The sequence below is a fragment of the Bos indicus genome, chromosome 1 (assembly GCF_029378745.1).
Source record: "Bos indicus isolate NIAB-ARS_2022 breed Sahiwal x Tharparkar chromosome 1, NIAB-ARS_B.indTharparkar_mat_pri_1.0, whole genome shotgun sequence".
Lineage (NCBI taxonomy): Eukaryota > Metazoa > Chordata > Mammalia > Artiodactyla > Bovidae > Bos > Bos indicus.
In genome coordinates, this window is record NC_091760.1 from 44,790,725 (window position 1) to 45,283,272 (window position 492,548).

Below are 492,548 nucleotides of genomic sequence, written 5' to 3' on the forward strand. Positions count from 1 at the left end.
GGAGCTCCTCAGACAGAAGGTTTTCATTTAATATTTAACTTTGGCATGGAGACATTTTTAAGTTTCTCCAGCCCAAAACTTGGAAAAAAGCTAAGTAAAAGTAGCCAGGAGAACTCTACAACAATATTTTTTAAACCTTCATATGTCCAGATTTAAAAATAAATACATTTATCTTTTCTTCAGAAACAGCAATAACTCTGAGCTGACATGATTTTTAATAATGTTCTTGCTAACAGCTGGTGTACCCAACATGTTTTGGGGGAGGAAAAAAAAAGGGAAAACAAAAAAAAAAGGAAAAGGGAAGAAAAAGAAGAGAAGAAAACTCACATACCTCCCATTTACCCGTGATGACCTGGCTCAGTACTTGAGAGGATTAGGAGCACTTCTTTCATAAAGTTACATTTCATTAGGATGAACGTTTTGCTCAAACCCAAATACATTGCAGACCATCATCACTGTTAAGTTGATTATCAAAAAGCAGATCAACGTATAATGCATCCTGCTACTGGGTCTGGGAATCACAGTGTGCAAAGCATAGAAATGCAATTACTACAAAAGACAAAGCAGAAGTCTCAAAACAAAGGAGCTACAAGTAGGATAATATTAATGATGATAATAAGACACGTATCTCAGAATCAGCGTGAGGAACCGACATTAGAATAATTTCAAATTCCAGGATCTATGAAAGGAAAGATGCCCCCATTCTCCTTTTAATTGTGATATAAGGAGATTGTCATCATTTGTCAAATACAATGCAAGCTCATCTACACATAACTAATACTTGATTGAAATTGGCACATAACCAGTCTCATCTTAAATAAGATGAACTATTACGTATTTCAGGTAGTTGAAATTTTTCCTTTTCTCAAACGGAAAAAGTTGGTGGTGGCATTAGGTTAATTAATAGCAGAGTTGCAAGAGCAAAATAGAAATTCGTTTTAGTCAGAAAGGTCCTACACCCTGGGTATGAGAAGCCCCACAAACCCAAACTCTAGACAACTGATCAGCTCCAAAAGAGGCTCTTTCTTTTTACCCCAGTTGTCCCCACCATCAAGCACCAAACCATCTGGTCTGATTCTACACGCAGTAAAATGACCACATGAGACTCACAGCTTGTCACCAGCTGATGGCTGATTGAGACCTTCAAGTGGCTTGGACAGTTGCACACCAAGGGCTGACATTTATGAATCACTAATTCCAGGCACTGTGTATGGGAAAACTTCATTTAGTCTTTACAACACCCAAGGGTAATATGCAACACCAGTTAGCACTCTTTTTATAAGTAAAGAGTGTGAGGTACAGGAAAGTAAGTAACTTCCCCAGGGTTTCCCAGACTGTGAATAGCAGAAGAGTAATTAACCCTAAGCATCTGGTTTAGATCCCTTACATGTAACCACCCTGTCGTGCTTGTCTCACACTTACCACCCTCCATTAAGACTGCCAGTCAGACTTCCTAGTAAATTCCCTTCCAAATACTCGTTACAAAATGTCAGGGGGACGCAGCTTGGCACAGTCCTCAGACCACTGCCCAGAGTCTCTCAGCCCACCCAGTTCTGCTCCCTGAGCTGTCTCCCTCCCAGAAATTCCCCAGCCCACCTTCACACCTGTACCTTCTCATGCGATAATGACTTCCATTAGAGAATAGGTAATAGTCCACCTTCTCAAAATTATTAGGACAAATATGGGAATGATTTGCTAGGATAACTCTATCTGAGACCACCTGTGTTTCAGAAGAAAGAAAGAAAAGAAAGAGAAGTCACTCAGTCGTGTCTGACTCTTAAACCAAATGGATCATATAGGAGGGGACTTCTTTGCTGTTTGGTTGTTGGCGTTTTTTTTTTTTTCCTTTTGGTGCCTATGGTACAAAGAGCACACTCTTTGGAGTCAGAAAGAAGATGCAATCCTGGTTCTGCCCCTATCACCTATGTAAAGTTGGGTGAGTAACTTAATATTCTGAATCTGTGGCTTCTCACCTATTTTAAAAATTAAAAGCAATAACTCTTCACAGTAGTATTGTCACAACTAAGTAACATAAGGTATGTGTAGCACCTAACATACTGCCTTGAACTTGGTAGGCATTCAATAAATGTCAGTCCTTCTCCTGTCCTCCCAGCACAATGCAGGACCATAGGGCTAGTCCCTGACCTAGGCTGCCATCACTTCACCAGGGAAGCTGGAACAACCAGGCTCCTCTGTTAAGGCAGCCATCCTGCTATCTGCCTCTCTGGCAGCCTGCACTCCACTCATACACTCACTGGAGAAGGAGAAGGAGTCAGCAAAGACTTTGGAAAGCTGGTGAGACTGCAGCTTCTCTAGAGACCAGCATTCATCATGTTGGATTATATGTCAATATGGCATAGCCTGGTTTTTAAAGCAGTTCATCAAAATTGCCTACAAACTTATCCATTCACTCAACAACATGAATGAGCTATCTGCTATGTGCCAAGTGCTGTACTAAGCCCTGGAGAAAGCAGAAACGAAAGCAGCCAAGGTACTGCCATGTGCTATCTGGTAGCACAGGTGACAACAAAAGAAAGAACAGCGAAATGCGTCCCCCTAAAAGTGCACACACACTCACTCACACACACACACACACACACACACACACACACAAGACAGAAACAAACCCGGAAAACAAAAATTACCACCCATGGTATCACCCATGCAATTAGTCATTCTCCAGATTTTTACTGAGCATGAACTACATGCCAACAGCAGAGTGAGTGACACAGACCAGGTTTTTTCTTTCACAAAGTTTATAGACATAGCAAGAAGAATAGACCATATAATAAATGAGCAAGATAATTTCAGCTACTGAGAAATGTTATGAATGAAGCAGTGATAGAGAATGACCATATCTGAACCTTCCTTCGCCAGAGGAGTCAGGGAAAGCTCTTCTGGGGAATGGCATTTAGCTGAGACTTGCATGACATGAAAAGGAGACATGTGCGGAGCTGCTCAGGCAAAAACAACAGACGGTACAAAGTCCCTGGCAGGGGCAAATGGGTAAGCTAAATGAACAGAGGAACTCTGCGTGTCTGGCTGTTAATCAACAGGTAGAGGTAGAATGAGCGACAGGCAGGAACCAGATGAGATCAAGATCTGAAAACAGTGAAGCGAGTTTGGATTTTATGCAAAGAATAGTAGAAAGACATTGGAGGGATTTCAGCCGAAGCGTACTGTGCTCTGACTTACATTTGTTTCAGTGATAATATTTACAGAATCACACTCTAATAAGGTTGTTGTTATTGTTGTTTAGTTGCCAAGTTATGTCCCACTCTTTTGCAACTCCATGGACTATAGCCCACCAGGCTCCTCTGTCCATGAGATTTTCACAGGCAAGCATATTGGAGTGGGTTGCCATTTCCTTCTCCAGGGGATCTTCCTGACCCAGGGATCAAACCTTTGTCTTCTGCATTGGCAGGCAGATTCTTTACCACTAAGCTACCTGGGAAGCCTAATAAGGTTAAAGGGACTGAAAAAAAAAACAATTGTTTTATCACATTATACATACAATGATCATCAGTTTTTAAATAATTATATTGTACGCTATTATAACTAGAAATATAGTTTCAGCATCACTAGATTAAATGCGATGATTCAGTAATCTGGGAACATTCAGTAGCTCAGGGGTCAGTGATAACCATCGTGACCCAAATGGTAAAACAAAAAAAAAGTATCCTTTAATAAGTTCTAAACAAACAGATGCCAGGCAAAGTAAACACTATTTGAAATAAATACTCCTCCAGGTTTGTGTGCATTCTACAAAACAGCAGGTGTGAGCTATAACCTTTCTAGCTCATCAAGCTGATTTGTGATTAATATTAATCCTGCCCAGCTGAAAGTAAGCCAGGGCCTTTTCTGTGGTTTCCATTCATGAATCCCAACATACTAACTGTGAGGGTACTCATGGACCCAAAGTGTGGCGTCAGGCTGGTGCTCAAAGAATCTTAGCTTGCTCGCTCTCTGGGGATGGAGTGCCCCCTCTGCTGTGATCCCAGCGGCATCGAGAGGCCACCTTCCCCCCCAAGATCCTCCTGGTGATCCTTGCACTCCTGGACTTCCTCATCACTAACTCCTCCTTGAGGTGATGGGAACTCTATCAAAAGACAAACATCCTATCCTAGAGAAGTAACCCATGACACCATTGTCAGTCGTAAATACCCTCCAACATTGTTTTCTTAAATTACCTGGCTAGCAGAGTCTATATGCAGTTTTTTAAGTCAGGAGAGAAGTTTGGGAAGTCAAAAATATGGTTTTAAAAGGAGTAAATTGAACTCTGTGATCACCTCTGGGAGAAAAGAATCTGAAAAAGAATAGCTATATGTATGTATGCTTAGTTGCTCAGTCATGTCTGACTCCTTGTGACCCCATGGGCTCTATGTAGCCCACCAGGCTCCTCTGTCCATGAGGATTCTCCAGGCAAGAATACTGGAGTCGGTTGCCTTGCCCTGCTCCAGGGGATCTTCCCAACCCAGGGATGGAACCCAGGGCCTTGTTCATTGCAGGCAGATTCTTTAGCATCTGAACTACCAGGGAAGCCCAGATATATGTATATGTATAACTAAATCACTTGGCTGTACACCTGCAACCAACACAGCATTTAAATCAATTATACTCCAATATAAAATAAAAAATTCTATAGAAGCAGATTGGTAAATAAACCATGGTACAAGCAGACAATGGAATATTATTCAGCAGTAAAAAGAAATGTGCTATCATCCTTATTTACAAAAGCCAAGATACAAAAGATGTTGTATCCAGAGTTGGTGGGATTGTATTAAATGAGATAATTTATGGAAAGTACTTAGCACAGTGTTTGGCACTTGGTAAACATTTATTCAAGGCTTTTTACTCTGAATATTATTAATAATAGAGTTAGCAGTGCCTAAAACATTCTCAGCCATTATAAAATGTGTTCAATGAATTAATAACGAGACTTCAATTAACTGCTGGTATTGCCAGTGTCGGGGCAAAGGATAATGTCTGGTTTCCATTTCACAGTGACGATTCCAGATGTTAAGGTCAGTGGTAGCCAGGAGTGAGTCAAACCCTCTTAACAGGATTCTGCTGAACTTTAATATAATGTTTCTGCCCTAATTATTGTCTATACCTATGTTTCATGAATCTCAACAGGATACAAAGTAAATTAAAATTCAGTCTATTACAATTTCTAGTTGCAAAAGATTTTTACTGTGAGGATCTTTATTTTAAAATATCTTTATAGTAAGAGCTCTTTCAAGGAAAATCTCTTATAAATTATAACACATAATTACATTTTTTGTGTTCAGTCCAGAAGTTCCTTTAACAGGTGCTGGAAATGCCCACTTCTCTATCCAATCAGAACTTAGAACCAAGCAAACAGCCAACTTTTGTGTCTCTATAGACTGTGCACTCATTAATAACTACAAGTGGATGGAGAGAAAAGGGATAGATTGGAAGTTGAACACATGGGTGGGTAGATGATAAACATATATCAAAAGGAATTTTCTTCACGTATTTGTGAAAATGCTTTGTCATTTGATTTTGGTAATAGCTAGAACAAGTAGCATTCAGCAGAGAGAATCTGATTCTCCTAAAAAAAAAAGAAAAAAGAAACTCAGAATATTATTATATGCTAAATAATATGTAGTTTTAGAAATTCTTTGCCTGCTCAGACTTCTCATGGATAACTCATTATTTTTTTAATATGCTTCTGTATAAGGCCAGACGTTCATAGAGATAATTCAAAAGTTATGTTAGCTATGCAGTGTCTTCCATTTGCATTCTTCGCAAGTCTTGTTGAGACTGATATTAAAATAAGCTTGTTTTTAGTGGATACACATCAAGGACTAGAGTGTAGAAGAAGCCCAATCACACACTGGAAGGTGGAGAGAAGCCAGCATGGGATTGTAAAACTGCTGGCAGTTATCCTCCGAGTTGGTCAGCCCAGCACACATGAACAGGAGTTGAATGTTTCCTTGTGACTAATTTCACAGAGATGGAAACTGAGCCAGGGAAGGAGTCTGAGCCGTCGCCTGCTCAGCTAGCCAACCGCTCTAGACTGTGAGTCATTCCAGGACAGGGACCTCATTCTCCACGTACTGTTGTGTCTACAGCACCTGGCACTTGCTAAGCACCGAACAATGTTGAATGGATGAATCAATGAATTAGGTAATTAACGGGTGAAAGCATCGCTCTGCATTCTTTATATCATAGAATTCCGTCCCCAGCTGAGCCCTGGGGGAGGATGTGGAAGTTGTTGTGCAAAGAAAGACAAATGACCAAGGAGAGTTTTAGGGAAAATTTACAAAGAGAGGAGCAGTAACAGGTGTGAGGGTCTCCCCTTGTCCTTGGCACGTTCCAGGCAAGGGTCATACATAAAATTCCAGCAGGCCTGAAAGTCAGATTTCCAGAGAAGAAACTGCTCTTGGCCTGTGAGGCATTTAAACTGTGTGACTAGGGACGCACCAGCCCTTCCCCTGGTGTGATCAGAGACTGAGATCAAATAGCTCAATGATGTGGCAGAACTTTGGCTCCAGCCCCCTCCTGGATACGCAGCAATCATGGCTGAGGGGAGCACTGACACATCTCTTCTCGGGCAGACAGGTCCTAGCCTTGCACCTCCAGCTAAACAGTACAGTGAGATGCTGGCAGTATTTGCCCCATCTGTGTGCATGTCTGAGAAACAAGTCCCTCTCCTGCAATCCACCCGCAATACAGGAGACCTGGGTTCGATACCTGGGTTGGGAAGATCCCCTGGAGGAGGGCATGGCAACCCACTCCAGGGGTTTGGGGGAAAGGAGGGCTGGGGTCTGAGTCTTGCAAATGACCAAGGTTGTTCATCTCAAGCATGCCATGCCTGGGCTATAGTCAGTTTCCTTGGAACTTTACTGGAGAGAATCTTTCTTGAACACATGAGCTCTGCCTCTCAGTGGTGATGTGGTAGACACGATTTCGTGGGCCATCAGGACCAGCCCTTCTCTCCAGGAGCTGCTAGAGATTCTTCATGGGAAGACTAAGCTTCACGCTTCTATCTCATGCCTCTGACTTCCTCAAAATACCTATTACCTTGTACCTCCATCTTACTATCTACCCATTCCCAGCTAGGGCAACCCCCAGAGCTCCTAAACTGTCCAGGCCCCATTCTTCTAAACTGCCTGAGTCCCAGTGCCTTGGGCCCTGTTTGTTCTGTGTTATAGATCAATCATCTGTCATAAAAAAATCTCTGGAATGTATCAGTTTTCCCAGGTTCTGGAACTTTAACAGAAATTTCAGGTACTCTGCAGACTTATGGAGGAGGCATTTTCGTCCCAAGTGGGGATGGGTGCCTTTTAAAGCCACCCTAGTCATTCCATATGGCATTTCTTCCTTACTTATAAGAACTCTGCCCTTGAATCTAGTGAAGAGAGAAGATGATTTGGTTCCTGTGCCCCACTGTGGCCTTTGAACATATTAGCTTTTATTCAGTCTTAGGTTCAAAAGACTGGACTTCCTTGATGGCTCAGCTAGTAAAGAATTCACCTGCAATGCAGGAGATGTGGGTTTGATCCATGGATTGGGAAGATCCCCTGGAGGAGAGCATGGCAACCCACTCCAGCATTCTTGCCTGGAGAATCCTCATGGACAAAGGAGCCTGACGGGATCCAGTCCGTGAACTCGCAAAGAGTCAAACACAACTGAGGGACTAAGCACACAGAAGCAGGTTCAAACTGGGCTGATTAAATTGTAACCACCAAGTGGGAATCAAAAACCTGGAAAAGAAAAAAACAATTAGGGATAGAGTTGGGAAAGGACAAGGAAAAGGGGAGAGAAAAGTATAAGAGAAAAGGGGTAAATAGGAAGTAGGATCAAGACAGGAAGCAAGATCAGTTTCTTTGCATTTTTTTCAGACTTTGTCTTTGTCTTGGGTTGCCATTGAGGTGTGGCAAAGAACCTGCCTGCCAATGCAAGAGATATAAGAGACTCAAATTCGATCCCTGGGTCAGGGAAGATCCCCTGGAGAAGGAAATGGCAACCCATTCCAATATTCTTGCCCAGAGAATCTCATGGACAGAGAAGCCTGGCTGGGCTACAGTCCAGGGGGTCACACAAAGTTGCACTCGACTGAAGCGACTTAGCATGCATGTCATTGAGGTGCAAGTGATATCTTAGTTGTGCTTGAATCTTTCGTGGTCCCTAGCATGGGGGTTCAAAAAATGTTTGTGGAATGGGATAAATAAGAAAATTAAAGTGGTGTGTGGTAATGACCTCAGTGAAATGGGTCAAGGGTCATGGTGACACCGCCCCAATCCTCATTGCATGTCATCTGGTCAACATCACTTATTAAACAAACCAAAGAAGGAAAAAATGAAAATAGTTTATTTTGGTGGTAATTTCTATGGCAGTAACTGAAGCCCTGTCTCTCCTGAGCTTTTTTTCCCCCTCAATATCCAGATTCTATTAATCTTACAGCAGAGAAGCTAGAAGCCTACCAAAGCTGAGTGGCTTACCCAAGGCCACACAGAGACAAGTGTCGAGCTCAGGACAAACACCACTATTTTCCAGCTCCCAGGGCTGGAACTGTGAGAAGGGGAAACTGAAGCCATAGGATGTTCTGTTCCAGAGCAGACACAGATTAAGTATAAGATTCAGATGAATTAATACAATTTAAAACAAAACATGGAGAAAGTAAAAATAAATTATAGACTACACAAAACTGAAATGGGATCGTGACACCTGATCCTTAATCTGTTTGCTATTAGGGTGGAGAACAAGATAGTGCTTTGCTTACTGGAATTTAGTCACACTTTCTATTTATTATTTATAAATTTGAATATTTAAAAGGGATACAAGGGAAGTTCACACAGGCCAGGCTGGGCCTCTTTATAATGCAAATACTTTTCCAATGGGGGGAAAAATTATTGAAAGATGGTGAGTTTGTTGTTTGACAGTATCTTCCAGACATTTTTTATTGTTAGCAAAACTCCGTTGGAGTGTAACTTAAGAGTTTCAGCAATGGTAATGTTAAAGCAAAGGGAAGGAAAATTTCAATAAGAACCAAGCTGCCCCAACTCCCACTTTATTTTCGAGCAGAACCATCAAAGAGCAGCTAACAGAAATATTCTTAAGTGGCATTCATTCACCCCTGAAAGGACTCTCCAAGAGTTTTATTGCTACATAAGAGAGCGCCATAAACCAGCAGGAGGAGAAAGCAAAGAAAATAAGTCTGGCGAGTCATCCTGTGTAAGAAAGTGAGAGGGTGCTTAGTAATGTGTCTTGGCCGGTTTCCACGGTCAGGAGACAAAAATTCAGGGCAAGGATGTGGCCCGTGATACGGGCCATCCCAGAGAAAAGAACCGTGGGACTTTGTGAAGTGTTATTGAAGCGTTCACATGAGTATGGCGTCATCACATGTCCATCCCTCCTCCTCCTCCTCACCTTCCATCCAATTTCATGTTAATACTTGACTCCACAGCCTGTTGCCTGACACTTTCCAGCATCTGGCATAATTAGGACGGAACAGAAAAGGACTGAACTGGGTAGAGCCAAGGACAGTGAGTCTTTAGACTTGAAAGGAACATTAAGGATCATTTAATGTGACACTCTTGGTTTTCCAAACAAGGAAGTGGAGGCTCAAAGGTTACTTTTATAGAGAGCGAGAACTTCAGAGATTTTTCACTTGAGCTCCAGAGTCCTAAGTTGAATGTTAAGACAGAGGATTCACAAAACTGCTTCCATGATTCTGTCATTCAACTCAGGCCAAGTCTAAGACCTTCTATAGAGCAGCCATAGAGACTCTAACAAGCATCCTACGATGAATGACAATAATCACCAACCTTGAGACTAGGTTACCTTCAACCAACCCTTCCCCATCTTTACAGAGTTTGTTATTGTTAAATCAAAAAGAGCACTCAATTAACTTTTAAGGCAGAAAGGCTATTATGTAGGATTTTTCCTTCTTGTGATTTGGCAGCAGACACTAGAACACAAAATCAGGAGTGAGAATAAAAACAGAAGACAGGATTATGTTGATCCAGTATTCAGAAACCGTAGTTCTCTCAGCCTTCACATCACCTAAGACCTTATTTGAACATTTAGAAAAGGCAGGAGAGGAAGGAATGAAAATATGGTACCATTCATATACTTGTTCAACAAGCTTCATAAAGCCTACTTTGTCCACAGTTATGAACTAGGTGCAGAGAATTCCCAAAGGCAAACGTCTGATGCCAGGGTTTCAGACACTTAAGAGTGCTCTTATATGGAAATTCCTGCCCCCATAACCAGCTCCTAGAATTTACCACCATGTTCAAAATAAAATACATTGCAAATTTCATTTGGAGGGAAATTAATATTTTCTATTGAAATAAGTGTTCATGGCTAAAAAATGCTTAGAGATTTATTTGGTATTTTGAATTTGAGGTTACTACTTTGCACTAACTATAAAAGAAGCATAAATTGAATTGAGTCTGTCTTTTTTCAGATATAAAAGTGAAAGTGTTAGTTGCTCAGTTGTGTTCAACTCTTTGCAACCCCATGCACTATAGCCCTCAGGCTCCTCTGTCCATGGGATTCTCCAGGCAAGAATACTTACCTGGTTGCCTGGAGTGGGTTGCCATTCCCTTCCCCAGGGGATCTTCCCTACCCAGGAAATGATGCCAAGTCTCCTGCTTTATAGACAGATTCTTTACCATCTGAGCTACCAGAGAAGCCAAAACCCAACATAATCTTGAATTCAGCAAGGATCTATGGTGGGAATGATATGCATCTTTCAGACACAAGTCTTAAAATATTTGTTGTTGTTGATTAGTTGCTAAATTGTGTCCAACTCTTTGTGACCCTATGGATTACAGCACTCCAGGCTTCCCTGTCCTTCACTATCTCCCAGATTTCGCGCTAACTCATGTCCATTGAGTTTGTTACGCTATTGAACCATCTCATCCTCTGCCATCCCCTTCTCCTCTTGCCCTCAATCTTTCCCAGCATCAGGGTCTTTTCCACTGAGTTGGCTCTTTCTAATAGGTGGCCAAAGTATTGGAGCTTCAGCATCAGCCCTTCTAATGAATATTCAGGATGGATTTCCTTTAGGATGGACTAGTTTGATCTCCTTGCTGTCCAAGGAACTCTCAAGAGTCTTCTCCAATACCACAGTTCAAAAGCATCAGTTCTTCAGCACTAAGCATTCTTCCCTGGTGGCTCAATTGGTAAAGAATCTGCCTGCAATGCAGGAGAATCAGGTTCGATCCCTGGGTCAGGAAGATCCCCTGGAGAAGGGAATGGCAACCCATTCTTGCCTGGAGAATTCCAAGGGCAGAGGAGCCTGGCAGGCTAAGTCCCTGGGGTTGCAAAGAGTTGGATACCACAACTGATCAACTAGCATACTCACACACAGCCTTCTTTATGGTCCAGCTCTCACATCTGTACATGACTACTGGAAAAACCATAGCTTTGACTATACAGACGTTTGCTGGCAAAGTGATGTATCTGCTCTTTTAATACACTGTCCAGGTTTCTCATAGCTTTCCTTCCGAGGAGCTGCTGCTAACTCGCTTCAGTCGTGTCCGACTCTGTGCGACCCCAGAGACGGCAGCCCACCAGGCTCCCCCATCCCTGGGATTCTCCAGGCAAGAACACTGGAGTGGGTTGCCATTTCCTTCTCCAATGCGTGAAAGTGAGTGAAAGTGAAGTCGTTCAGTCGTGTCCGACTCTTAGCGACACCATGGGCTGAAGCCTACCAGGCTCCTCAGTCCATGGGATTTTCCAGGCAAGAGTACTGGAGTGGGTTGCCATTGCCTTCTCCTCTGAGGAGCAAGCATCATTTAATTTCATGGCTACAGTCACTGTCTGCAGTGATCTTGGAGCCCAAGAATATAAAGTCTGTCACTGCTTCTACCTTTTCCCCTTCTATTTGACATGAAGTGATGGGACCAAATGCCATGATCTTTGTATTTTGAATGTTGAGTTTTAAGCCAGCTTTTCACTCTCTTCTTTCACCCTCATCAAAGGTTTTTTAGTTCCTCTTCACTTCCGTGGTTGTTCAGCTGGTAAAGAATCTGCTTGCAATGTGGGAGACCTGGGTTCAATCCCTGGGTTGGGAAGATCCCCTGAAGAAGGGAAAGGCTACCCACTCCAGTATTCTGGCCTGGAGAATTCCATGGACTGCATAATCCATGGGGTGGCAAAGAGCCAGACAGGACTGAGCAACTTTCACTTTCACTTTCTGCCACTAGAATGGTATCATCTACATATCTGAGGCTGTTGATATTTCTTCTGGCAATCTTGATTTCAGTTTGTGATTCATCCAGCCCGGCATTTCGCATGATGTACTCTGCACATAAGCTAAATAAGCAGAGCAACAATATATAGCCTTGACGTACTCCTTTCCCAATTTGGAACCAGGCCGTTGTTCCACATTGGTTCTAACTGTTGCTTCTTGACCTATATACGTGTTTCTCAGGAGCCAGGTAAAGTGGTCTGGTATTCCCGTCTCTTTAAGAATTTAGTTCTGGTTCCTGGTTCAAAATTGGGAAAGGAGTATGTCAAGGCTATATATTGTTGCTCTGCTTATTTAGCTTATGTGTAGAGTACATCATGTGAAATGCCGGGCTGGATGAATCACAAACTGAAATCAAGATTGCCAGAAGAAATATCAACAGCCTCAGATACATAGATGATACCATTCTAGTGGCAGAAAGTGAAAGTGAAAGTTGCTCAGTCCTGTCTGGCTGATAAAAGGGTAAACACTAAATAAATGTGAATTCAAATATTATTATTATTCCTAAACTCCCTGAAAATAGTATGAAAAGATTAAGCTTCTAAAGAAAGTGATTGTAAGGTGATTATTTTTCTGACCTGAAAATAATTCTATTATTACTTGTGAATCTTACTTCCTTCAATAGTAAGATATATCCTAAATCCTATAGCTGCTCCCACAAGGCCAACTTTCTACTACCACTGCCTAGAGAAATGTCTTTGCTTCTCTGAATTTCATAGCCAAAGCCCTTCTTAGTCAATAGGCTGCAGAGTGGCCAGTACTGTGTGGGATACGAAGCAGGAAGAGACCCAGAATTTGAACTAGTGCTCACGTGACCAGCAGGTGGGGGCCCAGGCTGCACTGAGCGGCAGCAATTCTGACACTACTTGTTATCCACACAGTAGGCTCTTTTGTTACCTGACCTGTCTTGGTATCTCAGGCAATGGGACAGTTGGGCAGCCTAGTTTTTATAATAGGTCAGGAGCAAAGTAAAGACAAAAGTCTTTTCAAACTGTTCAGAAACAGGACTGCAATAAAGTTAAGTGTGTGGAACTATATGCTCAGAATCCTCTCCCCTGCTTCTCCTCCTTCCCCCTTCCACTCCTCCTCTAAATAGTAGCTAACACCTACCTATATAATGCTAGCCACATCTGAGCACAGTTCTCAGCATTTTACTTGTATTAACTCTCTTCCCATCCTCAATAGCCTCGTGAGACAATGCTATTATCATCCCCAATTTATCATGAGGAAATGGAGGCACTGAGAGGTTAAGTGACTTGCCTGAAATCACAGAGCTAGATCGAATTAGAAGGCACGTGATTAGGATTTAACTCAAGCAGGTCAGCTCAGGGCTGCTGCTCTCAACCATTCTCCGCTACAGCTGCCCTTTAACTGTTGTAGCTGCCAACATCTGTTTCTGGATTATAGCCTCTACTTCCCTCTTTACTCTGCTAAACAATGCCCATTTATTCCTCAAACCTTAGTTCTAACACTGTCCCTCAAAGACCTTGTGTCTGACCAACCCTGCCACCCATACATCACAATCAGGTTGAAGTCTTTTTTTTTTTTGTCTCTATTGAAGCACTTACACCAGATTAAGATCTAACTTTCAACAGTTGACTAGAAACTTCTTGAGAGTAGGTCCTTGTATTTCAGTTATTTTTATACATTGCCAGCCACTAACGTGTGGGTTCAATCTCTTCAGTCATGTCCAACTCTGTATGACCCTGTGGACTACAGCCTGCAAGACTCCTCTGTCCATGGGATTCTCTAGGCAAGAATACTGGAGTGGATTGCCTTGCCCATCTCCAGGAGATCTTCCTGACCCAGGGATTGAACCCATGTCTCTTTTATCTACCTGCATTGGCAGGCAGGTTCTTTACCACTAGTGCCACCTGGAAAGTCCCGGCCACTAGCATGGTAGTGCCTAAAAGTTCAATGTACAAAGTGTTGGGTTTAATATTAATAATTAAACTAATCAACAGTCACAGTAGAGAGAAACAATGCCAGGAGTTAGAAACTGTAGCAAATAAAGGCAAGGGAATCCCCTATACAATATTTTAGAACGAGAGATATGTTAGAAACCATCTGACACCAAAGGCATGCAGCAGCCTAAAGTTTGGATTCTGTCTGCAGAGAGCTATTTCTTTTTTCTACCAGACATTATTTTTTTTTAAATCAACCCAAAATTTCAAGATGAAGGGGTTTTACAAAATGTCCCAATTTGTGGCTTTGTCTTGAAAAACTGGAAAACCTGCCCAAACCAGGCACACAAGTGAGTAGTTCAACTTCTGCCCTGTTAGACAGGGCAATGCTCCCCAGTTCACCGCAAACTTTGGCTAGCCAACTCCACTCGCTCCCCCGTCTCCCTGCTTCCTCCAGGTATTTGGACTCCCTCCCCTTCTAATTCATTCCCCTCATCTTACAGTTTAGGAAGAGTCGGGCCTGAAAAGTACAGGAATATATCCATGACAGAGAAGTGGCTACATATACCCCACGTCTCTCATCTCCAGTTTCCGATTCCCACCAAGTCCTAAAAAATGGCATTTGTGAAGCATGGTTATCAGAGCAATCCCTCATTTTTTCGTGAATTCTTTGTGCCCTGTAGCGGAGGTTTGCTCAAAAAAATAAACAAAAAAAAACAGAAAACCGAAAGTCTCTTCCACACTCCCAACCTCCTCCACTTTGGCATTTCCAAGAACCGGCATTTGTTACATAATTCCTTGTCCTTTCCTTTCTCCACTTCCATTTTCTCTGAAAAATGTTTGGTGGATTAACTGTGAAAACCTTATGATTTTCCTCCCAGACAGCACATCCATCTCTTTCTCCCTCAAAATAAATTCCACCCCGAAAGAAGTAGAACTTCCAATACCAAGATAGCTGTGGTTTTGTTGCCTCAGCACTTTGCCTGTGTTCAAAGGACAGGATGCTACCACACAGGCTAATTATCTAGATGAAGCCACGGTTGAAAAGTGGTGGATTTAGAGACTGCCCTCTCTGTGGCTGACAATTTATCACAGCTTGGCGTTTTAGGCTTAGCCCCAGGTTGAAAGCGAAATTTTTTTCATATTTAAATTCATTTTTGGGAACAGTCCTATGGAATGATCTCTGCTACTCTTAAACCATGCAACAGAGAAAGAACAAATTCACATTTTTACTGCCCGATAAATTGTCGAGGTTTTCTTTGTTTTTTTTTTGTTTTTTTTTTAGTTCTTATATAATTCAGAAATTTCCAGGGGTACACGTTGCAACTTTAATAGGATTGCTGTTCTGACTGGAGATTAGCCAAGTGAATATGTGTGGGCATGAGGGAGGAGCAATTTTTAAAGAAATTTATTAATTATTTTTATTTCCAAGTGCTGTTGATTTGATTTAATGTTTCACCCATGTGTGATAGAAACTCTAGAGCTTAACTTTTAACATCAAGTCATTCAAGGTTATGTGACTCAAAGTAATTTTAGCTAAATAAGACTTCAACAACTGAATCCCCTAAATCACTAGTTCAAAAGTGGGGGAAAAAATGTTAATTGGCTGCCTCACGTCCTCTATCTCTTGCTTTTCTATCCACGAAGACACCTGTGTACCCATATAGTAATTCCATTAGTAAATATTTTAGTATTATGAAAGATAGGAGAGGCTAGGATTTGTTGCTCAGTTGAGGGAATTTTTGTTTATTTCACAATTTCCTATAAAAATACCAAAATGAACAGTCTACTTCCATAATGGCTGGTTAATAAAAAGAAAACGCTAGCATGGGAAATTGCTTGCTTCAGCTTCTGGATATGCTGATAGAGTAAATGCTAAGTGCCAGCCAGAATGGGGCAGAGACAGGAGACCTTTCTGTACTTGTCAGTCCTTCCTTGCCAACATCCTAGGAAAGCACTGGGAGCAACATCCGAGTGGCAAAGCACTCCCGGCCCCCTGCTTCCAGGGAGTGCCCATGCTGGCTGGGAGCTGACCCTGCTGTGCTTTATATTTCAACTTTCTCAGTTTTCAAAACTTCGACCAGAACTACCTCATTTGACTGTCACCTAATCTCTCAACTTTTCTTGAGTAAGATGCTGAGCAATGGTGAAGCATCTAGAAGAATATGCAGAACTACAGAAAAGTAGACAAGGCAGGAGCTTCTAATATGGCAGCCTTCCTCAGGAAAAGGTGGAGTCTAAAGACAAGCCAGCTCTTCCTCCCAATCACTCCCTCCCACATCTAGAGGTGACTCCAGGACTCACACCTAGAGGCTACCCTAGGACCTACATCTAGAGGCTACCCTAGGACCTACATCTAGAGGCTACCCTAGGACCCCAACTTCTACAAGTTCAAGACACAGAAAAAGGTCATTCAGGAAACAAGATATATGCCTTTGTCTTTTTACCAAACTTGGTTTAAACTTTCTAATCTCTGTAGCCTTAGATATTTTGGGAATGAGTATAATTTTTTTCATTTTACTTTATTCAACTCATTCATGTTATTTATAAAGAACAACTTCTACCACAACTACCAAATTTTAACTATGCATGTGACAAGGACATTGCTGAATTTTGTTTGGTTAAAATTCATTTGTAATCCCATTGGTGTATACAAGAGTTCAGGATGAAATGAAGGTGTCTGCAGTGAACAAATGTTCCATGAAATTTACATTGTTTTCCTTATAATTTTACTGAGATATAACTGACACACAGTACTGTATAAGTTTAAGGTATAGAGCACAATGATTTGATTTACATACATCATGAAATGATTCCTGCAGAGGCTGAGTGAACATTCATCATCTCATAAAGATATAAAAGAAAAAAAAAATTTTCCTTGTGATCAGAGCTCTTAGGATTTACTTCTCTAATGACTTTCACACATAACATACAGCAGTGTTAATTGCATTTATCATGTGAACTTATTTAGCTCATAACTGGAACTTTGTACTTCCATGTACATGATATTTATATTTTACAAAATACATTATTATAGTTATTTGCTCATGATAAATATTTTCACAATGTCCAGTTCAATGGATTACGTCAGAAAAGACTTCCTCACACTTGTCTCTCCATTGCAACGGCCTGAAATCACATTATTTTACATCGTGTCATTTACACAAACCATAGTAGTGCAGAGAAGGCAGAAAGATGCTTGTGTGAATGGTAGAGGTCTTTCCAGCCCTTCTTGGGTCACACCAGGAAGGAATTTGCCTTGCTACACATTCCCAGCTCATGGGATGGGGAAAGCTTTATTCCTGGGAAGCTCTCCTCTTTGTCTACTAAAGACCTGCCTCTAAATTTTGGATCTTCCATTTTTCTACGTCATACTTATTCACTGCCTACTTCTCCTTCCTGGGATACATACTTTGTATTCATTTGTCATTCCTATGACAGGAGGCATACATCAATCCTTGCTGAGGGACTCTAGGGGGCATTTTGAGCCTATTATATTATAAAAAGGTTTTTTCCATTTATAGCCACTTTTTTAAAGATTTTTCATTAAGCTTCCATTTTTAGTAAATCTTTGAATATGGTATTAAAAAGTTATAAACCACTGTCTTCTCTGTAAATGTTATTTCTTATTTAGGTTCTTTCTTTGGTTTCTTGTCAGGTATAGCTTATTTCATCAGAGGGATACTTGCAGGGGGCTCTTCAAACTCTTCCTGCTCCATCTTCACCTGTAAGAAGATGAGGAGAGTAAAATACTGAAAAGTAACCAGATGTGTGAGATGACATGCAAAAGGCTTAAGCATGCACCTTCATGAGAGCATTTGTCCATGAAGTGTGGACTTGTTATTCAGGTTCACAGCTACCCTAGCATTTTAGGGCTAGAGGGAAACTTGAGACCATCTAGCTAGTGTCCCGATTCTGCAAATGAGGAAATGGCTGCCCACTTAGGGTAGTGACTTGCTCAGGTCAGAACCAGCATTTAGGTACTATCAATGATGATGTCTTCTCATTATGGGAAGAAAAGCTAAACAAAACAAGACAGGATTCTGCTTTAGCACTTCCCTTTTAGGGGTTCTCTCAAGTGTTTTAGAAACTCTTTGGCAGCTGACGTGATCCCAGTTAGAGAAACAAAAGGAGTTAATTGCAGACTTCAAGTATGTGAGCTATTATTTTAAGAAAAATTTTCTCCAGATGTTTCCCACCTCCTTTGAGAATACAAAAGAGGAAATGAGTTTAAAGTTCAGCAAGTAAGATTCAGATTAGATGTTAGGAAATGCAGGTCTGTGAAGCCTGCAGTTGGTTATTTGCGAAGGTTGTGAAATCTCTTCTGGAGGACTTGTGGAATGTGGTGGTTGGCCATCGTTTCAGAGGGGTTATGTGGGTGGCCCATTTCTAGGGCAAAGGACACAACCTAATTGACATCTCAAGTTCTAAGTCCAGAGAGGTCACGCTCTGCCTATGGCCAGTAGGTGGGGTTGTTGGCTCCGCTTAATTATAGTAGATTCAGGATTCATCAGTGAGGCACATATTCAAGTTCAGTTTTATATATGCATCAGTCCGTATAATTGGGCAGATTGACTAAAACTAATGAATGCTTATTGGATTTTCTGCCCACTGCCTCTACTGGATTGATCGACTAATATGTGATGGTTTAGTTTCTCTGGGTTCCATCTCAGCATATTCACCTTGCTGTTATTAATACCTCCCAAGCTTGTGTCCCTAGTCCAGAAAGCAAAAAGGGATCTAGTCCAGGATCTTAAACTATATAATAGGGAAACTCTTTATTTCAATGAAAAAGGCAGCCTTGGAATTTGGAGGACAAGATGGAGAGAAGTGGAAATATAGTTAGATCTGTACCTGGTTATTTAATATATTGATGAATCTCCTAACAATAATCAAATAAGAAATACTTTTTAAAAATTTTATTGAAATATAGTTGATTTACAATGTTGTGTTAGTTTTAGGTGTGTAGCAAAATGATTCAGTTTATTTATATTTATATGTATATAATTTATATATTTATATATAATTTACATGTATATATATAATATATATATTATATTATTTTTGAGGTTCCTTTCCTTTATAGGTTATTAAAGATACTTAGTATAGCTCCCTGTACTATACAGGAGTTCCTTGTTGGTTATCTACTTTATATATAGTTGTGTATATATTTTAATTCCAAACTCCTAATTTATCCCCTCCCCTTGTTCCCCTTTGGTAAACATAAATTTGTTTTCTGTCTGAGTCTATTTCTGTTTTGTAAAAAAGCTTATTTGTATCACTTTTTAGTTTTCACACATAAGTGATATCATATGATATTTGTCTCTTTTCAAGTAAGAATTTAAACTTTCTAACTTGGAATGTAACAGTCTTGAATTTCAGTAAAATAATCAACTATTAATATATGAATACAGGATGGGGAGATACCATATGAAAGAGGTTAGCATTAAAAAAAGCCTAGTAAATGGATGAAAGATTAGTGAAATGTATCTGAAGTATGTTCATGGGACTGGCATAAAGTAAGTGCTTAAAAACGTAGCTAATATTATTATAACGTGGATGTTTATTTTCTTTCTTCCCCCAACCATTCTTCAGTTCTGGTTTTCTCAAATATAGTCACTGATTTTGCCCAGTGCTAATATGGAGCAGTTCTGAACTGTTTGCCTCAGTTCAGTTCAGTTCAGTCACTCAGTCGTGTCTGACTCTTTGCAACCTCATGAATCGCAGCACGCCAGGCCTCCCCATCCATCACCAACTCCTGGAGTTCACACAAACTCATGTGCATCGAGTCGGTGATGCCATCCAGCCATCTCATCCTCTGTCGTCCCCTTCTCCTCCTGCCCCCAATCCCTCCCAGCATCAGAGTCTTTTCCAATGAGTCAGCTCTTCTGTTAATACATAATACAATGTAATACATAATACAATGTAATACATAATAAGTTGTTAATACAGCTATCATTTCAGTTCAGTTCAGTTACGCAGTCCGACTCTTTGCAACCCTGTGGACTGCAGCATGCCAGGCTTCCCTGTCCATCACCAACTCCCAAAGTTTACTCAAACTCATGTCCATCAAGTCAGTGATGCCATCCAACCATCTCATCCTCTGTCGTCCCCTTCTCCCGCCCTCAATCTTTCCCAGCATCAAGGTCTTTTCTGATGAGTCAGTTCTTCGCATCAGGTGGCCAAAGTACTGAAGTTTCAGCTTCAGCATCAGTCCTTCCAATGAGTAGTCAGGACTGATTTCTTTAGGATTGACTGGTTTGAGAACCCCATGAACAGTATGAAAAGGTAAAATACAGCTATACCCCAATACAAAATTAAAGTTTTTTTTTAAAAAGACAGAAGAGTCTCTTCATCTCTGAGGACATGAAGGAGGGATTTTATAATAGGTATCCTATTATAAACAAGAAGAGCTCAGTTGAAATGATGTTTTCCTGTCTTGACTCTTCCTCCCCTGGAGATCCTCTTTCCTCTCTTTGTCATGCAGCAATCACAACCGCCTCCAGACTTCCAAACCAAGCAACTCTCTGTACCTCTGTTAGTATTGTTTCTATCTTTCTTTAAAACCCAGGTGCCAGCCCATCCAAGTGCAGAAGGCTCAATTTCTACAGTAACATCTCAACATCTGTACCACCCTCTCTTTTGTTTTCCTCCATATCACCCAACACACCATACATTTGTGTTTTTGTGTAATTTGTATCCCCATCAAAGCATAATCCTCAAAATGTTAAAAACACAATTTTCATTTGTACATGAATATGTCAAAATTTTAAATAAGGACAGTCAATTTGAAATAAAATATTAAAACTCTACATTTTTCATTGTAATGAGCAGATAAAAAATATGCTGAGATAATGTTAAATTTGACAAAATTAGCATTAGAATACTGGTTAATATTAGAATGTTAACCAAAACTGGTTAATATTCTGCTGCTGCTAAGTCGATTCAGTCACGTCCGACTCTGTGCAACCCCATAGACGGCAGCCCACCAGGCTCCACCGTCCCTGGGATCTCCAGGCAAGAACACTGGAGTGGGTTGCCATTTCCTTCTCCAATGCATGAAAGTGAAAAGTGAAAGTGAAGTAGCTCAGTTGTGTCCAACTCTTAGCGACCCCGTGAACTGCCGCCCACCAGGCTCCTCCATCCATGGGATTTTCCAGGCAAGAGTACTGGAGTGGGGTGCCATTGCCTTCTCCAATATGCCCTTTAATATTCTAAAGGGCAACAAAACCATAACCTGAGTTGGTTTATTCAACATAGAATTGTTAATGTCCTGTAATACTAATAAATTGTGCAATAAGTTACATATCCCTACTTTGATGACCCTAAGGTGGGTTTATTGGCATGGCAATAAAAGATCATGTGACCATCTATCTTTTGCTTTAGCCAATTTGGGGATACATTTTTTTTCAGCCTTCTCTACCCCTCACTAAAAGTAAGCTACCTGTGCAAGCCAGTTATGAATCAAAAAAGGTAGGTCTCCCCTATAAGCTGTTCAGATAATAAAAATTGCAAAAAAAAAAAAAAAAAAAAAAGCTGCACAAGAAGGTGGTCAGTTGCCTCAGGAATATTTCCATCACAATTAACATTCAAGTAGGAAACATGCAAGCCTTCTGTCAACAACTGTTGTAGGAAGGATTCCAAACTGGGAGTGAGGCTGAATTTGATATTTTCTAAAGCCTCTTTCTGGAGAAGGCAATGGCACCCCACTCCAGTACTTTTGCCTAAAAAATCCCATGGCCGGAGGAGCCTGGTAGGCTGCAGTCCATGGGGTCGCTAGAGTCGGACACGACTGAGCGACTTCACTTTCACTTTTCACTTTCATGCATTGGAGAAGGAAATGGCAACCCACTCCAGTGTTCTTGCCTGGAGAATCCCAGGGGCGGGGGAGCCTGGTGGGCTGCCATCTATGGGGTCGCACAGAGTTGGACACGACTGAAGCGACTTAGCAGCAGCAGCAGCAAAGCCCCTATCAACACTGCAAGTTTTGATTGTAAGGATTCATCGATAAATATTGAGGAAGTCAAAGAATATCACACATTTTCCCTGTTCTCAGGAAACACAATCATATTGAGGTCTAGTGGAAAAAAATAGAGAAAAGCATAACGTTGGTTAGGACTGCATTTAACTTTGTTAAACTTTCAATAGTGCTAGCAGAATAATGATGTCTGAGGAGGTAGGTAGGGAAGACTTTACAGAAGAGGCAGGCATTGAGCCGACAGAGGAATTATACGTGTTATGGGCTGAGCTGTGTCCCCCTGAAAAGAGGGGAATATACTAAAGTCTTAATTTTCCATACTTCAGAACATGACTGCATTTGGAGATAGGGTCTTTAAGAGGAAATTAAGTTAAAATGAGGCCAAACGGGTGGGCCCTAATCTCATGACTGGTGTTCTTATACGAAGAGGAGATTAAGACACAGACACATTAGAGGAAAGAGCAGGTGAAGACACAGGGAGTAGACAGTCATCTACAAGCCAAGGAGAGATGCCTCAGAAGAAACTCACCCTGCCAATACCTTTATCTTGGACTTCTAGCCTCCAGAATTGTGAGGAAATACATTTCTGTTGTCTCAGTCACTCAGTCTGGGGTCCTTTGTTATCGTAGCCCCAGCAAACCAATACAGTTGGGCTGAAATCTGGAGAGGGATTTAAAAAGAATAAGGATTGGGGACTTCCCTGGTGGTCCAGTGGCTAGGACTTCATGCTCCCAGTGCAGGGAGCTCGGGTTCGATCCCTGCTCAGGGAACTAGATCCCACATGCCGCAACTAAAACAGTTTGTGAGCTGCAACTAAAGACTCCACATGCCACAATGAAGAACAGAGATCCCAAGTGCTAAGCAAAAAACTAAGCCCTGGCACAGCAAAAAAAAAAAAAAAAGAATAAGAATCCTCTAGAGAGAACAGGATACCCTAAATAAAGAGGTCAAAATGATGACTGACATAGATGAGGAATAGTTTTGAAACAGGGGTTTACATTAATGAATGTTGTATAAGACTACCTTGTAACTAATATAGCTATCTCTGGTAACTAATAGGACTCTTTTTTCCCCAGTATTGTGTTTAAAGAGAGATAAATAAAACTTTGAATCCTCACACCTCTATCCAAAACTTACTTCCTCAGACATGTCTTACCCTATCACCCTTCCAAAACAGCATCCGCCTCCCCAAGGCAATCTCACACCCTTTCCCGTTCTTTGTTTTCTTCACAGCATTTAAATCTGAGGTTGTTGTGTTGCTGTTTAGTTGCTTAGTCATGTCTGACTCTTTGCGACCCCACGGCCTATAGCCCTGTCTGTGGTATTTTCAGGGCAAGAATACTGGAGTAGGTTGCCATTTCCTCTTCCAAGGGATCTTCCTGACCCAGGGATCGAACCCACATCTCCTGAAATGTAGGCTAATTCTTTACCACTGAGCCACCAGGGAAGCCCCAAAATCTTGAGATTACAAAACTTATTTTTAACTTGTTAATTACATGTCTCCCCAGGCTAGACTGTGCGTTCATGAGATCAGGGACTTACCTCTATAATTCACTTCTGTTTCTTCAATCTCCAAGCAGTTTGTAATGATTAGTAGCTGTCTCATAAATATCCATATGTAGTGAATGAATTGCCCCGAGAAGTGTAATCAACCATGAGAGAATTTTCTAAACAATCCTGCTGAATATTGGAGGCGTAGGGTGCTGCTTGACTTTCCCCTTTTTAGGTGTGAATCTGAAGGCTTGAGGAACTACAAACCCTGTGTGACAGGGTGAGTAGAGGGCATAGAGGAACACCAACTGGGAGCAGAATGAGAGAAGGCTAGTCCGCACCACAGAGGACATGGACACGCATACATACACATACAGACGTGCTGGGAAAGGGAAAGTTGTCCATGGGAAAGGGAGAGTTGGATTTAGCACAAGGATTGATGAGATGGTTGGATGGCATCACCAACTCTATGGACATGAGTTTGAGCAAGCTCCAGGAGTTGGTGATGGACAGGGAAGCCTGGCATGCTGCAGCCTGTTGGATCGCAAAGAGTCAGGCACGACTGAGCGACTGAACTGAACTTGAAGGCTTAAATACTTAAACATTCTTTCGGACAGCAAGCCATAATCTCATGAGGATCAACGTCCTAAGAAAATGCTGAAGAGTGTCTAAAATAATACAGATCACGCTATTCTGTTATTTACATTGCAAGTTTCACATGAGGAAACTGAAACTCTCTGCAGCAGCCCAGCCCAAATATAGGGAAGCATTTAGGGCTGTTCAGAATGTTAGGACTGGCAACTCCCACCCCAGAATGAATAACTGTCTTGGTTCAGCTGTTCTGTTTTCCCATTTTTAACAAGTACATTTTAATGGCCATTATTGTTTTCTTCATGTTAGGTTTATCATTATTGCAGTTAACCTCACATTTACTTTGGCTAGCATCTTTCTTTGAAAGTCTTTGACGTTTCAGTTGGTTTTGATTTGTCTCTTTGGTCACACTCCATTAATAATAACTTAAATGTGAATAGTGCTTTTCGCCCTACAAAGAATTCATATTATCATGTATGCCCTTCAACATTGCTGTGGGAGAGGCGGAGATCATAATTTCTGTTTTATAGACAGAGAAAGTGAGACGCAGTGAAGATAAGGGACTTGCAGAAAGTCATGAACATGGAGAATGGCAAAGCTACACCTCAACTCATGGTCTTTGGGCTTCTTCTACAATGTATAACATGACACCCATCACTAAGTCTGCCTGGCTGGCAAAAATCCAGTGTCCACACACAGCATGTATGTTCATGCTCACGTGCACACACACCACATATCAGTTTCCAAATAGAAATCCAAGAAAACATCAAATAGAACTCACAGGATTCTTGTGTTCTACATCCTTGTGGGGGCGGGGAAGAGGCAAGAAAACCCACTACCACCGTTTCTTCCCAGCAGGAATTCTGAGGCTCCCTCTTCCTACCAGGTGCTTGTACAGCGTTACACAAGTCTGATGTTCTTTTGAGTGATCTGGGGAGAACCTCCACAACACTCTGACCACCAAAAATACCCTCAGGGACAAGAGGGAAATGAGGAAGGATAAGTCGAGTGCTAAATTCTAACCAGGGCCCCTATGTAAATATTCGCACTAAAACTGAACGAAGTTTATTTAAATAAAGATCCAGAGAAATGGCAGATGGCAGACCAAAAGGGGTGGTTTTCAGCAGAAACAGGCCAAGTCTGTGAGAGGAAATAATCACAGTCGAGCAGAATTCCAGTGGGCCTTTGATATTCATCTGGCTTTCTTCTAGGAATTCGCCCCTTTCCAATTCTCCAGTGTTTCATTAGGCTGTCCTGGTTTGAAGACTATTAAGTAAATCCAACACATTCACTGAATTGAAGGAAAGGTAAAGGACCAGGCATGCTAACTTATTACAAAGAACAAGTTTAGGGTTTAATAATGAAACTCATTAACGACCAAAGGTAGAATTAAGTCCCAAGTTACACATCACCAGATATTACCATGTTATTTCTAGTATGGATTACCATTGTCAACTCTTTAATGACTACCCGAGACATTGAATGTTAGAATCAGATGGGGCTTAGAAAACAATTGAGTCTCATTTTTAACAAAAGAAGAAGCTGAACGTATCTGTTCAGATACACAAAACTATGATGAATTTATGGTCTTCTGCATGAAAAATGTAAGGAATAGTGGTGTGTAGAATAAGTGTAGTTTGTCTTAAATGGGTGCATATTAAATGTGCATCTTCACAGATTATCTCTGGGAAAATACAAAGGAAAATGTTACTTCAAAAGGAAGGGATTTTAGACACTAAAGAACAAAAGTGAGAGGAAAATTTACTTTTTCCTGATATCCTTTGCTACTCATTAATAGGTTACACATCTGTCACTCCTACTAAAACAGTATAAGTTTCTTGATGGCAGGACTTATTGACCATATTATAGTTATCTTTGTCATCCATGGACAGGTATCTCACTGTGTCTGCTAAGTACTCAATAAGCCATTGTTGAGTACTTAGAACAGATGTTCTTTTTTCATCTAAAATAAATTTGACTATTACCAAGTATAAATCAATATTAATTTTGTGACTCTTTCTAAATGGTTTATAACAATTAATCATTCTTATAAGGACATAAAATAACAGCTTTCTGTCTTCTCCCATTTATAGTACACTTGAAACAAATAGTTCTTAAAGACTATTCTGATTTATGAAATGGAGAAAGTTTTATAAATCTTTTTGCTGACAGATATTTCTTCATTTTTTTCCCCCCTGAAGGGGGAGAAATGATTAGTATATTTTAAAAAATTGTAATGCAATGAATTTAATGGTAAAGGTTCTTATTAAATATTTTGTTAGGTGCTTTTTATTAATCAGTTCTATAGTCTGTTCACACTCTCAGCATTACACTTGAATAAGATGTTGCATTGTCAACGCACATTTTCTGAGAAGTGGAAAACTAAGATCCAGGATTAAGTAAGGCAGAAGCAAAGAAAACAAACTCTCAGGAGAATGGAAATTAAAATTTGTAGACACAAGTTTACTCAAAGTTTTCCAGAAGACATTTACATTAAACATTGTGAGAAACTTGCCACTTCTCCTCCAGCCCCCCACCCCTCCTCTCCGTGCCTGTCTGTCTGTCTCTCTCTGCAGCATTACCACAACACTCTGTTTTAAGTCCTTTAATGAGATATGAGAACAAAGCTTTGTGTGTGGTTTTAGGTCTGGGAGTAATTGAGCTGACTTTGATGTGCATCACACTTGCCCTCTAGTGGGAATTCGTGAAAACTGCAGTTCCCTGGGCTGTTTCATCTTCAGCCCCGGGTGTCTCCAAACAGATGTTTTCTCAAGCTCTTTTTAATAAACAGATAAGCCGCATTTATATTTATTCTATTAATTACTAATTTTCAAAGGGTGCTATTAAAAGGCTTAAAAATAGTTTATCCTTGTGAGTAGTTAAACATCTTTCATTTATGCAACAAATTTGCTTTGAAAACTCCTTTCTTTCATAATAGTACAAAGCTAAACTTCAGTGATCTCCAGGTCAAATTAACTGAATTCTAAACAAATGACTTCACAGTACACAATTAGAAGAAAGAAATGGTATCCTTGTGTGTATGTAATTATAATGGTGGTTTTTTTTTTTTTTAATGACATTTGGGGGCTGTCACATGAAGTACTTTCTTTCCAATTCAGAAGATGTCTTTGGTTTTTATCGTCCTTGTTTGCTCTTTAACCTTTACACATGCTTATAACCCCACCAAGTTCAACCAAGGCTGAGATTTCTTCAAGCTTTTTGCTCTGCTATCCTTAATACACAGTTTTCACTCTATAGCCCAAGACATGTCCACTCCCCTTTACAGCCTTTTTGGAAGCTGGTGCCCATTACAACTACACCCAACAGGCCAGAATTTTGTCACGTGGCCACATCTAAATGAAACATCTATGGTCTAGGCTTGCTTCGCTCCAGCTTAGAGTCAGAGGTGCCAGTACTATGGAAAAAGGCTGAGGTCATGTTCGGAGACAACTAGCAGGCTCCCCATAGCCTGTTTTTGTTTAGTCACTAAGTTGTGTCTGACTCTTTTGCAACCCTCTGGACTGTAGCCCACCAGGCTCCTCTGTCCATGGAATTTTCCAGGCAAGAATACTAGAATGGGTTGTCATTCCCTTCTCCAGGGCATCTTCCCGGACCAGGGATCAAACTCACGTGTCCTACATTGGGAAGCGGATTCTTTACCACTGAGCCACCAGGGAAATCCACCCCCATAGACTACAATCTCACCAATTGCCTTCATTTGGTAGATCCTACTCTTTCCTGGATTTTGTTCGTTTTCTATCAAAAGGTGACATTTTCCTTTTCATTTGTCCTCCACTCATGAGTTTCTGCTGATAAAGACTACGTACGCTTCCTTTTCTTTCTCAAGTTAACTCTGGTCACCTGGCCGGCTGGTTTTCACCATCTTGGTGCGTGTCTTCCTCCACAGGTGATGGCTGGACCACCTTCCCCTCTGCAGCTGCTGGGAGTCCTGCTCACCCTTTCCGTGGGCTCCATCCGGCTCATCCACGCTGGTGCCTACTATGGGATCAAGCCGCTGCCACCTCAAATTCCCGCTCAGATCCCACCGCAAATTCCGCAATACCAGCCCCTGGGCCAGCAAGTACCTCATATGCCTTTGGGCAAAGATGGCCTGAACGTGGGCAAGGAGCTGCCCCACATGCAGTATGGCAAAGAGTATCCACACCTACCCCAATATAGGAAGGAAGTTCAGCCAGCACCGAGGATGGGCAAGGAAGCAGCACCCAAGAAAGGCAAAGGTAACACACCTCGGTACTGCTATAAAATAGCCGCCTCCCCAAATCCCAAGTAATGAGGTGGGGGTGGCGAGAACTAAATTTGGGGTGTTTTTATTTTAGCCTCTATGTCTGACTTTCATTAAATGCCTACTGTGTTCTAAACTCTATCCTTGAAAAAGTTCAACTCTTAAAGACAGACAAAGTTACCATTTTATGTTGTGCTTTATTTCAACAGCATCAAATGGCACAAGATGGATTTAATAACAAATAGTTCATTCTCTTATTCATTATTTCTTTATTCAAACATACAACTAATGAGCATCTCTTCCCGTGTCAGGCTCTCAGCTAAATGCTGAGGGATAAAGCACTGAAAAAAAAAAAAAAAATATATGTATATATATGACGTCAGTCTTCAGAACTAGCAGAGAAATGTGGTAAGAACCTGCGGTGTTAAAAAAGAAAATCATATGTAACCAGATGCCAGATAAATGTGCTTTTAAGACAGCTCTAACAAAGGTGCTACACATGTCAATCAATAAATCAACAGAAGGAGCCTGAAGAGCACAGACAGAGTCTAGAGATGATACCTGAAAATCTCTCCATTACTTTCTAGGCATATTCATTAGTTATTCAACACCTGCTAAATACCTATCACTGTGAGAGACGTTTTCTTTTTCTTTTTTGGCTGCACCACACAACTTATGGGATCTTAGTCCCCCGACTAGGGATTGAACCCCGGGCCCTTAAGTGCTGAGTTTTAACCACTGGACCACAAGAGAATTCCCAAGAGACATTTTCTTATACACTCAGTTGATTTATAAGAAACCTAGGAAACCTCGAACTTGCAGGAAAGGAATTGCAATCTGAGTAGCAATTCCCTTTGAGGAACAGACACCATTCCCAATGGTCCCTGCAAAACAGGAGCTCTACTTCCGGGGAACTGTGGGGTTTGGACCCCGTAGGTCTGGGTGCCCAGAGGCCAGAAATGAGAGAAACCTAGTCATTCAACCTCTCTGAAACCACTTTTCTTCATTTGTAAAGTAGGATTATTGAGAGAGTTGATGACATAAGGTAAGTACTAAATAAATGCTAAAGCCGCTTAAGAACTCTGAGGTGCTACAGCTGGTCATTCGACAAAGCTTAAGTAAGGACAGAGCGTACTCCAGGCACGGGCTGGACACTGGGGATTCCTGATGAATATGACATGACCCTGCCCAAGATGCTCCTTGATACAGGAGCTACACAACCCCTGCTTAGAAATGGCATACCTTAGTCACATATAGTAATGTCTATTGGGGGGCTTCCCTGGTGGCTCAGAGGATAAAGCATCTGCATTGCACAAAAGAAGTACTTCCTTCTTTTAGGAGCTGTATTTCTTCTCTTTAGAAGCTGATATTCCACTTGGGGGATTATTCAGTCATTTGTTTTCCTTTCTTTCTTGAATGGCCTGCCTGGATTTTGAAACTTCCTGTACTTATTCAGATGGGTACCAGATTGCAACTGAGGAATTTAGAAAAAATATGAGTTCTGTGGTTCTATTCTGTTCCCTGACAGTAGGTCAGTGAAAAATACAACATCAGGATTAAGATGCAACTAATGGTTAAAAATAAGACTTTGGGACAATGAAGTTTCCTTTCTTGATGTTATTCCTTACTCCCAGTAGCATGGGAGATCCAGAGTTTTGTTTCTCTGCAAGGCATAACTTAGTCAGTATAACAGCATATGCTTTGTATTTTGATAAAAATTTGAGAAAGCATAATGCCTTTCACATCTATTATCCAATCTTGAAGTGCAGATGTATTACACTTGCCATACAGATAACCAAGCAGAGATGCTGATGGCTTAAGTAACCCAGTGAAGATCTCATTTCAAGGCCAGAAAGAGCTTCTTGCTCCTAATCCCAGTTACGTCCTTATCTGTACTGCTTATCATCCTAAAATACCTAATTCATTTCTCTTGTTTTGAAACCAAATTTGCAAGTGAGAAATAGCTTATTAAATTAAAGAAATATCTGAGGCTTAGGAAATCCTATAGCATATTAAAGAAATTAAATAAATCAATTTGACTCCACAGGACAGATGTTTAAGACGTCATTAAACCACATAAAAAATAAAATGCTTCTATTCTTCCCTGTGTCCACATCACAACGACCATCATCCTACATCATACTATACTTCAGCACAAGAGAAACATTATTTTACTATATATTATTATATTTAAAACTCAAGGACATAGAAAAATACAAGTAGGGATAAAACAGAAAAAATAAAAATGGCTCCAACATTTTTTAAAGTACACATACACACAACATTTATATGTATATATAGAACACATGAGATGGAAATACACATAAATGTCAAGCAATTATCTCTGAGTAGTGGAGCTTATACACAACTCGATTTTTCTTTATCCTTCTTTGAACTCTTTATAGTGATCACACCATAATATTTCCAAGTTTGTACTGGGAAAATTATTTCTTCATTACTTGTTAGCTTTTTTACTTAACTTAACTAACGCTGATAAAAGCAGCCGCAGACATCAGTTCTCAAAACAGTATCTCAAACATGACAAAGAAATTAACAGCTTAATTGTCCATTAAATACAGATCATACAGTCCTGGAATACACACACATTACTCCTCATCTTTTCTCTTGATAATTAATGAGCCAAAGTGTCAGAACTAAATAATGATTGAAATGAAGTGAAAGATGATCAATGTTAATCTCTCTCTCTCTCCCCCCTCCCTTCTTTGTGCCCTCCTCCCTCTTTCTTTCTCCCTTCTCCCGGTAGAAATACCATTAGCCAGTCTGCGAGGGGAGCAAGGTCCCCGTGGAGAGCCTGGCCCAAGAGGACCACCTGGGCCCCCTGGTTTACCAGGTCAGGGGATTCCTGGAGTCAAAGGAAAACCAGGACCACAGGGGTATCCAGGAATTGGAAAGCCAGGTATGCCCGGAATGCCAGGAAAGCCAGGAGCCATGGGAATGCCTGGGGCCAAAGGTGAAATCGGACCCAAAGGGGAGATAGGACCCATGGGGATCCCCGGGCCGCAAGGGCCTCCAGGGCCTCACGGACTTCCTGGCATTGGGAAGCCAGGTGGGCCAGGGTTACCAGGGCAACCAGGTGCCAAAGGTGAGAGAGGACCCAAAGGACCACCAGGCCCTCCAGGCCTTCAGGGTCCTAAAGGAGAGAAGGGCTTCGGGATGCCAGGTCTGCCAGGCCTGAAGGGTCCTCCAGGGATGCATGGGCCTCCTGGCCCTGTAGGACTTCCAGGAGTAGGTAAGCCAGGAGTGACAGGCTTCCCTGGGCCCCAGGGCCCCCTGGGAAAGCCAGGCCCTCCAGGAGAACCTGGGCCCCAAGGCCCTATCGGGGTCCCAGGGGTTCAAGGACCTCCTGGGATACCTGGAATTGGCAAACCGGGCCAGGATGGGATCCCTGGGCAGCCAGGATTTCCAGGTGGTAAAGGGGAGCAAGGCCTGCCAGGGCTACCAGGACCCCCAGGCCTTCCAGGGGTCGGGAAACCAGGTTTCCCTGGACCCAAAGGTGACAGGGGTGTTGGGGGTCTTCCTGGGCCTCTGGGACCAAGAGGGGAGAAAGGACCAGTAGGCGCTCCTGGACTGGGGGGTCCCCCAGGAGAGCCAGGCCTGCCTGGAATCCCAGGTCCTATGGGCCCTCCAGGTGCTATCGGTTTTCCTGGACCCAAAGGAGAAGGTGGGGTTGTGGGGCCACAGGGGCCACCAGGACCAAAGGGTGAGCCAGGGCTCCAAGGCTTCCCAGGAAAGCCAGGCTTCCTTGGTGAAGTGGGGCCCCCCGGCATGAGGGGCTTGCCAGGTCCCATAGGGCCCAAGGGGGAGGCTGGGCTCAAAGGCTTGCCAGGACTACCGGGTGCCCCAGGGCTGCTTGGACCAAAGGGAGAGCCAGGAATCCCAGGGGAGCAGGGTTTACAGGGCCCCCCAGGCATCCCAGGGATTTCAGGCCCGAGTGGCCCCATTGGACCACCTGGAATTCCTGGCCCCAAAGGAGAACCCGGTCTCCCAGGGCCCCCGGGGTTCCCTGGAGTAGGGAAGCCTGGAGTAGCAGGACTTCATGGCCCCCCGGGGAAGCCTGGTGCCCTCGGTCCCCAAGGCCAGCCTGGCCTTCCGGGACCCCCAGGCCCTCCGGGGCCCCCAGGACCCCCAGCTGTGATGCCCCCGACACCACCACCCCATGGAGAGTACCTGCCAGATATGGGGCTGGGAATCGAGGGAGCGAAACCCCCGCACGCCTACGGTGCTAAGAAAGGCAAGAATGGAGGAGGGCCGGCCTACGAGATGCCCGCGTTCACCGCTGAGCTGACGGCGCCTTTCCCGCCCGTGGGGGCCCCGGTGAAGTTCGACAAACTGCTCTATAACGGCAGACAGAACTACAACCCGCAGACGGGCATCTTCACCTGCGAGGTCCCTGGGGTCTACTACTTTGTATACCACGTTCACTGCAAGGGGGGCAACGTGTGGGTTGCTCTGTTTAAGAACAACGAGCCCGTAATGTACACGTACGACGAGTACAAGAAGGGCTTCCTGGACCAGGCGTCCGGCAGCGCGGTGCTGCTGCTCCGGCCCGGAGACCGGGTGTTCCTGCAGATGCCCTCTGAACAGGCCGCGGGACTGTACGCCGGGCAGTACGTCCACTCCTCTTTTTCAGGATATTTATTGTATCCCATGTAAAAAAAGAAAACAAGAGAGAGATTTAATAGAAGAAAAGAAAATGATGCACCCCAAAAAATCCAAATGAGAAACATAATTGCTTCAAAACATTTATATAGTTGGAAAGTTATATTTAAGTGAAAATTTGAACTGTCATGTACAAATAAAAACTAAGATGCATGCTTAGTGCTCTGCACGGCAGCCTGTGATTGAAAATGATGGGATAGATTTATGTATCAAGTACTGACACTCCTGTTGTACCCACTGGAATTGTATTAGCTGCTTATGTTATGTGCTTCCATGATAACCTGCTTATTCAGATCGAAGTATTTCAGTATGAAAGAGCATCATAGATAATGAAAGTCACTCACTCATATTGTTTACTTTAAAATATTTATAAATATGGCTTAAAGAAATGTCAGTGATAACAATTACATACCGTATTTACTTGCATAATTTCCTCCGTATTTGTGCAGATATTTTGCCCTGGGATGTGGGGGTGTCCTGCAGTGCTCTTCCCCAGTGAGACGGGGACAAAGAACCAGGGTAGGGTTTAGTCCACAGGATATTTCACCCCTATTGGAGGCTGTGTCTTTTACAAGAGTTCTACTTAGAATTGCACATCTAGTGTCCCTAGAAGAACAACTGTAGTGTACTTACTTGTGCCTTCTCTGTGCCGAGCACTGGATGAGACACTTTTGCGGGGCTTTAAGACAGTGTCCCACAGGAAGCCAACAAACCAGCTGGGAGACATGAGCGGAAAGTAACTCATTTGTTCCTCAAGGATTGTTTTTGCTTGTATTTTTCTTTCCTGTAATTTTCTTTCTTTCTTCTTGTCTCCATGTAATTTACACTATGAATCAACTAATATAAACACCTAGAAGTCATAAGAAAAAAAAATAACCCTCTCCCCGCCGAACTTTCCAGTCTTGTGGAATGTTCATTATCAACAGCAGTTCTTAACTGTGTTTACATGCATATAATAATCTCCTTCCTCTGCCTACACACACAAATAACTACAATGAGGTTTCATCCATGAAGGGGATATCAGTACTTTTTAGTACCTATTGAATTTCAATGAAATTTCCCTGTGTAGTATACATACAAATCAGTGTGTCATCTGAGGTTCCAGAGTGAATTTCCTAAATCTAAGCTATCCTTTACTTGGGGAAAGAAAGGGGGCTTTCAGAATTATATAGGAAGATAAAGTTTTCTGGAAAAATAATTTCTGAAGTCTTAACAAATGGATGTTACTTCCTGCTGTAAGTACTAAAAATGCAGGAAGCAACTTGTGGAAGAGCCATCTGGAATGTTAAAGGACAATGACAGCCCATGCTTTTTATGTCACCCCACAAGTACAAGAATCAATACAATTTTAAAGATAAAAATATTTTCCAGGTTCTCACTTAGTTACATACTAATTGCTTTGCACATTAAAATCTGGTCTCCAAACACAGACAAAGCATTTCAAGTTGGCTGGGAGTATGCTGCCGACACTATAAGCCACTGGGGGGAATAATGTGGGGCTATGGTGGTAAAGTCTTGTATCTTCTCCTCAAAATTAAGAGTGAGGAAACAAGGTGATAGGTACAGATGGGAAAATACACAAATAAATACGGTATAAACACACATGGAATTGTGTCTACGTGAAATCAGAATCATTTGAACCATCAAGAATGTTCTCCTCAGCCTAGTAGCTGTCTTTTCCCTCTTTTCCTTATATGGTATACAAGCACCATTTGTTCTCAATTCGTTAGAATGAGAAGTGAGTTCATTATCACGTGGCTTCTTACTCATGGCTAAATGTATGACAAACTTTTCGCATCAAAAACATATCCCACTCAACCTTCATTTTCAAAGCAGATAGATAGCACGGATGTGGCCAAACATCTTCTGGGTTGGTTTTGAGGATGCTGGTTGTGGACCAATGGCTATGAGGGCCATTTGGGTTCACTGGGTTCCATCTGCTGAATAGCTGCATGGAAATGGCTCAGAAGCAAGTCAGCTCAGCTCATTTATAAAACTATATTTATCTGTGCATGTATGGGCTTTTGATTTCCACAAAGAGAGAAAGTACCTCTTTAGTCAAAACCAAATTTCACTTTTCAAATATCTTCCAACTTATTTATTGGTTGTTACTCAATTGCCTGTGTGTGTGTGTGTGTGTGTGTGTGTGTGTGTGTGTATTATCAGGCATATGCTTCTAACTTTTAGATAGGAGAGGAGCAAAATCTATGCCAGATACTGTGTATTCTATTATACAATGGTGCTAATCTCAGAGCTAAATGAATTACTCCATTTAATTTAAAAAAGAGTTTTAAGTAATTATCTATGTATCTGTGTTTCCCTCTGGAGTGTTACACATTATGTTAACACACTGAGTGTAAAAGCAGATGAAACAAGTACATGTGCTAAAGTATAGGGACAGGGCTACAATTCCTAGTAATTCAAAATTAACTAGAACTTTTCCATGTGAAATGGACCAAACTGACAATATTGTTATTTCAATACAGAGTTTTAATGCAGGGTGACATCCCACAGGGGAGAAGAATGTCTGCAGTGGGTGACTGTTCTCAAATATTTTACAGATAACCATGAATGGTGAACAGACTGGTAACTTTTTTTGAGTTTCCATGATAGATTTGAGACATGTCAATAACAAATCATTTTTGTATTTAAAATTTTGTACTGATTGGAAAAAAAAGAGTCTTATTAAATACCTTTAAAAGTATGTTTCTTATCTTGTTCATATCACTCAGCTGACACTGTCTGAACTTCATAACTGTTTATCCCCTAACATGTCAATTAGCTACTGAAACAGAGACCTAACATAATCCTAGCTTGAAAGTGAAAGTGTTAGTCGCTCAGTCGTCTCTGACTTTTTGTGACCCCATAGATGATAGCCTGCCAGGCTCCTCTGTCCATGGAATTCTCCAGGTAAGAATACTGGAGAGGATTGCCATTCCCTCCTCCAGGGGGTCTTTCTGACCCAGGGATTGAACCTGGGTTTCCTGCATTGCAGGCAGATTATTTACTGTCTGAGCCACTAGGAAGCCCCAATCCTGGTTTAATGGGGACAATTCTTTCTCTCTGACAGAGCAGCTGCAAGTATAAGCAGGCTGGGGTTGCTGTGGCAGCCCCAGTCAGGGCCCCAAGGCCCCTTCTGTTGCATTGCTCTTCCACCCGAGGGTGTGGCCCTCATCTCCAGGGGCCAGGAGAGCAAACCACTGCAGCCCTGCTCCAGTCTGTGGGAAGGAGGACAAGTCAGGAAGGGGAGAGCATGCTTCCTTCCTAAAGAACTCAACTGAGGGGTTGCTGAAATCACCCACCCACATCCCATGCTCTGAATTTAGTCACATTGCCACAACAAGCTGCAAGGGAGTGTGGGAAATGGAGTATTTATTTAGGGCAACCACATGCCCAACTAAAAATCACAGGTTCTATTAATACAGAAGAAAATATAACATATATTGGGGGACAATTAGCTGCTGCATCTGTCACATCCATCCTAAAAGGAAAAACTGCCACAAATTTCTTGTCTCCCCACGCACCCACCCCCCCCACACACAAAAGTAATCTGTAAGTACTAAATTCTGTCACCGTTTGCCACACCAGAGCCACAAATTTTGAAGGGAGATAGTGGTGGGTGGAGCTTCAGATGGGAAGCAGACCTGTTTCAAGAACCTAAGGGTTTTAATAAGCATCACTGATAAGGAATGAATTCTTTCGTGATGACTTATCAAGCTCTGAATGATCATAACTTATTACATAACTTATTATAAAGGAATCATTCAATAAGCAACTATGGAGCACCAGTCTGTGGCTGGTTAACTTACTTGTTTAAACCCTTCAATCTGAAAGCTCAGGACAACAGTTTCCATTTCCACTTGGCCCAACTAGCTCTATCTCATCCCATGACTAAAGGCTCTTCCATAACATGGACCAGTTATCTCCTGTGCACACAGTGCTAGTCACAAAAGTCAATGGAAGGATAGATACAGGAGACAGAGGCAGGAAGGAATAAATGGCTGGAATTCAGAATGCTGGACAAGCAGGGCAAATCCATTATTACTATGTGTCTACTGTATCCCTTTACGTTAAAACACAACACAGAGTAGCCCCTACTTTGCACCTGGTATTACCAGGCAATGTGAGGGGCACATGAGGAACAGAAAACATGACCATTCTTTTAAAAAGTACCATCTGTTCAGAGGGTATCATGGTTTGTTAAACAAGTGGATTTCCAGGTGATCTGCAAATAAGGCTGGTATACAGCTCACTGGATGTATACGTGCCAGTGAAGTTCAGAAAAAGGAAGGCCATTCCTTGCTTCTCTGTTCCTGGGAATGCTTCTCTGGCCTGTCTGCTTCTCTGATTTACCCCTAGTGAGGGATAAATCCTCTTCAGCTCTCGGGACACACACAAGCACCACCTCTCCTTCCGACTTGCCTATACAATCTTCTGTCGTTTCACTTTGCCTGCTCGGTCACTGAACTGTCTGACTCCCCTACTGAGAGAGTGTCAGCTTCTTGACAGCAGGCACCTCATGGTTTCATCTTTGCATCCACAGCTCATCATAGAGTACTGGTCCAGCACCAGCCTGGAGGAATAAAAAATCTCTCAGGGCTGCTGTGGGAGGTAGTGCTAAACTTGATGTGAGGTGTGACTGAATCCAGCTCCAAGACTATACAGAGATTATATGTTCCAAGATTATTTAGAAGCCTAATGTGAGAAGAAATCTAATCTCAGGTAGGTTTTTTTTTTTTTTTTTTTTTTGAGAAGATGACTTGTAAAGAAATCATCTTTAATTTGATAGAATTTGGATGAATGGAGCATAGGGCATCCCAAGAATAGCCTCTCTTCCTCTAATAGAAGAGGAAACTGGTAGTGTGTTTGTGTGTGTGTGTGTGAGAGAGAGAGAGAGAGAGAGAGAGAGAGAGTCAGAAAGGGCAGGGGTGGGGTAGGGGAAAGAGCAGAGATAAGGGAAATGGCCTGACTAGACAAGAAGAATTACTCAAAAACTAATAAAGGAAATGTTTAATAACCAAAGTAAAACCACATGATGCAGGGCTTTACATATAGGGAAGATACATTTATATTTTATCTAATATGCAATAAGACATTGTAGGTCCTCAAGCAGAAAAAATGGTATGAACATAAGCATTTTAGAAAAGTTACTTTGATAATTCTATGGAGAAGCTATGATACAGATAACAAAACCACTGAATAGATCAGAACAGCTTTAATCCAGGAATGGGATGATGGGTTGATGGTTGAGGGAGCCTAACACTCCAGTCCTCTTGCCTGGAAAATCCCATGGACAGAGGAGCCTGGTAGGCTGCAGTCCATGGGGTCGCTAAGAGTCAGACACGACTGAACGACTTCACTTTCACTTTTCCCTTTCATGCACTGGAGAAGGAAATGGCAACCCACTCCAGTGTTCTTGCCTGGAGAATCCCAGGGACGGGGGAGCCTGGTGGGCTGCTACCTATGGGGTCGCACAGAGCCAGACATGACTGAAACAACTTAGCAGCAGCAGCAGCAACCAAATCTCAAGAATGAGGGTGAATGTCAGGTCAGTGTCAGGGTTTAAGGACTGCATAACCATGGAGATATCTCAAGGGCTAGGAAATAGAATGAAGAAGAATTGGAAACTGAAGAGACAGTTGATAGACTGAACTGAACCTGGGGACAATCCCCGAATGGCCTTATGAGGGAGATGGAAGTTTGACTTCAAGATGGCTTCTTCTCACTGATACACTTGGAAAACAGAGATGGTGCCCCTGATAGAAACAGGCAGTCTCGCAGGGGAGCCTGCTCCAGGCAGGGAAAGAATAGATGCTCGGTTTATACACGGACTTGTGGGATGTGTCTGTGCTCCAAACATATATTTGCTGAGAAGATAAAGGGTGGAGCCATGAGCCTGGAGAGAGACCTGGTGGCCTAGGGTAATAAAAGGGAGAGAAAAGACTCACTTAAAATCAGTGGCACCATTTGCAGACAAAAATGATTAAACTGCTTTAAAATCTCCCTTACTCATTGCAGGAATGTATTTGACAAATCCTTTCATCATATATACAGCAAAGGGAAATGTCATCCCAACCCACATGGAATTACAATGAATTCCAAATACATACGGCCACCAAAGAGTGCAAATCAATCATGTTTTACTATATTTCAGAAAAGTTTTTCTTTTTAATGGTCCTTGTGACTCTAAAAGTAAATATCATGCTCATTCCATATTACGAAAAAGAAAAATATCTATGGAATACCCTTAGAGTTATCCTTCTTCTGGCAAAGAGTTACACAGGATTTCTGATGCTTTCATTTTCAAAACCAATAATTGTATCAGGATCAATTTTATTCTCAAGTAAGCTATTCTTTATGATGTCAAATACCTGTTAATGACTTTTATCATTAGAAGATTATTTTTTGCTAATTCCTAGAGATAAGTGCACTGGAATTTGAATTTTAAAAGTGGGGCACATTATCCCATTTTAACAAATTACTCAGAAGTTTCTTGTGTATATTACTGAAACACAGAACCATCTAATTGAATTTTCCTTCAAGGCATCCAGAACCTTTTCAGAGGTTTTTTTCCTTTGCTATCTTAATGCAAGTAAAAATGGACTATTAGATTCAAAGGCACTTCTAAATTAAAGTTTATGATCTTGTGGAGACCTACAATTCACATGCTTTGTTAAAAACCACCAAGATCTAAAAATTAATTCTTTAATGAGCATGGCCAAGTCGGTTCTCATCTGACAAGTGAGTGGCTGGCAGCAACGTTCTCATCTGCTCTTCATTTGTGGGTGACAAACACATTGGGGAAAGTTGATGGAATGCTTACCAGGCTCCAACTGCCTGCTAGTAAGAGCTGTCTTTCCTCACCAAGGACAATGCTGTCTTTGTCATTTGTTCTGCCAAAATCAGAGTCACCAATACAGAATGTGTTAGAAGTTTCCGGGGCCAGGGTCAGAGAACCAATCTCAGCTCCACCAGCTGTGATATCTTGAGTCAATTACTTTAAGGTCTCTAAACTTCAGCTTTTACACTTACAAAACAGTAGGTGGTAACAGTAACTATCTTCATCACTTGGGAGGCTAAATGAAGTTGTGGCGGGTAATACAGTGTGTTACGGAGGGGTAACGACTGCCACTCTTTACTGAGCGATAACCAGGAATCAAAATGCTTTAAGTGTCTTTATGTATTAACTTAGTTACTCCTTATAATGACTCTATTATTAGCTCCATATTATAGGGGAAGAAACCGAGGCAAGATAACTTGTCCAAGATCTAATTAAAAGGCAATGCCAAAATTTTAACCCATGCATCTGGCTCCACAGTCCACGCTGTGAGCTGTTGCACCAAATTGCCTAAAGGCAGGACAGAAATGTTCTTAGCTGCCTAAGAAGCAAACCCTGCCAGTGAGGGCTTAGTATATTCGATTGCCCCCAGAGAAAGACTGATGACCTCAGTTATTTCTTAGTTATTGTCCTTACCAGAGACAACAGAGACAGCCAGCTACCCAAAGACTATATATTGACAGATGTCATGGTGACATCCTTCTCCCCTAAGAGATATGAGGGCAGCTGGCTTTAAAAACTAAAGGGTAAAGGGATTTTCTCACACCTATTAGGATGGCTACTATGAAAGAACACAAAACAATACCAAAAATAACAAGTGTTGGTGAGAATATGGAGAAATTGCAAGTCCTGTGCACTGCTGATGGGAAAGTGACGTTAGGCAGCAGCTGTGGAAAACAGTATGAAGGACCCTCGAAAAATGAAAAACCGAATTACTGTGTGACCCAGCATTTTCAGTTCTGAGTAGATACCCCACAGATCTGAAAGCAGGGATGCAAAGAGTTATTTGGCGCACTCCAATTCATAGCAACATTATTCGCCATATCTAAAAGGAAAAAGCAACCTAAACGTTCTTTGAGGGATCAATGGACAAACGGAAAGTGGTATATGCATACAATGGAATATTATTCAGGCTTTACAAAAGAAGGAAATTCTGAGACTTGTTACCTCATGGATGATCCTGGGGGGCATTATGCTAACAGAAATGAGCGAATAACAAAAGGACAAAAACAGTATGATTCCATTTATATGAGACACATAGAGAAGTCAAATCCAGAGACAGAGCAGAAGGGTGATTTTGTGCTGGGGAGAGAAAGGGATGAAGGAGTATTGCTTAGTGGGTGTAGAGTTTGGTTTGCAAGATGAAAGGAGTTCTGGACATGGATGGTGGTGATGGTTACACTACAATGTGTATATATCAAATGCCACTGAACTGTATACACAAAAGTAGTTAACATGGTAAATTTTATGTGATGTGCATTTCACAATTAATAATAATAATCTTAAAAAAAAAAAAACCTAGAGGGAAAACATCTGTTAATAGGACTAACCCATGATGTAGGAGGTCACTGAAAATGACCTCCAGCAGCCTCCTTTACCAATAAGTTCACCACAGCATTCACTAAAGGGTAAGGAGTCTTAGCAGTAGCACAGTGGTGGTCCAGAAACCACAAGCAGAAGCCCCAGCCTCTCCCAGGGAAGTTCTGCAGACCACCACGGGGCTGGCACCTACTCTATTTGCTCCACTTCCGTGGATGTGACCTTCTAGGGAGCTTAAGACCTGGCAGCTAGAGGCGGACAGTCCACTTTCACCCAATGACTCCAAAGGGCAAACTAGAATTGAGTTTCTTCTTTAAGCCTAAACATGTGGTCTCCATGTCAATTTTCTGGTTCCAAAGGTGAAGTTAAAGATCATATGTTTCTTCTAAATGAGGGGATCTCTAGGGCTCATACATATTCAAGATATGCACTCTTTTTAACCATAAGTTTTACTTTAAGCCACTTGACTTTACCAGGTCCTGTGGGGAAAAAGATGGAAAATTCATTGCAATTCTAAGTAGGGTACCCTGCAGGCCATAAGAGATCGGAAGTAAGCATGGTTTCTGCAACTTACAGGTTTCCTAAGGAACAAGGTGTCCCTCTTGTGGCCAGAGGAGAAACAACAGTTTCACAGGCAGGTTTTTTTTCTTACATGAGAAAAGTAGGTCTGTAATTCACTTCTGAGGACAAGAGTGGGGATGGTTTGTTTCTGCTCCATGCTGTCTGGGGCTACAGCTGGAGGGAAATCAACAACTGGGGCCTGTAATCATCTGAAAGCATCTTCATAAACAGGTCTGCCTGTTGATGCTGGCAGTCAGCAGGGACCTCTGCTGAGCTGTGGGCCACAATAACATATGTCCTTTTCATGTGGTTTCTCTGTGTGGTTTTCTCACTGTACTACACCTGGATTCCAAGCACATATTCCAAGGGAGCCACGTGGAAATGAGTGGGATTTTTAAGATTCAGCCTCAGAAGTCACAGAATATCTTTCCTACCATATTCTATCAGTTGTTTTGCTGTTGTTTAGTCACTAAATCATATCTGACTCTTTTGTGACCCCATGGACTGTAGTCCACCAGGGTCCTCTGTCCATGGAATTCTCCAAGCAAGAATACTGGAGTGGGTTGCCATTCCCTTTTCCAGGAGATCTTCCCAACCCAGGGATCGAACCCATATCTCCTGCATTGGCAGGTGGATTCTTTACCACTGAGCCACCTGAGAAGCCCAGTGCAGGTGACAGATGCTTGTCCAGTTTCAGAGAGGGAACCAGACTCCACTACTCAATGGAAAGCGCGTCAAAGTCACATCGTAAGAAGAGTATGTGGGATGGGAAGCACTGGTGGCCATCTTTGTTAAATATAACCAGCAGTATGTCTTCCTAGATATTTAGTGTCTCATCCATAGTGGATACTCACAAGTGGACCTGGACATGGGACACAAAGATGCACACACTTTTGCCCACTGGTTCCCTGCACATGTCTCTTCCCAGATCTCCTTGCTATTGAACTTCAAAACATTATATCTTCTAGGCCCCTGGTCCACTGAACCACACAATTCACTGTTCCTCAGGGCTCTATTTACCCTGAGCTCATGTTATCTCTCTCCCCATTCAAAGGAGATAACTCAATGTACACCTTGAAGTTCTGCCTACTAGAAGGACTCTCCTCACTACTGTCCTTCAGGGGCCCTCCCTAGTGGGACTGCAGTGCAATAGCAGTCCATTTTCAGCTCTAATAACATATCAGGCCTAAATGAGTTGTGAATATTTCCACCATTATCATCAACTGGTCACACCTCATGAAGCAATAGGCGTGAGTAAGAAATACAAGACACAGAGATCTTTGTTACCTGTTCATGTAAATTACAACCTCTGGACTGCTTAGATATGATCCCATGTATAGCATTTTTGTTTTTCACTGGGTGTTAGCTGTGTGCACCCAACCTTACAAAACCTAGGTCCAGAAGAGCAGCTCTGGTAATATATTCATTTGATGCCCCACAATCAAATGCTTAGTTTTGGCTAGAACTCTGTATCATGTCAGTAGCTGCTTTCTGAATAGTTGGCTGACAAGGCATCACTTCAGATCAGTTCAGTGGCTCAGTCCTGTCCAGCTCTTTATGACCCCCTGGACCGCAGCACGCCAGGTTTCCCTTTCCATCACCAACTCCCAGAGCTTACTCAAACTCATGTTCATTAAGTCAGTGATGCCATCCAACCATCTCATCCTCTGTTGTCCCCTTCTCCTCCTGCCTTCAATCTTTCCCAGCATCAGGGTCTTTTCCAATGAGTCAGTTCTTCGAATCAGGTGACTAAAGTATTGGAGTTTCAGCTTCAGCATCAGTCTTTCCAATGAATATTCAGGACTGATTTCCTTTAGGATTGATTGGTTTGATCCCTTTGCAGTCCAAGGGACTCTCAGGAATTTTCAACACTACAGTTCAAAAGCATCAATTCTTCGGCACTCAGCTTTCTTTATAGTCCAACTCTCACATCCAAACATGACTACTGGAAAAACTGAAGGCATGGCCGTACTCTAAAACCCTAGGAGTTGTGCTGTGGTTCTCCTTTCAGGTCCTGCCAGTCTCTACACGGCATCATTAACTATCATCCAGCACCATGGAATCTGCTACACCATTATGAGCTAAGGAGAAGAGCAGCATGTTCACAGCCTGGACGCACTGCTGAGTTTTCTCTTCTTTTGCCCCTACTCAAAACTGGCAGCCTTTTGACTTCACTGATAAGTGAGTTAGAGCAGTATTTTCCAGTATGGCGTAGGTTAGGTGTAAAATCTAAACAAATGCACCAAATGCTGTTTTCTATTTCTTGCATAGGTAGAAGGTGGTCAATAAAAGATGCAGTAAGTTTTCCTAAATCAAATCCCGTACACAATGGAAGTGACAAATAGATTCAAGGGATTAGATCTGATAGAGTGCCTGATGAATGATGGATGGAAGTTTGTGACATTGTACAGGAGGCAGTGATCAAGATCATTTCCAAGAAAAAAAAAATGCAAAAAGGCAAAATGGTTGTCCAAGGAGGCCTTACAAATAGCTGAGGGGAAAAAAAAGACATGAAAGGCAAAGGAGGAAAGGAAAGATATAACTATTTGAATGCAGAGTTCCAAAGAATAGCAGGGAGAGATAAGAAAGCCTTCCTTAGTGGTCAGTGCAAAGAAATAGAGGAAAACAATAGATTGGGAAAGACCAGAGAGCTCTTCAAGAAAATTAGAGATACCAAGGGAACATTTCATGCAAAGATGGGCACAATAAAGGACAGAAATGGTATGGACCTAACAAAAGCAGAAAATACTAAGAAGAGGTGGCAAGAATACATAGGAGAACTATACAAAAAAGGTCTTCATGACCCAGATAACCACAGTGGTGTGATCACTCACCTAGAGCCAGACATCTTGGAATCTGTAGTCAAGTGGTCCTTAGGAAGCATCACTATGAATAAAGCTAGTGGAGGTGATGGAATTCCAGTTGAGTTATTTCAAGTCCTAAAAGATGATGCTGTGAAAGTGCTGCACTCAATATGTCAGCAAGTTTGGAAAACTCAGAAGTGGCTACAGGACTGGAAAAGATCAGTTTTCATTCCAATCCCAAAGAAAGGCAATGCCAAAGAATGTTCAAACTACTGCACAGTTGCACTCATCTCACATGCTAGCAAAGTAATGCTCAAAATTCTCCAAGCCAGGCTTCAGCAATACGTGAACTGTGAACTTCCAGATATTCAAGCTGGTTTTTAGAAAAGGCAGAGGAACCAGAGATCAAATCGCCAACACCCATTGGATCATGGAAAAAGCAAAAGAGTTCCAGAAAAACATCTACTTCTGCTTTATTGACTACGCCAAAGCCTTTGACTGTGTAGATCACAACAAACTGTGGAAAATTCTTCAAGAGATGGGAATACTAGACCACCTGACCTGCCTCCTGAGAAATTTGTATGCAGGTCAAGAAAGACAGTTAGAACGTAACATGGAAAAATAGACTGGTTCCAAATAGGGAAAGGAGTACATCAAGGTTGTATATTATCAACCTGCTTATTTAACTTATATGCAGAGTACATCGTGAGAAATGCCAGGCTGGAGGAAGCACAAGCTGGAATGAAGATTGCCCGGAGAAATATCAATAACCCAGATGTGAAGAATACCCACAACCCAGATGTGACAACCCTTATGGCAGAAAGTGAAGAACTAAAAAGCCTCTTGATGGAAGTGAAAGAGGAGAGTGAAAAAGTTGGCTTAAAACTCAACATTCAGAAAACTAAGATCATGGCATCCAGTCCCATCACTTCATGACAAATAGATGGGTTAACGATGGAAACAAGGAGAGACTTTATTTTCTTGGGTCCAAAATCACTACAGATGGTGACTGCAGCCATGAAATTAAAAGACGCTTGCTCCTTGGAAGAAAAGCTATGTCCAACCTAGACAGCATATTAAAACGCAGATACTTTACTTTGCCAACAAAGTTCTGTCTAGTCATAGCTATGGTTTTTCCAGTAGTCATGTATGGATGTGAGAGTTGAACCATAAAGAAAGCTGAGAGCCAAAGAATTGATGCTTTTGAACTGTGGTATTGGAGAAGACTCTTGAGAGTCCCTTGGACAGCAAGGAGATCCAACCAGTCCATCCTAAAGGAAATCAGTCCTGAATATTTGTTGGACAGACTGATGCTGAAGCTGAAACTCCAATACTTTGGCCACCTGATTCGAAGAACTGACTCTTTGGAAAAGACCCTGATGCTGCATGGGAAAGACTGAAGGCAGGAGGAGAAGGGGATGTCAGAGGATGAAAGAGTTGGATGGCATCACCAACTCTAAGGACATGAGTTTGAGTAAGCTCTGGGAGTCGGGGATGGACAGGGAAGCCCGCCCTGCTGCAGTCCATGAGGTTGCAAAGAGTCGGACATGACTGAGTGACTGGACTGATTCGGATTCATCCTCATCAGATTGAGAGTCCCAGTCCTTTCTGAGAATGCATTTCCATCATTAGCTTAGACCTTTACTCTTACATGCAGTACTTTCCCTCTCAAGTTGGTGAAATCTGGAAGGCGGGATCATATCCTATTCATCTTTAAACCAGCATTCAAAACATAGTGCCAGGCACACCGCGTGTATGTAATGCATGTTGTATGACTTTCACCTCAGTGTCTGTCCTGAAAAGTATTGTCCACACTTACTTTCCAGCTGGCCCCAGCACAAGGTGCCAAGCGGCCATCTCTGCCACTTCAGGACATGAGACCAGCATTGTAGGTCTCTTACCTAAACTTGGGCAGCAATTGGCTCCTTTTTTCTTCCCTTGGTTCACAAAACCGAGAGGGGTCCGCGCAACCCAAGGGGATGTGGGGAAGTCGACTCTGAAACCCTGATTTCTCGGGTCTGTCCGTGGGCAATCCCTTCTGGGCCAGTGAACATTTTCTTCCCTCATATCGTATATATTTAAAAAAAAAAAAAAAAAGCAAGCAGTACCTTCATCTACCACAAAGGTCCAAAATTCATGGTCATGACGTGCACGTTTTTTTTTTTTTTTTTTTAACTTTAAATTATTGTATTGGTTTTGCCAAATATCAACATGAATCCGCCACAGGTATACACGTGTTCCCCATCCTGAACCCTCCTCCCTCCTCCCTCCCCGTATCATCCCTCTGGGTCGTCCCAGTGCACCAGCCCCAAGCATCCAGTATCCTGCATCGAACCTGGACTGGCGACTCGTTTCATATATGATATTATACATGTTTCAATGCCATTCTCCCAAATCATCCCACCCTCTCCCTCTCCCACAGAGTCCAAAAGACTGTTCTATACATCAGTGTCTCTTTTGCTGTCTCGTATACAGGGTTATTGTTACAATCTTTCTAAACTCCATATATATGCGTTAGTATACTGTATTCGGAGAAGGCAATGGCACCCCACTCCAGTACTCTTGCCTGGAAAATCCCATGGACAGAGGAGCCTGGTAGGCTGCAGTCCATGGGGTCGCTAAGAGTCCGACACGACTGAGCGACTTCACTTTCACTTTTCACTTTCATGCATTGGAGAAGGAAATGGCAACCCACTCCAGTATTCTTGCCTGGAAAATCCCAGGGATGGGGGAGTCTGGTGGGCTGCCGTCTATGGGGTTGCACAGAGTCGGACACGACTGAAGCGACTTAGCAGCAGCAGTAGCAGCAGCATACTGTATTGGTGTGCACGTTTTTTAAAAAAGCAAACAGTGCAAAACACTGACGCCCAAAATGTAACATACAGACGAAAACACATCCACGTGCTACCGTCTTCTCCCGCGATCCAAAGCCTTTGAAAATGAATGGAGAAAAACTGTCTTAGCATTCTATCTCCCACTTTCGACAATATCTATTCGGCAAAAACAAAGCCTAAACAAAAAGTTTTAAAATAAGCATTTAAAAAGTCAATACACTTTTACTTTTGTTACGTGTCTTCTCTTCTTTTGGCTTTTGTAGGGGTTTATTTTAAGTCTTCAAACTGATCCTGCTCGTCCACACGGGTGTAGAAACTGCGACGAATTGGACACGACTGCCGGAGAGGCGGGGCCGATGTTATGATGTCATCGCCACGGGGCGGAGGCGACAGTGTCTGAGACGAGGCTCCGCGTGCTGCAACGCCCGCTACCCGGCTCTGAGGCAGCGCGAATCCCGGCTAGCGCCTGCTCTTCCCTGTTGGTCCGCCCCAGCCGAGTCCTGCGTGGAGATGGCAGACGACCTTGGAGACGAGTGGTGGGAGAACCAGCCGGCAGGAGCAGCCAGCAGCCCAGGTACCCACTCTGCCCGCGCTCCTACGGGGCCTCCCGCACCCCCAGCCCTTCCGTGAGCCTCAGCCCGGGCCCGCGCAGCCGCTGGCGGTGGTCGCGGTCTGTCCCGCGGTGGTGCGCGCCTCTGTGGGAGCGCGCGAGCGCTGCGGAGCAAGTGGGGCAAGAGATATACTAACACGTGAAACAGACAAGTGTGACAGTAACTCAGATCTGCCCTCTAGCCAGGGGGAATCCCTTCCCAAGCTGTTTTCTGTTTTTCCTTATTTCTTAACGGATAAGACAGTTTATGCGGAGACTGGGAGTTTGAGCGTAACGGTTAAGGGTTAACTCCTGGATTAGGTTCAGACTGCTTCTGTTCAGGTCGCTCCTACAGCCCTTTAATACTGTTTCGCCTCCTTTTCCTCATCCCTAAAATAAGGGTAATAATGCCAGTTTCGTAAGATTGTCGTGAAGATTAAATGAAGATAACACAAATAATGCCTTTAGCGCCTGGTACATAACATATGCGCAGTAAATAAAAGCTTTAGTTTTTCTTGCTAGCATCATCATCATGTAATTTGGACTTTTAGAACCTGAGACTTGGAGAGTCGCTTGGACTCACGCATTTGACAGCTGAGGAACATGAGACCTAAAGCTATCAAATAACATGACAAGTTCACAAAGCTGGTTGGTGTCAGAAACAAGACTAGAATTCAGTTAACACACTTCAGACGTGTTTATTATGTTGTATGTACCCACTGCCAGTGCAGTGAACATTTTATCCTTGAGTAGATAGCATTAAATAAAGCATTAAATAACTCCTAACCACAGGCTGGCCTTGAATTTTTCAAGTCCCTGGCTTAATATACAATTTTTTTTTTAATCATTCTTCAAGGTCTGCCTCTCTTCTTTACTAGATTCTAAGATTTTTTGAAGAAAAAGCCAAAGCCTAATTCATGTCTGTAGAGTCCACAGGGCCTTGCACATGATTGACAGTTGATACATATTTGCTACAAACACTAATGTTGAAATATCAGTTGAGAAATAGCCATTAAAAACAACAATTCTATTTACTACAACATTGTTTCCAGAAGGACAGGCTTTAGGTATAACCTGAGTAGATGGCATTTTTACAAAGGTTGACAATATAATACTTCCTTAATTAAACTTCTTGACTCTCTTTGTGGCTTTGTTTTTAGCAGATGTATGTGCTTGAAGGCACAAATACCTTTTTTTGCGGGTTGTGGCATTTCACGTTTAATAACCCCTGCCACTCATAACTGAGGTGTTAAAAACTATATTTCATGGCATGATTGAAGAATAAAGGCTAATTAAGAAGTAAAAATTTTTTGAGTGCAAAGGGGGTCTTAATTCTTGGTTCTAGTCCTTTCTCTTGCCCATTGCCAGCTATATGTCTCTGAAGTTAGTCACCCTTTGAAAAGAAGGAAATTAACATGTATTGAGTATCTACTGTATGCCAGATGTTTTCATAAATATGAATTCATTTAATCTTCATAACATGCTTAAAAAGTAAGCATTTTAATTTAATATTCATAACATGCCTAAAAGGTAAGTGTTACCTTCACGTTTAAATGACAGACAAGGGAGAGATCTGGCAAGAGGTTAGTCAAGAGCACCTGACTTTCAAGATCACACTTTTCCCACATTACTGTGTGGCTTCTCTGGTCCTCAGTGTCACAATCTGTAAAGTGAGGGATCCTTAAAGATCGCCTTTTAAAGGGTTTTACCAACAAAGAGTTTTAAACTTTGAACCTAGATAGAACTGTGAAGTGCTACAGCCTCTCTCATCTAAGTTGCCAGGATTCCCATCAAGGTATGTTGGAGTCTCCAGGATCACCTTACTTTTTAGGTTCTTTCTAAGTGTAAGTATGAGCTTTGAAAATTGCCAACATTAAATTTATCAGAGCCCTTTGCTTTGTTACCTGCTTTGAAGATAGATAAGTGTATGTGCTTCCTTGAGATCTGCTTGGTTGATTAGTTACTGGTGATTTTTCTAACTAATCTGAATAATGTTTATGATTCAGAAGAAATCACAGTTGCACCAATTCAGGTTTCCTAGTCCTACCAGTGTTAATAGAGAAACATCAGTCTAAAATGTGTGAATTATATTTTGTTTTGAAAGTCAAAAGAGAACTAGCGCCTTAAGTCACTGAAAGAAAAGGTTGTAAAATGCCTTTATTCCTGTATGTGTTACACTGTGTGTATGCTCAGTCGTGTCCAGCTCTTTGGGACTTCATGGACTGTAGCCCACCAGGTTCCTCTTTCCATGGAATTTTCCAGCCAAGAATACTGGAGCAGGTTGTCCTTTCCTACTCCGGGGAATCTCCCCAACCCAGAAATCAAACGCGCGTCTCCTGCATTGGCAGGCGGGTTCTTTTTAAAACTGATGTGTTATGCTACTTGGAGAAGGCAATGGCACCCCACTCCAGTGCTCTTGCCTGGAAAATCCCATGGCCGGAGGAGCCTGGTGGGTTGCAGTCCATGGGGTCGAGAACAGTCGGACATGACTGAGAGACTTCCCTTTCACTTTTCACTTTCATGCACTGGAAAAGGAAATGGCAACCCACTCCAGTGTTCTTGCCTGGAGAATCCCAGGGACGGAGGAGCCTGGTGGGCTGCCGTCTATGGGGTCACACAGAGTCAGACACATCTGAAGCGAATTAGCAGCAGCAGCAGTTTGGCTTTTCATAAGCTGTTGTTTTTCTAGAGTCATTCCTTTTTTTTTTTGCACTTAACTTTATCGTGCTTCACAGATACTACATTTTTTTAAACAATTGAAGGTTTGCGTTGACCCTGTGTTGGTTAGCCTTTTTTGGCAATAAATTATTTTTTACTTAAGGTATGTACTCTTTTTATATGTAATGCTATTGCACACTTAATAGAGTACAGAATAGTGAAATGTAACTTTTATACACACTGGGAAACCAAAAAATTCATGTGACTTTCTGTATTGTGATACTCACTTTATTGTGGTGGTCTGGAACTCAACTGAAATATCTCCAAGGTATGGCTGTGCTAGAATCCTGAATCGTACTGGAGCCCAACATGGGACCTGGCACTTAGTAGATGTTTAGTAGATATTAGCTGAATGAGTGAATGCATGCTACAGGACTTTTGGTGATAATGTACACAAGTAGACATACAATTTCTCATCCAGTCTGGACACTTTTGAGAGTGGAAAGCCATGCTCTTAGAGTTTTGCTGGGACTGTCTACTTGAGATGTCTGGTTACCCTGTTGGCATCATCATTGGTGGGGATTGGAGTCATGGCCCAGGACAAGGCAACTGAGAGTTGCCTCTGCTGAGGTGTGTGCTGCCCAGTCTGCCTCAGGCAACAGAACCTAGGAATCCTCTAGTGATTTCTAATATTTCATTTCACTTCATTTCACTTATTTCCTTATTCTCTGTTTTATTCCTTGCCTACCTTAAGAAATTATTGACTTGCATGCTATAGTCCCTGGGGTTGCAAAGAGTGGGACACGACTTAGTGCCTAAACAACTATATGTAATACTGCATAACACATAATTACTGCAATACATACAGTAAACAGTACATGCCGCAGAATCATGATTCCAAAGCATTAGTGCTAAAGTGACCAGGTGCAGTTCACCAAACTGGGCACTTTCTCAGTGTGAAGCTGAATGTTACCCACATTACGGTTTTTGTGACTTATGGAGCAGAGAATTCTTGCTGTTGGAAGCAGTCAGTCATTCACTAACTGAAGAGAACACTGATTGTTTTCCCTTTTTATTCTAATAATATGCTCACTAAATTATAAAGTCAAGAGTCCAGTAGACAGCTGGGTTTATGAGTCTGCAGCTCCAGGGTTGCATCTGGAGACATGAATTTAGGAATGACTGGCACATATATAACTTACTTTTAAAGAGAATATTTTTAGCAAACTGCAGGACTCTTCGCTTCCACTTCTTTTGAGGAGGGTTTTTCATATTCTTCCCTGGCTTATTCTAAACCTTTGATGCCATCTCTTACTCATCATCTAACTGGAAAACTGAAGTGTGAAGACATTTCTGTGTACACTGCAGGGAGACAGCAGGTAACAATACTGATTTGCACTTGCTGAGTGGTGACTCTTTGCCAGATACTGTTTTGATTGCATTCCATGTACTGGCTCATTTAATCTTCACAGATTATTCTATAACCATGATATAGTTACTATTATCTTCTTTTTTTTTAAGGAGGAAATTGAGGCACTAAGTGGTTCAGTGATTTGCCCAATGTCATTCAGTTGGTAAGTGGAGAGGCACAGATTCATAGACAGGCAGTCAGGAAGCCAGTCTGTGCACTTAAATTTCTCAGTTATTTAATTATCAATGATAACAATTTCACCTCTAAAATAATATTTTATAAACCTTTTGTTTATATATGTCATTGTTGTCAAATTGTCTGTTAACTCTTAGTCTCCCAAAGTGTACTGTTCTGAAGAACACTGACTACTCAGATGCAAATAAGCCGGTTGCACCATTGGACTTTTCAGAACAGTCTCTTCCCAGACACTCATACTTGGCTCTAGAACACAAGGCTTATATACCTGGCTGTCTTCTTGAAGTCTTTACTTATTTGATGAAATGTTAAATGGAAATGAGGTCCAGCTACTGAATTTTTCCCCAAATCTGCTTTTTCTCCAGACTTCCCTATCTCAGTAAATTCAATCACCAATTAACCAGTTTTGCAGAGGCCTAGGAATATTCTGATTTATTCATTTACTTTTTCTACCTGTTACATCTGGTCTATCCAGTCTTGTCTCTCTCTCCAAAACACATCCTGAATTTATTTTTCCTTTTATTATTATTTTTTGCGTGTTTGTTTACATCATCTGAGTATGTGCTGTCATTCTCGCTTGCCTAAACCTCTGCAGTAAGCTAACAGGGCTCCCAGCTTCCGTCTTGTCCCTCTGTTCTTCACTCAGCAGCTGTAGTGATCAATCACATCACATGCCTGCTTAAACCTGTCAGTGGCTCCCCCGCTGGATTGCTTACCATGGTTGCTATCTGCTGGAACCTACTTACTCTCCTCTAGGTTATGCTGTACCAGCCACACCAGCCTTTATACTGTGCCGCAGCTGACCAAGCTCATTCTGTCTTATCCATTTGCAGTAGCTTCCTTTCTGGGCTGTCCTGAATTTTGAATGGTTGGCCTTTTCTTGACATTAAGACCTAGGTTCAGACATACTAAATAGGAAGCCCTTCCTGTTCAGTCAGTCTAGAGTAGCTATCCACTTACATTATCATGTTATAGTAATCCTCATCAGAGCTATGGTCACCAACTATTATTTTCCTTATTAAACTATTGCAGTCTCCCCACACTAGTACATAAGTACATGTGAGCAGAGATTAGTTTATCTTGTTCTTTGCTGTATCCTCAGGGCTACTTAGAAGACACTCATTAAGAATTTGTTCATTAAGAAATTAACTGTTAGTATTTCCCAGCCACATCTTGGAGACTTTAACACAGGATTTCGACATCTAAAGAAACTTGGTCCACTGGAAGGGTTGTCAACATCCTGCTCAGGCTTTTGTTAAACTTGGCAGGTGTTGCTTTTCTCTTTCTGAAAATGTGTTAGAAGTCCATGTTTTACAACTGTGTCTACTACCGTTTCATTCTAACCACATTTGGGTTTAGTTTTTAACTTATGTTTTGAAATTCTGTATTTGAAAGGACAGAAGACTTTTGCTTTGTAAATGAGCTGGTAATTCCCACTAGTGATGGCTTTTGTCACCTAAAATCTTTGTGATTGTTCATTTTGTTTGAAATTGCTGAAGTAAGCATTATAAATATTTTTGTTGTAATATTACTTTATCCTTTAAAAAATCACATTGCTTTATGCTAAGTTCCTTCTGGAAATGGTGAAGCTGGGGCACACCTTGGATTTTTTAAGCCTAAATAGCTTACATTTTTGTGTTTTTTTGCTTTTCTAACACCAAAGTTAGGCCTTATAGCATTAATTTTACCTATAGGCATACATGCATGGTAGATGTTGTAAAGCATTGTCTCTGCATGTAAAATTCAGACTGGGAATATTTGCAGTTGATGTTGATAACATACATCAGAGGATCAATTTCAGAGCTTTGTTGTTTTCAAAATCATTTATTGAGCTGTCATGCTTGGCCCTCTTTTCAAAATTGCAATGGAGTTAGAGGAAAAAACATAATCTGTTTACCTTATGAAATTTACACATTGATATGGTTCAAACAAAATGCAAGTAATATTATTTTAAGACAGATGTTTAAGGGCAGAAAACAGGGGTAGGATAAATTTTAAAAAGAAAGAGGAGAGAGCATACAACATTTTTGTTCTGTACTTGAAGATTGTAACAAATGGACCAAGTTTTACTTTACTGTACACAATTTCTATGATTCTTGTAAATGATTGAACAAGCGGTATGTGTATGTATGTATGCATGCTCAGTCATGTCTGACTCTTTGAGACCTCATGGACTGTAGCTCGCCAGGCTTTTCTGTCCATGGAATTTTCCAGGCAAGGATACCAGAGTAGGTTGCCATTCCCTTCTCCAGGGGATCTTCCCGACCCAAGATCGAACCCACGCCTCTTGCGTCTCCTGAATTGGCAGGCAAATTCTTTACCACTGCTCCACCTGGGAATCCCTAAAGAAGTGGTTCTTGACAACAATTATGAATGTTTAAAGGTGCAGATTTACACATCTTTCTCTAAATTACATGTATAGTAGTTCCGCTGTCTTAGAAAATACCAGGAATTTAGAAGGCCTAGAAATAGTTTGTTTCCCCACTCAGATTTAGCAGTAGCACATTTCATTATTTTGTGACATGAATCCTTTGACCTATTCTTATCTGATGTTCTTTAGTTGAACACTTTAGTGCATATGTGGAAGTATACATTTTACAAAAGACATCACAAGCAAACTTGAAATATAGTTTTTTCATTTTCATCAGCTTTTATGGAATTTTTAATCACATTCTTAAATTGCTAGCATTGCTTTTACCAATTAGTTGATTAAGCTCTTCTTAAGTTGTTGAGTTCCTTGTTAGTCTAGATCACACTAGAACAGTGGTAAGGAAACTTTTTTTGTAAAAGGCCAGATAGTAAATAGTTTAAGCTGTGTTGGCCAGTCAGTGTCACAGCTACTCAACTCTGCTATTGTAGCATAAAAATGATCATATAATAAATATGTAAACAAATGAACATGGCTGTGTTCCAATAGAATGTTATCTATAGACAGTGAAATCTGAATTTCATGTAATTTTCACATCTCACAAAATATTCTTGATGTTTTTTCCTATTTAAAAATATCAAAACTATTTTTAACTTGCAGAACATACAGAAAGACAGTGGGCTGAATTTGGCCTGTGGGCTGCAGATCCCTGCCTCAGACTCAGTGTTAGACCCCCAGTGTTAGGACACATATCATTTGAAACACGTCCCAAAGAGAATTCCACATCACATCAGATACTCCATTACTTAGCCCATAATTACCAGTCATGTATTAGATCAGTCATTTTCCTCTTAAAATCAGAAAATTGATTCTAAAAAGTTACAAGGAGATCAGTTCAGAAATCACTGAAGTTAAATAAATGAAGAGCCGAGAAAAAAGACTCCAGCATACAAATATCAGGTTGTTAAACTTTTCTTTTTTCACAATTTGAATGTATCTTTGTTTACTTGTATATTTATCTGTTTTAAAATTTAACCTAATAAAAGCACTCTAAAATTATTAGGATAGCTTCTTTTATTTTTATTTTTACAAGGAGCATATTTCTGCAGAAACAGGATTATGCTCAGGAGACAGAATTCTTTATATTTTGGTTGTGTTACAGGTCAAACACCATTTTGTTGAACTTACCCTGGTTGTAAGTTGTTCATGCATTTTTATTATATTACATATTGCTTTAAAATAAGAAGTATAGTTTTTGGCTGGTAATCCTTTTGTTAGAATAGATTTTGTTATTTTAAAGACCTGTCTAAATAGTATTCAGTTCAGTTCAGTCACTCAGTCGTGTCCAACTCTTTTCAACCCCATGGACTACAGCACGTCAGGCTTCCCTGTCCATCACCAACTTCCGGAGCTTGCTCAAACTCATGTCCATTGAGTCAGTAATGCCATCCAATCATCTCGTCCTCTGTTGGCCCCTTCTCCTTCTGTCTTCAGTCTTCTGCAGTATCAGGATCTTTTTCAGCGAATCAGTTCTTTGCATCAGGTGGTCAAAGTATTGGAGCTTTAGTTTCGGCATCAGTCCTTCCAGTGAATATTCAGGACTGATTCCCTTTAGGATTGACTGGTTGATCTACTTGAAGTCCAAGGGACTCTCAAGAGTCTTTTCCAACACCACAGCTCGAAAGCATCAATTCTTTGGCGCTCAGCCTTTGTTATGGTCAAACTCACATCAATACGTGACTACTGGAAAAGCCATAACTGACTATACAGACCTCTGTTGGCAAAGTACTGTCTCTGCTTTTTAATTTGCTGCCTAGGTTTGTTATAGCTTTTCTTCTAGGGAGCAAGTATCTTTTAATTACATGGCTGCAGTAACTGTCCGCAGTGATTTTGGAGCCCAAGAAAATAAAATCCATTTAAAGATGGATTTCTGCTGCTCACTTGCTCATCTTCAAGGTAAAATATTCCCAGGGTGTTGTGTTTTTCTGTGAGTACTGTTGGTGCTTGTTTTGCCTGTTTTGTTTCATGCTTCTTTCCAGTCTGTTCGGGTTCCACCCTACGAGGTTCAGTGTTTCCTCTTTATATTAGCATAATTATCAGTGTTGAATGTTATGCAGCATAACTGCTTTTCCTGACCCTGTCATGTACCATTGCCATCTCTTAGTACATTTCCTCACTTAATTCTTGACTGAATGGCTTTTCTGTCCCTCATTCACTCATTCTCTGTTTGCCGAATATTACCTGCTAATATCAGGCATGGTCATAAGCACCCTCCACTTTTTCCCACTTCACCATCTACCTATTACTGCCCTGTACTTCCTGCTGAACTGTCTCGTATTATTGTTATGTCAGAGGGTTATTTTCTTTTGTAGTCCTTCCTTCCATTGTTCTCTTACTGCTTTCCTTTAGCTTAGACTTTTCCACTTGGTGTTTTTAATCCAATTAACCCCCCTACCTTCCCCTTTTGCCACTTGCCTGCTGACTGCTGCACGTCATCCCTCTTTTTGACTTGCATAGCTCAGTGCTGCCCAGGCTTTCAGCCCCTTCTCCTCTTCCCTGAAATTGAAGTGGGCCCCAGGGGCATTTGTATAGTGACATCAGTGCACTGGAGCGGGCTTGGCTGGATGAATGTGGAAATGGCAGTTCCTTTGCTCCTGCTCTGCTGACTGCATCCCAGGACAGTGAGCTAAAGCACTGTCCTTAACCAGGAGTATTTCTTCCAGGATTATGCCTCCAGTTCTTGGTGCCAAAGTACAGAAAACCTTGCGTCATGCTCTTCTAGAATTTATTTTCTGGCCGAAGCTTTGTGAGATGTAACTGTGTCCCGTGTCAAAAATACATTTGTCTTAAAACATCATTGTGTTACTCTGCCCACACTAAATTACAGACACACCTTTCTGTAGATTTAGTGAGTTTTTAGTGTGAAGAAAATAACTAGTTTACTGCCAGGAACCTGAGCAGTGCCTTGTAGATGATTGGTTGAATTCAGTATTTTGTAGTTGGACGTAGTCATGGATGATCAGAACTTAAGGAACCAGGGGAATTATTTAGCTTTTCTGTTTTTGCATTCTGGAAACTCAGGGCCTAGGCTAATGAATGCCAAGCTCTGTGCCAAATGAGTGAAAAATTTGAATTGGAACTTGAGTCTCCTGATCACAACCTTTTGTTGAATCAAGTGCTTTTTCTATAGTGTTGGTTCAGATATAATTTAAAAAATGTCATATGAGATGATAAAAATTTTTTTTAAACATCCAAGACAGTGATTCATGTCTCCCTAAAAGATCTCAGTATTAGTGACCTTTGACTCTCAGGTGTCCTGATTACTATAGAAAGTAAAGATATCTAAAATGGCTTGCTTTTCAAGCTTAGCAGTGAGATTCCATGACCTGGTATATACAGGAGGGGCAACTTACTAGGAAAAGAAGGACAGAAGACTATGTGCCTGCAGGCAAGTGTACACACTACCCCAGCAATTACCAGGTAGGCCACAAAAAGGACGTGTTTGGCTGTTACTCATTTTTGTTGTTCCTTTCCTTCTTGTAACTAAGAAGAACCATTTTTTTTTTCTCCCCCCTCCTGGTCAAAAGAAGTCATAATTTCAGACCTTAAAGTATGATTTTAATCAACCTGCCATTTTTAATCTGACTTTCTTGAAGCAGAGTAGGAATTCTTGCTACCACATATTCTTAGCAAAGTTCTGTGGAATGAAGAATTACTTCCAGGTTCGCCAGAAAATTTTCAAAGTATTCCAACAAATCCAGTCCTGTTTTGGGCTAGTGTCCAGCTTTGGGTTGCATTACAAGTAGGATGGCAAGTTGGGAGGATTTGGGGTGTGTGTCTGGGCCTATGATTTTATGTGTATGTGTATGCATATACATACATAGGTGAAAGAATATAGTTGTGCTGCTCCTTCAGGATGGTATTCACCAGGCCCAGCAGCCTGTGAATGAACCATCTGTCTGTCTGCTGCGTCACCTTTTCCTGGAGAGGTTGCCCTTCATCTTTGTCCTTCCATGCTAATAACTCCAGGTTCCCAGATATTTCTGTCCGTGAATGTATCCAGGCATTGGCACGACTTACCTTTTTCCTCCCAAGTGGAGGAAAGTATTAGAGGTGACAGTCCTTATGATGTGTAGCTTCCCACAGCCAGTCTTATCCATAGGCCCTGGGGGAGCTTTAGGGGAAGGCTTAGTGATGCCTGTAGATTTTGGTTTAGGGATCCGTGTTGGAATTCTCTGCTTGCGTACCTCCTTGATCTTGAATTAAAAAGAAAAACAGAAGGTAGTTAATAGTACAGTTGGTAGAGAAGCAGACATTGTTGAGGACATAGAGTCAGATTGGAGATTTTGGCTTTTTTGAAAACACTAGGTTCTAGGGACATATCAGATTAAGGATTGTCATGTTGAAGAAAAAAATTCAGTTAAACAATTCACCAACATGAGTTAAGTGTGTGCTTTGTTCAAGATTCTCAAGTGTAGGTAATGTTAGATACAGAGATAAATAGCTTATGTTTCTTGCTTTTTAGCAATCATGGTATAGTGGGAGATAAACAAGAGATGTGTCCCAAATTCATCTCAAAGTTTAATGAGATTGCCAGAGAAAGGTGAATTTCAAATGAGGGGTCTAAGAGAGCTTCATCAAGAAAGTAACATTTATCTTGGGCCTCCAAAGACTAGGGGCTTCCCTGGTGGCTCAGAGGGTAAAATGTCTGCCTCCAATGCTGGAGACCTGGGTTTGATCCCTGGGTCGGGCAGATTCCCTGGAGAAGGAAATGGCAACCCACTCCAGTACTCTTGCCTGGAAAATTACATGGACAGAGGAGCCTGGTAGGCTACAGTCCATGGGGTCGCAAAAAGTCGGACATGACTGAGCAACTTCACTCACTCCAAAGACTAGTAGGATTGTTAACAGCAGAATGGGAGAGCATTCCAAAGTAAAGGAATACTTTGACAATGTTCCTAAGGTAGGAAATTGGATACAGTTGAGAAATGGAATGACTTTAAATTAGGTTGTGTTTGGGAAACAGAATGGGAATGTAGACTAGGGCTAGATAGGGGAAATTGTACCTGATTCTATAGCCTGTGTGTGTGGGGGGGGGGGGGGTGGGTGGTGGTAGGGGAATAATAAGGACTTAGGCTGAGGGAAGACATATTGTGGAGGTACAATTGAACTAATATTTGTCCACAGCATATGAAGGGTGAGAGAGGAGTCACAGGTTGAATGATCTTGACTGGGAAAGTAGGATGTGGAGTGTGAAAGAGTAAAGGCTTGATATAGTTATATTTGCTTGGAAATATACTCTTATTTATTTAGGAAAAATATTCTTGATTAAGAATACGTGTTGGTAAAGAGACGGGAAAAAGGTCTCAGGTAACTGCAGTTCTCCCATTATAACCCACAGGGATGACGATGATGAAGACAACTTCCCCCGTTTTGTTGCATTGTTCTTTCCTTGCTGTGACCTCAAAAATAGAAATCTTTTAAAAATGCATTGTCGTTTTCATCATATATTCCAAATAGTGTTTTTACAGAAACCCTTTTTGTGTTGTTTTTTATTCTGTAGAAATCTGTTTACACATTTTTATTATACTGATAAAAGTACAGTAAAGTCCCATGGTCTCTTTATGTAAACATTCACTTATTTTAAGTGCCCCCTAACTATTAATAGCAACCACATTTGGGTTTTCAAATAAATACTACACAGACTTGGCTAGAAAATATGAATCCTTCAATAAAGTATAAACTATATGAGGAATATGCTTTCTTTTGGTACAGCCTTCTCTATGCCTAGGCACTAGGAGAGTTGTTAGGCTTTAGTGTTCTTACTGACATTTTTTTTAATACTTAGTCCTAAGCATGGCAACCCACTCCAGTATTCTTGCCTGCAGAATCCCCATGGACAGAGGAGCCTGGTGGGCGAGACTAAGCACAGCACAGCAAGCATAGCAAATGAAGTATTGATACTCCGATATCATTCTCCTGCCAGGAAATAATCACAGATGCAGGCAAGGCTCTTTGTTTTAGCATTATTTATAACAGTGAAAAGTGGACATAGTTTAAAGCTGTAATAATCAGTATAGAGTAAATGAATTACACTGTAATCACATGAAAATATTATGCTGTCTTTAAATAATGATGCTTTTGATGATATAGAAAACTGTTTACTGGAAATGTTAAAAGCAGGATTTAAAACCGTATACACGCTTTAACTGTGTGTATTTGAAGAGAAAATACTAGGAGAAAATACACCAGTGGGGAGATCAAACCAGCCAATCCTAAAGGAAATCAACCCTACATATTCATTGGGAGGACTGATGGCTGAAGCTGAAGCTCCAGTACTTTGGCCACCTGATGAGAAGAGCCAGCTCATTGGAAAAGACACTGATGCTGGGAAAGATTGAGGGCAATAGGAGAAGGGGACGACACAGGATGAGATGGTTGGATGGCATCACAGACTCAATGGACATTAGTCTGAGCAAACTCCAGGAGATAGGGAAGGACAGGAAAGCCTGGCATGCTTCAGTCCCTAGGGTCGCAAAGAGTGAGGCACAACTTAGTGACTGAACAACAACAAATCAGTGGTTAACTCTGGTTAGTGGAGTTATAGTGTTTTTTGTTTTTCTTATATCTTCTCTACACACTACATTTTCTGTAATTAAGTATATAATTCAAAAAAAACACACTAAGTTATATTACAGGATAAAAAAGGAAAGAAATATTTAAGAGATCAGGACATTTCTGTGAACATCAACATATTGTGCAAACCATGAGTAAGTCAGCTGACCTTAAAACCACAGCATTAATAATAGCCTTTACAAAATAGGTTTCAGTGATGTCCTTTAACTTTGTCAAGATTTAGATCAGTTGTCCTGTTCAGTGTACAAAAATCTGTGTTGGGATTCTACTTAAATTGTGGATTCTTCGGCCTTACCTCTGGAAACTGTAATTCATTTAAATGTCTATGAACGCACCCAGGAATCCGCATTTTAAATAAACTCTCAAGGTGATTTATCTGATGCAGGGTGGTCAGCCTGACATACTTTGATAAACACTGCCATAGTTGAATCTCATTTAGATATAAGCTTTAAGGTTTCTTTCATCCTAGAACTCTTGTCTGCTTGGGTGTGGGAGGTTTAGTACTGCAGAAGGCCAGTGTTTCATGGCCCAGTGGTCCTAGATGCTCATCAGAACCACCTGAGGGCTTTTAAAGCACTGCAGATGCCCAGATCCCATCTCAAAATCTCCCGACTCAGATTGTCTAGGAATGTGGAATGAGCACCACAGGTTAGTCAGAACTGAAATCTGTCCAATAAACTAATTGATATTGAAGACAGTATTGATGGGTCCTGTTTCTGGTGAGCTGTACTGATACATGTTTGTAAAGACAGCATGGCTTGGAATGGTCATTGGTAGGGTCAGCTGCCTGAAAGTTACTGGGTTCCCATTGTTTCTACACCATTGATGCTGCAAGTTAATTTTGGTTTTCTTGATAACTCTTGATCTCACTTCATAGTTTTTACCTTTAGATGGCAGCAGAGGCTAGTTATATTATTAGCACAACTCTAAATTTCATTTCCAAATCTTAAAAAAAAAACAAAAAACTATTTTTTTTTGTTTGTATGAATTTTATACTTGGACATGTTTCAGTAAATGAGGTAGAGAGCGTTAAAATGTGTCATCTCTTGGATCATTTTTATAGAACACTATGTCAAATAGCTCCAAGAAAGCTTTATCCAAATTTGGAGAGCATATTGTAGGAGGAATCGATGCATATGGCTCTTTTAAGACCACACAGTGAATAAGAATTGGAGGTTCCTGGGTTTCATCAGAAAGCAGATGTCTTGGAGGAGATTAAGCAAGTTGGAAAGCTCATTCATAGAAGAAAAGTCTGTGGTTTTTTTTTTTTTTTTTAATGTTTAACTCAGTTTAACATGGAAATTGGGGTTTGGAATGGATTACAAGTTTAAAAGATGCTGAGTTCAGAGAGGCAGAGGCCTCACTTATATTTAGGTAACAGTAGAAAGAAAAGGAGAATTTATTAAGTTCTTAAAATGTTAGCTTGTTTAGCCTGTGAGTTCTTAAAAGAAACGGATCTATCTATATGATTGTGATTACAGCAAGTCATGAGATGGCAGTGAGCCTTAATGACCAAAAGAAGTACTGAAAGGTGAAAATGTTTTATTCAAAATCTCAATTCTTCAATCCAATTTCTACTTGATCCTTGTGCTCCTTCACACTATCTTGGAGGGCAAACACTAGAACAAAATTAGTTTCCTTGTATGAGGAAACTATCAGATCCTAGTTATACAGCTGGAGTCAGAATGTTTCCTTTCTTCTAAATGAAATTAACTGTGTAAGTACTTTGAACTTTTTGGAGATGTATTGGCAACATATTGTATAAGAAAGCTGTGTTCCATCAGGAGTGTTCTTGACTCCAGGGACTGCAGGGCCCTCATTACACCTTTAACTCTAGAGGTTGAAAGGCTCAGGACTTCCAGAGACCATGAGTGGTTTTCATCTGTGGTCACTGGGGTAGACAAGGGAGGGGCAGGTTCAGGGCTGCCTGACTTGCTTAGGGACCCAGCTATGGAATGCTTGGTCAAGGCCCTGGTCTTATCAGAATGACAGTGTTTTGTATTTTTGTTTTTATCTCTGTTTATGGGAAAGTACATAAGTAATGATGATGGATATGGTGATGAAAAGAAGGAAATACTAAATTGAGAAAAAATGTCTTTGGAATATTATTGCCTTCTTTTGTCTTTTGTATTGTTTGGTAAATCACTGATAATTTTTTTTTTTAAAGGAAACAACAGATAATGAATCTGGCAGATAGCCCAGAATTTCATATGCTGCTTTGGCTTCTTTCTCTTGATTTTTCTCAGAACTTCCTCATTATACAATAAAACTTTGTCACTAAAATTTTAGTTTTATATGGCAAACGGTCCTTCTAAAGGAAACTCTGTAGTTTCATTAGCTCATTCCCACTAATGTCTTGTGAGAGAACGTTTGGTTTTAAATAGAACTGCTGTGCTGTGATTTATATTTAAGAGTTGTCCAGTTTCTGAGGTGAAGGCTAGAGGAAATTGATGCCTTCGTTTTATAATGTAACATGGTTTGTGGTTGTACCTAGTCACCTCCCAGTCTTTCTGTGGTAATTACACCATGGGCAGTCTAAGAATAAGCATCGAAATACAGTTTTCAAAAATCCTTCCTAACCTAGTTACTTCCATTTTTGTGTCCAGACACATAGCATCCCATTTAGAAATAGGATGTTCAAATATACTAACCTTGAACTGTTTTGTTTATCCCCTTTCTTTTTATTCATCTGTCAGGTTTTTCACCTCAGCTTTTTTTCTTTTTCTTCTATTTTGGTACCCACTCCCCTCTTTCTCATTCCCTTACATACACCCACATAACTTTTAAAAATCATCCTCCGGCTTATATTTTACAACAGCCTTGGGTTAGTGACTAGAGCACTGGGTGTGGCGCCAGGTAGACCTGGGTGGGTCTCGATTCTGGTTCTGGCACCACTGTCTGTGTGTGCTTGATCAAGCCAGTCAGCCTGTGGCCGACCGTAGTTTCCTCATCTTGTAACCCTTAGGATTAGACTGCCGACTTACAAGTTCCTTAGCGGGTAGAGATACTGTGTAGGAAAGTCCCTAGCGTATCCAAAGTGCTAGTTGTTACTAATGTCAACATTATTATCTTTGCTTTTTTCTTTTCTTTTTTACTTGTCTTTTTCTTTGTATCTGTTCTTAAGGTACTCATTTCTTGATCATAACGATAATTTATCTTCTTTGGTTATTTTATGTTTCTTGTTTTTCTGCTTTATCTCTTGCTCTCCCATCTCTCCAATTCATTCTTGGAAACATATTGCTAAGCATAGTTCCAGCTGTTGACCAGGCAGTGCCAGTTACTGGGCTGTGTTTCTAACCACCTCTGGCCCAGAAAACCTTCAGATATCCTTTTCTGTCCTCATCCTGCTTAGTCTATTCATTGTCTTTCTTTTTTAGAGTTTATTTGAAAACATATTCTGTCTTGTCTTTTTCTGTCTTTTAATTGTTCAAAAATTGAAGCAGTTATACCTTCTATAATGCCCTTTGACCCTGACATTCAGTGATTCTATGAAAACAACAAATGCAATTCAACTGTGGCCCCCAGGTGTGTTGTTAGACCTGTGCACTTTTGCTGAGCTCCTATTACCAGCAGTATTTAAGTCCTGGATACTGTAATACAGTGGTTCTTAACTTTTATAAACCCAAGAATGAGCCAGGCAACTTGTTAAGACGCAGATTCCTTGCATTGGACTTCACAGGTTTGGGTATGTGGAAATCTGTGGAGGCCTTGGTAATTCTGATAAATGCGATCAGTGACTGCATTTTGAGAAACATTAATATGAGAGTTTCAAGCCATAAATGACAGCTTATTCTTATTCAAGAGATTATAGGATTATAGTGTAAGAGGGGTGACAAAAGACTATAATGAGGCAAAATTAAGTGCTATAATAAAAGTATAAACAGAAATGTTTTGGAAACTCAGAGGAAAATTGAGAAAAATAATTTTCTGGAGGAATTGACACTTAAGGTAGGAGTAAGATTTCAGTAAAGGAACGAAGAGAGAAGAGCGTTATTGTCCGAGGAACTGCATGAGCAAAGGCATAGCGCTAGAAGTCCTGTGGTGTGTGAGGAGATGGTCAGTACAGCGTCCTGGTGAGGGCACACATTATGTCCAGAGTTTCAAAGGGAGAGGAGGTGACAGGTGGAGGCCTGATGGAAAGTTTGGATTTGGGCCACTCAGTAATGTAAGTGCTAAATAAGTGCGGTTTTGAGGCGAGGGACTGGAGAATTGCCATGGTCAGGACAGTGCTGTAGAAAGATCACCAGCAACACAAGTGAAGGTTGTATTAGAGGTATGGGGTTAAATCCAATAGTTTAACTATTTTACAGTAGCATCTGTTCTGAAGTCTGGTTGTGGGGAGTACTAGCACACATAAAAGAGAGAGGGCAGAGGGAGAAATACCAGGGCAGAGTGGTCGGCTGGATCTAGAGGATGAGCAGAGATATGGAGAATAGGACTCAGATGTTGACCCTGGGTGACAGGGAAGGTGGTGGACCACCACCAGAAGTGAGACAAAGCAATCCAGAGAGCAGTCCGAGAGTGACAGAGCCCAGGGGTCTAGGCACATGCCCAGTTTGAAGTGCAGTCCCATCTTCCATGTGCAGCTGTTTGGTAGGCATTGAAAACTTGGAGATGCTGCTTTGAGAATCATCATAGAAAAACTGCTGATACCATTCAAGTGGCTGAGGCAGCCCAGGGAGAAAATGTGATTCCCCCTCACCTGCCACTTTTTCCTTCTCCCAGCGTGGGTACTTCTGTATACTTTTCCCAAAGCCTGAGAGGTGAGTTTTATGCCCACATTCCCACTACAAGGCTGCCTGTCTTATTAACTGATAAGAGTGTGACTAGTTCTGAGAGTAGCCCTCTAAGGAGACATTTCTTTCCGGTACTTGAACAATGCACAGTGATTGAGCCGTTTTCCAGGCATTGATTGGCTCTCAGAGGGGAGGGAAACCCTGCCCCTCTCCTGTGGTCACCAGGCTGGCCCCTGGGCCATTATGTTTGGGCTGAGGAGACAGATTACTTAAGCTTGCAGTCTCTGAGGGGGTCTGCCACTCCTTAGCACAGGGGTGTTCAGTAACTACAGGATGGTCCCCCTTAGCACATTTCCTTCCTTATTGGCAGTCTGAGAACGCCTGGAATAGAGCCATAGTTGATAGGTCGGCCTAAGAAAATAGTATTAATTGTCCATTGTTCTCCCTAGTCCTCTCATTACGCTTCTTAGAAGCTAAAATCAGCAACTCCAGCAGCATTTACATTTTCTAAAATTTTTGCAATATATATGCATTATTATAATCAGAATAAACTTTTATATAAAAAATTGTGCTGCTTGTGTCTGTCACTGTGAGAGAGATTGTCCTTCTCAGAGTGATCCCAGCTACCCTGAAGGGACCCGTCAGGTGTTTAAATGTTTCTCATGTAATGGACTCTTTAGGGATCTATTGCAGTTTTAACTCCTCTTTCTATAAAATGATATTTCTCTGAGGCCTCAAAACTGACTGGTATCAGTGAATTTAAGCAAGAACTCCATTAAAAGGTAGAGAACAGAAAAGGAATAGCTCTTTTTTTAAAAAAAGAGAAGGGGAAAAAACAGCCAACTGACTAAATGGTAAAGGCTGGTAAATTGTTCTTGAGGAATTGCTTTGAGTGGCTGCATTGAAGCAGGTCTTTATATGTACTTAATTGTAATGAGGGGCTTCCCTGGTAGCTCAGGCTTCCCCGGTGGCTCAGATGGTAAAGCATCTGCCTGCAAAGCAGGAGATCCGGGTTCGATCCCTGAGTCAGGAAGGTCCCCTGGATAAGGAAATGGCAACCTGCTCCAGTACTCTTGCCTGAAAAAGCCCAGGGACAGAGGAGCCTGGCAGGATACAGTCCATGGGGTTGCAAAAAGAGTCAGACACAACTTAGCAACTAAACAGCAATTGTTGTGAGAGATAATTGGAGATCAATATGAAGATTTTTCTCTAAAATGACAATTTTATTTGTGATAACTCCCTAAGTTTACAGTTATTTAATTCTGAATTGGAAGCAGAATTTAGAGACTGACAAGGTTGAACCCTGGGCTTCCCATGTGGCTCAATGGGTAAAGAATCTGCCTACAATGCTGGAGATGCGGGTTTGATTCCTGAGTCAGGAAGATCCTCTGGAGGAGGGCATGGCTGCCCACTCCAGTATTCTTGCCTGGAGAATCCCATGGACAGAGAAGCCTGGCAGGCTACAGTCCATGAGGCCTCAAAGAGTCAGACATGACTGAAGCGACTGAGCATGCATGCATGCAAGGTTGAACCCTAACATTTCTCCCCGAGCTCAAAAAATACACAGTTCTTTTTTTGTAAAGTGATTTTGGGACCTTAAATCTTTTCTTATAAGTCATGATGCTGCTTGAGAAATGGAAACCCTAAATTAGGGTATGCCATCCCAGGAAGATTTTCTAGGGTTCTGCAAAGGCAGAAGTCTCACCACCTCTGGGCTAAGCTGGTGGTGCTTGTCTTTTTGATGACTAGACCTTGATCCCTAGATTGCCTTCTCTGGAGATTTTGGGTCAGGACTGTCAGGACTGTCAACGTGGCCACCTGCTTACAAACTTTGATGTGTGTGGTTGTGATGTTGCTTCTGTGGATCATTGTCACTCATTTCTGATGCTTTTCACTCCAGCCACCTCTGAGGAGATCAGGTACCTCTGGTCTTCACAGACTGATAGCCTGTCCAAACTCATTCTTCACTCCTGGAGTTTGTGCTTTTGCCTGCAGACTCCTGTTTTAGGATAGAGTGGGGTTGGACTGCAGCTTTAGTGCTCCCTGACAACTTGTACCTCTCCTTGGTCTTGCTTTCTCGCATCTTTTATCTGCAGCATCATCCCCAGTCAGTCTTTCCCAAGCCTGCCCATTGGTGTGGGGCTTGGCCTTTCACCTTCATTAGCTCTTAACAGTGGTCTGTAGATGGGAGGAGTTGAAAGAAGAGGCAGATTGCTGCTCTTGTCTATGGTGATCTTGGAAGCTTTCAGAAGAGGTCAAGCTCGAGCCAGACCTTTCACTGTAGATCACTAGATTAGAGCAGAGAATTCTCTCCAGGTAGAGCAGTGGGGTGGAGAAGGCAATGGCACCCCACTCCAGTACTCCTGCCTGGAAAATCCCATGGACAGAGGAGCCTGGTAGGCTGCAGTCCATGGGGTCGCTGTGGGTCGGACACAACTGAGCGACTTCACTTTGACTTTTCACTTTTATGCATTGGAGAAGGAAATGGCAACCCACTCCAGTGATCTTGCCTAGAGAATCCCAGGGACGGGGGAGCCTGGTAGGCTGCCATCTATGGGGTCGCACAGAGTCGGACACGACTGAAGCAACTTAGCAGCAGCAGCAGAGCAGTGGGGAAGAAGCAGGGAAAAGCCCCGTGTGTGTATGTAGGGGTGTTCCGAGTGTTCTGGCTGAAGCGGCAGACTGTGAGGCAGAGAATAGGCAGCTAATGTTAGGTGCCCGGTCTGTGTTCTGAGCTGGATTAGATACGATTTATTATGCTTCCCCTTTGCGCTGAGATAGCTTCATCTCTAAAATTGTGATGATATCCACTTTACAGGGTTATTACGAAATAAAATAACAGTGTATAAAGCATTAGTTTTCTCTATCTCACTACCCAGAGAACGTCTTTGAGGACAGAGTGTCCTAGCATGGTAGTCAAGGACCTTCAGGTTCTGACAATACTGTGCCTTTTGCATCTTGTTATTCAGTCGCTCCATCGTGTCTGACTCTTTGTGACCACTCCCCAGCCGTGTCAATGTCAGCCACACTGCATCACTCACTGTTCCTCGAATGCTGGTTTTCTGCTCTCCTGCCTGCCCCCGCACCTCTGCTCTGAGAACCTTCTGGAATCTCTGTCCCAGTTTTCCTTCTCTCTCAGACAGCTACCTCTCCTCCAGTCAGATCCTATCTGTGTCTGAAACCTGACCCCTGAACCCTGTCCAGGGTAATCTATTCCTCCTCCAAAGGCCTATAGAACTTGCTATCTATAGAATTCCTTTTCTGTATTGTGCTCTTAATTACCTTTTAAGGTAGTTCTCAACTCTTGCCTTAGATTCTAAATCTTATCACCTGCATAGCTGTCTTGCACAGCAATGAGTAAATATTGGGTGTTTCATAAATGTTTGTGGGTTCATTCTTGTAAGTGATTTGTTGAGGAATGAATGGTGCTTGTATCCTCATAGAAGACATAGAATCACTTGTAATGATTCTGTATTATAAGCTAATACAAATGGGATTGAAACGCCTCACAGAAGACTTTAGAAAGTTCTAAACAGTAAAGGGTTATTTCTTAAGTTCTTAGGAATCCTGCTGAAACCCACCTTTCCCCCATTTTGCCCACCAAAGCAAAGTTGGTTGGTTGTCTAGACTTCTATTTCTTCCAAAGGCATGTGAAGAATGGAAGGCTCATCTGAAAATACTGGTTTGTAGTATGGTATCTTTGAAAGAGACAAAGGTAAAAGGTATTAATACAAACAAAAACGTTCAAATATGCATGTGCTCTAGGCCTGTCTATCAAATTAGTAGAAACAAGCCTTATGCAATGAAACTCCTCAGCGCAGATTTTTAAAGTTGCTTTGAGGCTTATTTTAGTCTGGTTCCAGATTCTCATCTCTGTATATCAGATATAGGAAGCTCTTGAAGCTCAGTGAATCTTTCTCCTTAGCACCCACCCCGTTCAGTTTGTCACTATCGGTGGATTGATCCGTTGTGTCCACTGTGGTTCTTTGAAGAGGAGACACTAATGCTGAGATGCTGTGATGTCACTGAGACAGGGGTGCTATGTCAGTAATCTTACTCCACCCTTCCAGAGGCCTAAAGAATGGCAGAGAGTGAGACAGCCTTTGTAGATCTGTAGGGCCTATTGTTGATTATTCAGAGATGACTAGCCTTTGAAAAAGAAACAAAACTGATAGGCAAAAAAAAGGGTGTGTTTTAGGTAACCTCACAAAAATATCATACAGAACCACTTGGCTATGTGGGAAAAGGAACTCACTAAAATACAACTTTTAGGCTTTCAAAAAATTATCTCACGTAACTCGACAAATTTTATTTCTCTTGACCAGTAATTTTGTGACAAAAATAAATTTGAAAATGAGGCCACAAGAGGATTATCTGTCAGATTTCTGACTGCAGTGCTAAAGGTTAGCCCAGATTATATTTTTATGGCACTGTTCTAAGTGTTGTAAAACCTGGTGTCCTGATAGAATATTGACAGAGTTGTATGTGTTGCCATATGAACAGCGTTAATGTATTATCAGATTATAGGGTACTTAGAAGTGTGTTGGCTGGTTAACTTGCTCGACTCCCTAAGGATTCTTTACCCTACAGCCTTGCCTTTGGGGGTTACCTGCTCTGACTGCACAGTAGAAGGATCCACCAGTTACAAAGCAAAGGACTTGGAGCTTAATCTAAATGAAAATGAGTTTTAAGGTTTGGGGATTTTATTGAACCACTTATCTTCCTTATTCTTTCTTGGCTTTGCTTCACTGTGGCCTAAGGTGAATGGAGTCCTTTGTTTTGGCTCATCCAAACTGCTCTCTTTAATGTATGTTCTGGACCATTCCCAAGACATGCTGTAGGGTTATGTTGAGGCCCAGGGACCTGAAGGTGAAACAGAGCTTGTAGTTGCCAGACAGCCTGCTACTGCTCAAAGATTCAGACATGTATGCTTTGCTACTGTTGTAAAACTGGGAACCTTCCCACCTTATAAAATGGCAGTTTTTATTGAGCTTTTCTTTTGAATAAAAAGAAAACCTGGAGAATAAGCCATGTTTGTCATGCCAGCCACTAGAGGGTGGAATAGTCACACTTCCTGAAACAGGTGTAATTCATTCTGATAGAGCAAGACTAGAGTCAGAACGTATTTGCTAGTGTTTATCAATATATCAGTAGATATATCTGAGTGGCTTTAGTCATGTCCAACTCTTTGCAGCGCTATGGACTGTAGCCCACCAGGCTCCTCTATCCATGGGATTCTCTAGGCAAGAATACTAGAGTGGGTTGCTTTGCTCTCCTCCAGGGGATCTTCCTGACCCAAGGATTGGACCTGTGTCTCTTATGTCTCCTGCACTGGCAGGTGGGTCCTTTACCATCAGTGCTGCATGGGAAGCCCAAGTCTTTCTTTAGGTACATAGTAATCAGCAGAGGAACTTGTTAAAAAAATGCAGCTTCCTGGGCCCTATCCTCAGAGACTGGGATTTGATAACTCTGGGTGGGACCATCAGGGGATTTTCATAATGTGTTTTGAATTTTACTTTGAGAAATGTAGATCCTATTGTTTTGGGCATGCATTATTGCCTAATTATTTTTTCTCTTAGGATTGCAAAGCAAAATGATTATCTGGAGGAAAAGACAATATCAGAAGCCAAAATGTAGGGAAACTAGAGTGTTATTAAAGCTCTCTCTCTGCCTTTGTCTAACAAGTTTCAAAGGAGACTCACTTGGTAAAGATTAAGTATCAAACAGCTGTGAAAAATGTTTTTGTGTGGAGTTATATTTTAGTCAATAAAGATCACAGAATCTTTATACTACAAGTCTAAAAATTTTAAATTAAATACCCCTTTTATGGTCATCTCACAGTGCAACCTAGTTTATCCTTTGCCTAATGTCTTGGCATTCTGAAATGTAGTTGTAGAAATTCTCTAAGTACTAACAGAATTTATATAATCCTGTCATCATCTTGAACACATAGAGAGACTTTGCTTTGTATGTAAAGATCCAGTTGTTGTAATGTATAATGTCCTTCTTGTAAGGATAACTCAGAGCAGTGGCCTCCTTGGGAAAGCTTTGGAAATGGTCTTAAAAGGCAAGAAGAATGTCATTAAAATAAATTGACAAAATAAAATAAAATGTCATAAAATAGAATCATTCAAAACCGTGATAGAATGCTGCAGCTCAAAAAGTTAAAAGGATCAGGGACTGAGTAAAATGAATCTTGGTTCTGAAGCTAGGACCTCAGATGAAATGAAAGGAAGATATTTTTTCAGATGTTTATAGAAACAATCATGTCTCCTATGAGCCTCTCAAGGGCCTTCTTTTCTTCAAGAACACAACCCTCCACTTCCATATATCTCATATGAAGATTTTCCAGTGACATTTCCTCTCTCCTTCCTAGTTTTCAGGATTCGTCTGTGATTTTATGTGAAATAAAAAGAAAGTCCTGGAACCCCACATACACATATGCACACATAAGCACACAGAGTTATGAAGAATTATTTTTGAAATTAAAGGCCAAAAATGTAGTCTGTGTCATTCTTTGTATGATTTTATGGAAAAGAAACTTTTTTTTAAGAGATGATGCTCTCTTTACCATAAACTTTGATTAGTAGCACTTTTAGTAATCTATATATGTTATTAATACGACAGTGTTCGTAAATTTTGATGTGGATATGAATTGTTACACCAAAGTAGTCCTAGTAGAGGAACCTCTAAAAGAAGTTCAGTTCCTTGAAAGTCCAGTAGATTTCCAATAATGTTAATTACTTGGGAAGCCTATTTGTAGTTAATATCTGGAGCAGGATGATGAAATGAGAATTTGTGTATTATAATCATAGAGCACAGGACTTGGGGTATTAACTTTATTATATAAAATTGCTTGGCTCACATAAGATAAGAAATTGAATCCTTACAAAACAGTTCAACTAACAAACTCTTAGTTACAAGTGTGCCCAAAATGGATCTTTTCCTCAGTACTTGGGGCAGCCGGGAGGAACCTGGGCGTGATAGGAGTCCCTCAGCTCATCACCTCTGCCTCTTTATCCATCCAGTGTGTTTTCTGTTTATGTCATTATGTGACAAAGTTGGGAAATGCTGGGAAGACTTTGTATTTTAATTCTTTCTAGTTTCTGTTTATTATTAGTTGATTATAAACTATTTCTGTTTTTTATTAGTTGATCACTATTTACCAAAACTTTATATGTACTCTCTTGATTATTATCTTAAAAGATATCCCATGTAGCAACATTATCAGTGTCTACTTTAAAAGATATAAAATAACAGTTGTAGTTTCTTCTAAAGTTCTAATCCAAGGTAACTTAAAAACAGTTTTGGAAAACATTTAGACCATCATGTATTCTGTAATACAGTTGGGTCACTGCCGATTCCCATGATAAATGTGTTTAAACAGAAGCTTTCTCATTCATCACTAACCTCAGCTTTCATCCAAATTTATTTAATGATGATGCAAGCCCACAGCGTTGGTGTTGCAGTTCATCACCATGGAAGTGTTTCTGTCAACAAATCCTTGCTTTGCTATCATGAAATTGATTTTGCAGGAAAAGGAGGATAATTGTGAAAGATGGCTTTTACTTCTAAAGATCCTCACAGTTTTCCTGGGTGTCTAAATGAATTGTGTTTAAAATCAATAACTGGCAATAAAATTGACCACACTAAATTAACAGTTATGAGGTTGGAAAAGGGAAAATGGCAGTGAGCTACTTTGTCTGAAATCATGTTTTTGGAATGTGGCTTGGGGACCAGATTTGTAATATGAAATGTTCCTCTGAAAGCTGTTGTTCTCTGCTACAGAGGTACAGATTATGCTGACAGTCCCAGTATCAGAATTCCTAGGATGCTTTTTCTTTCTTTAAGGATTACTGAGTTTTTCTCACCTACCTTGAAAATCATATAACAATAATCACAGAAGAAAATTCCTCAACTAACATACAGTATTTTAAAAAATATGCCTTTTCTATAACTTATGTTTGTTTTTTATTTGCTTGTTGGGAGGTTAAAAAAAAAACAACAACCTACAGTCAAGTTTAAGCTTCTGACTGCAGACCACTAACAAGTAAGGTTGGAAGCAGCTACCTTAAGTAGTTCAAACTATTCTGGGAGCCAAATAGGAGAAAAGAACAATAATGACATTTTTGGTTTGAAGCAGAGTGTTCAAGAGCATATGTTTTAGTGGCTAATTCTAGGCTGATTTCTAGCATATGTTTTAGTGGCTGTTTAGATGTAGACAAACATGTTAAGGGGATTTTTAATGTATGGTAGAAACACAGTCAACTCTTGATTGTCAAGGTAACTTGTATTTCCAAAGGTGCTTTTTCTGGCTTCCTAACACACTTCTTTCTTTCACCTGACATGCCTCAGCTCATACATGCTCACAAAAGCAAATTAATATTATTTTATTCAGCGATTATGAGTAAACATTTTATTAAGTTTCTAAATTCCTAATATGTGCTAAATACTGTGCTGGGCACCAGGGATATTAGGAAACATCTCAAGCGTGAAGTCAAGTTTGCTCCTGTGAGATCTTGTAGTTCACCTTGAAATCAAAGAGCCATAAAATTTTATTTATTTCAGCTACTTCCTTCTCCTCTAATACCTGATCAGAAGTTGACTATAAATGGGAAATAGATCCTGTTTGTTTTTAATGAAGAATTAATAGACATTATGAACAGGAAATAAAATTCTATTATACATGCAAAAAAAAAAAAAAAAACACAGAATGACCAAAAGAAAATTCAGCAAGCAATGGTAAAAATAACAAATTATTTACTGCTTTATAATGTTAAAGTATTTCACCAAGACAAGTTGCAGTCAAATTAATGTGAGTTATGGAAAATGAAATACATAAAGATGTATTTAAACAAGTGCAGACTAAATATTTTCCATACAGGGTATGTAAATGAAAAGATATACAGTAAGTGCACACTTGATACGACTATGCAGGCAATAGTTAGTTTCAGATACTCTTGGATAGTTCATGCATAAACCTTCCCAAAGTACAAGTTCAGTCAGTCTTTGGGGGGATGTGGAGGGATAATTAAAAAGGACTGAGTTCCTTGCAATATCAGTATAAACCGGATAAGGAAGGGTCGTCAGTTATATATATTACTTACTGTAATTTGTGACTGTCGAGGAAGAGGTGTGGCTGTTGGTGTGATAGTAATACTGCTGGTGACTTTATTGGTTGTTTTGTTTAGTGCCCCATTAGTTAAGCCTTGAGTTCTGTTATCCTGCAGTGGTGTTGAAGGGCTGGCAGGTCTCACGGGGCTGGCTACAGCTTGCATGTAAGGACTTCCTAAGTGAATGTGGATTTTATTATCCTCAGTAGTTATCACACTTGAACTGTTACTATTTGAACGCTGAAACTGCCATGATGACTGCCGGTCAGGGGAGACTCTGAAAATTGCGTGCTTGGCACTGATTTCTATCGGCTCGGGAGAGCGTCCCTGCTCAGGGGAGCTAGCTGAACCAGTAACAGCCAAAACCTGAATAGGTGACATTGTCCTTTCTGGAGTTATGGAACCACAGGACTCTGGGGTCTGTGCCCTGGCAAAGGTTGCCATGGTAATTGGGGACATGCCTTGCTCTAAATTCATCAGGCCTTCAGCAGAGGTTTTTGATTTCACTGGTGTTATGGACGCATTTTGGAGGATGGTGATCCTTTGCTTTGGGGTGCCACAGTTTGGTATCACTGCAGTGCTTGTGTAAGAGTGAGGACTCTCTGTGGTCGGACTTGTGATTTCAAGAGTGGCTGTGTTTTGGACATGGTCTGGAGTAACCTTTATATGAAGTGGTTGCCCAGGTGTGTGGCTTAGGACTAAATCTCCGGGTTGCATGAAGTTGCCATTGGGTTTAGTCTGTATTTTGCCATTCTGAGGATGGCTCTCCTTGGATTTCATCCAAGGAATCCAGAGCTTCCTGTTAACAGGACAGGGAGTGGATGAGTTGCATTTGAAGGAAAGCACAGACTCCTCATCATTAGGGTCCTCATCCTGGTCCTCACTCTCCTCATATAACTGACCATTGATAACAGCTCGTTCCAGAGGAATGAGACTCTTATAATCAGGTGGCTCATTGTCTACTGCTTCTGTTTGAACTTCTTTAGAAAATACTTGAGGGTCAGAGATTCTTCTTCCATTGAGATTGGGCCGGAGGCTCTTACTGAAGTGACGATACCGCTCTAACTCTTTAGTGAGGTTTTCAATCTCTCTTCCTAAATCTCTGTTCCTGTTCTCTTGTTGATTGAGTTTCTTTTGCAGAACTGAATGATCTCCCTGGAGGTGACATATCAGGTCCTCAGTTGCCATGTATTCATGAATTTTCTCTTTCAGTGCATCCACTTCTCTTGAGAGGTGACCTGACTTAGCTTCTTCTTCTTGAAGCCTTTTGAAAAGCCATTGTTCATGGCTGGACTCTGTCTTTTCTGCTAACTTGTACTTGGCAAGTTCCATTTTAACATGCTCCAGCTCTTCAGATAAAAACTGAGCTTTGTCGCGTTCATTAGCATACCTTCGTTCCAGAGTCTCGTACTCATCTTCAGTTTTCATGAGGTCATCCTCAATGGCTTTCATATCCTTTAACTTCAGTTTCAGTCTCTCCACTTCTTGCGAAAGCTCTTTAATCTTATTGTTCTCTTGGTGTAATGCTGTTGTGGATTTACCAGAATCCTGATTTAATTTGTTTTTTAGGAAATCTTTCTCAATTGCTTCCAGGGATTGAAGCCTATTTTTCAACACATTAACCTTGGACAGGAGATCATTTCCTTTCTCTTCCTCCGCTTTCAGTTTGTTTTTTAGATCATCTCTCTCTTTGGTTACACTGTACATTTTTTCTTCCACATCAGTTTTGGACTTCAGTGCCCTTTTAGTTTCCTCAATTAACTTCTCAGTAACTGTTGTCACTTTATTTTGCTCCACTTGGAGCTGAGAAGCAGCAGCTTGTAACTTATCTTCAGTTTGCTTTAATTTTTCACTCATTGTTTTCCGTTCATCTACCAGCATCACAGTCAATGTTTTCAATTTAGTTAAATCCTCTTTTAAGGTGAATTCTGTCTTTTCCAGACGACTTTCAATGGCTTCTAGCTCTTTGATCCTTATCTTTAAACTCTCTAGTTCCTGAGACAGTTGCTTTGTGGTCATCCTTTCTTTTTCTAAATTGCATTTCAGCGAGTAGCATTCTTGTTTGCTTTTGCTGAAAGCATCTTCTAATTTTTCCAGAGCCATAATCTTTTTATTGAGTTTTTCAACCTCAAGTTTAAAGTCTTTACTCTGTGATGTTTCCTTTTCTAGCCTCTTATTGAGATCTCTGCACTGCTCCTCCATTTTTATGAGCTCTTCATCCTTCCCTTCCATTTCTAGCACACGTTTCCTGAGCTCCTCCACCTCAGTCATGATACTAGAGTTTCCATATTCTCCCTTGTTAATTTTTTCTTTTATATCTTGCAGCTCTTCTTCTGCTTTCCGTAAAGACCTGTTTGTCTCTTCTAACTCATCAATTTGCCGGCTGAGTGCTGCCAGCTTTTGTCGAAGCTGGCGATTTTGGCTGTCCTCATTGGTGAGCTTCGCCATAATTGTTTCTTGGTTCTGGTGGAATTTTGTGGTCTGCGTTTGCAGTTCGTTCTCTAGTCTGGTTGCCTTCTGTTCTTCCTCCTGAGCTCTGGCTTCAGCAAGGGCTAGTTTAGCATGTGTTTCCTTTGCACTTGTGGTTAGGTCCTGAATTTTCTGTCTTTGAAGGGCAAGTTGTGCCGTCAGCCTTTGTTGTTCGTCCACCACCATCAAAGCAAAAGACTTCAGTTTGGTCAGCTCCTCTTTCAGGGCGGTGACCCTCTTCTCTTTTTCCTGCTCCTTCTTCTCCCGGGACTCAGTTTCTTGGTCAATCAGCCTTTTTAATCTGAAAAATACAAGAGTGCGTTCTATTTTGTAACTGGTGCTTTCGTAACTTACAGGCTGTGAGTAAACATGTATGTAATTTAGACAGTATCAACTCATACAGTAATGGAAAGGAGTTCCTGAATTTGATGGAGGTGGGGAATCTTGCTCTTTTTTTCCACTTCCTGCTTTCTTCCCACTCCTCATTGATTGTTAACAGTTTTCGTTCACCAGGAGCCTTAGTGAAAGAGTAAGGACAAGAATGTTTGGTTTAAATTGCTTGTGTAACATATAATCAATAGACATTGTAGCCTGAAGATTGTAAAAACAAGCACAAGCTTAAGACTCACTTGGACCAAGCTTCAAGACTGGCCCTACTCTTACCAACTAATTAACCTGGGCAGTTATTTAACATCCCCTGGGCTTCAGTTTCCTCTGTGAAAACTGGAGGTGATAACTTACTTTATTATCCAGGGGCCATTTGTGAAAACTAAATGAGATTATTCATCTAAGATTCTCACAGTGCTGACCCATAAGCATTTGAGAAGTTTTGTTGCTGTTGATCTGTTTTATTAATGTGGTTATTATTGTATTTATCAAATGGTTTGCTTGAAACATTACAATATGTGATTACTAATGTTTGATTAGCTTCCTTATTCTTAGTTAAGATTAAATTTATTCACATTGCTTATAAGTTAGGCACTTTACTAATGGACCTATTTGCCAGCTTAAACTTGGTTTACACTAGCCTGACATTGTGTCAGGAATCCATGCACATCTATCTTTATTCCTACAGTGGATGGTAGTTGAATGAGAGGAACTGACAAGTACCTGAAGGGGTTTAGAGTTTTCATAACATATGGGAAGAGCATGGGATTTGATACAAAAGAGCTTGATGAGTGTCAGATATTAGAAATGATGGAGGAAAAACTCTTATCAGGAACCATTTTGAATCATGAGTCCTTTGAATGATGACTTTGATAACATGTTATTTTTTTCTTTATGTTTTAAATTTGTCAATAAAACATGGAAGACATATTGTATGCAGTATAAACTCTCTCTTCCACACACTTTTTCCCTCAGTATTGAGGTCACAGTTTTAAATTTGTGGCACTCCTAATTACACTGGGAATGGGCTGATTATAGAGGATGTAATTACAGCTTTGCAGTATTGTTATACAGAAGCTAAAATAGGATGGAATCCCTGAAGAATTTAACTGAAGGACTTGTCATAGGTGAAAAGTTGTAAATATTTGTTTTCTTGATCAAGCATAGAGAGTTTTAGTGTATCTTATCTACTAGGAATGAGTTAATTATCCAATGCAAGTCTTTAATCCTTCCCACAGAACTTTCTTTTTAAAACATTGTACAGGGAAATTAACTTGGGGTATTCTTGGAAATAGAGTCCTTTTTGAGATTCGAATCTGCTCTTCTGTAATTACACTATGCAAGAGGCAATGTGTTTAAAATAATTGTATGATGTAAGAACTTTCAAACTTTTTTATGGGGAGGATCCACTTTTAGTTTTTCCTGTTTTGAGAACCTGACAGGCTGGCCCAAGGGCTGTGGCCTGTGCACTTCTGCGGAAGCTGGGGTGGGTTGGTTGATGATCTAATCCACACTTGGCAGGAGGCTTGCCCAGGGTTTCTGGCCCTGCCCCATTCCCATTTGATACACATGGGAACCTGAGAAGAGAAACATGGTGGCTCCCTCCTGAAAGGCAGTGGGGCTTCACAACTCAGTGGCAGAGTCCATGGTAAACTGTGCTGGTGGTGAAGTTGTTACAGAAACTGGCAAAGTGCTTCTTCCTCCCACATGAGCATTAGGATGGTATTTAACAATACTGCAGTGAAATATTTTCCCCTCTCTACATCACAGTTCTTAGAATTTTATTAGAGAATAGTTTCACAAAAGCTTTTCAGGATTTCTTTTCAGCTTATTAAACAATGCCATGTGCTATTTCATTTTCATGAGAAGAAGGTATGTTTTCTTAGGATACGAGGAAGGGAAGATTGTTTGGAGTATGATGAAAAGAGCATTAAAATTGAATGGTCATCAGTGGATCCTGGCATTGCCAAAACTGGCAAAAAAAGAGTTTAAAGACATTTCAGTTGTTTCCACTGTGTTCAGTGTTTTCTTGAAGCAAGCATGATGCATCTTTTCAGCATGGTGCAAGTTCATTTATCTTTTTCTGTAGTTTCTGAAAATCGGCTGGTATCCCCATCTGTTTCCAAGCTCCTTTTTACATGGGTAGACACATAAAAGTGACAATTTGAATACATATGCCTCAGCGTTTCCTTACTACTTGTTTCTTAAGAACCTGCTATTTCCCTGGACTAGTCCCATGAGCACACCTTAGGTAGTCTGGTAAAGCCTTTCAGGGAAGAAGATAGGAATTTATATGCAGAAAGAGTTACAGCCCCAACCATCAACCAGTAGAATCCATGATAGGAGGGAGGCCCTGATGGATCAATCCCAGGGCCGGTTGGGTGCTTGTTACACATGGTGCTATTACACACTGCAGGGATGTGTATATATGTGAGAGAGACAGACAGACAGAAAGAGACGGAGACACCAGTTATGCTACTGAATTGGAATCAGCTTTTCTGGTATGGTGTCGGAGAAGGCAATGGCACCCCACTCCAGTACTCTTGCCTGGAAAATCCCATGGATGGAGGAGCCTGGTGGGCTGCAGTCCATGGGGTCGATAGAGTTGGACATGACTGAGTGACTTCACTTTCACTTCTCACTTTCATGCATTGGAGAAGGAAATGGCAACCCACTCCAGTGTTCTTGCCTGGAGAATCCCAGGGATGGGGGAGCCTGGTGGCTACCGTCTATGGGGTCGCACAGAGTCGGACACGACTGAAGTGACTTAGCAGTAGCAGTTTCTGGTATGGTGAATGGGTTTATCCTAAATCATTCACTGTTTCTTGCCAGAAACATTTTGAAGGATAAAGTTTGAGGTTTATAGTATTGAAGAAAGTTGTTTCTTTGGAAAGTTAGCTAGTCTTACAAGATTTCAAGCTGCAAGCCCGACCTGTTGTGTGTACACTACTACAGACTGTGTAGTGTGAACACTACTACAGTGTAGTGTGACTAATTGTCACACTGCTAATTACTACTTCAGGGATGTATATATGTATATGTGTGTGTGTGTGTGTATGTGTATATACACACATATTTGACTATGTGTATTTTTTTTCAAATATATATTTGAATGCTTTCAGCAAATATTTGCTGAGTATTGACTGCATGTTAGTCATTTCAGGTTCACAATCACTTATCTAAAACTTTTGAAGCCAAATGTTTCCAAAGTTCTAGAGTTTTCCAATTTTAGAAAGGCAGTAAGGAGCATCTACCACATATTATATAACAGCTCCAGTAAGGTCTGTGGCACCATCTCCTAAGCAAACCTTGGAAAACTTCCATAGTGAGCTACGTGAATAGGTGCACTAAGTGCAGTGATTAAGATAATAAATAGCCTCACATCTGTTCAGATTTCACGGACAAATTAGTTCATGTAAGGAGAAGTTTTGCTGTCACAATTTAGCAATTGTGGGTCCCCTGAGGCAGCTTCCTTCCTTGGGATTTAAACCAAACAGTAATAGTTTTGTATCCTTTATCTTTCTTTGCATGTTAACGGGTTTTAGGTATTGAAGCTGACTAATTTTATATGTAACAAGGTTATCATTGACTCTGGTTTTACTAGTAACAGCAGGTAAGGAAATCTGAGAGCTTTTAATCAGGATACTCATAATCTTGAAAACAGCACAGATCTTGAGATATCTAGATATGAAATTCTTCCGTCAGAACTGTGAGGTCAAATTATTGCTCCTTCTCCCATGAATAGTTCCAATTACTATGTCTTAGTGCCTTTTCCAATCGATAGGTTTGTATAATCTATGCTAGGGGTTCTTCATTTTCGGCACTACTGACATTTTGGGCCAACTGATTCTTTATGGTAAGGGGCCCTGTAATATGTTTTAGCAGCGTCCTTGGTCTCGCCTCAGTAGACGCCTGCCCGGAGCATCTCACCAGCTTTGACAACCAAGAATATCTCCAGACACTGCCCAATGTCTTCTGGGGAGCAGAACCACCCCCCATTGAAAACCACTGTGATCTACACCTGTGTATGAGTTGTGTGTTTATAGACATGTGTATCTATCAGTCTGTCGTTACAAGTTAGGCTCTTTATGGTCCTTACTCAGCTTTCCCACTCGAATTACATATACGCCTGGTGGTGTTATCTTCCCTGCTCATAGCCTGTTCTTTACCAGTGCTTCTCACAGTTTAACGTTCAATTGAATCACCTGGGAATCTTGTTAAATGGTGAATTCCAATTGTGAAGGCAAAGAGCGGACCTCAACATTTGCATTGTAACAAGTTCCCAGGTGATGTCAGGACTAAGACTTTACTATTTATGTGTCAGATGTTGTCTAGTAATGGTATTCTGGCTGAATATTAACTTACCCAATTGTTCATTATTAATAATATCCCCAACTGTGGGTGGGTATAGCCTGTATTCCTGACCTACAGGGCCATCCATTTTTCTCACAGAGAACATCCAGCAGGACTAATGACTAATCTAAAATCTGTTGTTATTATTGGAAAAAATGACTTAAAATCTTAAAATGCATATCAGAAGTGTTTGAGTTAGTAACTAAATTTTCTCCTTTAAGAAGGCAGTAAATAACTTTAGCTTCAACCCAAAGACTAAAATATATGAGACTGTATAATGGCTACCTTTTAGGGCCAGTGACGTGCTGCCAAGCACTGAGCTATTAACTATAGCTGTTAGTTCTGATTCTCATGGTAAGCTTATAGGGTTTGAGATTACTCTCCACTTTACAGAGAAAATGAAAATGGAGAGTCAGAAAGATCAGGAAGGGGCAGAACCTGTTCTCTTTCCCCAACCACACTGCCTCTCTAACAGGAACACCAACTATTTCATGGACCTGGTCCACAAATGGTGTCTTTCTCAAGGCACATTCTGTGTATCAGAGAAACTTAGCAGCCTAAATAAAAATTCTCATTTATCATCGTGCTTACATTCTTTTTAATTCATATCTCATAGAGCACTGGTTTTCAACTATTTGTTCTTATAGCTCCTAAAATAATTTTCTATTATGTACAGTTAATTTGTTCATGTAAAGAATAATTATCTTGTTTAGTCGCTAAGTTCTGTATGACTCTTTTGCAACCCCATGGACTGTAGTCTGCCAGGCTCCTCTATCCATGGGATTTCCCAAGCTAAAATACTGGAGTGAGTTGCCATTTCCTTCTCCAGGGGACCTTCCCAACCCAAGGATCAAACCTGTGTCTCCCTGCATTGGCAGGTGGGTTCTTTACCACTGAGAGCCGCCAGGGAAGCCGAATTATAGCACTTTCTTTTAGCAAATGCTATCTTTTTTACTTACTGAAGTATAATTGAAAGATAATATTTAAAGCATGCAATGTAGTGATATACATATGAATTATGGAAGGATTCCCGCCAGTAGTTCCATCACCTCATATATTCACCTTCTGTGTGTGTGTGTGTAAAAACACTTAGGTTCTACTCTCTTAGCAAATTTCAGCTATAAAATATGGTATTATTAACTGTAGTCACATGTTATACATTGTAACCTCAGGCCTTATTCATCTTATAACTGTAGTTTTACCAACTCCTTCCTATTTCCCCCCATTCCCTTAGTCCCTGGCAGCCACCATTCTACTCTCTGAGTTCAACTTGTTTTTAGATTCCACATTTAAGCAATTCCATGTGCCATCTGTCTTTCTCTGCCTGGCTTATTTCACTTAGCATAATGCCCTTTAGGTTCATCCATGTTGTCACAAATGTCAGGATTTCCTTCTTTTTTAAAGGCTGAATAATATTCCACCATATATATGTCTGTGTACACATATATAAATGTATATCTGTACTGTAGATATATGTTATATAGTGTATCATATATGTAACATGTGTCCACTAATATGTTATACATTTATACATTTATATACATTTTATAAAATGTACTTTACACATATACATTTATATATGTAAAGTATTTGCATATTTACATATGTAAAATACATTTGTATTTAAACACAAATACATGCCACATTTTCCTTGTCCACTCATTCGTTGTCAGACACTTAGGCTGTTTCCATACCTTGGCTAGAATGAATAATGCTGCAGTTATAGATATCTCTTCAAGATAGAGATTTCTTTTTGTTCAGGTATATACCAAAGGATCACATGGCAATTTTGTTTTTAATTTCTTGAGACATCTTCATACTGTTTTCTAAAGTGACTGTGCCAGTTTACATTCTCACCTACAGTGTACAGGAAATGTTCCCTTTTCTCCACATCCTCACAGATGTGAGATGGATATCAGACATCCTCACAGATGTGAGATGATATCTCATCATGGTGTTTCTGCATGTCCTTAATGATTAGTGACGTTGAGTACCTTTTCATACACCTGCTTATTTGTGTATCTTTTTTAGAAAAATGTCTATTTGGGTTCATTGCCCATTTTTTAATTGGGTTATTTGGATTTTCTGCTATTGTATGAGTTTGTATATTTCGGATATTAACCCTTTATCAGATATATGTAGTTTGCAAATATCTTCTCTTATTCCATAAGTTACCTTTTCATTATGTTCAGTTTCCTCTGCAGTGCAGAAGCTTTTCAGTCTGATGTAAATCCCATCTGCTTATTTTTGCTGTTATTACCTTTGCTTTTGGTATCAAGTTTAAAAACTCATTGCCAAGACCATTGTCAGAGAGCTTATCCCCTGTATTTTTTTCTAGGAATGTTAGTTTCGGGTTTTAGGTTCAAATCTTTAATCCATTTTGAGTTTATTTTTGTGTGTAATGTAAGATAGGAGTCCAATTTCATCCTTTTGCGTGCGCATGTCCTGTTTTTCCAGCCCCAGTTATTGAAGAGACTATCCTTTTCCCCTTGTATATTCTTGGCTCCTTTGTTGAAGATTAATTGACCATATATGGATGGGTTTATGTCTGGGCTCTCTTTTGTGCTTCACTGGTCTCTTATGTCTTTTTTTATGCTAATACCAACTGTTGTCATTATTATAGCCTTCTGGTATACTTTGAAATCAGGTATTCTTTCTCAAGACTGCTTTGGCTATTCAACATCTTTTTGGTTCCATATACATTTTAGGATTGATTTTTCTATTTCTGTGAAAAAATACATTGTAATTTTGATAGGAATTACATTGAATCTTCACAATTTGGGTAGTATGGACATTTTAACAATATTCTTCCAATCTATGAACATAGAACATCAGTCCATTTTTCTGTGTCTTCTTCATTTTATTTCATCAATGTCTTACAGTTTTTAATATACAGATCTTTTACCTTCCTGGTTATTAAACTTACTCCTGAGTAGTTTATTCATTTTGGTGCTATTTTAAATGGGGTTTTCTTAACTTCTCTTTTGATAATTTGTTCTAAAATAATTTTTTTAAACTAAGTACCACTTCACTGGAATCTGGAATTTTGTATTCAGGGTTTAAATAACTGCAGAAGATACATATTAACATCTGCCATATAATCTAAAAGTCATCATTGGCAAACCAGTCAGCCAAAACAGACGTTCAGGGAAAGTCTGTCTTTTTTTTTTCAACTTAAGCCAGTGCATAAATACACATCCCTCTGGCAGCCACTTCACTTCTAAAAGAGATGAGGCCCAGATGAAATAACAGGTACCATTTGCATATTTCCATCCAGTGGTTTAGTTCTGAAGCTGCTGATGCTCTGCTTTCATGGGACTATATAAGAAGTAAGTGTTCCTAGAGTTGTCCCTACATCTGTACCACTGAGGGGTTTCCAACCCAGGAATATGCATTTGGTGAGATTCTGTTAAGTATGACTTTTTAGAAAAAGAAGCTTTTAGAGCACAAGCATTTTTTTTTTTTTTTCCTCCCTAGCAGATCAGTCTTGGAAAGCATGTGTGAGAACTGCAGGTTTAGACACTGATTCCCTTCATGTTCTCCATGCTTGTGCTCTGAAAAATTCTTGCATGCACGCTCAAGAGTATATGTACTCCAGTTTGAAGAATCTTGTCTTGGAGTACTCATATTCATGTTGAAGGACTGACACAAGAAGATTATAGGAACAGTCACTGAATCTTGTCCAATAAAAACAGGTTGTAGAAGCTGGTTTTACGGACACAAATTCGAGGTAGCTAAATCCAAACTGGTTTACAGCAGTGGCTTATGGCACCTCTTCTTTAGAGTTTCTATTATGGCTCAGAACTGTTATAATTTACTGCGGTTTATCACTATTATGTGCAACGCTAGCTCCTTGTTTTTTCAAAAATAATCACATCTGTCATCTTGAATGTTCTTTGGTACTAACCATAATGCTGGCTCCTTATTATAAATTATACATTCAGAGCATCTTTGCAGTTTTTATTTACATACACACATGTCAGCACACATGTATGACTGTATTTTATCTCCTCTATGTAAGACTGTTAGTAATTGCATCATATAAGACATAGGAAACAGATGGTGTGTCTAAATGCTATAATGCCAGTCATAGCCATAATGATTTATATATAATTCTCACCACCTTTTATTTTTATTTATGTATATTACAATCAACACTACTAAAATATAAGCTTCTTAAGCACAGGACATATGTCTGATTGACTCATTTGTGTCTTCTATGGTGTCTACTACAAAGTCCTTACATGTAGAAGGTACCAAATGAATGTTTTTTTAAATGAATGAATGAACATTTTCCTGTGGAAAACACTGTACTATTATCCTGACTAATTTTATTCATTTTTAAAAGAAGGTGCTCTGATGCTTACCATGAGCATGGTTTTAGGTATTTAAGAAAATTAGGTATTACTGGTTAAGTACAGTGGCCTCTGGAAAGAATTAAGACTGTTGAAATATCTTCTCTTCCTTCTTCAGAACCATGTACTAGAACTGTATGTGCTTGCTTGTTTGAGAAGGGAGATGGTTGCTAGCGTCCACATCCTAGCCCCTCACTCTCCTCTGATAATTTCATCTCTGCAAACAAAGGAGTGGTCCTTTTTATTTTTTCCTCAGAGCTAGAGCTCTCCTGGACAAATATGTTTGTTTACTACACAAACAACATTACATCAACAAACAGATGAAACTGAAAAGGAAATATTCATCTCTGATCTGACCACCCTAACACACCAATTCTGGTTCTGCTTTTCCAGATTCTTTCCTAATTTTTCAGACAACTGGCCCATATAAATAAGATTAGCATGATTATTGACCAATAAAACCAGTTTCACAAGCCGTTCGTGGCATTGTGTTGTTTCTGGTAGCTGCAGAAATCAACCTATAAGTAGTGAACAACTTCAGAGTCAGCTTAGCTTCTCATTTGTCATCTTTTAGGAGACAAATATACTGTGTAGATCTTAAATTTAGTTTTTGATGTTATGAATGTAACAACACTTTTGTTCATTAATTTGCAAACAACAAAGGAATATAATACTGGGCTATACTGAGATGAAGAGGGGAGGATCCGGTTCTCCAGAGTTTGTAGGCTCTTGGGAAGGATGAGCAGATAATTTCAGTGCAACTCAGTAAAGTCTCCATAGCAGCAGTTCTTAAAACTTCTTGGTCTCATGACTCCTTTACACTCTTAAAAATAATTGAGGACTCTGAAGAGCTTTTGATTGTGTGGGTTATGCCTACCAATATTTACAGTATTAGAAATTCAGACCAAGATATTTTAAAATATTTATATATTTATTCATTAAAATAGTAAACATAAATAACATATTTTTTTATGAAAAATCACTTTTTGTAATGCCAAAACCTGGTGGAAAGGGCTGTGTTGTCTGTATTTCTACAAACTCTTAATACCTGGCTTAATTGAAGGCAGCTGGATTCTCAGAGCTGTTTCATACATCCCATCAGCTGTCAGAGCAATGACATCACCACACGTCACATCTCTGAAAAACTTGTGAGGCTTTGAGTGAAAAAGCTAGTGTTACTGTAAAAACAGCTCTAACCTCATAGACCTCTTGAAAGGGGCCAGCCTTTGAGAATCACTCTTCACCTTGAGGATAGGTGGTTGAAGCATAAATGGCAAGTGTGTCTTTCTCTGGAAAAGCCTTTGGTTTAGGCTGTCACTTCTGCAGGCTATTACTGAGTGAGCCCTTCACTTCATAACACACTAACGAAGTCCCCAGATTCACTGGCCTAGTCACTGCTTCAGTGTTTATGTCATTAATTGAACTAATTGCTCCCTGTAACAGCTAGGTGGAAAATTCCCTTCCTTCAGAAAATACCTCTTTTCTAGTTCTTAGAAAAATCCTAAACGACAAAGCTGTCTCCATAAGACATCATGTTTTGTTTGAAACGACAATTTGAAATAAGGGCATGGAAACCACTGAATGACCTGGTTCTTAAATGGGTTCATCCTCAGTGCTGTGCAGGTCTGCTGACAGTTAATTCATTTCAGACTTCTATTATACCACTATAGTGAGCGACTACTATGTGCAAACTACTGTGCCTGTTATTTGTCAGTTTACCTTCTTCCTGTTAAAACCTGCCTGTATATTTGCAGACATCACTCTAGTCAGAATTTAAAATAGTTGCCCATCAACAACCAAATAGTGTGATGATACCAAATCTTGTTTGGTCTTTTCTGAAGATATACGAAATAGTACATCTCTCATCCTAGACCTAACTGTGTAACCTCACCTTGATGGCTCTCAATTTCTATATTTGCTTTCATTCTTTCTATGCTAGTTTAATACATTACGTTTTCTTCTTGATTTAACATGTTAACTAATAATCAAGAAACTACATACTCTGCTTTATTCACTTTTATGTCTGCTCTCATGGCTAGACTTTGATAGTCTGATTATGATGATAACCCCCTATATCTCTTAGCAATTTTTATCTAATATGTAATTTTAATTGTTGCATTGTATTGATAGCAGCTGGGTTTATGGTTAAATAACCACAGAATTCTAAGCAGTTTAGAGTAATTACATGGAATTTGTTAGAAAGCTTCCTTAGGTTGAGATAGGTTCTTGGTAATCAACCAGTAATTTATGTTTCCTTGCTCTACTCTCTGCTTTTTCAATGGGACTTTTCACTGTTTAGTCTAATTTTTAGGAGCACTCATAAAAATAGCTATGACTAGTCTTTTTTATTCTATGTATGCTGCTTCCTTTTATTTCTCTCAGAAGTCAAAGGTTTTAAAAAAAATTACAGCTCCAGCATACCATAGTCATAATGTAATGCTTGATTCATTTGACTTGGTCAGCAAGATATAGAAGAACAGTAACACGTTTTTTGGCGTCTGCTAGCCATGTATGAGTATAAATCTGTGTCTGCTTTATGTCCTTATTACTGAAGATACTGTCATCATCATTGAGATCACTTAGAGACACCATAAATGGGTCCAGATCCAGGAAACTGGGTTGCTATTTTCCTTCACTGTGAAACAAGAATTGGGGCAAGAAGTGATACAGAAGGCTTTAGTTGGTGTCAGAGAAATATAAAGTAAAAATGGGGCATGGTGAGTCAGGACTCTTCAGCATCTGTACAGTCTTGTTTGGCTCCCCAAGGGTCATAGGAAGTGAATTAATAAGACACAAATAGTCGAATGACCTACTAATTATCAGGAGGTTAAGGAGCTTTTAGCAGAGAAAGAAGGTCTTAAGAGGAGCTTATAAAATCCTCAGATTGAGCAAAAGGACCAGCATTGGGAGAAAATCTTTAAAGAAATGGAAACAAAGAATCTCCTAGAAAGAAAAACTACTGAAAGGCAAAGTTTCAGAAGCAGAAAAAGATCAGTCTGAGAGCTCACCAGCACAAAACTTGAGGAGAATATTTTCATTTTGAGACCCTGGAATCTAGTCTAGGAGACACTGCACCCTCCAATCAAAGGGCCGGGTGGAGACTTAAAAAGGTTCTCAGTCTAGGGCCAGGGGAGGAAATGGAAACTAACAAGGGAGTTACAATAAGGATAGCGTGTGCAAATGTGTACCAGGATAATTACTTAGAGCCTGAATTATATGTTGTTACTTCAGTGCTGTATTGTCAGTTAAGTTACTTTCCAGAAAGAACTATGGGATAATGGATGTTCATTGAATACCAGTAAGCTTATGCTTCCTTGACACCCATTTTAATTTTTCATTGAACAGTATCTTCTCAGATGAATTTTTCTTTTTGCCATTTGCTGAATAGGATTTTTTTTCCTTTGCTTTGAATATATTATAGCCATCAAGAAGAAACTTTAAAAAACAATTACTTTGAGTATGCAGTAAAGAGCCTATTCATGTTCTCCCGCCCCACCACTCTGAATGTGGTTCTTAATTATTTGAAAGCAGTTCCTCAGATCAACATTTTAACATTTTTTTCTTCTCCAGACTTTCCATTTTGATTGCTACACTAAAACACAAACTTAGGGAGGAAAAAGCAAACTAGCCTGTCTTTTAACAGATTGAAACTTCAGGTCCTAGGCCAACTGAAAGTTTCATCTCCCTGATCCATCAAGGCCTGCCTGGGGCTCCCACAGCCATGGTGCCTTCCCTGGCTGCCTTTTTCTTTTCTAGGGGAAGCATGTAAAAAAGTCACCCAGCATGTGATGCCTTGGACTGTCACAGATACAACTATGCATCTATATTCCCAAGAACACCTTGCCTGGTAGATAGCATGCAGAGCCATCTTTAAGTTTAAGTTGATGATAATGATGATATTGGCTTGTCCCCACATTCCTAACACTTTGACTGTTTATCATTCTTTCATTTCTTCCTCCCCTCTCTGTGGGTGACTGGGTACCCTCTGTGATCTCTGTTCTTCTGTATCTTATTTACTGGCTCCACGGTGGTAGTAGCTTGCTTTCGGATAGGAATGATGTCCTCTCTGCTGCCTATTCCCTACTGCCCCAGCAGCAGATGGCAGCAAGCAGTGCAGGTGGCTAAGGGCAAGGGGCAGGCAGGATGACTGACAGAGAGCCAGTACACCCCCCAGGACTGATGCACCAACGAGAGAGAGGCAGTGGAATCCTGTGGGAGGCACGGTAGTGCTGGGGGAGAAATTGAGATTTTGGAGTTCAATTTTCAAAGCTGAGTCTCGGTTTCTCCACTTCTACCCAGTGTCGTGGAGCAAGCATTTTAACCTCTACAGGTCTCATTTTCTTCATCTGTGGGATAGAGATAATATTGGAACCTCGCTCATAACAGTGCTGTTCTAAGGATTAACTAAAACAATCTATACGAAAGCACCTAGCATACTGCCTGGCACAATATATATCAGTTATTGCTAGAGTAGGAAGCTGAACTGATGATGATGACAGCAGAGAAGAACATCTGGGAGCAGGGGGAAGTTGCCTCTGGTAACTACCATTTTAGGGCACAGTTGATTTTTTTGGAAAACTTAGGAATGTCAGAGACAACAAAGAGATCTAACATTCATAACTCTTCACTGTTTGCTGCTGAAATATATTTAGGATCAGTATTTTCCGTTTCTCTTTTGTTCACAGGTCTACACCACAAGCTCTTCTCCCTTCCTGAACAGTATGATATTTTGAATGTGCGTTATCCAGTGACATGCCAGCATACCACAATGGATACTAATAGCTGATTCTCCCAAAGCCTCTTTGATATTCTGTTCATGTTTCTCCTGTTCATCGTTTCTTGAGTGTAAATGTGCAGTGCACTTTCTCCGCTGAGATAATATGCTCCAAGACTTGTCTACTTGGGGACTCGTATGTGCTACTGTTGGGTTTAGTTTTCATAGTGGAAAAGTGAAGAAGACTATTGATGATATTTTAAATTCTTTTTGAGCATTTCATAAAAAAAAAAAAAAAAGTACAAACAGGTTGAAGGATACCCAGATTATCTGAGAAAGAGGTCATTTGAGGTTTTCATACTGTTGTATACTTCGCTTTGTAATTAAAAAGTTTTCTTTGCTCAGTCTTAACTCTTCACAAGTCTGAATTTCAGTCTTGGATTTTAGATTAGCATTCCTAAATATATAAAATACATTTCAAAATATGTATATTAAAAGGTATAGGATCCCACCTCATCCTTCATCTGCCAGTTTTTCTTCCCCAACTTATAACCATTGATACTAGCTTCTTACATGTACTTCTATAGTGTCTTTATGAGTAAACAAGAAAATACAAGTAAAGATTCTTATCTACCCTTTTTTATACAAAAAATAGCTTATTCTTTATCCTTCACCTTGATTTTTGCAGTTAAACATTTTTTGGAGATCTATTAGATCAGTGTTCTTCAGCAGGGGCAGGATATGGAAATAAAAATCAACATGGCTACTAAATCTTTACAACTTCATGCTTAAAAAATTAAAATTTGTAGGATTTTTGAGATGAAGTAAGATAGAGGAAGAGGAGTCATATACTTTTGCAGTTTTGAATTTTTAACATTAAGATAAATTATAATAGTAATATTCTTTGATTATCATTTTATAACAACAGCTTAACTGATTTATATCTGTTTTTATAATGTCTGTGTGTAGCATCTACATTTTCTTAGTTAGGAAACTGAAGCCCAGAAAGATTAAATAACATGCAAGGCCATTGTTACAGTAGCCCTGGTGGTACTGGAACACAGACTCCAATTCCCAGTCGCTATCCAGGGTGTGATTTAGTTTATAGCAAAAAAGAAACAAGCATATTGAGGGTCTAGTCTGTGCCTCTTGATCTTACTTGATCCTTAAAACAACTTTACGAGGTATTATTCCTGTTTTACAGATGAGGGTAAGGACCAAACAACTAAAATATAGAGAGGTTAAATAATTGCCAAATAGCACAAATAACCAAGCCAGAATAAAGAGTCACTGTCTGCAAAGTATGTGCTCTTTCAACTAAACAGTCTACATGCTAGAAAGCCCAGACAGAGTACTGACCTCACATGAGTTTCCTTTCTCTCTCATCTCATGCTTTTCGTGTTCATTTGTCCATTCCTGCACTGTGTCCCTATCCCACTGACTCCCTGACCCCTCCTACCTTTGCTCAGTCTACTCCAGTCATACCAGTTTCCATGTTGTTCCCTGAACACAGCAGGCCTGTGGCTTTTGTACTGTCTGCATTCCCAGGGAAGGCCTCTTCCCCAGTTCTTGTAGTGCCACCTGCATACTTATTGTATTTTACTTATTTGATCACTGGCTGTCTCTCCTACTAGAATGTAAGCTTCATGTGAGCAGGGAGGTAAGGGGGGTGTGTGTGTGTGTGTGTTCAATGACAGCTCAAGTACTGGTCTGTTTTCATCAGTGCTGTATTTTCTAGCTCAAGAACAGTACCTAGTATGTAATTGGTACTCACTAAGTATTTGTTACATTTGAACAAATACCTGTTCTACTTTTGAACTACAGTGTTTTGTGACTGTAAGCAATAGACACGTAGTGCTGTCACCCTCTGTATCTGCGGATGTAGAAGCCACAGGTAAGGAGGGCTGACCATACTACACCATTTTATATGAGAGACTTGAGCATCTGCTGGTTTTGGTATCTGTGGGAGTCCTGAAACCACTCCCACTGGATACTGAGGGATGACGGTGTATAGTTCCTTTCCTCTACGATCATTGATTAAGCAGTTAATCATTTATTGAGCAATTACTACATGCCATGTACCATGCTAGTTCTGGAAATAGTCATAAGAAGGAACTATTCTTATTCTCATGTTACAGAAAAGCAGTTTGTCGCCACCATGACATACATGCACACCTATCTCATGTGTCCCATCCTCTTCAGTGAATATGTGTGTTGTGATATTCTGCCCAGGAAAGGCACAGAGAATCACTGCCACTTGCAATCTACCGTTTTGTCACTGTTACTCTCTATAAGCTCTCTATTAGGCTACTCTGAGCTTGATCATGAGACATTAGCAAATATTCCCTTAATCACTGTAATAATAAAACATGTTTAGTCATCTGGCATAAATTCATGATTATTTTTGGATGGTTTAAAAAATTGTGACTTTGCCAGTAATAACATCTCATGTTCCCTAGAGGAGGTGGGTTTGTCATAAATACCATTTCCGTAGAACATTTCAAGGAACTTAAAGTTCTCGGAAAATATTTTTAACAGGCAGTCTTTTCTCAAACAGACTTCAAGGGCATAATGCTGTATACCCTTAAATGTGTGTTGTATGTATTTTAACTTATTAGTAATATTTATATATATTTATCCTATTGCAAAATCCATTTATATTCAGATGTCCCTTTAGTGGATTGAGGAAAACGGAAATAAATTCTTTAGAAAAGCATTCTGATGTAGCTGCAGTTAATCTCTTTCATCCCTTTTTTCTCTTCCCAGATCACAGGTTATTTTCATTCATATATTGCAAATTGGTATTTTGGAGGATTAGTATAATTCCTTTCTCTTAAAGCTTATTCCTTGGTAGGTTGTTTTTCTTTCTTTTATTCTCTTTTTTAAAAAGTCACAAAGAATAATCCTTTTCTGAATCTTACTCTGAGCCAAAAACAAAAATTTTTAAGCCCCTAGTTCCTGTAAATTTTTTTAAAGGTTTTCCTCTTTTATTTGGCTTTCATACTTAATTCGCTGGCATTCATATTTAACATAAAAGCCCAAAGCATGGAGCAGTCATGTGCCAGAGTGGATGAGTTCATTGGTTTTCACCTCCCTGCAGTCTGGCTGCCTGTACAGAGGCAGCGGCTAACATGGTATGCTTGGGAAACCAAACGTTTCCTAACTTGTTAGTGGGAAATTTAGACTTCAGAAATTTAGAAACCACAACAACAGACGCTTATGTTTTATTGTGACTACTGAAGTCACAAGCTTGCCATGAGAAACAAGCTAGATAGGAACCCCAAGAATGTAAAATGTGAGACATTTTGATCCCGAGAGAACTTCCTTCTTTCCCCCTTTCCCTTTTAGCTCTACTAGTAAATCAGTAAATAAGGAGGGCAAAGGAAGTAGGAACATTTAATACCATTAAATAGTATGTGCAGGTCAAAGCAGTTGGAAGATGAAGCCTGATGCTTGGCCTGACTGCCTGCTGAACAACTGAATCATGAACCACAGTGAATATCCTCCATCTACTCTTACTCACTTTTCCTATTAGAAGGTGATTGGTTTCTGACTCCTACATGATGTTTTGATGAATCTGGGTCACCTGTAAATTTTAATTACAGATAGGTGGGAAAGTTTTATTCTAAAATCTGTTGTAATATAAATGACCATTTTTCCTGTGGACTGTGCATGTCCTCTTGCATACATTTTAAAAATTAAAATTATTTTGGTCATCTAACCTTGTTTAATTTTCCATAACAATTCAGAGCATTGGGTTGTATTTCCCTTTTCTGCCACTTCTGAGCATTGAGAAAGCATGAACTCAGGGTTTGATCCTATTTTCTCTCTTAGAAGTTGGGTTTCTCTTCTTAGAAGTTGGGTTCTTTTAAGATGAATGTATTCTGGAGAATATTTAGCTTTTGCAGTAAGGGGCAATTCCATCAAGATGTTACAGTGGTTTGCAAATAGGACTGCTAGAGGTGAGAGCAGTGACTTACTACTTTACTTCCCTTGGCCCTAGGCCTGTTTGCAGTGGATTTTGTCCTTGAGCAAAAGTGTCCCCATTTAGCTATATTAATCTGCATGAGAAATTGTAGCAGAATTGAAGAAAAGGCTATATAGTATACCTGTGCATATGCATATGAAGACCAATCTGTTTTGCCCTGATCATATCTTACTTTTGAATTTTATTTCATTTTAAGATTTGAATTTTGAGAAAGGGCAAACTATCTCATGCTTGCCGTAGTTGAAAACAGTGTCATTGTTTTTTTCAATTCATTGAAAAAAAGCACTAACTTCACTCTCCCTCACTTTTAAAGTTCACAGCTAAAAACAAAGAAAAAAAGCGAAACCCCAATTCTTAAACAACAGACAAGCCACTTTTGGAGGAGCCCTGTATTCAATGGACAGGGATATTTGACCAAAATCTGCCATCCACTGAACTCTGTGACCTTTGTCCATCTGCATGCTACCTCAGCTGCAACATGGGGAAAGCAATACACCTTCGTCTCGATGGTTTACAAAGCCTCTAACGATCCTCAGATCCCAGTTGCACAGGATAAAAACCACTACCAACCTTAAAGGGCTTTCCTAATAGCTCAGTTGGTAAAGAATTCACCTGGCCTGGATAATTCGATGGAGTTGCAAAGAATCCAACTAGACTGAGCGACTTTGACTTTCACTTTTACCAACCTTTAAAGTCCTTTCCCTCCCTTCTTTCCTATATACCACTGTACACAAATTCACATGTCAAAAATGTATATTCCATTCTATCAGAAGAGATTTTGTGACTCATCTGATCTGTGGTTCATAACTATAAGGGAACCTTTATTGGAATTTCATGGGATTCACATTTATTTTGGGTTCTTTATATGTCAGGCATTTATTGTAGTTCAAGGTTATAAGCGTGCTGTAACAGTACAGAAATAAATCATTTTGGTGTCTGACACCTAAAATGTTAAGCTAAATTGAAAGTATAATTAAACTGAAAATTGAACACCTAAGAAGTATTTAGTAGTTTCTGAAAGGGAATCTTTATAGGACATAATATATGCTACTTAAGCTCATGCTGTCTAACATCTGTCTCACCTATTTGTTTTATATATGTGCCTCTCCAGCCTGGTAGGACTTTCAAGGTAAAACAGGAAGATTCCAGATTAGCTTTTAAGCCTTTTGCTCTCTCTCCTTGATCCTTTATTCAGTGACTTGGTTTTTATTTCAGGTGACTACAACTTCTTTAGGAAAGCTTAAGTGGGTTTCTCATACTAGGGATTCCTTTCCAGCAGAGAACTTAGGGATAAAAGATAACCTCACTTTTCAGAGTCGCTGAAGTTAATTAAGCACTAGAGACATGGATTTTCTCCAATAAGCTTGATCCTTTACTTCATCCATGGCTGGATTATGAAAACATGAGTTCTTTGGGACTGCATCCTACAAAGCACCTCCTCTTTGGCCCTACGGCAACCCCTTGTGCCTCAGCCTGGTGGACCTCAATAGCATCAGATGCTGATGGAACATCATTCTTATGAGCAGACTGGCATAATATCTAGAATAGTAAAAGATACCATTTACTGAGTGTCTCCTATGGGTCTGGCATTGGGCCAACTGCTTTATCATCACTTTTAATCTTCATTTTAAGGATTGAAACCACTATGGGAGTCCAGGTTGTTCTAAAGGCCAAACAATGGAATTAAAAATCAGACTTCACGTGTTCTGATGCTGGGTCAAGCCTTCTTTCTCTTTTTACCTCAGATTCCCTTTTCAGAGTAGACTGCCAAGGAATAAATCTGTCATCATTTTTTAGAATGCTACATTTACATTTCATTTTATATCTTTTCCATGAATGTTCCCTAACTTGTCTGACCCTGGCTGAGTTCCCACAGCTCTTAACAGTTTTGTGACACAAATACTCTGTATCATTTTATACCACTTTCTAGTTTGTTATGTTGTATTAGTTTTGCTCTTGAACTAACTATAAGCTCCTTAAAGATTTGATACCTCTGTGTTCTCCACATGGGTCTGAACTTGGTACATACTGGATGACCAAAGGATTTGAGAGGTAAGAAGACCCATTTCTAAGGGGAGCATGACTCCCTCTTAGACTGAATGCCACCTAAAGTTTTCAGAATTTACTCTAATTATTAGAGCAAAAGAAGGAGAAGTAGAATTTTGTTCCTCTTTTTCCTGTCACTTTTGAGGAGGGAGAATCATTCAGTGACATGAAGTCACTTCAACACAAAGTTTAATCAAGTTCAGATGTGGGAAAACTAGCCAGAGAATGTTAACTTTGCCTGTGTTTCTTTGCATCTTTGCTCAGCCCAGTGAATTTTATGGGACTGTTAGAAGATTCCTGTATAGCATAATTTTAGGGGGCACGAGTAGAACCATAATCACTTAACAAAGTTGTTCTCATCTTTATCTAAAAGATCTTGGTCTGCCCCATGTAGGCAGTTGTATGAAAGCCGGAAGGCTAATATGGAACCTCAAACATAATGTATTTCTTTTAACAAAATGAGTGTTTAACTACCTTGATGATAAATAAATTGATATTATTGTTAAAGAATAATTAATCTCATTAGCAGCAAAGGATTACTTTTCATAAAACTCCACAGAATGATTCGCGTCCTCTGCCATTCCCAATTAACTGACCAGTCCCTACCAAGCCTGAGGGACTTACACAGCATCTCACTGCAGGCCCTTTGTCTTCAGCAAGAAGGAGCTTTCTTATGCTCTCCCCAAGTGCTTAGACCAAGCAGCTTCTTCCTTTTTCTTCAAATGTAACAGCAGTGGTCATTTAAGTCTTGTCAGCCCAAATGTGATGAATATTTTACATTCCTCTTATGATTTCTGCTCAGAGATTTGTTTTTGTTTTGATTCACTTAAAAAAGAATTTTAAAAAGAGAGAGAAAAACTTGGTTCACCTTTAAACTTTTGTTCTGAGACTGGTGGGCCATGAGATATGCTAAATCTGGAAGGTTCACTCTTGTCAGAATCGCTCATCTCGAAGGTCTGACCTCATCCTTGAGGCTGCTCTTGGTAGGATGATTTGGAGCTCTCACAGGCTCAGGGCTATAGTTCTGTGAATCTTGCTTCTGGCTTCAGATTGGACTTTTCCCCTCACATTCTTCCCATTTTCTTTAGCTGATGTGTCTCTGTAATGAACGATCAGTAGGCTGTATTTTTATATCTTTGGCTCTACTTGATCAGAATTCCCTCAGGGGTGACTACACACTATTCTGTCCTTACCTAGTATTGAGAGATGCTTATAGTGGATGACATCATGTCTTTTTTAAGTTAATGGAAGCCAAGGCTACAGGAGGCTTACACAGAGCATGGATGGCAGAGCCAAGAAGAGCAGAATTTACGAACCGTCATTCCTACTCTGTAGTCTTAGTGTTGTGATAACACTGTTTGTCTATCAATTTAGTGTCACTAGTAAATAAGCTTGGAGATTGGCTACATTTGTGTTGTATTCTTTTAAAAAATAGTCCCAAATGGTTTATCTTTACGTAATTTTTATGTACAGCTGACCTACATTATCTATATTGCTTTATCAATTCATTAAAAAAGAGCCTAAACAGGACAGTGACCAATGATTGAAACCATTGTGTAAGAGCTACTGATGATCTTAGCCCTTGTCATCAATGGTAGGTGTAGCTGTGTTAGCGACATGGTGTGGTGTGTGGAGAATTTAGTTGCTAGGCTTGTCCTCCCTTGTACTGAGCACAGTGCCTACTAGACACTCAGTAAATGTTTGGTACTGATGAGGAGTCACAAGCCCTAGGCTGGCTTCACAGGTTGACACTGGCATTACGTAACTTTGAAACTACAGAAAAATCATTCCTTTTCTGTAAAACCTGGCAGATGCACTGGATTACCCACAGAAACTTTGGAATCAAAGTATATTGAAAACGGGAATCTGCTCATTTCTAGTCACAGCAAGGACAAACTGTTTGGTCCCCGTGAATGCAGTAGGGGGCAGGCATTCAGCTGAGGCAGAGAGATTAGTGGGAAACAGAGGAATACCCTTATTAGAGACAAAAGCACTACACGCTGCTCTTTCATGTTTTGCTTCCCGTCCACTCCTTGCCCAGAGGCAATTCACCTGGTACTCTTTCACCATTTTCATTCTCATTATTTTGGGGAGGATGTTAAAGTGAAGTAGGTGGAGGTGGGTTGACAGAGAAGCATCTGACTTGAAGTCTGCCTACACAACATATAATGTACGGTAAAAGCAGATTGCTTTGACTTCACTGCCTTGATTTAATCTGAGCCTAATTTGTTTTCTGGGTTTTGTGTTTGTAAGTCAGTTCTATGTAGTTTAATGAAACAGTGGCAGAGATCTGTTTAGGGTCCTGCACAAAGTCTGAAGGGGCCCTTCCTAGCCCACTGTTTCCAGAAATATTCTTTTCTTCCCAAATAAGAAGCTTCTAGGTTGTAATCTGTTCATATGTTCATTCAATACCCTTCTTGGTCTTGTGACATACCTACTAACTTAACTAGGTCTTTCTTTTTTCCAGGTGCTAGGGATAAAGTGGTAGCAAAACTCACCCTCAAGGAGTTTATAGTCCAGGAGATAGATGATAAACAAATTAGCAGTTAATGTGCAATTTAATGTCATAAGAAATGCATATGAAGTAAAGTAAAAGAAGTATCACTGGAGCTTAAAGCCCACAGTGACTTCCTCTGAAAGTTCTGGGAGGGTTGTTTCAAAGGCATCGAGTCACTTTGGGTTTTTAAAGGGAACCTGCTAGCTGGGGAGGTACAGGGAATGCAGACTGCTTAGTTGGAAGGTGCTGAGAAGAGGTCACTTGTCATGTTAGTGGTTCAGGCCTAAGGGACTTTAACTGTAAAGCATACACACTCTTTGCAGGGCACCTCTCAGCATTTGGGCAGAGAGCGAGCTTTGCCACCCAAAGGACCTTTAAGTACATTTATTATTTGTTTTCTTTGTTCTCCTTTATCACCTCCCTTCCATTGTTGTAGCCTGGTTAAACTGTAATGATTTTCACCTCCTTCCTTTCTCTTTGTCTTCTTACTACTTGTACTTATTAACAAGGACTTTGAACCTTTCTACTTTTTTTTTTTTTAATGGATTTTATATCCAAATTAACACATACCAAGGCTTCTTCTGGGGCTTCTGTTCTCATCTTTTCCTGCCATTCATTTAAGGGGAAACCAAAGGCTGCAGTCTAAAAATGCAGGCGGCCCTGGCTCTGCCTCTGAGCAGCTCTGTGTCTCTGAGGCAAGTCACACAGTGGACATGAATTTCTTCTGCAAGGTGAGGCATTTGGATCACATGGCTTCCAAGGTCTCTTCCAGCTATCAGGTTCTATGGACATTCCCTGCTAGGGTGTGTGTGGGTGGGTGTATATGTGCACGTGCACACGTGTGTGTGGGAGTATATGTGCGTGTGCGTGTGTGTGTGTGTGTGTGTGTGTATGCACTCTCTGGGGCCTGGGACATCCCACAGTCCATAAGAATTTATCAAGGCACTTCTCAAACTCACATCTGTGGGATTCAGTGTTTGCTATTCTGACATAATATACACTCTCTTTTACTGATAGTAACTGTCCTTTAGCCTAGAATCAGTAGTTGCCATAAACAGAAACAAGGAATTTGCACTTCTACCTGTCCCAGTGGTAGATACAGTTACCTACCTACTCCTCTGCATACCTTCTTACCCCTTCCCCCACACAGAGACATATCATTTCCTAAGCTAGTCATTAAAAAAAAATAATAATTGTATCTTTAAGAGTTAACCTTATTTTGAAACCAGTAGGGCAGAGGAATGTGAGGATGGTTAGACTGGAGAAAGAATGCTGCTAATGTGTTATTCTCTGTTCTTGGGCTCAGAATGAAAACTGCTGTTATCCTATCTAACCTGCTAAATTAGAATCTCCTGGAGCAAGCATGAAAAGGAAGTCCTCCCATATCTGAAAAAGAACCAAGTGACTTTCCTTGGAGAGCCTTCCCACTTTTACTTGCCTTGCAGCTTTCCCAGATGGAGGTAATGTTAGTGCAGAAGAAGGTCGGGGGAGAGAATCTCAACTCTGTTTTTAAAAAAAGGAAATATAGGAGAACTTACAACAGTGTTGGTGATGATCTGCTAAGGAATTAGTGCACCTAAGCCTCCAAGCAGAAGCTAACTGACCAAAGGATTTTCTACAAGTCTTTGCAGCACACATGACAGAAACATTAAGTGATTGAGTTGGTGGCCCGTATAGACTGTAGTGATGGCAGAGGCAGCCATAAAAATATTTCTCCGAAAGTCTTACGCTGCATATACAGTGTCTCTTCATCTTTAAATCCTTATTTAAACATAATTTACAAAAACTAAATCAGTTTTTATTGAAGCTAAATTCACAGTCAAATGTAAATTAAACTCTAAAAATCATTTAAAATTAATGATAAGCCCAAGAGGATAAGGTGTGTTTGATTTTTCCAAGATAATGATTGGCTTTGTGGATAACAGATTTTAATTCCTGAAGGAGGATGAGACCAATATTGCTTTACATACCCTGATATTACTTCATAATATCCAGTCTTTTATAAACAGTTCTCTTCCTGCTCCCCCTTCCTTCTTCCTTTTAATAGGAGGCTGTATTTTTTTTTTTCTCCATTCACCTTGTAAAAGCATTCACCTTGCCCTGAAGCAATAGATATAGACAGAACACGACCTAAGAAGAATTAATGGAATTTTATTCTTCCTCTCTCCCATTTTCATTGTTACTTCAAAATCCATTTATTACCAAAGGCAATTTTTGGAGGGGGAGAGGTAGCAAAGAATCCTAAAGCAAAATTCAGAGCATTTTGAGAAAGCAGATTAATGGGAATTGCAAGTGGACTTGAGAAGTTCTAAGCTTGATTTGTATTTTCATATTGACTGTTACTACAGACTTCATCACAGCATTAGGAAAATATCACAAAAATACCAGGGCCTAACAGGTAAGGTTAATCACCATAGAAAGGTAAATGAGTTTATTAATTATAAAATTAATATGTTTTTTGAAGACGTAAAAATTCACATTGATTCAATCCAAAATATTTTTTCCATCATATAAATTGTCTCAAGAACTAAGAAATGCTCACTCAGAGAGCCCACTGTGAGATAATGTATCCATGAAAAATCTTTTTAACTTTCAATTTTAAAAGGGATTTTAACAGGTGATTGTTCTTTCAACTGTGCTTTGAAGTTAATAAATGGAAAATAGTGTGGACTATTGAAGTGTGTTATTTAAAATTTTTTTACAAACTGATGCTTGCCTGTTTTAAAAAAATAAAATGCAGACTGGAAACACAGCTGTTAGAACTTTGATAGAGGTTATGATTTTCAACAGTTGAGCTAATAGTTTATGATACAGATGGTACTTTGGGTAAAGCTAAAACAATAATTGATGGTTTCTGTTTCTCTTCTCCTCTATTAGATTCAAAAGAGTGGAATACCTTTTTTCCAAGACAGGAATCTTTTTCAGTTTCCAGTTACAGCATATATCAAATAAACAACTTTTCTGTTGCATATTCTGTACTTCTCCACAGTAACCTGGGTGTTGCCCCCACTCTCTTCTCATTATGGTAGGCTTCCCTAGATTTGAAATAATAGTTTTGAGGAAATCCTACTTCTCAATACTAACCTGCAGTTTGTAAAGCCTATCTTCAGGCCAAGGAACATATAATTTTTCTTTTAGAATACTAAAACCAAAGGCCTGCATTGCTCCAAACAAAATTAGCTAACAAAACAAAAATTCTCTGAAGCAAAAATGGCAGGCACCAATGTCATAGACTTTTAAAAACTCAACCACAGAATTACTAGAAATACAGATATATTCCACATTTTGACCAGGTAAAACAAATCTATGTTTCAAATGATAGATAAAACATAGAGACTATTTTACAAGGAAAATAATTCTTTCACACACTTTTTGTTAAGTTTTGTTTTATAACATATGTTCAGACCAAGTAAAATTTAAGTGATTAATCATTTTTCATCTCATATTCCAGTGTTTTTGACATAGCATATTTTATTTTTAATTCCTCTGATGATTTTTATTCTGAAAAGTAACGTAAAATAAGTCGATTTTCGGCATCTGCCACTTGTTCGGTTATCATACAGTAAGGATTCATTTATAGCAGTAGTCTATTCAAGGTTTAGAGGTAATAAATAATGGCTCAAAATGCCACATATTAACAAAATTCTTCTGTAGGCTTTACTTTTTAAATTTATTATGTAATTCTACATTATGAACTACTGTCCAACATATTACTGTCAGAAACTAGCTTTATCTTTAATTGCAGTGCAGTTTGTCATTTACCCATTGACTGGAGTTGAAGTAAAAAGTTAGAACACAAAACTGTGATAGTTACTTTCTTGTACTAATTAAAACTTGTTTTTAAGACAGATTAGCATTTGTAGGATTTTTTTGAATCTTAAAAAGTGCTTTACTTTTAAAGTTAGATTCATCCTAATTACAAGATGTATTCCTAACAAGGGTTTTCTAGTCTTTCATATGAAGATTTATAAGAGAGAGAGGACACTGGGTGGGAAAAGAAATCCACTACCTTGTGGTAGTTTTTCGCTTTGTGCTCTTGTAAGACTTAAAGGAGTTTGAGTCCTAGGAGAGAGAAGATCAGGAGAGTTGTTGTATTACAGCATATTCCCCCCACCCTCTCCCCCAAAGATTTCTCAATAGAGGCAGGATACAATGCATAACTTATTTGGAAGGCGTCTGTAATATATAGTCATCCCTCACCTCCACATTTAAAAATAAATCCCAAATCTGTATTCTCCGTCAGAGAAAACTTTTTTAAGTTTTGTGTGAGTTGGGAAAGTCTTTGATCCTAGAGTTCATTGGACGCGCTTTTCGAAACCTGTTTGCAGTTCGTGATGCTGATAACTTTAAAAGCGACCTACAGACTGCCTGGCTCTCCGCTCCCCTTGCTGGAGCGGAGCGGCTCTCCCGGGCTTACCTGAGTCGCCTGCGCCGGGGCCGGGCGGGGACCGGGCGGGGGCCGCAGTCGCGCGGCGTCGCGAGCGGGCTGTGCGCGCTCCGGGAGTCGCCCGAACAATGCGAGCGGGGCGCCGAGCGCGCCCGGCCTATGGGCGTTACGTCACTGAGCTGCCTTATAAGGCGCTCCGCGTGTGCGGCGCGGACGGCGGGGGCGCCGGTGACAGCCAGACCCGCAGCGGCGGCGCTGCAGCGCGCCCCGGCCCCGCAGACGCTCGGACCGTGTGAACGGCCCGTGGGTCCCGGCTCCCCGCGGAGGGGAATGGGAGGCCGGCCGGGGACGCTGGCGCCCTCCAGCCGGGCTAACCTAGTCTTTGGGGCTCATGGTCGATCAGCTTGTAACTTTTATTCTTCTGGGGCGCTAAAGCTTCTGTTATTGCTTGGGATTCTTAAATATACATCATGTTATTCTTATGTATGCTTTGTAAATATATTTTTCTTAAGTTTGTTTTCTGCTCGCTGGGGGCGGAGGGAGGGTGTGGAGGCGGGAAGTCTCTTTTTCTTTTTTTGGTGGTGGGGCACATCTCCGGGAGTGATTTAGACTTCAAACCTTCTCTTTCCTCTTTGTAAAGAGTAGGGGTCCTCAGAGGATAGTATTTTATTTCCTGATGATGTAACTACCAAACAATTCTTCAAGTGATGATGGGAAGGCCAGATGAAATCTTATTTTTTTCAGTGTTTTTCCTGAAAGAACCTCCTCATTCCTCATTTCTGCATGCCTGTGTTTTAATGAAAGTAGTTAAAACTAATCGGTTTATTTGGCAGGGACAGTATTTATTAAAGAAATTTAATGTTTTGTGCTGTACTTTCAAGATAGTATAAAAATAGAACTTCAAAACTAGTTTTAATTCATCTGTTCTCTTCTACAAAATGAAAAAAAAACAGAGAGGAAAAAAGAAACCAACAAAATATGACTGAGTTAAGCTTGCTACCTTTTACTCTGGGACAAGTTTACTTCTTTAAAAACTTTTTCTAGTAAATGAGAATTAACTTCCTAATTGCTTTGCACATCGATAAGAGAAGTAATCTCAAAAAGTCCTAGCCAACTATATGAATCTGCTAAGTAAATTAGAGACATGGCTGCCTCATTTGTGAGTTTCAAATAAACTGAGTAGTTTAAATAACTTGAGTCTGTTTAATTTTTTAAATTACATTAAAATAGGATTGCTCCCTATTATAATGTACATGTCTATGGAATTATTGTTTCCATATGTTTCGTCAAACAGAAATAATAAAAATAGTCTGCCTGTTTCTTTTCTTTAGTGTGGAGTGGAGAAAGGCTGGTTGCAGAGGATTTATAGTTAGTGAAAATGGTGTGGAGAAAAGATGCAGGGCCCCAAAAGAAGTGTGTATCATCTTTAATAGTGGGCTCACATTGACAGTTCTAGATCACTCTACCTGTCTACTGAGAAGCATATTAAACTAAGCCCTGCTTTTTGTATATACTCTTTTAAGAGAAGTGAATGACCATTCACTTCAGCTGAACTTAAACTTTAATATTTGATTTGCAGTTTTGTATTAACATTTTAGATGTTAGTTTGTTGGTTTTAATGGTTACTTTGCCTTATGTTGTGTGTGTGTATGTGTTAGTCACTCAGTCCTGTCTGACTCTTTGTGACCCCATGGACATAGCCCATTAGGCTGCTCTGTCCATGGGATTCTCCCAGCAAGAATATTGGAGTGGGTAGCCATTCCCTTCTCCAGGAGTCTTCTGGATCCAGGAGTTGAACCTGCGTCTCCCGCATTCTTTACTATCTGAGCCACTAGGGAAGCCCATGAAGTGTATTTAAATCTTTTGTGTGTGTGTGTGTATGTGTCCTGTGCTTACCTTGTACTTATTCAACATACTTTGAGATTTTTACACTGTTGCAAATGAGACAAAATGACTGTTACGAAAGTTGCATGAAGCACAAATTCCTGAATCTCAGTTCCAAACTGGTAAGGTAAAGTACCTCTACCCAAAGCTAGCATTTTTGTAACTTGTTCTGCCTCGTTTCCACTCTGATGGATACAGAGACTTCCTCACATTTGACACTGCCTTTTATTTCTTTCTTATATTTTTGTACTTCTGCTTTGCATTTATGTCTATGCTTTTGACTTCCCAGTTTCCCTGTAAAATTGTCAGGATTATTTCCTCATTTTCTTTGTTGAAGAACTGAAGACTAGAGAAGTTAAATGGCTGCAAGACTTGTCTAGGATTCTTGAAGCAAATAAGACTCTGATGCTTGGAGGGATTGGGGGCAGAAGGAGAAGGGGACGACAGAGGATGAGATGGCTGGATGGCATCACTGACTCTATGGACGAGAGTCTGAGTGAACTCCGGGAGTTGGTGATGGACAGGGAGGCCTGGCGTGCTGCGATTCGTGGGGTGGCAAAGAGTCGGACACGACTGAGCGACTGAACTGAACTGAACTGAACTGAACTCCCAAGTTCCTTTGCTGTTACTCCCTGAAGCACTGGTCCCTGACACAGCTATGACTCAGCCTTGCAACGAAGGTCATGGTATGTGACCACTCTCTTCAGGAACCAGTTAGTGACTCTCATTGGTTGAGCTTGTAGCACACACCAGTCACGGTGCTTAGTGCTCTGCGTGCACTCCATCATTCAATCTGCCTAACATTCTGAGGTGGTTTATCCATACTTTTCAGATGACAAAACACATTTGAAAGGGTAAAATTGCTTGACCAGTCACACTGCTGGTAAAGTAATGAAAAGAAAAATTTGAAGCAGTGTTTATATATATACAGGCTTAGTCTTACCCTACCTTAGGGATTTACTCAGAATCTCTCAGAGGTGTTGTTAGTAAAGAAATAATCAGATTTAACTGAGAAGTTTGTGTCTTTATTTTCCAGACTGAATGTTGAACTAAGAAAGCTAAAACTCACGCTCTTCAGGGGCTACACACCAAAGCCGCCCTGATTGTGTGCTGAATAACCCCAGGGAGTGTTGTTTACATTGGAAACACTGTGGATTTGTATATTTACTAAGATAGTTTTCTTGAGACTGTTGGCGACACGTTCTAATAAACTTAGAATATTGTAACAGTTCTCCAGCAGTTGAAAGTGGAACATTTTGAAGGAGGGCACCCAGGGTGCCCTCCCCAGAAGGGCACCCTGGGTCTTATAGTGCACACTTCAGCCAGCCATTGGCGTTGTGCTCCACTGCCACGTGTCAATGAGTAGGCTTTTATCTCCTTTCCTCCTATCAGCATTCTCTTGGCAATGTAATTTTTGTTCTTTTAGCTTCTAACGTATTTATTACGAAAAGAATAGCGATGTGACCATTGTGCCACAGTCTTGGCCAAGGAAGTTGTTACTTCCCTTTTTACAGAAAATTTCACTGCCCAATTCCTATGTGACTCTTCATTTTATAATCAAGAATTTTGTACAAATAAGTATACCTACAAATAAAAGTCCTTTCTACAGTGAGTAAGCTGATTTATAATCGAAATCAGCAATAGTTTAAGTTATCATTTGGAGATGGTACAAAGGAATTTTTCTAAGTTAATTGCTTTCTAATGTGGAAGTAAAGTTTGTAGGCAACAAGGCTGGAGACTAGGATATATTGACTTGATTGAACTGTGTGAGGTCACTTTTGTTAAATAGTCAAAAACAGTTGAATATCAGCAGTTTCCCATGGTTCAAGCTATTGCCAGGAGGTTATTACAGTGACCACAGCAACCAATGTCATTAGTAATGTCCACAATGTCATCATTATTTAACTGTTTTAAAATGCCATTAATGTGTTACTAAACATAACAGAGCCCGTTTCTCTTTGTGAAGTGACTGCTCTTTCTTTCTTGTCCTGTCTCCATGTCTTTGTTTCTTCTTGTGATTGGTGAAGTCTTTTAGTCATCTGAATAAGTGCCAGAGAAGCAGTATTCATAATTAGCTGAACCTTTTCTAGAACCGCCCATAGTTTTTGCTGTTGGCTCTTTAATCAGGTAAGGGGAGATGTATACTGTTCTATGAAGCTGTGCTGTAAGCTCTGGGATGGTAATGCTAACTCTGAATGGGACACATTTGCCCCTTTGCCTCTCATAGGGTTTACGTGGAAACACTGTAACAGGCAAAGAAAAGCAACAATTTTTATTATGGGCATGGTCCTGTTATGAGAAGCGAAGGGAATGGGGGCAGGTCCAGGATGGCATGGGGCGAGGCAGAATGCTGTGGTCCTCCATTGCATCAGGCTGCAGTTAGATTGGCCAGAGCATGAGTCTTTGGTGCTAAGACACTCCTCCTGACAGAACATTCTAACATCTCATGGACAGACTTCTTGCCACATGGCTTTGCTGCTGAGCATTGGACAAGCCTGACATGGGCTTCTCTGCTGCTCCACAATTAAGGAGGAAGGCTAAAGGGACTGAGCACCACGATGGACAGCTGTGGAACATGGAGCCAAAAGGAAAGTCTGAGGGTGAAAACAGCTTCTCTCCATGCCAGGGAGAATCAGTTTTCTGACCTACCTCTTTCTTTTTACCCTTCTTTCAGTTCCCTGGTGTTATCTGCCTCACTCTGTACACATAAACGCCCATATGAAATATACCACGTCCCCAGGCAGCACAGCATTTAACATGTGCACAGAGAGCTTTCACCTGCAGTTAATGGGCTGCAGTGAACTTTAGTTTACGTGTAGGTCGTCTTTTTTACCTGCAGCTCAAGTCTCCTGTCCCAGGCCTCCATATGTGTGCACGCTTAGTCACTCAGTCCTGTCTGACTCTGCAACCCTGTGGACTGCAGCCCACCAGGCTCCTATGTCCAGGGGGATTCTCCAGGCAAGAATTTTGGAGTGGGTTGCATTTCCTTCTCCAGGGGATCTTTCCCACCCAGGAATTGAACCCACATGTGCTTGGCAGGCAGATTCTCTACCACGGAGCCACCTGGGAATGCCATTCATACTTTAGCTGACTTTGATTTTAAAAAGGGACCAATCCTTTGAGAGTTAACTTGGGCTGATAACAACAGTATCAGTGGTAATGTTAGGAAATGGGAAGCCCTTTATTCACGTTAAAATGAATGCTATTCTGTGGCTTTAAAAATTAATTTAAAAATAGTTCAGTGCCCATGTCATAATTTGGAAAATGAAAAAAGTCAAAAAGACGTTTTACAACTAGTCCTACCACATGATTACTGCCAGCTATTAACAATTCCATGTACTGTGTTTCCTTTTAGTCTTTTTCTAAGCATTTGTAAAGCATGATTGTTTTCATACTGTGGGATATAATTGTATATTGTTTCTTACTTTTTTACCTTTTCATATATATATTTTAATTATGTTCCTGTCTTTTCTATAGACATTGGGTCATTTAAAAGCATATAATTTGCATATTTTCCCTAGAAATGGTGGGTCACGAAGCCAACCACTGACATCACCATTGTTTTTTCTTCAATAAGTGAAACAAGGAAGTGCATAGTTAATGGAGACTCCTCTGCTTCAGAGACCTCCTGTTCTTGGTTTACGTGGGATGCTATGAGTTGACTATAGGACACTAGTGAGCCTGCCAGTTGGTGAGCAGGATAACTTGGAGAGAATGAAGTATTGATAATACGATGCCACCGTAAGATTATTAAATGGGAAGCAGGAAAAGCCTGCTATTTAGGTCCAGTCCTTTTGCTTATTTATTCCTGTAAACATTTTATGTTTCCTTGGTAACTAATAATAGTTTTGAGAAATTGTTGCACTCACAAGTATTACTGCAAGAGTAAAAAAAAAAAAAATCCTCGAATCACAGAAATTAGACAGAAAAGACCTATTAGGTCATCTTCTTTGTCCCTTGCCAGTACAGATTGTTCTCAATACTTTGTTCAGTCCATTTTTTTAAAGGGACCTTGTAAACTAGTTTATGCTTCATGTCTTTTTAAAGTAATGCATTTTAAAAGCAACTTCTCTCGACAGATTTTTCTGTATCATTGTGAAGCCTAATTTCAGGCTAAGTATTTTTGGAGGAGGACCTATGGATTCAAAGTACAGTTGAACAGGTTTTTTAGTTGAAACTCATTGGAGCAGTTCAGGATGTTACTAGAATAGTTGACTAAGGATAAAACAGATGGGTGAGTTGAATTTATGTTTTCTTTTATCCCTGGAAAGTCAAATATAACAATGCATGAGGATAAACTTTTAATCATGTAAGTTCATTGAAATGGGTCTAGAAGGCCTAAGGAATAAAGCACTTAGGAAATAAAAAGGAAATAAGAGTAAAATGGCTCATTCTAAGGTTATTTTTATGAAAGAGACATTTTATGATCTTCCCTCCTGTCCCTGATTCTGCTTTGTCCATTATTTACAGTTGATCATTGCTTGTTGTGAAGGTGGCTTCTGGTTGTTAAATTCTTTCCCTCAGTCAGGCAACTACTTCCAAACCCCAGAGGGATAGAATAAAACTATCTCATGGAGCATTCACTGGTAGTGGTATAGCCTAAATGCTTCACTTCCCTACATTATGGCTAAAGATAAGATGTCTTCACTGGGATAAAATGACAGACAAATTAAGAAATGAGAAACGTGCTTTGAGTTTTATTAGGAAGGATGATTATTTCATAAAATCATGTTTTATAGTGTAAAATACCTCAGAAAACATCTACTCTGCTTATTACCACTCTTTGTTCTCCCTTTTTAAGTTGATAATTGGAGCTCAGAGAGGTTAAAGGACTTGCCCCAAGGTCAAACAATAAACTGGTGGTCCAGCCACTGTGTTTTATGGGTCTGCATGCCTCTGTTGGGAAACATGAAAAATCAAAAATGACTAACTAATGTGATTAAAGTGAAGTAAAGTGAAGTCGCTCAGTCGTGTCCAACTCTTTGCGACTCCATGGACTGTAGCCTACCAGGCTCCTTCCTCCATGGGATTCTCCAGGCAAGAGTACTGGAGTGGGTTGCCATTTCTTCTCCAGGGGATCTTCCCGATCCAGGGATCGAACCTGGGTCCCCCGAATTCCAGGCAGACGCTTTAACCTCTGAGCCACCAGGGAAAGAAATGTCAAAAAGAATGTATCTGAAATCTTAGTTATTGTAATATTAGTATAATCTACCATGGTTTATACTAACTACAGAACTAATATGGAACATTAATGAGCAAGTTATTTACTTTATGGATTAAAAATGCAATAGATTGTTGCATTTCTTTTAAATTAAAGATCTGTATAATACTGGTAATCAACCCAAGCCATCAAGATTGGTAATGAGTTGACAACTCTGATCAAAAATATCTGAACTTTTAATATTAATACTGCGTTATCGTATAACAACATTGTCTTACATGCTTGCCAATTGTTTGTTTTGTACATGAGAAATCCTTTTATAATTTATGTCACTAGGCATCCAGTCTGCATCATAAAATACAGGTTTTGGAGGGAGATAAAAAGTTCTGTTTTCACCCTCAAATTGGAATCTCTCTCAGGTGAGAATTTCAACCTTCTTCCCAGGAATTGGTGCATACACAGTTCAGTTGTCACTAGAGCTGAGTAGCCCCAGCGATTTGTTACTTCCTCAACAAGTCCACTCCATTCCAATCTAAAAACTGGCTTTTTCCAACTTCCACTGACATTCCTGATCTTTCCATGGAGCTGTGTTGAATAAATGCATTGCTTTGACATGACAGTTTTTTAAGTATTTGAAAACAGTTTGTCCTCAATTGTCAGCTGTGCCTGTTTGATATGAGTCCTTTCCCACCCTGTCTGTATGGTTTGGAGCTCAAAATGAGCAATTTACTTCTGTGTATTAGGATCATCTTCCCCTTCATAGACTTACAGACTTTGTGTGTGTACCTAAATTATCTAAGCATTTTACGGTAATTATCTAAGACAGCCTACACCAAACTACTGTGTCATTGAGCTTTCTGATCACCAGCCTCCTAATGAACAACCTCACACTTAAGTATTTTCATCATACACTGCTCCTGTGATAATCTGGGTTAATCAGTTCTATTCCTGTGTTGGTTTTGTTTATATCTTTGTTTAGTAACAATTATATATAACACATTTATTACTTAATGGATGCCATGAACTGTATGCTTTACATATAATAGCAACTTTGTCCACGTAATGACTCTGTGAGTTAAATAACCGAGGAACAAACAGAGAAGTGAGGTAACTTGTATAAGATCACAAAGCTAATAAAGAGTGGCACCAGGATTTGAATTGCAGACTGACTTCAGCAACCTCTGATATCACACTCAGTGTCTTGTAGTAGAATTTGGTCTTGGGGGCAATTGGTACTAAGCCTGGAGTCATGAAACTTTGTATCTCTCTTATCTGCCATCTAGTTCATTAGGCTTGCACTGTAGGATAGCAGGGGCTTCCCTGATGGCTCAGAAGGTAAAGAATTCACCTGTAATGCAGGAGACCCAGGTTCAATACCTAGGTCAGGAAGATCAGGAGAAGGGAATGGCTACCCACTCCAGTATTCTTGCTTGGAGAATTCCATGGACAGAGCCTGGTAGGCTACAGATCATGGTTGCAAAGAGTTGGACAAGACTGAGCAACTGACACTTTCACTTTTGCTTCATGGGATAGAGTGAGAATGAATCTGGAGATCATCTGGTCAGCTTCCCTCATCTTGTAGTTTGTATAACTCAAACTCAACTGTGCAGTAGCCTGTTCAGGGACATGCAGAGAGACCATAGTTCAGGCCTGTGTGTGCACCACACTTTTCTGCTGCAGAACTCTGAAGTACTTCTGCTTGTACAGTTTCTTCTCTCTTCTCCTTCCTCCCATTCCTCTTCTCTTTCTTCCTTCCTGTCTTCTTCTCTCCCTCTCCAGTTATTTTTGGCATTGAAGCATTAAAACAACAGTAACAGTAATATAAATCACATTGAAAGGATCACTTAAAAATCCAACCATACTGTGTTTTAAACTGTTTTCGTTTATTGCCAGCTTCTGAATCTGTAAGTTTTTTATCTTTTCAGATTATGACATAGGTTTAAGAATCTTATCAAATATATTCTTAAAATCTCTCTGACTTAAGTTTCATAGTTCAAAGAAGATTTAAGGAGTGGGAAGGGAATGGCAAGGAACTGCTGTCATTTATTGAGAGCCTCATATGTGGTGGTTACTCTGCCCAGCCCTCTACCTTGGGGTCTCAAACCTGCTTTCCACTCTCTGAGATTCTGTATGAGGACTGGCACAATACCCTGCACAGGGTGAGTATTCCACAAGCCTCCTGAGTGAGGAAATGACTGTAAAGAAGTGCTTTGGATCCGGCAGGAGAAAGAGAAAGAGGTGATGACCATGTACACACTATTCCCACTCATTGACTCAGCTTTTGCATCATTTTATGTGCCATTTATTTCACATCTGTGAAGGCACATGTGCGTGCAGGATGCTATGGGATCCTATTTGTGGTAATAGATTTTGGCCTTGTACTTTTAACTCAACATAAGTCTTGATCCAGAAACTATTCTTTATTACATTTACTCAAGTTTCTTTAGTTTCCTTGATCACAAATATTATTCGATAGGGAAGATTCCCCCATGGGATTGTATTTAATCATGCAAGTAGGGAAAAGTCTGTCATGATAGTGCTGACAGCCTGAGAACTTGAGGAGTGAAAACTGCAGGGACAGAGTTTGCTCCTAGCACTGTCTCTTGGCAAAACATAACTTGAAATAGAGCTGATTTCTTTTTAAATATAATAAATTCTAATGAAAACTGATCCAGTTGAGTTTTGAAACACATAGAATCAATTTTCAGTTACCATGAATGGCTCTTGCCCTAGTGATGCCAGAATGTCCATGTTCCAATTCACTTACTCACATTGGGAATCTGGAGAGTCACTGGTGTTGACTTTGAGTGACCTCAAATTTATCTCCAAATGCTGATCTACTCTGATAAGATTGACAAAAGTGATACGTTTATCATAAGAATACTTATTTGTCTCATTACTAGTCTATGCCACTTAAGAGTGTGCTATAAATTAATTTTCAAATAAATCCTGTGAATAGCTCAATTATATTTCATTACCTGACCTTTCATTACAAAAATTAAAAGTTCATTCCTAAATGCAAGTATTTTAAATTAGCATGCATTCATAAACTTATATTGGCATTTCTTCACTTCCTCTTTTTAATATATCAGTAGGTTCAAAACATGAAAATGTCTTGTTTCATCTCTGATATGTGCTGACCAACTTTTGGTTAAAAGCAGATTCTATCCAACCATCCATTCTCTATCTATGGCTGCTGTTTGCTGAAACCTTGTGGAACAGATGTCTTCTTCCCTCCTCATTGCTTACAACCTCTTACCCCTGGCCCTAAAACACACACACACTGTGTAAGTACACATTCTGGCTTTTATGTATGCTCACTCACAACTACAAGAGAAAATGAAGAATAATAAAATTCAACTTTTTAGGTCAGGAATGAAAATCTACTTCCCAAAGGCTATCTATGTTACTTTTTTTGTCCAGTGCCAGTGACCATCAATGTATTCCTAGGAAATGGAAGTTCTTCACATTATATACTTACTCTTTATAAATGCTTTCCACCTAAATAAAATCCCTTTATATTAATATAGCTGTATAACCTTTCTTTTGATTAGTGGTTGCCTGATAATGTCTCTTTTTCCATATAGTTGGGAATTATTATTGTTAAAATTGTTTTACTCCAGCCTGACAGTCTTTGTCTTTTAATGTATTTAGTCTGTTACAGTGATTATTGATGTATTTGGATTTACTTTTGTCATCTTATTTGATGGTTCTGTTTTTTACCACCTTTTTTGCTGTTGTTTTGTCTCATTTCTTGGCTTCTTTTGGATTTTATTTTTATTCATTTTCGCCCTCTCTACTTGGAGTTATACACTGTTTCTATTCTATTAGGAACTAATTTGCCTATACATTCTGCCTCACAAGTTAAATGATCAGAGTCTAAAGCTAATCGCTATTTTAATCCCACCAGAGACTTTAAGGACTTCAGAACACTTTTAAGCATACCTTCCCAATTTTTATATTATTGCTGAAATATCTTTTAAACAGTTCTTTTTTAAATTCTATAAGATATCATCATCATCTATTTTTGTTCTTTTAGTCAATGTTGGTTTAGATTTACCAACATATGTACCACTTTCTTTGCTTATCGTCCCTTCTTTTATTCCATACTTCATCTGGGATCACTTTCCTTCAACCTAAATACATACTTTTGAAGTTTCTTTAGTGGAAGTGTGCTTTTTTCAGACTCCGTCTTTTTATTTATTTGAACATGTCTGTATTTTGCCCTTGTTCTTAGGAAGATTTTTACAGCAAATAGACTTCTAGGTTGTCTGTCGGGATGTTGGAAGTATTATTCCACTGACTCCCATGTTGCTGTTGAAAAGTCAGTCATCAGTCTAATTGTTACTCCTTTTGTCTCTGACTGCTTTTGTGATTTTTCCTTTGTCTTTTGTTATTCTATCATATGACATATTAAGTATAGATTTCTTAATTTTATACTTTCTGGGCTTCATTAAGATTCCTGTATGCATAAATCGGTGTCTTTCCTGACTTCTAGGAAATTCTCAGTGTTAACTCGCCAAATATGACTTTTGAATAACTTGTCTCCTTACATTTTAAAACTTAGACACATGTTAGACTATCTTACTCTAATCTTCATATCCCTTAACTATTCTTTCACCTGTTCCATCTCTTTAGCTCTTCAGGCTGCATTTTATTATCTCCTCAGATTTTTCTTTCAGTTCACTATTGTGGCTCATGTGGTAAAAAATCTGCCCACAGTGCAGGAGACCGGGATTCAATCCCTGCATCAGGAGGATCCCTTGGAGAAGGGAATGGCTACCCGTTCCAGTACTCTTGCCTGGAGAATTCCATGGACAGAGGAGCCTGGCAGGCTACAGTCCATGGGGTCGCCCAGAGTTGGTCATGACTGAGTGACTGACACTTGACTTGACAATTCCCTTTGCTGATCTGCAGTTATAGTTTTCATATCCAAAATTTTCTTTTTTTCCACTAATTTATCTGATTTTTTTGTAGTCTGTTACTTTTAACCAGAAATTTCAGTCTCCCTTTTTAATATATTGAGAGATATACATGCTATTTGATAATTTAAATATATGAGATCTGTAAATATCAGCAGCTCTGATTCTGATTTCTCTGGCTTTCAATCATTATGCATCATTTTCTAGTGTGTTTTTGGATTCTTTAAAAAATATGAACTTAAACACCTTAGATTTTTATATGTGGCAGTTCTTTGAACCTTGGGTTGAAGATGGCTTCCTCTAGAGAGGATTTACGTTTATTTTTGCCAGGTGCAGGCGGGTATTGTCAGCCCAGAATCTGTAGGCTTTTTATTTTTTTGTTTTTGGACCACCCAGGTAGTGTGAATTTGGACTGCAAATTCTCGGGTTGGGTGACGTTATTATAAATACTCAGTGGAGTTTATCTCTTCGCTTCCTCCCAATGCCATAGTTTAAGAAAAGTAGTTTTCCTTACCATTCCTAGAGGTTGGTTTTGTTTCTTAGTCACCTTTACACCGATGGCTTAGCTCTTTGCAATCTCAACTTTATGTGGGGCTGGTAGGACCCTGGGCTTTGTCCTCTGTGCCCTACAGTGCCATAAAAAAAAATTTGCAGCATTCAAACAGTGTTCTCCAAGCAAAAGCCAGGTTGAGTTCTCTATCGCAGCATTCAAACAGTGCTCTCCAAGCAAAAGCCAGCTTGGGTTCTCTGTCACAGCATTCAAACAGTGTTCTCCAAGCAAAAGCCAGGTTGAGTTCTCTGTCACAGCATTCAAACAGTGCTCTCCAAGCAAAAGCCAGCTTGGGTTCTTTGTTGCAGCATTGAAACAATGCTCTCCAAGCAAAAGCCAGCTTTTGTTCTTTGTGTGCCCCACTATACTTCTGATTTAGAAAAAGTTCATATAATAAGCTTCCTTATTTCCTATCTCCCCAGATTTTCCCTTGCTCTTAATTCACTATCATTCTTTTACCCTTAAAAATGAAAACTAGTATTGGAATAGAAACAGAAGTAACGAAATTGAAGAGTTTCAATGGATAGAAGTGTTATTGAGGGTTCTGCTGACAGTGTTTCCTGATTTTGATAAAGCCTGAACTGTCTAGTTGGAAAAAAAAATAAAAAATCATTTGCCAAAGACTATTTGTTGGGATGTTACCATATTTTATTGCTAGATCATTGTTCTTTTGGATATGGTATGGTGACTAAATTTGTTTTAAATATCACAGGAACTATTATTTCTGCTTGTGTATCTTTAGTTAGATGTGAGTGCCTGCATGTGTGTGCAAGTGTTTGTTAGAGTAGCTGCTTGTGTGTGCATATGTTTCCTTATCACTGTGTTGCAGGTGCTTGTCCTCAGCTTAAGAATTGAGGGAATGAGATTCTGAAGATGATTTTCAAGAAGGAATGATTTGAAGTCTTTAACAGTTGGGTGAACAGGTTTGCAGTCCTCGTCCCAAGTCACGTCTTCGTGTTTTGTGGCCTTTGTCAGTCTTCTCCTGGCCATTCCCAGGGAAGTCCGCGTGGATGAGGTGTGCAGTGGTGACTGTGGACTAGGGGTGGCAAGGTCTCGTTTCGATGAATGCAGCAGGCTCTGTGTCTGTCCCTTCAAGGTGTTCTGTAAGGGAATCTGGGACTCCCAGGGCACATCCTTCTGCTTTCAAGTATCTCCATCTCCAGTAACAATATTTTTAGAGTCTAGGTATTTTTGAATGGTAAGCACAGAAATATTGTCCATTTTTGTAGAATCTCCACACCTATTTATGTGCTATAGATAATTACTTTATACTTATCACTATAAAATAGAAGTAGAGTTCCATGCTAATTGAGAACAGTTTTTGTTTACCAACACCCATCTTAGAATATGTAGATATTTTATAGTTAGATTTTACCACCAAAACCAAAGACATTTTGAAGGTAAAAAATCTGATTACCTCTTTCCTGAATTCACAAATGTTTCTATCAGTTTCTTTACGGTTTTCTTTTTATTGAAGCTGGGTGAGTAGACATTCAGCTTTCATTTATTAAGTACCTACCTAGGTTAAACGACAGAAATCTGAGGGGAAGAAAGCCATTTAACATGCAACCAGGATGTAATAGGCTCCTTTCCTCTGTGCTTTTATAGCCAAAGTTTTGTGCTATATGGTGGAAAATAAGACAGATTCCTTGCTTCAGGGAATTTACCTCTGGGAGTTGGCTGCTGCTGCTGCTGCTAAGTCGCTTCAGTCATGTCCGACTCTGTGCTAACCCATAGACCACAGCCCACCAGGCTGCCCCGTCCCTGGGATTCTCCAGGCAAGAACACTGTAGTGGGTTGCCATTTCCTTCTCCAATGCATGAAAGGGAAAAGTAAAGTGAAGTGGCTCAGTCATGTCTGACTCTTCATGACCCCATGAACTGCAGCCCACCAGGCTCCTCCATCCATGGGATTTTCCAGGCAAGAGTACTAGAGTGGGGTGCCATCGCCTTCTCCAGGGAGTTGGTTAGGGAGGTATTAATATGGAAGAAGAGATAGACTGGCTAAAAGCTAAGTAAATTACACAAGGTGCATACAAGAAGTGCCTTCACGTGCAGATGAAGAAGTTAGGCATCTGGGAAGGTGTGAGACAAGGTGGCACTGAGGAGTTGAGGTAAAGCTCCACCCACTTTGCTCCTCTGTTGGGGACACGTGAAATGTGCAGCCTCTGAGGAGGAGCTGGTCTGGTGCCAGGTCTGGCCCAAGGGGGCTGGAGGGCAGAGTTACTATCCACATTACTCTTGTGTGCTCATGTGCTGCTCTCTTCTCTCCACAAATAACCATTTCTTGCTTTTTTTTTGTTTTTTATGCTTTTAAAGTCTATGTTGCTTATGGTTTCTTTTGCTCATGGAAGAAACCTGGGACGATGAAGAATTTACATAGATTTTAGGGCAACTTGGATTCTTATAGCAAGAAGAAAAGTAAGTATGTTCATCTTCAATATGTAAGAATTGCCCCGTTTTGCAAAAAGATTATTTGAAAGGTTCATTTCAAATATCTTTCCCACAGAAACAATGTTATTAAGTTACAAAGTAGAGAATTGGTTCCCAGATTAGCACAGGGAGATTTACTAAACCCATAATAAAGCTGAAAATCTGTATTTCGGAAACTGTGATAGTATGGTAATATTGTAGCACAGTCATATCATAGCTCACAAGATTTACATATAATGTGATTATTGTAGCACGTAATAGAGAACAATATTCTTGCAAATGTATAGAAATTTCAGCTATATTTGGGGTCAGCTAGCTTTTTGTGAACTAGCTCGGAGCCTATGTTTTACATAGAACATGACGCTTATTAGTAAATGCATTCCAGGTTCCCACTTTGTATTCTAGGTGAACACCTCCCTGCCATGTCCATGGCAGCCCCTGGCCAACTAGCCTGAGGAATATGAAGTAGCTCTGGAAATACTCTTGCTCTCCAGGTATCATCCTTTTGAGCCGAATGTAGGTTGCCTTTTTATGTAGAAGGAATGTTAATGAGTCAGGTGTTCATAACCCAGAGAATGCTGGTATGTATTTTATGTGGCCTGGAGAGTTAAGCTTAGTATATTTTATTCTTAGCTCTTGCAGGTTCAAGGATGACAACATGTTCTTTTAAGCAACTTGCAGTCACCCATGTTCATGACTGGAAAAGCTGAAAACATCCCCCTTTAAAGAATGAATCATAATTCAACTAGCTTTGCAGTTGGCTTCATAGATTTAGTGGGCTGTCCCTCAGCAGGACTGTTTTTTATGTTTTGCCATATCCCATCACATATGAATCAGTTCAGTTCAGTTGCTCAGTCGTATCTGACTCTTTGCAACCCCATGAACCACAGCACACCAGGCCTCCTTGTCCATCACCAACTCCCAGAGTTCACTCAAATTCTTGCCATTGAGTCGGTGATGCTGTCCAACCATCCCATCCTCTGTCGTCCCCTTCTCCTGCCCTCAATCTTTCCCAGCATCAGGGTCTTTTCAAATGAGTCAGCTCTTCGCATCAGATGGCCAAAGTATTGGAGTTTCAGCTTCAACATCAGTCCTTCCAATAAACACCCAGGACTGATCTCCTTTAGGATGGACTGATTTGATCTCCTTGCAGTCCAAGGGACTCTCAGGAGTCTTCTCCAACAGCACAGTTCAAAAGCATCAATTCTTCTCTGCTCAGCTTTCTTCACAGTCCAACTCTCACATCCATACATGACCACTGGAAAAACCATAGCCTTGACTAGATGGACCTTTGTTGGCAAAGAAATGTCTCTGCTTTTTAATATGCTATCTAGGTTGGTCATAACTTTCCTTCCAAGGAGTAAGCGTCTTTTAATTTCATGGCTGCAGTCACCATCTGCAGTGATTTTGGAGCCCCAAAAAATAAAGTCTGACACCGTTTCCACTGTTTCCCCATCTATTGCCATAAAGTGATGGGACCAGATGCCATGATCTTAGTTTTCTGAATGTTGAGCTTTAAGCCAACTTTTTTACTCTCCTCTTTCACTTTCGTCAAGAAGCTCTTTAGTTCTTCTTTACTTTCTGCCATAAGGGTGGTGTCATCTGCATATCTGAGGTTATTGATATTTCTCCCAGCAATCTTGATTCCAGCTTGTGCTTCTTCCAGCCCAGCATTTCTCATGATTTACTCTGCATATAAGTTAAATAAGGAGGGTGACAATATACAGCCTTGACGCATTCCTTTTCCTATTTGGAACCAGTCTATTGTTCCATGTCCAGTTCTAACTGTTGCTTCCTGACCTGTATACAAGTTTCTCAAGAAGCAGGTCAGGTGGTCTGCTATGTCTATCTCTTTCAGAATTTTCCACAGTTTATTGTGATCCATACAGTCAAAGGCTTTGGCATAGTCAATAAAGCAGAAATAGATGTTTTTCTGGAAGTTTCTTGCTTTTCCAATGATCCAGTGGATGTTGGCAATTTGATCTCCGGTTCCTCTGCCTTTTCTAAAACCAGCTTGAACATCTGGAAGTTCACAGTTCACATATTGCTGAAGCCTGGCTTGGAGAATTTTGAGCATTACTTTACTAGCGTATGAGATGAGTGCAATTGTGTGGTAGTTTGAGCATTCTTTGGCATTGCCTTTCTTTGGGATTAGAATGAAAACTGACCTTTTCCAGTCCTGTGGCCACTGCTGAGTTTTCCAAATTTGCTGACATATTGAGTGCAGCACTTGCACAGCATCATCTTTTAGGATTTGAAATAGCTCAACTGGAATTCCATTATCTCCACTAGCTTTGTAGCAATGCTTCCTAAGGCCCACTTGACTTCACATTCCAGGATGTCTGGCTCTAGGTGAGTGATCACACCATCGTGATTATCTGGATTGTGAAGATCTTTCAGTATTCACATATGAATAGTGGTAGTATTTTGTGGCTTCTTCAAGGTACTGTATTTCCTTTCTGCTTATGGACAAGAGCTTATTTTTTCACCACTTTTTCACAAAAGGCCAAGTTCCTGGTAGGGTTTGCTGGATATATAGTTCAAGGAACTTAGTTCAACAGTAACATAACTATTAATCCATGGCAGTGTTTCTTGGCCTATAGATTGGTTTCAGTAAGCCGGAAGAGGATAATCAATACAGACTGAAATAGCATTCATTTCTTTTTACTGTACTTCTAACACCAGACTTCCCCACTTTATCTCCATAAATTCTCTTCATCTTTACTGGAAAACCCCTTTTTCTTAACTAATCTCCATGGTATTTTCTCCTCTTGACTCAGGGCAATTGATCACCTAGCAACCTGAACCCATGAAGCAGGTGCCTTATTAAAAGACTGAGGTTAAATGTTGGGTAAACTCTAGCAGTGATTACTGGAAAAGAAAAGAATGTTGATAGTCGGTGAGGTTTGACAAAGAAGGCTCTCGCCAGTGTTTGTCAGGCTCTAAGCTGTAAAGATAGGCTTTCTGTAGCAGAGGCATGCAGCTCTGTGCAAGAGTGAACCGTTTGCTTCCACAGGGAATTGCTGTGCTTCCATATTCTTAAGTATGAGTCACGGATGTCTTTATGATTACACATCCCTCTTAACATATGAGGAATAAACTTTAGAGAAAAGGAAGCTAAGAGAAAACAGAAGTGTGAATGACTACTAATGGTGCCGTCTCTGGCTCCGCTCCGTCTGCCATTTCATCATACATAAAGCGGGTAGTTCAGAGATTCCTCTCCTGGCAAATAAGTGGCAACATATGTTTAAAACAGTGAGTGGAAACTGTAGGGAGAAAATGACAGGCATATGGCAATAGGAAGGTAAGGGAAAATTTGTTGCACTAACGTTCAGTTCAGTTCAGTCGCTCAGTCATGTCTGACTCTTTGCCACCCCATGGACTGCAGCACTAACGTTAGCTGCACAATTGGTGTGCTCTTCCGTTGAGGGACTGTTTTGATTTAAAAAGTCTGCATGCCTCATTAGAACATCATTTCTGTGTATGGAGTGTATAGGTTTTCTAGGATTTTCTGTGGTGGTGTCTTTTTTCTCATGAATGGCAGTCATCTTAAACCTTCTCATTTCATACAGAGGTCTTGCGAGAAAGGTTCCCAGAGGGGAAAGACAGAATTTAATCAGGAAATAGGACATTTTATTAACATACCAAAAATGAAGTGTGGGAAAGCACTTTGAAACAGTCACTTTGAAGGCCAAAGAATAGAAGAATGGGCCCCAAATTACTGTCTTCAGGCACCCTCTTCTTTTAAATGATAATTCTGCAGTGACAGTGTTTAGGATTTATTTGTTGCCATAGCAACTAAATCTTTGCTCAGTAGTTTGAGATTTCACAAGTTACCTTAAAGGGAAAGTGTTTGTTGTTTTGATTTCACAAACTATGAATTAATCAATATTTACCTTCTAACAAACTGAAAACACAATAACTTACTTTGAAAAAAATAATTTTCTCAACATTAAAAAGAAATCTATGTATACTAAGTGCACACCCATTTCCAATTGTATATCATACATGACTAATAAATAAGAACTGTGTTTTAAGTCTCCAAAATTTAATTATGGCTTTTTGTTATATTAGAGATAAATACTAGAGAGAGAATCCTGTAGGAGGAAATGGCCACCCACTCCAGTATTCTTGCCTGGAGAATCCAGTGGACAGAGGAGCCTGGTGGGCTACAGTCCATGGGGTTGCAAAGAGTCGGACACGACTGAGCACACACACACTAGAGAGAAGCATAATTTGTTTCTCAGCACAATTTTTTGTTTTGCTTTGTTTGCATAGAAATGATTATGGCAAAAAATATTATGAACTTTTATGTGTCTAAAATTTAATTAATTTCTTAATAAGACTTAACTTCAGTTGTTCAGATTCTGGGGAAAAAGCTGTTGGTGTTATTACTGATTTGGACCTTGACAATGAATAATACCAAGATGAACAAGGAACTTACTAATATGTATATATCTGTAAATGTGTCAGTGCTGCAGAACCCAGTTGTTCTGTACCTTCTCTCCAAGTATCCTGCTTTATTATGATTGGTATCAATGGTATATATTTTTTTATGTCTGGTCTCATACTTTAAAAATGGATGGCTAAGAAGCTAATGTAAACAAAGTGTTTTGTTTGTAGTCAAAAATTTCTTTATACATTTACATGTATAAGAAAGCTGGGCATGGCAGAGAGAAGACATGACTAAGCTTTATAGCCTGCCCACTATCAGTTTTGGTATCGAGTTAAGAATGGTTTGTATATTTTTAAATAATTGGAAAATAAGAATAATATTCCAAAATAAGAATAATATTTGGTAATATGCCAACGCAAACATTATATGGAATTCAGATTTTAATATCCGTAAAGCTTGATTGGAAGATAACCACACCCATTTGTTTACATATTACTGGCTGCTTTCCTGGTATAACATCAGAATTGAATAGTGGAAACAAGACCATCTGGCCTACAAAGCTTAAAACACTTATTACCTGTTCCTTTACAAAAGACAGGTTGCTGACCACTGTTCTATAGCTTTGGCAATAAGTACAGTTCAAAATGAAACAAATATGTGGGGGCACCTGAAAGTTTGGCTTTCTATATCTCAACTAATTTGTGTTCATTTGCCCGACACCAAATTTTGAATTTTCTGTACTAGGACCCTTTTTGATCTTTGATTGTTTATATTCTGTGAAGATTTATTAATCCATTATTGTCAAGATAATGGATGCCTTATGGTGGAGTACTGAGGTGATATACATTTGAGGAGAAATCTATTGTAGAACAGTGAAAGTAGAAAACCAAAGTTTTGTTTCTGAGACTAATGGGAAGCTGTGAGGTTTTGAACTGGTTCTATTTGGTTTCATACATTCCAGTCAGATCACTTTCTCTTATTTTACCTTTTCTAGAAGGGGATGTCTAGAATGAGTGATGGAGATTATAGGGGTATTCTGTAAGAGACACCCCTGTATTGTGTCAAAGCTTTCTGCTAAAGTGTACATGGCAAAGCAAGCCACCAGAGAAGTATGTAATGCTCCTGACTAAATGAAGTTTTCCTTGTTGTCTAATCACCATAAGTAAGAGTATTAATAAAAGATATCCTGATTCCAATTAGGAGTCCTCATACTAATGTTGTATTTATTGTTCTAACAGGATTTTTTATACCTTGAATAGTCATTAATATGTATTTCTAAATAGACTTAATCTAATTTATCAGACTCTCAAAACAGAAGGAAACATTCAAAAGAAGTCTTGGTTGCTTATTTGAGAGTTTAGATGTGATACATTATTATTTTTGTTTCGTATTTTCATATTTCATATTTTGTTTCATATTTTTCGTATTTCATTTCATTTTAAAAAGGTTCTTAGACAAAGACTGTATTTCTGTATTGTAGATAGCATTATTTTTATAGGTATGTCATGTCATAGGCATATGGAATGGAAGATGTTTCAAGTAAATTGTTTTATATGGAATTACACAATGCCCAGGGACTATGTTTGCTCTGATTCTTTATGTCCAATCTCATCCTTTTCAAACTCACTTCCTTTAAAAATAGAAACCTAGAAATTTCAGCTAAACAAAATTTTTCTTTGCTAGTGACAGATTTCTTACAGATCAACTTTTAATATGCACACCCACACATAAACACATGTATGCATTTTTCACATTGTCCTAGTAGTTTTGTTTTAGTATGACTTGGAATATCACACAAGAATGTCAGAATAAGGTACAGTTAAATGAGGTGTATTCCATGAACACGGAGTCTATACTATAGAAGTTTAAGTTTTCATTTCAAGCTATTCTGTTTTTTGAAATACCAAGAGAAATCCAGTGTGTATTCTTTATTAGAGGATTATTAATATTAATACACATTGGATTTCTTTTGGTATTTCACATCACCTGAAGAAGGCTGAATATATGTAAAGAAAAAGTGTGAACACTCCTTTTTGTTTAGGGCCTTAGAGACAGCTACAATAGATGTGCTTTGGTTATATTAATTGAAAAATTTATGTGTGCATTTATTTAGAGGCCTCAACTAAAAACTCATTTCTTTTCATCCAAAAAAACCCTTTTAGAGAAAGTAGTTTCTGGTGTTCATTGATGTTTATTTTATATCATATAAGAAGTCTGTTCAATTTTATTTTGAACCGAACATTGGTTATGGTTTTTCAAAGCAGATTGCTGGCTTCTGATACCAAGTTATTACATTTTGCAGGTGTTTTGGTAGTTTCTTACTGTGATATATCCTTTTAACTTTAATGGGCATTAAAAACATGTATTTTAAGACCATATTAAGAAATATGCCAAATAATTGTGTCTACAAAGAAGTTCTCAGTAAATTATATCAACTATATAACTAAAATAATTAAAAGTTATTGAATATAAAGGTTTTAGGTTTTTGTGAAATCTATGTTGTAGCTGTTATGATTACTGTTGTTACTTTTTTTTCCAGCAGCTTCCTAGCCCCTCTTGCATTCTTTAACAAAATATTTCTAAGATAAAGTGTGAAGAATAACATAGAAGGTGCACCGTTTTTAAAATTATTATGATGGGCATTTTGGACTTCCACTTCCATCTAGACTATGACTCCACCATAGTTCACCTTCAGGGCATTTTTCCTCAATGCACGTTAACATCTCAAGGATGATAAGCAAGGCTCTGAAATCAGACTCCCTGCATTTGATCTTAAGTTCTTCATTTATTGATTTTGTAACCTCTTTGTGCATCTGTTTCTTCTTCTATAAAATGAAGACAGAAAGAGTACCTTCCTCATAGGGTTGTTGAGTATTAAATGAATTACGGCTTGTAAGTGGTTAGAATAGCACCTAAGCAGTAAGTATTCAACTAGTTGCGCTTCCCTGGTGGCTCAGACAGTAAAGTATCTGCTGGCATTGCAGGAGACCCAGGTTCAATCCGTAGGTGGGGAAGATCCCCTGGAAAAGGGAATGGCTACCCATACCAGTTTTCTTGCCTGGAGAATTCCATGAACAGAGAAACCTGGTGGGCTGCAGTCCATAGGGGACACAAAGAATCAGATACCACTGAGTGACTAACACTTTCACTTCCCTTTTTTCCCCATTCATCTATTTAGCTCTTATTATACATTCCTAAGATGCCATCTGTGGTGTTCTGGTTGTTTTGGATCTTTGAAACCCTTTTAGTTCTAAGGTCAGAATCAACATGACAGTAATTTGTTGTTTAGTCTCTAAGTTGTATTCAGCTCTTTTGCAACCCCATGGACTGTAGCCTGCCAGGCTCCTCTGTCCATGGGATTTTTCAGGCAAGAATAGTGGAGTGGATTGCCATTTCCTCCTCCAGGGGATCTTCTCCATGCGGGAATCAAATCTGCATCTCCTGCTTGGCAGACAGTCTGACTCTTTACTGCAGAGCCATTGGGGAAGCCCTTGACAGTATTTTAGGATGAAATAAATATTAATAAAATGTTTATTAAAATTAAAGGGTTAATTACAATTGAAAATATTATACATAGTGTTATGTTAAATTGAACATATCATAAACATTAGTGATGTCATTCTTAAAATTTTAAAATTCATAATGAATAAATTCTGGAAATGAAATCCATTCAACTCTTTTAGGTTTAGGAGAGATTATTCAACTCTCATCTGTGTAACATAGATTATAATAAGAATATTAATAACAACTAAAATATATCTGGTGCTTACTCTGTGTAAAATACTGTTCTAAACATGTTACATTTATGTAGATTAATTCATTGAATCTTTATAGTAACCGATAAGGTGAGTACTATTATTATCCCCGTTGAATAGGTAAAGAAACTGAGTCTGAGAGATTAAAATAACCAAGATTCAGCCCAGAAAGTTTGGCTGTGGAATCTGTGCACTTAACTCTGTTGTAAATAAGTGATAGTTTCATTACAATTATTTAGTGCAACCTTTTTTTCCCTGATTTAATGTTCATCCTAACAATTAAGTACCAAAGGTATTGATCATTGCCTAACTCTGCCTCTTTCTGCTCTCCCATGCAAGTCTTAAAGCATTGATACTCAAATAGGGCTGCACACTGGAATTACTTGGAGAGCTTTCAGCACTATTGATACTTAAGATTTAGAGATTCTAACTTTAACTGGTGTGCCATGAACACTGGGATATTTTAAAGCTCCTCTAGTGATTCTGATATCTAACAAAGTTTTAGGTCCATTGATCTAAAGGTAAATGAAATTTGTTTGGACCCGAGAGCATGTCTGAGGGGGTAGGGCATGGAGTTAAGCAGGGACCTTGGGGCATGCAGAAGTTGAACCTCAAGCCTGTTTGCATGGTGTCTTTTAAGGATTCCTTCCTCTGCATGCATACAGTGAAAATACTAGGTAACAATGAATTTGAAAGTTACCCAGGGATTACATTGTATATGTTATTCTTTTAACTTGTTATTTTAAAAAAATCAATTAAGCCTTCCTATTGCTCTAGTCATGCAGCCATACATGGCCATTGAAAATGTTCAGGAAACATTTGAAAAAAACAAAATTGCTATAAGTGGGAAAAGGATTGTGCTTTCCTTTAAGGTTATAGTTATTGTTCCAGTCAGAAGAGTAGACTGACTTTACTAAACTGTTTAGGAAAACTGATATTTATTTCAAATGTTTATGGTTTATTGCCTCAGAAGGTTAATGCCAAATCCTCAGAAATGTAGTGACGATCAATGACTCATTTTAGCTCATGTCAAAACAATTCGCTTTTGTAATTTTCCTGTCCCTGGAGAAGCTATTAAACACTAAACAAAAATGCCTCAGAATGAAACTGATTGAATGTTTTAAATTATGTACTTTTGCTTGGCTATTAGCCAGATGTTCTTTGGGAAAGCTTACCACACGTAAAGACCTGTGATTTGCGCTGACGATCCTACACAGTTTATGCTGCTTAAATATCAGCGGTGTGTGTATTCTAAAGCTAAATAGTCAAGCAAAGCTCAGTCTTTTTGCTTAAATAATTTGTGTAACTCCACTCTCAGACAAGTGATTTTTATCTTTGTTAAACTCTGGGCAGAATATGCCTAACGGGTAAAGTATTTTTCTCTACGTTATGTTGGTAAGTAGCACAGATCCCAAGAAGCCTAAAAATAGTTTTCTGTATCTGTTGTGTGTATACAGATATACACGTATACATATATATACTTTTAAAAAAGATTTATATATTTGTTTCTGTGTAAGTAGTACCAAATATCTTGTCCCCAGAGGAGCTCAGTGTAATGTTTTGTATGTAGTTTATATATGTGTATGTGTGTATTGCTGATAATATATGATACCGATGAACAAAACAGAACATTTTCATTAACTTCCTATGGTCTGTCTGCCAATACTATATGAGCTCTCTTAAGAATCAGTGTTAAGCTAACTACATCATATTTTTTAGAAACAAGAAATTTCATGATAGGCTTGCTTTCACTGACTTCTAAATAAAGAGGATATTTACAATGTTAGATGAGACGTTTTTAGGAAACATTTTCATCAGTGTGATTGACTGAGTATTAGTAACTGAGACATTCTTAGTACCATGTGGCATTTTTTGAATAGGCATTTGGGAACATGATCTTCTGGCAACTGAAAGTATGGGCCTACTCATGAAAGTCTGTGGCACACCCAGTACCTAGGAAAGAGGAGGTGCTCAGTAGGTGTTTGTTTAGCAGACTTTCTACTCATGCTTATCCCTTACATGAGTCGAACCAATTTTTCAGGTGTAGTTCCATGAGAGGACATGGAAAAGGCAGTGAAAATTAAGTGCCTTCAGAGTGATTCTGTAACGGGGTGACGGACTATCATTCCCAAGGAAATTATCCTCATTCACAAGGATATCTAGCCATTAGCCCATTCTAAGATGGAAAATGGTGTGAAGAGTGGTTAATTCAAGCTGCATCTGAAAACTGTAGTTTTGATCTAAGGGAAAGCTGGACAGCCAGAAAGGACTAACAACAGAATGTGAAGGGATTCACACTAAATTAATAGCATGATCTTATTTTTTATTTAAAATGTAGCATATTCAAATGTTGTGTTTTCTGTCATACTAGTTTCCTGTCCTGAAAATAAAGGTTTAACCAGAGTTGGAGGTTTTATGTAAATACAAAGTGGTAAGCTACCATTTGATCTAGCAATTCCACTCCTGGTTATTTATCTAAAGAAAAAGAAGGCATGAATTCAAAAAGGTATATGCACTCACATATGTTCATTGCAGCATCATTTACAATAGCCAAGATATGGAAGCAATCTAAGTGTCCATCAATAGATGAATGGATGAAGAAGATGTGGTATATATATATACACAGTGGAGTATTACTCAGCCATAAAATGAAAAAGAATGAAGTCTTGCCATTTGTGACAACATGAATGGACCTAGAGACTATTACAATAAGTAAAATAAGTCAGACAAAGAAGGATAAGTACTGTATGATTTCACTTACACTTACATGTGGAATCTAAAAAAAAAAACAAATGAACTAAACAGAAGCAGAGATATGGATACAGAGGACAGAGGGGAGGGAAGTGGGGGAGGAGAAAAATAGGTGAAATAAGTAAAGGAGATTAAGAGGTATAAACTTTCAGTTACAAAATGAAAGAATCACAGGTATAAAATGTACAATGTGGAGAATATCATCAATAATTACATAATGTCTTTGGTGACAGATGACAACTAGACTTATGGTGATCATTTAAAAATACACAGAAATACCAAATCGCTATGTTGTACACCAGGAATTAACATAGTGTTGTAGGTCAGTTATACCTCAGAAACAAAGAAAAACACTTATAGAAAAAGAGACTAGACTGTGGTTACCAGACACTGTGGTGGTGGTAGGGGCGAGGGCGTTAGGAGGAGGGGGAATTGGATGAAGGTAGTCAAAACTTGAGAGAGTTGAACCGTAAAGAAGGTTGAGCACTGAAGAATTGATGCTTTTGAATTGTGGTGCTAGAGAAGACTCTTGAGAGTCCCTTGGACTGCAAAGAGATCAAACCAGTCAATCCTAAAGGAATTCATATTCATTGGAAGGACTGATGCTGAAGCTCCAATATTTTGGCCACCTGATGCAAAGAGCTGCCTCATTGGAAAAGACCCTCATGCTGGGAAAGATTGAGAGCCGGAGGAGAAGGGGTCAACAGAGGATGAGATGGTTGGATAGCATCACTGACTCAATGGACATGAAGTTTGAGCAAATTCCAGGAGATAGTGAAGGACAGGGAAGCCTAGCGTGCTGCAGTCCCTGGGGTTGCAAAGAGTCGGACACAACTTAGCAACTGACAAAAAGAGTCAAAACATATAAACTTCCAGTTATTTATCTTATAAGTACAAAGGATATAATGTACAGCATTACAAATTTAATTAACACTGCTGTATGTTATATATGAAAGAGAATAAATCCTGGGTTCTCATCACAAGGAAAAATTTTTCCTATTTATTTAATGTCATATTTATATGAAATGATGGATGTTCACCAAAGTGTTAATTACTCGGTTGTGTCTGACTGTTTGTGATCCCATGGACTATAGCCTGCCAGGCTCCTCTATCAGTGGAATTCTCCAAGCAAGAATATTGCAGTGGGTACTGGAGTGGGTAGCCATTTCCTTCTCCAGGGCATCTTCCTGACCCAGGTATCGAACCTAGGTCTCCTGCCTTGCAGGCAGATTCTTTACCATGTGAGCCACCAGGGAAGCCCAGGATGTTCACTGAACTTACTGTGAATATCATTTCGTGATGTAAGTAATTCAAATCATTATCCTGTACACCTTAAACTTACACAGTACTATATGTTAATTATACTTCAATAAAACTGGGAAGAAAAAAGCATATGACTAAAATGTACAAAATCGTAAAGAGTGTGGCAGGGCAAACACACTTGTTTACCCAGCCTAGAATTGTTAGAATTGGAGTCTTGAAGGAAATGCATTTACTCAAAGAGCAGTGCACTAGAGTGTGTGGCCGCCTCGTGGTTAAGAATATAGACAAATGGTCAAACTGCTGGGTTCAGTTCAGCTCCCTGTCCATTTCTAACTCTGTGTCCTTAATCACCTTATCTTCTCAGTCTTTAGTTTCTTCATCTAGAAAATGCTGCTAATAATAGTACCTATCTCGTACAGCTGTTACAAGGATTAAAGAGTAAGTGAAAAGCACTTAAAACAGCTGGCATAGAGTAAGCTCTATGTGTGTGTGTGTGTGTGTGTGTGTGTGTGTGTGTATGTGTGTGTACATGTGCTTGTTTTAAAGCATTTGCCATATAGATCAGGTGGGTTAAAAAAATAAGTAGCTTTAGAAGAATTACTTACATTTGAAATCCAAAATTGGCTATTTAGAGTAATTTATTTTTTAAGGTTGCATCCTCACAGGCCCCTAAAAGGCTTCCATAAGAGACAGGAATCTTGGACTGGTTGGCTGGTTTGATCAGTGACCTGACCCAAAAAGTATTTGTTTCTGTTCTTACTAAAATGCTTCACACAGAAAACCACGCAGCTATTTCCCAGGCTGAAATAATGAGATAAAGATAAAGCTCTCCTTCCTGCTGCTTCATTTGCTTGTACTAATTTGTCCTAAATGAAAAACTCTTCATTTGGTAATAAAAAAGTATGACTTCCAGTAATAGAAACAAGCCCAAGCTAATTGAGTTAAGCAAGATCTTTGGCCAGGAAACGTAACTATTTAGATATGCATCTTGTTTTTCCAAGCAAATGCTCCTACTTTGGAATCTGAGTGGGCTTTAATCTGTTTACCTGGCTTGAGTTGCCCAGTTTTCAGACAAGCACTTTGCATTTCTGGCAGCATTAAGTGTGATGAATGCTTTTGTTATTGTTGCTCTTAATGGTAAGTGTGTGGTTTTTATTCTCACTAGAAAGAAGGGTCTGTAAGGACCATAGGCCAGATTGTTAAACCATTAGAATGTGCTTATTTTGTTATTTCCATCATTTGCTAGTATTTTTGTTCTAATCTTGGAATAGATCTTTCAGTAGAAAGAGAAAAACATTGTTTTCCAATCAAATATTTATAACCTCTTTAAGTAGTAGAACCTGCCTGGTAAAAATGTATTTCATTTCTGTTAAGGCACTTTTTTTTTTGGCACTGGCATTTTTTCAATGACCAAATTAAAATAGGATCTTTTACACATATATTGAACATGCATCTTTAAAATAGGCTAGTCCATTAAAATGAGGTCAAAGAACTTTTCGAACAGTAATTTTTGTTAGTTTGACATCTTCCTATTCTAACCCTAGGAAGCTTAGAGGTTTCCGTACTTTTCCTTTGCCATTGTTTTCGTGACTGCTCCTTACTTCTCAGTCAACCTGAGATTCATGCTTATTTTAAGTCCCCATCAGTGTCTGTAGTAACTATCTCTTTCTTGCCTCCCATGCTCACTTGTCTTCCTTGGGACTTGACTCTCTTGTAACATCATCTTTCAGTCTTAACTGGCCCCTTTCCTTCAACTTTGCTATTTCTACAAGTGAACAGCCATTTCCCTTCCCATCCCTGATGAATTTCTTGAAAAAATATCTCTATACTCAGTGTGTCTACATCCTAACTATACTCTGGTTCCTTCAAATCTGGTTTCGGCACCTACCATTCTGATGAAATTATTCTCAGAGGTCATTGGCGATTTCATCATCAGGTCCAGCAAACTTCACCCTCTGCTACTTCTCTCGGCCAGTTAACACAGTTCGCTACCTATCCACTCCTTGAAATTCTTCCTTTGGCTTCTAAGACACTGGGCTCTTTAAATTCTCTTTCAATATCATAGACTGCTTCTTCTCTATTTTCCGTGATAGCTTATTCCCCTTCTCTTATCCTCTGAATGTAGGCATTTGCTAGGACAGTCTAGCCCTTTGCATTCTATACTATTAGATACTCTAACGGAGAAGGCAATGGCACCCCACTCCAGTACTCTTGCCTGGAAAATCCCATGGACGGAGGAGCCTGCAGTCCATGGGGTCGCTCAGAGTCGGATAGGACTGAGGGACTTCACTTTCACTTTTCACCTTCATGCATTGGAGAAGGAAATGGCAACCCACTCCAGTGTTCTTGCCTGGAGAATCCCAGGGACAGAGGAGCCTGGTGGACTGCTGTCTATGGGGTTGCACAGAGTCGGACACGACTGAAGCGACTTAGCAGTGGCAGCAGTAGCAGATACTCTAATCTGCTCCTACTGTTTCAATCTACCTTTCCATCCTAGAACTCCCACATCTCTGATTTTAGCCACTGCTTGCCTGAATTCTCTCTGGTCCCATGTGTGCAATTACTCCTAGATGTCTTCTCAGTTTCTCAAGCACAACATCCCAAAATCAAACTCATCCGCCTCTCTGAATCTTCCAGTTACTGTTATGAGAACCAGTGTTCTTGTTACCAGGCTGATAAGAGTTGCTGAGTTCAGTCATTTCTACTTCTTGCACCCACAGAATGTGTAGCATCTCTCATTTCACAACTTATAAGTACTGTTTTTCCATTTTTCCCCTTATTGAGGTATACTTTATATTTATTAGTGTGCACACACATTAAACATGCAGGTTAGTGAGACTTTATAGATGCATATACTTGTATAAACACTATGCAGATCAAAATGTAGAATATGTCCGAGTCTGCCGCAGACCTCCTTTGTGCCACCTTCCAGTTGATATCCACTTTCTTCCCAGGAAGTAACCACCATTTTGATGTCTATTACCACGGTTTAATTTGCTTTCCTGAACTTCATGCAAATTCATGCTCATATTAATGGAAATTCAGCTTCATATAAATGGAATTTATATTGCTACCAGATATATAAAAGTTCCAGTTGCTCTCTTCAGCAATACTTGATATTGTCAGTTTAATTTTAGCCTTTCTGGTAGGACTGTAGTGGTATCATTATAGTTTAGTTTGCATTTCTCTGATGATTAATAATGTTGAACTTCCTTTTCACATGATTCTTTGGTTATCCAAATAAGTGTCCTTTAGTCTTTTCCTTTTTTATATTGGCTTGCCAGTCTTTTCTTTTTAATTTATTTTTACAAGTTCTTTATATATTCTGGATATTAGTCTTCTGTTGGTTATATGTATGCAGGTATCTTCTCCCAAACTGTGCTTTGCTTTTTGTAGAGGAATAGTAATTAGCCAAGATGGTGATGGTCAGGCTCTCTTGCCCCACTTCCTATAAACAATGACTTTGCATGGTTATGCAACAGCTGAGATCATCCACAGCACTGCACACACACATCGTGATGTAATAGCTTGGCAAATTGCCACCTTTGTTCATGTATACCTATATTAAACCCACCTGAAACAGCCCTTTCTGGTGCATCAGCCATTGGTGAATAAAGCATGTCTGCAGTTCCTAGGGCTTCTCTCATTTTCTTCTAGCTTCCCAGCTCACACCTTTCCTACCATGGGTTCAGCGCTTGTTCAGATGACAAGACACCTTTTCATCTGATTATTGTTATATTTAGATTAATTTATTAATTTATAATGATTGATTAATTTTAATAAAGTCTAATAAGTAATCTTTTATGATTAGTGCTCTTGCGTCCTTTTCAAGAAAATGTTATCCTCTTCAAGATCATGAAGATAAACTGAGGCACAGAGAGGTTAAGTGGTTTGTGCTAAGGTTGTGGCAGACTTGTTAGTTATCTTTGAAACATCAATTGGTTTTTTCCTTCCTGGGCTTATATGGCTGCCCAGCCAGACATTTCTACCTCTCCCTGTATTGAGAAGAGGCTAAGTGAGTTTGGATTCGATTAGTGGAATGTGAATAATAGATATGGTCAAATCCAACTTGAAAGCAAGATACTTCTCATGTAGTTTACCCTTCTTTCCCATCCTCTCTATCCTCCATACTCTATAAGAGAGACATAGTGGGGTTTTAGCTTTGATCATGCAGATGAAGACAACATTCTGAATGATCTCATGGAGCTGAGAATACTTAAGTTTATTTAAATAATATTTTTAATTATATAATAAAGGTAGCTCAAATGCCACTTATTCCATGAAACCTAATCTTGTCCCCTAATTAGTATTCACCTCTTTTTTCTGCCACCTGAATGCTTTTCTGCCCCTGAGGGCAAGGATCATTTTTGTGTTTTAGTGCCTTGCACACGTTAGACACTCAGTAATTGTTTTGAAATTAATAGATAAATTAGACAATAAGTGAATTTTTTAGGATTGGGAAAGGTGTATATTGTCACCCTGCTTATTTAATTTATAGGCAGAGTATATCATGTGAAATGCTTGGCTGAATGAAGCTCAAGCTGGAATCAAGATTGTCAGGAGAAATAGCAATAACCTCAGATATGCAGATGATACCACCCTAAAAGCAGAAAGCGAAGAGGAACTAAAGAGCCTCTTGATGAAGGTAAAAGAGGAGAGTGAAAAAGCTGGCTTAAAACTCAGCATTCAGAAAACAAAGATCACGGCATCCAGTCCCATCACTTCATGGCAAACAGAAGGGGAAAAAATGGAACCGGTGACAGACTTTATTTTCTTGGGCTCCAAAATCACTGCAGATGGTATCTGCAGCTATGGAATTAAAAGATGCTTGCTCCTTGGAAGAAAAGCTATGAACAACCTAGACAGCATATTAAAAAATGGAGACATCACTTTGCTGACAAAGGACCATCTAGTCAAAACTGTGGTTTTTCCCCTAGTCATGTACAGAGGTGAGAGTTGGACCACAAAGAAGGCTGAGCGCCAAAGAATTGATGCTTTCTAACTGTATTGCTGGAGAAGACTCTTTAAGAGTCCCGTCAGTCCTAAAGAAATCAACCCTTAATATTCATTGGAAGGACTAATGCTGAAGCTGAAGCTCCAATCCTTTGGCCAACTGATGTGAAGAACTAACTCACTGGAAAAGACCCTGATGTTGGGAAAGATTGTAGACAGGAAGAGAAGGGGGCAACAGGGGATGAGATGCTTGGATGACATCATTGACTCAATGAACATGAGTTTGAGCAAGCTCCGAGAGATGGTGAAGGACAGGGAAGCCTGGTATGCTGTAGTCCATGGGGTCACAAAGACTCAGACATGACTGAGCGACTAAACAACAACAAAAACTATATATATAATATTAAGAAATGTTGATCTGGTCATATAATGAGTGTAGCCTCACTGGAAATTTAAGCTGTCTCCACACTGGTTCTGTGCCTTCTCTTTGCTGTGCTTCTGACTCAGCAGTTCTGAATCAGCAGTTTTGCTGTGCTGTATCACTTTCACCTTCCATAACACCGCCTGTACATCTGGCTGTCCTGATACTAATTGCTGACATAGTGTGACCATGACTTCATTTGACCTTTCAGCAAGCAAGACCTTTCTGATTGCTATATAGTGAAAAAAGGTTCACATGGTAAAAGAGATGCTATTTTCTTTTCAAAGCTGATGATTTGACTTAGACAACTATGTGACAACTGGCTTCACTCAGGTTCTCTTGGCATCTTAAAAGAACATTTAAACCATGTTTGAGATGCCATTGTGTTCCTATTTCTAAATGCTCCCATTGGAGATTCTGATTCAGGATATTTGGGGTTGGGCCCAGAAATCTGTACTTTTAAATAGTTCCCCTGGCAACTATGATGATCACTTACTTAATTTTGGGAACCACTTACAGAGAAAGGTTAAGAACTCAGATTCAGGGGTCAGATAGACTTGAGTTCTAATTCTTCTCTACAGTTACTAGCAGTAGTGTAACTTTGGGAAAGTTATGTAATGTCCTTAAGCTTCAGTTTGATTATCTGAATATTATGTGGACAATACCAGTATCTACTTTAAAAGATTGTTATGAGGATTATATGAGATAATGCACTTCATATGCTAAGGACAATGTTTAACAGTAAACATTAAATAAAATATAACTATTGTTACTATTAGTATTATCACTAATTATTGAGTTCTTTATAAAGAATTTGTATTGTTTTTATATAAAATGTACAAAGTAGAATCTACTGTCTCTACAAAAAGAATTCATGTTATATGTGAGTATGTGTGGTCTTTAATAGAGTTCTTAGTTTCAGGCATTTATTTAAAAGAGTATGTGGGATTACTCTGATCGCAGTTACTCATCATGAATAATCTACTAGTTAGCCACCCCATGCGGTTTTGTTTTAAGTACTGAGGGACTATTACTCTGGGGTTGTGAGTATGTATGTGTGCCTGTATAGGGGAGTATTACAAATAAATGCTTTCCTTGAATGTTTAAGAACTGAATGTTAATGCTATCAAAACTTAGGAGCTCAAAGTTGAGGCTTTGGCTAACAAGTGCAGAGAGTCACCTATTTCAAATTCTTGTCTCTGTTTATAAAATTCTCTATCTAGTCCAACATTAGAGAATGGAGCAGAGATAATCTGACCTAGGGTTTGGTGGTGCTAAAGAATCCACCTGCGATGCAGGAAACCTGGGTTCAATCCTTGGGTTGAGAAGATCCCCTGGAGAAGGGCATGGCAACCCACTTCAGTATTCTTGCCTGGAGGATCCCCATGGACAGAGGAGCCTGGTGGGCTACAGTCCATGGGGTCACAAAGAGTCAGACATGACTGAGCGACTAAGCACAGCACAGCAACTTCAAGGTAACCTGAGTTCTGGGATGTGTGTTTCATATATCAGTGGAGGAATGATGGGTATGGAATCCTTGGAGCAGGAGGGAGGGACTAGGATTAGTGAGAGTTACAGCATCAAAAGGTTTTCAAGCCACTCCCTTGTACCTTAGTTATTGTTTAAATTTACGCCCCAGGGTATCAGTGAATAATAAGAAGTTAAAGTTTGGAGCAGAAACAAGATTTTTTTTAGATAAAGCAGAAACTTTCTAGAACAAAAGAATGGGTGGATTTATCTTAATAGTGTTCTTTGCATTAAAAAGTAATGCTATGGCTAAAAGTAGGGTGTTACAAGGGAAATAAACTGTTGACCCTCGAATAACACAGGTTTGGGGGCACCAACCCTCCAATACAATTAAAAAAAAAAAATCCCTCTATAGGTTTATAGTCAGCTATTTCTACACGTGGCTCATGCATTATATGCCTTTGATCTATGTGGATTAGTTAGCTCTTACAATAACACTATTGCTATCATTTTTAGTTAGATAATTGAGATTGACTTCTATTTTGCCATGTTCTGATTCTGTTTGCATGCAACTGCATATTGAATTCTCAAATTGCCTGGAGAATAGGTGATGAGAGTCATGGTCTACGACTCTCACTTTAGTAAACCCTTCACGGAGTTCATTTATCACTGTCAACAAAGAGCTGTTGTCATCTGAGCAGAACAGATGAGAAAAATTTTAGTTCTTGGGGTAAGACCTGCATTTAGAGCTGAAATTTTAATTAAAAACAAGGTCGATTAGTTAACAGTTAAAGGCTTCATTTGGGGTTCAGATTACCCTCATTGCTGTCTCAAGCATTAGACTTTCTTAGTTATTCAGAACCTGTGGGATTCTTAATAGAGTTGGTTTATATATAATTTCTACTCTTTGACTCATATGAACTTAAATCTTGTCTAAAAACCTATCTGGATTTCAAAGGCTTAGAGAGGATTAAAAAGGCTATAAAATTTTAAATAACTTCATCCAGTGAGCATGTTTACCTAAATGTGTCATCAGACTTCTCAATTTTCTGGTTAGAAAACCGGTTTGGGACAGACTGACTCACACTGTCAACTGATAGAATACAAACACATTCAGAATTCTCCTGGCAAGACTAATGCAATAAAAACAGAGTTCTTTGAGCTTTTAGAGGTGAAGTGTTTCATTTCTCTAATAAATCTTCCTATCACTAAGAGCTTTCAAAATAAACAAATTCATGTCTTTACAGTTGTTACGTTCTAGAGAGGCGGCATAGGCATACTGCCGTATCCATTACCTCTTTGTGGCTCTTAAAGGACGTAATTTTTTTTTAATTTAATTTCTATTTTATGTTCGGAAATAGTTGATTTCGGCTGTTAACCAAAAGGTTAGGGATTCCCTTGTGGCTCAGATGATAAAGAATCTGCCCTCAGTGGGGGAGACCCAGGTTCGATCCCTGGGTGGGGAAGCTCCCCTGGAGAAGGGCATGGATACCCACTCCAGTATTCTTGCCTGGAGAATTTCATGGACAAAGGAGCCTGGCAGACTGCAGTCCTTGGGATTGCAAAGAGTTGGACACGACTGGGCGACTAACACTATTGTTGATTTACAGTGCTGTGTTAGTTTTAGGTGTACTGCAAAGTGGTTCAGCTATACATATACATACGTGCATTCTTTTTCAGATTCCTTTTCCATATAGATTATTGCAGAATATTTACTAGAGTTTCCTATGCTATACAGTAGGTCCCTGTTGATTATGCATTATATATATATATTAGTGTATATATGTTAACCCCTCACCTTTGCCCTTTGGTAACCACAAGTTTGTTTCTGAATTCTGTGAGTCTGTTTGTAAATAAGTTCATTTGTATCATCTTTTTAGATTCCACGTATAAGTGATATCATATGATACTTTTTCTCTGTCTGATTTACTTAGTATGATAATCTTTAGGTCCATCCACATTGCTGCAAATGGCATTATTCCATCCTTTTTATGGCTGAGTGATATTCCATTGTGTATATGTACCACATCTTCATCCATGCATCTGTCAGTGGACATTTCGGTTGCTTTCATGTCTTGGCTGTCGTAAACAGTGCTATAGTGAACACTGAGGTGCCTGTATATTTTCAAATTAGGTTTTCTCCATTTATATGGCCAGGAGCAGGATTGCTAGATCATATGGTAGCTCAGTTTTAGTTTTTTAAGGAACATCCATACTCTCTTCCATAGTGACTATACCAGTTTACATCCTCACCAACAGTGTAAGAGGGTTCCCTTTTCTCCAGGCCCTCTCTCTGCAGCATTTACTGTTTATAGACTTTCTGATGATGACCATTCTGAACAGTGTGAAGTAATAATACTTCATTGTAGTTTTGACTTGCCTTTTTCTAATAATTAGTGATGTTGATCATCTTTTCATGTGCTTTTTGGCCATCTGTATGTCTTTGGGAAAATGTGTGTTTAGATCTTCCACTCATTTCTTGATTGGGTTATTTGGTTTGTTTGATTGTTTTTTTTCTTTTTTGATGTTGAGCTGCATGAGCTGTTTGTATATTTGGAGAGTTAATCCCTGTCCATTGCTTAATTTGCAAATATTTTCTCCCATTCTCTGGGCTGTCTTTTCATTTTGTTTATGGTTTCTAAAGAAAGTAACTTTAAATAATTTTAAAAATTTTATTTATTTTATTTTTGGCTGTGCTGGGTCTTCACTGCTGCAGGAACTTTTCTCTATTTGCGGAGAGAGGGGGCTATTCTCTAGTTGCGGTGTGCGGGCTTCTCATTGCCGTGGCTTCTCATTGTGGAGCATGGGCTCTAGGGTGCAGGCTTCCGTAGTTGTTGTAGCGTGTGAGCCCTAGAGCACAGGCTCAGTAGTTGTGGCACACAGGCTTAGTTGCTCTGTGGCATGTGGGATATTCCCAGATCAAGGATTGAACCTGTGTCTCCTGCATTGGCAGGCAGATTCTTTACCACTTAGCCACCAGGGAAGCCCCTAAAAGGAAGTAATTTTTAAAGGTTATCTGGGAAATATTAGTAGTTAGCCCTTGGACTGATAAAAGTAATGTTCTATAATTCAGAATATTCCCATATGTAAATAAATATTTCATTTGATTCATATTTCACTTCTGATCCACAGATCTCAAATTCTTTGCCCAAGTAGTTGCCTTTATTTTTCTTAATTAGCCCTTGTACAAGAAAAGTGGTCTGGAGAAGGAAACAGCAACCCAGTCCAATATTCTTGCCTGGGAAATCCCATGGACAGAGGAGTCTGGCAGGCTGCAGTCCACGGAGTCTCAAAGGGTCTGACATGACTTAGCAACTAATCAACAACAACAAGAGAAGTGGTAGGTAGGAAGACTGTTTCTGCTCATTTTGTAGATGGATACATCAGCCCAGAACTCGTTTGTTTTTGTTTTGTTTTTTTATCAAGTTTGCTTAGGAAAATTGGGACCAAACTCAAAAGATGGCCAGAGACAGGGATATTCTGTAAGAAAGATTAGCTAAATAACTTTTTTCAGGGATGAAATTGGTATGTTTTCTTGGCAGAGGTCAGGCAACATTCAAAATAAGTAGACGCTCCTGTTCCTTTCTGTTTTCCAGTTAGTTATATCTCTGTGCCATTTATTCACATGTTGCTGTAATTAGCCAAGTTCAGGCCATGCAAAAGGGATTAGCTAGCATATTACACACCCACATCTCTCTTGCTGGGATTTAGGGTGGAATGAGATTTATTTTTCCATTTACTTTAACTAAATGAGCATGTACTTCTCCAATCCTATTTTACTGTTAAGTCTTTATCAGGAAGTTGTATAGCAATTGGTAACGTGGAATCCATTTCTGAAAAGCCTTGCTGTCTTTGGTGTTTTACTTATAGTAGTAGTTTTCCGGATGGTGTTGTTAATATTTTTATTACAATATGTTCTTTCCAAATTTGACTCTGAACACACCTAACATAGTGTTTTGTGTATGCTGTAGGTTCTCTGACAGATCACCCATGTGAAGTTGAGATTTTTCTTGGGCTCAGGATAAAGGGGAATCCCAGGGTAATGGCACGTAGGGTTTGTGTACCTGGCCCTAAACTACTCATCTTCAACAGAGACTTGGATCCACAGACTCCTCTTCTTCAGTCCTTTTGTGCCTATGGGTATAGTTTTCTGCCTGGAATACCGTTTCTGCTCTTCTCTGCCAGATAAGAGTCCACTAGGCCTTCAAGCTAGGAAATGGCAACCCACAGTGTTCTTGCCTGGAGAATCCCAGGGACCGGGGAGCCTGGAGTCAAACACAACTGAAGTGATTTAGCAGCAGCAGGCCTTCAAGCTAATTGCTCCCTGCTGGGATGCTTTCTCATTGTCTCCATGAAGAACTAATCCATCCCTCAAATGGGATTCTGGAGCACTCTGTGCCTGCTTTCATTGTAGCCCACAGTTAATTACCACATCCTACTTATGTTTTCTACTGAGACCTCAAAGACAGCCTCCATATATTAGTCATTGCTTTTTCCGAAGTTCCTAGTTCCATATATAGTGTTCAGTTAAATAAATGTCAAATGATGAATGAGTGGATGAGAGATATCCTCATTGTCCCTTTTTCTTCCCCTTTCCATATAGAATGAAAATGTTTCCCCAGCCCCCACACCCTGTCTCCAGCAAATATTAATTTGCCTTTGGGCACTTCCCTTTGGTATATCCACATTACCTTATTTTCAGGTCTTTGCCCTTTGGTTCAAGAGTGTGATCTGGCATTAAAAGGCCTTCCTTATAAAATTTTAAGAAAACAACTAACCTATATCTCATGAGAAATATCTATTGTCATTAATAGTTTTATATCTATCATATTGATCACTTAGATCACTCAAGTTTTATCCATAAAGACCAGAAAGGGTTTTGTTCAACCATAAAAAGGAATGAAGTGCTTTTTAGGTGCTACAACATGGATGAAGCTTGAAAACATTATGCTAAGTGAAAGAAGTCAGATACCAAAGGCTACATATTGTATTCCATTTATATGGAATGTCAGGAACAGGTAAAACCATAGAGACAGAAAGCATATTAATGGTTTCCAGGGGCAGGGAGGGGAAATGTAGAGTGACTGCTAACGGACACAGGCTTTCGTTTTATTGCCAAATAGTAGTCCATTGCATATACCATAGGTTTGTTGATCATTTATGTTGATGGACATTTGAATTATTTCTCTTTGTGGCTATTTTGAATAATGCTGCTATAAATATTCATGTTTAAGTTTTGTGTGGGCATTTGTTTTCCTTTCTCTTGGAGTGGAATTTCTCTAGGAGTGGAATTGCTGAGTCAGATACTTCACTTCACTTTGCTTCACTTCATACTAATGTTATAATTGACTGTTTGAAGAATTGACAGACTATTTTCCAGAGCAGCTTCATCATTTTACATTCCTACCGCAGTATGTAAAGTTTCCAATTTCCCTACATCCTCACTAACACTTATTATGATCTATCTTTTTTCTTATTATTATCCTAGTGGCTGTAAAGTATGATTGTACTAAAAAGACAGATCATAACAAGTGCTAGTAAGGATGTAGGGAAATTGGTTGATCCCTGGGTCAGGAAGATCCCCTGGAGTAGCAAATGACAACTCACTCCAGTATTCTTGTCTGGGAAATCCCATGGACAGAGGAGCTGGGTGGGCTACACTCCACAGGGTCACAAAGAGTTAGATACAACTGAGCAACTAAGCATGCACATTGATTGCAAAAAGTAATATCTCATGGTTTTGATTTACATTTTCCTGATGATTAATGATATTGAACACCTTTTTCTGTGCTTATCGCCCATTTGTACCTGTTCTATGGAGAACTGGCATTTTTGCAAATTTTTTTAAAATTTTATTTTATTTTTAAACTTTACATAATTGTATTAGTTTTGCCAAATATCAAAATGAATCCGCCACAGGTATACATGTGTTCCCCATCCTGAACTCTCCTCCCTCCTCCCTCCCCATACCATCCCTCTGGGTCGTTCCAGTGCACTAGCCCCAAGCATCCAGTATCGTGCTTCAAACCTGGACTGGCAATTTTTTAATCTTTTTTATTGTGGGATTTGTTAGAGACTTATTTATTCTGGATACAAACCCATTATCAGATGTAGGATCTATAGATATTTTCAATCTTGGGCTGACTTTTCATTTTCTTTATGGAGTCCTTTTAAGACCAAACGTTTTTAATTTTGATGATATTTCTCAAATTTATCTGTTTGTTTTTGGTGTCATATCTAAGAAACCATTGCCTAATCAATGTCACAAAGATTTATGCCTTTGTTTTCTTCTAGGAGTTTTACCATTTTAGGTGTCATATTTAGTTGGGTCTCTGATCTATTTTGAGGTGCATTTTGAATGTAATGTGAGGTATAGGATCCAGCTTTACTCTTTTGCTTGTGACTAGCACTACTCTTTTGTAAAACAGTCTTTTTAAGACTGTTTTTCCCCCACTGAATTGTCTTAGCACACTTGCTAAAAATCAGTTGACCAGCAGCATAACAGTTTATTTCTGTACTTTTCATTCTATCCCATTGATCTATTTTCATATCCTTTGACCAGTACTATACTGCTTGATTATTGTAGCTTTGTAGTAAGTTTTGAAACTGGGAAGTATCAAATATTCAACTTTGCTCTACTTTTTCAATACTGTTTTGGCTATCTGGGCCCCATGAATTTCCATATGAATTGAGATCAGCATCTCAATTTCTGTAATATAATCATCTGGGATTTTAAGAAGAATTATGTTGAATCTCTAGATCAATTTGGCAAGTATTACGGGCTAAACAGTATTAAGTCTTGATGCATAAACATGGGATGGATGTCTTCTTGCCATTTACTTAGGGCTTCTTTCAGTTCAGTCGCTTAGTCGTGTCCAACTCTTTGGGACCTCATGAATCACAGCACACCAGGCCTCCCTGTCCGTCATCAACTCCCGGAGTTCACTCAGACTCATGTCCATCAAGTCAGTGATGCCATCCAGCCATCTCATCCTCTGTCGTCCCCTTCTCCTCCTGCCCCCAATCCCTCCCAGCATCAGGATCTTTTCCAATGAGTCAACTCTTCGCCTGAGGTGGCCAAAGTACTGGAGTTTCAGCTTTAGGATCAGTCCTTCCGATGAACACCCAGGACTGATCTCCTTTAGAATGGACTGGTTCAATCTCCTTGCAGTCCAAGGGACTCTCAAGAGTCTTTTCCAACACCACAGTTCAAGAGCATCAATTCTTTGGCACTCAGCTTCCTTCACAGTCCAACTCTCACATCCATACATGACCACTGGAAACACCATAGCCTTGACTAGACGGACCTTTCTGCTTTTCAATATGCTATCTAGGTTGGTCATAACTTTTCTTCCAAGTAGTAAATGTCTTTGAATTTCATGGTGGCAGTCACCATTTGCAGTGATTTTGGAGCCCCCCAAAATAAAGTCAGCCACTGTTTCCACTGTTTCCCCATCTATTTCCCATGAAGTAATGGGACCAGATGCCATGATCTTAGTTTTCTGAATGTTGAGCTTAAGCCAACTTTTGCACTCTCCTCTTTTACTTTCAACAAGAGGCTTTTTACTTCCTCTTCACTCTGCCATAAGAGTGGTGTCATCTGCATATCTGAGGTTATTGATATTTCTCCCGTCAGTCTTGATTCCAGCTTGTGCTTCTTCCAGCCCAGTGTTTCTCATGATGTACTCTGCATATAAGTTAAATAAGCATGGTGACAATATACAGCCTTGACGTACTCCTTTTCCTATTTGGAACCAGTCTGTTGTTCCATGTCCAGTTCTAACTATTGCTTCCTGACCTGCATAAAGGTTTCTCAAAAGGCAGGTTAGGTGGTCTGCTATTTCCATCTCTTTCAGAATTTTCCACAGTTTATTGTGATCCACACAGTCAAAGGCCTTGGCATAGTCAATAAAGCAGAAATAGATGTTTTTCTAGAACTCTCTTGCTTTTTCGATGATCCAGTGGATGTTGGCAATTTGATCTCTGGTTCCTCTGCCTTTTCTAAAACCAGCTTGAACATCTGGAAGTTCACAGTTCACATATTGCGGAAGCCTGGTTTGGAGAATTTTGAGCATTACTTTAGTAGCGTGTGAGGTGAGTGCAATTGTGCGGTAGTTTGAACATTCTTTGGCATTGCCTTTCTTTGGGATTAGAATGAAAACTGACCTTTTCCAGTCCTGTGGCCACTGCTGAGTTTTCCTAATTTGCTGGCATATTGAGTGCAGCACTTTCACAGCATCATCTTTCAGGATTTGAAATAGCTCCACTGGAATCCCCTCCACTAGCTTTGTTCGTAGTGATGCTTTCTAAGGGCCACTTGACTTCACATTCCAGGATGTCTGGCTCTAGGTGAGTGATCACACCATCGTGATTATCTTGGTCGTGTAGATCTTTTTTGTACAGTTCTTCTGTGTATTCTTGCCACCTCTTCTTAATATCTTCTGCTTCTTTTAGGTCCGTACCATTTCTGTCCTTTATTGAGCCCATCTTTGCACGAAATGTTCCCTTAGTATCTCTGATTTTCTTGAAGAGATCTCTAGTCTTTCCCGTTCTGTTGTTTTCCTCTATTTCTTTGCATTGATCGCTGAGGAAGGCTTTCTTATCTCTCCTTGCTATTCTTTGGAACTCTGTATTAATATTCTTATATCTTTCCTTTTCTCCTTTGCTTTTCACTTCTCTTCTTTCCACAGCTATTTGTAAGGCCTCCTCAGACAGCCATTTTGCTTTTTTGCATTTCTTTTTCTTGGGGATGGTCTTGATTCCTGTCTCCTATACAATGTCACAAACCTCCGTCCATAGTTCATCAGGCACTCTGCCTATCAGATCTAGTCCCTTAAATCTATTTCTCACTTCCACTGTATAATCATAAGGGATTTGATTTAGGTCATACATGAATGGTCTAGTGGTTTTCCCTACTTTCTTCAATTTAAGTCTGAATTTGGCAATAAGGAGTTCATGATCTGAGCCACAGTCAGCTCCCAGTCTTGTTTTTGCTGATTGTATAGAGCTTCTCCATCTTTGGCTGCAAAGAATATAATCAGTCTGATTTCGGTGTTGACCATCTGGGATGTCCATGTGTAGAGTCTTCTCTAGGGCTTCTTTAGTATCTGTCAATGTTCTTTTGTAGTTTTCAGAGTGTGCCTTGTACTTCTTTTGTTTAATTTATTTCCAAATGCTTTATTTCTTTTTGGTGCTATTGTAAATAAAATTGTTTTCTGAATTTCATTTTTAGTTTGCTCACAGCTACTGTGTGGAAATACCGTTGATTTTTGTGTATTGATCTAGCTTGTATTTTATAAGCTTGCTGAGCTTATTTATTAGTTCTATAGTTTTCTCAGTGGTTTTTTTAGGATCTAATTGTTACCACTATTATTATCATTGTTATCAGTTTAACAAATATGTTCCAAGATTATTCATCTTTCATAAAAGACATTGATATTATTTGATCTGTGCCTAGATCTAAGTTTTTATATGACCTTGTGAGCTACTTTTGGCTTCCCAGGTGACATTAGTAGTAAAGAACCCGCCTGCCAATGCAGGAGTTGTAAGAGACTTGAGTTCAATCCCTGGGTCGGGAAGATACCCTGGAGGAGGGCATGGCAACCCACCTCAGTGTTCTTGCCTGGAGAATCCCATGGACAGGGGAGCTTGGTGAGCCACAGTCCATAGGGTCACAAAGAGTCAGACACAACTCAAGCAACTTAGCTGTTGCTCCTAAGTCGCTTCAGTCATGTCTGATCTGTGCGACCCCATAGATGGCAGCCCACGAGGCTCCCCCGTCCCTGGCATTCTCCAGGCAAGAACACTGGAGTGGGTTGCCATTGCCTTCTCCCAAGCAACTTAGCAGGGATGCTTTATATGTATATATCATCTGTCTTAGTTTTGTAGTTTGAAGAGAAACTTTATTCCACCCATAAGCTGTATGAGCATACATTAACACTATTATCTGTTGAGATTTATAATATTTTTGTAAAGCTTAGTTTAGAAAAGAAAAAAAAAAGTACTTGTATCATTTTCTCTGAAAGAAGAAAGTGGCCATAGATTACAATGGCTCACAGGTTCATAATAGTTTTATCTCTTATTTTGCTTTATTTCTGATTTTCCAGAAAATTTCTAGGGACAGTTTGGAGTTCGTGAATCATGTCTTGTTCCTCTCACAGGCAGTGCCAAATCCAAATAAGTAGCATTCCTTGTTTTGGGGACAGCATAAAGAAAGTATATGCGGGCTTTACTTCTAGAATTCTGTTACCTTTGATTCTTCTGTGGTCACTTTGTTCACTTCATCAGGCAGATACTACTGCAAATAAGTACAAATTTCATTTGAACTGCCTGAGCTTCTGCTCTTGCATCAAATCCCTGCTCTGTAGCTTTTACAAAATGGCAACCCACTCCAGTATTCTTGCCTGGAGAATCCCATGGACAAAGGAGCCTGGCAGGCTACAGTCTATGGGGTCACAAAGAGGACACGACTTAGCAACTAAATCACCACCGTCACCTGCTAGCTCTTAAGACCTCTTGGGGAAAGTGCTGACAAGTAAATGAGTGTGGTCTGTGGACCTGACTCTGGAAGTGTCATCTCCCTGCTGTCCCTGTCCTCACCCCACTACTATCTTCTGTGTTGTCTTGAGCATCCCATGCAAAGGCTTCTTTTCTTGTGGGTTTTAGTTCTTCATTATGCAAAAAAAAAAAAAAAAAGGGCAAAGTTACTACTAAGTAACTTGTTTCTGAAAGAAAGTTGGAATTAACCTACATCTGAATTTATTGAGAGTCAATTGACCGTGCAATGTTTGGTAGCAAATAAAAGAAAAAAGAATGCTATCTAAAGCCTGGTCAAATGAATTGCATCTCTAGAATGAAATAATATGCGGCCACTTTTTTTTTAAAGTAGAAAGATCTCCTTTGTGAATTACTTACGATATATGCTTACAGTAAATTTTTAGAAATATACACAGAAAACTATTAGCTCCAGTTTACTTTTGGGGAGTCAGAAGTGAGGAAAAGTCAGAGAAAGGTTAATTTTCATTTTACTTTTATAAATCTTCACTTTATATTTAATTTTTATTTTATACTTTTCTGTTCATTTAAAATTTCTAACTATAGTCTTGTGTTATTATTTGTTCACTTATGTGTTATTTCTAACAGATAAAGAAGTGGAGATGATAATATGATGAACCCCTTTGGGTCCCTCTTACAGCTTCAGTACTTACTAACTCTTGGCCAGTCTTGTTTCTTCTGTATCACCCTACTGAAGGGTAGCAGAATATGCCACCAAAAGTATATCTCTTTAGCATAAGAAATATTTTGAGCTGACTGTTTAAATAAACAGCAGGTATAGGAAAAGTTCTGAAAATAAGAGTAGAGTTACTCTTCTGTAAGGGAAATTTACGTTTATGAAGGAAATCTCTGTGTAAGGGTATCTCCAGAGAAGGATGACTAAATCATAAGAGAAGCTTATCAGCAAAGAAGGCACCAACTTAAATCTGAATAGCAACCATACACAAGCTTTTTCTGGTAACTTCCCATAACGGGCTACCCTTTTCCTCATTCCTCACTACTCTTCTTTCATTTGTCTTTAGCTGAAGGTGGTATTTAGGATTGTAGTTTAGGTCATCTTATAGTTTCTCATTTTCCCTGGGTATCTCCTATGTATACATGAGGTATATATATTAATAAACTTCTGTTTGGTTTTCTCTTCTTAATCTGTCTTTTATTTCAGTGGGTCTCAACCAAGATCTCTAAAGGGTAGAGAGGGAATTATTTTTCCTGCACTAGGCTATGCTTCTCAATCTGGATTATTTTGAAATAAATCCCAGACATCCTATTCCTGTCATTTTCCTTACCGTGCTGTCCCCTGAAGGCATTCAAGGCTGTAACGCTGCCCCCACCCCACACCTTTTTATGTTTGAGCAGGAAAGAATCTGCCTGGAATGCGGGGTACCCAGGTTGATCCCTGGGTCAGGAAGATCCCCTGGAGAAGGAAATGGCAACCCACTCCAGTATTCTTGCCCGGGAAATTTCATGGACAGAGGAGCCTGGCGGGCTGCAGTCTATGGGGTCACAGATTCAGACATGACTTAGTGACTAAAGAACAACAATCATTACATATTTTAAATTAAAATAATTGTTAATAAGACACCATCTGTAGGAAAGTATGAATTAGCTATCACTATTTAATAAAAAGAATTTGAATATCTGAAATCTAAAAAAACTTTCTTTGGTTTTTTTTTGCATGATTTGGTGAGTTGTGAGCATTCAGTCATGGTACAGGAACAATTCATTCTGAAGCTACACACCTCTTTGGATTCCTGAGGCTTCTTTTTGGAACTGGAAGTGGGAACTAACTGACTGCCCCACATGTTCTCTAACAAAATAAAATCAATTTGAAAGAATACAGACTTATACAGAAAAGACAAGGAGACATGTTTCAAGATTAAACTCTTCCAGGGAGAAGGCAATGGCACCCCACTCCAGTACTCTTGCCTGGAAACTCCCATGGACGGAGGAACCTGGTAGGCTGCAGTCCATGGGGTCGCTGAGTGTCGGACACGACTGAGTGACTTCATTTTCACTTTTCACTTTCATGCATTGGAGAAGGAAATGGCAACCCACTCCAGTGTTCTTGCCTGGAGAATCCCAGGGACGGGGGAACGTGGTGGGCTGCCATCTCTGGGGTTGCACAGAGTCGGACACGACTGAAGCGACTTAGCAGCAGCAGCAGCAGCATTCTAGAAGAGAATTCATTTGCTGCCATCCAGATGTTTTTTCAGGATGAAGTTTTCTCTCATTTCTCTGCTTTGTCATCATTGAGGCATCCTCACTTAGATTTCAACACAGGTGAAAATTAAGGAGTGATTTCTCCCTCTTCTAACATTTTTGTTGTTTTGTGCTTCTTTGTTTATTGATAAAAGCTTATGCTTCAGAGGAACGGTGAGAGTGAGCCACTGAATTCTTCTATATGAAGAAGCCACAGGAGTTCTCTATCTTTGTATCCGCAAATAAACACATGAAAAGGCCATTCATTTAATCTATGTGCTGTCCTAATGGCTCAATGCTATCATGCTTGGAAGTTTGTCTGTAAAACAGCTGGAGTGTTCTTGAGAAGATTATTAAGTGGAGCTTTGATTAATTGACAAATATGTTTAGAGTAAGAAGTAATTTGACATAAAGCAAATGACAGATGAGCGTCACAGGGAAATGGTCTTCTTATTTTTATGGCCATTTGTATTTGGTCCTCACTAATGCCATTACTGATAAATATTGCATTTTGAGATCAGCTGCATATGATTCTCTTTTCCTGAAATTGTTTCTTTACATATATATGCACACATATATGTATACATATGTGTGTATACATATATATACATATTGCAGTGTTTGTTATGACATGAGATGCTTTGAATGTCATATGTACTTAGAACAAAAAAGTGAAAGTCACTCAGTTGTGTCCAGCTCTTTGCGTCCCCATGGACTATATAATCCATGGAATTCTCCAGGCCAGAATACTGGAGTGGGTAGCCTTTCCCTTCTCCAGGGGATCTTCCCAACCCAGGAATTGAACCAGGGTCTCCTCATTGCAGGCGGATTCTTTACCAACTGAGCTATCAGGGAAGTTAGAACAACAACAACAACAACAAAAAGCATGCTATAAAGTGACAAACTATATGGTAGAAATTACTTATTTTGGAGAAACATGTACTCAGCCTCATAAATCCTGCAAATATGTTTCTTCTGAAACATTTTCTGAAGATATAAATTATCTGTTCACCAGGCATCTCAAATATTTCATGCTGTCATTAGGCAAGTCATGGAAATAAATGAGACAATGCTATGGGCATAATGTATTATGCATGATAAATAGGGAAGTTACGTGAGGAAGTGAGAATTGGTGGGTAGAAATTGAGTTAAATAGGAGAAATTGATTGAAAATTCTCACATACTCCTAATCAACCAAATTATCAAAAAGGAAATTTGACAAAGTGTACTTTGGATTCCGCAGTGTTAAACAAGTCAAACTTGTCTGTGGAAGGCCAGTACTATAAGCAGTATGAACTATTGCCAGATTTGTCATGTGGTAGGAAAGGTAAGCCAGGATCCTGCCTTGGGACTTTACAGCTTTTGTGGGATTCTACAGAGGGTTTCAGACCTTTCAGAGAAAGAGCAACAGAAGCAGTGTTTTGGAGGATTGGTGCTGGTAGGCCATTAGAATTTGAATTTGATGAGGAAAAGGAAATGTACTGAAATTATATTGACATTGGCAAAATATTCCTTCAAGAAAATGTTATGTTTGAGTATGTTTTTGATGATATGTTAGAATTTTGGTCAGAAGTAATACATCTCTAAAATCAAATTCCAAGTCAGTGGGAAAGTCTGATCGGGTTATGAACATTCTATGACTTTACATGGTTTTTAATATATTTTAAACGAGATCAGATTCAGGATTAGTCTCAGGCAAAGTTATAAAGTAAGAAATGGGTACTCTCCTTCACTGAGAGTGATAGTATAAATGGTCTATTTATATCAATAGAATGCAAACTTGGAGAAGGCAATGGCACCCCACTCCAGTACTCTTGCCTGGAAAATCCCATGGACGGAGGAGCCTGGTAGGCTGCAGTCCATGGGGTCTCTAGGAGTCGGACACGACTGAGTGACTTCACTTTGACTTTTCACTTTCATGCATTGGAGAAGGAAATGGCAACCCACTCCAGTGTTCTTGCCTGGAGAATCCCAGGGATGGGGGAGCCTGGTGGGCTGCCGTGTATGGGGTCGCACAGAGTTGGACATGACTGAAGCGACTTAACAGCAGCAGCAGCAGCAACTGAGCTACAGTTTTTAAAATCCTGAAAAGTTTTATAACTTTTGACCTAGCAATTCCACATCAAAAACTTTATTCTATGGCAACAGTCAGGAAGGCATAAAAATTAACCAGGATGTGAGGCTTTTCTTCATAGTGTTCTTTATAAAAGTAAAAAAGTAGAATGAATCTAAATGCCCACAATAGGGAATTTGAATAAATTACATCTGTATGACAATAGTATTCATGTACTTAAAAATTATGATGTTCAGGAATAGTTGGTGATTTAGGAAAATGTTCATGTTTTTGTCAGTGATAAAAACAAGATACAAAAACTATGCAAAGTATGAGTTGAGAGAGTTATTTTTAGTTTTTTTAAATAGTTAATATTTCTGATGTTCTTAAACCAAAATCCTATCTTTGTATGGTTCTCTCTTCCAGTGCCTTGATAAAGGGGACCCATTCTGTTTTATATCTGCTTTCAGTAGAATAATCCCAAAGCTCTCAGGCATATTTTGCTTTCTCTACCAAAATTGACTTGTTTCATATCTTATTCTCTAAAGCCTCTTGATGAAAGTGAAAAAGGAGAGTGAAAAAGTTGGCTTAAAGCTCAACATTCAGAAAACAAGGATTATGGCATCTGGTCCCATCGCTTAATGGCAAATAGATGGGGAAACAGTGTCAGACTTTATTTTGGGGGGCTCTAAAATCACTGCAGATGGTGATTGCAGCCATGACATTAAAAGACACTTACTCCTTGGAAGAAAAGTTATGACCAACCTAGATAGCATAATCAAAAGCAGAGACATTACATTACCTACAAAGGTCTGTCTAGTCAAGGCTGTGGTTTTTCCAGTGGTCATGTATGGATGTGAGAGTTGGACTGTGAAGAAGGCTAAGCACTGAAAAATTGATGCTTTTGAACTGTGGTGTTGGAGAAGACTCCAGAGGGTCCCTTGGACTGCAAGGAGATCCAACAAGTCCATTCTAAAGGAGATCAGCCCTGGGTGTTCTTTGAAAGGAATGATGCTAAAGCTGAAACTCCAGTACTTGGCCACCTCATGCGAAGAGTTGACTCACTGGAAAAGATCCTGATGCTGGGAGGGATTGGGGGCAGGAGGAGAAGGGGAAAACAGAGGATGAGATGGCTGCATGGCATCACTGACTCAATGGACATGAGTTCAAGTGAACTCCGGGAGATGGTATTGAACAGGGAGGCCTGGCGTGCTGCAATTCATGGGGTCACAGAGAGTAGGACACAACTGAGCAACTGAACTGAACTGAACTGAACTGAAAGCTGGACTAAGTGAAAAGAACTAATCCAGAAGATAATTTTTGAGAAGATATTAATGGAAAGTACTAAATTAAAATGTAACAACTTTTTCTACATTCTAGTCACTTATTCAGTAAATATTTATTAAACTTCTCCATGTACTTGGCCCTATAGAAGGAATTGTGAACAAAGTAAATCAGAAGCCCACTTACCTTATTATGGGAATATTTGATTTTTTATAATTCCTTTAGTCAAGATGATGTAGTTAGTGTGGGGATCTTGTGACACTGCCTTGGCCAAGGACCAGTGGAGTCTGTTGGTGCACTTAAAAACCATCATTTGAGGTTAGTCTTTATTTTGAGTATGTGATAGATTGTGCTTTTCATAATATCATTGCATTAACCTTTCTGTTTATGATTTCCATAAGGGGGACATAGGTCTCCATGGTTTAGGAGATGAGGGGGAAATTATTGAGTACTATGGTGTCCAGCTCAGTGTTACAATGTTAGATCCTTAGGACATCCAGCAATACCCCTATCTAAAGGAAATAAGATACAACCAGGCCTAGAAAAGGACCGCTTATTTGGGCCTGCTCTGTATTTTCAGCTGTCATTCTACCTGAAACACAACATGACACTTGTTTTTGTGTCTTTGTTCCCCATACCAAAGGGTATGTCCCTTGGAAACTTTTATTCATCAGCACATCCTTAGCACTAGCATAGGTTCCAATTAGGTTTCTTCCTCGCAATCCATAATATGCCCAGTGGTGCAGTAAAGTGTATGCAAATGAACTAACTTGAACAAAGGCAAATTTGCAGAAAGATGCCAATGCATACTGACTGTCAGCCATCATACTTAGCTCTTCCTATGCATTGTATAATTTAGTAATTTCAGCAACCTGTGAGATCCATATCATTTTATTAACAGATGATAAAATTGAGACTTACAGAGAGTAAGTACTTTGTTCAAGGTTAAACAGCTAGTAGGACCAGATGAGAGGATGGGAGCATGGTTCAAACTCCTGTTGGTTCTGACTCCAGAGCCTATGCTTTTAACCCAATACTATATGTACACCCTTCTAAGGAAAGGCCTTTCTGTGCATTGATATTTACTCAACATTTATGCCAGGCATTTCCTATTCTCATGGCTGGCAAAAGCTGTTTGCCTTCATCTTCTCATGAGAAATAATATATTTGCCAGCAAAGTTTACCTACCAGTTGGAAATTCAGGATACAGCTTAATTCTAATGTTCCACCTTGGTTTCCATTTATGAGACAGAATTTTCCATTTTGATATGGCTTAATGACTCTTCCTCCTCGTGGTATTTTATAGCCAGATGGAACAGAAGTTTGGGGTTGCCTTTCCACATTCAGTCTTTGACTACCTGTTTTATAGAGCTGTTAAGCTAGTAGCTATGAGCCAGTTAGATATATTTATCCAAGACTTACTGTATGTCTTCCACTCTCCTAGGGCTATGTGGGTCGTTGGATAATTACACTTCTTAATATCCTTTTTGACTAACCTTTCATCAGATTGCAACACCAGTGTCAGTACCACAGAATGAACACCTGCATCTTCTGAGATATTTTATGAAGGTCTTATCTTTTCAATTATGGTATAATTACATCTTAACTTTCCTTGGAATAGCAGGCACAAGGGTTGAGCACTTAGTAATGATTCTGGGGAGAATATTACTTACTATGTTATCAGAGCTAGCCTCTGGTCTGGCCCTACTTCTATTTAGCAGCAAGATTTGGGGATTTCTAACTGAGTCTTGATGGGCTTCACTTTTCACAGTTCAGAAATTAGAGGATTGGTCTTTATTGCTAGATCTTTACTCATTTAAATTTAGGATTGAGAGATTTCTGTAATTTTTTATGGCTATCTCATAGATTGATTCTCTGTGGTGGAATAAACGGAATAGAAAGGCTGTAAATTGACCTCAATTTGCGAAGGTGATACTAAGTTCAGTTTCTAATATGTAACATTCAAGAAGCGATAGGACGTACTTAAATCTAGATATCCTCTAAAAATGGAAACACTGCTGACGTAGATTTGAATCTGGTGGTTGAGGTGCTATCATTCTTACTGACCTCTTTTGCTAGTGTGGCTTAGAATGATGGGGTTGAAGTAAAAGATACTTATTCATAATAGTATCACGTAATCACAGTGTTTTAAATCTGAAAGAGACACACAAATATAGCCTGTCCCATTTGTTTACATACAAGGTTGGAGAAATGGAATTTGCCCAAATCTGGTCTAGCTGCAGATCCAGTTTGCAGACCAGCATCCCCTTTCTCCAAGTTCCCTCATCCCTCACTGTGCTTGTTATATTTCCTTTTAGACTGCTTTTTAACATTTGTAGTATTCTTTTGTAAGCAGTAAATTCATGAATCATTGTACATCTAAATACACACCCAGAATTATTTGTAAAATTTAGTTCAGCTTTCTGGGAAGGAAAAGCAATCAAATAGCGTCATCACTGTAGCCGAATTTTGACCTCTATAATTAAATAGTGTTGTATAGAAACCACTGAATTATGCAGTTACAAGGGTATGGTTTTGTGACATCTGCTGAAAGTTAAGTCATGATGTACAGTCCTAAACGAATGGGTTTTTTGGTTATCCTCGTGAGGTAATCTCTCTGAATCCCTACCCAGACCCCGTGTTAGATCTGAGGTATATGAACACTGGGCTGATCACATTGTGAGTTGCTGTAGAGTTACAATATAAATATGTTTGTGGTGGTCTCCATTTTGTTCTGACAAAGAACTGAATACCAATGACAAAGATCAAATGGAGATCTGCCATCCATTCCACTACTTACAAGACATAGCCTCGAGAATATGTAATACATATAACTCCTTGCCAGAAAACTGAAAGGAAATGATTGCATTTGAGTACAATGCATTCTACAACAATAGTTTAGTGTGCATGAAATTTAAAACTGCTGGCTTTCCAAATAGGATTTGTAAAAAGTAGACTTTACTTATTTATTTTTAAAAAACATTATGCTCTCTGTGTTATGCTTTGTGGGATATTTTTAAAAGCTGGGATTTAAGACCAAAAAATTTGAAAATCCTAATGGTAATAGTTGCAAGATACTGGATCCTCTTGAAGTACTGTAGTTTAATGTTTTTATTGAATTCTCCTGTTTTATTTTCATGAGTATTTAATGTATTATGTTTTTGTACCATACTGGTGCTTTTTTCCCTTACCCATCATGATTTCATAGTGCCCTGGAAGCCTTAGTATCAAATCATAAAGGCTATAGTGGTGTCTCTGTCCTACACATGCACAAATGAGTTGGGGTTATATGCCAGTGAGGAACTCATCTACTTCCTTCTCCTAGTATCTAGTGTAGGACCTGGCATATAACAGGCATTTAATTAATTGGGGTGTTTTTGGTTTGGGTTTTGGGTGGGTTGTTTTGTTTTGTTTTGGTTTGGTTTTAGTGAATGAGTAAGTGGCCAGCAGCATTAAATAGCTAAGTAACTAGTTAGTTTAACTAAAAAATAGATTAATACACTCGTTCATTTATATATATTTCAAGGGAGTATTCAAAACCTCTAGAAAGAAGATTTGATGTCTTTTGAGAGAAGCCTTTGAAAGTAATCCAATATATTCAGTTAACAGGAGAGTCAAATATGGCTCAGTGTTTCACTCACCTTTCCTGGTGCCCATCTAGAAAACAGGCCTGTCATAGTAGAAAAGAGTTAATGATAGAAATCTTTATAAAGTTGCTTCAGCCAAAGGGAAAGGTGAAAATGTTTTATTCTTTACTAAGGACTTAACCCAAGATATGGTCAAGGCAACAGCCTTGAAGCTGGGCTCCTGCTGACTTTGCTGCAAAGACCCTTCTGCCCCCTGAGCCATTGTTCTGTCTAGTCGCACTTGGGCAGGACAGCAGCAATAAATTAATTCTGCCTGTGACTCGTTCCTTACTATGTGGCTTTTGAGAAGCTACCATTTGAAGTCCTGCTTTATAAGATCACAACTATCAGTGCTAACCTACTTGGCGAAGATATTATAAAAAGTAATTTAAGGTTTTCAAAAAATCCATAGTTGAAGTCACAGTTTTAGACAGAGTTGCCATAACAATGTTTGTTTCCTACTTCAGTGGTGGTTTCAAGGCCAGAAGTGCAATAATATATATGGTTAGTATACATGGTTTGCTTTAATGTTCTAAGAAAGAAAGCATGATTTAAAAAAAAAAAAAAAATAGGGAACTTTTTTTTCTTCCCAGCCTTTTCCCCCATTGAAACTGAAAAAGGAAAAAAAAAAAATTATGCAAGCTATTTTGAAAGTACAGACAAAATTGGCATTTCACTTATGGGAAAATTTTGCAAAACTGCACTGACTAAAAGTGATTTTTGTTTTGGCTTTCCTGTGAAGTCCTCCAAAAAGGCCAAAAATTACTGGCATTGCTTTTGTATAAAACCTTTCACATAGACTCCACTTGTAATTCAGCCAAGTACATAATTCAGGTCATCAGTGATACACATATCCACACATTGGAGCTGGTTGGTGAACAGAAAGTTGTCATGAAATGTGGACATATTATTTTATGGACAGACCAAACTGCACAGATAACAGTGAAGGAAACTTTACATTAACACACTTGGGAACAGGGTTTCCTGAGCTGTTCCCTGCCCCCACCCTTCTGCAGTGGGAAAGCCAATTGTTTACTGATTACGACAACGACATCATTTGGCAGACATTTTGGCCTCAACTCAGTGTGTGACATCAGCCTCCTTTAGGGTTTTCCACATAAAATGAATTCTCCAAAGAAAACACAGAAATGGAGCCTGAATTTGAAATCCATTATTACACCCTCTAAGGTCTCATTAACTATCTCAATCGTGTATTTCTTAATTTTTATTTAATTTCCAAGTAGATGTTATCTAACACTAAAAATAGGAGCTCTGAACTTTCAGTGTTTTCTCAGAGTTCCAGTCAGAAACTATATTATAGTTATAGAGCTATATTTATGGCTGTATTCACTCAAACCACTTTTATGGCGGTTATGATATCTTTGTTTCTTTGTACTGAGGGTCACTGATTCGGGAGTGGCTTATATCACTCTGTTAGAGGAAGGAAACATTATTCTTTGACTTCTTAGAAAAAATTAGTCTTGTTTTTGTGAGGGGTGGCTGCATGTTTGAGAGGAAGTACTCTCACTAAAGTTAGGTTTGTTCTGTCATTTGTTGTCATAGAATGAGATGTGTGAATGGTACTGTACTCTCTTGTGTAAACACCTCCTCAGTATATATTTACCTGAAATTACTAGTTCCCCCATTTCCTCTTCATGAGGTGGTATTCATTTAGTATTTTTATGCACATGGCCTTAAAGCAAGTAGAAGTCAGTTATGCCTTATGAGGCCCACAATCTCCCTGCTACAAGCATGGTGGCAGGAAGGGTCAGTGCACCAACACAGCCAAGCTCCAGGGACTGTGATGTACAGGTAGAGCAGAAGTATTGTCTGTGTTATCTTGTGAGTCGAGAATAGGCTTAACACTTTCATACCCAAAGAGTTCCATCTGGAAGCTGTGCCTGGACAAATAGAAATAGGTGAATATTCCCATGTCTTCTGGAATGGCTAAACATGGAATGAGAATCACTGCAGTCATTTTTTCCAATTTGGAGGGTTAATGGCTTGTTTACTTTCATTATTCTTCAAGACAGAAAAACTTTGTGTCCTATATGGCTAAAAAATATGATCTTTTAAAATTCTCCCCCTTAAACTACTTTGATACATGTGGCAATACCATTCTTAATATATTGAGTCTATGGTGTACAATTTACATTCATCTCACTATTTTCCTTTTGCTCTAGCCATGGCCTTTATTCCTACTGCTCTTGTGTTCTCATTTCTCAGTGCTGTTCTTCTTTACTCTCTATTGATTTAAATAATCTTCACCATCTGCCTCCCAACTTTATAGGGTTACTTCTGGATAGCCCTTCTCAACCTTCCTTCAGAAGACAGTAGAGATACAACCGTGAGCACTGGGACTATACCACCAAGAGCCTTCCACATTTCCACCCTAAATCTGTATCCTCTTATCTTCTCTGTTAATGTTTAGTAAGCCCCTGGGGCAGGGATTTACCTGCCTACTTCTTTATTCTGTGGTGGGCAGCACTCTGACCCTGGTGAATAAATATTCATAATAATGAGAGATGAAAGGAAGTGTCTGTGTTCAACAAGTTAGTGCCAAGTAAGTGTGGAGGCTAAATGAGGCCACGGGCGACAAACTGCAGGGTTCGAAATAGTATTTAATATGACATTGTCTTATCGAATACCAAATTGTATACGGTAATGTCTTAATCAGATCTTCCCTCAGTGCCAGACTTTTTTTGCTCATTTAACTTGCCCCTGAAGATACTTCAGGTTCATGAGGGGCAAAGTAACAAGACCCCTCTCTATGTGGTGAGTAGAAAACAAACCCCTGATGAATGTAGAAAAAGAAACTGGATGGGAGCGCCATTGGTTATGTAATTTGGATACCTTGCTAAAATATGAATTGCAAGTAGTCAAATAAAATAGTTGAGACTACTAGTATTTTAGAAAAGGGAACTCACAAGTAATTATTTTTTCTGTATTTTCCTGTGATTGTTAGAATCTAGCATCATTAGCCCTGTAACTTGTAAGAGAAGTATCCATGGAATAACAAAAGTGAAACAAAGATCCAGTAAAAATTTGAGATTGGTTATTTTCTATCTTTGCAATACTAATAGAGAAGAGTCATTGTCCTTTCAATTTAATAGGGATGTGCAAACTTTCTAAGGAGATTCAGAATAGAGAATCAAAGTTGAGCAAAATAATCTGCCTTCCATATGGTTATAAAATATTTACTAACCATTTTCTCCCTTCTCTAAATACTAGTTCACATTCTAAGCTTCTGTGTTCTCATTTCTTATTTATTCTTCAGAGTATTGTGATTTGGCTTCTGCTTTCACTGTTTTATTGAAATGACTCATTAAGTTCTTCAGTGTCTTCCTTATTGCCCATCTTTTTCTGTATTATCTTGTGCTATTTGACTGCTCACTCATTCTTGAGAGTCCTTCCTTGTTTGGCTCTTTGCTTTCTCTTCTGATTCTTCTAGTCCTCCGCCCTTCTTTATTCTTGCTCAGCTTCCCTTCTTGACCCTTTTTTTTTTTTTTTTGGACGAAAACCCTAACTTGATGGATTGTTGTGGTGTTTTCTAGAGTTCCCATCTCAAAATTCTCTCCCCTCACCAAACCAACACCCATAGCTTCAGCTCTCACCAGCTGCAAAAACACATCACCAGCCCAGCCTTTCCCAGACCTACATTTCTAACCATGGATTGTCTATTTAGACATATTGTTCTCCCCACTGGACAGTGGAACACTCCAGGTCCCTCATGCTCAACTTGTCTGAAGCAAGACCCCCTTCCCCCTTTTGAACCAGAAACCCTGCAACAGCAAAAAGCTGTGCGCCACTCCCACCTTCTGCACCTTGGTGAATAACCAGGAGTATAACTTTCTATTTTCTTTTTTTTAAAAATATAAATTTATTTATTTTAATTGGAGGGCCAGGGTGGGATGATTTGGGAGAATGGCATTTCTGTTTTCCTTGCTCTGCTCTCTAGTCACATTAGTCACAAATTCATATTGACTATACCTCATAAACAATTCTCATTACACCCTGTTATCCCTAACCCTCTAGCCATTGGAACACATATCTGCCTCCAGGTTAAAGCTCCTCCGGTCTTTCTTCTATCTTTCCTTAATGGTTCATTAAGAAAGCATCCCTAATCAATTCATTCTCCTTCTCATAACTTGTCATTTGTTCTTCCTTGCCAACAGTATAAAATCCAGCGCCCGTGGCCAGCCTTTCCTTTGCTCACACCCTGTGCTATGCCATATGGAAAGCTTGTGGAAAGCTTGCATTCCCTCAGTACCCATACTCTTGTCTTATCTCTATGCTGTGGCACTTATTTCTGCCCTTGCCTTGTGTGTGGTTTCCATTCTTATTTGCACAAGGACTAGACCCATTACCTCCTCTCTGCAGCTTTCACAGGGCACCCCCTTGAAGAAGTAGGTGAGGTGCCCAGCACTTACATTTCCACAGTCCTATCACACCTGATTATTCTTGTGTTACATTGATACTGTTTTTAAACATATCCTTTTCTTCACTCTGTACCATGAGGTTTTTGAGACCAGAGGCTGTCATATTCATTGTATATCCCTGTATCCCTTGGTATAATACCCAACCCATAGTGAGAGGTTAGGAAGAGTTTGAGAATACTTCATTGTCTTGTCCCGAGTAGCCTTACCTTTCACATTCCTGTTCTAGCAAGCTTATGAATTCATCACTCTTCTCCATGTATTCTTTGTGTTTTCTCTTTTCTTCCTCCAATTCTAGTATGGTTTGCCTGTGAGATTTTTCTGCCATTAAAAGCTGTTCCAGGATTCGTCTATGCGATTCTTTATGTTGTTCCACGACTTTGTCCAACTACAAAAGAAAATACATTAATAATCTAAGTACAAAGCATTCATAAAACTGCCATCTCTCCTGCTTTTAGAAATGGTCCAAGTTTTAACAAATTCAACAATGGGTTTCTGATTTCCTTGTTTAGCTTTTATCATTACTCTTCTTAATTTTGATACATTTTGATATGTTTCAACCCAAATGTAACCTTCCGTCTTTTTTTTTTTTGGCCATACCACATGGCTTGTGGAATCTTAATTCCCACATCATCATGTTTTTCTTAACCAAAAATAAAAATCAGTGCCTCTGTAGATATCTGAATATCTTTCTGCTGCTTCTTTTGCCTCCAAAGAAACCGTATTAGAGGAATGATGGAAAGTAAAGGACAGTGTCTGATTCTGCCGCTCCCTTAGCTGATGGATCCTGCCCCAGCCCTCCCTAAAGTTCTCTGCCCATGTATGTTTCTTGGGTCCACAGCCAGTTTTTCACAGCATTATGTATGAAACTGTTGGTGTACTCTTTTCAAATACTTGAGAACCAATTCTGTCTTGGTATAGAGTGTGAATGTGACCCAATGTAAACACCAAGTCCTTTCTGTCTTACTTACACTTGTCTACTCTACTGGACTGTGAACTCCCTGAAAGCAGGGCCTACGTTCTATTTTTCTTAAATTCTTACCATCTAATAGAGTGATTTGCCTACAGTAGGTGTCTAGTATATGGTTACAGATTGAAAACAAAATAAGCAAGCAAGGAATCAAGAAAGAAAAGAGGGCTTTATCATAAATGGGTGTTGAATTTTGTTGAAAGATTTCTCTGCATCTATTGAGATAATCATGTGGTTTTCATCTTTCAGTTTGTTGATATGGTGTATCACATTGATTGATTTGTGTATATTGAACCTTCCAGGAAGTAGGTGTAGGAGGAACCTACCTCAACATAATAAAGGCCATATTCAACAAACTCACAGCAAACATTATTCCCAGTGCTGAAAAACTGAAAGCATTTCTCTAAGATCAGGAATTAAGACAAAGGTACCCTCTCTTGCCACTATTATTCAGCATAGTTTTGGAAGTCCTAGCCACAACAATCAGAGAAGAAAAAGAAATAAAAAGAATCTAGACTGGAAAAAAAGAAGTAAAACTCTCACTATTTGCAGATGACTTGATACTATACATAGAAAACTCTAAAAATTCCACTGGAAAATTACTAGAGCTAATCAATGAATATAGTAAAGTTTCAGGATATAAAATTAATAAACAGAAATCCCTTGCATTTCTATACACTAACAATGAAAAATTAGAAAGAGAAGTTAAGGAAACTATCCCATTCACCATTGCAACAACAACAACAAAATACTTAGGAATAAACCTACCTAAAGACACAAAAGACCTAAACTACAAGACACTGATGAAAGAAATCAAAGATGACACAAACAGATGGAGAGATAAAGAGTCAATATTGTGAAAATGATTATACTATGCAAAGCAATGTATAGATTCAATGCTGCTGCTGCTGCTAAGTCACTTCATTCATGTTTGACTCTGTGTAACCCCATAGACGGCAGCCCACCAGGCTCCCCCGCCCCTGGGATTCGCCAAGCAAGAACACTGGAGTGGGTTGCCATTTCCTTCTCCAATGCAGGAAAGTGAAAGTGAAGTCGCTCAGTCGTGTCCAACTCTTAGCGACCCCATGGACTGCAGCCTACCAGGCTCCTCCGTCCATGGGATTTTCCAGGCAAGAGTACTGGAGTGGGGTGCCATTGCCTTCTCCATAGATTCAATGCAATTCCTATCAAACTACCAGTGGCATTTTTCACAGAACTAGAACAAAAATTTTAACAATTTGTGTGGAAACACAGAAGACCCTGAATAGCCAAAGCAGTCTTGAGAACAAAGAACAGAGCTGGAGGAATAACCTTCCTGGCTTCAGACTATGCTACAATGGCAACAGTCATTAAGATAGTATGGTACTGGCACAAAAACAGAAATATAGATCAATAAAACAAGATAGAAAGCCCAGAGATAAACCACACACCTATGAGTATCTTATCTTTAACAAAGGAGGCAAGAATATACAGTGGAGAAAAGACAGCCTGATGCTGAGCTGTATGAGCTGCTTATATATTCTGGAGATTAATCCTCTGTCAGTTGTTTCATTTGCAATTATTTTGTCTCATTCTTAGGCTTGTCTTTTAATCTTGCTTATTGTTTCTTTTGCTATGCAAAAGCTTTTAAGTTTACTTCGGTCCCATTTGTTTATTTTTATTTTTATTTCCATTAGTCTTTGTCTTCTACATTGGAAGGCAGGCTCTTTATCACTAGCACCACCTGGGAAACCCTGCACGCACTCTAGGAGGTGGGTCAAAGAGGGGCTTACTGTGATGTATGTCAAAGAGTGCACTACCTATGTTTCTCTCCAAGAGTTATATAGTTTCTGACCTTACATTTAAGTCTTTAATACATTTGAGTTTGTATGATGTCAAGAAGTGCTCTAGTTTTTTTCTTTTACATGTAGCTGTCCAGTTTTCCCAGCACCACTTAATTATTGGAGAAATGCAAAACAAAACACCAGTGAGGTATCACCTTACACTGGTCAGAATGGCCGTCATCAAAAAATTTACAAGCAATAAATGTTGGAAGGGGTGTGGAGAAAAGGGAACCCACTTGCACTGTTTGTGGGAGTGTACATTGATGCAACCACTAAGGAGAACAGTATGGTGAGTCCTTAAAATACTCGTAATAGAACTACCGTATGACCCAACAATCCCACTGCTGGGCGTATATCCTGAGGAAACCATAATTGAAAGAGATGCATGTACCCCAGTGTTCACTGCAGCACCATTTGCAACGGCTAGGACATGGAAGCAATCTAGATGTTCATTGACTGATGATTGGATAACGAAGATGTGGTACATACATGCAGTGAAATATTACTCAGCCATTAAAAAGAATACATTTAAATCAGTCCTAATGAGGTGCATGAGCCTAGAACCTGTTATACAGAGTGGAGAGAAAAACAAGTATTGCATATTAATGCATATATATGGACTCTAGAAAGATGGTACTGATGAGCCTGTTTGTAGGGCAGCAGTGGAAACACAGACATTGAGAACAGACTTGTGGACACAGTTGGGGAAGGAAATGGTGGGACGAATTGGAAGAATAGCATGGAAATGTATAAATTACCATCTGTAAAATATATAGCTGGTGGAAATTTGCTGTATGATGCAGAGAGCTGCATCATAGAGGGGTGGGATAGGGTGGAAAGTGAGAGGGAGGTTCACGAGGGAGGGCATTCATGTACCTATGGCTGATTCATGTTGATGTATGGCAGAAACCAACACAGTATTGTAAAGCTCCAATTAAACATTTAAAAAAAAAAAAGAAAAGAGGGAAGTCGGCTGATTAAAACAAAAGTAGCTCAGGAGCTTTGGCCAGTGATAAATTCAAATCCGTATAAGACCATGGTTTTGAAAGCATGTGGCTTTCTAGATGAGCTAAACACAAAACTATAAGCCATAATATTGGTTAATTTTGCCCTTTGCTTTTATTATAAAAGATTTAAAATTTGTGACTCTTGAATTTGAAGCCAGTTTAAATTGTACATCCTTAAAAATCACGTATTTGACCAGGAATCCAAAGCACAAAAATGGCCAAATCATTTCAGAAAAAGAAGGGAATATAGGTATCCCAGCAGACAGAATCCAGCTGACCTCTAAACATTTAAGCTGGCTGTCTGGTTTTCTAATATGAGTTTATAATGATACTTTAACACACACAAAAGTACTTCATGTCATACAGGTGTTCATGACTTTTAATAAATGTGACCAGGTCTTTTGTGGAGCTGAAATTGCTTGGTTATATTGCCTGCTGGCAGAGTCACTTTTAACTAATGACCACCTTCTGAGAGGGAGGTTGTAGTGTTAACTGTCCTGGGTCTCAAGAAACAATAGTTCTCTGAAAACTCCTTCCAGTTGCCCAAACATTAGACTGCATTATAAGGGAGATTCAAATCAACTGCTTTTAGAATTTTAAAGTGAAATAGTGATAGAATCAGCCTTAATTTGGAGATCTTGACATTTGACTTAGAGAAACATTCAATTTATCACAAGATTGGCCCTAGAATTAATAAATGAATAATTATTGTTAAGGTATCTGTGCTTAGTCGCTTATTGTGTGTGACTCTTTGCAACCTCACGGACTGTAGCCCACCAGGCTCCTCTGTCCATGGGGATTCTCCAGGCAAGAATACTGGAGTGGGTTGCCGTGCCCTCCTCCAGGGCATCTTCCCAATCCAGGGATCGAACCCAGGTCTCTCTCGTTGCAGGCAGATTCTTTACCATCTGTGCCACCAGAGAAGCTCACAGTAGGTATTTAGTAAAGCATAAATGAATGACAGGGCAGCTTCATAAGAGAAGCTTCCTCAGATAGCTTCTTGTAGTTATATGGACATGAATATGAAACTTTGTTCAGCCCAAAAAAGAAAAAAAGAGAAGCTTTAGTTCATCTTTTATTACCTTCCATTGTGTTTTTCCCTACTTAGTTTGTTTGTAGTTTGTTTGTAAGGAAGGAAGATTGGAAAGAATCATTGTCCGTTATTTATTATACAACTTTGTAAGGGCTGTCCCTTCCTTCAACCCACTGCCCCCACCCCAGCCCTTCCTCATCAATGATAGCGTGATCTTCCACTAATGGGATTACTCCACTCTCCTATTCAGAGCTGAAACATCTCTCACCATCTGGCCTCCTGACCTCTCTACCCCATTCTCATTCTGTACTTTCCCATCTTTCTCACTTAGTCTTTAGCCACACCAGGCTTCAAGTGGTTCTTAAAACACACGGTGGTGCTTCAGTACTGCTTTTTTTCAGTGTTGAAACATGGAAACCTTTTCCGCCTTCCACCCCAAATTTTTCCTGTCCTTCATTTATAAGTTTCTCTGCTTACTCCTGTGTAGAATTGTGTGTTCCTTCATATCAGTGAAATGTCGAATTCTCTGGGATTTCCTTCTCTCACCTTCCATGACTCTTGAAGCAAGACTTAAATTTACTGCATGCTGTTTGGTGCAACAGGTAAGGACCTCATGTTTGTCAACAGCAGAAATTGGAAAGGTGTTGAATAGTGACGTTGCAGAGGGAAAGTTCCCGAAGGAAGTGTAAGTGATTCTAGAGACATTTTAGCTTACACTTGAAGTTTTATTCTGTTCCTTCATTTCTCCATACCCCAAATGGTCCTTAGAAATACGCCACTGGTTCTCAGTTCAGTCTCTTCTTCATTCCTGCCACATCAAATGATGGACTTGAGCTCTTCTGAACTCATTTCATTTCCCAGCAGTTGTGTGTGTGTGCTTGGTGAAGCCACTTAAGTGTTCTGTACTTCTGGGGTTTTTTTATTATAAATATAGTGATTGGGCTTGATTTCTAAGAGCAATTGTATTGCCACAGTTTTCTCAAGGTAAAAACTATTTATTAAGCGTCTATTATGCTGTATGTACTTAGTACTGTGATGGTTGCCATGGGAGAATTTTAAAGTCTCAGTGCTTATCCTCTTACTAGACAGATAAGATATACACATTAAACAGGAACAGTGTGAGGTGGTGTATCATTAAGCACTATGGGACTATCAGAGAACCACTGCCCCTTTTTGATCTAGCCCCACTTACAGACTGAATGAAGCCTGGGGAAGAAAACAGGAAGACTTAGTCACTTTAGGGGAGTGTCAGGTGCAGAAAGATTAACAGTGGCTCCTTAATGTTTACCATGCAGTGACAATCTTCCTGCTTATCATTTTAGCCTCCTTGATGTCATATCCTACCTGCAAACCCTAACACAATCCAACTCCTTGCCCAGGATGAAGGAGATCCAGTGTGTTCCAATAGGTTGGATTGTCCTGGTGGTTAAGCAGAATGAAGAACAGAGACTTTGTCAATCTTTTTGCTTTTGGTCACTTAATTATGCTTAGAAAATAATGACCTTTGTTTTAATAACTCCTGAGTCACAGATCACCCTACTTTGGGATTTGATCTTCTTTCTGGCTTTGGTTCTCTTCTTTTTTGTTGGCCCTTTGAAGATTGTCTTTTTCTTTGATTATCTTGAATGTAGTGGTAGAGATAAAGCTAGTTCAGACAGCTGAGAAATTATTTAGCTGTTTTAGTAGATCAAAGGTAACCAAATATGCTATTCATAAAATGTTCCATCTTCTTTTCTGTCTTTACTGAAACTTGATTTTCTTGGATAATAGTAGAATCCTAAAATAGAGACTGCTAATTCTCACATTGCCTCAGTATCTCAGGTGCTGGAAATAGGGGCATGATTCTCATGGCTCTGCACTACCACTGCCAGACTCCTCTGAAAGCCCTTCCTTGTTTTATTGTCCCCTGAATGGTGATAGTCCACTGTTATTCGTATGTAGTCAGCTATTGAGCTTCAGCTCACTCACAATCTGCCTTTCTCCTGTCAGTCTTGGGAGCACTCTGCATGTGCCAGCTCACCCAGCCACCATCAGAAATGAAAGACCAGTGTCCTGCAAAATGAACACTGTGTGTCTTTTGGCTTCTAGCACTGGAAGTGTGTGGATTGCTAAAGAGAAAGGTTCAAAATATGTGGAACCAGAAGCTAGTCTCTGGAAATTTCCCATTTTAGTTCCTGGCTTCAGGATTTCTCTAGCTCCATGTAAAGCTCATCCATGCATTTGAGGGTATGCTAGATATTTTATCTAGTGTTTTTATGTATTTTTTAGTGATACGATTTCATCATATGTCATCCACAGTGTTGCTGGAAGTGGAATTTCTTTATGATGTACTTGACTAACCCCTGCTTATTCTCTGGTGCTTGGCTTTCCTGATTCTCCTATCTAAACTTGATCCCCTGTTATACTTTCTCATAGTGCTTTGTGGTTTTCACTACAAAATTAACATAGTATATGTGTGTGTGTGTGTGTGTGTGTGTATAAAATATACTTTTTGTGTGATCTTTTGTTGTCTGTCACTCTTTTAGACATTAAGCATTCTGAAGACAGAAACACAACTATGTTTATACAGTGAAAATTATAAAATAAAATTTAAAAGCAAAATTATATAGTTGCTTAAAATAAGTACTTTAAGAATTACCTTAAGGTAATGCTAATAAGGTAAGCAGGTTGGAAAGAAATAGGAGGTTGAAACAGTCTTGGATTCTGCGTTCTTCCCTCCCTATTTCCCCATCCATACCCTTGGCGGGCCTATCTTGCAGGCCTCCACCTTAAGTCAGTGTTCCTAACATGTGATGTAGCTGAGAACAGTTTGTTTTTCTAAGGTATTTTGCATTATGAATAGATAAATCCCCTCTAGTTTACCCTAGACATAGTTGAGATTTTTTACATTTTTTTAAAAGAACATTATGAGGTGGGGGAGGAGAAGGATGGAAGAAAACAAAATAATAAATTTTTTGTATGCACATCTTTATCCTGATGTAATTACGGTGCTCCCTGGTATGGTTGCAGTGGGAACACTCCTCCTCCTTTCTTTTCTTCAACCCTATCTAGGGACTCATTGTCATATTTTTCCTTTATTGTTTATTGTCTACATATCTCCCCTCATCCATCACTTCCTAGATAGAGGAAGAGGGCAAGCAACTGGGTGTATATGGTCTTCAAGGAACTGAGAGAGTCTTGAAGCTGAGGAGAGAAATCTATAGGAGGGATGTAGTAGGCAAGAGAAGAAAACAGACAAATCATAGACGTGGGAATATAAGATATGTGTGTGTGTGGTGTATGTCAGGGGGAGGGTATTTCTTGGAAGAGTAATCAAGAAAGGTTGGATTTATAAAGCAGGGCCAAACTATGATTAACTTTCAGGGACATTTTGCAAAGTTAGGATTGCAAGCATTTGCAGAGAGGGTATTTCCAATTTTGCAGTGTGCAGTAGATTTTGTAACTAAAACTTTTTCCTGCTGATTTCAAGATAAGTTTGAAATTATTCTGTTTCATTTTACACTGCAGTGTTGAGGGGCTATGCCGTTTGTGGAGTTCTGTGAGGATATGTTCAGTGATCATTAATTTGCATTTGTTAAATTTGTGCTAAATGCTGTTTCGCAGTCACTGTGTTGGGAGCTTGGATACAGTTTTAACACTATTGACTTGAATGAGGGTTCGGCTCCTCTTGTTTAAATTTTGGATTAAAGCTCAATCAACAGACTTTGGGTGGTCTCATCTTCACCCCTCAGAGAAGCAGATCCATATGACCAAACTCCTTAACAATTTGGCAAGATGGTAGGCTTCTCTCATGAGACACCCAAGACAAGAATAGCAGGGACATTAGAGGTCATTTCTGAGGTAGGTTGCCAGACCATGGGGGAAATTTGTCCAAAACTTGCTTTCACTCTCTTCAGCCTTAGCTTATGCTCCTAGTTGTTTCTTTTTTATAAAAATGAAAAATTATGAAATTTTCCGTCAAGGTCTCAGAGGAAAATGGAAGAATAAACTAAGGATGCAAAGGAGTTTCAGAAATGTCAGCAAGTAAAAGAGCAAGCAGTGCTGTATCTTTGTGCAGTGGTGGCCGTGTTGAAACTGTCTTCGCCATTGTCCTTGCTGGGCACACTTGGTTGGGGGGGCAAGGTCTTCACTGTCATTAAACTATTGAAAGAAAAAGAGGATATGTACTCATCTAAAATGTATACTTCCTAAAACTCTGTTTCTTGGACAGTTCTTCAGATCATTTCCATTCATGCTCAGAATTTCTATGACATAATACTCCAGTGTTTTCAAATAAATTAACCTCCATGGTTGAACTTTATCTGTTTTTTATTATTGCCTTCAGATCTCTAAAAGAAGTACAGACCCGTGTGTGTATGTGTGTGTGTGTCTGTCTGTCTGTCTGGGTCCAAGTGTCTGTGTTTCTTTGTGTGTGTGTGTGTGTGTGTGTGTGTCCGTGTTTGTACAAGAAGGAGAGAGGGGGAGAGAGAAAGTAGGAGGAATTCTCTTGCATTTATTAGGTTTTAGTCTGATGTCAAGAAACAAACCCAGTGGGAACATCCTGCTTCCTGTCCATGATTTATTCTCCTTTTCTTTCCTGTAGAGCATGTAGTGTTTATCTTCCTTGGGTAGGTTTTAAACATACAACTATAAATAACCGAAAAAGGAGTTACATGTCCTGCTCACCTGCCAGGCCCAGTGCTTTACTAGCTGGTGAGCTTACTTCATCTCCCTAGGTGCACACTCCTCATTACAATACATACCTCATTCATTGGTTTCTCATAGATGTCCTCCTGCCAAGGGGCAGATTTTGCTTGAAAAGCATCTCGCTGGAGAGCTTCTAGCACCTTTTTTGGAGTGACAAACCCATACTGAGCTTCCAGCAAAGCCAAGTCCATTTTTTCAGCCTTTAAAACGCCTATGACTTCATCTCGAGCCTGTAGGAACAAAAGGCATTTCAGAAAGCCCATTTTATCTACGAGCAGTCTCTGCAAGTGATTTCTTGTGTTGAGTGTTTTTTCTTGTTTCTTCTCTTTCAAATATAAACATCATATTCTGTTATAGCACCTTTCACAAAAGGTAGCAAAACTATGTCCCTTTATCATTCTTACAATCTAGTTACACATGAATAATGCTTTTTATTGTGATAACTAGACAGCATGGAGAGAATTCTACATTTTTCATTGTGTTTGACAAGTAGATAACATGATATTCCTCAATGGACTGATATTTTCATATTCAGGGATATGAAATAAGATTGTCCTGTATGTATAGCAGCTGTTTATTTTGTGTAGGTTAATAATGCTGGGGCAAATCTTGGAGCCAGTTCACGTGAGGTATAAAAGCACCTACTGTCATTTAAAACTGACCCAGAAGTCATCAGCTGTTATTGTTACCCTTCCGAGCCTGTGCGCTGGAGCAGCCTGAGTGGAGGATGTGACCTTTCACATGTACATGCCAATCTCATGTCATCATGACAGCCCTTTTAGATGTGATTAATTACTCTTCGTGTTGCCAGACGAGGATTCTGTGTATGTGTCCTTACACGTTGCTTTCATGTGCATACAAGTATGAAGCCCAGATAGCTATGTCTGTGGCAGCCTACACAGCAAATTCATAAGCAGCCTTCCCCGGGAAGCGTGAGGGCGATGCTTTTAAGCCAGCTGACCTGCAGTTCCCCCTCCAGAATGCTGAGAAGAAATAAGAGGTCATCTCTGGAGAGGTCTTCTCCTTGGTGGCCGTTACCACTGTGTGACTTAGGATATGGAAGGATTGCATCTGACTCCCTGGTGGGGTCTTTGTCTTGCTGTCTCTGCTTCTTGTCTTCAGGCCCTTGGAAACTGTGGTCTTTTCCAGGTCTTGGAAATTGCTCTGGGGCTGAGCCCTCCTTGTCACTGCTTTTGGAACGCATTCTTTAAGGGCTGGAAAGAAGAAAGACAATTTGTAATGCTTAGTGGAAGTGGAATTTTAGTAAGAGAACCTATTACTGCTTTGACAAGTCTGCACTCATGTTATACAGCATATATATTTACCACAGCCAAAGACTCAGTCTTTGTGAAGTCTACAGCAGAGAAGGGTATTAGCAGATTCATAAATCACAGTCTTATTTACACTTCTGTTTTTAAAATCAACATTTTAAAAAATGTGTTCTGCTTTGATTAAGGCCACTTATGTCCATGGGTAAACAGACTGTGTTTGAATTTCATCCGCCGAGCATTCCACCTGAGGGACCTGGGTCATACCTCCAACCTCGGCTTAAGTGCTTACTTAAGACGTACTTAACATAATTATAAAATGGTAAATTTGCTAATTGTTCTAACTTTCTGCAGATTCACATTGTGGTTCCACAAGGAAACCCTGTGGAACTTAAAAAAATGTTTTTAAATTTCTTAACCTTTGGTGCTTTAAGATAGAATTATCAGAATTACTGCTATAAAATACTTTGGGTTATTTTGTTATGATGATAAAGTCTAATATTAAAGGAATGAAGGCTTGGTTCCTGGCTGCATCCCTGACATTCTGCTAAAATTCCAGAACTGTCCTTGGATAAGTCAAGGGTTTATATTTAGAGCCCTTATCTCCAAAATAAGAGCCCCAATGCCTATGGTAGTTGAATTTTATGAAAACTATAAAATAAAGTAATATTTGAAGGTACATAGCTGTACATCTTATTATATAGGTTTGAAATTAATTTACAATAGCACAATAATCTGTTCCACCTTTGAGGTTTCTAATGAAAAAAGAAAATATCAACTGAACTTACAGTCTACTTCAGTGATGTTCAAAAAGATTGTTAATTTTACTCATTCCTACAAGTCAAGAAACTATCATCATCATTGGTGCCTTGCTTTTCATTTGTGATAATATTTCTTTAAAAATCAGAAGGGGTGGAACTTTCTTGGTGGTCCAGTGGCTAAGAATCTGCCTGCCAATGCAGGGGACATGGGTTCCATCCCTGGTCTAGGAACTAAGATTCCACATGTTGCAGGGCAGCTTAACCCGTGCCACAACTACTGAACCCGTGCACTGCAACTACTAAATCCCGCTCACCTAGAGCTCGGGCTCTCACAATAAGATAAGCTACTGCAACAGGAAGCCCACAGTACCGCAACAAGAGAGTAGCCCCCGCTCACCACAGCTAGAGAAATCCCACGGACAGCAATGAAGAGCCTGCATCAGAGACCCACTACAGCCAAAATTACATTAAAAAAAAAATTCTGGAGGGAATTCCCTGGTGGTCCAGTGACTGGGGCTCTGGCTTCCACTGCAAGGGGAACAGCTCTATCCCTGGCTGGCAAACTAGGCACGGCCAAAAAAAGAAAAAAAATCTGGAAAAGTTCAAGCATACAGAGATGTATGAAAATATAATGAGTCACTACATGCTACCACGCAGATTTGTAAAATCTCCATTTATTATATATTTGGGTAATATCTTACAGATTAACCCAAATAATCCAATACATTAGAAAATAGTTTTTTAAGTAAAATATTATAGATAGAGCAGAAGCCCCTATGTACGTCTTCCTTAACCCACTTTCTACACATCCTACCCCATAAGTAACCATACTGAATTTGGTGTTTATTCTTCCCATGCATGTTTTATACTTTATATTTTTAATATTGCTGAGCCATTTATAGTTTTACTTTGCAGATTTTCAAACCTAATGTAAACATAGCATATTGCATGTAGCATTCTGAAAGGTTTTTTGTACTGTTTTTGAGATTCTTATTCCATTTTACTTATTTTACATATTTGACTGCTATATGATATTACACTGTATGAATAATCCACCATTTACTTATCCATTTTACTGTTGATGGATATTTAAATAATTTACATGTTTTTAGTGTTAGAAAAAAATGCAGCTGTGAACATACTTTGACATTTTCTTCCTGTGTATATGCATTTCTTCGGGTATTCTTTATGGCGTAAGAGTGGGATTTTTGGACTCTGCTATATTGTGTTCTCAACATTACTAGGGATTACTGCTGTCCTGAGTGGAGTACCAATTGATAGCAGAGTAGAAGTGTTCTCCTTGCTCTATATCTTCATCAACACGTGCTATTATAGAATTTATACCAATATGATAAATGAAATGATATCTGATTTGCATCCTGAATTCATAAGAGCAGCATCCTTTTATGTGTTTAGATGCCATTTGAGTTTCTTCATAAATTGCTTATTCATAGTCTTTGCCCATTTTCCTTTTGTAAATATTAGTTGCCTTTTTCTTAGGAATTCATTATATATTCTATAAGTTACTGTTTGGTTGATTATATGTTTTGCTATTATTTCTTCTGATAGTAGCTTAAACATTTTCACTTTATGTCTTTTGTGGTAAAGAAGTTTTCAATTTAACTTAGTCAAGTTAATCAGTTTTTAAATCAGTTCTTTATTTTTTAATTGGAAGATTTACAATATTGTGTTGGTTTCTGCCATACATCAACATGAATCAGCCATAGGTGTACATATGTCCCCTCTCTCTTGAACTTTCCTCCCACCCCATCCCACCCCTGTAGGTTGTCACAGAGAACTGGATTCAAACTCCCTGCATCACACAGCAAATTCCCACTGGCTAGCCATTTCACACATGGTAAAGTATATGCTTCAGTGCTGCGCTTTCAATTCCTCCCACTCTCTGCTTCCCCTCTGTGTCCACAAGTCTTTTCTCTATTTTTGCATCTCCATTGCTGCCCTGCAAACAGGCTCATCAGTACCCTTCCAGATTCCATGTATATGCATTAATACATGATACTTGTTTTTCTCTTTCTGACATAACTTCACTCTGTATAATAGGCTCTAGGTTCATCTACCTCATTAGAACTGACTCAAATGCGTTCCTTTTTTAGCTGAGTGATACTCTATTGTATATATGTACCACAACCTCTTCATCCATTCATCTGTCAATGGACATCTAGGTTGCTTCCATGTCCTATCTGTTGTAAACAATGCTGCAATGAACACTGGGGTACATGTGTCTTTTTCATTTATGGTTTCCTCAGGGTATATGCCCAGTAGTGGGATTATTGGGTCATATGGAAGTTTTATTCCTAGTTTCTTAAGGAATGTCCATACTGTTCCTCTTAGTGGCTATATCATTTACATTCCCACCAACAGTGCAAGAGGGTTCCCTTTCTCCACAGCCTCGTCAGTATTTATTGTTTATAGATTTTTTTTTATGATGGCCATTTTGACCGGTGTGAGATGATACCTCACTGTAGTTCTGATCTGCATTTCTCTAATAATAAATCAGTTCTTTTCTTTATAATTTGCATTGGAAACCAAAATTTGAGCAGTGGCAGTATAATAGAATGGTTAAGACCGTGAACCCTGGAACCACTCTGCCTGAGTTCATATCTCTCCTCCATTACTTATTGGCTATAAAACTTTGGCAAGTTACTCGATACCTCTCTGCCTTTCTCATCTGTAAAATGAGGATGATAATAGTAGTATATTCATAACCTAAAGTTGCTGTGAGAATTAAATTAGTCAATACATGTCATATGTTTATAGCATGCCTAATACAATATTAACACCAATAAACATTAGCTTTTATTATTAACATTATTTATTTTTATTCCCTCCAATTTTATAGTGATTCTGTACTACCTTTATAGTTAGAAAAAAAATTTAAGAACTAAAGCAAATTTATTTGATTATCTATTTCATCTAATGAATTGTGAACCATGAATTCAGGGAGAAAGAAAAGAAGACTGAAAGAAAGGTTTTGTGTCTTTCCTGGGTACTCTGTTGAAGAAGTGACTCTTTCCAGTTCCACCTTGCTGGCACCACTTGAGAAATCAGAGTGCAGAACAGTTTAGGAACCTTGAGGACTTCATAACCAACCAGCTAAGCGTCCATTCATCTCTCCACCCGTCCTTCAACAAGCATTTATTGAAGGCCCACTGTGTGTCCTGCACTAAATTGGTTATTTATGGTGTGACTGTCTTACTTTTCTTAATACAGGTGGTACACTTTCAAGTATAAAGTTTATGGAAATAGTTTGTAAATCTGGGGTCATGAAGTGCACTGAACTAGACAGAAGTCAGGTGAAAAGAATTCTGTCACAAATCAGCTGTGGGACTTAGTTAAGACGTGACCCTCCCTGAGTGCAGTGTCCTGATTTGTGAGGTAAGGTGGGTGAGGAGATGATCTGTATGACCCCCTTTCTCCTAGGATATATAATGGTTCTTGCCACCGTGCCTTTCTTTTAGCATAGATTATCAATAGCGTATTTAAAAGACATGAATTCGTGGGTCTGTGCCCTATAGGAAATCCACAGAAATCTAAACGCTGCATATGGATATACAGTGAACCTGTGACTAATGGTTTTCACCAGAGTAGAGATCACAGTTAAAAGACAGTGCTTAAGGAAAGAATCCCAGAGTTAATTTTCAACTGAGAATCGTTCAGTAGCCTCAGCATAACAATCAGGCTGTAACAGCAGAACTGGAAGGTGTTAGTGGCTTACCTGTTTATCATGTATTTCGTCAGTAACAAACCAACTATCAAGTGGATACACGATACTGGATGCTTGGGGCTAGTGCACTGGGACGACCCAGAGAGATGGTATGGGGAGGGAGGAGGGATAAGGGTTCAGGATGGGGAACACATGTATACCTGTGGCGGATTCATTTTGATATTTGGCAAAACTAATACAATTATGTAAAGTTTAAAAATAAAGTAAAATTTAAAAAAAAAAAGTGATACTAGTGGGGCACCCTGCCTTAAAGTTACAGTGTCCATCTGGAGAAATTTAAAGCATTCACTTTCAAAGTTTTAACAAGTCATGTAGTATCTTTCCTCTATAATTCATGTTCACTCTGACTTTCCTCCATCACAATTTATTTCCTTTATTAGCTGCTAGAGATCAACAGTGATGGTGGTGATGGTGGTGGCAATGTTGATGGTAGCTAATACTTAATGAGAAGTTACTACATGCCAGGCATTCTTCTAAGCCTTTTACATGTATTAACTCATTCAATTCTCCACAACAACCCTATGAAGTGTAGGGATATTATTATCTCTATTTACAGCAAAGAAATGGAAGCACCAATGAAGGCTGCACAGCCAATAAGTGGAAGAACTGGGATTTGAATCCAGACAACCTGGCTCTACTACCTGTGCTCTTAAAGAATCATGTCTTATGCTATTATACTGTACTGCCAAAGACAGGTGGTTATAAACACCCTGTCTAAGATGGATACAGACACCGTGTGTGAAAAATGCTTGTAGCCTTGCTGAAGAGATTACTTATCAATAATTACAGTAGAGATGAATAGTGATCTGTGGCAGTAAAATTGTCACTGATTGTCCACTACTTGGCCTTCTCTGGTGGCTCAGCTGGTAAAGAATCAGCCTGCAGTGCAGGAGACCTGGGTTCGATCCCTGGACTGGGAAGATCCTCTGGAAAAGGGAATGGCTACCCACTCCAGTATTCTGGCCTGAAGAATTCCATGGAGTGTATAGTCCATGGGGTTGCAAAGAGTTGGACATGACTGAGTGACTTTCACTTTCACTGCACTACATATCCAGGAAAGGACTTATTTATTTGAGAAATGCAAAGGTATAAAGGGAGTATATTTTTATATAGGGATGGAAGGTTAGGATATATAGTATTTTTGACTGTAGAAAGCCCCATTATATGTATATTTATGTACTAATAAATAATGTTCATATACTAGCATATTAATGTATGCTATGTACCTTATGGGAGAAGGCAATGGCAACCCACTCCAGTACTCTTGCCTGGAAAATCCCATGGATGGAGGAGCCTGGTAGGCATGCAGTCCATGGGGTTGCTAAGAGTCGGACACAACTGAGCTACTTCACTTATGAAAACATATTCAAAAATAAAACTGAAAAATATTAATAAAAAATAAGAAATCCAGTTTTTTTCTCCTACCCCTTTGGATTACCTTGATCACTTCAGGGAGATCATTACTCTGGCCTATAGGAATAATGGAGGGTTGTTAATATAGAGTAGATACGTTTAAAACACTTAAATATTATGTACCACTTTGTTTATATAAATGTTCTCACATGAAGGACAAGGCCTTCAGTTTCTTCTATCTAATATTAATATCTAATACATTCAGATATTCTATCTAATACATTCATGTGTCCCATGGGATTTCTGACCTGGTGTTTCATACCTAATGGCTATTTAAGAAAATGACTGATTTGTTCCTTCTACTTTGTCGCCTATCCACAATTTAGGTTACATTACTAAATAACAGTGGCTCAAAACTCTGTAGGTCACTCTGCATTTTCAGTCATCTTGCAGCTCAACTGGGTGTGAATGGGCTAAGATGGGCTCACTCCATATCTGACTCTCAGCTAGACAAACTTGATCTCAGCTGGATCATCTCATCTCTGCTCCACGTGGGCTTTCAGCCTCTGGTGGTCTGGACCAGGCTTCCCCATAGAGCAGACTCAGGGCAGCATCCCAAGAATGTGATGAACAGTGATCTGTGACGATAGTTGTCATTGACTTTCCCCTGCATCGCTTATTCTCCCCTACTCCAAGTCTTCAGTTTTTTTGGTAAAAGAGCATTACAAGGCCACCCCAAATTCAGGAAGTGGGGAAATAGATCCCACTTCTTGATGGAAGGAGCTGCAGAGTCACATTGCAGATGACTGGGAAGAATTAACTGCAGCCATCTTTGAAAAACTCATCTGCCACACTTACAGATTCATATTTCTGTGAAAATCAAATAGAAGCCTAGTTTAAAAGAGAGGTAAAATGTGTTTGGTTCTTTACTTCTTTTAGTTTCCTGGAAGCGTAGGGTTATTTTTGTGACTTCTATGATGCATTCCTGTGCTTTCATCTTACCTAGGTAGTCAAATGTGGAACAATAGGCTACTGATAAGAATCAACTTGTATTCTGTTACTATTCAATAAGGATTCCTCTGTCACCATTAATCTTATCCAAGGTATGCCTTCCAGAATTCCAAGATAATGTAAGTTTCTGTACTTACATTACAGAAGTAGCTACAGGGTAGCTTGCTAAGCTTTGCTCATAAGTAGTGCTCTTTGAGTTTAAGGCAACTCGAACTACTACAGGGCTTCCCAGGTGGCACTAGTGGTAAAAAAAAAAACCTATCTGCCAACGCAGGTTAGACGTAACAGACGCAGGTTCCATCCCTGGGCCAGGAAGATCCCCTGCAGGAGGGCATGGCAACCCACTCCAGTATTCTTGCCTGGAGAATCCCCATGGATAAAGAAGCCTGGTGGGCTACAGCCCATAGAGTCACGCAGTCGGATGCGACTGAAGCAACTTAGCATGGAGCACAAACTGCTACAGAAAACTGAGTGGATCTCCATATATGCACTGTCTTCCCTCACCTTTCATTCTTTTTTTTTTAAATTGAATTATAGTTAATGTACAGTATTATATGTTACAGGTGTAAAATATAGTGGTTCATCATTTTTAAAGGTTGTATTCGATTTATAGTTATTATAAAATATTGGCTATATTCCTCCTCACTTCATTGTTAAAGTGAGTTGAGTGAAATCCTCCAGGAGTGCACATATCATTTGCCAATGATGATATTTATAAGTGATTTTTTTAAAAAAGGAATGAGCTGTAACATTTTTATGTTATGTTTATCCTTTTTAAATTGTTTAGAGTTTTTCTGAAACCATCTATCTTCTTTGGGGACTAGGGAAAATAGCTTCAGCATTCTTGCTGGTGTTCAATTGGGTTTGTGAACAGATCCTTCGTGTGCAGACTTCGGGTTGACTGAGGAGTGTGTGTCTCCGCATGTTTACAGTGGTGGAGTTTCCTTACCCTTCTGCCAACAACCACAAACTGATCAGTAATGAGAAGTAATTAAGTATCGAGAGGAAGAAAACAAAGACATGAATTTCATGATACTCTCATGCTTTGTATTATCAGTGACTTCATTGTTTCTCTTGGCAAATTTTTTATGCATCTGTGCTTGGCCCAGGGGTGCATACTGAGGAAAAGAAAAGTTTTGTAATAGCAGTGGTGGTTTGGGATTTTTAGGTTACAAAGGGAAAAAAATGGAATGGAAAATTGCTTTTGTTTATAACAAATCATGATGCCTTACTCTTTTCATAACTGTCACTAGTGACATAATGCCTGATGGTTTTGCAAAGACATTTGCCTGCCTAGTTGTCAAGTTTAACAGCCTAGTGTGTTGATTATCTGTGACTCTCAGAGCCATTGAATGGCAGCCTTCAGAAATGTGAGAGAGTGATAGACTGGGAATCAGGAAACAGGACTTCTGATCTCAGTTCTGCTTTTAATTAGCTAGGCTCTGGGTCGCAGCTCGTAAAATAAGGCTATTAGGCTGGGTTGACCCCATGAGGTCATTCAGGATGAAATAAGGTTTCTTTCCCTTGACCTCTACCCTGGTCCTCACTCCCTAATGGGTCCCCCTTACTACAGAATTTGTGCCTGAGACTAGATGATCTCTGAGGTCCTGGGACTTCCCGCTTTAGAATTTTGTGCTTGTCTGTTGTCTTGTATCTATGGATACAAATACAGTGCAGTTGGCCCCGAGAAGCAGATTCTGCTTTGTTTTCCTATGCAGTGACCTCGGTCAGTTTTTCTTTGGCGTAAGCTGGTTGAAATCGTGATATATTTTGGTAAGGATGTGTTCATGCAGAAGGACAAATAGAATTTTTTGCAATTATTTACTTAATTTAGTTACAGGAAATAGCCAAATGTCAATTGAGGCCCATTCTAACTACCACCTCCCCCCAGCGTACAAGCCCCTAGCCAACTCCTTACTATAAATGTTGAATTTTATTAATCATTCTTTCTTTGTATAACAAAAACTGCTTATTCTACATAATTGGATGCTACTTAGATGTAATTTAGTCTCTGCATACCTGTTTATTTCCATATTTGAATGGTGGAAACAGGTTGTTTGGCTGTATAAAAGAACTTCAGAATGCCTCCGTGAAAGAAATTGGTTGTGGTCTTGACAATTTACTATGGTATCAGGGTAACCAATCAAAACTACTCCAGTTTAAAGAAGAAAATAACAATGATAGCTTACATTAATTCAGTACTTAGCAAATAAATACTAAATGCTTTCTTTTGGTTAATGCTTTAGTCTTCTCAAAAACTTTTTCTCTGTTTTGCAATAGAGGAAACTGAAGCATAGCTTCTAAGTAACTTGCTGAAGGTCATACTGCTAGAAAGTAGCAGAGCCATGTCCCAGCATGGGCGTCTGGCTTTAGAATTCAGCAAATCACTATGCTGTATCTACTTAGGGTCTCATAAGAAGGTATACTTAGTAAAGGAAAATATCCTGCTTCAATATTGTTATTCAATAAACATTTATGAAGTACCCACTTATCAGTTATCATATTTGCTAATTTGTGCAAGCTTGTTTTTGTGTCTGGACTAATGTCTGTTTTGTTGATATGGGTACAGTTAATTCTGGCTACCCAGAATTACACAAAAATATGAATATTAATGAATTCACAACTTCTGGCCCTTTCAGCACTTGGTCTATTCAGTAAAAATGTTTTGTTTTCATGCATCATTTATGTGCAGAAACTAAGCCACAAAGTGGCTTTTCTCAGACACTTTGCTGGCATCTTGGGTGTGGGCAGAAGGAGCATGGCAAGAAAGACTCTGAGATTATGGGATCAAATGGATCTGGATTTGAATCACTACTCCAGCATGTTAGCTCTGTGGCCTTGAACAACTTACTATACCTCTGTGAGCCTTCAGATGTAAAATGGAGATAATGCTACCTGGTAATGAGTTTATCGTTCATACTCTGTGAGCTTAGGGTCCCTGTTGTTCATGTCTGTCTCTGTAGTGTTCAACAGAGTTGGACCTCAGCAGGAATTCATTTGAATGACTGAATCGTGTAGTCCTCAATAGAGCTGATTGGCTCTTAAGTATCAATAGGGACTGCCTCATAGTAAAGATGAGTCATCTGTGAACCACGGGCTAGAAATTCAGAAAAATGGTACTGAGAATCTGACAGAAGCAGCTAATGTGTGTAGACCTCTTAACACATGCCGGGTGCTATCTTAAATGCTTTGTGTATGTCATCATTTAATCTTAAAGAGTTTTACCCTTAGTAAAGACTGTAGGAAAGGGCATGGTAAAGCTAAACTAAGAGTGGAGACTCTCAAAGACAAAAATTAATATCAGTATGAGGGTAATCCCCTTCATGAATCACCGCCTTGTAGTGGCAAAAGGACATAGTGCTGTGCATGGCCACCTAAGACAGATGGGTTATAGTGAAGAGTTCTGACAAAATGTGGTCTGCTGGAGGAGGAAATGGCAGCCCACTGCAGTATTCTTTCCTGGAGAATCCCCATGAACAGTATGAAAAGGCAAAAAGATATGACCCTTGAAAAATGAGCCCCCCAGATCAGAAAGTGTCCAGTGTCCTACTGGGGAAGAGCGGAGGGCAATTAGTAATAGTTCCTGAAAGAATGAAGCAGTTGGGCCAAAGTGGAAACAACACTCAGTTGTGGTGAAAGTAAAGTCCGATGCTGTAAAGAACAATATTGCATAGGAACCTGTAATGTTAGGTCCATGAATCAAGGTAAACTGGACGTGATCAGACAGGAGATAGCAAGAGTGAACATGGACATCTTAAGGAATCAGTGAACTGAAATGGACAGGAATGGGCAAATTTAATTCAGATGACCATTGTATCTACTACTGTGGGCAAGAATCCCTTAAAAGAAATGGAGTAGTGCTCATAGTGAACAAAGAGTTAGAAATGCAGTACTTGGGTGCGATCTCAAAAATGACAGAATGATGTTGATTCATTTCCAAGGAAAGCCAATTCAACATCACAGTAATCCATGTCTGTGCCCCAACCACTGATGCCAAAGAATCTGAAGTTGACCAGTTCTATGAACACCTACAAGACCTTCTAGAACCAACACTAAAAAAAGATGTCCTTTTCATCAAAGGGGATTAAAATGCAAAAGTAGGAAGTCAAGAGACACCTGGAATAACAGGCATGTTTGGCCTTGTAATACAAAATGAAATAAGGTAAAGGCTAGCAGAGTTTTGCCAACAGAACACACTGCTTCTTGGAAAGAAAGCTATGACAAACCTAGGCAGCATATTAAAAAGCAGAGACATCATTTTGCCAACAAAGTTCTGTGTACTTAAAGCTCTGGTTTTTCCAGTACCCATGTACAATATGAGAGTTGGACCATAAAGAAGAATTCCGCTGAGCACCAAAGAACTCTTGCTTTCAAATTGGGGTGCTGGAGAAGACTCTTGAGAGTCCCTTGGACTGCAAGGAAATCAAACCAGTCAATCCTAAAGGAAATTAACCCTGAATATTCATTGCAAGGACTGATGCTGAAGCTGAAGCTCCAGTACTTGGGCCACCTGATGGGAAGAGTCACCTCATTGGAAAAGACCCTGATGCTGGGAAAGGTTGAAGGCAAAAGGAGAAGGGGGCAGCAGAGGATGAGATGCTTAGATAGCATCACCTCACCAACTCAATGGACATGAATTTAATCTAACTCCGGGAGATAATGAAGGATAGGGAAGCCTGGTATGCTACAGTCCATGGCATTGCAAAGAGTCAAACACAACTTAGTAACTGAACAACAACAATCAGGGTAGTGCTGGTACCTACACAAAGTTTAGTGTGTGTGTTTGCACACATGTGGGTGGAGAAGGGACACTCAGTCCCCAAGACTTATTAGAAAATTGCAGTTAAAAGTCGTCGAATTTTTGGAACCTTTATCATGTATACCCCGACCCTTTGTTCTGTCTCAGCCTCACCTCCCTGATTACAGGTTCACATGCATAAAATGAGTTCAACGTCTGCCACACTCCTTTTTATTTGACGGCACCTTGAACAGTCCTTAGTCCTGTTTTTATGTCTGTGACATAATGCAGTGCCATTTAAACTCATTTGTAGGAAGTTTGGGGGTGAACTCTTTTGATAGCAAGATGGCTGCATAACGCACAGGGAGTCTGTGCCGACTGGAGGACGCTCTTCGCCAAGGGACAACCTTGAAAGTGATTCAGTGCCTTAAGTTTGAATGTGTTTAACATTTAGGGAGCAGACTGTCGGCTAGCTTTACATTTCCACTTGGATTTCCCCCTCTCTCTGTGTGGATCCATAAAGCTATAACTTAGTTCCCTGAAAGGAGAATGGAAAGAGAAGTAGTAAGATTATGGGGTTCTCAGCAGAGTTGGTTGAGCCCTTAATATTAACTGTCTCATGGTAAATGTGATTCATCTATGAAAATACTGGCTATAAATAGATGTTAATAGTGCTCAGTTGCAGATCAGCCAGGTTGTGCTTGCATGGCCACATTTGGGAAAAAAATCCTGTTGAGTATTTTATTTGGTTTCTCTTAAAATGAAAAAATAAAAGTTTGTTTCCTTTTATTTCCCTAGTCACCCACATTTGAAGACACTAATTCAGCCAGCTACAGCAGAGCTATCTGATGGCTAAAAAAAGATACATTGAAAACCAGATAACCTAATTTAGCAATGGCCCCCCTTTATCTTTTTCTTCCATTTTGAGTAAAAGTCATTGAAACATTCCCTTAACGGTGTTTTTACTTGTAGGGAAAGGTGAATAGGGCTTTGGAGAGGGGAATAGAACTTGAGGATCTGTGATTCAGGTCCATATTCTTAAGAATTCTGATTCCTAAAAGAAATTCAGGGTTACTTTCACATCAAATGTGAGGTTCAGAAGGCAGTGTAGTCATCTCATTCATTTCTCATAGTATCAGTCAGTTCAGTCACTCAGTCGTGTCTAACTCTCTGCGACCCCATGAATCGCACCACACCAGGCCTTCCTGTCCATTATCAACTCCCGGAGTTCACTCAAACTCATGTCCATCGAGTCGGTGATGCCATCCAGCCATCTCATCCTCTGTCGTCCCCTTCTCCTCCTGCCCCCAATCCCTCCCAGCATCATGGTCTTTCTAAGTGAGTCAGCTCTTCTCATCAGGTGGCCAAAGTATTGCAGTCTCAGCTTCAACATCAGTCCTTCCAATGAACACCCAGGACCAGTCTCCTTTAGGATGGACTGGTTGGGTCTCCTTGCAGTCCAAGGAACTCTCAAGAGTCTTCTCCAACACCACAGTTCAAAAGCATCAGTTCTTTGGTACTCAGCTTTCTTTATAGTCCAACACCCACATCCATACATGACCACTGGAAAAACCATAGCCTTGACTAGATGGACCTTGGTTGACAAAGTCAACACAGTATCTAGGTATTTTCTGTGCCCATCTCCTCCATTGTTACATATTGTCCTATGCCCATCTACGCCATTGTTACACAGCTGTAAGTGTCTGAGGGCTTTGCTGGTGGCTCAGATGGTAAAGAATCTGCCTGCAATGCGGGAGACCCAGGTTTGATCCCTGGGTCGGGAAGATCCCCTGGAGAAGGAAATGGCAACTCACTCCAGTATTCTTGCTGGAGAGTCCCATGGACAGAGGAGCCTGGTGGGCTGCAGTCCGTGGGGTCGTGAAGAGTTGGACACGACTAAGCAACTAACATACACAAGTGTCTGAAAGTGCTTCCTTGTGAGCTGAAATACAGCTCCCAGGATCTTTATTCATTTATCCTTCTCCTGCCTCCAGAGCTAAGTCAAGGGAGGCTACTTCTCTTGCCACATTGTGGCCCTTCAGTGGGAAGTACTCTGTTCTTTTTTCCAGATGTAACACTCACCACACCTCATGTTGTGTGGTTTAGTCTCCCTCATCCAACACACCATCTCACCACACATTTTGATTACACCCTTTAGAATTACGCTTCATTAGGTTAGGTGTTTCTTAAAGAAATGCATAGAGTTGGGCATGATTTCCCAGATAATAAACGCAACTAAAGTAATGAAATGGTAAGAGTATATACTTAGGGAAGACCTCAGTCTTCTGATTTTGGATCTCAGATAGATCTCTGATATTGGATCTCAGTATAGATCAAATAATTTGATAGTAGGCATTTAATGAAGACTTATTCCAGTTTTGCTTATCAGATGAGTGCTTGTAATACCTTTCATGTGTACATTGCTCTTTATATCAGTAAATAGATAATTATTCACCCTGTTTTTCAAGATGAGGAGTTCGAGGTTCAGAAAGCTTAAATAACTTTGGTTAATAAACCTTGAGCCCAAACTGAAAACTCAGGCATTCTGACACCCCTTTCTCTCCAGTCTCATGCTGGATATATCAACAGTGTACTTTTTTAAAAGCTCGAATATGTTCTTTGGTTGCTTTTCCACAAAGTGCTACAGTCAGAGAAGCTGCTATGCTGTAGATACAGAATAAACAGCCTGCCAATGGGGTCTAATAGAGCAGACTTACATCATGGCTTTTCTTAGCTGTGTGTTCTGAAGAAAGGACAAAAAGAAATATAAAAATCTCCAAGTATAAATAGTCAATTTATCCAAGTTTTCCATTACAAATCAGTGGCTCTTTAAATATTCTTTTCTCATTTAAGGTTGACACAGGGCTGGGAATGTTTTCCAGATCTTTGTGGAATAGAACAGAAGAAGAAAATTATTTTCATATAGTCCAAGTTAACTTTAAGTGCATTTTAAAATGCCACACTCCCAGCACTAGATCAGAGCTCTTGAAAATCATATGATTCTTTTTAACAGTTTTCAAACTACATCACTTTTCATATTTCTTCCAAGTCTGCTCTCTGTTTTTTCTTAGAAGCATGGTGATTTTGAGCCAGTCACTTAACCTTTCTATTCTCTTTGAATTTTTGTCTCTTTGGCTCTTGGAACCAGTTTCTACCAATCTCCCTCTTCTGAAACCCATTGGAAGTTAATGTGCCCTTGGTCATGACCAGATCCAGCCCCAGAAGCCAGAACTCTTGCCTACAGCTCTGTTGCTGTTTCCATAGCAATGCTACATGTTCAACAGGCCAGCCCCTACTTCTTCCAGCCCTAGAAAGATATGAATCTTAAAAGATAAAAAATGCATCTTTATAGAACCCAAAGTGTCCCGCAAATTTTTGTTGACTTTCTCGACCTCTTCCTCACCCATTAGTTGACAGTAAGTCACCCTGACTGCCTTTCGGCCTCTTCTTGGCTAGACCAACCTAGCATAATAAAGAGCTCAGAGATGAACGGGAAATTTGAGATCAAGAGTTTCCATCTATAGATTCCAAATGACATCTTTCCTTTTTCTTCTTGTATCTACTGACCTGTGACTGGAATAGAGTGATAATGTGTTACTAAAACAAATCTTGCTGCTGGTAAAGTCCTAGAGCAGTACTCGACCTTGCAGCCATTTTATTTCTCCTTTCCCACATCTACCGTTACTTAGTCTATCTTCCTGTACTGGGGAACAGGTCCCTGCTTGCCTCTCAGGCATTTGCGTCTAGTCTGGCTCATGTACACTTGATCTTACTAGGGGAAAAGAAAGAAACTCAACTTGTAAAACTCCGATTATTTGCCAGATTATATGACTCATGCTTTCTATTCTTTACATATCTTTTTTTTAAAAAATTCAAACACATGGACTTGGTATTATTCTCCTTATTTTAAAGATGAAAAAACTTGAGACATTGAGAAATTCACAGTTGAATAGAAATATAGGTTCAAGACTAAATACAGAATACCAACAAATGCTGTAAATAATGTCCAATGTACAAAGTGTGTTGGGCCTTAGAGGATAAGAGTAGCTGGCTCACATGTACAGGTTGAAAGTGTATGAAGAACAGCGTGTGGCAAATATCAAGTCATTCCTTATGGCTGAAGTAAAGGAGAAGACCAGCAAGGAAATTTGAATGTGTATTCTATGTATTAGATGTTAATAAAAAGTTATTGTTAATTTTGTTAGCTGTATTAATGACATCGTATTTATGTGAGAGAATGTCCTTTTTATTTTTCTAGATACATAGCGAAGTATCCTACTTTGAAATGATATGGTGTCCTTCTCATATGTCCACATATGAGAAGACTGCAGGCCTAGGGTTGCAGACTCTAACACCTATGGAGGACAGACAGGCCTCAGATAGGAGTGACGTGTGCACTTTACTTTTAAATATTTCAGAAAAAATAAAGGCAGAGAGTAGAGGAAAAATAAGTTTGGCAAAATTTTAATGGTTGTTTAAGGGTGGGTGAGTACATGGTCTTTGTTATATTCTTTTTACTTTTTATAAATTTAGAAATGTTCATGACTAAAGATTTAAATAGACACACACCAGAGACATAGTGTTTAATACATAAACTTTTAAAGAAGTTTCAAGAGGAGGGGAGCAAAAGGTGCAAGGTAAAGAGAAAGAAGACACTAATTTGGGGGTGTCTGACAGAGACAGAGAAGCAGAAAATGGAGCTGTGTCCCAGGAACCAAGAAAGAAAATGATTTCAAGGAGCAGAGAGCTGCTGTGCCTTTTTTTTTTTTTTTTTAACAATATTGCCACTGCTCAGAACAGTTTTGGAACTCTACTTTTGTTGGAGTTTTCTGTTTTTTTGGACTATCTCTCAGCCATGGCAAAATCTGGTTCATTGAAGGTGAATGTGACTTCTTACCACAGGGAAAATGTCCTTGGAGCCAAATCTAGTGAATGAAGTCAGGATTTGGGTCAGCGAATACTGTTTTTGGTCAAAGAACGAATTGTGACCTTAAAATAATGAGACTGGGTTTTGTATGTGGTCTTTGAACCAGTTTTGAAGATGTTTCCAAAACCTGTCAGCCATGACACATTATCAGAATAAGCTTCATATAGGAAAACTTTTGACTGAATGACACAAATGGATTTATAACTTGGAGCTTTTGTTTTGTTTTTAATATTCCATCAACTTTGGTTATATGTCAGATCTTTGGTGTCCCAAAGCTTCTGGTGGCTTTCTAGAGTCAGAAGCTTCTGGACAAGCCAAAATGTAGGAGACTACGCGGTGAATGGCAGGGGCAGGAGTGCAGGCTCTGGAGCTGGCTAGCCAAGTGACAGTCCTGTCTCCATCCCTTCATGCTGTCCAGTTTGGGGCAAATTCCTTCACTTCTTCGGGACTGTCTTTGCAGGGTTGTTGGGAGAGTTTGAGATCATACGTATAAAATGCTGTGCCCAGTGCCGTACGTATGACAGGAACATGTGACTTATCTTGGTAGAGACATAGTGTTACAATTTTATCTCTTGATTCATCAGACATACCTTTCCTCTTGGGACATCAAGTGAGATAAGAACATAACAAATGGATTTTTGCCTTTTAGCATCATGAGGAGAATATATTACTTAGCCTTCCATCGCTGAAGGGAAGGGGAGTTCTTTTAGTCACTGCTAAACCTGTATTTTCAGAAAGTGTGTTATTCGGTTCCTTGCCAAGATGGAGATTGGCAAGCTGAAGAAATTGGAAATTGGCCAAGAACCAGTGCCTGTTATTTAGCGGAGAGGTAATAGGGAACTATGATCCTGCCAATCTGGAGGGACTTAACATAAAGTGACTAGCTTCTCGGTCCAAACTGGCATAACTGTTCCAAACAAGATGACGAAGGCTGCTGATTCAAAGGGGTAGGCTCACCCAAGCTCTTATTGGTGTGCCTCTTCCACCGACCAAGACTTTTAAATCTTCTCTAATACCACAGCAACATATAACTTACTGTCTTCCTGGCTGGGCACTCTGCTAAAGCACTTTAAATATACTATTCCCTTTGATACTGGAAACAGCCTATCAGCAAATACTACTATTAACCTGTGCTTTATTGGAAATTTAAATTGAAAGAGGTAAAGTCAGTCTGCCCCTAAGTCACAGAACACTAGAGCAGGGCAGGAATTCCTGCTGGCTTTAGAACCCACCTAGTCTTTGCAAAGCTTATGTTGCCTGAGTTCTTTCTCACTCAGAATAATGATCTGTGTAAAGGGGGAGGAGAAATCTCTTCAGTAATCATGGCATAAATTTGACTACACTGGCAAAATAAAAAAGGGCCAGAGTCCTTTCACCAAAGACCTGCGTGATGAAGCAGTAAGAGAAGAGAACATATCTCCAGGGAGTAAGAAAAATTACCTAGGCTAGGTCAGATCTCAGATTTGAGCCCAGTGTGAATCAAGTTCTTGCTCCTTCACAGTTCTCCATTATTCAACTCAGAGCATCTGCCTACAATGCAGAAGACCTGGGTTCAATCCCGGAGTTGGGAAGATCTCCTGGAGAAGGAAATGGCAACCCTCTCCAGTATTCTTGCCTGGAAAATCCCATAGATGGAGGAGCCTGGTAGGCTACGGTCCATGGGGTCACAAAGAGTCGGACACGACTGAGCAACCTCACTTTCACTTTTCTGAATATTAGCTTGGGAGTTATGGAGCAGGAAGTCTGCTTTAGTCAGGAAGCATCAGGGAGCATCCAAAAGCATCCAGACAACCACATGCAGCAGGGTGGACGCTGGGCCTAGATAGTGTGACCTGGCCTACATGCTATGAGCTTGGGTCGGACTGATTATCAGTGTTCTTTTAACTGGTGTCAGGACTCTCCTTGTGTCCTCTAAGAAGGGTTTACCAAGCCTTCCCAAGCCCCTAGTCACATTAATCTTATGAAAGTGTGCATTTCCAGCACTTTTTAATTAGGGGAGACCCCTTCCCAGTCCTGTTGAATAGATTTGGACCTCAGACATGGGGACATGGGACTGGGGTAGACTGAGCTCAGAGGTTCTACCCACTGTGTGTGGTTCCACATAACCCTTTGTTTGAAAGTGCCTAAGGCAGCCAAGAGTGTGTGTTGACCAAAGAGGACAGCTTCTGCTAGGAGCTACAAGTACATAAATGGATGTCAGAACTTAAAATTAAGAGGGGAGGGATGGGGGAAGAGACAAAGAATCACTACCCTCCCTTGAGCATGTTGCTTTGGGTATTTTGGTAATGATTGTAAAGCATTAACACACAGACTAAACTAAGCTCTTTGTGTTCTTTGCAAGATGGAGAGCTTGCCAAGTCAGTTTCAGCGTACAAAGCCCAGACAATTATTCTTTTGGCATGTAGGGGCCACCCTTGTTTTTGCTGGGGGGTTGGAGGCGGATAGCCTATTGACACAGGAAGGCTTTATAAGGAAAAAGAAGGCAACTAAAACCCTGCATTTTTTAGAAAAGAAATTCCCTGTCACGGTTCTCAGCCCCTACCCTCTATGCTAAACCTCTGCCACAGAGCCAACAGAAGAACCCCTTGGGCTCAGAAGTGCCACACACACTTCGAAGCCCATAGCATGTTACTCATTCATGGCTGTTTGCATTTCCTCCACTTAGCACCTCACCATGAAATCGTGTATTTCTTTTGTGAGTGTGTGCATGAAGATGGTTGATAGCTGTATTTCCAGTGACAGCCATCAGAAAGATAAAGTTCTTGAGATTCCTTATGTGGCATATGCTTTGCAGTAGTGATTCTCAGCCTATGAACCCAGAACCCCTAGGAACTTTCAAAGTTGTCTAAGGAGGCTTCCAGTCATCTTCCAAAAGCATTGTGAGAAACCAAGTGTGATGTATCTCCAGAATGGAGGCTGTTGTGATTGAGAGTATACAAGCCATTTAAAGATTTTCTGAGTTTGTTGTAGGCTTTTGTGGTTATGTCTTTCTTCATTCTATGGATAGGAAAAGCTACAACTACTGTTCATGCGGAATTAGGAAACTTTTTTTATTATGGAAAAGGAGTTACCCTGGAAAGGATGAGTAAAAAGCATCTGAACTTCTTTTTTGTAGCAGCTAAGCTAGAGGCTCCTGTTTTCTTGTTACTGAACCTTCTACTACTGTGTTTCCTGATCCTACATGGTTTCACGTCTGGATCAGAACCCCCTATTGGTTGCATTTGCAGCTGAGAAGTGGACTGAAGACATTTGATCTTTCAAGTTGTTGATTTTAAAAACTATAAATGAAGTTTGTTTTAGTATAGTAAGAGAATTCATGCATCTACTCTCTTCAGTACAAGTTACCATATACAAAGTAATTACTTTCAGGTGAGAAATTATTGCAGTTTAACTTGGTGGTGGCTACATGCTGAGGACTGGATCCAGAGTATTCTTATTTTTAGACTTTAGTAGGGACTGCTTCTTTCAGCATGTTGGCTATAGTTTTTAAAATAGAAGTTTGCTGGCTCTATAATATAAAGGCCCAAATTGCCAAGCATAGACACTTTCTTCATCAGGGAGTTATGGCATTCATTGCATAGGCGCTGACAAATGCCTGCCCTCTGCTCTGATTGATTTATTATCGTTGTATTTTTTTTCTTCTTCCTTTTCTGTAAACATTTCCCTTTTCTAAATAAGGGGGAGAATGTCCTAATTAAAAAGCAATATATATTAAGCACTGAAAATAGGGACGCAAACATAAAGAATAAAAAAATTCATCATTAATCCAGCCGTGCTCTTCATCTTTTAGTGTAATTTCTTCCACACTTTCTTCTTTTCTGTATCTATTATAATGCGCATGTTGTTTAGAGAATAGTATTCATTGTCATTTTTCCAAACCACAGTTTTTAATGGTTGTATTTCATTATATGATGGTGTCATTATTAATAACCATTCTCCTCCTGCTGGATATTTAGTTTACCATCCTCTTTTGAGTCCTTCCTTCCTCCTCCCCAACCTTCACTATAGAAGCCTATATCCTATGGATCCAGAAAGGATCCAGAACTAACAAGGATCCTTGACCACTGTCTGGACTTAATGAAACTGGCTAGAATCTGTAAAAACTGGCTTTGGCTCAGAAAAATCTCTGTGTTTTAAAGTCATGATTTTGGCCTCTGCAGGATTTAATCACAGCTCATAATTGTTATTCTATCTCCTCTCTAAATTCTTTCCCCTTTACCAAATTCAACATATGAAAAATGTTTGGATACTTTTAAGAAGGTAAAAAAATGTAGAAATCATTAGATACTGTTAGAGTAGACCACTCTACCACCTTTTCAGGCCCTGAAAATTGAGAGTTGGAAAATGAAATAAGAATTGAAATAATGTATTCAAGTAATTCATCTTTAACAATTGAAGGATATTTACTTTCACAAATGTTTTCTCTTAATGGAAGAGGCTACTATTTTATTCACAATTTACTTTGTTATGTAGACTTGAATTCAAAAGATGAGAATCAGGCTTGGGGGGTATATTTCATAAAGAGTAGAAGCAAAGCTGATTAGAGACTAGTGGTGGTAAGATTAGAAATATTTTTTTTCTTTTAAAACAACAGCATTCTATTTCCAATCTTTGGAGTGTGTCCTCATTTTAATATTCCTTTGTTACCGAAAGACAGTACTTTGTGCATAAACCTGGTTACCAAGCAGTGTACCAATTATTCAGTTATTTCATGGCTTAGGATGTTCAGAGAAGGACCAAACTGGTCTAGAAAAGAGTCTCAGAATCTTAACACATAAATCATAAAACAGCATTGCAGTGTGAAGAGCTGGGAGATGGGCTTGCCCAGCTCTTCCCCAGCAGGCAGTAAGTGGGGAAGGGACACCGCTCTGACAAGCACTCATCCACTCTGTGAGCCTTCATTTTTCATAACTCTGGTTTTCGAAAATGTAGCCAATTCTTTCAAGATGTGTCCAAAATATTTCTGCCATTTTTATTTCCTATCGCACTGTTATTAACTGAATGCCACCTGATAATATAAATGACGCTGAGTAAATTTCAAGGAAGGAAGATTTCCTAAATGTGAAAGATGAGCAAGGTTTCCCACAAACTGAGCAAGTAGCCAGAGTGCTTTTCATTAAGGATATAATTAAAAGAAAATTTTGCCAGCGTAAGCTCCTGGTTCTAAAAATGCTAACGCTCAGCCTACCAAGAAACCTTAGGCTGTTTCCCCAAATTCTGTTTTGGCATATTGGTACTATTCAGTCTATTCATTTTTAATAAAATAACTTTAAATAAAACCTTGCATAATTAACAGCTGGCTTCTTGCTGAAATACTGAAATATGCTTTCAATTTGTGTCCTTGAGCTTTGTCTGGATGCTAAGCTGTACAGCGCAGTTCGAGTCTTCATTTGGGGAAGCCAGAAGTCCATGACTGTTCATGTTTCCGTCTATAATACCACCTTAAATAAGCTGCTCCATTCTCTGTGCCCTTCATCAGTTGAAAGAATGAAAAACAATCCAATAGCAACCTTGGGCTCCTTTTCAGAGCGCTGACTTGGCTACATTTCAAAGCACTTAATGTTTTCCTAAAAGGTACAAAAAACTGCACGGTGCTTACGTTAGCATTTCCTAATCAAAAGGTATAACACACTTAAAAGATGGTTCGAGTTGCACAACAAGACATCTGTAGTGGTTCTTTAGGCCATTTATATCTAAAGCATAATTTTTACTTTTTAGTTCTTCTGAGTTCTAAGAATCAGAGTAAGACTGATTTCATACGTAGAAATAATTATTTCCTTTGATAATTGTACCTTAAAGTCAGTCACAGTGATTACCAGTGACATTCTTAACAGCTGGGTATGCAGATATTATTTTCTTTCTTTCCTGATAGTAAAGTCTATTTCTGATATATATTATGGGACAGAGAAAGCAGGGTAAGTGGCAATAGAAGATACCGACAGGGAAGTAAAGGTGGAAAAAGTCTTATCTGCAGTTACAGTACATGGCTTCATGTACTATAACGTGGCAGCATACGCACATGTTATGAAGTGGGGGAGGTGTCAGACTGAGTTTTGTTGTTGCTGTTTTTTAATTTATAAATATGTCCATAATAAATCAATTCCATAACCAAAGGTACATCTCTACCTTTGACTTTATGGTTGGTTTGTTTTTTACCTGCTTAGTAGGATTGGGGCTATGGTCATTTTAAGGTATTAGTCATTTTCAGTCACAAAATTAGAGAAAAGTTGGTAAAGGTTACAAAGCACTATAAACGGACAAGGAAGCCATGTGCTATAACTATAGATAAAACTTTTTCTACCTTTACTTCCTTATCTGTATCTTCTATTGCCACTTACCCTGGTTTCTCTGTCCCATAATATATATCAGAAATAGACTTTACTATTGGGAAAGGAAGAAAATGATATCTGATCTCATACTAAGTATTAGAAACCTTTGCATGCATGTCTGTGTGCTAAGTCACTTCAGTCATGTCCAGCTGTGTGCAGCCCTGTGGACCGTAGCCCACCTGGCTCCTCTGTCCATAGGATTCTCTAGGCAAGAATACTGCAGTGAGGTGCCATACCCTCCTCCAGGAGATCTTCCCGAGCCAGGGATTGTACCCGTGTCTTACGTCTCCTGCACTGGTAGACAGGTTCTTTACCACTAGCACTCCCTGGAAAGCCCTGTTAGAAACCTTTACATAATCTGACTTAATCCTCATAACAACTCTGTGGTGGACACCTGATTATTCTCATTTTTACAAATGGGGAATCCAGAAATCAGAAAAATTAAGTAACTTGCCCAAGATCAGTTACTAAGTGACTGAGCCATGGTGCAAATGCCTTGTTCCCAGAATTTTTTTCTCCTTTTGGTATTACCTCCTATTTTCAGTCTCCTCTGGTGCCTTTTTTTGCCTTTCAGGCACAAAGTACTATTCATCAAATAGTATAATTGAAGTTTTAAAATTTGCTGTTCCCATGAACAGAAGCCCATGTCTAGATGAATATTCCTACCCACTCACCTCCCCAGTTAGAAAGAGTGATGGCGGTAGCCCACATAGTTCCCTTTATGTATTATTAACATATTCACAGAAAGCTCCTGAGTAATTTCTTATTTTTGTTTTTCAACCTATCTTAATATTTTTCTGTTTTTTTGAGGTATAGTTGATATATAGCATTGTATTATAGATGTGCAAGTAAGTTCTTTACTATCTTGTCCCTTCCTCCCTTTTTTATGCCCATTGAATATGATGAAGACAAGTGAATATTCAAAATAGAGTGTCTTTTGGGTCAGGATTTTAAAAAGAAGGAAGGGAGAAAGAAGTGGGAAAAGGAAAAAAACACTAGCTGGTCAGGAAAACAGAATGGCCCAAGGGAGAAAGACTGTCACCCAGGAATTACTAGGTTTAACCCTGGTTAACTCACAACTTGTTAATAGTACTTCCAAGGCCCTGGCCCAAGGGAGAAAGACTGTCACCCAGGAATTACTAGGTTTAATCCTGGTTAACTCACAACTTGTTAATAGTACTTCCAAGGCCCTGCTTGATCTGGCCCACAACTTCGCCTCATTCTCCTCCCTTCTTCACTCTTTCTGCTCTGAATATGCTGACCGCTTAGTACACCTCCCCCCCACCCCCTGCCGCGCCCCACCCCCCACCCGCCTCCAGGCCCGCCCTGTGCTCTCCACTTGGACGCCTTCCCTCTGTTCGGCATCCAGTTAACTCTTCCGTCTCAGCCCTCCACCTTCAGCTCTAGTGAGGGTTCCTGAGGAAGCCCTCCCAGACCTTTCTGACTAGGTCATGACACTGTTAGACACTTTAGTGGCACTATGACCTCTTTCTTATCCAATTAAATTAGCAATTTTATATACATCTATATTAGCTAGAGAATTTTGACCTCCGCTACTGCACTGTGAGTTCCATGAATGCAGACATAGTATGTTTACTTGTCATTATGTCCCTGGTACTTTGCTCATAGTGTGGTACTCGGTTTCTTGAATGACTTACTGAATAACTGAATGCGTTTATTTCATCATCAAAGGACCAGATTTTTATTCCAATCTTTCTGGCCAGATTCACAGCCTTGACCTAGCAGAATTCATGTGTTACAAAGCATTTGGATATAAAATGGAGAAAGATGGGGAAAAAAGCAATGACACAAGTACTAACATGGCACTCCTTCTTCCTGATACTTCACCCACCACACACACACCCCACTATATTGAGCTTGGTTGGCTACATGACATCTGTTTCCTAATGACATTCAGTCACGAACTGGACAACAAATGTGTGGTCATGGCTGTGTTTCAATAAAACTTCACTGACAGAAACAGCCATGTTTTGCTGTTTTTGCTGACCCCTGCTTTAGATCATATTATGAAGCAATCATGAAGGAACCTACAAATAAGTTAATCTGAAAGAAGGATTCTCCACCCCCTTAGATGAAAGTTATTCACAAAGTCTTCATTTGTCCCTGCAGGATATGTGTAACTATGCATAAGACCTAGAGCCAACAATGAAGCTGTTAAATAGATGATGTAGATGTGGCATGGACATCACCCAGGACTATGAGAGCTATGATATTTCATAGACCATTGTCTCCTGTAGATGTGATTTTTTTTTTCCCTATTGATTAAATAAGGGGCAGTTTCTATTTGAGATCTGATATAGTCTCTGGTCACAAAATCTGTGTTTTAAACCAACTAGGACAATTTCAGTGGAATTCTTTTTGGCTTTAGCTAGATGTCTAAAGTGTTTCATAATGAGCAAATTATAGTATTGCACTACAAAATTTGAGCATTTTCCTCATCTGTTCTTGAGTAGTCATTCTTTCTTTTCAAATCCTGGAAACAAAAGAATTTTCTGGCTCATCCTACACACAGCCCAGAGATTTCGACTCTTAGAACCTATGTAAAGAATTTAGGATCTATGTGGAGTTCATTCATGGTTGGTTTGGTCATTGTGGAATAAAAGCCAAATGAAATGGATCGTTTATTTTCTCAGTTTCTTAAACTTCTGGTGCTAGAAAACACTATGTCGCAATCCTTACAGACATAGATACACTGCTTTTTAAAGTCACATACACACATAAGAGAGCTATAGAAGAAGCACAACTTTCCTCTTGCCACCCCGGATTCCCTTACGTCTTTATTTACTAGCTTTGAATGAAGAAGGAAGAAAACAGAGAAACACTTAACGTTGTTTATTAAATTGCTCATTAATATTCCTAAGGGGAAATACAAGAAATTTTTTCTCATGTGTTAATTTGAATTTAATTTGAGGTGGTTGAGGATGTTAATCTTTATATTTTAAATTGATTTTCTGCCACATAGTGGCAAAGTATACACTATAGAAATGTATTCCCAAAATGGGCAATAGAATTGTACATTGGTTTAGAAAGAATCCAGAATAATATTTTATTGATTTGGTTTTTGTCATTAAACCAGGTTGCTGGCAAAGATGGGTTTTCCCACAACTGTCTACACTGTCAAGTGCCAGAACTTTTTTAAAAAATAAAGTTTAAAGTTTGATAGATATTTTTAAAGGTAAAGCCATACTTTCCTGCTTGTTTGAAGTTCACTGTTAGTTACATGAACAGCAACTGAAGTATTACATTTTTATTTTGTTTTCTGCCTCCTCTGTATCATATTATAACCAGTCATTTATTTGCTCCTCTCAACCTGCTTCTACCTTCCTGTATCTGGTTTTTGCTTTTACATCTACCACAGGCTAACTAGCAAGGTTCTAAAGGATGAAGTAATGTTTTTGGTGTAGAAGTTCTGAGAGTCCTTTGAAGTGCAGATATCTTTTCATCCTTTTATCTAGATTGACGTTTTATAAAAACTGTGTCCCAGGAAGATGGCAGTTGATGTGTGTCTGTATCATGACATAGTGGACCATATTACCTTTGAGTAGGGTCCTAAATTTCTACATTTCAAAAGAATAAATCAAATCCAACCAGCCTTGTCTAAGGTGACTTTATAGGTATCTATTCCAGTTGTCCTGCTCATAGGAAGATGCTATAAATATCTTTGAAACACTTCTTACTCATCATTTCTGCTGGAATGTGCTTTTCATAGATGTGAAATCACAGTGAGAGCCTTCCTAAGAATTCCATTGATGTTGATAGAGAACTGCCTGAAGCAGTCCATGTGAGCAATTAGCTAGCTTGTTCAACTATACCCTTTTATGGGGACTCCTTCTCCTCTTTGATGCCCAGATAACCTGCTGATGCTGGAATCAGAAGGCAACAAGGAACACCTTCCGTACTGACCCACTCTATGGTTGACCAGTGCATCCTTCCCCACATAATAGTTCTCTTAAACCTCCCCTGCAGTCTTCTTAGAAGTCACATTCCTCAGTTTTGTCGTGCTCTTAAGAGAATTACTATGTGACCCTCAAAGAAGAAAAGGAGTTGGCACCGCTGTTTGTAGCAGCCTGAGGCTAAGCAAGCTCTTTGTGAGAGATTATCTCACTTGATCCTTCAGTAACTTCATGAGGTATTGTCTTCATATTTTATAGATGAGGAAACTGAGGCTCAGAGGAGTGAATTACATGCCCAGTATCACATATCCTAACAATAAGCAGAGCTGGGCTTTGCGCCCAGATCTTCTGATTCCACAGCCCAGATTCTTTCTAGGACCCCCACAGTCCCTCCAAGGAGGAAAATTGGATTCATGGCAGGTGTGCTTTGGGCTGGTATGCTGTGTAATCCCCCCATCTACCCTGTGAAGTAGGTATCATAAATTATTCCCAGTTTACTCATAGACATGTGAATTTAGGTAACCCGATGACAGTCACACCTCAGTTAACGGCAAACTCGGAATAGGAGCTCTAACCCCTAACTTCTCTAAGCCTCAATTTCCTCACTGTAAAAATAAGAACAATAATGGCACCAGTCTCTCAGGACAAAATAAGATAATTCTTGTAAAGTGCTTAGCGTAGTGCCTGGCACATAATAAGCCCTCAATAAATGTTAGCTATAACTTAGCACAGCAAAGGCAGAATCACTTTGAATAGAAAAATCCTGCTATTCAACTATCTATCTCAATATTACAAAGATTGTATTATATTAATGGTAAACAAAAGGGTGTCTTCTCTCATTTAAAACAAAAAGTTAGATCAAGCACTGGGTAATTTGTCCTTCATCACCAAAGCAATTACACAAGTGGCTTTGAGGTTTCTTCCAGTTCTGTAACTATACCATTGTAGCAACGGAGGACTGTGTTTTCCTGTAAGAAATTTGAAGTCGAACCTCCAATGCTCTCCACAGTAAAGATGTGGTCTCCTCGAACAGAGGATTGAACAGAGCCCATTAGCAAAGCTGAGTGCTGACTTTGATTTTCAGAGTTGTAAATGACAAGAAGTATAAACAGTGAGGACTTTGGGGGTATTTGTTTCTCATGGAAAGATAAGATACCTACAGCATTTTAAGATGAAAACAAAAGCCAGATAATTGATTTTTTTTTAGCAAAGGCATTTAAGAAAATATTTGCTTTGTGCTTGGCTCCAGGGAATAATAGAATACAAGTAATTATTAAACCGGAATTTAGTAGCCCAAGATGAATCAGGAGGCCAGTTCCCCAGAACAGTTTCCAGCAAAGTTTGAGAACTCTAACAAGATATTCAGCCACAGCCAGACACTCTGTTGCTTGGGAAAGTCTGTGAAAGTTTTTGTTTTGATCATAATCCTAAGGAACTCCATCAGTTTAACTTATTGGTGATCATGAAATTACATCCTCAAGCACTGATGGTCAAGATCCCTCAGTGCTGATGTGTGGAATTACTTGATTTCACATGGGGTATGGTTATATACCCTCCTCATTAGTATATCCAAGAAGGAGATGAAGTTCCCAATGGCCCATCCTTCATTCTCAACAGTTTATAGATAGGACTGTTTATAATTTGCAACTGTTTATAATTTGCAAATTATTAAAACTGTTTATAATTTGCAACTCCCCCCTCTAGGAAACTATACCCCTGGATTAAACGCATCTTCTCCCTTCTCCTATGTATCCATTGTTGACCTCTAACAAAGAGCTTGCTACATTGCCTTATGGTTTGTGTTCTTGCCTGACTTCCCAACTGGACCCTGGAGTAGTACTTCCTGGCTACGGCTGCAAGGTGCCTGCACCTTTGGAGTTGCTCAGTAAATGTTCATTCACCAACTGACTGACTGACTTAAAGAACATGTTTTAAACTTCCAGCTTCTATGGACCCCTATTATCAATGATAGGTTCCTTCTTTCCTTGTTGCTGGAATCTGTCTCATTGCTAAACTGTGAGTTCACATCTTTTCCATTCTTCCCACTGCCTCCCTTCTGTTCACCCCCTCACCTGTCTTGCCCAGTTCCTCTGCCTGCAAAGCCTCTCCCCTTCATTAGACATTTTCTTCTTTTCCTGTCTTAAAAGAATATTCCTCTTGGTTTCCAAATCCTTTCCCTCATCTGAGCTTTGGGTCATAGGCATCACCTCTGGAATCTTGCCCTTCAGATACCTCCTTTCCCTTGTGTACCTATAATTTTTTCTCACTGCTGATAATTTTTTGTAACTGCATAACTTGTCCAGTTGCCCTTTTTTCTAATATCTTGGCTTTCACTGCTCCCATAGCTAACTGCCAGTTTATCTCCTGTCTTCACATTTTGTTACCTCATTCTGTTAGCCTCTTAACTTCCCACCCGTCTATTTGTCATGTGGCTCCTGTCCTCACCAGTGGCTTCCAAATTTCCAGACCCAGGAAACTCCTCTTTGTCTTCATGTTCCAGCCCAAGCTTCTAGGTGGATTTAATTATGCTCTTTCCACACCTATCCAGGCTATAAATCTTGGTGTCATTTTCCACTCACCCATTTCCCCTTAACATCAGTATCCATATCAGTTCAGTTGCTCAGTTGTGTCCAACTCTTTGCGACCCCATGAACCGCAGCACACCAGGCCTTCCTGTCCATCACTAACTCCCAGAGTCCACCCAAACCCATGTCCATTGAGTCGATGATGCCATCCAACCATCTCATCCTCTGTCGTCCCCTTCTCCTCCTGCCCTCAATCTTTCCCAGCATCAGGGTCTTTTCAAATGAGTCAGCTCTTCGCATCAGGTGGCCAAAGTATTGCAGTTTCAGCTTCAACATCAGTCCTTCCAAAGAACACCCAGGACTGATCTCCTTTAGGATGGACTGGTTGGATCTCTTTGCAGTCCAAGGGACTCTCAAGAGTCTTCTCCAACACCACAGTTCAAAAGCATCAATTCTTTGGTGTTCAGCTTTCTTTGTAGTCCAACTCTCACATCCATACATGACTACTGGAAAAACCATAGCCTTGACTAGATGGACCTTTGTTGGCAAAGTATTGTCTCTGCTTTTTAATATGCTATCTGGGTTGGTCATAACTTTCTTTCCAAGAAGTAAGCGTCTTTTAATTTCATTGCTGCAATCACCATCTGCAGTGATTTTGGAGCCCCCAAAAATAAAGTCTGACACTGTTTCCACTGTTTCCCCATTTATCTGCCATAAAGTGATGGGACTGGATGCCATGATCTTCGTTTTCTGAATGTTGAGCTTTAAACCAACTTTTTCACTTTCCTCTTTTACTTTCATCAAGAGGCTCTTTAGTTCTTCTTCACTTTCTGCCATGAGGATGGTGTCAATCTGCATATCTGAGGTTATTGATATTTCTCCCGGCAATCTTGATTCCAGCTTGTGCTTCTTCCAGCCCAGCGTTTCTCATGATGTACTCTGCATAGAAGTTAAATAAGCAGGGTGACAATATACAGCCTTGACGTACTCCTTTTCCTATTTGGAACCAGTCTGTTGTTCCATGTCCAGTTCTAACTGTTGCTTCCTGACCTGCGTACAGGTTTCTCAAGAGGCAGGTCAGGTGGTCTGGTATTCCCATCTCTTGAAGAATTTTCCACAGTTTATTGTGATACACAGAGTCAAAGGCTTTGGCATAGTCAATAAGGCAGAAATAGATGTTTTTCTGGAACTCTCTTGCTTCTTCCATGATCCATCGGATGTTGGCAATTTGATCTCTGGTTCCTCTGCCTTTTCTAAAACCTCTGCCTTTTCTAACATACTCTCCTCTGTAAGAATAAGAAGACTTGTGTTTATATTTATAAGTTTATTTTTTAGAAGGTATACACCATCAGTGCAATGGACATGAGTTTGAGCAAACCCCAGGAGAGAGTGAAGGATGGGAAGCCTGGCATGCTACAGTCCATTGGGTTGCAAAGAATCGGACATGACTTAGCAACTGAACAACAGTACAACAAAAGATAACGTATAAAGCAGAGGAGTGACTCAGAAATATTCATCAGAGTGATCTCATTTGGCAGTAAGATGTTGAGAGAAGCAAAAGGCCAAGCCAGTGAGAAAGCATGGAAAGCAGTAAAAGTCGTGAATGAACCACATGCATTGTATGCATAGCAGGGTATTCTTAACAATTCGATTTCCACACATTCTAAGCACTAACAGAAAGTATCTAGTTGAAGAAAGGCCAACCCAACCAATACTTTGAGCCAGAGTGTTCTGGTTTTTCACAGTTGTGACATTTTTTTGAAATACCAGCACAAAATTTATGTATTTGCATATGTATACAAGATCCTCATTAGGTTTCTGTGTCATGTTATCATCAGAAGTCTGTAAGGAACAAAGCAGTCTTTTAATCACTTTTCTGTACCATATAGTTGGAATGCCCTCACTTTGGGGCCTTCCATGAACCTCTCTAAGCCTATTCAGTCCTTGACCTGAAAGTGAAGCTATAGTGGTCAGCCTGCATGCCATTCTCCCTCTTTCTTTTACAAAACTGTCATCTGCCCCTTTGACCTCCTTTTCCCCATACCCTATAAGTCTGGTGTTTCTTTGTTTGAAGCAGAATGAAGAAGGTTTGATTTGAATTTGGGGAATAATAACAAAAGAGGAAAACAATCAGCTGCCCTGAGTGTGTTTTCACTGTGTGTAACTGTTTTCACCCAGAGTGTGTTGCCCTCCTTGGGCAGAGTCATGACTATATAGAATAGCGCTCATCACAGCAAACTTGACAAAGCGTGTGTCACTGAGGCCCCGCAGAAAAGTGCTTCCATAGGACTCCACCCTTCCTTTCACAGAAGTTAACAGAATGGAGAGGTTTTTGTACCAAGAAGAACTGTGCCATGTTGCAGGTGCCACAGAAGCATCGGAGGGGTCCCTAGGGGAAGTTGTCATGGAGCATGGGAGACTGAGATAGCATTTCAGAGAATCCTGAAGTGAAGCTTCATTGGAATCTCAGTGTCTGTGCAGGGGAAGGAGATTGCTGGGGGCAGAGTAAAGCCTAGAGGCGGGAACCAGAGCTCATTCCGGAACCTAAGAGCAGGTTATGGAGGGGCTCATGATACAGAGGAGGCCCGGAGGAAACAGGGGAAGACGCCAGAATGAACTGCAGAGAGAGCCATTCTTTGAGATTCACCTATCATCTTAAGGAGTTGTTTGCTTTTTGCTTAAGGCAGTGGGGAGTCATCAGATTTAGTGTTTTTTTAATCTGTGGGATGGGGATAATGACCTCGGCATTACTGAGATCTTAAGGGTAATAGTATAGCAAATTGTCATGCCTTAATAAACATTTCATCTTTTTTTTCTGTCAGATAAATTACTGGAATATATTATTCACAGAGCACTATACTTATTATCTTGTAATAGCCTACAATGAAAAAAATCTGAAAAAGAATATAGATATGTATGTATATCCCTTTACTGTACACCTGAAACTCATACAGCATTGTAAATCAACTATAGTTCATTTTTAAAAAGAGAGAAATAGTGCCTTTTAAAAGGAATATATTCTAAATCTAATCTAACTAGAAAGCATATTAGGGTATGATCATAATTTTTAAAAATATATTGTATGAATGTTCAGGCTGTCCTAATTCATTATAGGGGCTGTATTAATTCTCTGGACTTTCCCAAGCCGTAGTTTTCCACATGTAAAATTTCTTTTCCAGACTGATAAATTGAATTTAGTAATCCATAGATCAAAATGCTACAGCCCATAAAGAAGCTTTAGAGATGGAAGAAACAAAATTAGATTTAATAGAAACATTTATTTCTAACAGACTCCAGAGATAGAATAGTAGTGAGTCTCCAGTGAGCTTCCAGATTAACAATGGTAGAGAACAATTAAAGGAAAGAATTGTACTAATGTGACTTCTTTTAGAACTACCTAACAGTAAGATTGAGAGAAGGCAGTGGCAACCCACTCCAGTACTCTTGCCTGGAAAATCCCATGGACAGAGGAGCCTGGTAGGCTGCAATCCATGGGGTCGCTAAGAGTCGGACACGACTGAGCGACTTCACTTTCACTTTTCACTTTCATGCATTGGAGAAGGAAATGGCAACCCACTCCAGTGTTCTTGCCTGGAGAATCCCAGGGAAAGCAGAGCCTGGTGGGCTGCCATCCGTGGGGTCGCACAGAGTCGGACACGACTGAAGCGATTTAGCAGCAGCAGCAGCAGTAAGATTATGAACATTGAACGTGGTTCTCTGGCTGAGACCTCAAGCTCATTCACTGTGGTAGTAGTAAGGCTCAGACCACCCCTAGGAAGTGCAGGGAAAAGGCCTTGAGGGCTCATGTCTGTTCCTCTTGCAGAAAGAAATGTTGGGATTATGCCTAGTTCTTTCCTTCACCTTTCATCTTCTGGCTGTCTCCTATCATCACACATTAATTGTCTGCGGTGTGTATAGCATCATGCCTCTCGTATTATACTGATGAGCTTCACTCTGTCCTGGGCTGAGTTCAGTTTTGAAAAAATAGTGATAGCTCAGTCTGTCAGGTACCAGAGAAGGAAACAGTTCTTTTCTGTTTGAACAGACAAATGGAATCATTGAGGGATTTGTATTTTTCTAGCTAGATTCTTCACTTTTGCATATCTGGTTTTAGTTATTCCTATCAAGGTTGTAATGAGGTGGGTTTTAGGATCCCCATTTTTAAGATGAGGAATAGCAAAGAACAGGGAAGCCTGGCATGCTACAGACTATGGGCTCGCAAAGAGTTGGACATGATTGAGCAACTGAACAACAACGATAAGGCTTAGAAAAGTTAAGTGACAGGAACTAGATGCTAATAGTGGTGCCAATCCAAAGACTATAACTCCCAACCCAGCTTTCTCTCCACGGCTGCTTCTCAGTTACACCACCCTAGTGTTTGAGGGTTTGAGCACTTGAGATGCAGTGTTTCTAGTAAGGAGTAAAAAAGCCCATGGGGCTGTCCAAGGTTACAGTGTGAAATGAGGTTGCGTCTGCTTTTCTCCCCACCTCCTACAGGTCTTTCCTCGTTCCCTCCCTCATTCAATCATTTTGCCTGCCTCCTAATCATTACCTTGCCCTCTGGAGTGGGAGAGTTGGAGTACTGAGGGTGGGGGTGGGGGGCGGGAAGGATGGCTCGTACATGTAGGGCTATTGTTCCTGCTTCCTTTTGAATGATGTAGTAGTTTCTGTTACTCATTTTATGTTTACTTACCATCTGAATCCATGTCAATTTATGTGCCCTTGGCTCTGAACCACGGTTTATGTATTTTTGTGTTGTTAATATTTTTAATTGGTGTTTTTAAAGTAGATGTACTCTGCGTGTTTGGCAGACCAACAAAGTGGAACGGAAAAAGCGTCGATTTTTTAAAGTAACCATATAAGGTGAAAAGTCCCTTTTTGTGTGGGTGCGTGTGTGCAGATTACAGGTTTTATCAGGCCTACTCTTCGTTAATATTTATTGTAACAGTTTACAGTGTAGCCCCTGGAGTCACTCTGGATTGTGCACAGCCCAAATGACGTAACCTTGGAAAATGCAATAAATCTAAAGTTAAAACCACTTCTAATGGGAAGTTTCTCGAAAGTTGTAAAGTTAAATTGCCTCCTCCAGGATGAGGGAGGTGGTGTGGAGAACGCCCCAGGGGACCTGGCTTTGCCCCTCTCCAGGCTTGTCCCCTGGGTTGGAATGCTGGCTTTGGGTTGGATTACTTTGTTTTATTTAAACTTCTCTGACTATTCCTTTGCCCAGTACTCCATGGTGTGGCAGTCTTGTGGTAACATTAATATATAACCTTTGATCTCTTTTATATATTCAGCATGACTCTTATCCTATGCATGCATGCCCAGGTGCCCAAAGCAGAATTTTGTGAGTCAGAGCCTTAAATTGCAAGGAGACTAGACATCACCCAGTTCATTTCGCCAGCTTCTACATAAACCTGTCCAACTATATGCAGCTGAATACTGACCAGAGTGTCTTATGCTTGACGTTTTAGAAAGTTGTTTGTTGTGTTGTTTTGACATGTGACTCCCCAGAGTCTACAGTGTTACTCTGGATGTCTCTCTCTGAAGCTACATAAAAGAAGTGTTCTTCTCCTTCCATGATATTTGTAGGTGTTTGAAGACAATGACAGTGATCTTGCCCCTTTCCCTTTTTAGGTGTCACACATCCATACGTGTGTGAAAGTATTACATTATAGTTCATTTGTCCATTTGTAGAGTACAAACTATGTATATGTTAGATGCAGAAACTAGGGAAGCTGTGTGAATAAAGTAGGCTGTGATCTCTGCCCTTAGGGAACTTCTGGTCTAATTAATTATAGAGTGATAAGGGCTATGGGAGTTGGTGATGGATAGGGAGGCCTGGTGTGCTGCGATTCATGGGGTCGCAAAGAGTCGGACACAACTGAGCGACTGATCTGATCTGATTGGAGATTGAACTTGTCAAGGAAAGTTCTCTGGTGAGACATTGTGTAATTGAAGTCCAGAAGTGTACAAGGCGTGTCCCAAGGAAGCAGTGTGAATGAGGTGAGGAAAGGGGTTCAGGTAAAAGAACCAGCTTGCCGGAAATGCTGAACGGGGGTTCAGGGAAGTGAGAGTAGTTCCGTTCAGGTAAGGCAGTAAATGTGGAGGTGGTGAGTGGAGATGAAAATGCAGAAGTGCTGGAAGCAGAAAGCAGAGCTAACAGATGGAAGGGTGGGGGGATGGAATCAGACATTACAAGAGAGATTGTCCTCATTAGGAAGACTATTTATTGTTCTCTCGGTTACCCAACAACTATGGGAACATAACAGGTTCTGTATGAGGTCATACAGGTTTGGAAATATTTTGTGTATTACGTTTTATTGTTAGAGAAAGAATGTCATCAGTCATCAGGATTAGACAGGTATGGATCTTTCAGTAGCAAGACCATTTCTCTAACTGGATTTGGAGAAACAAGAGGAAAGAGATAACACAGTTGTAACATTCTAATGACTGTGAGAAAATGTGGATGACTCTTAGACATAGGACAACAAGAGTAATCATAGCAAACACTTCTATATTAGTATGGGCTTGGCCCTGTTAATAGTAACAAATTTGACTCCCACATTAACTCTACAAGTTAAGTATTATCCCTAGATACAGAGAGTTTAAATAACTTACCAGAGGATAAAAAGCTAAGTGGCAGAGCTAGGATTTGACTTCAAGCCCTAAGAACATGTGGAGAAAGATTTAAGTTCTAGGTAAAGGAAGCCCACACAATTCAAAACATCTGTGGAAACGGCTCCTGCCCGCTGTTGATGGTCACAGCCACACACACTTGCCGGTGTGGTCATGACCAGAATAAATAGAGCAAGTATTCATAACTCCACATTTCATACCTAATCCCCAGGCATTACTGTATGGAGGAGACCACTCTCCTGATGGGATTCAGGGTTGGCCCTGAATGTGTCTCACTAGAAGTTATGGTTGCCCGCAACCTCAGTTGACCTCCCTGCCTCCTGCCACTTTCAAAGAGGGTTTAGCCTGCCTAGGGAGGATAGGAGAATTAGGGTAACAGTAAACCAGAGAAAGTTTGAAATACCCTTAATTCTAAGGATACAGAATTCCCAGGCCAGGCTGTGCTGGTAACCATGAATGTATAGCTGCTGCAGTTTTCAAGCATGCATAGTTTCTTTGTTAAACTGATTGATTTCATGTTGAATATGTGCAGACAAGTGTTTCTTGGGGGACAGAAGGGATGAAAATAAGTAAGAGAGAGGTTGAAGTGATGATGCATCGAGCCTGTGCTGGATAGGAAAAGAAGTGAAAGTAGGTGAGGGCTGGTGCGTAAGAATCTAGTGGAGGGACTGGGATCTCTGAGTCCAGAAAGAAGTGAGGCAGGAGCAATTGCATGAAAGGACTGGAGAAATAGTGACAAATGTTCCGTGAACCGGATGTTTAAAATGTTTAAAATTTTTTTCAGAAGAGGACTCTTGGCACTCATCCTTGACTTGGTCAGTGTTATCTGAACATATACGAGTCTGTTAATAGCTTAATTAAAGTATGTCATAATGAAAATGTTAGATAGGTCAGGTCAGAGCTCCTAGGTACAGCCAAGGTGAAGCTGATCTTTTAAGTTCACGTGACTTTGTAATCTTGGAGCACATGTTTGAATATTTGAACATGCTGTTTATTCTGTTACATGACAAAATAAAAGGAGAGGTCATAGACTAGTCTGTGATGCAAATTTTACTCTATAGATTTATATGCCCAGTGGAAAGTGCCGTTGAGGTATCATAAGCCATGATAATTCTCAGGCCTCGAAACTCATTATAGTTTAGCTAGATTTTATATTTACTCATTGCTGTTTATCTTTATTGATGATCTTATCTCTAGCTGATTGCAGCTTCCTTAAGATCAGGGGCAGTGTCTGTGTCTCCTCTAAGTTTCCCCTCCCACACCTAGCCCAGTACAAGGTTTATGGTGCTCACCATCACAGGGATCTACGCCAGTCAGCTTATGCTACAGCTGAAGCAGTTGAGGTCCTGACATTTAAAGTGATCTGCTAAGGCATCAGGGCTCAGCAGTGAGGAAGCCTGAGCCACAACCCAAGTTTTATTCCCACCTCAGCTCTTCGCACCCTGACATGCTGACACAGCTAATGAGTCAGGTTCTTGCAGTGACCTGGGTTTGTGCCAAGCACCCATAGGAAGCCAATATTCACTAAGCTAGTGCTTCCCAGCCTGGTATTTCCCAATTAGGCTCACAGAGAAAAGGGTGATGTTTATTTAGGACATTAGGGTAAACAATGAAGGCTTTTGAAGGGCAGCTGAAGTGAGGAGCCCCTAAGGACACTCACTGGCCCAGGCACTGCCAAGCAGATCCAGGGATCAGATCTTCCTATCTTCATACACTTCTCTCTCATCTGCTGAGTTTCCAGCAACAGTTGGAAACCGCTTCCCTAAATTAACATTAGATCACTCGGACCCATGTTTTCTGAAGAAATTTATTTTTGACTGTACTGGGTCTTTGTTGCTGCTCACCAGCTTTTTCCCTAGTTGCAGTGAGTGATGGCTACTCTGTAGTTGCGGGCTTCTCACTGTGGTGGTGAAAAAATATAAATCCTACTATCCAAACATATCGCTTAGTCCCCACCATGAGATTAAGGGTATAAGCTTAAATTGTGAAACAACAAATACATGGGTCAGTTATTTTTCTTTTGAGGCTAAACAGTTCCTGACCTTCTTTCCTGTGTTCTTCATCTGTGGGGGCACTATATAATTTTTTTAATCAGAGAAGGAAGGTTAGAACTCATTTTTATCAGTGCAGGCTGTTGCATTTACCTGTGTTGCTCAGTCAGGTACATGACACATGCTTCGTCCAGCATCATACATGTTCTGTGGATGTAGGACCTTGTTCTTTGAAGGTCGTGACTGATTTTCCAGACCTTTTAGAACTGAGATAAATAATAAATTTGTAGCTCTGAGTTCGTCTCAGGTACTTTTCTGGATACTTTTGTATTTTAACAGATAAATGGCTATTTATAGGGATATCTCTCCACAATATCTCTTAAGACAGCTAAATAAAATTTTCACAGTTTATAGGATAAATGAGTCCTTAGAGAAATTGTTTCTTATCTCAGAAGTGGATTGAGAGGGCACCTAAGCCGACTGCAGAGGCTGGGCTTAGGAACTTGAAAGGGGTTGGGAGTTAAAGTGGTCAAACTCTGGACAAATCTTCTGGAACTGGTAGGTTCCCCCACCAGTGACCCTTCCTTTCTGCATGCTCCATCACACCATGACTGAAAATCTGCTGATACTAAGAATACTGACTCACTTTAAACCTTGAAAGTGCCACTTAAATATGCTGGCATCTTGAATCAGACTATAAACAGGGAGGGAAGGGCATTGAAGAGCAGTAATAATAAGAGCCCATTTGCCAAATGTTTATAAAGTTAATGGGACATCCCTGGTAGCTCAGACGGTAAAGTGTCTGCCTACAATGTGGGAGACCAGGGTTTGATCCCTAGGTCGGAAAGATCCCCTGGAGAAGGAAATGACAACCCACTCCAGTGTTCTTGCCTGGAAAATCCCATGGATAGAAGAGTGTGGTAGGCTACAGTTCATGGGGTCGCAGAGTCGGACATGACTGAGTGACTTCACCTTCACCTATAAAGTTACTAGTGATCAGCAAATGCAGTCTGCTATTCAGCACCCGAATGTGAAGTCTCTTTTCCGTGGAGGGTGGTGCACATTATTGAAGGTCATTGGAGGCAGAGAAAAGGATGGAGAGAGTGTGGCAGTGAACCTGGAATAGCTGTTTCTTATCTTGGTCTGGGGTAAGATGGGAAGAGGACAGCAGAGGGTGAAGTGAGGCACAGCATTTTGGTAAACATGGATCTGGATCACTGCCCTTGCCCCTGGCATGCCAAGGGTGTGAGTCCAGTGGTATGTTGCAGCTGGTCCTTACTGACTCAGAACTATTCAGTTTTTAGGAACTATGCAAGCTTTGTTAAGCACAGTCATTATTAAAAATTAAATAATTTTAACTTCAAATAAATGGGCAAATTCTTGCAAACAGGGCTAAGAAATGCTGAAACTCATCACTTATTAATAATTTTACTACACTGTGCTCTCAAGATTATTTATGCCTCTTCTCTTCCCAGCTCTGTATTCAGTGATGTCATGTTGATAGCTTGAAATCAGCCATCATGGGAATATTTGCACCATGGAAATCAACAAATGTAGCAAATCAACTTTTTCCCAGAGAGCCAGTTGTTAACCATTTACCAGCACACCAGTGGATGTTATGATCATGTGCCAACAAGTAGGAAGGAGGGATGTGGTGTTTATCCCAGTGAGACCAAGTCTGTTGTCTCTAGGTTATATATCTTCATTTTAGACGGTGCTGCCTACTTGGATTGGGGTTAAAAAAGACAATATGCTATGCTCAGGCACTAAGTCATGTCTGGCTCTTTGCGACCCCTTGGACTATAGCCCGCTAGGCTCCTCTGTCCCTGGGATTCTTTAGGCAAGAATACTGGAGTGGGTCACCATTTCCTTCTCCAAAAGAGACCAAGTGAAGGCATAATGACTTTTCAAATTCCCTCCTCTCTGTTTCCATTGTGTACAAAAATGCCTAATGGCAATTAAAGCTACCGTCTCGGTGAATAGTAATGGTTCACATTTCTATTTATCTTTGTATCCCCAGTGTAAAGTATACAATGGGCCCTTAATAATTTATAAGTAAATGATATGTGTGCCCTTCTCTCCCAGAATCTAAACATACCATTGATCAGCTATAGCACTTTAACACTTTAATTTCTGCAGCTCTCCTTAAATATAGGAAACAAGTCATCAGCTTTTTTGTTGTTTTTTGTTGTTTATTACCAAGAAAAGTGTTGTTCCTCTCATCTTCTTTACTTTTTCCACTCTCTATTCTTTTTCCTTCCCAGCCTAAGGCCTGCATCCTTCCAGACAGCAGTGACTTTTTTGACAATGTAAAGTTTGAGAGCATGGATCTAGATATAATTCAGTCTAGCAGATTTCTACTTCTCCATAAATGATTGCTATTGTACAGGGCCCATCAAAATAGTTCAGAGACTTAGTCAGAATTGTCCTAATGAATGTAGTATGTCAGATTTGAAAAGCTGTTTGAAAAGTGGGATCACTGTTAATTTATGCAGGCCACCTGCATGAGATGTAACTGAAGGATGAATGCAGTGGAGCATGCCGCACTTGCACGACAGAGCAATTTATTAGAACTGAATTAACTCAAGCTGGCAAAGCTCTGAGCTGCCTTGATTGGGAGCCCTGGATAAGAAGTTAGATGAAGTAAGCCTGACAGACCCTCTGTATTATACCAGATGCTACACAGGTGGGGGGTTGGATGACTGCTAGGTGACCATTGCATTCTCTTTTGGTTCCCTTTTGAGAAGGAAAATTGATAAGAAGGAAAGAAGGATAGGGCAAAAACAGTCAAAAGAAGCAGAGAGAAAGTTCTTAGACTCTCTTCACACCAGAAGGAACACTTATTGAAAAGCTTGGATTAGGTCTGGCAATAAATATAAGCATAGGACTCTTGGAGTATGTTCTTGGCTCTTACTACTACCTTTGAGTCTGAGCAAGTCAACTGACTTATCCACCTGTAAAATAATATTCCCTCTGACATTAATACTTACCTCATGAGGTTATCTAGAGGAAAATGTTAGTAATAATGTCCTGTATTTATGTCATTCCTTTCATGGAGAGCTCAAACATTTTATGTACATTGAGAATGAAGCTTCTTGTGAGAAATAAATACAAGTATTCATTTTTTGGAAATGAACTTAAGTCATAAGAGTCTGAATTCAATGTATTGCAGGAGGACATATGGTACATAGTGATCCAGTGGCCAAATGAATTTTTATTCCATAAGAGTTCCATCTTTCCTCCTTTTTTTGTGAATTGAGAAAATACAAGAGTCTGTATACATGAATGGGAGATTCTATGTACGCTATCTGGAGAAGGCAATGGCGACCCACTCCAGTATTCTTGCCTGGAGAATCCCTTGTACGGAGGAGCCTGGTGGGCTGCAGTCCATGGGGTTGCTAAGAGTCAGACACGACTGAGCGACTTCACTTTCACTTTTCACTTTCATGCATTGGAGAAGGAAATGGCAACCCACTCCAGCGTTCTTGCCTGGAGAATCCCAGGAACGGGGGAGCCTAGTGGGCTGCCGTCTATGGGGTGGCACAGAGTTGGACATAACTGAAGCGACTTAGCAGCAGCAGCATATATGCTATCAGGGTAGTCTCTTGGGACTTATCTTGAAGGACAGTCAAAACACATTTGATAGCACTTTGGGACCTTGGTTGAGGCAGAAACACACCTGGAAAATCAGCCCTAGACTACACAATGCCACTAAAGGGTTCCAGAGATAGAAAAGGATAATATGAGAATGTTTTCTCTGTTCATTTCAGCTCAATTCAGCCATTGTTTCTTGAGTGTCCATTATATACATCATTTTGAGCAGTGTAGAGAATGAAAGAGGCACAGTGTACTCAAGAAAGTTAACTGGTATTAACAAGGGGTGGAGAATGAGATTTACAAGTTGATACGAGCCACCATACTGGGGAGAGTTAGAAACGCATCACAGTATTTCAGGTGTTTGAAGAGGGGAAGGATTACATTTAGCTGAGTAATCCCAAGCATTTATCTCCTATGTACCAAGCATGTTCTTTGGAGAGCCATCATTCCTGCCCTGGAGATCCAGTGGGGAACACATATGCAAATACATAGTTTTAGCACACCCTAGCCAATGCAGTGATGAAGGGCACTTAGCTCAGGTTGGGAATTTAGAGAAGGCTTCTGGAGGGCAAGACTTCTCTTAAAGTCTTAAAAATTGAAAAGAACGAGAAACCAAAATTCCAGGCTGAAAGATTCAGAGGCCCCCAATGTTTAGCCTTCTTTCAACAGAAAATGGCAGTCTACAGAAAATCTGGTATCCTTATGGCCTACGGGTTAATTAGAGCTTCCCTGGTGGCTCAGATGGTAAAGAATCTGCCTGCAATGTGGGAGACCCGGGTTTGATCCCTGGGTTGGGAAGATCCTCTGGAGAAGAAGGGAATGGCTACCCACTCCAGTATTCTTACCTGGAGAATCCCCATGGACAGAGGATCCTAGCGGACTACAGTCCATTGGGTAGCAAAGAGTCAAACATGACTGAGCGACTAACACTTTTATTTTTCAAAGGTTAATTGGAAGTGGGAGTGAGAAACAGTGCTTAAGATAAAGGGCCTATCTTGCTGTCTTATTTACTACTAAATATTGTATGAAGTGTGGGTCATCAATAAATATTTTTTAAAGACTGAATGAAAAATATGTTGGGTTTAAGCCCCTGTGGGCTTTCCAAGTAAATAAATGTGACAGGCATTGGAAGAGACTCTGGACTAGAAATACAGATTTGGAAGTCACCCCTTATCAATGATATTTAAAATCAAGAGCTAATGAAATTATACAAGTAGAGTATGTAGAATGAGCAGAGTAAAGTACCAGTGGAGAAGCCTTGACAAATGCATTCAAGGGCAAACAAAAGAAGAGGAACCAGACTTCCCTGGAGGATCAGTGGTAAAGAACCCGCCTGCCAATGCAGGGGTCATGGGTTCGATCCCTGATCCAAGAAGATCCCACATGTCATGGAGCAACTAATCCAATGTGCCACAACTATTGATCCTGTGCTCTAGAGCCCAGGAGCCACAACTACTGAGCCCACATACTGAGCCCACATACCACAGCTACTGAAGCCCGAGCGCCCTAGAGCCAGTGCTCTGCAACAAGAGAAGCCACCGCAGTGAGAAGCCAAGCACCACAACTGGAGAATAGCCACAGTTTGCTGCAACTTGAAAAATCCTGCACAGCAATGGAGACCCAGCACAACCAAAAATTAAAAATAAATAAAATAAAATTTTTTAAAAAAGAAGAAAAGGAACCCATGAGGGAGATTGGAAAGAAAAAGCAGAGAAAACAGACATTTGATCCTTGTCCATCAGGATGGCAATATGAAGTTCTTTGGTGGGCTCATGAGAAAAGTTTTTCAGCGTAATAAACAGGGCAGATGTCAGACTATAGTTTGTTGTAAGATAAATGGAAAGAGTCGGGAAATTGAGATAGTGAGTGCAGACCTGTCTTTCAGATCACTTGGAGTAAAAGAGAAGGAAGGGGATGGTTCCTGGGAGGAGCAACCAGGTTCAAGAAGGAGAAAAAATTTAATATGATGAAAGATTTATGTAGGCTTCTAGGCTTAAGAAAAAAAGCAAATAGGTTGAATATTTAGGGAAAAGGGGAGATGATTGATAGGACAGGATCCTCAGAGAGATGAAAGGAGATTGGGGCCATGTGTGGAGAGCAGAGCCTTGAAGCAGAGTAAGGGATACATCATCTTCTGAATAGGAAGAAAGAGTCTAAGGATGGGTCCAGAGATATCTAGGAAGAGGCAGATGCTGACTTATGTGTATGTGTGTTTATGGGTATGTGTGTAATTGTCTCCTTGAAGTAGAAGATGATGTCATATGCTGAGAGGGTTGTGGCTTTGGCTGGAGTCTTGAGCATAATGCCAATTTTGAAATGTTGCTAAGTAAAATAAAAGCAAGCTAAACAAGGATGAGTGAGAGACTGAGCAGAGATTGAGGGCTGCAAATTTGTAGTGGCATCAATCTGAAAGCTGATTTCCTCCAACTGTGTTTAAAAGCTGGGTCATGAAATATAGAAAGTATATTTTTGAATTGATCCTGTGTTGAGATTTTGTTAAACAAGTGAAGTGAGGTCCAATGTAGTCGAAGCTTTCAGTGGGTAGTTCGGGTGATGGTGAGCCAGGCTGTCCCAGCTGAGTAAAGCAGTGAGGCCAGGCGAGGGGTCAAGAAACTATGGTTCTCCAGGGACTGAAGAAAGGATGCAGTTAAAGCTGAGGAAGACTAGAAGGATCAGAGATTGTCATCATCTCTGGATATGGGATGGCAAGTGAGCCCCACCTGATGATTTATTTCAGGTGACCTTGATGTGGGTAAGCCTGGAGCTGAAGAAGGTAAGGAGTTGGATAGATTTTCTAGATGGATACTGAAGTCATCCAGGATGTGATCTGACAAGGGATATGTTAAAGATTATAGCCAAGTGGCCTAGTCTTGTTTTAAAGGAACCAGGAGATTAGTAAGAGGACATCATTGAGAAAAGACCATTGGGTGATATAAATCTCAACAGCTTTTTTAGAAGCATCTATGAGAAGAAATCACATTTTTGGGGTGTGTACTGTTCATTAGACATTATTTTAAATGTTTGGCTGAACCATATGCACTTGCTGAGATTTGGGCATTTTGATCTATAAAAATGGTAATTTTCATACTATTCAACCTCATGCGCTGTGCTGTGCTTAGTCACTCAGTTGTGTCCAACTCTTTGTGACCCCATGGACTGTAGCACACCAGGCTCCTCTGTCTATGGGATTCTCCAGGCAAGAATACTGGAGTTGGGTTGCCAAGCCCACTCCTCCAGGGGATCTTTCCAACTTAGGCATCGAACCCAGGTCTCCTGCCTTGCAGGCAGATTGTTTACTGTCTGAGCCACCAGGGTAATTTCATACTGTTCAGCCTTATACTGTGTATGTATTAGCTCATTCATTCTCACAGCCAACTTCTGAAGTAGATTACCATTTAGCAATTAAATACGTTTAGCAGAACCACAGGAATAATAAGTAACTTGCCCAAGGGCATCTGATAAGTATTAGTAGCAGTGGTGGGGATAAGCGGAGAAGAGAAGTTGACAGAAGTTGGACCCAGCTACAGACCTTGGCAGTCTGGCTCTAGAGCTTGCAGTCTCTCTCTCAATAGAGAATGCCCACCCTTCCCTCACTGCCTTTTAAACTTGAGCAGGGAGTGAGATATATGAGACTGAACTCCTCTCAAGTGTATAATAAACTGAGATAAATGCCATAAAGCAGCAGTCCTGAAAAAGGAAATGGCAACCCACCCCAGTATTCTTGCCTGGAAAAATCCCATGGACAGAGGAGCCCGGTGGGATGGGGTCACAGTCCATGGGGTCACAAAAGAATCGGACAGGACTTAGCAACTAAACAACAACAACAAAACAGTCCCCAACCTTTTTGGCACCAGGGACCCGTTTGATGGAAGACAATTTTTCCCCAGCTGGGGGCAAGGGGTTGTTCAGGATGACTCAAGTGCATTATATTTATTATGCCACTGCTGATCTGAAAGGAGGTGGAGCTCAAGCAGTAATACGAATGATGAGGAGCGACTGTCAATACAGATGAAGCTGTGCTTGCTCACTCACCGCTATGCAGCCAGGTTCCTAACAGGCCATGAACCAGTATCGATCCTTGGCCCAGGGGTTGGGAATACTGCCATAAAGCAAATGAACACAGTCTAGTCCTTCACAGAATCTCATACCAACATGCTCTGGGCTTCCCCACCCTTTCTATTGTGTTCTCCTTCACTCTCAGACCTAGTGGTAGAGTGCTCTCTCTCTCCTTACCTAACTGAAATTAACATGTCCCTAATTTTCTAGTAAACTACAAGGAGTGTACTAGTTGACAGGGAGGAGAATTCCAAACATTTTATTTACAGGGTCATAGGAATTTGAGAAAGAGCAAAGAATTCATTCAGAAAATGATAAGGCATGCTATATATAGGACATCAGTCAGGATATTGGGAGAGGTAGAGTTTGTAAGAGGGAATGATAGAGGTTAAGCCAGAAGCAGGGGTGGGTTTTGAAAGACTTTTTGCCAGTTTGAAGAACTGAAACATTATCCTCCATGTTGTAGCCAACCATCGGAAAGATTTAAGCAGCGAAATACCATGAACAAATTATACAGGTGCTTCTTGAACACCATTTGAACTCCCTGAATCCACTTATTCATGGATTTTTTTTTTCCAGCAGTAAGTACTACAATACTACATGATCTGCAGTTGGTTGAACCCACAGTCATAGAAATGTGGATGTAGAGTGATTACAAATATGGAGGGCTGTTAAGTTAAATGCAGATTTTTGACTGTGGGGAGGGTTGGTTCCCCAAACCTGCTTGTTGTTCAAGGTTCACCTGTAGATAAATGTAAAAATGCAGTTTAAGGGGGAAAAGACTAGAGGCAGGAAATTAAGTTAGGAAGCTGCTGCAGTTACCCATGTGAAGGAATACCTGAGTGCTCAGCTGCTCAGTTGTGTCCGACTCTTTGTGACCCCATGGACTGGAGCCTGCCAGGCTCTTCTGTCCATGGGATTTTCCAGGCAAGAATACTGGAGTACAATTGCCATTTCCTCCTCCAGGATATCTTCCCAACCCAGGGATCAAACCCATGTCTCCTGTCTCTCGCATTTGCAGACAGATTCTTTACCACTGAGCCACCTGGGAAGCCCGTATATGAAGGAATAGGGCTTGGCAATGATCCTAGCTATGTAACTAAAAAGGAGGGGTATGTTCCCCAAGGTGTTTAACAGCAAGAATTGACAGATTTTGGTGCCTAAGAGAGTGTGGATTCCTTAAATCAGCAACGAAAATCACCATGCAAGAAAAGATGTTGATTTAGAAGGAATCCTTTTTCTCTGTATGTTGAGTGCAAGATGTCTCTAGAATCCAAGTAGAAATAGAGGTCTGGGATTCAGGAACCAGGTGTCATAAGAGATGCAAATGAAAATATGTTAGTATTCCCTGGTATTTCTGAGATTCACTTCTAAAATTGCCACTACCTCCATCAGTATCTACCCTGTGGCCATTCCTTGATCTAAGTTAGTACCAGAATGTGGAGACAGGGACCTGAGTGGCCTGTCGCTTTGGGCCAGGTGCCTTCCTCAGGACCTCACCCTGTGGAATCATGCAAGGGTCCAGGGTAGGTTCTAGGACACCCAGTAAGCCTCCAGCTGCTGAGAGCAGCCCTCTTCCTGCAACATCATTCCCATGAAAAGGGGAAGAGCAGCTTCCTAGTGCCCACTGAAAGAAAAATGTGCAAAAGGAAAGTTGTGAGTTCAAGTTTTATTCAGGTTCTTTCTGAGCACTGTGGCCTGAGAAACAGCCTCACAGATGGCTCTGAGGAACTCCCCCAAAGAGATAGGGAAGGAAACAAGTAGTCAAACACACATCTCTGGTAAAAGATTACTGCTGCTAATCAGGAAAAACAGATATCTGAAGTTAATGATTTTAGTACTTTTCTGTGTGTGTGGGAAGATGCAAGAATCTTGGGTCACTGAAATTCCTCCTGAGATATGCATCTTAACTATCTAAGGGCGTTTTATCGGTAGCATGGAATACCTCAACCTGTGCCTCCCTACCCCCACCCCAACCTGAATTCCCCTCAGGGAGCAGTGGGATGAGATTTAACCCTTCACATATTTAGATGATGAGCAACATTCTGTTTTTTTTTTTTTTTTAAACACTAGCATGAATGAATGAATGAATAATCACATTGGAGTCACTGAATTTTAGTCATCCTAAAAAGCCACCTGCATACTATTTTGGTGGGTCTGGTACAGGTTAATTATGTAGACCTAGTTCCTGGCCGAGGTTTTGTAGACTAGACGGAAACTGTGAATTAGGCATATAACTAGCATACCAACAAGAAATATAGTCAACAAGTGGGTAACGTGGTAAAATATAGATAATGCAGTCTAGCTGAGAAGTGAGTGAATCAGTGCTAATGTTATTAATGGGAAGGGGCCTGGTTCTGAGAGGACAGAACAATATTGCACAGACATATTAAGAATCAACGAATATACAAAGCATGGGAAAAGATGCCACTCAAACAAATCATTTCATGGGCTTAATAAACATGGTAAGGAACAGGAAGACAACCAGTCTTAGCTTTCCCTGAGGTTGAAATAAACTTGACCCAATGGAGTTCCCTAGTCCTGTTCATTTGCGGAGTTGACTTATATTCCAAGGATTTGCATGTGGAAAACTAATGCTATGGCAGGATTACCAGACTGTAAATTCATCAGGAAGCCTGGTGATATCATAAACTGTGAGAAGCCAATGTCCTGCAGCAGCATCAGAAACCTCCCAGTTTGATTTAGTACTGGTAATCCATTTTATTCCTCTCCATTAGTTATTACTGTAATAACAGATTGGTGACACAGCCCCATTTTCTGCCTTGAGTGCTGTCTGCTGCTGGGCACAGCTGCTCCCAGTCATTCTTTCCAGTGTAAATAGTGGTTCATGTTTCCAGGGCTGTCGCGAGATGTTGCTGTGCTTGTGAAATGAGTGCATGTCACCACCCTGTTGGGGAAGATTGAAGTTATGGGTGAAGCCAAGGAAATCCCTCAGAAAGCCAGAGCTGCACCCCTTCCCTGAGACGTGTATTTTGCTCTGGAGGACTTTTAAGTTGACTTTATATTAATATTAATGATGTGAATTTTCTTGTGGATGGGGCAAGCATATTCTGTCACTTGCATCTGTCTAATGTAGGCCTTTTACTTTGTAACTTACTCTTTCATCTTAGATGTAAATAAAGAACTCCTTTGTTGTGAGAGGATATGTTACAGGGCAGTAAACACTTCAGCAGAGAACATCTTTTGATCTTCACGCCTTTGAGAGCCAGAAACTGGCCAAAGAATTTGGGGCAGACACCACTAAAGGCTTCTCTTTTATCTTTTCACAAAATTAGGTGCAGAACTATAGGCATAGTGGATGAAATGACAATTGTTAGGAAAGTTGAAGGGCAGAATGAGTCCACCTGAATGGTAAAGCTGATTTGGAGATCGGTATTAGAACTCAGTGAATTTCATGAGAATTTAAGAGCATATGTACACAGAGCATAAAGGAAAAAAAGAAAAATGTTCTCTATCTCTTTTCCTGTGATCTCTATAAGAGTTAGTGGGTGTGTTAAAAATTTTTCAATACTCATTTGAGAACTCCTTATTGATATCAGTGAGTAGATATTCAAATTGTATTGCCAAGTCTTGGTAGACATCTATTATCTGCTTTATTGTGTGCAACTTATCAACATCTCGCCTCATGCCTTATAGAATTCATACTCGCATCCTGTAGGTAACTCATAGATTGAAAAGCAAAATCCCACCATGGTAAAGGGAATAAGGAACACACTACACATTTATAAGAGACAAATGGACTTATACTTAAACCTCTTTTTCAGTACACATCTTTCCCAGTTTTGGGAACAATGAGGAAAACAGAGATTGGGGATGCAGATATCCTGTCACAAATTCAGTACCTCTTTTCCTAGGCCTAGTTTTGTAGTCCAGGGGGGAGGCAGAGAGCAGGTTTGCTCAAAGTTTAGCTCTCCTTGACTGATAATATGTAATTGTTAAGCAACTGTTAATTGCTTCCCTTCTCAAAGGAAGCTACCAGAGGGTTTCCCTCATAGTTTAGTCAGTAAAGAATCTGCTGCAATGCAGGAGACCTGGGTTTGATTCCTGGGTTGGGGAGATCCCCTGGAGAAGGGAATGGTAACCCACTCCAGTATTCTTTCCTGGAGAATCCCATGGACAGAGGAGCCTGGCAAGCTACAGTCCATGGGGTTGCAAGAGTCGGACATGACTTAGTGACTAAACCACCACCACCACAGGCAACTGTTAAGAGATCCTGCATAGTTTCTTATTTTATTTTATCCCTCAGTTTCTTGTAGTCTGCAGTTGTAATAGCTGGCTGAATTGCTATCTGAAAACATAAGCTTTAAGACCAAGAAGGTTCTGTGAATATTTTTCAGAGACAGATTGTGCTCCATCTTAATGTCTTTTTAATTTGAAAGTTAAACTCAATCCTTCTAGTTGCTTGTAGGTATTGGACAATTTGAATATTTCCGTTGGATAATATGGAGAGGACAATTTATCATTGAAATACTTGTCATTTTTATCTTAGTGAATTGGGTGCCAGTATATACAGTTTGTGCTTTCAAGCACAAGGTTGATTTATTATGGTGTGGACCTGCAGTTTTTAGTGGGCTTCATTAAACTGAATTTTTTTTGGTAACTTTAGTAAAGTCCTTTTTTTTTTTTTTAATCTTGTTGACTTTAAAGTTATCACTGTCAACTCAAAAAAGTTAGAAACAAGAATAAAAATCCAAATTTAGAGTAAAGACATATAATAAAAAATTCATTCAGTTTTATTCAACTAAAGATCATAATTTAGCCCTCAGGAAGCAAGAGGAAGTAATGAATGCATGAAGCAAGCTTCAAGGAAATAGACAGTCAACAGTTTAGTGTTCTCTTTCCCACCTCTGGTATGGGCTCTGGTGCCTGCCACATCTGGGTAGATTCAGCACAACCACTTCCGTACTCTGTAAACATGAATGTGATGTTGGACTTCTATGAATTTGCAAAACCAGAAAATGGTCCTCACCACTTTGTTAAGAGGAGTTCATGAGATAAGGACAATTGGTAATTATAACTAATAATATTGAATGTCTGCTAATGCTCCACAGTCTGTGCTGGACATCTTAGCTGAAGCCAGTGAGTTCAGTTCATTTCAGTCTCTCAGTCATGTCCGACTCTTTGCGACCCCATGAATTGCACCACACCAGGCCTTCCTGTCCATCATCAACTCCCGGAGTTCACTCAAACTCGTGTCCATCGAGTCGGTGATGCCATCCAGCCATATCTCATCCTCTGTTGTCCCCTTCTCCTCCTGCCCCCAATCCCTCCCAGCATAAGGGTCTTTTCCAATGAGTCAGCTCTTCGCATCAGGTGGTCAAAGTATTGGAGTTTCAGCTTCAGCATCAGTCCTTCCAATGAACAGTCAGGACTGATCTCCTTCAGAATGGACTGGTTGGATCTCCTTGCAGTCCAAGGGACTCTCAAGAGTCTTCTCCAACACCACAGTTCAAAAGCATCAATTCTTCAGCGATCAGCTTTCTTCACAGTCCAACTCTCACAACCATACATGACCACTGGAAAAACCATAGCCTTGACTAGACGGACCAGTGAAGCCCCTTTCAAATAGCAGGCATTCACCTTCTACCTACTTCTGCTCTTTCCCATCCCAAGTTTACCAGATTCCTCAGGCTAAAGGGATTGTGCTTTTTTCGTTCATGTATTCTCCCGTTCGTTTGCACGTGCTCTTTCAACAAATACATAATGAACTCCACCTAGTTCCAGGAACTATTCTAAGTGCTGGAGATACAACAGTGAGTGACCAAGAGAAACAAAGCCCCTACTGTTGATGCCAGCACAGGAGACTGACAATGGACAGGCAAATATATTTAAGATGTTATATGTCATGTAATAATAAGTGCTATGAAAAAAATAATAAAATAGAGTAATCAGATAGAAAGTGACTGTAATATCGGGAGACATGGAAGACGAAGAAAGTTCTATTTTGGATAGTATAGTCTAGGGAAAGAGACATTTCAGCAATCTGAGTATCAGAGTCATTCCAAAAGTAACATTCTTACTCAGATGTAGAAATCAAATATGCAGTGAGTTGTAGAAAGAAAGGTTAGAAAAATCAACAACATATATTAATGTATATTTTCTTTGGGCTAGCATGTGAACAGTAATACTATAGTGTCTCTTATTAAATATGAAACACTTAGAAGTAGAACATGGTGAGGCTCTGTCAGTATGTGCTGTTTTTAATCTATCTGAGGATAGTACAAAGATACTGTAACCTATATACACTACTCATCTCTGTTTATAACTAAAAAGCAATCATAAGAAACCATACATATAGAATACAATTGAATGGTAACATGGTAATATGAATTCCCTGGTGGCTCAGCAGTAAAGAACCCACCTGCCAATGCAGGAAGCATGGGTTTGATCCCTGGATTGGGAAGATCCCCTGGAAAAGGAAATGGTAACCCACTCCAGTATTCTTGTCTGAGAAATCTCATGGATGGAGGAATCTGGTAGGCTGTCTTCCATGGGGTCACAAAGAGTCTGATACAATTTAGTGACTAAACAACATCAACACTATGGTGTTGTCTATTTATTGGATATTTTAGGTAAATTATTAAGCCATGCCCAAAGCAAATATATAAAGCAAATATATAGACACAATGAACCTGGGAAAAGTAACTCCTCATGAGAAGTGCAGCCAGATTACTAGTAGGACTCTTGTTGGATCTAAGCTGTGTGTGGACACTCAGTCATGTCCAACTCTCTGTGACGCCATGGACTGTAGCCAGCCAGGTTCCTCTGTCAATGGGATTTCCCACGAAAGAATACCAGAATGAGTTGCCATTCCCTTCTCCAGGATCTAAGCTAGACTCCCAAGAAAAAGTCTTAGCCTAGTGATTTTCTTTCAGCACATTAAAGATGTCACTTGATTGTCTTCTGGCTTGCATAATTTGTGGCAAGAAGTTTGGTACAATTATTATGCTTGTTCCTCTCTATATACTATCTTTCCTTTTTTTGGCTGCCTTCAAAATTTCCTTTTTATTTTTAATTTTGGGAAATTTGAATATATGATTTTGTAGTTGTTGTTATTTATCCTACTCAGGGTTCTCCAAGTTTCTTGGACCTGTGGTTTTATGTCTTTAATTATATGGTGGAGGGGGAGGATTTTGACTGTTTTCTTCTTCTTCTCTCCTATTCTTTCCCACCCTTCCCCCATCTTTCTCATGAGCACCTGGTGGAAAGTGGGTTTGAATGCCCTGGTGATTGGAGCTCCCAAAAGCCCTATACTCTCAGTCTAACCTATACTTGTTCTTTAGCAATTTCTTAACTATTTAGCTGAACTCTTCTTAACCGTTTGTAGTGTGTGCTGTCTCTGTGTGCTGCCACAAGTGAACCAATCTACAGTTTCCAAATTTCCTTGGAGGAACCGGTTCCTTCTTGGATTTCAGACTGCTTACCCTGTTTTCTGAACTTTCTGGACTCAAATAAAGTTATGTTTTTATGTTTTTTTCTACTTTTTCTTCTTTTTATGGTGAATGTGACACTCCAGCTTTCTATATGCTGGGTGGAATTAGAATCCTAGTCCAGTGATTTTTAAATTATTCTACAGATGTGCTTTAGGAGCTCCACAAACATGTAATTCAAATTTTATTTTATAAATATTTTAACTGTCTAAAAATTGTAATAAAATAAATCACTAAAATATCTTATATTCCAAAGTCACATTGGAGAACTACCAACTTAAATAACTGTGTTGCTCTGTTAACTATTTTTTTTTCAGACCTCAAGAAGTCTCCTGTCACCACTTCACACTATCTTTGAACTTCTAATACCCATGGCATTGATTAGGAGGGTATGACCTTACATATCCAAATCCAGCCCTGTTCCTGTCTGCACATGTAAAATTGCAAAGGCAGGGCTTACTATATCAAGCACACATAGACAGCAGTCAGTTAAATGCCAGGCAGCATCAGTGACACCTGTCTTCACTGTACACTGGTTAGTTATGCAGGAACAAGTGAATGGCTAGCATGCTGCATCATGACTCTATGTTATTAGCACATATTGTTCTTTTCTTGATTTATTACAAGGAGTGTAAGAAGTTTTTAAATATTTCTAATAATTCTACTTGGAAAAAAAGTTCCTTCTATTCCTTTGTCAAGCCCTTGAATCAATTTCATTGAAGACTTTTTTAAAAAACTACTTATCTGTGTAAATCAAGCTTTTCTTGACATGGTGCAACAAAAATGAAATATGAAAATAAGTAAGATGAAAATTGAGAAGTGTGTATCTATCATTTTATAAATTATAAATTTTTATGACAAAACATCCTCATTATGAACACAGTTAACTTTAGACTGCATCATACATTTAAATGTATGAGATAATTTTTTAAGTCAAAACTCCTTTTATCTGTTTATTTATTGAGGTTCTGCATATTTGGTTTTCAATAATTCCACTGCCATATATGCCTGCCCCAAGAAATAAATTTAATTTTCACTGATTTAGTCAAAAGAATAATAATATTAGCAAACACTTAAATAGACCTTACAATGAATCACCTACTTTTCTAAGCATTTTACATATGTATTATTAATTTAATCCTTATATCAACCCTATGAAGTAGGTACTGTTATCATTCCTGTTAATCAGATGAGGGAATAGATATATGGTATATATGAGATATGGAGAAGGCAATGGCACCCCACTCCAGTACTCTTGCCTGGAAAATCCCATGGGCGGAGGAGCCTGGTAGGCTGCAGTCCATGGGGTCGAGAAGAGTCAGACATGACTGAGTGACTTCCCTTTCACTTTTCACTTTCCTGCATTGGAGAAGGAAATGGCAACCCACTCCAGTGTTCTTGCTTGGAGAATCCCAGGGACGGTGGAGCCTGGTTGGCTGCTGTCTATGGGGTCACACAGAGTCGGACATGACTGAAGCGACTTAGCAGCAGCAGCAGCATATATGAGATAACACAGTCCCTGGGTCAGTAAGATCCCCTGGAAGAGAGCATGGCAACCCACTCCAGTATTCTTGGAGAGTCCCATGGATAAGGAAGGGGTCACAAAGAGTCAGACATGACTGAAGAGACTTAGCACATACATGCACAGTTAATAAAGAGCAGACTCAGGACTCAAATTTAGGCAGACTGGTTCCAGAGTATGGGTTTCAAACCATGAACCATGAACCAAACTGGTAATTAGAATGTTTAAGTGGGAGTCTGAATTCATTGTGAAATTTTATTTCTTTTCCTATACAATGTAGGTCTTTGTGTGTGTGTCTCTCAATCTCACTTTTTTTGTTTTTTGCTATACTTTCATTTTTCTACTTGTAGATTAAGTGATAATTGTGCTATTACCCTTCAGGATGCAATCAGACTTAATACAGTAAATATTTTTAAAAATGCTTTAGGAGTTGGAAAGTAAAGGCCAAACGACTGTAGCATAATTATGGAAAGCAGGTTTGTTTTGGTCTATTTCTATTTTCTTTTCAGAGTAAATTTAAGGTATTGTATGTATCAACAGAGTCTTATTCATTCAACTACCTGCACTTGCTACTGCAGACATTTTCATTCATTCTTCATTGAACATATTCTCATTGAACACTCACTGAGTGCCAGAGGCACTGAGCAGCAAGGTCTGGAAAATTAAGTAGCTTAAGATTTGTTCCCTTACTTGTAGGCATTCCTTGTCTTGGTGCTCACAGTTGAGGCATTGTGTGTGCTTATTAAGTGACAGTCAAAGTCTTTACTGTAGAAGAAAAGTCCCTAAGGGATAGTATTTAATTTTAATGGTTATAGTTTTGAGGTTGGGCTTTTTTAAATGGAAAAATAATATTTCTAGGGTGAAGAAATTAAGCAAAGTGCTTTTTTTTTTTTTTTCTTTAAGTAAAGTAGCATTTCAGGAAAGCCAAGTCATTGAGAATCAAATTAAACTGTGGATGACTGGGACTTGAAAGGACTTTAAAATCATTCATGCTTTGAAATATGCCTATCAGTTTTATTTTTGGTAAACATGATAGAATGGACAGGAGAGGGAGCCACACTGAATCTCCTGCTATCAGGTATTTCTCTGTAGTTCTAGACATCTTCATTCTGAATGTCAACTGGTGGTTTATCCTTGATAGGAAACATCACAAAGTAGTCAATCTCTTTCATAGAAAGCTATTGAAATCTCCATATCTTAGGAGACTGGATTTACAAGCTTTAGTTCATAAGGGTTATATGGTAATAATAAAAATAAAGATATACTTAGAGAAATCATATTTCTTTCAAAAGATTAACTCTTATTATTTGGTATATATAGCATAAATTGAAGATATTCTACACATTTTTAAGAAACTTAATTTATAATTTGGTGATTTTTTTCTGCGGTAGAGCAGGCCTCTTTGTTGGCTAACATTTTCCATAGGAAAATTTTGCTGAAATTTTTTCCCCAAATAATGATTTTAAAAAGCCTGTGAAACTTTGTTAAATGAATGAAAAAGAAATGAGTATTTTTATGGTAGTGTGATTTGTTACTGTAGAGCAGTTCAGAATTTTTCGTGCTAAATACTAAACCCTGGGTTAGTTTTAAACAAAAGCAGTGTATATAGCATCTGTTATTTCTGGTAGGCTTCTCCTAAAAGTCATTTCTGATTAAATGTTTGGATTACAAGCACTCATGAAGGTAATCCTAATGAGTTTTCATATGGGGTAGGGACCAACAGAACGTGCCATGAGGACAATGATCTGAATCCAGGGAAGCCAGAGATTGGACCTCTTGTCAGTTCAGGCACTCAGTCATGTCTGACTCTTTGTGACCCCATGGACTTCAGCATACCAGGCTTCCCTGTCCATCCTCCCAGAGCCTACTCAAACTCATGTCCATTGTGTCGGTGATGGCATCCAACCATCTCATCCTTGTCATTCCCTTCTCCTCCCGCCTTCAGTCTTTCCCAGCATCAGGGTCTTGTCCAATGAGGTGGTTCTTTGCATCAGGTGGCCCAAGTATTGAAGTTTCAGCTTCAGCATCAGTCCTTCCAATGAATATTCGGGACTGATTTTCTTTAGGATGGACTGATTGGATCTCCTTGCAGTCCAAGGGACTCTTAAGAGTCTTCTCCAACACCACAGTTCAAAAGCATCAATTCTTTGGCATTCAGCTTTCTTTATAGTCCAACTCTCACATCCATACATCACTACTGGAAAAGCCATAGCTTTCACTGGACCGACCTTTGTTGGTAAAGTAATGTCTCTGCTTTTTAATATGCTGTCCAGGTTAGTCATAGCTTTTCTTCCAAGGAGCAAGTGTCTTTTAATTTCATGGCTGCAGTCACTATCTGCAGTGATTTGGAGGCCCCTCCCCCCAAAAATAAAGTCTGCCACTGTTCCCATTGTTTCCCCATCTATTTGTCAGGAAGTGATGCTGCCAGATGCCGTGATCTTAGTTTTCTGAATGTTGAGCTTTAAACCAACTTTTTCACTCTTCTCTTTCACTTTCATTAAGAAGGCTCTTTAGTTCTTCTTAACTTTCTTCCATAAGGGTGGTGTCATCTGACTTTAGTTGAGATTAAATGTTTACCAGAAGCTCCACGCCAACCAGTGCATGCATGCTTGCTAAGTCACATCAGTCATGTCCAACTCTTTGCAACCCTACAGATTGTAGCCCACCAGTCTCTGTCCATAGAATTCTCCATGCAAGAATACTGGAGTGGATTACCATACCCTCCTCCAGGGGATCTTCCTGACCCAGGGATCAAGCCCATGTCTCTTATGTTTTCTGCATTGGCATGCAGGTTCTTTACCACTAGTGCTGCCTAGGAAGCCCCACACCAACCAGTGCCAATCAACAAATGTCAAGAGAGCTAGTTAAATGTTGAAATTTGCTGCTATTTCTTATTTTATGGATAGAAAAAACAGGCACACTGGCATGGAGGGATGAAGTAACCTGGCACGAATTGTACACAGTTTCATTATGAGGAGCATCTAACTAGATGAGCAGGTAGGCAGCACAGCATGGAAAGAAAGTATGCCACACAGTGCAGCTGACCATCTTAGAGACAATGGGAAGCCAGGGAAGAGATTTAAATCAAAAAATAACATTAATGAGTTCACATTTTAGAAGTCATTCTAGCATCTAAGTGGAGGACAGCTTAGGAGGGTAGAGAGATCCAAGGCAGGAGAAGCAAATTAAAACTATTTTCCAGTGGTTAAGCATGATATGATGTGAGCCGGTAGGCAACAGAAGCGAAGTAAGAGAGGAGATGGATGGATGGAATATGAGAGATGCTAAGGAAGATAGTGTGTGCGTGCTCAGTCGCTTCAGTCATGTCCAATTCTTTGTGGCCCTTTGGACTGTAACCCGCCAGGCTTCTCTGCCCATGGGATTTTCCAAGCAGGAATACTGGAGTGGGTTTCCATGCCCTCCTCCAGGGGATCTTCCTGACCCAGGGATCAAACCCAGGTCTCCTGTGTCTCCTGCATTATAGGCAAATACTTTACCACTGAGCCACAGAGGAACCCCAAGGAAGTTAGTAAATATACCCAAAATAATTTGTTTTCATGGGATTTTGACTTTAAAAGGAATAAAATTCTTCTTTGGTATTTCCATGAAGTACATTTCAACAACAGAAGTAGTTGATTTTAGCATAGAGGCCATAAAATGTACATCACAAATAGTATATTTTAACCAAGCTTATTTAACTTTCAAATTTTCTCAGAAAAATAATAGAATGGAATCTTTTGAATGGAGCAGGAGACTTCTGAGATCAGAACTGTTGGATGGATTTCTTTATGGAAGAGTTAGCTTGTTTTGTTTGATGGCCTAATCCTAGCCAGTCATTTTTAATAGAATGTAAATGTAGATGGAATAAGAGGAATCCATTGCCATTGCTAGAAAGCCAGTTTAAAGCACATAATATGCATATATACATCATTAACCTAAAAGAAAAAATTGCAAGGAAAATAGGAATAGGCCTATTTCTATTCTAAAATTTCCATGTACAAATTATTATATCAGCTGGTCCTTTTAAGATTATTATTCCATTTTAAAGCCCCTCATAATTCTACCTATAGCCATCCTTTACATAAAATATGAAACAGACATTTCAAAAGCAAATATTTTTAAGCCCTACCCCTGGAAAATATTAGAAATAAATTTTTAATAATAAAGCATTTAGAATTTGTATACTCAGAATAGAATATAAATATGAACTGCTCCTTTCAATAATTCCCTCTGCCAACCAAATTCATCAGAATGAAAAGATTCTAATAAGATGCTATATCATGTTCATTTTCCTAATAGGATAATTTCTTCGTGGGAACTAAAGTTTATGGTGATGAGCCAGCATTAGAGTCTAGATGTTCATAAGTAGAAATGGTTTATTTTTCTTTCCCAGTTTGGGGTTTTGTTTTGCTTTTTTTAGTTCAGTCTCATAAGAAACAGGAGAAAATTCTTTCTTCGTGAAAGTTCCACTTGAAGATGGTAATGTTTTTAAAAGAGAAAAGTTAAGTCTGTCATTGTGTGTTAGAATATCACTTATGTACATCAGTATGAAACTCATTAATTAAAATATGGTTCGCTTTTTATTCTTGCAACCAACATTTATGGGACAATGATAATATCCATAGCACTTGACTAGTGCTCTGGAGATATAAAAATGAATGGGACATGGTTCCTGCCAGCTCTGAAAGAGGGCACAATTTAGTTGGGAGACAGGTTCACAAATAACAGTTACATGGAGTTGAATTTGCCTGGGGGCACAGGGATGTTGTCAGGCTCAATGGCCCCCTCCACCTCTGGTTCAGCTTCCCTGAGGTGGCCTCCTCAGGGCGCCCCAGCACCATTAGGCTTCCTCCTGCCTTCCCCCAGCTCAGCTGCAGGAGAGAATTGTCTCCTAACGAAATTCCATTCAAGGGGCTTCCCTGGTGGCTCAGATGATAAAGAATCTGCCTGCAGTGAGGAAACCTGAGTTTGATCCCTGGTTCAGGAAGATCCCCTAGAGAAGGGAATGGCAACTCACTCCAGTACTCTTGCCTGGAGAATCCCATAGAGGAGCCTGACGGGCTACAGTCCATGGGATCGAAAGGAGTCGGACACAACTGAGCGACTAAAACACACACAATGCCTAAAAAAAAGAAATACAAAGTACTATATATAAAGAATGAGATACTAAACTCACTTGTGGCTGAGGGAAACCAGAACATTATCTTGATGACCCTGACATTGAAGTTGAACCTGAAGGGATGAGAAGGAAGTATTAAAGCAGCAATGGAGTAAAGGAAAATCTGAGCAAAGATTATGTAGAAGTTGGAAAGCAGAGAATATGTCTTAGAAGTGATGAGAGCCTATTTCAGATGAAGCAATAAGGTTAATAAAGTGAGACTTAACAGTACCTTATAGCTGTCTTTGGAAGCCTTTGGAGTTTATTGGACACTCAGACCAAGTTTAACTAAAAGGTTAAGAGAGTCTAGGAACTAGTCAAATTACTTGGGTTTGAGACCTGGGTCTACTAAATATTAGCTGTGTGACTTTCGACAAGTTACTTAATCTCTCTGTGTTTCAGCTTGCTTGTCTATGATAAGAAATACAATTCTTACATCAGATGTTTTGAAATTCAGAATTTTTCAGAAAGATACTATTGTATAGTGATTAGAAGTGTTAGATAACTTCCCCAACAAAGTCTCAGGCAGTGCCTCAGAACCAATGCATTTGTGTTTTCACAGCAAGCAATGTGGGAATTTTTAAATGGAATGAAAATGATACATGGCCTTATATGCATTCAATTCAGGTTTTATCCAAATGAATTTACTACAGACTAAGGGAAAACTCCTGGATTTCAGTGCTTTTTAGATCTCAAAATTATGGATAAAGGACGAGAGGCCTGTAGTAGTACCGTCTCAGAAGGTTCTTGTAAGACTGGAATGGAACAGTATATTTGAAGGGCTCACACCCTGCCTGGTACTTGGTAAGTGTTCATTGTTACTCTTTGTGCATTCCTAGTTACAAGTGACGTGAGAGAGTAAATGACATTTCCAAGGTCTGTAGCTAGGCTAGAGTCAGGTAGTTGAAAGCGTTTGATACTGGTGAAGTACATACTGTGTTTGCTGGACAGTTGCAATCCTTCCAGCCAAATTACATGTAATGAACCTGGGAGAACAGTGAGAACAAAGAGACAGTGGACTTGCTAGGATTTAGAAGGGTGAAGGAGGAAGTAAAAAGAACCCTAAGGTTTGGGAAACAAATTCAGTTGCGGGTTTGCGTAGGTACACCGTCAGAGCTCTGTCCTGTGCATTGCTCTGGTGACCCTCATGAGCACCTTACGCTGGGGTGTGTTGCTTGTAGTTTTCTGGCACCCGACCTTGTCTTTTCACACCTCCTTACATTTAACCATGTTACTTCTGCTGCCCCAGTCTTTACTCTGCCCCCAGCCTCCTGGCCTACTCCTACTTGATCACTAGGGACAAAGCTTGGATGTTACCTCTTCAGTGAAGCCTTCCTTAAATGATTTAGGCAGAGTCAAACCTTTCTCCCTCCATCCAGGCTTCTGTCACAGCGCTTGCATGTTGCCATCGTTCCTCATGTGTGTGTTCAGTCTTCCCATTCCCATTAGTATTCCCAGCAGCCTCAACAACACACAGCTGACAGTTAACACAGATTTAAGCATTGTGTGAATCTCCACTTTCCAAGTGGAAAAGTCAGAGGATTTCAAAAACATTGTGCAGTCTGGTTGGAATTGGGATTTAAACCAGATATGCTTGTTTCTGAAGTCCATTTTATTTTCTCATCTTCACCTAAAGGAGGAAAAAGAAATGTGTATAGATGTTCACTCACACATGTACATGTGTGAGTACTAGTGAAGGTACATGGGAGGGTCTTATAAAGCCAAGTATTTTTTTTTTCTGTAGTATAATATGCCCTTTTAGTCATTTGTAAATATAAGTACAAGTGTATGCTTTGCAACAGTTGTTTCTTTTCTTCTTCTTCTTGTTCTACTTCCTCTTCCTTACCTTCCCTTCCTTCTCCTCCTTCTCATTCTTCTTCTTTTTCTTGCCACTCCATATGGCTTGCATGATCTTAGTTATCCAGCCAGGGATCAAATCCATACAGTGGAAACATGGAGTCTTAACCACTGGACCACCAGGAAAGTCCCTGAAATAGTTGTTGACTCCTAACCCTGTCCTTTCACACTTCTTTATATTTTTGTAAATCTAACATGAGCATTAGTTTAAAACACTAAAACAATATAGAGAAATGGGAAGAAGTTAGGAAAAACCATGCAAGATCCACTACCCAGAAATAACCTTCTATTAAACATAAGATGTTCCAAAGAATAGCAAGGAGAGATAAGAAAGCCTTCCTCGTGATCAGTGCAAAGAAATAGAGGAAAACAACAGAATGGGAAAGACTAGAGATCTCTTCAAGAAAATTAGAGAAACCAAGGGAACATTTCATGCAAACATGGGCTTGATAAAGGACCGAAATGGTATGGACCTAACAGAAGCAGAAGATATTAAGAAGAGGTGGCAAGAATACACAGAAGAACTGTACAAAAAAGATCTTCACGACCCAGATAATCACGATGGTGTGATCACTCACCTAGAGCCAGACATTCTGGAATGTGAAGTCAAGTGGGCCTTGGAAAGCATCACTATAAACAAAGCTAGTGGAGGTGATGGAATTCCAGTTGAACTATTTCAAATCCTGAAAGATGATGCTGTGAAAGTGCTGCACTCAATATGCCAGCAAATTTGGAAAACTCAGCAGTGGCCCCAGGACTGGAAAAGGTCAGTTTTCATTCCAATCCCAAAGAAAGGCAATGCCAAAGAATGCTCAAACTACTGCACAATTGCACTCATCTCACACACTAGTAAAGTAATGCTCAAAATTCTCCCAAGCTAGGCTTCAGCAATATGTGAACAGTGAACTTCCAGATGTTCAAGCTGATTTTAGAAAAGGCAGAGGAACCAGAGATCAAATTGCCAACATCCTCTAGATCATTGAAACAGCAAGAGAGTTCCAGAAAAACATCTATTTCTGCTTTATTGACTATGCAAAAGCCTTTGACTGTATGGATCACAATAAACTGGAAAATTCTGAAAGAGATGGGAATACCAGACCACCTGACCTGCCTCTTGAGAAACCTGTATGCAGGTCAGGAAGCAACAGTTAGAACTGGACATGGAACAACAGACTGGTTCCAAATAGGAAAAGGAGTACGTCAAGGCTGTATATTGTCACCCTGCTTATTTAACTTCTACGCAGAGTACATCATGAGAAACGCTGGGCAGGAAGAAGCACAAGCTGGAATCAAGATTGCCAGGAGAAATATCAATAACCTCAGATATGCAGATGACACCAGCCTTATGGCAGAAAGTGAAGAGGAACTCAAAAGCCTCTTGATGAAAGTGAAAGAGAAGAGTGGAAAAGTTGGCTTAAAGCTCAACATTCAGAAAACGAAGATCATGGCATCCAGTCCCCTCACTTCATGGGAAATAGATGGGGAAACAGTGTCAGATTTTATTTTGGGGGGCTCCAAAATCACTGCAGATGGTGACTGCAGCCATGAAATTAAAAGACGCTTACTCCTTGGAAGGAAAATTATGACCAACCCAGATAGCATATTCAAAAGCACAGACATTACTTTGCCAACAAAGGTTCGTCTAGTCAAGGCTATGGTTTTTCCAGTGGTCATGTATGGATGTGAGATTTGGACTGTGAAGAAGGCTGAGCGCCGAAGAATTGATGCTTTTGAACTGTGGTGTTGGAGAAGACTCTTGAGAGTCCCTTGGACTGCAAGGAGATCCAACCAGTCCATTCTTAAGGAGATCAGTCCTGGGATTTCTTTGGAAGGAATGTTGCTAAAGCTGAAACTCCAGTACTTTGGCCACCTCATGCGAAGAGTTGACTCATTGGAAAAGACCCTGATGCTGGGAGGGATTGGGGGCAGGAGGAGAAGGGGATGACAGAGGATGAGATGGCTGGATGGCATCACTGACTCGATGGCCGTGAGTCTGAGTGAACTCCGGGAGTTGTTGATCGACAGGGAGGCCTGGTGTGCTGCAATTCATGGGGTCGCAAAGAGTCAGACATGACTGAGTGACTGAACTGAACTGAACTGAAATGTAAGATGTTAATGAGCTTCATTCTAGATATTTCTCCATGGATGAAGACCTGTGTTCATAATTTACATTAGTGGGGTTTTATGGTATTTCAGACGGTAAAGAGTCTGCCTGCAATGCAGGAGACCCAGCAGTCTATATCATATATATAATAAATATATATGAACTGATGAATTCTTTAGTGATCTCGGTAATTAGAGCAGCAGATATCTTCATTTTGCACTGAAAAGACAACTGAATGGTCCTGCTGTTCCTGTATGTTTCTGAAACTGGTACTATTAGGAGATTACTACATAGAAACTAAAGAGTTTGATTGAGACTGTCGTATCTGAGCATATCCCATGCTAAAATATTTTATAGATAATTAAAGCTTTTGTCCTGTAGACGTATCATCCTATCTGGAAGAATTCAGAGATGAGTGCTCAGGTCCGTGATGTTTAAGAGCCATTCATTCTCCGTGTTTTATTCTAGTACGAATTGATAATATTTGTTGTCTAGTTTTAAAGGTTCTATTCCTATGAAGACATGTAGAAATTTGGGGTAGTACACCATAGGAGTATTTTGATATATGTACTTTAGTATATGTGCTTCCCTAGTGGCTCAGACAGTAAACAATCTGCCTGCAGTGCTGGAGACCCAGGTTCTATCCCCACGTCAGGAAGATCCCCTGAAGAAGGGAATGGTTATCCACTCCAGTATTCTTGCCTGGAGAATTTCATGGACAGAGAAGCCTGGCAGGCTTTGTGTCCATGGGATCACAGAGTCAGACATGATGGAAGCAACTTAGCATGCACGCACACACACACGCTCTTTAATTGTGTAAAAGTAAAAATATTACCTTTTCTTTGTTGTGCTTTTTTTCTTATGCCAGTCATGCTTATTATACATTTTGCAGCCACCAATTTAATCTGAGGCCTTGTTTTATGAGTGAGTACAAATTTTTGTTCAGGTGATTTTTAAAACTATTTTGAACCATTAAATTGTTTAACCATGGAACTATCCAGACTACCACTCATTTGTATGATTCTGTAATGCCATATGTAGTATTTCATAGAAAGATCCATCCTCGTTTTTCAAAAATGTGCTTATAAAATTTGTGATGACAATTGAACAACCCAACCCTATGAAATGGTAATTTATGCAGCAATAAAAAGATAAATAAATCCATGTAATGTTGGCTTGCAGCTGAAGGCAGCTGTGTTAAGCATGTTTTTTAGTCTCTTACATCAAAGTAATACAGACAGTGCTGTTTGAGAATGTGTAGGGAGGATGTCTTTGAAGTACCCCCATATTAGCCGAGCTTTTGTACCCACTCTACAAATATGAGGGAATTCATTGTTCTGTGTCCATGAGGAATGAAAACCACAATAATGAACTTAGTCAAAAATGCCTTTCCGATGGGTCAAAACCTTTTTTTACAGCAATTGCGTTTAAAGACTTTTGAAAATAATTTCTCAAGGATATTTTTCTCTGACTTCTCTGAGTTACTGAAGTAGCCAAGAAAAATTTCTCTAGTATTGATACAGAGAAATTGAAGCATCCCATCATTCACCTACAATCTCCATTATCAACTGTTCAAACCAGTGGGATCCTATAGTAGTTACTGAGAAAAGTAAAATCAGAGGATGAAAGTAAGGGAGAAGAGACCATCTGATGGAATAATTTCAGAATGTAGAGTAACTTGCCAAAAGAAGTAAGAACGTGGATTTGGTCTGAACAGGCTGGAAGAAGGCCAGAAAGGGAAAAATTCCTGTACTACATGATATAAATCAGTTACCTAATAGATTTTCTTTTTTGTTTTGTTTTCTGTGATATGTTAATCAGAAGGAAAAAGATATGTGTGTGTGTGTGTGTGTGTTCAGGTATAAAGCACGGGGAGACATAAAACTGAGTTCTACCAAATGTTGAGATATAATATGATTGATCCATACTACTGGAAGTATATCACAAATTGACTTAAGCAGATTTTTATATACATATATAGTGAAATTGGAATGTGATTGTTTGGGAGCCAAAAATGCATTCTTTGAGTGCAATTTTACTAGTAGCAATTCATTTATTTATTATGTAGGATGTCTTGTCAAACCAAATTAAAGGTTATATTTTGTCCTCTCCACAAGTAATCTAGAGCCAAGAATGAAAACCACATAATATATTTTTAGGATTAAACCATTTATTACTGATAGATAATGGCAGAGCAGAAACAGAAGGCACCAGTTAGTCTGCATTAGCTCATGAGCCCTGGATAACTTTTTTGTGAACTCTAAAGGTTTGTGAAATTCTATCACTTGCATTAACTTTCTTACAACTTTCTGATGTGGTCAGTTGTCCTCTATCCCTGGTCACTGCAAGGGGCTTCTATTCTCAGGATGTTTGCCAAGAATTTCCTCCTTTGGGTGTGTTTTAGAAAGAATAAGTCTCCTCTCTGGCCAACCATTTTAACCACTATGGGGGCAGAATCGCAGTGTGTCGAAAGGAAAGGCTTGTGTAGTAGTAACAGAAAAACCTATTTTCTACTCAGTATCCTGCCTGATTGAGAAGCTAAGTTAAAGTCATATACAGCTAATATTTATTTATTGAAGACCTTCTGTGCTGCCAAGTACCAGCCCAAGGCATAGTATACAGAATAAATACTGAAGTGAAAGTAGCTCAGCCGTGTCTGACTCTTTGCAACCCCATGGACTATACGATCCATGGAATTCTCTAGGCCAGAACACCAGAGTGGGTAGCCTTTCCCTTCTCCAGGGAGTCTTCCCTACCCAGGGATCAAACCCAGGTCTCCTGCACTGCAGGCAGATTCTTTACCAGCTGAGCCACCAGGGAAGCATAAATACTGAAATCATCTCTTAATTCAGTGTGCATATGAAATAACACATTTTGATCTGGCTGCCATATTTTAAATGGTGTATTAACAAGCCAGTGACCACAGTGACAGGGAATTTGTATAGCCAGGATTCTAGAGTGAAATAAACTGAGGGGTTTGATCGTGGAAGAAAAAAATTAGTGGGAACAAAATAAATCTTGTTAAATATAAATATTTAAGGCGTTTGCCACAAGGAAGGTATAGGGAAGTGAGAATGCAGGACATATATGTAGTTAGAAATAGCATATTCAATGCCTTTTTCTTTGTAAAACATGGACTGCCAAAATTAAACTCAGCAAGACTTGGGTTAATTGGATTAGAGAGAGAGTTGAGTGACAAGTCCTAGTGGGGGTCATAGTTTATTTTTTTTTAAAGGTTAAGAAACATTGATTCAGAATATTTAAAGAGCTCCCAAATGGAATTGGTTGTCTAGTGATATAAGTCCCAGGAAAGTAAGCTAGCCAAACCATTCTTTTAAAGTAAGTCTGAAATTTCCCTTCAGCTTTCTGAGTGTGTCTTATAAGAAAAGCTTTGTTTCAGAGGCCATTTCTAAAGTCCTGTTGCATATATCCATGAAGCACATTGAAGACTAAAGCCATTGTGACCCCAGGACATATTTGTATCACAATGCTTTGATACTAATTGTTGTTATTATTCAGTCCCTAAAGCCTTGTCTGACTCTTTGAGACACCATGAACTACAGCATGCCAGGCTTTCCTGTCCTTCACTGTCTCCCAGAGTTTCCTCAAACTCAATGCCCACTGAATCACTGAATCCATCCAACCATCTTATCCTCTGTTTTCCCATTCTCCTTTTTCCCATTGTCTTTCTCAGCATCAGGGTCTTTTGATACTAATATGACCTTAATGAGATAACAGTTTGCACATAGATCTAAGTCAATAGCAAGAAATGTATTCACAAAAGAATTAATTGCTGTAAGATATTATATTCTTTTATATCTATTTTGAGTTTTGTAACAGGATACAAAGTAGAAAATTGTAATCATTTTTATTTTAATAAGAACCAAATATGCCAAATGTATTGAAATTATAAGACATACAGATAGCTTCCATCAACAGAGTGCTTGAAGGATGGTGCTTAGGCATCAGTGTGTAAGTTGATTGTGATAAATACATCTTGGATTAGGGAGTCTTTCATGAAGCTTGGTACACTAAATATATGGCCCCCTCCATTTCATAATCATAAAGATATACCATTGTAAAATAAAGAGAATAAAGATATGTGTGTGTTTGGTGGGTTTTGTTGCTTTTAAAAAAATAAAGAAGTATATCACTGGCATAGATTATTTTTAACAGCTCAGTTTAAGTGCTAATGAAGGTTCGTTTTCTAAAAATTTCTAGTGAAAGAGAATAAGAAGAGAGTAACTATGTGAGTTATAGAATTTACTTGAGGTTGGCTGATTAGTATGTTTACATTCTTTTAATGGGAAGAATTGAGATGTTAGTTTGTCGAAGAGAGAAACACAGATGGCAGATGGGGAGAGAGAGAGACTTACTAGGAAGAAATGAAGTGGTCGTGGGTATGGACCCAAGAACTCAAGCAGAGGGAGGAGAATGGGTCTTCCTCTACTTAACTGGGCATTTGGCATGGTTACTGCTAAACACCGTACAGTGCACAGAGCAACCCCTCACGAAAGAGAATTATCCATTCCAAAACACGGTTTTTAAGAAACCAAGGTTGAGAAACCCTGATCTAGTTGAGAGAGCAAGAATACACTGGGGGACTGTACAAAGGAATCTTGAGGTGCAAGAAATTCAAACTGAAGAAGCCTAAACCCTGAGGCCTTAATCTTATTAAAAACAAAGCCAAAATTTTGACAAGACTAATAATTCTGTTATTAACACAAAGTCAGAATTAGTTTTGAGACCTCAGTTGTTCTCTTGATGGGTGCATGTAATAAAACTGTTTTGAAATTCCATTTTAAATTGCATGCGTATGTCCAATGAGCAAGTCAGCAAAAATGCTTTTGTTAACTTAAAAATAACACTCTAGCAGTAAAGATTTCATTAACTTGATCTGGCAAGCAATAATGTACATAGTTTTAAAATAGAGCCACCAATCTCTTATCCTGTAAGATTCATAAAAGATTTCAAGGATCCTATTCTTCTAGGTCATTAGTCTTTTTTTGAGGAATATCTATGTTTTGGTAATCAAAGTTAAAAGCTGGTACATCAGAATGCAAAGATGGGTTAATTTCATTGTTTGTCAATACATGTTTATAATAAGCTTTTTTTTAACTATTGTTCTATTGTAACAACTTTTTTTATTCCTATAATAAATGAATAAAAGCTAAAAGCATTGTTATGAGGCTTTTGATTTTAATCCAAACCATGTTTTCTCTTCTTTAGGAAGTCTGAAATTTCAGTCTTCTGAGTTTCTCTTGTAAGAAAAACTGTCAGTTCAGTTCTGACTGGTAGCTAGATGGTACCAATAAACAAAAATAACCCTTTCTGTTAGCTTCCTCAAAACATGGATACATAGAATTGTCTAGATTAGGTCTGTACTTTTTACAGGAACACTTGTTACATACGTATAAACTTTAACTTGCACTAATGGCCAGTTGTTCACTGTAGGAACCAGTACTTCCAGTCAGTAATTTGTGCCTTAGTCCTAAATCTGGCAGGGGCCTTCATTCTCCTGGCTAAAAGCAGCTATTTTGGTTTCTATTAAAACTTGTTTCATAGTACCAAGTAATTAGAAACTTTCTGTGTTTTCAGATTTTTGTATGGGATTGTTAGAAATGTGGTGTAACTAAGATTATACCTTTAGCACAGGTGCATTTTCTTGTGGATTGTGAAGGAAAAATCAGTGGTGATTTTTTTCCTCAACAAATTCTTCAATCTAACAGTGAGAATAACATTTACCTAATGATTCACAGTTTACAGAGCATTTTCCTATGTATTATCTTGTCTGGATCTAGCAACAACTGTATGAAGTGACTGTTATTATTATACTCTTCTTGGAGATAAGTGAACTGTCAATTTAAGTGAGGCTTATGGCTCAGAGTAGGGATTCCCTGATGGCTCAGACAGTAAAATGTCTGCCCGAAATGTGGGAGACCCAGGTTCAATCCCTGGGTTGGGAAGATCCCCTGGAGAAGGAAATGGCAACCCACTCCAGTACTCTTGCCTAGAAAATTCCATGGATGGAGGAGCCTGGTGGACTACAGTCCATGGGGTCACCAAGAGTCGGACACGACTGAGCGACTTCGCTTATGGCTCGGAAGCTCACAAAGTCCAAATTGAGCCTCTGGAAATTAACAGCCAGGTGTTCTGGTTCCTGCCTTTTGGGCTCCAGTCCTGAGTTCTGCTCTGCTTTCTCAGGGACTCCAGGCCATGTGTTTGGGACTGTAGGCAATTCAGTAGGGGGCAGGGGAGTGGGGGGAGGCAGGGGCGGCAAGGGGAAAAACGGGAAAATCCCCTGGTCAAGAAGAGCATCTCTTCCTATGTAATAACCTGTTTCTTCTGAAGCCCCAGTACTGCAGCGCTTGTTTTGTCCGTTTCTCCAGGTGACTCCAGCTCTCAATTCCATTCATTAGTCTAAGCTGTGACCTGGTTCTCTCAGTCCTCCTGTTCCTGCATTTCACTGTTCCTGCAAGGCACTTTGCCTGTATAATGAAACATTTTTTAAATTGTGGAACTGTTACATCCAAAGCAGTTTTTTTAAATTAATATTCATCAGTTTATTCTCCTTTATGTCTTTTCCTACGGAAAAATATTTAAGGTGCAAGAGTAATGAAGTTTTAATATACTAATACGATATCCGTGTGTTAATATTAAAAGTTGGGCATTAATGTGAGAGAAAAGAAAGTAGAAGTAACAAACTTTCACTTGTTCAGATTAGTTTTAGCAAGACATATTATTCACAGTCAATGTTAAGATTGACTCTTTGACTCTTTGTAAAGACTGACTATGTTTCAGATAGATACAGAAACTGGGGTAGTTCTTCCCTTAGTTCTAAAGCGTCTGGCACCTTCTTGCTAGTGGAGGAATGAATTTTACTTTACAAGAGCAAAAATGCCAGTGTTTTGTATCTGAATGTAAGAAGGCTGGGTCTTAAAATCTCATAAAAGGATTACTTTTGCAATTCCTTATTTGCATTTTATGTTTATACGTGAGAGAGAAAGAGAAGTATATTGAACTCATATTTTCTGAGTGTCCAGATGGGGCCTCCCATGTGGCTCAGTGGTAAAGAAAGTGCCTGCCAAGCAGGAGTTGTCCGTTCAATCCCTGGGTCAGGAAGATGCCCTGGAGAAGGAAATGTTAGCCCACTCCAGTATTCTTGCCTGGAGAATCCCATGGACAGAGGAACCTGATGGGCTACAGTCCATGAGGTTACAAAGAGTCTGACAGAACTTAGTGACTAAATATCAACAGCAATTATATGCCTGATACTATTGTAAGCCCTAGAAATACAGTGACAAATAAATCAGAAAGTGCCAGCCCTAATGACAGTTCCATTGGGAGGCAGGAGAAAGAGGTCAAGAGAAGAGAGAAAGGTAATAACAGAAATAGACACAGAGTTTCCATATCAGAACTTGAACCCACAACCGCGGTGGAACTGTAGCACATCAGAGAACGTAACATTGATCTGTTCACCTACCTGCTTACTATCCCACCAGAGTTTACACTGAGAGCTGCTGCCATCATGGCAAGTGTTCTACCCACCCCCCCAATCCCAACCACATCTCTCAACTTCTTTATTTAGCGAACACCTATTATGTGTTCCTATAGGTTTTCACTCCTGGCTACGATTAGAATTACAACAGAATCATTTTTTAAAAATAACAATGCTTATACTCCTCTTGGGCGTCCCCGGTGGCTCAGTCAGTAAAGAATCTGCCTGCAATGCAGGAGACCCAGGTTCAATTCATGGGTCGGGAAGATCCCTTGGAGAAAGGAATGGCTACCCACTCCAGTATTCTTTCCTGGAGAATTCCATGGACAGAGAAGCCTGGCAGGCTATAGCCCTGCCAGATCGCAGAAAGTCAGACATGACTGAGCAACTTACACTTTCCCACGTACTCCTCTTAAAACCAATTAAATCAGAACTTGGAGATGATATCCTGGCATCAGTATTTCTCCAAAGCTTCCTGGTGTGATTTTGATATACAGCCAGAGTTGAGAGTGCATTTCCCATCAAGTGCTCAAAGGGAGAATAAATTTAAAAAATAAGAAGAAAAATCCACTCATGTTTATAAAAGATAATAATTCTGGAATTCATGAAGAAGGTGGGGGAGTAGACACTTATTTTTCCTCCTATTTTTATCCAGTAAATAAACATAAAAGTTATGACCATTCTAGATAGCATATTCAAAAGCAGGCACATTACTTTGCCAACAAAGGTCCATCTAGTCAAGGCTATGGTTTTTCCAGTGGTCATGTATGGATGTGAGAGTTGGTCTGTGAAGAAAGCTGAGCACCGAAGAATTGATGCTTTTGAACTGTAGTGTTGGAGAAGACTCTTGAGAGTCCCTTGGACTGCAAGGAGATCCAGCCAGTCCATTCTGAAGGAGATCAGCCCTGGGATTTCTTTGGAAGGAATGATGCTAAAGCTGAAATTCCAGTACTTTGGCCACCTCATGCAAAGAGTTGACTCATTGGAAAAGACTCTGATGCTGGGAGGGATTGGGGGCAGGAGGAGAAGGGGACGACAGAGGATGAGATGGCTGGATGACATCACTGACTCGATGGCCGTGAGTCTTAGTGAACTCCGGGAGTTGTTGATGGACAGGGAGGCCTGGTGTGCTGCAATTCATGGGGCCGCAAAGAGTCGGACACGACTGAGCGACTGAACTGAACTGAACTGATGAATGGAGGGGAGTTGGAAAAAGTATAAAGCATGCCGTTTCACTCAAGAAGCAAGAGAAGATGCTCTCATTAGCAATAAATGTAACAATTTCAAATGGCTGATCTATTAATACCAATTTGTGAATTGTGATATCTACTTCAGGTCACATGCCTCTCCAAAGGCTGACAACAGGCAATGAATGTTCCCAGTGATGTTTTTAAGAATAAATAGGAATTTGTTGAAGAATATAATAATAACAGGTTTGATTTCTGGGTCAGGAAGATCCCCTGGGGAGGGGAATGACAACCCACTCCAGTATTCTTGCCTGGAGAATCCCATGGACAGAGGAACCTGGTGGACTAGTCCATGGGATCACAAAGAGCTGGACGTGACTGAGTGACTAAACTTTCACTTTCATAATAATAATTATAAATAGGAATACATTTAGGAATATAATAATTATTTCAAGAAATTTTCCTATTGTTGAAAATATATGAAGTGGTTTCACATATTATTTAATCCTCAGCAAAGACATTATTGAGAATATGAGCCACTTGTCACTATTAAGTAACAAATTTAGTTTTTGAGCTTAAGTCTTCCAAATCCATTGTTCTTTCAAATATCCAGGGGCCTTCAGTCTTAAGTACACATCAGAATACTCAGGGAACTTTTTCAAAGTTACCAAGGACCAGCTCATCACTGGAGATGGCAATGGCACCCCACTCCAGTACTCTTGCCTGGAGAATACCAGGGAGGGGGGAGCCTAGTGGGCTGCCAGACTCTATGGGGTCTTACAGAGTTGGACACAACTGAAGCGACTTAGCAGCAGCAGCAGCAGCAGCTCATCAGTTTTGCCTGTAATATATGGAGGGAGCAGTGGGAGATGAAGACAGGGAGGGCAGCAGGGAAATAACATAGGTGCTTGTGAGCCTTAGTGTTACCTCCTCTGAAGTAAACATTAGAATAGATGAGTTAATAGTTTAAAACTTTGTACATAGCTATGAAGCTAGAGAGTTTTTATGAAGAGATAACATAAGGGTAGCATGAAGTAACAGAGTTTTGATATCCCATAAATACCAAATGTCTGGTAACCTAAGTCACAAGTCACTCACTTATTATATAAACTTTATTAAAATGTAAATTAAATGTAATGTATCCTGAAGAAAATTGCTTTGAAAATGTGGGCTAAGGCTTTCCACATCATGAGTCAAGATCAAATTGAATAAAGTTTTTCAGACCAATCACTCCAGGTTCTTACTAGACCATAGAGTTGAAACCAGTTTTAGTCTTGTATGGAAATTAAGAATCATATTGCATTACTGAAAAGTATTTAATCAAAAAAAAGTATTTAAGCAAGATCTGTTTCTATCTGAAAAATTACTTAATTCCATAAAGTAATACTATTTGTGAAGTATAGATCTAGCCTAGATAGTCCTAGTTTAGACTAGGACTATAGATCTAAAAGTTTTTTTTTTTTTTTTTTAGGTGATATTTTCTATCATGGTAGCCTATTGAAAACATCTTTAAATAAGATGAGTTTTAATTCATTTTGCGTGTGTTTAAATGTGCATGTGTACCACCACAGTCTCTAAATATATTGTATAAATGGAGAGGAAGAGCTATATTTATATACATATCAAAAGAATGTTCATCTTTTAATTAGACTTTTACCAACCATAGTTTCCAAGGGAAGTAGGGTTTATGGGTGGTGCTGCTTTTCTAGGGGAAAAGTACAGCCTATTTAAAATTTTTTGGAGTTTAGTTCTCTTGTAGATTATGTAGACCTTTTGTTAGCTTCTTATTCCTTTCATCTCCTGATTGTCTTTTGATCATATAACTTACTGAGATTTCTTTGGGCTAATTAAAGAGAGATGAAACTCAATGTTGTTAGTCTTCCTAATAATCACTTGGTATCCCATTTCTAGAAAAAGAAGGGTTCCTTCTCCTACCCACAGTGAGTTCGTTTCGTCTGTAATCTATATCCTCAATTCAATAACAGCTGATTTACTCTAAAACAGACAACTTCAAGTTGGCCTTCTCACTCATGTAGCTTCAGCCTCCCCTTTCTCCCCAACATCCTCTCAACCTAAAAACATTGCTAAGACTGTTTAATGTTAACACTTGAGCTCCCACCATACAGGTCACCTCTAGTATCCTTGTAGTCACAACTAGTAGATACCTTTTACCCTTGTTTATCTTATTTAACCTTTTAATAACATTTATTAATCATACCATATATATCATACCATATCCATCTTGAATTAATTCTTCCCTTGTCCTCTGTGACTTCTTTTGCTCCTGTTTTCTGCCTACTCCTATGTCTGCTTTTTCTCAAGTCCCTTTGGTGGCTCATCTTCTTCTGTCCATCTCATAAATGTCCATACTTCCCAGAGTTTTATTCCCAGCTCTCTTGCTTTGCATTTAGTCCCTGGATAACTTTGTTCATTTTTGGCTTCAGTCAGTGGTATGTTAGTGCCAGTTTGTAAGAACCAGTTGTGCACATCTCGTCTCAACTTTTTGTTCATAACCATCATCTTGGTAGTTTGAAATTGGCCCATGTGGGAGGATGTGTGCCACAGAGACAGGCAAATGCTGCAAACCAAGGACGGGTAATTTTTTGTTTTATTTTCTGAGAGTTAGTTTAACAGCATACCACTGGCTTCAGCAATGACGTGTATACTGCCAGTTTCCAAACCTGTGTCTCACACTTTCTGAGCTCCAGCCATTATTTCCAGCTGATTTCTGGCCAGCTTCTCTTGAATGCCCAAATGGAACTCATTATCTTCTCCCAATCCAGCGATCTCCTTCCCTAGTCCATGCTTTGGCTAACAGCCCCTACCGTTCTCCTATCATCCTTGCAGAAAGCCAGAACTTCTGCATCTATTTGATATATGGATGTCTCCACCATGTCTCACAGAAGATTTAGTTAACTCAACAATATGTATATAGGACAAGACAGAATAATTTCTCTCACAGTGGTAGTAAAGGAGGGGATCTGGGCAAAAGAGAAATAAGGACAAGAAAAATAGATGAACTCAGAAGTGAGATAGGTATACAGAACACATGCCATGAAGTCCAGCCAGCTACATCCAGCCAGTTAGTTCAACATCCTGAATTGCTTTGGCTTCTTCTTTGCCAGCAAGGCAATATCACAGCCTCTCTATTCACCCTCCCTGCCCCAAACTTACTGCTTTCCCAGCCTCCCATTCACTTCTCACAGTGCTTCCAGAGAAATGATTTTTAAAATCAAATCTGATTCCACCACACCATCTTTCCCTTCACCTTAGAAACTTACAGTAGTTCTCCACTGCCTTTGGAACAAAGTCCAAACACACATTGAGAGGAAGCCTCTGCTAGGAGATTTTTGGTTTATCCTTTAAGATTTTTCTCAGACATCACTCCTCTGTGAAGCCTTCCCTGGTTCCCATAGGCAGTTCTTCCACTGTATGTATGTCTATATTGTATAATCTGATTTGATCACACCTGTGTGTGTATATACACACATGTATGTATGTATGTATACACACACACACACGCACACATTGGATTCAATCCATAGTTGTTGAATGCCTACTTTATGCTGTGAATTATATTTAGCATTAAGAATGCAGAATAAGACAGCCCTTGTTTTTTTAAAGACCTCTAGCTGAGAAAAAATAAGCAAATTATAGAAAGTATGTTAAGTTTTGCATTGTAGAAGAGAAATTACAGGGAGGAAGAAATAACAGGGAAGAAGAATCGAAACACTGTCTCATAGCACATGTTACAATTTTTTGTGATTATTACTTATGTTTCCCGGTGGAACACAAGGCATGCATATCCCATACATCACAGTGGGAAGTACAGAGTAGGTGTGCAATGGTAGGTATATGCTGGATGGATCGATGGATAGGTGAATGAAAGGAAATTGCAACAGCTGCCTGAAATTAATGAGATGATGATCAATTTCCCGTGATCCTTACCCTCCTTGTCATTTGTTACCAAATTCATTGAGAGTTAGGTGAATAGGGGTGTATGAATATGAGAATGTGTCTGTCCTAACACTCTATAGGGTAAATATTTGCCACAGGAACTTCTTTTTTGTGGTTCAGCCAGTTATGCATCTGTTAGCCTTCAGGGAGGGGCTCAGGGCCTAGCCTTTTCAGTTAGCCCTTTGCTAAATACATCAAAGTCTGTCACTTGATGGTTCATTTGCTGTACAGTTTGCCAGAGGCCCAGGCGAAAGGTCCCAATTAAAAGATCTATGTGTTTCTGTGGTCTCTTGCTCAACGGTAAGGAGAGAATCCCCAGGCCTTCATCACATCACTGAACAATGCATCCAGTTAATCTTGTTAGATTAAAACAAAACAGAAAAAACCCCACACCATTCTAAAAGTTAACAGTTCAGTTTCACCCATACTGTTGTTCCCTCTAATCTCTGAAGGCCTCTGTTCATGCTGACATAGAAGTGTCTAGACTCTAGAACAGCAATTCTCAGTCCTGGCTTTAAAAAAAGGCAAAGCGATACCTGACCCTACCTCCAGAGAGTTACTGGTCTGCAGCAGTGCCTGGGCATCAGTATTTTTTGAAAGTGCCCCAGTTGCTTTTAATGTTTAACCAGAATTTGGCATATGGTTCAGGCCAGAAAATCTAACACTTAGCTTGGAGTTTACCTCACATGACTGCTTCCTCCTTATCCTTCAGCTCTCTACCTAAGTGTCAGCTTTTCTGTGGGCCTCCTCCCTTACCCTGTGGCTTAGGACATTTACCGTAATCTGAAAATAACTTATGTATTTATGGATTTTTTTGTTTATCATCTGGCCCTGTTGCTAAGTTATGAACTTCTTGAGATATTTATTGGCATCTACTGTTAGAAGAGAGTCACAGCTGGCCTTCGATGTGGCCAGTCGATGATATAAGTTGCAATGCCAAAGATTACCCACTGTGACCACTTCTTTATAAAAGAACAACAAAACACCTTTTTATTCACTAAGTAGTACATAGTTGTTACAAATTCAAGCAGCACTGCTAAAAGTGAAACTTCTAACCCCCATTCTCCAGGAGTAACCATTGTTTATAGTTTAGTGTTTATCATTTAAAGTATTTTATAATATATACACAAATAATATACAAGCTGGATAAACAGAACTGAACACTTTAAAAAATGTATTACTCAGTAACTGTGATATATGTAAACATGTAGTTAAAGCCTGGAGTTGCCCTTTGGCAAGACACCTGTCAGGGTAACGATGATTTTGTAAAAACGAAAAACCTAAGTTACTGAATGATTGAAAGTGTTCAGTTTATCTTGATTCACCTTGTTTTTTACACACACACACACACTTCCTGAAAATGAGTTCTTACTGTACCTACTAATAATGAAGTTTATTTTAGAAATGAGTTCTCCCAAAATGGAGGCTTAGATTTAAATTATTTTAAGGGTGGTAAGTTTGGTAGTACTTCCTCAGTTTATCACAGTTTAGCTCTTTGGAAACATACTGGTTCAAGGATCAGTGAACCATGCAGCCTAAGTCTAACCCTTCGCCTGTGTTTATGAATAATGAACTGTGCTCATGCATTTACGTATCATCTATAGCTGCTTCTGCGCTATAATGGTAGAGGTGAGTATTGTGACAGAAATCACAGAACCCACAAAATCTAAAATATTTATTGTCTGGTTCTTTGGGGGGAGAGTTGGTTGATTTCTGCCCCAGTTGATTAAAAATATTATACAATCAGGAGACAATCAGAATAAGCCACGGGAGCCCAGTGTGTAAGAATGTGTGGATGGTTCTGAGGTTTTACTCATTTCTACTTAAAAAAGAATTGACTGTATATGTCTGCTTTCTGTAGCAAGGAAGTCTGCCAGAGGATGGGTGAGTGATAGGATAGGAAAAGGATTGGGAGGCATGTTCTGTCTAGCTGGGTCCCATTTTCCTGTCAGGCAGGTCACATCTTCTCCTTTCCTATTCTCTCCCCTCCCGAGGAGAACAGTACTTGTTGCAGATGCGCCCAAGGTTTTCAAAATACCTGTAGGTTGGATCCTTTGAATTTAAACCAGTCTGCCCTGTCTTTGCTGCCAAGCTTCATAAATCATTTGGCTGAACAATTAAAGGGCTGGGTGCTTTGTTGAATGCTGCTCCAGGTGCAGCGACCCGCCCCCGACCCCAGCCACTCAGCATACAAGGTAGGGGACCCCACACAGTGTTGGCTGTGAGGGAAGGTCTTTGGTTTTTATCCTTCGCTGAGCTTGTCTGTTTTCCCCAGTATCAAGTTTGTTGAAATGCTCCTCTCTGGAGATTCCATTGAAAATCTTGCAGTGATAGGTCTTAAAGTGTTTGCACTGGTCAGTTTGGAAAGATGTGGCACCATGACAGATTTAAGCATTCTGGTGGGACAGGCTTACCAGGTCTTCCTGGTCTCTAATGAGTGCCTCCTTTGGACTGGTGGTATGTGAACTTACAAACTGATAACTCTTGACTAAGTCTTGAACATACTGGCCCTGCATTTGGTTTAGAGTTAGGGTTATAACATCTCTCTTAAATTTGGAAGCTAGACTGCCCATTTTGTACCCATTTCTTGTTTGCATCCCTTGTGACTCTTCTTTTCTGTTTAAACCATTGCCCCTACAGAAAAGTAGGTATTAATGCATTATATCCCCTGAGGAGCATTTACTTTTACACTTATGTGATTTAGAGGATTTCCCTAGTAGCTCAGCTGGTAAAGAATCCACCTGCAATGCAGGTAAGCCTGGTTCGATTCCTGGGTCGGGAAGATCCCCTTGAGAAGGGATAGGCTACCCACACCAGTGTTCTTGGGCTTCCCTGCTGGCTCATATGATAAAGAATCTGCCTGAAATGTGGGAGACAGGGTTTGATTGCTGGGTTGGGAAGATCCCCTGGAGGAGGGCATGGCAACCCACTCCAGTATTCTTGTCTGGAGAATTCCCTGCCAGGCTCCTCTGCTCATGGGGTCACAAAGAGTTGGACACAACTGAGCACATTTCCTCAGGTATGAACATTCATATTTTCTGAACCACCAGTTCCTACCCACCAGTTTTTCTATGCTTAAACAAGGTTTGTACATAGCTACCTGCTCTTTCAGTATTTCAGAATGGTGATGGAGGTAGCCAAATATTTGAATGACCTGTCTGGCTGAGAACAAATAAAGCTGACTTATACAGCTAAATGTTTATCTGCCTATTGTATGGGTGTTGATTGGCCTGGATTTTTAATGATGAAATCACAGAACTGGGAGGGACCTTGATGATCATCTAATTGTACAGATGTGGAAAGGGCCTATAGACGTGGAGTGACTTGTCTGAAATGATCAAGCCTAGTCCTTGAGGTCTTCAGACCAGATGGCTTAACCTGTAGTTACACATCCCACCCATAAGACTTCCTCTCTAAAGCATGATTTAAACAAAAGGAAATGCCAGAAGCTTTAACTTGGGTTCATATTGCTCTCCATGATGAGTATGTGTGTGTTCTAAGGCTCTTTCTACTGTCTGCAAATCAGACATTCTTGCTAGGTTGCATCAGAGTCCAGGCGACATGATTGATGAAGAAAGAGCAAAGGAGGGATGACGTTATGGCTCATGCAGCATTTACCTGAGAATTATCTTTAGCTGTGTACTGCTCCGTGTCCGTGTGACTCATGTACTGAGGCACTGCCATCCCTGTTATTCAGCACTGTAGCCTCACACTTACCTCACCCTATGTTTCTCTCCTTTTCTTGCCAAATCTGATTAGAAGCACTTTTGTTTTGAGCCCATGTTTATGAAGCCTTAACTGGACTTGTACTGATGACCATGTGGAGAAGAGAAAAGAATGTTCGAATAGGAAAATTACATATTGACTTGGTCAGATCAGCTTGATATCTCAAAATGGACCATTAAATACTTACATAGTACTTAACTATGTGCCCCATAATGTTGATGCTAATGGTTTTCTTCCTTAGATGGCTAGGCTATTTTGTCTCTCAGCTTCAGTTCAACAGATTCACAGTGAACAAACCCATAGCAAGTACCTACCTGTGTTAGTGACTATGATGCATACTTTACGCTTTTTCTTGTAGACCTCAAAGCAGTTACTACTTGTACTCGGATTAGAGGTGAGGACGCTGGCCCAGTTCAACTAATGTGTGTCAGAATTGGGATTGGAATCCTGGTCTCTTGACACCAAATATAGTACTTTTTCTGCTATATAACAAATGACTTTGATTTATGTAATCAAAAAAATTTTTTACCAGAAAAATATCCATTTCTGTCTGGTTGATATTCATACTTGTTCTGGTACCCACCCCTGTTCGTTTTCCTTGGGATACCAGAAGTCAAGAGAGTAGGCATGTGTATATTTACCAAAATAACCAGCCAAACTCACGTCATTTGGTGGCGTTGTAGCATACAAACATTAAATTTGCATGGATTCAACTACACCTGCTCAGCAAATGAATATAAAAAGAGGAGGAATAATAATTTACATTTTGCAGATGAGTCTACCCAGGTATAAGTTACATTCAATGAGTCTATGCCCAGGAGTGAACCTGAGATGTATATTGTTTCTTCTCAGTCCGTGTCTGTTCCCATGTTCTCTCTCAGGGTGAGTATCTTGCCTTGCTCAGTGGCCTGTTTGGTATAGCCTGCATCTTAAATACAAGCCAACTATTCCATCTTGTAGTCAACCAAAGGCATAATAATCTGTACCAATGCAGAAGGAAAAACCCACCCGGATGGGGCCTACTGAGAGACTTCCAGCATGGGGCCTTCCTAGGGTATTTTCAAAGTAATTTTGACACAACTTGTTTGTTTTTGTTTTTTGTTTTTTTCCTTACATATTCTTTTAAAAGCCCAAACCCCAAGTAAAATGCAACTCCTCTAGGTTGACATTGGCTTGCATATAATCAGGCAGGGAATTTTTCTTTAGGTTGAACTGAAACTGTCTTGGGCTCTTCAACATTGTACATATTGGTGGCTAAATGTATGTTTCATTTTTTGTGTGTTGTGCCAGGTTGGGAGGATTAATACCAAACAGATCAGATGCTCACTATGTCCATGAAAGAACTGTGTTGTCAAGAGAATTTTGTCATCACTGAAACCAAGGGAAGAGAATCAATGGAAGGAAAAGTATGATAGGGTCACTCAACCCAGTGGTGGAGAGAGAATTAAGAAAAATCCACTGAATTCAGCCACTGGTTTGAGAGAGTCATTGTGATCAGCCATAAGGTCAGAAGCAAGATACAAGGAGTTATTGTTGTTTAGTCACGAAGTAGTATCCGACTCTTTTGCACCTCCTTGGACTGTAGCCCACCAGGCTCCTCTGTCCATGGGATTTCCCAGGCAAGGATACTGGAGTGGATTGCCATTTGCTCTTCCAGGGTATCTTCCCAACCCAGGGATCGAACCCACATCCCCTGCATTGGCAGGCGGATTGTTTACCACTGAGCCACCAGGGAAGCACAAGGAGTTAAACATCATCTAACAGTAGGTCAAAGTAGTCAGCAAGATATGACTCCGACACTATGGCTCAGCAGTAAGTCAGGGCACAGGGTCACAGAACTGAGGACATGAGTTGGTGACAGTAGTACCTAAAATATAGGGTTTGGAGGTTAAAAGCAGAAGCACATGGTATCCTCAAGAAGAATTCTGGCTTCTGAGTTTATCTGAGCTTCCCCGTGTACTGCTGGTGGGCAGGCGCTGACCTCTGAGGGAGTAGAGGCGGGAGAGTTTGTGGTGTGTACTGACAAGCAGCTTCTCATAGCTTTGTACCCCCTGCACTTTGGATCTCACACAATTGCTTTTCTAAGTAGTTAGGTTCCAATTTGCTTGCAATTTGAGAAATCAAAGCTAGCTGTGCAAGGCTCTCTGTGGGTTAGGGAAAAGGGTGCCAGAATGCAGCATACACAGCTGGAGAGCCAGTAAAGGTTCAGCTCTCGTGAATAAAAAACCAACTCATTCATAATACCAAACCTCATCACATTCAAGGAAGTGAAGTTAAAATGGGGACACCTCCCTTTCTTTCCTGTGTTTGTGCAGCTAATAGCACCTTGCGTTGTTAAAAGTGAAATCTTGTTGTTGATCATTTTCTTTCTCTGATTGCTCACTTTGTATTTTTGACTTACTGCTCTGTGTGGACTATAGGAGATTGCTTGCTTGACTACTGCCCCTAAGAAACAGGCTGCCTTGGAAAAGTTGAAGCTGGGAGGCTAGGATGCCCCAACTAGGACAGGGTCTCTGGGGGCCCCTCCACCCCCCACTGTGTGTATGAGAATCTCTTTGGCTGCTTATTAAAAATGTAGATTCCAGGGTTCTACTCTAGAGCAACTAAATATAAATCCATGATCAGATGTGCCTCAAGAATATGCATTTAATAAGTGCCCCTGAGGATTCCTATGAAGCCTAAAATGTAAGAACCACTGACCTAGGAAATATATTCCTAAATTCTTAAAAAGTAACATTTTAACAGATTGAATTCTCATTACTCTAAAGTTAAATTTTATTAATATAAAAATATACTCAGGCATATTTGTTTCAATGGAAATTTATAAACGTCTTTGAAACTCTTTAAGAGAAAAATGTTAATACAAACTACATGTAAAATGTTAGCAGTAGTAATAAATTAAACATGTGGGTATGAAGAAAATAAGATTGTTATGAATTCACAAAGACTGTATGTTTTGTAAAATTTCTGTCTTTTCCCAAGAAGGGGAAGAGGTGAAAGGAGGGAAGAACACAGGGAGAAGCTTTCCTTAGCTTTGAAGATCCCAATTCTTTGTTCTTCTTGCTCTAAAGTACAGCTGCTTCCTACTCATAGCCAGCTGTGTTCCATTCATCCCCACCTCCGCTACTGCTTTTTCAACCCTAATACACCAGAACTAGAGGGGGTAATACTGGAAAAGAGAAAAGCAGTTTGATAGGAAATAGAATTGAAGTTGTATAAGTTATGGAAAGGAGGGAAAACAAGATTTCTAGTTTCTAAAAATACTTGAAACCTTACGCCAGAAAGCCCTTAGCCCTAGCTCTTTGGATAAAACCATTTGTTGTGGTTATAAACTATGTGGGATGTAGGCGCTTTGGGGAAGTATAGGGGTAGCTGCTGCTGCTACTGCTAAGTCGCTTCAGTCGTGTCCGATTCTGTGCAACCCCATAGATGGCAGCCCACCAGGCTCCCCCTTCCTTGGGATTCTCCAGGCAAGAACACTGGAGTGGGTTGCCATTTCCTTTTCCAATGCATGAAAGTGAAAAGTGAAAGTGAAGTCGTTCAGTCGTGTCCAACTCTTAGCAACCCCGTGGACTGCAGGTTCCTCCGTCCTTGGGATTCTCCAGGCAAGAGTACTGGAGTGGGGTGCCATTGCAGCAATAAGAAAGACTGGCTCCAATTCCACCGCTCCTGTTGATAGCCTCAGAAACTAACCCAAACTAATCTCTTCCTCAGCCCTCCTCGGTTCTTTGGCTCTTATTTAAATTTTGTTTTTGTTGTCTTTGATTGTTACCTTTGTATAAGTCATTTCCCTAAATAATCTCAAAGTTTCTTCAAATTATATAGCTCCTTTGAGAACATTCAGCAGCACACTCCTTTCCTCCTTCCTTGTAATCAACATCCCTACTACCCACAGATTGGTCAGTTTGAGTCCCTCCTTTCACCCCTTTTCAGGGAGTGATCATCTGCAATTTTCTGCTTTAAAGGCTTCTTTTAAAATAATATTTATTCTACATAGTCATGGCATCCATCATCCAAATTCCAGACATTTTAGTTTTACCCTTTTAATTTTATATTATTAAAACTTGGCTTTGGAATGATGAGAATTCAGCTTGTTTATCTTATAATTTCTCTTCCCGTAAGAAAATTCCAACTTTAAATGCACTCAACCCTTAGCATGGTAACTCCTAGAATTTGCTACTTAAGCGAAGAAATTAAAGCTAAGAGCAAGTGTTCCTGACTCTGTTTAGCATCAGATAATCAAATTAATAATTGCAGCATGTCAGCCAAAGTGAGCAAGCGTTCTTCATAGGTAGAACCGTGATGCATTGTCTTGAGCTGTTTGATTACTAAACCTCTGCAAGCTGTTAAAATTGAACTCTAATGTGCATTGTAAGAAGCAGAACAAAACACAAACTTGTTTTTAAAGTATTTTTGTCTCGTCTTATTTTATGTACTCTTTGTTCATAACCTGAGCACAATTATCTTAATTACTTTTTTAGTATTTACTGACTTTCTCAGTGCCTTAGCTAGTATTTTTTCATATAAAGTTTATACCATCTTGTGGCTTATAATTTTCTCTGACTCGCTATGTTTCTCGTGTCCTTGGCATCCATTATCCTATTGTCAGATGCTTGTAATGGGAAGAAAAGAAGAAATCACCTGTTGTTTTCTGCTCTAAAGGCTTTATTACTTTTCCTGTTTTTATCTTCATGACTATGGGAGTCAATCATTTGGGTTTCTTAGGTTTAGCCTTTTTATCTTTGCTTACCGAAATCAAAATATCTTATTGCCTGAGATTTTCGTTTGACTAGAAGACCATGGAGAGTAGACTGACTTGCCCACAGAGAAATTTTAGCTGTATTCACTGATCCATTTTGTATGAAATACCAAATTCTGAAAATTTATGCTTATACATCTCCCACCATAAAAAGTTGGTACAATGAGACAAATCAAATTATGAAGGAAGCAAAAATCCAGTCAGGAGAAACTAATGAGAGCTCCAGTATGCAATGCAGGAAGGAGTTAGGGACAAATATACTTAGTTGGATGGCTGAGGCACAGTAAGCCTAGAATTGACCCAGAATGTATACAGATTTTGCTCCAGTTGCAGGGCTTCCTTGGTGGCTCAGACAGTAAAGAACCTGCCTGCAATACAGGATACCCGGGTTCAATCCCTGGGTTGGAAAGATCCCCTGGAGAAGGGAATGGCTACCCATTCCAGTATTCTTGCCTGGAGAATTCCATGGACAGAGGAGCCTGGCAGCCTACAGTACACGGGATGGAAAAGAGTCAGACACAACCGAGCGATACACAAGGCCAACCTCTAAGTACTTTAAATCAGACCAGTTCTTCACTGAGGGAAGCTAGAGTGTCCTACAGGCAAAATGGACCTTGTTACTTTGACAGCCACCATGATGACTTGTCATACAGGGCTGACAGGAGACGTATGAGTCGTCTGGGAGCAGTAGGAAGTTGGCAAGAGCTGACCACTGAGGGAATAGAGGCAGATATCAAATCGTATCTATTGGTAAGCAGATTCTTATGGCCCCCACCCATTGGTTACTACATACTGTGGGTTAATTGGTTTTATAAGTAGTTAAGTTCTTATTTTCTTACAGTTTCAGAAACTGAGGCTTCCCTGGGACTTCGGAGTTAGAGTTGATTTTCCTAGCACAACCTTGCCCTATATACAGGGTGTTGCCCTTCTCATCCACTAACCTAGCATAATATTTTCCACCTTCCTAATCTTTGTACTAACATAATTGCAATAAATTGCTGCTGCTCTTGAAGATAATCTCTCTTCTCACATCTGGGTTTAAGTCTTTCTTTAAGTAAAGCTACTTAAGCAATGGGGAGGAAAGAGCTTTTCCATAAAGTTAAGGTCTTTCCTGATAAAGGTAACTACTCCACCCCTCCTTCCCAGTTAGATCCCCTGCCAGCAATAGCATAGACTTGAGTTAGTGCCAAATGTTTTAATGCCATAAGGACTCACTTGATAAAGGCTATGCATGGCAGAGGAAAAAACAAAATTCCCAAACTTTATTTTCAAGATTTCCATATGAGATGCAGTTAGGGCACCCTTCATCTAATAGTTACCCTGTGTTTGCCATAGTCATTGGTACCCTGCAATTCTCATTCTTCAGCTCTTCTAGAGATTAGAAATTATAGGAAGTGCTAGCCATGTCAAAATGCATGTCTACTCTAGCTACAGAGAATTTGACAGAAAGGCAAAGAAGGAACAGCTGTGAGATTAATACTGTGATCACTCCAAATAATTGTCTGTTAGACAGCAGCACTCAATGTTGTACTTCATTGTTACATTCATATTTTGTGTGTGTTTGTTAGCTTTGCCTCCCTTATTGTTACAAAGTCTAGATAGAAAAAGCGTTGTGATCTTGCACTGGCGCTTATGTTTTGCATAAAGAACTGGCGTAGCACAGAAAGTGCCAACACAAAATGAACAATTGTTGGGTAACTAACTAGAGGAAGCAAAATGATTTCATAGATCCCTGGTTATAGGGAATATTAATTAATAATCAATACTTATAAAATATTCAGACCATTCAGAAACCTGGAACACCTACCTATAAATACAAGGAAAAGGGTTTTTTGTTTTTTTTTTTCTGTTTAGCTGACAGTGATTTCCAGATCTCATATATAATGATAGTTTTAGCCTCAACATCCACCAAACCTTTACCATAGTTGCTAATGAGTAATAGAGTTGACTGGCTTATGGTAGACTCAAAAGAAAAATAAAAAATCTGTGGCCTTTAAATATTAGGATGTCCCTGAGTGGGAGTTCAGATTGAGTGCAGGTGACTGAATTTAGCAAGACCTGTTTCAGTTTGACCACTCAGGACTTTCCCTCTTGTTTGAAGAAATTAAAGGATTTTTAACCAAACCTGCAATTTAGTTAAGAATACAAGAGTCATCTGCAGTTTATTTTTCTGTTATCCTAAAACAAAATGATGGCTGATATAAATTTCCACATAGTTAGAGCTAACGGTAGTGGTAACAATAATGATAGCATTAAAAGCAGGAACAAGATTGCCTGCCCCTGTTAGCAATGTGAGTAATCAAAGGCATTAATGGACCGTGAAAACTGGAGAGCTGGGGTGACCATGGGTCAGAGCTAACATACATAGGCAAGCACAGTATAGGGGAAACTTTCATCACCTCTGCTACACTGAGCCTTTTCTCTCGATAGAGCAAGCTCTTAATTTCCCCTGGTTGTTAATCTGGCACCTTTCATGAACATCAGTGTTCACTTTGGAAAATAAAAAAGCAAACACCCAAAACATTTAAGTGTTAAGAGGGAAAGAAAATCAACAGAGGAAATTACAGTAGCACTTGATACAGTGGCACCATTTTCTTGAGTCATACGAGGTGAAATTATTTGAAAGTGTGTAGCTTTGACAGCCTCTCTTTAAGAGAGTAACCAGAAGTCTTGGGAGAGAAAGTAACATGCAGATACCGTCACAGTTTAGCTCTGGCATTTATACACATATATGTCCACATTTTCAAAACTGACCTCCTAAAATATATATGAGGCAAGTGATTTGAAAGTAGATACCACTTCCTTTCTTCATTGCTTTTGCTCCCTGTTTGTCATTTCCTTTCTAACATTAATTACCGTTTCTGAAGGAATTGGTGTTTCCTGACCTGGTATACTTTCTATTTGTTTTGGATAGTGCATCAATTTAAGATAACTGCCATGTTTTTTAACTCTAGTCTATTGAGGGTTGAATACAATACTAAATGCTCACTTTCTTCTAACACTCTTGTTTTTTAGGTAAGTCATCTGATTGGAGTGACATTTCATTTGATGGAATTTTCCATTTGGTAAAGTATTACTATTTTTATCAAATGATATAAAGTTTGATTTTTGTGATTTCTCAATTTGTGTTTTCCCACAACATTGACCTTTAGAATATGCTCTGTCTTAAGGACAAAAAAATATGAGAGAGAGAGAGGGAGAGAAAGGGAGAAAAACTAGGAAATAAGTGAAAAGGCAAACAACTAAAGATTATTTCTATGTCCAAAAAAACCCCACTGTTGAAAGAAACCTACATCTTTATAGCTATTTTCATCAATTTTGCTCATTAGAACTTGAGGAATTGAGTTATTATATTTAATTGTATTTAGAAAAGATTGGGCTTACTTCAGACAATCCCATTAAGTTTTAGAGCTGTAGTTTCTTGATTGTATTTGGTGAAAATCTGACATTCCTCAAAATGTTGATCTACGTCTTGGGAAAGCCATTCTGTATCATCAGAGAGCTTTTCTTTTGAATCAGAATTGTAAGTCTTCGGAATCTGTTTCATTTTAAAACATTATTATTGAGTAGAAGAAACAAACATATAATTTTAGAAGCATAAAACCAGGATCCTGTGGCACAGAGGTGACTTTCTGATTTTTCATTGTTAGTGTATAGGAATGCAAGGGATTTCTGTGTATCAATTTTATATCTCCCACTTTACTATATTCATTGATTAGCTCTAGTAATTTTCTGGTGGCATCTTTAGGGTTTTCTATGTATAGTATCATATCATCTGCAAACAGTGAGAGTTTTACTTCTTCTTTTCCAGTCTGGATTCCTTTTATTCCTTTTTCTTCTCTGATTGTTCTGGCTAGGACTTCCAAAACCATGTTGAATAATAGTGGCGAGAGTGGGCACCCTTGTTCCTGATTTTAGAGGAAATGCTTTCAGTTGTTTACCATTGAAAATAATGTTTGCTGTGGGTTTGTCGCATATGGCCTTTATTATGTTGAGCTATGTTCCTTCTATGCCTACTTTTTGGAGAGTTTTTATCGTAAATGAGTGTTGAATTTTGTCAAAAACTTTCTCTGCATCTATTGAGATGATCTTATGTTTTTTATCTTTCAATTTATGAATATGTTGTTGTTGTTTAATTGCTAAGTCATGCCCAACTCTTTGCAACCCATGGACAGCAGCATACAAGGCTTCTCTCTCCTTTACTATCTCCTGGAGTTTGCTGAAACTCATGTCCATCGAGTTGGTAATGCTATCCAACCATCTCTTCCTCTGTCATCCCCTTCTCCTTCTGCCCTTAGTCCTTCCCAGATTCAGGGTCTTTTCCAGTGAATCAGCTCTTCTCATCAGGTGGCCCAAGTATTGGAACATCAGCTTCAGATCAGTCCTTCCAATGAATATTCAGGGTTGATTTCCTTTAGGATTGCCTGGTTTGATCTCCTTGCAATCCAAGGGACTCTCAAGAGTCTTCTCCAGCACCACAATTTGAAAGCATCAGTTCTTTGGTGCTCAGCTTTCTTGATGGTCCAACTCTCACATCCGTACAAGACTACTGGAAAAACCATAGCTTTGACTATACCAACCTTTGTTGGCAACTGACTTTATGGACCTTTGTCGGCAAAGTGATGTCTCTGCTTTTTAATACACTGTCTAGGTTTGTCTTAACTTTCCTTCCAAGAAGCAAGCGTCTTAATTTTATGGCTGCAGTGATTTTGGAGCCCAAGAAAAGATCTGTCACTGCTTCCACTTTTTCCCCTTCTATTTGCCATAAAGTGATGGAACTGAATGCCATGATCTTCATTTTTTGAATGTTGAGTTTTAAGCCATCTTTTTCACTCTTCTTTTTCACCCTTGTCAAGAGGCTCTTTAGCTCCTCTTCGCTTTCTGCCATTAGGGTGGTCTCATCTGCATATCTGAGGTTATTGATATTTGTCTTGGTAGTCTTGATTCTAGTTTGTGATTTATCCAGCTTGACATTTTACATGACATACTCTGCATATAAATTAAATAAGCGGGGTGACAATATACAGCCTTTATCTTACTCCTTTCCCAATTTGGAACCAGTTATTCTATGTCCGGGTCTAACTGTTGCTTCCTGACCTGCATACAGGTTTCTCAGGAAATACCTAAAGGGGTCTGGTATTCCCATCTCTTTAAGAATTATCCACAGTTTGTTGTGATCCACACAGTTAAAGGCTTTGGCGTAATTAATGAATCAGAAGTAGTTGTTTTTCTGGAATTCCCTTGCTTTCTCTATGATTCAGCAAATGTTGGCAGTGTGATCTCTACCTTTTTAAAATCTAGTTGTATGTCTGGAAGTTCTCAGTTCGCATTCTGCTGAAGCCTACCTTTAAGGATTTTGAGCAATACCTTGATTGCATGTGAAATGAGCACAGTTGTGAGGTAGTTGAACATTCTTTGGCATTGCTCTTCTTTGGGATTGGAGTGAAAATACCTTTTCCAGTCTTGTGGCCACTGCTGAGTTTTCCAAATTTGCTAACATATTGAGTGCAGCACTTTGACAGCATCATTTTTTTTAAGGATTTTAAGTAGCTCACCTGGATTTCTGTCACCTCCGCTAGCTTTGTTCATAGTAATGCTTCCTAAAGCCCACTTGACTTCACACTCCAGGATGTCTAGAGCTCTTGTCTAGCTCTTGAATGACTACATCATCATAGTTATCCGGGTCATTAAGATCTTTTTTGTATAGTTCTTCTGTGTATTCTTGCCACATTTTCTTAATCCCTTCTGCTTCTGTTAGGTCCTTACCGTTTCTGTCCTTTATCATGCCTATTCTTACATGAAATGTTCCCTTGATATCTCTAATTTTCTTGAAGAGATCGCTAATCTTTCCCATTCTGTTGTTTTCCTTTGTTTCTTTACATTGTTCACTTAAGAAAGCTTTCTTATCTCTCTTTGCCATTCTCTGAAACTGCATTCAGTTGGGTATATCTTTCTTTCTCCCTTGCCTATCGCTTCTCTTTTCTCAGCTATTTGTAAAGCCTCCTCAGACAACCACTTTGCCTTCTTGTATTTCTTTTTCAATTGCACTGATTGATTTGCCTGTATCAAAGAATCTTTGTAACCCTGGGATAAAGCCCACTTGATCATGATGTATGCTGTTTTTAATGTGTTGTTGGATTCTGTTTGCTAAAATTTTGTTGAGGATTTTTGCATCTGTGTTCATTAGTGATATTGGCCTGTAATGCTGGAATTTTTTAATGGAGAACTTCCCATTTTAGTCATAGCTACCTTATGTTCGGCACATATCGTATTGTGTGGATGCTTTCTCGTGTTGAGATTCTGATCATTCCCTATCAATAATCATGTACCTAAATTAGATGTGTTTTGAAAACCTCTGTGAGAGGTGAGGAGCAGGAATGGATTTAACTCAAAGCATGCAAAAAACAATTTTTAAGCAAAACCAAAATGTTGGTTGATTCTATACCTAAGTTGAATTTTAAACATCTTCATTTGTCTTCTATATTTCAAAAGGATAAAATATCTAAAAATTCTGTCTGGTCCCTTTATTAGAAAGAAGATTGGTAGAATTACTATCTTGTCAACCATTCATAAAGTCTGCTAGATATGAGTTGTATAAAAATAAATTAATTTCAATGCTGTTTTCCCTTTTTCTTTGCTAAAAATCTCTCTGGTTTCTCATTAATGTCATTAAAAGCCTAAAACCAAGAAAATTATTTTTGCATTTCCAAAGAGATTGGTCATCCAGAGAAAATTCCAGTGTTATAACCTTAGAGAAAATCAGAAGCCTTTTGAAGAACATATGTCACTTAGTAAGGGTTAGAGCATCTGGGGATAAGAATCCTTCCTAATACTGCGAAGACTGAGAGAAGTTCTATGCTTAAAGAGGAATTCGGATTCCCTACCCCATCCCAAAGTAAGTATGCACTCCTGAAGTATACACTCAGTTCAGTTTCATCTCAGCTAAAATGCCCTCAGCAAAAAAAAAAAAAAAAATGCATATGGCTGATAATTATGAAATGAGTTGACATTGAGACTAAGACACCAGTGGTGGATTGATTTCTGTGTCCACTAAGCAGATTTTGGGGCTTCCCTTGTGGCTCAGCTGGTAAAGAATCCGCCTGCAATGAGGAAGACCTGGGTTTGATCCCTGGGTTGGGAAGATCCCCTGGAGAAGGGAAAGGTTACCCACTCCAGTATTCTGGCCTGGAGAATTCCATGGCCTCTATAGTCCATGGGGTCGCAAAGAGTCAGACACAACTGAGTGTCTTTCACTCCACTCCAAGCAGATTTTGATAGCAGTCCCACTTTAAGATCAATAAATTATATACAGAAAATATTTGAAATTAAACAATAGAAAATGGAATGACCATATTCTTTTTGTTTAGAAATAAATTCTTTCTAAACATTTGAAAAATATTTTTAAAGTATTCTCAATCTCAAGTGCATTGCTTCTAGAATTCTAATGGTCCTTGAAACTGAACACTGAGATTATTGAAGTAAAAATTGCTACAGCTATGACTGACGTTAGAGAAGAGAAATGGGCTCTTAAATTCAGTGGGCCAAAGCCCCATATTTAGGGACTGTCTCCTTTTGCTCGTTTCTGTACCTATGACAGTTGTCATACTGCCAGGTCACAGTAGTCACTCACTGAGTATCTGATAGGTGAGAGGAGGTACCATAAATGTAAAATAATGTCAACCACATTAGTGGTGGTTTAGTCTCTAAGTCGTATCTAACTCTTGTGACCACGTGGGCTCCTCTGTCCATGGGATTTTCCAGGCAAGAATACTACAGTGGGTTGCCATTTCAAGAGTATGTATATTATTTTAATTGATTTATATGAAAATTTTTCTAAAATATTGCCATTCATTTGCCTTAAAAGAACATACACTAACCATATTTAAACTTTTTTTGATAACTCAAGGTCATAGTTCAGTTCATTTCAGCTTGTGTTTATTTAGCACCTCCTATGTATGATGTCCCTCCCAGCCCCTTTTGGAAACATAGATCTTTTTACCACGATACTATACAGCTTCAGATTGCTGTGTTTTGGGACTATTGGTATGAAGACTGGCATATTCCTGTGAGGTTAACTCTCTGAACCTTCCTCACTAGTCTGTACTTCTAACCTTCTGTGACTGGGAAGCTAAAATAACCATTCATACAAATATGCATATAAATTAAGCACAGACTAAGAGGCTCTTTAATATATGTAAATTCCATGAAATTTTTAGATTGTGGTTGTTCAAGGCTCCTTTTTATGCTTTTGCTTATTTCTTGAATCTTTTGAGTTGTTTTATGTGAAATGCTGCTATTAGTTTATGAAGCACACATTTCCTTTATTCCCTTTCTTAATAGTGCTTCTAGAAACAGATTCAGGTTTTACAACACCTTGGCCTTTGTTATCCAAGGACCAAGTGAGAATTAGTTGTGTCTAAAATATTAATCCTAGCATTCTCTTCATATTATTATAGTCCACATCTTCCTTATGAACTATTTCATATTTCCCTGAGACTTGTTTTAAATTTAAGCTACAGTGGAGACTTTTAAGTGAATTTGTATTCATTTTTCAAATTCACAGTTTGTGAGACTGTGTGTGTATATTCTTAATAAAAGCTTTTGGGGTAGAGACAAATTAGAAGTATGAGATTAACAGATACAAACTGTTGTATATAAAATAGTTAAGCAACATGGATATACTTTATATACAAGGAATTATAACTATTCCTATCTTGTAATAGCCTATACTGGAGTATAATCTACCAAAATACTGAATTACTATGCTGTACACCTGAAATGAATATAATATTATAAATCAAATACACTTCCATTTTTAAAAAGGCTCCTATAAGAGGTTCATATTGATTTTCTCCTTTGTCAAAATGATACGTCCTGAGAATATCTATCATTAAAAAGCAGTATTTACAGAATATTTTAAAAATCTTATGGCTCTGATTACCAGTTAAGCTGAAAATGAAGCAAGTTCTGGGGAAAAGTCGAACTCAGTCTGTATATTATACAGAGCTGAAAGAACTAACATGTTAGATCAGCAAGGGATTCTGAGGGTCTGACATGGTTTAGAACAATAATAAAGCTAGATGAGCTTTTTAACGTATGTTAATCATGCTGTTGCTGTTTAGTTGCTAAGTCGTGTCCAGCTCTTGCAGCCACGTGGACTGCAGCCCACTAGGCTCCTCTGTCCAAGGATTTCCCAGGCAAAAGTACCGGAGTGGTTTGCCATTTCCTTCTCCAGGGGATCTTCCCAATCCAGGGATTGAACCTGCATCTCCTGCATTGGCAGGCGGGTTCTTTATCACTGAGTCACCAGGGAGGCCCCCGTGTTAATCATAACGGTACTGCTATTATATCACCAGTAACTGGTAACTGTTAGTTAGCTCCTCGCATCTCCTCAGCACCTTTTTATGCTCTTTAACCCTCTGTCCTATTTGTGTGCTCAAATCTACCTGGCACCCACCTTACCATATGAGAGCAAGAAGCACCATAGTAACTAAAAAATGAAATTCCTCTATATGTACTTTGTGTTACCAGCAACATGTATACTGAGATCTTTGCTGAAGAGTCAATTAATAAAGAAACCTGAGTCATGGGTCATCTGCCATTTTTGTATTTTGGTCTACTTAACGATTCTTTTTTCTCTGAAATTATTTCTAGATTTCTTAACTGTAATGTTTGAATGTCTCTTTCCAACCCTTTTCTATTTGAGTCTTCTCCTTTTAAATGATATAAAGGTAAACAGATGAGTGTGTAAGGGTGCCATTTATATTCTGTGGGAGTATAATCTTTTTTTTAAGCTGTTATCACAGCCTTAAAGAATAAGAAAATTTTCATCATGTTATCATCTGATTTCATGGATTCTTTTCATTTTTTTTAAATTCACTTGGAATTTATGGGTAAATCCCAGAAAGCTACACAGTGGGTTTTTGTTTTTTGTTTTTGTCAGTTAGAGAAGTGGCTAGTGTGAGATTAAGGACAAGGGGAGTGTGGTACAAGGAAACTGGCTTGAGATGCCTATGTATTATATGCAGTTTTATTTTCTGAGTAATATCTCTGATCCAATAATCACCCTGGGTAACAGCCATACAGGTTTTCTTATTTCCTGGAAAGCCTTACTATAATTGAGAACTTTGCTAGCATATCATGTACCTTGTAATTTTATTTTCTGAAATCGTGGTGTTTGATGTCTTCATTTCCCCCATGCAACCTTTCAAAAACCTTGTATCCTCATATGTCTTATTTGCTCCTACACACCCTTCTCTATTTCAGACAATTCTTTGCAATTCACTTTTCTATTCTTCAAGTAAATCTTAAATCATTTGTAGATTTTCTAAAAGTGGAATTATCTCACTTAATGGTCTAGTATCGTGGCTTCTTGGTGAAAGACAACTTTACAGCCAGAAACTGTAAGTTCAGAATCTGTACAAATTTACACTAGAAAGCCAAAATATTTTCTCTTTGGTCCCTGAGTTTCCAAAGAAAGTTAGATGTCATCAGCAAAGAAACAGAATTGATTTATTAAGCTCTGCAGTATTTTGAAGGTCTGATACAGAGTTTGTGAGGCCCAACAGTTTTGGCCATTCTTTTTTGAGAGCTGCAGATGGGGTGGTATCTTTTTGCCAAGGCCTAAAAGACATAAAGATATAAATTAGAAGAGAGGAGCCTCTCTCACTAACTCTCACCAAGGAGAACATCAGATTAGAGTTGAGTAGTAACGGGTAACATTTTTTGCACATAAGTTTTAAAGTGTTTTAAAACCGTTTATTTTTAATGACTTAAAACTTACTAAGTCACTAAATGGAGAAGGCAATGGCAACCCACTCCAGTAGTCTTGCCTGGAAAATCCCATGGATGGAGAAGCCTGGTAGGCTGCAGTCCATAGGGTTGCTAAGAGTCGGGCACGACTGAGCGACTTCACTTTCACTTTTCACTTTCATGCATTGGAAAAGGAAATGGCAACTCACTTTGTTGCTATTTACTTACAAAGAGCTGTTTTATTAGAAGGTAATGAATAATTTGGAGTTTTCTTCGTCTCAATATGCTCTGTTTTTCAAGGCCTGTTGATTGCCTAGACCACAAATCCCAATGCAGAATTCCCCAGCTCACTGCTCTCACCTCGAAATCGAGAACACAGTCAGCCCTTTGCCATTGCTATTGCTAGGGATCAAACAAAGCTGTTAGAAGTACTTGAGTTACTGGTGACACACTCTAGAGTTCTCCTTATACATAGTAAGTTCTTTATTCTTTGGAGTTTCCAAGAAGTGGGATGTAATGTGTTTATACCCTCAACTCTATGCCTTTTGATTCATTTGTTCCTTCCAAGTTAGGTATCTCAACCACCTTTACTTCCAGAAGTAAGCTTAATGGTACACAAGATTAAGCAAGAAGCTTCAAGAGAAAAGGAACCCTTTTCCAAATTTCAGGATTGCCTCATTGCAAAGAAAATTTATAGAACATTTTGTTTTATTTGAAGAGTCTAAGTATTAGAGAAAACAAAGAGGTAGGAGAAGAGCTCTCTTGAGCTCTTGAGTTTGAAGCAAGGTCTGTATTATGACCCTACTTTAGAAAAGTGCTGGCCATCCATTAAGCAACACTTTGAACAAATTAGTATATCAGGTATCTTTGGTTTGTATTTTTTAAATCTCAGAAGAGACATAAAGATAATTCTATAGATATGATTATTTGTAAGTTAAAGAAAAAAAAATCAGATACTTTATAAAACTCTTATCCTTTTAATGTGGGTGCTAGCTCTGTGTGTGTGTGTGTGTGTGTGTGTGTGTGTGTGTGTATTGGTCCCTTTCAGAAAACGAGAGAAAGAAAGACAGCAGACATGAGACAGACATAGCTCTACCCATCCTCTTTTTCTACAGAGAAGCTGTAATAGCTTGCAAACAGAACATTAATTCATGTGGGGATTTTAAATAAAAATAGAGAGGGAAGACCAAGGGGAAAGAATGCTATTAAAATAACTTCGGGTATCTCGGGACTCCTACCAGGAATCCTACAGGTCTTTTGATTCAGGTACAGAAGCAGTAACATTAAGGGAGGTCAAGGTGCTGTTCTGTTCCGAAGAGGAGACTTTCCGTAGGTCCGCGCATCCCTCGTCAGCCCATGGTGAACCAGTGCCAAGTCCACTACCAGCCACTGGGCTTCACCGGGCCTGTGCGTTCTTTCTTGTTCCTCAGGCTCTGCCTGCACGCTGGTAGGCCTGGCTCTGCCAGAATGTTCATTCTGTTGCTGTGGAAAGGCCTGCAGTTTCAACAGTTGCAAATCCTGTTACAGGAATAGCACTGAGCCTAACTGGGGGAAGGGGGAACCTCCTGTGCCTCTTACGTTGAGCCTGAGTATTCAAGAGTCCTTCAAAACATCATTCTCCATTTATTATTCCGTTGGCTTCATGGGTGCTTCTGTAGGACAGACATAGGTGAGGAACATGGAGAAACTGCCAAAACCCAGGGGGAAGGAAAGTGAGAGAGATTCCATGCTGCCTGAGTCAGCTGTAATGGGTAGAAAGCCTAAAGATCTTTTTTCTTCAGTGATCATCATTTGTTTTCATTTGTTCCCATGGTTATCTTCCACTGTCCAATTGTTATTTTTCTACTACTTTTTAAAAAAGCATCAGTGAGTGAGCCTTAAGAAGCAAAGAAGATTGAGGTGCTCTACCAGACTCTGAGAAAATTCAAAGTTTGCGACTAAGGTCCCACCTCTGAGCTCATGTTTTTGTTTTGTTTCTCACCTGTATTTGGCTGATGATCTGACACTAGACGCATTGTAACCATTGGAAAGGCAGTACAATCTCTTGCTTCCTAGATTGCCACTGGCATTTTTGCCTGTTGTTAGAGTAACCACTGGAGAAGCAATGGCACCGAACTCCAGCACTCTTGCCTGGAAAATCCCATGGATGGAGGAGCCTGGCAGGCTATAGTTCATGGGGTCGCTACAAGTCAGATACAACTGAGTGACTTCACTTTCACTTTTCACTCTCATGCATTGGAGAAGGAAATGGCAACCCACTCCAGTGTTCTTGCCTGGAGAATCCCAGGGACGGGGGAGCCTGGTGGGCTGCCATCTATGGGGTCGCACAGAGTCAGACACGACTGAAGTGACATACCAGCATACCAGCAGAGTAACCACACTTTTCCTTGAGTTTCTGGTGTTTTATCCATTTTGAAATAAGAGGAGAAGGGACAAGAAGGAATTGATGATAAAGAGATGATGCCTGAAAATGGAAAGTTCACAGATGAAAGTGCAGTACGTGTGACCTTCTGGCTCAAGCCAGGTGGTTGGGTGTGGATGTCCTGTGTATCCCCCATGCAGTTAGCACTGCAGTGGTAATTCTCCCAACGCAGCCACTCTGGAGTACTGTTCCTTGTTTTTCTATAGTGCTTGTCAGAATGCTATGACAACTGGCTGGTTTTATGCAAACAGAGCCTGGCTCTCAAGAGACAGTGTGTCTGAAAGTCAAACATGGATGGCAGCCATTGGCACGCAAAGGAGTCAGAAGCCACAGATTGTTTTCTCGTTGGATGAACAGCTTAAAGCAACGTAAAGTTAATTGAAGAATTCCTTGAAAGTGAAGTCAGACTAAAAGAAATGCTCTAAGTCTATAATTTACTAAATGTGAAAGGTCTGTAAGTGGTGGTGAGACTAAAAGAGTTTTTTTGGGGAAAAGAACATTTTTGTAAACAGATCTGGTTTGTATTATTGCCTAGGCAGTTTTAATTATTTGCTCTAATAATGTATTGAATAGATCTGCAGAAGAATCTCTAATTAGGTAAATCTTGATTTATGGAGTTGGCCTCATGTAAACCATGATGTCATAGTGTGCTGCAGAAAATTATAGGCCTGGTCTTGCTGTTGAAAACTATTATTTCTACCTAGGACTGCTCACACTCTGCATGTCTTACTCTTACACTCTGCATGTCTTACTCTTACAAAACCAAAGCATCTGGGGTTCTTGTTCTCAATGTTCCTTGCCCAAGTAAATTCAACTAATATTATTACTCATTAATTTATCAATATATAATTTTAAAGCTTGAGAATGCAAGGGCAGAGTTTAGTTACTAACTTTTTACAGTTAGTAACTTTTAACTAAAATCTACTAAGATTTCTAGTTAAAGAAATCTTTACTTGGAAAGATAGTAGGGATGAACCTGTGACTCTCTGAAGAAGTGGATCAAGGACATGCCAGACTGTCAGAAGTAGTGTCTGTGTGTCCGTCTGCCCCTGCTTCACACGACCCTAACGCAGTCTTCCACTTTCCCTCTCCCTCACTAACCAGTTACTGGAAAGCTATTTCAGTGTCATCATTGCCTACTGCATCTGGTTTTAAATAAGAGCATGGGGACTTGGTAACATTTCTCCATGGTTCTTATTCTTTTTTCAATTGTAGTAGAAACCTTGATGTAGAGTCAAGACCTTTTCTTCAATTATAGATCTGCTGATTATAATTTCCTAACATTTTTCTTGCATTAATTATACCTTACTGATTGCATTTTCTGTGGTTTCCCATACCCATTTTGTAAAGTAGAAAAAGGCTTTAGAAAGAATCCTAGATTTTTACAATTCATTTTCCAGTCTTTTAGAATTGTCTGACCTATATCTGCCTTGATAGCCATTTTAAGTGATTTGCCTTTATCAGGTCTTCTCAGTTGCTCAGTGTAGTTTGTGTGGAAAACAACTCTGCCTTTCACTGTCATGTTTCATCAAATTACATAATACTTGATTAAGTTATGTAATTGCAAGTTCAACAGGCATTACCAGTCTTGGGAGCAAACACCACTCTTTAAATAGTTGGAAGAAGTTGCAGGGGGCTCACTGGAGAATAGCCTTCTAACCTCCAGCATTCAGTATGTGTGGGCTCGGCCCTGAGTTAAACAAAAGGACCAAATTTCATAAGTGGCGCTCTAACAATTGCACTCATCTCACACGCTAGTAAAGTAATGCTCAAAATTCTCCAAGCCAGGCTTCAGCAACATGTGAACCATGAACTTCCTGATGTTCAAGCTGGTTTTAGAAAAAGCAGAGGAACCAGAGATCAAATTGCCACCATCCACTGGATCATCGAAAAAGCAAGAGAGTTCCAGAAAAACATCTATTTCTGCTTTATTGACTATGCCAAAGCCTTTAACTGTGTGGATCACAATAAACTGTGGAAAATTCTGAAAGAGATGGGAATAGCAGACCACCTAACCTGCCTCTTGAGAAACCTATATGCAGGTCAGGAAGCAACAGTTAGAACTGGACATGGAACAACAGACTGGTTCCAAATAGGAAAAGGAGTACGTCAAAGCTGTATATTGTCACCCTGCTTATTTAACTTCTATGCAGAGTACATCATGAGAAACGCTGGGCTGGAAGAAGCACAAGCTGGAATCAAGATTGCCAGGAGAAATATCAATAACCTCAGATATGCAGATGACGCCATCCTTATGGCAGAAAGTGAAGAGGAACTAAAAAGCCACTTGATGAAAGCGAAAGAGGAGAGTGAAAAAGTTGGCTTAAAGGTCAGCATTCAGAAAACAAAGATCATGGAATCTGGTCCCATCACTTCATGGGAAATAGATGGGGAAACAGTGGAAACAGTGTCCGACTTTATTTTTTGGGCTCCAAAATCACTGCAGATGGTGACTGCAGCCATGAAATTAAAAGACGCTTACTCCTTGGAAGGAAAGTTATGACCAACCTAGATAGCATATTGAAAAGCAGAGACATTACTTTGCCAACAAAGGTCCATCTAGTCAAGGCTATGGTTTTTCCAGTGGTCATGTATGGGTGTGAGAGTTGGACTGTGAAGAAGGTTGAGTGCTGAAGAATTGATGCTTTTGAACTGTGGTGTTGGAGAAGACTCTTGAGAGTCCCTTGGACTGCAAGAAGATCCAACCAGTCCATCCCAAAGGAGACCGGTCCTGGGTGTTCATTGTAAGGACTGATGCTAAAGCTGAAACTGCAGTATTTTGGCCACCTCATGCAAAGAGTTGGCTCATTGGAAATGACCCTGATGCTGGGAGGGATTGGGGGCAGGAGGAGAAGGGGACCACAGAGGATGAGATGGTTGGATGGCATCACCGTCTCGATGCACATGAGTTTGGTGAACTCTGGGAGATGGTGATAGACAGGGAGGCCTGACGTGCTGCAATTCATGGAGTCGCAAAGAGTCGGACATGACTGAGCGACTGATCTGAACTGAACTGAAGGTATGAAAATTTCTGTATCTATGCTCTTCACATTCTCTTCATTTTACAGACAAGACCTGGCCTAGTTACAGGACTTATGCAAGGTCACAAAACTAGATGGAAGCCAAGCTGGGTATCCTGACTCCCAAGCCATGGTTTTCCTATGACAGCAGAGGAGAACTGGTATCTAAGCCCTTTGTTGTGCTTGTCCTTCTGCTGGCTGAATGCAGCTTTATAAAGTGCATTTTGATTTATTACCACAAAGTATCTGTCTTGACACTTATTATACCCATAGTTTTGGGGTTACTGATTAGCACATGTTTTTCTTTAAATTCTCCTTGATATCAAAAATGATCCTTCTTTATTATAGGGAGATAATCCATGTCATGAGATTTATTATTTCTGTGTCTAAATGACCATAATTAGGTAAGAGAGACAGAAGCTGTGGGGAAGAATTTTCCTGGCAGGACTTACCCTCCTCCCCAGTCTACATCCCTGTCCTGTTCATGGCTGCTTTTGTGAGACAAAGCTGCTTTGGGGTTTAGGCAGGGCAGTGAGGTTTATATTATTTGATCTCTTTCACAAACCATATATGCTGACTTTTCTAATATCAAATAGGAAAGTTTTTTTTAATCACTTTCCTTTTCCCCACCCTTCCTTCCAGTGCTTCCCTCCTGCCCCACCCCCTATCAGGAAAGATTTGATGTTGCCTAGAGTCAAAATGTGCTTAGAACTGAGCAGCTAAAAATAAAACCAGTAGATGAATATGAAGGAAAGGGGAAAATGTTGTATTCAACCCCCAAGTTAGTATTGTTGTTTTAGTTATTATTGAACATTACATTTAGCTCTGAGCTTCCTGATAGATAAAGCAAAAGAAGATATTTGGGTTCACATTATTTTTATTTGCTAAAGCATATAGCTTTAGCAAACGTAGCAGGTCTTGCACAGAGACTTTGTTACCAGGCAATTTATGCTAAGCCAATTTTGCCAACAAGGGTCCATATGGTCAAAGCTATGGTTTTTCCACTTGTCGTGTGTGGATATAGAACTGGACCATAAAGAAAGCTCAATGCCAAAGAATTGATGCTTTTGAACTGTGGTGTTGGAGAAGACTCTTGAGAGTCCCTTGGACTGCAAGGAGATCCAACCAGTCTATTCTAAGAAAATCAGTCCTGAATATTCACTGGAAGGACTAATGCTGAAGCCGAAGCTCCTTTACTTTGACTACCTGATGTGAAGAACTGACTCACTGGAAAAGACCCTGCTGCAGGGAGCGATTAAAGGCAAGAGGAGAAGGGGACAACAGAGGATGAGATGGCTGGATGGCTTCACTGACTCAGTGGACATGAATTTGAGTAAACTCTGGGAGTTGGTGATAGGCCAGGAGGCCTGGTGTGCTGCAGTCCATGGGGTCACAAAGAGTCAGCCACAACTGACTGACTGAATTGAACTGAATGAAATAGGTAATCATCATAGAACATGTTTATGGTGAATCTAATTTACAAATAAAGAGAAAAATTCATAATTTATATCTTAAATATGAGGCGGCCTTATAAATGTATATTGCATTGAGTAAAGATCATATTGATGCATTTAAATAAATTAATCTTACTCTTGTATGGTCAAATTCTGAATTATGGTCATTTTGAAATTGTAACTTATGGATAGAGTGAGATGTGGTACTTGACCTGGTATGGTTCAGGACTATATGAACCAGAGTCACTACTGGGCACTGGAGCCATGGACAGTCAAGTGAGTGGGAATTAGGCTTGAAGCCAGAATATGCGGAAGAGGGTTTTCTTCAAGGACCTTCTCTTTTCACTGAGAAGGGAGACAGAGGGTAGAACTCTGTCCCAGTTTGCTGTCAAATCACTAATGGAGGGGAAAGCTAGAATAAGAGGTGTGCTGTTTATACCCTGTTTTTAAATAAATACTTTCTCAAAACTTCACTTTCTTCAGTCAGAATTATGGGCAAGTTTATGGTGTATTTTTGTGACAGTAGAGTTATGAGAAAACTTTGGGCAGGGGTCCCAAACCCAAGCTGTCTGCAGCAGTCAGGCTGGCCCAAACAGCTGCTCGTACAAAAGGCCAGGTTGAAGACAACAGGGATTAAGACCTATATGTACCAAAGGGCCAGTGGCCCCTCTCCAGGGACCAGCTGCTTCCCAGCTCCAGCTGATTTTTGTCTTGTGAAAAGCGCAGATAGACCATTGACCACATCTTCTAGTGTTTTGGGAGAAGATGGAAGTGTGGATTATTAAACCTTCTGATTTTGAATGTTGGCAACTCCTTTCTTCCACTTGCTTAAGCCAGAAATTTTTAGTTGTCCTTGACTCCTCTCTTCCTTTCAAAACCCACATCTAATCCATCTGGAAATCCTGTTGGCTCTTCCCTCAAAATATATTCAGAATCTGATCACTTGTTAGTGATTTCCTGTTGCACTACTGTAGCCCAAACCGCCATCATCTCTCTCCGGGATTACTGCAGTAGTCTCCCAGCTTTTTTTCCATCCATGCTTTCTCTCTTACAGCCAGAGGGATCTATTTACTGAAGCACAACTCAGATCATGTTGCTCCTCTGCTTACAACCCTCTGGCTTCCCGTCTCACTCAGAATGAAAGCCAGAGTTCTCCAGTGCCCCATGAGGCTCTCTGATGTCATCTCTGCAGCCACAGTGGCCTCCTGCCAGTTTTGCTCAAATATACCAACTCATTACCTCATCAAGACCTTCACCCTTGCTGTTCCCTTGCCTGGAATGCTCTTTCCTCAGGTATTTCCATGACCCATTCATCCCTTCCAACCCTTTTCTGAAATGTCACCTTCTCCATGAGGCCTTCCTTGGCCACACTGTCTAAACTGTTGCCACATGCACACAGACTCACACCCTTCCTTTTCCCCCTTGGCTTTGTTTTTAGCACATATCGTGATCTAATGCACTACACATTTTTCTTATTTATTACCTGTCTTCCACATGAGACTGTAGGTTCCAAAAGGATAGGAACTTTGTATATTTTTGTGTGCTTGGTCGCTGCTATATAGTTAGCATTAAGAGAAGTGCCTCAATAAATGGTAGATGCTCGATAAATGTTTGATAAATAAATGAATCTTAAAAAGACAACAGCAACTTTTTCAACTTCTCAGTTCAGTTCAGTCACTCAGTCGTGTCCAACTCTTTGTGACCCCATGGACTGCAGCACGATAGGCCTCCCTGTCCGTCACCAACTCCCAGAGCTCTATCAGACTCATGTCCATTGAGTCAATGATGCCATCCAACCATCTCATCCTCTGTCATCCCCTTCTCCTCCTGACCTCAATCTTTCCCAGCATCAGGGTCTTTTCCAGTGAGCCAGTTCTTCATATCAAGTGGCCAAAGTATTGAAGCTTCAGCATCAGTCCTTCCAATGAATATTCAGGACTGACTTCCTTTAGAATAGACTGGTTGGATCTCCTTGCAGTCCAAGGGACTTTCAAGAGTCTTCTCCAACACCACAGTTCAAAAGCATCAATTCTTCAATGCTCAGCTTTCTTTATAGTCCAACCCTTACATCCGTACATGACCACTGGAAAAACAATAGCTTTAACTAGATGGACCTTTGTTGGCAAAGTAATGTCTTTGCTTTTGAATATGCTGTCTAGGTTGGTCATAGCTTTCCTTCCAAGGAGTAAGCATCTTTTAATTTCATAACTGCAGTGACCATCTGCAGTGATTTTAGAGCCCCCCAAAATAAAGTCTGTCACTGTTTCCATCTATTTGCCCTGACGTGATGGGACCAGATGCCATGATCTTCGTTTTTGCATGTGGAGTTGTAAGCCAACTTTTTCACTCCTCTTTCACTTTCATCAAGAGGCTCTTTAGTTCTTCGCTTTCTGCCATAAGGCTGGTGTCATCTGCATATGAGGTTATTGATATTTCTCCCAGCAATCTTGATTCCAGCTTGTGCTTCATCCAGCCCCACATTTCACATGATGTACTCTGCACATAAGTTAAGTAAGCAGGGTGATGATATGCAGCCTTGACGTACTCCTTTCCCGATTTTCAGCTTCTGGCCAGACAAAACTCTTAAGTGGGCCAAACACAGGTCGTCTTCTGACGCAGGGTCAAGAAGAGAGAGCAGTTCTTCAGCTGCATATAGTGGCTTGGGGACAAGTTTCATGACTACGTCACACCTGCCCTGCCCAGAAAACAACAAAAGAGTCCCTCATCCCTGCACACTGTGTCCTCCTGCTCCACCCTGCTGAACTCAGTGCTTGCTTCTTATTTTACCCTCAACACTGTTTATCCTGATGCACTGCTGTTGATAAGTGGATTAGTTCAGCTTCTTATGTGAACTTACAAACCTCTGAAGGTAGGAAACATTTAAACAGTTTTACTTGCATTTTCATAACAGAGTTTAGAGTTGTACAAGCAATGATTAAGAGAAGGAGCACCACAAACAGAGTGCGTGCTAAGTAGCTTCAGTCTTATCCAACTCTTTGTGACCCTATGGACTGTAGCCCGCAGGCTTCTGTGTTCATTGGATTCTCCAGGCAAGAGTACTGGAGTGGGTTGCCATGCCCTCCTCCAGGAGATCGTCCCAGGATCAAACCCATATCTCTTACATCTCCTTCATTGACAGGCAGGTTTCTTACTACTAGAGCCACCTGGGAAGCCCACAGGAACAGAGGGAAAATCATATATAAAAACACATAGGCAGAAGAAAGTTTGATTCTTTGGAATAGATCAAGTGAAACTTAGAGTAAGTAGGGAGTGAAGGAGAAAAGGTACAGGAAAAGGTATTGGAGAGGCTGCTGCTGCTGCTAAGTCACTTCAGTCGTGTCTGACTCTGTGTGACCCCATAGACGGCAGCCCACCAGGCTCCCCCGCCCCTGAGATTCTCCAGGCAAGAACACTGGAGTGGGTTGCCATTTCCTTCTCCAATGCATGAAAGTGAAAAGTGAAAGTGAAGTCTCTCAGTCGTATCCGACTCTTAGTGACCCCATGGACTGCAGCCTACCGGGCTCCTCCATTCATGGGATTTTCCAGGCAAGAGTACTGGAGTGGGGTGCCATTGCCTTCTCCGTATTGGAGAGGCAAGCAGGGTCAAATCTTACAGACTGTGATAAGGAGTTTCGATTCTTCGGCTCACTGGGAAGACTCAAAACTCATTACATTACTATAAACTGTTCATAATGGTAATTTCTTTGATGCAACTTTTACTGAAGTATGGCATATTTATATCCTGGTGATATTTTTCAAACAAGTCAGTCAATTGTTAGCAGTCATTTTATTGCCTAGACTCCACTCCTTTTGCTTTTAAAAAAATTGTTTTTGAACTTAAATAGCTGAGAAAATATTGTTTATGTTCACATTTATAACTAAAATATTGAAGTTAATTTTTAAATATCTTACTTACATAACTAAATGTATTTATTTAGCAAAAAAAATAATAAACTTGGTTTTAGTTATATAACACTGTAGATATGGGTTATAATGGTTGTTTAGTAGAGGAAGGTTCCCCAGACACGTTTAGTCTTTTTAACTATACCCACTCTAGTTACAAAAAGAAAATGCCGAATAGTCATTCTCTTGTTGCATTTGCAACCTTTGCCAAGCTACTATCATGTTAAAATGTACAGCATTTTTGCTTCCAAAACTTTTTATATATATATATTTAGACTATACCAAATGTACATTGTCATTTTTATAAAAAGTATAGCATTTCTTTGAGCTCACAGTTTATTCTGACCCATATGTTCTCATCATGAAAAAAGAATCAAATCAAATATTGAGCAGTTTACTAACAGTCTGTTGAAGACTGAAGATGTTTTTAGTTTTGTTTAAGAACAGTAAAACATTTCTCATGATCTTTTGTTTGTTTTTGTTTTTTAACTTCAGGATTTTCCAAGCCAGACTAAGCTACATGGAGGGTTTTGTAGTTTAGCCTTGGCTATTGAGTAACTATAAAAGGGAAAATTCTGAATCATGGTAGCATTGAGATATAGAAAATGTATGAAATAGGAACTCTGATTAGAGAAATCAAGCTATCGGTAATCTGGAAAGCTGAGGTAAAGACAAAGTGTTAGGATGAAATTTAGAAAGTGTTGGAATATACAGAGGCAGCCCAGGTTTGACATAAATAAAAAATGTAAGAAGAAAGTCTACAGCTCTTTGTATCTTTCATTTCTATAGCATAAGGTGCACATTATAGACGCAGGGAAATTCAGAGCTGTAAAAGACCAGAGAGAACTGGAAAAGACCTTATTTTACAGTGAGGAAACTGAGGTCCAGAGAGCACCAAAGACTTACTCAGTGTCACACAACTAGAGTTAATGGAGACTGAATTTGGAATTTGGAACTCCTATTTTCTATTTCAGTATTATTTTATCTACTTTATTGTGCATTTTTGACTGTGTAATCACTGGAGTTGTACCAAAATGGAGTGAGTTGGTATGAATGAGGAAGGGAAGAAATGAATAATGAGGTAGAAACTGAAAAATGGCTACCTGACATGCATGTTGACTTTCCATGAAGGAAACTTGGGTTCAGAGTACTTTAAGAACTTTTCCAACTCTATTTTAATAAGTGTGGATGATTTTAATAATATTTGTAGCAGAGTAATTATTCGTCCTCCCAACTTACAAAAATTGCTATTCATTCTCATCCATGCTTGTGTCGTTCACTGTAGCCTTTTCTCAGAACCTGCTTTCCCTTTGAGAGCACCTGTTCCAAAGTGACTTAGTAATGCATTGTGACCAGAAAGAATGCCAAGGCTCCCTGCTCTGTTCACCACTTTTAATGATGAATAGTCATTGTACCCATAACTCTAACCTTTTACATTAAACTAGTATCCAATAATTAATGATTTTTTCTGTTACACAGATATGAATTGGCTGGATAGTTAGCAAAATGAAAATCTATGCAATGAAATCAATCACCTCTCCTACTCTATAGCAAGGAATTGGAATAATAAAAAGTTTTGGGTATTTTGTAATCCAATAATGGAAAATATATTTTTTAAATAGATGGTGGTAAAAATCTCTTTACTGTGCAGTTATATAGCCTAATCTTGGCTTAGGAATGAGAATGTGTAGATTCTAATTGCTGTAGAAAATGCGTGAGATAGGAACTCTGATTAGAAGTGTATTTGGCATTTGATGATATCTGTGTGAATGTACATATCTCTGCATACTGCTCTACTGTGAATATAAAGTTATCTCTCTTCATCCCATCACCATCTCTTTGTCCAGATTTAGCTCCATTTTTCTGCTATAATTTAGAAGATATTTTCTCAGGTATCAACATTTTCAGACTATGAGGATAACAGTCATATTTATAAAAGGGAATTTCCAGAAAGTTTCATATGCCCTAAGTATTGCCATAATACAGTAGAGACCAAGGTGAATTATTCATTGTTGTAAATATGTGATTGGGGGCTTATCTCTATAGGCTTAAAACTGAGTTTTAACCTTCCATCCCATAGTCCTCTGGGAATACCTCATTTCCTTGGATTTTGCTGACCCTGGATTGATTTGGGGAAATGGAGTAAGGGAGGGGATGAGGGTAATATTTCACATATTATCCTGGTGATTCTATAAGGCAGTGAAGGACTAACTTTTTTTCCAAACAAACTGAACTCAGCAAAAGAGAAGTCATGTTATAGGTCTAGGAGTACATAATTGTTCAGAACAACCATAAAAATAAAACCTGAGACCCATGTCTCATGTTTCCTATGCCAATTCTTTTTAATGTTCCATTCCACCCTTACTGAAAAGTCAGACTAGGCTCTATTGCCTTACTTTCCAAGGCTGACTAGACAGGGAGGTCAAGCTTATGTGTATTTGCCTCACTTTCTTTCAAGAGAAAGACCCCCCTTGTCAGTGTCAACAAACTTCAGCTGTAAAAGGTCAAATGTAAATATTTTAGGCTTTGCCAGCCATATGGTCTCTATAACAACTGCTCACCTCTATCATTGTAACACAAAAGCAACCACAGATAATATGTGAACAAATGAGCATGGATGTGTTCCAATAAAACTTTATTTATGGTCACTGAAATTTCAGTTTTGTATATTTCTCACATGTCAGGAAGGATTATTTGATTTTTTTTCTCAACTGTTTAAAAATGTAAAAATCATTCTTGTGGGCTATACAAAAAAAAGATTGTGAGCCAGATTTTGAACCACTAGCCACAGTTTGCTCACCCCTGCCCTTGGGGAATAAATAATAAAATACAAGGAAGACTATAGGTGTTAAAACATGAAGAGACAAAATATGATACCTGAAGGACAGATGATTTAAATGTTGTCAGGAAATGACGGACAACTATGCATATATGGAGATGCCCTGACCCTTGATTCTATTTTAGGTAATCTTGGTTGGTATTTGGTCAAATTCCAGGTTGGTTATTTTGATTTACTCTCTTATGATTTGTGAAAGACAGGTTTTAACTGGCCTTAGAGAAGAAAGGCAGAAATAAGAAGAGAGTATGTGACTTAGAGTTTACCATAAGGTATGCAGTTCCAATAGACCATTTTATTAGGAATGGCAGCTGGTGGTTTTCATTATTGGTGAATCATTGTGAAATCTGTCTGAGGCAGGGAGGGAACAGCTAAGTGTATTATTCTTTAGCAGAAACTAGTTCATGACACTGTAAAGCTCTCACAGAGTATGTTTTCTACTGTGTTGAAAGAACCCATAAAAATCTCTATTTTAATGACATAAAAACTATACTGATTAAATTTAAATTGAAAAATCTTGTAAACTCAAAATCATAAAGGACCTTTATAAAAAATAGTATGAGTGATTTACATGCAGTTGAATACAGTTTTTCTTGCTCTGTAGGTCAGCTTACTGATAGCAATTGCATAGAGGATAATGTACTTATTACAACGAAGGAGCATGAATAATGATAATACAATTACCTTTTTTTTGAGCTGCTGCTACTACCTACTGCTACCTAACATACATTATCTCATTTATTCCCACAACAACCCTGCAAGATGGTATTACTCCCATATTAAAGATGAGATTGAGCCCAGGCCACACACACACGAAGTAGCAAGGCCAAATCTTTGTCTCCCTAACACAAAAATTGATGCTGTTTCCACCACACCAGTACCATGATAAGAAATGGTGTCCAAAAAGAACAGAATTTGGAAAAACCATCCTCAACTCTGTTGTTGACTATTATTATTTCATATTAGTTTTACCCTGCATGGTTATTGTACAGTAATAGAATGATTTCAGCCCCTTAAAACCAAAACCTTCAGAAATCAAACCAATTGTGTCTTTTAACATTTGTGTTTTGTGTGTCCATTTATTGCTCACAGCTCTTAGGCAGGCTGCAGCCTTGAACTATTCACTGTCTGAACTTGCCCTCAAAGAATTCTTCTCCCACCCTACCTCTATCAAGTGACAGCCAATGGAAAACCCACAGGCTCGGCAGCTGCAGCTCTGGAAAGCTTCCATCAAAACCCTCATTCCCACATCCCCTTTGAAAATCACAGTTCCTAGAGCTTGCTGTTATCTTGAAGGTTATGACTAATGCTTGTAACGTTGTAAAACTTCCACTGCAAAACACTGTCTGCAAGACCAGGATTCCTTAACTTGAGCTCTGTGTTAACTTTTCCACACCAGGACATTTACTGCTTCTCAACTGCTAGACCCTAAATTTTTACCCAGTAATCTGGAGAGAGTATTTCAGTACTAGGATGAGAATATTTCAGATATTCAGTAGGAAAATTGGAAAGCTTAATGAATTTCCAATAGTGCCTCTTTTACAGATGAGAATTAAATAAAAATCCCTGGTGTACCGAGAATATCAGGTGATTTAGCCCTCTTCTCATCCCTCTCAGTTTTATTCTTTCTATGAATTGTGTTCAGGATTCAGCTGCCCAGTATACGTGTCTCAGAGCAAGCAATTTCATTTTCTCTGAAAGTGGCGATATAATCCAAAAGTAGCTGTTTTTTGTAGGACTGAATGAAACCAAAATCCAGTTTTTAGCAGTCTTTTCATATGTGAATCATGTTATTTAATCCAGATTTCTTTGAAACTACAACCAGACATACAGTATGGATATTCGGTTGAATAAATATGGTTGCTGTTATTCACCCTGCCATGCTTTATTTTGCTTACATTAATAACATTAATACACTTAAGAAAAAAAGTATATTTGCATCATCATCTGTTGAAATTGGCAAGACTGGCTGCTGGTGATTACAGACACAAAACTCCATCAGGAGATAATTTCCTGATCTGTATGTATCACAACATTGATTTTTCTAGACTGTCCCACTAGTATGTCAAGGAAAGCAGGGAGGAAAAAAAAGCTGCAGCCAGGAGACAAATATGTGCTAATGTACCACTTACTGTCTGGAGAAAATCTATGCTTATGGCAGCAATAAGAAGTTATTTGGTCTGTATTTATTTAAAATGTGCAAGCTACAGAATGTGAGCCTTCTGATTGTACCCAGACATAATGGAAAGAATTCACTAGCATTTTAACACTAGCTTTTGTAAGGAATGCACCTTTTAAATCAACATTGGATAAAAGGTTGTCATTTAGTTTCAGAACCCTAAAAGGTTCTTTCTGTTGCTTGAATAAAGGAAAAAATGATTGGGGGCCTCAAATCCCATCTGAATTGGCTATTCTTGGTCACTTAAGTATATTTCCTTGTCAATCAAACTAAGCAGACGTGTTGTTTTAAATTTAACAGAAAATATTGACTAGTAAGTCAGTTCAGATTTATGGTGGATAAACCCTTATATTCAAAACCAGCTTTCTTGAAGTTACGTTGATCAAGAATATCAGTGTCAGTTTTCCTAATGGGAAGGAGCGCCATGCTTTACAAGCCAAGACTTCCTGTTAAATAAGCAGCCTCAGGAGAATGTCCACACTCATCAGTGTCTGTGTATGTGTGTGTGTGTGTGTGTGTGTATCCATCTGAGGTGGGTTTTTTCACCCTACAGTAAGGTATCTAAATGACTGTAGTTTTCTATTTTCTGGTTTTAATGTTTTGACTATCAATTATTTAAATTATATATATATATACACATGCATACATACATACAGTGGAATATTATTCATCCATAAAAAATAAAGAATGAAATAATACCATTTGCAACAACATGAATGGATCTAGAGATTAAAGTGAGGCAGACAGAGAAAGACAAATATTGTATAATATCACTGATGTATGGAATGTTTAAAATGACCCAAATTAGTAAGATTATGCTCAAATCCCTTCAAGTTAAGCTTCATCAGTATGTGAACTGAGAAATTCCAGATGTACAAGCTGGATTTAGAAAAGGCCAAGGAACCAGAGACCAAATTGCCAATATCTGCTGGATCATGGAAAAAGCAAGAGAATTGCAAAAAATGCCAAATCTACTTTTGCTTCATTGACTACACTAAAGCCTTTGACTGTGTGGTTCACAACAAACTGTGGATAATTCTTAAAGAGATGGGAATAGCAGACCACATTACCTGCCTCCTGAGAAATCTATGTGCAAGTCAAGAAGCAACAGTTAGAACCAGACATGGAACAATTGATTGGTTCAAAATTGGGAAAGGAGTATGTCAAGTCTGTACATTGTCACCCTGCTTATTTAACTTATATGCAGAGTGCATCATGTGAAATGTCAGGCTGGATGACTCACAAGCTGGACTAAAAATTGCCAGGAAAAATATCAACAATCTTAGATATGCAGATGATACCACTTTAATGGCAGAAAGTGAGGAGGAACTAAAGAGCCTCTTGATGAAGGTGAAAGAGGAAAGTGAAAAAGCTGGCTTAAAACTCAACATTCAAAAATCAAAGCCCATGGCATCCAGTCCAATCACTTCATGACAAATAAATGGTGAGAAAGGGAAAGTAGTGACAGGTTTTATTTTCTTGGGCTCCAGAATCACTGCAGACATTGACTGCAGCCATGAAATTAAGACACTTGCTCCTTGGAAGGAAAGCTATGACAAACCAAGATAGCATATTAAAAAGCAGACCCATCATTTTGCAGACAAAAGTCTGTATCGTCAAAGCTATGATTTATCCAGTAGTCATGTACGGATGTGAGAGTTGGACTATAAAGAAGTCTGAGCACCAAAGAATTGATGCTTTCAAACTGTGGTGCTGGAGAAGACTCCTGAGAGTCCCTTGGACTTCAAGGAGATAAAACCAAGCAATCCTAAAGAAAATCCACCCTGAATATTCATTGGAAGGGCTGATGCTGAAGCTGAAGCTCCAGTACTTGGGCCACCTGATGTGAAGAGCCGACTCACTGAAAAAGACCCTGATGCTGGGAAGGACTGAAAGCAAAAGGAGAAGGGAACATCAGAGGGTGAGGTGGTTGGGTGGCATCACTGACTCAATGGACATGAGTTTGAACAAACTCTGGGAGAAATGTTTGTTTATACCCGTAGCATAAAAATCTGTGCTTCAAGATTCGATGAACTCTTGGAAAGCATTGTCTACCTCCTAGTGGTTGTGGAAGCATTTTCCCTGAAAAAGTCACTGAGATGCTTAAGAAGTGGTAGTCGGTTGGCAAGAGACCAGGTGAACATGGCAGATGAGGCAAAATTTCATAGCCCTATTTTTTCAACTTTTGAAGTGTTGGTTATGCAACGCACAGTGGGGTGTTTTCATGGAAAAGAGTTGGGCCCATTACATTGATCGATACTGGCTACAGGCTTTGCAGTTTTCAGTGCATCTCATTGATTTGCCAAGCTTACTTCTCAGATGTAATGGTTTTGCCAGGATTCAGAAAGCTATAGTGGATCAGACCAGCTACAGACCACCAGACAGTGACCATGACCTTTTTTGGGTACAAGTTTGGCTTTAGGAAGTACTTTGGAACTTCTTGGTCCAACCACTGAGCTGGTCATCAATGACTGCCATGTAAAATCCACTTTTTGTCCCATGTCACAATCCAAGAAATTGTTCATTGTTGTTGCATGGAATAAGAGAAGATGAGACTTCAAAATGATGATTTTTCTGATTTGTGGTCAGCTCATGAGGCACCCACTTATCAAGCCTTTTCACCTTTCCAATTTGCTTCAAATGCCACATGACCGTAGAGTGGTAGACAATGAGTTCTTCAGCAATTTCTCACGTAATTGTAAGAGGATCAGCTTCAATGATCCTCTCAGTTGGTCATAGTCAACTTCCAATGGCTGGCCACGACACTCCTCATTTTCAGGGCTCTCATTTCCTTTGCAAATGGTTTCTTCTTGAACCACCATTGCACTGTATATTCGTTAGCAGTTCCTGGGCCAGATGGGTTGTTGATGTTGTGAGTTGTCTCCACTGTTTTATGACCCATTTTGAAATCAAATTTTAAAATTGCTATAATTTGCTTTTTGTGTAACATCATTTCCATGCTCCTGCTGCTGCTAAGTTGCTTCAGTCGTGTCTGACTCTGTGCGACCCCATAGACAGCAGCCCACCAGGCTCTGCTTTCCCTGGGATTCTCCAGGCAAGAACACTGGAGTGGGTTGCCATTTCCTTCTCCAATGCATGAAAGTGAAAAGTGAAAGTGAAGTCACTCAGTCATGTCCGACTCTTAGCTACCCCATGGACTGCAGCCTACCAGGCTCCTCCGTCCATGGGATTTTCCAGGCAAGAGTACTGGAGTGGGGTGCCATCGCTTGCTGTAAAATAAATAGCAAGTAATAAGTCATTAGCAAAAAAAAAGATAAAACAAGGTAATGCACATTAAAATGATGTAAACACAACCACATTTAAGAATGTACTCCAATGTCAAATGCCAAGCTCAACAATGCAAAACCGCAATTACTTTGCACCAACCTAGTAACATCCATGGGGAATAGTAGCATTCGAGTGGAGAGGCCTGATAGTCACACCTTAACCAAGTGATCAAAATTACACCCACCAGTAGTCAAACAGACTGACATCATGTGCCTCTTGATGTTATGCATTGAGAAAGACATCTGTGATATCCTTGTCCCCAAAAATGTATAATTAATGTTAAGAAAATATCAGACAAACGCAAAGTGAAAGATACTCTTCAAAAATATCAGTGTCCTGAAACACTAAGAAAAGCTGAGGAGCTATTTCAGGTTAAAACCAAAGAGAAAGGAATATTTACATGTATGTTTGATCCCAGTTTGGATCCTGCAGTAGGAAAAAAGCTGCATTATTGAGATAGTTGGTAAAATTCAAGTCAGTTCTGTGAATTAAATAATAATAATGTGACTATGTAAGTCTCCTTATTTTTATTGTACTGTCATAAACTAAGTGATTACCTTTGTTCTTTGGAAATATATTTTGAAATATTTAGTGGCAAAAGGACATGATATCTGCAACTCAGATGGCTTAGGAAAACAATGTATATATAGAAAGAGAGAAAAAGAAGCAGATTTTTACCACTTGGTGAATCTGGATAGAAGATGGAAGAGTTTTTTATGCTATTCTTGCAACTTCTCTCTTAAGTTTGAAGTTGATTCAAAATTTTAAAAATTTAAATGCTAAAACAAAGCAACTACACACATATGCATACACACAGGCACAGAGAGTTAGTTGTCTTCACTTTAAATAAAGCTAATTCAAAATATGGAAATCTGAAATTCATACTAAAAGATGAGCTGAGGAATATAAAATTTTTTCTCCCAACAAATTTGCTACAGAAATCATTTAATAATTTTTCTGTTAAAATTATAAGATTTTTTTAAATGTAATGAATATAGACAATTTCCCAAACCCCATCTGTAAAGACAGGTATAGCTGCATTTCTTTTAGCTATCTTTCACTAAGAGTTGCTGTATCTGCCTGGCTTGCTTTGTGAAGCTCCTCACAACATAGAGTTGGTTCTGTATTTGTGCTTAAATGCTTTTGAAGAAAATGAGGGTGATCGATAACTTGCTCCAAAATACAGATTAAGGCTTTTGCAGAGCTAAGGCTGTACTTCAGATTTCTCTTTCCCAATTACCTGAGTAGTTTTTTTCAGGTCATTTGAATCTATGCCTTAAGAGAGCTAGCTTTGAACTTGTTGAGTTTTCCCTTTTTTCTGTCTTCTTCTCATTAAAATATAACTGTTACAGAAATAATAAGAATAGTAATGTGATAGCATCTACTATTTTAAGGCTATCCTAAAAATATTGCTTTACTAATCACAAAAAAAAAAAAGAGTAAGACATTGTTATCCAAAAACCGATTAGCCAAGACCCCATCTTGCCTCTTACTCTTTTTTTTTTTAAACGTATTTTCTGTTCATAGAGAATTGGGTTAGGACGTAGCAGCAAGCAAAAACTCATCGTCAAATGTATTTTCTTATAAACAGTTTGATTTAATTTAAAAATTAACATTGTCATAGCAAAAGATTGGAAATAAATATACTTTGATAAGGATGTTTAATATTGGTGGAATACAATAAACAAAGACTGGAAAAGTCTTTATGTATTGATATGGAAAGATCTCCAAAGTATAATGTTAAGTCCAAAAAGCACAGACAGAGCAGTGTATATTGAGTGCTACCATTTGCATATAATAAAAGGAGGAAAGAATATGTATATGTGTATATATATACACTATATATGTTTGTCTGCGTATGAATGAAATGTCACTGAAAAGATACATACATACAAAATTGTTTGCATAAGGAAATGAGAATTTGATGTTGGGGAACAAGTTCAGTAATTTCAGCATTAATGCGTGCCTAGTCGCTCAGTCGTGTCTGACTCTGCAACCCCATGGACTGGGGTCCTCAAGGCTCTTCTGTCCATGGAATTTTCCAGTCAAGAATATTGGAATGGGTTGCCATTTCCTCCTCCAGGGGATCTTCCTGACCCAGAGATCAAACCCACGTCTCCTGCATCTCATGCATTGGCAGGTGAATTCTTTACCACTGAGCCACCTGGGAAGCCCAATAGCATTAGTGAGAGAAAAGTGACAGTGTTAGTTGCTCAGTCCTGTCCAACTTTTTGCAACTCCATGGACTGGGGCCCTCCAGGCTCCTCTGTCCATGGAATTCTCCAGGCAAGAATACTGGAGTGAGTTGCCATGCCCTTCTCCAGGGGATCTTCCTGACCCAGGGATGGAACCAAATCTTTGGCGTTGTAGGCAGATTCTTTACTGTCTGAGCCACCAGGGAAACCCTATAGCATTAATAGATGTTCCTTAATACTTACAGAAGAAAATAAGAAGTGGTACTTTTCACCTCTGTTTTATTGTTGTGAAAATTGCTGTCTTAAAATGATAGTTTATCAAAAATGTCCAGCTCTTTCACTGTAATGATGTAAATCATTATGGTTTTTGTCTGATTCAATCATTCCAATTCACATATTAACTTGATCGCAAAAAAGACTGATCAGTTTTTGTTTCTTAAGTGTTTTTGGTCACAGGAGTACATCCCATGAATGAACACAAGACTCACAGGAATATTAAGAGCTGAAAAGTATAAAGCTGATTTAAGTGGGGTTATACCAAAATACCAATTTGGTTTAATACCCCATGGGAAGTATAGGGTAAAATTTATTTCAAATTACTGTAAGGTTAATGTAAGTAAATCAGAGAAGCCAAAGACCAAATAAGACCTAGAAATTTTTTTAGGAATCCAGAAGACTCTAGAAGAACATCCTCCCTGAAGTTGATATTTTAATATATCACCAATTTTTTTTCAACCAAGATCTCATGCTTCCCTTAAACAGGATATTAAGTGGCACATGCTAATTTTTTCCTAATGGTTCTCTTTGTAGTTAAAAGCTTTCTTTATCAGCCCACCTGCATTTTATAAGTGGATAAATACAATTATTCCAAGCTGTCTGAATACTTTTTTTGTCTGCGTCTGCCAAAATCAGTGAGAAGTAAAACCTAAGACAGTCTCTGGAATAGGTAGCCATCTGTTACCACTTACAACATAAAAACAAAAAGAAACTCTTCTCTTGTGGCTTATTTGCATATTTCATGGTTCTCCTGTTGTAACTCACTTTTCTAAAAAAAACAAAAACATTATTATTCAAATAAAGATTACTCATCCAGTTAATCAGTGGTATATAATAAAGCTTTTTCCACCGAAAATTATTTGTATAGTTCCAGGTAATAATGCTGCATTTTTATAGGGAAGACTACACAGATGTGACAGTGGTTTTAGAAACAACTTAGGTAACATCAAGAAGCATCTGTGCATTTTCCAGCAGCCTGAGTAACTAAGTAGTGATTTGTGCAGGCTTCTCTGCATCTGCTCTTTCCTCTCTTCCTTTTTTACCATTTCCAGATGATTAATAAACTGAACTCTCTGTATATGCATTCTGACAACCATGGGGACTTGTGAGGGTTGAGAAGACACACATCACCCTGTGTTGTTATCGTGAAACACCTCATTGGATGCCCTATTCCAGGGCACTGTGGCCTTTGGAGAGGTTGGTGGTGGGAGCTATGTGGGACTCTTAAGTCAGTAATTTCTCAGCTCATAGTCAGTGGGCTGGGTCAATGTCCTCTTCAGTGTGAGTAAATCAGAGAAGCCAGAGACCAAATAAGACCTAGAAAATTTTTAGGATTATACATTTAAAGAACTGATTCTTTTAACTTTGGGAAGAGAGTATAGTCTTATCTTGAGTAGTACAGTCTCATTATATTAACATGTGAAAAGACAGTTTTAACAGCCATTTTGTTCATTCCGTGAGTTCTGCTGACAGACTTGTCCTAAAGCATGTCTCTACTGCCAAATCCCAAGTTTCATGGTACCAAAGTTGACTCTGTATGACCTGTTACATTTTCCATAGACTTTTGGATGTGATCACAGAAGGAAGATTGCCAAGCTTTTATTTCAACTCAGATATGACTAAACACAAGAAATCACTTACTGACACCTTTATTCTGTCTGCCCCTCCCTAAATCACCATTTTGGGAAAAAGTTACAAGATCTACAAAATGGGCTGCCTGTGTTCCAAGTTAATTTTGAGAATGACATTTTATGTCTGGTTTATAATCTCTTTAGAAACGCAGAATTATGATGGAAACACTGTGACATCCTAGGCTGTAACAAACGAGTTGTTCTTAAAGATAAATGTAACTCCATGTCTGTGAAGCTAAATATTTACTTTCCAGATGATTTAATGTATCTTTGTTCCTTTCCACACTGCATTTTCTCTTTTTGTGTGCATCCCTTCATTTCCAAGCTACTTTTTTGTAACTCTCTTCATTTCCAAGCTACTTTTTTGTAACTCTGTTATATCAGTGTTTTGTGATGTTACAAAAAAGCAAAGAGTGTGAGGTCAAATTTTCCATTACATATCTCAACAGGAATGCCAGGGAACCTAGCCAAACTAAGTCTACAAAAAATAAAAATTACAGGAAAGATGATTCATTAATCAACAATTGCCCTCCAAAAAAAAAAAAAAATAGAATTTGTTGTATGTATTCATTTTGGGGAGTGGGAAATGAGTGCAGACAGCCAAGCTATGGGGTGAAATGGAGTATTTTATGGCTGCATGGCATGGTTTTAAGTCTACTGGGGATCTTTTTAAACTATAAAATTCAGGGGAGGTATAATTCACGTTGTACCTTGGTTTCTCTCAGCCTTTTCTTCTTTCAAAATGATAGTCTCTCGTGTACAAAGACCCCAGCTACAATTCGATTTTTAAAATAGTGACCATGGAAGATGCACTCGAAAGGCACAGCCTGCAGCTTTTGAACTCTCAGGGCATGAGCCCTTCCTTCCTCTGTTCTCTGTTCCATTGTCTTTGTCACTTTGTCTAGCATGTGGTGTGCTCAGTTGTGTCCAACTCTTTGCAGCTCCCTGGACTGTAGCCCACCAGGCTCCTATGTCCATGGAATTTTCCAGGCAAGAAATAACTGGAGCGGGTTGCCATTTCCTTTTCCAGGGGATCTTCCCAATCCAGGGATCATCCAACCCAGGGATAGAATCCGCGTCTCTTGCATCTACTGCATTGACAGGTGGATTCTTTACCACTTGTGCCACCTGGGAAGTGCATTCTTTGTCACTTCTTCCTCTAACATAGATCTCCTTCTAAGTCCTTTTTTCTCTTGCCATAAGCCCAGGCTCTTGATCTTAACGTTGTCAGATCAATAGAAATGCTAGACCTTTGTCTTTAAAGTTATTATCAAATATTAAAGGAGCTGAAAAGGGCAAAAATCATGACACTGAAGGCAAAAACTTAGTCACTGAAATCAGAAGATGCCCCCCAAACCTTGAAACAAACAGAATTATCCAGTTACAGAACTTAGTACCATAAATGTCAAACTCAATGTATAGCTTCATTTTTTTTTTTTGTATTCTAATAGAAAACCAACTAGTAGCAAATGCAGTTGGCTCTGTGACCAGCCCAATAATAGATACTGTAAACTGTTATCTAATGTTTCATTAGCCAGCTGCTAAGCACAGTCATGCAGTAAAATGATCAAAATGTTCAAACTACAGGATCCTGTGCACCTTCTGATTCATTAAAAGATGACATTAGAGTCATGTGTCATTTTACTAGTGCTGCTGCTGCTGCTAAGTTGCTTCAGTCATGTCTGACTCTGTGCGACCCCATAGATGGCAGCCTACCAGGCTCCTCCGTACCTAGGTATATGTTATTTTAATTCGTTGAAAATTGGTGCTCCATGTGTGGTTGAAACACTATTAACCAGAGTGTGTAATTAGTCAGAACAGTTTCAACTGTTTTGCATGACACTGAATTTACTGAAGAGTTTTGTTACCTTTTATGGAGAACCGGAGGAGGAAATGGAGAACAAGTTTTTTGTTTTTTCCTTCTCTTTTGCCAAAAAGCTGATAACCTAAGTGTTATCACACCATTTCATCCTTACAAAGGGACAGCAACATGAGAAATAAACTTTCCTAAAAAGTTCCTAATAATTGAGAACTTGGGAGAAGCTTGGACCGTTCAAGAAAATAAAAGGGTTGAAGTCGAGGAACAAAGCCAAAGTTCCAAGACCTTGACAACTTGGGCAAATGTAAGAAGTCTACATTCATTGTCGAAAAATGTGAAGTCTTGCATTTTTTAGAGGAAAATTGGATTGTATGACCAGACTCAAGGAATAAGGGCCTAAATACCCTGTGTTGGTCTTGACAGCCCACCAAGCAGAAAACACTTTTAGAAAAGTATTGATAGAGTCAAATATCCTAGGTCTCAGAAGGAAAGAATTATTCCCTATTCCTCAAAAGTCAAAGAAGCTTTCTTCAGGCATTCCCAACAGTGCATTCTTCATCCTCTTCTGCTTTATCTGTACCACATCCTACACACACACACACACAAGGAGAGAAGATATATGCAAAAACAACCTTCAGTAATTTTTCTTCCTTCATAAAAGATGATGCTTTGTCTCTTCAAAATCTTTCTACCTTTGCTCTTTTCAGCCATATTAAAGATTTGTTCCCGTGGTTTTAAATGTTTTTTGTTCAGACTTGTAGCAGCTTAACAATGTCTAATGATCTCCCCTCTCTCATCCATATTCTCATTTCTCTACTATGACTACTCATGAAGGTCAGTAGATGTTTCTATGTCACATAGACTGTGGGAGGTAGTTTACTCCCAATCCCACCTTACTCCCAGGCCCCATTCCTTTCAGCCATATAACCATCCATCCATCCATCCATTTCAGTCAGTCAGTCAGTACTTTGAGACTTGGGAAATTTACATCCCTAAAACTGATTATGATATGTTGAATTTATAAAGTCCTCTTTTCTGCTTTACAAGGTTTTCAAAGAGAATGCAGTTTAGGACAGAGAGATTTGGGTTCAAATCCTGTGACCCTGAGCAAGTTATTTGTCTCTTCTATTCATTTAACAGATATTGATTATCTTCTGTGTTCCAGACATTACATTAGGCATGATGACTGCAGTTAACAAGACAGACATGGTCCTTCTTTAACTCGTTAAGTTTATACTCCAGTTGGGAAAGCCAAAGAAGAATAAGTTTTTAAATAAATACTTCAGTAATAGTATATACTATTAAATTAATAAATATAAAAAATAAGAAACACACAGGGTATTTAATTGAGTCAAAGGAGCAGGGAAACAATTTTGTGAAATAATATTTAAGCTGAGACTTTAAGAATAGGTAGGAGTTAGCCAGATGAAGAGACAGCATAAAAGCATCACAGGCTGAGGGCCAAGCCCCCAAAACCAGAGTCAAGAAGGAACTTGATGCAAAAAAGGACTGAGAGAAGGCAAGCTAGACTAGAGCCCAGTGAGTGAGAGGAAAGTGGAGAGGTTCAGAAGCAAAGGTGAGGGGTGGGGAGGGGTATTAAAGAGGGCCTTGTAGGCACTGATGAGACTTTGGGCCTTTTCTAATAGCAACGAGTAAGCAGTGAAAGGTTTTTTGTAGGGGTGGGAGGAGGATAAACATGATCATATTTATGTTTGAATCACACCAATTTTTTTTTTTTTTTTAATCTCATCACACACTGGACTGGGGAAGTACAAAAAGGAAACCAGTGAGGCTAATAGCATTATCCAGGTGAGCGATGATGTCAAGATCGGTGGATTCAAGACAGATTTAGGAGATAGAGTTTACCAGACTTGATGGCTCCCTGGATTGGTGGCATTGCAGATGAGGGTATCACCAATGACTTCCCGTTTCTGACATTGGAGTAGAGCCTAGCCTGGGGGTGGGGTGAGATGGGGGAAGTGGGCAGGAAGAGATCCCACATTCAGTTTGAGGCATGTTTGATCTAAAATGTTTGTGATTCATCCTAATGCAAATGTCGTGCAGGTATTTAATTATAAGAACAGATTAGGAGCTCAGAAGGGATATCTAGACTAGAGATGTAAATTGGATAATAGCTTATAGATGACATTTAAAGCTATTAGTGTGGACAAGACCACTGAGAAAGAGTGCTTGTTTGTAGAAGAGGACCTAGGAAGCCTCTCTGAGCCTCAGTTGTCTCCTCTGTAACATGGAAGTAATGATCTATCTGTGCAAAGATGTTGAGAAGCATGCATTTAGCACATAGCCCAATGTCCAGCTCATAGTAGGCACTCAGTGTATGGTAATTGCTATTCCCACTGTGTCTCATAAAACCTCACAGCCTCATTCTCCGGAATGCGTTAGCACTAATGAACAGATAGTAGTGTGGAGAAGAGTGAATGAGCCCATGAAGAAATGAACCTGGATCTATAGGGATGTGCCTGTGAAAATAGAGATCATAACATTACCTTTTATTGTTGCCTGCATGTTAGATTTCTTTTTCTAATTTTTATTTTCTAGGCAGCCCTCCCCTTGCAAACAAGCTCTTAACAATTCTCACCCTGAAAATTCACATGTCTTCATTTTTCTTAAATGGGAATTTTGTACCCAAATGACTTTTAAGGCTGCCACCAAGTTCATCATCCTGGCAGGTTCTATTCACTGTTGCTCCTGTCACTGATGGATTTGTTAAGAAATATCTAAACGGTTTTTTAGTAACACTATTTTCAGGAAGGCCGAGCCTTTCCAACTCCAGACAGCAGCCTGGTTGTGGATGTTGGGAGACCGCAGAGCCGTAACACACGGCACATGTGGATGAGGCCATCTGAGCTTCTTGGCATTCCTAATGATGATAATGATCCCACTTGGTGCAGGCACCCTCCCTGCAGCTGGTGTCCGTTCTGCGCAGGAATGAGGTCATTTGGTAGGGAGGGGGAAAGATGGGGTTGAGGAGGAAGGATGAGAGAAGAGGAGGGGAAGAAGCTGTCACATCTGTATTCTTGGTGGAAAAATAGAAACATATTTGCCACATGCTTGCTTTATTTATTAAGAAGAGGGAATGGAGAGACTAGGGGATGGTGAGGAACTGTTTCATAGGAGGTGCCCGCCACTGCCCCCGCCCGAAGCTGCACTGTTAACAGTATTCACAGTAACAAGCAAATCAAATCTCCAGGGTACTGATAAGCCTATGAATCTAATCTCTAGAATATTTGAAATTGCTCAGCACAGGATATTACAGCAGTTTAGATCCCAGTAACTACTTTAGAGCTGTATAGAAGCCTAGTTCTAGACACTCCACCTCTCCTCCTACTGCAAACGTGTCTAAAAAAGAGAAATTGAAAATCATCGTTCTTTGGCAGTGTAGACGGAAGTGTCTGATCATTCTTCATCTGCTTCTCAATGTCGTCAGCCAAACCAAATAAACAACCTTTTTGTTTTTCTTAATGTAGCAGTAGTAGTCCAACTGGTGTGCCATAGGTTTATTTCTAGAACTTATCTACACAAAGACTGTGTCCCAGGGTTTGGAGTTCATGTTACAGTCTGTTGTTGTTGAGGGTTTTGTGAGGGGAGGGCTGAGCGAAAGAGGGGTCACTTAGGCATGCCAGGGAGGGATCCTGGCTTGGGCACGGCCAGCCAGTCATGGTGAACCGTTTGGCCATATCAGCTCAGGGTAACAGAAGTGAGTCAGCTCTGACTGAAAATATTAAAGGTGCCCTCAAGATGGTTTTGAACCCATCAAAAGCAAGCCGGCTCTGATTAGCCTTTGCGGCCTCAGTGCCTCAGCCAAGGCCTGAGACAAAGTAAGTGCTCAGTGAGTGGTGAGTGTGCCAGCAACCCAGTCTGCCCATTTCCCCATGGCTCAGGAGTCCTGCTGTTAGTGACTACAAATGACCATGAGTAATTATGTGAAGGAAAAGAATATTTTCTCCTAAATGCTGGAGAAAGAGGTGGAATTATTTAGGTAAATGTAATAGTTGACTCTCAACAGTGCTCCTGACTTGAGTTTCCAAGATATAAGAATGCTGGACTGGAGGTCCGACCTTCTAGCAAGCCCCTAAAATTTCTCAACCCCAGTTTCTTGGTCAGTGGGCTTCCTAGGTGGCTCAGCGGTAAAGAATCTGCCTGCAGTGCAGGAGACGCAGTAGATGTGGGTTCAATCCCTGGGTCAGGAAGATGCCCTGGAGGAGGGCATGGCAACCCGCTCCAGTATTCCTGCCTGGAGAATTCCATGGACAGAGGAGCCTGGGGGGCTACAGTCCATGGGGTCGCACAGAGTTGGACACGACTGAAGTGACTGAGCATGCACGCATGCATACAGAATGGGAATAATACTTTCTCAGCCTGCCTCCTAGAGTTATTTTCAGAATTAAATCTTATTCAGAAAGTCAAACTAATAAGAACCATAGGAGGTAAGTGTTGTTATTGATTTGTTTTGAGAATACTGTAATCTTAAACATTTTTAGTTCCTTAAAGAAAAAATTCTTCAAAAGCATATTTATAGGTGCCATTGTTGTTAACTGATAAATCCCTCTTTAAGCTTCATTTATTTAAAAAATAATGACAACCTTACGCCTTTTCTGGAAAGCATTTGTGACTTACCTCCAAATGTCATGTGTTTTAAAATCTAAAGTCAGTAGCTTCCTAACCCTTGGTGGTTTCAAAGGTTATTAATAATAATGGTATTTTTCAAGGTTACGAAGCTTGACTACTGACTACATACCAGTAAGTGGTCACAAATAAAACACTGCTTTTACCACATGTAAATTCTTCCCTGCAGTTTGGGCTTCTGCAGACAGTGATTCAGCTACAGGTGTGTCATGGGACAGTAGGATTTTGTCCTGGATGGAGCACAGTATGTAAAATTAAGAAACAGTTAATTCTTGGGTCATTTTCTAGCAATGGCCTTAAATCATTTCACCTCGCTGAACCTCACCTTACTTATTTCTTCACTGAGAAAGCATGCAGTGACTTCACCAGGGCTTTACTACTCTCCCCAGAAGGCATTTGAAAAGAGGGAGGACATTTATGCTTGTCAAAATGACAGGGTGTGCAAAAAATGATAGGGTGGGGGGAGGATGCTGTTGGCATTTAGTGGACACAAGTAGGTCTGCTTAATTTTCTACACTGAGCAAAGCAGTCTCCTGAAAGGAAGAATTGTCTCCGTACAGCACAAATACGCACTCCTAAGAAACACTGGGTCAGAGCTGTGGAGAGTGAAAGGGAGACACAGTTAATAGTACCAGAACTATCTCAGGCAGACTGGGATGTGTGGAGCACCTAGCCACAGTCCATGTCCACTTTTGTTTCCGTCGTCTTCCTCCATTCTTGTCCTGTCCTCCTTTGAAACGCTGGAATCCCAAGCTCTGCTAAGCAGCCCTCACGGAAGGAGACAGACAAGTCTGGACCACATACCTTCTCTATGGTCTCGATTCTACCAGGAAGACTAGCAGCAGGGTTACACTTAGCTCACTTACCCATCCCTGCGCTGGGTTATGTCTTAGTCACAGAGCTCCCCCTTGTTTCTCCCCTTCCCTCACCTTCAGAGCCTTGGGCACGGCCACCACCTTAGTGTGGCAGCTGCCTGAAGCATTAGTTGGGGTGGCGGGGGGTGGGGGCGCAGGGAAGAAGAGAAGGAAGGGAGAGTGGAGCCGGCTGCAGAGAACCAAAGCAGCAGTTTTCTTGGTCTACTTTCTTGGACTACCATTTAGACAGGGAAAACAAAACCCAAGTCAGGAATCCATTCCTCTCTTTTGACATATCAGCTGAAGGCAGCCTTCAAGTCCAGGTGGGTTTTATGCTTCTTAACTCCCATGCGTGGATAGAGACTGGGTTTCCAGAATTTCCTGTCTAGCCCCCTGGGGTTTTTCTCCTAGTTAAGCTTACTTTCAGCTTCTTAAATTGTATCTTACTCTTTAAAGAAAATCCATTGTGCAGAATTGTGTAAGGCTTGACATGATTGTCTAAACTAATTGCTTAAATATGGACATGGACAATTGTTGAAAAGCACTTTTGTTTGTGTCTTGGAATGAAAGTTGCCACCTACACAATAGTCTATTTTGAAATCTAAATGGATTGCATCTTAAAGAGAATAAAAGAGCATAGGAAAAACTAAGCATAAATTTGTTAGGCCAAAATTAAGTTGATGTCTACATTTAGTGGGAAGGAACTGTAGAGAGTTGCCTCTGACACAGACAGTTCTCGCTCCTCTTTTGTTTCTCTTACCTTCTCACCCTGGTGTTTAAAGTTAAGCCTTTGGGAACATATAGCTTCTGTACACTATAGGAAAGTGGCAAATATAAGCCACAAGAGCAAACAGCTCAATCTCTTGTTTCGTTTAGCACTGCTTCAGAGGAATAGCCTCACTTTTGAGGGACAAGCAGATCCAACAACGATCAGAGGCTTAGGCCATTGCTTTTCTAACTTTCCCATTAAACCCTAGGGTTTTCTAGAATTTACCAAAGATAGAATGGTTAATCAGGCTTCCCTGGTGGCTCAGACGGTAAAGAATCTCCCTGCAATGTGGGAGACTGGGTTCAATCCCTGGGTTGGGAAGAACCCTGGAGGATATGACAACCCACTCCAGGATTCTTGCCTGGAGAATCCCCATGGACAGAGGAGCCTGGTGGGCTACAGTCCATGGAGTCACAGAGTCAGTCACGACTGAGCAACTAAGAACAAAGCAGAATGGTTACTTTGGGGAGAGCTCTTTAAAAAAAAAAAAAAATCACTGAGTGTTGTAGGAGAGGTTAGTAAGGTGTTATGGTTTTAAGAAAGATTCTTTTTTTATTAGTCTATTTTATACCTCACTTCTAAAGAACACGCAATACAGAAGAATAAAATAAGTAGTTGAGGGAATCAGTAATTGGAATATAAAACCAGAGATAAGAATGGGAAACCGAAATATATACTCTCTGGTCCTTTATTTTTGTTAGAAGTAAATCACAAATTTAGCTCTAAGCTTCCTAGTGGCCTACGTGAAAGGGAGCATACCATTTTAATCACCCAGAGTCATCCCGTGGAATAAATTTATTAAGGACATCACAGGGTAATGTTCAGGAGCAGTGGTTGTTTTACCCATTCATTCATTTATGAACATTCCTTGAGCACCTTCTAATGTATTAGGAGCTTATAATGACAGAGCTCTCAGGCAATTTCAGAGAAAGGCATATCTTTATTAGATTTGTGTGAAGTGCTCTGTATATAAATATAAAAATCTCTTAAAATTGATTTTAGCCATGTTTTAATGCTAAAATGGAATGTTTACCTGTTTATGGATAAATCCAAATTAGATCAGGTACATTTTCATGATTTTCTTTTTTTAAGAGAAGTCTCTGTAAATTCCTCCTGTCCTTCTGGGTCTTGTTAATTATCACATAAGACCTTAGAAGATGCCTCTCTGAGACTTATTTCTTGGAACATAGAGGTGGTTCCTTGTGGGTGAAAGTATTCAGAGTCAGAATTTGGTCCAAAGGCAGCTCAGGAATGCCCTCCACAAAACATTTTTAAATGTTCTAGGCAGCAAGATTCTTTCCTCCAAACAGTCATCTGTCTACCTTCAACACAGAGAATACACATAAGTGATATGTTATTACCCTAAATTTAATGTTAGGTTGTCACACATCTACTTATTTTCAAGACAGTTGTTGAAACCACTGAAACCCTTTCCACAAATCAGAAATTTGAATGGATATCATTCTCTGTCAGTCCCAGTATTTTATATATCATGTATTTATAAATATATATTTTGTTTAATGACATTTTCATGATATGAAATATCAAATGTGTTATATATTTATACATGTATATTATAAATGTATAATAAATACAAATATATCACACAGGAAGCACATGCAGTTTACCTATATACCCTTAAATGATATAATATTATCATGACATATGTGTTATCTGTCATGTTATTTAGGCTACCAGTAGGCATAACTTGTGGTCTGAGGTGTCAACTCCCACGGAGCTGGCCAGGATCATATGATGTAAATAGGTGGATGTGTTTAAACTTTCTTGATATGTAACTGAGTATGGCACACATATGTTATAGTTATGTACTACCCTGGAGTTTTACATGAGCAGACACTCATAGTCTAGAAATCATTCAAATATGATACATTTCTTTTAAAAATGCTGTTCATTAGGAAGGGTATTGCTAATGAACAGCATTTTTAAAAGAAATTCATTTACATGTACCAAAATTGTAAGAGAGGCTTTTGGTCCAAGATCTGTGTGGTGGTGGTAATTATAGCTGGTGGTGATAATGTGGGTGAGTACATCTAGTTGGACGATAGGCCTTAATGGCATGGTTCGTGTTATTTTTGTGGTTTTATTAATTGAACCTCTAAGTGAGATAAATGAAGCCTCTCCTTCCTTTCCCTTGGCTTAGACTAGCTGATATGAGAAAAGAGGTCTGAGACATGAAATAGAAAAGCAAAGAAAAAGTAACACTGCAAACCCATAGATAAATCAATACTATGTTTATTTCTGATATAACCAGATTTAAAAATAACTATACTTTCAATTTTTACAAAGGCAAATGAAAAGCACCCCACCCTTCAACAATCATGTAAGTGTATATTAGGAAAACTTTCTGCATATGAAGTGGGATAAAGTTATAAATAACTTAGTGTTTAATCTTGTTCTTTAGATATGTAAAGAACTAAAATGACTTGTAGTTATTTTTCAGGGCTTGGTTTTTTCTTTACAGAAAGGAAACTAAGTTGGAAAAGGACAAGATGACTAGAATCTTTAAAATCTGTAATGTGTAGTTTCCCTTACATGAAATTAAATTTAGTTCAACTCTGGGATAAATGCTATGTATAACACCATTGGAACTGGAAGTTCTCTTGCTCTCTATTTGGTTACTAGTCATTATTCCTCATTTCCATTCTTTCCAAAAACAAGGGTTTTCATGCTCTGTTGGCAGAGTGTTTCCTGTGCCTTTATCTTGTACCCTCCATATTGCTCTAGTTTGGGGCATAATTGTAAGTCATTGTATAATCCACCACAGCAAGCCTTTCATTCCAGAAGTAGCTTGAAAAAATTTTCAGTTTCCTAGGGCTGCTATAACACATTATCACAAACTGGGTGTTTTATAACAATAGAAATGTGTTCTCTCAGTTCTGGAGGCTAGAAATCAAAGTGCCAGCAGGGCTGTGCTTCTTCCTGCAAAGGCTTGCGGGAAGAATCCTTCCTTGACTCTTGTGGAATCTCCTGGTTGCCAGCAATCCTTAGCATTCTTTGGGTGGTGGTGGTGGCAACTCCAAAATCTGCTTCTGCCATCACATGGTCGTCTTCCTTCAATGTGTGTCTGTGTCCAAAATTCCCTCTTCTTATAAGAACACCAGTCATTGATTGTATCAGGGCCCCCCTGTGTCCAATATGACCTCATCTTATTTATATCTGGAAAGACCATATTTCCAAATGAAGTCAGATTTACAGGTCCTCAGTGAACATGAATGGAGGGAGAAGGGGACACACACTAATCAACCTGGTGTAGGTGGTAGGAATCTTGTTGAATTCTGTCGCTCTGAGCATTTAGGGGGTCTGCACTTAAGCACTTCTACTTTCCAACCTGAAACAGGGCAATCTTGAGCTTTCCATCCACTTGGGACATGGATAATTGTATTCACTGTAACATCTCTCTTACCTGGAAATGTATCCAAAGCCACAGAAACCCTAACTAATCAATTATCTGGTCACTAGCATGGTGTATACCAAGTCTGTATTATTTTGTAAAATTGCCCCAGGGGCAAGTTTTGTTCTTCAGTATTCAAGTGCAGCTTTCTACTAGAAAACAGCATACAAGTGCTTTCAGGCATTGACTCTGGCCCACATTTAAGTCATTCCCAGATTCTATACTTTGTTCTTTATACATCTGGACATTAGGCTTACTTAAACTTGTGTAATTTTCTCCCCAAGGTATTAGCAGTGATGCCATTATACCAATTTCTTTTGCTGCTTGAGTGTCCCTAGTAGTCTCAGGACTGGCCAAAGGTCAGATATTTGTGTGCTTTCTAGATAGCATGTCATGTTTAAATCCATTCCTTAACCAAAGTTGCAGCTGTACTGAGGAAGGGGTCCAGGAATGGGTCGCAAACTCACCCAGGCCCCCGACCCCATGTTCCTCCCCATGTATGTTTTCTTTGACTTACTTGATGGTTTTTTAGAGATTTGATTAGTTACTAACAATAACACTTCTCAGAGAAATCCAGATATCTGGCTTTTCTTGAAAACTCAGACTTGGCAACTGTAGGCCCATATTTCCACAGCTGTCCCTTCAAGCAGAGTGTGATGGGCTCTTGCCTACACTGTAGGTCACTCTGGACTGGACTACTTCATGTGTTTATGTTACCTGTCTGACCCAGAGGCTTAGGAATTCAGCGTTCATTTCTCCCTCATGTTGTTCAAAGAAACTATATGGAACACACTGGGGCAAAGGAGGGCAGATCACTGGTTTTCCCTCCCTCTGTTTTACACTGTCTTTGGCAAATTTCCACCAATATCCTTCAAGGACCCTTCAGTATCCTTTACAGGGCCTCTGGATTCCATAGCCTTCCCACCCTTATTTTTTCTCACCATCTCTGGTGTTACGGTTGAATTCATATGCAAGAACTGAAATTTTCAAATTCAAATTAATTTCAAACTTCTCTAATGAAGTTTGGACTTCATCAGTTACAGCACAGGCCCTTCTAGACACTTTTAAATGCCCTTTCCTAGCCTGTGGCTCCTCCTTTGGCCCTTCCTACTTGTCCATACTGCTTCCATGCTTCACTCTTACCCCTTGTCCCACAGTATTTTGACTTTATGTTACAACTGTCTTTCTGTAAGTCTCTTATCTCAGACTCTTACTGGTGTCTTCCCTATAGAACATGTCTGGGCAGCTGCTATCCTGGTTTTAGAGTCTCCCATTCTCCCTGTCTTGTCACCAGTTTCTTTTTGTACTCACAGCCCTTCAGTAGAAGTCTATTACCTAAAGTACTGACCCTGGAGTCCTGAACAATGCCTCTCTTGCTTTCCCCAAAAGTATCGATAACACTAAAAGATTCACTTATTCATTATCCTCAACACCATTGGCATGCTTGATCCCTACAGCCCATGGAAAATTGTATTTATGATTTTTGTAACCACATACTCTTCCTAGAAATTCACAGGATATATTATCATGTTATGGCAATCACCAGCTGATAATAGAAGAACCCTAATTTGTCTTTCATCAAATATTTGGAAGACCTCATCTTTATCTTTGTCTTACAGCTTCTTGGAGTTCCTTTTTGCTTATCAGAGTCATATGTTCATTGTAGAGGATGTGGAAAATACACAAAGATGCGAAAGAAAAAAGATCAAAATTACCCATAACCATAGTACCTAGAAATAGCAACTGCTAGCATTTTGATATGTTTGTTTTTATTTTAATTTCATCTTCACTTTAATCTCTTTTACATTTTAATCTCTTCCTTGCCCACTTCTTTAGTCCTCAAATAGTCTTGAGAGAAGGATAATTTCTGTGATTATCCCCAAAATTTAGAAGAAATAGTTATGTAACTCGAGAATATTCTAGCCTTAACCATTTCAGAATGTTCTCAACATTATATACATTCTTGCTTGTTTTATGTTAAATTATTTTAGCCTTCCACAACATGATTCTAGATTTTTCATGACTACCCCCAAGGAGTCTACAGAAGATCTGTATAGTCCTCTTGTTTTTCTGGTATAGGATAGATTGTATCATGGCCAACTCATGTGTGTAGAGTCCTGGCTTAGACTTAGACCTCTGTTATAAACCGAATGGTGCTCCCCTCCCCAAATTTGCATGTTGAACCCCTACCCTCTCCCTGAATGTAATATTAGGAAGTAGGACCTTTGGAAGGTGATAAAGATTAGATGAGGTTATTTATGAGGGCAGAGTCCTCATAAAAGAAATTAGTGCCCTTGAAAGAATCATGGGAGACATTGCTTCCTCTCTCTACACTTCATTGTGGAAAGATATGAAAAGTCAGCAATCTACAATCCCGACAAGAACCCTTACGAGGACATCACCATGCTGACACCCCAGTCTTGGACTTCCGGCCTTTAGAACTGTAAGAAATAAAATTCTGTTGTTTATAAGCCACTCAGACTATGGTATTCTATTCGAGCAGTCTAAATTAAGATGGTATTCAAGAAAGGGATTCCTGACTAATCTGGCTGTAGATATAAGAAGATTCATACTTGAGAAAGGTAGTATGTAGAACCAGATGCATGGTAGTGTCAGCTATAATGGACCAAGATCTTAAGGTGGGGTTTAAAGACAAAAGGCAGGGAATAGAGAGGAAAGCCATTTAGGTGCATTTTAAATAGAAAATGTTAGGGTACCAAGAATTATTACTGGCTGAAAGTGTGACATGACTGGTTACTGTGGTGAGTCTCAGTCCAGTCTTTCTGCAGGAAAGTAAGCAGGCAGTGAGATGTTACTTTAAGGAAAGATGACGTGATCTCTAGTTCTGAGTTTCTTGTTCAGCCTTAGATTTGTCAGTTTCAGATACTCATTACATCATCAGGGAAAAAGGCCAGTAAAAGCCCAGACCTCTCAGGCTGTAGAATCTGCTTATAAATTGGAATGGACAGAGTAGCTGTGTTTTTTCCAAACTCTGAAACATTACATGTTCTTGGGTATTACTGAAATGCATTTTGTGTTCTGCATCTTATTAAAGTGTTCATGCTATGTCCCTGTAAAACTCTGCTGGTCTTCTGCAAGTTGGGAGCATGCCTTTGGTTATCTGTTACCAGTTAGCTCCACTAGATAAAACTCAAGGCTGTGGGACAGGCCCCGGGTGGGACAGCTGGCTTCCTGCAGAGCAGCTTCCCCTTTCCTGGCTGGTTCAGAAATGCATATATCTGATCACAGAGGGCAGAGGTGTGAGCATGGCCAGCTTAGCATAACCTCCCTCCTACTGGAAAAATCATTTCCAGCCCAAGTTCTGACAGGAGTAACTGACCTCAGCCTTGTTTAGAATTACGAACTATGAGCAATATGCCCAGCCAAGTTACGAAATCCTCGAAGATCCTGATGACCTTTCACCCAACTGACCATCTGAATTTTCCTGTACTGTGAGAGACCCTGATGAAAACAGCATGTTTGGGGTGGCCAGCTCCCTGCAGGGTGCTGCGATAAGTCGTCTGCATGCGCTCTCTCACTCACACCTCAGAGTAATCCCATGCAATTGTACTATTTTTATTCTCCTTTTGGGGGTGAGGAAAGTGTGGCTGGAAGAAGTTACCTGACTTTCCTAGGGCTGCAGATCCTCTGACTGGCAGAGTTAGGACTCCACCCTAAGTCTTGCCTGACCCCAGAACCCATGCTGTTACCGCCACACTCTACTGTCTCTCAGGACACCAGGATTTTAGAAGACTATGATAAGGCCCTGCCTATGGAATGAAACTTTCCACAATCTGATGCTTATAAGTGGGTATGGGTTTTAAGTTATAATTTCTTGAAGTGAAAAAATTAGGTCACCTCAGCAGGCAGACAAGAAAAAAATTGACTAAGAATCAAGTGAGGCAGATGTCTGTTCTTGGATGCCTCTACACATCTCCCATTAGTGAGTTCCTCTCTATCCCAGCAGCTTGAGATACTCACATCCCAGACCTAAAGCTTTGCTCAGCTTTAGTTCCTCAAACTTCTAGCTCAAACACGAACTCTCACAGTGGACGAGTTGAAGTCTCTCCACTTCGTCTCTCCCCAGCGCCGCGGTGCCCACTCCATTCACTTCATGCCCTCAAACCTAGAGGTGTCGAGGCATCAGTAAGACCAGTTTCTCCCTCCTGTTCCCTTCGCAACAGAGTTCAGAGGGTTTTTAGAGAAAAGGAAGGCTGTAAAACCTCCAGTGTTAGAACACCGAGTTAAGGCCCAATTTCTCCTCTGGAATCACAGTTTCATCTGTGAAGTTTAACTTAAAGTTCAGTCATTGAGTGATGTGTCTAGTATTCTGGAGCCCTGCTCTTCCTAATCTTCTGAACTTCACTCTCACTTGAGTGGAAAGGGGCAGCTTGGATGACACCCAGGAGGAATTTGGTGCAAGTTCAGGAAAACGTCCTTGGTAACATGCATCTCTTAAACAGTGTATTTCTTTTGAGATTTTGTAGACAGATGTGAGCTGAAGACAGCCTTTGGGGTAATTTCTCTTACCTAGTCAGCAGTACAAAGTAAGGCTTAAAGTTTTGTGGTTTTTCTTTTAAAAAGGACAGACTGACTCTTTTCACTATTGACACAGTAAAGTACACTCAGAGTTGAAGAGGCTCACTAGATAATCTGAGTTTCTCTTGTCCCGCTTCTGGGAAATTACCATTTTAAAAACAAAATACCTTTTTTTATTTTCTAAAAGAGCTTTATAAATCACTGCCATTTGAAGCTATAAAGGGGGTGTTGGGGTTATTTTCTGGTGGGACTAACATGTCACTAAAGCAGGACTTTTGATATATTAAAAAAGATTTAAAGAAAAACAGTTTAGATTTTAATCATATTTGTAGGGTTTCTAAAGTCTTGGTTTCACATCCTTTTTGAGGCACTGGAAAACACTTCATCATTTGTCCTTAGCCTTGGCCTCCTTTAACCCTCATCTCCCTATCACTTTCATCTGCTTCTTCAATTCTGGCCTTTCTTCCTTTCATTCAGGAAGTATTTTTTCAGCACCTGTTATGTAAATAGCAGTGTTCAGACACTTAAGGAGGTGAGGAAATGAAGACAAAGACCATGTCCTCCGAGGACATAGGGTGTAGTTCAGAGGTTGCAAGTTTAAATGACTGCAGGAGACAGGAAGGTCTGTGAGATCAGGAAGGGGCCGGCGCAGGTCAGAGGTGTGATTTGGACCCTGCCAAGTTGGAAAGGACACGTCACTCTGAAGGGACCATCATTACTCCAGTCAGCAGCTCCAGCTGATTGGAGCCATCCTAGAATGCCAGCCCAGCATGGTCAGAGCCTCTGGCTTGTCACGAGACTCACAAAATCAAATTTTTATGATATGCCATCAAGGCAACTAATTCAGATTCTTCAAAAACATTGTGTGGGCCAAACAAAACATGTTGGTGGGCTGAATTCAACCCATGGGCCTCCAGTTCTGGGAGTTCTGGTCTGGTTAGTGAGATAAATCATACATGTATGAAATCATTAATTTAAAATGTGGCTACTATGACTAAGCCCTAATGAGTGACACAGACAGTGCCTGCTGGAGAAGTTCAGAGAAAGGACAAGAAGGACCAAGGAGACAGGAGAAAGATGGGCCCCAGGGGCTGCACCAGGCAGGTAAGGGGTGTGAGGAAACTGGAGGGTGGGTGTGAAGAATGCGGAGACCCACTGAGGCCATGCGGTGGTGGGAGGCCTCCAGTGCCAGGCTGAGGAGATGGGACTCGACTTCCTAGGGCCCAGGGAGCCACTGAAGATTTGTTGATCTACTATTTTAGAAAATGAAAGTCGTCGTCAGTGAGTAAGGGGTAAAGCAGCATGCAAGAAGAAACCATCAGCAGACTCTTGCCATTGTGCTTTCCTGTTTTCCACTCCACTTCCTCTTCCACCTCTCTGCACACATCCCCAGACTGTCCACCTAATGTACTTCTAAGAGAAGAAGCCACCCTCTAGCAAGATAGCTTTAAAGTATGCCAGTGCCCTAAACCAGAACAGGAAAATGAAATCAGACCAAATTAGAATGGTATCCGCACCAAGGAAAAAAAGACAAACTGTAGCCACCGAGTCTCCCTAGGAGTGGGGTGGAGGGGTGGGGAGCACGGTTTAAAAAAGAAATGGGGCATCTCTTTGAGACACAGATCTATGTAATAAGCAAGACCTAGGTGGCTCTAAAATGGACATGGGAAGGTGCAGATCTGCATTCTAATTAGATATACTAGCTGATCAGGGGAGAAGGCAATGGCATCCCCCTCCAGTACTCTTGCCTGGAAAATCCCATGGACTGAGGAGCCTGGTAGGCTGCAGTCCATGGAGTCGCTAGGAGTCGGACACAACTGAGTGACTTCACTTTCACTTTTCACTTTCATGCCCTGGAGAAGGAAATGGCAACCCACTCCAGTGTTCTTGCCTGGAGAATCCCAGGGATGGGGAGCCTGGTGAGCTGCCGTCTATGGGGTCGCACAGAGTCAGACACGACTGACACAACTTAGCAGCAGCAGCAGCAGCTGATCAGGACTACCTCAGCAATAGCCACGGTCGGAAACCACCTAACATTTATTAGCAAAATTTTCTTACTTAGGTGACGAATAGATGTGCACATAGAATACAGAAAGGTGCCATTATAAAAGGGGAGGGCACACATTTTTCGATGTTACAATATAAAGGAGTCTTGCAGATGATCCTAAAGGACCAAAGATGAGTCATCGCTAAGGACAGAGAATGTTTGTGAGATGACAGGCTCTTCCTGCACATCAGTGGACCATTCCCTGTGCCCCACCTTGGACCCTCAGCGTTGGTTAGCTCAGATGGGGCCAGGCTTATGGACTTTTAAACATCTTCATAGCTGGTTCAGGACCCTACACAATTTTGCTTGGCGATTGGAATCTAAATGTCCAGTTGATGTAGGCATTTGTTAGTTATTCCAGATCAGATCATGCATGGTATTAATTTTGAGGCCCTTATTTTACTTATCCTTATTCTTTATGCTTTACCTCACTTTAACCATCTCTTTTGCCTCCCTAATGATACTTAGAGATCTGAAACAGTCCACCACTCTCTGTGGTAAAACTGTCTTCTTTTAATACAGAGGATTTAATACTTACCAGTATTAGCATCCATTCCTTCCCCACTTGCCCTCTGGGTCACTGTATGCGTTACAGTCAATCCCTCACAGAGTCACACCAGCCCCTCCAAGCTTAAAAATGCCTCTACCTCTTCCTAGGGCTTCCCAGGTGGCACTAGTGGTAAAGAATCCACCTGCAACTCAGGAGATGCCAGAGACAAGGGTTTGATCCCTGGGTCAAGGAACGGCAACCCACTCCAGTAATCTTGCCTGGAGAATCCCATGGATAGAGGAGCCTGGCGGGCTATAGTCAATGCGATCACAAGAATTGGATACAACTTAGGGACTGGATCATCATAATTCAAAGGATGACAGCTTTAATTTTCTGTGTGCGAATTTGCGGGGCAGGGTGTGTATACACATACATACATACAGTTTTATTTTTTAAGCAACTGTATAAGCCAAATTGAAAAACTCTTGAGCTTCTACTGGCAGCTAATGTACAGAGATGAATGCTTTCTTGTCCGGAGTTTGACAGGCTTTAGAAGTTATTTTAAGGATCATTTTAATTTGGGGGCTTTAATTTTCATTTTAAAAAACTTGATTAGCTAGTTTTTGTTTTCTAGTTTACATGGTCATAAGAAAAGTCAATCTGCAAAAAATCTCATTAAAACTCTGGGCTTTGGGGCACAGTTGGGAAAAGTAATTTTTAAAAGCATCTCATTCCTTGTATCTGTAAAGAGGGTTCCGGTTGAAGAGAGAAGCTGGTCTGTCCTGTTGTTTGAAGTATGGAGATGAAACCGAATCAAACGTTAAAATCTCTCCACATGTCCCCCCCTCAATACTGTCAATCATAACATTGCTGGTACTGAATGCGGACTGGAAAAGTTGCTTCTAGGCCTCCTCTCAAACTCAACACTGGACCTTCTAGAATCAGGTAGTAGAGCCCCTGGTTTTGTCGTCATTGTTATTTGTTTTTTGTTTTGTTTGGGTTTCGTTTTATTATTTCTGACGTCAGACATCCCAAAAGAATGGAATTTTATTTTATTATTTTAAAAACATTTTTTTAGAAAGGGAGATTTCGAAAGTGGGTTTCAGTCTGCTTTAAACCTTCTAGGGCTCTTTTCTTCTGGAGTTACAGGATTTTCTTCTGAGAATGTATTTGCAATGTAGTGGACTGGGAAGACAGAGGATATACCAAAGTAAACATTATATGAGCTTCTGCTTTGCAATTTACTTACTAAGTAGATAAAACCTCAGACTATTTCCTGTGTATCTTAAGGAACAAATTTGTCACCAGCTCCCCAGACCCACTGCCTGTCTTTTTTCAACTACTCACCCATCTGACCCCCGCAACACACACTCCCCACACACACTTTTTTCTTTTTAACATTAAAGCCCCTCCAAAGGCGACTTTAACATTAGAGCCATTCCATTGGTATAAGCCAGTTTTCATTCTTTGTGTTTTGACATATGCAGCCCAGTATTAAATGCAGAAAACTGACTTAAAGACCCCTTGGTTCTCTAGGGGACAGAAGGCCCTGAAATGGAGGGAGGGAGACTCTGGCAGAGGGCTTGGAAAATGCTTACAGTCCTAATGGATCTTGTGATTTCCACTTGCTGGTTTTCTTTAGCCTCAAATTCGTTGAGGGCATGTTGGCAAATCACACTCATAAGAATGCTTTTAAAAAGTTCCGTGTTGCCATCTACCACATAAGGCTGATTTTTCCAAATAACTAATTTTTTAAGAAGTTCAGCGGTTAGATTTGTACGCAGTAAACATATTAGCAGAGGGCAGATTTGAGCAAAAAGAAACCTAAATAAGCAAACAATATGTTTATTCTTGTTGCTTACCCATGGATGCAGGATATATCAACCCTAACATATGTCACACACTCACCCCTGTGTGTGCATAGCAAAACACTATTCTAGACGTTTGTTTGATATAGGGAAGAACAAGACGAAGTTCTTGCTTTAGGGTAAGTCTGATAGGGTTGAAACCCATGAGCCCAATTGACGAAATAGAATCTGGAAAGTGATCTAAGTGAGATATACATTGAGAAATCTGTTTGGTGTGATGTTTGTGGCACTGGAAGTGGATTGCCACCCCAGTGCTACTCCCAAGTGTAGTCTGAGAGCTGGCTGCATCAGCATCGGAGACGCAGATTCTCCGGCCCACTCTAGATCTGCTGGTCCCGACTCTCTGGGTACGGGGTGGCCCAGTAATCTGTATTTTAAGGAGTTGTTATGTTTTAACAAGATTCTCCAGGTAATTCTTTTGCCCTCTAAAATCTGAGAACCACTGTTCTAAGCCTTAGTTCCCCAAGCTACTCTAATTCTCTTGGTAGTTATTATCATCCAAATCACAGGTGAGGGGAAATGGGAGTGTCAGAGATTAATTTTGCCAAAAGTAACAGCTGATATTACTGTTGCAGTATCAACAGTATTAATATTGTTAATACAGTTCTGATTCTCTTGAACCATATCTGTGTCATGTAGTCTGCAGTCCTCATGCCACTGCCTGCTGTGTCATCCTAGAAAGTGTCGACCATGAAAAACATTCTCTAAAAGAGTTCTTTCTTGGTTTTCCACTCGTGGTGTTACTCTTTCTGCCTACATAGAAAGCACTGACTTTAATAACTTTGCCAATGCCGTAGTGCCCATAGCTGTGGTCACCGTGAGGCCAAGGTGCAGAGGCTACTTTAGGTTTGTTTTCCTGGCCACGTAATCATCAGATGATCAGTTGATATCCCCAATAACTACATCCTTGTGCCTGATTGGTGCACCAGCATGTCAGTACAAATTAGATTTGGGATGAGGAAGAAAACCTTATTTTTGAAGATAAATTCTATTTAATCAGCATACGTGTATATATATATTCCACCTACCATTTGCTTAATGCTGCGCTCCTCATTATAAGGCAGTGGTGCTCAAAATGTGGTCCCTGGACCAGCAGGATACCTGGGAGCTTGTTACCTCTGCACGTATTGGGCCTTACCTGGGCCTTCTGTCGGGAACTCTGGGGGTGGGGCCCAGCAGCCTGTTCTTAAAATTCTTCCAGATGATTCCGATGCATACTAAAGTTTGAAAACCATGAAAAACATTCTCTTGAAGAGTTCTTTCTTGGTTGGGCTTCCCAGATGGTGCTAGTGGTAAAGAACCTGCCTACCAGTGCAGAAGACATGGGTTCAATCCCTGGGTTGGGAAGATCCCCTGGAGGAGGGCATGGCAACCCAGTCCAGCATTCTTTCCCGGAGAATCCCACGGACAGAGGAGCCTGGCAGGCTACAATCCATGGGGTCACAAAGAGACACAAACTCTGGGAACTTAGCACATGCGCACACATGCACTGTAAGGGGTATGAGAAGTTAGAGACCTAGCCTTCACTGAGAAAGATATTATCTGTGTTACCTTGTCCACCTGTGAATGGCTAAATTCAGATTGGGATTTCTGATAACTAAGAGCTCATGGAGGTATTATGATTTTGCTTTACCAATTTTGCTTTACTGTGTGTACAAGATTCAGAAATGCCTTCTGCAGTAGTTTGCGGGGTTTTTTCCTTCCTCTTTTAATGAGAGTCAGTCACTTATTTATAAAACCAGTTACAGAAATTTCAACATATTTTAGATGACAATTACACTTTTTTTCCCTCTCTCCAGGGGTCTCAGTTGCAAAGAATTCTTATAGAACTGAATTGTTTTGTTGGTGTAGGCAGTCATTTGCCATGTGGTGAGCTTGAAAACAGACTAAATAAATGGTCTGGATGGTGACGTCATGGACAGTGAGGATTAAAGCAAAGATAATGCAGAAGGCTGTGTTCCCTAAATAACCTGAGACCAGACCAACATCTGAAATCCTGGGTCACAGTTAAAGATTTTTGTTTGATATATTTACAGCCAGTCACTGCTTGTTTTTTCTCAGGATATTATATTTCAAGAGAAATCTGTTTGTCTTCTTCAGAGAGACACCTGAAAATGTGTATGCCACACAGATCTCCACTCAGGTGTGCTTTGTATACAGAAGAGCAAGCCTGGACTGTGATTGGGTTATCCAATATAGGGGCACCGAGTTGCACACTCCCGGTCCCATAAGTTCCAGGAGCTTTGCCCCCCTGTCGCCCTGCCTGCGTTTACGAAATAGAGAAACTGCCAGTGCTCGTAGTTGGCCTAACGTGGGAGATTCTTAGTCAGACTGATTTACACTGACGCTTTACCTTCTTGCCCTTTCTCAGCATTTTCACAAGTTATTTATGTCTCTCCTGTGGAGCAGGTCAGAGTATAGAAAGAATGTGACACTCATACTTTGGAAAGCTAGTAGCTAATACCCTGCTGAGGGTTTTATAATTAAGAAAGATGATGGCTTGGAATGTTGTTGAATCCCTGGGTCTGGTTCATCCCATTCTTCCATGGGTGTATATGACTGAGAATAGTGTGTGATTTGCAGGTAAAGTCTGACCTCAGTCACTTTATCTAAAATGCTGTCATATCGTCTGAGCTTTGCAGATGTGTTATTGTTTTACAGGTTTATTTAATGCCAATATAAACCCATACAGGGAGGGAGGAATGTCTAAAACTAATAAGATTATCTAGGCTATCCAACAAGTCAGTGGTATACTAGTTTTGGTTAATAAATTAATGATTAGCTAGTTTTAAAACTATGTACTTTGCTCTGAGTGCTGGTGAATAGTAATATAAAATACATTCCCCAGGGTCTCTCCCAAGCCTTAAGCCACGAGGGCTGCCATTTCAAAGAGGTTTTGTTGACCAGCTAGGAAGCCCCTAGGCTTAGTACAGTAGAGAGGCACCGCATAGAAGCACAGAACACAGATACGATCAAGGCTGCCCCACAGCTCACTCGTGCTCTTGTGTGCCGAAGACCCAGTTCACCTCTGGGGCCCCTTTCAAGCCCCTCCGAAATGCAACTTAAAATCCACGGAGGGTCTGGAAGGAGGTTAAGCTCTGAAGTCACACAGACCTGGATCTACTGCTAATGATGGAAAGTTCGGAATAACTGCTTCGTAAAATTATGGAAGATTACATGGAGCCCATGTAAAAATGCAGGACAATCAGAGAAATGCACGTTTAATCAAAGAAATACCCTTTTTCACATTTCAAATGGGTAGAATTTTGTTACTGTCATTCCTGGCATTGACGAAGATGCAGGAAATAGGTGCTCTTGCACATTGCTGTTAGTGTAAGTTACCCTAAAGGCAGTTTTGCAATGTTAGCATAAACCAGGATTGATGGATGGACGGACGACAATTAGGCAGTTAGTCTTTTGATCCAGTAATTACATTTTAAGGTATTTATCCCAAAGAAGTCATAAGGAAAATGTATAAAGATTTAGCTACTGCTTATCACACTACTGTTTATAATATTGAAGAACTAGGAGCAGTTCACACAGGACTGAAATTTTGTAGTCATTGGATGGATGCTGATTCTCTCCTACCTCTCTTGGAACCCCCATCCACTGCCACTCCCAGCTCCATCCCCACCACAATGCAACCAGCAAGAAAACCAAGGCTAAAAGTAGTAAGTAAGGGCCACAAGGGAGAAGGCAATGGCACCCCACTCCAGTACTCTTGCCTGGAGAATCCCATGGACGGAGGAGCCTGGTAGGCTGCAGTCCATGGGGTCGCTAGGAGTCGGACACAACTGAGTGACTTCACTTTTACTTTTCATTTTCATGCATTGGAGAAGGAAATGGCAACCCACTCCAGTGTTCTTGCCTGGAGAATCCCAGGGACGGGGGAGCCTGGTGGGCTGCCTTCTATGGGGTCGCACAGAGTCAGACACGACTGACGCGACTTAGCAGCAGCAGTAGCAGCAAGGGCCACAAAATCAAATAACCAAGATAAACACCTGGGTTTCAGCCTTCTAAAGAATTCTTTGCTGCTGCTTTGCCTCTTTTTCATTAACATCAAGACTGACTTTCACAGGTCCATAATCCTTTATCCTCAATTCTGAAATTCAAGAAGTCCCCCAAAGTGCAACTTGTTAAGTTTTATGCAGACTCATTTGAAAACAAAACCTGATCTGAACTGTCACAATTCTGTTTAGAGTCTCTAATCATTGGCTGTGAATATTCATTTATCTTCCTGCAGGAATATTGTTTGATTAGTGGGTCTTGCCCAAGAACCTGCTGGAAGTGTTATATAATAATGTATATACTATTTTACCTTTCTAAAATCTAAAAAATTCTGAAATTTTTTGGTCTAGGAGTTTCTGATGAGGCATTTGGAGCCTATAGCTTCTTCGGCAAGGAGAAATTGACATATTCAAGGTTGAACAATAGAGCTTCAGATATGGATTAACTTACTTTTAACATTCCATGTATGGAACCCAGTGCTTTATGTAACAGTGAATGTTTCTCTAGCCACAGTTTTTTCTTAGTTTCTCTGAGTTTAGGTGTTCACTATTCATGTGTTGAGGCTGGATATTAAATATTCTCCTGAAGAGGGTTAGTGGTAGTTTAGCCGCTAAATCGTGTCCGACTCTTGCAACCCATGGACTATAGCCCACCAGGCTTCTCTATCCATGGGTTTCCAGGCAAGTCCTTCTCCAGGGGATCTTCCTGACCCAAGGATCAAAGTCTGGTCTCCTGCCTTGCAGGGAGATTCTTTACCAGTTGAGCTATCAGGGAAGCCAAAGAGGGTTAATTATGAGAATAAAATTAACTGCATCTGGAAAGGACACTTACAATGCTCTATTAAAGATAATGACAAAAACCATTCCTATATTAAAGGTAATGATTCAGAAGACCTGGCTGTTAAGACTGGCATGTAGTTAGTCAACATGCAAAAGCCCATAGTTTTATGTTCTTGGTCTTAATGCTCCTATTTCCTGTTTGGACACTTCAAAAGAAAACACTCATCACTGGACTGTGGGTGGCTGGGACAACAGCAAAGATGAGCAGAGCTGTCCCCTTCTTTGTGAACTTGCCGCTATAGAGAGCACTTTCTCCGTGTTTTGTGTACAGTGGAAAAGGTAAAGACTTCTTTCTTTGAATTCATTATCAGTCAGTCAGTTCAGTTCAGTCGCTTGGTCGTGTCTGACTTTTTGCGACCCCATGGACTGCAGCACGCCAGGCCTCCCTGTCCATCACCAACTCCCAGAGTTTACTCAAACTCATATCCATTGAGTCGGTGATGCCATCCAACCATCTCTCCCTCTGTCGTCCCCTTCTTCTCCTGAATTCATAGGTTATCAATCCAAGAAACGAAGTTCAGCTCTTTCCACCCTTCCCCAGCAGGTGGCGCTGTGAAATAGAGGGATATGACAGTGCAGTAAGCTGCCTTTCCCACAAACCCAGTTACAACCTTACCAAGTACCCACATGATTTTGGCACTTAACATATCAATTGAAATACTTGAAAGTCTCCTAAAGGTCTAGTGCCTCAAACAAGTTCTGTTTAGTTTCCAGTCTTCTGTAAAGCTCCTTTCCTTTAAGATCAGCCATGTGAAGTGCTCACAGCATTGTGACTCTAGCCTTAACCAGATTGCTGAGGTCCTATAAAAAGGTACAATCCTGGTTCTGCACCTGGATGTTAGAATGGATTCTCTCTTCCCATTTGTGGAGAAGGCCATGTTCTCCTCTTCCAGGTGTAGGCCTTATTACCCCTCCTGCTTGGGAAAGGATCCATTAACTACTTGAATGAAATAACTAATTGGTGTTTCAGCCTTGACTGAGCCAGTCATTATTAGCTGCCTTCTCAGATACTCTACTGGAGAAGGCAATGGCACCCCACTCCAGTACTCTTGCCTGGAAAATCCCATGGACGGAGGAGCCTGGTAGGCTGCAGTCCATGGGGTCGCAAAGAGTCAGACACGACTGAGCGACTTCACTTTCACTTTTCATTTTCATGCACTGGAGAAGGAAATGGCAACCCACTCCAGTGTTCTTGCCTGGAGAATCCCAGGGATGGGGAACCCTGGTGGGCTGCCATCTATGGGGTTGCACAGAGTCGGACACGACTGAAGCGACTTAGCAGCAGCAGATTCTCTACTCTAAGTAAACAAATGGTTAAGAGAAAGGGGGAAATAGCCTGTTGTGTCTCCCAGGCCTCTCTTTTTGGAAGGACTCTTTCCTCCTCTACTCTGATGGTTGCATTTTGGAGTTCCAGTATATCAGCCAATTGAATCAGTGTCATAGTCTAAGACCAGTGGCTCCTTCAGGCTGCAGTCTCCTGGGCCACCAGACAGTTTATACTCATAAGAACTTTCACTTCTTCTTCACAGACATTAATAGTTTCCTGGCACTGCCTTTCAGGAAATGTCGTCATGGTCTGGAGGAACCAATAAAAATACAAGTAACCTGTTTTGACAGATCTCTTTTCTGCCAGAAATTTCAGAACTGGTATAGGGGGTGGGGCAACGGCACACCAGTCCATTTGTGGGAGCATAGGAAGAAATCGTACATTTGCCAAAAGACTGAGAGGTGATGCCTGCCCTGAACATGAGCTGTAGATAGCTCTAAAGCTCTAAACAAATTCCAGCTCATTCTGGCAAACTTTAAAAAAAATAAATCTGATGTGAGAAGGCAACTCAAGTCTATGGTTCACTGGGAGATTTTTTTTTTCTCTCATTTTTCTTCCTTCTTATTTCAAACACAATTCTGAACTCTTTTGATCCTCAAATAGAAAACTCACACATTAAAAATTAATAGCATTTGATTATGGATGCGCACGTGGTATGGCCATAAGGTATGCATAAAAGAGGCCATGGCTTTGGATAATTATTACCAAATGGCTAACTCTCGGTGCTCTTTGCTCACCCCCGTTATGGCCAGAGCACAGATCTGAATCTCATTAATGTAAGAGATATTGAATGTTGCTCTAGGACATTGATTGAACTTAGTTTTTGACTGGGGTAGGGGTGGAGACGCTCATTGCTTTTCCCATGCAAGTTTTTGAGGGAAGTTGATCACTGTAATACTAAAAGAATGTGGTTAAGAGTAAAAAACTGATAAAAGACATCAGAAAAGATCTCTGCTCTCTTCTAAACAGTGAATTAGAAGTATTTTTTCACACTAGCACTGATTTCAAATACTCTGCATGTTGCTTTACTCTCCTAATCTGCTTAAACTTCAGCCTAAGTACTGGATCCAGCCCCGGCTGATCCAGGGAGTTCGAAGCGGGGACGGCTTCAGCGAGGATCAGAATACAATAGCTTCAATTAGATATTAATTAGAGATATAGAGAGTAATAGAATGAGGATAGCTCAGTAGGAAAACTCAGTGGAGAAAAGAGGCTGAGTAGCTTGGTTTACTCGGGAGACCAATAAAACTTCAAGACAAGAAGCTTGCACCACTTACGTAGGCCGCAGGTGTCCTTCCGTTCTCCCGAAGGAGAGGAGACACTGAGGCCTCCCCGGTCGGATCTTAGAAGCCCAGGCATAATTAGTAAGCATGGTGGGTTCCGAGCTACAGATGGAGACTCAGCCAGAGTGGGAGAGAGAGCGACATGGGGAGACCAGTCTTTTGAGAAACTGATCCCAATTCTTTATTTTCCATGGTCTACTTTTATACACTGAGATGTTATGCAAAAGTCACGCGGGGTCAGCAGTCCTGACTTTTATCAAAGTCAGGTGCTTCATACAAATGTATACAGAGGTCTTAGGGGTGTTACATCATCTTCTGGCCAAGGGGCCTGCTGACAATTTATGACCCTCTCCTTGTGACAGCGGTCAGTCAACCAGGACACTTATTTCTCCAGGGGTGAACAGACGCCACCCAAATAAAGTTACATTCCTATAAGGGTGAGGGTATAGTGGGTTTTAAGAAAGAATTTACTTAGCCTAAGGTCTAACGTGATTTATATCAAAGGTTAATACTTATTTCTTCTATATATTCATTAATGTGTGTAAGGGCAGGGGATGTGGAGACTTAGCAACCAACATTGGCTCAACAAATGAAAAACCCTTCACCAATACAGTTTCTAATTAGCCCACTATACTTATACTAATGGTTTTCTAACTTTTCTAAGGAACTTGTTTTTAGAAGGTTTAAAGCATCTCGTGCCTCACACAGATTGCTATGAGCAATCACATGTGGCCGGACAAGCCTGTCAGGCTGGCTAGAGAACCTTCAGAGGAGTTTGTAGGTTAAAACACTCTTGTCACGCCCAGGAGTTTTTATTAACTGGAGCTCTAAGTTAACTCCTTCTCCGAAAGAGGTGGTGGGGGACAGCCCCCCGTAAAGTCAGAGGTGTAGGTGAGAGCACGAAGTAGTAAAGTAGGCAGGCTCTGGTTATGGGGGTAGATGCTCGAGGATTTCCAGGGGGACTCCTGAGGCTCGATCCCGCCTTTGTGTATGTCGAGACTCCTTCCTCATGACCTTTGCCATGGGCGGAGTGCCTCACTCTGGCCCCCAACACATCACAAGGTTATATAACCTAAAGATCAATTGTGCCAATTTAAGAGTGGCAACCCACTCCAGTACTCTTGCCTGCACATCCCATGGATGGAGGAGCCTGGTGGGCTGCAGTCCATGGGGTCGCTAGGAGTTGGACACGACTGAGCGACTTCACTTTTACTTTTCACTTTCATGCATTGGAGAAGGTAATGGCAACCCACTCCAGTGTTTTTGCCTGGAGAATCCCAGGGACGGGGGAGCCTGGTGGGCTGCTGTCTCTGGGGTTGCACAGAGTCGGACACAACTGAAGCGACTTAGCAGTAGCAGCAGCATGGGGTTGTGATAAGTTGCTACTCCAAACCTATCAAAAGTTGCCCATGAAAAAATATTTTATATCAGTAATATTGTGGTTTTCTCTCTTTGTGAGTTTCCTTATTAAACTCTCTCCTATGTAGTATCCCTTTCCTAGACTTTAGAAACTTTTGTTTTTAAAGAGTCTAGGTGTGCTAACGTTTCTAAACTCCCTTTTTATGTCAAGTCCTTATAATTGCCGCTGTTTTGGATATATCACTATCAATTTTTGTTGCAGAAGTAGAGGAAAAGTAGATTTGATCCTGATTTTCTCTTACCCATTGCATCTTTTAATTAAAATCTTGCACTTGTTACACAACTAGCTGGATATAATGGAGAAATGTATAGGCCCAGAAGATAGTCAGGTATGGGGCTATTCTCTGGGGACGAAATGCCTCAGTAGGTATTCAGTCCCTGTTAAGACTGTCAACCTCTCCCATATTGCCCCCACCTGAGCAAAGCACTCAGAATGGACATTGTTTCAGCCTCTTGGTAAACCTTCCCTCGGAGAAGGCAATGGCACCCCACTCCAGTACTCTTGCCTGGAAAATCCCATAGACGGAGGAGCCTGTTAGGCTGCAGTCCATGGGTTCGCTAAGTCGGACAAGACTGAGCGACTTCACTTTCACTTTTCACTTTCATGCATTGGAGAAGGAAATGGCAACACACTCCAGTGTTCTTGCCTGGAGAATCCCAGGGACCGGAGAGCCTGATGGGCTGCCGTCTATGAGGTCGCACAGAGTCGGACATGACTGAAGCAACTTAGCAGCAGCAGCAGCAAACCTTCCCTGGTTTCAAGGTATTCATTAAAACCTCCTTGGAAAGGGGGATAGAGGAAGTTTAGAAAAGACCAAGGATGTCAGTGTCCAAGTCCGCATTTCAGTCAGAGCCAAGCTGCATCTTTGATGTGTGTGTGTGTGGAGTGGCCGGGGAGTTTGGGGTGTGTGTGTGTGTTGGGGGGTGGACTGGTGGCCCTGAAGGCTGACCCTGAACACACCTTTCTTGGTCCACACTCAGGCTCTCTGTCACTCTACTTCATCTATCCTAGCCGACACTGTTTGTCCCTGGATGATCCATGTCTGCCTTCCATATGATTTCAACTCTTGCCCTCCTCTTCCTGCCCTGGTCTCTTTTTCTCTTAGCTGCCACTGGCCCTTGGTTTCCTCTAGAAGAGTCCCTGTGACAGCTAACCTGGAGAGGTGATTGAAGTTCTCACACGGATTGGGCCCCCAACTGGGTTTTTTCCCAACTGTGAACCAGTGAGCTATCAATCAAGTGCCTTCTGGAGGGCTTTGCCAGATCAGCTAATTACTTACATTTCTATAACTTGATATGCAAGACCGAAACTTGATCCACAGACCGAAACTGAAATACAGAGTAATCTTACCTGCAGAGGTAAAGGACTAGTCTTTCCTGTGGCAAGCTAATTAGCACATGTCAGGAGAAAAATGTCGTCCTTAAACTGTCATTCTTTTAGATAAGCAAGTTGTACTTACCACTCTTTGAGTGTTGCATGGACCATATTTTAGGACAGAGCACTCAGCAGTAATATGTGAATTAGAAGTTCACTGATCTTAGCCACTTCAAATCTCATGTGCGAAGATCCTTCACCTATTGTTTCCACAAACCCATGGATTGTTCAGCTGTGAAGGGAATATTCTTAGAGATGGGAGACAGTTTTTTCCGTGGCCATCGGACCTAGTTGATCCCCTGCATTTCCAAATCCAGACTCTAACTTGAGTCTAAATCTGAGAGCTTCCTTTGACTCAGGCTTGGGATTCTGACAACAGATTTGTCTCTGGCTGGTATCTCCTCTACTTCTGATCGTAACTAACTGGCTTCTCTTTTTTTTCTTGTGACTCTCACTTTGTCAACTCACTGTTTTGAAAGATGCAGAAAAAAATTGTTGACCCCAGATTGATAGAAAAATGAAGCAAGCTTTCACATCACTAAAGTGAAGTCGCTCAGTCATGTCCGACTCTCTGCGACCCCATGAGGACCAGGCTCCTCCGTCCATGGGATTTTCTAGGCAAGAGTACTGGAGTGGGTAGCCTTTTTCTTCTCCAGGGAACTTCCCGACCCAGGGATCGAACCCAGGTCTCCCACATTGTAGACAGACGCTTTACCATCTGAGCCACCAGGGAAGTCTCACATCACTAAAGTATACCTTAAATACAAATGAAATAGCTTTCCTCTGCAGCTTTCTGGAAAATATTGGGGTCGGGGAGGTGAGGGGGGAGACTGATAAGCCTAGGTCAATAAAACAGAAATCTTGAGGTTTTTCCTTTAGACCTTATGTGCAAAACCAAATAAGGAGTTTGGGCTCAGGATGCAAGAAAGTGAGTTCTGTGAGCAAATATCTTCATTTGGCACATTTTGTTAGGGCTTCTTGAAAGCCAGGAAGTTTTCAGTGCCAAGCTGATCCCTCAAGGGATCCTGGGAAATAGCCTGCTTGTCTCCTTAACCTGACAGCCAGTGTTCACTCTAACATTCAAAGTGAAGAGCAGGGAGCGTGTTGGCAAGACTTCCCAATTGATGTCTCTGGGTTTTGGCACCAAGAAGACTTTATTAGGAACCCTTTCTCTCACTCTTCTTAGGCTTTTCTTTACAGTCTGTGGGGTCACAAAGTCCAACATGACCAAGCGACTTTAAAACCCTAGAGTTCATTCAGCATTACCTATCTCCCTTTGATTGCTCCCTGATGTTCTCACACACAGAGGAAGCAATGCTTTTCCTGTTTCCTTTCTGAAAACGGTTTCTTTCTATTCTGTGGTTCTCCCTTCTTACCTTTTTTTAATCTTGCATGTGGGTCAACTGTCTTCCATAGTCAACTGCAGGAAAAGGTTTGTGGGGGCTTTTTTTTTCTTTTTTTTTTTTTGCCTTCCCTCCTCCACAATTGGAAAATATGAGGCAGATCCTGTTTATGTATGCTGTAACCTCAAAAGGAGCTGATATGCTGTTGTCATTAAAGAAGAATCCGGAGCTGTTTATCCTGCATAAGAGTACCAGAGCTCTAAATTGGAAAGCCCCCCTGGGCCCTCCAGGCCGACTGTGGCGAGCTCTCTGCTGCTCTCCCTAGACTGTTCCAAAACATAAGGCAAAGACTTCTGCTACTGAATCTGCCTCCTGCCCTCCAGGAACAGACAAGATGTCAGACTCGTGCCTTTATAAGAAATCAAGGGTCTTCTTCCTTTATATGAATATGTTCTTTGAGATCTGTTTTCCGGAGGCCTTTTGACTCTAAAATGTAGCTTGAATGCATAATCTTCCTTCCACTATTTTCTCTATAGATCTTTTTATCATGTTACAGAAATCTTTTCCTAAGTCCATTTTATAGTCAGTAGGTTTGGCAAATTGTAGTACAATGAGCTTTCTTTTTTTCTGAAAACTAATAAAAACTGTGCCTTTAGTAATACATCTTTCTTTTAAAGTTCAGTTTCCAGTTTTTTTAAATCATCTCATTTTCTATACATGTCAAACATAAGGCCTGTTTGATAATAAGCGTTTTTTTTTTTAATAAAGCTATTTTAACCTATTGTATTTTTCATGATTTATGTTATTGATCAATGTTTCTTCACTTTTGTTTGTTTTGGTTTGCTTGGGGGCAGACCCAGGCTCCCATTATAGGATTAGAAACTGTCAAACAAGAAATGGCCAACCTGGAAATACTCCTTGGCCAACTCTTACTTCTGATGCCATGTCAATGCAACATGATCACTTTTCAAATAACAGGCCCCTAGTGAGATGGGAGAACTATCAAGAACATACCAATCACTGCCACAGAAATAGTAACAGGGATAAGCCACAATCTGTGTCTTATCCCTATGACCTTCACCCTATAGGACTAAAAGGTGTGGGATTATAAGGCAGTGTTTTCTTTTTTTTCTTAAGTTCTCTTTCCATGGAAGCTTTATTACACTTAAATTTTTTTTTTTTTCTTGAGAAGTTAAAAGTAATATAAATCAGAGAATCTAGAAGGTGGTGGAATTCTAAAACTGTCACGTGATTATGGGAACCGGAAGATGGGAGATTTGATTTAATTGCTTTAAAATGTTGGCCAGTAGTTCTTGAGTTGTGAGAACAAGTCTGTGAGAATTGAAAAGCTATAAGAAAAATCTTTGAATACAGCACATCATCTGGTTCTGTCTTTGTGTGTTTTACATGGCACTCTGTATTTAGAAATAATTCAGGATTGGAGAAGAGCTCCTCATAGTGCCACCCCTGTGTGGGAGCCCATCTCATGTCCATCTCTTTCAACATAACTTGGACAAGGCCCAGAGGATTAAGCCAAAACCCAAACCTATTTATTAACCTCAGGTTCCTTTTAGGGCCAACTTCCCTCAGATGTTTTTCTTCTAAGTTTGTGTTTTGGTGAGGGGTGGGGGGAGTTAGTTGTGGAGTGGATGGAAGGCCTTTCTGTTCAGACTGTGATTTAACTTCACCCATGTAGATATTATGTCATCTTCATCAGAGACTCTTTGTGATTCCTGCTCTTGCCTGTCTGAGTTTTCCCTTTCTGCCTCCTACCCCAATCTTTGTTCTCTATTTTCTTTCATCTTCCTTCCCTTATTATTTGAAGCAACATCTAGAATATGAATTATAAATTATATTTTCAGAAAATTGCATAATATGATAATAAAGACAAGTTACAGATTCAGGAAAGTTTCACCCTTGGTGACAACCTTGGACCAGGAACCAGGACTCACTGGTACCTGACCTTGGGCAGCTTACATGTCTGGGTCTCAGTTTCTTTATTTATAGGAAGAGGCCCCTAAGCGCTGCAAGCTTTTCAAGGCAATCCTTCAGTATTAGGATCCAGGAGGGCTGAGTAGGAGCTGAGAAATCATTTTTAACAGGTTCCCCAGGCAGTTCTGAGTTAGGTGGCCCTCAGACCTTGCCTTGAAGACAACAAAATAGATCATCTCTTACATTCCCTTTTCTCTAAAATTTTGTGATCCTGGGTCTTCTTTCAACTGCATGGCTCTGTACAAGTCTGCTGCTTCCCATAAACTCACTATTTTGTCGGCCATATGTATAACTAAAAAATATATTTATGATCTTATCTGGAAAACCCTTAAAATGTAAATAACAACTTTTATCAGAGTTAAATACCCCTTTTGGTCATTACTCATCAGAGTTTTGTCTGATTTCTTTACTCTCTCATCATAAGCTTTGTTGTTGTTTAGTCACTAAGTCTGTCCGACTCTTGCAACTCCATGGAATCCACCAAGTTCTTCTGTCCTTGGGGATTCCCAGGCAAGAACACTGGAGTGGGTTGTCATTTCCTTCTCCAGGGGATCTTTCCAACCCAGGGATCGAACCCATATCTCCTGCATTGGCAGGCAAATTCTTTACCACTGAGCCACCAGGGAAACTCCATCATAGCTTATTTCTATTAAAAAAAAAAAAAAAATCCCTCACATCTTTCAGGCACTTTCATCTTCCTGAAAGATTGTTAAATCCAAAGCAGAAATCCAAGTGCTCACACTCTTGTACCCAAGAACTGAGTTCTTTTACTAACTTTTCCCTCCCACCACCATCATCATTTGTTGAGGCCCTCTGACGGAAAGCTTATTATAAACTTCATGCTTTGCTATTTCCATTACACAGTAAAATCCTATCTCTTCTTTGGTTTATGCTAAGTGCTAAGTCACTTCAGTCGTGTCCGACTCTGTGCGACCCCACAGACAGCAGCCCACCAGGCTCCCCTGTCCCTGGGATTCTTCAGGTAAGAACACTGGAGTGGGTTGCCATTTCCTTCTCCAATGCATGAAAGTGAAAAGTGAAAGTGAAGTTGCTCAGTCGTGTCTGACTCTTAGCGACCCCATGGATTGCAGCCTACCAGGCTCCTCCGTCCATGGGATTTTCCAGGCAAGAGTACTGGAGTGGGGTGCCATTGCCTTCTCCGTCTTTGGTTTATAGTATCTATCTAGTTGTTCTTGACATGTGTTTGAAGTTCCATCTGCCCAGTGAATGTCAGTCTTCTGTGTTATTTTTTCCTTGATGCTTGTACTTCATTGTGTTTTTACCAAACTGAACTCATGGTGTACTTTACTGCCCATAATCTCCACAGGTCCATTAATATTATTTGGCCTCACCTCTGTCTCCTCTGGGCTTCCCTTGGGCTCAACTGGTAAAGAATCCACCTGCAATGTGGGAGACCTGGGTTCGATCCCTAGGTTGGGAAGATCCCCTGGAGAAGGGAAAGACTACCCACTCCAGTATTCTGGCCTGGAGAATTCCATGAACTGTATAGTCCATGGGGTCGCAGAGTCGGACATGACAGAGTGACTTTCATTTCAATTCTGTCTCCTTTGCCATCTCTACATTTGGTGCCATTTGAGAGACTTAATATTGTAGCATCCACTCAAGCTTCCAGGTCATCAATAAAGTTGTTAGTGAAACTGTTACACAGCTTGGACATCATACAGACTCAGCATTTTACAACTCTGCTATTGTTTCTTGCCCAGCATTTTGTCCTGTACAGTTAAGAATAAAATCCAACGGGTACTCTTCAGATTACAGTTCAGACAGGAGATACCTCTTTCAAGAAGATCCTTCGCTGTCCACAAGAGAAATCAAAACCCTCATTCACATAGGTCTCTCAGTACAAGGCTGACCAGTGTATGCTTACGTAAGCTTGTTTGCAAATTCTGGTTAGGTCTCCCAACATCACAGACAATTGTGTTTTGAAATCTGGGCCATTTGAAAGAAGAGTAGATGTTGGAAGAGCTTTTATTTGACATGCAAAGACCTTAGGAAAACCAGTTATGCACACATTGTTCATAGATATATAGGTTTGTGGGACAAATGGCAGCACACCGTAACGCAGAGACCCTGCCAGTATCCTGTGAGCATGGTATTTTTAAGAAGCAGACCCCTAGGAAACTACCAGTGCTGTCTCTCAGTTACAGCCTGAGAAGCAGAATGTATTTGCACATCACTAGAGTGTTTCAGGGCAGCAACTGGACTTGAAAAATGAAAGCTCTTAAACATGTAGGTGTTTAGCTACTAGACCATGGCTGGATTCCACCTTCAAGGAGTTTATTGTATAAAAAGTTAATACAAGGCAGTGCATATTTCAGATAAGGATGATTTAGGCAAATGAAGAGGGGAGAACAACATTCCAGGTAGAGGAATTACAAAATAATGTGTATTCCTGAGTTAACTTGCTGTGTAAATAATACAGAATGAAATAAGTTTGTTAACAAGAATATGGATTTTTTTTAATAATAAGGAATTATTAAAATAGAGATTGGAGAAACGTGCTTTCATTCATTCAGACTCTAAAATAGAATGTCAATAGGTGGTTCAGACTGTAAAGAATCCACCTGCAATGTGGGAGACCTGGGTTCAATCCCTGGGTTGGGAAGATCTCCTGAAGGGAGGGCATGACAATCCACTCCATTATTCTTGCCTAGAGAATCCCATGGACAGAGGAGCCTGGCATTCTGCAGTCCATGGGGTCACAAAGAGTCAGACACACCTGAGTGACTAAGGACAACACAGAATAATGACCAGCTAAAAGGTTATTAATTATACTAGCAATATTATTCTATTAATAACTTAGAATTGGGCTTTTTTTAAGATGGCAATACTGGTTTGATAACAATTTCATCTCAGTATTTCAGGATATAAACATATTGGTGTTAAAAATAAATAAATAAATAAACATATTGGTGTTAATATATTTAGACCCACTTCTCATTTGGAACAATTAAAGAAAGAGAAAAATGAACTTCTCAAAGTCTCAGTATATTGCAGAGAAAATTACAGTTCTTAATAAAATTAAATGCTCACCAGAAATAACAACCTTTCATATTTAACATATTTTTACTTTGGCTAACAGTAGATTAAATCAGAGCAAATAGGAAACATTTGTCTACTTTTTTCTCTGTTTTAGTTCTGAGACTTGGAGCAGCAAAGAATATGGTACATGGTGGTTATTTTAGTTCTCTATTGCTGCGTAGCATACCACTCCAAGTGGTTTAGAGCAACAGTTTATTTATTGACTGGGCTTAGCTAAGTGCCTCTTCTCCACGTGGTATGGAGTAGTGGTCTCTTGAAGTAGTATTCACCTGAGGCTGAAAACACACAAAATGGCCCCTGATCCTCCAGGGACTCTATCCACATTCTTCTCAGTATCCAGCGGTCTGTAGCAGATTTCTTCACAGTGTGGTGACTGGCCTCCAAGAGTGCAAAAATGAAAGCACCGAGCCATTTTAAGGCTAACTTACAGGAACTTCCCTGGTGGTCCAGTAGCTAAGACTCCACAGTCCCAATGCAGGGGGCCCAAGATCAGTCCCTAATCAGGGCACTTAGATCCTGCATGCCTCCACGGAGATTGAAGATCCTGTGTCCCACAGCTAAGACTCGGTGCAGCCATAAAGAAAAAAAAAAAAAAAAAGGCTAACTTATAGCCAGAAACAGCTGAGGGTCATTTTTGATGCTTCCTATTGGTCAAAGCAGTTACAAGGCCAGCCTAGATCCAAGGGGAAAGGAAATATCCAATATCTCTTGACATCATGAATGGCAAAGAATTTGTAGCCATCTTTAATTTACCATGTGGTTGCTTAGTAAATATTTGTTGACTGACTATATGAATGTTAAATTTGAAGTTCTTAATGTCCTTGGTTGCATTTGAGGTGATGCTTATGTTGTCGCTTTGTAGGGGAAGAATGTATTTTGTATTTCATGAAAAATCAGAATTGTTTCAGCATATCAGCAAGAAAGTAGATTTTTAAAATTTTTGGATAGATAAAGCTAATGTCACTTCTGGTTATTAAAACTCTTTATAAGTGTGTGGAATGAAAACACTCTTCCAAATTTTTCTAATTTTCTCTTCATTCACGGATTCTATTATTTTTAATGAGATCATGTGAATTCCCAAAATATTAAATACCTATGTTCATATTTCAGAACAAAAATTAATTCCCTAATGAAGCCCAGACTGGGGTGGTTACTGCCATTTAAAATTTCTATGGCTCATAACCTTTATGTTAACCTTAAAAAAAAAAATCAAGATTTGATATCCCCATTATTTAAAAAGAATTCACACAGAATAAAATGGACATGGTTGTGGGTTTCCTTTTTTTTTACTTTATTAAAGTATAACAAACTCCTTTGTGGTATAATGTAATCTCCGTCAAAGACTCCCATGGTATGTTGAGAAACAGTAGAATCTTGGAGTGGATCAATCAAGCAACCATGTGAGAAATTGCATTTTAGTGATAGTCTCAGCTTTGGGTCTTCCACAGTATTTTTTAACCTTTACTGCATCCTTCTGCTGAAATAAGTTAGCCACTATCCTTAAAGCTCTCATAAGCTAGCTTAGAGGGGAAAAAAAACAAAAACTTTTTATAATTCTAGGGTTCTAAATCTCCCTGAGCAGAGTCTCTCTTTACAAAAATCAAAATCACCAGGGAACATGTTAAAATGTAAATTTCTGGAAGGACCCCCACCCCTCACCCCACCCCAGACAATTCCAGTTCTATAGTGAGAAGTGGAGCCCAGGAATATGAACTTAATCCTTCAGGTTAAAAGACACTTACTCCTTGGAAGAAAAGTTATGACCAACCTAGATAGCATATTGAAAAGCAGAGACATTACCTTGCCAACAAAGGTCCGTCTAGTCAAGGCTATGGTTTTTCCAGTGGTCATGTATGGATGTGAGAGTTGGACTGTGAAGAAGGCTGAGCACCGAAGAATTGATGCTTTTAAACTGTGGTATTGGAAAAGACTCTTGAGAGTCCCTTGGACTGCAAGAAGATCCAACCAGTCCATTCAGAAGGAGATCAGCCCTGGGATTTCTTTGGAAGGAATGATGCTAAAGCTCAAACTCCAGTACTTTGGCCACCTTATGCGAAGAGTTGACTCATTGGAAAAGACTCTGATGCTGGGAGGGATTGGGGGCAGGAGGAGAAGGGGACGACAGAGGATGAGATGGCTGGATGGCATCACTGACTCAATGGATGGGAGTCTGAGTGAACTCCGGGAGTTGGTGATGGACAGGGAGGCCTGGTGTGCTGCAATTCATGGGGTCGCAAAGAGTCGGACACGACTGAGAGACTGAACTGAACTGAACTGAATGCAGATAGAGCTAATCTGTGGGCCTCATTTTGAGAAATCCCTCTTAAATTTCTCCCTACCAGTCCTAGAAAGACTGAAACTGGTGAGGTTTGGAAGGTAGATTCCTCTTCCTGTTCCCTCACTGACAAGATGCAGTTAAAGTGGCAGCAAGACAATGTATGGGTTTATGAATAGTTACAATGATGTCATTTCTTGGGCTTCTTCACCTAATTATTTATTTGCATTGGAGCTGGAAGGCTTGTGAGAATAGATAAGAAACGCTATTACTTATTCCCCAAATAGGGCATGGACTGGATTTTCTTGCTTGGCCCTTTTTTGAGATACATATGTATGCTTTCCCACCATGGCTACCAAACCAGTCCACTTGCAACTGTCTTAAAATATGAGTTTAGACTACAGATTGCTTTTAGGTTTGTTTGCAAAAGATAGATTCATGTATTTCTGTTATTATTATTTATTCAAGACATGTCTATTGAGCATCTTGTATGTGGAAGGCGTTTAGTGTTGTAAACAGCCAGTGTTTTATTCATTAATCTTGCTGATATTCTGGGCCCTCATCTGATACTCCCTAATTTTAGGGAAAAAGTTTAGGGACTTCACACCACTTCCATGGTACATAATCTGCTCCTAAAGTGAACCTTGCCTAAACTACCCAAGAGTCCATCTTCTGCTCTTAATATTTTCAAGAGATGAAGATTCTTTAGAATAATTTACAGTCTGACATTTTTCACAATCTCTGCCTGTCTTCTACTAATCTTAATCTACATTGATGCAATTAAATAAAACTTTCTATTTTTTCTCAGAAATAACAGTGGAGAATAGTGGATCACCTTTCATATAAAGCAAGTTATATACCACCTTTTATCATCATCCAACAGATATGCTGATAGTTAATTTATGTCCTTGGAAACCTAACAGTATTCTTTGAAAGCCCAATGTCATACTCTTGCTCAGACTAATCTTATCTGTCAATGTCAACCCCTTGAAAGAGTACTTGGCACCCCTTATCTTCCATATATATATTTGTGTAGAAAGACCTCTGTGGGTAGCTTAGGGATTAACTGCTCATGAAGATTTCTTGGTTTGGGACTGAAATCTTGTAGCTTGGCCTCTGCACTCTAACCGTTGCATCCTTAAAGCCTTTGTGCCAGTATAGTTTGCTTTTATTAGTGTGACTGTCACCAAAAGTTCTCTAGGAAGTGTGCTTTTTATATACATGAACACAAGAAAATAATAGAATCTTTAGCAGGATGGTCAAGCTGGCGCTGTTACTACATTACATCGTGTTTTTTAATGGTTAATGTCATCCCTTAGTTGTTTTAGAGCAGGGTTGGTTTCTCAGCAGTAGCGCTGTTGACATCTTGTGCTCGATGTATCTAAGTTGCGGGGGTAGGGAAGGTTGTTCTGTGCATTGTAGGATGTTTAGCTGCATCCCTGGCCTCTACCCACCAGAAGCAAGGAGTCCCCTCCCATTGCAGCAATTAAAAATGTCTCCAGATACTGCCAGAGGTCTGCCAGGGACAAAGTCACCTCCAGCTGAGAACCACTATTTTAGAATATGAGGCATGGCATGTTTAGACCTAAGGCTATCGGGAAAAGAACTTACTATATTCCCTCTCCTTCTTCAAAAAAGTACTGTGTAATGTTCTGAAAGTATCATTACCCAAAGATGGGACGCTTCTAGACTTTTTAGTTCCGCTGAATCTTTAGAATAAAGGTGCAAAATACAATAATCTTGATTCTTCATCATGTTGTCTCTAACACACCAAGAACATTCTTGTTAAACTAAGAGCTCAGTATCATAGAATAAAGTAGGCCACATAGAATTCTTAAAATAGTGTTTGCTTTTGTTTAACCCACTGAAACTACACATGTAAAAAGTAAATATTACCTAGTAACCATATAACTCATGGGCAAAAATTTACAAATAACAGTATAGCAGAAACTTAAAGGAACTCTTCTGTACTATTAGGGAGAAAAAAATTTTTATCATTATAGATGAGAAAACTCATTCATTAATAGCTTAAGGCTGGTAATTAGTTATGGTTTTTATTCCCTTCTATCAGCAAAATATTATTCATTTGCAGAAATGTCTTGGAGAAGATGGCCCATAAAACCTGGCTGAAACATGAGCCAGCTAGGAAGGCCTTTAATAGCAACATGGCATCCATGTTTCTGGTCATAAGAATGAGCTCTGGGAAACAGTTCCCCAGAGTAGCCACTTTTTAGTTGTAGTCAAGCTCCAACAAATTTTCCTTGGGGAAACTTTATAGACACCACACAAACACACCTACTTTCTTATGCCCTTGCTTAAATTTATTGTTACGTGTTTCTATTTCTGTGAGGTCCATAAATGTCACAAAATCTGCTTGTCAGCATGATATTCGAAGACTTATCCTTGTTGACTTAAGACATCACCTAGTTTGAAGAGATAATTCACCCATTGGGATTTCTTTTGTAAAAATGACCCGTCGTGCATTCCACAATCTGTAGGATTGACTTGCCTGTGGTTTTGAAAGAAGAATAAATGGAGAACTCCTTGCCCTTGTGGTTTTATTTACTGTTTAGAAAAGTTCAAGTTTAATATAGTAATTTAGAATGTATACATCTGACTGGCTACATTTATGAAATCACAATTCTTTAGCAAAAGTTTAAATCTCTGAAAAGTTACGTGGGTTTTATGTTCACGGTCAGACATGCTGGTAGTCAGTGCCTTACTGGAGTCAAAGTTGTTTAGAAAATGATTCGAGGAAAGGATTTTTACTGAATCTCAGGAGTGCTTAAACCTGTAGCTGCTTTAAAAAAAAAATCTTTACCAACTAGTTAATTGCAAAAGGATTACTGTAGATGAACAGTTCTCAAAGTATGTTACTTGCAACAGCAGTATTAGCATCACCTGGGAACTTATTAGAAGTGAGAATTTCTGGACCCAACCCCAGAAACTCTGGGGTTGAGAGCCAGAAATTTTTTTAATTTAAAAATAATTTTTATTTATGTATTTATTTTTATTTATGGCTATGCTTGGTCTTCATTGCTGCACAGGGTTTTTCTCTTGTTGCTATGAGGGTGGCTACTCTAGTTATGGTGCTCTGGCTTCTCATTGCAGTGGCTTTTCTGGTTGCAATCACAGGCTCTAGGCACGCAGGCTTCATTAGGTGCAGCACATGGACTCAGAAGCTATGGCTCACCAGTTCTAGAGCACAGGCTCAGTAGTTGTGGCACACCAGCATAGCAGCTCCGTGGCACATGGGGTGCTTCCCAGCCAGGGATCAAACCCATGTCTCCTGCATTGGCAGGTGGACTATTTACCACTGAGCCACCAAGGAAGCCCAGAAATCTTGCATTTTAACAAGCTCTCTGAGTGGTTCTGGTGCACACCAAGATTTGAAATCCATTGTTTTAGACTGTCAAAATCATTGTGACTTTTTTCCCCTACCTGATTTGATGGTTATTGTCTCTGATGCTATAAAAAGCAGATTTTTATCAAGAAGAAAATATAATTTACTTAGAAGTAGATCCCTTAGAGAAGGGAATGTCTACCTACTCCAGTATTCTTGGCTGCAGAATTTTATGGACAGAGGAGCCTGGTGGGCTACAGTCCCTGGGGTCACAAAGAGTCAGACACATGACTGAGCGATTGAGCACACACACACAATAAATGAGGTCTGCATTTATTCTCATGTTTTAAAAAAGTTACTAGAATAATTAGTCTTAACTAAGTTCTGTTTTCAACTTTACAAAATTCTTTAAGCATCACCATTTCTTTGATTCTGCCATAGATGATCTTCAGTAGCTTTTTGAATGAAAGTATTAAGGTTCTGAACAGAATTATAAAAATTATGTATTCTGAAGTTGACAACTGGTTTACAAGGTTCATTTCACTAAGTTGTAGATAATTTGTGTTACTCCTTCCTTTCATAAAGTTATAATAATAATGCTTGCATTAAGAATCTAGTTACTTCATGCCAACAGAAAGGTGCTCAGTTTGGGGGTTTTGTGGGTTTTTTTTTTTTAGTTTTAGTTTTTAAAAGTATGTATTTATTTATTTATTTGGCTGCATCAGGCCTTAGTTGCAGCACACAGGATCTTTTGTTTTGACACATGGACTTCTCTCTCGGTGTGGCTTGCAGGCTCCAGAGTGCACGGGCTCAGTATTTGCAATGCATGGGCTTAGTTGCTCCTCAGCATGTGGAACCTGAGTTTCCCGACTAGGGATCTAACCCACATCCCCTGCACTGGAAGACAGATTCTCAACCACTGGACCACCATGGAAATCCCAGAAAGGTGCTCAGTTTTAAAGGAAAACTTTGGACCAAGAGATTCATCTCATTCACTGCACGTCTGGGCTTCCAGATTCTCCATGTGTACCAAAAGCTCCATATTGTTATTTCATGCACACATATAAATAGTTTTAATGCAAACTTTTTGAATGGCTCATTTTTAAAATGCCTTCTTACCTTCCCACCCACTATTTCTTATTATCATATTGGGTAGAGACTTTTTTTTTTTCATGTTACATTCTTTCAAGTATGCCAGCATTGATAAACTCGGGTCAACCTACCAGGTTAATTTGGTCCTAAATATGAATTCTGATCAGGTTGCTTTGTAATTCACATTTTGGGTTCACTTTGAGATACAAAGAAAAACACACAGAATAGTTAAGATTTTTAAAGATTCAAAGGTTTACTTCAAGGAGGCATCCTCTAAAAACTGGAAGATAATATGGTATTATGGGAAATAAGAACCTTATGGTGACTGTGTCTACTCAAGGAAGCTTTATAAACAGGAACTGCTGTGGTTTTACTCTATATTTGCAAGGGATTTGATTATAAAAATCATAAGTTAGAGAAATCATCACTTATGTATAAACACAAGCATATGGATATACAGGTGTTCTTCACTTTTTCCACTTAGATTCCTAAATCCAAAGGAATCTTTAGGAATACTTTTTAGTATTCCTAAAAAGTCAGATAAAAACAATATTTATAAATCAAATTATAGTTTTTAGTTGGCTCATATTATCATCTTACAGATGCTGTATCTTCTCTTTTGCTAGCTTAGCTGGAATATGGCAGCTAAAACACCTATCCCCAATTATCCCCAGCTGAGCATTAAGTTAGTGAGCTATAACATAGCCATTATATGAAGGGCCACTTTTAAGGAATGAATCCAGAAATTACCTCATAATGTAGAAGTTTATTCCCTGTCCATTTCTTTAGCTTCAGAGTTGATCATCCTAATAACCAAGTCTTATCCCCTAAAGCAGTTCACTGCCCTGACTACTCAATTGAATCACAAGAGGAACTTTGGAAACTGCTGATGTTTGTACACAACCTTGATCAATGGCTTTAGACTCACTGGTGATGGAATATTTTTAGGTGTTTAAGGTGAGTCTACTGTGCAGGCAGAGTGGATAACTGTGTGCCTGAACAGAACATTGATTTTTTGGACAGGACAGCTTATTAAAGTACTTGATGGTGACTGTAAATTAATGAGAGTATTTCATAGCAAGACAAATGATGTCCTGAGTTCTCTTTAAGAATTCATTTCTTACTATGTTTTCCTCCCTTAGGGGAAAATGAGTTTTATGATATAGCAGAGTCTTTTTCACATGTATGTTGCCCATTTGGGACTATGCTTTTTATAGGCATTTATGATTTCTCAAAACTGTATGTCAGTCCAAAGTTTCTTTCCTCTTTTGTTCAGAAGCATAAATGTTCCTATTCCATCTTCCCTTATCACCAGGGCCCCTCTATGGTCTTCTATCCTGCATGTCAACACAGCCCTAAGATGCAAGCAAATAACCTCCTCATACATAGGCCTTCCAACTCTCAAGAGGACACTGAATGCCTTTCCTCTAACTGAAGTGTTTCTGAAGTATTCTTCAGCCCCCTCAGTGTTCTGTCAGTTTTGTGTGTTACCTGAGAATCAGAGCTCTGTGTGTTGATGACCCCCTTCCTAAATGGCCAAATAAAAGAAATTACATATGTCTTTTATTCATTTGGTGTTTCTCTGGAGACCCCCACTAGCAGAAACAGAGGAGGTTACTTTTTTGTGAAGAGTAACATAGTCCCAAGTTGCATTTTAATGGATAATTTTGCTCTGGGTTAGATTCTTTGGCATAAAGATCACTACATTTAATATAGAAGGTCATGAGCTTAGTCATTGGACGAGTTAATCAAATGACTGCCATAGTTCAAAAGTACATCTGCATTTGGATAAAATACGATTTGTGTTAGAGAGCTAAACTTGACGTTTGGTTTCCCCCAGGTAATAAAATAACTTTTAATGAAATAAACGTGTACCTTTCTGCAGCAGACCAGCATAAAGCACATAGCGTAGTTACATTTCTTTACTGGCAGTGGCAGGAAATCTTTAACCTGCCACATGCTGCTTTATTTTATTCAATCTCACATAGTTAACCTGTTGAGCTGATTAGCAGAACAATTCATTGTCAGCACTACGGATGAAAGGGAGCAAAAAGCTACGATGTTGCCTGTGCTTGTTTGGACATCAACAACAATGACTATATCATTTCAAGTTTGGCTCTAGAGAAACACCATTGACTCAGCTTTCCCACTGTACAGCACCTTCCAGTTCTAGCACGGTACAAGGCCCAAAACAAATCCTATTCGTGGCTATATTTTTACCATTTAATAACAGTACCTGACCCCTAGTTGACACACTGAGTACTTTTTTTTTCAATTTAAATTATGTTTTTTAATTTTAAGATATTACCCAGCAGGTGTAGTCCAAAATATGATGTCTATTCCTATGGATCATTACAACCATTTAGTGTAGAACCTCTTAAAAATATTTAATAAATTCACTGGAAAGTTGAGAGCAATGGGTAACCCATTTTTTCACTTTTTAAAAATTTACATAGACTTAAATTCACTTTATTATGTGTAGTGCTGTGATATAGATGAATGCATGCTGTGATGTTAGCACCACCACAATTGAAATACAGAACACTTTCACACTCAAGAAATTCCCTCTTGCTGGCTTTTTAAGTCAACCCCCACTCTCAACCCTTGGCAACCACTCTGTTTTCTCCTCTAATTTCTCCTTTTTCTAAATGTCACATGAATCGAGTAATAGCATTTTTAATCTGGTTTCTTTCATTTAGCATAATTTACTTGCAATTCACCCGGGTTGCTGTGTATACCAATAGCTTGTTCCATTTTGCCACTGTGTGATATTCCATCATGTAGACATACCACAGTTTGCTTATCCACTCATTGGTTGAAGGACATTTGGGTTGTTTCCTGTTTGGAGTCATTATGAATAAAATCACTATAAATGTTCATGAACAGGTTTTTAAGTAACCGTAAGTTTTATTTCTCTGGGAGTAAGATTATTGTCTTTTTTTGTAAATGTATGTTTAACATTTTCTAAGGCTGTATCCCAAAGGAACTGTAGCATTCTGCGTTCCCACAGTGTATGAGAGTTCCGGTTACTCTACCCTCACCAGCATTTGGTATTGTCAGTGTGTGTTTGTTTGGTTGATTGGTTGGTTGGTTAGGTTTTGTTTGTTTTCTCTTGTTTTAGCCATTCTGCTCTGCAAAGCATCAGTATTTGAAAGCACCATCAAGGATTCTTTTACCCATTTTCTGCCAGTAAAGTATCCCAGTTTAAAAATGTGTCTGATATCATTGACATTAGGTGTTGCTGAGTTAAAGGAAAACACGCAGCATGATAGTTGCGAGTTTAAGTTTTGTTCAAGGTCTTACTGAGGACTGTAGCCTGGGAGACAGCCTCGCAGTTAGCTCTGAGTAAACCATTCCAGAGAAGTAGGGGAGGAACCAGTATGTATGTGAATTTTTGGGGGCTAGGAAGAACATGTAGTGGAGCAAGTATCTTGGTGAAAGATTACTGCTGTCCACAAAGAGCAGATTTCTCAGGTGGATACTTTTCGTGCTTTTCTTTGTATGGAAGGATGCAAAAATCTGGAGTCGTTGAAGTTCTTCCTAAAATGTGCATCATAACTATCTGCGGGCCCATTTATTCAGCGCAGTGCACGCCTCATCCTGTTTTTTCCCCATCCGGAACGCCCTTCTGGGGTGCACTGCCTCGTGGCTGGGCAGCAGCAGTGGGTTATAACGTAACCCTTTGAGTTTCTGGAGGATGAGGGACACTCTGTCCCTTCTTTTATTTTTAACAGTCTCTAGACATGGTTACTTTGTTAATACACTCCAATATCTAACCCTTATTTTCAGCAGTTTAAAGAAATTTAGTCATTTTATTGTTTTGCTTTCCAATTTTCTGACTGCATTTTCCCGACAGAAGTTTTTTTATTTATTGAGCCTCAGTTTCATGTTCCTCATACTACTGCATGCATATCCACAATCTAAACCATCCAAGATGTTTACATGACTTTCTAATTCTTTCCTACTTAATAATGGCTTATTTCTTAAAAACTATCTTTTTAGTTTTACTAACTTTATACAAGTTAGAAAAAGGAGGAGAGTGAAAAACCTGGCTTAAAACTCAACATTCAAAAAAGGAAGATCATGGCATCTGGCCCCATCACTTCATGGCAAATAGATGGGGAAACAATGGAAACAGTGACAGACTTTATTTTCTCGGGTTGCAAAATCACTGCAGATGGTGACTGCAGCCATGAAATTAAAAGATGCTTGCTCCTTGGAAGAAAAACTATGACAAACCTAGACAGCATATTAAACAACAGAGACATTACTTTGCCAACAAAGATCTGTCTAGTTAAAACTATGGTTTTTCCAGTAGTCATGTATGGATATGAGAGTTGAACCATAAAGAAAGTTGAGCACCGAAGAACTGATGCTTTTGAACTGTGGTGTTGGAGAAGACTCTTGAGAGTACCTTGGACTGCAAGGAGATCCAACGAGTCCATCCTAAAGGAAATCAGTCCTGAATATTCATTGGAAGGACTGATGCTGAATCTGAAGCTCCAATACTTTGGCCACCTGATGTGAAGAACCAACTCATTGGAAAAAACCCTGATGCTGGGAAGGATTGAAGGCAGGAGGGGAAGAAGATGAGGTGGTTGAATGGCATCACCGACTCAATGGGCATGAGTTTGAGCAAGCTCCAGGAGTTAGTGATGAACAGAGAAGCTCGGCGTGCTACAGTCCACAGGGTTGCAAAGAGTTGGACACAATTGAATGACTGAACTAAACTGAACTTTATACAAATAATGAAGTAACCTAATTAAAAGCATTAAAGAGGAAATGGAGATATGAAGATATTTCCATATTCACCTGTAGGTCAAAGCATTATGTCAAGCAAAAAGCATGTGAAGCAGGAAACATTTCTAAAATAATCATGCTTTAGTTTAACAAAGTGGAATTCAGCATTCTTCATTATGATTCTTTATATGGTCTTCTATGACTGCAACACGTACTTGATATCTTACCCTTGATGGAAAAGATACCTCTCTATGAAAGTAATACAAATAGTATAAACATCCATTTCATTTATGTAAAGTAATGTTTCATTGTTCCTTAGTAATCTGAAGGAGAAAACACTGGTGCGTAATTGAGGAAGATTTGAGCAGGCTCTTCAAGTGGCATATGTGGTGGAAACAGCTGGGTTCTGGTCTCCATTTTGCCACTTACTAACCATCTGGCTAGCTGACCTAGGACAAGTCAGCTAGGCCTTCATTTTACATTTCCTCAGTTGCAAAATGTAGAAAATAAATTCCATGATCTTTAAGGTCTCCTGGTTCTTAACAAAATTCAAGGAGGGTAGAAGTCACACACTGAGTTTCCTACCCTATACCCACCCCAAAGCCAGCCATTTTTTCTCATAATACAAGTACAGGTGCGTGTGGCCACAGAAGACCTTCGCATTTTCTCAAAGCTCTTTCTGCTCTGTTTTTTCACTGTGCATGGAGGGCTTGCTCCAGGGCCATGGCTCCGTGGACCGGGCAGCACTCTGTGAGGGCCACTTCCAGTCCAGCCACAGACGTCTGTGTCTGCCCAGGTCCACTGTGCAGCTGTTTGCTCATTTTCGTCAAGATTCAAATTTAATTGTCCTGCGCTTCTAAGACTTTAAGATAGTCGGGGGAACATTAGCTCACTGAAAATAATTGAAAACACCTTTTAGGAAAGCGCAGCTGGGAATGCAAGCATGCGATTCTGTCATGCTGAGCGTGCTTTTTCAGGGAAAAGGTTATTTCTCTACCTATTCTGTTTCTCTATTTCTCTAATGTTTTCTAATAAATTTAGAGAAACTTCCATCTTGGGTTTTCTGAGTCACAGACTTCGAGAGTAAGGCAGGCCCTAGAGATAGGTGACTTGCCCAGGGCCTCTGAGACGGTAGATTGTTAAGTTGTTCTGGGACCCCCGACTGGGCCCTCCCCCTGGGTTACGAGTCTTAGCCTTAACAGAGCCACAGCAGACCGTTTGGGGGTTGCAGTCATGTTCCCTCTAGCATTTCCCGTTGCCTTCCCTGCCCCACTCAGCATGGGTTTTGTCAGCGTGAACAATGAGATCTACATGATTAACCTGTCTGAATGCTGAGAAAAGCGCTAAAGGAACCACAAAAGTTGTCTCAGTGCACTCTCTGAGCAGAGAGGGCTCCTTGCAGGTATACCAGTGTGATGGACCAGTCTTACCCCGGGTGTTCCCAACCCTCCCCAGGCTGGCCTACTTCATTCCATCCCACGTAGTCTAAAGTATATCTTAAAACTTGAACTTAGTGTAGAGGTTAAACATTTGCAAAGAGACTTGGGCTTACAAGTAATTTTAACCCATGGTCATTTGGAAAATGCCATTCTTGGTACCCTGTCTTTAAGGGGGGTGTGTGTGTATGTATATGTGCGTGTGTGTCCACTTCCCTTGAAACAAAATGCTTTCATAAATGTTTGTGGAATTTTATTGGAAAGACCTTGTGTTTTGTAAGGGAAGAAGCAAAGTGTGAAAAATGTTAACAAGGAAAGAACATCCAATTTTAAAGATACTTAGCATGTATGGCTTCTTCCATATCCCCAAGTAATAAACATCACAAGTTATTCTGTCACTGGAAGTATAAACATGTTCTAACTTTGTGCCTGGCATGTTTGAAAAACATACGGGCCCCTCAATTTTCCAAATAAGCCTTGTATTTGAACCCAGTTGAATATCCCAAATTCCTGTTTCCATCGTCTCTGGAAAAGAATAAGAGTAATTTTGGAAAACTAACAATTTTCTACCAGTATCATTAGGTACAAGCTAAACTTCTCTTTATGGACATTCTCCAACATTTCCTTAAGAAAGAGTCTTTTTTCAGTATCTCCTCTCATGAATCATAGGTACACAGTTCTGATTCCATGTCAGGCCTGAGTAAATCTAATTGAAACCCTGAAGATAGTATGTCTTGTGGTTAAGAGCTCAGATTCTGAGCCAGATTCTACCAGTTAGAATCTTAACTCTGACCTTTAAAAGCTGTGTGTTCTAGGGCAACTTGCTCAACCTCTCGGCTTCATTTATGCTAGTTCTGTAAAATGGGGATGGGGGTATTAATATCTACCTCATAGGGTGTTATGAGTAGAGGTCTTGAAAAATGTACTCCCCAAACATATTTTAAAACCTGTGTACATCCTCACACATTTTCAAGTTGAGATCTAAAACTTTTCATCATAGGTTCAAAGTGTATTTTTGGTAAGAGGTAGACAGTCTTCCCAGGTGGTGTCAGTGGTAAAGAACCCACCTGCCAATGCAGGTGGGCAGTAACAGACCTGGGTTCCATCCCTGGGTTGGGAAGATCCCCTGGAGGCAGGCACGGCAACCCACTCCAGTATTCTTGCCTGGAGAATCCCATGGACAGAGGAGCCTGCAGTGCTACAGTCTGTGGAGTCGCAAAGAGCTGGACACGACTGAAACAGCTTAGCACGCGCACAGGCAGAAAGGAGTATAACGTGAACTAATACGAGAATTGATATGGCTGAAATAGTTAACACAATTTGAAAAAATGTTTGACCTGCTTTGCTGAGTAACTCAGAGAAAACTGGAAAGAAATGAAAAAAGGTATTCATATTTTTAAAATATGTATTTGAGTAATTTTTCATTCTCAGAAATGATACACACAACATGTAAAAGAATCTGCATCATTTATGTATTCTACTCTGGCCATTGTTAAGAATTCAGAATATCTCAATATTGACTAAGCCTCACACTTAATAAAAATGAGTATGAGATAGAAGACAGGATGCTTGCTAATCACAGCATGTTTGGATTGCAGAAAGTTTGTGTACTCCAAAGACAATGATGTCCAAGGCAGTAATAGTTGTCTTGGATGAAGCATTTGCTGTTTAATAACGAGAGAGGGCTGATATGAATGCAAGGTGAATTCTCAAGCAGTTAAAAAATAAAGCACAAATGAAAGTTGTGGAGACTAATTTCTTTAAAATACCCTTGCATGTGCATTATCTTGTAAAATATTTGCATATCTAGTACCTCGGTACGAAGACCACTAGTTGGTTAAATGAGTCAGTAAACGTTAAGCTCTTAGAACATTTCCTGGTATCTAATAAGCCCTGAGCAAAAAGTAAGTTATTATAACTATTATTATTGTCAGGTTCCCCCTCCAGAAAGAATTATGCCTGCTTATTTTGAGTTTCTACCTTGTCCTCAAGCCTTACCTGTCTGCATTCAGCATCTTTTAGAATTAAGCCACTATCTATCAGAAAAATCTGTTAGCTCTATTAGGATCACAGTTTTATTCTTCTCCTGAGACAGACTCACTCCAAGTATAACTACTGGAACTTTCTGGTCAAATTCCATTTAGTTTGGCTGTCCATAACTGTTTTCTTCTCCTGCTGCTGCTGCTGCTGCTGCTAAGTCGCTTCAGTCGTGTCCGACTCTGTGCGACCCCATAGACAGCAGCTCACCAGGCTCCCTCGTCCCTGGGATTCTCCAGGCAAGAACATTGGAGTGGGTTGCCATTTCCTTCTCCAAAGCATGAAAGTGAAAAGTGAAAGTGAAGTCGCTCAGTCGTGTCTGACTCTTAGCGACCCCATGGACTGCAGCCTACCAGGCTCCTCCGCCCATGGGATTTTCCAGGCAAGAGTACTGGAGTGGGGTGCCATTGCCTTCTCCGTTTCTTCTCCTAGATACACATAACTTTCTTGATGTATGGATCCAGCCTAATGCTAAAAGTATCATAAATTGGGAATCTGTGCAATTTCATAAGTACCTTAATAGATTAGATATTACTGGATAACAAAAAAATAGAATACCGAATTGAAAAAATTGAAATGTGAAATTTAAAAAAGAAAGCCTGACTCATTTTAAACTAGACCCTTTAAAATCTCAAAGTCAAGGCAGAGATCCCTGGTCTAACATATAACCAAGTATTCCAAGTTGGACAGCTTAAGACATAAGAATTTAGTTCTTTTCCTTACAGCCAATGTCTTCCTTTTTAATTACCAAAACAATTAATGTTCATTGTAGAAAAAGTCAGATAATGCAAAAGAAGAAAATAAAAGTCACTGATTCACTACTACCTAAGGGTAAAGATTCTGATACATAGCTTCTCATTCTTTTTCTTATTAAAAAAAAATGAAATCTATACTTTTGACATTTTTAGTTAAATTTCTTACTCTGAGCTCATTACAGATTCACATGCCATTGTAAGAGTGATGTGATCAAAAGAGATCCCAGGTGTCCTTTCCCCAGTTTCCTGAATGGTGGCATCTTGCAAAGCTGTTGTACAGCATCACAACCAGGACGTTAACATTGATGCCGTCAGCATACAGAACACGACCTGTTATAGTTCAAATCATTTCCCTGCCACTTCCACTTCTTAAATCCTAGCAACCAGTATTCTGTTCTCTATTTCAGTAATTTTATTATTTCAAGAATGTTGTATAAATGGAATCTTGTAGTATATAACCTTTTGAGATTAATTTTTTCCATCCAGTGTAACCTTCTGGAGATTTTTCTAGGTTGCTGTGTGTCTTAATAGTTTGTTCCTTCTGTTTGCCGAGTAATATTCTATAGCATGGTTATAAACCATACTGCTGCTGCTGCTAAGTCACTTCAGTCATGCCCAACTCTGTGCGACCCCATAGACGGCAGCCCACCAGGCTCCCCCGTCCCTGGGATTCTCCAGGCAAGAACACTGGAGTGGGTTGCCATTTCCTTCTCCAATAAACCATACTACTCACCTTCAAAGAACATTTGCATTATTTCCAATTTGGGACTGCTAACAAATGAAGCTGCCATAAACATTTGTGAATAACTTGTAGTGTGAACCTAAGCTTTCATTTCTCTGAGATAAATGGCCAGAAGTACAATTGCTGAGCCATATTTTAGTTTTAAGAAACTGCCAAACTGTTTTCCAGAGTGGTTATACCAATTTACATTCACACCAGCAATGTGAAGTAATCTAATTTCTCTGAATCCTCACCAGCATTTATTGTTACTATTTTTTCTTAATTTTAGCCATTCTGAGAGGCATGTAGTGATACATCATTCTGGTTTTAATTTCCATTTCCCTAATGGTTAATCATGTAGAATATCTTTTCATATGCCTATTTTCCATCTGAATATCCACAATGATGAAATGTCTGTTCCTATCTTTTGCCTATTTTCTAATTGGATTGTATGGTTTTTTACTGTTAAATTTTGAGGCTTTATATATTCTAGGCAGTGGTCCTTTGTTATATGTGTGGTTTGCTTTTTTTTTCCTTCAATCTCAAGATTCTTTTCATCCTCTAAAAGGAGTTTTTCACAGAGCAGAAGCTTTTTCATTTTGATTAAATCTGATGTCTCTATGTTGCTTCTATGGACTGAGCTTTTGATGTCAAGTGTTGGAGCTCTTTGCCTAGTCCTCAACCCCAAAGATGTTCACTTATTGTTTTTTCCTAAGAGTTTTACAGATATATGTTTTATATTTAAGTCCATGATCCATTTTGAGTTAAATTTTTGTGTAAGGCAGTAGACTTAGGTTGAGTTTCATTTTTTTTCCTCTGAATGTCCAATTGCTCCAGAACTGTTTGTTGAAAAGGCATATCTTTTTGTTGTTGTTGTTGAATTCCTTCTTCACCTTTGTTGACGATCAGTCAGGCATATTTGCATGAGTCTATTTCTGGGTTCTTGGTTCTGTTCCATTGATCTGTGTGTCTGTCCCTCCACCAATATGCACAGTCTTGATTATTGCAGCTATATAAATCTTGAAATTAGGTACACTGATAGCTCCCACTTTTCTTCTTCTTCAACAGTATCTTAGCTTCCTAGTTTCTTTACCTCCCCATGGAAATTTTAGAATTATCTTGTCTATATCGACAGAAAAAAAAAAGTGTTTTGAAATTCCAATTCTTGGTTGGAATTGCATTAAACCTGTTTATCAATTGGGGGCAAATCAAAATATTTGCAGAGCTTCCCCTGTGACTCAGCACTAAAGAATCCGCCTGCAATACTGGAGATACCAGTTGGATCCCTGGGTGGGGAAGATCCCCTAGAGTAGGAAATAGCAACCCACTCCATTATTCTTGCCTGGAGAATCCCATGCACAGAGGAGCCTGGTGGGCTGCAGTCCATGGGCTTACAAAGGAGTCGGCTGAGTGACTAAACAACAACAATAAAATATTTGCTGTACTGAGTATCCCAGTCTATGAACATAGTATGTGTCTCTGTTTATTTAGATCTTTGATGTCTTTCTTCAGCATTTTGTGGTTTTCAGGGAACAAGTACTTTACATACTTTGTTTACATCTCAGTGTCTAGCACAGTACCTTCCTGAAGAATGTTGAATTTCACAAAAATCATTGCCATATAAGGAGTGGAATCTTACCATGAAAAGAACCCATTAGCTATAATCCCTTTTTTAAAATGGCTTCCTTAAACTAGGAAAATGCTTTAAAGATAGCAAATGGCCCAGATAAGAAAGGCTTTTCATTCACTGCCTGAAACTAGACACTCTGTAGTTTGGGATTGTAAATCAAATTCCAGTGAAGAACTTATTGGATTCAGCTGTGTGTGTGGGATGTGGTGCAGAGTGATTCAGGAAGCTGTTTTTGCTTTGCCAATTGCAGAACTCATCTTTATATATTAAAAGAGAGTTTTCATATTTCTGCCAATGATCATCTTTCATTGGTAACCAGAGGAGTTTTGAGTTGTCATTTTGTGGGCTTTATCGGGGAGCTTAGATCCAGGATTGAATTAATCAGAGAACGCAAGGTTGGGTTTCTGCATTTTCCAGTTCTGAAATCTGCATAATGTTAGTAATAGACTGAACATTTATGATGTTAGTGTTCACAGTGGGGCAATGAAATACAACATTACATAATTCTTTAAAGAAGATCCTGAGAGTTTAATGTACAGTCTGAGGGCAGGAGACCCTTGGGAGCACAGAGAGACATATTCCTCTTAGAACTGTTCAGATGTACCTAAGATGAACAAGCTCTCATGTTTCCAAATTTTCTCTTAAGTTTTCAAAGGAAGTAAGTACACAGGGGTAAGGAAGGCAGGGAAGAACAGGACTGTTTTCATTGCTAGGATGTCAGGAAAAGCCCCAGCTGGCATCTATGGGCTATAATAAAGAGGTATTTGTTGTGGCCTAACCAGGTAACCTCGAGTAAGTCGTTAGTTTTTCTGAGCCTCATTTCCATATTTATACAGGGGAATTGTGATCATGTCTCTGCCTTCCTAAAGTGATGATCAAATAAGATAATGGACAGAGAAGCATATTGTAAGCTCTAAAAAACTATACTGATGTACCATGTTATTCATTCCATAAATATTTATTAAACACCTACTGTGTACAGACACCTACTGGGTACCAGACACCTACTGTGTAACAGTTCACCAAGGAGAGACACACGGGAAGCACTTAAATACAGTGAAACATCACAGGTGTGCAGAGGCAGAACATTCCAGGGGTAGCAGTGGAACTGAATTGCTGAGGTGCAGTGTGCTTTTGGAGTTGAGAAACACTGAAGATACATTATTGTAAAGATCATCTATGTTCAAGTTGAGACTACCCTCAACGTGGAGGGAATTAAGAGGGAAAAAAGCTTGATCCAGTTGCCAGTCCTTATTAAATAGGTGGAATGATGAAGAAAAGTCAGTAGATGGCAGAACTGGGAATTGGACAAGCGTGTACGGGCAGATGACGTGAACCTCAAGGGAAGCCGGTGGTCGGTGATGTGAAGATGGCAAGGAATGGCGAGGAAGCATCACTGTGAAGCCTGGAGAGTGGTACTGCCCCAGGCTTAGGGCTTGGGCTATGGGAGTATGACCGGTCTTCTCTTGAGGGGCTAAGAGAGTATAAGTCCTGGGGGAAGAGCGGGACAACAAGTGGAACAGGAGGAGGGAAGACGAGTATGTAAGAAGGGTAAGCATGTGGCATGCATGTGTATGCTCAGTCGCTTCAGTCGTGTCCAACTCTTTATGACCCCATGGGCTATAGCCTGCCAGGCCTCTCTGTCCATGGGATTTCTCCAGGTAAGAATATTGGAGTGGGTTGTCATGCCCTCCTCTAAGCGCTCTTCCTGACCCAGGAATCAAACCCTAATCTCCTGTGTCTCCTGCATTGCAGGCAGATTCTTTACCCACTGAGCCACCTGGGAAGCCCTTGAACATGTAGGGCTTCCAGTAATAGCAATAACTGTTGTTTATTGAGCACCTAGAATGTACCAGGTACTGTGTTTGGCTGTTTTGTACAGTTAATCTTCACAGGATGCTACAAACTAATTCCTGTCATCTGGATTTTACAAATAAGGGCATAAGGTCCAAAGAGGTCACATGCATCGTTTAAGGTCACACAGCAAGTCCACATCAGAATCTCTGAACCCAGATCTGCCTGACTGCAAAGCTGAGCTTTTGCGCCATTTCACGTGTCTTCAGAGACGTTCAGAGAGCACCATGGGAGCGATTTGGAGGGAAATCAGAGAAGGGAAGAACCCGAGGGAGGAAGCAGAGTCACATGGGAATGAAGATACAATAGAGGACTATTGCCTAGTGATGCTTGCATTTTTGCTGGTGGCTGGAAATGCCAGGGTTGTGAGGATGAGAGTCACTGAGACCTCTAGCAGAAATGAGGCCTGGTAAGGCTAGTGATTGCCTTGCTGCAGGTCCCGGGGGAGCACTGCTGTCAAGGTATTCTAATGTCTTTTGAAGAAAATTCTCCCAGGCAGATAGTAACAAAGGCCAACCTCTCCTGGCTCTTTCACTCCTGGCGGGGCAGTCAAAGAGGCTTAGCTTCCTAAGTGTCTGTGATCAGTCTTTCAGCCCAGACAATAGACAACAGAGAAGGATGTGTGAGACGACCTCTCACTTGCATGAAGGGTGGGAGCCCATCAGATATTGAGGTGCCTTGGCCACTTTGTGCTTGGGGACCTCTGGAGCTGTGTGATGCAAGCTGGAATTTTCATTAGACTATGGTGAAAAGCAAACATATGTATCAGCCTCTCCCAGGTGGCAGTTAGTAGTTACTGTCCAAGACGGCTTTTTAACAGAATCTGGGGAAGAAAGTATTTTTTTCCTTCCTCAGCATCTTGGCACAGCTAACGTCCGACTTTCCTTTACTAGGGGACAGTTAATGCTGCAGCTGAAACAGCAATCCCATGTGTAGTATTATACATTGACATTTATGGGCACAGGCCAGCACCAGACACTTTTCTGGAAGCCGGTTTTGATACCTGAGGGGAGTGGTGGCAGTCCAGCTCTGCAGCCAGGTAAGAGTGGCCTCAGGTGAGAGAGATCAGGTTAGAAGGCACAAAGGACAGGAAAAAAGGACAAGTAAGTAACTGAAGAAAAATTAGGACTCGCACAACCTTGCTTTCAGTTAAGGTCTTCCTGCTGGAGTTCTTGATTGAGGTAAAAATAAACATGCCCTTCAAAGTAACACATGTGCCGTCTGATCCCGATCGTCACAGGAGGGGTTGGGGCAGTGAGAACATGAAGAAATGCCCTCAGAAGGGGGATAATAAGGAAACAGAAGTGGAAATAGCCTTAAAAGCCTGTACTTGGCATAGGCTGCTTGCAGAAGAAGTTGGATCCTTGTTGTAAATGTGATTTCCGCTTCTTCACAGGTGGAAGGTTCTCTTTTTCCCTTGAATCATGCTGTCACTTTATCTCCACCTCTGTTGTGACATGTTTCACCTTCCACGCTCTTTTGTGGTTTTTTTTCTGCTTCTACTGAACTGGTGATTCTTCAGAGACAGAGATAGTGTGCTTTCCATTTTGTACCATCTGCAGCGCTTTGCCTTCAAGTAGCTCTTCAGTGTTCGACTGAAAGAACGAACCCAAGGACACTGTGATTCCTCTAAATTTCTTTAATAAACTCTTTACTTGGCCAACAAAGATGACACCTTACAAAGCCAACTTTCTCCTTTCTCCAGGATCAGGGACTAAAGTAGATAAAAAGTGTTCTATAATGCTTTGTGTGTGTAGGAGAGATACTTTCTGTTTAGGGAATGTTGCTAAGCCCTCTCGTCAAAAATAGCCTTTCAATCTACGTCCAAGCTCCGTCAGGGCAGAGCAGATTGGCAAGGGTGGTTTCAAAGGAAAAAGCAATGTAATGCCTTCTGCGCACAGCAGCACAGGTGCCAATAGAGGAGGAAAATGTGTGTGATTGCAGCTCAGGATGCTAAGTGCTGTAAAAATGGAGCCAACCAACCAACCAGTGTGCAGAGATCTATGTGTGTTTTAAATACCTTCCCTGACCTTTGTATATTCCTGTGTACTCGGTGATCTCAGTTTCAGAGTCTTCCAAAAGCAACTGATGACTAGAGATCTCACTAGTCATGACTATGAGCAGAGTGAGTGGCCCTTTAAGAAGGACCCACTTAGCCCAGGGAGATGGCAGAAGCTCAGAATGGCAAGAGCAGAGGGAATGGGGAGAGCCAGCCAGAAGGACATGTGGAACCCCGAGTCCTAGGCAGAGCAGCTCTTTCCTGAAGGCTGCTGTTGCTCCTTCAGGAACTGCTGCACAGACATTGACAGGAAACCAGATCAGGGACAGGACAGCCGTTTTAATGTTTGCAGAATCTACTCTGAGCCCAAGTCCCTCTGTAAAACTAAAGAGCTAGAGTCTTTAGGGGTTTTTTCCCCCTCAAATCTTGAATTTGGCCTTTCTTGGAAAGTTGAAGCATCGATTGGGCAAGTAACCACAGTCATCCTGAATGTCAAGTAGAAAGGAGGGATGGTCAATGAAGGACCGAAGCTGGGATGGGGAGATGCACGTTGCCTGCAGCATGGGTTGTACAAGAAGCTCTGGGGTGGTCATATCCAGTGGTTGCTTGGATTTGGGTGGCCTGGCTTTGGGGTAAGCATGTTTGTCCAAATAATAGATTGTTGCACTAAGATGGATCTGTCTCATCTGCCCTAAAGAAAAGAATCTTTGTATCCTGTGTGTGTGAGGCATCATCAGTGATCTTTATATAAAGATCAATGTCTATTAATAAAAGCCATGAGCAGCTCCCTGCCAAGATTTCCATCATTTGTTTAATCATCTGCATCAATGCAGTGGTTTTCAATTAGTAGAGGTGTCCATTTGTACCTCTTATTTGCTTATAGGCACAGAGGCCAAGTCACCAAGTTGGGGCTCCTTGTGATCCCCCACATGGAGCTGGCTTCTCACCTGCTCGAAATGGAGATAACTGCTGTGTGTATCGGGGCAGGCACCAGGGAAGGTAGCCTCTCTGCCTTCCCCTCCCACCAGTCCTGCCGAGGTGCAGGGGAGGGGGTGCCGCATAGAAGCTTGCTCAGACAGCTCCTGAGCTGTGGGACTAGTCATCGGCTCCTTCGCTGCATGGCCACCGTGACCTCTGCCCAAAGCAAGAAAGAGAAGACAAAATGACAGAGCTGTGGTCACACAAGCCTGTTAACTATATTGGCTGTCTTTGTTTATTTGGGAACTCTGGACTTCTTTTTTCTTTTTTAACAAGAAATTTGAACCACATTTTGTTTGAGATATTCCAGAAAGATGTAGCAATGTGGTTACCATTTTATAAACTTTTAAACAAAACCGTTAGCGGTTCACAACTTTGTTTAAAGAACAATGGCTTTGGAGCACAGGCCAGCCTTCTCAGGACCCAGAGGAGAGTGACCAAAGCAAAGAAGAATCCAGTTCAGAGCTGGCTGACTGAGACCTGCTCTGGCAAAAGCCAGGAACCCAAATGTTAGCACCGAGGGCCTCTTCCCTTTCTGCTGGAATGGCAGTGAGTTTGGCCCTGTTGCTTAGCTGATTTACACCAGTGCCCTCAGCTTGTTAACTCTGCTCTAGTGGAAGAGAAGTTCAGGAAAAATGGGTATGAAAACAATCACTTGTGGTATTTTTCCCTCAGCTCGAGACTGAGCCACCGATTTTAGCGTGGCTAGTTCACTACCCGACCACTGGCATCCTCATTTCTTGCACGTTTGCTGCTTCTGTCATCACTTCTCTCTGAAGCCAAAATCCCTACTATGCTTGCATTCTAATATTTCTATTAAAATAATCTGCCTTTATCTAACTTTTTCCTCAGGATATAATTTATATTTCTAGGAAATCTCTTTTATAAGTGTTTTTTTTGTTTTTTTTCCTGCTGTTGTTGACTGTAGCTATTACTCTTTTTAGCCTTTTCTTGGAGTGCCCTCAAGAACATTTAACATTAAGTATTATTTAAGTCTCTTAAACATTCCTCTAAAAGTATACAAATATTTATGCCTATATCAACTTTTCTAGACATTTTACAAAGCTGATTTAGTAGATGATATATTCTTCTACAAAGATTAAAATGGAAATAACTCATAACTGGAGCTGACCAACAATGCAGATTTGGGGTTGGCAACATTCAGTTTCCAAGTACATAAGACACATAGGGATTACAGGAATTTAGTTTGATAGAATCCTTTTTTACATGTATTTTTGAAAACTCAGTTTACCCTCCAGAAAGACATTTCTTTTGGATCAGTTGCAGTCCCTATTTGACAACTTCACAGCTTACAAGTTAAGACTCTAATTAAAATATTAAATTCTGGGGCAAAGAGAATTCCAAGAAGAGTCCATAATCATTGAAAAGGGTAGTTAAAGAGCTGTACAATTAACCATTTTTAACCTTAAATATAGTGTTTCTCATGTATCCTTCAGGCAGTACTGACAAGGTATTTCCTGGAGATTAATGGCACTCTGAGTTAATGGACTAAGGGAAGGTCATTAATCCTTACACAAAGGTAGCTTGGAAAGTAGGAATGAAAAACAACTGCTGGGTCAAGATGATACAGTCCCAGGAGATGTTTCAGAAGATGTTACCTTTGCAGAAGCCCATACTTAACTACTGTTCTCATTCCCCTTCTCCACAAACAAAATCTTTTTTATCAGTTGGCTTCCTCTTCACACTCTTTCTCAAATGAAACTCATCTTGGAAGTCCTTTGTTTTCACATAGCTTCTTACCATCAGACTCATTTATTGGTGTGAACAGAGTTGTGCTTGGCAGTCTGGAAATCCAAGCAATCAGAATATATTTCCTACAATTTCAGTTAAACAACATATTTGTGCATTCAAGGCATAAGATATGCAGGAAATAGGAATTTACTATCAGTGGTTCAGTTCAGTCGCTCAGTCGTGTCCAACTCTGCGACCCCATGGACTCCAGCACACCAGGCTTCCCTGTCCATCACCAACTCCTGGAGCCTACTTGAACTCACATCCATTGTGTCGGTGATGCCATCCAACCATCTCATCTTCTGTCGTTCCCTTTTCCTCATGTCTTCAGTCTTTCCTAGCATCAGGGTCTTTTCCAGTGAGTCAGTTCTTCACATCAGGTGGCCAAAGTATTGGAGTTTCAGCTTCAGCATCAGTCCTTCCAATGAATATTCAGGACTGATTTCCTTTAGGATGGACTGGTTGGATCTCCTTGCAGTCCAAGGGACTCTCAAGAGTCTTTTCCAACACCACAGTTCAAAAGCATCAATTCTTTGGTACTCAGCTTTCTTTATAGTCCAACTCTCACATCCATACATGACTACTGGAAAAACCATAGCTTTGACTAGATGGACCTGTGTTGGTAAAGTAATGTCTCTGCTTTTTAATACGCTATCTAAGTTGATCATAGCCTTTCTTCCAAGGAACAAGCGTCTTTTAATTTCATGGCTGCAGTCACTGTCAGTGGTAGGCTGGGGTTAATGGAACAATCACACCTAGACAACACCTCAGTAAATCTGAAGAGGTTGATTCATCATAAGGACACAGAAACAACTTGGTCTGGCCAGGATGCTGTGATAGACAGAGTACATGCTTCCAGACTGCAGAATACCACCAGAGCTGTACCCTTGCAGATAATGCCAGACTTGGTGGAATCTCATTTCTCCTCCAGACCAGTGTAGACTAAATCCATTCTGCATGCCTGCTAATCTAGATCTGTTCTAACAATGCTCCCATCTGGACAGAGTCATGAATTTCAAGATTAAGCAGGGTTCAGTGTGACTTCTAGGACTGTGGTGGAGATAGTGAGAAAGAATGGCAGGAAATCTAGAGCTACCTGGTGAAGGATTGTTCCAGGAAGCCCTACTTTGGCTTTTTAAAAAGAGTTAAAAGCTAGAGAATGATCACTGAGTTGTGGGTTTGTTTTTTTTTTTTAAAGGTCTGCCTTCATGCACAGGCATCATATTCTATAACTGTGTGTCCTTGTGAGAGGGGCTTCCCCAGTGACATGCAGTACAGGAGATGAAGGTTCAATTCCTGAGTCGGGACGACCCCCCTGGAGGAGGGCATGGCAACCCACTCCAGTATTCTTGCCTGGAGAATCCCATGGACAGAGGAGCTTGGCAGGCTACAGTTCATAGGGTCACAAAGAGTTGGACACGACTGAAGTGACTTAGCACGCATGCATGTCCTTGTGAGAGTTCTCAATTCAGAAGCTTGTACCCTTGCTTGTGCTGGGGTGTGTTGCTCACCTTCCTGCTAGGAATGCTCACTTCCTTTGGAATCCTTTAGATAAGTTCAGCACCATCTGATTCACTCAAGTGGTGTCTGGCTGTTCTATAATCCCGGGCTGATACTGTGATCCCCATAGTATGTTTTCACATGTTTGGAAATTTTTAAATGCCAGAGGTTATTTTACTGTTTAAAAAAAAAAAAAACTGCTGAAATTTAATAAGATAGCACAAGTATGCTGAAGGAAACGCTAAGGAAAATGTTTATTGGTCACAAGGGCAATGGATTGAAATGCAAAAACCTCACTAAGATGGTGGCTGGCGTTTGGCCACTGACTGAATCTGGTCTAACCCTGAAAGTATTAAGTTCTTATGGACTTTGTTACAGAGTCAAGAGAAGTAAATCTGTAGCTCCCAGTTCAGACTGAACTACTGTTTTAGTGCTGCAAGTACAGGTGAAAATCTTTATATTCTTCCATCCTGTTTGAAAAAAAAAAACTCCTTGTTTATACACAGATTAGTTCCACTAGACCTAGCTGAACTTTTGGAGTTCTTTTTTTCAACTGAAATTTCCTTGTACAAATGAACTATCCAGATGTGGATGGGAACATAATAATAGAATTACGTGCTTAAATAACTGAGATTATTTAGGTCATGATTGCAGTTTTATGATGCCATTTGGGGAAATTACTAAGTGCATGTGAATTTGAGGTAAACTAAAGTTTTTCTCCCTTCAGTAGGCATTATGGCCTCTTCTGGCACTTTTTTGGTACTGGAATTTGCTGCTTACTTTGCTTACTTTAAGAGTGATGGATCTGCAACTCTGTCACGATTTGAACTGGAGTTTTCCTTCCACACAAATGACAGGTATTTAATGTGTCAGGACAGTCTGTCTGAAACCTGACCTAACCACTTAACAGTAAAATAGCAAAACTTGCTATTCTGTGTGTACAAATGCTGTCTTTCCAAATTAGGAAAGAAGATATAAAACCCTGTAGAAGTGCCTTTGTTTTAACAGGAGAAATTTAATGCTCTACCATTAACATTCTCCCAAGGTAATGTTACATAAATAATTACTGCTACACCGGAAGAGTCATTTCCCATTCTGGAATAATTTGCACACATTTAGGAATTTGACTGTCTCCTCAAAATCTTCTGGGCTGTGGGCCCATAAATTATCACATTTTGATGGAACTTCCATTATACGATCTAACTTTTATGGAAGGAAAGAGCAAGAGAATTGCAAAAAAGTAGTGACTTGTTTATGGTTAGAGAAGCTCAAGGAAGGGAAAAGAATATTCCTGCTTATTTAACATAGTTCAAGGAAATTTGTGGTTTACTTTCAATAACCAACTTTCTGAAAATTTTTTTATGCCCAAACCACAAAATTTGGTGTTTTAAATTCATACCTGTCTGTGGGCATGTAGTATCTAAAGCAGTGGTTCTTAGAGTCCCTAAGAAAACACATTATTCAAATGCCAGTTCCCTTGGTTTCTAGATAACATTTCTAGCCCAAGACTTCTTAATTTGTCTCAAGGGGCCCAAATTTTGTGTCTTTGTGTATCCAGGATCTTGTAATGTTTACCAGCTTTTCAGGAAGACCTGACATGCCGCATTTTCAAGACTGAATTTTGTTAGACCCAATCTATAACACATATTATTAATAATGATAGTAATACTGCTGCTGCTGCTAGGTCGCTTCAGTCGAGTCCGACTCTGTGCGACCCCATAGACAGCAGCCCACCAGGCTCCTCTGTCCCTGGGATTCTCCAGGCAAGAATACTGGAGTGGGTTGCCATTTCCTTCTCCAATGCATGCATGTATGCTAAATTGCTTCAGTCGTGTCCGACTTTATGCGACCCTATGGACAGCAGCCCACCAGGCTCCTCTGTCCACAGTATTCTGTAGCCAAGAGTACTGGAGTTCATTGCCATAAATATCTCCTGATTATCAAGCACTTATTATTTGTCACTAACTGTGGTTAACACTTTATATTTCTCATTTATTGTTCCCCAAAAGACAAATACAGTTATTATCTTCATTTTATGAGGAAACTTAAAGCTTTGAGAGGTTAAGTAACTTTTTGGAGATTAAAACCCATGATGTCATCTGGAAAAAATCCATGCTCTTAAGCATTAGGCATTATGCTAATGAGTACATCCATTTGCTGGTTTAGTAATAACTGGCTTTTGTTTGATATTGATATATCCAGTTCAGATAGCCCTTACTCTTTTCCTACTCTGGTCTAGAAGTTTGGTGGACTTGTACAGTTTATGCTCTGTTTCCCCTTGAATTTGTGTGAATAGTCTATGTTGCCCTTGTAAAGTTTTAAACAAAAAATGTAACTGTGGAATACCTGTGTAATCTTGGAGTCTTGGTTGTTTTTGGTGGGAAGCTGAGCCAGTTCACTGGGAAACTTGAACTTCCCAAGCTTCAAGATGGCACTTCGTTATTATGCCTTCAGATCTCTTCTTGTTTTAGGAAGGGTGAGATTCCATAAACAGGTGAATCTTATGACCAAACCTCTCCCCACATCTTCCTAAACAAGGAGTCTGCCATGTATACCATGCACCAGACAGAATTAGGACACCTGGTTTCTGTACCCCGATCCTCTACAGCAATAAGACACTATAATTTGATCATTTCAGTTGTGTGTTCTCCATTTAGGGTGACCCACTGCCCCAGTTTTCCCGGGACTATCCTGATTTTAGCAGTGCAAGTCCTGAAGCCTAGAAAATTCCTCAGTCCCAAATACAACTCAACCAATGATTGTCCTACCTCCTTTATTTTTCCAGAGCTGTATCCAAGCCCCAGATTCCAGCACTTCTGCTTTGTTGAATCTCCTGAAGAGTACAAATAAATCTTTTAAACTAAGAAATTGGGCAACTCTGGCTCAGATTCATAAGTGTGTAGTGGACCATTAGAGATACAGAACTTGAACAGATCAAGAAAGACCTATATAAATTTTGGAGGAATTTACAGATACTTAGCTTAAAAGGTTTGTAAAAGAAATAATTTTTTGTTTTATATTGCCTTCACTTTTGTTTCAACTCTATCCCTTCAGGGAGTAGGCTGAGTCTTAGAGGAAACCTTTCTCTGATTGTCAAAGTTCAAGTGGTAAATCATTGTTTGACATTGTTAGACCATCATAAATGTCCCTAATATACAAAGATGTCCTTGTCAGCAGTATTCCAAGCATAATAAGTAGAATGTAGGGTTAGATTGCAGAGAAGGCAGTGGCACCCCACTCTAGTACTCTTGCCTGGAAAATCCCATGGGTGGAGGAGCCTGGTAGGCTGCAGTCCATGGGGTCGAAAAGAGTCGGACACGACTGAGCAACTTCACTTTCACTTTTCATTTTCATGCATTGGAGAAGGAAATGGCAACACACTCCAGTGTTCTTGCCTGGAGAATCCCAGGGACGGGGGAGCCTGGTGGGCTGCCATCTATGGGGTCGCACAGAGTCGGACACGACTGAAGTGACTTAGCAGCAGTAGCAGCAGGGTTAGATTGAGACTTCTCAAGTGGTTCAGTGGTAAAGAATCCACCTGCTAATGCAGGAGACGCAAGAGATGCAGATTCTTTCCCTGGGTCAGGAAGATCCCCTGGAATAGGAATTGGCAACCCACTCCAGTATTCTTGCCGGGAAAATTCCATGGATAGAGGAACCTGGCAGACTACAGTTTATGGGGTTGCAAGATCCGACTCTTTGTGACCCCATAGACTGCAGCACGCCAGGCCTCTCTGTCCATCACCAACTCCCAGAGTTTACTCAAACTCATGTCCATTGAGACAGTGATGCCATCCAACAATCTCATCCTCTGTCGTCCCCTTCTCCTCCCACCTTCAATCTTTCCCGGCATCAGGGTCTTTTCAAATGAGTCAGGTGTTCACATCAGGTGGCCAAAGTATTGGGAGTTTCAGCTTCAGCATCAGTCCTTCCAGTGAATATTCAGGACTGATTTCCTTTAGGATGGACAGGTTGGATCTCCTTGCTGTCCAAGGGACTCTCAATAGTCTTCTCCAACTCCACAGTTCAAAAGCATCAATTCTTCGGCTCTCAGCTTTCTTTATAGTCCAACTCTCACATCCGTACATGACTACTTTAGCCAAATGACTTTATTTATTCTTTCATACTTTTAGCCAAGTTTGCCAAACAAGAATTATAATGGAAAATGCTAGTGATTTTTTTTTAAGTTCAAGTTCTAAATACTTTTAATTTTATTTAAGAAACAAGTCTTGATCTCAATTATAGGATTTTTCTCCCCTAATATGAAGTTATTTTTGCATTGATTGGGGAGAAATACAATAATAAGTTTTTAAACTCTGAACTACTAGCTGCACCTGCTTGGGATCTAAAACTGAAATGGAAAACACAAGGCTTAACCCCACATGCTCCCTGATCAAATGCAAAGGTTCTTAAAATAGCTCTGGGTGAAGATGTTTGGAGCAGCTGAAAACCAAGGAGCTGGTGTCCCTAGTCACAACCTGGCAGTTAATACCGTGGCTCAGAGGCAGCTGCCTCTGTCTCTTTCTGTCTCAAGGCCTGGAGCAGCAGCTCCTAGAAGAAGCACAGAAGCAGCCTCTGCTTTACCCACATTCCTGTCCTCCCTAAACTCTACTTTTCTAGTCAGAAGATTGTCCCTGGATCCGTCAAGGGGATCTGAGACATTCTGTCCAAGCCACTAGAGCAAAGTATTGGGTTGGCCAAGAAATTTGTTCGGGTTTTTCCGTAAGATGTTATGAGAAAACCCAAATAAACTTTCTGGCCAACCCAACAGCTAAACACCTCCAAACAATTACAATAAACCTTAAATAGGTACACGATAAATTCCAGGGAAAAAATGTAAGGAAGAAATAAAGTGCATTTGACTGATCATAGCTAGTAGTAACAGAGAATACTAGCTATGAGTGGTACCCTACACCCTGTTATCTTCAGTATCCCAGTTGCCAGCAGATCAGTTTACTCTCTTGAAATCCACCAGGGAGACCTTCACTCAGCACTGCTCTGTTCAGCTCTGCCTATCTTGATAGAGCTCTCAGTTAACTCATATGTCTCAGTTGATATAGCTGTCAGCTTACCATTTTCCCCCATAATTTTGTCCTGTGATATTTTCACTTACCGTTGATAAACTGCTTCTCTCAAGGGCCCACTTATGCATCCACCAGTAGCAGAATCTGGGCTGGGTGGACAATTGGTCTAATCTGATCTGATGGCTTTTTATGTTGCCAGACTTTTGGCACTAACCAGCGGTTTAAAATTCTATTGGCATTCACATGTAGATGAGTATACTATTATACTATCCTGTTCCCATCATAAAAAGAAGAAAAAAGCAGTAGCTTATATCTTGTTTAGAAACTACACTATTTTGAGGGCCAGAGGAAAGAACTCTTGGGTGAGTGTAAAAGGGAGGTAAAGGCAGGAAGACAATGGGGTGTGGGAAGGCCTGAAACTCTCCCATTGGCAGCTTCCAGTTGGCCACCACCACCTTCAACCAGTGCTCGGAACTGTGAGTATTCATGCTGAAAACTCAGAATTTTTCTAGACTTCGTTTGAGAAATTATTTAAGGAGACTGCATTAGAGAGAACATTAGCTGGGCTGGTTCCTTAAAAGTCTAAAACCTAGTTTTTCCATCGGCTGAACAGGGAATAATACTTGCATTTCCTATCATGCAGGGTCACCTTGGGATCAAGTGAGTGACTGATACTCGAATTGTGTAAACAGTGTAGGACACCTCCCAGGCATAAAACGACCCCGTGGTTACGAATACCACCATTGTACAAAGTTGCCTCAACCGCAGCGAGAAGCGCAGCACTGCCACTCTTTCTGCTGTAGCCTCCGGTGACTGACTGTCTTTGTCAGACAAATTAGACAGAAATGTCTTGAACTCTCATCAGATTTGAGCCCCAGATAGTCAGGAGGCCATCTAATACAAATTTTGCTCTAATGTCCTCCTTAGAGACATCTTGTCTGACCCAGACTATCAGTATGTGAGCCTTTGTCTGACATCTATAATTTAGAACAGAAATGTTAACATCCCTCAAAGAAGCCTCAAGTAGTTTCAGTAAAATGTATATTCCAATCTGATTATTTGGTCCCTGGAATTCTCTCCCTATCTTGCAGACACTAAATAAACCTTTATAAGTAGGAAAATTTTTTTCTAGTCTTTTTCTTTTAATTAGAAACAAAGGAGAAAACACCATGGTAGGCAACATGGACAGTATTAAGGTTCAAATCACTACTAATTGGCCCCTCTGTGAAGATCTCTATACTCAGAGAATATGGAAACCACTTTTGCTCCATTCACTGCTGTATCTCTGGTAACCCAACATGTAGTAGGCACTCTAAACATTTGTTGAATGAATGAACAAGTGAGCAAACTAATTAAGCCCTTTTGCCATAAAAGTGGTCTACCTAATTATAATGAAACAAAATAAAAAAATTATGTTGTTCTCTGTATGAATGGCTATTAAATGCTGGTGGCCACTTAGTTCTGTCCAAAGGCAAATAAAAGCAATATTTTTTTCTTTAAATGTTTTTTAATGTAACATATTGAAGAGGCAAGGCATGTATTTCAGTAGTAATGAAAATTTTCTTTTACGTTAAGACAAGAATAACATGGACTTTCTTCTGAAGAATACAGGGCCCTTTACTTTTGTTTTTCCCCATCCCTGGAGCTCATCCCCATTGCTCCTGAACTCTTGGCACATTACAGCATCTATCCCATACAATAGTTAAATGGATCATCATTTTGAAGCCACAATAAAGTATCTGTATCTCCAGTGACAATGTCAGTACCTAAGACCAATTCTTGGCTAACAAATTTTTTTATTGAACAACAGTTTAAATGAAAAAAGAAAACTACATACAAACTTTAACAGAATCTAAACTCTTTAAGAAAATTTTTTTTACACTTTTTTGTTTATAAGCAATACTTTCTTCATCCTAGAATTTTTACAGAATATTTTTGCATTGGTAATCTTAAGAACCCAAACTCAACATTGCTCTGGGAAGTTATCTGAAAAACTCTTGTAAGCATAGACTTGTCTTGATTGCCCAACGTATTTGTTTTAAAGAAATAGAAATAGCCCATGAATATTATTGCTGCCTTTAGAAATTTTCAATAACAAAGAGCTCTTTAAGTATTTATACTGGATTTTTAATTAAGTATAATATGAGTTTCATAATAGTGTCAACTGATGACTGTAGAGATGTATTTACTTGGAATATTTGTTTTGGGAGGATAGAAGATTGATGTATTAGAAAGTATCATCAAAGGAAAAGTATTTTTAGTTGAAGCAAGAGGAGCATTGCCACAGTTTGGAAACGTTTTCACCAGTAGTACGCCACCCCCTGCCTCCTTAATTACAAGCCTGATGCACACATAGAACATGGTGAATGTAGCTGAGCAGTGTGTGCATTGCATTTCTTGCAGTCTTTCGTAAGACTTGCATAGATATTGAAGAAAGATGTGATCATCAGGTGTAATGAAAAAGAGTGATTGAATATGTCACAAAAATTTTAGCTGAACGTGTATCTCTCGAACTGTATCTGTATTCAAAACTATGCATTCACCCTACACACTGACTAATACTCCCACTGAGCAAGTACAGTGAGCAGAACTTTCTCTGGTATCATTTGGCAGCAATCAGGCTTCATTTCCCATTGACACTGAGGTTTGTTGTGCCATAAATATCCAGTCATGCTTTGGGGTGATAGGTATCTTCCAAGACCTTCCAAAAAACCCCACCTCAAGAATCTGCTTCTCTTCTCTGGCCCCCATTCATCAAATCTTGCCCATTCATCAAATCTTTAGCACCAAAGAAATATGAACAAAAGGAAACGAAAAGGAATACCTCTAAGTTGCCATTTTAAGATGTTAATTTCTTCTGTCTTTCCATAAAAAGAAAATGCCTCCTAACCAGTCTAGCCTATCCAATACACTTCTCCATTGATAACCACATTTGGGATGATTTTCAAATTATGCATTGATCATTTACATCAGTTTGCAAAATCAAGCTATTACCAAGCAAAGTCATCGGCCCAAACCATTTTAAAATTTTTGACCATCTGTCTTGCTCTAAAGAGGATAGCAATTTAAAATTTTATTTTGGTCTCCTTTCATATCTCCTGTCAGGATAGTTCCTCTATTTTGCAAGCAGCTCTTCTTCATATTAAAAAAAGTCATCACCCTTCATAAGCCCTTAATCATGCCTAAGATTTACTCTATTCCCTTGCATAATGCCCAGAAGCTCCTGCTCCTGGGGAGCAGTGGGGGCCGTTCCTGGATGTTGGGTATCACAGACACGTCCCCAAAGCCTCTTCTCAGTGGCAATGGGGACACTTACCTTACCGCGCAGGTGCCTCTGCTTGGTCACACCCGGTGGTCCTCTCTTCTCATCCCCACCAAATCCAACAGTGGAATCCAGGGGCCAACAGCGTTTTCTTCTTTTCTTTTTGGACAGTCTCTCAGTTTTTGTTTTGTGGGCTTCAAAGTCAAGGAGAACTTGCAACCAGGGTCCACTGACAGTTCCGCAGAGGAGAGGCAGTGGGGAGCCCAGTACTGACTGGGCCCAAACACTAAATATAACCCTCCTCCCTCTCCAGGCAGTGTCCTTCATACTCAGAAGGCAGACGACCTGGCTGAATCTCTCACCCCACAGCTTGCCAGCCTCCACAGAAGAAAGGGTCTGACTGGACTGAGGTGCAGAATGAGACGACCCAAGACCCAGGAGCCATCTGCCCAGAGCAGACAAGTAGAGGCAGGTATAGGCTCCGTGAGTGTGTCTGGGTGTGTGTGTGTCTGTGTGTGTGTGTCTATGTGTGTGTGTGTTTGCATGCCTGTGCCCAGCAGCTGCTCTCCAGATTAGAAGACACCACTCTTTGGCAGGCAACTCTGAAACCACCCTCTTGGGTGATTTCAAATTTATGTGCACATCTTGGCCGAGAGAAGAAACCTCCCAGGCACAACCTGGGTCCCCTTCTGTGCCCTGTCACTGCCCCAGATACACTGTGAACCACAACAAACAGCGGTGCCAGCATCTTAAGAACAGATGCCCAGATGGACGTTAGACTGCACCTCATTTTGTACCCTGCAACCAAGAACTGATGCAAGCCCTGTTTGAGATTTAAGTAATAAGGGCATGCCCTCTTCTTTGACAGTCGTGACCCAAGGCACTGCAGAGACTCGCTATTATTAACGCTGTGTTGAACTTTAACTTGAATGCCTGCCTGTTCCATTCAGTGTCATATGAGACATGAGGGCAAAATGCTGAGGAAACTTAAGAGCAACATTCAAATGTATGATGATATTTATTATGATTAATCAAGGTTTTTGTTTTGTGTTATGCAATGTTAAGAAAAATCTCATACTTTGTTAAAATTTGTTAGTTTTCTCTAAGTGCTATCACTTAATCTGATTGGTGGGGAGGGGCAGGAGGAAGGAGCTTGTTCATTTCTTTAGCAAGTACATACTTCCTCACCAGTTAGGTATCAGGTCCTCTGCCAGGCAGACTCACCACTAGCCAGGTGCTCCATTCTGGGTATTATTTTACATAACCATCACAGCATCCCTTTAAGTTAGTCCTGTGCGTGCATGCTAAGTTGCTTCAGTCATGTCCCTATGGACTGTAGCCCGCCAGACTTTTCTGCCCAGACAAGATTACTGGAGGGGGTTGCCATGCCCTCCTCCAGGGGATCATCCAGACACAGAGATCGAACCTGCATCTCTTATGTCTCCTACATTGGCAGACGGGTTCTTTATCACTAGCGCCATCTGGGAAGACCAAACTGGTCTTGAATTGGTGATCAAATAAGAAAACCAAAGCTCACAATAATTAACTTCCCTACAGTCTCCTGGATGATAAACATCAGACTTGGAATTCAAACTTCCATCTGAGTCGCACTGAAACCCATGCTGTTTATTTTTAGCTATTATCATTGAAATAATTTCAAACTTACAGAAAAGATACATGAATAGTAAAGCATTCCTGTATACTCTTCACTCAGGTTCTCCAAATTTTAGCATTTTGCCACATTTGCTGTCTCTCTCCCTTTTTTCCTCTAATCTCCCTCTACCCACCTATCTCCTTGTGTTTATATGTGTGTGTGTATGTTTTTCTGAATCAACTTGTGTGCTTCAGTGTTATTATCCTAAAAGCAAGTACACTTTTCTACATAACTATTATATGACTATCAAATTCAGTATATTAATATTGATACCATTTTATTTTCTAATCCATAGTCCCCATTCAACTTTTTACCAACTGTCTCAATAGTATTATTTGCAGAGGGAAATGTTATTTTTTCATTTGTTCCAGGATTATGTGTAGCATTTAGTGGTCATGGCTCTCCCTCAATCTGAACAGTGTTTCAGTCTTTCTTTGTCTTTGGTGACGACGTTTTTAAAGAGTTGTCTGAGGAGACTATACAAATAGCTGAGGAAAGAAGAGAAGCTATAGACAAAGGAGAAAGGGAAAGATATACCCAACTGAAGGCAGACTTTCAGAGAACACCAAGGAGAGATAGATAACAAGCCCTTCTTAAATGAACAATGCAAAGAAATTTAGTTGCGTTCAGTTCAGTTCATTTTAGTTGCTCAGTCATATCCAACTCTTTCAGACCCCATGGACTGCAGCACACCAGGCCTTTCTGTCCATCACTAACTCCTGGAGCCTACTCGAACTCATGTCCATTGAGCCAGTGATGCCATCCAACCATCTCATCCTCTGTCGTCCCCTTTTCTTCCTGCCTTCAATCTTTCCCAGCATCAGGGTCTTTTCAAATGAGTCAGTTCTTCGCATCAGGTGGCCAAAGTATTGGAGTTTCAGCTCAACATCAATCCTTCCAATGAATATTCAGGACTGATTGCCTTTAGGATGGACTGGTTGGATCTCCCTGAAGTCCAAGGAACTCTCAATAGTCTTCTCCAACACCACGGTTCAAAAGCATCAATTTTTCAGGGCTCAGTTTTCTTTATAGTCCAACTCTCACATCCATACATGACTATTGGAAAAACCATAGCTTTGACTAGACGGACCTTTGTTGGCAAAGTAATGTCTCTGCTTTTTAATATGCTCTCTAGGTTGGTCATAGCTTTTCTTCCAAGGAGCAAGCGTCTTTTAATTTCATAGCTACAGTCACCATCTGCAGTGATTTTGGAGCCCCCAAAAATAAAGTCTGACACTGTTTCCACTGTTTCCCCGACTATTTGCCATAAAGTGATGGAATTGGATGCCATGGTCTTAGTTTTCTGAATGTTGAGTTTTAAGCCAACTTTTTCACTCTCCTCTTTCACTTTCATCAAGAAGCTCTTTAGTTCTTCACTTTCTGCCATAAGGGTGGTATCATCTGCATATCTGAAGTTATTGGTATTTCTCCCAGCAATCTTGATTCCAGCTTGTGCTTCATCCAGTCCAGCATTTCTTATGATACTCCATATATAAGTTAAATAAGCAAGGTGACAATATACAACCTTGACATACTCCTTTCCCGATTTGGAACCAGTCTGATGTTCCATGTCCAGTTCTAACTGTTGCTTCTTGACCTGCATACAGATTTCTCAGGAGGCAGGTCAGGTGGTCTGGTATTCCCATCTCTTGTAGAATTTTCCAGTTTCTTGTTATCCACACAGTCCAAGGCTTTGGCATATTCAATAAAGCAGAAGTAGATGTTTTTCTGGAACTCTCTTGCTTTTTCGATGATCCAACAGATGTTGTCAATTTGATTTCTGGTTCCTCTGCCTTTTCTAAATCCAGCTTGAACACCTGAAAGTTCACAGTTCATGTATCATTGAAGGATGGCATGGAGAATTTTGAGCATTACTTTGCTAGTGTGGCCACCTCATGCAAAAAGCTGACTCATTGGAAAAGACCCTGATGCTGGGAAAGATTTTTTTTTTTTTTAATTTTTAAACTTTACATAATTGTATTAGTTTTGCCAAATATCAAAATGAATCCGCCACAGGTATACATGTGTTCCCCATCCCGAACCCTCCTCCCTCCTCCCTCCCCATACCATCCCTCTGGGCCGTCCCAGTGCACCAGCCCCAAGCATCCAGCATCGTGCATCGAACCTGGACTGGCAACTCGTTTCCTACATGGTATTTTACATGTTTCTTTGCCATTCTCCCAAATCTTCCCACCCTCTCCCTCTCCCACAGAGTCTATAAGACTGTTCTATACATCAGTGTCTCTTTTGCTGTCTCGTACACCGGGTTATTGTTACCATCTTTCTAAATTCCATATATATGCGTTAGTATACTGTATTTATGTTTTTCCTTCTGGCTTACTTCACTCTGTATAATAGGCTCCAGTTTCATCCACCTCATTAGAACTGATTCAAATGTATTCTTTTTAATGGCTGAGTAATACTCCATTGTGTATATGTACCACAGCTTTCTTATCCATTCATCTGCTGATGGACATCTAGGTTGCTTCCATGTCTTGGCTATTATAAACAGTGCTGCGATGAACATTGGGGTACACGTGTCTCTTTCCCTTCTGGTTTCCTCAGTGTGTATGCCCAGCAGTGGGGTTGCTGGCTCATAAGGCAGTTCTATTTCCAGTTTTTTAAGGAATCTCCACACTGTTCTCCATAGTGGCTGTACTAGTTTGCATTCCCACCAACAGTGTAAGAGGGTTCCCTTTTCTCCACACCCTCTCCAGCATTTATTATTTGTAGACTTTTGGATCGCAGCCATTCTGACTGGTGTGAAATGGTACCTCATAGTGGTTTTGATTTGCATTTCTCTGATAATGAGTGATGTTGAGCATCTTTTCATGTGTTTGTTAGCCATCTGTATGTCTTCTTTGGAGAAATGTCTATTTAGTTCTTTGGCCCATTTTTTGATTGGGTCGTTTATTTTTCTGGAGTTGAGCTGTAGGAGTTGCTTGTATATTTTTGAGATTAGTTGTTTGTCAGTTGCTTCATTTGCTATTATTTTCTCCCATTCTGAAGGCTGTCTTTTCACCTTGCTAATAGTTTCCTTTGATGTGCAGAAGCTTTTAAGGTTAATTAGGTCCCATTTGTTTATTTTTGCTTTTATTTCCAATATTCTGGGAGGTGGGTCATAGAGGATCCTGCTGTGATGTATGTCGGAGAGTGTTTTGCCTATGTTCTCCTCTAGGAGTTTTATAGTTTCTGGTCTTCCGTTTAGATCTTTAATCCATTTTGAGTTTATTTTTGTGTATGGTGTTAGAAAGTGGTCCAGTTTCATTCTTTTACAAGTGGTTGACCAGATTTCGATGCTGGGAAAGATTGAAGGCAGGAAGAGAAGGGGACGACAGAGGATGAGATGGTTGGATGGCATCACCGACTTAATGGACATGGGTTTGGGTGGACTCGGGGAGTTGGTGATGGACAGGGAGGCCTGGCGTGCTGAGGTTCATGGGGTCGTAAATAGTTGGACACGACTGAGCGACTGAACTGAACTGAACTGAGGAACCAGAGATCAAATTGCCAACATCTGCTAGATCATTAAAAAAGCAAGAGAGTTCCAGAAAAACATCTATTTCTGCTTTAATGACTATGCCAAAGCCTTTGACTGTGTGGATCACAATAAACTGTGGAAAATTCTGAAAGAGATGGGAATACCAGACCACCTGACCTGCCTCTTGAGAAATCTGTATGCAGGTCAGGAAGCAACAGTTAGAACTGGACATGGAACAACAGACTGGTTCCAAATAGGAAAAGGAGTACATCAAGGCTGTATATTGTCACCCTGCTTATTTAACTTATGTGCAGAGTACATCATGAGAAACACTGGGCTGGAGAAACACAAGCTGGAATCAAGATTGCTGGGAGAAATATCAATAACCTCAGATATGCAGATGAAACCACCCTTAAGGCAGAAAGTGAAGAGGAACTAAAAAGCCTCTTGATGAAAGTGAAAGAGGAGAGTGAAAAAGTTGGCTTAAAGCTCAACATTCAGAAAACCAAGATCATGGCATCTGGTCCCATCACTTCATGGCAAATAGATGGGGAAACAGTTTCAGACTATTTTGGGGGGCTCTGAAATCACTGCAGATGGTCACTGCAGCCATTAAATTAAAAGATACTTACTCCTTGGAAGGAAAGTTATGACCAACCTAGACAGCATATTAAAAAGCAGAGACATTACTTTGCCAACAAAGGTCTGTCTACTCAAGGCTGTGGTTTTTCCTGTGGTCATGTATGGATGTGAGAGTTGGACTATGAAGAAAGCTGAGCATTGAAGAATTGATGCTTTTGAACTGTGGTGTAGGAGAAGACCCTTGAGAGTCCCTTGGACTCAAAGAGATCCAACCAGTCCATTCTGAAGATCAGTCCTGAGTGTTCCTTGGAAGGACTGATGTTGAAACTGAAACTCCAATACTTTGGCCACCTGATTCGAAGAACCGACTCATTGGAAAAGACCCTGATGCTGGGAAAGATTGAAGGCAGGAGGGGAAGAAGATGACAGAGGATGAGATGGCTGGATGGCATTACCTACTCAATGGACATGAGTTTGAGTGAACTCCGGGAGTTGGTGACGGTCAGAGAGGCCTGGTGTGCTGTGGTCCATGGGGTCACGAAGAATCAGACATGACTGAGCAACTGAACTGAACTTGCTAGAGTGTGAGATGAGTGCAATTGTGCAGTAGTTTGAGCATTCTTTGGCATTGCCTTTCTTTGGGATTGGAATGAAAACTTACCTTTTCCAGTCCTGTGGCCATTCTGAGTTTTCCAAATTTGCTGGCATATTGAGTGCAGCACTTTCACAGCATCATCTTTTAGGATTTGAAATAGCTCAACTGGAATTCCATCACCTTCAGTAGCTTTGTTCTTAGGGATGCTTCCTAAGGCCCACTTGACTTCGCATTCCAGGGTGTCTGGCTCTATGTAAGTGATCACACCATCATGATCAATGCAAGAATATGCAAATTGCAAAGTGCAAAGAAATAGAAGAAAACAATAGAATTGGAAAGATTAGAGCTCTTTTGAAGAAACTTGGAGCTATCAAAGGAACATTTCACGCAAGATGGGTGTGATAGGACAGAAACAGTAAGAACCTAATAGAAGCAGAAAAAATTAAGAAGAAGTGGCAAGAATACACAGAACTATACAAAAACAAAGGTCTTAATGACCCGGAATACCGCCTTTTTTTTTTATTATACTTAATAGTAGCATTCTGTGGCAATGCTATGTTAAGCATTTTGTGTTACTTAACTTAATTCACAGCAACCCTGTGGGAGAAATAGTGTTTTTTATCCACATTACAGATGAAGGAACTCACATTTGGAAATATTATTAATAAGTAACCTTTCTAATATACTAAGGTAATTAGTGAGAGATCTGAAATTTGAATTTAGATTAATCTGACTCCAGAGCCCCACTTCTAAACACCTGGGCTATATGAGAACCAATAAAGTGTAAATTATCCACTAAGATGTATTGCAGGAGGAGTCATGATTTACCAAAACTTGACTACAAACCCTCCTATATTAACTGCTAGCTACATGTGGCTGATTAGTACAAGAAACTTGGCTAATCCAAATTGACATGTGCTGTAGTTGTGAAATACACACTGAATTTCAGGTACTTCTTGCAAAAAAGAATAGAAAATATCTCATTAATTATTTTTATATTGACTATGTTGAAATTTAATACTTTGGATATATTGAGTTAAATAAAACACATTAAAATTATCTTTATCTTCACTATAGCCAAAAAAGTAGAAACAACTCAAATGTCTAACAACAGATGAGTAGATAAACAAAATGCAGTGTATGCCTATAGTAGAATATTATTCAGTCTTTAAAAAAGAATGGAAGTCTGATGTATGCTAAAATATTGATGAAACTTGATGACAAATCTAAGTGAAATAAGCCAGACAAAAGAACAAATACTGTCTGATTCTGCTTGTATAAGGTACCTGCCTGCCTGCCTGCTAAGTCGCTTCAGTCATGTCCGACTCTGTGCGACCACATAGACGGCAGCCCACCAGGCTCCCCCGTCCCTGGGATCCTCCAGGCAAGAATACTGGAGTGGGTTGCCATTTCCTTCTCCAATGCATGAAAGTGAAAAGTGGAAGTGAAGTCACTCAGTCGTGTCCGACTCCTAGCAACCCCATGGACTGCAGCCTACTAGGCTCCTCGGTCCATGGGATTTTCCAGGCAAGAGTACTGGAGTGGGGTGCCATTGCCTTCTCCATAAGGTACTTAGAATAGTGAAATTCATAGAGATAGAAAGTAAAGTAAGGTTACCAAGGGCTGGGGGTTAGGGATAGGAAGTTATAATTTCACAGGTATAGAGTTTCTGTTGGGATGATAGGAAAATTCTGGAAATGGATAGTAATGGTGGTTGCACAACAGTGTGAATGTATATACTTAATACCATTGAATTTTACATTCAAAAATGGTCGACAGTAAATTCTTATTTATATTTTACCATAGTTTTAAAAATTGTTTTTACCATTTTTTTTTTTTTGCTTTTTCATGAGACTACTAAAAAATTTAACATTACATAGGTGGCTTATATCTCTGTCAGACAGCACTACTATAGTACTGTATTTATGAATACAAAGAAGTAAATTCCTTATCAGTCTTTCCGTTTTCACATGGCATATTGAAGAGATTCTGGTATACCGCCATGGGCCTGAATCAGACTTTTCACAGTTTTGTTCACTCACCTTTGAAAAAGGTAAAGGACAGCTTTTGACTTAAAGTTATACTAATAAGATATACTTTTGAGATATAAGCAACTTTATGAGACAAGTAACCATGTGTTGTTTTAATAATTTCTTATTTTCCTTTTGCACAGTATCCACTAGGCCTCTTTCCAGAACTGATATAATTGTCTCTGCTTGGTGGCTAAGCCAGTAAAGAAGCTGCCTGCAATGCAGGAGGCCTGAGTTCACCCCCTGAGTTGGGAAGATCCCCTGGAGTTGGGAATGGCAGCCCACTCCAGTATTCTTGCCTGGAGAATCCCATGGACTAAGTAAGGAGCCTGACAGGCTACAGTCCATGGGGTCACCAAGAGTCAGACATGACTGAGTGACTAACACTTCGACTTTTCACTTTATGTATACCCTGAAATATAATTGTCATAAATTCCATCATGATTAAAGTTTCTTTGGGTCCATGGAATTAATATTAGTCTGACCATTAAAGTTTGAAAACTGGGTCTCAAGACAGTCATTCTCTCCCCTTCCTGTAGCCCTCCTATCACAGTGTCGACCGCCAATGGGTATCTGCAGGGGAGGAGGGAACGGAAAGCTGGGCAGACTCGTAGTTCTGTGGTGGAACAGACAGCTGATGGAATTGTGAGGACGTAACCAGAACAGATTCTCTAAAGGGTCGTATTTCCGTCTACTCATAGGTAACCAAACAACCAAGTAAAGAAGGGAAATAGCAGGGGAAAGTATCCCTTATCTTTTAGTGGTCATTTTTTTTCACTGATCCTGAGCTTCAATTTCCCCCTTTGTGAAGGTTCTGGACTGAAAGATCTTGGTTCTGCTGCTGCTGCTGCTAAGGCGCTTCAGTCATGTCTGACTTTGTGCGACCCCATAGACGGCAGCCCACCAGGCTCTGCCATCCCTGGGATTCTCCAGGCAAGAACACTGGAGTGGGTTGCCATTTCCTTCTTCAATGCATGAAAAGTGAAAAGTGAAAGTGAAGTCGCTCAGTCGTGTCCGACTCTATGCGACACCATAGATAGCAGCCTACCAGGCTTCTCTGTCCATGGGATTTTCCAGGCAAGAGTACTGGAATGGGGTGCCATTGCCTTCTCCGGATCTTGGTTCTAGTTAAGCACTAATATTCCATGAACCTGTCAACTGATGACCTGAAAATGATCCAGGAAAACACTAATGCTATGTATGCCTTTTGCTTAACTCTTACTAATAGTTATCACTGTGGATGTCTGCATTGAGAGATGTATCAGTATCAGTTCTTAAAAATATAGTGAGATTTAAACTCATTTTAAACTGTTTGTCCTTTTTTGTCTGTTTATTTCTGTGAACTGTGAAAAGAAGTGCAGGAGTCTCAGCAGCAGAGCTGGATCACTGGGTGTCCGAGACAGTGTTCCCTGGGCATGCCTCACGTCATGCTGACTCACATTCCAGACCCTTCCTTCCCACTGTCCTCTCCCGGCCCACATGGATTATGTTCCTCCCTGGTACTCCCAAGGCATCCAGAGCTTAACTGTACCTTACCCTCAATCCCAGTTTAATTGCAACTTCCAGCACACTTGTCTCTCCCCCTCTGCATCTGGGAGTTCTTAGAGCAGAGAGCACCTTCTAACACCGTAGCCCCAACCCTGAGCACAAAGTCAGAGCTCAGTAAATATGTACTGTATGGAGGCAGGATCACTGGCCATTCTAGTGCATAGAGGAAGAAGCAACCTTCAGGTAAAGCAGCTGTAGAATAGTGTCTCAGTGAGCTGAAAGGTCACGAAAGAAGAACGCTCACATATTAAACCTATCAATCAGTCATTTTTAAATTCCAGGCTTTTAAAATTTTTCCTAGTAAACATTTACCAGCAGAGAAATTGACAGATTTAAATCTCACATATTATCCTTTCTTTCCTCTTCCCTAAGGGTTGGATTAATGACTTATATGTAAAAATAAAAGGTCTGTATAACATGTATAACTGATTCACTTTGCTCTACACTTGAAACTAACACAGCATTGTATAGCAACTATGCTACGCTAAGCTATGCTAAGTCACTTCAGTCGTGTCCGACTCTGTGTGACCCCATAGACGGCAGCCCACCAGGCTCCCCCGTCCCTGGGATTCTCCAGGCAAGAACACTGGAGTGGGTTGCCATTTCCTTCTCCAATGAATGAAAGTGAGAAGTGAAAGTGAAGTCGCTCAGTCGTGTCCAACTCTTAGCGACCCCATGGACCGCAGCCCACCAGGCTCCTCCATCCATGGGATTTTCCAAGCAAGAGTACTGGAGTGGGGTGCCATTGCCTCCAGTTTTTAAAAAAAAAATTTAAGAGGTGGAAAAAAAGTTCTGGATAATCCACGAAACAGAAAAGTACCTCCAGGTAAACAGGTCTGTTTAGGAAAATCTGGTACAGTGAAGGGCAGCTCTCTCTTTTGAAGGCCACCTGTAGACAGTGTTCTAGAATTATACGTATTTTAGGGTTTCACATTTTTCTAAAGTGAGAATGATGCTAACAGGCTAACTTTTTTTAAAAGATGAGGAAAATATACTTTTGACTTCGGAATGTTGTTGTTACCAACAATTTGTACTTTTCGGTTTCCAGGTGCTATTTCTTCATATATTTCAGAAATTCCAAAATATCAGGTGACAGCTGTCTTAGCGCTAAGGCATTCCTCAAGTGTCCTACTTAAGTGTCGTTCTGTACTATTTCTCTCTCGGCAGAGCTGTATCATCACTCAGAAGCCTTGTTTATGCATATCGCTGCATTGCTGTCTTCACTTCTACATCCCCATTACTTTTCCAAATGGATACTAGTTCTCCCAAAACTAGAGGAAAAAGGAAAGAATTCCAGCAACATCTCAAACTGAATCAATGTTTTCTCCTTGACTAGAAAGTTCCTTTGTGAACAGGAAAAATACATGAGTTAGAAGAATTTCTCCCCTCTCAGCCCTTCTTCTCTTGACAATGTTGTTTTAATCTAGTCTTGTTTTTCCTTTCTAATGACACATCTTACAAAGACATGTTATATCAGCAAAAAGTTGATTCCTTTTTCAGCTCAAATCTTGGCTTAGTAACTTTTGTCTTTAATAGCCAGTTATACAAGTATAAGCACACCATTTTTAGCTCACTTCCACAGATATTTACTGAGTGCCTGCAATATACCATGCAAAACTCAGACTGTAGTAGGAGAGACACTCATCACAATTATAATTTTGATGGGCTGTGCATTGTAATATAGGGCTTAACATAATGCTGTCTGAGTCTACTCAAACTGCAGGTCGGGGAAGCTGCACGGGGCGGAGGTGGGGTGGAAATATTTGAACCGAACGCCCTGGGGGAGGAGGAGTGGGTTTCTGCCAGGGGCAGGGTTAAGAAGGAGAGTATTCTCCACAGAGGACACAGTGTGAGCGCAGGCAGGCTGGCAGGAGAGCACGCGATGGGCTCAGCAGAGTCGAGCTGCTCCCAAGTCCGGAGAACAGGGGTGTGGTGTCCAGCCTTGTCTTAGGTAAAGTGGAATCTTTATTTGGGTCCAAAATGTTAAGAGCCTTGATGCGTTGATGCCAGACGTTATAACCACACAGACAGTGGGGAGCCACCAGAGGCATTTTAGCAGAAAATTACGGTCAGAGAGGTATAGTGGGAAACCTTCAGGATTTGGATCCGGAAGAGCTCTGTGTAGGACTCTGGGATGTTTCTCCTGAAAAGAAGCTCAGTGCTCATCTAATTTTAGCCTCATGTTTTATTCATGAAAATTGTGTAACTCAGGTTTAAATTTCACACCACTGGTTGCCCTCTACTTGACATGAAGCCTTAAAGAAGCCACTACGTCACGGATTCCCCAGAGTCATCCCTGGGTTTAAACAAGGCTGTCCCTGTGACCTGAGGGGGCCACTAATGTCACCTCTGTGCACTTGACTGATGAAAGATGCTAGGACCTCTGTGGGGTGGAGAATGGGGAATGGGAGAGGCAGCCCCAGCATGAGGACCGGGCAGCATATGTTACAAGTGGAGTTATTTCAGCCCTGCCTGGAGAATCTGGGTAGGTGGCTGCAGTGTGGTGCCAAGTGAGCTGCCTGAGGTGGGACCAGATCCCAAGCAGCAGCTAGGGAATGGGGAGGAGGAGACAGGGAAAGACAGGAACTGTGCAAGAAAGCTGAACCCCATCTAAATAACTAGGTTCTGAGTGGCTGTAGTCTGAGCAGAAAAACTGAATACACTGAGAAAACCAAGGAGAAAATGTTATCCTAAGGGCTGGACAAATCAGGAGGTGATTGGAAAAAGTCTGCTGTACATCCAGTGGACGAGGAGCTGGGGCCACTGCAGGCCCTCCAGGGAGTGTCCCCCGGCAGGAAGGCAGTTCTAGGCTCCCTTTCTAGTATGGCCAGACCAGTCATGGTTCTTAGGCACCAAAGAACCCAACAGAACACACTCCTGATATTATTTTTTAGTCACTGGGCAGAGGTGGGGAGGAAGGCCTGCTACCCAGGGTCCTTCTGAGATTCCAGGCAACTCCGTTGTTCAGCATCCCAGGCCAGGGCCACACGGCAGGGCGACAAGGACATTCCAGTTGGACCAGCTTCTTAGTAGCTTCCCAGGAATACCTTGTACTGTGGCCATTCTTACTGTTCCGGTGCCTGACTGTAAGGTTCTTTTGTCATGTCTCCTAAGGAGCACTGTGCTACATGCATAATAGCAGCTCTACTTTCAACCACAAGTGTCTGAATGAGAAAGGGCTAATCCCCCTCTTATTCAAACTGTATTGCATGCCAAACCTGGTGCTATAAAGCAATCATTTTGAAACTTTCTAATTGTAGCCATAAATTAGGTCTCCATTCTTTTAGCCTCTTAAGCTCAGTCAGGGTGGTCCTGGTTAAAATGGAAACCTCAAACAAAGCCAAGATTTTCAGTAGTATAACAGTATTTATGGTAGTAAAAACATAAAAAGATGCCTCTTCTATTGTTTTTTCCAATTTACTATTTGCAATTGTATTCACTTCATTTGTCCATTCAACAATTATTTATTGCCTTTCTGCTGTGTCCAGAGACTGTCTTGAACCCTGGAAATATGGCAAACAACACACACACATAAAAACAGATGTATTGGTTCCTGCCATTTTGGAATTTAAAGTCATGGATGGATCAAATAAATAAATCAGGTAACGACAACTTGCAGTAGTGCTATGGTAGAAAATAAGGGAAAATTGAGGCAGAGGATGGTGAGGGAGGAGAGGCCCCACTTTGGATGTCAGAGGAGACCTCTGAAGAGGTGACGTTAAAGCTGGACCTGAGTATTGTGAAGGAGCTAGACCAGGAGGAGCAGTCCAGGTGTGAGAACAATGAGCTTAAATGCTCTGAGGCGAGAAGGCTGTTGGCATGTTCCAGGAGCCTCAGGAGGTCAGTGTGACTGGGGTGCAGTGGGCATGGAGGAGAACAAGGGAGGCAGAAGGGGTAAGTGAAGGCCAGTCACGGCAGGGCCTGTGCTTTGTGGTACGGAATATGGATGTAATTCTATGTGTAAAAGCAAACTTCTGTGGAGTTTTAAACTGGAAGATTGTGTAGTCCTGTTTATATTTTCAAAAGGTCTTTCTGGCTTTCATGGAGAGAATAGAAGGGGTCAAAGTGGTTAGTGGGGGACCAGGCAAGGTACTTCTGGGTCATGCTCTGGGGTTTTCCTGAGGGTAGTGACCTGAGATCTCATGGACTCTAGGCAATACTATTAATTTTTCTCCACTCTGCTTTTCCTCCAAACACCAAGCCATTTCTCTCTTTGCCTAGTGGTTCATAGATGAAAAGATGCCAGAAGCACTGTCTTTTAGGTGAGTCAGTCAGATGAGCTATTCAGGTAGGGTTCTTGCCCTAGCACTTTTTTATAGGAATCCTCCATGTCATTTTCATTTTGTAGGTCAGTTAAATTCATGCCAACTTTCCACTGTTCTTCAGCTTTGTTCCCAGTATGCAGAAAGTATTCAGTAAATGTTTGTTTGTTAGACTGATTTCACTTGGATTCCCAGTAGTGTGAGTAGAGGGAGAATTAGAAAGGCCGATGAGGTCCTCTTTACTTCCTCTCTGGAGATGGTGTGTCAGTGGGGTTACCAGGTCTCTTAAAGAGTTAGTATTGTCAGTCTATGGTGAATACAATTCAGGGTGAAAAAAATGACTCCTCTAGAATAAAAGGTGCTGTGTACTTGCGAAAAGTTTTTTAAGAGCATCTGGTTAGAATTTAATATGACTGAAAAGCATTGCTGTTTTTTTCATGTTTCAGTTACCCAAATATGGCTGAAAGTGTGCTTTGGAGATTTTCCAAAATAAAAACTCTTGAGGTGAGAGAAATTTCAGCCCCAACAATAACTTGAAAATTGGAAGTTGGAATAGCAACTGTTTTTTCAACTGTCTTAACTCTGTCACCAACACTATGATGATTTGATTACATGTGACAAGTCTGGTTTCTGGCCATTAAACTGCACACTTCAGCTATAGGCATCAGTCTTTCCTTCTTTTCTTTCACTGTGTGTTGATTTAGGGGCAGAAATGAGAATGATGGGAGAAAGAAAGAGGTTGGGGAACTCTGGCCTTCCCATCGGCCCCCAGGTCACACAGCTGGTGACCTTGACCCTCTCAGCAGCCTCATGATTCAGGGTCAGCAGCAAGCCAGTCATGGGGTAGAAGTCTTCTTTCCATCCACCATTGTTATTTAGGTGCCACTAGCTTGTTTGAATATCACGGACATCCCGAAAGGGGAGAAACATCCCCAAACGGCAGAATGCCCCCTGGGAGCCATATGGGAAGGGAGGGGACAGCACTCTTCAGCGAGGTCATAGACATGAAGCTCTTGGTGCAATGCCTGGCCCAGAGCAGTCACATAGCGTAGGGTAACAGCACCTGCTGACGCCATTATTTTTATTATTGATGAGTCTCATGTGGTCAGATTCCAGCTTTCCGATCCTGTTTCTACTGTTTGCTCTGCACCCTCATCAACCCCTTGGGCAACTGTGTGACACCTCCTTTAAGGAAGGGCTGTTTTCCTAATTTACCCCCTGTATTTGAGAATCATTCCTGTTCATGGTACTCTCATTAATCCAACATTTCCATCTGGCAAGTGGCATTCCTGCTTACTGCCACTCTGAATATCTTTATTGTGAGAGATATACGTCTTCAGAAGTCCAAAGATACATACATCCACCATTCCATTCCCACCTGGCTTCCTCCTCTTTGCCTTACAGAGGGTGGTTTTGTTAGCATCTCAGCTCCGAGCTTCTTGTGACAGAACACAACTGTTTCTTCAGGCATCTTATCCACTGGCTAAAGAGTTCCTTGATCTCAAGTGCCTCATTTTTCTGGAAAGGGAAGCGCATGACACATCTGATCTCTCACTTTAGAAAGGAAGGTAAATCGTTTCAGTTAGGGGCCTGGGAGACACATCTACTTGTAAAAGAAAGGAGCTGCTATTTCTCTGGCTGTCGCTTCCTTCCCTCTTACCCCAAGCCCGTACTTGAAAGTTGTGGCTGGGCATCTTGCTCAACGAAATAAATATTGGGTCAAGTAATTAGCAAGCAGAGTTACATTTGGGGTGTAACCTGACTCTAATCGCTGACCTCAGAGAATTAATTTCATATGACATATCACCTTAGTGCTGGCTTAGAAGTTTCCACTCATCTTCGCCTTTCATCCAGATTGCTTTTTCTATTTTTGGGCTTGTTGTGTCAATGAGTCAGGTGGCTCCAGACTCTTCTTGTGGATGCAAGGGGTATTCCTGACCTGGATTTATTTTTCTGCATATATAAATTATAGAAAGGAAAAACTCTGTCCTTGTTCCTTGTCATAAAAGTAAGGGAAACTGGATGGTTGAGTGAAAGAAAGCCATTATAAAATAGCCAATATAAATAAAACCTGGCCTTGGGACCTGAAGGCACAAGATGTACAATATAGAAACTGGCAGTCCAGCATAGTCATCATTAGAAACGGAAGAGATAAAAAGATCATGTTAATATTTACCACCAAGTGCTAATCATTAAGTTAAAATAATTTACAAAATAAGATGAACTATCACTACGAAGACCTTCTTATTCCTGTAGCCTGCTAGGTAGGTGGGGTTTTCTGTTTTTGTCTCTTCCCCTTAGCAGGTATGGAAATAGTCACCCTGCCTGTCTCACTTGGTCCTAAAGCTGTTTCAACAACTAATGAGTTCCCTGGGGTCTCACCTGCTTTGGCTTCTGTAAATACAATTTGCTACAGGAGTTCAGAGAGATGGTCTACTTTTCATGTTCTTTAAAACATGACATGGTAGTTTCTCTTGTGTGAAAATCAGAATTACCTTTTAAAGCCTAGTTGTGTGCATGCTTAGTCAGTCAGTCGTGTCTGACTCTGTGAACTCATGGACTGTAGCCCACCAGGCTCCTCTGCCCATGGAGTTCTCCAGGCAAGAATACTGGAGTGGCTAGCCATTCCCTTCTCCAGGGCATCTTCCTGACCCAGGGATCAATCCCAGGTCTCCCACATTGCAGGCAGATTCTTTACCATCTAAGCTATGAGGTAAGCCCCTTAAGGCCTAGTTCAAAGCTGTTAAATTATAAAGGAAGTTGCTATGCATTTTGGCTTATGTTGTAGTTAAGAACCCAAAGCCATATTTCTGAGGAATTGATTGTTTTGCTACTGCTATTAGTTTTTAGCAAGTGGCCACTCTGAATGGTGTTATGGTTTCCTTTTTTCACATTGACAACTAGAAACTTAGAGTCCAATTTGTGCCCTATCAGTAACAAATATATATGTCATTATAACATCTTTAGTGTAACTCTTGGATTGATTTCAGTTCTAATACTTATTTTTCTTTCACATTCACTCCCACTTTTATACTATTTTTTTGTGTGTGTGTAACCTTGTAAGCTGCCTTGAGGAGAAGGAAATGGCAACCCACTTCAGTACTCTTGTTTGGAAAATTCCATGGGTGAAGGAGCCTAGTAGGCTGCAGTCCATGGGATCGCAAAGAGTCGGACACAACTGAGTGACTTCACTCACTCAAGCTGCCTTGAATCCTTTCTAGAATAAGATGGCCCATAGTTAAATAGCTAGATATTTTTTTAAACTGAAAGAAGAAGTTAGGAAGGAAGAGAACTAAGGAAAAAAAGAAGGAAGGCAGTCAAACCATGCAAGTATCAGCAGTTTAACCTCCTTAAGCCTCAGTTTCCTCACTTGCTGCTGGTGCTGCTGCTAAGTCGCTTCAGTCGTGCCCAACTCTGTGTGACCCCAGAGACGGCAGCCCACCAGGCTCCCCCGTCCCTGGGATTCTCCAGGCAAGAACACTGGAGTGTGTTGCCATTTCCTTCTCCAATGCATGAAAGTGAAAAGTGGAGGTGAAGTTGTGTCCGACTCCTAGTGACCCCATGGACTGCAGCCTACGAGACTCCTCCTCCTCTGCACTCCAGCATTTTCTTGGGCCTCAAAATTATTTTTAGATAACGAATGTAAACACACTTGATAGATTACAGAGCTCTGTGATGCTTTGTTGTGATTATTTTAAATCCATTATCAATTAAGGCAATTCTCCAATGCCAGTGCCAAGCCCTTTGCTCAGTCTTCATCTCCACCCAGAAGATGGCACTTCTCAGGAAGTGTCTACTCAGATCAGAGCCTTCTTGGAATTCCTTACAGCAGAGAACCATAATCCTTGGAGCACCACAGAGGCAATGTCCTCTCTTTAAGGATGTCTCTGAAACCTCGAACCTGACAGAGTTCCGTAGCTTGGATGGGCCAGGAGCCAGAACCATCTAGATCACCAAGCCTGGAAAATAGCTGATCAACAAATCCACTTACCTTAGGATCTCAGACTCTGCACAGAATTCCCCAATACCATCCCCTCCACTCCACACATGTTCCCATTTAGATTTGCAGATTCCAAAGATATACCATCTCCCGCTTAAAGACTTATAGAGCGATCATCTTGTTGCTGACCCAGTCCCCAGATTAGAACCTCTTGGTGGGGGAATATTTGTAGAATGGTGAGAAGGGCATGGAGACAGCCTTTGGTGATCACTGCTTAACCATCATTACTAATGATATTAAAAATAGTTCTCAAGGGAATTGAGGTGGGGCGGGGGCGGTGGAGGAAGACCGAGAACCACATTTCAAATGATCCATCCTTGTCAGAGGCCTGTTATCTCTGTAAAGCAGATTCTGGACAAGTAAAGGCTTCCATTAGGTCCCATCAGTGTCATAATCAAGGCCAGACTTCTCAGCGTGGTGAATAGGAAGCAGCATATGGCTGAGGATGAGAGTGAAAGCTGGAGCTGGGCTATCTGTGTGGGAAGCTTAATGGGCAAGAACCCTGCGTAGGGTCCTGCACCTTGCCAAACCCCGGTTCTGAAAACTGGAGATGGTTGTGATTAAATTAAACTGTCCACGTAAAGTGCTTAGCACTGGTGTGCTTGAGGGTTGGGGAGGGAAGGGGGTGGTCTTTATGGTCCGGGCCCAGCCCTCCTTTACACCTTCATGTCCCCTGAGTGCACCTCACCCAGAAGGACATATCCCAACCCTCATATCTGTGACTTTGCACATGTCATCCTGGAAGGCCATTCTTTTCCTGGTCTTTGCATTGAGCATTTCCTACTCTTTCTTCAGCATCCCAATGAGATTCACTTCTTTCTGAAGGTCTTCCCTGGTAACACATCCTCAACCCAGCAGAATGCAGGGCTCTGACCTCCCTGCCCCCCCTACTGCTACATACTCTGCATTTTAATTATGTTTGTCGTGAGATTTACTATTGGTTATTATATTTATTTCATTAAGAAATCAAAAGGAACTCTAATTTATCTTTAAAAGAAAATGATTTCATATGGTAGACAGGTTGTTAATGTTCTATTTTTACAACTTTAAACACAATTATAAATTCTGTGTTGTGAAAGAGAAGTCAAGAGAGCTAAATGCATGTTTTTTATTGAGGTATGTAATTTATATGTATTAAGGTTCTCAAATCTTTAGTCAATTTTGACCCAGAGCATTTCAGTCACACCTGAAGTTCCCTGAGCTCCCTTCCCAGTCAATACCTGCCCCACCCTCACCCTCCCTAACCAAAGCCAAACCCGATCTGATTTCTGCCATCCCATATTAATGTCGCCTACTCTAGGAGTTTGTATAAATGAACTCAAGCAGGCTGTGTTTCATTGTATCTTGTTTCTTTCCCTCAGCTTTCACTACATGCTTTCGAGATTCACCTCCCTTCTTGTGTTTATCAATAGTCCATTCCTTTTATTGCTCATTAGTGTTCCATCATACAAATATACCAGAGTTTATTCATCTCTTCTCCTATTGTTGAACATGTATCACGTTTTTTCATCTTATTTTTTAAATTGTTGTACAGTAAGATTATCTTTTTTTTCTTCTGACATACAGGTCTGTGAATTTTAACATGCTTACAGATGTGTATGACCATCACCACAATCAGTATGCAAACAGTCCTGTCACCTTAGAAAACTCCCTGGTGCTCCCTTTATAGTCCTACCCTCCTCCCACCCCAAGTCCCTAAGCACACTGCATTTTAATTGCTTATACACGTCTGTTGTTCTCACTGTACTATCAGCTTTACAGAGTAAGGATCCTACTTTATTCCCCTTGCCTCATCTATGCTTAGCACAGTACCTGGTACATAAGCATTAATTACTTGAAGGATGAATGAATTAATGTCCGTGTAGCCACATATGAGAGCTTCATAGCTCAGTTGGTAAAGAATCTGCCTGCAGTCAGGAGACCCCAGTTCAATTCCTGGGTCAAGAAAATCTGCTGGAGAAGGGATAGACTACCCATTCCAGTAGTCTTGGGCTTCCCTTGTGGCTCAGCTGGTAAAGAATTCACCTGCAATGTGGGAGACCTGGGTTCAATCCCTGGGTTGGGAAGCCCCTGGAGAAGTATTCTGGAGAAGATCTCCTGGAGAAGTATTCTGGCCTGGAGAATTCCGTGGAGTATACAGTCCATGGGGTTGCAAGAGTTGAATATGACTGAACAGCTTTCACAGCCACATAATGAATACTCTCATAATTCTTAAGAGGCAAGAGTAAGTAGAAAGCTAAAGAAAATCAACATTAACTCTGTTCTTTTTAAGAAAATCTTTAGGTCCTTTTTTCACAGCAATAATAATTTTATAATTTTATGAAATTCTAAAGAGTGCTGCCTGGTAATTGGCCACTTGAGAGAATATGTTGGATCACACAAATGAGTAATCACCCCTAAAAGGAGTCCAACAAATGTTTGATTATACTGAAAATATTACTACTGGTTAAGTTTAAACATGGAAATTAAAAGGAAACAGTTAAACATGCTTCTTTGTCTATTACCTATTCTGAGGGTATTTCAGAAGTCTAAAATTCTTCCCAGAGTCTTTAATATATTTTCCAGGTATTCTTAGGTCTATAAGTATTCTCTGCACTATATTTAGAGAAGCTCAGTATTCACCCTATTACTTGTGACTCAAGTTTTGGTTTCCTTATTTTCCACTAAACCAGTGTCACCTTTATCTAAAATTTATTTTACTAAAGTTATTATTATTGCAAGCGATACTTGGTTCCTCCAGCCAGTTGTCTTCCCTGGAGTATATTCAGTTCTTTTCAGCTTAAGCTTTACTTTTCTTTTTTTCCCTTCCAGTGTTTATTGGTGTTTCCTTTTTCATTAATCACAATGCTGAAATGACTCTGTATATATCCTTCTAATACTCTTAATTTTACCCACCACAACATTATCTCTTACAAACTGAGCCCTTTGCCAGCTCCATGTCACATTTCTTTAAGCAAATAAATTTTTTCCATATGCTTACCATATACCCCTGAGCCCTGTTGCCTATTCCTTTTAAGGCAGAAATGGGGAAACAGCTGTTTCTCAATTCCTATAAAGTGTGTCCTGTTTTATAGATCATGCTGGACAGCTCTGTTTTGATGTCTGCAATATTACTTGGTCCTTGAAATTGCGAATTTCCTGGACCTGAGTTTCCCTTTCACATTTGGGAAAGAAAGATTAATTCTAGTAGGCATTTCAGTGTGTTATACAGGCCATGAGGTCTTCTCTGTAGTTTGTTTTGGTAGCTACTGAAGGGTTCAAATGGAAGAAGTACCTTCTTCCTTACACCACAACAAAGTTTTAACTGTTAAGACTGATATTATATGCTCATCTCATTCAGTGTTTTCAGCAGATGGTGATTTACTATAGCAGCCAGATTCTATGCTACATTCAGAGCATGCAAGGATGAAGGGCACTGGGCTCTTGGGTAGCCCGCAGTCCAGAAGGAAGGTCAGATACTGTGTGATGAGTAGTCTAAGTAAGGGATACCTGAGCTGTAACAACTACTTAGAGGAAGAGTTGAAAAACTCTGGTCCATTTTCTGACTGCCTGTTTCCGTGTACAAAGTTTTGTTGTAACAAAGTCATGCCCATTCATTTACATGTTTTCAGTGAATGTTTTCATGATGCAGTGTGTAGTTGTGACAGATTGTAGAGTCCACAAGCCTAAAATATTAACTATCTGATCCTCTAATGAAAATTTTTCCAACTCCTGGCTTATAAGAAGGAACACGGAGAAAGTGTATGGTCACCAAAGAATAGGGTAAGTGGAGGACACCTCGGAGAATGCCAGCACTTTACAGGATAGATGAAAGAAGACAGTGCAAGTAGTGGATTGAGAACCAAACCATAGTGTGCCAGAACACAAAGGAGAAAAGTGATTTATCAAAAAGCTGAGGGTCAACATCAGTGCCAAATTCCCCAAGGCAGTCAGGTAAGATGATGGTTATAATGACCATTTCTTGAGATTTTACTTGTGTGGTGGACTATACACCAAGAAATTTACATTTATTATGTCAGGACTGTGCACCAAGCAATTTACATTTATTGTGTCCGGACTCCATGTAATACCCCTGTAAGGTTGGCTCTAGTAATATTCCCATTTTATGGATGAAGAAATTAAGGCACAGAATGAGCAAGTAACTTTGCCAGAGTCACACAGCTTTAAAATGCAGAGGTATTGTTTTAATCTGGGCAGCCTGATTCTAGAGAGCCTGTATTTTTAATCCCTGTCCCATGTTCATTTGACAATTAAGGAATCATTGATGTCCTTAGCAAGAGTAATGTCAGTGGCATGATGGAAGCAGAAAGTGTATTAGTCGCTCAGTCATGTCTGGCTCTTCGCAACCCCATATACTATAACCCCTCAGTCTCCTCTGTCCATGGAATTCTCCAGGCAAAAATACTGGAGTGCTTTGCCATTCTCCGGGAGATCCTCCCAACCCAGGGCTTGAACCTGGGTCTTTCATGTTGCAGGCGGATTCTTTACCATCTGAGCCTCTAGGAAAGCCCGATGGAAGTAGAAGATAGCTTCAAATAACTAACTGACAATAATGTTTGCCGTGAGCTGTACATAGTCTGAGTGAACTCTGGGAGTTGGTGATGGACAGAGAGGCCTGGCATGCTGTGATTCATGGGGTCGCAAAGAGTCAGACACAACTGAGTGACTGATCTGATCTGATCTGATCTGATACATTGTCCTAAGAGTTTTACACTAACTCATTTAACCTCTTAACCACCTCATTTTTCATATAAGGAAATCACGGCATAGAAAGGTGAATTAACTTACCCAAAGCCACAATAGCTATTGAGTGACAGAGGTGTCATGTGAGATTCTGGAGAGAAGCAGCTCAACTTCTGTCTCTACATTCTTACTGACCTCCATCGTCCATGGCGCTTTCTACCTCTACCAGAGATTTTGGCCTGACTCTGGTGCTCCCTGTTTTGTTACTCCCTACACCCCAATGTTTTAGCCACTTAGAAAACTTTTTAAAAGTTCAATATATCTTTTAAAATAACATGATGGTGTGGTACCTATAGAAGATTCACATGCAGATCAACAGAACCAGACCCAAGAATGTGTATGATTTGTGTTTTGATTATGAATGAAATGAAAATACTAGAATAAGATAATGAGAGAAAAAAGAATCCTTCAGTAAGAGGTTAGGACAACTGATTAAATATGTGAAAAGATAATAAAGTTAGAGCTTTACTTAATACTGTACAACAAAATCTACTATAAAGGATTTAAGTTAAATGTTTAAAAAAGGATCACAAAGTTTTTTTTTAACTAAATAAAAGTATCTACTTTAGGGTGAACTTTGCAAAGCATAATTGCAATGAAGAAAGGTGACATATTTGATCTCATTACAATTTATAGCATCTCTAGGTCAAAATAATTTTAAAAATTAAGAGAGAAAACAAGTTAACCTTAACATTGAAAGATTTATACAAATCTTCCAAAAATTTGTATTTTGTATTTCAAATACTAAGATTTATACAAAGAAAACATTAAAACCCTTCTTGACAAATGAATAGAGATGAAGACCATTCTATTCCTATAAGATATACACATAGCTAATAAAAAGAACAAAATACTCTCAGTCATATCAAATGAATGCAAATTAAAATACTGTATCATTTGTACCTCTTAGCAGTCTAAAAGATCTTAGCAGTTGAGTATTTGCTGTAGTGTGATGCAAAAGGTGTTTTCTTATACATGTTGATGACTTTAAAATTGACCCCAAATCATCTGAAAAACAGTTTAGAAGTTGTTAAAACCCTTAAGAAACATGCATACTTTCTCACAGTGTGATTTCTCTTCTAGAATTCTGCTCTAATCAAAAATGGATAAAAGTTATAAAAATGTCTATTACAATAAATTTACAAAAGCAACTTTTAGAAATAATCTAATGATAGAAGAACAAATTAAATATACTGTAAGTAAGCAATAGTTTGTCATATAGCCATTAAAAATATTTTTCAATACTATTAACATGGAAAAATGCTCATGATATAATCAGATCAGATCAGATCAGTCGCTCAGTCGTGTCAGACTCTTTGCGACCCCGTGAATCACAGCACGCCAGGCCTCCCTGTCCATCACCAACTCCCGGAGTTCACTGAGACTCACGTCCATCGAGTCTGGTGCCATCCAGCCATCTCATCCTCTGTCGTCCCCTTCTCCTCCTGCCCGCAATCCCTCCCAGCATCATGGTCTTTTCCAATGAGTCAACTCTTCGCAGGAGGTGGCCAAAGTACTGGAGTTTCAGCTTTAGCATCATTCCTTTCAAAGAAATCCCAGGACTGATCTCCTTCAGAATGGACTGGTTGGATCTCCTTGCAGTCCAAGGGACTCTCAAGAGGCTTCTCCAACACCACAGTTCAAAAGCATCAATTCTTCAGCTCTCAGCCTTCTTCACAGTCCAACCCTCACATCCATACATGACCACAGGAAAAACCATAGCCTTGACTAGATGAACCTTTGTTGGCAAAGTAATGTCTCTGCTTTTTAATATGCTATCTAGGTTGGTCATAACTTTCCTTCCAAGGAGTAAGCGTCTTTTAATTTCATGGCTGCAGTCACCATCTGCAGTGATTTTGGAGCCCAGAAAAATAAAGTCTGACACCGTTTCCACTGTTTCCCCATCTATTTCCCATGAGGTGGTGGGACCAGATGCCATGATCTTCATTTTCCGAATGTTGAGCTTTAAGCCAACTTTTTCACTCTCCACTTTCACTTTCATCAAGAGGCTTTTGAGCTCCTCTTCTCTTTCTGCCATAAGGGTGGTGTCATCTGCATATCTGAGGTTATTGATATTTCTCCCGGCAATCTTGATTCCAGCTTGTGTTTCTTGCAGTCCAGCGTTTCTCATGATGTACTCTGCATAGAAGTTAAATAAACAGGGTGACAATATACAGCCTTGACGAACTCCTTTTCCTATTTGGAACCAGTCTGTTGTTCCATGTCCAGTTCTAACTGTTGCTTCCTGACCTGCATACAAATTTCTCAAGATATAATATTAAAAGATAAAGTATTTGTATACAACATGTAGTTCCAGATATATATGTGTATGTATTTGTTTGTGTTAAATCGCTTCCCCATGGACTGTAGTCGGCCAGCCAGAAAAAATACTGGAGTGGGTAGCCATTCCCTTCTCCAAGGGATCTTCCCAATCGAATCAAACCCAGGTCTCCAGCATTACAGGCAGATTCTTTACCATCTGAGCCGCCAGGGAAGCCCCATATATATATATATATATACATACATATACTCTTGCCTGGAAAATCCCATGGATGGAGGAGCCTGGTAGGCTATAGTCCATGGGGTCTCTAAGAATCGGACAAGACTGAGCGATTTCACTCTCACTTTTCACTTTCATGCATTGGAGAAGGAAATGGCAACCCACTCCAGTGTTCTTGCCTGGAGAATCCCAGGGACGGGGGAGCCTGGTGGGCTGCCTTCTATGGGGTCGCACAAAGTCGGACATGACTGAAGCGACTTAGCAGCAGCAGCACTCATATATTGGAGAAGGGAAAGGCAACCCAATCCAGTAGTCTTGCCTGGAAAATCCCATGGACAGAGGATCCTGGAGGGTGGCTATAGTCCTTGGGGTCACAAAGAGCTGGACATGACTGAGTGACTAACACATACTCATATGTATATGTATGTACACACACACACACACACACATATGTATAACATATGTATATATGGGCTTCCTAGGTGGCACTAGTGGTAAAGAACCCACCTAGCAATGCAGGAGACGTAAGAAACGCAGGTTCAGTCCCTGGGCCAGGAAGATATCCTGGAGAAGGGCATGGCAACCCACTCCCAGAATTCTTGCCTGGAGAATCCCCATGGACTGAGGAGTCTGTCAGGCTACAGTTCATGAGGTCACAGAGAATCAGACCCGACTGAAGTGACTTAGCACCCTTGTACACATACCCATATACACAGAGACAGAACAAAAAGTAGAAGTTATTGTATCACAATTATAAGAATATATCTTATTATAGTGGGACTATCTTTTTATGGTAGTACCAGATTTTTACTTTTCTGTATTTTCTGAACTCTCTGTGATTAGTATGTATGACTTTATATCAAGGAAAAAGGTTAAAAAATTTTTTTAATGATGACCCCATCAAAATTATAGCATAGGATTGGCAAATCAAGTCTTATTTTAATCTCTTATTTATTTACCGCATTTGACTGTTACATCTGAGCTTTATCCCACACTATTATGGAAGACCTCAGAGTTACAGTTCTGGAAGATCATTCCCAACACAAACCCCTCTCTGTATATTTCCCATGTAGTTGGTAATTAGTTGATAAGTAGCTTTCCCTGTGGCTCAGCTGATAAAGAATCCACCTGCAATGTGGGAGACCTGGGTTCGATCCCTGAGTTGGGAAGATCCCCTGGAGAAGGAAAAGGCTACCCAGTCCAGTATTCTTGCCTGGAGAATTCCATGGACTGTATAGTCCACAAGGTTGCAACGAGTTGGACACGACTGAGCAATTTTCACTAACATCCTTAAGCCCAGTTTACCTGCAGGAAACTTTAAAGTACCTTTAAAGCAATAAAGTACCTTTTCCTGAGGTATACAAAAAGGCAGTTAAGATCTGGGTTTTCCATTGAGAAAGCTGGACAAGAAGGTTAAGGATCCTGGAGCAGGCAGGGCATGTGAACATTATGCCCACCTTTAACAATTCACAGGATGCACATTAACAGCCTACGTGAAGTCATCTAATAGGTAGTGGAAGTCTCTGTGAAGGCTTAGGGCAATCGTAACAGAAACAGTGTGCTTTTCCCTTGAACATTTCTCCTCTTGGGCTCATACTTTTTCACAAGGGTGAGTGGATAGCAGGTCTAACTGCAGCCTCATAGGCCTTCTCCTTATGAAATTTCTGTTCAGGGGACATGACGTAACTCACATAATCATGTAACAGGCCACGTTCACCTATATTTTTTTTAATGTTACCCTATACCTCTGTACTTCAACATTTCACCTCACTCTGGAAATTTTGACTTGTCCAGGGCATACAGTGTTCTTAATAGAAATTGGCCTGAGCCAGAAGAGAATCATAAATCATAGCAGTATGACTTCATCATTGCATAAATGGGAAGACTGTGGCATAAAATAAATGATTAGCCCAAGATCACAAAAGTTGGAACTAGAAGCTGAGACTTCTAGAACTTCCCTTTTCACTCATCTATGCTGGAACTTCCCAAAAGGTGTGCACAGAGTGCTATTCTGGGAGCTGTTAACAGTTGTGCTGCAAAGAGTAGAGTTCAGGGGTTAAGTAAACCCAAGGATGACCTCATTTCTCTTCTCACACTTGGAGAGTAGTAATGCATATTAATACATTAAAGGATCCCTGCAATAAGACAGATACTAAATCAGATGGGATGTGGGAATGACAAGCATAAACGAGGAATACCCTTGTTAAGTCAGGATATATTTTCTCCCAAGCCAAAATATAGGATGGAAGCAGGGGTGGTGGGGGAGAGTTGCTAACAGATTCTGGGTATGTTTATTTTGGAGGAGAGGAGCTAGTCACCAGAAGCAGCAGCTTCTGCCTCAGTTAGATGCTGCTGCTGCTGCTAAGTAGCTTCAGTCATGTCCACCTCTGTGCGACCCCATAGACGGCAGCCCACCAGGCTCCTCTGTCCCTGGGATTCTCCAGGCAAGAATACTGGAGTGGGTTGCCATTTTCTCCTCCAATGCATGCATACATGCTAAGTCACTTCAGTCGTGTACAACAGAGGTGTCCAGGCACCTCTGTCCACAGGATTCTCTAGGCAAGAATACTGGAGTGGGTTGCCATTTCCTTCTCCAGTTAGATGAGTGTTATTCAAATATAAGAACATGTTATTGTTAAACTGGGCTCTGCATACAAAGCCCTGTGATTCCAGTATCCAGCTTAATGACTAGTACCACCTGAGAGACACCTAGTTTTCTTTCTAAGTTAGAGGGGCAGGGGTATTGCATAATGCATGCTCGTGCTGTCGCTTCAGTCACATCCGACCCTTTGACACCCTATCGACTGCGACACACCAGGCTCCTCTGTCCATGGGATTCTCCAGGCGAGAATACTGGAGTGGGTTGCCATGCCCTCCTCAAGGGGATCTTTCCAACTCAGGGATCGAACCCTCATCCCTGTGTCTCCTGCACTGACAAGCAGATTCTTTACACTAGCACCACCTGGGAAGCCCATATTGCGTGATGGTTAAGAGCAAACTGAGTAAAAACCAATTAGATCCAAATCCAGGCAAGAATACTGGAGTAGGTAGCCATTCCCTTCTCCGGGGCATCTTCCTGACCCAGGGATTGAACCCTGGTCTCCTGCACTGCAGGCAGACTCTTTACCATCTGAGCCACCAGGGAAGCCCAATTATACTTCAAAAACAAATACATACTCCATTGTGTATATGTACCACAGCTTTCTTATCCATTCATCTGCTGATGGACATCTAGGTTGCTTCCATGTCTTGGCTATTATAAACAGTGCTGCGATGAACATTGGGGTACACGTGTCTCTTTCCCTTCTGGTTTCCTCAGTGTGTATGCCCAGCAGTGGGATTGCTGGCTCATAAGGCAGTTCTATTTCCAGTTTTTTAAGGAATCTCCACACTGTTCTCCATAGTGGCTGTACTAGTTTGCATTCCCACCAACAGTGTAAGAGGGTTCCCTTTTCTCCACACCCTCTCCAGCATTTATTATTTGTAGACTTTTGGATCGCAGCCATTCTGACTGGTGTGAAATGGTACCTCATAGTGGTTTTGATTTGCATTTCTCTGATAATGAGTGATGTTGAGTATTACTCAGCCATTAAAAAGAATACATTTGAATCAGTTCTAATGAGGTGGATGAAACTGGAGCCTATTATACAGAGTGAAGTAAGCCAGAAGGAAAAACATAAATACAGTAGACTAACGCATATATATGGAATTTAGAAAGATGGTAACAATAACCCGGTGTACGAGACAGCAAAAGAGACACTGATGTATAGAACAGTCTTATGGACTCTGTGGGAGAGGGAGAGGGTGGGAAGATTTGGGAGAATGGCCTTGAAACATGTAAAATATCATGTAGGAAACGAGTTGCCAGTCCAGGTTCGATGCACGATGCTGGATGCTTGGGGCTGGTGCACTGGGACGGCCCAGAAGGATGGTATGGGGAGGGAGAAGGGAGGAGGGAGGAGGGTTCGGGATGGGGAACACATGTATACCTGTGGCGGATTCATTTTGATATTTGGCAAAACTAATACAATTATGTAAAGTTTAAAAATAAAATAAAATTAGAAAAAAAAAAAACAAATACATAGAAAAAGAGATCAGCTTTGTGGTCATCTGAAGGAGCGGGTGGTGGGAAAGAGAACTGGATGAAAGTGGTCAAAAGATACGAACTTTCAGTTACAATAAACAAGTATTAGGCATGAAATGTACGACATGACTATTTAACACTTCTGTATGTTATATATGAAAGTCGTCAAGAGAGTAAATCGGAAGAGTTCTCATCATTAGGAAAAAAATTCTCTCTTGCCTGGAGAGCTACAGTCCATGGGGTCATAAAGAGTCAGACACAACTGAACAACTAACACTTTCACTTTTCCCTGACCTGTAACATTATATTAGTTCCCAGTCCACAATATAATGATTACATAGTTCTATACATTACAGCTTGCAATGTATAGTTAAAAGTAACTGGCAGCAAATTGTGTAGTGTTTAAGATCCCCTTAGAAGGTGAAGTATTTTTCTTTGGTCATGTATTTTTGAGGTGGTGTTATTGGTCTTAGTACTTTACCTTCTTTCAGAGTTTTAAAATGACAACAGTTTAGAGTTGTACCATCTAACTTTAAAGTTTTCTGTGGAAACTGGAAACATATTTTATAAACAAAGTCTGGAACTGTTGCTAGGGACATCTTCAGCTATGAAAATAGGAACTTTATTGGAACATTATTGGCTGTAGCAGTTGCCACTGGAAACAGCAAAATTTAATGGGAAAAGGGATTCCCCACCCCATTCCCCATTCCAGTTGAGAATGCAAGGAAAGCTTCTGATGAGAAGAACTAACTCACAGGGGGCTTACATTCAGAAGCATTTGTTTTCTCAAATCTTTTGGAGAAAGGAAGAGAACATCTTAAAGAGCCTGAGAATTGGAAAAGGTGAATCATGCTCAGTTTCTTGCTGCATATGCAACTGAAAAAGAAACATACGGTACCTAAGAAAAATGAAACAAAATCAGAGAGACATATGCCATGCTAATGTAAAGTCTACTGAACCACCACTAGGGTGCAGAAGACTTTGAGTGGTCCAGTGTCCCTGTATCCAAGGTGGGGACTCTGCGGTCAGAAAAGGCCAGGAGGCGAAAGATTGAACCTGCCCAGGCCTCTCAGAGTAGCGCTTCCGTACAGCCAGGTGCCCTGGATTGGGCACAATAGACTTGGCCTAGGGTTTGCTATTCCTCCTGCTGCTGATCACATAATTCTTCGTTTGCATGCTGGATCCTGTTCTTTTCTCAGCATTTTCTTTAACCAGCGAAAGTTGCAGCTCTTTGCTAGAGTATAGCCCTAAGATATTCTTGTTTCTATTTTTGGAAGGTCTCTACATGGGTGGCGGTGTGGGGGAGGACATGACTTGTGTGGAATTTTAGAAGATGGGACTAAGATTTTGATAGAGAAGGAGAAATGACAAGAGATAAAGGGAGAAGCAGGTGTTCTGCACACCCAGAGTCAATGAGAGGTCCACTTCCAGATGTCAGATTCTTTTCTGGCATGGACTCATTGATTGTAAGCCCTTACTTTTTGGCATACCTATAGTAATTATTTTGGATGGAGCTTCCTTCACTGTATGACTGTTAGTGTACCTGGAGTCAGAATTGAGAGCCCTCTTCTTTCATTGGCTACATTTCTCACTGTTTCTGCCCTCCTGTCCTCCTCCTCCTTTTCCCCCTCCCCCGTCCTCTGTGCGCCCCTTCCCCTGCCCTGTGTTATTTGTTTTGGGCCTTCACTGAGTTCACTTTTCACAGGGTCCTGTTCTTTGGATGTGGGAATTGTGTTCCTTCTCAGTGATGCTGGTAGGAGTCCCTTAATGAGCTGGGAACATGCACGGTTCTTGAAGAGTAGTTCCCAGCCTGGCTTCGCCTGGCCAAATAAAACATTCTGGTTCCTAGGGATGAGTAATTTTAGCAAAACACTGTAGACTGTTGAACTACAGCTGTGTCTCCAACATGAGTTTTCAGTGTGTAAACTGACCGCCTCTAGAAATATAGAATACTCCTCCCCAAATTAGTGAATTTGAACTAAATTAGAGATGGATTTTTTAAACAAGATGTGTCCCTACATAAGGATAAAAGGAAGACTCAACTGACAGGAACTTGTAACAGTTCTACACTTGCATATATCTAATATACCTATTAGATGTGTAACTAAAAACTGATAGAATTATTAGAAAACATGAAGAACTTCAAAATAAGAGTGGAAGATGTTAATATACATGTCAGTAATTGCCATTGAGCCACCAGGGAAGCCCAGCTGATAAAACATAAAAATTCATAAACATATAGCAGATTTGAAAAACATAATTAAGTCTATCCGTAATCCTGTATAGAACTGTGCCCCTAACAATTAGATACTGCATATTCTATTAAAAAAATTTTTTAATTGATTGTGTATAGAGGCAGATGGTTACTTATGTGGTGATGATTTCATAATGTATGCAAATATCAAACTACTATGTAATTTACCTGAAATCAACATGATATTGTATGTCAACTATTTTAAAAATATATAAATATATGTTAAATAAATATTTATCTACTAGGTCAGGAGCTGGCAAACTATGACTCATAGACCAATAGATGTATTTTTGTTAATAAAGTTTATCAGAAAACAGCCACACCCAATCATTTACATACTGTCTAGGGCTGATTTTGCATAATAGCAGAATCCAGTAATTACTGACAGAGACCTTATTGCTCTGCAAATCCTCCTACAGTTATCTTCTATGTGGCCCTAAAAACCTAAAAAGTGCACTGATCCCTGTGCTAGAAAATAAAACAAGTCTTTTTTTTTTTTTTAAACTTTACATAATTATATTAGTTTTGCCAAATATCAAAATGAATCCATCACAGGTATAAAAGTCTTATTAAATAAGTCTTTTATTAAAAAATGCAGGACATTTTTCCAACCACAATATAACAAAAAGGTAACTTTAAAAAAAATCGGTTTGGAAATATAACAATACACTTCTAAATAACTCATCAGTCAAAGAAAGTCATTATAGAGTCTTTAAAAATATTTAGAATTAAATAATAATGAAAATGCTATAATATTAAAATGTATGGTATTCAGATTAAGTTATAAAGTGTTAAGAAAATATATGGACTTCCCCGTGGCTCAAGAGTTAAGAATCCACCAGCAATGCAGAAGACACAGAAGGCAAGGGTTCAGTCCCTGGGTCAGGAAGATCCCCTGGAGAAGGATATGACAACCCCCTCCAGTATTCTTGTTTGAAAAATCTCATGGACAGAAGAGCCTGATGGGTTACAGTCCAAAGGGTCGCAAAGCGTTGCACACAACTGAACGACTAAGCACACACACACAAGAAATTTTATATCCTTAATGCTTATATCAGATGAAGGAAAACAGTGGGCTAAATATCCAACTACAAAAATTAAGAACTCAACAGAGTATACTTAAAGGAAAGAATCTTAATTAGTGCACTAGAAATCAAAGAAGCAATAGAAAGCATAATAAAGAACCTAATTGTTTGTTTTTTTTTAAGAAATACATCTCCGAGATAGAACAAGAAAAATAGGTTGCAAATTAAAAATGCGAGAAAAGAAAAAAGAAAACATATATACATATAATAATCACCCCTCTCCAATAAATTTGAAAAGTAAAACAACAAATTACCTAGAAAAATATTATTTACCAAAATTGAGTAAAAAAATGAAACATCTAAATAATTATATAACCATTAGAAGTTGAAGCATTTGTTAAAACATACCCACAAAAAGAATACTACACTCTGCTTCTTTTACTAACAGGTTTTACCAAATATCAATAAATAGGTCATCTTAACTATATACAAATATTTCAGAGAACAGAAAATGAGGAGACATTCCCAACTCTTTTATGAAGTTAAAAAAAGTGAAAGTGTTAGTCACTCAGTCATGTCTGACTTTTTGCAACCCCATGAACTGTAACCTACCAGGCTCCTCTGTCCATGGAATTCTCCTGGCAAGAATACTAGAGAGGGTAGCCATTCTCTTCTCCAGGGGTGTTCCCCACCCAGGGATTGAATCCATGTCTCCTGCTTGCAGGCAGATTTTTTACCATCTGTGCCACCAGGGAAGCCCTTTTAGGAAGCTAATATAACCTCAATACTTAAACCAGACAAGAACAATACTAGGAAGGAAAATTATGTAAATGAATGTCTAAAATAAAATGGTAGCCAAAATATAACCAACATTATTAAAAAAGAAATATATCTTGACAAATTGGGATTTATCCTAGGAATAGCAAGAATGGTTTATTTAATATTAGACAACATATTTTTACAGTTTTCCACATTAACAGATTATAGGCGAAGCCCATATGATCATCTCAATAAGTGCAAAAACAAAAAGCATTGCATTAAGCTTAACACCTCTTCATGGTTTTAAAATAAAAGGACAAACAAACCTCTTAGCAAACAGAATAGAAGGAAACATCATTTAGCTAAACATTTAGCTATAAGCACCATCTTCTCATGCAAGGGTAGTGTGAGGGTTAAGCTTGTAGACTCAGACATTAAAAAAACTTAGCTTCTATCATTATTTTTTAAAGTTGGGCTTATTGAGGAATAATTTACATAGTAAAATTATTTTTTAAATAATTTTTTAAAAATTTACGTAGTAAATTTTACATAGTAAAATTAACCCAGTTTTGTGTATGATTCCATGAGTTTTTTGCAATGCAACCCACTCCAGTATTCTTGTCTGGAGAATCCCATAAACAGAGGAGCCTGGCAGGCTACAGTCCATAGGATCACAAAGAGTCAGACACTACTGAGCCCATATTAACTGACTGACAGTTGTGTAACCACTACCACAATTAAGATATAGAACATTTCCAACAGCCCCAGAAGTTTCCCATCCCCAGTAACTATTGATCTGTTTTTTATTCCTATAGTTTTGCCTTTTCCAGTACCACACATTATATAGCCTTTTGATTCTGGCTTCTTTTGCTTAGCGTCATGCTTTTGAAACTTACCAGGTTGTGTGTTTCAGGAATTTATTCTGCTGAGAAAATATGAGAACCATAGGGGAGTTAAGCAGGTCTATAGCTAGGGCAGATCTAGGATTTGTGAGGCCTGAATCTTATGCAGTTTGGCAGGGTGGGGCCTCTTAGAAAAAAAATACAAAATTACAGATACAAAATAAGATATGAAAGACATTGTTTTAAATAAGAAATCATAACAGTACTGTTATGAACATAAGAATTCTGAAAAGTTTTATTTTATTCATTTTCATTAGATAAGAAAAAAATGTGTTTTTTTAAACTGTAAAATGCTTTATCTTATATATTCCTATATGAGAGAGACTTTCCGTTTTGAACACACAAAACGAGAACCTAATTTTCTGCTTACAGTTTTACATTTCTGATGATTAGAAGAATTTTCCACTGTCTAGTTTCTGGTTTCATTCATCCCAAACCTGCTTTCTCCTCCACTTCCTGCATCATTCCAAGGAAGGAGGCTACAGGTGTGTTTGTGTTACAATCCACAACTTCTGGCCCTGTACACTTTGTGTCAGATGTCTGGTAAGTTGGCAAAGGGTGGTAGGAATATTCCTGAAAACGTTCATACACCAGGACAGCCTGCAGTAGTTTAACTATAGGCTTTATGATTATGAGCCTTATTATAAGGTTATATTATAATATTTCATTAAACTCAGAGTCTGTCCAATCATCTCCCTCTAAGTGGATCCCCAGAATGCTCACTCCAGCTCCAACATCACTCACTAGGATAGCGACAGAGATGAGTTCTGAGTGGAAATAGACAGTGGTCTATTGTATTTATTTTAATCCCCATATATCTTTATTTTGTGAATTTTTAAAGAAAAGTTATCCATGATCCACTGCCAGTACTCTCCCTAGGGCCTTGAAGGAGTCCATGCAAGCAAATACTTAGAAGCTTACAGAAGTTGCTGAGAAATTGGATTTCTGATACTTCTCATGAAGAGGACAAAGACAGGGATTGAAGGAAAAATATATGTGCAACTTTTAATTTTAGCTTTTTGCTCTTTTCGCCTGGGGTTGAAAAAGAACAGTGTACTTGACTCCACTTCTGGAAGAGTTTAACGAATCCCATCTGGTCATGTCCTTTTCTTTTTTTTAATGTAGACCCTCAGGGATTTGGAGACAAAACGGCACCGTCTTGGGGACTCCACTCCATGGGCTGAGTCAGCCACTGGGACTGAGCGGGCAGTCCTGGCTTCAATTCCTCAAATGCCAGCAGTCCTGGAGGAATCTAGATGCTGGAGCCAGGCTGGCTAGATTGGGTCCCCATGCTGTTCTTGTCATACTTTCTTAATGGAAATCACAGAACTAGCATTTTTACTTCAGAAAAGCAGTTTTCTTTTTGGAACTAAAAAGCATCACAGGCTAAAGAAACAACTAATTTATTCAACCTTTGTCTGATATTAATATCGGATATATATAAATATGTTAATATAAGCTGATATTAATATAATCAATAGAGTATAATGTATTAATATAACCCCTGCTTTTTTTATCGATATTTACATGTTACATTTCATCCATCATTTTGCTTTAGCTATACTGTTATATTTGAAATAAGTTTCATATAAATAGCATATAGGTGCATGCATGCTCAGTCATGTCCGACTCTTTGCAACCCCATGGACTATAGCCTGGCTGGCTCCTCTGTCCATGGAATATTCTAGGCAAGAATACTGGAGTGGCTTGCCATTTCCTACTCCAGGGGATCTTCCTGACCCAGGAACTGAACCCACGTCTCCTACATTACAGTCAGGTTCTTTACCACTGAGCCATCCAGGAAGCCCCAGCATGTAGTTAGGTCATGTTTTTTAATCCACTTTGTCAGCCTCTGTCTTTAAATTGGTGTGTTTAGATCATTTAAATTTATATAATTATTGATATGTTGGGATTCAAGTCTGTAATTTTATTTCATCTTTTCTGTTTATTTGCTATTTCTTGTTTATCTTTCCTGCCTTCTTGTGAGTTACTTGAACTTTTTAGAATTCTGTTTTGATTTGTCTTAATATTTTTGAGTGTACTTCTTTGTATAGCTTTTTTAGTGGTTGCTGAAACACTAGTGTAGGTGTTGGCCTCATTACCACTGGGCAGTATGGAGAGTCCTGATTCTCTACTAGGCTTTCTCTGACTGTAGTGGGAAAGAGAGGTACCCTTCATTACTGCCGGGAGGAGGGGTAAGTCCAGGCTCACATGTTTTCCACTGAACTGCACTGGTGGTGGTGGTGCTAGAGAACAGGGGTTTCCCACAGCCCTTCAGGGAGGAAAATCTCTTCAGGAGTTCAGTCCCTACTCGACCACTTCTGACCACCAGCCTGAGGGAAGGTGGAAGAGAAGTTGGGGTGCCTCGTTACAGCCAGACAAAGGTGGAAGGCTTGGTTCCCCACTTAGCCTTTGCTGGGGTAGGCAGGGTCACAGCTTTTCTGTTGTGTTTGGCTGGAATCAAGTAGTTGTTATCTAAAGGTTTTCAGTCTTGGTAGGCTGTCCTTTTCCTGGTCATTTTGTTAAATATAGCATACTTTTATTGGGGCTTTTTTTTTTTCTGCTCACACTTAGCATTTCCAAGTTACTAGCTTCTTTAGCTCCAAGTCTGAGATAATGAGCTAAAAGAAAATCTACTGAGTTCACCACTGTGTTGTTCCCTGGGCCTCAAAGTCCCTAGCCCGTCTGACTTCTCTCCACCTTTCAGAGATTTCCTCTGTTTGTTTTATGTATAATGTTCAGGGGTTTTCGCTGTAACTTAACAGGAGGAATAGGGGAAAATATGACTACTACTACTTTCTTCCCAGAAGCAGTTCTATAAATACTTTTAGTGCCAACTTAATCATTCATTTAAAAAGCCCTGTTAATCTTCTACCTGCTACTGCTTGATTGGGTAGAGTCCTTTTTTTCACTCTACACAGTTATGAAGCAAGATTCTCCTGAAAAACAGAAGCCATAGGGAAATAGATATCTTTGCTACATATCTATCTATATTTATTGTTCTCTCTCTTTGTCTCTCTGTCATGTGTGTGTGTGTCTGTGTGTGTGTGTGTGTAAAGGAGTTAGCTCATGCAGTTATGGAGGCTGTCAAGCCCCAAGATCAGCAGCGTGGACCGACAAGCTGGCCACCCTGGAGAGCCAATTGTTTAGTTGCAATTCTAGTTAGAAGGCTTTGAGAAACAGGAGAGCTGATGATATAGTTCCAGCTCATTGGCCTGCAGGCTCCAGATCCAGGAAGAGCCAAATGTTTCATTTCAAGTCCAAAGGCAGAAAAAATTATCTTACTCAGGGTGGGTCATACTTTTAGTTCTATTCCAGCCATACCTGATGGGATATAGCCTTCCACATTAGGGAGGGACGTCTGCTTTATTCAGTCCACCCATTCAGTGTTAATCTCAACCAGAAACACCTACAGAGAAACATCTAGAGTAATGTTTGACCAAATATCTGGACCACCCTATGGCCCAATCAAGTTGATACATAAAACTAACCGTCTCAAGACTACTGGACTAGTTAATCTGTACCTAAATATGAATTCTGACCAGTATTACTCAAGACTCATATTTTGGGCTTTGAGATGTACAGAAAAACTCAAAGGGAGTGCGTGAAGTCTTTCAAAGATTCAAAAATGTATTCAGATAGAACAGCCACTAAAATCTGGAAGACAGGATAGCATTATGGGAAGTAAGGAGAAGGCAATGGCACCCCACTCCAATACTCTTGCCTGGAAAATCCCAGGAGCCTGGTAGGCTGCAGTCCATGAGGTCGATAAGAGTCGGACACGACTGAGCGACTTCGATTTCACTTTTCATGCATTGGAGAAGGAAATGGCAACCCACTCCAGTGTTCTTGCCTGGAGAAACCCGGGGACGGGGGAACCTGGTGGCTGCCGTCTATGGGGTCACACAGAGTCGGACACGACTGAAGTGACTTAGCATAGCATAGCATAGCATGGGAAGTAAAAAAAACCTGTGATTGCCATGTTTCTTTAAGAGAGCTTTTTAAACAGAAATATTGTTAAAAACTTTTTTTTTCCTGATTCTTAGGACAAGAATTTACTTTTTCCAGTGTTGAAAGATTTTATAAACTTAAAATAAGAATTTCTCATGATGTATAATCCTTTTGTCACGTTTTCTTTCGTTTGAGAGCTGGCTAGTTCTCAGTACAGGCAGCATCACTTGTGGGGGAAGACCTTGGACTCAGATAGATCTGGGTTCCCAGGTGTGTGACCTAGGGCAAATTACTTTATCCCTGCAAGCAACAACTTTTCTATCTGAAAATGAAGAGTTCAACCATGCAACTCAGTGTGTGTTCCTTAATTAAACAGTCTCAGTTTTAGACATCTGAATAATCTTCATTTGTGCAGGTTTATAAATAATACTGCCACCTTGGTTCTTCAATCGCTATCTTCATTTTGGATCATTTTCTTAAATTCAGCTTCTTAGAGGTGAAATTAATGAGTCAAGGGACAGAACCTTCTGAAAAGATGGTACCAAGATTATGCTAGAAATGGGAGAAAGAGAGGGGTGCTTTTCTAATTTTTAATCTTTATGTTTCCTAGGAGCATCAGGTGGTGAAGGAGGAGGAGACACAGAAATGACTCAGCAGGAGACAGCTCCAGGTCCTGCCCTGTCAAAGAAAGTCAAAGCGGTGAGAGTCACAATTGTTGGCTCTGAAATCAGCCTCTTCTTCCCTTCTGCAGCATTCCCTGTGTTCCAGTGCCAGTTGTGGGTGGGGTTGAGGGAAGCTACCTTCTCTGCCTTTGAAAGAGTCAGGCTTCATTAATTACAGACCAGCAAGGTAAATTTTCCCTCTAGTGGTTTTTTGTTTTGTTTTGTTTTTTTAATAATAGAAATGTATTGTAGAATAATGATATCTCAGATTCTTGTAATGTATTTTTACCACAGACCCAGCCTCATTCTTTTGGGTATCGTTCCTAGGAGGAGACAAATAGCATAAACATAGGCAAGGTGAGCCCCACACCAATACACGATCACAGGGCCAAACCACACTGTGAGGAGGCTCTCGGGGCCTCATGACTATCTAGCAGCATGTCTGTTGTGTGAATTCTTATCAGGGATTCTCCACCTTCGTATTACCACAGGTGGGAATCTGATAAACTACGATCTTTTATTGCCTTTTCATTCTTTTTATTGGCCACTCACATCCATTTTCAGCTTTTTCACCTTATGTGTCCCTCCAACCGAATTGGCAACCATGTGTGATTTTTAAAGGACTACCTACTGTCAGTCCAAAGTCACCATCTCCTTCTCAGGAATGATTTGTGATCTTATTCATTGTTGTGTATTCACTAAATCACATCCTACTCTTTGCGACCCTCTGGACTGTAGCCCACCAGGCTCCTCTGTTCTTGGGACTTCCCGGGCAAGACTACTGGAGTGGGTTGCTATTTCCTTCTCTGGGAGATCTTCCCAACCCAGGGATCAAACCCGGGTTTCCTGCTTTGGGAGGTGGATTCTTTACCACTGAGCCACCAGGGAAGCCCATTCTCATTGTAGGTGGCCCTAAACTCATTCCCCGCTAGAGGGTGACTCTACCCAAAGTTTGTGACCAGGCTTAGGATAATTGTAGGAAGCAGTTTTTGCATTGTGGTGACCTGCAAGCTGTGATTCCTTGGGCAAGTTAAACTCTCTGTGCCTCATCTCTCTATTGGTAAAATGGTGTTAATTGTATTTTCTTCACAGAGTTGCTGTGGGGATTAAATGATTAATACTTATTAAGCTCTTTAAACAGTGGTTGGCAAAGAGTAAGCACTGAAGTGATAAATATTATAGTGAAATATACTTCAGGTCTTTTATTTTTTCTTTGTGGGGTGGGGGATGCAGAAAAATTTACATAGTTAATGTATAATCCATCTTGGTTTTCTCTCCAGCCATTAAATATTTAACTCCAACGTCTTATATAAATTTCAGTTTTAACCACTCTAAGACCTACAGGTTAACATCATTAGCTTTTCAATTTATCTTACCAAGATGGGGTTTGATTTTTATCTTAACTTACTCTACTGACCACAGCATAGTCATGCCTTCTTTAACCTCCACCTCTAATCGGTGCCTCCCTGCAGAACTTGTTTCCCAGTATCCTTTGTAGCCCACTGACTTTCTTTTTCCTTACTTTCTCCCTTGATTTTCTTTTTGATTGCACCTCACTTTTTCTGGGCTCTTTGGTGAAAGAATAAATTTGCATTAATAAACTCACTCAGGTCTGAATCTTTACTGTCTTTTTATTGGCAGAGCCTTCACCTTGCTGAATATCCACCTATTTTTTACCTTCTTCCTCCTTGAGTCTTCTTTTCCCACGATCAAGTTAGATAAATGACAGAGAACCACAGGAAGAAAAGAGAAAAATTGAGGAAGAAAAAGTTAAACACATTCTTAATTGCCATGAGCATTCACCTATCTTTCAGCAACCCAAGTTTCAACAACAATAAAACAATTGGTTGAGCACTCCGCACAGGCGCTGTGTAAGGTCATGACTCACAATCATCACAGCTGCCCTGGGAGGGCAGGGAGATCCCATTTGACAAAGAACCTGAAGCTCAGAGTGAGGGGTACCAGGAGCCATAACCCATTTGACTGCCTTCAAGGCACCCCCTGAGGGATGACACTGCTTCCAGTTCCCTTTCCACATGTCCTTCCTCATTCAGCTTGGAAAAATTAGATGTACTGTGTCATCAAATGCTTTGTTGGTCACATACCATTGGTATTTTCTGCTAAGGGAAAAAAAAAAGTCACAAAAAGTTAAGATTTGACTGTTCATTTTAACCTCTTTCACCCTGCTGTGATTTCTTTTGCTAACAAATTGCTTTAAAGAATCAAGGTCCTAGGTAGACACAGTGCCCTAATCACTCTCCCAGGCCTAGCTTTACTGCCCTGATCAGAGATTCACACAGGGATCTCCTTGTGCCCTCTGCCTTATTTAAGTGTTATCCATCTCACTCTCTGGTCTCCCCACCAGGCTGTACACCTCTGCGCATCTCCACTGCCCCTGGTACAGAACCTTCCCTGAACTGACACTCATTTGTGAAAAGGAAGCATGAATGGCTAGACTGGAATCCCACTCTTCCCATCTCAACCCTTCATGTCCCAGCTGTGAGGCATCAGCTCCCTGACTCTGCTGCCAGTGGAGCTCCCTGACCCTTGTCCTGTCATCAGCCCCTCCTTGAAGGGTCCCCCACCTTGATACTAGAGCTGGGAATCTTTCCTCTTCCGGCCCTAATACCACACAGTCCCTCCAGCTCCTCTCTGGCCTCCCTGTCCTGTCTCCTGATGCTCTGCTCCCTCTGGAACTCATCTCACCACCCCAAGGACCACCTTTTTGTCAGGCTGACTGTGCTTTCTTGAGTCCTTCTCGAGCTGTTTATGCACAGAAAGGTTGAGTCTCCAACTAGTCCGTAAGCACCTTAGGAACCAGCATTTCGTTTGTGTCCACTGTGGTAACCTAGCACAGCCATAGGCGCGTGATTCGTTTGGCGCATATAACCAAGTATTTGTTTTCTAACAGTAATTATACATTTTTTTTCCTGGATAAAAAAGAAAAATAAAAGAAATTATTTTTTGCTATATTTAAGTTTTGAATTTTTTTTTCAAATTTGCTTAGTTGTTTGCTGTTCTTTAAGGTTTTTTGTTTGTTTTGTTTTTTTTTAAACTTGGGTAGTAGCTGCCTGGCCTTCTTCTGCTAGCTGTAATGTGCATTTAGACTTTAATATCACCAGGCGAGAGTATGTGTCCAGTTGGATAGTGTTCCCTCCTTTGCCATAGCTGGGCCTGCATTTCTCTTCCTGAGTCTACATCTCCCATCTGTCCAGTTTTTGAAGCAGCAGATTTATAACTTTATAACAGTTTTTTACCCTTACAACTACATCATCTCTAGCAACCATTTTACATCTGAATAATCATCCTTGGCCTCCTTAATAATGTGAGTATAAAGATTTGCCAAGAGTTCTTTTTTTTTTTTCCAAATACTGCTTCCAAAATAAATCATGAACTCCCCTACTTCTAGAGATTGCATCACCCTCTTTCCTCCTCAACATCAGTCATTTCAGAGCCAACCCTAGTGACTTTGTAATTATGGTTCCCAGAATATAATCCCTTATGAGGGATTTCGTGACTTTTCATTGATGCCTCCATGATGTCAGTAGCCTTTTAATGGTTCCATGACCCATCCTCTCCCCCTCAGAGACCACACTGAACTTCTTTTTTCTTGAACTAGCTTTTTGTTTATCTCCTTGGATCATAAAAGAATCTTCAGCAAGAGTACTTATCACTTTCCCCTCTTACTTACCTTTCTCACTGCAGCATATTTTTACTAATTATTTTCACAGTGATCATTTCGTATCTCTCCTGCTCTTTAACTTCAGTATTATTCTTGATGAAGAAAAAAGAGGACTGTGTCCTGTCTACTCTCTGATTTACCTTCTTCCTTTCCATATGGTGTCTCAATTCTCTCTCTCTTTCTTGTTGCATAACAAATTACCTCCAAAGTTAGTAGCTTAAAAGAGAAAAGATTCCTTATCTCAGCCTCTGTTACCTATATCTCATCAGTCGTCAGTCAGGTTATAAGCTGAAGGTTAGTGGCTCCATTGTGAAGAATCCTCCTCAAAACTCATTCAGGTGGCTGTTGGCAGGCCTCACTTCCTCATCCTCCATCAGAGGGCAGACAGACTAAAAACCACAATCACAGAAAACTAACCAATCTGATCACATGGACCACAGCCTTGTCTAACTCAATGAAACTATGAGCCATGCCGTGTAGGGCCACCCAAGACGGACGGGTCATGGTGGAGAATTCTGACAAAATGTGGTCCACTGGACCACTGGCAAACCACTTCAGTATTCTTGCCTTGAGAACCCCATGAACAGTATGAAAAGGCAAAAAGATAGGACACTGAAAGATAAACTCCCCGGGTCAGTAGGTGCCCAGTATCATACTGGAGATAAGTGGAGAAATAACTCCAGAAAGAATGAAGAGATGGAGCCAAAGCAAAACCAACACCCAGGTATGGATGTGACTGGTGATGGAAGCAAGGTCCGATGCTATAAAGAGCAATATTGCATAGGAACCTGGAATGTTAGGTCCCTGAATCAAGGCAAATTGAAAGTGGTCAAACAGGAGATGGCAAGAGTGAATGTCAACATTTTAGGAATCCGTGAACTAAAATGGACTGGAATGGGTGAATTTAACTCAGATGACCATTATATCTACTACTGTGGGCAAGAATCCCTTAGAGGAAATGGAGTAGCCATCATAGTCAACAAAAAAGTCTGAAATGCAGTACTTGGATGCAATCTCAAAAACGACAGAATCACAGTAATCCAAGTCTATGCCCCAACCAGAGGTGCTGAAAAAGCTGAAGTTGAATGGTTCTATGAATACCTACAAGACCTTTTAGAACTAACACCCAAAGAAGATGTCCTTTTCATTATAGGGGGCTGCAATGCAAATGTAGGAAGTCAAGAAACACCTGGAGTAACAGGCAAACTTGGCCTTGGAGTACAGAATGAAACAGGGCAAAGGCTAATAGAAGTCTGCCAAAAGAACGCACTGGTCATAGCAAACACCCTCTTCCAACAACACAAGAGATGACTCTACACATGGACATCACCAGATGGTCAACACCAAAATCAGCTTGATTATATTCTTTGCAGCCAAAGATGGAGAAGCTCTATACAATCAGCAAAAACAAGACCAGGAGCTGACTGGCTCAGATCATGAACTCCTTATTGCCATATTCAGACTTAAAGAAAGTAGGGAAAACCACTAGACCATTTAGGTATGACCTAAATCAAATCCCTAACGATTATACAGTAGAAGTGAGAAATAGATTTAAGGGACTAGATCTGATAGAGTGCCTGATGAACTATGGACAGAGGTTCGTGACATTGCACAGGAGACAGGAATCAAGACCATCCCCAAGAAAAAGAAATGCAAAAAAGCAAAATGGCTGTCTGAGGAGGGCTTACAAATAGCTGTGAAAAGAAGAGAAGCAAAAAGCAAAGGAGAAAAGGAAAGATATACCCATTTGAATGCAGAGTTCCAAAGAATAGAAAGAGAGATAAAAAAGCCTCTCTCAGTGATCAATGCAAAGAAATAGAGGAAAACAATAGAATGGGAAAGACTAGAGATCTCTTCAAGAAAATTAGAGATACCAAGGGAACATTTCATGCAAAGATGGGCTCAATTAAGGACAGAAATAATATGGACCTAACAGAGAGAGTGAAGTTGCTCAGTCATGTCTGACTGTTTGTGACCCCATGGACTGTAGCCTACAAGGCTCCTCTGTCCATGGAATTTTCCAGGCAAGAGTACTGGTGTGGGTTGCCATTTCCTTCTCCAGGGGTGGACCTAAAAGAAGCAGAAGATATTAAGAAAAGGTGGCAAGAAGACACAGAAGAACTATACAAAAAAGATCTTCATGACCCAGATAACAACAATGGCATGATCAGTCACCTAGAGCCAGACATCCTAGAATGTGAGTTAATTGGGCCTTAGGAAGCATCACTATGAACAAAGCTAGTGGAGGTGATGGAATTCCAGTTGAGCTATTTCAGATTCTACAAGATGATGCTGTGAAAGTGCTGCACTCAACATGCCAACAAATTTGGAAAACTCAGCAGTGGCCACAGGACTGGAAAAGGTCCGTTTTCATTCCAATCCCAAAGAAAGGCAATGCCAAAGAATGTTCAAACTACTGCACAATTGTACTCATCTCACACCCTAGCAAAATAATGCTCAAAATTCTCCAAGCCAGGCTTCAGCAATACGTGAATTGTGAACTTCCAGATGTTCAAGCTGGTTTTGAAATGGCAGAGGAACCAGAGATCAAATTGCCAATATCCACTGGATCATCGAAAAAAGTAAGAGAGCTCCAGAAAAACATCTATTTTTGCTTTATTGACTATGCCAAAGCCTTTGAGTGTGTGGATCACAATTAACTGTGGAAAATTCTGAAAGAGATGGGAATACCAGACCACCTGACCTGCCCCTTGAGAAGCCTGTATGCATGCAGGTCAGGAAGCAACAGTTAGAACTGGACATGGAACAACAGACTGGTTCCAAATCGGGAAAGGAGTACATCAAGGCTGTATATTGTCACCCTGCTTATTTAACTTATATGCAGAGTACATCATGAGAAAAGCTAGGCTGGATGAAGCACAAGCTGGAATCAAGATTGCTGGGAGAAATATCAATAACCTCAGATATGCAGATGACACCACCCTTATGGCAGAAAGTGAAGAACTAAAGAGCCTCTTGATGAAAGTGAAAGTGGAGAGTGAAAAAGTTGGCTTAAAGCTCAACATTCAGAAAACTAAGATCATGGCATCGAGTCCCATCACTTCATGGGAAATAGATGGGGAAACAGTGGAAACAGTGTCAGACTTTATTTTTTGGGGCTCCAAAATCAATGCAGATGGTGACTGCAGCCATGAAATTAAAAGACCCTTACTCCTTAAAAAGAAAGTTATGACCAACCTAGACAGCATATTAAAAAGCAGAGACATTACTTTGCCAACAAAGGTCTGTCTAGTCACAGCTATGGTTTTTCACAGTAGTCATGTATGGATGTGAGAGTTGGACTATAAAGAAAGCTGAGCACTGAAGAATTGATGCTTTTAAACTGTGGCGCTGAAGAAGACTCTTGAGAATCCCTTGGCATTTTTTTGTCCCTTTTTTGCAAGGAGATCCAACCAGTCCATCCTAAAGGAGATCAGTCCTGAGTGTTCATTGGAAGGACTGATGTTGAAGCCAAAACTCCAATACTTTGGCCACCTGATGCGAAGACCTGACTCATTGGAAAAGACCCTGATGCTGGAAAAGATTGAAGGCAGGAGAAGGGGATGACAGAGGATGATATGGTTGGATGGCATCACCAACTCAATGGACATGAGTTTGGGTAAACTCCGGGAATTGGTGATAGACAGGGAGTCCTGGTGTGCTGCAGTCCATGGGGTCACAAAGAGTTGGACACGACTGAGTGACCGAACTGAACTGAACTTCCTCATCAAGTGAGCCTTCCCTTAGGGCTGCCTCACAACATTGCCCCTGGCTTTCTCCAGGCCACATGACCCATGAGGGAGTGATCAAGATCATTCAAAACTGAAACCAGAACTAATCTCAGACTCACTCAGAACTGACATCACATCACTTCCTCCATATGCTATTAGAAGTAGATCAGTAAATCCGATCCACATTTAAGAGAAGGGGATGAATACCAGGATACAATGTTCACTGCTAACTATCCTGGGGTCTGGGTACAGTCTGCCCTCTGACCCCTAGTGATTTACATCCCTCCCATATACAGAATGGTTCTTCCCCGTAGCTCAGCTCAGCTCAACTGGTAAAGAATTTGCCTGCATTGCAGGAGATCTGGGTTCAATCCCTGGGTCGGGAAGATCCCCTGGAGGAGGGCATGGCAACCCACTCCAGTATTCTTGCTTGGAGAATCCCATGGACAGAGGAGCCTGGTGGACTGCAGTCCATGGGGTTGGAAAGAGTCGGACACGACTGAGCGACTAACACTACTACTACTACATATGCAGAATATATTCACCCCTCCCAAGGCTGCAAAAATCTCATGCCATTACAGCATGAGTTCGGTGCCCAGAATTTCATTGTATAGATCAAGTCCACATGCAGTTGAGGTTCCTTGGATTTAGTCCCTTAAGTATAGTTCTTTGAGTATATTTCTTCTCAACCTGTGTAACTAAAGAGACAAGTTATCTAACCTCTATATATCCATCACCAAGCAGTGAGACAAACACTGGATGACTTTATAGACATTTCTATTCAAACCAGAGGAACAAAGAGTCATTCATCCACAACATTCAGCAAGTGTTGGGAGTTTCTTAATTAAGTCTTAAGGCTCAAGGTCTTATGGTTCTTGACTCTGCTCTTTGGGTTCTTGTTCTGTCCTTTGAGTCATCCTCTCTTTAAAAAAAAAAAAGAAAGGTAACATGTATTTGCAACTAAGCAGCTCTTTCAGCTTGCTTCTTGACAATAGAAATCTGAGGGTTCATCTCTGATCCTCTCAGTTTCTGAATATATAACTCCTTTAGGAATTTTGTGGGTTTCCTATGATGCTTCTGGGGATTTACTCTATTAGGCAAAAGTCACACCCACAAATCTTTTCCAGATAAACCATCTTTTTTTTTTTGAAACTTTAACCATTTTATTTTGTATCAAAGTGAAGTGAAATTCACTCAGTCATGTCCAGCTCTTTGTGACCCCATGGACTGTACAGTCCATGGAATTCTCTAGGCCAGAATACTGGAGTGGGTAGCCTTTCCCTTCTCCAGGGGATCTTCCCAACCCAGGGATCGACCCCAGGTCTCCCACATTACAGGCAGATTCTTTATCAGCTGAGCCACAACGGAGGCCCATTTTGTATTGGGATATAGCCAATTAACAATGTTTGTAATTTCAGGTGAACAGCAAAGGGACCCAACCATACATACACATGTGTCCATTCCCCCCTAAACCCAACTCCCATCCAGGCTGGCACATAACATTGAGTAGAGTTCCACGTGCTATGCAATGGAATATTACTCTGCCATTAAAAAGAATGAAATAATGTCATTTGCCGTAACATGAATAGACCTAGAGAGTGTCATACTGAGTGAAATAAGTCAGACGGAGAAGGAGAAATACCGTATGGCATCCCTTATACGTGGAATCTAAAAAGAAATGAAACAAATGAACTTACAAAACAGAAAGAGACTCAGATAAAGCCTTCTGTACCTTGGGCCTCAGCTGAGACAATTATTGGACAAGACCCCTTAAGCTTCCTAGACTTGTGTTTTAGAGAATCACCAAGGCACACCTTTAATATCTTTAAAGACTTTTGTTTGTTTGTTAATTTGGCTGCAACGTGGAGCTTGTGGGATCCTAGTTCCTTGCTGCTGCTGCTGCTAAGTCACTTTAGTCATGTCCAGCTCTGTGCGACCCCATAGACGGCAGCCCACCAGGCTCCCCTGTCCCTGGGATTCTCCAGGCAAGAATACTGGAGTGGGTTACCATTTCCTTCTCCAATGCATGAAAGTGAAAAGTGAAAGTGAAGTCGTTCAGTCGTGTCCAACTCTTCATGACCCCATGGACTGTAGCCTACCAGGCTCCTCCGTCCATGGGATTTTTCCAGGCAAGAGTACTAGAGTGGGTTGCCATTTCCTTCTCCCCTAGTTCCTTGACCAGGTATCAAACCTGGGCCCTCAGAAGTTAAAGTACAGAGTCCTTACCACTGAACGGCCAGGGAATTCCCTTTAAAGATTTCGTATGTGATTGTGTCTCTGTCCAAAAGTTTTGAACAGGGTGCTCAGATACCATCCATCTATCACCTTATTTTTGATACATTTCAAATTTTCAAAATCAGTACAATCCGCTCAGATGCTTCAGCATGCATATTATTTTTTAAAGTTCAATATTTATTTTAAAATAAATATTGAAATATATTTTAATATTTAATAAAATAGTATTAAAATATTCATAAATAAATAAAAATTTTAAAGTTCTTTTCTTCCCTTTTAAAGTAAAGTTAACATACAAAAAAAATAGAGAAGTGTCGAATGTCCTCTTCAAAACTGCTTGCCCCTGAGGCAACCATTATTCTGATGTTTTCCCCCCAAAATCAGTTTTCCTTTTTCTAGAATTTCACACAAATTAAATCATACAGGGTACACTCTTTGGCTCTAGATGTCTTTTATTCAGCATAATATTATTCAGGCTCATCTGTGTTGATGATAGTGGTCTTTCTTTGTTTTCTCTTTCTTTCTTGTTTTGCTGAGTGGATTAGTCTGTAGTGCTGTCATAACAAAGTGCCTGAGTGGTGTAAACAACAGAATTTTATTTCTCACAATTTTGGAAGATGGAAGTCCATGATCAAGGTATTGACAGGCGTGGTTTCTCCTGATGCTTTTCTCTTTGGCTTGTAAATGGCTGCCTTTTCACTGTGTCCTCACGTGGTCTTTCTCTGTGTATGTACATTCCTGGTGTCTTTTCCTCCTCCTACAAAGACACAAGTCCTGCTGGATTATGACTTCATCTTTATGATCTCTTTATCTTTAATTGCCTCTTTAAAGGCCCTATCTCCAAATATGGTCACATTAGGGATTAGGGCTTCAGCATATAAATTATGGGGGTCACAGTTCAGTTCATAACACTAAATAATATTCAATTATATGAATGTGTCACAGTTTATTATCCATTCTTCTATTAATGGATGCCTGTGACTATTTCTTGTTAGGGTCTATTATGAATAAATCTGAAATCAACATTCATATACAAGCCTTTTTGTTAACATAAATCTTTATTTCTCTTGAGTAAACACATAGGAATAGAACTGCTGGATCATATTTAGTTTTGCACAAACTGCTAGACTTTTTTCAAAAATGAGTGTTCCATTTTTCCACTTCCACTGTCAGTGTATTAGTTTTACTTGCCTTATTCTCTTATCAACTTTTGGAGTTATCAATCTTTTTATTTAAACATTTTGGTGAGTGTATATTGAATAACGTTTGACCAAACCAAATAAGCAGTTCTAAGTTGCTTGTTTTTTAACTATTTTATTTATTTACTCATTTATTTTATTTTTGGGTGTGCTGGGTCTTCATTGCTGCGCATAGGCTTTCTCTAGACAAGGTGTGTGGGCTTCTCATCGAAGTGGCTTCTGTTGTTGTGGGGCACAGTCTCTAGAGCTGAGGGCTCACTCATGACACACAGGCTTAGTTGCCCCACGACATGTGGAATCTTCCCGGACCAGGGATTGAACCCATGTCCCCCACATTGGCAGGCGGATTCCTAATCCTGGACCATGAAGGAGATCCCTAAGTTGTCTTAATTTTTACAGTGAACATGCTTGTTTTTGTTATAAAATGACAATTTAAATTTTATCTTTTTACCAAAGCAATAATCAAACACTGTTAAAGGTTTTTTGGCCACTTCCCTGGTGGCTCAGAGGTTAAAACATCTGCCTGGAATGCAGGAGACCCAGGTTCGATCCCTGGATTGGGAAGATCCCCTGGAGAAGGAAATGGCAACCCACTCAAGTACTCTTGCCTGGAGAATGCCATGGAGTGAGGAGCCTGGTAGGCTACAGTCCATGGGGTCGAAAAGAGTTGGACACAACTGAGCAACTTCACGTCGACGACGACGAAGATTAAAGGTTTTTAGTGGAAAAACAGCAGTCTTCTTCCCTTCTCTTATCTAAGTCTTTCCTTAGTGGCAACCACTCTCAGTCTTTAGCTGTTTTTCTTATTTGCTACCTTATATTTTATATTGCAGTTTCTTGATTTCCCAGTTTTTGACATTATCTTCCTGAGGTGGCATACAAGGACAAAATCCTGTCATCTATGCCCTATTCCCTCTCCAACTGCTACCTCCTCTGCCAACACAATATTACATTTTGGTTAGAACAGTTGTCACTCTTTCATTATTATGACCATGGAAATACTGTTCAATGCCGAGAAAAAGAGAAGCTATAATCATCTCTACTTTATTATACAATTGTTTATTTTCATGGCATTAATAATTACCTCATTTCTTCATTTGCCAGACTTGCTGTGTTCCTATTGTTAATTGCTCCCATATGTTACAACATCTCTTCCACATGCCCATAAATAATATTTTCCATATGCTCAACTAGAACAGTTATTGTTCTTTCCTACGCATCTCCACACTTTTTTTTTTTTCCATTTGGAATTGGTTATTTTCTAGACTTGCAGAGCAACTGAGACTTCTCTTTGCTATTCCCTCAGTTGTCTTCTGGATTGGTTTCTCTATTCACTGAATCCTATATCATCCTCTTCCTTAATTTAGCCCTTTATTGTGCTGGAATGGAGAAGGCAATGGCACCCCACTCCAGTACTCTTGCCTGGAAAATCCCACGGATGGAAGAGGCTGCAGTCCTTGGGGTCGCTAAGAGTCGGACACGACTGAGCAATTTCACTTTCACTTTTAACTTTCATGCATTGGAGAAGGAAATGGCAACCCACTCCAGTGTTCTTGCCTGGAGAATCCCAGGGATGGGGGAGCCTGATGGGCTGCCGTCTATGGGGTCGCACAGAGTCGGACACGACTGAAGTGACTTAGCAGTAGCAGTGCTGGAATAGAGCATTTAGTATCCACAAGTAGGAAGTAAATTTTTTGAGACCTTAAATATCTGAGAATGTTTACTGAAATCTAAACATTTTCCTTTTAACTTGACTGATAGTTTTTCTGGGTATAAAAAAATCTATAATTTGCAAATAAATTTTCCCCATACTTTTGAAAGCTTTGTCCCACTGAGTTCTGGCTTTCATTACTGTTGTTGCAAGGTCTGACACTATTATTTTCTTTGACCTTTTTATTATTTATGTTACTGTTTTTCTTTTGAAGTTCTTAGAGTCTTTTGTTTGTCCATGATGTTCTGAAATTTCATAGTAATTTTCCTTAGTGGGGATATTTTTCTTATCCATTGTACTGTATACTTAATGGACTTTGAATTTGGAGTTTCATGTTCTAGAAAGTTTCTTTTAGTTATGGAAAGTTTTTCTTATTTTTTAATCACTTCTTTCCTACTGTTTTATATGATTCTTACTTTCTATAATACCTTTTATTGTCATGTTGACTCTCTTAAGCTGACTCTCTAATTTTGTTACTACTTTTTTCTTATTATTTTTCATCTTTCTGGAAGATTTTTCTACTTTTCTTCAAGCCTTCCTCCTATATTTTTATTCCAACTTTCTTATTTGTTTTAATGTTTTTTTCTGATTTTTTTCCCTTGTGTATAGCATCCTGTTTTTGTTTCATAGCTGGAAATTCTTCCCTCATCTCTCTGTGAATACTAATTATAATTGTTTTGAATAATTTGTAATCATTTTGTTTGTAATTGTACTTCTAAGAATAGTATTGTAATTGTAATTTGTTTCCTTGGGGTTCTTTCTTCTTTTTGTTTGTTTGCTCTCATGTTAGAGACTTTCCTTAGATGTCTAATTAACTTTAGCTGTCTAGTCATATTGAAGAGAGATATGCTAAAAAGTTGATGGAAAACTTTTGTGCATAAATGGGACTTGTCAATTAGTAGAGCTCTTGGTAGGGTGATATGATAAGAAAGCAGGACTTTTACTATGGAACCCCCAAAGTCACTCTCTTGTGGCATTTGTCTTAGGTTATGTTATTTTTCCAGAGAAGAATTCAGTAGTCTCCTGCCTGTACTGTGTAACTTGGCTTGAGACATCCTGAAAGAGGGACAAGAAAAGGAGATGAGTCTCAGTCTCTGCCCTGTCTCCCCTGTGCTAGACTTCTTGGTCTTCTTATTCTCTCCAGAGCATAAATCTCTAGTCTTCTGTCAGGAAGAGCAAGATGAGAGGAAGCAGTAATAGGATAATTGCTTGGCTGCCTGGACAGAAGATAGAGCCAGATGGGAGTAGGAAGGAGGCAAATCATTTTAAATGTAAACTTTCATCCAGTCTCTTTTTATTTCAAGCCCTTTCCCCTCGGTAGTACCCTGTACCACCCACTACTCAACCTTTTCAGGGCCAAGTAGGTGAAACAGACACACGTATTGCTAGCTGCCAGCTCTCTAGAAACCCAGGTCCTAGCTGTCTCTCTCCCTCTGCTAAATAGCATCCATCCAGTTTCAGCCACTTTCCATTTTTCAAAAAATTGTTGAAATCTCTCCACTACGGTTGTCCTCTCTTCTGGTTTCTTGGTCCTTACAGATTTATATCTTTTCAGTTTCCTTTATTTTCATTTTAGTGTTTTGCAAATGATTTGCCATGGTTAAAACCAGAAGCCTCCTTCTTAAAGAATATAATTTTTGACACTTTAAGTAATTGAAAACATACCCCCAATTAATTGCTTTTCTAAATGCTTAATAAGTTTTCCTGTTAAATGTTTTGGGGCAAATGTGATTCTTCTAAATCTTTAACTTAATACTCCAGGTACATATATTAAAAATCACTGCATTTAGAAATGACATAACTTATTACCTGCCAAAGACAGACACTCTTGGAATTGATTCTATAAATGGTTAACTGGCCGGCTGTGGTGCTTCCTCATCTTCTTACCTCGTCTCTCTGAGGGTAAACATCAGCATTTGTAAGGCAGTTAGCAAAGGTTAAGAAATTTCAGTACTGAGGGATTTGTGTTTCTTCATAAAGTCATCTTACTTTTATGGAAATTGATCCATAAACTCGCATCTTCCTTAGCATCCTGCTGCAGCCAGCTAAAGTGACTGCTCCCAGAACATAAATATCATACTGTATGTCCTTTAAGATGACGTAAGAGTTTGAACCTAATATACAGAATCTTGACAAAAGCAATTGTCAAGCCTGTTTTTTTTTTTCCCTTTGCATGATTCAGAATTGTTGATTTTTTTTTTTTTCCTTCTGGAATTGGAGAATCCATGTCCTTATAACTGAACTCATTTCCACATTTAATTTCTGTTGTGTTTAATTAGCTTTGTAAACCTAACATGAATACAACTCCACACATTGAACATACACTCGGAGAGCACCTCCATTTGCTAAATAGGGAAATGAAATAGATTCTACATTTGCTTCCCCAAAACCTTGCTACTGGTGACAAGATACTGCAGTATGCCTTGAGGCATCTAGGGATCTACTAATTGTATGCAGGCTTTGCCATAGGAGCATAAGCCGACATTGACCTGATCTGGACCTGATCTGTAACTGGACTCTTAGGACTGTCTGGCAGCTTCTGTGACATATTAGCGGCCATGGCCCCGGTTCTAATTGGCATCAGATTAGAGTGTATCTGCATCTACAAGACAGTTTAACTTTCTAAATAAGCGAGATCATAATATCTTTCTTTCTTTAGCTATGATGCATTTGTACTTTGCAGGGTTTTTGTTTTAACTAAGAAGCAGCTGAGATTTCAAGATTCCCACTTGAATCTACTTCTCTACCACTGAAATAGAGTCTAGAAACTGCTGGTCCTGGCCCCATGCCTTGAAGAAATTATATAGCGTTTTATTTCTCTGGCTTCAGGCCATAGGCATTCTTAATCTTCAGACTGTCTGCAAACTTTAATAGAAAGCTTCATCTGTACTCATTTTAAACAGAACCAGTGGAGACAAGATTGGTTTAGTTAGTAGTTTACCAGCTAAAACTGAGTACTCTCTAGTTGGAATGGAAACTCAATGAAGAAAAAACTCAGAATAAGTTTTCACTTACATTTTATATCTTACTTGGCAACTGGTTTGAAAATGTTGCATAAAAGATCCAACACAGGAAACATTTTATACAACTGCTTATGATTAATAAATATGGAATTTGAAGCATTCCGTTTTATAAATCAAAGTCTTAGCCCAAATTTCCTGTTTTTCTACGCTTAAAAAAAGAACCCTTAGGATAAAAATAGCACTAAACTGTATAGGGTACTCCAGGGGTCAAGGCTACAGGCAAAATCAATTACTCAGGATGCCATGGTGCTGAGACTTTTGTCAGACCATTAGCAGAAACATTCATTTTGTAGTCACTGTAGATAAGGCATTCGGTGCAGCTGGTTTTATAAAAATGTAAGTAAATATATCCTACTTCAGATTTTCTGTGCCTATTGAGAAGAGGAAAGGAATGGATAACAAAATGATGTCAGTGACTTGGAAATACAGTCTCACACATTGCTAGTTAGTAGACCACACCAGTCATGCTAGTCAAAGACTTTTATTTTTACTATATCTTAATTTTAACCATATTTCTTTCTGCCTATATTTTACAAACCTGGCCACTGTCTTCCACTTTTAATACCCTGTACCACCACCTCAAAACATATATTCACTCACTCACACATTTTGACCTTTGTCCATAGGTCCTGTCTTAGGTCATCTGCAGTTTCTCACTTTTACAAATTCTCTCAGCCAGCCCCTGCATAATAGCCTACAGTGGATGTTGCAACATTTCTTTGTCCGTATTACCAAGATATTCTGAAGAATACATGCATGACAATAGGTAATTTGGGATTCATACCGTTAGTTGACAACCTCATCATGCTAAGTGAAGTGAAAGTTGCTCAGTCCTGTCTGACTCTTTGGACTCCATGTACTATACGGTCCATGGAATTCTCCAGAAATCCAGGCCAGAATACTGGAGTGGATAACTGTTCCCTTCTCTGGGGGATCTTCCTCACCCAGGGATCAAATGCAGGTCTCCCACACTGCAGGCAGATTCTTTACCAGCTGAGCCACCAGGGAATGGCTCATCACACTAAGATGAAAGTTTTCTCATTTGCGTTTCTTTTTAGCCTAAAGAATGTTTCTTGATACAACCAAAGGAAACAAATGAAGATGCCACCAAGACCAGGAAGAGGAAAAAGGTAATATTATTTTTTACAGTGATGTGGCCCTGCGTGGTTTCCATCACATTGTTATATTGTGTACTTTGATGAGGCAGTTATTGTAATCCCCACTTTAGAGATTCAAAAGTTGTAAAACTCACTGAGCTTTGGTGACTCTCTTAAGGTCACTAGTAATAAGTGTTTCTGCTGGAGCTAAAAATAAATTCTTAGAATTCCTATTTCAGCCTTGTGGATTACCAGGCATCTTTGTTACCCTGTGTTTTCACTGTGGTTAGAAGTCAGACATGGGTTTCTAATTTTAGAAGGGGCCCAGAGCTGTCCTGCCCTCTGGCCCCTCTGGATTTATCCAAGAAAAGAAATTTACCAACCTTCTTTTCTTAACCATTTCATTTTTTAAAAAATCTTATATCTTAGAGTATTAATAAGAAAAGATTAAGCAGATGAAAGTAGTGTAAGTATAAGGCATTTCTGACTCTAAGTTTGAACCATAATTTAAAGCAAAAGACTCCCCTTGCATTTTCAGATTGCCTGTGAACATATGGGAAACTCGGTTGCTCCTATACAGACTTTCTTATGAAGAAAGTGTGGTTAGCTTTGACCTTCTACCACTGTTGTGAAAACAGCAGTGTAATTCTCTCCCTGCCAAGAAGGGTCTACTGCTTTGGTCAGCAGAGGAAATATGATTGGGATTAGAGGAAAGAAAATGGACTCAAACCAATTACTTACCAGCAAGCTTTTAGAAGGCTGAGAGTGTGTGTGCCTATGTTTTCCTTGCCTGCATATAGCCAAATAGGAAGATGGGAGATGCCAAATTGGCTGAGGTTTGGCAAGTCCTTAAAGAAATGACCTTAACTTCTCTTTGATAGTTTGTACAGTAATGGCCTTAAGAGTGTTACATTCTTGGGGCTCAAGGTCAGAACTCTAGCTAGATAGTTTAGCCTTGGCTGAGGTCATGCTGAAATGTGCCCACTGATGACATTTTTTTTTTTTTTTTGGTAAAGTTGATTCATTTGACAGAACTTTGTTCTTGGCAGCGGTATGAAAAGGAACATAGTATGGACGGAGCGGGGAAAAGGTGGTGTAGGAGACAAGGAAGGACCTTTCTGAAGTTTTGGTGAAATATTAGAAAGATATAAGAAGGGAAGTTCATGATGAAAGTTAAATGAACAATTTATGTTCCTAGTACATTGCAGGCATTGAGTATATGCTACACAAGTAAATCCAAATCAAAATAGATGTTGTAGAGCATTTCCTGTTCTGCTTTTCATGGGGCCAATTCGAGATGTCTCTCCCAAGACTTGAGCATTGAGGGTCTTAAGTGCCCTTTTTCAGTGTACTTCTTTGCTGAGATTACTCCTGCAGCTCTTACTTTAATCCCAGAAATCCAAACTGAAACTCAGTGCCTTAAGATCCAGGTTACACAAGAAATTCTCAAATTCTACTCTCCCAGGAATACAGATCGTATGAAGCTTAGAAAGGGGTTTCCATAAGCAAGATTTACCGACTTTTAGGGCTTCCTTGGTGAAAGTCGTGTGGCTCAGTCGTGTCTGACTATTTGCGACCCAATGCACTATAGCCCACTGGACTCCTCTGTCCATGGAATTCTCCAGGCAAGAATACTGAAGTGGGTAGCCATTCCCTTCTCCAGGGGATCTTCTCAACCCAGGGATCAAACCCAGGTCTCCTGCATTGCAGCCAAATTCCTTACCATCTGAGCCATGAGGGAAGCCTAAGGTGGCTCAGTGATTAAAAAATCCACCTGGCAGTACAGGAGACATGGGTTCGATCCCTGATCTGGGAAGATCTCACATGTTGCAAAGCAACTAAGCCCGTGTGCTACAACTGTTGAGCCTGTGCTCCAGAGCCCCGGAGCTGCAACTACTCAGCTTACGTGCGGCAACTACTGAAGCCCGAGCACCCTAGCCCACGCTCCACAAAAAGAGAAGTCACCACAATGAGAAGCCAGCACACCTCAATTAGAGAGTAGCCCCTGCTTGCCACAACCAGAGAAAGCCTGTGCAGCAATGAAAACCCAGCATGGCCAAAATAAATAAATAAATAGTAAAATAAATAAAAATTCTAAAAAAGAAAAAAAATCCACAAGGATCATTTACAGAAACTGACCACATGCCTGGGCATAATGCAAATATCAATAACAGTTTTTAAAGAAATAGTATCATATTGACTGCAAGCTCTGTATATAACACAAGTAAGTGAAAGAATAAAAAAATAAAATAAACACTTATTGACTTTTAACAGAAAATGCCTGGAGAATCCCAGGGACAGGGGAGCCTGGTGGGCTGCTGTCTATGGGGTCGCACAGAGTTGGACACGACTGAAGCGACTTAACAGCAGCAGTACCTATTATAGACTCCTGCAAAATTTTTAGTTCTCCTAGAAATCATAGACCAAGGAGTCTCTTAGATCATCTGCTTTTCAAAGCAGTATTTATGTCTAAAAAGTATCTTTCAAGTTTTCTCAAGTGTATTTATTAGAACTCCCATTCACACTTGGCCATCACCAGAACCTATTTACAGTTTAAATGCCAGAGGAATCAACCTATCCTCAGCCAAATGCCACTCTAAAAATCTGTCTTCCCATTTTTACTTCTTTCTCGTCAGAAGAAAATTACTGATATTCTTGCAAAATCAGAGCCAAAACCAGGGACACCTGAAGACCTACAGAAGCTGATGAAGGACTATTACAGCAGCAGTCGCTCAGTGATTGAACTAGAAGAACTAACCCTACCAGGTACAGCCAGGCTTCCTGTTGTTCTTCCCTCTAATGAATGTGTTTTCCATGTACTAGTACTCCTTTCCTGAACCTTATCATTTTAACTGTTGGATGATTTCTTCATTAAGATGCTAAATGGGATTTGTTCAATCTAATAGATTTGTAAGTTTTTTCACTGCAAAGGTATTGGGTGTGTTTTGGGGACAGATTTTTTTTTTTTGTACAGATTTTTCAATGAATAAGAATCCTTAATGAGGATAGAAGTTAAATAAAAATAAAGCACACATTTAAAAGTATAGGTGATTAATTTACTCATCCTTTATAGACAAGAACTTTAGCTTTAATAACATTTTAGTTTTGTTGTTGCCCTCATCATGGATGTCTAGTCATTGTTGTGCTTTTAGGGTAGTATTTTAGCTTCCAACCAAGACTTTCTCAAGTAAACCATCTAAAGATATGAACAAAATTCTACATTTTTTAGCAAGGCTGACACCTCACCACGTATGATTCTTAAGTATACTATTATATGAGATCTACTGCCTTAGAATATTTATAATGAAGTTAAAAATATTGGAAAATTCTTTTAAAAACCAATTTTAATTAATTTCAAAATAATGACATAATCTATTACTCTTTTCTTCTGAGACTGAAGAAAATAGATGTCATAAAATCAAACCACAAAATGTCAGGCACCACTGCTTCAGATGATCTATGTGTAGACTACTAGGAATATCTAACACCGCTTTTGGAAAAAGTCAAAGGTGGCTTGATTTCCTTTTTCCATTACAACTTTATACTTTCTAGAGACTTGAGAAGCTGAGAAACAGTCCATTCCCTGAATTTTTATAATTCTTTTATAAAATGATGTGTGCATTTTCTTTTTTAATGCACACTGGATTGGAGATACCAGTTCCCCTGTCTGTTCCTTTTCCAAAAGAAATGCCCTGTAGAGAATTGAAGGAACTCATTTCTACATGAGTGAGTCCTGAAGTTTCCTACTTACTGAGCTCAGAAACCCCAATAGCAATTAGAGATGACTCTTCTAAGCACAGCCCCTCCTCAGGAGGAGAGCTCCTCCTGACTCCTCTATCTCAGGAACCAGGTGCTGTAACACAGCCTCTTCAAGGTTTAACTGAAGTTTGATTTCACTGTGACTCAATAGTCAATTTTCCCTTTTAGTTCTTTTTTTTATTTAAATTTATTTATTTTAATTAGAGGCTAATTACTTTACAATATTGTATTGGTTTTGCCATACATCAACATGAATCCGCCACGGGTGTACATGTGATCCCAGTCCTGAACCCCCTCCCACCTCCCTCCCCACTTCTAGTTCTTTGTTAGAATTGCAGAGAGTCAAAAGTCAGAAGAAATCTTTAAGGAGTCACTTGAGTTCCATAGTGAGTTTATATTATATCATCATTAGAGTTCAATAATATAGTTAGGTAAGAATATGTGGTCATGATTAACTTAGGGGAAAATATTTAAAATATGTTAAAAGAAGACTGTTGTAGCCAAAAGGAACAGGTTTTCATTTTTAGTTAAGAAATTAGGCCATTCTGAGTCACAGTGTACGAAAACATCATAGGAAAGTTTTAGAGAAAAGGCCCATCACTACACTGTCAGGGCCGAGACAGAGAGGAGGTCTCTGTTATTTGAAGGAGGGACATGCCACCAGTTATCAGAACAGTCTCAGGAAGGGGCATATATTACTTATATGGATATAAGTAATAAAATATTGTTCCTATTTAGTTTGCCCAGTGTCTGACTTGGTTGTGGTTTGCAAGTTGTGCCTGTAGGGAAGGAACTTGTCTTTTCAATTAATACTGTGCACTGTACATTGTTAATGTCATATACATGGGAACTTAGAGTTTTGAAGCAAGAATCACTTAGAGCTAACTCAGCTGTCCTCCTGAGAGCTGCATTGTAGTTCAGATCAGTGCTAAATGCCTGTAAGCAAATGAATCACCCAGGAACTTAAAAAGCAAATTCCCAGGCCCAGCCCCAAGGAATTCTTACTGTGCCAAGGGGACTCCATTCCAGGAATCTGTATCTATTGTAATGCTCTGCAGGTGAGTCTGATCATATCCAGACTTGGGAGATTACATTTTTAAAGATCATCAGAGGCTCTACAACAGGATATAGAGGGCAGCATCTTTGAAGTTACTCACATACTGTGAATTTGTATGCACTGGGTCACAACATAAGTCTCATTTAATTCAGTAATAGTTTACTCCCTAACACTCTGATGTATTTATAGACAGACTTCTTCTGGTATAAAGAATTTGGATGATAAACATGCTTTTTTATACATCTTACAGAGTTAATAATACTACTGAGTTGCTAGACCATGATCATCGTTGGTTGATCAAGGCCCCTGTGTTTTATTGCTGTTTGTTTCATTGTCTTTCATTGTGTTGTTGTGCTGTGTTGTGTTAATGTTGTATTTTGATGTATTATTCCTGCTCTTCCCCACCCACACTCCAATTTCCTTTCTCCATAGGCATCAATTCTAATGGGTTCCTGTACATTTTTTAATATGCATATGTCATATTGTTGCATGTGGAAGCTTTTTACAATTTATTTAAATGAAGTTGTGCTGCACCTCTCATTCTCTTTCCTCCCTGAACACTTTTTCAGGATGCCTGTATAGCTTTATGTACATGTAGTTCATTGCTTCTAAAATGCTACATAGTATTCCAGTGATTTCATCTACCACTTATTGCTCATGCATTTTCTCCTATATGGATGTTTAGGTTGCTTCTAGTTCTCCAGCATTATAAATAATACTTGTATGACTGTTTTGAGTGTGTCTTTATATACTACACGAGAATTTCTTTCCATAATGTTTCTTTCTTTCCATTACATTCCAGGAATGTAATCCTGGGTTCATAGGGATATCAGTTCAGTTCAGTTCAGTTCAGTCACTCAGTCTTCTCCGACTCTTTGCGACCCCATGAATTGCAGCACGCCAGGCCTCCCTGTCCATCATCAACTCCCAGAGTTTACCCAAACCCATGTCCATCGAGTCGGTGATGCCATCCAGCCATCTCATCCTCCGTCGTCCCCTTCTCCTCCTGCCCCCAATCCCTCCCAGCATCAGAGTCTTTTCCAAGAGTCCACTCTTCGCATGAGGTGACCAAAGTATTGGAGTTTCAGCTTTAGCATCAGTCCTTCCAATGAACACCCAGGACTGATCTCCTTTAGAATGGACTGGTTGGATCTCCTTGCAGTCCAAGGGGAGTCTCAAGAGTCTTCTCCAACACCACAGTTCAAAAACATCAATTCTTCAGCGCTCAGCTTTCTTCATGATGTACACCTTAATTTTATTACAATCCAGCATAGCAATACCACTTTGTACTTCCACCTGTAGTTCCCAAGAATTTCCATCAGCCTACCTTCTCAGCAATGCTTGGTAGATTATACATCTTTTTAACAATTGCCATTCTAATGTATATGCAAAATGTTATCTCATCTTATAGTAATTTGCACGTCCATGGTGACTGGTGAGTTTGGGCATCTCCGCAAAGATCCATTAGCTGTTTCAGCTTTACCTTTGTATATTGCCTATTTCCATGGATTTGAAAATAAAAATGTTTCATTAGTCCACTGAATGTACAACAAGCTTCTATTTCACTACTCTAAAAAATGATGGGCAGTCTTCTTTGGAGAAAAATGTTTGTTGAGGTCACTCATTATCAGAGAAATGCAAATCAAAACCACAATGAGGTACCATTTCACGCCAGTCAGAATGGCTTCGATCCAAAAGTCTACAAGCAATAAATGCTGGAGAGGGTGTGGAGAAAAGGGAATCCTCTTACACCATTGGTGGGAATGCAAACTAGTACAGCCACTATGGAGAACAGTGTGGAGATTCCTTAAAAAACTGGAGATAGAACTCCCATACAACCCAGCAATCCCACTGCTGGGCATACACACCAAGGAAACCAGGATTGAAAGAGACACATGTACCCCAGTGTTCATCGCAGCACTGTTTGTAATAGCCAGGACATGGAAGCAACCCAAATGTCCATCAGCAGATGAATGGATAAGAAAGCTGTGGTACATATACACAATGGAGTATTACTCAGCCATTAAAAAGATTACATTTGAATCAGTTCTAAAGAGGTGGATGAAACTGGAGCCTATTATACAGAGTGAAGTAAGCCAGAAAGAAAAACACCAATACAGAACACTAACGCATATATATGGAATTTAGAAAGATGGTAACGATAACCCTGTATGAGAGACAGTAAAAGAGACACTGATGTATAGAACAGTCTTTTGGACTCTGTGGGAGAGGGTGATGGTGGGATGATTTGGGAGAATGGCATTGAAACGTGTATAATATCATATGTGAAATGAATCACCAGTCCAGGTTCCATGCAGGATACAGGATGCTTGGGGCTGGTGCACTGGGATGACCCAGAGGGATGGTATGGGGAGGGAGGGGAGAGGGGGGTTCAGGATGGGGAACAAGTGTACACCCGTGGTGGATTCTTGTTGATGTATGGCAAAACCAATGCAATATTGTAAAGTAATTAGCCTCCCCCCAATTAATATAAATAAATTTATATTAAAAAAAAAAGAAATAAGGCACCCTGTGCTCTGGAAAAACTGGCAGAACAGGTCCTCAGATAGACTATTTTCAGGAGACAATTTTATGAGCCCTATTCTTGCATCTTTTCATATCTAGAAAAGCCTTCATGGTGAGTGTATGCTTTTTGTGACTAGCAGTAACCTTCATATGACTAGTAGTAGCAGAAATTTTCTGCAAAAAAATGTGCTTGATTGCATGTACTCTCCCTTTACTAAAATTATATGTATACTGACCTTCCTCCCTACCTCTTTGTAACAGTTTTTCAGAGCTATCTGAAATGCTGTCTCCCAGGCTATAATCTTCATTTTGTCCCAAATAAAACTGAACTCACAGCTCAAAAAAAAAAAAAAAAAAGATGGGCAGTAAAAAGTATTATTGTTGATGCTGCTTTTGTTTTAAATGCTCGACAACACTCTAAAATAAATGAGTCCTCAACTCATTAATGTTGTACAACCTGTTCAAGAATACATCATTCACATTTAATGTTTCGAGTGTGTGTTTGCAAAATCCTCTACAAAGTATGCTTCTCATATTTCTAGACTCCTGCTTCCTCAAGGCCAATGATTTAACTCACAGTCTTTCATCATATCTAAAAGAAGGTAAGTAAACTCATTTTTTAAAAAACTATTCATCAAATTGTTATTTCCATTAAAACATGAGGTTTGTCTCTTTAAAATAAAAACTTTTAAAACCTCAAATTTAAAATGAAGTTTCCATCCTAAGTGGATTTTAAATTGATGTTTTTTAGGTCCATCTTGATATTAATTTTTATTTACTTTAATTTTTTCTTGTTTTTCTCTGGTTTTGGGGATTTGAGTTTTGGTCTTGTTTTTGTTGTACAGCACATTAGATGTATTGCTCTTGGAATCCAGAGAATTATATTAGTGTTCTCATCCCAAGTACCCCATCAGTTTGATGTTTGACTTGGCACAAGTTACTGAGGACTCCTCCAGGACTCTGTTTTGTTATGTGAAGGACAAGGAAGTGGGACTATGATCTTGACCCCAACTCTGAGATTCTGAAATTCTGTTCCCATGTTCAGAACTCAGACCATGGCTATTGCTCAGTCTGACTTTGTCTTTTTCATTGTATGTAGACAGTAATAATTAGATTATTCATGCTAGATAGTCATTTATTGTGACCAATAATGAACTAGTTTAGACACAGTAATTTAGCATTCTTTTTTCACATTCTAACCAATTCCAATGACACTCAACTTGAGTTTATAAACCTTTCTTAGCCTCAAATACAGCAAATGTAAATGCAGGTAATAATAGAATCAGTCTCACTGGATTATTAAGTTTTCTTTGTCTTTTTTTTTTTTTTTGGTACAAACTTTTTTTACTTCTAAAGCTGGTCACAGTTACTTAGCATATTTTATGTTTTGTGGTATAAATTAATGATGTTCCATTTTAATATCTAACATAACCAGAGAATAGTATCTGAACAATGCTCATTATATTAAATAATAGTGAAGAATTGGACAATATTCAACTTTGGAGGCCTTATTTTGCTATACGTAGGGTAATATTTTTCTTATGGTCTTTTTTCAGTCTGCCCCAAATGGGTGAAACTCCGGAAAAGCCACAGTGAGAAGAAATCAGTCCTGATGCTGATTATCTGTGGCTCTGCCATCCGAGCTGTGGAGCTCATTAGGTTGGAAGCTTCACCTGTTCTATTTCGTGAATGTTTTCTGAGTAACCAATATATGCCAAGCTGATATGTTCTATTTGCTGGCAATGTAGCAATGAAGGAAATACACAGAGTTTCCTCTCTCGTAGAACTTACTCTCCAGTGAGGAAGACAGATGATAAACAAATAAAATACACATTATAATGTCAAGTAGTGATAAGTTCTGTAAGAAAAAAACAAATCATGGCAAAAGAATAGAAGAGAATGGGGGCTGCTTTTAAAAGGATAATTGCAGAAAACCTCTCTTAGGAGACTGACATTTGGACAGAGTTGAACACAGTGAATGAGAATGCCAAGCAGATGTCTGGGAGAAGAGTGTTCCAGGCAGAGGGCATAGTATATACAAAAGGCCCTGAGATGCAGTGCAGTTGGAGGAGCTGAGCAGAGGATTCACATGATCTGAATTATCATTCTAAAGGTTCACTTCGGCTCCTGTGTGGAGAACACACTTTGTGGGGGGCAAGGGTAAAAGCTGGGAGATTATACAGGCGATAACCAATTTGGAGAAATAAATGAAAGAAAAGATCTACTTTAAAACCATATAACAAGAAAAAATAGAACACCAATGCATAAACCTCTCAAAATTTAGATAAAGAAAATATTACACAAGGGATGCAGAACATCTTAAACAGAAAGGTGAACCATGTTAAATTGGAAAATTTGATGTAAATATATCTGTTTACCTAGAATAATCTACAAATTTCATAGATTTCCAATGAAACTTCTATAGTTGTTTTTAAAACTAGATAAAATAGTTCTAAATTCATATAATACAAAAGAAATAATAGCTGTGGAAATTCTAAAAGAGAATGCTAATGAAGGCCTATAGTATCCATCAGATTGTTTTATTAAGAGCCATATTGCAAATTCTCAATAATCAAAACAGTATGGAACTGGCACGTGCATGACAGGTCAGAACAGCGGAGCAGAATTATAGGTTCATAAGTAGACACATACGTATATGTACAGAATATGGCAAAAGTGACAAATGAGTAGGGAAAGATAGACTTTAATCATCGGCATTGGAACAACCAGGTAGCCATCTGAAAAAATTAACTTGGATCCACATCCCACTTCTTATACCAAGAAAAATGCCAAATGGACCAAAAATTTACATATAAAAATTACATTTTATAGATAATTTGTAGGTACTTTACTAAGTGCTTTCACACACCTCTTCATTTACTGTAGCTTTTGTAGAATAAACAAAAAGGCTTCCACTGAATCTGTAGTAACATTCAGTATTCAAAGAAGAGCCATCAGAGTAAAATGTGATTTACTGGGACTCAACCCTCTCCCAGAGCCAGGCTCTTGCTTAGCTTTGACCAGAGATAAAACAAAGGAGAATCCAAGTCCTGAAGAAAAAGGAATTTGATCAAATAGACTAAGGTGCAAAGTAGATTCTTGGTAGTTATTTAGCCTCTATTTTTCTAAATGAAGTAATCTGACCATGAGTAGTTTTTAATGATTGTTAATAGTCCTTCAAATCCTTCTTTCCTGCTCGGCACTCACATTAAATTGTAAAATTCCCTCTCAGTAAAACAGAAGTGTTCCTTTTTTCTGCTCTAAACATAACTGATCTTCAAGACTCCAACTGCTTTTGGACAGCTGTCTTTGCTGGCTCTGAAATCATAGGAGTTCACATTGACTTTTCAGTGTTTAAAAAACTACCGCCGCAGAACTTACTTCAGATTCGAACACTAGTGGCAAAGGGGTTGGCCTGAAGGTGGCTTCTTAAAAACAAGTTGTCACATCAACTTGAGCACATAAATGCCTTTCTGAGGGACATAGAAGCACTGTGGTGCTGTACTTCACTTGCCAATTCTCAGTGTTTTTCTGTGTCTTCAGTAATATTATGATCCATTTCAAGCTCAGGTGATTTGCAGAAGGTGATTTCTGAGCAGGCACAATGAACCCTATTCATAAAGGCAAATATTGAATAATTCTAAATTTTGTAAGATTACCTGTTCTCTTGAGAACCATAAGCTATATTAAATATGTCCCCTAAATTGTCTTCTTAGTTAACCTCACCACAGAGAAAGCTCTCACGTAAGTACAGACTCAAGTGCAACAGAATTTGTGTAGAATGAGTCACCATTTGTAACTTCATATATTCCCACTGGTCAGTAATATTTCTCAAGTATAATAGTGATATATAAAGGAGAGTAATATTCCGAGCAGCATTCCCATGTTCTCATCCCAAACATCAACTAGAAGATTATTCTTTTATACCCAATTTTACACATTTATACCCGAAGCATTTCCACATATAAAATTTTACAGATAAGCTCACTCTGCAAAGTCAATAAAAGTAGGGGGCTCCTCTGAATGCAGGGCTGAGCCCTCGGGGCAGCCACACACAGACCTCTGTACATGGCCTTGGGCTCCGGGGAGCACAGGCTGACATCAACGCTAAGATTCTCACAACCAAATTTTGGGTGAGAACTATACTGCAGAGTTTGAAGATAAATTCTCTGCCAGGGATCTAAAGTACAGAACTTTTGTCTTAAAGGTGTTTAAAAACAAAATCCAACCAAGTAAATTAAAGGTCACATCGACTTTTTCAACAATTCGTGGATCAGGCAGCATCCCGTCTAGCTACTAGAAGGACACTCCAAGGGGTTGTGCACAGTGGAAGGTTTTTTGGAAAAAGGGTGGAGCAAGGGGACAGCAGAATGACTGGGAGAGCACACAAGAGCAGAACAACTTATTTTTAGGCCAAAACATCTTTTGGGGTGGGGGAGGAAGCAGCAAGGTTTTAGCTTCCTTTGGGGTTGGAGAGGCCCACAGAACAGGTTGCCTTACTGGGGCTTGACCAGAAATTTCAGACTGGTTGATTAAGATTACATTTCTGAGAGAAGTGGAAACTGTCGTTAGATCAAATATTAAATCTGGGTTCAGTATCACGAGCTTTTAGCATGAGTGATGCCATATTGAGACTGTGGTTTTCATTTTAATACCAATAAAAGGCAAGTCTACATGTTTCAATAATCAAGGAAACCTAAGTAAAGTTAACCTTGTTTCTGAAAGTTAAAAGCCAACCCAAATGCATGCCTGAATAAAGGCCACCCCACTTTTGTTCCAGAGATGGGCTGAAAATCAGAATTTCTGTGTGTGTGTGTATACCCACATATATACACACATAAACGTGCACCTTCTTTTAAATAAATCAAAGGGTAATACATAAGTAGTTGGCATGGCCCTGAATGAGTGAGTTTTCTTATGAGTAAATCTATTTCTTTTCATTAGGTCAATGACTGCATTCAAAGGAGACAGCAAAGTTATGAAATTATTCGCAAAACACATAAAGGTAAGTGAGGGCCTGTGGTTCCTGGTAAGGAGTGGAAGTGATGCCTCAGGGCCACTTCCAGGCCTCAGTTTTTTCACTTCAGCCGCTTTACCTTATCTCCTTAGCAAGTGTGTTCTTTGGTGCCTTCCTTACATATTTAACACCCAATCTGATTTTCTTTGCATTCCCTGCCTTTGTCCCCACAACAGTCACCATTCCTCTGTGCTCTGATATTCCTGTACAGAAGCTGAGGCTTAACCAGTGTTCTAGGGAGATGTTCTCTTCTGTCTTGATGTTAACCTTCTTTGCCCTGGAAGTTGATCCTAAACAGGAGTAGCTCCTTTTGCTGTTTCACTTCTGCTGGTTAGCTTTTAGTTTAAACGCTCTAAAATTGGCTGTGATTGAACTATCTAATGACTCTTCTTTTCTCCCTTCTCTTCCATTTTGAAATAGGTCCAGGAGCAGGTAAAATTGCTGGAGAAGCGTGTAGTACACCTGGGTGTAGGAACTCCAGGGAGGATTAAAGAACTCATTAAACAAGGTATGAGAAGAGGTAGTAATACTCCTACTCAGAGCTGAGTGTTTGCCTTACCCTGTGTGAGTCTGGAAATCACATGTGTGATGCAGTGAGACCAGACCTCTTGTTTTTAGTTAATTCAGGGTTGGAAGCTCAGCCTTTAGTCTCGAAAAACCAGCCAGCAAGTGTAGTGCAGTGGGGAATGATGAAGACTGTTGCAAACACAGTATGTGGGCCCATCTAAACACATTCACATTGCAGTTGCTTTAAGCAGGTTGGTGGATTCACAGTTTATTACACCAGTTTGCAGCCTCTGGACTTTGTAAGCTAATGTGTTGAGTGTTTCCCTCTCACTTAATTGAGTCTTGGCTCCCCAAGGCTCCCATTCCAGTTGAGGGCTGGTATAGAAAATATGATGAAAGAAAATGCAGTTTCTATGGATGAAATTCAAGTATTCTAGAACATTTCTCGTGAGTTCATTTCCTTTTAGTGCTTTACCCAGAAAGTATTCCAGATAGCATCCACTGGTGGGTTTTTATAGTTTGATGACTTTCTCAAAGCCGGTAGCCTAAAAACCTTCTGGCCTACTGATGATCTTCGTACATTTTTCTACCTGCCAGACAGATTAAAGTATTTCTCTTAAATGCTCATTTCCAAATGACTTGTTCAAAACTTTATCTTATAACTGTCTGGAGCTGTTCCTTGATTTCTGTGTGTCTAAAAGTAACGTGTTCATCAACATAGTATCTCAGTATGGAGATGATCTTTTACCTGGAAGCAAAAAAGAGCTAAAAATACTATCGTTTCTCTCCAGATGAAAACCATGCATAAGTGAACCCACTATATGCAGAAGTCTGTGCAATTACAAGTAGCAAACTTGGTAGACCTAGACAAGGAGAGGGAAACAAATATTTTTTGAGTTCCTACTTGTACTCGGTGCTATGCTAAACACCCTTACATATCTCATTTAGTACACACAGCATCCTTGCAGGCTAGCATTCTTATTTCTTAAGAGAGAAAACTGCAGCTTAGAAGGGTTATGTAACCCCTCCCAAGACTCTCATTCTAGGCCTTCCTAATTCCAGAGGCTTTCCCCTTCAAGGAGCTCCTGATCTAGTTGAAGAGATAAATGTACACAGAATGAGAATGACAGCAGTAAGTGCCGAGGGCCAAGCCAGCACTTGAGTCTATATGAGTTGAAATGAAGGAGAGGTTGTTTCAGTGGCTGAATCTGCAAGGAAGGCTTTATAGAGAAAGGAGTCTTTAACTGATATTTGAAGTATGGATAGGATTAAAATAGGATCTTTGAAGTATGGAGATGTAAGAAAAGCATTCAGGAATGAGAGAACAGCTGAATCAGAAGTAGGCAGGTAGACACACAGACTATATAGAAGAGGCAATATATAAGCAATATCGTGTCAAGGAGAAGAGCCTGTGCTATAGACTGAAGCCTCTGGATGCACATCCCAGATCTGGCAGGGACCATCTCTGTGACTTGGCAAGTTTCTTAACATTTCTGAACCTGTTTCTTTATCTGAATGACAGAGATGGTAAATGCACCCACCTTACTGCAAAATTCAGACTTAAATTGAAGAAAGTAGGGAAAACCACTAGGCCATAAAGGAATAACCTAAATCGAATCTCTTATGATGTGATAAATAGATTCAAGGGATTAGATATGATAAACAGAGTGCCTGAAGAACTGTGGATGGAGGTTCGTGACATTATATAGGAAGTGGTGATCAAAACCACCCCCAAGAAAAAGAAATGCAAAAAGGCAAAATGGCTGCCTGAAGAGGCCTTACAAATAGCTGAGAAAAGAAGAGATGCAAAAGGCAAAGGAGAAAAAGGAAAGATATACCCATCTTAATGCAGAGTTCCAAAGAATAGCACGGAGAGATAAGAAAGCCTTCCTAAGTGAACAATGCAAAGAAATAAAAGAAAACAATAAAATAGGAAAGACTGGAGGTCTCTTCAAGAAAATTAGAGATACCAAGGGAACATTTCATACAAAGATGGGCACACTAAAGGATAGAAATGGTATGGACCTAACAGAAGCAGAAGATATTAAAAAGGGGTGGCAAGAATACACAGAAGAACTGTACAAAAAAGATCTTCATGACCCAGATAACCATGAGGTATGACCACTCACCTAGAGCCAGACATCCTGAAGTATGAAGTCAAGTAGGCTTTAGGAAGCATCACTATGAACAAAGCTAGTGGAGGTGATGGAATTCCATCTGAGCTAGTTCAAATCCTAAAAGAAGTGAAGGTCGCTCAGTTGTGTCTGACTCTTTGCATCTCCGTGAACTGTATAGTCCATGAAATTCTCCAGGCCAGAATACTGGAGTGGGTAGCTATGCCCTTCTCCAGAGGATCTTCCCAACCCAGGCATTGAGCCCAGAGCTCCTGCATTGCAGGCAGATTCTTTACCAGCTGAGCCACCAGGAAAGGCCATCCTAAAAGATGATGCTGTTAAAGTGCTGCAGTCAATATGCCAGCAAATATGGAAAACTCAGCAGTGGCTACAGGACTGGAAAAGGTCAGGTTTCATTCCAATCACAAAGAAAGGCAATGCCAAAGAATGTTCAAACTACTGCACAATTGCACTCATTTCACATGCTAGTGAAGTAATGCTCAAAATTCTCCAAGCCATTCTTCAACAGTACTTCAACAAAGAACTTCCAGATTTTCAAGCTGGATTTAGAAAAGGCAAAAGAACCAGAGATCAAATTGCCAACATCTGTTGGATCATAGAAAAAGCAAGAGAATTCCAGAAAAACATCTACTTTTGCTTCATTGACTATGCTAAAGCCTTTGACTGTGTGGATCACAACAAACTGTGGAAATATTTTTAGAGATGGGAGTACCAGACTACCTTACTTGCCTCCTGAGAAATCTGTATGCAAGTCAAGAAGCAACAGTTAGAACCAGACTTGGGAAAACAGACTGGTTCCAAACTGGGAAAGGAGTATGTCAAGGCTATATATTGTCACCCTGTTTTAATTTATATGCAGAGTACATCATACAAAATGCCAGGCTGGATGAAGCACAAGCTGGAATCAAGATTGCCAGGAGAAATGTCAATAACCTCAGGTATGCAGATGACACCACGTTTATGGCAAAAAGCGAAGAAGACCTAAAGATTCTCTTGGTGAAAGTGAAAGAGGAGAGTGAAAAAGCTGGCTTAAAACTCAACATTCAGAAAACTAAGATCATGGCATCCAGTCCCATCACTTCATGGCAAATAGATGGGGAAACAGTGGCAGACTTTGTTTTTTGGGGCTCCAAAATCACTGCAGATGGTGACTGCAGCCATGAAATTAAAAAAATGCTTGCTCCTTGGAAGAAAAGCTGTGACCTACCAAGACAGCATACTAAAAAGCAGAGACATTACTTTGCCAACAAAGGTCCATCTAGTCAAGGCTATGGTCTTTTCAGTAGTCATGTGTGGATGTGAGAGTTGGACCATAAAGAAGGCTGAGCACCGAAGAATTGATGCTTTTAAACTGGGTGTTGGAGAAGACTCTTGAGAGTCCTTGGACTGCAGAGAGATCCAATCAGTCCATCACAAAGGAAATCAATCCTGAATATTCATTAGAAGGATTGATGCTGAGACTGAAGCTCCAGTACTTTGGCCATCTGATGCGAAGAGCCAACTCATTAGAAAAGACCCAACTCCTTAGAAAAGACCCTGATGCTGGAAAGGATTGAAGGCAGGAGGAGAAGGGGATGACAGAGGACAAGATGGTTGGATGGCATCACTGACTCAATGGACATGAGTTTGAGCAAGCTCCAGGAGATGGTGAAGGACAGAAAAGCCTGGTGTGCTGCAGTCCATGGGGTTGCAAAGAGTGGGACACTACTGAGCGACTGAACAACAAGGGGTATGTTATGCCAATAAAAAACTAAACACAGTGAGTGTCACTCCTTAGGAACTCAACAAATACTAGTTACTACTTTTATTAAAGAGACCACCTTTCTTGGTTGGAGACTTTACTGGCTGTAGTATTCTGTACTTCAGTTGGAAAGAAAGTCAGATTTTGGAGGAAGACCCTTGCACAGCGATTGGCTGGATTTTTGTCTTGTGGCCCCAGGAGGATGTTGAAAGTGAAAAGCAGATGAGAGGTGCTCGTAGTCCATCTAGGAGACATGGAGTCAGGAGAGATTGGCTGGGCAGCCGGATGCGCCGGGATGCGCCGTCGTTCTCCACCTCTTAGCCAAAGGCTCACCTCTCCCTTACTGTATTCCACATGTTTTTATGTGTCGCCACCACCGCCCCACCCCCCACAGGCAACAGAGTCACTTTTCTCCATATTTAATATTTAAAAGAGAGAGAGGGAGACAGAGAAAACAAAGCTGTCCAGATTGTTGAAATTAGAGTTCTACAGAGTTGTGAAAACTCACTGTGAAACCTTACTTCATCTAAGAAGTGGAAAAATCATTTAAGGAGCTGTTGATTTTTTTTATAAAAGGAAAATAACTCTTACTTCTGATTCTGACTGAATGAATGGTTTCATATTCATTGACTACAGATGTTAGGCTATATACAAAGCATTTAAAGAGAAACAATTCCAGGAGTTTGTCGGGCGTTTGGCGGGAGCAACTGTTAGTGGGTGTCGCTGTCATGTCTGGTCGTGGCAAGCAAGGCGGCAAGGCCCGCGCCAAGGCCTTAAAAAAAAAATTTAAAAAATAAAAAAAATAAATAAATAAAGAGAAACAATTCCATCACTCTAAAAACTGAAAATTTAACAAAGTAATTCAAATGGCACATAACACATTTTATGTAGCTGTTCATGACTTGAGGTGTTTATATATATGCTATATTAAGGAGAGTTTCTAAACATCAAAAGCTATCCCATAACACTTACAGACAGAATTGTATTGTTTTATTTAATAAGGGGATTTTCTAATTATAAGAGCCTTTGTAAAATGCAGAAAGGTACAGAAAAGAAAGTTACTTTAGAGATATCGCTTATCAGCTAATATTAACTATATTTCTTTTCAGTCTTTTTTTTCTATGCATTTATCTATATCTTTTTATAAATGGAAATCATACTGCATATCATAACTTTATAACTGTCTTCTCTACTTAATATGCTTCCCTGGTGGCTCAGACAATAAAGAATCCGCCTACAGTGTGAGACCTGGGTTCAATCCCTGGGTTGGGAAGATCCCCTGGAGGAAAGCATGGCTACCCACTCCAGTATTCTTGCCTGGAGAATCCCCACGGACAGAGGAGCCTGGCGGGCTACAGTTCATGGGGTCACAAAGAGTGGGACATGACTAAGCACAGCACCCAATATGTCAATATCTCATGAAAACTTTCCATGTCATGAAATAGTTTTATTTTTTCATTTTTAGTGACTGCATAATATCCTGTTAAGCTTTTTTCCAGTTTAGCAGAGATATAATTGACATGTATCATTGTATTAACCAAGGTGTGCGTGATTGGTACATGTGATACCTGTGAAATGATTACTACAGTAAGTTAGATTAACATCAGTCACTTCACATAGTTCCATTTTTTTTTTTCTTATCATGGGTACATGTGATACCTGTGAAATGATTACTACAGTAAGTTTGATTAACATCAGTCACTTCACATAGTTCCATTTTTTTTTTTCTTATCATGGGTACATGTGATACCTGTGAAATGATTACTACAGTAAGTTTGATTAACATCAGTCACTTCACATAGTTCCATTTTTTTTTTTTCTTATCATGGGTACATGTGATACCTGTGAAATGATTACTACAGTAAGTTTGATTAACATCAGTCACTTCACATAGTTCCATTTTTTTTTTTTTCTTATCATGGGTACATGTGATACCTGTGAAATGATTACTACAGTAAGTTTGATTAACATCAGTCACTTCACATAGTTCCAATTTTTTGTCTTGTCATGAGAATTTTTAAGATCTAGTCTCTTCAGCAACTTTCACATATACAGAGTACAGTGCTGTTAACTGTAAGCACCACGCTATATTTTACATCCCCAGCACTTATTTACCTTACAACTGGAAGTTTTTACCCTTTGACCACCTTCCTCTAGTTTTCCTGCTTCTCACCACTGGCAACCACCATCAATCTGTTCTCTGTAGCTATGAGTTCATTTTTTGGTTTGTTTTCTTTTTTTTTAGGCTCAACATATACGTGAAATAATACAGTGTTTGTCTTTCTCTGTCTGACTTACTGCACTCAGTATAATGCCATCAGGGACCACCCATGTTGTCAGAAATGGCAGGATTTTCTTTTTATGGCTGAATGATGTTTGTGTGTGTGTGTGTGTGTGAGTGAGACAAAGAACACTGACATTCTTTATCCATTCATTTGTCAGTGGACACTTAGGTTGTTTCTGTGTCTTAGCTATTAGAAGTAATTTTGCAATAAACAAGGGGATGCAGATATCTTTTCAAGATAGTGATTTCATTTCCTTTGGATATATACTGAGAAGGGGATTTACTGGGCCGTAGGGTGAGTTCTATTTTTAATTTTTAGAGAAACCTCTATACTGTTTTCCATAATGGCTGCTCAAAATTACAATCCCCTGAGAAGTGCACATGGGTTTCTTTTCCTCCACATCAGTGCCTGTACTTGTATCTCTTGTCTTTTGGTGATAGTCATTCTCACAGGTAAAAGGTGACAGGTCATTGTGGATTTGATTTGCCATTTCCCTGTTGGTTAGTGATGTTGAGCTCCTTTTATATAGCTGTTGGCCATTTGGATGTCTACTTTGGAAAAAATATCTATTCAGTTCCTATACCCATTTTTAAATCATCTCTTTTTTTTTTTTTTTTTTTGCCATGGAGCTGTTACCAGTTCTTTATATATTCTGGATATTGATTCCAAGTTATATGGATGTTTAACAGTTCTATTAAGGCAGGATATTTGGGTTGTTTCTAATTTTTTTGCTCGTGTAAGTAGGTACACAGTTATCATCTTTTTAAGTAACTGTGCTTAAGCTTCTGGTGTTTTATTGAAATGGAAGAAGAATTATTTTATCAAACTCCAAGCATTTTAAAGCTCATGTTATAGCATGTCCAGTTGCCTTCCAGAGAGGCTGTACCTGTTTGCTCTCCCACCATCAGGCCAATTATTTTTAAGGGAACACTATCAACCCATTGTCTTTCTTCATTTATATCATTTTTAATTTACAGAGAGAGTATTAAATAAGAGGCATTGTAGTTATAAGAAGCATGAAAAAGTCTTTAGGGAGAGAGGAAATTACTGAAATAAACCAGTATTGAGGGGAAGGGCTGCTGGATAAAAGAAGGCTTTGTTATTTACATTTCCAGATGTGAAAGCTTGGGGGCAGTGGTCAGAACGTGGGGAGTAGGGAAAAGCTAACTGCCCAATTCTGGGACCTCTGGAACAAACAACCTCTGAGGTCCCCTTCCACACCACATTTAAGTATTGTCTCTAGATAGATAGGAAGACAGTAGGAATGAGTTGTTCTCCAGTTTTCTCAAAGGACAGCAGACTTTGGAGCTCATTCATCTTAACTCTATTTTCTGCCTGAAATTAACCTCCCAACCCTGTCTTCAAACTTCTGCTGATACACCTTTTCAGAGACAGGCAGACTCTACTGGATTCAACTCCTCTGAAGGGTCTCTGCCCTGAACTATAGGATCAGTTCAGTTCAGTTGCTCAGTCATGTCCGACTCTTTGCGACCCCATGGACTGCAGCATGCCAGGCCTCCCTGTCCACCACCAGCTCCTGAAGTTTACTCAGACTCATGAACTGTAGGTTGCTGCTGCTGCTGCTAAGTCACTTCAGTCATGTCCGACTCTGTGTGACCCCATAGACGGCAGCCCACCAGGCTCCCCCGTCCCTGGGATTCTCCAGGCAAGAACACTGGAGTGGGTTGCCGTTTCCTTCTCCAATGCATGAAAGTGAAAAGTGAAAGTGAAGTCGCTCAGTCCTATCCGACTCTGAACGACCCCATGGACTGCAGCCTACCAGGCTCCTCCGTCCATGGGATTTTCCAGGCAAGAGTACTGGAGTGGGTTGCCATTGCCTTCTCCGGAACTGTAGGATACATCTTACCAAATTCCTGTCGGAATGAGACTTTACCCTCTGGGGCTTGGTAAAAGGGAGGCCTGGGATTGATTCTTTGCCAGCCCTTGAGCATTTCACAAGCTTAGCAAGAGCAGCTTCCCCGAGAATCAGTGATAAGATTGTAAGGAGAGCAAGTCTCAGAGTGTTGCATTTGTTTTCCATCAGACAGGGACAGCACTTAATGTGCAGAGATTAGTTGCCAGTGTTGGGGGGATGGGGTGGGGAGAAAAGAAAAAATGAGGCCAGAAAAATAAAAAGCAACCAAAGGAATAAAAAATCCTTTTAATAAGCTTATGTCATGAGTTCTTTAATGTAGCAACTCTCTGTCTCTTTCAGGTGGCCTTCATTTGAACCCCTTAAAGTTTCTGATTTTTGACTGGAACTGGAGAGATCAGAAGTTGAGAAGGATGATGGACATTCCCGAGGTACCGTGTAACCAGCAATCCAGCACTTCCCTTTAATCTTTTTTTTTTCAATTTGAACTTGAGTTCAAACACAGCAATAAAGTGTTTGACATGAGGAGCCAGCACATTCTGGCCTTTGAAATGATTTCTTTTAACTCTGAAGTAACTACAATTATAGAGGCCATCTCACCCCTTACACATAACTGTATCCTTTCCATGTGTTTTATAGGAATCAGCTTTGTTTCTTCATTAAATGCCCAATGGCCTCTGTCCCCCTGGGGTCCACTCTATACTGTACCTTTGGGAAACAGGAAGGTCTGGAGGACTTGGCATATTTCCCTGTGCCTTGTTTTAGAGACACGATCATCTTTGCCTTTTTGTCCTTAGAAGTGCATTTGGACGTGAGGGGCACAAACTTGCCTCATTGCTTGCATCTCCACATGCCCAAAAACCTGCTTACTTAATGAGCGATTTACGTTTTGAGGAGTGGGGAAATTTTTTTGATGTCTCAGTGAATTAAAACTGATTGAATACCTTTGTGGGACCAGCATTAGCTGATTATATATTTATGAAAGTCATCCATTATCATCATAATGTGACAATTGACTTGATACCCACCATGTTATGGGGATAATCTTTCAATCTAGCCTGATGCTTAGAAGTAGCTGTTGAAAAAAATAAATAAAAAAAAAAGAAGAAGAAGAAGTAGCTGTTGGAGAGAATAGGGTTGTGCAGTAATAAACATGGCTGCCAGTCACCAACCAGGAATAAATCATGACAGTGACTATCAAAGAAGCTTGCAATCCAAATATGCTGAATTAATTTGCTATATAAAACTATATCCTCAGAATAACCAAACCTGATTTTAATTGATTAGTGAGTTAGGCTAAAAACCATTGTCTGAGTTTCCTACACACACATACATATACACACACACAGAGTCTCCTGAACTGACTGGTTTCTTAAAACCAGTTGAACCAACTTAATGTCACGCACATGAGGGCATATTTGATGATTTTGCTTATAATGTTAAATCTGAGTAAGCTACCACTAGTTTTCCAATTATAATAATGAGGAAGAAATAGTATTCACAAAAACCCTTTTAACCCAGACTTATTTTTATTGTGATGATGTCATTATTAGTAGTTACCGGTATTACAATACTGTGTATAGTCTAGACATACTTTGGATATCTTGAACCACCATTGGGTAAGATTTTTCCTATGAGATTTTATTTTGAAGGGCTACAAACAAGAGGACATCTACATGAAACTGATGTCTTATATAGTTCCTCTTCCTTTACTTATGTAAATATTTCAAATCTGAATAAAATGTGGTTTTGCTTTTCCTGATTCTGGCCATAACAGCTGCATAAATACCAGGGAATCCAGATAGTTGAATTTATTCACCAAATCCATCCTCTCTTGATCTTAAAACTTTTTTTTTCTTCTTTTTTTCTCCCTTAGATAAGAAAGGAAGTTTTTGAACTTCTGGAAATGGGAGTGCTAAGTCTGTGCAAGACAGAATCTTTGAAGCTGGGCCTTTTCTAAATCTGGATCCTAGTGAAAAGTCCTGTTTTCCTGGTGGGATTTGTATGGCTCTGGCCCATTGCAAGCACTTGGTAAATACCAGCTATTGTTTATTAAGTTGACTGTGTCACCAGATGGATCACTAGGAATCTTAGGTGGGGATTCTTTAACAAAATGAATGTGCCCTTTGCCAAATCCCTTGTGTAATAAAGCATCGCTAGCTTGTGTGTGATTTTTGTTAAGGAGACTGAGTTTTTCTTTCACCAGCTGGCCTCTGATGTGACTATACAGGAGACAGTATGACCAAATCACAGGTCTATTTGCCCGATGCACAGTGAGGCCAAACAATACTAAAACACGGAAGTTTGGAACAGATCAAGGTTTATTACAAGTTCATACAAGGAGATGGGTAGCTCATCCCTTAAGAACCCCAAAATTACTGAAAGCTTTCAGCAAACCCCTTTTCTAGGAAAGGTGAGAGAAGAGTGTGTTTAGTTGTTGCACATTTCTTGGTGTCAGATCTTTTGTTCTTGAGGTCAGGTCATGATTAGGAAACGATGTTCCTGTAAATCTCTACCAAACAAGTGTTATTCTCTGTTCTGACAAGGAAGGGCAAGGTCCCAAGGAATAGCTATCATCCTTCAGGGTCTTGGTCCTAGCTAAGAGGAGGTAGATCTTAGTTGGCAGCTTCCTCAGAGCCAGGTTCCCACACCCTGGCCAGCCGTCATTGCTGAGGGAGCCAGACACCTGACCCAGCTGGCCCTCAGGCTCCTCAGGCCATCCAAACAAGGGGTGGGGGGCATGGTGGGTGGAACCAGGTTCCTCAGACTGCAACCCAGGCAGAAGGCCACTGCTATCAGGTAGCAGAGACAGGGGTAGGGGAGAGGTTCACCACAGCCTCAAGACCAGTGAGTGGCCCTGGTGAGGGCTCTGGAGTCCTGCTGGACACAGCCCCCAGGCTGCCCACTGGCCCAGGGCTAGCTGAACTGGGGGGCCTCCCAGGGAAGGCCTGAATTTGCCTCTTACCTCACTCTATACCTGACGACCACCACACCACTGTTGGCTTAATCGCTTCCCTAATGGACCCTCATTGACAGTTTGTTACTTGTGGGCAGGGCCCCCTACAGTGCTGACCAGTAGCTGAGCAGGACCTGTTGCCTGGTAACAGGGTGCGGAGTAATGATGCACAGCAATGGCTACCTGCTAAGGGCTGCGCTCTCTTAAAAGGGAAGGAGCATCTGGGCAGCCTCAGGCAAGCCCCTTCCCTCTCTGAGCCTCAGTTTCATTAGCTGTGAAATGGAAATACCACCTTGCAGGATTGCTGAGTACTTCATGAGATGGTACATGTGGAACAGACTTATCAACTGCAATGCCTAGTCCCAGTGTGAAGGGTGTAGTGGTGAAAAGAGTACATGTGGCAATTTATAAACTAATAAAAGACAACAGTATAACTACAACTACCTTATGCATCTGTTTAACTCTTTGTTTTGAGATAATTTCATAGTTACAGAAAAAAATAGCATAGAGAATTCCCATATTCCCTTCCCCCAGCATCCCACCATGTTAACATCTTGTATAATCATAATAAAGTTATCAAAACTAAGAAATCAACATGGGTACAATTTAACTAACTAAACTACAGACTTCATTTGGATTTTTACCGGTTTTCCCACTGATGTCCTTTTTCTATTCCAAGATCCAGTCAAGGATCCCACATTGCATATAGTTGTCATTCCTTAGAAAATATATTTAGAAAAATATGTATAGTCTGTCACATTTAATCATTAAAATAATTCTGGAGGAAATGTCTTATATTTTATAGATGATGAAACCGAATCTCAGAAAGGATACACATTAGTTTAAGTAGCAGAACCAGAAGGCAAACCCACATCTCCCATATTCATTTAAAGACACCATGGTTATCTGTTTGGAGAGTCAGGTATATACAACAAATGAGAAAATAAAGCAAACAGATGCCATTAGTGCATTCCACATTCAAATGCTGTGAAATTTTAAATGAGCCTCGCAGCATGGCAAATCACACTCCAGCAAATCCCCTGCTTCCTCACACCAGCCGCCTGCTGCTCATGCACCTCTGTGGGCTAGAAGCCACACACAGGAATCCCAAGGCTAAGGGAGCAAGTTCCATTCTGCGGGACCTCGAATCAAACTCAAAAAGTTAGAGGAAAAAGAAAGAAAGCCTCCACAGAATGAAAATTCACTCAAGCTATATATAGCTCAGTGTAACCCTTGTGGGGCTGACCCTCCCCCAAGTAAGAGAGAATTCCGCCTTCCAACTGAAGCATCACCTCTTCCTGCCTGATGACCTTCAAACTGACACTGCCCGTTCCTGGTTCTTCAGCAGCTTTTGGCCTTCAAACTCAGACTTGAGGAACATCAGCTCTGCAGATTTTGGACTTGTCAACCTCCTCTGTAGTCCTGTGAGCCAATTCGTTGTGATTAGAATTTCTCTGGAAATCCTAATATACTCCTGTGAAGCACCTTTTAGTTTGGGATTTTGGTTAGATTGGTTTTGTCACTTTATAAAAAGTGTAACAAATACTGTTCTTGATTTGTTATTGTAATGACCCCTCTGGTAGACGTTACCTGTTTACTATAATCTCACCCAGTGTTGAAACAAGTACCTAGATTGCAAACATATCTGATATTTTATAGGCTAACTGTGAACACTTTATCTAATCTCACAGACTGTTACTGAACTAAGGTTCTTGACCACATTTACTTATTAAAACAAATAGTAGGTGTGAACTAGAATTGTTCACTACCGTCTTCTCACACAAATCTGTCTGATACCAACAGCCATACTTGTCACTACCCTCTAGCCCGATTCAAATGGCTTGCTGAAAAGTTCCCATTGGTATTCTGCTTTTTTCCAGTCTTGCAAGGGGAAACTTTGACTCTGAATTGGAAACATCCCAGTGTAAGTAGTTACATTTGTTCTGTATTCTTTTAAACTAGGTAGATTTGCCAAAGTCATTGTCTTCTTTAATATAAAAAGAGTCCAGCATGGCTTCTCTGCCTAATGTTAACAAAAAAGATTAGAAACTCACACGCTGCCTAATTTTTTTTAAATCCTAATTCTACATTTTAAATGCATCTTGAAGAAGTAATTATTAATAGCCTAATGAAAATAATGTTAGTAGATTTCTAATATGTGAAAAAGCAAAACCAAACCAAGCAATGATACCATATTACAATATTGAACACTTAAAGGATTATTTTCCTCTTGCTTTCTCTTACCTCATCTGGGCTCCATCAAAGCAGGTGCTTGGAGAAAGGCTAGGAAGAGATGTTTTTCATCCACACCTTCTTATCAGAGTCTTTCTTATATATGAGAGAGTTGGAAACTACTGAGATTAGACATCTGTGTTTTGCAATTCCTGTTTCTTCCTCCCTCATTATCACAAATAGCGAAGTTAGCTATAACCTGGGAAAAAGTTAGCATTTTCCCAACTTAGTTTATATTCATGTTAATGGACAGCCACATTTGTTGACTGCACTCACTTCTATTTTTTGTATTAATCTCCAAGAATTTGGGCACGTTCTTAAAGATAAATCCATTTTCCCCTTTCAGGAAAGGCTTGCCTTGAATTAGTCACCACATCCCAGAAATAGCCTGCTGTAACTGCTTCCCAGTGTCGCCAGATGTTGGTTTATACAGACCTGCTGGGGACTATTCCTCCTAGGCATGGCACTTAGCACAACAAGGTTTTTGAACCTAAGAAAAATGTACGAACCCATGGCTGATTGAAGGGAGCTGTGCTCTTACTGAACAGCAGTTCTGGTTAAGGAATAATTCTAGGAAGCAGAGATACTTTGCCACCACAAAGGAAGAGTCACATAATTCTTAACATTAAGTGGTATTACTCTGAGCAGTAATGTCATAAATGTCTGAGAAGTATATGTGGGTCACCTGCAGGACCAGAATGAAGAGGAAATGCCAGGACTACGAGTCCAGACTGCCAGACAACACTGCGGTGAAGCAGCAACAGTTGCCCGCCTTCCGGCTCCAGCTGACAGCCAGTGAAATCCTCTCTGGCTTTTTTGCCATAGGGCTATTCTGCCTTGGCATGGGCATCATTCTTCTGTTGTCTGCAAAGAGCATCAAGGAAGTAGAGGTTTGTCCCATCTTACATTTTAATGCATTCTAAGAATTTTAGCTTTGAGACTGTAAAGAATGGTCAGTTTGAGAGCTCAGCCCCACCACAGGGAACTAGTGAGACTGGAGCATCCCTTTTGCAGATGGTGATAGAGCCTCTCTGTGCTTTATTCATCCCTCCTCCCTCTTGAGGACAGACACTCTCAACCTGGTCAGTTCAGCCATACTTGTTTATAGGGACCTGCCAGACGCCTATGAATCATAATGATAAAAAGAGTGAAGAGCCAAAGATACAGGTCTTCAAATTTGTGCCACTTTCAAGCATTTGCCTTTGCCTTTGCAAATAAACTCCCTCAGATCGTTGTCTTAATCCAGGAAAAAGAACACAAATCTTTCTGGCCTCTAAAGGATTCTTACTAAAATAAATCAGGTTCTACTCAGAGTGAGAAAAGCTGAAGCTAAGCTGTGACCCCCTCAGTCATAAGCCTTTTGCCAATTTGACTAACAAGCCATTGGAGAATGAGAAGCCCAGAAGCTGGTCTGGGCAGGGGAGCTCAGATCTGGCCTGATGCCTTGCCCACATTTGGTTTAATAAATTAAGTAAATGCTTCATGCCAATCAGCTCTGAGCAGATTACCAAGACCATATGACCTCTATTCGGAAGGCAGCTGTGGAGAGCTCATCTAGTCCCTCTCCCCATAGGCTAGTGGCAAAATTGCCATGGAGGCCAAGTCTGGCAACACTGATTTAACATTCCTGAGTATATGAACATGCTCAGAGTTCTTTTGGGTGTGCAGGTGAGTAAACTCCAAGTAAGAGTCAATTCCTGCCTTCAGTGAGCTAATGATAGAGTAAGCAAGACAGTGGGTGCCAAGAACAGAGAGCTCAGCTGTGGCTGGCTTGTTTGCTGTATCCACAACCTTTTTCTTGCATGTTCCCAATGCATAGCAGGCACTCACTTATTGAAAGAACGGATTTGGACAAACAGTGGGACTTCAAAGAAGAAAAATATTTCAGGTCCCACTCCTCCCACCAACACATCCTGCTGTGTTGCCTTTCCCCTGAAATGTTCTGCTCTCCCCTCCCACTCCTGGCAGCTTGGCTTCCGAGTGGCCCTAAGTCCTCTTGAGTCCTCCAGTGTGATCATGTAAACCGCCAGGCCCTACCATGTGGCAGAGGCCAAAATGGCAGGAGGAAAATAAGCTTGCCGTGTTGAAGGCAATTGCAAAGTAATTGGTTACAAGGCTGATATTCATTTCCACAGAGCTCATCCTGTTTACTTTTCCATTTTATTCTTCACCAACCCCTTTCTTTCTCATTCTTCCCCTCCTCTTCCCATGTCCTTCCAGCTTCCTCCCTTCTGAGCACCCATCCCCACCCACTATGAAGTGCAGCCTCCATCACAAGGCAGCCATTGCTGAATGATGTCACCTTATATGTGAGAGGAGAACCTCACCCCATGGTTGGCAAGGCCACTCTGCAAGCAAGTTTCAACAGAATGGTTTAATCATGATTTTAAGAGGATTTTTCAATCAGCTGTTCTTTTAAGCCACTTCAGCTAGGACTGTTTCTAAACATTTTGTTTTTATACAGAAAAACCAGAAGCCACCCATGGAGTGTGATCGTCTATTGCACATGAAAGTGTTTCATTATAAGGGGTGATGAGATGAAGCATGTATCTCAGGCCAGTGTTGTCAACACACACTTAGTAGAAGAGTTCTGAGCTAGTTTTTCTCTTCTCAGTCAGCCCTGAGGCACAACAAGAAAGTGCCCTTTTTGCAATTCACTTTAAGCAAGAATGATAATTCCCGCCTCTCCAAAATTCTATGAGGAGCAGGCTATGATCTTTGCTGCCATTTTAGAGCTACACGCTTACAGAAGCACTCATGCAGCAAAGTAGATTAAACACGTTGATTTTTGATATGTTTTCCTCATAAAATTTTTAGAGCTAGAAAGCACATTGGATGTCATCTACTCAAAAATTTATTCATCAACAAAGACACTTTTTCTGTTTTGGCATTATAGAACTCTCACAAGAATCCGTGAAGTACAATGTACACTACTACAGTGAGCTCACACATCAATTCATTGCTAGTCAAAATGATGCTGGTGAACAAAATGTGGGCCCTGGAGGTTAAGTATTGAACTCAATATCAGAGACTGGATGGACACAGTTCCGTGCGCTAGCTCTCAATTAGATACAGCCCTGTTCTTTATTGCTTGTAAAAAATTAGAATGCAGTTTCACAAACAGAAAAGGGGTCAGTATTTTTAAAAATAATAGTGTAAGTTTTTCTGCATACTTAAAGAATGATTTAAGTAAGTATAAGCAACTGAGTACAATCAAGTAGCCTTTTGGCTAATCTTTAATTTAGTATTCACACTTCACCCCTTTGCCTCCAAACACCTAGTGGCTTTGCAAGTATTTAAAGTTCCTTCTTTCTTATTAGTCTTCTCTCCCAAAGAATCTAAAATCTGATTGGTAATTTACTGGGAAGAAAGCCAGTCCCTGTTCCTCTCCGGTCCCCAGACTCTTCTAATTACTCCTCAGCAAGGGTGAGGGAAAAGCAGAAGCTGCCAGCAGCACCCACACCACCCCCGGGTGCCCAAGATGAGTGTTCCCCGGAGCAGAAGGGAAATGCGTGGCCCCATGGCCTCTCTCTGAGCCTCCTTTCCCAACTCTCCTTCCAACTCCATCTTCACGTCACTGAGTGGAGCCAGAGCTCACAGGATTTGCCCACGTGGGACACACTACCCTTTTTTTTAGAGTCCACTTATTCCATTTTGCACAGAATTTAACTTTTACAGAACGTAACAACAATTTTTAAAACAATTGTTTCACATAACTCTACATTTCTGAAACACTTCTTTTTCTATGTTTGGTCATTTTCAATAACTTCCTCAAGACACCATGCAGAAGAATTCACTAGTATAAGTATTTTCCATATGATAACATGGAAAAGCAGTGGAGTGACTTCCCCATAAAGCTGATTAGACCTGGGCCATGGGCCCAGTTCTCCTGAGTCACTGGCTAATACTTTCCTAATGGTGACTTCTTACGATGGAGGTGTAAGCCTTCATCACAACAGGCTAAACATGCAGTAGAAACCCTGAACTCCAGTACATGGCAGAATACTGCCGGGAGCCAAAATGAAAGGGGGCCCACTCCTCCTGCGCATCCAGGGAGCTGCCCTTGGTTCACGTCCCAGACAGCGTGCCCTCGACCCCGCGAGCCTGGTGACTTGAGTAGACAGGATTTTAAGGTGTGTACTCACATCCCTTTTTAATTAAGAATCATTCTTTTCCCTGTCTGACAGATTAATTATACAGAAAAATGTGCAACTTGTGCAAAACTGCGGGAAGAGGCCACTAATTTTGACAAAGAATGCAACTGCTCTATTTCCTTTTACCTTCCACAGAAAATGGAGGTGAGATTCAGGAGCCTTCATTTGGCTCTATGCTGTTCTGTTCCTAATTAACACATGGCAGTGAGTTTGTGATCTCCACCAAATGCTTTCCAAAGTTGAAAATACAAAAAAGTAAAGCAGGGTGGGAATGGCAGCAGGTCTTATAAAGTATTGAGTTTGTGTGCAACTCTCTTCCCTACCCATTTTTTCTCCCCTTGGAATTTTCATTCTTCTCCTTTGTGTCTAAATTTCCAGATTCTTTACTTACTCAACTTTGTAACATAATTCTTAACATCAGTCAAACAGATTGTATGGCAAGTGTCAGCACAGGAGGAGACCATAGAAATCTCTGAATCTGGCCATTCGTTTTATAGTGAGAAAATTAATGGGTTGAGAGGTTAAGTGACTTGGCCAAGGTCACACACTGAGTTAGTGTCAAGGGTCACACACCTGGTGGGACTCTCCTTGGGCCCCTCTCCAAGTCGTTCTTTGCATGCAGTTGGCTAATCCCTAAGGCGACTCTTGCCTGGCTGTCAGACACTGTGAGAAATGCCGAAGAAATATTAAGAGCTGTCCCTGCTCTTGCGCTGATTAAAGTCTCATGTTAGTCCAGGTCCTCCTGAGAACCAGATGCCAGGACAGGATTAGACACGCCAGAGATGTACCGAGGGAACTGCCTGCCTTGGAAAATATGGAGAAGGCTGGGAGAGCTGTCGAACCACAGCACAGCTCCCACCCCTCGGGGAAGGAGCAGGAAGGGGAGAAGGAAGGCTGGAGGGACAGAGGAAGAGAAGGGTAGAGAGACAGGGTGAATAGGAGGGAGGAGGGAAGGAAGGTGTCAGATGCAGTGTATGCTTCTGAAAGTTTCAGCAAGGCCAACGGAGAGTCCTTGCCTCAGGATCACTATTGCTGAGCCACTGGCTGGGACCAGCCATGGGAAGTATGACCTCAGTGCAAACACAGGACGACCTCAGAGCACGGGCACCGCGTGGTCCCTTGATTCCACTTCCTGCAGTTAGGAGATCAAGAGGCTCCTTTTCAGGGCCTCCACAGTCTTTCTAGGTGGCAAAGATACGATCAAATGAAAATGTGTTTCCTTCAACTTTTCAAAGATCCTGCCCCTTGTGTCCACACCTCTCCCCTGACAGTGCCGTCCTCCATAAACTGCCTCATTCCCTCTTCTTCCCCTGCTGAGAGATTCTGCGTGGGAGTCTTCCCTTGTGGGCAGGACTTCTCTTGAGTTAATCACTGACCATCCCATCCTCAAGGCCCTGCTTCCTTCCCAAACCAGACTTGGCATCATCTCCTGAGAAAATCCTCCTTACTTCTGGGAAAGACTCCTTATTTCTGGGAAAGATCTCATCACCAAGACTCAAAATTCTCTTCCTTAACTCCACCCTGCCTGCCCCTTTCTCATCCACACCTCTGATGTGTAAGCATTGTTCTATATTCCGTGTCTCTCGCAACCACTTTGTCCCTCCAGTTTCTTGGCATCACCCTAGTTCAGGCCCTCCTGGTCTTTTGCCACAGCAGCCTTAACTGCACTTCTAGCCTTTGGCTTCTCCTATTTGTCTCCCATTGTTATTTGCAGAAATGGTAGATCACGCCCTGCACCCCCTCAAAATGTGCACTCTTTCAGATTGCTTTTCGACACCTGAGGACCAACTACCTTTTCATCTTTATCTCTGCAAGAGACCTTGTACTCCTGCCAAACTGACCAGTTTGCTTTGCCACGATACAACTCTCTATGTTCTTGCTGTTCTTTTGCCTAGAAAGTCTCTCCTCTCACTTGCACTTGTAAGATCTCACTAGTTTTGAGCCCCTAATATCACCCCCAGTATTCCCTGAGCCTCCTTTTCACTCATGCCTCCAGCAAGAATTTGCCCACATTTGTGTTCTGGGAGCGCTGTTTCCTCTCCTCTGATGGACTTACAGTCACCCGTGTAATATCCTGTACTCACTTCCACTATTCACAGGAACCTCCCTGAGGACAGGGACCGTGCTTGACATGCCACACCACAACTGCACACCCGCTCATCTCTGCACTGCATACTCCGCCTTCCCGCTTGCAGCCACAGGTGAACCACCCATGCTCCCATCTGAAGGCTCACCTCTCCACTTGTGCGGTAGATGCCAGTCTTTCTTGCCTTTATAAGGATTTAACTCAGCAGTTCTCAATTCTCATACATCATCAACTTTCCTGTCTACGGGATAATTCCCACCAGCACTCAGATACATTGTTTCACCTATCTTAAAAAAAAAAACAAATATTTACTTTGCTTATTTGGCTGTGCAGGATCTTAGTTGCAGCATGTGAACTCTTAGCTGTGGCATGTGGGATCTAGTTCCCTAGCCAGGGAGCAAACCCAGGCCCCCTGAATTGGGAGCACAGAGTCTTAGCCACTGGACCACCAGGGAAGTCCCTCACCTATCTTTATCTCTTCTATTCTCCCAAATTTCCCAGCCTGCTATCTGCCCATTTCTTTCCTCAGATTAGCAGGAAAAGTCGCCAGAGGAGTCATCTGTCGTGGCTACTTCTAATTCCTCTCATTCTCTCACTCAGTGAAACTGCAGAGTTACCTGTGACTTCCTCCTGGACAAACCCAGGGCTCAGTCCTCGGGGCCTTGTCACCCACTGCACACAGGTGGTCACTCCCTCTTCCTTGACACATCCGCTTCTCTCAGAGATCCTACTCCCTTGGTTTTCCCACTTCCGCTCTGACTGCCCTTCTTTGGTTCCTTTGCTGTCCTCTTGTTCCCCCCAGACCCTTTCTGTGGAGAGCTTCGGGGCTCTAGTCTTGGTCTTTAGACTTCTCTTCTCTGTCTGCACTCACTTGCTAGGAAACAGCATCTACCGCCTAGATTTAAACACTCTCTATCACCAACGCTCTCTTTTCTTTCCCTATCCCAATCATCTCTTCCAATATCCACACTTGTATTTCCAGCTGCCTTCCTGGTGTCAACATTCAACTGTCTAATAGCTATCTGAAGCTTAATGTTTCTAAAACTGAATGAATATCCACTTTTTCCCCTTACCTATTCCATGCCCTCCCCCCAAAAAATACACCATTCCAACCTACAGACTTCTCAATCTCGGTTGGCAACAACTCTGTCCTTCTGATGCTCAGGCTTAAAGCCCAGGGTCATTCTTGACTACTTTCTTTCTCTCCAGCTCACCTCCAATCCATCCTCTGGGCTCTACCTTTGGAATATATCCAGAATCTGCTTACCTCTACCCACCTCTGCTGCTGCTCTCAGCTCCACACCCACCTCTCACCTGGATTTCTGCAACAGCTTCCTACCAGATCTCCCCGTTATACCCAAATCTTGAATAACAGCCAGACTGAACTTTTTAAACCGTTGAGTCCCATCATGTTATTCCTCTGCTCAAAAAGCCCTGCAATGGCTTCTCTTTCCACTCCATGAAAAACCGCAAGTCCTTCCAAGGCCTTACATGATCTGACTACTTATTTCCTCTCTAACCTCCTCTCTCCATTCTCTTCCTTACTCTGACCACAGTGGGCTCTTTGTTCCACAGACAAGTCAGGCATTCTCTTCGTCCGCATGCCTGGCATCCCCTCGGCTAACGCCCCTGCTGCCTTCAGGTCCTGCTTGGCTCAGTTATCAGCTAACCATCCAATTTCATACTGCTGCCTGCCTACTCACCCTGCCCCTGCACTCCTGATTCATATTGCTGCTGCTGCTACTAAGTCGCTTCAGTCATGATTCATATTACCTTGCTGTAATTTCCATTTTTTCCACAATGCTTATCACCTTCAAACTTACCATATAAATGAACAGATTATTATACGTATGGTTTATTGTCTGTCTTTCACCTACAACTGGTCTCCCCAGGTGGTGCTAGAGGTAAAGAACCCACCTGCCAATGCAGGAGACATTGGGTTCAACTCCTGGGTCAGGAAGATCCCCTGGAGGAGGGCATGGCAACCCACTCCAGAGGAGTGGGCTCCTCCCACAGAGGACCCTGGTGGGCTGTGGTGCATAGGGTTGCAGAGTTGGACACAACTGAGCAACTTAGCACGCGCGCTCACCTGTAACTATGTCTGGCAGCCTGTAGTTTCTCAGTTAATGGTTTTGGGTGAACATAAGAACCTTTGCTTCCTCCACAGTGCATAGCACAATATACACAGTAGGCGCTGAAATGTTAATGAATGGAAAAAAGATAAAGTGCTTAATGTTATGGCTTTATGCTCGAGGAAGCTTTGATTCTATGTGTCCCTTTCCCCCTTGATCCCAGATGAAATCATGTTGGCATCAGTAATAGTATGAGTACAACTATATCTTTAATCATTTTTTGAGTAATTCAGATGGAAATTGTATGGAAATTACTGAATCACTGGTCACATGTACCATGACCTTTATTTTCAGCCTGCCCTGGGTTCCAGCTCCCATCTTTCATACTCATCTTCTTAAAGGTCCTTAGGGTGAGGCCAAATTTGCATAGCATAAGAGAATCAGTACTTGGGTTGTAAGTGATGTGTATATAAAGTCCATGGGGAAGTTTTATATCTGTGTTCGTTAGCAGTCAAAATGCTAGCTGTCTACAGTTGTGTCCCTTCTTGCCTTCCTCAACTCACCATGCTACCACCACCCAAAAGTAAAGTTAGCACTGCCTTTTTTTTTTTTTCATTCTTAAAACATTAGACATTTATTCTCTCATAATTCTAGAAATCAGAAATCTGAAATCAAGGTGTCAGCAGGATTGGTTTCTTCTTAGGGGCTCAGTGTGCTTTTTTGAAGGAAAAAATCCAAAAGATAAAGCCTTAAAAGGCTTCAGCTTCCCATCTGTCTGTGTCCTTTGAAATCCTAAAGGCAAATAAGTGTTCCCAGCTGCTGACCATTCCTTTCAGACAGAGTCTTTCTCGTAAAAATCTAACCAAACTGTTCAGAGCAACCGCAGGGCCTTCGCCTCGCCAGGTCACACACATCACACACGCTAGACGACAGATCCATGCAAGACTCTCGGCCTCGAACTAGGAATCCTGCACTGAGGAAAAGAAACACCACACAGTGCATTCGCCTCCGGGACTAATCAGAAAGATGCAGTCAACGAGGCCTTATAAAGTCTTGGACAAAGGCTCACTGAAACAAGTTTATGAAAAACACTCCTGTCTCTAAAGTGTGAGTGTTCACTATCTATTTTGTCCTGTTTATATGAATATATAACCTTAGGTAAGTAGAATTCTCTTCTTAGCTCCCAAGAAAATGTATGGCAAGTTCCATTCCATGGACTTCCTATTTTCTGTAGTTATGGGTCATCAATAGAGGTTACCTCTCTGTGTGAGGAAATGTAATCCATCGTTCCCACTATGCCTGACTTGTTTGCCTTCATATCCATGCTGTCTGTTTATGATGTTGCAACCTGCCTCTTTGTCAGGGCCCAGCATCTCCCCTTCTCAGTGTCCCAGAGACTTTTCTCTTACCAGGGACTAAGCTCTTCAGGCTTTGTGGTTTTCTGTCACTGGCCACACTTCCTATGACCTTTATTTTCAGCCTGCCCTGGGTCCCAGATCCCATCTCCCATACTCATCCTCTTAAAGGTCCTTAGGGCAAGGGCAAATTTGCATAGCATAAGAGAATCAATTGGCTCAGGGAATTGTAAAGGAATACTTTTGTATTTCTAGGACTGAATATAGCACCTAACATTTAGGAGTCACTTAATAAAAACTTAGACCTTCATAGTTTTAGATGCATGCCTTTATTATTTTGGAGATAGGTATTATATTATTTGGGGCTTCCCTGGTGGCTCAGATGGTAAAGACTCTGCCGGCAAAGCAAGAGAACTGGGTTTGACTTCTGGGTCAAGAAGATCCCCTGGAGAAAGGAATGGCTACCCACTCCAGTATTCTTGCCTGGAGAATTCCATAGACAGAGGATCCTGGAGGGCTATAGTAAGTAGCTACACTAGACAGTTACATTTGCATCATATGTGCTGTTAGTAAAATCAGTACCAAGCCCTCCTAGAGAAGGGCCCTGGTCTGTCACCACAAAGGTAGAAGCATGATGGTAGCCTGTAAAAGGGCAATCTCGTGGCAGCATCCATGACAAGGCATATCTCTCATGGCACCAGGACTACTTATTGCTAAGATGAAAATCATCTTTCTTCTAGATTAGTGAACTGTTCCATCTTTTTGTCCATAACAAATGGATCACCATTTCTTGATCAAGTGTTACATCCCATGGGTCTGTGTTAGATCCTAAGATAAAAGGACAACACTGGAGCTGGGTTTATGTCTGTGGACAGTGGGTGCAGCGCTGGAGCTGAGTTTATGGACAGTGGGCACAGCCCTGGAGCCAGGTTTATGTCTGTGGACAGTGGGCACAGCCAAGGAGCCGGGTTTGTGGACAGTGGTCACTGTGCTGGAGTTGGGTTTATGTCTGTAGACAGTGGGCACAGCCCTGGAGCTGGGTTTATGGACAGTGGGCACAGCGCTGAAGCTGGGTTTTTGTCTCTGGACAGTGGGCGCAGCACTGGAGCCGGGTTTATGGACAATGGTCACTGTGCTGGAGTTGGGTTTATGTCTGTGGACAGTGGGCACAGCCCTGGAGTCGGGTTTATGTCTCTGGACAGTGGGCGCAGCACTGGAGCTGGGTTTATGTCTGTGGACAGTGGGCACAGTGCTGGAGCTGGGTTTATGTCTGTGGACTGTGGGCACAGCCCTGGAAACAGGTTTATGTCTGTGGACAGTGGGCACAGCCCTGGAGCCGGGTTTTTGTCTGTGGACAGTGGGCACAGCCCTGGAGCTGGGTTTATGTCTCTGGACAGTGGGCGCAGCACTGGAGCCGGGTTTATGGACAGTGAGTGCAGCCCTGGAGTCGGCTTTTTGTCTTTGGACAGTGGGCGCATGCACCTAAATATGCTTAGTGGCTCCAATTTTAAATTATGTTTCATGGATTTGCTTTGAAACTACGTGAACTTGATGCTTACCACAACCCCTAGGCAAAGCATCTTTCTTAGTGTTTGGGGGAAATATTTGAAGAATCAAATTTTATGTTTTGAGAATACAAAGCCTAGTTATAAATTTTTTTTCAAGGCAGGAATGTAGTACCCCTTACATAAACATTAAAAAAAAGTTATTTACTTATTTTAATAATTCTGTATATACTATATACTAGGATTTTTCCAACGTTGATTTTTAAAAACAATTTCTTGGGTTTCTATTTGAAATAAGGAAACTTTCAGTTCCCAATCAATATTTTTGGTACTACTTATATTTAACAAATCCCATCCATGTTTGTTAATATTTCCATTTATTTTTCTTTCTTCTTATATCTTGATGTTCTCCTCCACAGGGTAATGTTTATCTGTACTATAAATTGTATGGCTTCTATCAGAACCTCTATCGGTATATTCTGTCCAGAAGTAATATCCAGCTGGTGGGTGCAGATGTAAAGGTAGGGCTTTATTAAATTTGGTATGATACTCTTTGTGTTTTTTTTTTAACCAGATAGATCTTTCAGTCTAAAAGAGCGTATGGAAAATAAACTCAAAAGCTAAGGTTTTACAAGACAGAAATGCTCCTTTCATTCTTTTGTGAACTGAAGGGGCTGAGTACTCAGGATAACTGCTGTTGAGAATGAGCCCTTTCCCTCCTCAGAACAGGAATGCGAGTCTTCTCCAGTGAGATGGTTATCCTTTCATGTGTCACCCATTTTTTAGTTTAACAACATCTTATATTAAAGCCAGATTCATAGTGGACTGCCCAAGTCTTGGTGATAATGAATGTGTCAGAAGGGCAAATCTTCAAGCACCTTTTCAACCACAATTCAGGATTTGTTTCTGTTAATAAGTTGATGGCATACTGGAGCTGCTTCAAACAGTAGAGCGTTTGCTTCTTTGAATGACATATCAAATAGATTTCAGTATTATTTTTGCACACTTGATTTCTGTAGTTTTCTTTAAACTTCCCCGTTTTAGTAGATGGGTGCACCAACCATTTTGACAGTAACCTTGAGTGGTTCATCTCCGTCCGGTTCACTCTGTGTCCACCACTGTCTTTTTTTATAACTGGGGCCTTCAGGCAGCCTAGTTTAAGGACACTGGGCTCTACTTGATTGAATAAAAGCCTTTGGTTTACTGAATATCCTTTCAGACCTAAGATTACAAAACTTGACTCTAGGTAGATGATATTCAACATACTGGCAATAAAAGCTAAAGGAAACCTTTTCTATACTGACACTATATAAAAGGGATAACCAAATGGTTTTTAGCAGCCATTCTTTTTAAAATATATTCTGGTAGGTAGGTGGATTTCCCTGTGGTCTGTCATCCAGCTGTAGACTCAATTTATATAGTTTTTAGAACATATTATACTACAATAAGAAAAACTTCTTAAAATGTATTCCAATGTAGGCTTAGTGTGGTATTTAGCACAGCCAGGAAAGTACAATTTCTTCCTGCAGACATATTCAGTATGCTATGTACTGTTAATGAGGAAAGAAACTACACACATGTGTATACACACATAAATATCTTCAAAACACAAACATTTTCTAGCCTAGGTGAGCCAGAAGCCTGGGAACAACAGGCAGTGGTCCCTAATCTCAGTCTGTGCCAATGGATCAGTGTGGGTTGGTTTATATTGCCAGTGTTTTCACTTGCAGCATTGTTAAGAGTTTACCAAAATCACGTATTCCTGTGTCATTTCTCCTCCAGGATGTTAGAAACTGTGCTCCATTCAGAACCTCTGACAATGGGCTCCCCATCGCTCCTTGTGGTGCAATTGCCAACAGCATGTTCAATGGTAGGTGACTTTTTCTGTCTCCAGCATCTTTCCTTTCATAAGTGTGTAAAACCTAATGTCCAGAAGATTACTCCTGCAGCTGAGTGGCAGGTTGCTTTTTTTAATGTTTGTGTACATTATCCACTGATTTATACTTCATTGGCAAGTAAGTTCTTCACCAGAGATCTGAAGTAGTCGGGAAACATGAGTTAGTTAAATGGAGCCTAAGAGTATTTCTCAATAATCGGGACCTTAGAAAGAAAACGAATCGCCTTCTGATTCCAGCATCTATGGCATGCAGGCATGTGAAGAGTCTTCTCAAACCCTGCTTTTTCAGCTGTGTCTGATTGTGCACTTCCAAGCGTGGCAAAAATGCTTGCCTGAATCTCTTAACACAGTCTTTAATTTCCCCCACAGACACCATTGTTCTTTGGTACAACTTTAATTCATCTACACATATCAGAGTCCCAATGGTAAGGACTGAAACTGCATGGTGGACAGACAAGTATGTCAAGTTTCAGAATCCAGCTTTCCAAAATCTTTCTAGTGCATTTGCAGGTAAGATTCATATATTAGCTCAGTATTCTTTACAGTACTCTTTATGGAAACTGGTTTTGATGTGTGGGGGGATGTTTATGATTCCTCCTTCTTTACTTCTTTTTTGATCACCTTTGTTAACTTTTCCTGCCTGTGAGCACCTCCATCACATACCTATCAGAAACACAAAATGATTGGTACCCTGGTTCCTTCTAGATTACCATGATGAAAAAGGCAGTGTTTTAAGAAACTTGTTCCTTCATCTATAATTAGAGTGATCATATAATTTACTGTCCAAACTAGTGCACTCTTGAGAGTGAAAGAGGTCACAGGAATAACTAAAGTTACATATTTATTAGAAAGTGGTACTTATTGACCACCAAAATTGATATTACCATATTGATGGGCCGATAAAATAATTCTATTATAAATTATTTTTTAAAATACAATTCTTTCAAAAGTTGAAAGAATATATCTGTGTACATTAAACCAACTTTAAAAATGTTTTAAATATTATCTAAATGCTAAAAGATAACAGAATAATTATTCTGGATATGGAGTCACATACTTTAATCAGTTTCTTGGCCATGTAAGTCTTAATTACATGCCCCTGTATTTTTCTAATGAAAATTTTGAATTTTTGTGGGAAAAAAATTCACAAAATTATCTACAATCTTTTTCTTTTTTTCCCCAAATGGCCCCACTTGAGGCTTTTTGTTTTTGTTTTCGTAATTATTATGCATGCTAGAATCACACAGAGTGGCTATTGCAACTTTGCTCTGACTCCACAGTGGGGCAGGTGGTAGCTACAGGGGTCACTTGTTTTGTGTGACCTCTGGCGGTGGCTAGATGTGAGGGGTTAGAGGTAGGCAGGTTAGCAAAGCCCCAGGAATCCTTCACATAGTACACCTTTACCTGTAGTAACTTGGGTCTTTAGAGATCTCCTACTCCATTTTTCTTTCCTTTCCAAATCTTCCCATTTCCCTGCTTGTGGCTCCTTGAACCTCTTTCACTTCTGCTTCTTATGGTTCTAGACTAGATGATGAAGGAAACTTTTCCTTGTCCCTCATCAAGCACTAACATGGAAGCAGCTATTTAGGTCTGCCTAGACTTCCCTTTCACTTTTCACTTTCATGCATTGGAGAAGGAAATGGCAACCCACTCCGGTGTTCTTGCCTGGAGAATCCCAGGGATGGGGGAGCCTGGTGGGCTGCCGTCTCAGGGGTCGCACAGAGTCGGACACGACTGAAGCGACTTAGCAGCAGCAGCAGCAGCAGCAGGGGAACGAGAGACTCCAGGTCCCACTGTGGCTTAGTTCATAGGAGGACTAAGCGGACATGAAGGGGAAAGAATGCTATCTGAAATGAGAATGTTGTAACTAGCGCAACAGTGTATATGCCCCACCCTACTCTGAAGGCTTTTCCCTCCCTCCCACATTGCCAGGGGTCCCTCTCTCAACCTTAAAACCTCTTGTTCTTCAGCCTCAAAGGGCAGGCATAGGCACTGTGTATAGGAGCTACACCTCCAGGAGAAAATGGTCCACCCTTAGACAAGGGACTGCCTGTTGAATTCATCTTCCCCATGCTCCTTGTGGGCTTTCCTGGTGTTTCAGTGATAAAGAATCCTCCTGCCAGTGCAGGAGACTAAGGAGATGCCTGATGGACCCTGGGCCAGAAGATCCCCTGGAGGAGAAATGGCAACCTTCTGCAATATTCTTGCCTTGCAGAGTCCCATGGACAGAGGAGCCTGGCAGGCTATACAGTCTGTGGGGTCACAAAGAGTCCCAGGACTGAGCGACTGAGCGCACACACACTCACACGTTACACACACACACATGTTCCACACACACACGTTCCTTGTGCCTCTACAGCTAAGGGGCCAGAGATGGCTTGACCGGGCAGAGAAAATAATGTCTAAGGGTTGAACATGCCTCACCCAGCGGCTGGAGGGACCAAGAGACACAGATTCGTGGGAGTCAGAGCCGTGGAGAGGGAAGAGAAGGGAGCAGAGTGAAGGGTAAGGCTAGTTATCCCGGAGCTGGGATCCTTCTTTTCTGCAATGGCCGGAACTTGCCCCCAACAGCGAGGGCAGCCTTCTGTTTCTGGTGCCGGCAGCTCAGTGTCAGTCCTCCCCTCCTCCTCCTCACCCTTCTTGGCATGACCAACTCTCCCCTTTTCCTCTGGGACAGGTGCCTGGTTGGTGCTGAGGATTTTTTTTTGCTGTTAAGCTCGCTCGCGGGCGCGGCTCGTGCAGGGGAGACGGGGCTGCACGAGCGAGGGCCTCTGAGGCTGGGTCGCCGCTGAGGAGGCGAGGAGAATTAGCGCGGAGAGCCGCCGCTCCACTGCTCGCACCCGGCTCCAGGCGCGCAGATCCCCGCCGGCGGTCCTCTTCGGACCCTGTCCTGTCTGCGCCGCAATCTTTTTTGAAGCGCATTTTATGGTTAATCACTTTCAACTGTAGCACCTCCAGTTGATCCTTCTCCTTTGGCCATATTTTTTTTAAGAAAATATCTATAGGTGGTGAGATACCTGTTACGCTCACAGTCATTTTACTAAATGGAGGATATTCTCATTTTCAATTCTTTTGTATTAGAATATGCTAGTATCGCAACCCAAATGTTTTTATAGGCAAGGTCTTTTTTTTTTTCTTCACTTCATTTTTTTTTCTATGATTTTTTAAATGTGTTACTAGTTTTAGATGGTACGAAATCTTAGACTTTCTGGGTATCATTTAATTCTCATCGAGAAGAAAATTTGATCTTATTAAAATAGGAGCTCCATCAAAATATTTTTCACATAAGTTGAGATTTTCCAAAGCACAATTATAGAATTTAAAAATTAAATCTTGTATACATTTTGAACTATCATTATATGATATGATCATTATATAGTATGTTAAATTGTTCCCTTGCTTTCATAGGGGTAAATTTCAGTACCTTCTTGTTTGCAAACTTGATTTTTGATAATTACAATTAACTATACCTTCAAACGGAAAAGGCAATGGCACCCCACTCCAGTACTCTTGTCTGGAAAATCCCATGGACGGAGGAGCCTGGTAGGCTGCAGTCCATGGGGTCGCTAAGAGTCGGACACGACTGAGTGGCTTCAGTTTCACTTTTCACTTTCATGCATTGAAGAAGGAAATGGCAACCCACTCCAGTGTTCTTGCCTGGAGAATCCCAGGGACGCGGGGAAGCCTGGTGGGCTGCCGTCTATGGGGTCGCACAGAGTCCGACACGACTGAAGTGACTTAGCAGCAGACCTTCATAAACTAAGATTTCTGGCATTCCACATTTAGAATATTTTGTCTAAAACTTTTCAGCTATTTTGAATAAAATTTCACCAAAAGTTAGAGGGCTCATTTACCAAGAAAAAGTTCAGGCTAATTGTAGGACTCATCATTTGATACAGAAAATAGCTCTTTGAAGGCTCAAAGATTTCTAAAATTTTGACTGATGATGTGTAGCAAAGACAGACCCCAAGTCCTACCAGCTGAACCGTCTCTTTAACATCTTCGTCATTGTAAAAACTTCGCAGCTCATTTTCTCTGTGACTATAAAAAAAACATTTTAATTTGCATAATTACAGCTCTCTTGATTAACAAAATATTATAGCTTGTTTGGATATAGTTATTAATTATGTTTCACAACCAATTTTAAGCCCCATCTCTCCATAAATTTCTTAATTTACTAAGAACATTTTCTTTACTCTGCCTGTACTCTACCAAATTTGCATTTATATTATCACTATAAGACCAAAAAATTTACACTTGATTGTTGAATATTTTAACTGAATTTATAGCAATATTTATAACTGTGTCAGAATTTTTGTCTTCCAGTATTGAATATTGAAAATCTTTGCTTTGATTACATGAAAAATCAAAGATGAATACATTTGAAAAGACTGATGTAAAACTGGCTTCATTTAACCGTTTACAAGGTTCTTTATGTGATTACAAAGCCCAAACATTAACACTTTCCTTTGATTACAAAAAAACATTTTTTAATGACACTAGACAGAAACGTATTTGATCTAAATGAAAAGTCATGTTCACATAATGGTATATAAATGAACTTTCTGTAGCTACATGAGGTAAAGCACTGTTCTGAATTTACTCTTTTAAAAATAAGTGCAAACTTTTGAAGTAGATTCTGATATTCTTCAGCAGATTTATATCTTTTGATTTTCACCTAATCATTGATATCATGATGGTTCCTGTGGTAGGGAGTAAATGTTAACCAACATTGCAAGTATCACATTCATCTACTTCCTTGAAAAAATTGTACTTAATTTTTCATTGAACATGTGTGTTTGTTTTTTAGCTCTTCTCAGCTAAAAGAATTTACTAGCAAATAAAAAAATGGATACTGAACAATAAAATAGTTATATTTTTACACCATATAATAAATAACGCTATTGCAAGAGAGTTCCAACTACTCTCAGCAAGGCTGCTCAGTATCTGTTTTTCACACTATTCTCACACTATATTTTTTTCACACTATATATTTTCACACTATCTGTATTTCACACTATGTCCATGCAACATAAACTGCAACATCCCACTTTTCCTACTAAGCCCAATGACTTGCAGCCTGGCAGCTTCATATTAATACATCACACAGATTAAAACAGAGGCTGTGGTCTAACCGGCTGCACTGTGAAACAGTGGCAAGGGTCATGGGGATATGTTATGTTCTGCTGTGGAAAGCCTCTGGTTATCTTTCATCAATAACATGTTAAAGTAAGTACTCGTGTTCACCACATATAGGTATCTCTCACTACTAGCTAAGACCATGACTAGAATAGGAAGGATGAAATTATACTTACATTATTCGCTTGGGATAAATGCTAAATCAGATGAGATAATGGCCAACAGACATAAACTGGGACTGTCCTAGGCAAACTGGCAGGTGTGCGCACTGTATCTGTAATTAAACTCCTAGAAAGGACCTTGGCAACATGCTATTGTTTTGTCTTACCATAACCACAGCCATGTAACATAAAGCATCCTTGGCTATCTCCCACTGCACTTTGTTCTTAACTTCTGTTGTAGGAGTTACCATGTTTGTCTGTAATTATCTGTCTGAATGCTTGTCATTCCCATTTGGTATGTTAATTCCTTGAGGAAAAGGATTAGATCTCATACAATTTTAAATCCCTGGTGCTTGATACAAGTGAGCAATCAAGAAATGCTTATTGTTGAGTGAATGGAGGGATACCAAGGACCCAGCTGAACTTGGAAAATGAAAGAAATTGGTTCTTCCTATACTATGCTTCTCACACTCTCTGGAGACATGGGATAGGGTGGGATTGGAGGTTGGTAAGGAAAGGCATGTTTGAACCTGCATTTTTCACTCCGTTGGTGATTTGGATGTCGTTGGTCCACAGGATACATTGTCTTGGAGCGTGAGCTCTGGCTAAAATAAAGAGAGTGTGTGGTCCATGTGCAGGCATGCCTGCCAAGTCCCTTCAGTCATGTCTGACTCTTTGCAGCCCCATAGACTATAGCCTGCCAGGCTCCTCTGTCTGTGGGATTCTCCAGGCCAGAATACTGAAGTGGGTTGCCATGCCCTCCTCCAAGAGATCTTCCAGACTCAGAAATTGAACCCACATTTCCTGCGTCTCCTGCATTGCATGTGGATTCTTGACCAATGAGCTACCACATGCAGGCACCAAAGACAATTTCAATGTCAATCAAAATTCTTCCATCAACAACCATTGAAGTCTTTGGGACAGCCAACGTCTCCACAATTTTTGGAGAGGAAGTTTCTCAGCAAAGGGTTATTTCCAGAGGAAGTATAAGTCTACAAACAGAATTCAGCAGATTAATCCAACCAAACTTAGCACATGCCTTTATAAGCACTATAGCCCATGCTTAGAAATAAGACTGTGTTTCTTTTAAGAGAAAATAGTCAGTGGTCAGAGTTAAGAAAGAATGGTTCCTTACAAATAGTAGAACCATTTTTATAGAAGTGAAAGGCTCACTGAACAACTTCTTGTTGACTGTTTCAAAATTCAGAATGCTTTTTACTTCTGTCAACTTTCATCATAATCGCTCATCCCTTTACCAAGCATTTATTGAATACCTACCATGTGCCAGGGATTGGACTAAATGACAATGAAACCACAATGAGGAAGACATTGAACTCAAGAGTCTGCTGTCCAGTGGGAGAGAGACATGGCTGCCACTGTAAAGCGGGAAGTAGAGGAGGAGAATAAACTCAGCAGACTGGACTCGAGGCGCCAGCCCTCCAGCCCAAGCACCCGCTCCCAGACCCACCAGGCTTCCTGGCTTTAGAACAGGCTTGCCACACCTCTGCTCTCCACCTTCTCCCTTCTACCAATTCCTCTTCCTTGCTTCCAACTTCACGCTCTTAGGCGCAGGTCTGCAGGGAATATCTATGTAATGCAATCTTCATGCACTTCCCATGATCATTTCCTTAGAATACAGTCCTAGAAGTAGAATTCCTGGGCTAAAATATATGCAAAATACATTTAATCTTTTGCTGCTTGTTCCTAGATTACCAAAGATGTCATTAATCCATGAATCTATCTGCTCTGTATAAGAATTCCCATTTCCACTGCCTCATAAGTGTTTTTCATTCTTTTTTTCATTAAATATTAGCCCATTTTGAGGTGAAACAGTATCTTGTTTTAATTTGTTCTCCACATTACCAGTGAAGTTAAAGAAAATATACATTACCCATGATGCTCTCATTGAGTGCCAACCCCCACTATTATTTTGCTGTACCTATTTTTTCAATGCGTTGTTATGCATTTAATATAGTTGAATATGGGCTTCCCTCGTGGTTCAGATGGTAAAGAATCCACCCTCAATGCGGGAGACCTGGGTTCAATCCCTGGGTTGGGAAGATCTCCTGGAAGAGGGCATGGCAACCCACTCCAGTATTCCTGCCTGGAGAATCCCCATGGCCAGAGGAGCCTGCCGGGCTATAGTCCATGGGGTTGCAAAGAGTTGGGCACAACTAAGTGACTAAGCACAGCACAGCACATAGTTGGATAAATAATACACATACAATATGATATTCTGCTTTTTTTTAACCCTATAACAGTATCATCAGCATTCCCTGCCCCCGACATTTCCTTGGAGTCTTTATAACTATTATCTTTTAAAAATTTTATTATTTTATTTATATAATTGTTTATTTTTGACTGCGCTAAGTCAAAACTCTTCATTGCTGCAAGCGGGCTTCTCTCTAGTTGTATCAAGCAGGGCCTGCTCTCTAGACGCAGTGCACAAGCGTTTCATCGCAGTGGCTTCTCTTGTTACAGAGCAAGGCTCTAGAGCAGGAGGGCTTCTGTAGTTGTGGCACATGGGTTCAGTTGCTCCGTGGCATGTGGGATCGTCCCAGGTCAGGGATACAACCTGTGTCTCCTGCCCTGGAAGGCGGATTCTTTATTCCTGAGCCAACAGGGAAGCCCTATAATCATTGTCTTTAAAGGTTGCATATTCATGTAGCTTACACACACATACTTTAAAAAAAAAAAAAAGTGTCATTTCAATTCCTCAAGAATATGAAAGTTGTTTCATTCTCTACATTTTAAGAAAGACTGGAGGCGATAGATGGTTTTTCTCAACCACATCCATTATTAACTTTCCACAGGAACTGCAAAGCCTCCGAACTGGCCTAAGCCTGTCTATGAACTAGATGAAAAGGACCCAGGGAACAACGGCTTCATCAATGATGACTTCATTGTGTGGATGCGGACCGCCGCCTTTCCCAATTTCAAGAAACTATACCGCCGACTCCATCGAATAGGCAATTTTACCGAAGGCTTACCTGCTGGTAGCTATAGTTTCATCATAAACTACAGTATCCTTTTATTCCAGGGCTGAGGGAAAATCAGGGTCCATCTGCATACTAGTTATTGAACTATTTCATTCTATACTTCTCTATTCTCCAATCAAATCTATATATACTGTAAAAGAAATACATATTTACCTTATAGGCAATACTGTCAGTCCATCACCACATAGCTATTTGTCTCTGCTTTATATATAATCAAATGTGCACTTTTTTTAAGGAGTAACAGTAGCAACATTAGGTAAGCAGGTATGGGTAAGTAAGGAAGGACTGTTTCTTCCCTAGGAGAAAAATTAAGTAACACTGGGCCTAGAGATCTAAAACAATGAGGAGAAGCCTATTATAGAGGATGGGATGACATGGAGGACCCTGGAAATAAAGATAGGATTACAAAGAAGTAGATTTGAGTATGGACTAAAAACAATGAAAACTGAGAGGGCCATGGTAGAACCTTTTATTTTAGGCAGAAGTCTCATGGGCCTAGGGAGAAGCTCTGGATTCAGGGAGCAGGTTGGGTTCCTCCAGCCCACGTGAGCTGCACCACCAGCTCTGCACTGAGGATGCCGTGCTCTTCCTCTACTGGTACGAAGCCAGTTAGCAGGCTCCAAGGCTTTGGTTGTGGACATATGGCCCATGTTAAGAGACATACTTGAATATGAGATTCTGAGTGTTCTCAGTTACTTTAAAAATGTAAATGTCACTCTTGACTTAAGAACAAAAAGTTCTTAACTTCAAAATGACACCAAACACTATCTTTATATATATATATATTTTTTTTTTTTTTTTTTTTTTTAAATATAATTTGTACTAACTCTGGTCTTCAAACTTAGGTTTCAAGTCCCCTCCTGATTCTCTCTGAGGCAGAATTCTCCCAGAGGCAGGTCTTTCCAGGACTTGTACACAGTTTTGAGACGTCAGCCCATCAGGCATCAGCACCCCCCTGGCATCTCAGGGCCACTGGAGTTTTTCAGGCGACCCCCAGCAGGCTGGAGGATCTGAACACCAAACTCTCCACCTCTTTTGTTTCTTTACCACTCGAGGAGTTTGACTGAAACACTCCTGGGTCAGTGAATGATGATATGTATTCCAGTTCCCTGCTCCATCTTTTCTTCTTTTCTGTCCTAGAGCAGAGGTTTCCTCCCTGACACAGGAGTGGGGATGTTCCTTGGGCAGAGAGACTTCCACTGAAGAGACACCATCTCTGCCTCTTGGCTTATTGCCTCCTTTTGTTTACTGACCAGGAGTATGGTTGCCTTCAGCTGTTCCTTTAGCATGGTCTCTAATGCTAGTCTGTGCAAAGGAAAGTCAGAAATTGCTCTCTGTGTGTACAGATCAAAGACCAGGCCATAGAACCTTACCTTTTCAATAGGATTTCAGCACCCCTCTCTCTCCCTCCTAGAAAATTTGAGACTGAAAGTTGCTCAAAGTAGTCTTTCAAGTTGGACCTTCAGTTCTCATCAGCTTTTTCTGTGATGACCCTACCAGTAAAGCAGTTAGGGTAGCAATCAAGACACAGGGGAAAAAAGCCCATTGGGCACTGGTGCTCTCACAAGGCACTGCAGTGAGTTTAAGGCTGATGGAAAGAGGGAGTCCACTTTCAAACAAAGGAGACACTGTTTCTCTGCGTGAAACATGCTCTCCTTGGATGTGTTTATTCACAGTAAACTTTTAATGCTGACAACTCTCCAACCTAAATCTTTAGCAACAGAACTTCAGTCCTGAGCTTCAGCTCATACCACCTATGTTGAACCCTAGTGTGAGTATTACCCGTCCAGCCTCACGGCCTGGCTAATATGTAGAGAACTAAGTCTGAGCTGCAGATAGTTCTACCACTGATCCCGTGTGAGGAGAAGACCCTCTTAACGAAACAAGGGGAGTGGGAGAGAAAAGAATCAGAGGGCTAGTTGAGGACCTGCACCCAAGGAGCCCAGGGACCTAGTGACCACGAGGAATTTTGACAGAAAAGAAAGCAAACTAGCTTTCCTAACAAGTTTCTTTGTGCCTTTAAATAGCATGTTGCCAAGTGATTTGAGGCCTTTTAAGAGCTTTGCTGGGAAATGCCGTTGCTATGAGAAGCCTTTATTTGTTTATTAGTTTGGTTTACAAAAAGCACCAGATGTTTAAAAACCTCAGGCCACATGCATAATCAAAATGACATCATTCAAATGCTAATGATAGCAAAGCCACTTCAAACACTTTCTCCCTAGCAGGGAGGGAGGCTGGCCTTTTCAAAACTTGAATACACCACCAAAAATGTTTTGCCATCTCTCTCACTACTTTTTTGTTCTACACGCCTCTTGAAGAATTTTCCCTGAGGTACAAATTTAAACCTTAGCCTCTAAAGGACTTGAGCCTACCCTGGGTGTCCTGATCCACAAACACAAATTTTGGCTTGCTGCACAATCTGTCTATATAGGCTCTTCATTTCCTTGGGTTTGTAAATTAACTATATTTGTTCATATTATTGAGTTATCTGTAAGTCATTCAGATCTATTTGTGTCAGTTTATTTCATAAATTACAACTATGTAGAGGGAAGGCTTGTTTTTACTTAGTTTCCAGCAAGATAAAACATACTGCTTGGTAAAGATTGGGCTAAATGAAATTGAATAGTCAACCATTTATTACCAACAAAAACAGCAATATTAGGTGTAGAGGTGGGGCTGAGAAGTGCTGAGACAGAGCCTTAACAAATTTTCTTTCCTTAGACTTTCCCGTGAGCAGGTTTCAAGGACAAAAAGCAGTTGTTCTTTCTACCCTGACGTGGAGTGGAGGCAGTAGCCTTTTCTTAGCCCTTGCCTATCTGGTGACAGGAGCTGTGACTTTGTTGGCCTCCTTTTCCATGATGGCACTTCACCTGAAGCTGAAAGAAAGGAAAACGTTCTTCCTCCAGTAGTAAAGTCAAGCGTTAAAAAGAAAAACAGAAAATACAGAAATGGACAGTGAAGTAATGGAGCCAAAGATCTCAAAATGGGTTATTCTACCAAGGGGAACTGGACTGACTGACCAAGTACTCTTCCAGAGAGATATGTAATAAGAGTTTCAAAGTAAAGATAAAGAAGGGGAGGAGGCATGATTAGGTATAGTAAAATGTCCTTGGAATGGGGAGGATAAATCATCCTTGAGCTCTAAACCAAGTCTCGGGTATTTATTTGAAGCCCTTGTGCCTAAAAATAGGTGAATGCCTAGGAGGGCAGCATCACCAGATGAGAGGAAGCAAACCTGGGGCCCCAAGATTAAGTGAGTCCTTTTAACCATCAGTCAGGCTCAGACCATGAGCCTTCGTTGGCTGGTTGAAATTATAGACTCCCCAGCAACAATTTTTGATCACTGAATTGAACAATCAGGGTGATTTTTGGAAATGGATTCATTCAATGTTCTCCTCTTTCTGTGGGTCAAAATGAAGTTTTCTTACTAAGAGTAAGCCAAGTGAAGGTTATGGCAGTAGTCCTCACAGCACCCAAAATACATCAATACACCAAAAAGAAAGTCTAGGAATTTTCCTAAAGCTACCCATGAGGCCAAAAGAGAAGTACTGAAAGTGACTGATGCTCTCAAAAGCTGTACCCAGCATGTGAGGGAGCAGCACAGTTCTGAAACTTACATCAGAATGACGTTCTCTAGAACGCGGGTGGTGATGCGGATTTTTGATACTTGAATTATACATTTTGAGGGAGTTGTTAGGGTCCATCTTAAAAGATTTGAAGTCCTGCTAAAGGCCACTTTAAAGGAGACTGAACAGCATGCAGCTGACCCTTGAACAGCACAGGAGTTAGTGGCGCAGACCCCCATGCCATCAAGAATCCACCTATAAATTTACAGTTGGCCATTAATACCTGTGGTTCTATCGATACATCCATGGATGCAACCAACTGTGGATCATGTAGTACTGAAATGTTTATTGAAAAAAATCCCTGAGTAGACACTTGCACTCCAAACCTGTGTTGTTCGAGGATCAGCTGTACTTGGTCAAGCTGGCAGGGCAGGAGACTTGCTAGATCTGCATAACTAGATAACCAGCGTACTGTAAAAAACATGTTTATATATTATTTTTATTTTTTGAGGTTGGGGGAAGCTTTACTCTATGGTGATTCTAAGAGCAGAATTTTCGTTGTTCTCTTTAGCAGCCAAGAAAGCATTTCTTTGCTGCAACTTTCTGTGTTCACCAAATGGTCAAGTACTTTTCCAAAAAAACCAGGTACCAACCACTGACCTCACCTGACCAGGTTGTGGTAGGCTGAGTAATGCCCACTGCAAAGATACCCACATCCTCATCCCTGGAACCTGTGAGTGTGACCTTGTACCCAGAAGACACTTTGTGTGGGTGTGTGCTCAGTCTCTCAGTCGTGTCCAACTCTCTGTGACCCCATGGACTGTAGCCTGCCAGGCGCAGGCTTTTTTCCATGGGATTTTCCGGGCAAGAATATTGCAGTGGGATCTTCTCAGGCATGGGATTTTCCGGGCAAGAAAGTTGGAGTGGGATCTTCCCAGGCATGGGATTTTCCGGGCAAGAATATTTTGAGTGGGATCTTCCCTGCCCAGGGATTGAACCTGCATCTCTTGCATCTGCTGCATGGGCAGGCAGACTCTTGACCACTGTGCCACCTCGGAAGCCCAGAAGACAGTTTGCAGTTGTGCTTGAGCTAAGGATACTGACATGGGGAGACTGTACTGGATTATTTGTGTGGGCCTAATGTGATCATAAGGGTCCTTATAAAAGTGAGGCAGGAGATCAGAGGAGTAGGGGGGACGTGTCTATGGAATCAAGAGGTTGGGGTGGTACAAAGAAGGAGTTGTGATCCAAAGAACGCAAGCAGCCTCTAGAAGCTGAAAAAAGCAAGAGACACAAACTGCTAAAAGTCCTACTGACACCTAACTTTGAGAGCTCGGACCTCTAGAACTGTAAGAAAATTAATTTATGTTGTTTTTAGCACAAGTATGGTAAGTTGTTACAGTAGTGATAGAAAACCAGTATATTAATACCATGGACTAGCAATGCTCTGGTCATCTGAACGATTGTGGTTTCTTGAGCTTAGGTGACCTGTCCAGGTCAGAGAGCTAGGAAGGAACAGCGCTCACACAGGAACCAAACCCAGCAACTTCAGACTCTGGGCTCTCGCCCCTTCAGTCCACACTCCTCAGTTATGATGTTGATTGGAAAAAGTCATGAAGACATCTGTTACATCTCAGTCTTGTTTGTCAGCTTATAAAGTGCTGTATTAGTCAAGGTTCTCCAGAGAAACAGATTGGAGATGTGTGTGAGTGTGTGTGTGTGTGTGTGTGTGCAGGGAGATTTATTTTCAGGAAATGGCTTTCATGATTATGGGGGCTTGGCAAGTGCAAAATCTGATGGGGAAGACTAGCAGGCTGGATATTTAAGAAATAGTCGCAGTTCAAGCCAGAAGACCATCTGCTAGATCTCCAGGAGGAATTGGTGTTGCAAGTGGAGCCCAAAGTATGTCAGCTGGAGAATTCCTTTGTTCAGGGGAGGTTAGCACTCTGTACTACAGGCCTTCCATTGACTGCATGAGACCCACTCACATTATGGAGGGCAATCTACTTTACTCAGTTGACTGATTTAAATATAAATCTCGTCCCAAAGCAGCCTTACATGCTTGCCACATCTACTGAGCCTGCATGTTCTAGAGCCTGTGCTCCACAGCTAGAGAAAGCCTCAACGAAGATCCAGCACAGCCAAAGTGTGAATAAATAATTTTAAAAAACAGCCTCCCAGAAGCATCCAGAACAATGTTTGGCCAAATATCTGGGCACCATGGCCCAGTCAAAGTGAAAGTGATGGTCTCTCAGTCATGTCTGACTCTTTACGACCCCATGAACTGTAGCTCACCAGGCTTCTCTGTCCATGGAACTCTCCAGGAAAGAATACTGGAGTGTGTTGCCATTTCCCACTCAAAGGGATCTTCCTGACCCAGGGACCAAACCTGAGTCCCTGCATTGCGGGTTAATTCTTCACCTTCTGAGCCACCAGGGAGGCCCAAGTAAACTGGAGTAGGTAGCCTATCCCTTCTCCAGGGGATACTCCCAACCCAGGGATCGAACCTGAGTCTCCCACATTGCAGGCAGAGTCTTCACTGTCAGAGCCACCAGGGAATAAAAGTGTAGAGTTAACCTTTATTGGAAATTTAACCAATTACACCCCTGCCTTATGTGACAAATCCACGATGCCAAGGATACCAAAACGAGCCAGCTGGGGCCATGGTCTCAAGGGACTGTTCTCCCATGGGTCTCTCTGTCCTTCCAATCCCATTTGCCCAACTGAGCGTGGATCCCACACTCGCCTAATGTGGGTTTCACGCAGCTTGCTAAGATGTCAATCTGGCCTCAGGACTGAAGAGAGACTATGCCCCACTCAGGACAGCATCAGCCTCCCACCCCCGCAGTGTGATCCCAGAACCCCAAAGTCCACACTAGGCACACAGAGGCGTTCTTAAATTGATAAAAAACGTAATCCTTCCCAGCCTGCACTAAAGTCTTTGTTGCAAAGCCTGGGTTTTCAGCTGGTTTCTTTCATGTAGAGGCTTTATTAACCAAGTGTTAATAAAGGAAAACCAGCTTCAGACAGCTGCTGGTGGTTTTCCTTCACAGGACCACGCGGCAGCCTGCAGTTGTCAACATTTCAGCCTCTGGATATTCCTAAGTGGTAGGACAGAAGAGCAGATTTCTTGCGGCTTCTCTACTGGGTGCAACACAGGGAAGCCCATGCCCCTTTCTTGCTGCCACAAGTCACTCACGCGCTCAGCCCAGGGTCCCACTCCTCAGCACTGGCTCGTGACTCTGTAGCTAAATCAGCCTTAATTTGGCAAATAAGCGCAGCACCTTGAAGTCTTTATCTCTACTAACCAGGTTTCACAGAGAAGGCAATGGCACCCCACTCCAGTACTCCTGCCTGGAAAATCCCATGGATGGAGGAGCCTGGTAGGCTGCAGTCCATGGGGTCGCTAAGAGTTGGACACGACTGAGAGACTTCACTTTCACTTTTCACTTTCACGCATTGGAGAAGGAAATGGAAGCCCACTCCAGTGTTCTTGCCTGGAGAATCCCAGGGACGGGGGAGCCTGGTGGGCTGCCATCTATGGGGTCGCATAGAATCGGACATGACTGAAGCAACTTAGCAGCAGCAGCAGCAGCAGGAGCAACCAGGTTTCAAAAGCCTTCATTCTGCTTTCACCTGTTTACAGTGTCCGTATCTTTGACACTTCTTAGATAAATGCATTATAGGATGAGCCATGTTTTATCTACACTCCTCCCTGCCCGGCCCCCCACCAGTTCCCTTAAAATAGCTAGCTATCTGGTAAATGATTAGAAGAAAGAAGGTCAAATTATGAGATTTGGATTGCAATGACTCAGTAGCAAGCAAAACTTCTTTAGGTGGGGGTAAAACTTTTCCTGCAAAGGGTCAGGCTTGTGCAATGTCCCCATTGTAATCCTGTAGCAATCAGCAAGATGACTCAGAGCCACTCTGACAAACGTAGAAACTCTTCAAAGTCTGGGGAGTGAAATATTGTCTTACCCTGAATCTTCCTTTTCTGATTAGAGTGGAGCCTGTCTCCTGCTTCCAGAGACAGGATCCAGTTTTCTTATTCATTCTCACCACAGTTAGAATGGAAAAACTGAAGTCATTGCTCTGATGGTAAGGAACATCTTGCGGCACCCACAGAGCCAGCAGTCTGCACAGACAGGCGTGGGGGTGCTTTTCTGTATGGAAAGAGCTTCACTCCACTGAAACAAATGATTTTTAGTGCAGGCTAACATGGCAGAAATAACTTAGAGTCTGTCAATTTTTTTTTCTTTTTTGTTTATAAAGATTTCTCTGTTTCTTTCTTATAATCAACATCCATGGGTTGACCATAAAAATATATTCCTGAGTTTGAGGTCAGGAACTTTCTTGAGAGGTCGGGGAGATTCCAAATGGTTTGTGGAAACTAGAGCCACAAAACTCCACAAAGTAGGTTGGGGTGGACAAGACAAGCAGTACCTCAGTTTAGGGAAGATGAGCAAATCTTTTGGATTTCCATCTTTCTTCTAAAGCTGAAAAATAAGCTCTCCCCTGATGGGGGAGAAAGAGGGGAAATGAAACAAAGAATTGAGGATGTATCTGGTCCAATTAGAAGTCGCTACCTACATTACTGCATTTCATCTTCACAACAAAGGGATGAGACAAATCTGTTACCGTCCCATGAATCACTTCCCTTACCCTTCTTCCCTCCTGTCAAAGCCCACCAGATATATTCTTTGCCTTTGGGTAGTAATGGCCAAGGGACCCAGTTCTGACTATGGGGCATAAGAGAAAGACTCTTGGTGGAACTGGGAAAGGGAGAGCTCTCTTGTCACTTACCTGCCACCTACTTCCTTTATATAAATGCGGTTGTACAAGGACATGAGGGGCTTCCCTGGTGGCTCAGAGGTTAAAGTGTCTGCCTGCAATGCGGGAGACCTGGGTCCGATCCCTGGGTCAGGAAGATCCCCTGGAGAAGGAAATGGCAACCCACTCCTGTATTCTTGCCTGGAGAATCCCATGGACGGAGGAGCCTGGTGGGCTACAGTCCATGGGGTCGCAAAGAGTTGGACACAACTGAGCGACTTCACTTTCACTTTCACAAGGACATGATCCCTGGAACTGTGGCAAAAGGTAAAAGATTTGAGGGCTCTAAGTTTTCATACTGAGGATGGTGGAATGAAGGATGGAAAGAGCTTGATTCTTTTTTATAAATTATTTTTATTTGAAGAATAGTTGATTTACAAGATTGTATTTGTTTCAGATGTACAGCAACATGATTATTATATATACATCTATATTTTTAGATTATTTTCCATTATAGGTTATTACAAGACATTGAATACTGTTCCCTGTGCTTCACAGTAAATCCTGTTGGTTATCTGTTTTATGTATATTAATTTGTGTTAATCCCTACGCCTAGTTTATAATCTTTGATAACCATTCATTATCTTCTATGTCTGTAAGTCTGTTTCTGTTTTATATATAGATTTATTTGTATTACTTTTTCTAGATCCCACATATAACTGGTATCATATATTTGTCTTTGTCTGACTTCCTTCACTTAGTATAAATATTTTCTAGGTCCATCAACACTGCTGCAAATAGCGGTATTTCATTCTTTTTAACGACTCACTAATATTCCACTGTATATATACCACACCTTCTTAAGCCAGTCATCTGTTGATGGGCACTTGGGTTGTTTCCATATCCTGGCTATTGAAAAGCTTTTAAGTTTTTTTACAATAATCTTGGCTGTGCAAAAGCTTCTAAGTTTGATTAGATTTCCATTTGTTTATTTTTGCTCTTATTTCTTATACTTTAGGAGACTGATCTAAGAAAATATTCTGGTTTATGCCCAAGAATGTTTTGCCTATGTTCTATTTTAGGAGTTTTATGGTGCCATGTCATTATACTTAGATCTTTAAACCATTTTGAGTTTATTTTTGTATGTGATATGAGGGAGTGTCCTAAATTCATTGATTTAAATGTAGCTGATTTCCAACACCACTTGTTTCCAGGCTTCCCAATGCCACTTGTTAAAGAGACTGTCTTTTCTCCATTGTGTTCTTACCTCCTTTGTTGTAGATTAATTGACCATAGGTTTGTGGGTTTATTTCTGGGTTATCTATTCTGTTCCATTGATCTATATCTCTGTTTTTGTGCCAATACCATGCTGTTTTGATTACTGTAGCTTTGTAGAATTGTCTAAAGTCTGGAAGGGTTATGTCTCCAGCTTTGTTCTTTTTGTTCAGGATTGCTTTGGCAAATCTGGATGTTGTGTGGTTCCATATAAATTTTAGGATTATCTGTTATAGTGCTGTGAAAAACGTCATGGGTACTTTGATAGAGATTGCAATAAATCTGTAGATTTCTTTGGGTAGGATGGCCATTTTAACAGTATTAATTCTTCCAATCCAAGAGCATGGACTATCTTTCCATTTATTTGAATCATATTCAGTTTTCTTTATCATTGTTTATAGTTTTCAGTGTTTAGGTCTTTCACCTCCTTGGTTAAGTTTATTCCTAGGTTTTTTTTTTTTTTTAATGCTGGTGGTGGCTTTTTCTTGGAGGGGGGCACATCACACAACTTACAGGATCTCAGTTCCCCAGCTGAGGACTGAATGACAGTGAAAGCCCAGAATCCTAACCACTAGACCACCAGTGAACTCCAGTTCACACCAGTGAACTGACAGTTTTAAATGGGATTGTTTCTTTGCCATCTCTTTCTGGTATTTCATTGTTAGTGTAAAGAAATGCAACAGATTTCTGTATGTTAATCTTGTATCCTGCTATCTTGTTGAATTCATTTGTTAGTTCTAATGGTTTTTGTGTTGAGGCAAAAACCTGGTCAGATGACAAAACAGGTGTCATCCACAGATAGTAGCAGTTTAGCTCTTTCCTTTCCAGTTTGGATACCTTTTATTTCTTTTCCCCATCTGATTGCTGTGGGTAGAATTTCCAATACTGTGTGGAGTAGAAGTGGTGAGAGTGGGCATCCTTGTCTTGTTCTTCAATTAGTGGGAAGGCTTTCAGCTTTTCACCTTTGAGTATTATGTTGGCTGTGGATTCAATGTAAATGGCTTTTATTATGTTCAGATATGTTCCCTTTATACCCACTTTGGTCAGATTTTGTTTCTATCATGAATGGGTGTTGAATTTTGTCAAATACTTTTTCTGCATCTATTGAGATGACCTTGTGGTTTGTGTGTGTGTGGTTTTTTTAAAGAGCTGGATTCCTCATGATATTTTTGAGACCACTGATTCAGTCTTGAAACTACCTACCTCTAGAGACTTTTCATGTGAGATTTTTTTACCCACTTTCAGATGGATATTCTATGACTTGCAGCCAAAATCATTCTGATAGATAAAAATGTGATGATTTCCATATTATTGCACTAGATGTGTTTCATCTGGCCAGAAAATTATATTGCTGATCAATACAGTGGAAACAGAGTGTAGTTGCTCTCTAATCTGTTGAAAATCATCTCTTGTGCGGTTCTGCAGTTTTCAGCTTAGTGCATTTCCTCCTCACTGTCCATGTTAACAGTCCCCATGAAATGACCATGAACCACAGATGGTAACTTTACAGTCTATTATTTCTTACGATTCAGTTGCTTAAAGATTGGCACCAGTCCTTAAGCATTAGTCTTATAATTTGGCTAACACTCTTCCTAGCAAACTGATAGAAGTTCTGAGGCTGATACAATATATGAATCTATGATTATTGTCTCCTACCATGTTGATGATACCAGGGTCCCGGTTTAGAATCTTTCTGTTATTCATAATGGCTACTAGCAAAGCCATCAGTTACATTTAAGCTTCCCTTCACAAATACATGTTTTATACTGAATGACATTCTCAAAAAGACAAAAATAGTGGTTCAAGGAAGGGGAATAATAATAAAAGAATAGAGTGCAGGAACCGTTTGGGGGTAATGGAAATGAGCTCTTTACTGATTGTGGTGGTAGTTGCATGACTCTGTACCTGTATTTATTCCTAAGACTATACATGCCCCATACTGTACCTGATTACTATGTAATTATTTACAAATTAAATTCATCCCATTAAAAATAGTTTCTAGCCAGTCATTCATATTAAGTCCAAATTGATTTACTGTTTTATATAATTATTAACAAGAAAGAGGATGTGCTATAGTTGGCTCTTGTTGAGCTTAAGAAAAACAGTAACTAGGTAAGGAAAGGGAACACCTAGATCTGATTGCTGTAACTGACAACAGTGGTTGGTTTCACTAAGAAATGTGGAAGAGAACAGAGTTTCAAGAAATAAAGCCACAAGTTCTTAATTGCTGAGGCCTTTCCCAGTTGGAGGCCGGGGGTGGAAGAACAAGAAAAAAAGCCATTTCCCTTGTTACAGAATCTCAAGGGTCTATGATTTCAACTGATGTAGAAAAAAAGGCATTTGAAAAAATTCAACATCTTTCCTAACAAAAACACTCAATAAACTAGGATTAGAAAAGGTTACTTCAACATAGTAAAGGCCGTATGTGAAAAACTTAGAGCCAGCGTATCCAATGGTGAAAGATCAGGAATGAGGTAAGGATGCTCACTTCCACCACTTCAGTCCAGCATCGTGGCTTCCCAGGTATCACTGGTGGTAAAGACCTTGCCTGCCAATGCAGGAAACGTGGGTTTGATCCCTGGGTCAGGAAGATCCCCTGGAGCAGGGCATGGCAACATGGTGCTAGAAGCTCTACTTAGAGTAGTTAAGCAAGATAAAAGAAATAAAAGGCATTCAAATTGGCAGAGAAGTAAAATTATCTCTGTCGGCAAGTACTAAGATCCTATATGTAGGAAACCCTAAAGATTACACACACACACACACTCTCTCTCTCTCTCTCTGTTGGAACCAATAAAAGAATTCAGCAAAGTTGCAGAATACAAAATCAACACACAGGAGCTCTCCCGGTAGTCCAGTGGTGAGGACTCTACTCCCAGTGCAGAAGGCATGAGTTTGATTCCTGGTCAGGTAACTGAGATTCCCACATGTTGCATGGTGCAGCCAAATACACACACACACACACACACAGATACACATGCACACACATACATACCACACACATACCCTACATACACACAGACACACACACATACAAGCACAGGCGCACACACACACCACACACACAGATATACACACGTGTATACAGACACAAACACCACACAGACATACACAGACACACATGCACACCAAACACACAGACACACAAGCACATGTATATACAGACACATACACACCACACACAGACACACACCACACACACATACACACACGAGCACACACACACAGACACACACCACTCATGCTTTAAAAAAAATTAGTTTTGCTTCTATACACTAGCAATGAACAGTCTAAAAGGAGATTAATAGAGCAATTCAACTTACAGTAGCATCAAAAAGAACGAAATACTTGGCAATAAACTTAACCAAGGAGGTTAATTATACTTGAAAACTACAAAACATTCCTGAAAGAAAGGCACCAATAAATGGAAAAACATCCCATGTTCACAGATTAGAAGTTTTCATATTTTTAAGATGTCAATACTACCCAACAAGATCTACAGATTCATCATATGTCTTAGATTAATATCCAGAATATATAATTTAAAAATGCATCCTAACAACAAAAAAACCAACAATCCAATTTTAAATGGGCAAAAGACTTGAATAGACATCTCTAAAAGTGTACAAATGGCCACTAAACACATGAAAAGATGCTCAATATCTAATCAATAGGGAAATTCATATCAAAGCCATGAGATTCACTTCACATCCATTAAAATAGTTATTGTCCAAAAAAAAAAAGGCAGAGTTACAAGTGTTGAGAAACATTGAAGAAAGTAGAACCCATTGCTGGTAGTAATGTAAAATGGTACAGCTGCTGTGGGAAATGGTATAGTGATCTTTCAAAAAAATAAAAATAGAATTACAAAATGATCCAGCAATTCCACTTCTGGGTGTAAATACCCAAACAAGCAAGAACTCTATCAGATATTTGTACACTCATGTTCATAGTAGCATTATTCACAATAGCCAAAAGGTGGCAGCAACTCAAGTGTCCATCAATAGACAAATGAATAAACAAAATATATTGTTTTGTGTGTATGTATATACATATGTGGACAGACAGACAGACAGACATATACATATAGTTGATCCTTGTAAACTTAGGGGTTATGGGCATTGACCTTAGGAATAGTCAAAATCTGCATATGACTTTACATCTGCAGTTCAGGATCCAAGGAACAATCAACCACAGACCATGTAATATCATGTAGTACATATTTAGTGAAAAAGGTCTGTATATAGGTGGATCTGCACAATTCAATACCGTGTTGCTCAAGGGCCCACTATGTGTGTGTATGTATGTGTGTATATACCTACAATAGTATTTATCTGAGCCTTTAAAAGTGATGAAACTCTATAACACATGCAACAACATGGATGTACCTAGAGGACATTATGCTAAGTGAAAAAAATAAGCCAGACACAAAAAGGCAAATATTGTATGATTCCACTTTTATGATATACTTATGTCAAATAGAGACAGAAAGTAGCACAGTGGTTGCCAGAGGCTAGGGGTAGAAGGGAGTGGGAAGTTGTCGTTTAATGAGTACAAACTTTCATCTTGGGAAGATGAAGTAGTTCTGGGGTAGAGGCTGGTGATGATTGTGCAACAGTATGAGTGCACTTAATGCTACTGAACTGTACACTAAAGAATGGTTAGAAGGGTAAATTTTATGTTATATATATTTTACCACCAAAACAAACAAAAATCTCAAGGTCAATGTGCCACGCGTGGAATTTAGAATGACGGCAAAAAGCCGTTTTGAGTGGCTTTTTGCACTTGTGCTAAGCATCTGATCAAGCCAAATATCAGTAAGGAAGATGGAATGAAACTGGCTGTAGTTTTCAGCTGTAGTTATCTTCCAACAAGTTAGGACAGCATGCTCGTTGTATGAGTCCTATCTTGCTAGTTTCATTGGAAATGAATACTGTCCACATCAATGGAGAGTTTTATTAACTAGGGTTTATTGGGTTCACTAAAACAGTCCGTTATTTAACAACTCAAAAAGTTCTTCAGCAGCAGACATCTTCTGTCACTACAGCACCGAACAGAAATCCATCTAAGATGCTCTGTAGATAAGTTCTTAGTACAAGGAATGCATTTTCCTGGGAACACGCTGGAGCCTCCACATGGCCCTTAAGAAGACACTGACCTCTTTGAAACTGGGGCTGCAAGATCCAGGGGACTGGGGGTGACTTCCAGTCTCTCAGATTTTTTCTGAACTCTGGTTCTTAAGAAAGACTAAATGAAAGACTCATAGGAAGACTCAGAATAGAATCTGTCACATACCAGTCCTATGAGGTCATGCACAATCTTGTGGAGGCATTAGGATGAAGGAAGACAGATAATCTCAGCCTCTTTTAACATGATTTATTGGCTTCTAGAGAGACTCTAAGACTGGAAAAATTCCCTTCTATTAAAATATATAGACCTGTTGGACTCTCTTAAACTGAAAATAACAGTTAAATCCTAGGATCAGGACTAGCATGCATTAGGCAAGCATTTCTGACTACCCAGCCTCCTTCAAGCCAGCTCAGGTGCCATGAGTCTCCCAGCCAATGCAGAGGGAGAATCTATATTTCAAGATCTTTACCTTTGACCTCTTTCTGTCTATAACATAAAGGAGCATCATCAGGGGTTTTAGAGAGCCTATAGCTTCATGTTGGACAAAGCAATGGCACCCCACTCCAGTACTCTTGCCTGGAAAATCCCATGGATGGAGGAGCCTGGTAGGCTGCAGTGTAAGCTTCTTCAGTTAAAACCAGTGAGTTTCCCATATGGACGGAGGTCAGTTCTTGACCTCTTGAATTCTTCATATGTTATCCTCAAGGTGGCTGCTTACTTATGAATTAGCTGTGTGTTTTCTGGGATTAGCCACCTCCTTGGAAAACTTACTGCATCTCATGCAAGAAACTTGGCCTCCATTCTGTGCTCTCCAGAGACAGCTGTGTGAGTTTCAGGAGCAATAATTCAGGCAGAGGGTCCTCTGTGGTCAGGGGAGCCCCGAATTTGGATAAGATTTCACTTGAATATTCATTGGCTTTAATAATTTGGTTATAGTAGGAGAAGACTCCTAATTCCAAGGGGTCAAATATCCTCCTTGAAACGAAAATGGAAAAGATGAATTGACTCATGGAAAGAATTTTGTGATAAACCTAATATCCTGGGACCACTTTGTAATAGTACCTCCTCTTCTCATCATTCATTTCCCTTGTGTGTGTCTTGAATAATATCATTTTTAAAGATTTCTCTGTCAGCAACCCAAGTCAAGGCCCCTAGAGGAACTGGTATATTGTTTTAAAGATCCATGGGCCCTCTGTTTCAATGAAATGTAGGAGTAAAGAGGATGTAAAGAGCAAGATGTCTATTGGGGACAGATAGCCTTAAGCCAACAGCACTCTGGGATTAGAATTAAGAGACATCATCCCAAGGGAGATATTTAAACAAAATGGGAATTAGATGGTGTTAGCAGTTATATTGGAGAAGGAAATGGCAACCCACTCCAGTATTCTTGCCTGAGAATCCCATGGACAGAGGAGCCTGGTGGGCTGCTGTCTATGGGGTCGCATAGAGTCAGACGCAACTGAAGCGACTTTGCATGCATGCATTGGGGAAGGAAATGGCAACCCACTCCAGTGTTCTTGCCTGGAAAATCCCAGGGACAGAGGAGCCTGGTGGGCTGCTGTCCATGGGATCACACAGAGTCAGACGTGACTGAAGCAACTTAGCAGCAGCGGCAGTTACATATACAGATGGAAAATAAGCATATGAAAGGATACACAACATCATATGTCATTAGGGAATTGCAAATTAAAACAGTGGGATGGCACTACATACCTCCTGCATGCATGCTAAGTCACTTCAGTTATGTCTGACTCTTTGCAACCCTATGTACTATAGCCCACCAGGCCCTTCTGTCTATGCGATTCTCCAGGCAAAAATACTGGAGTGGGTTGCCATGCCCTTCTCCAGGGGATCTTCCCAACCCAGGGATTGAACCCAAGTCTCTTATGTCTCCTGCATTGGCAGGCCAGTTCTTTACCACTAGCGCCACGTGGGAAGCCCCTGCTGCTGCTGCTGCTAAGTCACTTCAGTCGTGTCCGATTCTGTGCGACCCCATAGACGGCAGCCCACTAGGCTTCCCCGTCCCTGGGATTCTCCAGGCAAGAACACTGGAGTGGGTTGCCATTTCCTTCTCCAATGCATGAAAGTGAAAAGGGAAAGTGAAGTCACTCAGTCGTGCCCAACTCTTAGCGACCCCATGAACTGTACTCTACCAGGCTCCTCTGTCCATGGGATTTTCCAGGCAAGAGTACTGGAGTGGGTTGCCATTGCCTTCTCCTAGAAAGGCTAAAATCCAGACATTGACAATGCCAAATGCCAACAGTGAAAACATCAGTGGTCATCACAGATTTGGTGAAGGGAAGGATGAATAGGGGGAACACACAGGATTTTTAATGGATCTATAGGAACTCTGGGCTTCCTATAGATCCCAGGGACACAGAGTTCCATGCCTGGGTCAGGAAGATCCTCTGGAGGAGGAAATGGCAACCCACTCTAGTTCTTTCTGGGATAATCCAATGGACCGGCAGGCTACAGTCGATAAGGTCACAAAGAGTCAGACACGACTGAAGCGACTTGGTGCACACACATGGGAACTCTATGTACTTTTATTTGATTTTTCTATAAATCTGAAACTTCTAAAAAAATCAAATGTACTAAAAAAACAAACAAAAAAATAAATAAAAGAGCTGCTGACAAGAGGGCTGAGAATCCTCCTACCAACGCAAGAGACACAGGTTTGATCCCTGAGTCAGGAGGATCCCCTAGAGTAGGAAATGGCAACTCACTCCAATATTCTTGCCTGGGAGATCCAATGGACAGAGGAGCCGGGTGGGCTACAGTCCATGGGGTCGCTAAGAGTCGGGCACGACTGAGCGACTTCACTTTCCCTTTTCACTTTCATGCATTGGAGAAGGAAATGGCAACCCACTCCAGTGTTCTTGCCTGGAGAATCCCAGGGACGGCGGGGCCTGGTGGGCTGCTGTCTATGGGGTCGCAGAGAGTTGGACACGACTGAAGTGACTTAGCAGCAGCAGCAGCAGCAGCAGTGATTCCTATGCTCGTTAAGGTTTATGACCTGCTAGTGTGCCCCATAACAATCTATAATCTACCAATTGGCACACTCTACCAATTGGTATACTCTACTAATCTGTTGGAATTCTATTTTTTTTAATTTTTGTCCACTGAATTCTTACATATGTAACAACAGTCTGTGAACTTGGGAGCTGGGGATGGAAAGTGTGGGATGGACACATACAAATGGAAGCCAACGAACAGCTGTTTGGAGAAGATTGTGAGCCTGCATCAGTCAGAAATGACCAACGGAAAACAGCTCATAAGCTTCAAGTCAAGGAGTAATAAATGATTTCCAAGAAGAGCTATGAAAGATGCCAAAAAAGAAAAAAACAAAACAAAAGCAAGAAAACCACACACACCACACACACACAACCCCAAACCAAAACAACCCCAAACAAAGAACAAGAATATGAAAGATGAGCATTTTCCATCCTTGATGTTACATTAATGTATTGGCCAGATTGTGGTTTCCTATTTGAATAAATTACTGTAACCTGAAACTGAGGTAACAAGGTAAATGAAAGTGCCGTAGGAGGGGGCATAAAGTGTCTTTCTCATGTGTCCCGTATCCACTTGTGTAATAAAATAAGGTTCTTTTTCTGCCTCTCTCTGCTAAGTCACTTCAGTCATGTCCGATTCTGTGCGACCCCATAGACGGCAGCCCACCAGGCTCTCCCGTCCCTGGGATTCTCCAGGCAAGAACACTGAGTGGGTTGCCATTTCCTTCTCCAATGCATGAAAGTGAAAAGTGGAAGTGAAGTCGCTCAGTCGTGTCCAACTCTAGCGACCCCATGGACTGCAGCCTACTAGGCTCCTTCGTCCATGGGATTTTCCAGGCAAGAGTACTGGAGTGGGGTGCCATTGCCTTCTCCACCTTTTTCTGTTTACATATGCTGTATTATTGCTTTTAGTACATGTAGCCAGATATGTACCGATCTTCCTTACTCTTATTTACCTCTGAGTTCCTAGTGTCAAGCACATGGAATGCAGTCTGTAAATATATGTTTTGTTAATTAACTAATTAAAACAGCATCTCAGGATAGAGTCACACTCTCCATTGGAGTGACTGCTACATAAGTGAGGATAATTAACCTTAGGAAGCATCACTATGAGCAAAGCTAGTGGAGGTGATGGAATTCCAGTTGAGCTATTTCAAATCCTGAAAGATGATGCTCTGAAAGTGCTGCACTCAATATACCAGCAAATATGGAAAACTCAGCAGTGGCCACAGGGCTGGAAAAGGTCAGTTTTCGTTCCAATCCCAAAGAAAGGCAATGCCAAAGAATGTTCAAACTACTGCACAATTGCACTCATCTCACACACTAGCACAGTAATGCTCAAAATTCTCCAAGCCAGGCTTCAACAGTACATGAACCATGAACTTCCAGATGTTCAAGCTGGATTTAGAAAAGGCAGAGGAATCAGAGATCAAATTGTCAACATCCTCTGGATCATCAATAAAGCAAGAGAGTTCGAGAAAAACATGCTACTTCTGCCTTATTGACTACGCCAAAGCCTTTGACTGTGTGGATCACAACAAACTGTGGAAAATTCTGAAAGAGATGGAAATACCAGACCACCGGTATTCCTGACTTGCCTCCTGAGAAATCTGGATGTAGGTCAAGAAGCAACAGTTAGAACTGGACATAGAACAACAGACTGGTTCCAAATCAGGAAAGGAATACATCAAGGCTGTATATTGTCACCCTGCTTATTTAACTTATATGCAGAGTACATAATGTGAAATGCCAGGCTGGAAGAAGCACAAGCTGGAATCAAGATTGCCAGGAGAAACATCAATAACCTCAGATATGCAAATGACACCACCCTTATGGCAGAAAGTGAAGAACTAAAGAGCTTCTTGATGAAAGTGAAAGAGGAGAATGAAAAATTTGGCTTAAAGCTCAACATTCAGAAAACTAAGATCATGGCATCCGGCCCCATCACTTCATGGCAAATAGATGGGGAAACAATGGAAACGGTGAGGGACTTTATTTTTTGGGGCTCCAAAATCACTGCAGATGGTGACTGCAGTCATGAAATGAAAAGACGCTTTCTCCTTAGAAGAAAAGCTATGACCAACCTAGACAGCATATTAAAAAGCAGAGACATTACTTTACCAACAAACGTCCATCTAGTCAAAGCTATAGTTTTTCCAGTAGTCATGAATGGATGTGAGAGTTGGACTGTAAAGAAAGCTGAGTGCCAAGGAATTGATGCTTTTGAACTGTGGTGCCAGAGAAGACTTTTTAGAGACCCTTGGACTTCAAGGAGATCCAACCAGTCCATCCTAAAGGAAATCAGTCCTAAATATTCTTTGGAAGGACTGATGCTGATGCTGAAACTCCAATACTTTGGCCACCTGATGTGAAGCAGTGACTCAGTGCAAAAGACCCTGATGCTGGGAACGATTGAAGGCGGGAGGAGAAGGGGACAACAGAGGTTGCGATGGTTAGATGGCATCACTGATTCAATGGACATGATTTTGAGTACGCTCCAGGAGTTGCTGATGGACAGAGAAGCTTGGCAGGCTGCAGTCCACTGGGTGGTTTACAAAGAGTCAGACACAACTGAGCGACTGAACTGAACTGACCAGACCTCATTGATTTAAAGCAAGACTGGCAGTGAGGAAGGAAGGTTAGGGCCAACAACTGCAAAGAGTGAGGTGGAAGATTACAATTGGTCATTAGATTTCTCAGAGCTTGAGCAGTTTTGTCAGATTACAGAATAGACCCACAGTTGTTCTTGTTCTGTTAAAACCATAGCCATTGTTAAATACAGGCTTTCCCCTTCCTCTCTACAGCCAACAGTGCTCTAATTCTTGAAAAGAAATCTGGCAGAATTACTCAGAAGAGCCCACAAAGTCAGAGTAGTGAAGTCAAGTAGAGGGCATTAAAGAAATGGGGTGAATTCTGTTCTTAGTGTTTAAGTACTAAGTTTGCAGAGGAAATTAGATTTGCATTTAAATGAGTATATTTGCTGTGTGCTGAATTTTCCTAGCCTGTGGTGTAAAGTTGAGTTCCTCCTAGTTTTCATAAATTGGGAAGAATTAGTCTTTGTTGCCTGTAGAACTGAGGGACATAATTAGCATCTCTGAGAAACATTCTAGTAAAATTAGGGAAATTTAATTCAGTTTGGTTACTGGACTTGCTTTTATTTAGATTAATAAAGGCATAGCTTAATTAAGACCACCCCAGAGGGCAGTAACAGTCCAAAGAGAAGCTGCGAGTAGTGAAATGGAATACACAGTGTTACCTTCAATTCACCTTAAATTACTTTGGAGCAAGGCAAGTAAGTACAGTAAAATTAGGAAACAGCTTGGATTTGGAGGAGATTTATGGTTTATGAAATTATTTTATATGTATTAAAATCTCAACAGAGAAAATCCCAAGTGTTCTCAAAGATGTGTAGCAACCAAATGTTTCACATATTGTTTGTGGGGGAGTTTGACTGGATCAACTATTTTGAACAATTGCTTGGTAGTATCTACTGAAATCCAACAGACATATAAGCTATGACCAAGAAATCTCATTTCTAGGTATATACCCAACAGAAACAAACATTTGTTCTCTCATTCATAAAGCCAGGAGTAAACTCCATGTAAATGCCTATCAGCAGAGAAGCGCATACATAAATAGTGGCATATACTTCCATAAAATGTTGCTATACAACAAGGAAAAGAAATTATCCGTAAACTGCACACAGTATTGATGAACCTCATAAACATAATGTTGAGTGAAACTAGTTAGGTGTAAAAGAGTATATACTATATGAGTCCTTTTTTTATTAAAAAAAACTTTTTATTTTATATTGGGGTATAGCCAATTAAGAATGTGGTGATAGGGGAGGGAGGTGGGAGAAGGGTTCAGGATTTGGAACACATGTACACCCGTGACGGATTCATGTTGATGTATGGCAAAACCAATACAGGGAGGGAGGAAGGAGGAGGGTTCAGAAAAAAAATAAATAAATAAAAAATAAAAGAGAAAAAAAAACCAATACAATATTGTAAAGTAAAAAAAAATAATAATAATAAAAGAATTCTATTTACAAAAAAATAATAATAAAGGAATGCATGAACAACAACAAAAAAGAATGTGGTGATAGTTTCAGGTTGATATTGAAGGGACTCAGCCATACACATATATGCATCCATTCTCCCCCAGTCCCCCTTCCCATCCAGGCTGCCACATAACATTGAGCAGAGTTCACAGTAGGCCCTTGTGATATAAATCAGCTTACTTACAAAACAGAAAGAGACTCACAGACTTAGAGAATGAACTTATGGTTGTGGGGGCAGGGGAGTATGAGAGGGAGGGATAGTTAGGGAGCTTGGGAGGGACATGTACAGACTGCTATATTTAAAATGGACAACCAACCATGTGAGTCCTTTTATATGAAGTTCAAGCACAAGCAAAATCCAGAGTATTAGAGATCAGAGTAGTGAACACTCTTTTGGAAGGGAGTAGTGACTTGAAGAGGAGAAGGAAATGGCAGCCCACTCCAGTACTCTTGCCTAGAGAACTCCGTGAACAGAGGACCCTGGTGGGCTGCTGTCCATGGGGTCACACAGAGTTGGACACGACTGAAGTGACTTAGCACGCATGCATGCATTGAAGAAGGAAACGGCAGCCCACTCCAGTGTTCTTGCCTGGAGACTCCCAGGGATGGAGGAGCCTGATGGGCTGCCGTCTATGGGGTCGCACAGAGTCGGACACGACTGAAGCGACTTAGCAGCAGCAGCAGCAGTGACTTGAAGGGGAGTGAGTGATATTTCTGGATTATGGTGGCATTCTGTTTCTCATACATTTATCTCGTGAACACGCTCAGTTGGTAAACATTTATCAAGCTGTACACTTCTAAAGTGTGCACATTTCTTTGTAATATACTCTAGTAATATTTTGTTTATAATCTCAGTAGATACACAAACCCTAGGAAGTTGTCAAAGAAGCTATTATTATGTCTCTATATTATAACTGAAAAAAAATGAGGTAAAGAGAAGATACACAACCTTTTAAAAGTACATAAATTACTTTTTACTTTGTGAATCAGGGCTAAAACAGTGCTTTATTGTTTTGAAGGTGAAGAAATGTTATGCCTTATCTTAATTATGTTTTTTTTTCCCTCTTGGTAGGAAGTGGTGCTTCAGAATCATATGTTACTAATTATATACCAACATCTCATACATCCCAATATTCAGGTAGAAAAAAATGAGTAAAGATGTATTTCACTTCTCTTAGTAGAAGTAAAAATAAAGTATAAGGAAATTTATTATTCTAAATTTACCAAAAGAAGTAACCATCTAAAATCGTTGACTAGTAAATTTTTTTCTAAACCAAACAACCAATCACATCATCAGGTAAAATCTTTATTTTATATACAAAAATGTACACCTGAAGTTCTCATTTTCCATGTGAGAAAAACTGAACAGAAGAGAGCTGAGATATCATACATGGAATTAACTACCAGAGCTAATACTAAAATAAAGCAAAAGAAAAGATGATTTCCTCCATAACTAGTCTTGGTATAAATTAACTGGACAAATTTTACAATTATACGATCATTAAAACGAACTAGGAGAAAGTGGCAAGTACATGGTAGGAAAATCAGCAACCTAGCACTGAATGTCCCCACAAGCGCTATAAAGTTAAAGTAAAATGTTGATTTGAAATGAAATTAAAATTTATAAACAAATTCCCAATAGATGAGATTACTCTTCTCCTTTGTTAGTTTTAATCTTTCAAGTTATCACATGAAAAAGTTTATTCATTTTATTCTTTAAAATATTTATTTTTTTACTGAAAAGCCAATAAATAAGTAAAGTCATCTCCAAGATGTTTTTTAAAAATTTAAACCACTGAAACCTCACATTTTAGCACAATTACTATTTTCATATTATCTTGCAGGTGGTTTAAGTGTATTTACATCATGGTAATCCTGAGGTATGTACTTTTTTTCTTTTTAAGTGACAATAGTAATATTACACATGTTCACTGAAATATTTTTAAATAGTAGAAGCATATAAAAGTAAATTCTATTCCTTCTCACTCTCACTCAGGAGTAAGCACTGTTAACACAGCCACCTTTTTTCTGTATATTCATACATACACACCTATTATTTTGTCTTTTGTTACTACCACTTAACATTTGCTGTAAACATTTTCCCATGTGTCTGCAAAATTGCTATTTTAAAGGCTACATAGCATTCCTTTGTGTGGATGTAGTAATCAGAGCTCTTAATTGTAAGTGACAGAAACCCAGCTTAAACAAAAATAGAGACTTAATGGCCTATGTAACTGGAGTAGACATGAGTGGGAGAGATGTTAGGATTCAGGACTCATTATGTTTTCAGGAATGTGCCAGCTGAGTTTGTCTCTTTTCGCCTCTTGTGTCTGCTTGTGTATTGGCCTCACTTGATTTTGCTGCAGCCAGCTGGAATTTCCCCATGTGGTTGGCAACATGGAGTTGTATTTTTCCAATCCTTGACAATAGAAGCAAAAGAATGTCTTTCTAACTAATTCTAAAGGAAAATTCCTACGAAAGGACTTTTATTGGCTCATCCCTAAAGCAATCACTGTGTGCTGTGGAAATGGGACAATTTGATTGGTCACTTTGGGTCATGTGCCTACCTTTATGTTTGAAAGGGATGAAGGAAGTGATAGGGAAGAAACATACTTAGCAGCCAGAAATCATATCCTTCATAGATACTGTATCCTGGGCTTTGAGGCTGTTTTGGTATTTTGCCTATGATTAATAATCTTGAGAATACCTTCAAGATGTTACTCCTATAGGATTTTTTCTTTATGAAAAATTCTTTGGTGTAGAATTCCTGAATCAAACAGTATCACACAGATATTCCTATGGTTCTTGCTATATGTTGTTTTATTGTTTTCCAAAATAGTTGTGCCAAAGAAACAGCTAATAAAAAATGAGGGCCTATTAAAAATTTAAGTTCACTTATTAATTCAACAAATATTTGTTCAGTTATGTGCCATCCATCCAACATGTCTCAGAGTTAGGGAGTCAGCAGTGTCTAAACTCAAACCCATCTGAGCAATCTGACTACATCATAGCAGGAAGAATACACATCAGTAGATAATGAGTTCAGTTTAGAAGTCCCTGTGGAGTCTTGTGGGTGGGCAAATGGTCTTGAAATGGATCTATCAATTATCAACTTTCCTATAATGGTTTTAGACATTTTGAGTTGTCCAAATGACTATTTTTCATTCAAAACTTTATTCAAATTAACTTCACAGATGCAGTATAAATTGTAATCTGAGGCTTCATCATCCACAAGCTAGCTTCTTTGATTCCTTGAGGTTTGGTTTGCTCATTTCTGGCTGAGAATACCTGCCAAGCAATCTCTTCCGGGTCACTGAAGGAATCCAAGTTGGAGAATGAGGGGTCAAGGAGACTGGGTGCCTAAGGAGTGATGAGAAGGTTTTGGTGAATGTGATAGAAAATTTAAAAACTGAAAAAATAAATTTGGGGAGTTCCCTGCTCACCTAGTGTTAGGATTTCATGCTTTCATTGCCAAGGCCTGGGTTTCATTCCTGGTCAAGGAACTGAGATCCTGTCTCAGTGCCAAAAAATAAATAAATAAAACATAAATTTGTTAAACTGTAAAGTGAGATAGGAATGTAAACTATTATCAGAAGAGGTACTGCAATATCAGCTCTTTTTATATGGAAATATGACACAAAATTATAACTGTGGAACATAAAACTGGATTTTGAAAATACGTCATCACTTTTGCTAAAAACATAAGGAAAAAACATTTCTGAAAATGCCTCTTCCTTTAACTGGAAGTTCTTGTTAGGTTATGACCATTTTATTAAACATGTCGATAGAAAGATGAGTTAATAAAAACAAATGGATGAATTCACAT

The 492,548-nt window shown here is 40.2% G+C and overlaps 4 protein-coding genes across 11 annotated transcripts in view; 3 read left to right on the plus strand and 1 right to left on the minus strand.

Annotated features, from left to right (window-relative positions):
* COL8A1 (collagen type VIII alpha 1 chain) overlaps window positions 1-35,823 on the plus strand; it is a 171,708-nt gene extending 135,885 nt beyond the window's left edge. Inside the window, exons 3-4 of the mRNA XM_019968899.2 lie at window positions 28,104-28,434; window positions 31,204-35,823. Coding sequence (XP_019824458.2) covers window positions 28,104-28,434; window positions 31,204-33,113 — 2,241 coding nt within the window. The 3' untranslated portion in view covers window positions 33,114-35,823. The remainder of the gene's footprint in view (window positions 1-28,103; window positions 28,435-31,203) is intronic.
* A 12,167-nt stretch (window positions 35,824-47,990) lies between these two features.
* Window positions 47,991-442,522, plus strand: CMSS1 (cms1 ribosomal small subunit homolog). Of its 2 annotated transcripts, XM_070787095.1 has the most exons (11): window positions 47,991-48,269; window positions 364,055-364,213; window positions 402,722-402,810; window positions 419,413-419,484; window positions 422,088-422,217; window positions 427,336-427,395; window positions 428,350-428,452; window positions 431,738-431,798; window positions 432,231-432,318; window positions 440,694-440,782; window positions 442,228-442,522. In XM_070787095.1, the coding sequence occupies exons 1-11, from the start codon at window positions 48,206-48,208 to the stop codon at window positions 442,309-442,311; spliced, it is 999 nt and encodes a 332-aa protein (XP_070643196.1). In that variant the 5' UTR covers window positions 47,991-48,205; the 3' UTR covers window positions 442,312-442,522. The 2 variants fall into 2 exon arrangements, with proteins under 2 accessions (XP_070643196.1, XP_019824990.2); XM_019969431.2 differs by lacking the exon at window positions 364,055-364,213 and having other exon boundaries at window positions 48,064-48,269.
* FILIP1L (filamin A interacting protein 1 like) lies at window positions 55,973-364,095 on the minus strand. 5 transcript variants are annotated; one of them, XM_019969020.2, is made up of 6 exons: window positions 363,796-364,095; window positions 173,185-173,437; window positions 172,280-172,453; window positions 162,914-163,092; window positions 75,396-78,171; window positions 55,973-59,172 (listed from the first exon to the last, which is right to left on the minus strand). In XM_019969020.2, exons 2-6 carry the CDS (start codon window positions 173,425-173,427, stop codon window positions 58,993-58,995), a joined length of 3,552 nt encoding a protein of 1,183 aa, XP_019824579.1. In that variant the 5' UTR covers window positions 173,428-173,437; window positions 363,796-364,095; the 3' UTR covers window positions 55,973-58,992. The 5 variants fall into 5 exon arrangements, with proteins under 5 accessions (XP_019824579.1, XP_070643164.1, XP_019824736.1 ...); XM_070787039.1 differs by lacking the exon at window positions 55,973-59,172 and adding an exon at window positions 67,485-69,986 and having other exon boundaries at window positions 363,796-364,094; XM_070787063.1 differs by lacking the exon at window positions 75,396-78,171 and having other exon boundaries at window positions 363,796-364,061.
* A 133-nt stretch (window positions 442,523-442,655) lies between the features above and the next one.
* On the plus strand, window positions 442,656-479,798 carry LOC109565637 (cell cycle control protein 50C). Of its 3 annotated transcripts, none has more exons than XM_070787078.1 (9): window positions 442,656-444,731; window positions 445,111-445,231; window positions 446,231-446,429; window positions 449,727-449,837; window positions 457,131-457,232; window positions 458,494-458,581; window positions 458,978-459,118; window positions 466,722-466,931; window positions 469,629-479,793. In XM_070787078.1, the coding sequence occupies exons 3-9, from the start codon at window positions 446,238-446,240 to the stop codon at window positions 469,814-469,816; spliced, it is 1,032 nt and encodes a 343-aa protein (XP_070643179.1). In that variant the 5' UTR covers window positions 442,656-444,731; window positions 445,111-445,231; window positions 446,231-446,237; the 3' UTR covers window positions 469,817-479,793. The 3 variants fall into 3 exon arrangements, with proteins under 3 accessions (XP_070643179.1, XP_019825135.1, XP_070643187.1); XM_019969576.2 differs by having other exon boundaries at window positions 445,188-445,231; window positions 469,629-479,791; XM_070787086.1 differs by lacking the exon at window positions 449,727-449,837 and having other exon boundaries at window positions 445,188-445,231; window positions 469,629-479,798.
* Window positions 479,799-492,548: the final 12,750 nt, after the last annotated feature.

Excerpts from the sequence above, each read along its gene's own strand:
- CMSS1 (XM_070787095.1), top strand. The coding sequence starts at position 48,206 with ATGGCAGACGACCTTGGAGACGAGTGGTGGGAGAACCAGCCGGCAGGA. Across the intron at positions 428,453-431,737 it reads CGAGCTGTGGAGCTCATTAG|GTCAATGACTGCATTCAAAG; the intron begins GTTGGAAGCTTC and ends TCTTTTCATTAG. Across the intron at positions 440,783-442,227 it reads GGATGATGGACATTCCCGAG|ATAAGAAAGGAAGTTTTTGA; the intron begins GTACCGTGTAAC and ends TTTCTCCCTTAG.
- FILIP1L (XM_019969020.2), bottom strand. The coding sequence starts at position 173,427 with ATGCGTTCCAAAAGCAGTGACAAGGAGGGCTCAGCCCCAGAGCAATTT. Across the intron at positions 78,172-162,913 it reads CTAGAACAGGAATGTGAAAG|ATTAAAAAGGCTGATTGACC; the intron begins GTAAGGCTACTC and ends TGTATTTTTCAG. Across the intron at positions 59,173-75,395 it reads CTCGACAGTCACAAATTACA|ATCAAGGAGGTACGCAAGCA; the intron begins GTAAGTAATATA and ends TTTTAATTCAAG.
- LOC109565637 (XM_070787078.1), top strand. The coding sequence starts at position 446,238 with ATGAAGAGGAAATGCCAGGACTACGAGTCCAGACTGCCAGACAACACT. Across the intron at positions 459,119-466,721 it reads TCTTTCTAGTGCATTTGCAG|GAACTGCAAAGCCTCCGAAC; the intron begins GTAAGATTCATA and ends AACTTTCCACAG. Across the intron at positions 466,932-469,628 it reads TAGTTTCATCATAAACTACA|ACTTTCCCGTGAGCAGGTTT; the intron begins GTATCCTTTTAT and ends TTCTTTCCTTAG.